The sequence below is a fragment of the Mobula hypostoma genome, chromosome 22 (assembly GCF_963921235.1).
Source record: "Mobula hypostoma chromosome 22, sMobHyp1.1, whole genome shotgun sequence".
NCBI classification, from domain to species: Eukaryota; Metazoa; Chordata; class Chondrichthyes; order Myliobatiformes; family Myliobatidae; genus Mobula; species Mobula hypostoma.
Window position 1 is genome coordinate 881223 of NC_086118.1, and position 576716 is coordinate 1457938.

The 576716-nt window shown below is 44.3% G+C and overlaps 8 protein-coding genes and 1 non-coding gene across 18 annotated transcripts; 4 read left to right on the forward strand and 5 right to left on the reverse strand.

The window, feature by feature from the left end:
- Window positions 1-38115: 38115 nt before the first annotated feature.
- LOC134336562 (small ubiquitin-related modifier 2) lies at window positions 38116-56182 on the forward strand. The gene is made up of 4 exons (XM_063030843.1): window positions 38116-38267; window positions 49559-49687; window positions 50945-51016; window positions 55511-56182. The coding sequence occupies exons 1-4, from the start codon at window positions 38247-38249 to the stop codon at window positions 55571-55573; spliced, it is 285 nt and encodes a 94-aa protein (XP_062886913.1). The 5' UTR covers window positions 38116-38246; the 3' UTR covers window positions 55574-56182.
- Window positions 56183-95498: 39316 nt separating this feature from the next.
- Window positions 95499-174296, forward strand: jpt1b (Jupiter microtubule associated homolog 1b). Its single transcript, XM_063030848.1, has 5 exons — window positions 95499-95655; window positions 123539-123690; window positions 129401-129528; window positions 138808-138847; window positions 173907-174296. Exons 1-5 carry the CDS (start codon window positions 95600-95602, stop codon window positions 174041-174043), a joined length of 513 nt encoding a protein of 170 aa, XP_062886918.1. The 5' UTR covers window positions 95499-95599; the 3' UTR covers window positions 174044-174296.
- Window positions 174297-174448: 152 nt separating this feature from the next.
- mrps7 (mitochondrial ribosomal protein S7) lies at window positions 174449-208384 on the reverse strand. 2 transcript variants are annotated; one of them, XM_063030846.1, is made up of 6 exons: window positions 208264-208384; window positions 207431-207622; window positions 199436-199499; window positions 194309-194476; window positions 181742-181959; window positions 174449-175899 (listed from the first exon to the last, which is right to left on the reverse strand). In XM_063030846.1, coding segments are annotated over exons 1-6 (705 nt in total). In that variant the 5' UTR covers window positions 208326-208384; the 3' UTR covers window positions 174449-175898. The 2 variants fall into 2 exon arrangements, with proteins under 2 accessions (XP_062886916.1, XP_062886915.1); XM_063030845.1 differs by lacking the exon at window positions 174449-175899 and having other exon boundaries at window positions 177481-181959.
- A 1243-nt stretch (window positions 208385-209627) lies between these two features.
- On the reverse strand, window positions 209628-213281 carry LOC134336565 (avidin-related protein 1-like). Its single transcript, XM_063030847.1, is given in 4 exon segments — window positions 209628-209763; window positions 210305-210425; window positions 212728-212941; window positions 213030-213281. Coding segments are annotated over 4 exon segments (633 nt in total). The 5' UTR covers window positions 213267-213281; the 3' UTR covers window positions 209628-209702.
- Window positions 213282-223151: 9870 nt separating this feature from the next.
- llgl2 (LLGL scribble cell polarity complex component 2) lies at window positions 223152-425290 on the reverse strand. Of its 6 annotated transcripts, none has more exons than XM_063030852.1 (27): window positions 425136-425279; window positions 348865-349009; window positions 343378-343508; window positions 308523-308620; window positions 296844-296925; window positions 296394-296512; window positions 295643-295801; window positions 291807-291969; window positions 289849-289978; window positions 288455-288509; window positions 263201-263355; window positions 260272-260489; window positions 256023-256090; window positions 248049-248202; window positions 246963-247067; window positions 244886-245178; window positions 241249-241402; window positions 239182-239332; window positions 238350-238466; window positions 237467-237633; window positions 231839-232103; window positions 228694-228853; window positions 227966-228033; window positions 227726-227773; window positions 227522-227579; window positions 227241-227317; window positions 223152-224243 (listed from the first exon to the last, which is right to left on the reverse strand). In XM_063030852.1, the coding sequence occupies exons 3-27, from the start codon at window positions 343450-343452 to the stop codon at window positions 224239-224241; spliced, it is 3144 nt and encodes a 1047-aa protein (XP_062886922.1). In that variant the 5' UTR covers window positions 343453-343508; window positions 348865-349009; window positions 425136-425279; the 3' UTR covers window positions 223152-224238. The 6 variants fall into 6 exon arrangements, with proteins under 6 accessions (XP_062886922.1, XP_062886921.1, XP_062886919.1 ...); XM_063030851.1 differs by lacking the exon at window positions 348865-349009 and adding an exon at window positions 359444-359738; XM_063030849.1 differs by lacking the exon at window positions 348865-349009 and having other exon boundaries at window positions 425136-425290.
- Window positions 263429-410623, forward strand: LOC134336569 (uncharacterized). Of its 4 annotated transcripts, XR_010015830.1 has the most exons (4): window positions 263429-264527; window positions 277910-278057; window positions 373462-373678; window positions 402913-410623. XR_010015830.1 is itself a non-coding variant. In XM_063030856.1 (3 exons), the coding sequence occupies exons 1-3, from the start codon at window positions 264473-264475 to the stop codon at window positions 373553-373555; spliced, it is 297 nt and encodes a 98-aa protein (XP_062886926.1). In that variant the 5' UTR covers window positions 263429-264472; the 3' UTR covers window positions 373556-373846. The 4 variants fall into 4 exon arrangements, 2 of the variants coding, with proteins under 2 accessions (XP_062886926.1, XP_062886925.1); XR_010015831.1 differs by lacking the exons at window positions 373462-373678; window positions 402913-410623 and adding an exon at window positions 302322-308509; XM_063030856.1 differs by lacking the exon at window positions 402913-410623 and having other exon boundaries at window positions 373462-373846.
- A 12089-nt stretch (window positions 425291-437379) lies between the features above and the next one.
- On the forward strand, window positions 437380-504397 carry tmem260 (transmembrane protein 260). The gene is made up of 16 exons (XM_063030857.1): window positions 437380-437688; window positions 442955-442986; window positions 444849-445000; window positions 453436-453613; window positions 458033-458146; window positions 458568-458747; window positions 459296-459336; window positions 460492-460578; window positions 463764-463878; window positions 477156-477328; window positions 482648-482819; window positions 484772-484920; window positions 485801-485977; window positions 486603-486656; window positions 496311-496401; window positions 499673-504397. The coding sequence occupies exons 1-16, from the start codon at window positions 437496-437498 to the stop codon at window positions 499931-499933; spliced, it is 2169 nt and encodes a 722-aa protein (XP_062886927.1). The 5' UTR covers window positions 437380-437495; the 3' UTR covers window positions 499934-504397.
- LOC134336628 (small Cajal body-specific RNA 2) lies at window positions 504057-504366 on the reverse strand. Its single transcript, XR_010015839.1, has one exon. It is a non-coding gene; the product is annotated as a small Cajal body-specific RNA 2 (non-coding RNA).
- Window positions 504398-533194: 28797 nt separating the features above from the next.
- tmem35 (transmembrane protein 35) lies at window positions 533195-544905 on the reverse strand. Its single transcript, XM_063030723.1, has 2 exons — window positions 544693-544905; window positions 533195-534791 (listed from the first exon to the last, which is right to left on the reverse strand). The coding sequence occupies exons 1-2, from the start codon at window positions 544807-544809 to the stop codon at window positions 534408-534410; spliced, it is 501 nt and encodes a 166-aa protein (XP_062886793.1). The 5' UTR covers window positions 544810-544905; the 3' UTR covers window positions 533195-534407.
- Window positions 544906-576716: the final 31811 nt, after the last annotated feature.

Sequence of the window (576716 nt, forward strand, 5' to 3'; positions counted from 1 at the left end):
TCTCATTCCTCCCTCCAACCCCTCACCTCCCTTCATCTCATTACTCCCACCACCCCTCACCTCATTCCTCCCTCCACCCCCTCACCTCCCTTCATCGCATTCCTCCCTCCACCCCTCATCTCATTCCTCCCTCCAACCCCTCACCTCCCTTCATCTCATTCCTCCCTCCAACCCCTCACCTCCCTTCATCTCATTCCTCCTTCCACCCCTCATCTCATTCCTCCCTCCACCCCTCACTCACATCATCTCATTCCTCCCTCCAACCCCTCACCTCCCTTCATCTCATTACTCCCACCACCCCTCACCTCATTCCTCCCTCCAACCCCTCACCTCCCTTCATCGCATTCCTCCCTCCACCCCTCATCTCATTCCTCCCTCCAACCCCTCACCTCTCTTCATCTCATTCCTCCTTCCACCCCTCATCTCATTCCTCCCTCCACCCCTCACTCACCATCTCATTCCTCCCTCCAACCCCTCACCTCCCTTCATCTCATTACTCCCACCACCCCTCACCTCATTCCTCCCTCCAACCCCTCACCTCCCTTCATCGCATTCCTCCCTCCACCCCTCATCTCATTCCTCCCTCCAACCCCTCACCTCCCTTCATCTCATTCCTCCCTCCAACCCCTCACCTCCCTTCATCTAATTCCTCCCTCCAACCCTCCCTCACATCATCTCATTCCTCCCTCACCTCCCTTCATCTCATTACTCCCTCATTCCTCCCTCCAACCCCTCACCTCCCTTCATCTCATTCCTCCCTCCACCCCTCACCTCATTCCTCCCTCCACCTCTCACCTCATTTCATCTCATTCCTCCCTCCAACCCCTCACCTCCCTTCATCTCATTCCTCCCTCAATCCTCATTCCTCCCTCAATCCTCATTCCTCCCTCCACCCCTCACCTCACTTCATCTCATTCCTCCCTCAATCCTCATTCCTCCCTCCACCGCCTCACCTCACATCATCTCATTCCTCCCCCTCCACACCCTCACCTCACATCACCTCATTCCACCCCTCACCCCCCACCTCATTTCATCTCATTCCTCCCTCCACCCCTTCATCTCATTCCTCCCTCACCTCCCTTCATCTCATTCTTCCACCCCCTTACCAACAGTCCTCCATCCACTCCCTAACCTCTTACTATACCTTTTGCTCCATCCCCACCCAACTCTAATCCCTTCAAAAATCACCTCACCATGATCCCCACATCTCATCCCTCACATCATTACCACACCCCCAAACTTAATCCCCACATCTCACACCTCACTCCAACCATAATCCCCATATCCCACACCTCAACCCCAATTATAATACATAACCTCATAACCACAGTCCCCAGATATACCCCAGGCTACTGTGGGAGGCAATGGAGGAGATTGCTGGTCTTCTGGCAATGATCTTTGTATCATCAATGAGGATGGGAGAGGTTCTGGAGGATTGCAGGATTGCAGATGTTGTTCCCTTATTCAAGAAAGGGAGTAGGGATCTCCCAGGAAATTATACACCAGTGAGTCCTACTTTAGTGGTTGGCAAGTTGATGGAGAAAATCCTGAGAGGCAGGATTTATGAACATTTGGGGAGGCATAATATGATTAGGAATAGTCAGCATGGTTTTCTCAAAGGCAGATTATGCCTAATGGGCCTGATTGAATTTTTCGAGAATGTGACTAAACACATTGAAGGTACAGCAGTAGATGTAGTGTATATGGATTTCAGCAAGGCATTTGATAAGGTACCTCATGCAAGGCATATTGAGAAAGTAAGGAGGCATGGATTCCAAGGGGACATTGCTTTGTGGATCCAGAACTGGCTTGCCCACAGAAGGCAAGGAGTGGTTGTAGACAGGTCATATTCTTCATGGAGGTTGGTGACCAGTGATGTGCCTCAGGGATCTGTTCTGGGACCCCTTCTCTTTCTGATTTTTACAAATGACCTGGATGAGGAAGTGGAGGGATGGGTTAGTAAATTTGCTGATGACACAAAGGTTGGGTGTGTTGTGGATAGTGTGGAGGGCTGTCAGAGGTTACAGCGGGACATCGATAGGATGCAAAACTGGGCTGAGAAGTGGCAGATGGAGTTCAACCCAGATAAGTGTGAAGTGGTTCATTTTGGCTCAGAAGTGGTTCAAATATGATGGCAGAATATAGTAATAATGGTAAGACTCTTGGCAGCTTGGAGGATCAGAGGGATCTTGGGGTCCGAGTCCATAGGACACTCAAAGCTGCTGCACAGGTTGACTCTGTGGTTAAGAAGGCGTACGGTGTATTGGCCTTCATCAATTGTGGAATTGAACTTAGGAGCCGAGAGGTAATGTTGCAGCTATATAGGACCCTGTTCAGACCCCACTTGGTGTATTGTGCTCAGTTCTGGTAATCTCACTACAGAAAGGATTTGGAAAATGATAGAAAGGATGCAGAGGAGATTTACAAGGATGTTGCCTGGATTGGGGAGCATGCCCTATGAGAATAGAATCTTAGAAAACCTACAGCACAATACAGGTCCTTCGGCCCACAGTGCTGTGCTGAACATGTACTTACTTCAGGAATCACCTAGGGGGTTCCGGTGACGTCATTGTCCAGAATGGCAGCTTAAATCAAAAACTCCTCCAGAAGAAGACATATATTGCCACATTAATCCATCAAATATAAGATCTTTCAAAAATATCTGAATTGATAAGGGGGGCAAGAATGGAGATAAAAAAAGCATCACTGCGGAGCCTATGGATGAGAGAGGTGCAATGCGCGGCTGTCCTACCCGAACGCGTGGCGGCAAAGCTGATGCTGGGCCTTGTGCAGGCGAAGCGGCAAATATGATAAAAATTCTGGAAGAGATACGGGGATTCCAAAAAGATATAAAACAGCAACTCAATGATACCAAGTCAGAGCTCGCCAACGTCAATCAGAAAATAGCGGTGGCAGAGACTCGAACTGAGAAGGTGGAAGATCGTGTGCAAAACGTGGAACGGATACTGAGTAAGACGATAAAAATATTAAATCAACAGGAAAGTAAACTGATTGACCAGGAGGGAAGATCACGACGGAAAAATATCAGGATATACAATGTTCCCGAAGGAGCGGAGGGTTTGTCTATGATGGAGTTTGTAGGAAAGTTGCTGCGGAACACGCTAGAGATTCCCTCCACTTTGGAGTTTGAAATTGAGAGGGCGCATCGTGCGCTCGTCCCGAGGCCTACTGGAGACAGAGAAGATAAGCCACACTCAATAGTAATTAGATTCCTTCAATACAATACCAAGGCGGAGATTCTATGAAGGACCTGGGCTAAGAAGAGGGTGATTTTGGATGGGAAATTAATATATTTCGATCAAGATTACCCCCCGGCGGTCCTGCAGAAGCGTAAAGAATACTCTGTAGTAAAGCAAATATTAAAGCAAGGAAAGATTAGATTCCAAACCCTGCTAAACGGCAGGTGTTTTATGAAGACGGTATGCAACTGTATCAGACAGTGGAAGAGGCGACTACAGACATGAGGAACAGGGGGCTGCCCTTCAGCGTAATCAAACCGAGGGAAAGTCTGGCTGAGCAGTTATCCCGATCTGCTTGGGAAATAGTAAGAGAACCGAGAAAGCAGGGGACAGGAGGAGGGAGAGAGAATATCAGGAAGAGACTGTGAGTTTTCCAAAGACAGCCCTCACCCCCTCCTGAAGAGCCATAAGGTTTGGCTAACTTTAAAAGTGTTGATAAGATAAACGGAAGCAAAAATAGACGGTGCTATACCTATTTCAAGAAATACTTATTATAATGTGGATATTATATTACTCAATTTTTAAAATTCATTCTTTCACTCCTTTTTCCCCACCTAAATGAGAATATATATATGGGAGGAATACACAGGGAAATCTTTTCTGAGCAATGGACATTTACATGTTCACTTACTCTTATGGGTACTGTAATGGGGGCCCCCAACTCACAGGGAGGAGGGGCTATCCCCCATGGCTAGACGGTTCCTCCAGCTCAACCCAGGGTCACCTACTAGAGACCTCGCCCTTGGAATCACACCTTCCTTGCCTTTTTTATTATTTGCATTTCTTAGTTCTTATTTGTTCAGGGAGTAGATCATTTAAGTTTTATTCTGCTAATTTCAATGATATACTGATAGATAAATACATATGGCTAAGGACAAAGTAAAATGCATTTCTTTTAATGTTAATGGGCTGTTAAATCCAATCAAACGCAGTACAATTCTATCCAAAATGAAAAAAGAACAAGCCCATGTTCTGTATTTACAGGAAACTCACTTAAGTGATAATGTGCATGGAAAACTAAAGAGAGTGGGCTTCACTAATTTGTTTTTCTCCTCATATAAATCAAAACATAGGAGAGGAGTTGCTATTCTCATCTCAAGCAAGCTAAATTTTGAAAAGTATTCGAAATGGGAGATAAGGAGGGCAGATATATCCTGGTAAGGGGGAATATAGATGGAAATTCAGTTACTCTATTGAATATATACGCACCCCCAGGAAGTGATACTAGTTTCTTTCAGAAAATTACTACTATTATGGTAACGGAAACAGAAGGTCTTCTGATATGTGGGGGAGACTTAAATTTACAATTGCAACCAAAGTTAGACTCTTCCAGTAGAAAACCCTATGAAACAAAGTCCTTACATAAGAAAGTTAATACACTTTTTGAGAATGTTGGTCTAATTGATATATGGAGGGACCTTTTCCCCGACAGAAGGGATTACACTCATTATTCTGCCCCCCATTCTGCATATACAAGAATAGACTATTTCATAACATTTGGAAAAGACAAAGACAAAATAATCACCTGTGGAATTGGGACAATAGATTTAAGTGACCAAGCACCTATATATTTATCTGTTGATTTTGACCTACAACCAAAGAATACCATTTGGAAACTAAATTCAAGTCTACTCAATGATCCCTACTTTAAGGAACAAATTAAAAAATAAATTGGTCTTTACTTAGAATTCAATGACAATGGAGAGGTTTCACCTCCCATTCTATGGGATACTCTGAAGGTTGTCTAAAGAGGGAAAATTATAGCGATATCTTCATATAAGAATAAAATAAGGAATAAGACATTAGAGGAATTTTCAAAATAAACTGAAGGAACTAGAAAAAAACACAAATTGAATTTGGCACAGGATACATTAGAGGAAATTTTTAAAATTAGGAATGAAATTAATAGTTTAGCTACCGAAGAAATCAGGTAAAATTTAATGTTTCTGAAACAGAGACATTATGAAAGTGGATCTAAGTCTATGAAAATACTGGCGTGGAAACTGAAGAAAAAGATCCAGGAACAAAAATGATAAAAAGAAATAAGCTTCGTGAAATTCAAGAAGCTTTTGAAGGGTTTCTGCGGATAGAAGTGTGAAGTTTACAGGTAGTTTCGAAGACAGCCTTATCTATACCTTATAAATATTAACTGTCCTCTGTGTGAGCACGTAAAGTACCAAATAAATGTATTGTGGATTTGACCTGCACTCCTAAAGGATGTAAGTACCAACCCAGACATGTTGGCGTCGGGAGGAAAGGGTGAAGTCAGAAGGTGTGATGTTTTGTATGTAGCTTCAAAAGGAAGTATTGTCTATAACTTGGTAAATAGCGATTATCAGAATGCAATTATCAGCCTATATATAAAAAAAACTAAGGAAGATATAACAAGGTGGAACCTAATTCCCTTTTTTAATCTCAGTTCAAGGATTGAATCTATTAAAATGAATATATTTCCCAGACTACTATATCTCTTTCAGACCCTACCAGTACGGATTAATCAGAATCAATTCAATGAATGTAACAAAATGCTATCAAGATATATATGGCAAGGTAAAAGGCCTAGAGTTCGTCTCAAAACTTTGCAATTAGCCAAGTAAAAGGGGGGGGGATGGGGGCCTACCTTCTCTCAGAGATTATTATTTCGCAGCACAGTTGAGAGCTGTGATATGCTGGTGCAACCCATCATATGACACTCAATGGAAAAACATTGAGGAGGGGATACTTCCCATCCCCATACAGGCAATTTTGGCTGATAACAACCTACAAAGGTACATAAATACTATTGATAATCCATGGGTGAAATGGACTCTTAAAATATGGAAAACTATTATAAAAGAATATAAACTAGAGGGAGATATTGCAATTCTTAAATGGTGTGCATATGACTCGGATTTTACACCAAAAAAACTGGATGCTAGATTTAAGGACTGGACAGCTAAAGGAATAACAGTTCTTTGCAATATAATGAAAGAAGGAACACTGTTCAGTTTTGAAATGCTTAAAGAGAAACACTTACTTAAAAACAAGACTTTTATCGGTATCTACAGATGCAACAGTATGTTAATAGGAGGGTTAAAGCTGTAACCAAGGCAAGTACATGTTTAATAGAACTATTTAGAAAAGCATATAATTCAGCTAATGGTAGTAGAATAATTTCAAGTGTGTATAAGGGTTTGTCAAATCTTAAAACACATTTGACTTCATACATGAATAGAAAATAGGAGAAGGAAGGAGAGATAATAATATCTGAGGAAGACGGGACAATAATATGGAGGTATCAATGAAAGTGTACCAGTTCACAGAAATGGAGGGAGTTTGGATGGAAAAACTTGATAAGATATTTTATTACACCCTCTCAGAAATCCCATTATGATAGTAACCCCCCTGTTTGCTAGAGAAATTGTGGAAATCAAAATGCAAACAATTATCATATTTTCTGGGAATGCCCCGTTACCAAAGACTATTGGAGTGGAATACACAATGTCCTACAGGGCATTTTTAAATGTGAAATACCCTTAGAAAGTAAGATCACATATTTTGGGTATGTACCTCAAGAATGGTTGAAAAGAGATAAATATTTAATAAATATACTGCTGGTGGCTGGTAAAAAGACGCTTACCAGGAAATGGTTATCACAGGAGAGCCCAACTTTAAACGCATGGATGGAAATTGCAATGGACATTTACAAAATGGAGAAGATAACAGCATCTGTTAATCATAAGTTGGAACAATTTTATTCATACTGGGAAAAATGGTTCAGCTACATAACACCTCATAGGCCTGATTTTATTCTCACAAATCAATGAACATGTTGTAAAAAAAAATTACTCCCTACTTGTACATAGTTTTCTCCTTTCGCTTGTTCTTTCTTTCCTCTCTTTTCTATAAATATATACCTCAGATAAATATTATGTGGAGATTTGTGGCAAATATGATTACATGATATATATGTACAATATCTGAAATACATCTTATGGAAATATTTGTTTGATGATGAACTTCAATAAAAAATAAATTACAAAAAAAAGAAATTACCTAGGGTTACCCATAGCCCTCTAATTTTCTAAGCTCCATGTACCAATCCAGGAGTCTCCTAAGAGACCCTATCATATCCGCCTCCACCACCATTGCCGGCAGCCCATTCCACGCACTCACCACTCTCTACGTAAAAAACTTAACCCTGACATCCCTTCTGTACCTGCTTCCAAGCACCTTAAAACTATCTCACACCTCAACCCCAAGCATAATACCCATACCTCACACCACACCCCAAACATGACCCCTTATCTAACACTCATGCCCACATCATCATACCTCACCCACAACCAAAATGCTCACATTTCACACCCCATCCCAACCATCATCTCCAGATTTTACACCTCTCCCCAACCATAATCCCCACATCTCACACCTCACCCCGACCATCATCTCCACATCTTACACCTCATCCCATCCTCCGCACATCTCACACCTCACCCCCCAACATTAATCCTGACATCTCACACCTCAACCCCAACCATCATCTCCACATCTCACATCTCAGTGCAACCATAATCCCCACATCACACATATTCTACACAACCATCATCCCACAACTCTTCCCAACCATCATCTCCACATCTCACACCTCACTCCAACCATAATCTCCAAATCTCACTATTTAACCCCAACCATCATCTCCCCATCTCACTCCAACCATAATCCCCACATCTCACACCTCAGTCCAACCATAATCCCTGCATCTCATACCTCACCCCAACCGTCATCCCAACATCTCACATCTTACACCATCATTTCACACCTCACCCAAACCATTAGCCCATATCTCAAACCTCGCCCCAACCATAAACGCCAGATCACACTCCTCACCTCAACCACAATCCCCACATCTCACACCTCACCCCATCATCCCCACATCTCACACGTCGCCCTAAACATCATCCCCACATATTACACCTCACTCCAACCATAATCCCAAAATCTCACATCTCACTCTGACTATAATCCCAAAATCTCATACCTCACTCTGACAACAATCCCCACATCTCACACCTCACCCCATCATCCCCACATCTCACACATCGCTCTAAACATCATCCCCACATATTACACCTCACTCCAACCATAATCCCAAAATCTCACACCTCACTCTGACCATAATCCCAAAATCTCACACCTCACTCTGACCATAATCCCAAAATCTCACACCTCACTCTGACCATAATCCCCACATCTCACATCTCACCCAGGCCATCATCCTACTTCTCACACCTCACCCCAATCAGAATACCCAGAATTCACACCTCAACCCCAACCATCATCCCCACATCTCACACCTCACCCAAACCATAATCACCACATCTCAAACCTTGCCCCAACCATAAACCCCAGATTGCACTCCTCACCTCAACCACAATCCCCACATCTCACACCTCACCCCATCATCCCCACATCTCACACCTCACCCAAATCATAATCACCACATCTCACACATTGCTCTAAACATCATCCCCACATATTACACCTCACTCCAACCATAATCCCAAAATCTCACACCTCACTCTGACCATAATCCCAAAATCTCACACCTCACTCTGACCATAATCCCCACATCTCACATCTCACCCAGGCCATCATCCCACTTCTCACACCTCACCCCAATCAGAATACCCAGAATTCACACCTCAACCCCAACCATCATCCCCACATCTCACACCTCACCCAAACCATAATCACCACATCTCAAACCTTGCCCCAACCATAAACCTCAGATTGCACTCCTCACCTCAACCACAATCCCCACATCTCACACCTCACCCCATCATCCCCACATCTCACACCTCACCCAAACCATAATCACCACATCTCAAACCTCGCTCCAACCATAAACCCCAGATCGCATTCCTCACCTCAACCACAATCCCCACATCTCACACCTCACCCCATCATCCCCACATCTCACACCTCACCCAAACCATAATCACCACATCTCAAACCTCGCTCCAACCATAAACCCCAGATTGCACTCCTCACCTCAACCACAATCCCTACATCTCACACCTCACCCCATCATCCCCATATCTCACATGTCGCTCTAACCATCATCCCCACATATTACACCTCACTCCAACCATAATCCCAAAATCTCTCATCTCACTCTGACCATAAACTCCACATCTCACTCCTCATCTCAACCACAATCCCCACATCTCATATCTCACACCACACATCATCCCCACATCTCACACTCACCCAAACCATAATCCCCACATCTCACACCTTATTACATCTATAATCCCCACATCTCACAGCTCAACCCATCACGCCCACATCTCACACCTCACCCAAACCATAATCACCACATCTCAAACCTCGCCCCAACCATAAACCCCAGATCGCACTCCTCACCTCAACCACAATTCCCACATCTCACACCTCACCCCATCATCCCCACATCTCACACGTCGCCCTAAACATCATCCCCACATATTACACCTCACTCCAACCATAATCCCAAAATCTCACATCTCACTCTGACCATAATCTCCACATCTCACTCCTCACCTCAACCACAATCCCCACATCTCACACCACACATCATCCCCACATCTCACACTCACCCAAACCATAATCCCCACATCTCACACCTCATTCCATCTATAATCCCCACATCTCACAGCTCAACCCATCACGCCCACATCTCACACCTCCACCCAACCATCATTCCCACATCTGACACCTCATTCGAACCATCATCCCCACGTCTCACATCTCATCCCAACCATAATCCCCACATCCCGCACATCACCTCATCATCCCCACATCTCACACCTGACACCAACCATAATCACCACATCTCACACCTCACTCCAATCATAATCACCACATCTCACACCTCACCCCAATCATAATCACTGCATCTCACACCTCACCCCAATCATAATCACCACATCTCACACCTCAACCCCAACCATAATCTATACATCTCACACCTCACCTCTTCGTCCCAACATCTCACAACTCATTCCCACATCTCACCACTCACCTCAACTATAATCCCCCCATTTCACGCCTCACCGGACCACCATCCCCACATTTCACACCTCACGCCACACATCATCACCACATCTCACATCTCACCCAGACCATCATCCCACTTCTCACGCGTCATCCCCAATCAGAATACCCAGAATTCACACCTCAACCACAAACATAATCCCCATATCTCACACCTCACTCCAACCATAATCCCCACATCTCACACCTCACTCTGGCCTTAATCCCCACATCTCACACCTCATCCCAATCATAATCCCCACATCTCACACCTCACTCCAACCAGAATTCCCACATCTAACACCTCATTCCAACCATCACTCCCACATCTCACACCTCACCCCTACCATGAGAGCAACATCTTACATCTCATCCCAACCATAATAACCACATCTGACAAGTCACCCTGAACCATAATCCCCACATTGCACACTTTATCCCAACCATAATCCTCACATCACACACCTCACTCCAACTATAATCCCCACATCTCACACCTCAGCCCCATCCATAATCTCCACATCTGACAGCTCACCCCCAACCATCATCCCCACATCTCACATCTCACCCAATCATCCCCACTTCTCACAACTCATCCCCAATCTCACATCTCACACCTCACCAAATGCATGATCCCAACATCTCACACCTCACCCCAACCATGAGAGCAACATCTCACATCTCATCCCAACCATAATAACCACATCTGACAAGTCACCCTGAACCATAATCTCCACATTGCACACCTCATCCCAACCATACTCCTCACATCACACACCTCACTCCAACTATAATCCCCACATCTCACGCCTCACACAACCACCATCCCCACATCTCACACTTCACCCCATCAGCACCACATCTCACAGCTCACCCCAACCATAATACCCACATCACTGTACAAAAACAACAGGTTGCACCTGAATATGAGGGGGCTCAATATCCTGGCAGGGAGGTTTGCTGAGGCCACTGGGGAGAGTTTAAACTAGAATCTCTGGTGGGTGGGAACCAAACTGAAGAGACGGAGGAGGGGCGGTTGGCTCACAAATAGAGAATGCTTGAAGACAGTGTGAGAGGGAGGATAGGCAGTTGATAAAGAAGGGATTCACTCAGACTGATGGTTTGAGAAGTTCCTATTTTAATGCAAGGAGTACTTTGAACGAAGCAGATGAGCTTAGAGCATGTATCAGTACTTAGAGCTATGATGTTGTGGCCATTACAGAGACTTCAATGGTTCAGGGGTCGGAATGGTTACTTAGAGTGCCAGGCTTTAGATGTTTCAGGAAGGACAGGGAGGGAGGAAAAAGAGGTGTGGCATGGTTTTGCTGATCTGAGATAGTGTCTCGGCTGCAGAAAAGAGGAAGTCATGGAGGGATTGTCTACAGAGTCTCTGTGGGTGGAAGTTAGGAACAGCAAGGGGCCAATAACTCTACTGGATGTTTTTTTATAGACCACCCAATAGTAACAGGGACATCAAAGAGCAGATAGGGAGACAGATTCTGGAAAGATGCAATAATAAAAGAGTTGTCGTGGTGAGAGATTTTAATTTCCCCAATATTGATTAGCATCTCCCTAGAACTAGGGGTTTAGATAGGGTGGAGTTTGTTAGGTGTGTTCAGGAAGGTTTCCTGACACAATATGTAGATAAGCCCACAAGAGGAGAGGCTGTACTTGATCTGGTATTGGGAAATGAACCTGGTCAGGTGTCAGGTTTCACAGTGGGAGAGCATTTTGGAGATAGTGATCACAATTCTTTCTCCTTTACCATAGCATTGGAGAGGAATAGGAACAGATAAGTTAGGAAAGCGTTTAATTGGATTAAGGGGAAATATGAAGCTATCAGGCAGGAACTTGGAAGCATAAATTGGGAGCAGATGTTTTCAGGGAAATGTACAGAAGAAATGTGGCAAGTCTTCAGGGGGTGTTCTGCATAGGTAAGTTCCAATGAGACAGGGAAAAGGTGGTAGGGTACAGGAACCATGGTGTACAAAGGTAGTTAAAAATCAAGAAGAAAAGAAAAGCTTATGAAAGGTTCAAAAAACTAGGTAATGACAGAGATCTAGAAAATTATAAGGCTAGCAGGAAAGAGCTTAACAATGAAATTAGGAGAGCCAGAAGGGGCCATGAGAAGGCATTGGCGAGCAAGATTAAGAAAAACCCCAAGCCATTCTACAGGTATTTGAAGAGCAAGAGGATAAGATATGAGAGAATAAGACCAATCAAGTGTGACAGTGGAAAAGTGTGTATGGAATTGGAGGAGATAGCGAAGGTACTTAATGAATACTTTACTTCAGTATTCACTACGGTAAAGAACCTTGGCAATTATAGGGATGACTTACAGCAGACTGAATAGTTTGAACATATAGACATTAAGAAAGTGGATGTGCTGGAGCTTTTGGAAAGCATCAAGTTGGATAAGTCACTGGGACCAGACAAGATATACCCCAGGCTACTGTGGGAGGTGAGGGAGGAGATTACTGAGCCTCTGGCAATGACCTTAGTATCATCAATGTTGATGGGAGAGGTTCCGAAGGATTGGAGGGTTGCAGATGTTGTTCCCCTACTCAAGAAAGGAAGTAGAGATACCCAGGAAATTATAGACCAGTGAGTCTTACTTCATTGGTTGGAAAGTTGATGGAGAAGATCCTCAGAGGTACGATTTATGAACATTTGGAGAGGCATAATATGATTAGGAATAGTCAGCATGCACCCCCAGGAAATGATATTAGTTTCTTCCACAAAATAACTAATATTATGGTAACGGAAATAGAAGGTCTCTTGATATGTGGGGGAGACTTAAATTTACAATTACAACCAAAGTTAGACTCTTCCAGTAGAAAAACTTATGAAACAAAGTCCTTACATAAGAAAGTTAATACACATTTTGAGGATGTTGGTCTAATTGATATATGGAGGGACCTTTTCCCTGACAGAAGGGATTACACTCATTATTCTGACCCCCATTCCGTATATACAAGAATGGACTATTTCATAACATTTGGAAAAGATAGAGACAAAATAATCACCTGTGGAATTGGGACAATAGATTTAAGTGACCAAGCACCTATATATTTATCTGTTGATTTCGACCTACAACCAAAGAATACTATTTGGAAACTAAAGTCAAGTCTACTCAGTGATCCCTATTTTAAGGAACAAATGAAAAAAGAAATTAGAATTCAATGACAATGGAGAGGTTTCACCTCCCATTCTATGGGATACTCTGAAGGTTGTCTAAAGAGGGAAAATGATAGCGATATCTTCATATAAGAAAAAAATAAGGAATAAGACATTAGAGGAATTTTCAAAATAGACTGAAGGAACTAGAAAAAAACACAAATTGAGTTTGGCACAGGATACACTAGAGGAAATTTTAAAAATTAGGAATGAAATTAATAGTTTGGCTACAAAAGAAATTAGAAAAAAATTAATGTTTCTGAAACAGAGATATTATGAAAGTGGATCTAAATCTATGAAAATACTGGTGTGGAAACTGAAAATAAAAATAGCAGAAATATAATTCATAGAATTAGGGATCCAAGAACAAAAGTGATTAAAAAATAAGCTAAGTGAAATTCAAGAAGCTTTTGAAATGTTTTACAAAACTCTATATTCCAAAGTTCCAGGGGGAAGCATAACCCAAATTGACAGCTTCCTGAATTCTTTAGAATTACCCACTTTAAGCAAAGAATAAACTAGAACGATGACTGCTGACATAACTGAAGCTGAGCTAAAAACTGCAATTAGTAGGCTTAAATTAAGCAAGTCACCAGGATCAAACAACAACACACATCAAAGTTGCTGGTGAACACAGCAGGCCAGGCAGCATCTCTAGGAAGAGGTACAGTTGACGTTTCAGGCTGAGATCCTTCGCCAGGACTAACTGAAGGAAGAGTTAGTAAGGGATTTGAAAGTGGGAGGGGGAGGGGGAGATCCAAAATGATAGGAGAAGACAGGAGGGGGAGGGATGGAGCCAAGAGCTGGACAGGTGATTGGCAAAAGGGATACGAGAGGATCATGGGACAGGAGGTCCGGGAGAAAGACAAGGGGCGGGGGGGGGATCCCAGAGGATGGGCAAGGGGTATATTCAGAGGGACAGAGGGAGAAAAAGGAGAGTGAGAGAAAGAATGTGTGTATAAAAATAAATAACGGATGGGGTACAAGGGGGAGGTGGGGCATTAGCGGAAGTTAGAGAAGTCGATATTCATGCCATCAGGTTGGAGTCTACCCAGACAGAATATAAGGTGTTGTTCCTCCAACCTGAGTGTGGCTTCATCTTTACAGTAGAGGAGGCCGTGGATAGACATGTCAGAATGGGAATGGGATGTGGAATTAAAATTTGTGGCCACTGGGAGATCCTGCTTTCTCTGGCGGACAGAGCGTAGGTGTTCAGCAAAGCGGTCTCCCAGTCTGCATCGGGTCTCACCAATATATAGAAGGCCACATGGGGAGCACCGGACGCAGTATATCACCCCAGTCGACTCACAGGTGAAGTGTTGCCTCACCTGGAAGGACTGTCTGGGGCCCTGAATGGTAGTAAGGGAGGAAGTGTAAGGGCATGTGTAGCACTTGTTCCACTTACAAGGATAAGTGCCAAGAGGGAGATCAGTGGGGAGGGATGGGAGGGACAAATGGACAAGGGAGTTGCGTAGGGAGCGATCCCTGTGGAAAGCAGAGGGGGGGGAGGGAAAGATGTGCTTAGTGGTGGGATCCCGTTGGAGGTGGCGGAAGTTACAGAGAATAATATGTTGGACATACGGCATATGATGGATATACAGCAGAGTGGTACAAAGAATTTACAAATGAGTTAATTCCTGTTTTACTCTCCACACTGAACTGGGCCCTAAGAAAGGCGCAAATTCCACCCAGCTGGAAGGAGGCGATAATCTCAGCTATACCGAAAGAAGGCAAGGATAAAATGGAATGTGGGTCATTTAGACCGATATCTGTTCTTAATGTGGATTATAGAATATTTACCTCCATCATGGCCAAACAATTAGAAGAGTTTCTAACCACACTGATACATAAGGATCAGACAGGTTTTATACAACAACGCCAAACACAAGACAATATACGAAGGACACTTCACATTATGGATCATATTTTAAAAAATGAAATTGAAATGCAATAGTGATAAGCATGGACGCTGAAAAGGCATTTGATTTGGTTAATTGTAATTTTCTTTACAGAGTTTTACATAGATTTGGTCTACATGACACAATTATTAAAACTATACAGGCACTATACGACAATCCTGCTGCTAGGATTTAAATCAATGGATATTTATCTAAAAGTTTTACCCTAGAAAGGGGCACGAGACAGGGTTGTGCATAGTCACCACTACTCTTGGCATTATATCTGGAACCATTAGCTCAATACATCAGACAAAATGAAGATATCAGGGGAATTACTATTAAAGGGACAGACCATAAATTGGCCTGTTACGCAGATGACATTTTTATCTATCTAGGTCAACCAACATACTCTTTACCTAAATTGATGCAATCCTTTGAACAACATTATCACGATACAAGATCAACATAGATAAAACCCAACTACTTTGATATAACTATAGCCCACCAAGAGAAATTGAAAGTAGGTATCCTTGAGCATGGCAAACAAAATCCGTCAAATATTTGGGCATCATTATGCCAAAAGATTTGGCAAAATTATCAGAATGCAATAATCAGCCTATATATATAAAAAAATTAAGGAAGATATAACAAGACGGAACCTAATTCCTTTTTTTGGTCTCAGTTCAAGCATTGAATCTATTAAAATGATTATATTTCCCAGACTACTATATCTCTTTCAGACCCTACCAGTACAGGTTAATCAGAATCAATTCAATGAATGTAACAAAATGCTACCAAGATATGTATGGCAAGGTAAAAGGCCTAGAGTTCATCTCAAAACTTTGCAATTAGCCAAGGAAAAGGGGGGGATGGGGCCTACCTTCTCTTAGAGATTATTATTTTGCAGCACAGTTGAGAGCTGTGATATGCTGGTGCAACCCATCATATGATGCTCAATGGAAAAACATTGAGGAGGGGATACTTCCCATCCCCATACAGGCAATTTTGGCTGATGATACCCTACAAAGTTACATAAATAATATTGACAACCTGTGGGTGAAATGGACTCTCAAAATATGGAAAACTATTATAAAATATAAACTAGAGAGAGACATTGCAGTTCTGAAATGGTGTGCATATGACTCGGATTTTACACCGAATAAACTGGATGCTAGATTTAAGGACTGGACAGCTAAAGGAATAACAGTTCTTTGCAATATAATGTAAGAAGGAACACTCTTCAGTTTTGAAATGCTCAAAGAGAAACACTTATTAGAAAAACAAGACTTTTACCGGTATTTACAGATGCGATAGTATGTTAATAGGAGGGTTAAAAATGTAACCAAGGCAAGTACATGTCTGATAGAGCTATTTAGAAAAACATATAATTCAGACAATGGTAGCAGAATAATTTCAAGCGTGTATAAGGGTTTGCCAAATCTTAAAACACATTCAACTTCGTACATTAAAACAAAATGGGAGAAGGAAGGAGGGATAATAATATCTGAGGAAGACTGGACAATAATATGGAGGTATCAATGGAAGTGTACCAGTTCACAGAAATGGAGAGAGTTCGGGTGGAAAAACTTGATAAGATATTTTATTACACCCTCTCAGAAATCCCATTATGATAGTAACCCTCCTGCTTGCCGGAGAAATTGTGGAAATTAAAATGCAAATCATTATCATATTTTCTGGGAATGCCCCGTTATCAAAGACTATTGGAGTGGGATACATAATGACCTACAAAACATCTTTAAATGTGAAATACCCTGAGAGAGTAAGACCATATATTTTGATTATATACCTCAAGAATGGTTGAAAAGAGATAAATATTTAATGAATATACTGCTGGTGGCTGGGAAAAAGACCCTTACCAGGAAATGGTTATCACAGGAGAGCCCAACTTTAAATGTATGGATAGAAATTACAATGGGCATTTACAAAATGGAGAAGATAACAGCATCTGTTAATCATAAGTTGGAACAATTGTATTCATACTGGAAAAAATGGTTTAACTACTTAACACCTCATAGGCCTGATTTTATTCCCACAAGTCAATGAATATGTTGTAAAAAAAAATCACTTCCTACTCTGTACATAGTTTTCTTCTTTCGATTGTTCTTCCTTTCCTCTCCTTTATATAAGTATATATCTCAGATAAATATTATGTGGAGATTTGTGACAAATATGATTATATTATATATATATAGAGAGTATCCGAAATACATCTTATGGAAATGTTTGTTCAATGATGAAGGTCAATAAAAAATAAATTACAAAAAAAAGGAATAGTCAGCATGGCTTTGTCAAATGCAGGTCATGCTTTACTAGCGTGATTGAATTTTTTGAGGATGTGACTAAACACATTGGTGAATGTAGAACAGTAGATGTAGTGTATATGAATTTCAGCAAGGCATTTGATAAGGTACCCCATGCAAGGCTTATTGAGAAAGTAATGAGGCATGGGATCCAAGGGGACATTGCTTTGTGGATCCAGAAATGGCTTGACCACAGAAGGCAAAGAGTGGTTGTAGACGGGTCATATTCTGCATGGAAGTTGGTGACCAGTGGTGTGCCTCAGGGATCTGTTCTGGAACCTCCTCTCTTCGTGATTTTTATAAACAACCTGGATGAGGAAGTGGAGAGGGATGGGTTGGTAAATTTGTTAATGACACAAAGGTTGGAGGTGTTGTGGATAGTGTGGAGGGCTGTCAGAGATTACAGCGGGATGTTGATAGGATGTATCGACTCGGCTGAGAAGTGGCAGATGGAGTTCAACCCAGGTAAGTGTGAGGTGGTTCATTTTGGTTGGTCGAATATGGTGGCAGAATATAGTATTAATAGTAAGACTCTTGGCAGTGTGGAGGATCAGAGGGATCTTGGGATCTGTGTCCATTGGACCCTCAAAGCTGCTCAGCAGGTTGACTCTGTGCTTAAGAAGGCATACGGTGCATTGGCCTTCATCAATCGTGGGACTGAGTTCAAGAGCCAAGAGGTAATGTTACAGCTGTATAGGACCCTGGTCAGACCCCACTTAGAGTACTGCGCTCAGTTCTGGTCACCACACTACAGGAAGGTTGTGGAAACTATAGAAAGGGTGCAGAGGAGATTTACAAGGATGTTGCTTGGATTGGGGAGCATGCCTTCTGTGAATAGGTTGAGTGAACTTGGTCTTTTCTCCTTGGAGTGACAGAAGATGAGAGGTGATCTGATAGAGGTGTAAAAGATGATGAGAGCCTTTGATTGTGTGGATAGTCAGAGGCTTTTTCCCAGGTTATCATAAGAGGGCACAGTTTTAAGGTGCTTGGAAGTAGGTACAGAGGGGATGCCAGGAGTAGAGAGTGGTGAGTGTGTGGAATGGGCTACCAGTGACAGTGGCAGAGGCAGATACAATGGGGTCTTTTAAGAGACTCCTGAATAGGTACATGGAGCTTAGAAAAATAGAGGGCAATGGGTAACCCTAGATAATTTCCAAAGAAAGTACATGTTTGGCACAGCATTGTCGGCCAAAGGGCCTGATTGTGCTGTAGGTTTTCTATGTTTCTATCTCGCACCTCCCCCCAGCATCCCCACATCACACAACTCATCCCCACAATCTTCCCCACATCTCGCACCTCACCAAGACCATAATTCCTACATCTCACAACTCACCCCAACCATAATCCCCACATCACACATCTCACCCCAACCATCATCCCCACATCTCAAACTTCACCAAAACTATAATCCCCACATCTCACACCTCACCCAAATCATCATCCCAACATCTCACACCTCACCAGCAACCATAATCCCCACATTTCACACCTCACCCCATCATCCCCACATCTCACATCTCATCCTGACCATAATCCCAACATCTCACAACTCACACAACTCACTCTAGCCACCATCCCCAGGTCTCACACATCACTCCAACCATCATTCCCACATCTAAAACCTCATTCCAACCAACATCACATCTCACACCTCACCCAGACCATAATCCCCACATCTCACAAATCACTCTAGCCATCATCCTCAGATCTCACACATCACCCCAACCATCATCCCACATCTCAAACTTCCCCCAACCATCATCCCCACATTTCAAACTTCACCCAACTATAGTCCCCACATCTCACACCTCACCCAAATCATCATCCCAACATCTCACACCTCACCACCAACCATAACCCCCACATTTCACACCTCACTCCATCATCCCCACAACTCACCCTGACCATAATCCCAACATTTTACAATTCAACCCAACCATAATCCCACATCTCACAAATCACTCTAGCCATCATCCCCAGATCTCACACATCACCCCAACCATCATTCCCACATCTAACACCTCATTCCAACCAACAACACATCTCACACCTCACCCAGACCATAATCCCCACATCACATACCTCACTCCAACCATAATCTGCACATTTCACACCTCACCCCATCATCCCCACATCTGACACCTCACTCCAACCATCATCCCCACATCGGACACCCCATCCCAACCATTATGCCCTCATTTCACACATCACCCCAAACATAATCCCCACATTTCATATCCCACTCCAGCCATCATTCCCACATCTCACACCTCCTCCCCAACCGTAATCCCCACATCTCATACCTCACCACGACCATAATCCCATCTCACACCACACCCCAACCATAATACCCACATCTCACACCTCACCCCATCATCCCCACTCCTCACAACTCATCCCCAACCATCATCCCCAATCTCACATCTCACCCCAACGATGATCCCCAAATCCTACACCTCACCAAAACCATGATACCAACATCTCACACCTCACCCCAACCATAATCCCCACATCTCATACCTAACCCCCAACCATAATCCCCACATCTCACACCTCACCATGAGCATAACCCCCACATCTCACACCTCACTGCAACCATCATTGCGATATCTGACAACTCATCCCGACATCACACCTCACCAAAACCATAATCCCAACATCTCACACCACACCCCAACCACCATCCCCACATCTTACACCTCACACCAACCATTATCCCCACATCTCTGACCTCAGCCGCAACCATAATTGCCATATCTCACAATCACCACAGCAATATCCCCACATCACACACCTCAACTACAATCATAATTCCCACATCTCATACCTCACCCCATCATCTCAAACATCTCACATCTCACCCCAACCATCATCCCCACATCTCACATCTCACCCCAACCATAATCCCCACATCTCACACCTAACCTCCAACCATAATCCCCACATCCACACCTCACCCAACCATCATCCCCACATCTCACACCTCACCCCATCATCCCAAACATCTCACCCCAACCATTATCCCCACATTTCCACCTCACCCCATCATCCCCACATCTCACACCTCATCCAAACCATAATCCCCACATCTCACACACTACCCCAATCATAATCCCCACATCTCACCCCAACCCTTTATCCCCTCATCTCACACCTCACTTCCATAATCCCTACATTTCACCCGTCACCCTGACCATAATCCCCACATCTCATACCTCACTCCAACCACAATCCCCACATCTCACACCTCAAACCCATCATCCCCACTTCTCACAACTCATACCCAACCATCATCCCCACAATACACACCTCCTCCCCAACCATAATCCTCATATCTCACACCTCACCCCTACCATAATACCCACATCTCACAACTTTAAAAGCAAATGCTTTCATTTTGCTCATTCTGCTGGTAGATGGTTCTGAAAATGACATTATCCTTGAAACGTTGTACAATGTTCTTTGTACGGTGGTGGTTATTTATGTTTTCATGCCGTGTCCTAGTTGGAGCTCTGCACCTCTAAGAACTTTTCTGTGTAGGTCTGTGAAAAAGAATGTCATAGGGGAAACAATATCCCACGATCACTACACCGTGTAGATATCAATCTGATTGGTGAGAAAATTTAATCATTGTTGAGAATGCAATAAAATCTAAATGCATTAGTGCCAATTATGAGAAAAGATGGCACCAGTGGGAGCTTTTACCTCAAGGGAATATCACTTTCCTTATATTGAGAACCCTGATGAATGCTTCAAGTCAATGCTTATATTTCGGTGAGGGCACTTTCATCGTTGATTGAGCAGCTGTGCTAAAGGAAAAAGAAAGGAAAAAAGCCAACTGTGCTAATGGACGTGGTTATGGACCTTCGCTATCAGCCATTTATCTTCATGAGGCAAAGTTCCTTCACCCACAATGGTGGATGATTAACTATAGTTCTTATGGATCTACTAACAAGTACCCGTTTTTGGTGTTGTGTGGAACCCATTCAACAAAGAGATTTCAGCACTTTTCCTTGAGAACCGTTCACTGCACGATACTAAGTATCGAGACACTCTACGGGCTCAAAGCAACTGAGTGCTTGACTGAGATATTGCCACCTCTGAGGTCACAATCCTTGGCCTTTCTGCAGTGCTACACCTCACCTCTATCCTTATTTGAAAGTTATGTTTATTGAAGTGAACAGAAGCTGGATCTTTTACTTGTTATCTGATCAATATTAATCATTGAATGAAGTGCCATTCTTAATATAGAGGTTATTTACAAAGTAACAAAAGCTTCAGCAGGTTCTGGAAGTCTTGAGCAACACAAACAAAATGCAGGAGAAACTCAGCAGGTCAGGCAGCATCTGTGGAGGGAAATAATGTTTCAGGTCAGTATTTTGTGTGTATTGCCTTTCACAAAGAGCTGTGTGAGTGTAGGGTGGATTGATTGGGTGAACATCTGAGCAACTGAAGTCTGGCCAATTATTAGTGTGCTCCTGCACAATCTTTATACTGCTCAGGCTCCTCCTCATTCACATCTTCCTCCCGTGCTGATGCCTCCACTCCTGGCTGCTGTAACTTACTGTGCAGAGAAAGCTATCACAGAGACAAAGTCAAAGTCACCTGCACAAGTACATGCGCACAGAGGTGCAATGAAAATCTTCACAGCATCACAGACACATAGCATCATATAAGTAGCATTCACAAGAAAAGCACAAATGAAATATACGCTATTAGAAATATAGAAACATAGAAAACCTACAGCACAATACAGGCCCTTCGGCCCACACTGTTGTGCCGAACCTGTCCCTACCTTAGAAATTATTAGGCTTACCCACAGCCCTCTATTTTTCTAAGCTCCATGTACCTATCTGAAAGTCTCTTAAAAGACCCTATTGTATTCGCCTCCACCACCAAGACCCTATTGTATTCGCCTCCACCACCATCGCCGGCAGCCCATTCCATGCACTCACCACTCTCTGAGTAAAAAACTTACCCCTGACATCTCCTCTGTACCTACTCCCCAGCACCTTAAACCTATGCCCTCTTTTGGCAACCATTTCAGCCCTGGGAAAAAGCCTCTGACTATCCACACAATCAATGTCTCTCATCATCTTATACACCTCTATCAGTCACCTCTCATCCTCCATCACTCCAAGGAGAAAAGGCCGAGTTCACTCAACCTATTCTCATAAGGCATGCTCCCCAATCCAGGCAACATCCTTGTAAATCTCCTCTGCACCCTTTCTATGGTGTCCACGTGCTTCCTGTAGTGAGGTGACCAGAACTGAGCACAGTACTCCAATTGGGGTCTGACCAGGGTCCTATATAGCTGCAACATTACCTCTCGGCTCCTAAATTCAATTCCATGATTGATGAAGGCCAATACACGGTATGCCTTCTTAACCACAGAGTCAACCTGCGCAGCTGCTTTAAGCGTCCTATGGACTCGGACCCCAAGATCCCTCTGATCCTCCACACTTCCAAGAGTCTTATCATTAATACTATATTCTGTCATCATATTTGTCAAAAAATATTCACAATTCACAAAATAATCTCACAATTCGAACAAAAGAAGAAAAAAGTCCATTTTAGTGCAAAGTGATGAGAATGGTTGTAGTGTTGCTATTTTGTCATGGCGAATCATTGTCCATCTTGGTCAATGTCTCCCATCCACTACATAATGTACTGGTTGGGCATAGGAGTACATTCAGCCAGAGACTCATTCCACCGAGATGCGACACAGAGCGTCATAGGAAGTCATTCCTACCTGTGGCCATCAAACTTTACAACTCCTCCCTTGGAGGGTCAGACACCCTGAGCCAATAGGCTGGTCCTGGACTTATTTCCATCTGGCATAATTCTCATATTACTATTTAATTATTTATGGTTTTATATTGCTATATTTATACTCTATTCTTGGTTGGTGCAACTGTAACGAAACCCAATTTCCCTCGGGATCAATAAAGTATGTCTATCTATCTTAACCGAAGTGCACCAGGGGTGTGCCAGTTGAGTCGCCGACAACCGGACCTGAGACAGGTAGTACTGGGCTACGTGGTAGCAGTAGCAAGGCAAGGCCCTGACCTGCCTCCAAAGGCAGCCTCACCAAAAACTTATACAATGTCTCTACTCCTAAACTTGATGTACTGAGTGATTAAGACCAGCATGCTAAACGCCTTCTTCTCCACCCTGTCTACCTACGCAGCCACCTTCAGCAAACCGTGAACTTCTACCCCCGAGCCCCTCTGTTCCACATCTCTTGTCAGTGCCCTGCCATTCTCCTGCCCTGATTTTGCTTCAAAAACCAAACAGTTGAAGGGAAGTAGCTGTTCTTGAAGCTCAAGCTTCTGTAACTCCTGCCTGTTGGTAGCTGCTAGAAGATGGCATGTCCTAGATGGTGGGGATCTTTACTGAAGGAAGCTGCAGTGTCTCCTGTAAATAGCTGGTGGCTAGCTGAACCTTTTTAAGCTCCTAAGAAAGTAACACTGGTGTACTTTCTTTATAATTGGGCTCAGGATATGACATTAAGCAAGAGCTTGTTCTCGCTGTAACAGACAGCCATCAAGTTCCCATCTATTCTAATCACATTTTCCAGCTCTCAGCCACAGTGTTTCAGGTGCGAGTCTCTGCCTCCACCACCTACTCAAGCAATGTGATTCAGATTCCAACCATCTTCTCAGTAAAAAAAAATCTCCTCAGGTCACTATTAATCCCCAACCTTAAATCTCTACTCTTTGCTCATTGACACCTCTGCTAAAAGGAGAATTTTTTCACTATCTATGCTCCTCAGAATCTTGTAACTTAATCAGGCTCTCCCTTCAGCATTCTCCACTCCGAAGAAAAAAATAACAGGCTATCCAGCATCTAAAAATGCAATGACATCCTTACTTTAGTAAAGCAAGCACAACTGTACAATGTATTCCAGCTGTGGCCTAACCTACAGTATGCTTTATAAATTGCACTATAACTTCTTTGGTATAATATTTTATGCCATAGGTTTATAGGCATCCGTTAGTCTCATGAGACTATGGATTTGCGCCTTGGAAGGTTTCCAGGGCACAGGCCTGGGCAAGATTGTATGGAAGACAAGCAGTTACCCATGCTGCAAGTCTCCCCTCTCCACACCATTGATGTTGTCCAAGGGAAGGGCATTAGGACCCATACAGCTTGGCACTGGTGTCGTCACAGAGCAATGTGTGGTTAAGTGCCTTGCTCAAGGACACAACACGCTGCCTCAGCCAAGGCTCGAACTAGCCACCTTCAAATCACTAAACAAACGCCTTAACCACTTGGCCATGCGCCAACACATGCCATAGGTTATAAAAGCAAATACTGCATATTCCTTCTTAACAATATTATCTCTTCATGTGCTTTTGTCTCCAAGGATCCTTGGGCATATACATCCATCCCATTACTCCTCTGTACTTCTGCAAACCCCACTCCACCCTTCGCTGTGTGCACCTTACCATTAACAGTGTTCCCAAAATGCATCATCTCATATCTTTCAGTTTTAAAATCCCTTCTGCAAACCCCACCCCACCCTTCGCTGTGTGTACCTTACCATTAAGTGTTCCTAAAATGCATTGTCTCATATCTTTCAGTTTTAAATACCTTCTGCTATTACTCCATCCTTCCTACTGATGTATCAAAACCATCAATCAGCCTAAGACTATCGTCCTCACTAACACGACCTGTTTTGTGTCAGCAAAAAACTCTGTAACTCTTACTTTTATTTCCAAATTATTATTGCTTACAAGAAGTGCGACTGTATAAAACAATGGTTAGGCTGCATCTGGACTGTTCCTCAATTCACGTCGCTCCTTTATTTATTTATTTTAGATTATGAAGACACTCAGTCCTCAGAAGGCAGTGGAGGCCAATTCTCTGGATTCTTTCAAAAAAGAGTTAGATAGAGCTCTTAAAGATAGTGGAGTGAAGGGGTATGGGGATAAGGCAGGAACACGATACTGATTGTGGATGATCAGCCACGATCACAGTGAATGGCAGTGCTGGCTCGAAGGGCTGAATGGCCTACTCCTGCACCTATTGTCTATTGTCCTCTTTTATTGTCATTTAGAAATACATGCATGCATTAAGAAATGATACAATGTTCCTCCAGAGTGATATCACAAAAAAAAGGACAAACCAAAGACTTACACTGACAAGACCACATAATTATAACATACAGTTACAGCAATGCAAAGCAATACCATAATTTGATAAAGAGCAGACCATGGGCACGGTATAAAAAAGTCTCAAATTTCCGATCGACTCCCGATAGTCCTGATAGCAGGCCTCTGACACCAAGCACCATCTCTGCCGAGCGCTTCAACCCCGTCCCGGCCGCCAAGCAACAAGGAAAGCCGAGGACTTGGGGCCTTCCCCTCCGGAGATTCTGGATCACACAGTAGCAGCGGCAGTGAAAAAGGCATTTCAGAAGTTTCTCCAGATGTTCCTCCGTTCTCTCACATCTGTCTCCATCAAATCAGGATTGTGCACGGCACCCTACTTGACAGATTACAGATATCATTCACCAGAGTGGCCGCGCAAGCTGTGTCCCACTGCCATCTTCTCCTCCTCCTTATTCACGTCGCTCCTTTATAGGAAGAATGTGAAGGATTTGGAGAGTGTGATGGAGAGGGTGTAGGAATGCTGATGCCCAAGAGAGTGATAGTAACTGGCCTAAATGATTACATACCACCCAGTAGCACTGACCTCAACAATCATGAAGTGCTTCGAGCAGCTATATTGTATAAAATCCCACCTTCAGGCTACTTTGGAGCCTTTTCAGTTTGCCTACCATTTAAACTGGTCTACTGATGATGCCATAGCCTCAGCCCTCCACTCTGTCCTATCCCACCTAGAAAACAATGCCTCATATGTCAGGTTCATCAACAGCGGCTCAGTGTTTAATGTGATCATCCCTCAGTGGCTGGTGAGTAAACTGCCCTCATTGTGACTCTACACCCTTCTCTGAAACCGGATCTTGGACTTCTTGACAAAAATATCAATGAGTCCAAGTTGGCATTAACATCTCAAGTCTTATCCCAGTGAGTACCAGTGCCCCTGGGGCTGTATACTCAGCCTGCTAACTCACGCTGTTCACACTGCTAACTCACAACTGCACTGCCAGATCCAGCTCAATCTACATCATCGAGTTCACCGATGATACAACAGAGGTTGGCCTCAACAGCAGCAATGATGAGTCGGAGCAAAGGTAGAGAGGCTTGTCAAATACTGTGAGAGCAACAACCTGAGTCTCAACATAGACAAGTTAAAGGAGTTAATTGTGGACTTCAGGAAGGTGCAGGTTTACCAATCTCCATCGCACATCATTGGCTCTGCCATGGAGAGAGTGGAGAGCACAAAGTTCCTTGGTGTGCACATAATGGACAATCTAACCTGGACCCACAGCATCTCCTCATAAGTCAAGAAAGCACAGTGGTATCAACACTTTCTGAGGAGACTGAGATGTGCAAGGCACTCCACCCTCATTCTAACAATCTACAGGAGGACCATTGGGAGAGTCCTGTCTGGCTGCGTCATTGTGTGGTAGGGAAGATGCAAGGAATTGGACTGCAGTGACCCTACAGAGTGTAGCAAAACCCTCTGAGGATCATTGGGTCTTCCTCCCTTTCCATTTCTGACATTACCTGGGAGCATTGTATACAAAGGGCCTGAAGCATTGGGCTTGTGTGGTGAAAAAGGCACAACAGCGCCTCTTTCATCTCAGATGGTTGAGGAAGTTTGGTATGGGCTCCAAATGCTAAGAAATTTCTACAGGGGCACATTTGAGAGCATCCTGACTGGCTGCATCACTGCCTGGTACAGGAACTGTACCTTCTTTAATCACAGGATTCTGCAAAGAGTGCTGCAGACAGCACAGGGCATCTGTAGTTGTGAACTTCCCATGATTCAGGACATTTACAAGGACAGGTGTGTAAAAAGGGCCCGTAGGATCATTGGGGACCCAAGCCATCCCAACCACAATCTATCCCAGCTGCTACCATCTGGGAACGGTACTGCAGCATAAAAGCCAGGACCAACAGGCTCCAGGACAGCTTCTTCCACCAGGCCATCAGATTGATGAACTCACACTGATTTCATTGTACTCTATATTACACTGACTGTTCTATTTATTATAAATTACTATGATTGCACATTGCACATTTAGATGGAGATATGACGTAAAGACTTTTACTCCTCACGTATGTGAAGGATGTAAGAAATAAAGTCAATTCAATACTACCCATCCCACAATCTCTTTGACACAGTACTGTCAGGAAGGAGGTACAGCAGCATCAGGACTAGGACTGTCAGACTGGATAACAGCTTCTCTTTTAGGCTGTGAGATTAATGAATATCCTGCCACCACTGAGGTCTCATCACTTGGATAGTGAGCTGCTTACTGTTTACATGTACTGCGCACAACTTGTACTTTGAATTATATTTTATTAACTTATTTGTGGTAATATTTTGTTTTATATGCTGTGTATGATATATGTTTTATGGGTATACCATGATCAGGACCTATGGTGTTTTGTTTGGTTGTATATATGTACAGTCAGATGATGATGAACTTGAACTTGACAGGATTAGCAGGTTTCTGTCTGGATTACAAGGAAGGCACTAAAAAATGAAGTTGGGCAAATTGTGGTTCCCTGTGGAATAGCAGAATCTGAAGGATTTTTTTGTGTATCAAAATAAACGATTCATAATAAGGAGATTATTTACAAGAATAAACCATGCAAATCCTTTTCATTCTTTATTAAATTATGAGAGTTCATTAAATTATTAGAGACTAAGATAGAGTTGATAACTGTTATCTTTTCCACAAGGGTGAAATGCCTAATACCAGAGACCATGCATTTAAATGAGAGTGGGAAAAGTTCAAAAGAGATGGGTGGGGCAAGTTTTTTTACACAGAGTTGTGGATACCTTGAATACTCAACCAGGGGAATTAATATAACAGAGGAATTAAGAGGCATATAAATATGCAGAGAATGGAGGGATATTGACCATGTGCTGGCTGAAGGGATTAATGTAATTAGGCATCATTAGCTTCATTAGTTTGGCACAACATTGTGACCTTTTCCTGTGCTGTATGTTCTATGTTCTAAGATCCCAGCATTTATGGACTGGCTCACCTTGATGAATAAAACAACACATTCACCAGTCTTAAATGTCTACTTGGAAGAATCATTATCACCAATGCCAGTAATAAAACACAACTACATAGAATTTACAAACTTTTATAAACATATCTACAGACGGTCTCCAGGTTAAGATTAGATTAGATTATGAGGACATGCAGTCCTCTTTTATTGTCATTTAGTAATGTATGCATTAAGAAATGATACAATATTCCTCCAGTGTGATATCACAGAAACACAGGACAGACCAAGACTGAAAAACTAACAAAACCACATAATTATAACATATAGTTACAACAGTGCAACAATACCATAACTTGATGAAGAACAGGCCATGGCACAGTAAAAAAGTTCAAAGTCTCTCGAAAGTCCCACATCTCACGCAGACGGGAGAAGGAAGAAAACTCTCCCTGCCATGGCCGACCACAATCCGACTCTGAGTCGTCCGAAAACTTCAAGCTCCAACCAGCCCTCCGGCACTGAGCACCAAGCACCATCTCTATCTGAATGCTTCGACCTCAGCCTCGGTCGCCAGCAGCAGGCAAAGCCGGGGATTTTGGGGTCTTCCCTCCAGAGATTCTTGATTGCACAGTAGCAGCGGCAGCGAACCGGGCATTTCAGAAATTTACAGATGTTCCTCTGTGCCTTCTCACGTTTGTCTCCATCAAATCAGAATTGTACCCTATTTAACAAATACGAGAGCACCCAACATGGACATCCCCTACAATATGAACGAGCTCCCATATTATTAAATCCAGAAGTCTGACGTATATACAGATGTTTGTTCCTACAAATAGCAGAACAGGTTTCCTGTCTCTCTCTCTCTATACTTCTGCAAATTATTTTTTTCTTATAAGTCCCTTGTGCTTTTGCTGTTGTTCATTACAACACTGTGGAGGTGTCGTTACCACATGGAGGGATTTTCCAACATTTTCCATCAGCACAGGTGCACTACAAGGCTGGGTGCTTAGCCCCCTGCTCTACTCACTTTACACTTATGTCTGTGAGGCCAAGCACAACTCCAATGCCATATTCAAGCTTGCTGATGACACCACTGTCGTTGGCCGAATCAAAGATGGTGACAAATTAGCATATAGGAGGGAGATTGAAATCGGGCTGAATGGCGACACAACACCAACCTCCACTTAATGTCAGCAAGACCAAGAGCTGATAATTGACTTCACAAGGAGGAAACCGGAGATCTACGAACCACTCCTCACAGAAGTTTGAGAGGTGGAAAGGGTCGCAACTTTAAATTCCTCAGTATAACTGTTTCAGAGAATCTGTCCTGGGTCTAGCATGTTAGTTCCATTATGAAGAAAGCATGGCAGCACCTCTACTTCCTTAGCAGTTTGCGAAGATTCAGTGTAACATCTGAAACTCTGACAAGCTTCTATTGGTGTGTCGTGCAAAGCGTATTGACTAGCCTGCTATGGGAACACCAATGTCCTTGAACGGAAAATCCTATAAAAAGTAGTGGATACAGCCCAGTCCATTGCGGGTAAAACCCTCGTGACCATTTAGCATATATACAAGGAGTGCTGTTACAGGAAAGCAACATCATCATCAAGACCACAGGGGACTGTCTTGTCTCTCTTTCTCTTCATCATTTACACCTCGGACTTCAACTACTGCACAGAGTCTTGTCATCTTCAGAAGTTTTCTGATGACTCTGCCATAGTTGGATGCATCAGCAAGGGAGATGAGGCTGAGTACAGGGCTACGGTAGGAAACTTTGTCACATGGTGTGAGCAGAATTATCTGCAGCTTAATGTGAAAAAGACAAAGGAGCTGGTGGTAGACCTGAGGAGAGCGAAGGTACCGGTGACCCCTGTTTTCATCCAGGGGGTCAGTGTGGACATGGTGGAGGATTACAAATACCTGGGGGATACGAATTGACAATAAACTGGACTGGTCAAAGAACACTGAGGCTGTCTACAAGAAGGGTCAGAGCCGTCTCTATTTCCTGAGGAGACTGAGGTCCTTTAACATCTGCCGGACGATGCTGAGGATGTTCTACGAGTCTGTGGTGGCCAGTGCGATCATGTTTGCTGTTGTGTGCTGGGGCAGCAGGCTGAGGGTAACAGACACCAACAGAATCAACAAACTCATTCGTAAGGCCAGTGATGTTGTGGGGATGGAACTGGACTCTCTGACGGTGGTGTCTGAAAAGAGGATGCTGTCCAAGTTGCATGCCATCTTGGACAATGTCTCCCATCCACTACATAATGTACTGGGTGGGCACAGGAGTACATTCAGCCAGAGACTCATTCCACCAAGATGCAACACAGAGCGTCATAGGAAGTCATTCCTGCCTGTGGCCATCAAACTTTACAACTCCTCCCTTGGAGGGTCAGACACCCTGAGCCAATAGGCTGGTCCTGGACTTATTTCCTGGCATAAATTACATATTACTATTTAACTATTTATGGTTTTATTACTATTTATTATTTATGGTGCAACTGTAATGAAAACCAATTTCCCCCCAGATCAATAAGGTATGACTATGACTATGACTAAGAACTCCCACCATCCAGGTCATGCACACTGCCGCCAACAACAAGAAGATACAGTGACCTCAGGGCCCTCACCACCAGGTTCAAGAATAGTTATTATCCCTCAAACATCAGGCTCTTGAACCAGAAGGGATAACTTCACTCACCCCAACATTGACCATTTCCCACAACCTATGGACTCATTTTCAAGCACTCTCGATATTTATTGTTTACTTACTATTTTATTCTTCTTTTGTATTTGCACAGTTTATTGTATTTTGCATATTAGTTGTTTGTCCGTTTTGTTGGATGAGGTATTTCAGTGATTCTGTCATGTTTCTTGGATTTACTGTTTATCCCCAGGAGAAAATGAATCTCAGGGTTGTGTCTGGTGACATATATGTACTTTGATAAGAAGTTTACTTTGAACTTTGACTTGTGAACAATTCTTAAAAACAGAACCCTTTCCCTACCCAAAATAGTCTGTAGTTTTCACATTGCTGTCAAAGCCAGAATTTTCTGCCTACCATTAAGTACCCTTGAAAAGATAACAGTGAGTCGTGTGCTTGAGTTACTGCAACCCTTCTCGTGAAAGTGCTGTTGGGGAGTTCCAGGATTTAGACATGGTGCCAATGAAGAAATGGTGATACATTCCCAACTCAGGACAGATTGCAACTTGGAGGAAAACCTGTATGTTTCCTGTTGAAATTCAGAGATGACACCACTGTTGTTAGTAAACTCTCAGATGCTTAAAAGGAGGTATACAGGAGTGATAAAGGTTGGCTGGTTGAATACTGTTGCAACAACTTTGCATTTAATATCAGCAAGACAGGAATTGACTGTGGACTTTTGTAAGGGGAAGTCTAGGAAACAAAGACCAGTTCTCAAAGAGGGGTCAGTAGTGGAGAAGGTGAGCAGTTTTAAATTCAACGTCTCATAGGATCTGTCCTGGGACCAAGATTGAAGCTTTCATGAAGAAGGCATCACTCTTTTGTTAGGAGCTTGAGGAGTACGTCACCAAAGACTTGCAAATTTCTATAATGTGTGGTGGTTACATCACAGCCTAGTGTGGAGCCTTCCAACGCATAGGATCGAAAGAGGCTGCAGACTCAGACAGCTCCATCTTGGGCATAGCTCTGCCCACCAGCAAAGGCATCTATAAGAAGCAGTGCCTCAAAAAGGCAGCATTCATCACTAACGACCCTCTCCATGCCTCTTGTTATTACTACCATCAGGGAGAAGTTACAGGAACCTGAAGATCCATATTCAATAATCTGAAACAGCTTCTTCCCCTCTGCTATCAGATTTTGAATGGTCCATGAATACTACTGCATTATTCCTTTTTTTTTTTGCACTATTTATTTATTTTTTTAATTTATAGTAAATTTTCTGTCTTTATTCTGTACTGCTGTTGAAAACCAACAAATTTCAAGTCATATAAGATGATAATAATCCTGGTAGAGATTAATGAAGTGATATTTGAGCCTCGGTGGTTAATGACCCTCTTTCTCTCGAAGGTGGGATGAGTTTGCTGCTGATTCTCGAGTCAGAGAATCTCACAATAAAAAGCAATGCAGCAGACTGTAAAATCATAACAGCAGCAATTTGTTGGTCTCTCCTTTTGGTGTGAAATGGGTGACATCTTTCTGTCCCTTGTTTGTGAGAGAGAGACCCTGGCAGGTCGAATTGTCGGGTAAACAATAGTTTTTGTTGATTGCAGATCATGGTCTCTCTTAGGGGGCTTTGCTATTGTTTGGTAGGTGGTGGGCGCTGACGATTTCTGCTGAAATGGGTTGGGGGGAGGAAGGAGGTTGATGCTTTCCTGCTGCTTATGCAGGGGAGGAAGAAAAGGGGGTTTTGGGGTTCTAATGTTTTTCTGTCGTTCATTTTTTTGGGGTTCTGCTTTTCATGGATTTCTGCGAAGAATAAGAATTTCAGGTTGTATACTGTATACATTCTCTGATAATAAATGAATCACACTGCAACTAGTTTGTACCAGAGGTGGAGAAAATGAATGTTTAGGGTGGTGGGCCATTTTGGACAGGATAGTGCTAAGTTTCTTGAGAGATGTTACTGCATTTAACTATATTCTATCACTTTCCTGACTGTGCCTTGTCAGTGTGTAAAGCTTTAAGGTGTAGGTGGACACCCAGCCTCTGATCATTTTCAGAGATTTCTGATCAATGGAAACCCCCACAATGTTGGGGGTCAGAAAGTTGCATGTTGAACAACACTGTGTGTGTGTGAGAGGTGCTGCTCAGTGTATTACAGTAATGAAAGTAAAAATGTGTCCCAATGTTAACAAGTAAACTTGTGAATGGTGTCTCGTATTCAACAAAGCAGCTAATAGCCTTCATAAAACACAAATAACATTGCGACCTATGGTGTTCTTTCGGTGCCAAACCCACTTCCTGGCAAATTCCAAATTTATTGCATTAACTCCTGTGTATGTTTTTTTATCAGAAATCTTTAAAAGGTATAATGTAGCAAGCCTTTGTTTCAGTGTTAACAGGCAACAGAGATCTTGAACAAGCATCTTGTTGGATCTTTGGGGGTTAAATTTTCTGATCAGTCTGCAATGGTGAAACATTATCAAATACTTTTCTAAGGGCATCAAATTGCTGCCCTTTCAATCCTGTTTATCTCCTCAGAAGATTCAAATCAGTTAGGTGCATCTTCCATGCTCAATGTTCTTCATTAAACTCTGAACTTCTAAATGAAAATTTATATTGTCTCTCAGAATATTTTCCAATAATTTCACTCTATTAATATTCCACCTACTTGGCCATAATATAGTCTCTTACTTTCTCTCTTTCTAAAAAATAATATGGCTCTAGCAACTTCCAGGACTCCAGAACTACATCTGTAGCAAAGTGACTTGAGGTTGGAAAAAAATACCATCAGAGCCTATGTTACTTCCTCCAGGCTTTATTTTATGAGATTATATTGCAGAATTTTATCCAACATGCAAAACCTCTTATTTTTTCTTTCTCTTTGTTTACCATATCAAATGTAACATTGCCAATGGAAACCAAAATTTTCAACCTCAAAGAATTCTCTCCATTTCTTCTGCTGCATTGCCACTCCTAACCTGACACCACACCATGCCTCCCACGTTCATGATGTCACTGGCTCTGGTGTTCACAGCAGTAAATTCCTGGTGCGAGGTAAGTATTAATCAGAGTTACGTATTTGCTCCAGAACTATGTCAACAGGAAGAAAGAAGTTTACTTGAGGTTTCGGAAGCAAGGATTAGACAGGGTTCTAGAGAGTTACGAGGCAACCAGGAAGAAGCTGAAAAATGGACTTCAAAGCAACAGGCACAAGAAAACCTTGGCGAATTGGATATAGGAAAACCCCAAGGCATCCTATATGTACATGAAGAACAAGCAACACACATCAAAGTTGCTGGTGAACACAGCAGGCCAGGCAGCATCTCTAGGAAGAGGCACAGTTGACGTTTCAGGCCGAGACCCTTTGTCAGGACTAACTGAAGGAAGAGCTAGTAAGACATTTGAAAGTGGGAGGGGGAGGGGGAGATCCAAAATGATAGGAGAAGACAGGAGGGGGAGGGATGGAGCCAAGAGCTGGACAGGTGTTGCTTGAATTTCCAGCATCTGCAGAATTCCTCGTGTGTACATGAAGAACAGCAGGATGACCAGAATGAGGATAGGACCGATTAGGGATAGTATTGTAGAAGATAGAGAGGTCCTTAACAAATATTTATATTCAGTATACACTATCGAGAGGAAGATTGATGTTTGGTAGGACGGTGTAAAACAGGCTAATATGCCCGAACACATTGATGTTAAGAAAGAAGATGTGCTGGAGCTTTTGACAGGATATACCCAGGTTACTATGGGAAACGAGGGAAGAGATTGCAGTGCCTTTGACAATGATCTTTGCATCCTCACTGGCTAGCACCAAATGATTGTAGGATAGCAAACATTATTCCTTTGTTTAAGTCTTATTTTAGTGGTGGGCAAATTATTAAATAAGATTCTTAGAGATAGGATTTACCAGCGTTTGGGGAAGCACAGTCTGATTACAGATGGTCAATACTGCTTCATGAAGGACAAGTCGTGCCTCATGAGCTTGATTGAATTCTTTGAGGATGTGACAAAGCACATTGTTGAAGGTAGACCAGTGGATATGGTGTATATAGATCTTAGTCAGGCATTTAGTAAGATTCCCCATGGTAGGCTTATTCAGAAAGTCAGGAGGCTTGGGATCCAGGGAAATGTCTATGTGAATACAAAACGGACTTGCCCATAGAAGGCAGAGGGTGGTAGTAGATGGACAGTATTCTGCTTGGAGATCGGTGACCACTGGTGTTCTACGTATATTTTTATAAATGACTTGGATGAGGAAGTGGAAGGGTGGGTTAGTAAGTCTGCAGATAACACGAAGGTTGGTGAAGTTGTCGATAGTGTTGTAGTTCGCAGTAGGACATTGGCAGAATGCAGAGCTGGGCTGAGAAAAGGCAGATAACAGTCAGTCCGTAAAAGTGTGAAGTCATTCACTTTGGAAGGTGGAATACAAGGTTAATGGCAGGATTCTTGACAGTGTGGAGGAACAGAAATACCTTGGGGTCCACGTGACTAGACCCCTCAAAGTTATCATGCAAGTCGATATGATGGTGAAGAGGCATGGTAGCGAAATGGTTAACATGCTTTACAGTACAGGCGACCCAGGTTCAGTTCCCACTGCTGCCTGTAAGACATCTGTACGTTCTCCTTGTGACTGCGTGGGCTTCCATCCACGGTCCAAAGACATACTGGTTGGTAGGTTAATTGGTCATTGTAAATTGTCCCGTGATCAGGCTAGGACTAAATCAAGGGTTGCCGGGCGGCGTGGCTGGAAGGGTCAGAAGGGCCTATTGCATCTCAATAAATAAAATTTTTAAATGGCATAAAGTGTTTTGGCCTTCATTAGTTGGGGAATTGAGTTCAAGATTTGCAAAGTAATGTTGCAGTTCTATAAAACCCGGGTTAGACCACACTTGGAATATTGCGTTCAGTTCTGGTTACCTCATCAATATTGGACAGATGTGGAAGCTTTCAAGAGGGTGCAAAGAAGATTTACCAGGATACTGCCTAGCCTAGATGGCCTGTCTTATGAAGATAGGTTGAGTGAGCGAGGGTTTTCTCTTTGGAACGAAAGAGGATGAGTGGTGATTTGGTAGAAGTGTACAAGACGATAAGAGGCATAGATAGAGTTAATAGCCACAGACTTTTTCCCAGGGTGGAAATACCTAATAAAGGGGGGCATAATTTTAAGGTGATTGGAGAGAAGTATGGGGGGGGGGAGAATTGTCAGAGCTAACTTCTTTACACCGAGAGTGTTGGGTATGTGGAACATCCTGCCAGGTGTGGTGGTAGAGGTAGATACATTAGGGCATTTAAGAAACTCTTAGAAACACAGATGATAGAAAGACGGAGGGCTATGTAAGAGGGAGGGGTAAGTTGATCTTAGAGTAGGTTAAAAGTTCGGCACAACATTGAAGGCTGAAGAGCCTGTACTGTGCTGTTGTATGTTCTACGTTCTAACTCCATCACATTCAAAAAACAAATGTGTAAATAGAAGGTACAGGTTCTCCCACATTTTTATGACATCCAGAAGTCCTTACTGCATTTCTTCCTGACAGTTAATCTGATTCCTCAGACATCAAGGGAAAACTTGACTGGCTGGAGTCACACTTCACTCAAGTGAAGATGTTTGTGATTACTGGAGATCAATCCTATGATATTATTGCATAAGTTCTTTTCTAGGCCTGACCACCCTTCCAGGTCATACCCCTTGGCCAAACACAAACTAGATGGACAGCACCTCATATTAACTCTACAGCCCAACAGCAAGAACATTGAATTCTCCAATTTCAAGTGAACTTGCTGTCTTGTCTCTTTCTCTCCCCTCTGATGCAGCCAGGTACTCCTCCATCCACCAAACCCCCTATCCTCCCGTTTTTTTTTACCTACCTGCCCATCATACACACGCCCCTTCTACTGTTCCTATCTGCCTACACTAGCTCCCCTATTTGGGTCCAAGTCATAGAAGTGCCCTACAGAACAACATTACCTCAGGCAGACAGTGGCCCCACTCCTTCTCAAGGTCAATGTGGGATGGACAAAATAAACACAGTTCCTCCAGCATTCTGTATGTGTTGCTCTGGGTTTCTAGCATCTGCAGGATCTCTTGTCAAATATAAAAATGTAAGCTTTTAAAACTTGGTAACCAGTCACAACACAAACCCATCTTGGGCAACACAATGGATGCATGCTGGAGGAAGTCGGCAGGCCAGGCAGCATTTATGGAGGGAATAAACGGTTGACGCTTCATGCCCGGACACCTCACTTGAACGGGAAGGGGGCAGCAAGGTGAGAGGGAGGGGGAGAATCATACCTGGCAGATGAAAGGGAAAGTGGGGAGCAGCGAAGGAATAGCTGGGAAAAGGTAAAGGGCTGAAGAAGAGTTCATATAATAGCAGAGGCCAGTGGAGCATGTAGGAGGGGGATCCGAGGGCCGTGTTTGTACCGATATGGAGACTCCACTACCTGAGGTACCCGAGCCGACACTCCGCTCCCCCAAGGCAGCCAGAGCGCGCGGTAGCTGACGTCATCGGCGCTGATGGGAGCGGTCACGTGCGCTCTCCCTCCGCGGGCGCCGCGCGCTTGGCCCTGCCCCCCCTCCACCTCTGCTCTGCGTGTCTCACGGGCTCGACGCACGGCCAATCAGGTCCGGGCCCGGGCCGCGGGAACACGCACGTCTCATTTTATTTGCCTGCGTGCGCGCGAGTGTGAGTCGGCGGGGGCGCGCATCGGTCTCACCTCCCCTCCCCCTCCCCCATTAATCCTGCTCCCTCTCTGTCTTTGTGCCGGAGAGACGCAGACGAGAAGATACAATGGCGGACGAAAAGCCTAAGGTAACGCGGGACTGGAAGCAGGGAGGGGCGGCGGCAGCGGCATCGTGGCAAGGGCTACGGCGACTGGGTTGCTGCCGGCTCCCCGACCTCCTTCCTTCACCGTCTGCTGTTGTTTGAACCTGACCGCTCGTTCGGCCCAGTTTGAAATTTTACCGCCATATTCGGGGCGGCCCAGGCCCGAGGCCGGAGGCCGGGATGAGTCAGAGCGCGGCTGGTCGCTGGCAGCGAGTACCCGCTGTAGGCCCGCAGGCTGCGAGAGCCGGCTGGGGAGCGGTGGTAGAGGTCGGTGCAAGTCCTGGTGCCCGGCATGTGCGAGTCTCACAGCTAGGGAGGCTGGAGCCTGAGCACGGCCGCATGCCTTCTCTGCGGGCTGGGCAGATGTACCTGCGTGAAATAACTTAACACCAGAACTTGGGCTCCTGTGGTGTGTTCTAAAAAGCATAACAACTAGATTGCATGTAAGGCGTGCTGTGCAGTGCGGAGAGTACACTTTGCAGTTTTTTGTGCACAGCAAACCCCAACGTAATTTACGGTTTGATGAAAAACATTAGAACTAGGTAAAGCTCTTAGAGGCCATTTCGCTCCTTGGGCCTGTCTGAAATTCCACAGATCACGTTCCCAACCGTTCTTACGCCGTAGAGCCTTACGATTAACCGAGGGGTCCGTGGATTCCAGGTTGGGAACCCCTCCATAAATCATTGTTGATGTTTTACCTCAGAGGTGTTTTCATATACATATATCTGAAATGTACATTGTCCTGAAAAAAATATTCAGTCCCTACAACTATTTTCACGTTTTACTGTCTCATTTTCTAAATTTAAAATATATTGAAGTAGAATTTGGAGCTGATCCACAAAACATTGTACATCATGTCAAATCAAAAGAAAAATTCCAAAACCTGTCAACAATTTGGTAAAAATTAAAAACCAAAATTGTGAGGCTGTAAAAGTATTCATCCCTATGCTAACTTTCCTCACTTACACCAATTTGTTGATGTAAGTGACACCAACAGTCACTCTGAGTGGCTGCAACTGGAGATGTTCATGGCTGCACAATCTGTTAAAGAGTATTTATGGAAGAGTGGCAAGGATGAAGCCCTAGCTTTAAAAAAGTTAAAAAAGCTTTAAAAAAGCGATTCTAATCAGTTAATCAGAATTTTTATTTGTGAATCATATGTCCCCCCCCCACAGTGGAGCCCTAAAACCAAGGAAAATTGTGAAGCATGAATAGCTAAAAATTAAAATGCTGAAATGTTAGCAGTTCAAAAGCATTCATTCCGCTTTGCTAAGTATTTAGCTGAACCTCCTCTACAGTTATTTTTTACAGTAGTCTTTTTGGATGAGTCTTGAGCTTTGCACAACATGATGGAACAAGATTTGCCCATTCCTCTTTGCAACATTGCTCAAGCTGTGCCAGGTTACTTGGGGAGCGACAGTGGACAGCAGTCTTGAGGTTTTGGCAGAGATGTTCAATCGGGTTAAGGTCAGAACTCTGACTGGGCCATGCAAGGACATCAAGTTTTCCTCATTTGAAGCCACTCCATGGTTACTCTGGCAGTGCGTTTCGGGTCATTGTCCTGCTAAAAGACCAACTTTCTCCCCTGTTTAAGTATTCAAGCAGAGATTAGCAGGTTTTTATCCAAAAATCTCTCTGTATTTAGCAACATACACCTTTCAATAACCCTGAACAAATTTCCATTCCCCACAACTGAAAAGCATCCCCATAGCACGATGCTACCTCTACTACACTGCTTAGTGTTGAGGCCAATAAGTTCCACTTTAGTTGCATCTGACCACAAGACCTTCTTCCACATCTTTACTGCATCTTCTAGCTAACTTTTTGCAAAGTCTTAACAAAGATGTGTTTTTTTTAAAGCAAATCTTGATTCGAGTATTAACACTAAGCAGTGTAGTAGAGGTAGCATCGTGCTATGGGGATGCTTTTCAGTTGTGGGGAATGGAAATTTGTTCAGGGTTATTGAAAGGTGTATGTTGCTAAATACAGAGAGATTTTTGGATAAAAACCTGCTAATCTCTGCTTGAATACTTAAACAGGGGAGAAAGTTGGTCTTTTAGCAGGACAATGACCCGAAACGCACTGCCAGAGTAACCATGGAGTGGCTTCAAATGAGGAAAACTTGATGTCCTTGCATGGCCCAGTCAGAGTTCTGACCTTAACCCGATTGAACATCTCTGCCAAAACCTCAAGACTGCTGTCCACTGTCGCTCCCCAAGTAACCTGGCACAGCTTGAGCAATGTTGCAAAGAGGAATGGGCAAATCTTGTTCCATCATGTTGTGCAAAGCTCAAGACTCATCCAAAAAGACTACTGTAAAAAATAACTGTAGAGGAGGTTCAGCTAAATACTTAGCAAAGCGGAATGAATGCTTTTGAACTGCTAACATTTCAGCATTTTAATTTTTAGCTATTCATGCTTCACAATTTTCCTTGGTTTTAGGGCTCCACTGTGGGGGGGGGGGGGACATATGATTCACAAATAAAAATTCTGATTAATTGATTAGAATCGCTGGTTGTAATATTTGGGGCTTGGGGGCTGACTACTTTTTCAAGACACTATATATGGATATAACCATATTCATTGATATCTAAAAATCTATATAGCAGACTCGAAAACACTCGGTAACTAAATCTCAATGCTTTGCCGGGTAGGGAATTACAAAAGATATCACCCACTGGATGGACATTTCTTTCATCTGCCTTGAATTGCTGATGACATAATTTGAGACTAATGTCAAAGAGCAATACACTCCAGCTCCCCCTCTCTGTACACAATCGAAAACCTCCTAATACTCGAATCAAGATTTGCCAATGACATGCAGCTTGGGCATTAGCCAGTTGGAGAGTATCAGAGGTTCTTGGACCCTGTGAAACTGTAATTCCTAAATAAAAATGAACCTTTTGAGTGGGGTAGAGTAAATTGGGTGATTTATGAGCCGGTGCTCTTCATGCTTTTGTCATTTAGGATTCTATTTTCTAACAATCATGAGCAAAACTACTTTTTTCCCCTAATGCTCATCAGTCACTGAAATTAAGCATACAGGTACAGCAGGCAGTGAAGAAAGCTAATGGCATGTTGGCCTTCATAACAAGGGGAGTTGAGTATAGGAGCAAAGAGGTCCTTCTGCAGTTGTACAAGGCCCTGGTGAGACCCCACCTGGAGTATTGTGTGTAGTTTTGGTCTCTAAATTTGAGGAAGGACATTCTTGCTATTGAGGAGTGCAGTTCACTGGGTTAATTCCAGGGATGGCGGGAATGTCATATGTTGAAAGATTGGAGCGACTGGGCTTGTATACACTGGAATTTAGAAGGATGTGAGAGGATCTGATTGAAACACATAAGATTATTAAGGGATTGGACACGCTAGAGGCAGGAAACATGTTCCCGATGTTGGGGGAGTCCAGAACCAGAGGCCACAGTTTAAGAATAAGGGGTAGACCATTTAGAACGGAATTGAGGAAAAACTTTCACACAGAGGGTTGTGGTTCTGTGGAATGCTCTGCCTCAGAAGGCAGTGGAGGCCAATTCTCTGGATTCTTCCAAGAAAGAGTTAGATAGAGCTCTTAAAGTTAGCGGAGTCAAGGGATATGGGGAGAATGCAGGAAAAGGGTACTGATTGTGGATGATCAGCCATGATCACAGTGAATGGCGGTGCTGGCTTGAAGGGCTGAATGGCCTACTCCTGTACCTATTGTCTATTATACTGGGTAATTTTTGTTGGTCTGCAACTCTGAACTATCTTCCATAGATAAGTGTTGACCAAAGTGTAAAGAAAAAAAAAATCATTGATTGGACTTTGGGAAAGACAGCAATTTGATTATCTAACCCCTATGTTCCCAAATCAATGAATTTCTATGTATTATATAAGCAATATAATCACACCGTGTAGTGTAGTTATCATCCGTAGTCTAGCAGGGAAGGCAGTGTTTGGCTAAGAAATCTTTTGCAGGTAGGTGGATTAACAAAGGTTAGGGTTCAAGGATGGAGGTTTCTGTTTACTTCTCAGTAATTAAGTTGTCCATGGTTTTTTCTAATGTATACCATTTGCACTAGTTATCTAATAACTACTTCAATCTATTTCACATTGGTATTATTCAATGATAATTGGAATCTGAAGGCAACCTTTTGGCCCATAGCTACTTTCAGTGTTCCTGATGTCAACAATTGAGTATAGAAGCAAAATATGAGTACTGAAACTCTGAAATGGTCTTTGGTTGGGCGCCATGTGGATAAGGAAATTCAGTTAGCATTTCAGCAATTCTGAGTACAATCTATTGATTCTCTTTGGTAACCTTTGGCTGGAAGGAATTCACAGAATGGAAATAATATGTTCAGTTTATACGTGTTCATTTTTCCAAATGCTCTATTCCACTTTGTTTCCACTTGACTTTTTTTCCCCCATTTCACAAACCTGCATCTTCTAGAGAGAGATCCTGTGGTGGCTCCATTGTTGCTGTACTTGTGGATCTGAGACTGTCTGCACACCTTGTGTAATTGGATGAGTGTCACTATTACTAATGATGTCCACCCTCATTGCTGTCAGAAAGCAGTGTATTCACACCCTGGCAAGTAAAAACTGAGTTGAATCTCAAGTGTGCTACCAAGAACATGCAGCAGCATTTGAGATGTCATTGTTCAACATTCTTTTTATGTTTCCAGTGTGTTGCTGGCAATCTGCAAGGAGCTTGCTTGAGGCTCTTTACTTCTATAAATAAGAAGTCATGGTTCCAGAATAATGGTAAAGCCATTTGGGGCTAAGATCACAAAAATATCATGAGAGAGTTGTGAATCTTCAGAATTCTTCCCTCTGGAGGCTTAGTGTATTGAAAGCAGAGTTTGATCAAGAGCAGAGTAGGAAAATGATACTGAGGTAAAAGATCAGCCATGAACTTGATGGCTGCAGGAGTACATTCAAAGGCCCATTCTTGCTCATGTCTTGTGCTGTCTTTGGCTAAGGCGGTTAGGTGATGAAGAAATATTCAAGTTTATTTATCACATGTACAGTAAAATGCATCATTTGTGTTAACAACCAACACACCCCGGGGTGTGCTGGGGGCAGGCCACAGTTGATATATTTCCAAGTAAAATTGGTGTGTGACTTCAGTAGAGGGAGGTTGGAAATGTTGGTTTTCTCGTACACCTGCTGCCTTTACTTAATGGTAGCTGCCGTGAGTCTACATGCCACAGCCACAGAGGCTGTGTGGTAGGGTACTGGGTGAGCTGTCATTTTAACGGTGCCTTGTTCTGTGTGGTGTTCGCCATTTGTTGGTGTTGCTGTGAGTGAAACAAATGAGAACTTTTATCACATTCCCAACAATTTCCTTTTGACACCAGGCAAGTAATTCTTTACATGATTTTTTTTTTGTCTTTATCATGTTTTTATCGCCTCAGTCTGATCTAGTTGTGATTCTGGTTAGTGATCCACTTCAGCCATTGGTTATTGGTGATGCACCAGGTGGTGTTAATGCCGTTCATTGTGAGGACTAAGTAGAAATGTTGTGAATGGGATTGCTTTTATTTTAATATTGGAATATTTCACTCTTGCCTTCGGACTTTGTAATGAAATAAAGCCCACTGAGATTGGCCGAAGGTGGCTGAGCCAGTTCACTGCCCTAACAAAGTCCTTGGGTTGAAATGACCAACCTTACAACTTACACGTAATGTCTTCAGCCAGTGAACAGTTTTCCTCTTTGAGTTACATTTACTTTAATTTTATCCTGAAGGGTGAATCTGAGCTTCCAATTGCCTGTCACTTTAAATCTACATCATGTTCTGGCCTCAGCAGCTGACTAGGCATCTATAATCTTAAAACTGTATTCAACTAGTTCAGATAATCGGCTGAGCTTTGTCCCTCGTTTCTAGCTTAATTTTTTAATGTTTTCTCTGCTATTTTCAGTTCTCATTTGTTCTCTGCATTTTGCCCTTTTATTGTTCACTCTTTTGCTTTTCATTAGGTTTTTCCAGTTCTTCATTCATCAGTTATCACAGTTCTTCGATTTCTTTCCCTCCACCCTTTCCACTTGCATGTCCTTCCACACTACGCCACCTTAGGAAGTTAAATTTTGTTTCATTTCTCATCTTCTTTTCTCAGATGCTGACTGACCTGATGAGTATTTCTGGTATTGTCTGCTTTCATTTCATTTTTAATGAGGTTCTTTGACACCACTTTAGATTAAATTATGCCAAGGCAGTGACTCACACATGCATTCCCAGTTAATGTTTTATTCTAAAATTGATGTAATCTGAAATCTAAACGAGATGATGTCTTAAGTCTAAACAAAATTAGGTGTGAGTTGTCATTGGTAATTTAGAAATTGAGGTTTGATTCTAGACAAACAGTGGCTTGCATTTAATTAATAGATAACGTACTTCAATAATAGCACGCCTCTAAGGCACAGGAACTTAGGAGGAAAAGTGGCCCAACTGTGGTTAACAGCGGTTTAGGTGGTATTCGGTTAAAGGAAAAAGAACATGTAATGTAACAAAAAAAAGTGGTAATAAGACAAAGGTTTGGAAATGTATCAAAATTTAGCAAAGAACAGAAAAATTGATAAATAAAAGCAAAGGTTCCCATCCTGGGGTTCAGGGACCCCATGGTTAATGGTTAGGGTCCATGGCATAAACAAGGTTGGAACCCCTTGAGTGAAGGGAAGTTGAATACAAGAGTAATCTAGTGATTACATGGGTATCTCTCCATATAGGAAGGTTAAAAAAATCGTATATCCTTAATGATTTTAGCAGATCCTGTAACCTCTGTTTTGAGGACAGCCTATCCACATAGCTATAATCCCTCACACCAAATTTCACCAGCAGCCTCTCAGAGGTTTTTGGATATTTCCTAAAGTGTGGCACCAAATACTAGGCACAAAGTTGTAGTTTTGACCGAAGCAGCAGTTCCTCAATGGAGTTCATGACTTCTTACTATATTCTGCTTCTACTTGTAAAGCCAAGATCCTGTATGCTTTAATCACTTTCTCAACATACTTTACTTTTATACTTTATTGTTGCCAAACAATTGGTACTAGAACGTACAATCATCACAGCGATATTTGATTCTGCGCTTCACACTCCCTGGATTACAAATATTAAATATTTAAAATATTTTAAATTAGTAAATATTAAAATTTTAAATTATAAATCATAAATAGAAAATAGAAAAATGGGAAGTAAGGTAGTGCAAAAAAAACGAGAGGCAGGTGCGGATATTTGGAGGGTACGGCCCAGATCCGGGTCAGGATCCATTCAGCAGTCTTATCACAGTTGGAAAGAAGCTGTTCCTAAATCTGGCTGTACGAGTCTTCAAGCTCCTGAACCTTCTCCCAGAGGGAAGAGGGACGAAAAGTATGTTGGCTGGGTGGATCGTGTCCTTGATTATCCTGGCAGCACTGCTCCGACAGCGTGCGGTGTAAAGTGAGTCCACGGACGGAAGATTGGTTTGTGTGATGTGCTGCGCCGTGTTCACGATCTTCTGCAGCTTCTTTCAGTAATGGACAGGACAACTTCCATACCAGGTTGTGATGCACCCTAGAAGAATGCTTTCTACAGTGCATCTATAAAAATTAGTGAGGGTTTTAGGGGACAGGCCAAATATCTAGTTTTCTCAGGAAGTAAAGGTGCTGGTGGGCCTTCTTGGCAGTGAACTCTGCTTGGTTGGACCAAGTCAGGTCATTTGTGATATTGACCCTGAGGAACTTAAAGCTTTTGACCTGTTCCACTTGCGCACCACCGATGTAAATTGGGTTGTGTGGTCCGCTACTCCTTCTGAAGTCAACAACCAATTCCTTCGTCTTGCTGACGTTGAGGGATAGGTTATTGTCTTCGCACCATACCACCAGGTTCTTAATTTCCTCTCTGTACTCAAACTCATCATTACCCGAGATACGGCCTACAATTGTTGTGTCATCAGCAAACTTATGTATTGAGTTTGATGGAAACTTGGCTACACAATCATGGGTGTACAGTGAGTACAGCAGGGGGCTGAGTACACAGCCTTGTGGGGCACTGGTGCTCAGAGTGATTGTAGAGGAGAGCTTGTCCCCTATTTTTATTGAAAGTTCCACTTTCAATAAATCTTGCAATTTTTTAACCCTTTTAGAATTGAGCCTCTGGTTTATATAGCCTCTTTTTTTTTAGCTTCACATTTGTCTGTACGTGAAATTTCATCAGCCATCTACTAGCCCATTCAGCCAGCTGTTATAGGTCTCTCTCTGGAAGGATTGAATGCAAATTTATGAAAGAAAAGTGATATTTGACAAGCCTGGTCACGAGGTGTAACAGATAGTAGGTATGGGGTAGTACTATAGCGCAGGGGTTAGCGCAATGCTTTACAGTACAGGTGACCTGGGTTCAGTTCCCGCCACAGCCTGTAAGGAGTTTTAAGTTCTCCCCGAGATCGCGTGGGTTTCCTCCCACAGTACAAAGACCTACCAGTTGGTAAGTTAATTGGCCATTGTAAATTGTCCCATGACTAGGCTTGGATTAAATCAGAGAATTGCCGGCCTATTAATGTTGTATCTGAATAAAAATAAATCAGAAAATATTATAATGCATTGAGATTCGAACTCAAGGTTCGGTGTCATACTGGTGTGGGTTGTGGGTTATTCATGGGCATGAATAAATAATCTGTCCATTCTTGCTCTTTCGATTGAGAGAATATAACTAGTCAGATGACGGACCTCAGTTATTTTTAATCAACAACATCAATTTAGATGATGCAAAGTTGGGAGAGCATGTGAATTGTGATGAGTTGGCAGGGAGGCTTGAGGGAGAGAGAAATATTTTAAACAAGTTTGATTTTCCTGTCGCAGGAAGGATATTTTTGCAATAGAGAAGGTACAACAACAAAAAAAGATCAGATTAATGCCCAGTATTGGGGAGGAATTGTCTTGTGAGAAGAGAGTAATTGAATCTGGCCTATGCACTCTATAAAGTTTACAAGAATGACAGGAGAAACATTGAAACATTCTGAATTGTTTTCAGACTGGATGGGTCCAACAGGGGGATGGTATTTGCCTGGTTCTGGTGTTTTGACTCAAAGTACTGATCCTAAGGTGAAGAGGAAGTTCTTTACACAGGATAGTGAACCTTAGGAATTTTCTACCTGAAGGGTTGTGGATGCACAATTCCACATGAGAGTATGGTGGAGAATCTAATTGTTAATCAAGACACCAAAAGTAATTAACATATTCTACAAATAGTATCTTGCATTCTTTTTTTATCTGACTGGAGGTGGTGGTGGGGGGCAGCTGTGGCCCACTTTACAGATGGCATCCCTGATTTCATTTCTATCTTTCCATCTCAGTTGTGGGACCTATTCCCACTGTTCACTGAGGATATTTACTAAATCCTGAATTTGGGTGATTCTATTACCTGCTTGTGCAGAGATCTGTGAAGGTGTCTGCATTGCAATCGTGGTAGTGGGCAGACTGAGGACACTCGCTTACCCAGCAGATCACAGAAAGCTTGAAATTAGTACCATTTCCTAGTCTGAGCGTTGCTGAAGGCAGTGGACCTTCACTCCCACGTGGGCTGTCAAGGCTGCAGAGGTGCAAGGATTAGTGCAGAAGGGTGGCTTAACTAAAAACTAGGAGAGTGGGTATGACAGACCAGTAAAATGGAAACAAACGAGACTGTAATCGAGAACAAAAGAAACAAAACCAGAAGAATGCAGTCAGAAGGTGTAAGATGACATTTTAGGTTGGATTCTGCAAGACTGAGGGAAGAAGAAGATTGTCAGTATATAGTATGTATAAGGGAGGAGTGAGACAGCGCTGAAGGGCAGTTGGTAGAGTCAGATTGGAGTAAGAAATGGGGAAAAGTGAATGACGGAGAAAGAAACGTTGGTGGAGTGCTCTGTGTGTGAGTGAAGAATAATGTGGGAGTGGGTTAACTGAAATTAGAACATTTAATATATTGTTAGCTACCAAAGCAGAAAATATGAGATGCTCTTTCTGTTTGTGTTTGGCCACTCCATAGCAAGGTAGAAAGTGGTTTACAATCAAGGTAAAAATCCTTAACATGACCTTATTAGGGGTTGGGGCATGTAGTTTGATAGGGAGGGGATGAAAGACTAAAAGTAGGGGTCCTAAATATGATAGCCGCCAGTAAATTCCTGATGTGGTATGTCTCAGGCCTGGACAGGTAAGCTAACCTAAACAGTGATAAGAATTTGCTATTCACTGCAATGGGCTGTAACTAGAAAAAAAGTGTTGATACATTGGAAGGAAAGCAAAATGGGCATAATATAAATAGATTTGAATGGCATGTCATGCCTTCTGTGTTATTTTCATGGATGTCTCACAACACTTCATAGTATTTTTCTATCTATATTTACTATTATAAGAAATGCAGAAATGTACACAAGAAGCTAGTAAACTCCAAAGAAAGACAATAAACAGCATTTTAAGATTTTGTTTACAGGATAAATCACTGCTCTTTGGCAGTCTCCTGAAAGAAAATGAGAGGTACCATTTTAACATCTCACCTACAAGATATATGCTGACAATGCACTACTCTCTCAGTACAATACTGGATTTTTATGCTCAGTGGGACTTTACCTATGACTTTATTACATGAGGCAGGGCTGCCACTAGCTGAGCCTTCACTGATGTGCACAGCGAGTTCTATTTGGGACGTGAAAGGACGTGCTATGTTTTGCAATAAGCCTAGTTTGTTTTCCTGTGTCACTCCATAAGTTAGTAGTTCTTGGAGGTGAGAGTGTTATGAAATTGAGCCAGTGTGGGTGGCTAATATGGGGCATATATATTGTTCTGCGCTCACTAAGCTAATAACTGGTTGGTGTTGCAATACCTGTTTAAAATCATCATTATTGGTAGAATAACGCTGATTCTTCTAGTTTCTTGTTCTTGACCTATGATTGAAATTCAGGTTCAGGAGATGGAAAGGATAAACTTCATACAAAGCTGAAAAGCCATGGAATTCACTGATACTGATGTTCACATTAGATAGCACAGAAAGAATAGAAGTAGATTGCAGAATTGTGACTAAATCTATTTGCTCACATAGATGCTAAACATTGACACAAACTAGTTGGGCAAAATGGTTAGTTATTATGGCTGGGCATTTATGTCATTTAAGCTTGAAGCTAGCTAAATGCAAACCCATCCTATAGTATGGTTTAGTTATAGATGATTACTTCAAACCACTCTGGGCAAAGCGTTAAATTCATGTAGTACTGTTTCTGGTGCAGGAAGTGTCTTGTGATATTTGACCTGTGCTCAGTCATTCTCACCTAATGTTGTTTTCTTTTCACAGGATGTGCTGAAATCAGAAAATGACCACATTAACCTAAAGGTGGCAGGCCAAGATGGTTCAGTTGTGCAGTTCAAAATCAAAAAGCATACACCGCTAAGCAAACTGATGAAAGCATACTGTGAACGCCAGGTACAACAATTTGAATTAGTCTGTAATGACCTTGAAATTATTGCCCCCACAATTTGATGAACATGAGTCAAGTCTGTGCCATTAATGTGAGTCAGTGCTGAAGACTTGTCTCTGATTAGAATCCAAAGTTTTGGTATCAGTTGATGAGATGTATAAAGGCAGCTCCCTGACTCTCATTGGTTTGTCAAATAAATATATAGTGAAAAATTAATCTCAGTTGTGACAAAGGAAGGAGAAAAGGCTATGATTTGGAGAGCTTTTAGATCAAATATGTGTAATCCGCAACTTAAGTTTGTCCTGACTTTTGTTTGGTTCACTGGTGGTCTACTGAAAACTATCTTCCCAAGCATGCAGACTTTCATATACTGATATGTACTACTGGATATGTGGGTGAGGAATAATGTTTGCAGATACTCACTGGCCACGTACTTCATGGCAAATGCTGTAAACCTTTGGAGCTGTGCCCCAAGTGCATGAGATCGTGAAATGGAAACTTTCCTGTCAAGCATATTTAGAAGAGTTTTCTAATGCCTCAGTTTTCATCATTTGGCAACCTACTAAGATCTCCATCAGGTAGATGGAGCTTGTCAGCCTGGGAAGGCAGTCCATCTAAAAGAGGGAAAACTCTGATTTCAAACCTCTGCTGCCTTGCGGCCATACCCAATCATGGGAAAGGCTTTGGGAGTAAACCCTGAGGACAAATCCGGAGCTGGAGTCCCTAAGGCAGTCCGACGTTGCTTTCAACCTTGTTCTGGCAACTCCTGCGTCGACACTGGTGCCAAGCTGTATCGGCCTTTTTCCTTCCCTTGGACAACATCAGTGTTGTGGAGAGGGAAGACTTGCAGCATGAGCAACTGCCAGTCTTCTATACAACCTTGCCCAGGCCTGCACCCTGGAGAGGACACTCCAGACTTTCCAGGCGCAGATCCATAGTCTGGCGAGACTAACAGATGCCATCACTAAGATCTGAGCAATGGATGTTTTTCTGTGTCCCTGTAAGAGAGCTACTTTAGGGAGAAACTGTAAATACATACTACAGAGAATTCTTAGTCCTTGTATTTTGGTGCTTTACCCTCTCCAAGAAACATGAAATTGATGCCTTGTGTGGATAACAGTAGAGAGAAATTTGTATGTTCTCCCACTATCAAAAGAACAGCACCTGGAAGATCCATCATCATTATTGTTGTGGCAACATAGTGTGCCTATATTGTAACATAAAGCTCCTACCGTTTTATGAAAACTTTTTTATATTTCCAGGGGTTGGCAATTCGACAGATCAGATTCCGATTTGATGGACAGCCAATTAATGAAACAGACACGCCTGCACAGGTATGCCAGGTATCACTGCAGAGGTGAATGTGGGGCCCTGAGACAAGCATATTGAACTTTCCATATTACAGGGAATTCTTTTAATATAGTGATATTTACTGTCCTTTAATGATAGCAGTTTATTCAGCTGAGTTGTTTGATTTTCCCACAGCTCATCTTTTTGTCTTTGCAGGATCAAAGCGTAGATGTCAACCTAATAAACTTGGCTTACAGTGAGTGGAGAGCACTCCAAGTCAAGGTTTTGGGAGATGATAGTAAAGATCTGATTGTTGTATTTCTTCATGACATAGAAGGCTGTTTGACCCATCGGGTCTCCTGCTGTCAGAGCAACCTATTTTCCCCCCTTTTTTTTTCTTGTAACTTACTTTCTCTCATTTGCTTCTTAACTCCCCCTGATTCTCCCACCATCCTTCATTCTGGGGCAATTAATCTAACCAGCATGTCTTTGGGATGTGGGAGGAGCCCAGAGCATGCAGAGGCCATGGGAAGGTGCAAGCTTCAAGCTTCACACAGCTACTGTGACAGCTGCACTACCTGTACCACCACTGCGCTGTCTCCAGTGGGAAAGGCAAAAACATAATGGAAAAGGAAGCTGCGCGTTTGTTGTTTCTGGTCCATGTGCAATAGTAAGAATGAATTTACCACAATTCTTGAAGAATCAGTCACAGGATAAAGAATTATCATAATAATTACCATCTCTTTTTGTTGGGAGCTAATGAGGACATTATTGAAAGTCTAAGGTAAGTAACTATGCCGGTGATATAAGCATCTGTTATAAGGTGTCCTATGAAAGGTGTGAAAACTCAAAGGTTTGAATTGTTTGGTAGAGTTGTATTCATTGCTGAAGAGCCACTCCTTTCATAGACTGGGTCTGATTTGGCTATCAGTTTTGTTAATTGTCTCTGTATTTGGGAGAGTGAGGGCGAAATTGAAATCTCAGTACTGAAGGAGGTTGGAGGAAATACAAAGTCTACAGAGGCGTGCAAAAGTTCGGGCACCCCAGGTCAAAATTTCCGTTACTGTGAATAGCTAAGTGAGTAAAAGGTGAACTGATTTCCAAAAGGCATAAAGTTAAAGATGACCCATTTCTTTAATATTTTAAGCAAGAAAACTTTTTTATTTCCATCTTTTACGGTTTCAAAATAACAAAAAAGGAAAAGGGCCCAAAGCAAAATTTTGGGCACCCTGCATGGTCAGTACTTAGTAACACCCCCTTTGGTAAGTATCACAGCTTGTAAACGCTTTGTGTAGCCAGCTAAGAGTCTTTCAATTCTTGTTTGGGGGATTTTCGCCCATTCTTCCTTGCAAATGGCTTCTAGTCCTGTGAGATTCTTGGGCCGTCTTGCATGCACTGCTCTTTTAAGGTCTATCCACAGATTCTCGATGATGTTTCGGTCGGGGGATTGCGAGGGCCATGGCAAAACCTTCAGCTTGCGCCTCTTGAGGTAGTCCATTGTGGATTTTGAGGTTCATTATCCTGTTGTAGGAGCCATCCTCTTTTCATCTTCAGCTTTTTTACAGATGGTGTGATGTTTGCTTCCAGAATTTGCTGGTATTTAATTGAATTCATTCTTCCCTCTACCAGTAAATGTTCCCCATGCCACTGGCTGCAACACAAGCCCAAAGCATGATCGATCCACCCCCGTGCTTAACAGTTGGAGAGGTGTTCTTTTCATGAAATTCTGCACTCTTTTTTTCTCCAAACATACCTTTGCTCATTGCAGCCAAAAAGTTCTATTCAAAAGGTTCAAAGGAACATCTAAACTAGCCTGATGCATTTTGGAAACAAGTCCTGTGGACTGATAAAGTTAAAATAGAACTTTTGGCCAAATTCAAGAATTGAAAGACTCTTAGCTGGCTACAAAAAGCATTTACAAGCTGTGATACTTGCCAAAGGGGCTGTTACTAAGTACTGCCATGCAGAGTGCACAAACTTTTGCTTCGGGCCCTTTTCCTTTTCTGTTATTTTGAAACTGTAAAAGATGGAAATAAAAAAGTTTTCTTAAAATATTAAGGAAATGTGTCATCTTTAACTGAAAGCATGTTCTGCCAGTCTCAAGGATCATTTCTACCCCACTGTTACTGAACTATTAAATGGTCCTTAGTATGAGAAGATGGACTCTTGACATCACAATCTGCCTCGATATGATCTTACTGCTACCTGCTCTCTTTATAGTTGTTACACTTGACTGTTTTACCTTGTTCCGCCTTACTGTGTAATGATTCGATCTGTATTAAAAAAAAGTATGCAAAACAAGCTTTACACTGTATCAGTCAGGCTTATCAGATGTGAAATTTGTTGTTTAGCTGCAGCAGTACAGTACATAAAATTACCTAGGTTACAATAAGAGATGTAAAACTAAATTGTGAAAAGAAACAAATAGTAAAGTATTCATTAACATTAACTCAGTGCAATGCATTTGCCATTTTATTGAAGGTGGTCCTGAAAGAACCCTCAAACTCGTTGCAGTGAAGGAGATTGTTTAGTCCATCAAGTCTCCACTTGCAGTTTGTAGAGCAGTCCAATCCTCTCAGTCTTTCCTAAAGGCTCAACAAATCTTAACCTTCATATTTATTCCAATCTTTTTCGAAAGCTACTTTTGTATTTGGATCCACCACTCACTTGTACCTCAAGCTGGAACTTTTGTAAATCAGTTGTTTCCCTAGCTTCTGTGTAATCTGTTCAAATCCCTGTTGTTTTCTCTCACCCATACAGAGAACAACCTTGGATTCTCTTCACTGATTCCTCATTCTAGTAAAAACAGTTTAAAAGATTACAGATGCTGGAAATCTGAAATAAAACCAGATGCTGGAAATAATTATCTGGTTAGGCAGCTTTTGTCATATCTGTTCAGGTTTTTTTTTTTGCAGTGTTTTAACTGACCTGAAATGGCTTGGGTTTAATAGTTTCTTGAGTTAGATTCAGTAGTTTCTAGAGTGGCATGGGTGGAAATTGGAAAAAGTTCTCTAGTTCATTCATTCTTTATGGAACAGGGTGATTTTTTTTGAGCCATTGATTGAGGATGGGTCTTAGGAAATAACAGTTGTGAAAAGAATTGATAAGAAATTAAGAACTGTTACCCATTCTTTCCTTTCTTTCCCCTATTCCCAGACTTGTGGAATGATAAAGTCCCTGGATAACCAGTTTCCCCCAGGATTAATAAAGTATGACTATGACTATTAAAAGGCCTGTCTCTTGTGCTGATGTCATTGTTTCTTCAAGGTTAGGTGAGGATCCCCTGCTTGCTCACTTGTAGTACCTGCAGGAGACACGTTTGGGGTGTATCCAATCCAGAGAGGTCAAGGTGAAATTCCAGGTCTCATTTTATGGAAAGAAGTTCCTTTAGTGTTTGTGGTAAATCCCTAATCCCACCCACTGGACCTGCTTTACTAGTGAATTTAGATGTTTAACTTTAAAATGCTGGGTAGGCTTCAATGGGAGATTATTTCATTTCTTGCCACTACAATTCAAAATAGGGTGGAGAAAAGATTTACTCAAATGGTTCCAGGCATGAGGGATTTTAATTGCGTTATTAATCTGGAGAAGCACAGAGGAAGTTTGTTCGAGGTACACAAGATCATTACTAGTTTGGGACAGGCTGTGGGATGCTCTTCCCATTAGAATATGGTTCAACAATTTAGGGCATCAAGTGATGGCTGTGAGTATGGGGATGGATAGGAGGGAGAGTTTGTAACACAATTATGATCTGCAATTTGCGGTCTGTTTCCAGAAAAGAATTGGACTGACATTTAAAGTTGGGTGTGAGGGTTTGTCTTTAGTGAATGTGTTTGTTTGATTAGTTGATGGAGACAGTTAATTGGTACAATTAGTATGATTGCATATTACTGCCAGTCAAAGGAATTTGGGTAAAAACAGGGGGTCGGATTTGGAGAATATGGAATTGTAATTGACTGGAGATGATTAGAAAGGAACAATTGAAAAGGATTTGAATAAAATGAGATTTTTAAATCCTGTAGGAATGATCAGGCAGAGAGTGAAAGAAAATGAAAAGACTACAATGGAAAACAAGTCCATGCTAGTGCAAGAGGTGGTCCAGTGTTCCATTGCTGAGGTGGGGTTAGGATTCTGCGGGTCCTAATGATTATAAGAAAGTATCTGGTGGCTATTCTGGAACTTGGAGGTGTGAGGCTTCACCCTATCCATAAACTCCACTACCTGCACTTTCAATAAGACTTTGGCAGCATCCTCTGATTTGAAAACTAAAGGTACATAATTCAGCTGTGCCTTGATGCAAAAAATACCTTTTAACTCCCTAATTGGTCCCACCCATCCTTTCATGACCAGTTTTCTACTTGTATGTCTAAAAGAATTACAGAGTTTCTTTAGTTAGCTCTCATTGTATTCTCATCCTTTCTGCTTTTATTTTTTTATTTCTTGCCCTCCTGAACTATCTATACACAGGCTAATTTTTATTGAAATTCCACCGTAGTGTTTCTTGGAATTTTGGTCTCATGGTTGTTGTGTTCTTGCAGTTGGAGATGGAAGATGAGGACACGATTGATGTATTTCAGCAGCAAACTGGAGGCCATTACTGACGGCTCTTGCTCCCCATGTGATTACCAGATCCATGGATTATCTGTGCTTCTAACACAGCAAAGTTACTCTCAGCAGCAGTTTGGAAAACACTTGTAGAATATTTTGCATCCGTGTACACCTTCATAAGAGCATTTATTGTTTGCTGGTTAATCTTATTACATTCGATTTTAAATAATAAAAATGACCAGTTTATACAGAACAATCGGAACTCAATGGTTTTTACTGAAGTGTCTGACAGTATGATTACTTGACCAAACAAGATTTCTAAACCCAAAAATATCCATTTTAACAAACTATATTTTTATTCTATCTGTTTGTGTTTGGGTCCTGATCTAGCTTTTAAAAAAAAATTGCAATAAAATAAATTATTCATTTCATTCTTTTAATTTAGTAGAAACTGGTATTTCTCAATCAAAAGCTGCCATTTCCTGTATCAGTGCAAAGACAAACAAATTATTTTATACAATTTGTATTGTTGTAGACCCACAGAGCGTTTCTGGTGCTGTTTAAAGTAGTGTAATATAGGTCAGAAGATGAATTCCTTCATTTTTGTTTTCTTCATGTATGCCTCTGTTTTCATAAGTTCCTTATTAAAACATAAAACTGAACATGTTATGTTATTGTTTCTTCTTTTATTGTTGGATTAAGGCTTGGCTGGTTATTGTATTCAGTACTTCTATTATACTGAGTAATATTGTGAGCATAATCTGTCTGTTCCCCAATGCACGAGACTGTTTATGTTTGTGGTTTTTAAAAGATCTAGCAAAGGCAAGGTGGGCTGAGTGCTACCTCCTTGTACTTGCCTGTTTGAAATCCTTCAACGGGGTGGCTGGAACATGGAATGTCGACTGGTAAATAAGTAGTTTCACCTGCTGAATGTAATCAGCATTTTAAAGAGGAACTGGAATTCTACATGCCCTGTCTGTAACTACACTATATTAATGGCTCAGTTAACACCGAATTTGTATTGCCCTACTCTAGTATACACAGTGCTGCATTGGCAGAAGTAATTTGCGTAGCAAAGAAAAAGACCTCAACTCACTAGGTCCATCCCATCGCAAGGACTTTCCTACACTAATCTTATTTGCAGGAGCCACGTATCTATTTTCTGTCTGTCTTGCTAATCGGTAGACCACAGTTGGTACGGATTGGAAACATTTCCACCTCACTGACAATCAACACTGGTGCGGCTTGAGGATGCTTAGCCCACTGCTCTCTACACCCATGACTGTGTGGCTAGGCTCAACTCATGCCATCTATAAATTTGCTGATGATACAACTATTTCAGAGGGTGTACAGGAGTGAGATAGATCAGCTGGTTGAGTGGTGTGGCAACAGCATTGTACTTAACTTTAGCAAGATCAAAGAACTTATTGTGGACTTCAGAAGGGGTAAGACAAGGGGATACACCAGACTTCAGAGGTTGAAAGAGTGAGCAATTTTAAACTCCTGGGTGTGGTGTCAGCTTCTCTGAGGATCTAACCTGGACCCAACATATCAATGCAGCTACAAAGAAGGCATGACAACGGCTATATTTCATTAGGAGATTTGGTATGTCAACAAAAACGCTCAAATTTCTACAGGTATACCCATGGAGAGCAAACTAACTGGCTGCATCGCTGTCTGGTACGGGGGTCTGGGGCTACTGCACAGGAGCAAAGTAAGCTGCAGTATTGTAAACTTGGTCAACTCCATGGGAACTGTAGAATTCAGGACATCTTCAAGGAGCAATGCCTCAAAAAGGCAGCGTCCATCATTAAGATCCGCTATCACCCAGGACATGCCCTATTCTCATTGCTACCATCAGGAAGGAGGTACAGGAGCCTGAAGGCACACACTCAACGATTCAGGAACAGCTTCTTCTCTGCCATCTGACTTCCGAATGGATGTTGAACCCATAAACACTACCTCCTCTTATTTTTCTATTTTTGCACGACTTATTTAGCTATTTAGTACATGCACACTTACTATAAATCAGTTATTTTCTCTTCTATTATGTAGTGCATTGTGCTGCTGTCACCAATTCAAACAAATTTCACAACATATGCTGGTGATATTAAACCTGATTCTCAAACATGAGAAGATCAGCAGATGCTGGAAATCCAAGCAACACACACAAAATGCTGGAGGAACTCAGCAGGTGCTGCCCTCACCCACATCTCTTCAATTTCATGCACGTCTGCCTTCACCTCATCTTCCCACCAGGGATAGGGTTCCTCTTGCCCTCAGCTACCACCCCACTAGCCACCATGGCCAGCACATTATTCTCAGCAACTTCTGCCATCTCCAATGAGATCCCATCACCAAGCACATCTTTCCCTCCCCACTTTTAACACAAGGAACGCTCCCTACACAACTCCCTTGTCCCTCCCCACTCATCTCCCTCCAGGTACTTATCCTTGCAAGTGGAACAAGTGCCACACCCACCCCTATACCTCTTTCCTTACTGCCATTCAGGGCCCGAAATAGTCCTTCCAAGAGAGCCAACACTTCACTTGTGAGTTTGTTGGGGTCATCTACTGTATCCAGGTCAGCCTCCTGTATATCAGTCAGACCGGATGTAGATTGGGAGACAGCTTTGCCAAGCACCTGTCCTCTGCTAGAAAAGACAAGATCTCCCAGTAACTACCCATTCCAATTCTACTTTCCATTCGCATTCTGACTCCGACATGTCAGTCCATGGCCTCCTGTACTGCCGAGATTAGGTCACATTCAGGTTGGAGGAGCAACACCTTATACAGTATTCCATCTGGGTAGCCTCTAGCCTGAGAGCATAAATATCAATTTCTCAAACTGCCGGTAATTGCCTCCCCACCACCATTCCCCCGTTTCCCCTCTCACCTTAACCTGCCCATCACCTCCTCCCCTTCCCATTCTTCCATGGTCTTCTACCCTCTCCTGTTATATTTCCCCTCCTTCATCTCTTACACCAATCAACTTCCCAGGTCTTTACTTCACCCCCTCCCCTCTCCCCATTTCACCTATCACCTAACACCTTGTACTTCTTCCTCCCTTCCCCTCTCCTTACAGTGATCCCATCTTTCTTTCCAGTCCTGATGAAGGATCTCAGCCCAAAGAGCTGACTATTTACTCTTTTCCTTGGACACTGCCTGGTCTGCTGAAATGGAAGAGATGTGGGTGAGGGCAGGGCTTGCTGAGTTTCTCCAGCATTTTGTATGTGTTGCTTAGACCTGATACTGATTGTATTTTGTGTTGCATATTTATTTTGGATGTGGCAGAAGCAAATGAGTATACTTACATATTCTCCCTTTGTTTTAATTTAGTTGAGAGTTAGAGGTGACTGGGGAATATGTTTGTTGAATGCTAATTATAACACTTATTTTGTTAATTATCTTTAATTACATTAGTTATTCTTATTTTGCTAACTTCACTTAGTTATGCTTATTTCATTATTTTGCTATAAGATCATTCATTTTTGCTGGGTTCAAAATAAAGGATCAAATGTACTTGGCTTGGATTTTCATTATTCTATAATCGCGTCATACAGTGTCAACTCCCATACTCGGTCTCTCAGTGGTTTTGGGTTGTTTTCAAGTAACCATTCATGTACTCTCCAACACATTCCCAACAATTTCTACTACCACCACCTCTCCCCTCCATCCTTTCTTTACCATCACAATTTACAGTGCCCAATTAACCTGCCAATCCGCACACAGGAGGAAAGGGTGCAGGAGGAAACCCCGTATTTACTCACCCTCTCTTGGACTTTTGATATAGCAGTTCTACCAGCCAATGTGTTGTCCTTTAAATCACCGAAGAGCAGGTGATGGTCTGCAAACAGTAAGATAACTGCTTGCGTATGATGCCCTCTGTACTCATAATTAACTACATGTACTCTGAAATGAATGATTGATGATCTACTGGAGAGTAGGCAAAGGTTGGCAGTGCAAGTGGTTAAATATATAGACAAGGACAATGGGACAATATAAAGAGAGCTGCACTCAGCATGCATGTTTCTCACTGGTCACTGCTATTCAAATGAGCTATGCTATTTTACAAATAAAGTTTTTGGTTTGTTCTTGATGTTAATTAATTAATTTAGCGATAGAGAGCAGAGTCAGCCTTCTGGCCTTTCCAGCCATGTCACCCCAGCAACCCCCGATCAATCATAACCTAATCACGGGACAATTTACAATCACGTTTTAACCTACCTGCTATGTCTTGGGACTATGGGCGGAAACTGGAGCACCCAGAGGTGTATGTATTATTAAACTTGATTATCAATTTAAGTGTTATCATCTTAAATAATAGTTTTCAACTGCTAAATGCAATATTACTTATGCGTGTTCTCCTCTGACTTATCCAATCACTGACCAGGTGCATTCTATTACAAGTTTAGACGCAGTCATTAACCTAGGCACAAAATCCAGACACTAAAAGCAGCATTCCTGAAATGAAAGCCACAGTTGATGCTTTAAAATAAATTGACATATTGTTATAACTAAAGATGCAAAATCCAAGCTCTACTTATGAACTAGTATCTCATTCCACAGCTCTCCATCAACAATGGTTTCAAGCGGTGCTCTTTAAGAAACTCTACTGTCCTCCCGTATATTCTAAAATTAATGAGTTTATGACTAACTGTTTTACAACTGTCTAAGAAAGTAAAAGTCCTTGCATTTTTAGTGTTTTGGGTGATCCAGAATTTACAAAGAATGAATTGTGTATATTACTACTTTAATAAGAGAAACATTCTTTCACAAAAAGCTCATAGTAAATACTTAAGTAAGGCTTTTGACAAAATCCTGCATGGCAGACTGATCCAGAAAATCGGAGGTGTGTTGGAAAGTGACCCAGCATTGGCTGGGTGATAGAAGGCAGAGGATGGTAAAGGGTGAGTGATCTATTGAATGAAAGTGGTGTACTGTCGGAATCAAAGGTGGGAGTTTTGTTGTTTGTTTGTAATATAGATAAGTGACTTAGATGAGAATGAGGGTGGCCTGATTCGTAAGTTTTCAGGTGACATGAAAATTGGTGTCATTATGAAGAAGGTTGTCTAAGGACACCGTGGGACACAGATTAGCTGCAAAATTTGGCAGATGGAATTTAATCCAGACACGTGATGTAATGCACTTTGCAAAGTTAAATTCTGGTAGGTCACAATGTAAATTGTAGTGACCTTAAAAGTGCTGACATACAGAGAAACCTTGGGTTGGAAGTCTACAGCTTGCTGAAAGTGTAACACAGATGGATCAGGTAGCGAAGAAGGCATTTAGTACACTTGCCTTCAATGGATGTTATGTTGCAACTGTGTAAAATATTTGCAGTATTGTGTACAGTTCTGGTTAGCACACCGTACTACAGGAAGAGATTCATCAGGTCTGAAATAGTGGGTGGTAGTTATAAGGAGAGATTGAATATGTTTGTTTATTTCTCACTGAAGCATTGAGGCTGAGAGTTGATCTTATAGATGTTTATCAAATTATGACGGGTGTAGATAGGATAGTTAGACTCCCCCCGCCACCCCCATCCCAGAGCAGGGGAGTCTAGAAGATATAAGATGAAAGCTATGAAGGGTGAGTTTTCACATAGGGTGATGGTTATCTGGGATGAAATACCAGAAGACATGGAGGCAGATACCATCACAACATTTAAATGGCATTTGAACAGGAAAGACATAGCCAGATATGTGCCTAATGCAAGAAAATGGAATTAGCATCAATGTGCATCATGCATTACTAGTGAACCTTTCTTTATTTCATGTAGATGAAACACTGGACAATTACCCTACTCTTCAGTCTTTTAAGAGCTGACATATTTGGCTGTGGGCTCTCAGGCTGCAGCCTATGAGCTCAAATACGCTATGTGTACAGAACCCGGAACCCACAATGACATAACCCATGAATGCTGCTCACTGAGACATGATTACCAACTGTCCAATTCACCAAGATTCTTCTTTCTAAACATACAGTGAGAGAGAGAGAGAGGGAAAACGGCAAGCACCAAATAAAAGATGAGAGAATCAGGAATCTGACCTTGTGCCCACTTCCTCACAAAATGCTTCAACACCCTAGGAATTTTGCTCATCTTGTTTTAGCAGTGTTGGGTCCAATGTTAGCACTGTCCAATATCTTGGCCAAAGATAAGTACAGAATAGTTAGATAGTAGTCAGATTCTATCTCAATTGCTGTATCTAATTTAGATATCCTGTATATTTAACGTAATGTATAATTTCTCTATAATGCTTTAGTTCCAATTCACATTACACTTTCAGTGCTGCCCCTCCTATACATTGTTTGTCACACAAGTATTATTATTGAGTGGTCAGCTTGGTCAATGATATATTTAATCACAGGAGAATTGTAATTGATTTACTATTGTCACCTGCATTAAGGATGCAGTGAAAAGTTTTATAGAACATAGAATAGTTCAGCACAGTACAGGCCATTCAGCCCGCATTGTTGTGCCAACCCTTAAACCCTGTCTCCCATATAACCCCCCACCTTAAATTCCTCCATATACCTGTCTAGTAGTCTCTTAAGTTTCACTAGCGTATCTGCCTCCACCACTGATTCAGGCAGTGCATTCCACGCACCAACCACTCTGAGTAAAAAACCTTCCTCTAATATCCCCCTTGAACTTCCCACCCCTTACCTTAAAGCCATGTCCTCTTGTATTGAGCAGTGGTGCCCTGGGGAAGAAACATTGGCTATCCACTCTCTCTATTCCTCTTAATATCTTGTATACCTCTATCATGTCTCCTCTCATCCTCCTCCTCTCCAAAGAGTAAAGCCCTAGCTCCCTTAATCTCTGATCATAATGCATACTCTCTAAACCAGGCAGCATCCTGGTAAATCTCCTCTGTACCCTTTCCAATGCTTCCACATCCTTCCTATAGTGAGGCGACCAGAACTGGACACAGTACTCCAAGTGTGACCTAACCAGTTTTATAGAGCTGCATCATTACATCACGACTTAAACTCTATCCCTCGACTTATGAAAGCTAACACCCCATAAGCTTTCTTAACTACCCTATCCACCTGTGAGGCAACTTTCAGGGATCTGTGGACATGTACCCCCAGATCCCTCTGCTCCTCCACACTACCAAGTATCCTGCCATTTACTTTGTACTCTGCCTTGGAGTTTGTCCTTCCAAAGTGTACCGCCTCACACTTCTCTGGGTTGAACTCCATCTGCCACTTCTCAGCCCACTTCTGCATCCTATCAATGTCTCTCTGCAATCTTTGACAATCCTCTACACTATCCACAACACCACCAACCTTCGTGTCATCTGCAAACTTGCCAACCCACCCTTCTACCCCCACATCCAGGTCATTAATAAAAATCATGAAAAGTAGAGGTCCCAGAACAGATCCTTGTGGGACACCAGTAGTCACAATCCTCCAATCTGAATGTATTCTCTCCACCACAACCCTCTGCCTTCTGCAGGCAAGCCAATTCTGAATCCACCTGGCCAAACTTCCCTGGATCCCACGCCTTCTGACTTTCTGAATAAGCCTAGCGTGTGGAATCGGCGGGAGGAGAGGGAGCAGCACGCCGTGCGTGCGCAGCCCTCCGGTGAAAAATGATATTGTATCCGTTAAATAGGGGCCATGGACAATTCTGTTTTGATGGAGATGGACGTGAAAGCACCGAGAAACATCTGGAGAAATTTCTGAAATGCTCGTTCGCTGCTGTTGTTACTGCGCGGTCGGGAATCTTCTGGAGGGAAGGCCTCAAAATCCCCAGCTTTGCCTGCTGTTGGCGGCCGAGATTGAGGTCGAAATATTTGGACAGAGATGGCGCTCAGTACTTGGTGTAGGAGAGTTGATTCGGAGGCTCAAAGTTTTCGGATGACTCAGAGACGGATTGTGGTCAGGCATGGCAGGGAGAGTTTTTCTTCCTTCTCCCATCTGCGTGAGATGCGGGACATTTGAGAGACTTTGAATTTTTTACTGTGCTCATGAACTTCTTCATCAAGTTATGGTATTGTTGCACTGTTGTAACTATATGTTATAATTATGTGGTTTTGTCAGTTTTTTCAGTCTTGGTCTGTCCTGTGTTTTGTGATATCACACCGGAGGAAACATTGTATCATTTCTTAATGCATGCATTACTAAATGACAATAAAAGAGGACTGCATGTCTTCATAATCTAAATGCCTTACTAAAATCCATGTAGATCACATCCACTGCACTACCCCCATCTATATGCTGGTCACCTCCTCAAAGAACTTGATCAGGCTTGTTAGACACGATTTGCCCTTCACAAAGCCATGCTGACTGTTCCTGATCAGACCATGATTCTCTAAATGCCCATAGATCCTATCTCTAAGAATCTTTTCCAACAGCTTTCCCACCACAGACGTAAGGCTCACTGGTCTATAATTACCTGGACTATCCCTACTACCTATTTTGAACAAGGGGACAACATTCGCCTCCCTCCAATCCTCCAGTACCATTCCCGTGGACAACGAGGACATAAAGATCCTAGCCAGAGGCTCAGCAATCTCTTCCCTAGCCTCGTGGAGCAGCCTGGGGAATATTCTGTCAGACCCCGGGGACTTATCCGTCCTAATGTTTTTTAACAACTCCAACACCTCCTCTCCCTTAATATCAACATGCTCCAGAACATCAACCTCACTCATATTGTCCTCACCATCATCAAGTTCCCTCTCATTGGTGAATACCGAAGAGAAGTATTCATTGAGGACCTGGCTCACTTCCACAGCCTCCAGGCACATCTTCCCACCTTTATCTCTAATTGGTCCTACCTTCACTCCTGTCATCCTTTTGTTCTTCACATAATTGAAGAATGCCTTGGGGTTTTCCTTTACCCTACTCGCCAAGGCCTTCTCATACCCCCTTCTTGCTCTCCTCAGCCCCTTCTTAAGCTCCTTTCTTGCTTCCCTATATTCCTCAATAGACCCATCTGATCCTTGCTTCCTGAACCTCATGTATGCTCTCTTCTTCCTCCTGACTAGATTTTCCACCTCAATTGTCACCCATGGTTTCTTCACCCTACCATTCTTCATGTTCCTCACCGGGACAAATCTATCCCTAACATCCCGCAAGAGATCCCTAAACATCGACCACATGTCCATAGTACATTTCCCTGCAAAAACATCATCCCAATTCACGCCTGCAAGTTCTAGCCTTATAGCCTCATAATTTGCCTTTCCCCATTTAAAAATTTTCCTATCCTCTCTGATTCTATCCTTTTCCATGATAATGCTAAAGGCCAAGGAGTGGTGGTCACTGTCCCCCAGATGCTCACCCACTGAGAGATCTGTGACCTGACCCGGTTCGTTACCTAGTACTAGATCTAGTGTGGCATTCCCCCTAGTCAGCCTGTCAACATACTGTGACAGAAATCCGTCCTGGACACGCTTAACAAACTCTGCCCTATCTAAACTATTGGAACTAATCAGGTACCAATCAATAAAGTTAAAGTCACCCAAGACCCCTCACACCCTCTCCATGAACTGTTTGTTCTTCTGCCATCAGGCAAACATTACAGGAGCATCAAAACTAAAACCACAAGGCTACTAAACAGCTTCCTCCCACAGGCAGTCAGACTGCTAAATAGCTGCTCCACCTGACTCTGCTTTGGACACTTTTAACTTGCACTGGACCCCTTTTACTTGATTTTAACTGACATGTGGCTGTTGTGTTTTACTATTTATTGTTATGTTTATTATTTAGTGTTGCGTTTGTTATGTTATGATTGCACTGCCCCTGAGAAATGCTGTCTCATTCTGCCCTGCAGAGCTGATGTATGGTTAGAATGACAATAAAGTTTTTTGAATCTTGAAGATAACAATCCTGTTATTTTTGCACCTTTCCAAATTCTGCCTCCCAATCTGCTCCTCGGTATCTCTGTGCTACCAGGGGGCCTATAGAATACCCCCAATAAAGTAACTGCTCCTTTCCCTCGGATTGGAGGGTTGTGACTAGTGGTGTCCCACAAGGATCGGTTCTGGGACCTCTACTTTTCGTGATTTTTATTAACGACCTGGATGTGGAGGTAGAAGGGTGAGTTGGCAAGTTTGCAGACGACACAAAGGTTGGTGGTGTTGTCGATAGTGTAGAGGATTGTCGAAGATTGCAGAGAGACATTGATAGGATGCAGAAGTGGGCTGAGAAGTGGCAGATGGAGTTCAACCCAGAGAAGTGTGAGGCGGTACACTTTGGAAGGACAAACTCCAAGGCAGAGTACAAAGTAAATGGCAGGATACTTGGTAGTGTGGAGGAGCAGAGGGATCTGGGGGTACGTGTCCACAGATCCCTGAAAGTTGCCTCACAGGTGGATAGGGTAGTTAAGAAAGCTTATGGGGTGTTAGCTTTCATAAGTCGAGGGATAGAGTTTAAGAGTCATGATGTAATGATGCAGCTCTATAAAACTCTGGTTAGGCCACACTTGGAGTACTGTGTCCAGTTCTGGTCGCCTCACTATAGGAAGGATGTGGAAGCATTGGAAAGGGTATAGAGGAGATTTACCAGGATGCTGCCTGGTTTAGAGAGTATGCATTATGATCAGAGATTAAGGGAGCTAAGGCTTTACTCTTTGGAGAGAAGGAGGATGAGAGGAGACATGTTAGAGGTGTACAAGATATTAAGAGGAATAGATAGAGTGGATAGCCAGCACCTCTTCCCCAGGGCATCACTGCTCAATGCAAGAGGACATGGCTTTAAGGTAAGGGGTGGGAAGTTCAAGGGGGATATTAGAGGAAGGTTTTTTCTCTGAGAGTGGTTGGTGCGTGGAATGCACTGCCTGAGTCAGTGGTGGAGGCAGATACACTAGTGAAGTTTAAGAGACTACTAGACAGGTATATGGAGGAATTTAAGGTGGGGGGGGTTATACGGGAGGCAGGGTTTGAGGGTCGGCACAACAATGTGGGCTGAAGGGCCTGTACTGTGCTGTACTATTCTATGTTCTATGTTCCTGTTCCTGACTTCCAACCATACTGACTCAAAAGAGGATCCTGCTACATTACCCACCCTTTCTGTAGCTGTAATAGTATCCCTGACCAGTAATGCCACCCCTCCTCCCCTTTCTCCCCCACCATCCCTTTTAAAGCACTTTACATACTGTTCGCATGGATCAGATTATTTCACAGTGCATTGAGGTAGAACAAGGGAAAACAATAACAATGCAAAATAAAGTGTAACAGCCACAGAGAAAGTGCAGTGCAGGTAAATGATAAGGTGCAGAGATAGATTGTAAGGTCAAGAGTCCAACTTGGGAACTAATTAGTAGACAGTGGGATAGAAGCTATCCTTAAGCCTGGTAGAATGTGGTTTCAGACTTTGTCTCTCTTCTGCTCAGTGGAAGAGGGGCAAGGAAAGAACATTCAGGATGGGTGATGTCTTTGATTATGCTGGCTTCTTTACTGAAGCAGCAAGAAGTATAGACAGAGTCCTTGGAGAGGATGCTAGTTTCCATGATGTGCTGTGCCTATAACTCTCTGCAGTTTATTAACTAATCCACTCCTCACCTACATTGTTCCTTGCACTCGTCAGTGCTGTGAGCTGATCTATGGGGCATCTACGAATAGGGGACATAGTTTCAGATGGCAGGATGTCCCATTTAAGACCATGAAACAGGAGGAATTTTGTAGGATCGCTCCCTACGCGACTCCCTTGTCCATTCGTCCCCCCCATCCCTCCCCACTGATCTCCATCTTGGCACTTATCCTTGTAAGTGGAACAAATGCTACACATGCCCTTACACTTCCTCCCTTACCACCATTCAGGGCCCCAAACAGTCCTTCCAGGTGAGGCGACACTTCACCTGTGAGTCGGCTGGGGTGATATACTACGTCCGGTGCTCCTGATGTGGCCTTCTATATATTGGCGAGACCCGATGCAGACTGGGAGACCGCTTTGCTGAACACCTACGCTCTGTCCGCCAGAGAAAGCAGGATCTCCCAGTGGCCACACATTTTAATTCCACATCCCATTCCCATTCTGACATGTCTATCCACTGCCTCCTCCACTGTAAAGATGAAGCCACACTCAGGTTGGAGGAACAACACCTTATATTCTGTCTGGGTAGCCTCCAACCTGATGGCATGAACATCGACTTCTCTAACTTCTGCTAATGCCCCACCTTCCCCTCGTACCCCATCTGTTATTTATTTTTATACACACATTCTTTCTCTCACTCTCCTTTTTCTCCCTCTGTCCCTCTCACTATACCCCTTGCCCATCCTCTGGTCCCCCCCCCCTTGTCTTTCTTCCCGGACATCCTGTCCCATGATCCTCTCATATCCCTTTTGCCAATCACCTGTCCAGCTCTTGGCTCCATCCCTCCCCCTCCTGTCTTCTCCTATCATTTTGGATCTCCTCCTCCCCCTCCCACTTTCAAATCTCTTACTAACTCTTCCTTCAGTTAGTCCTGACGAAGGGTCTCGGCCTGAAATGTCGACTGTACCTCTTCCTAGAGATGCTGCCTGGCCTGCTGCGTTCACCAGCAACTTTGATGTGTATTGCAGGAATTTCTTTCTGATAGCTAAGGAATCACTGGTAATTGAAAGTTGCATTCAAAGTTGCAATGGATTTTGTGGTCTGTGGATAAGCGAGGGTTATGATTTTTCATCCGGTCATTCTCTTTTTTTTGTGTGTGTGGGGAGAGGTATTTGGGGTTCAATGATCTTGTTCCATCGGGAGAGAGATTTGGGGGTTCTTGATAGTGCTACCTTTCTTTTCTTTCTTGGTTTCATGGCTACCTGGGGAAGAAGAATTTCAGAGTTATATACTTTCATAATAAATGAACCTTTGAACAGAAAATTCAGGAAATAATCAGCAGGTCAATCAGGAAAGGCAGAGAGAGAAACAGAGTGGATGTTTCAGATCTGAGGACCTAATTTTGGGAAAGACTTCAAAAAAAGTATCTGTGATAGGGTGAGACCAAAGGGGTTAATGATGCAGTTAGAAGCACATTATGCATCTTTGTGGTATAGCAGACATCCCGCTCTGCAAAAACTCATTTCAGGGAGGGAGCACCATCAATTTGCGGGAGACTTCCGGGAGAGGCGGGATGTCTGCAATAGAGCAGCTCCTTAGCAGCTAACCAGCTAGTTTAAATAACGTTAGCTATGCTAATGAACGAATGACACCTGTTAAACTCACCTCAACATGTCTTTTACAGTCTTAACCCACCATGGGCAATAGAAAAGTCACTGTTGCAAACAGTGCAGCGAGCAACACTGTCATTATTTTGACCCCTATTAGGCAGGGGTACACTTTAGTGTAGTCTGGGGTGACGTACGTTTTTTTTTGGAACACTCTGCCATGGCGCGCTCTCGCTCACGCCCTCTCTCTCTCTCTCTCTCTCGTGGTGCTCGCGCGCTCTCAAGCGCTCTCGCTTTCTCTCTCTCTCTCGTGGTCGCTCTCACGCTCTCTCTTGCTTTTCTCTTGCTCGCTCTCAAAAAAATTGATTTCCGTGATATTGTATATAATTTGCGGGCATCAGGGAGCCACTATTCCTATGCGGGAGACTCCCAGAAGTTCCGGGAGAGGTGGGATGTCTGGTATAGTTGCTAACAGCAGTGCCATAGGACATGGCAAAAGGCAGGCTGAACAAATGGAGAGAGAGAAGCACTGAGCCAGAAGCACAAGAATAAGTTGCAGAAATGACCGCGTCTGATATAGACCGAGTAAGTTGGAGAATGCAGTGTTTACTCCTTCGTGCCCACACAGAAGGCATAGTGTTGTTTCTTGCGCTTGTCTTGAGCTCTATTGTAACAGTCATTGAAAGTGAGTCTGTAGGTCATAGAATCAGCTCAGAATTGTGATGAATGAAGTTACACATGCCAGTTCAGAAACCGATGGTTGTAGGGCCATAACTTCTTGAATCTGGTGGTAAAGGAGTTCCTGCCTGGTGGGATTAGTGAGAAGAGAGCATGGTCTGGATGGAGGGAGTCTTTGATGATGGATGTTGCTTTATTGTGGCAGTGCTCCATGTAAAAGTATTCAATGGTGAGGAAGCCTTTGCCTGTGATGGACTGGTCTGTATCCACCACCACTTTCTGTAGACTTTACCGTTCTTGGGCATTGATGTTTCCATACCAGGTCTTGATGCAACTAGTTAAGACACACTTCACTGTGCATCAATAGAAGTTTGTCAATGTTTTGCTGACATGCTAAATCTATGCAAACTCCTAAGAAAGTAGAGAGAGACGCTGATGTGTTTTCTTTGGGATGATAGATATGTGCTCGCCCCAGGATAGATCCTCTGATATGTCAACACTTAAAAGCTTAAAACTACTAACCCTCTCCACTTCTTTAATCGTAATGAGGACTAGCTCATGGATCTTTGACTTCTTCCTTCTACAGTCAATAGTCAATCTTTGGTTTTGGTTCTGCTGACGTTGAGCGAGGGATTGTTGTTGTGGCATAATTCAACCAAATTACCAATATCCTTGTCAATTTGGTTCAGTTGCAGCAGTCGTGTTGTCAGCAAACTTAAATACGGCATTGGAGTTGTACTTTACCATGCAGTCATAGGTATAAAGTTAGCAAAGCAGGGGACTAAGCACACAGCCTGGAGGTGTACCTGTGGCAAGGAGAGGAACTGTCTTTGCCAATCTGTACTAACAGATGTTTGCCAGTGATGAAATTGAGTATCCAATTACACAGGGTGGTATTGAGGCCTAGGTCTTGGAGCTTAGTGGTGAGTTTTGAGGGGATGATTGTGTTGAATGCTAGGTTGTGGTTAATGAAGAGCACCCTGATGTCCAGGTGTTCAGGGCTGAGTGAAGACCCAATAAAATGGTATCTGCATTGACCTGTTGGGATGGCAGGTAAATTGGAATGGATCCAGGTCACTCCTTAGGCAGGAATTATTATGCTTTACAATCAACTTCTTGAAGCACTTTATTACAGTGGAGAGTAAGTGCTACTGGACAATAGTTATTGAGGTAGGTTAATATGTTCTCCTTGGCCATCGGTATGATTGATGTCTGCTTGAAGCAGGTGGGTACCTCAGACTGTCAAAGTGAAAGGCCGAAGATCCAGCCAGGTGATTAGCACAGATCTTCAGTACTTGACCAGATAAGCTATCTGGGCTGGATGCCTTCCATGGGTTCATCCTCTTGGAGGATGCTTTTACATCAGTCTCGTCTCGGAGACTGAAATCAAAGGGGACTGTGGGGGTTTGTGAAGGTGCCTCCATGCTCCGTCAGTCAAGGCAATGAGCTCATCCTTATTGTCATTGCTTGGATTTGCTTTGTAGGGGGTGATGGCTTTAACCCTTGCCACAGTTGTCGATCATCCATCTGTGATTTAAGTTTAGTAAGGAATTGCCACTTTGCACATGAGATGGTGTTCTTGAGGTCATACATAGATGTGGCATGCTCTCCTAGATTGCCAGTCCTGAACGTTTCCAATCTAGCCCTCAGCAAGTTTCAAGTCTCTTGGATCATCCAGGACTATTGGTTGGGAAAGACTCGAAATGATTTTGTGGGGACATACTCTTTCATCAGTCTCTTTATAAAGTCTGTGACAACTGTGGAGTATTCATTCAGGTTTTCTGAGTCCCTGAACTTGGCCCAATCCAACAACTGGAAGCAGTCCTATAGCTGAATCTCTGCCTCCTATGACAAAGTCTTTTTTTGTCCTTACCTCTGGTGCCTTGCTCTTTAGTCTCTGTGTATATGTAGGAAGGAGGAGGAGAGTTAAAGGATGGAACGTTGCAGCATTTGAATGTGTTGGGTGCTCTGGTGCTGCAGCTGATCTGCTGATGGTAGCTGGGCAGAGATTTCTTCAAGCTAGCCTGATTGAGAGTGTTAGAGAAGGTTGTTTTTTTTTGTTTGTTAATCATGACATTCGCTACTTCAAGGGCTTGCTTGACATCTGCTTTTGGTGGTATGTAAACTGCTGTCAGGATTATGGCGAATGGTTGGCACTTAGATGTCCAGGTTGGGAGTACAAGAGTGAGACAAGACCATTACATCCGAGCACCACAATGAGTTTATAATGAAGCAGATGCCACACCTCTGCCCTCCCCTGATGCCACCATCCAGTCCATCGGTGGATTGAGAACCCCTCGGGTTGGAGCACGGTATCCAGAGTGTGTGTGTGGGGGGTTGGTGAGCCATGTCTCAGTGAAACAGAGAAGGCAGTAATCCCTCATTTTCCTCTGATACAGAAATATTCCCCTTACCCTCAGGTGCCTCTGTAGGGTAATGCAATTGGGAGAAATGTACATAATTCACAACCACCAACATTGAGTGGTGATTTTGTTTAAGAGGCTGGTCTGATGTAATGATGTTGTTACGCCTTTGTGTTTATGTCTTGGAGTTCAATAAAAAGTGTTTTAGGTTTCATTAAACATGACACGCCGCACTTTGTTTTACTTACGAAAACCTACATTGATGCTCTAGGATGATTCCAGAGTTATTGAATATGCCGGCTGACACAGTCGCTTTGAAACTGTTGAGATTTGGGTGCAAAATGCTGTCACTTGGTTCATACAAGCTGAGGCCCAGTTCAGTCTGTGAGAAATCACTGCGAACCACACCAAATTCTATCACGTGGTCGTGTCGCGCAGCAACTCCGTGGCTGAGAGAATGGTGAGTCTACTAGAACACCCGCCCGAACACAATAAATACTGATCACCGGAAACTCACCTTTCAGACGTTCGGACTATTGGAGTCTGAGTGTGCCAAACAGTTGCTCTCCTTGCCCGGTCTCGGCGATGGACCACATGCTGTCTCTCCTGGGAAATTATCATTGTTTTATTTTTAAAACTCTTTTGTCTACCTGGATGATAAACTTGACACCAGTACGTCCAAATCTGAACACATATCTGCACACTTTTTGAATGCTTAAGCCAACATGGGTTTATTATTAATCCTGTTAAGTGCTAGTTTGGCTCGTCAACCACTGACTTTCTCAGCCGTAGTATCTCCACAGAAGGTGCAAAACCCGTCCCATCAAGGGTAGCCGTTATTATGGATTTCCCACCGCACCGCACTACAAAAACTACAGGAGTATTTAGGCATAGTGAATCTTTATCACTGCTTCATTACACAGGCTGCTGAACTTGTGCTTCCCTGTGTTGTGAGCTTAAAGGAAGTACTGTACCCCTAATCAAGGGCCTGACTGGTCAGTAGACATGACCAGGGCATTTGATGACACCAAACAAGCTCTTTCTAACGTGACACTACTGGTGCACTCACTCCCCATCTAGCCATTACTACTGACGCTTCAGACTCTGCTGTGGGTGCTGTGCATGAACAGCTGGTCGGAGTCATGTGGCAGTCACTCGCTTTCTTTAGCCGGGAGTTCCATCCTCCTGAAAGGAAGCGCGGCGCATTTGACCGTGAGCTTCTGTCTCTGTCTGGCTGTCCACCATTTTAGTTTTCTTCTAAAAGGTCAAGATTTCACAACGTTCATTGACCACAAACCCCTTGTGCACATGATGGCCAAAGTAGCAGACCCTTGGTCTGCATGGGAGCAACGCCACCTGGCCTACATACTTTATACTTCATTGTCGCCAAACAATTGATACTAGAACGTACAATCATCACAGCAATATTTGATTCTGCGCTTCACACTCCCTGGATTACAAATATTAAATACTAAAAAATATTAAAAATAGTTAAAGTTAGTAAATACTAAAAATTTAAATTATAAATCATAAATAGCAAAATGGGAAGTAAAATAGTTCAAAAAAACCGAGAGGCAGGTCCGGATATTTGGAGGGTACGGCCCAGATCCAGGTCAGGTTCCGTTCAGCAGTCTTATCACAGTTGGAAAGAAGCTGTTCCCAAATCTGGCCGTACGAGATTCAAGCTCCTGAACCTTCTCCCGGAGGGAAGAGGGACGAAAAGTGTGTTGGCTGGGTGGGTCATGTCCTTGATTATCCTGGCAGCACTGCTCCGACAGCGTGCGGTGTAAAGTGAGTCCAAGGACGGAAGATTGGTTTGTGTGATGTGCTGCACCGTGTTCATGATCTTCTACAGCTTCTTTCAATCTTGGACAGGACAACTTCCATACCAGGTTGTGATGCACCCTAGAAGAATGCTTTCTACGGTGCATCTATAAAAATTAGTGAGTGTTTTACGGGACATGCCAAATTTCTTTAGTTTTCTCAGGAAGTAAAGGCGCTGGTGGGCCTTCTTGGCAGTGAACTCTGCTTGGTTAGACCAAGTCAGGTCATTTGTGATATTGACCCTGAGGAACTTAAAGCTTTTGACCTGTTCCACTTGCGCACCACCGATGTAAATTGGGTCGTGCGGTCCGCTACTCCTTCTGAAGTCAACAACCAATTCCTTCGTCTTGCTGACGTTGAAGGATAGGTTATTGTCTTCGCACCATGCCACCAGGTTCTTAATTTCCTCTCTGTACTCAAAATCATCATTACCCGAGATACGGCCTACAATTATGAATTGTCATCAGCAAACTTATATATTGAGTTTGATGGAAACTTGGCTACACAATCATGGGTGTACAGTGAGTACAGCAGGGGGCTGAGTACACAGCCTTGTGGGGCACCGGTGCTCAGAGTGATTGTAGAGGAGAGCTTATCATATCAGAGTTCATGACGGATGTTCAAGATATCAAGGGGAAAAGTAACGCCGTGGCTGACTGGCTCTCACTGCCAGCCGCTGAGGCCATACACATAGGGATTGACTATGGCAGCATGGCAGCCGACCATGTTACTAACCCAGAAGTCCAGGCTTACTGAACAACAGTCACAGGCCTGCGGTGGCTGACATTAAGTTCAGGGAAGCTGGGGTTTCTCTCCTGTGGGATGTCTTAATAGGTCACCCTCACCCCATCGTGCCCACAAGCTGGGGACAGACTGTTTTTGACTCCACGCATGGCCTCTCACATCCAGGCCGGAGGGCCTCACAGAAACTGGTTGCACTGAAGTTTGTGTGGCACGGCCTCAGAAAGGATACGTGTGACGAGACTGCAGCCTGGGTGAAGAGCCAGTGGGCAAAAATTAACCATCACATTCAGGCACCACTGGCACCTTTCGAGATCCCTGAGTGACAGTGTGTCCATGTCAATGAGAACCTTGATGGTCCTCTTCCCCCCTCCCACAGTTTCACGTACCTTCTTATCATGGTGGACCATACCACCAAGTGGCCCGAGGTTGTCCCTCTGGCACCATTGATGGCTGCAGACATGGTTTGGGCTTGGTTCATCAGCACCTGAGTTTGGCACACTATCTGATGTTACCTCTGACCACAGTACCAACTTATTTCAGACCTCTGGGCTGTGATGGCCCAGAATCTCGGCGTTGGCTAAATCACACACTGCGTATCACCTGCAGTCCAATGGCCTATGCAAGCAGTTTCGCCACTCCTTAAAGACTTCTCTGAGGGTTTCTCTGTCCGTTGAGTGTTGGTATAATGGTCTCCCATGAGACCTGCTGGAGCTCAGAACTGCTCCAAAAGACGCCTGCAGTCGTCCGTGACTAAGTTGGTGTATGGGCAGCCTTTATGAGTGCCAGGTGATTTCATCCCTGATACCACAGCCAGCTAGTCAGCCTCTCAACAGCGTTCCACCCTCCTCAGTAAGTTCGATTCCTTTTCACCTGTTCCTGCCTTCCATCATGGCGTACAGAACTCTTGGGTTCCTGTTGCCCTACACTCTGCCTCGTTTGTTTTTATCCACCGTGACGCATCACCACATCCCCTTAGGCCTGCTTACAATGGCCCGCTCCATTTTGGAATGGAGAGAAAAGACTTTTATCATAGATGGGGGCTGGGGGGGGGGCGGTAAACTTGAACGTATTTCGGTAGATTCTTAAACCAGCCCACCAAGATGTGGCGTGTTCTCCTGCCTTGCCCCTGGTGTCACAACATGACCATGGGTGTGTCAATGCACAACTGGACGAGCCAGGGGCACCTGCGGTTCACCCATGGAATACAGGACCTGTGCTGGGCGGCTCATCCAGGCTCTGGACGGACTCACAGTGCTGGTTTTAGAGAATCCTGGGGTGGGCTCTTATGTAACGTAATTGGGAGAAGCGTACATAATTCACAACCTCTGACATTGAGCTGGGGTTTCGTTTTAAGAGGTTGGTCTGACATGATGACGTTGTTACATAAGGATGTTTAGCGCGCTTTCATACTTAGATTTTGGAATAAAATGTGTTACACATTTCATTAAACATAAAATGCCTCTCTTACCTGCACTTTATCTTGCTCTCCAATGCTATGCATCGGCCAGGATGATGCTAGGAGCTGGGGCCCAAACATTGACACAGTACCACACAGGTCACAGCCTGCCAACCTGTCAAAGGTCTGTATCTCCACTTCTGCTTTGTGTTCAATAACTAATTCTTATCCAGGTCAGTATATTACATCTAGTTCTGTGTGTTCTAACCTTGCTTTGCAACTTACTAAGTGAAAGCTTACTGAAAGCCATCTGAAAATCCAAACCCACCACACCCTGTGTTCTCCTTTAACAGACCATTAATCACATTCTCAAAGAGTACCAGTAGATCAGTTAGGTCCAATCGTCCTTTTACAAATCTATGTACTTCCAGCATTTTAATTGTTTCTATTTGTAGAAATGGTGTCAGATTAGAAAAGATTAATCGGCATTTAGCCTGAGGATTGGGAATCTTTCAGAGTTCAGCAAGAGCAAGATATTAAAATAGAAAGGAAAATTGAATACAAAACTAACCCATCAGAGCTTCTATTGACCTGGTGGTGGTGGAGTAAATACATTACAAATAAATAATCCATAGACCTGGCCTTAGAATCTAGAAACCTGACCTCAAATCCTTCCACAGCAGTGGTGGACTTTAAATTCAGTCAATAATCAGGAAGTTGGTGCGTGGCCAAGTGGTTAAGGTGTCGGTCTAGTGATCTGAAGGTCGCTAGTTCGAGCCTCAGCTGAGGCAACGTGTTGTGTCCTTGAGCAAGGCACTTAACCACACATTGCTCTGCAACGACACCGGTGCCAAGCTGTATGGGTCCTAATGCCCTTCCCTTGGACAACATCGGTGGCGTGGAGAGGGGAGACGCAGCATGGGCAACTGCCGGTCTTCCATACAACCTTGCCCAGGCCTGCGCCCTGGAAACCTTCCAAGGCGCAAATCCATGGTCTCACGAGACTAACAGATGCCTATAAAATCAGGAATTTTAAAATATTAATAATTGGTAATGACGTAACCTGCATTGTTGTAAAATCCCACTAGGTTCATTCAACTGCATGGGGACAGGGGACCTGCCCCATCTGGCCTACGTGCAGCGCTGGACCTACCAATGGGGTTGGCTCTGACTGGGGTTGGCTGGATTCAGACAGCTGAAAAACAGGCCCTTTGACCCAACGGGTACATGCCAACAAAGATTACTGTGTAAAGTAGTCTCAGCTGGCCCATGTGACTGTAAATCTTCCTATCCATGTACCTGTCCAAATGTCTTTTAAATGTTATTTAAAGCCACCTTCTCTGGCAGTTCATTCTGTCTACAGACTTCTCTTTGAGTGATAAATTTGCCCTTCAGGTTCCTGTGAAATCTATCCTTCTCACATTAAACCTATACTCTCTGGTATTTGAAACATAGAAAACCTACAGCACAATACAGGCTCTTTAGTCCACAAAGTTGTGCCGAACATGTTCCTACCTTAGAAATTTACTAGGGTTACCCATAGCCCTCTATTTTTCTAAGCTCCATGTACCTGTCCAGGAGCCTCTTGAAAGACCCTATCGTATCCGCCTCCATCGCCGTCACCGGCATCCCATTCCATGCACTCACCGCGCTCTGTGTAAAAAACATCCCCCTGACATCGCCTCTGTACCTCCTCCACAGCACCTTAAACCTGTGCCCTCTTGTGCTAGCCATTTCAGCCCTGGGAAAAAGCCTCTGACTATCCACACGATCAATGCCTCTCATCATCTTGTACACCTCTATCAGGTCACCTCTCATCCTCCGTTGCTCCAAGGAGAAAAGGCTGAGTTCACTCAACCTGTTTTCATAAGGCATGCTCCCCAATCCAGGCAACATCCTTGGAAATCTCCTCTGCACCCTTTCTATGGTTTCCACATCCTTCCTGTAGTGAGGTGACCAGAACTGAGCACAGTACTCCAAGTGAGGTCTGACCAGGGTCTTATATAGCTGCAACATTACCCCTCAGCTCCTAAATCCAATTCCACGATTGATGAAGGCCAATACACCCTATGCCTTCTTAACCACAGAGTCAACCTGCGCAGCTGCTTTGAGCATCCTATGGACTTGGACCCCAAGATCCCTCTGATCCTCCACACTGCCAAAAGTCTCACCATTAATACTATATTCTGCCGTCATATTTGACCTAGCAAAATGAATCACTTCACACTTATCTGGGTTGAACTCCATCTGTCACTTCTCAGCCCAGTTTTGTATCTTATCGATGTCCCGCTGTAACCTCTGACAGCCCTCCACACTATCCACAACACCCGCAACCTTCGTGTCATCAGCAAATTTACTAACCCATCCCTCCACTTCCTCATCCAGGTCATTTATAAAGATCACAAAGAGTAGGGGTCCCAGAACAGATCCCTGAGACACACCACTGGTCTCTGGCCTCCATGTAGAATATGACCCGTCTACAACCTCTCTTTGCCTTCTGTGGGCAAGCCAGTTCTGGAGTCACAAAGCAATGTCCCCTTGGATCCCATACCTCCTTACTTTCTCTATAAGCCTTGCATGGGATGCCTTGCTGAAATCCATATACAGTACACTACATATACTGCTCAACCTTCATCGATGTGTTTAGTCACATCCTCATAAAATTCAATCAGGCTCGTAAGGCACGACCTGCCCTTGACAAAGCCATGCTGACTATTCCTAATCATATTATATCTCTTCAAATGTTCATAAATCCTGCCTCTCAGGATCTTCTCTATCAACTTACCAACCACTGAAGTAAGACTCACTGGTCTATAATTCCCTGGGCTATCTCTACTCCCTTTCTTGAATAAAGGAACAACATCTGCGACCCTCCAATCCTCCAGAACCTCTCCTGTCCCCATTGATGATGCAAAGATCATCACCAGAGGCTCAGCAATCTCCTCCCTCGCCTCCCACAGTAGCCTGGGGTACATCTCATCCGGTCCCGGCGACTTATCCAACTTGAAGCTTTCCAAAAGCTCCAGCACATCCTCTTTCTTAATATCTACATGCTCAAGCTTTTCAGTCTGCTGTAAGTCATCACTACAATCACCAAGATCCTTTTCCATAGTGAATACTGAAGTAAAATATTCATTAAATACCTCTGCTATTTCCATACACACTTTCCCACTGTCACACTTGATAGGTCCTATCCTTTCATGTGTTATCCTCTTGCTCTTCACATACTTGAAGAATGCCTTGGGGTTTTCCTTAATCCTGCCTGCCAAGGCCTTCTCATGGCCCCTTCTGGCTCTCCTAATTTCCTTCTTAAGCTCCTTCCTGGATCTTCTAGATCTCTAACATTACCTAGCTCTCTGAACCTTCCGTAAGCTTTTCTTTTCTTCTTGACTAGATTTATTACAGCCTTTGTACACAGCGGTTCCTGTACCCTACTATAACTTCCCTGTCTCATTGGAACGTACCTATGCAGAACTCCACACAAATATCCCCTGAACATTTGCCACATTTCTTCTGTACTTTTCCCTGAGAACATCTGTTCCCAACTTAAGCTTCCAAGTTCCTGCCTGATAGCCTCATAATCGCCCTTACTCCAATTAAATGATTTTTAAAGTTGTCTGTTCCTATCTCTCTCCAATGCTATTGTAAAGGAGGTAGAATTATGATCACTATCTCCAAAATGCACTCCCACTGAGAGATCTGACACCTGACCAGGTTCATTTCCCAATACCAGATCAAGTACAGCCTCTCCTCTTGTAGGCTTACCTACATATTGTGTCAAGAAACCTTCCTGAACACACCTAACAAACTCCATCCCATCTAAACACCTCGCTCTAGGGAGATGCCAATCGACATCTGGGAAATTAAAATCTCCCATCACAACATTTGATATTTCCACCTTTGAAAATATACTCTGACTATCTATTCCTCTCATCATTTTATATGCTTCTAATCAGGTCTTTCCTCAGTCTCTGACAACCTAAGAAAAAACAATCCAGACAAACAACAGGAATTCTGCAGATGCTGGAAATTCAAGCAACACACATCAAAGTTGCTGGTGAACGCAGCAGGCCAGGCAGCATCTATAGGAAGAGGCGCAGTCGACGTTTCAGGCCGAGACCCTTCATCAGGACTAACTGAAGGAAGAGTGAGTAAGGGATTTGAAAGCTGGAGGGGGAGGGGGAGATGCAAATTGATAGGAGAAGACAGGAGGGGGAGGGATAGAGCCGAGAGCTGGACAGGTGATAGGCAAAAGGGGATACGAGAGGATCATGGGACAGGAGGTCCGGGACGAAAGACAAGGGGGGGGGTGACCCAGAGGATGGGCAAGAGGTATATTCAGAGGGACAGAGGGAGAAAAAGGAGAGTGAGAGAAAGAATGTGTGCATAAAAATGAGTAACAGATGGGGTACGAGGGGGAGGTGGGGCCTTAGCGGAAGTTAGAAAAGTCAATGTTCATGCCATCAGGTTGGAGGCTACCCAGACGGAATATAAGGTGTTATTCCTCCAACCTGAGTGTGGCTTCATCTTTACAGTAGAGGAGGCCGTGGATAGACATGTCAGAATGGGAATGGGATGTGGAATTAAAATGTGTGGCCACTGGGAGATCCTGCTTCTCTGGCAGACAGAGCGTAGATGTTCAGCAAAGCGGTCTCCCAGTCTGCGTCAGGTCTCACCAATATATAAAAGGCCACATCGAGAGCACCGGACGCAGTATATCACCCCAGTCGACTCACAGGTGAAGTGATGCCTCACCTGGAAGGACTGTTTGGGGCCCTGAATGGTGGTAAGGGAGGAAGTGTAAGGGCATGTGTAGCACTTGTTCCGCTTACACGGATAAGTGCCAGGAGGGAGATCAGTGGGGAGGGATGGGGGGGACGAATGGACAAGGGAGTTGTGTAGGGAGTGATCCCTGCGGAACGCGACTCCCTTGTCCATTCGTCCCCCCCATCCCTCCCCACTGATCTCTCTCCTGGCACTTATCCTTGTAAGCGGAACAAGTGCTACACATGCCCTTACACTTCCTCCCTTACCACCATTCAGGGCCCCAGACAGTCCTTCCAGGTGAGGCGACACTTCACCTGTGAGTCGGCTGGGGTGATATACTGCGTTCGGTGCTCCCGATGTGGCCTTCTATGTATTGGCGAGACCCGACGCAGACTGGGAGACCGTTTCACTGAACACCTATGCTCTGTCCGCCAGAGAAAGCAGGATCTCCCAGTGGCCACACATTTTAATTCCACATCCCATTCCCATTCTGACATGTCTATCCACGGCCTCCTCTACTGTAATGATGAAGCCACACTCAGGTTGGAGGAACAACACCTTATATTCCGTCTGGGTAGCCTCCAACCTGATGGCATGAACATCGACTTCTCTAACTTCCGCTAATGCCCCACCTCCCCCCGTACCCCATCCGTTATTTATTTATATACACACATTCTTTCTCTCTCTCCTTTTTCTCCCTCTGTCCCTCTGACTATACCCTTTGCCCATCCTCTGGGTTTTTTCCCCCCTCCCCCTTTTCCTTCTCCTGTCCCATGATCCTCTCATATCCCTTTTGCCTATCACCTGTCCAGCTCTTGGCTCCGTCCCTCCCCTCCTGTCTTCTCCTATCATTTTGCATCTCCCCCTCCCCCTCCAACTTTCAAATCCCTTACTCACTCTTCCTTCAGTTAGTCCTGACGAAGGGTCTCGGCCTGAAACGTCGACTGCACCTCTTCCTATAGATGTTGCTTGGCCTGCTGCGTTCACCAGCAACTTTGATGTATGTTGAAAAAACAATCCAGACTTGATCATTATCTCTTTATAACTAATACTCTCTATTCCAGGCAAAATCCTGGTGAACAACTTCTGCACCCTCTCCAAAGCCTTCGCATCCTTCAGCATCGGGAGCTGCACACATGTAGCCTAACCAAAGTTTTCTACAGCTGCTACATGACTTCCTGGCTCAACACTTCAACCAATGAAGGCAAGCATGCCCTGTACCATCGTTACCGTGCTAGAATCAGAGTCGGGTTTGTTATCACTGACACACACCATGAAATTTGTTGTTTTACATCAGCAGTACAGTACAATATGTAAAATATTACCATATTTTACAATAAGATATATAAAAATAAATAAGTGTTGTAAAAAGAGAGTAAATAATGAGGTGGTGTTCATGGACTGTTCAGAAATGGAAGAGGGAAAGGAGCTGTTCCTAAAATGCTGAGCGACAGACATAAAAGTTACTGGTGAACGCAGCAGGCCAGGCAGCATCTCTAGGAAGAGGTACAGTTGACGTTTCGGGCCGAGACCCTTCGTCAAGACTAACTGAAGGAAGAGTTAGTAAGAGATTTGAAAGTGGGAGGGGGAGGGGGAGATCCGAAATGATAGGAGAAGACAGGAGGGGGAGGGATGGAACCAAGAGCTGGACAGGTGATAGGCAAAAGGGATACGAGAGGATCATGGGACAGGAGGCCCAGGGAGAAAGAAAAGGGGGAAGGGGGAAAAACCAGAGGATGGGCAAGGGGTATAGTCAGAGGGACAGAGGGAGAAAAAGGAGAGTGAGAGAAAGAATGTGTGTATATAAATAAATAACGAATGGGGTACGAGGGGGAGGTGGGGCATTAGTGGAAGTTTGAGAAGTCGATGTTCATGCCATCAGGTTGGAGGCTACCCAGACGAAATATAAGGTGTTGTTTCTCCAATCTGAGTGTGGCTTCATCTTTACAGTAGAGGAGGCCGTGGATAGACATATCAGAATGGGAATGGGACGTGGAATTAAAATGTGTGGCCACTGGGAGATCCTGCTTTCTCTGGCGAACAGAGCGTAGGTGTTCAGCGAAACGATCTCCCAGTCTGCGTCGGGTCTCACCAATATATAAAAGGCCACATCGGGAGCACCGGACGCAGTATATCACCCCAGCCGACTCACAGGTGAAGTGTCGCCTCACCTGGAAGGACTGTCTGGGGCCCTGAATGGTGGTAAGGGAGAAAGTGTAAGGGCATGTGTAGCACTTGTTCCACTTACACGGATAAGTGCCAGGAGGGGGATCGGTGGGAAGATATGGGGGGGACGAATGGACAAGGGAGTCACGCAGGGAGCGATCCCTACGGAAAGCTGGGGGGGGGGAGGGAAAGATGTGTTTAGTGGTGAGATCCCGCTGGAAGTGGCGGAAGTTATGGAGAATTATATGTTGGACCTGGAGGCTGGTGGGGTGGTAGGTGAGGACAAGGGGAACCCTATTCCTAGTGGGGTGGCGGGAGGATGGAGTGAGAGCAGGTGTGCGTGAAATGGGGGAGATGCGTTTGAGAGCAGAGTTGATAGTGGAGGAAGGGAAGCCCCTTTCTTTAAAAAAGGAGGACATCTCCTTCGTCCTGGAATGAAAAGCCTCATCCTGAGAGCAGATGCGGCGGAGACGGAGGAATTGCGAGAAGGGGATGGCGTTTTTGCAAGAGATGGGGTGAGAAGAGGAATAGTCCAGATAGCTGTGAGAGTCAGTAGGCTTATAGTAGACATCAGTGGATAAGCTGTCTCCAGAGATAGAGACAGAACGATCTAGAAAGGGGAGGGAGGTGTCGGAAATGGACCAGGTAAACTGGAGGGCAGGGTGAAAGTTGGAGGCAAAGTTAATGAAGTCAACGAGCTCAGCATGCGTGCAGGAAGCAGCACCAATGCAGTCGTCGATGTAGCGAAGGAAAAGTGGGGGACAGATACCAGAATAGATTTGGAACATGGATTGTTCCAGGAAGCCAACAAAAAGGCAGGGATAGCTGGGACCCATACGGGTGCCCATGGCTACACCTTTAGTTTGGAGGGAGTGGGAGGAGCCAGAGGAGAAATTATTAAGAGTAAGGACTAATTCCACTAGATGGAGCAGAGTGGTGGTAGAGGGGAACTGATTAGGTCTGGAATCCAAAAAGAAGCGGAGAGCTTTGAGACCTTCCTGATGGGGGATGGAAGTATATAGGGACTGGACATCCATGGTGAAAATAAAGTGGTGGAGGCCAGGGAACTTAAAATCATCGAAAAAATTCAGAGCGTGAGAAGTGTCATGAACGTAGATAGAAAGGGATCGAACAAGGGGAGATAAAACCGTGTCGGTGTATGCAGAAATGAGTTCGGTGGGGCAGGAGCAAGCTGGGAGAGTCAGATATGGCCCTTGTGGCTACGGGGGTCAGGGGGTATGGAGGGAAGGCTGGGGCGGGGTTCTGAGTTGGATGATCAGCCATGATCATAATAAATGGCGGTGCAGGCTCGAAGGACCGAATGGCCTACTCCTGCACCTATTTTCTATGTTTCTATGTTTCTATGTTTCATGGTCTTGTACCTCCTCTCTGGTTGTAGTAATGAAAAGTAGCAAGGCGGGGGTCTTTAATGATGGATGCTGCCTTCTTAAGGCATCACCTTTCGAAGATGTCCTCGGTGGTGGGGGAGCTGGCTGAGTTTACAACCCTCTGATCCTGTGCAGAGTATATCAGAGGGTGATGCAACCGGTCGGAATGATCTCCACAGTACACTTGCAGAAATTTGCTATAGTCTTTGGTGACAAATCTCCTCAAACTAGTAACAAAATATAGCTGCTGGCATGCCTTCTGCATAATTGCATTAATAAGTTTGGCCCAGGAGAGATCCTCTGAGATGCTGATGTCCTGGAAGTTGAAGCTATTCACCCTTTGCCATGACTGACCTCTCAATAAAGACTGATGTTCTCCCAGTTACCCCTTCCTGAAGTCCCCAATCAACTTCTTGGTCTTGCTGACATTGTGTACGTGGTTGTTGTTGCAAATTGAATCAACAGGTCATTCTATCTTACTCCTGTGCAGGTCCTTGCCACCATCTCAGATTCTGCCAACAGTTGCGTCATTGGTGAAGTTATAGATGGTGTCTGAGCTGTCCCTAGCCACACGGTCATCTGTGTGGAGAGTAGACCAGTAGGCTAAGCATGCATCCTTGTGGTGTGCCTGTGTTGATTGTCAGCAAGAAGGAGACGTCCTATTTACTTTCAGGGAGCTATGGACTTATACTCTGTATAAGATCCCTCTGTACATCAATGCTCCTAACTTTCCTACCATTTACAGTATACTTTCTTTTCAGATTTGAACTCCCAAAGTACACCTCACACTTGCCCAGATTTAATTTAATTTGCCAATTCTCTGACGCTATTTTGAGCTGAATCCTATGATAGGCATCCTCACTATTAACAATTTGGCCCTATTTTTCTCCCTCAAATCATTTATAGGTCCTAGCACTGGTCTCTGTGGAACACCACTGAACACAGATATCCAGTCAGAATAACACCCTTCGCCAATTCGCTCGGTTTTCAAATGTTTATCTTGGTTCTTTTTAGGAACCATTTTGTTGCTTCACCATTTTGTTAGCTCATTTGTTGGTTTGCCTGGCACTGACCACACAGTATGCTCCCCTGTACTCCCCATTGAAGCAGCATTATTCCTCTGGCTTGATCGTAATCATCGATAGAAGAATACTCTGGTCCATGAGGTTAGACTGCAAAGGAGTACAACAATCATGCTCTTGATGATCTGCCAGTTCCACAGAACACGATGGAAGTGTCCTTGCTGATGCAATTGCCTGACAGTGAAAATCAGACTGAGTCTGAAATGTCACAAAACCCAGAAAACTTGCAGACAAGTCTTAAAGAGTGGTAAATAACATTTGGCCCATGTAAATGACCATCTCCAAAGAGATCTGAAGAGAACACTAAGTGTGGACTGAGTCGACTATTTCCACCAGATCAACGGGGATCAGTAACTCACAAGCTTTGTATGTACCACCCGACATTTTTTCAGGGAATAGAAGGGTAAGACCCAGTATAAATTTCATAGGATCTGGATTCATGATTTCATTTCTAGCACTGGAGGATCCCATTAGCTACAGGTTTCTCAATGTGCCCTTCTTCTCCTTGAGCTCAGATCTTGATGGCTTCACCCAGATCAGACTTCCTCACAAAGAGCTTGACCACTGACCCTCACCTCTGACAACCTCTTCATGTACTCATGACAGAGAAAATGGATGCAAAACTAACTCACATCCCACCATCGAAACCCAGGAATGATCCTGGAATTTCTCTTTCTCCAGAGCCAGTGGATCCCACCCATGTGTTAAAAAGCCATAGGCATAAACTGAGCATGACTCCAACAACAGGGCCCCTGAGGTACAGGAGATGTATAGATGCAAAATAGAGGTGGTCAGTACAGGACCTCCTTTTCCAGATGCCTTAGGGTATGAGATAGAAGGAAATTTCATCAGATATCCACCAAGACAGATAGATAGATAGATATACTTTATTGATCCCGAGGGAAATTGGGTTTCGTTACAGCTGCACCAACCAAGAATAGAGCATAAATATAGCAATACAAAAACCACAAACAATCAAACAACAAAATGCAAACTATGCCAGATGGAAATAAGTCCAGGACCAGCCTATTGGCTCAGGGTGTCTGACCCTCCACGGGAGGAGCTGCAAGTTCGATGGCCACAGGCAGGAACAACCTTCCGTGACGCCCAGTGTTGTATCTCAGTGGAATATGCCCGGGGTCCAACAGTAAAAAGTTCAATGTCCAGTCTACAAACACGTTCCTCGATCGTAATATGGCCCGGATTGCACCATCCGTTGTTAACCAGAACAGTAAGCAACCAACTCCTTTACACTTACCGCTCTCAGTGCACTTCCGGTCAGCCCGACAAGGCAAAGAGCCACCCAACTTCAGCTCCTGCACTGCCGGTGGTCTTGCTGCAGGGGTACCTTCCTGAAGACAATATACTAGCCGACATTGTCAGAACACAGAAGATCAGCTGTTTTTTTCAAGGAGGTGTACTTGCACCATGTGATCATGGGGCACTCATGTTCACAAATGATAACAACACATCACGCAGGTGAACAACCTGGCGAAGCAAGTTCTTTGATGCTCATAAGATACAGGAGCAGAATTCGGCCATTTGGCTTATTGAGTCTGCCAATAATGGCTGATTTATTTTTCCCTCTTAACCCCACTCTCCCGTCTTCTTCCTGTTGACACCTTTACTAATTAAGAACCCATCAACCTCTGTTTTAAATATACCTAGTGACTGGGTCTCCACAGCCACCTGTGGCAATGAATTGCACGGATTCACCACCCTTTTGCTGAAGAAGTTCCAGCTTGTCTCTGCTGTAAAAAGATACCCTTTTATTCTTAGACTGTGCCCTCCGATCCTAGATTCTATCACTACTGAAAACATCCTCTCCACGTCCGTTCAATCCAGGCCTTTCAATAATCAGTATGTTTCAGCAAGGTTCTCTTAATCCTTATCTTCAGTGAGTACAGGTTGAGAGCTACCAAATGTTCCTCGTCTGCTAACTATTACGTCCCTGGAGTCATTCTTCTCAACCTCCTCTGAACCCTCTCAATGCCAACGTATCCTTCCTTAGATACAAGGCCTAAAACTGTCCATAATACTCTAAATGAGGCAAGACCAATGTCTTATGAAGCTTCAGCAATACATTCTTGCCTTCATATTCCAGTTCATGCAAAATTAATGCTAACATTGTATTTGCCTTCCTTACTACCAGCTCACCCACCGTCAGCGTCGGACTTTGGGAGGTCCCAAGTTCGAATCCAGCCGGCTCCCCTGCACGCTTTCCATCCGTGCTGGGTTACGAGCTGGTGATCTCTTTGGAAACTCACCCGGCAGAAGGCAATGGCAAACCACTTGCCTCGTATGCGGTTCCCCACTATGTCAGAGAGCCGTGGAGGGAAATCGTCTGCTAACCGGAGAAACTCCGGATGTGACGTACCTTTCCTTTCCTACTACCAGCTCAACTTGCCAGTTAACCTTGAGGGAATCCTGCACCTGGATTTAGAGAATACTCTTTGCCTTTATTTCTTCTACCAAAGTGCATGACCATATATTTCACTCCACTGTATTCTATCTGAACTTCTCTGCCCAATCTCCCAACCTGTCCAAATCCTTCTGCCGATTCAACACTATCTGCCCGCTACCTATCTTTGTATCATCCACAAATGTGACCACAAAGCCATCAATTTCATTAACACATAACAGGAAAAGTAGTGGATTGGACGTTAACCCCTGCAGAACAACACATATCACCAGCAGCCAACCCAAAAAGGCCTCCTTTTTCACCCCAACCCTCCCCTCTCCATTGACACCCTCAGCCTCCCCCCTCCCCCCTCTGATCCCAGCTCTCATCCGTGCCGGGTCTTTACCATCCCCTCCGACCTTCAACTGTCGGAGGCAGAGCCCTCTGTCCTCAGTAAGGGCCTCACCTTTGTCCCCCTTCGCCCACACCTCAGCGAGTTCCGTGTTCGCCATGATGCGGAACTTTTCTTCTGCCGTCTCCGTCTCCGAGCCTACTTCTTCAGCAAGGACTCTTCCACCCCCACCGATGACCCCTTCTCCCGTCTTCAACCCTCCTCTTCTTCATGGACACCCTGCTCTGGTCTTCTGCCTGCTCTGGATCTCTTTATCGCTAACTGCCGACGGGACATCAACCGTCTCGACTTCACCGCACCTTGTCCCCATTCCAACCTCACTCCTTCGGAACGCTCTGCTCTCCACTCCCTCCACACTAATCCTAACATTATTATTAAACCCGCTGATAAGGGGGGTGCTGTTGTAGTCTGGCGTACTGACCTCTACCTTGCCAAGGCACAGCGACAACTCGCGGATACCTCCTCTTATTTACCCCTCGATCGTGACCCCACTAAGGAGCACCAGGCCATTGTCTCCCACACTATCACCGACTTTATCCGCTCAGGGGATCTCCCATCCACTGCTACCAACCTTATAGTTCACACACCTCGCACTTCCCGTTTCTACCTCCTACCCAAGATCCACAAACCTGCCTGTCCTGGCTGACCTATTGTCTCAGCTTGCTCCTGCCCCACCAAACTCATTTCTGCATACCTCGACACGGTTTTATCACCCCTTGTTCAATCCCTTCCGACCTATGTTCGTGACACTTCTCACGCTCTTAAACTTTTCGATGATTTTAAGTTCCCTGGCCCCCACTGCTTTATTTAACCATGGATGTCCAGTCCCCCATCAGGAAGGTCTCAAAGCTCTCCGCTTCTTTTTGGATTCCAGACCTAATCAGTTCCCCTCTACCACCACTCTGCTCCATCTAGTGGAATTAGTTCTTACTCTTAATAATTTCTCCTTTGGCTCCTCCCACTTCCTCCAAACTAAAGGTGTAGCTATGGGCACCCATATGGGTCCTAGCTATGCCTGCCTTTTTGTTGGCTTTGTGGAACAATCTATGTTCTGTGCCTATTCTGGTATCTGTCTTTTGCTTCCCTCGCTTCTTAAAAAGTAGAGTGACATTTGCAATTTTCAGTCTCTTGGAACCATTCCAAAATTTAGTGACTTATGAAAGATACCTTCAAAATGTTTTTTGGCTACTTCGTTCAGGACCCTGGGATGTCTTTCATCTTGGTCAAGTGATTTATCCACCTTCAGACCTTTCAGCACCTTCTCCTCAGCAATAGTGACTACACTCAGATCTGACCCCAACACTCTTGAATTAGCCATGGTGCTTTCTACAGTGAAGATGGACACAAAATAGTTCATCCAAGATTTCTTTGTTCTCCATTACTACTTCTCCAATATAATTTTCTAGCAGCCCAATGTCCACTCTTGCCTTTCTTACACTTTATATAACTGAAAAAACTTCGTACTCTCTTCATTATCAGCTAGCTTACCTTCGTGTTTTATCTTTTCTCCTGTTGTTGCTTTTTTAGTTGTTTTCTGGTTTTCAAAAGCTTTCCAACCCTCTAACCTCCTGATAATTTTTGCTATATTATATGTCCTCTTGTTTGCTTTTATGTTACCTTTGACTTCCTTTGTCAGCCACTGTTGCCTTATTCTTCCTTTAGAGCACTTGGGATGAAAACATCCTGTGTGTTCCAATTATCCCCAGAAACTCCAGCCATTGCTGCTTTACTGTCATCCCTGCCACGATCCTCTTTGAACCAACTTTGGCTAGCTCGCCTCTCAAGCCTCCGTAGTCACCTTACTTAACTGTAATACAAATGCATCTGATTTCAGCTTCTTTCTCTCAAGTTCTGTCATATTATCATCAGTGCCTTTGAACTTTGTATTAATCAATTCTGGTTCATTACTCACACCAAATCCAAAACTGCCTTTTCCCAGCTGAGCTCAAGCTGCTACAAATTTCTTCTCTTAAGACTCAGTTCCAGCCTAGCTGATCTGCATATTGAAGACCTGTAGTAAACTATAATGTGGTAAACCATATATATATATGTTGTAACTGGGTTACCTGTCTGGACACGCCCCTCTGCTGACTGCCCCTGTGGCTCCTCCCACAGACCCCTGAATAAAGGTGATTTCGCACTGCTCCTCCCCCTCAGACCAGGGGCAGACACTCAGCATGCTGGAAGTCATATTTTACTGCGAATAAAAGTCTTTCAGTATTTAACCTACTTCAGTCTTTTGGAGTTATTGATGGTGCATCAAGACCCCATGACCACTGTACCATTGCCTTTCTTACATATTTTTTTCTATTTCTTGCTGTAGTTTGTACCCCACATCCTGGCCTGATGAGAACTCCCATGAAGGTCCTTTTACCCTTGCAATTTTCCAGCTCCACCCACAAGTATTCTACATCTTCTGATCCTGTCACCTCTTGCTAAGGATTTGATTTAATTTTTTTAACCAATGGAACTGCCCCCCGCCCCCGCTCACCTGTCTGTCTTTTCAATAGGATGTGTATCCTTGGATGTTTAGATCCCAGTTGTGATCTTCTTTCAGCCATGACTGATGCCCACAATGTTATACCTATCAAATTCTAACTGTGCGATAAAGCTTATTTATCTTGTTTCATTCAAAAGTAACACCTTCAGTCCGATATTCACCACAACATTTTTCAAATTTGTCTCCACCTTATCCAAAGTTAAATTTTCATTCCTATCTAAACTTTGTCTTTTTTTCCACTCTTCCCTTTTACTTTATCCATACTTTTCCAAATGTGTCGAACCCACCCCCTTCTATTTGGATAAAATTATATTCATAATTTTAAGTATGCAATTTACCAAAACCATGGAACTAGCATACTGTCTTTTTAATTTAATTACCATGTGTCAGTTACTTAATTTATGTCTCATCTACACAGTTATTAAGCAATTAGTCTATCTGAGTGGTTGAAGGAGGATTAAAGAGTTAAGGGACCTCACTGGTCTTCTTCAAGGACTCACAAGTCAAAGCCCTCAGGGTCCCACTCCTGCATCGGACACTCCACTTCTGTTCACTGTTCTGCCCAATAATCCTGTCAACAGTAATCACAAGAAAATCTGCACATTCTGTAAATCCAAGCAACGCACAGAATGCTGGAGGAACTCAACAGGTAAGGTAGCAAAATGGAAACAGTCGACTCTTTGGGCCAAGACCCTTCATCAGGACTGGAAAAATATATGAGAAGGCAGAGTAAGAAAGCTGGGGGAGGGAGGGGAGGAAGAAGCACAAGGTGGCAGGTGATGGGTGAAACCAGGAAAGGGGGAAGGGTGAAGTAAAGAACCGGGAAGTTGATTAGTGAAAGAGATAAAGGGCTGGAGAAGAGGTAATCTGATAGGAGAAGGTAGAAGACGATGGAAGAAAGGGAAGGGGGAGGAGCACCAGAGGGAGGTGATGGGCAAGTAAGGAGATGAGGTGGGAGAGGGAAATGGGAATGGGGAATGGTGAAGGGGGCAATTACCAGAAGTTCGAGAAATGAATGTTCATGCGATCAGGCTAGACGCTACCCAGATGGAATATAAAGTGTGCTCCTCCACCCTGAGCGTGGCCTCAGCGCAGCAGCAGAGGAGGTCATGGACTGACATGTTGGAATGGGAGCGGGAAGTAGAATTGAAATGGGTGGCCACCAGGAGATCCCATTTTCTTCTGGCAGACGGTGCATAGGAGATCAGCAAAACGGTCTCCCAAGCTACATTGGGTCTCACCGATATACAGGAGACCACACAGGGAGCACCAGGAACAATAGATGACCCAACAGACTCACAGGTGAAGTGTCACCTCATCTGGAAGGACTGTTTGTGGTTCTGAATGGAGATAAATACCAGTAGGGAGATCAGTGGGGAGGGACAAGTGGACAAGGGTGTCATGCAGGGACCGATTCTGCAGAAAGTGGGGGGAGGGAGAGGGAAAGGTGTGCACGTAATCTCCTACAACTTCTGCCATCTCCAGTAGGACCCCGTCACCAAGCACATTTTTCCACCTCTCCGCACTTTCCGCAATGATAGCTCCCTACACTACTCCCTTCTCCATTCGTTCCTTCCCACTGATCTCGCTCCTTGTAGGCTGACCGAGTGTCACATCTGCCCCTACACCTCCTCCTTTACTACCACCCAGAATCTCAAACAGTCCTTCCAGGTAAGGCAACACTTCACCTGGGAGTCTGCTGGGGTCATCTACTGTAACCGGTGTGGCCTCCTGTATATCGGTGAGACCCGATGTAAATTGGGAGGCCGCTTTGCTAAGTACCCACGCTCCATCCGCCAGAAAAAAGTAGGATCTCCTGGTGGCCATCCATTTCAAATTCTACTTCCCGTTTCCATTCTGACATGTCAGTCTGTGGCCTCTTCTGCCGCCACAATGAGGCCACACTCAGGTTGGAGGAGAATCACCTGAAACAGTATTCTTTCTGGGTAGCCTCCAACCTGATGGCATGAGCTTCCAGTAATTGCCCCCCTCACCATTCCCCATTCCCATTTCCCTCTCCCACCTCATCTCCTTACTTGCCCATCTCCTCCCTCTGGTGCTTGTCCCCCTTCTCTTTCTGCCATGGTCTCCTGTCCTCTCCTGTCAGATTCCCTCTTCTCCAGCCCTGTATCTCTTTCAGCAATCAACTTCCCAGCTCTTTCCTTCACCCCTCTCCTCTCCCAGTTTCATTTATCACCTACTGCCTTGTACTTCTTCCTCCCCTCTCCCCAACTTTATAGCTGTGACTTCTCTTTTTTTTCCAGTCCTGATGAAGGGTCTCAGCCCGAAACATCAACTGTTTATGCTTTTCCATAAATGTTGCCTGACCTGCTGAGTTCCTCCAGCATTTTGCGTGTGAAGCCTACTGTTGCTTTAACCCAGTCCCCAGATCTTCAAAGACACATTTAATGGCAGAGAAATGTATGCAATATACATCCTGAAATGCTTTTTCTTCACAACCATCCACGAAAACAGAGGAGAGCCCCAAAGAATGAAACACTGTCAAATGTTAAAACCCCGAACTCCTCCCCCCCCAGCTCCCCCTCCCGCGCGTAAGCAGCAGCGAGCAACAATCCCCCTCCCCCACCGCCACCGAATGCTCCAGCGTGAGCAAAGCAACAGCTTGCCGTTACCCCAAAGACTTTGTGTTTCACCTGGTATACCACATACTCTCTCTCTCCCTAATAAGGCAGAAGGAGGAGTCTCTGTTTTCACAGCAAGCGGGGAGTCATAAAAAACAACTCGCTGGTAAACACCTTACACTATTTGCCTCTGCCACTACCCCTGGCAGTGCATGCAGGCATTAAACACCTTACGCTATTTGACTCTGCAACTACCCCTGGCAGTGCATGCAGACTCTCATCGTTCTCTGTGTAAAACTTGTTCTGCTTACCTCCTTTAAGCTTATCCAAAATGCCTGCCTGGTGGCTTTTATAGACTTTTTCTACCCCTCTCATCTAAAATGCCTGCCTGCTAGCACTTCCATACATATAGACCCTACATTTTCTACATTTCAATGTAGCAAATAGGGCCATTGCCAGGGTCTTGACTTCTGCCATTTAAAATAAACAAAGGCACCAGTGTAATAATTGCTAAATTCACCGATGACATGAAGAAACAAGTTATGAAGAGGATATAAGGAGGCTACAAAGTGAGAGAGTAGGGAAAGATCTGACAGATGGAGAAAACTGAAGGAAAAGGTGGAGTTGTCCTTTTTTGAAAAATACGAATGCATCACATCTACACAGTGAGAGATTGTAGAGGGGTGTGGCACCACAAGGAATGATTTGCAACAGGCTACCATGCAAATAATTAGGAAAGATAACAGGATGTTTTGCTTATTGCGAGAGGAATTAAAATCAAAAACACGAAGGTTAGACTTCAGAAATGTCTCCTTATTTCAGGATGTAAAAACAGTGTATACTGATACTTAACATAGGTGGTTGTCTTATAAAGCAAGATTGGACAGGAAAGGGTGTATCCACTGGAGCTTAGAAGAGTGAAAGAGGACTTGATTGAAAGAGGGGATTCTACAAAGTGGAAAAGACAAGGCTGTGATAGATGTGAAAAGGCTGTTTTTTTTTCTTGTTCAGAAGTATGGGATGACCATTTAAGTTGAAGATGAGGTGAAAGTTTTGATTTCAGAGGGCTGTGTACTAAGTCCCCTCCTTTACTCCCTGTATACCCATGACTGTATCACCACCCATGGCTCCAATCTGCTAATTAAATTTGCTGACAACACTACATTGATTGGTCTAATCTCATAATAACGAGGTGGCCTACAGGGAAGAAGTCATCTCCCTGACACAGTATCAACAAAACAACCTCTCCCTCAATGTCGCAAAAACAAAGGCGCTGGTTGTAGATTACAGGAGGAATGGAGATGGGCTAACCCCTATTGACATCAGTGGATCTGGGGTTGAGAGGGTAAACAGCTTCAAGTTCTTCAGCATCCACATCACCAAGGACCTCACATGGTCTGTACACACCAGCTGTGTGGTGAAAAAGACACAACAGCTCCTCTTTCACCTGAGACGGTTGAGGAAGTTTGGTATGGGCCCCCAAATCCTAACAACTTTCTACAGGGGCACAATTGAGAGCATCCTGACTGGCTGTATCACTGCCTGGTATGGGAACTGTAGTTGTGAACTTCCCATGACTCAGGACATTTACAAGGACAGGTGTGTAGAAAGGCCCCGTAGGATCACTGGGGACCCAAACCATCCCAACCACAATCTATTCCAGCTGCTACCATCTGGGAAGCGGTACCGTAGCATTAAAGCCAGGACCAACAGGCTCCGGGACAGCTTCTTCCACCAGGCCATCAGATTGATGTGTACTCTATATTACATTGACTGTTCTAATTATTATAAATTACTATGATTGCACATCGCGATGGAGACGTAAAAATTTTTATTCCTCATGTATTTGAAGGATGTAAGAAATAAAGTCAATTCAATTCAATTGTGAGTGTTTATTGAACTCTCCCTCAAAACACAGTAGTTATACAAATTTTTGATAAGCAAGGGGTGAAACGTATCAGGATCCAGAGAGGGGCGGCCATTATTTCCAATTAGGAAATACGGAATGCAAACAACCCGTCGTGGCCCTCGGTACACAATGTTTCTCATTTAGCTGAAGTGAGGGTTGAAATTTACCGCTTAGCAATTAATGAAATCACAGCAATTAAAGTTCTGCACAATTAACAGGAAATCAACGTTATGGTTCAGCTCTAGTTAAGAACAAGGCTCGTTGCTGATGGTGTTTCGGTTTTAAATAAATATTATTAGATGTAGTGTATAAACTGTGTCCACAAACAAACCAACACACGGCTGTTTTTTTCAGAGGTGTTCAGTGTAATTGAAGTCATGCAGCGGGAGTTTGATGGGACAGAGCAGAGGATTAGTGTTGTCCCGAGAGCCGGCTTGTCCCTGGCCGTGGCCACTCTACCCCTTTGTCCGGTGCTGTCAACGCCGGGGAGACGCGCCCGTTTAACTCATTACATCATCTCATCTCGAACAAAGCCCGCGCCGTCCGGCCGCCCCCCGGGCCATGACTGGCATCACCAACAGCCAATCGCCGCTTGCAAGACCGCGTACGGCTGGCCCTACCTGCCAATGGGAGAACGGGAAACGCGGACTCCGGCGCTCGCGCCAATCAGAGCGCACGAGGTTTATAAATAAAGCCGCGGCGGACGGCGGAGCGACCGGTAACGGCACAGAACGGGACGGCAGGGTAGGGCAGCAGGGTGACTGCGGATCGGCAGACATGACCACCACGACCACCTTCCAGGGCCTGGACTCCACGGGACGCAGCAGTTCCAGGTATTGCTACGGAGGGTGGGGAGAGACTGCCGGGCTGCTGTTGCCCTGGAGATGGGATTGTTCGCCTCAGCGCTGCGCTTCCCTTCCCCACCCCACCCCTCCGGCTCGGCGATTCGGGCCGCCTCACCCCCCCAAGAGCGGGTCTCATCGTCTGCCCGTCCAGCAGGAGGTCCTGACTCCCCTCCCCTCCCCACCGGATCCGCGATTCGGGCCGCCTCAACCCCCCCCCGCCCCGCCCCCCCACCCCCAGAAAGGGTCTCATCGTCTGCCAGTCCAGCAGGAGGTCCTGACCCCCCTCCCCACCCGGTCGGGTCTGGGCGTTGTTTCCTGCTCTCCTCCCTCAGTGAGAAGACGGAGCTGCATTGTTAATATCGATCCAAGCCGTCTTCCTTGGGGCGGACGCGATTTGTGCAGGTTATATCTATAACTGCTAATGGTACTGTACCCGGGTATTGGGCGACCACTGCTTCAGCAATTGCGAGTACATCTTTAAAACAACGCTGCAGCAGACTTGACATTAACACTAATTGGGTAAAAACGAACCGTGCTGTAAACCTGTGGAAAGCTAACTGTAATAACGGCTCCTTGTGCACGTAATGAATACGGTTGGTGCTGACAATGGAAACCATCTCGGCAAAATTCTGACCATCTTTAAATCGTGTTTTTTTAAATAAAGCTCTCGTGCTGCTTATGTAGCCGGTGACTCTTGGGTTTGTGTGGAGCTTACCGATGACCAACTCAAAATTCATGAAATGGCCCTGTTCCAGACCAATGGGTGGGTCCGTCTTTCATTGTCTATTAGTGCAAACCTGCAGTACCGTATTCAGACGCATCCAGCCACATTTGTTCGGCATATTTTAAGCGGCTGATTGCACTCGTGGTAGATCGGAACCCTGAATAACTTTATTAATTAATGTCTACATTATTGTACATGTAACGGTGGTGTTTGGCTGAAAAGCTTTGGGCTCGCTTTGTGCGCTGCCTAGGTGTTGGCCAAAAATCAGTCTGCTAATTTGCTTGTAAATAAGCACTTAATTAAAGATTGTGACTATGCTTTACTGAGTTTCATTGTGGATTTAATATCCAGGCTCAGTAACTAGAGAGGTTATTGGTTACTAGGAATTGCAGACTAACAAATATGATCGTACTTTTTGAAGGAGAGAAAATTGGAACTACTGACTTATTAGCATAATGTTATTAGTAGGGAAAAGTCTGGGATCTAAAATGGATTTAATAATGGAGTACCTAGAGAAGAATAGAAGATTGAATGATTGACATGGATTAATGAAAGGAACATCACATGTAATTGGAGCTCTTTATGGATGTAGCTAGTAGAATAGATTAGAATAAATGTGGGATGTGACCTATAAATATTTTCACAAGTTTTCAAAAGGGTCCCATTCCCTCTCTTTATACTGGCTATCTCCCCTCTCCACTGCATCCTGATGTAGAGTTTTGACCTGAAATGTTGACAGTTCCTTTCCTCTATGGATACTGCTCTACCAGCAGATAGCTTGTATTTGCCATAGGGTGTGTGCAGTGAAGATTATAAGATTGGTCTAGAGATGGCGCATCTGTTGCGGGAATTGGCAGTAGATGCTTTCATCTGCTTAAGAGGTTATTAAAGGCAGTTGGAAAGAACACAAAGGAACTGTGTAGCTCTACATTTTGCAGTTTTCAAATTCCTTTTTTGGCATTATTTCTTGCTGTCATCAATAGGATGGCTTCATCTACAGCTCATCCCCATAGCAGCCTGGGCCGATCCTTTCCTTTGTCTTATCTGTCCCTCCTCACAGCCTCCAATTTAAAAAGGAAACTACTTTTATTTCCCAGCTGTGAAAGGTCTTCAAAACTGAAATTTTACCTCCTGTCTCTTTCCACAGATGTTGCCTGATCTAAAGATTATTTTCAGTATTTCCTGTTTTATAAATTTTTAGGTAGTGGCTTGTACTGTTGCTGTTCTTGCCTTGAGTGCAGCCGCTCCCGTAATAGAAGATGAGCAAGCTTCTAAGATTGGAGAAGTAGTGATGTAGGTTTAGAGATTGCTGGGATATTGTGGGGGAAGGGGGTGGGTATTGTAACATGGAGAAATTTGAAAACCAGGATGAGCTTGATGAAATTCGGAACAGCTCTGTGAGCATAGACCTTGATACAAGTTAGGATATGACGGCAAGAGGGAGACTAAAAAGCTGGTTAGGTGATGCCACAGCATCAACAGACATAAAACAATTACAGAACTTTTGCTACTTAGGAAGCTGGGTGACATCAGATGGCAGGTGTGACATGGACATCAAAAGAAGAATAGGTATGGCAAAAGACACTTTTACAAGAATGAAGAGTATACTGACCAATACTAAGCTAGGCATGACAACCCACCTTAGAGTACTGAAATGCTATGTTTATCCAGTTATGTTATACTGCTCAGAATGTTGGACAATATCTAGTAACATGAGGAAACAAATTGAAGCAGCAGAGATGTGGTTTTTGAGGAGAATGCAAAGAATATCATGGAAGAAACAAATATCTAACGCGGATGTCATGAACAGAGCAAACACAAAGAAATAATGTATGAGATCATGAAAAGGCAACGGAACTTCATTGGACATGTGATTAGGAAAGAGGAGTTAGACTGCACAGTAAATATGGGAAAGATTGAAGGGAAGAAAGCAAGAGGAAGATAAAGACAATTGATGATGGAGACAGCAGCCAGCAAACTGGAAATGGATACCAATGAATTGATCCACTTGACCCGAAACAGGCATGTGTGGGCCATGGCAGTCCAAGCTCAAACTGGGCATGGCACCTGATGATGATGGTGACAGCAGTCTCGCACTCAACATCTACAAAATGAAAGAGCTGATTATTGACTACAGGAGGAAGAAGCCAGGGTGCTTGAGCCATAAGACAAAGGAGTAGGATTAGGCTATTCGCTTAATCAAATCTGCAGCACTATTCCATCATGGCTGATTTATTAACCCTCTCAACCCCATTCTCCCTGTAACTTCTGATGCCCTTACTAATCAAGAACCTTCCACCTCCATCTGGATCCCACCACCAAACACATCTTCCCTCCCCCTCCCCCCACTTTTTGCTTTCCACAGGGATCACCCCCAATGCAACTCCCTTGTCCATTCATCCCTCCTCACTGATCTCCCTCATTGCATCTATCCTTGCGAGCAGAATAAGTGTTTCACCTGCCCCTACACCACCTCCCTCACTACCATTCAGGGCCCCAAACAGTCCTTCCAGGTAAGGTGACATTTCACCTGTGAGTCTGTTGGAGTCGTATACTGTGTTTGGTGCTCCAGGTGTGGCCTCTTGTATATCAGTGACACCCGACGTAGATTGGGAGACTAGGAGAACAAGCGGGATCTCCCAATGGCCACCCATTTTAATTCCACTTTCCATTCCAATTCCACTTCCCATTCCCATTGTGATACGTCCATTCCATGGCCACCTCCAGTGTTGTGATAAAGCCACACTTGGGTTGGAGGAATAACATCTTGTATTCCATTTGGGTAACCTTCAACCTGATGGCATGTACATTGATTTCTCAAACTTCTAGTAATGCCTCTGCTCCCACTTCACCATTTCCCATCCCCTTGTCTCTTTCTCTTGTTAGCTTCACCGCACACCGCCTCCTTCTGGTGCTGCTTCCCCGCTTTCTTCTTTCTTCCATGGCCTTCTGTCCCTTTCCCCAATCAACTTCCTAGCTCTTTGCTTCATCCCTCCCCCTCCAAGTTTCACCTATCACCTGGCATTTCTCTCCCCTCCTCCCACCTTTCAAATCTACTTTTCAGCTTTTTTCTTCAATCCTGCCGAAAGGTTTCGGCCTGAAACGTCAACTGTAATTCTTTACATAGATGCTGTCTGGCCTGTTGAGTTCCTCCAGTGTTTTGTGTGTTGCTTGGATTTCCAACATCTGCAGACTTTTTCTTCTTTGTAATCAAGAACCTATCAACCTCTGCTTTAAATATACTCAACGCCTCGGCCTCCACAGCCATCTGTGTTAATGAATTCCACAGATTTAGCACCCTTTGGCTAAAGAAATTCCTCCTCATCTCTATTCTAAAGGGATCTTTGTTTTCTGAGGTTGTGCCCTCTGGCCTTGGACTTGCTCACAATAGGACTCGTCCTTTCCCCATCCACTGTCTAGGCCTTTCAATATTTACTAGGTTTCAATGAGATCTCTTGGCATTCTTCTGAACTGCAGCGAGTACAGGCACTAGAGCCATCATACATAAACTGTTTTGTTCCAGGAGCATCCTCTGGATGTTCCAATACCAGCACAACTTTTTTTGGATAAGTGGCTCAAACCTACTCCCAATAATTCCAGTTGCAGTCTGACCAATGCCTCACAATACTCAAGGTGAGGTCTCACCAGTGCCTTATGAAGCCTCAGCATTACATCCTTTTATATTGTAGTCCTCTTTTAAATGAATGTTAACACTGCATTTGCCTTTCTCACCACCTACTCAACCTGCAAATTGCCTTTTGGGGAATCCTGCATGAGGATTCCCGAGTCTCTTTGCACCTCTGATTTCTAAATTTGCTCCCCATTTAGAAAATGGTCTGCACCTTCACTCCTTCAACCAAAATGCATGACCATACACTATATTCCATCTTCCATTTCTTTGCCCATTCTGCTAATCTGTTGAAGTCTTTCTGCAGACTCCCTTTTACTCAACAAAACCTGCCCCTCCACTTATCTTTGTATAATCTGCAAACTTGGCCACAAAGCCATCAATTCCATCATCAAAATCATTGATATATAATGTGAAAAGTGGTCCCAACACTGATCCCTGTGGAACATGCTAGTCATTTGCAGATGGTCAGAAAATACCCCATTTATTCCCACTCTTTGCCTCCTGCCAGTAAGCCAATCTTCTATCCATGCTAGAATCTTTCCTGTAATATCATGTGCTCTTACAGTGTTTAGCAGCCTTGAGTGTGGCACTTTGTCTAAGGTCTTCTGAAAATCCAAGTTTCCAGCCTTCACTGTCTATGCTGCCTGTTATTTCCTCAAAGAATTCTAACAGAGCTTAAGAAAACCATGCTGACTTTGGCCTATTTTATCATGTGCCTCCAAGTACCGAAAACCTCATTCTTAATAATGAACTCCAACATCATCCCAACCACTGAGGGCAGCCTAACTGGCCCTCAGTTTTCTTTATTCTGCCTCCTTCCATTCTTAGAGTGAAGTAGCATTGCAATTTTCCTGTCCTCCAGATCCATTCCAGGATCTAGTGATTATTGAAAGATTACTAATCAATCTCTTCAGGTGTAGTCCATCTAGTCCAGGTGACCTATGTACTTCGAGACCCTTCAGCTTCCTAACCACTGTCTCCTTGGTAGTAGTAACTGCACTCGCTTCTGCCCTGAGACTTAAGAATTTCTGGCATATTGCAGGTGTTTTCTATGGTGAAGAGTGATGCAAAATTAAGTTCTCAGTAGTCCACATTAAGGGAACAAAGCTTGAGAGGGTCAGTAACTTTTCATTTCTTGATATCAACGTTGAGGATCTATCCTGGAACCAGCACACAAGTTTCTGTAGATTGGCATGTCACCAACAACTGTGAATCTATAAAAGTTTCTCAATGGAGAGTATCCTAGTTGCTTGCATCATGGCCTGATATGGAAACACTGATGACCAGGAATAGAACATGACATAGATAGGAGTAGATATGAGGTCTTGAAGAAGGAGTATATAGGGAGTTAGGAAAGAAGTTAAAAAGCAGGACCTCAACGGTGGTAATCTCGGGATTGCTGCCTGTGCCACAAGACAGAGAGGGTAGGAACAGGAAGTTATGGCAGATGAATGTGTGGCTGAAGAGTTGGTGCAGGGGCAGGGGTTCAGATTTCTGGATCATTGGGATCTCTTCTGGGGAAGGTCTGACCTGTACAAAAAGGACGGGCTGCACCTGAACTGAAAAGAGACCAATATCCTGGCAGGCAGGTTTGCTAGAGCTGTTGGGGAGGGTTTAAACTAGTTTGGCAGGGGGATGGGAATCAGAATGTGAGTGCAGAGATTATGGTAGAAGGACAAGGACATGATGCTGCTTCCTGCACGCATGCTGAGCTCACTGACTTCATTAACTTTGCCTCCAACTTTCACCCTGCCCTCAAGTTTACCTGATCCATTTCTGACACCTCCCTCCCCTTTCTTGATCTTTTTGTCTCTATCTCTGGACACAGCTTATCTATTGATGTTTACTATAAGCCTACAGACTCTCTCAGCTATCTGGACTATTCATCTTCATAGTCATAGTCATACTTTATTAATCCTGGGGGAAATTGGTTTTCATTACAGTTGCTCCATAAATAATAAATAATAATAGAACCATAAATAGTTAAATAGTAGTATGTAAATTATGCCAGTAAATTATGAAATAAGTCCAGGACCAGCCTATTGGCTCAGGGTGTCTGACCCTCCAAGGGAGGAGTTGTAAAGTTTGATGGCCACAGGCAGGAACGACTTCCTATGACGCTCTGTGCTGCATCTCGGTGGAATGAGTCTCTGGCTGAATGTACTCCTGTGCCCACCCAGTACATTATGTAGTGGATGGTAGACATTATCCAAGATGGCATGCAACTTGGACAGCATCCTCTTTTCGGACACCACCGTGAGAGAGTCCAGTTCCAGCCCCACAACATCACTGGCCTTACGAATGAGTTTGTTGATTCTGTTGGTGTCTGCCACCCTCAGCCTGCTGCCCCAGCACACAACAGCAAACATGATCCCACCCTGTCTCTTGCAAAAATGCCATCCCCTTCTTACAATTCCTCTGTCTCCACCGCATCTGCTCTCAGGATGAGGCTTTTCTTTCCAGGACGAAGGAGATGTCTTCCTTTTTTAAAGAAAGGGGCTTCCCTTCCTCCACTATCAACTCTGCTCTCAAACACATCTCCCCCATTTCACGTACATCTGCTCTCACCCCACCCTCCTGCCACCCCACTAGGAATAGGGTTCCCCTTGTCCTCACCTACCATCCCACCAGCCTCCGGGTTCAACATATAATTCTCCGTAACTTCTGCCACCTCCAATGGGATCCCACCACTAAGCACATCTTTCCCTCCTCTTCCCCCCCCCCCGGGCTTTCCACAGGGATCGCTCCCTACGTGACTCCCTGGTCCATTCGTTTCTTCCCCCCCCCCACCCCCATCCCTTCCCACCGATCTCCCTTCTGGCACTTATCCATGTAAGTGGAACAAGTGCCACACATGCCCTAACACTTCCTCCTTCACTACCATTCAGGGCCCCAGACAGTCCTTCTGCCAATCAACTTTCCAGCTCTTATCTCCATCCGTCCCCCTCCTGTCTTCTATCATTTTGGATCTCCCCCTCCCCCACCCACTTTCAAATCTCTTACTATCTCTTCTTTCAGTTAGTCCTGATGAAGGGTCTCGGCCCGAAACATCGACTGTACCTCTTCCTATAGGTGCTGCCTGGCCTGCTGCGTTCACCAGCATTTTTTGTGTGTTGCCTGATGATATGTGTTCTGAGTTGGTGAGGAAGGACAGGCAGGGGACAAAACATAAGTATAGCCAGTTAGAGGGGTTGAAATGTGTGTATTTCAACGCTAGGAGTATTAGGAATAAAGGAACTTAGAGCATGGATCAGTACGTGGAACTACGATGTTGTGGCGATTACTGAAACTTGGCTGGAGGAAGGGCAGGATTGGCTGACGCAGAATCCATCTCTGAGGCATTCCACAAACTCCCTTTCTTGGGGACCAGTACCAACCTGATTTTCCCAGTCTACCTTCATGTTGAAATCCCCCATAACAACCGTAGAATGACCTTTATGACATGTCAATTTTAACTCTTGATTTAACTTGCACCCTATATCCAGGCTACTGTTTGGGGGCCTGTAGATAACTCCCATCAGGGTCTTTTTGCCCTTAGTTTCTCAGTTCTATCCATACTGACTCTACATCTCCTGATTCTATGTTCCCCCTTGCAAGTGACTGAATTTCATTCCTCACCAACAGAGCCAACCCACCCCCTCTGCCAACCTGTCTGTCCTTTCAATAGGATGTATATCCCTGAATATTCATTTCCTAGCCCTGGTCCTCTTGCAGCCATGTCTCTGTTATTCCCACAACATCATACTTGCCAATTTCCAACTGAGTCTCAAGCTCATCCACTTTATTTCTCCGTGCATTCATATATGATACTTCTAATCTATTTAAAGTAATACTTTTACTCCCCTCACCTTTCACATTAATTCCTATTGCACTTGGCCATACTCTCCGATCCCTTCCTGAGCTTTCTGCCCCTTTAATTCTGTTGTCTTTCTTAACTTATTTTCTCTTTCCCTTTTAACTCTGTTCTTATATTTCCAGTTCGTCCCCTTCCCCCCACTACTTAGTTTAAACACACCCGTGTAGCAGTGGTAAACCTGTCGACCAGAATGCTGGTTCCCTGTCTGTTAAGATGCAATCTGTCCCTTCTGTACAATTCATCCTTACCCCAAAACAGATCCCAGTGGTCCAAGAATCTAAATCCCTGCCTCCCGCACCAGCTCCTCAGCCACACATTCAGATCCTCTATCTCCCTGTTCCTGCCCTCACCAGCACAAGGAACTGGAAGCAAACCGGAGATAACCACCCTGGAGGTCCTGCTTTTCAACCTTCTGAGTTCTCTGAAGTCACGCTGCAGAATTTCTTTCCTCTTCCTCCCGACGTCATTTGTGCCGACATGCACCACCACTTCCGGCTGTCCACCTTCACCTTTGAGGATGCCCTGCAATCGGTCTGTGATGTCCTGGATCCTGGCACCAGGGGGCAACACACCATCTTTAAATCCTGCCTGTTGCCGCAGAAACCCCTTTCTGTGCCTCTCACTATTGAGTCCACTACTACCACGGCTCTGTCTGACTTCTGTCTCCTCGGCTTTGCTTCAGCACCAATTTTTGACTCGCAGACCTGTCCGCCTCTCAGACTGGCAGTGTCTTCTGTCCCAACAGCTTCCAAGAGGGTGAAACTGTTAACAAGAGGTACATCCCTCGGGGTCTCCTGTACTCCAAGCATCCACCCCTTCCTCATCGTCGCACCCCCCCCCCCCGGTATCTTCGGTATAACGATCTTGCTGTAGGTCCTGTCCAAAAATTCTGTGAAAAGGACCTTGATCAGGGTGAGATCAAAATAGAACATGCCTGTGTGCTGGACAATGTAGAGATTAAGGAAGAAGTAGTGTTGGATCATCTTAAAAACATCAAGATGATAAGTCGCCAGGGCTGGATGTGATATACCCCAGGTTGCTGTGGGAAGTGAGAGAAGAGATTGCTGGAGCAGTAGCTATGATCTTTGAATCCTCTTTGGCTGCAGGGGAGGTGCCGGAGAATTGGAGAATGGCAAATGTAGTTCCCTTGTTTAAAAAAGGTAATAGGGAGAATCCTGGGAACTGTAGACCGGAGAGTCTTGCGTTGGTGGTCTGCAAACTATTGGAAAGGATTCTTAAGAATAGGATCTACGAGCACTTGGAGAAGTGCAGTCTACTCAAGGATAGTCAACATGGCTTTGTGAAGGGAAGGTCGTGCCTCACGAGCCTAATTGAGTTGTTTTTTTTTGAAGAGGTAACAAAAGAAATTGACAAGGATAGGGCAGTAGATGTGGTCTACATGGATTTTAGCAAGGCATTTGACAAGGTCTCCCATGAGATACTCATCCAGAAAGTCATGAGGCATGGGATCAGTGGAACCTTGGCTGTTTGGATAAAAAATTGGCTTAAATGGAAGAAAGCAGAGGGTAGTAGTGGAAGGAAAGTATTCTGCCTGGAGGTCGTTGACTAGTGGAGTGCCACAAGGATCTGTCCTGGGACCCCTGCTCTTTGTTATTTTTATAAATGACCTGGATGAAGAGGCGGAAGGATGGGTGAGTAAGTTTGCTGATGACACCAAGATTGGAGAAGTTGTGGATGGAGCTGTAGGTTGTCGAAGGTTACAAGAGGATATAGACAGGATGCAGACTTGGGCAGAAAAGTGGCAGATGGAGTTCAATCCTGATAAGTGTGAGGTGATGCATTTTGGAAGGACAAACCAGAAGGCTGAGTACAGGGTTAATGGTCACTTAAGAGTGTGGATGAACAGAGGGACCTTGGGGTTCAAATCCATACCTCCCTCAAGGTCACTGCGCAAGTTGATAGGATAGTTATGAAGGCCTATGGGATGCTAGCCTTCATTAATAGGGGGATTGAGTTTAAGAGTAGAGAGGTCATGTTGCAACTCTACAAATCTCTGGTGGGACCACACTTAGAGTATTGTGTTCAATTCTGGTCACCTCATTATAGGAAGGATGTGGAAGCTATGGAGAGGGTGCAGAGGAGATTTACCAGGATATTGCCTGGATTGGAAAACAAGTCATAAGAGGCAAGGTCAGCATAGCTGGGACAAGGTGGATGAATTAAAAGTGCAGATTGTTATTAATGAATATGATATAGTTGGGATCACAGAGACATGGCTCCAGGGTGACCAAGGATGGGAGCTCAACATTCAGGGATATTCAATATTCAGGAGGGATAGACATTAAAGAAAAGGAGGTGGGGTAGCATTGCTGGTTAGAGAGGAGATTAACGCAATAGAAAGGAAGGACATTAGCCGGGAGGATGTGGAATCGCTATGGGTAGAGCTGCGTAACACTAAGGGGCAGAAAACGCTGGTGGGAGTTGTGTACAGGCCACCTAACAGTAGTAATGAGGTTGGGGATGGTATTAAACAGGAAATTAGAAATGCATGAAATAAAGGAACAGCAGTTATAATGGGTGACTTCAATCTACATATAGATTGGGTGAATCAAATTAGTAAGGGTGCTGAGGAAGAGGATTTCTTGGAATGTATGCGGGATGGTTTTTTGAACCAACATGTCAAGGAACCAACCAGAGAGCAGGCTATTCTAGACTGGGTATTGAGCAATCAGGAAGGGTTAATTAGCAATCTTGTCGTGAGAGGACCTGTGGGTAAGAGTGACCATAATATGGTGGAATTCTTCATTAAGATGGAGAGTGACATAGTTAATTCAGAAACAAAGGTCCTGAACTTAGAGGGGTAACTTTGAAGGTATGAGACGTGAATTAGCTAAGATAGACTGGCAAATGACACTTAAAGGGTTGACGGTGGATATGCAATGGCAAGCATTTAAAGATCACATGGATGAACTACAATAATTGTTCATTCCAGTTTGGCAAAAGAATAAATCAAGGAATGTAGTGCACCCGTGGCTGACAAGGGAAATTAGGTATAGTATCAATTCCAAAGAAGAAGCATACAAATTAGCCAGAGAAAGTGGCTCACCTGAGGACTGGGAGAAATTCAGAGTTCAGCAGAGGAGGACAAAGGGCTTAATTAGGAAAGGGAAAAAAGATTGAGAGAAAACTGGTAGGGAACATAAAAACTGACTGTAAAAGCTTTTATAGATGTGTGAAAAGAAAAAGATTGGTTAAGACAAATGTAGGTCCCCTACAGACAGAAACAGGTGAATTGATTATGGGGAGCAAGGACATGGCAGACCAATTGAATAACTACTTTGGTTCTGTCTTCACTAAGGAGGACATAAATAATCTTCTGGAAATAGTAGGGGACAGAGGGTCCAGTGATATGGAGGAACTGAGGGAAATACATGTTAGTATGTAAGTGGTGTTAGGTAAATTGAAGGGATTAAAGGCAGATAAATCCCCAGGGCCAGATGGTCTGCATCCCAGACTGCTTAAGGAAGTAGCCCAAGAAATAGTGGATACATTAGTGATAATTTTTCAAAACACTTTAGAGTCTGGACTAGTTCCTGAGGATTGGAGGGTGGCTAATGTAACCCCACTTTTTAAAAAAGGGAGAGAGAAACCGGGGAATTATAGACCAGTTAGCCTAACATTGGTGGTGGGGAAAATGCTCGAGTCAGTTATCAAAGATGTGATAGCAGCACTTTTGGAAAGCGGTGAAATCATCGGACAAAGTCAGCATGGATTTGTGAAAGGAAATCATGTCTGACGAATCTCATAGAATTTTTTCAGGATGTAACTAGTAGAGTAGATAGGGAAGAACCAGTGGATGTAGTATATTTGGATTTTCAAAAGGCTTTTGACAAGGTCCCACACAGGAGATTAGTGTGCAAACTTAAAGCACAGGGTATTGGGGGTAAGGTATTGATGTGGATAGAGAATTGGTTGGCAGACAGGAAGCAAAGAGTGGGAATAAACGGGACCTTTTCAGAATGGCAGGCAGTGACTAGTGGGGTACCGCAAGGCTCAGTGCTGGGGCCCCAGTTGTTTACAATATATATTAATGACTTGGATGAGGGAATTAAATGCAGCATGTCCAAGTTTGCGGATGACACAAAGCTGGGAGGCAGTGTTAGCTGTGAGGGGGATGCTAAGAGGATGCAGGGTGACTTGGATAGATTAGGTGAGTGGGCAAAATCATGGCAGATGCAATTTAATGTGGATAAATGTGAGGTTATCCACTTTGGTGGCAAAAACAGGAAAGCATTATTATCTGAATAGTGGTGGATTATGAAAAGGGGAGGTGCAACGAGACCTGGGTGTCATTATACACCAGTCATTGAAAGTGGGCATGCAGGTACAGCAGGCGGTGAAAAAGGCGAATGGTATGCTGGCATTTATAGCAAGAGGATTTGAGTACAGGAGCAGGGAGGTACTACTGCAGTTGTACAAGGCCTTGGTGAGACCACACCTGGAGTATTGTGTGCAGTTTTGTTCCCCAAATCTGAGGGAAGACATTCTTACCATAGAGGGAGTGCAAAGAAGGTTCACCAGATTGATTCCTGGGATGGCAGGACTTTCATATGAAGAAAGAATGGATGAACTGGGGTTGTACTCTCTGGAATTTAGAAGATTGAGGGGAGATCTTATTGAAACATATAAAATCCTAAAGGGATTGGACAGGTTAGATGCAGGAAGATTGTTCCCGATGTTGGGGAAGTCCAGAAGGAGGGGTCACAGTTTGAGGATAAAGGGGAAGCCCTTTAGGACCGAGATTAGGAAAAACTTCTTCACACAGAGTGTGGTGAATCTGTGGAATTCTCTGCCACAGGAAACAGTTGAGGCCAGTTCATTGGCTATATTTAAGAGGGAGTTAGATATGGCCCTTGTGGCTAAAGGGATCAGGGGGTATGGAGGGAAGGCTGGTACAGGGTTCTGAGTTGGATGATCAGCCATGATCATACTGAATGGTGGTGCAGGCTCGAAGGGCCGAATGGCCTACTCCTGCACCTATTTTCTATGTTTCTCTTCGGCGTGTAGAAGGATGAGAGGGGACTTGATAGGGGCATATGTACAAAGTTAAGGGAGGGAAGTTTAGGAGAGACAGCAGGGGTAAGTTTGTTTTTTTTTTATTTACACAGAGGGTTGTGGGTCCCTGGAATGACTTGCCAGGGTTGGTGGTGGAGGCTAAAACATTAGGGGTATTTAAGAGCCTCTTGAACAGGCACATGGATGAAAGAAAAATAGAGGGTTACGGGGTAGTGTGGGTTTAGTACTTTTTTTAAAGGAATATATGGGTTGGGACAACATCGAGGACCGAAGGGCCTGTACTGTGATGTAATATTCTAGTGTCTAGAACAGGCTGCAGAAAATGGTGGACACAGCCAAAGCCCTCCCTACCATTGAGTACACTTGCATGGAGCACTGCCATTAAAAAAACAGCATCCATCCTCAAAGACTCCCACCACCCAAGCCCTGCCTGCTTCTCACTACAACTTTCAGGCAGAAGGTACAGAAACCTTGGGTCCTGTACCAATAAGTTCAGGAGCAGTTATTACCCTACAACTGTCAGGCTCCTGAACTTGGCATGGATAACTGCATTCATCACTTCATTCAGTACTTGAAAACAGATTCATTTCAAGGGCTGTTTATGCTTCATGTTCTCAGCTTAATTGGTGATTGTTAATCTTTGTTTAGAGCCAGTTGTTAAGGATAAGGTGATGGAGTACTTGGTGACACAGGACAAGATGGTATAAAGTCAGCATGGTTTCTTTCAGGGAAAATCCTGCCTGATGAACTTGTTAGAATTCTTTGAAGAGGCTACAAGTAGGATGGATAAAGAGGATGAAGTGGATGTTGTGTATTTGGACTTTCAGAAGGCCTTTGACAAGGTGCCACATAGACTGCTTACCAAATTAAGAGGCCATGGTATTACAGGAAAGTTACTAACAAGGTTAGAGCATTAGCTGATTGGTAGGAGGCCGTGAGTGGGAATGAAAGGATCCTTTTCTGATCGGCTGCCAGTGACTAGTGGTGTTCTGCAGGGGTTGGTGTTGGGACCACTTTTTATGCTGTATATAAATGATGGAATAAATGGCTTTGTTGCCAAGTTTGCAGATGATACAAAGATTGGTGGAGGGGCAGGTAATGTTGCGGAAACAGATAGGATGCAGAGGGGCTCAGACAGATTAGGAGAATGGGCAAGAAAGTGGCTAATGAAATACAATGTTGGAAAATGTATGGTCATGCACTTTGATAGTAGAAATAAATGTGTGGATTATTTTGTAAACGGAGAAAATCCAGGAATCTAAAATGTGGTGGGACTTGGGAGTCCTTGAACACCCTGAAGGTTAACTTGCAGGTTGAGTCGGTGGTGAGGAAGGCAAATGCCATGTTAGCATTCATTTCAGAGGTCTAGAAGAGCAAGGATGTGATGCTGAGGCTTCATAAGGCACTGGTGAGGCCTCACCTTGGAGTATTGTAAACAGTTTTGGGCCCCTCATCTTAGAAAAGATCTGCTGGCATTGGAGAGGGTCCAGAGGAGGTTCACAAGGATGATTCCAGGAATGAAAAGGTTATCATACAAGAAACATTTGATGGCTCTGGGTCTGTACTCACTGAAATTCAGAAGAGTAAGGAGGGATCTCATTGAAACTTTCAAATGTGGAAAGGCCTGGACAGAGTAGATGTGGAAAGGATGTTTCCCATGGTGGAAGAGTCTTTATCAAGAAGGCACAGCCTCGGAATAGATGGCGTACTTTAAAATCGTGGAGAAATTTCTTCAGCCAAAGGGTGGTGAATTTGTGGAATTTGTTGCCACATGCATCTGTGGACGTTGGGTGTATTTAAGGCAGAGATTGATAGATTCTTGATTGGACATGGCATCAAAGGTTACGGGGTGAAGGCCGAGAACTGGGGTTGAGGAGCAGAAAAAATGAGGATCAGCCGTGATTGAATAGCGGAGCAGACTCAGTGGGCCAGATGGCCTAATTTTGCTCCTGTATCTCATTTCTTTTCCTGTCAATGACTGCAAGAAAATGAATTTCAAGGTAGAATATGGTAACATCTATGTACTTTGATAGTTTGCATTGAGCTTTGAACATCTGAATAGCGTCATCTGCTATCCAGTGTTGAGGGTCAGCATGTAGGTGAGGAACCATAGTAAACGAGTGTTACCAGAGGTATGGGCAGAGAAGTTATTACTGGTGATGCGCTGACTGTGACTGGCTCTGAGTAGGTGATTATATTCTCATTTGGCAGGATATCATTGAACAAGAGTACATTTGCAGGTACTGAAATTTAGAGCAAAAACTAACTGCTGTAGTATCTCAGCAGGTCAGGCAGCATTTGTGGAGGCAAAAGGATGATTGACGTTTCAAACTGAGACAGTGAATCAGGATTTGGTGTACAGAGGGAAAATGGTGCAGAAGAGCAAAGGTGAGGGGGGGGTAAAACATGAGTGGAAGTAGATTGGTCAGTGAAGTGGAGGGAAAAGTACAATGTTGAGACAAGCTGATAGTTAATAGGTGGAAATATAAGGGGAGGGAATGGCAGATGGAGCTGAAAGGGAGGGTGAAGACAGTCTGGCGGGTGATGGAAATGGGCCCTGATGAGATGGGAAAGATGGGCTAAAGGAGAAGAAACTTCAGTAATTATGTGAGTGGGTAGGTGGAATGTGGGGTGGAAAAGGCAATCAAACAAAAATACTTCAGGTGGGCTAGTGAAGTGGGAAGGGAACAAAGTTACTGGGGGGGGGAAAAAGAAAATTCATTGCTTATACCTCTGGACTGTAAGCTATCTAAATGGGATGAGGTGGTGTTTTGTAGTATGCTTGCCTTCCACTGGGGAAGGCTGCAAGAGAGCGGAAGGGGAATTGCAGGAGGAAGCTTAATGGTCCTTGTGGACAGAGTGTAGGTGCTCTTCTAAACAATCACTAGTCTATGCTTGGTCTCACTCGTGTGTGGAAGGTTACACTGTGAGCAAAGTGGACTAGATTTAGGAAGTGCACTTGAATCTCTGTCACCTGGAAGGGTGTTTAGGTCCCTGGAAGGTGCTGACAGGAGGAGTGCAGGGACAGTTGTTGCACCTCCCATGGTTGCAGGGGAAGGTACTGGGCAGAGGGAAGTGTTGGAGCTGAGCAGACCTGGGAATCACAGAGTGGTCCCTGTGGAAAATGGGAAGATGTTAGCTAGTCAGATCCCATTGGAGCTGACCAAAGTGAAGTATGCTAGATGAGGCTGGTGGGGTGAAGGGTGAGGATGAGGGGAACTCCTCTGTTCAGTTTGGTCATGGGTGAGAGCAGACATGGGAACCTGAGGAAATGTATGTGAGAGTTCCATTGACTATGGCAGAGGGAAAGCCATCTTTTCAGAAAGGGGATATTTCAGAAGTAACATGCACTGCTGCAGGAACTTGGGTCGGCCACCATCTGAGGAAGGAAACAGACAATTTTTAGACAAGATCTTTCATCAAGACTAGAAAGAAAGGGGAGATGACCAGCATACTTTTTTTTTAAAGTTGGGGTGGGTGAGGTATTGTGCAAAAGTTGGTGGTTTGATTAGCTGGATCCAGGTGAGGGGGACCACGGGCAGGTGAAGAAAGTGGGAGAGTGGGAATGATGCAAGCAGCTGAGAGGTGATGGGAGGGGTAAGTAACAACACTGAAGAAGAGTTTAATAAGAGGACTATTGACCATGGAATGAAAGGTAGGATGGGAGGGAAGATGCTGGAATGGTTCCAGTTTTCTGAAAAATTACAAATGTCACTCCACTCTTCAAGAAGGAAGAGAGGCTGATGAAAGGAAATTACAGGCCAATTAGTCTGATCTCAGTGGTTTGGAAGATGTTGGAGTCGATTGTTAAGGATGTGGTTTTGGGCTACTTGGAGGCTCATAATGAAATGGGCTGTAGTCAGCATATACCTGTATAATTGCTAAATCAAATGGTTGTCCTCTGAGTCTAACAAGGATCACTCCCAATGTCCTAAAACACGTTTTGCCATGTTTTCATCCATAAGAATTCCTACTCCATTAGTATGGGATGTTCCACAAGAATAAATTAGTGTTTTATTTCTATTCTGACATGTTCCAGCACCTATCCAATGAACATGTTATTGTCATGGGAGATCTAAATGCTAAAGTAGGACAAGGTGCTGATGGAAATACCACAGGAAAATTTGGACTAGGGGAAAGAAATGAAAGAGGTGAGAAATGGGTAGAATGGTGCAAAATGAATAAGCAGGTTATTATGAATACCTACTTTAAAAACCATTCAAGATGCTTGTGGACCTGGAAAAGTCCAGGTGATAACACTAGAAATCAAATTGACTTTATTACTATAAACCAAAGATTTAGAAACTCAGTGACTCAATGCAAAACATATCCAGGTGCAGACTGTAGTAGTGACCATAACCCGGTAGTATGTCATATAAAAGTAAAACTTTAAAAAACTAAAGCAAAAACCTGAACAATCCCTTGACTACTTGCAATTAATTAAAGAAGAGAACTTAAGACAAAAATTTACAATTAAAGTAAGGAATAGATTTCAAAGTCTAGAAATAAAATCTGTTGAAGATGATAGCAATCATGTAGAAATGAAATTTAACTCTCTAAAGGTTGCCTTGGTAGAATCAGCAAAGTCAGTGATTCCTAAAAAAGAAAAAAGCACAAAGAATAAATAGATGAGTGTAGCGCGTGGCCAAGTGGTTAGGGCGTTGGGCTCACGATCTGAAGGTCGTGGGTTCAAGTCTCGGCCAAGTCAGTGTGTTGTATCTTTGAGCAAGGCACTTAATCACACACTGCTCCAGTCCACCCAGCTGAAAATGGGTACCGGCAAATGGTATCCTCGCGATAGACTGGCGTCCTATCTGGGGGGTGCGAGTCTCGTACTCTCAGTCGCTTCTCGCCACAGAAACATCGGCCTGATGGGCCACAAGGCTCGGGACAGACTTTAACTTTAAAATAAATGGATGACAGATGAAATCAAAAATCTAATGGAAGAAAGAAGACGGAAGGAAGCAAATCCTATAGAATATAAGTCCTTAGATTAAAAAAAAGTTAAAAGCTTATGTCAAAAAGCCAAAGAAGAATGGTTAAACCAGGAGTGTGAGCAAATAGAAAGAATCCCTAATACTGATCCAAAACGGTTACATCAACAAATCAAGACTATCACTGGTAGAAAGCTCCTCTGTTCTTCAGGTGGATGTTTGAAAGCAAAGTACCATTATCATGGGGAAAAAGGTGAGATTATGAACAGATGGACTGAGTATATTCAGGAATTGTTTGAAGATGATCGAGGTGAAAAACCAGAAATAACATTGAAGGTCCAAGTATTTTAAAATCTGAAGTTTGTAATGCAATAAATAAGATGAAGAAAGGAAAGGCAGCAGGTTCTGATGAATTAGTAACAGAACAAATTATTGCCCTTGAAGATTATGGAATTGAAAAACTTACTGATTTAATCATTGACATTTAATGATAATAATACCAGAAGAGATGAAAAAATTGATATTTATCACTCTTCCTAAGAAACCTGGAGCGATAGAATGTGAATTACATAGGACAATAAGTTTAATGAGTCATATCACCAAGATACTTCTAAGAATTTTGATGACAAGAGCTAAAAGTAAGATACAAGCTGAAATAGGTAAAGAACAATGTGGTTTTATGAAAGACAAAGGTACAAGAAATGCAATATTGATGTTAAGGATACTATCAGAATGAGCTATTCAAGTGCAAAAAGATTTGTTTTATCGACTACACAAAAGCATTTGATAAAGTGAAGCACAATAAGGTATTTGAAATATTACAGAAAACTCTAGATCTAGATTTGAAAGACCTCTGCCTAATCAGAAATCTGTACTGGGAACAAACTGCTGCTGTAAGAATAGATGGAGAAGTGAGTCAGTTTATGAAAATCGAGAGGCGTTAGACACGGGTGTGTTTTCTCCCCTGATTTATTTAATGTGTACAGTGAAACAACATTCCAAAAAATAAGAGATATCTTGGGAATCAAAGTTGGCAGTGAAAACATCAATAATTTCAGATATGCAGATGACGCTGTTAATTGCAAGTACGGAGAAAGAGCTACAAAACTTAATTGATATAATTGTTGAAGAAAGTACAAAAATGGGTCTATCTATCAATTACAAAAAGACAATGTATGGTGATTTCCAAAAAGGAGAATCCTATCTGCAGGCTCAGAATAAACGGGGAAGACATAGAACAAGTACAGAACTTTTGCTACTTAGGAAGCTGGGTGACATCAGATGGCAAGTGTGACATCAAAAGAAGAATAGGGATGGCAAAAGACATCTTTACGAGAACAAAGAGTATACTCACCAATACTAAACCAGGCACGACAACCCGCTCAGAGTACTGAAATGTTACGTTTATCCAGTTATGTTATATGGCTCAGAATGTTGGACAATATCTAGTAACATGAGGAAAGGAGTTGTAGCAGCAGAGATGTGGTATGACAGAAGAGATACTAGCATGGATAAAGCAGTGGCTGATTGGCAGGATGGGTACAAAGGGAGACTTTTCTGCTTGGCTGCCAATGACCAGTGGTGTTCCTCAGGGGCTCTGTTGGGACCACTTTTTATGTTACATGTCAATAATTTGGGTGACTGAATTGATGGCTCTATGGCTAATTTTGCAGACGATATGAAGGTGGGTGGAGGGGCAGGTAGTTTTGAGGAAGTAGAGAGGCTACAGAAGGAATTGGATAGATTTAGAGAATGGACAAGTAGCAGAGGAATACAGTGCTGGGACGTGCATGGTCATGCACTTTGGTAGAAGAAATGAAAAGGTTGATTATTTTCTAAATGGAGAGAAAATACAAAAAAACTGAGGTGCAAGGTGACTTGGGAGTCCTTGTGCAGGATTCCCTAAAGGTTAATTTTGAGGTTGTTTGTGGTGATGCAGGTAAATGTGATGTTAGAATTCATTTCAAGAGGACTAGAATATAAAAGCAACGATACAATGTTGAGACTTTTTAAAGCAGTGGTGAGGACTCACTTGGAGTATTGTGAGCAGTTTTGGGCCCCTTTATCTTGGGATGTGCTGAAACTGGAGTTCAAAGGAGGTTCATGAATTTAATACCAGGGTTGAGTGGCTTGTCATATGAAGAGTGTTTGGCTCTGGGCTTATATTCACTAGAATTCAGAAGAATGAGGGATGACCTAATTGAAACCTATTGAATGGTGAAAGGCCTTGATAGAGTGGATGTTTCCTAGGGTGGAAGAGTCTAAGACTAGAGGATACAGCCTTGGAGTAGAGGGCTGTCCTTTTAGAACAGAAATGAGGAGAAATTTGTTTAGCCAGAGTTCCCCAGTTCCCCTCCTCCACCACTCTCCTCTGCCTGGTGGAACTTGTCCTTACTCTAAATTTCCCCTTTGGCTCCTCCCACTTCCTTCAAACAAAAGATGTAGCCATGTGCACTTGCATGGGTCCCAGCTGCGCCTGCCTGTTGACTACGTGGAACAGTTTGTTCTAAGCCTACACTAGTGATCATCTGGCACTTTTCCTACTCTACATCGCAACTGCATTGGTGCTGCTTCCTGCAGCCATGCTGAACTCATCGACTTCATCCACTTTGCCTCCAACTTCCATCCTGCCCTCAAAATTACCTGGTCCATTTTCTGACACCTCCCTCCCCTTTCTTGATCCCACTGCCTCTGTCTCCACTGATGTCTATTAGAAACCCATGGACTCTTGCAGCTACCTGGACTATACTTTAAACGCAATCCCTTTCTCTCAATTCCTCCCTCTCCACAGCATCTGATGAGGCTTTTCATTCTAGAATGAAGATATCCTGCTTTTTCAAAGAAAAGGGCTTTCCTACCTCCACCATCAATGCTGCCCTCAACCGCATCTCTTCCATTTTATTCCTTCAGCCACCTTACCAGGGATAGGGTTCCTATTGTCCTCACCTACCACCCCACCAGCCTCCGCATTCAGTACATAATTCTCCGTAACTTCCACCATCTCCAATGTGATCCCATCACCAAGCACATCTTTCCCTCCCCCCCCGCCCCCCCACTTTCTGCTTTCCGCAGGGATCACTCCCTACATGACTCACTTGTCCATTTGTCCTCCCCACTGATCTTCCTCCTGGCACTTATCCTTGCTAGAGGAAGAAGTGCGACACTTGCCCCTACACCAGCTCCCTCACTACCATTTCAGGCCCTAAACAGTCCTTCTAGGTGATGTGATACTTCACCTGTGAGTCTGTTGGAGTTGTATACTGTGTCCGGTGCTCCTGGTGTGGCCTCCTGTATATTAGTGAGCCCGATGCAGATTGGGAGACTGTTTCACCGAGCACCTAAGCTTCATCCGTTAGAAAAAGTGTGATCTCCCGGTAGCCACCCATTTTAATTCCACTTCCCATTCCCATTCCGATATGTCTATCCATGGTCTCTTCCACTGTTGTGATGAGGCCATGCTTGAGTTGGAGGAACAATGTCTTGTATTCCGTTTGGGTAGCCTCCAATCTGATGGCATGAACAGCGATTTCTCGAACTTTGGATAATGCCCCCACTCCCTGCCTTCACCATTTCCTATCCCCTTTTCCCTCTCTCACCTTATCTCCTTGCTTGCCCAATGCTTCCCTCTGGTACTCCTTGCCCCTTTCTTCCATGGTCTTCTGTCTCTTTCATCAATTTACTTTCCAGCTCTTCACTTCATCCTTCCCCTTCCAGGTTTCACCTATCACCTGGTGTTTCTCTCTCCCCTCTCCCCACCTTTTGAATCTACTCCTCAGCTCTTTTTCTCCAGTTCTGCTGAAGGGTTTTGACCCAAAGCCTTGGCTGGCCTTCCGAGTTCCTCCAGCATTTGTGTGTTGCTCACATTTCCAGTATCTGCAGATTATCTCTTGTTTGCAGCCAGAGTGGTGAATCTGTGGGATTTGTTGCTACAGACAGCTGTGGAGGCCAAGTCTTTATTTAAGACAGGTTGATTCCTGATCGCTCAGGGGCATGAAGGTATACTGGGGTGGGGGGGTGTGAGTGTTGGTGGGAAAGGTGAAGGCAGCAGATTGAGGCTGAGGAAAAATGGATGAGATGTGATGAAATGGAGCAAATTTGATGGGCCAAATGGCTTCATTCTGCTCCAATATCTTATTGTCTTGTCTAAGGAGGGAGAAGGTGTGGGTGATGGGCAGATTGAGAGGGTGGGAAGGGGAAGAGAAGAGGTAATGGGGGGTGGGGAAGTAGTTACTTGAAGTTTAAAAAAAAACAATATTCATGCTATTGTCTTGGAGACTACCAAGACAGAATATGAGGTGTTGTTCATCTAACTTGCATCTGGCCTCAGTTTAGTAGAACATTTCAGAAGTACTGGAGCAGAACACCTCATCTTGCAAATGGGTACAGCAGAGACTGAAGCTAGGAACAGGGGGTGGTGTCCTTGCAGGAGAAGGTGGGTCCAGGTGTCGTTGAGATGGCTGTGAGAGTCCAAAAGTTTATAATAGATATCAGTAGATAGTTAACTTCCCGAGTTGGCGACAGATCTAGAAAAGGAAGGGAGGTGCCAGAAATACTCCAAGTGAATTTAAAGGCGGGGTGGAAGTGAGTGACGAGTTGTGCATGAGTCAAAGAAGTGGCAGCAGTGGAGCTTGTAGACACTTGAGAGAGGTACAAGTGTATGTTTGGTACAAGGACTGTTCTTCATAGCCATCAAAAAGACATGAAGCCAGGGCCCAGGCAATGGCCCATGACTGTTCCTATGATTTGTAGAAAGTAAGTAATCAAAGTAGTTCTGCTAGGTGGATGAGTGTTAAAGGGAACAGATTGGGTGTTTATCCCAGAAAGAAGCAAGAGATCCTAAATGCACTGTAGAGGTATCTAAAGACAATGTTGTGGTGAAGGGAGGCTGTTAGGGCAGGGTATTGGAAATTCTCAAAATGGTGGAAGGTGTGACAGGAATCCTGGATATAGGTGGATAGGAATTGGATGTAGAGATAGGATAAATGAAGGTCTGAAGAAGCAAGTTGAATAGGGCAAGCAGAGGTATAAACAATGGCTCTATTGGGGCTGTTCTATTTATCATCTTGGATAAGAGATGGAAATGGGCAGTGTGGGTTGGGACATGGTTGGAGGCTATGGAAAGGAGATCCCCTGATACATAGAACATTGCAGCACAGGTCCTTTGGCATATGATATTGTGCCGACCTTTTAATCTACTTCAAGATCAATCTAATCCTTATACAGAGCCCTCCACTTTTCTATCATCTGTGTACCATTTAAGAGTTTCTGCCTCTACCACCACCCTAGCAGGGCATTCCACGTACACTGCACTCAATGTAAAGAGCATAACTCTGACATTCCCCCCATGATTCCCTCCAATCACCTTAAAATTATGCTGCCTTGTATTAACTATTACTGCCCTGGGAAAAAATTTCTGCCTATCCACTCTATCTGTGCCTCTTGTCTTGTACACCTCTATCAAGTCACCTCTCGTACTCCACTACAAACAGAAAATCCCTAGCTTGCTCAAGCTGTCTTCATAAGACATGCCCTCTAGTCCAAGCATCATCCTGGTAAATCTCCTCTGCATCCTCTAAAGCTTCCACAACTTTTCTACACTGAGGCGAACAAAACCAAACACTGTATTCCAAGTGTGGCATAACCAGGGTGTTATAGAGCTGTGCCATCACCATAAGATAAAGGAGCAGAAGTCGGCCATTTGGCCCATCGAGTCTGCTCCGCCATTTTATCATGAGCTGATCCATTCTCCCATTTAGTCCCACTCCCCCGCCTTCTCGCCATAACCTTTGATGCCCTGGCTACTCAGATACCTATCAATCTCTGCCTTAAATACACCCAATGACTTGGCCTCCACTGCTGCCTGTGGCAACAAATTCCATAGATTCACACCCTCTGACTAAAAAAATTTCTTCACATTTCTGTTCTAAATGGGTGCCCTTCAATCCTTAAGTCATGCTCTCTCGTACTAGACTCCCCCATCATGGGAAATAACTTTGCCACATCCTCTCTGTCCATGCCTTTCAATATTCGAAATGTTTCTATGAGATCTCCCCTCATTCTTCTAAACTCCAAGGAATACAGTCCAAGAGCGGACAAACGTTCCTCATATGTTAACCCTCTCATTCCCGGAATCATTCTAGTAAATCTTCTCTGTACCCTCTCCAACATCAGCACATCCTTTCTTAAATAAGGAGACCAAAACTGCCCACAGTACTCCAAGTGAGGTCTCATCAGCGAATGATGCTGTATTCCCTGACCACAGCGAGGCGTATATTAGTTCCATTGATGAACAAAGTCAAAGCTGAACTTGAGAGAATGGAGGCGCTTGACAGTGAATGGGCTTACTGACTTTATGTGGGCATTGTTTCTGCCCTCTGATTACACATTGGGTATGCTGGGGGGATCAAAGTTCTTCACCAAACTAGATGCAAACTCCTGAGTCAAAGAAGCTCACAACCTTTATCGCACCACATGGATGTTAGGCCTTCAAGAGACTCCCACTTGGCATTTCGTCAGCCCCTGAACTCTTTCAGATGTGGTTAAACCACATTTTGGAGGAACTGGAAAGGGTAGTCTACCACATTGACTATGTACTCACTATTGGAGGCTTAAGGGAGGAACATGACAAGAGTGGTATCTGCCTTGGAGAAACTGAAACAGGCTGGAATCACCTGAACAAAAAATGTAAATTTACAAATTTGGAGGTGAAGTTCTTAGGCCGCCAACTGTCCTGTGAGAGAGCACAACCAGATTCAGACAAACTGGCAGGAGTTCAGAACATGGACCAACCTGTGAATATATCAGATCTGCAGTTTCCTTGACATGGTAGACCAGTTAGGAAAGTTCATTCCAGATTTGGCAGAGAAAACAAAGCCTCTGTGACCTCCTTTCTCAGAAATGCTTGGACTTGGGACGCACCACAGGAGAAGTCATCCTCATCACTTAAAACGGAGCTTATCTCTCCGCCAACATTGGTCTTTGATCTGAACAAACCAACCAGAGTCTCAGCAGACAGCTCTTCCTTTGGCCTGGGGGAGCGCTCATACAAAACTGCAGAGGTGTATGGAAACTGGTGGCATATGCAGCAAGACCACTGGCTCCAACTGAAGAGCATTACACTCAAATTGAAAAGCAGACACTGGCTGTCATGTGAACTTGTGAATGCTTCAGCTGCTATTTGTTAGGCACTAAATTCCTACTTGAAACAGACCACAAGCTACTTGTCAGCCTCATCAGCTCGAAACACTTGGATAACTTGCCTCCACATCTTATAAAAGATTCGGAATGAGAACATGTCCCCAGTAACTCTTTCACAACACCAGACAATCTCTTGAGGGCGCCATGCAAAAGTGAGTGGACAGAAGCTGACTCTTCCCTCATGGAAGATACCAACATCTACTTAGCTCAGGTACCTGAAAGTTTTCCTGCATCAGAGTAAACTGGATGAAATTTGTGCTGAGTTGGAAAAGCACCAGATCTGCAGCAAGGTCTTGCAATACTGTGAGCATGGATGACTAGCTGTTCCAAAAGGAACTCATGAACTCAGACCTTACTGGCTTGAAAGAGATGCTCACTATTCTTGATTGTTCGTTGCAAAAGGCCTCCAGACTTGTCATTCCCGCTTTTATGCATGCCAAAATCATCCGTCAAATCCACCTAGAATATCAAAAAAAATCACCAATCTGTGGTGGCCTGTACTGAGCACGCAGCTGGGATATTATGTAAAGCAATGTGATGCATGCAGAAAACTGCTCCAAAGTCATGCTGAACCCTCTGTCGCACAGAATTTCCAGACTTTCCATGGCAAATTGCAAGCAAAGACATCTTCTCACTGTGGGTTACTACTTGTGGAGTGTTTAGATGTCCAAGCTGTCCTCTACATCCTCAGCAGCAGTTATACAGCACCCAAAAGTGAGGAATTGTATGTAGAATTAAAACCTAACTGAATTATTTGCAGCTTGGCTAATAATGTTGCAAAGATAACTAATGAGTAAAGTGCTTGTTGCATGGTAAAGCTGCCAAGGATACCTAGCAACAATCAGAGTTTGTATGTGATAACAAATGTATAACAGCATCCCCACAGTATTCGGGGGCTCACTTGGGTTGCAGATTTTCTTGGACTCTCTGAGCAGGGACTCTGGGGTTCAACTGAGCAACACAAGCTTGCTAATAAACAGTATGTACTTTTAAGTAAACTGTTTGACAATTATTTCCTGGGTCTGAACCTAAAGTCCTCTGGTAGAGAGGCAGTTCGACAAAAGCTATATTCACTCACCATGTGTCAAACAACGGTCCATAATTCAAAGCTTTTTGCTAGGGACTGAGTTAGAACACCAGACAGGCAGTCTACAATACCCACTGGCAAATGGAGAGGTGGAAAGAGCAGTGCACATTCATTAAGCGTCTTCTACTTGAAGGTAAAAGACCCCTGCAAAGCACTGTAACTTATCACCCCACACCTCTTGTGAATGACTACAGTCCATCAGAGCTGTCAATGGGCCAGAGATTGAGAACAAGCCAGGCTGTCTGTCTTTCCCTTCTCCAACCTCACTTGGACAAAGTGAGAAATTTTGAGATAGCACAGCATGAGAAAACGTAGGGCATGCGTGATCTCAGACATGGAGCAAAATCTTTGTTGCCGCTCGGAAATGGTGAGGCTGTGTTTCAGACCAATTCACCAAAGGAACAATAATCCAGCAGTATGCACCACGATCGTTTCTGTTCAGATCATGAGGAAGAAATAGTGGTCTGATCCTTGTAACACACAAAAATTGCTGGTGAACGCAGCTGGCTAGGCAGCATCTATGGGAAGAGGTACAGTCGACGTTTCGGGCCGAGACCCTTCATCAGGACCAACGGAAAGAAGAGATAGTAAGAGATTTGAAAGTGGGAGGGTGAGGGGGAGATCTGAAATGATAGCAGAAGACAGGAGGGGGAGGGATGGAGCTAAGAGCTGGAAAGTTGTTTTGCAAAAGGGATATGAGAGGAGTATGGGACTGACGGGAGGCCTAGGGAGAAAGAGGTGGTGGGGGGAAGCCCAGAGGATGGGCAAAGAGTTATAGTGAGGAACAGGGAGAAAAAGGGGAGAGAGAAGAAAAATTCCAGGATCAGCAGATTTCCTTGTGTAGGCCTGATCCTTGTGATGGCTCTGACCTGACATGGATCCACCTCTCAAGAATCTCCATCTGCTTCAACACTTCCAGGAACCTATACCAGATCGGGTCATTTATCTCCTTTTAAGGTGCAATGTGCTTGAAAGGAGAACCAATTCATATAAGTAAATGAAAGAAACGATCTTGCAGCAGTGCGGTAATTAGGGTTTATCCTATTTGCTTTATGGAAGTAAACTGGCAACATGAATGGTTGAAATTAATATTTAACTTGTTTAAATTATGCTTTTACAAATTCTCTTCCTGATGTAGCAAGAGAGGGGCCAGAAAGCTTCAGTTTTAAAACAATGTTTTCTCTTGCTGAATAAATGAGGCTTTCTTGTTGCAGAATGGATGTAGCAAAGCTTGGTTACTGAAGACAGTAAACATGCCATCTGAGCTGAGGGACTAAGTGTACACACATGCAAGGAATTTGTCATTTTAGGGGTTGTCTGTATAATAGTCCTTTGTGAAGAGTACTGTTCTTGAAAAGTTAAAGATAATACATCTATGGGAAGTTTTCTTTTTTGTTGCAAGCAGGGTGTTGCAGCCTCCAGGTGGTGGATCCAGTATCTCGTTCGGGGTGGAGGAAAATGTCAAACCAGTGCATTCCCGTCCAAGCAAAACTGCATCCAATATCTTTGGGCCACCATTGGAAAATCAACCTGTGGCTAGAAGAAGCAACCCACCGGGTGAGTGCGTTGTTTGGTATTTGGAATAGTAAATACACCTGGAGATGCCTATGCTTATCTTCTGCCTTACAATCTCTCCTTAAGCACTGAGGTCTTTTTTTAAGATTAATTTTTTTAATGCATTTCTACAAGAAACTATGGAAAGAGAACCTAACAACAAAATGGAGATTTATACAGTGCGAAACAAACAAATCCAATATGTAATTCATAACAATAAGGAAAAAAAAGCACCTGAAAGAGAATTATGTAAAATTAGTATCCATCCCAACCTCCCACTGAAAGAAGAAAAACCCAGGCCAACCATTGTGCATATAAAAGAAAAAAAATCAATCGGAACATTCAACCCCAGAGAACTGTAAAATATATATAGAAAAAAAGAAAGTATAATGCTGACTACCAAAAGTATAATGTAATTCAATAAAAAAAAGCTGTATAACTTACAAAAAAAAAGCTGGAAGTAAGGGATTGTAGCATACAAAAAAAAGATATTCTTACCCTAAAGAATTGTGAAAATATTCAAGAAAAGGTCCCCACACCTTATGAAACTTTATGTCCGAATTGAAAAGTGAATAATTAATCTTTTCGAGGTCTAAACAGGCCATAATATCACTAAGCCATTGAGCGTGAGTGGGTGGAGCTGCATCTTTCCACTAAGAAGAACCAACCGTCTAGCCAAGAGAGGCAAACGATAATGTTCGGCATTTAGTCAGACTTGAGTGCAAATTTACATCACCCAAGGTGCCAAAAAGAGCAACCAGAGGGTTAGGTTCTAAGTGGCAATTAAGAATATGAGATAGGGTTGAAAAAAAACTCTCAAATTTCTCTAGACTAGGACAGGTCCAATACATATGAATAAGGGAAGCCTCAGCTCCTTTACACTGTTCACAGACAGGGCTGAGGTCTTTTGAAACTAGTCTGGAGTTGGACAACTTCACTCCAAACTGTACCTGTGCTTGTTTTGGCTGGTCTTTGTCATGTGCTTAGTGGTGGACTCTAAGCAAAGTTTCTGTAGAGTGTCAGTTGGTAAGTGAATGGATTGTGTTCAGCAAGCAGTCATTCTGTTTAATCCTTATAACTTCTAACAGGTGATACAGATGAGTAAGGGTAAGAATAGTTACCCTTAGACGAATAGTTTGCATTCAAAGTCCCGTGACCTCGTATTGATTTATTATGGCACAGAGGAGTTTGCCACTTGACCCATTAAAATTGATGCCTGCTTTCTGAAGCAGTACAGTCAATCACATGTTTATAATTACAGACAGCACCAGGACTCAAATCTTGTCGGTGATTGCTGACACAGTAAAGCAATTGCACTAACTACCATACTACCATGGTCTTGCAGATGAATGTCAGCGTTCGAAAAGCAAGATTCAATACTGTGTAGAAGTCTTGGGCATGTGTATATCGCTAAGGTACTTAAGACTTTTGCACAGTACTGTATATTGGTTAAAATAGGAAGATAGCTGGGAAACAGAAATAAACTTGGCTTTGTATTAGCTCAGTAATATTGTTATTTGGTAACTGGAAAGACATGATGCTGTACAAAAGTCTCAGGCACCCTAGCGATATATTTGTGCTTATCCTTTTGGTATTAAGAACACAATTTTCATTCAATATCATCAAAGTACATTTACTAAAGTATGTATAGAGCATGCAACCTTGAGATTTGTCTTTCTGCAGACAGCTACAAATCAAAGAAATATTGTCATTGTCGTGGTGGGAGATTTTAATTTCCCAAATATTGATTGGCATCTCCCTAGAGCAAGGGGTTTAGATGGGGTGGAGTTTGTTAGGTGTATTCAGGGAGGTTTTCTGACACAATATATAGATAAGCCTACAAGAAGAGAGGCTGTACCTGATCTGGTATTGGGAAATGAACCTGGTCAGGTGTCAGATCTCTCAGTGGGAGAGCATTTTGGAGATAGTGATCACAATTCTATCTCCTTTACCACAGCATTGGAAAGGGATAGGAACAGACAAGTTAGGAAAGGGTTTAAATGAAGTAAGAGGAAATATGAAGCTATTAGGCAGGAACTTGGAAGCATAAATTGGCAACAGATGTTCTCAGCAAAATGTACAGCAGAAATGTGGCAAATCTTCAGCAGATATTTGTGTGGTGTTCTGCATAGGTACGTTCCAATGAGATGGAAAGGATGGTAGGGTACAGGAACTGTGGTGTACAAAGGCTATTGAAAATCCAGTCAAGAAAAGAAAAGCTTATGAAAAGTTCAAAAAAAAAACAACTAGGTAATGATAGAGGTCAAGAAAATTAAGGCTAGCAGGAAGGAACCTAAAAATGAGATGAGAACCAGAAGGGGCCATGAGAAGGCCTTGGCGAGCAGGATTAAGGAAAACCTCAAGGCATTCTACAAGTATGTGAAGAGCAAGAGGATAAGACGTGAGAGAATAGGACCAATCAAGTGTGTATGGAACTGGAGGAGATAGCAGAGGTACTTAATGAATACTTTGCTTCAGTATTCACTATGGAAAAGGACCTTGGTGATTATAGGGATGACTTGCAGCGGACTGAAAAGCTTGAGCATATAGACATTGAGAAAGAGGATGTGCTGGAGCTTTTGGAAAGCATGAAGTTGGATAAGTCACTGGGACCGGATGAAATATACCCCAGGCTACTGTGGGAGGCGAGGGAAGAGATTGCTGAGCCTCTGGCAATGATCTTTGCATCATCAGTGGGGACGGGAGAAGTTCCAGAGGATTGGACGGTTGTGGATTTTGTTCCCTTATTCAAGAAAGGGAGTAGAGATAGCCCAGGGAATTGTAGACCAGTGAGTCTTACTTCAGTGGTTGGTAAGATGAAGATCCTGAGAGGCAGGATTTGTGAACATTTGGAGAGGCATAATCTGATTAGAAATAGTCAACATGGCTTTGTGAAAGGCAGGTCGTGCCTTAAGAGCCTGATTGAATTTTTTTTGAGGATGTGACTAAACATGTTGATGAAGGTAGATGCAGTGAAAGTATGGATTTCAGCAAGGCATATTGAGAAAGTAAGGAAGCATAGGATCCAAGGGGACCTTGCTTTGTGGATCCAGAATTGGCTTGCCTACAGAAGGCAAAGAGTGGTTGTAGATGGGTCATATTCTGCATGGAGGTTGGTGACCACTAATATTCCTCAGGGATCTGTTCTGGGACTCCTTGTCTTTGTGATTTTTATAAATGACCTGTATGAGGAAGTGGAGGGATGGGTTAGTTAATTTGCTGATGATGCAAAGGTTGGGGGTGTTGTGGATAGTGTGGAGGATTGTCTGAGGTTACAGTGGGGCATCGATAGGATGCAAAACTGTGCTGAGAAGTGGCAAATGGAATTCAACCCAGATAAGTGTGAGGTGGTTCACTTTGGTAGATCAAATATGATGGCAGAATATAGTATTAATGGTAAGACTCTGGGCAGTGTGGAGGATCAGAGGGATCTTGGTGTCTGTGGCCACAGGAGACACAAAGCTGCTGTGCAGGTTGACTGTGTGGTTAAGAAGGCATGCGGTGCATTGGCCTTCATCAATCGTGGAATTGAGTTTGAGCCGAGAAGTAATGTTACAGCTGTATAGGACCCTGGTCAGGCCCCACTTGGAGTACTGTGCTCAGTTCTAGTCACCTCAATATGGGAAGGATGTGGAAACCATAGAAAGGCTGCAGAGGAGATTTACAAGGATGTTGCCTGGATTGTGTTTCATGCGTTATGAGAATAGGTTGAGTGAACTCGTCCTTTTCTTCTTGGAGTGACGGAAGATGAGAGGTGACCTGATAGAGGTGTATAAAATAATGAGAGGCATTGATCATGTGGATAGTCAGAGGCTTTTTCCCAGGGCTGAAATGGCTAACAGAGGGCACAGTTTTAAGGTGCTTGGAAGTGGGTACAGAGGAAATGTCGGGGGTAAGTTTTTTTTAACGCAGAGAATGGTGAGTGTGTGGAATGGGCTGCCGATGGCTGTGGAGGCGGATGCGAGAGTGTTTTGTTTTTTTTTAAGAAGCTCCTGGTATAGGTACATGGAGTATGGAAAAATAGAGGGCAATGGGTAACCTTGGTAATTTCTATTTACATGTTCAGGACAGCATTATGGGCCGAAGGGCCTATATTGTGCTGCAGGTTTTCTATGTTTCTAAACATTATAGAACCAGTTTATTTGAAAAATACACAAGACCATCAAATATGTAGGGGAGGGAAAAACAAATGATGCAAATAACAAAGTGCAAATAAATAACACAAACATTAACAGCAAACCCACAATCCTCAAATGTGAGTCTACGTCCATGAGCCATTGAGGTGAGTGAAACTGGTCCTGTAGCTGATGGCTGCAACAGCCACTGAGTGAGCTTGTTCAGCACGGTGTCAATGTCTGCAGGCCACAGCCGCAGATCCAATTCGGCGCCAGAGTGCCTTGATCAAGTATCGTTAAACACTGAGGACATTGAGCATCAAACTGCAGCCGAAAGTGAGTCCATGTCCCATGATATTATAAGAAAGATGCTAGCGTGGATAGAAGATTTGCCTCCTGCCAGTCAGCCAAGAGTGGGAATAAAGGGGACCTTTTCTGGTTGGCTGCTGGTGACTAATGGTGTTTTACAGGTTTCGGTCATTCCTCAATGATTAAAAAAAAAATGTTCCTTATGCAAACACTTAAAGCACGTTATCTTGAACTTGGCAGAATTGAAATGTTTTGGCCTATTGGGTGTATAGTTTGCAAGCTCATGATTGATTAAGATACAGCGAGGAATAGGCTGCTCAAACTGCAGCAACCCAGCAATCCCCAGTTAATCCTAGCCTCATCACAGGACAATTTACAAAGACCAATGTCTTTGGACTATGAGAGGAAACCAGAGCACCTGGGGGAAACCCATGCAGTCACAGAGAAAACAGACTAACTCCTTACAGGTAGCGACAGGAATGAACTCAGTCACTGGTTCCTGTAAAGTGTTGTGTTAACTATTATGCATTGTGCATTTTGGTATCTATGTCAATTAATTGCTCCTTAATTTCATTCCAGTTGAGCATCATCTGCAAGTTGTGTTGCAATTTTGACTTTAATGATGAATGATGGGCCCAAACTTTCCCTGTGCAACTCTAGTTCTCTATCTGCCAATTGAAGTAACTTTTCATAATAACATTTAAACTGCTGGAGGAACTCAACAGGTCAGGCAGCATCTACGGAAATGTTTCAAGCCAAGAACCTTCATCAGGACTGATCATTATTCATAACCTCTGTAATGATGCTGTTGTTTATTTGTTTACTTTGTGTACCTGACCTATTTATAATAAAGTGTAAAATACAAATCAGTCATCAAATTGAATGGTGGAACAGGCTTCTGACCTGAGACTGCTGAATGGCCTCTGTTTCTGTTACTCTGAATATCTTGGATATTTTAGGTGCATGAAAAGCTATCATTGTAAATACCCACATTAAAGATTTGGCTATATTTGGCTAATGGTGGGCTTCAAACAATGCCACTGTATTTGTGCATGTGTGTTTCCTGCCAGCAGATTAGTAGTGCTGCTGAAGCTAACCATGGGCTAAGCCTGGGGGACTAGTTTTAAGCAGGGTGTTGCCCAAGCTAAACGTTTCCTCCTCTGATCTTGTGTGATTGACCAACCTTTGAGCATGTACTTTGTTTTTTCAATAAATGGTACCCAGCAATGTGAAATCTGAAGGTTTCTAAAGTATTAAGTTTGAAGTTTGAAAGTTATTTATTTTCCTAGGTGGAAAAAGTAGTGGTATCTTTGGGGCAGCTACCACTGAAACGCCTGATCTAAAGCAACGGAGAAATCCTCCTGGTGGCAAGACAAGTGGCATCTTTGACACTGTGAAAACACCTCCCAAAACTCTGGTAAACTAGCGTGATATCACCTGACAAGTTTTGAGATGTGTAACTTTTGTTGCAGGGTACCTTAAAGTGCATACTGGGTTGAAGTTGTCTTGGGGCAATTGTACGGTTCTTGACTTTTTACTGAGCCATTTGTCAGTAGTTTTAATCTAATGCAGTAGCAGGGGGACTAGTGTAGTCCTGTGTGATCTTCACTGTAATTTACTCTTTGCTGGTAACAGAATTCTCATCTTCCCTGAATGCTGCAAATTCAAATAGTTGCCTTTTCTGAGCGTAACTAAACAATGTTCAGGATTGATGTTTGTTTCTTTTTTTTACCATTGTAATAAAGGGCAACTTTTTATGGCTTTTTCTAGCACAGGCTGGATCTGAAGACATTAAGACTTCGACTTCAAAGATGCTTCTTGTTATCAATTTCCCTCCAGAAATGCATGTCATTTTGGTTCAATACTAGATTCTTAAATGACTATTATTCTTTGGTACCAATGCTGAATACTTCACTTGCAATAACTGCACTTCTAGATTATTCTTGTATGTGAAGTAAGTTGAGATAATTTGTTACACAAATCACTGCTCAATTAGATGCCAGCAACACACATCAAAGTTGCTGGTGAACGCAGCAGGCCAGGCAGCATCTCTAGGAAGAGGTACAGTTGACGTTTCAGGCCGGGACCCTTCGTCAGGACTAACTGAAGGAAGAGCTAATAAGAGATTTGAGAGGGGGAGGGGGAGATCCAAAATGATAGGAGAAGACAGGAGGAGGAGGGATGGAGCCAAGAGCTGGGCAGGTGATTGGCAAAGGGGATATGAGAGATCATGAAAATTACCATAATTTCTCTATCACAATTTAAAAAAAAAAGTGCCTACATTTGTTATTTCATTTCATAATTCAAGTCAGAATAACTGATACCAAAATTAAGGAAGTCATTTTTGTTGGTCCACAAATCAAGCAGGTCATCAGTGACAGGCAATTCGAAGAGCTTCTAGTGGGACCGGAGAAAATCACATGAAAGATGTTCAAGGATGCTGTTGAAAATTTTGGCAACTACAGAGCACCAATATACATGCAGCTGGTTGACAAAATGCTTCAAGCATCCAAAACCATGAAGTGTAACATGTCACTAAAGACAAGTTTTCAGCATTCCCATTTAGACTTCTGCCCTGCAAATCTTGGCGGTGTCAGTGATGACCAAAGGGAAAGGTTTCGCCAGGATATTGCGGTCATGGTAAAACGGTATCAGGGCAACTGAATCTATCAATGCGGCAGATTATTGTTGAACATGTAAGTGAGAAGCCTCAGGCACTGAGTAGAAACATCATCAACAAAATATTTTTAGCTTAATTAAACTATTGTTAAGTGACAGCACCATTATGTAATTAATTCAACACTATATTCGATAACAGTTAATTTCTTGTTTCACCAAATTTCAACTTGATATAAGTAGTCTGAAATTGTTTGTATTCGGCTTAAAAGTCTCCTTCATGAACAAAAAATATTCTGGGGAAGCAACACTTGGGGGGGAAAAAATGTTCTTGTCCACTGTAAATGGTTACATTTAGCCAGTGTAAATTAACCAATATACATTGGTTACATAATATGATGTACCAGTTCATTTGTCGTCTTTCTCAGTAGAGTTAGGCACATGGTCTACTCTTTACAATGTTTTGAGTCTCCATATGGAAGTGGGTACAATTTGAGTGGTCTGTTTAAACTATTATGTACAAAAAAACCAGGCCTGTTTTAGTTGGTCTGTGTTACACGCACAAAACGCTGGAAGAACTCAACAGGCCAGGCAGCCTGGGGGGGTGGGCGTGTGCGGAAAGAAAGTACAGCTGATGTTTCAGGCTGAAACCACTGAAGGGTTTTGGCCCAAAACATCGACTGTACTTTTCCAGAGGCTGCCTGGTTTGAGTTCCTCCAGTGTTTTGCATGTGTTGCTCAGATTTCCAGTATCCGCAGATTTTCTCCTGTTTGATGGTTTGTTGATTGTTGGCAGGCTGAGGGTGGCAGACACCGACAGAATCAACAAACTCATTCGATGGCCAGTGATGTTGTGGGGATGGAACTGGACTCTCTGACGGTGGTGTCTGAAAAGAGGATGCTGTCCAAGTTGCATGCCATCTTGGACAATGTCTCCCATCCACTACATAATGTACTGGTTGGGCACAGGAGTACATTCAGCCAGAGGCTCATTCCACCGAGATGCAACACAGAGCGTCACAGGAGGTCATTCCCGCCTGTGGCCATCAAACTTTACAACTCCTCCCTTGGAGGGTCAGACACCCTGAGCCAATAGGCTGGTCCTGGACTTATTTCCTGGCATAATTTACATATTACTATTTAATTATTTATGGTTTTATATTGATATATTTATACTATTGGTTGGGGCAACTGTAACGAAAATCAATTTCCCTTGGGATCAATAAAGTATGACTATGATTTCAGTGGGGAGATAGACGTGGGTGACTTTGATTCTGGATAGTTGGATGGCAATGGTTCCTGTTTACCCATGTGGTTGAACAGTGCAGGTTTATAGATACCATGGTGTTTTAGTCAGCTATCTGAGAATTGAACATGTGATTAATGTCACTGTTTGCATTTCATTTTTTTTTTGAAACAAACATTTAAATGATTTTCATGAACGTTAATTAGTTGACAAACTATCTTCAAATGTGAATCCAGTTATGGCTTCTAGCATAGATGTAGGATAACCTTTGGGTGTGGTGGATTTGGTTTTAAAATTTAAACAAAAAAAAAATCCCTCAAGCATTGTACAATATTAAGTGCGGATTGCAGTAATTTAAAATTGGAAAGTGACCCAGGAAGTGGCATCAAGACGTTTGGGAATGGCAGGTGTGATTAGAACTTTCCTTCAATTATTTTAATGAAAGAGAAATGCAGTATTGAAATCCACATCCTTGCACAATTTTTCTGTAGTTTCTTGAAATTTCATCAGGCCAATTTGTACACTACAAAGTTCCATAAATGGCAATTTTAAATGACTGATTTTTTCCTGTTGGAGGGGTAACTGACATCCTGGACAAGAGAGAATCTGCTTGTTCTTGTAGCTCAATGATTTATAGAACCTGATCTTTAATTTCATCCAGATAAAAGTTTCTTCAGTATTGCAATGTCTCAGGGCACTAGATTGGATTGGATGTTAATTAAACATCTTTTCTCAGTTGACTGGCCCATTTGGAGAGAAAGCAAATGAAATTTCATAGTTTACAAAAATTCCCTTTATGGTGTAACATCCAAGTATTTTGGGGGGTATTCATAGGAATAACATTCTTTTGATCTGAAAAATCTGCCATTCTATTCGAGTTAAAGTTTGATTATCTTTCAACCCTAAATGAATACAGCCAAATTAAGCATTGTTCCTCTGGGACCAAGGTAGACAACACATTGCCAATAACACATCCAAGTCCCTAGTGTGCCATATCATTAGTTCAACTGCAACAGCAAGGTGACCAAAGCTTAGTGTATAGTGGATCCTTTTATTGGACCATCCAGAACATCATTTAGTGAAATCGTATGCATTTCTGCTAGTGGTGGCGCCAGAGATTTTTTCTTGCTGGTGCTACCCTGGGGCTGAATTATTCAGTGATGGTGCTGAGGGATGTACCCTATGGTAATATGTATTCACAATTCCAGACGCGTGGCCTTCAAAAGTCAGTTTCAAGCATTATGTGCCTACTATAAATGCCTCTGTTGATTCGCAAGCAATAGCAATTGATGAATATAATATAGAAGTGAACTGTGACCGTGTCAACAGCATCCGAGACAACCCGGGCTACACAGAGCATAAACAAACAAACAAACCAACAGAGCATCCGACCCACAGCGCACAACGTGAATCACGCACCAATCCTGCAATCAGTGTCAAATGCATGCTTTTCATCTGAAAAACACAACACTAACCTACAATGTCCACTGCTATTCACATTACATAGACATACTGCCAAAAGATACACTGTTATTAAAGTCAAATAAGGCAAACAACAGATGCAAGGCTTTCCAGAAGTTGGACAAATCGTACTCTGACCATGCAATACCTCAATTAATTCGGCTGTTGAATTTAAAACAAAAATCAACAGATTCACCACTTAGAAGTCTAAGCAAAACCAGTAGGCTTAATAGCAGTAAATGTAATATTTTAGGATTTGCAGGAAACATAGACTATGGGGTATCCACCACAAAATAATAATAATCAGCATTAGTCTTGGCCCAAATTTCTAAAAAAAAATCAACTGCACTTACCATTGATGTTTTCAGAGAAGCACAATCTGTCTGTTGTTGTGATTGGTGGTGAAAGCATCAATGGTTTTCTGGATGTCAAGTGCTTTGGTCCTCTGGTTGTTTATGGCCAACAGGGCCAAGTTGCTGTTCTGAGCATCGCTGCTGCTATTCCGTGGGTAGTTTTTGAAGCGTCTGAGGCAAGAGAAACTCCGTTTGCATGAGGCAGATGTCACAGGTGGAGTCAGTGATATGCAGATTAGTTTGTATAAATCTATAAATGCATCACGGTAGGGTCTTGTTGGAGCTAGAAAGTCCACTGTGTCATTCACTGTCTGTCCTTGCTAGAGACTAAACCACAGCTCTCATATACTCACGCTTTTCTTGGACAATCTTTGCATATCCTTTGTCAAGCATATTTCCCAATCTTGAACCATCTTGTTTGCTCAATCTGAATTTGGCCCGTGCCTCCATAGCAAACTTATGAGCTACATTTACATGGTGGGTTTTGAAAGTTGTTGTAGCTTTCTGCCAGTTGCGGTAACCAGTGATAGTGAAGGTAGACTCAGAATGGAATCCATGTCCTCTACACAGGAAATGCCTGCATGCGAAGCAGAACGTAGTATCTTTCATGATCGAATATTCCAGTCAGTCAAACCAGCCATGAATAAAACTCCTTTGCTGATTGCCAAACTTGTTGCGAGCAGTGAAGAGTGCTTTTTCAATGCTGGCCGACGGGGTCCTTCCTCAGGCTGCTGGCTAACATCGCTAACAGTATTCGCACTAGCACTAAGAGCAGCTTTATCCTCTTTCTCTTCTGAATCCCACTCCATTTCTTGTTCCTCTATTTCACCCTCACACTCCTTCGATGGACTGCTGTCGTCTTCATCCCCACTTACTCCTTTCTGCATGTCACTTTCAATTAAGACAGGCTCAGGCTGAGACACCACTGATACCTCTGGATGAGGTTGTTTTCTGACTAAAAATCGATCCATTTTTCACACTGCCAAGAGTGTGTGTGTGTGTTTTTTTAGTCTCACAAGACCATGGATCTGTGCCTGGATGTATACTATCAATCGCGTGTGACAGTGAGTGACATCACCACCTTAAGTGACCTTAGATCAGCTTAACTGATTTGAGGACAGCAACGGCAAGACATTGACAACGAATGAATAAGCAGAAGTGTAGAGTGGATCTGACAGAGTTTATAACTTTACTGTTGCGTGGGTGCTATGGTGATTGGGAGTGCTGTTTCACTAGATCAACTGGAGAAACAAGCTGTATTCAAAACTATATAGAGAAAGCAAAGCAGCTGCAATTTGTATGTGAAATTTCAGTTAATTTCTTGGTGGTGCTACACTGGTGCTATTGCAATTTCTGCTGGGGCTATAGCACCAGCTAGCACCACCCCTGATTTCTGCATCGTGTCTGCAATGCCTAAACCATGCACCTTTTTCCTCCGCAAGGCACGTGCAACATTTTTTTGGCAGTCTGTAATATCTTGCTGTTTTTATCCATGCACCTGGCTCTTTTGTCCAAATATTCCCATTTTTACAAACAATGCTGACTGTTAATTAGCCAGGTCTCTCCAGGTGAAATTACACTATTTTGGACCACAAGCCTTTTTTCCCCGTACTCTGCATTGTATCCTGTTGAGTAGTGGTAATTTTCTATTAGCTTTTGTCCACTTATTGCAAAACAATGCGCACAATACTCCCGGCCATCTCTTCAAACCATTCCATTTCCACATTCGTTCTGTTCTGTGACAATCAAGGCTAAGTATCCTTGGCGTACCTTTTTACATTGGTCACCGTTTTCACTTAAATTCCTATTTCCTGTTACCTGCCACTGTATCTGTTGATTTTCTCTTTATGCTTTTCTTCTACTACTACTACTACTACTACTACTACTACATCGACTCAGGCTGAGGGGGCCGGCGTCAGGCACGAGGACGGACTCTCCGCTTCTCCCTCTCCCTCATCAGTGTGTTCAGTTCATCTACATTAGCCGCGCCGCTGTCTTCTAGGAGCATGTTGGCCATAGTCTTGGGAGGGCGCCTATGCTTGGGCTCCCATATGATGACTAGGCTGGCAGGTAGCTCGGGGTGGCAGAGACAGTGCCCCGCTAATTGCTGCCTTCTCACCTCGATTTTAGTGGTGAGTATTGGTAGGTCATCATAGAGTTTGTGCTGTTGCCAACTCATGTCGAGCCATCCGGACCATTCGTGTATAGTAATCATCTAGAGACTTTCGCATGGTCTTGGTGAGTGTCCACATCTTGCATCCGTACGTGAGAATGGACTCTATGACTGCTATGAAGATCCTCTTTTTAAGCCCTCTGGTCAGTTTCGACTTCCAGATTTCCTTCATGTCGTTCATAGCCCCCCACGCCAGCGCCTTCCATATCTTTATGTCCTTCTCCGAAGTCATCATTCTTGACCCGAGGTACTTGAAGTCAAAGATTTTCTTAATGATATCATTCTTTACAGTGTTGAGAGTACCTTCATCGCAGTTAAATGCCATGTACTCTGTCTTTTGTGTTTAGGTGAAGTCCAACTTTATTGCACTCAATTTCCATTTTTGTCAGTAGCTGCTGTGCTTCTTCCATCTGGTCAGAGAACAGGACTATGTCATCTGCAAAATCGAGATCTGTGAGCATAACTGGTCTGACCCTTTTGGTTCGTCCTGGTTTTATGGTAAAACCAAGCTTGTCATAATCTTTGGTATGCTTTTCCTTGTACATTTAATATAAAGTATCTAATAGTGCAGAGAGCTCTTGCTGAATGCCTGCTTCAGCCTGGGCATCTTTGCTTATTCATCTATATTAAGTCATTTTTCTCAAAGTATGCATTTACATTTTGTTTAAATATCTCCACCTTTTGATATTATGAACTCTAATTGAAGTATCTTTATTACCTCACTTCATTTCCAGGATGAGACTCTTCACTATCTCTGGGACAAGTTATGAAAATTCCGTACTCTTCATGTATATCATTCTGTCTCTATAATTAACCTTGTTCCTACAATTAATCATTATTAACATTATCAATTTTATCATTATCAAGTATCAGCTCTGCTTCATATAATCTCACTTGGTTGTGAAGATTTTAGAGATTCCGGACACAGGAGTAATGTTCAAAGTAAATTTATTATCAAAGTACATGTCATCATATACAATCCTGAGATTCATTTTCTTGTGGGCATACTCAATAGGTCCATGATAGAAAAACAACCAAAACAGAATCAGAGGCTGCATCAACTTGGGTGTTCAAGTGTGTAAAAGACAAACTGTGCAAGTACAAAAATATAAGAAGTAATAAATAGCGAGAACATGAGATGAAGTGAGTCCGTAGGTTGTGGGCCCAGTTTCAATGATGGAACGAGTGAAGTTATCACCTTTTAGTTTAAGAGCCTGGGAGTTGAGTGGTAATAACTGTTCCTGAACCTGGTGGTGAGCCCTGAGGCTCCTGTTCCTGATGAGAAGAGAACATGACTTGGGTAGTTGGTGTCCTGATTATGCTGCTTTGCTGAATGGTTGGGAGGGCTTTACCAGTGATGGACTAGGCTGTACCACTTGTAGGATTTCCCATTCATGGGCATTGGTGTTTCTGGGCTGTGGTGCAGCCAGTCCATGTACATTCCACCGCAGATCTGTCAACGTTTGTCAAAGTTTTAGATGTTATGTCGAATCTTCTCAGACTGAAGGAAGAAGATGCTTTGTTGTGCTTTTTTTGTAATTGCACGTATGTGCTAGGCCTAGGACCAGTCCTCTGAAATGAAAACACTGAGGAAGTTAAAAGTTACTGACCCTCTCCACCTCTGATCGTCTAATGAGGACTGACTTGTGGATCTCTGGTTTTCCTCCTCCTGTAATCAATAATCAACTCCTTGCTCTTGCTGACATTGATAAGAGGTTGTTGTGACACCACTCAGCCAGATTTTTCAATCTCTCCCATATCTCTCTATTGCAGGTGTTGTCTGTTATGAGACTTTGAACTAAACATTGATAACTTGCATGAATATACAGTAAACAGTCTGCAGATGCTGGAAATCCAAAGCAATACACACAATGCTGAATGAACTCAGCAGGTCAGGCAGTATCTGTGGAAATGAATAAACAGTTGATGTTTTGGGCCGAGATCCTCCTTCAGGGCAGCAAAGAAAAGGGGAAGATGCCAGAGTAAAAAGATGGGAGGAAGGATTGGAGGCTAGCCTAAAGGTGAAGGGTGCAGCCAAGTGGGTGGGAAAGGTAAAGCGGCCAGTGAGTGAGTGGGCCAGTGAAGGAGTGGAGCTTTGAGGCTTTGACGAGAAGAGTCAGAGGACAAACTTGCTCGCAGTTGGTCTTTAAAATGCCTCCTGAGACGGTGATGTACCTTTCGTGAGATGTGGCAGTCTTAGGGGAACAAGCACAACATTGTGGGCCGAAGGGCCTGTACTGTTCTATGTTCTAAGGAATCTGATGGAAGAGGAGTGGATCATAGAAGAAAGGGAAGGAGGAAGGGACCCAGGGGAAGTGATAGGCAGGTGAGAAGAGGGGAGGGGCCAGAGTGGGAAATATTTTTTTACCAGAAGATATTGATATTCATATACAGTACTTATGAAAAGGTGTTTAAATATTAAATTAGAATAGAATTTCCTCCTGATTGATTGTAGTGTTATAGTTAATTGTACCAGTCCTACTGAAAATTGATTTAATGTCGTTTGGATTTCTGGTTTGTTTTCTCTGGGGAAACTTTACTCACATTTGGCCCTGATTATGTGAATTGGCTCTTTCCATATTTCCTCTTGCATAGATTTTATTGCAGTGTCTCAAATTTGTAGCATTTGAGGACTCGATCCAGGCCTGTGCAATGTCATCATCTGCAGTATGTAGTGTTAACATTTGTCATTTCCCCCACAGCCTCTTGGGTGCGCTTGTAAATTTACTTCATTACTTAAAAGTGAGAGTTCATTCATGATGCTCGTTAGAAATTCATTGTTGCCCACATGGTGTTTATTTTTTTTTAATTGTGACATTAAGGTTAATAACATTGTTTTCTCACTTAGGATATCGCAACTGGGGAAGGTGAAAATAGCCCAGGTTCCTGTAAGTATGATTCTAAATTAACAATGAGTTTTCCATATGTTCCTTGTGCTTTCTAAGAATGAAAACAAGCCTTGAGGTGGATGGTTAAACTTTAACTTGATATTAAAAAAAAATTAAAATATTCCACAGTTCATGCAGATTCACTGCAAGAAGTTAATGTTTCTGTATAATGACTTATCAGAACAGTCTTGATGAAAATGCCATCAGCCTGGAATGTTGACCACCTTGTGTTCTGAGCAACACAAAATGCTGGAGGAACTCTGGTCAGGCGGTATCTGTGGAAATGAATAAACCGCTGATGTTTCGGGCTGAGAACTTTCTTTAGGATGTTTGTAATTTCCAGCATCTGCAGACTTTCTCATGTTTAGGCTTGTATTCTGAACCTGCTTTGTTTTAACTTCGAATATACAGCTTCAGTAATTTACTTATTTCACAGATGTGATTTATTTATAAATTTCAACCATGGTCCTAATTATAGCTAATCTGTGAGCAAGATCAATTTAGTTTTGCTCAAGTCAGCAGTAATTTACTGAAGTATGCTTCTGCATGAGCTGATGCTGCTGTTAACCACCTGAACTGAGACTTTGTACATTTAATACAGTTTTATTTGACCTAACAAGGGTCTTTTTCTGTTTTAAGTGGGTCTTCAGGTATGTATAGTTGGTGTATATTACTTCAACTGTACTGGTTTTGTTCTGGTCACTGTATTGTGAATTTTCAGTTGGTAATTTATATGTAAACAGCACTGTCCCTTTAATCTTCTGTTGTAGTGATGATCACTGAATCTAAAATGGCTCATGAAAGGCCTTTGTTCTCTTTCAGGAATTCATGGAGGTAAAAATGCCTTCAGTATTGGTTTTTAGACTTAAAGTATTACTGTTTGTACAAAACTTCTACCTTTAGATTAACTAACTTTAAAGTAAGTCTGCTCTGCCGTTTCCTCATGGCTGATCTATTATCCCTCTCAACCCCAGTATCCGGTCTTCTCCACATAACTTTTGACGCAATTACCAATCAAGAGCCTATCAAACTCCGCTTTAAATATACCCAATGACTTGGCTCCACAGCTATCTATGGCAATGAATTCCACAGGTTTATCACCTTTAGCTGAAGAAATTCCTCTTCATCTCTGTTCTAAAGGGACATCCTTCTATTCCAGGGCTGTGCCCTCTGGTCCTAGACTCCCCCACCATAAAAAAACGTCCACACTGTCTAGGCCTTTCAATATTTGATAGGTTTCAATGAGATTCCCCCCTCATTATTCGAAACTCAAGTACAGGCCCAGGGCCATCACTCTTCATATAGTACATTAATCCTTTCATTCCTGGGATCATTCTCATGAACCTCCTTTGAATCCTCACCAATGCCAGCCCATCTTTTAGAAAAGGGGCCTAAAATTGCTCACAATACTCCACGTCTGGTCTGACCACAGCCTTATAAAGCCTCAGTATTAAATCGTTGTTGTTACCATGTTCTAGTCCTTATATTAAATAGTTGTTAACATATTAGATATTCTAGTCCTCTCGAAATGAATGCTAGCATTGTACTTGCCTTCCTTACCATCATCTCAACCTGCAAGTTAACCTTTATAAAATCCTGCATAAGGACTCCCAAGAACCTTCGCACCTGACTTCTAAATTTTCTCCCAATTTAGAAAACAGTCTATGCCTAATTAGGGTTCGAGCAATGTATAGAATGAAAACCTTCCATGGAATAATGTACTCCCTGTGGCCATTGTTGGCAGGTGATTTCACAGGAAGATCGAAATGTACCTGATTACCTCCATTCTGGATAGTCAGGTTCAGATTAGTTACAGATTACACTCACACACTAGGGTACAATGAAATTCCTCGTGAAGCCCGCAGAGTAAACAGTATGTATACTGTTTACAGTAATAAAGACAGTGAGCACAATGATGAAAAATGAGCTAATGCAACAGTGACAATAAGGGGTAGAATTATGGGTTTGAGATCTTGATAAGGGATAGGGATGTGAAAGAGGTGACTTCCGAGGCAGACTGTTTCTCAATGTCCACATATAAATATGGTTGAACAGAGTGCAGTTTTATTATAGTTATGAGGTGTATTAGACAACTTTGAGAATTAAATCTGGTTTTTGGAGCTGTTCTTTTGCAGCAAGAAATGCAAGTTGAGTTTGGCCGTCACGTGGTGGATTTTACAGGGAATGTTGGCAGTTTCTGTGCATTGTGTAGGCTGCTTGCTAGTAAAAGGATCCTAATGAGTACCAGAAATTTTAGAAGAATATGTAGCAATGAGTGCAGTGTTTGTTCAGTGCTCATTTCCCTGAGGTTTATGGCTGAAGGTGCCTTGCAGCTTCTGAGCATATAGCACACAGTAGCATGCTTCAACTGGAAATAATGACCTGAATCTTGAAACTAGTTTTCCATTATTCAGGTTGGAGAAGTTTGCATTCTATATAGGCAATGGCCATATCAATACTAGCTTATCTTATTTCCTTTAAGGGAAGGATTTTTAAAAATGTTTCTGATGTCCTGTGACTTGGCTCAATGCAATGCATTTTATTCAACTTGTCCTATAAATTGTATGTGGGTATAGCGGTTAGCATGATGCTATTACAACTCGGGAAATCGGAGTGCGTGGGGTTTCCTCTGGGTGCTCTGGTTTCCTCCCGATTTCCAAAGATCTACTGGTTAGTAGGTTTAATAAGTCATCGTGAATTGTCTTGTGTTTAGGCTAGGTGGGTTGGGCAATGTGGCTCGTTGGGCTGGTAGAGTCTGTTCCATGATGTATCTCTAAATAAAAAAATAAACTGTATTCCATGTTTTAAGCTGCTGGGAATGATTCCATGCCTTTAGTTCCAGTTGCTAGGGCTGTCTTAGAAACTGTTACAGACACCATCTGCACTTTTGGTTCATGTTCAGAAAGAATGCTGCTTTGTGATTTTTTTTTTTACTTTGCAGAAATTAGTGATTTCTGCTTTTAGAATAATACAGGAATTTTTTTTTGAACTGTCAACTGTTTAGTTTGGATTAAATGTACAAAATTGTCCTAAAGCATACTCATTTCAGGTATAGACTGGCTGGTTACTGAATGCTCTACTTGCTAATATTTTGAGCTGTCCAAAAGTTTTCTGGTAATCCTGTGGTGTAGTATCTAACATGAATTCAACTATGCTTTAGCTAATCAACTTAGTTCATTTTTTCTGGAGTGTGAACTTCTTGCCAGGAATGCTGAATGAATTTTCTATTTCTTTGCGCATGCATTTCACTGCCATTTCAGTGCATGGCTGCACTTACATTTATTTTGATGTTTGTGTCTTGTACAACAACTTTCCACACAAATAATGGATTCAAAGCAGTTTTGCATCTGCTGTGATTCCAGGAGTAGTAAATACAAGAAAAAGTGGTGAAATGCTATTAACTTATTTGTATTGTCTGCAGTCTGAATATTGAACATTTTCTCTGACTGCAATGCCAGAATCTGACACTGAATGGCCAGCCTCCATAGGGCATAGTTTTATCCATACATTCTCTCCACAGGTTTGTCATTTTCATCTTGAGTGCAAGTTAGAAAAATGATGGGCACCTACTGTCCCAGTTGCTGATTTATTGTAAAACTTTAAGTGTGTGTAGGAGAAATGTCTGGGCTTGCTTGTATAAGGTGTCCTGCAATTTTTAATATCAGGCAGGTGCAGTTCAAGAATGCTTTTTCCATTGTACGAGGTATTCACTGTGGTAGTTTGGAGTGCATTAATTTTGATTAATGCATCCTGATACCTCTAGGGTTATTGGCTCAACCATAAGAATCTTTAAGGCATTTGAGATGCAAAATTACTGAGCTGTCTGACTGGAGTATATGTTGAAAGTAAAATAAGAAAAGTACAATCAAGGTTTAATTTTAAAATAAAATACCAATGAGCCACTTGCCAATTGCAATGAAAAGATGGATTAAGTTTTGGAAATATACTTTACAAGAGCACTACCTCCTTGCCTAGAGACACAAGAAACCACAGATCTATAATCTAAAGGTAACAGTGGGTCAAACAGTATCTGGGAGATGGAGGGATGGACAACCATTTTTGTTTTGCCACTTCACTGTTTTTCATGGTAGGACTAGTGGCTAGTTGGTATTTCTAATTTGTTTCAAAGGATAATGGATATGTGAACAAGTTTTTGGAAAAATTAAACATTTTGAATGCATATAAAAGTATTTGATTATGTAACTCAAGATGGAGCCAAAGTACAGATTGTATGTGATCTTGGTAGAAAAGCTCAGGACAGAATGACTGCTTCCATAGTTTGTTTTTAGATGCCATCCAACAAAGTGGCTTGGCTTGTTGGTTAAAGGTAGGGTGATTTACTGTTTGTTTTTTTTTCTCCCCACTGGAAAGATCAGGCTTGCTCAGGACTAAAGTATTAGTCTCTGTACAACAGTTTTTCAATTGGCAGGAAATGGAGCTTATCTTCAAGACCAAAATGGTTACCACTTGAGGGTGAAAATAAAAAGCTTGGAGGTGAGGGGCTTTTTTTTTTCAGACCAACGGTTGTTTATGGGATAGCATAAAATGTCAGAATCTGCTACCTTTGAACATGTCAATTTTCCTATCCAACTCCAGAAAGGTGAAAATTGTCATTTAAAAACTGTATGCATTTTGGAAGCCGTTCCTGATGTTGATGCTTCACAGTGACGAGCTCTGTCTAACTAGAAGTGTCTGAGACCAGTCCTACTGTTGGATAATACGCCCAGGATTAACTTCTTTTTTTAAAGTGGAGTTGGACCATTCTTCATTTTAGAATCCTCTACCATGCTTTTGATCATGCATCAGAAATGGCATAACCTCTTGGGCTTGTTCTGCTACTTGATGGTTGAGCTGGCTGTTGACCACTTCTGTTTTAATCCTTGTTGCTCATAAAGCCTAGATTAACCTGTGATGCAAGAATTAGTCACCGTGACCTTGAATATCCTTAAATAGTTTGCCATCTTTTCATCCCCTGATAGTACTTAAGAGTATCTAAGAATGAGAAATATTTAAATATCTCATTGTTCTACTGCACTAATTTCCCAAAGTGTTTCCTTGAGGTCAAAATGATACTCCTGGTATTGTCTTGTTAAACTCCTGTTATAAGAATATCATGTATTGAGAAGGTAAGAAATACTAAATCCCAAACTTTGCACATTCCCGCTATGCAAGTATTTGGATAATTCCAAACAGTAAACTAACTGGTAGAACATCTTCACAAAACAGCCAGCTATTCAAATTGATCTAATTTGCTGTCCTAACAGTCATGTTGACAAAACTATTTGTCTGTGAGGAATGTGTGGAAAGAAGCTTAGAGGAATGCCTTAATGATTTTCAATTTATGATATCTTGGGATTTGACTTTGAAGCTATTTCTTGGTGGTTTTTGCTGTATTGTGGGAAGGTTGTAATTTTTCATGTGGTTTATATGAATGGTGTACATGAGTAATTGTAAATTTGCTTGGATAATGGGTGAAACCTAGAATTCTGTAAATATTTGGTCAGATTGTAACCACCTTCTCAAATTGTTTGCCATTTCCTTCAGAACTGTTTACCTGAAATACTTAATTGAATTGTGAAACTGCTGTTACCTTTGCTAACCAACTTTCTCTCTCCTTTTGTAGTTCGCGCTGGCAATTAGGAGTGTCAGGTAACAAATGCATGCACTATACATTAGAACCTGTTTTGTGTTCTGCATGTGTGAGAAGAGAGATGGCTGGGCTTTTTTTTTAAAAACTTCCAATTTCCATGAATTAATTGTTTTGTAACCAAGTAAACCTTGTTCCTGAAATTAAGTAGAATGTCATGGACAATGTAGTCTGCACAGGTCTTGGAATTTGCTTCTGGCTTTGAAACATCAGTTTTATTGTGATGCCATTGGGAAAGCAGGGTGGTTCAATTGCTGGAAACAGTTCAACTAATGTAGGAGCACCATATTAAATCTTCCTGTGTTTATCACAATGACACAAACACTCAACATCCTGACCATTGGGGAGGAGGCACAGGAGCCTGAAGAGACACTCTCAACACTTTAGGATCAGCTTATTTCTCTTCAATGATCTGGTTTCTGAAAAGTCAATGAGCACTACCTTTTTATTCCTCTTTGCACTATAGTTGTTTGTAATTTGTAGTTTTTGTCGTTGCTGCATTGCTGCTGCATGAGTCTATGTCAGTGATAATAAACCTGACTCAGGAATATTTACTCCCACTTTGGCTTTGAAGGAGATGGAGGCTAATATGGAGCTGCAGACTCTTGCATTGATGGGCCAACAGGGCAAGTGGGTGGATTGTTTGAGGTGTGATTTTTTTTTTCGCTGGCTTCATGTGCTCTTGACATGTAGACTTGTTCTCAGTACTATTATGCTTCATGGCCTAGGGACTCCCAGGTATGCTACATTTTGTCACTGCTTTGAAGACATCCTTGAATCTTTACATCTTTCTCTAACGGAGCCTGTTGGTCAGTTGTTTGATATGTGTACCTAAATAACGCCATGCACTTTGTATTTGCCTCAAAGTTCAACAAAAAGGTGGCATCAGTTTGCAATGGTCCCTCATTACTGCTGTTTTCTTTCAACATGTAGTGAACATGAAACTATTAGCTTCAGCCTTGGATAAGACTGGAATTGTTGGCAGAACTCTTCAAATCTTTCTCTAGGCACCATCTCCAGAACTCTTTTGTTCTTTAATGGCCCTGTAACCCAGTATTACATTTCAAGCAGGGATCATTTTGGCCATATTAATTCAAATGTAACACTGTTCGCCACTTCTAATTTTAGGTGGTTGTAATTTGGTCTAAATAATTTTTTAAAATCCTCTTAATTTAAAAGTGGATACAGGTGTCGCCCGCTTTTCGAACGTTCGCTTTATGAAACCTCACTGTTACAAAAGACCTACATTAGTTAACTTTTCGCTAGCAGAAGGTGTTTTCACTGTTACGGAAAAAATCAGCGTGTGAAAAAAATCAGCGTGTGAAAAAAATCAGCGCGCGATAAAAGGCAGTGCGCGCCCCGAGCAGCCAAGCTCCTCCCCCGGAACTGCAATCTAGCTGGCGTTGCTTAAACACGTGCCTGTGAGCATCTGTGCTTTATGTCGCTTTATTGTGAGCAGCCGTTAGCAAGATGAGATCTAAGCTATTGGAAAAGCATAAAAGAGCTCGTAAGGGTGTTACACTTAGCGTAAAACTAGACACAATTAAGCATTTCGATCGTGGTGAACGAAGCAAGGACAAAGTGAGTTTGGCTTGTGGAAGTTGACGAAGATGTTGAAGAGGTTTTGGCAACCCATGACCAAGAACTGATAGATGAAGAGCTGATGCAATTGGAAGAGGAAAGGATAACAATCGAAACTGAATGCAGTAGCGAATGGACCGAAAGTGAAGTCGTCCAGGAACTGAACGTGAAGCAACTGTGTGAGATTTTCCCTGCATGATAAAGTACAACTTTAATTTTGAAAGGGTATGTCGGTTTAGGGCATATTTGCAGGATGGTTTGAGTGCTTACAAAGAACTGTATGATAGAAAAATGCGCGAGGCTAAGCAGTCAAGCAAGCTTTCCACATCAGCCACAGCAGATGACAAACCTTGATCTTCGACATCGAGGCAGGCAGACATAGAAGAAGATGACCTGCCTGCCCTGATCGATGATGAGATGACATCCCAGTGTCCCACCACCCCAACCCCCAAGCCGCGGACTGATGCATTGCTGCGGAGAATGCAGCGATAGCCGGGAGGCACCCAGCACATCTTTAAGAAAAAAGCTGAAATAAACAAGCTAATTAATTAGGTGCTGCCCGGCACGTAAATGTCGGCCCAGATCAGAGGCAATTACAGATTGCGTCACCTCTGATCTGGGCTGACATTTACGTGCCGGGCGGCACCTAATTAATTAGCTTTTTCATTTCGACTTTTTTCTTAAAGATGTGCTGGGTGCAGCCCTGCTACCGCTGCACCACTGCATTCTTCAGGGATCGGTATCGGTCCGCGGCCTGGAGGGTGGGGGCACTGCACCACCCCAACCTCCGACGACTCAGTCTAACACACCATCAGTGTGCTCGATGTCTTCCCGATTCTGGTAAGTGATACTACACTGTACATACATTATTTCTACTTTATATAGGCTGTATTTTTATGTGTTATTTGGTATGATTTGGCAGCTTCATAGCTTAAAGGTTACTGGAGAGAGAGTTTCTGCCAAGAATGCTTCCGTGAGATTTTCGCTATGGAGAACAGTGCGGCAATGATTGTAGAAAAGTATTTCTACTTTATATAGGCTGTGTATTTATCATATCATTCCTGCTTTTATGATATGTTACTGTTATTTTAGGTTTTATGTGTTATTTGGCGTGATTTGGTAGGTTATTTTTGGGTCTGCGAACACTCACAAATTTTTCCCATATAAATAAATGGTAATTGCTTCTTCACTTTACGACATTCTGGCTTACGAACCGTTTCATAGGAACGCTCTACCTTCGGATGGCGGGGGATACCTGTAATACATGGTATTGAAAGGTAGCTATGCAAGTAAACTTTCATTTTGTATTTTGTAATATACATTGTAGCATTTTGTGTAGCATATAACAAGTTTGGTAGTATTCTGCTCTAATTTGAAAGATGCCCTTGCTGCCTGCCCATGTTCAGGGAGTATTTATAGTTGTTATCAGTCTATTAAGCCGGATCAAGTTCGTTCCTTGTTTTCTTAATGTTCATTGTCAAAATGGAGAGGACGCTTCCTGTAGTGGGGGTGAATCTGGGACCAGAATAGAAGGACGTCTCTTTGGAATAGATGAGGAATTTCTTTAGTCAGAGGAATGGGGGAGCAGACCGAATTGGCCAAATGACCTAATTCTGTTCCTGTTTTATGGCCTTATGGGAATGATAAACAGTACTTCAAACTTCATGGTTTGATCTGTCTGAAGTTTTACAATTTTGTAGCAGAGCTGTAGCAGTATGACAAAGCTGATACAGATATGTGAGGGGCTCTTGGAGCTTTCTAAATCGCACTATTAGATAGATTAATTGGTCATTGTAAATTGACCCATGATTAGGTCTGTCGGGTATTGTTGAGGTGGTGTGACTTGAAAAACCAGAAGGGTCTACTCTATGCTGTATGAATAAATAAATGGATTACAGGATCCTCTCTCCCCCACCCCCACCCCCCCATCGGAAGGTAGAGGGTTTCTATGAAATGGTTCATAAGCCGGAATGTCGTAAAGCGAAGAAGCAATTACCATTAATTTATATGGGAAAATAACAGTAACATATAGTAAAAGCAGGAATACGATGAATACACAGCCTATATAAAGTAGAAATACTTTTCCACAATCATTGCTGCACAGTTCTCCGTAGCGAAAATCTCACGCAAGCGCTCTCCAGTAACCTTTAAGCTATGAAGCTGCCAAATCATACCAAATAACATGTAAAAATACACAGCCGATATAAAGTAGAACTAATGAATGTGCAGTGTAGTATCACTTACCGGAATTGGGAAGACAGTGTCGAGTACACTGATGATGGTGTGTTAGGCTGGGTTGTCAGAGGTTGGGGTGGTGCAGTGGCCCCCACCCTCCAGGCAGTGAACCGATACCAATCCGCGAAGCGTGCAGGGATACAGCGGCATCCGGGACACATCCAGCACATCTTCAAGAAAAAAGCCGAAACAAACATGCTAATTAATTAGGTGCTGCCTGGCATGCAAATGTTGGCCCAGATCAGAAGCGACGCAATCGCCTCTGAACTGGGCTGACATTTATGTGCCGGGCGGCACCTAATTAATTAGCTTGTTTATTTCGGCTTTTTTCTTAAAGATGTGCTGGGTGCGTCCCGGCTACTGCGGCATTCTTCGTGGATCGATATCTGTCCACGACCTGGGGGTTGGGGTGGTGGGACATTGGGGTGACATCTCGTCGTCTGTTTCCATCAGGGCAGACAGGTCATCTTCTATGTCTGCCTGCCTCGATGTCGAAGGTCAAGGTTGGTCGTCTGCTGTGGCTGATGTGGAAGGCTTGCTTGACTGCTTAGCCTTGTGCATTTTTCTATCATACAGTTCTTTGCAAGCACTCAAACCATCCTGCAAATATGCCCTAAACTGACATACCCTTTCAAAATTAAAGTTGTATTTTATCATTGCAGCGAAAATCTCATGAAGTTGCTTCACGTTCGGTTCCTGGATGACCTCACTTTCAGTCTGTTCGCTACTGCATTCAGTTTCGGTTGTTATCCTTTCCTCTTCCAATTGCATCAGCTCTTCATCTATCAGTTCTTGGTCATGGGATGCCAAAACCTCTTCAATATCATCTTCGTCAGCTTCCACAAGCCAAAATCACTTTGTCCTTACTTCGTGCACCACAATCGAAATGCTTAATTATGTCTAGCTTTACGCTAAGTGTAACACCCTTACGAGCTCTTTTAGGCTTTTCCGATACCTTAGAACTCATCTTGCTAACGGATGCTCACAGGCACGTGCTTAAGCAATGCCGGCGAGAATGCAGTTCCGAATCCGGGGGAGTAGCGGCTGATTTTATTTGCACGCTGCCTTTTATCGTAACAGTGAAAACACCTTCTGTTAGTGAAAACAGGGAACTAATGTAGGTCTTTTGTAACAGTGAGGTTTCGTAAAGCGAACGTTTGAAAAGCGGGTGACACCTGTACAAGTAAGTTTATTATCTAACTGGGCATTTGTTGCACTCTAGTGGAAAGGGATGTCATTCAAAAAAAAGACAAGTTATCCATTTTTCTTTTTGCATTTTCCCCCTCTTTCAAGTAATTTGCGAATCCAAGGAAGGAAATTAATATCATTTTCAAGGACTCTGCCGTAAGATTGAATCACTATACTGTCTTGTACTGCACTCTACCAGTAGTGTGCAAAACTGGTGATTCAGTGCACTTAGAAAAATAACAATAACTACATAATGCTTTGCATTTCATTATTTTTCATTTGATCCACAGTTGCTTCTCGTCTCTAATATAGTGGAACACGTTAGATCTGGGGATTTTATCAATCAGCTTTTTCACTTGTATTGGGTGTGTTGTTTGTGCACGAAGATTAGACATTCTTCATAAAAACAAGTGGGGAAGTCAGTTTCACTTTCAAAGGTATTAAGGTGTTTCTTTCTGAAATAATTTCTTGGGGAAACAAAGGAAATAATTGTGAAACATCACATTTATCTGTACTTTGCTACAGTTGTCAAAATATCTGCAGGTAACTGGACATGTTTATTTCTGTATCTTCTCTACCTTGGTCATCATGGTCCTCAGGAAGCCCATGCATTTCCCCTGACGGATGCATTTTTGCTAAAGTTAGCAATGGCATTTCCATGGTAGCCAAAAAAGCTTAACAATTTCTGTCTCAGTAAGCCATTTTCTTGGAAAGTGTATGTGTGTGTCTATATATATATGTATGTATATGTATGTGTATGTATATGTGTATGTGTGTATGTGTATGTATATGTGTATGTATATGTGTATGTATATGTGTGTGTGTATGTGTGTGTGTGTGTGTGGCTGTGTGTATGTATGTGTGTGTATATGTGTGTGTGTGTGTGTATGTGTGTGTGTGTGTGTGTGTGTGTGTGTGTGTGTGTGTATATATGTGTGTGTGTGTGTGTATATATATATGTGTGTGTGTATATAGAAACATAGAAAATAGGTGCAGGAGTAGGCCATTCGGCCCTTTGAGCCTGCACCGCCATTTATTATGATCATGGCTGATCATCCAACTCAGAACCCCGCCCCAGGCTTCCCTCCATACCCCCTGACCCCCGTAGCCACAAAGGCCATATCTAACTCCCTCTTAAATATAGCCAATGAACTGGCCTCAACTGTTACCTGTGGCAGAGAATTCCACAGATTCACCACTCTCTGTGTGAAGAAGTTTTTCCTAATCCCGGTCCTAAAAGGCTTCCCCTCTATCCTCAAACTGTGGCCCCTCGTTCTGGACTTCCCCAACATCGGGAACAATCTTCCTGCATCTAGCCTGTCCAATCCCTTTAGGATTTTATACGTTTCAATCAGATCCCCCTTCAATCTTCTAAATTCCAACGAGTACAAGCCCAGTTCATCCAGTCTTTCTTCATATGAAAGTCCTGCCATCCCAGGAATCAATCTGGTGAACCTTCTTTGTACTCCCTCTATGGCAAGGATGTCTTTCCTCAGATTAGGGGACCAAAACTGCGCACAATACTCCAGGTGTGGTCTCACCAAGGCCTTGTACAGCTGCAGTAGTACCTCCCTGCTCCTGTACTCGAATCCTCTCGCTATAAATGCCAGCATACCATTCGCCTTTTTCACCGCCTGCTGTACCTGCAAGCCCACTTTCAATGACTGGTGTATAATGACACCCAGGTCTCGTTGCACCTCCCCTTTTCCTAATTGGCCACCATTCAGATAATAACAACAGGAATTCTGCAGATGCTGGAAATTCAAGCAACATACATCAAAGTAATACACCATTCAGATAATAATCCGTTTTCCTATTTTTGCCACCAAAGTGGATAACTTCACATTTATCCACATTAAATTGCATCTGCCATGAATTTGCCCACTCACCCAACCTATCCAAGTCACCCTGCATCCTCTTAGCATCCTCCTCACTGCTAACACTGCCACCCAGCTTCGTGTCATCCACAAACTTGGAGATGCTGCATTTAATTCCCTCATCCAAGTCATTAATATATATTGTAAACAACTGGGGTCCCAGCACTGAGCCTTGCGGTACCCCACTAGTCACAGCCTGCCATTCTGAAAAGGTCCCGTTTATTCCCACTCTTTGTTTCCTGTCTGCTAACCAATTCTCTATCCACATCAATACCTTACCCCCAATACTGTGTGCTTTAAGTTTGCACACTAATCTCCTGTGTGGGACCTTGTCAAAAGCCTTTTGAAAATCCAAATATACCACATCCACTGGTTCTCCCCTATCCACTCTACTAGTTACATCCTCAAAAAATTCTATGAGATTCGTCAGACATGATTTTCCTTTCACAAATCCATGCTGACTTTGTCCGATCATTTCACCGCTTTCCAAATGTGCTGTTATCACATCCTTGATAACTGACTCCAGCAGTTTCCCCACCACAGACGTTAGGCTAACCGGTCTATAATTCCCCGGTTTCTCTCTCCCTCCTTTTTTAAAAAGTGGAGTTACATTAGCCACCCTCCAATCCTCAGGAACTAGTCCAGAATCTAACGAGTTTTGAAAAATTATCACTAATGCATCCACTATTTCTTGGGCTACTTCCTTAAGCACTCTAGGATGCAGACCATCTGGCCCTGGGGATTTATCTGCCTTCAATCCCTTCAATTTACCTAACACCACTTCCCTACTAACATGTATTTCGCTCAGTTCCTCCATCTCACTGGACCCTCTGTCCCCTACTATTTCTGGAAGATTATTTATGTCCTCCTTAGTGAAGACAGAACCAAAGTAATTATTCAATTGGTCTGCCATGTCCTTGCTCCCCATAATCAATTCACCTGTTTCTGTCTGCAGGGGACCCACATTTGTCTTTACTAGTCTTTTCCTTTTTACATATCTATAAAAGCTTTTACAGTCCGTTTTTATGTTCCCTGCCAGTTTTTTCTCAATCTTTTTTCCCCTTCCTAATTAAGCCCTTTGTCCTCCTCTGCTGAACTCTGAATTTCTCCCAGTCCTCAGGTGAGCCACTTTCTCTGGCTAATTTGTATGCTTCTTCTTTGGAATTGATACTATCCCTAATTTCTCTTGTCAGCCACGGGTGCACTACCTTCCTTGATTTATTCTTTTGCCAAACTGGGATGAACAATTGTTGTAGTTCATCCATGCAACCTTTAAATGCTTGCCATTGCATATCCACCGTCAATCCTTTAAGTGTCATTTGCCAGTCTATCTTTGCTAATTCACTTCTCATACCTTCAAAGTTACCCCTCTTTAAGTTCAGAACCTTTGTTTCTGAATTAACTATGTCACTCTCCATCTTAATGAAGAATTCCACCATATTATGGTCACTCTTACCCACGGGTCCTCTCACAACAAGATTGCTAATTAACCCTTCCTCATTGCTCAAAACCCAGTCCAGAATAGCCTGCTCTCTAGTTGGTTCCTCGACATGTTGGTTCAAAAAACCATCCCGCATACATTCCAAGAAATCCTCTTCCTCAGCACCTTTACCAATTTGGTTCACCCAATCTACATGTAGATTGAAGTCACCCATTATAACTGCTGTTCCTTTATTGCACACATTTCTAATTTCCTGTTTAATACCATCTCCGACCTCACTACTACTGTTAGGTGGCCTGTACACAACTCCCACCAGCGTCTTCTGCCCCTTAGTGTTACGCAGCTCTACCCATATCGATTCCACATCTTCCTGGCTTATGTCCTTCCTTTCTATTGCGTTAATCTCTTCTTTAACCAGCAACGCCACCCCACCTCCCCTTCCTTCATGTCTATCCCTCCTGAATATTGAATATCCCTGAACGTTGAGCTCCCATCCCTGGTCACCCTGGAGCCATGTCTCTGTGATCCCAACTATATCATAATCATTAATATGTATATGTGTGTGTGTGTATATGTATATATATATAATTTTTTTTTGCGTTAGCACAGGTTTAATTAATTGAAGCTATAAGGTAAAACATTGAATAGAGACCATGTTGTTTGTTCAGCTGGAAATGAGCTTGCTCCTCCTACTCCACTACCTGCCCTGAAAACCCCACACCTGCTGCACGCTTCTCACACGATCTCCCTCATCGACTGTTACAACACGATGAGCAGGTGAAGCTGCTCATGATCACGTGTTCAAGGACAGCCTGCTCACAATTTCCGTTTCTTCCACTCAGGCTCATCATTCTCCAGCTCCTCCTCTGACTCCACGTCTGCAAACACTGCATGTGGCTGTGTCTTAACATAAGCAGGAGCCACCCAGTAAGGGTTCTGTTCAGCATCTTTTGCATGACGCAAGATAGCTTTACGGTGGGTTACGGTCATCTGTTTTATCCAGGACAATATTCTTCACAATGAATGACGATAATGTACCACCATGAGTCCCAACTTGTCCACCACGCCCTGGACCAGATACCAGAGGTTCAGGCTTGTGGGATTTTACAGGATCAAGGCGATCTTTCTCCAACTGCTTCCTCATGCTCTTCTGCCTTGGCTCCCGGAACATAGGCAAAGCATATGGTGTAATGATGTAATCTTGTGTGACAGTTTGACTCTGCTTTGGGAGGTATATATTTTGAAAAGGTTAGGTTAGATTAGATTAGATTATGAGGACACGCAGTCCTCTTTTATCGTCGTTTAGTAATGCATGCATTAAGAAATGATACAATATTCCTCCGGCGTGATATCACAGAAATATGGGACAGACCAAGACTGAAAAACTAACAAAAACCACATAATTATAACATATAGTTACAACAGTGCAATACCATAACTTGATGAAGAACAGGCCATGGGCACAGTATATATTTTTAAAAAAAAAGTTCAAATTCTCTCGGAAGTCCCACATCTCACGCAGACAGGAGAAGGAAGAAAACTCTCCCTGCCATGCCCGACCACAGTCAGACTCTGAGTCGTCTGAAATCTTCAAGCCTCCGACTCCGAGTACCGAGCACTATCTCTACCGAATACTTCGACCTCAGCCTCAGTCGCCAGCAGAAGGCAAAGCCAGTGATTTTGGGGCCTTCCCTCCAGAGATTGTTCTGGATAGGTGCTCTGAAGAGCTGTAACTGACCTCCAAATGACCAGCAATTTAAAAAAGTTAATGAAGCAGTAAATTGGAAACATAGTAAACATACAGCACAATACAGGCCCTTCATCCCACAAAGCTGTGCCGAACATGACCCTACCTTAGAACTACCTAGGCTTTACCTATAGCCCTCTATTTTTCTAAGCTCCATGTAGCCATCCAGGAGTCTCTTAAAAGACCCTATCGTTTCTGCCTCTGCTACCACGCTGGCAGCCCATTCCACGTACTCACCGCTCTCCGTGTTGATATATTAAAAAAAATCTTACCCCTGACATCTCCTCTGTACCTACTTCCAAGCACCTTAAAACTATGTCCTCTCCTGCTAGCCCATTCAGCCCTGGGAAAAGCCTCTGACTATCCACATGATCAATGCCTCTCATCTTTACACCTCTATCAAGTCACCTCTCATCCTCTGTCACTCCAAGGAGAAAAGGCAGAGTTCACTCAACTTGTTCTCATAAAGTATGCTCCCCAATCCAGGCAACATCCTTGTAAATCTCCTCTGCACCCTTTCTATGGCTTCCACGTCCTTCCTGTCGTGAGGCGACCAGAATTGAGCACAGTACTCCAAGTGGGGTCTGACCAGGGTCCTATATAGCTGCAACATTACCTCTTGGCTTTTAAACTCAATCCTATGATTGATGAAGGCCAATGCACCGTATGCCTTCTTAACCACAGAGTCAACCTGTGCAGCAGCTTTGAGTGTCCTATGGACTCGGACCCCAAGATCCCTCTGATCCTCCACACTGCCAAGAGTCTTACCATGAATACTATATTCTGCCATCATATTTGACCTACCAAAATGAACCACCTCACACTTAGCTGGGTTGAACTCCATCTGCCACTTCTCAGCCCTGTTTTGCATCCTATCAATGTCCCATTGGAACCTTTGACAGCCCTCCACACTATCCACACCACACCCAACCTTTGTGTCATCAGCAAATTTACTAACCCAACTCTCCACTTCCTCATCCAGGTCATTTATAAAAATCACAATGAGTGGGGGTCCCAGAACAGATCCCTGAGGCACACCACTGGTCATCGGTCTCCGTGCAGATTATGACCCATCTACAACCACTCTTTGCCTTCTGTGGGCAAGCCAGTTCTGAATCCACAAAGCAATGTCCCCTTGGATCCCATGCCTCCTGATTTTCTCAATAAGCCTTGCATATGGGGTACCTTATCAGATGCCTTGCTAAAATCCATATACACTACATCTATAGCTCTACCTTTATCAATGTGCTTAGTCACATCCTCAAACAATTCAATCAGGCTTGTAAGACACGACCTGCCCTTGACAAAGCCATGCTGACTACTCCTAATCATATTATACCTCTCCAAATGTTCATAAATCCTGCCTCTCAGGATCTTCAACTTACCAACCACTGAAATAAGACCCACTGGTCTATAATTTCCTGGGATATCTCTACTCCCTTTCTTGAATAAGGGAACAATGTCTACAATCCTCCAATCCTCCAGACCCTCTCCTGTCCTCATTAATGATGCAAAGATCATTGCCAGAGGCTCAACAATCTCCTCCCTTGCTTCCCACAGTACCTGGGGTACATCCTGTTTGGTCCCGGTGACTTATCCAACTTGATGCTTTCCAAAAGCTCCAGCACATCCTCTTTCTTAATATCTACATTCTCAAGCTTTTCAGTCTGCTGCAAGTCATCCCTACAATTGCCAAGATCCTTTTCTGTAGTGAATACTGAAGCAAAGTATTAAGTACCTTCGCTATTTCCTCAGGTTCCATACTCACTTTTCCATTGTCACACTTAATTGGTCCTATTCATTCATGTCTTATCCTCTTGCTCTTCACATATTTGTAGAATACTTTGGGGTTTTCCTTAATCCTGTCTGCCAAGGCTTTCTCATGACCCCTTCTGGCTCTCCTAATTTCATTCTTAAGCTCCTTCCTGCAAGGCTTATCTTCTAGATTCATATCATTACCTAGTTTTTTGAACCTCGCGTAAGCTCTTTTCTTGACTAGATTTACAACAGTAATTGTACACCATGGATCTTGTACAGTACCATCCTTGTCTCCTTGGACCATTCCTACTCAGAACCCCACGCAAATACAGGCGTCCACCGCTTTTCGAACGTTTGCTTTACGAAACCTCGCTGTTACAAAAGACCTACATTAGTTCCCTGTTTTCGCTAACAGAAGGTGTTTTCACTGTTACGATAAAAGGCAGCACGCGATAAAAGGCAGCGCATGCCCCGAGCAGCCAAGCTCCACCCCCAGAACTGCATTCTAGCCGGCATTGCTTAAACACGTGCCTGTGAGCAGCTGTTTGCAAGATGAGTTCTAAGGTATTGGAAATGCCTAAAAGAGCTCGTAAGGGTGTTACACTTAACGTAAAACTAGACATAATTAAGTGTTTCGATGGTGGTGAATGAAGCGAGGACAAAGTGAGTTTGGCTTGTGGAAGTTGACAAAGATGATGTTGAAGAGGTTTTGGCATCCCATGACTGAGAACTGATAGATGAAGAGCTGATGCAATTGGAAGAGGAAAGGATAACAATCGAAACCGAATGCAGTAGCGAACGGACCGAAAGTGAAGTCGTCCAGGAACCGAACGTGAAGCGACTGGGTGAGATTTGCTGCAATTGACAACATTGATTGCTGAAAAGTACGACTTTAATTTTGAAAGGGTACGTTGGTTTAGGGCATATTTGCAGGATGGTTTGAGTGCTTACAAAGAACTGTATGTTAGAAAAATGCTCGTGGCTAAGCAGTCAAGCATACTGTAGTTTTTCAAGACTTCCACAGCAGACGACAACCCTTGACTTTAGACATTGAGGCAGGCAGACATAGAAGATGATGACCTGCCTGCCCTGATGGAAACAGACGACGTTGAGATGACACCACAGTGTCCCACCACCCCAACCCCCGAGCCGCGGACCGATACATTGCCGTGGAGAATGCAGCGGTAGCCGGGACGCACCCAGCACATCTTTAAGAAAACAGCAGAAATAAACAAGCTAATTAATTAGTTGCTGCCCGGCACGTAAATGTCGGCCCAGATCAGAAGCAACGCAATCGCCTCTGATCTGGGCTGACATTTGCGTGCTGGGCGGCACCTAATTAATTAGCTTGTTTATTTCAGCTTTTTTCTTAAAGATGTGTTGGGTGCATCCCGGCTACCACTGTACCCCTGCATGCTTCACGGCAATGTATCAGTCGGCAGGCGGGCGGGTGGGGACTACTGCACCACCCCAACCTCTGACTCATCCTAACAAATCATTATCAGTGTGCTTGACGCTTTCTTCCAGATTCTGGTAAGTGATACTGCACTGTACATACATTATTTCTACATTATATAGGCTGTGTATTTTTATGTGTTATTTGGTATGATTTGGCAGCTTCATAGCTTAAAGGTTACTGGAGAAAGATTTTCTGCTGAGAGCGCTTGCGTGAGTTTTTTGCTACGGAGAACAGTGCGGCAATGATTGTAGAAAAGTATTTCTACTTTATATAGGCTGTGTATTTATCATATCATTGTTATCGTTAAGGGGGACAGCCACTGGGGTACTCTCTAGTACCTGCTTCTTGCTCTTCCCTCTCCTGACTGTTACTCACTTATCTGTCTCCTGTGGTGCCGGTGTGACTACCTGCCTAGAGCTCCTCTCTATCACCTCCTCACTCTCCCTGAAGGTCATTGAGCTTCAGCTCTAGTTCCCTAACACGGTCTCTAATTGTCTAGTTTTACTTGGTAAAATTTGCATGTTGTGTAATGTTCTTGTGTTCAAATGCAAAACATACAATATGTTCACAATTTAAAGTTTGTACATGCTGAATTTTGATGTCTCACATTAATATACATTTGTCGCCCATGTCCTGTGTCTGTCTTGTCGTTACCAGTTTTATCTTCAGATATGGTCAAATACTCCATGAAGCAGATTATGTCAATGGCTAAGATCATTTCAATAGCCAAAGTCATAGTTTGCCACTGCAGTTATTTCTGTCTAGCTGTAAGTCTAGATGATCTTTGAAACAGCTGTTTGTAATGTCAATAGCCTCTAATATTTAATATGGAATATAAAGAATTGATCAGGGAGCCATACTTGGGGTCATTGGGAGCTACTAATTCTGTCTCCTTTACCATAGCATTGGAGTGGGATAGGAACAAACAAGTTAGGAAAGCGTTTAATTGGAGTAAGGGGAAATATGAAGCCATCAGGCAGGAACTTGGAAGTATAAATTGGGAACAGATATTCTCAAGGAAATGTACGGCAGAAATGTGGCAAATCTTCAGGGGATGTTTGCATGGTGTTCTGAATAGGTACGTTCCAATGAGACGGAAAGGATGGTAGGGTACAGGAACCATGGTGTACAAAGGCTGTTGAAAATCCAGTCAAGAAAAGAAACGAAGAACTTATGAAGGGTTTAAAAAAAAAAAAAAAAAAAAAAAAAAAAATTAGGTAGTGATAGAGATCTAGAAAATTATAAGGCTAGCAGGAAGGAACTTAATGAAATTGAGAGCCAGAAGGGACCATGAGAGGGCCTTGGCAATTAAGGAAAACATCTACAAGTATGTGAAGAGCAAGAGGACAAGACGTGAGAGAATAGACCAATCAAGTGTGTATGGAACCGGAGGAAGTAGTGGAGGTACTTAATGAATACTTTGCTTCAGTATTCACTACGGAAAAGGCATTGGCGATTGTAGGGAAGACTTGCAGTGGACTGAAAAGCTTGAACATATAGACATTAAGAAAGAGGATGTGCTGGACCTTTTGGAAAGCATCAAGTTGGATAAGTCACCAGGACTGCACGAAATATACCTTGGGCTACTGTGGGAGGTGAGGGTGGAGATTGCTGAGCCTCCAGCAAAGGGGTTCCAGAGGATTGGAGGGTTGCTGATGTAGCTCCCTTATTCAAGAAAGGGAGTAGAGATAGCCCAGGAAATTATAGACCAGTGAGTCTTACTTCAGTGGTTGGTAAGTTGAAGATCCTGAGAGGCAGGATTTATGAACATTTGGAGAGGCATAATATGATTAGGAATAGTCAGCATTGTTTTGTCAAAGTGCCTTATGGGCCTGACTGAATTTTTTGAGGATGTGACTAAACACATTGAAGGAAAAGCAGTAGATGTAGTGTATATGGATTTCAGCAAGGCATTTGATAAGGCACCCCATGCAAGGCTTATTGAGAAAGTAAGGAGGCATGGGGTCCAGGAGGACCTTGCTTTGTGGATCCAGAATTGGCTTGCCCACAGAAGGTAAAGAGTGGTAGGTCAAATGATGGCAGAATATAGAATTAATGGTAAGATTCTTGGTGTGGAGGATCAGAAGGATCTTGAGGTCAATGTCCATAGGACACTCAAAGCTGCTGTGGTTAAGAAAGCATACGATGCATTGGCCTTCCTCAACCGGGGGATTGAGTTCAAGAGCCAAGGGGTAATGTTACAGAGTTCAAGAGCCAAGAGGTAATGTTACAGCTGTATCGGACCCTGGTCAGACCCCACTTGGAGTACTGTGCTTGGTTCTGGTCACCTCAGTACAGGAAGGATGTGGAAACTATAGAAAGGGTGCAGAGGAGATTTACAAGGATGTTGCCTGGATTGAGGAGCATGCCTTATGAGAATAGGTTGAGTAAACTAAGCCATTTTTCTCCTTGGAGTGATGCAGGGTGAGAGTTGACCTGATAGAGGTGTATAAGATGATGAGAGGCATTGATTGTGTGGATATTCAGAGGCTTTTTCCCAGGGCTGAAATGGCTAACAAAGGGCACAGTTTTAAGGTGTTTGGAAGTAGGTACAGAGGAGATGTCGGGTAAGTTTTTTACGCAGAAAGTGTTGAGTGCATGGAATGGGCTGCCAGTGGAGGCAGATATGAAAGGGTCTTTTAAGAGGTTCTTGGATAGGTACATGGAGCTTGGAAAAATAGAGGGCTATGGGTAATCTGAGGTAATTTCTCACGTAAGTACATGTTTGGCACAGCATTGTAGGTTTTCTATGTTAATGGCTCATTGGCCCTCCGTGAAGAATGCTTCTCTAACCAGTCCTGAATATTTGCATATGTTCTGATTTGTTAAGACTTGCCCATTTCATTTTTCTGAGGAATGTGGCTGCCTTATTCTGGTTGTATTAAAGTTGTGTTGCTACATGTGTGCATATCTAGAAGTTGTATTGCCATATCCAGTAACTACACCTTCCCTCTGACTGGAATTGTCTGGAAAAATATGAAAAAGTATTTGTAATTGCGGACCAATATGTTCAAAGATATAACTGCTGTTCCTTTCAATAACTCTTCTGGAGCACTCTTTCCAGCTTTATCAATCTGCATAAGTTTGTTGCTTACAATCTCCTTTTGACTTGCCCCTGACAACTCATTATGAAACATAATGGTGATATATCAAGAATTTTCTAAAAATTTAGATCCATTCCATTGTAAATCATTATCTAAGATTTCTCGTCAAAGAATTTGGTTAAGTGTTGCACAGTTTTGAGCTTTGCTGATGCTTCATTTGTATAGAATCATGGAATCATGGCTACGGTGGGAAACTTTGTCACATGGTGCGAGCAGAATTATCTGCAGCTTAATGTGAAAAAGACTAAGGAGCTGGTGGTAGACCTGAGGAGAGCTAAGATACCGGTCACCCCTGTTTCCATCCAGGGGGTCAGTGTGGACATGGTGGAGGATTACAAATACCTGGGATACAAATTGACAATTAACTGGACTGGTCAAAGAACACTGAGGCTGTCTACAAGAAGAGTCAGAGCTGTCTCTATTTCCTGAGGAGACTGAGGTCCTTTAACATCTGCTGGACGATGCTGAGGATGTTCTACGAGTCTGTGGTGGCCAGTGCTATCATGTTTGCTGTTGTGTGCTGGGGCAGCAGGCTGAGGATAGCAGACACCAACGGAATCAACAAACTCATTTGTAAGGCCAGTGATGTGGGGATGGAACTGGACTCTCTGATGGTGGTGTCTGAAAAGAGGATGCTGTCCAAGTTGCATGCCATTTTGGACAATGTCTCCCATCCATTACATAACGTACTGGTTGGGCACAGGAGTACATTCAGCCAGAGACTCATTCCACCGATATGCAACACAGAGCGTCATAGGAAGTCATTCCTGCTTGTGGCCATCAAACTTTACAACTCCTCCCTTGGAGGGTCAGACACCCTGAGCCAATAGGCTGATCCTGGACTTATTTCCTGGCATAATTTACATATTACTATTTAACTATTTATGGTTTTATTTCTATTTATTATTTATGGTGCAACTGTAACGAAAACCAATTTCCCCCGAGATCAGTAAAGTATGACTATGACTAAATTTACATGTCAGATATTCACCACTGCCACGTCCCTGCTAGGTGAAAAGGTATCTTCTGTTGTTCCATCCTAATCAAACCCACACTTGGCCTACACGTCACACCATGTGATAAGGAAGCTCACACCCTGAGCTCAGTGACATCTGATCAGGTCTGGAGCCCACCCATATGGTCACATTCACTTGGGCCATGTATTTGGGCGAGAATTGTAATCTCCTGTTCTCCTGTTGTACTCCAATGTTCTCCATGTGGAATAATTAGGTAATGTATTCTTTGCTAATATGAGTCGACATAGCAGCATCCCCAAAAGGTGGGGATATTCTCCTCCGGTCAGTGACTTTTATCAAACCCTTAACTTGACACATTAAATTTCTAAGCAGGTATTTTGCATTCTGATATCAGTCTGTTATTCAGAGCAGAAGCTGTTCCTTAACAATACACTCCATTCTGTATGGCTCCATTTTCCCCTCGATCTATTCCATTAATTTTTCACCAATTCTCCCGTCCTTCACCTATTTTGCACAAATCTGGTAATCTTGCCTCATTCAAATTCCCCATTACAAGCACTATCTTGTGGTATGTCGTGGTGACCACTGAATTAGGATTGCTATTAGTCCAGGGGATGGGTCCTGAGGTACATTTTGGAATGTAAACCTTTCTTTTCCTTTCTGGATTTGGTTCATTTGTCAGCTTTGCAAGGGAAGGTATGTGACTGCAGTTCTGTCCCTGCACTCCTTTCCACTGATTGGTATTAAGGCTGATACTATAATTGTACAGTGCATTACGTCCCCTATCTATTATATACAGTGCCTATAAAGTATTCGCCCTCCTCCCGGAAGTTTTCTTGTTTTATTGTTTAGTAACATTGAATCGCAGTGGATTTAATTTGGCTTTTTTGACACTGGTCAACAGAAAAGACACTTTTGTGTCAAAGTGAAAACAAATTTCTACAAGTTTGTCTAAATTTATTACAATTGTTAACCTTGTCAGTATTTACTAGACGCACCTTTGTCAGTAATTACAGCCTGGAATCTATGGATAGATCTCTATCAGCTTTGCACATCTGGGCAGTACAATTATTTTTTTCTCCCCCATTCTTTACAAAACTGCTCAAGCTCTGTCAGATTGCATGGGGATCGTGAGTAAACAGCGCTCTTCAAGTCCAGCCACGAATTATCAATTGGATTGAGGTCTGAACTCTGACTTGACTACTCCAGGACATTAACATGCTTGTGATCATTGTCTTGCTGGAAAACAGAACTTCTCCCAAGTTGCAGTTCTCTTGCAGACTACATCATGTTTTCCTCCAGGATTTCCCTGTATTTTGCTGCATTCATTTTGCCCTCTACTTTCACAAGCCTTCTAGGGCCTATTGCAATGAAGCATCCCCACAGCTTGATTTAGCCACCACCATGCTTCATGGTAGAAATGTTATGTTTTTGATTTGCAATGTTTGGCTTACACCAAACAGTCTGGCCAAAAAATTCAAATTTGGTTTCATCAGACCATAGAACCTTGCTGACTTCAGAGCCTCCCTCGTGCCTTCTAGCAAACTCCAGCTGAGATTTCATCTGAGTTTTTTCCCCCCAATAGTGGCTTTCTTTTTGCTGCTCCCATGAAGTCGTGACTGGTGAAGCACCCAGCCAATATGCACAGTCTCTCCATCTCAGCCACTGAAGCTTGCAACTCCTCCAGAGTTGTCATAGGTCTCTTGGAGGCCTCCCTCAAAGTACTCAGTGTGTGTGGCACAGTTGGCTGGTATGTTCAGACATTTTAATCTCTCCCTCTCATAGTGTCTAATGCCCTCCTGCTTCAACCACCATTGACCCTGTGCCAAAAAACCAATGTAGCATGCCTGAATGAGTGGTGCCCTGTTGCACTCATAAGCAAATGCTTTGAGAGGCTGGTTAAGGACTGCATCTGCAACATGCTACCAGCCACACTGGACCCCCTACAATTTGCCTACTGACACAACTGATCAACAGAAGATCTCATAGCCGCAGCACTATACACGTCCTCGCTCACCTGGATAAGAGGGATGCTTGTGTTAGAATGCTGTTCTTAGAGTACATTTCAGCATTCAACACCATTATTCCCCTCCAGGCTTGTCAAGATCAGAGACCTCTGCTGCCTGCACCCTGCCTTGTGCAGCTGAATCCTGGACTTCCTGGCGGATCACCTCTGCCTCTCTGACTCTCAACACAAGAGCCACCCCAGGGCTGTGTCTTGAACCCCCTCCTCTACTCCCTATACATCCACGACTGTGTTATCATGTACAGTTCCAAGATGACACTGGGCCTTATTTCCAGCAATAATGAGACAGAGAAGTCAATGTTCTGACACAGTGGTGCCAAGAAAGCGACCTCTCCCTTAGTGTTGTGGGGGCCGGGGAGTGATCGTGGATTACAGGAGAAACAGACAGGCTAGCCCCTATTGACATCAGTGGGACTGTAGTTGAGACGGTGAGTAGTTTTAGGTTCCTTGGAATATACATCATCGAGGATTTTGCCTGGACTGGCTGTGTGGTGAAAAAAGCACAACAGCGGCTCTTTCACCTCAAAGATGGCTGAAGATGTTTGGCACGAGTCCCCAAACTCTCAGGATTTTGTACAGGGGCACCATCAAGAGCACCCTTGCTGGCTGTGTCACTGCCTGGTATGAGAACACTACCTCCCTCAATCGCAGGGCACTGCAGAGAGTGGTGCCGACAGCCCAGTGCATCTGTAGATGTGAACTTTCCTCTATTCAGGACATTGACAGCACCAGGTGCCTAAAAGGAGCCCGAAGGATCATCGGGGACTCCAGCCATCCCAACCACAAACTACTTCAGCTGCTTCAATCTGGCAAATGGTACTGCAGTATTAAGGTTGGGACCAACAGGCTCTGGGACAGGTTTTACCAGGCCATCAGATTTGTTAATACACATTGATCTGATTGCATCTCTAACTGTACATGAATACAAAACAATTATGTTACAATCTTAGTGTTTTGGCAATATCCTCCCACATTCTTCCTTATTGCTTGTACATAGTGACGGAGATGCAACAAAGGTTTTTTTACTACCTTATGTTGTGCGATGGATATAAGAAATAAAATTCTAATTCCCACTAGTCCCCCTTGCACAGCACTCAGTTCTTGAGGATGGCCTGCTTTAGAGGGATTTACAGCTGTGCCATATTCTTTCCACTTGATTGACTTAACTGTACTTACTTTAAAGGATATTTAGTGACTTGGAAATTTTCTTGCAACCATCTTCTGACTTGTGCTTTACAATAACCTTTTTGTGGAGTTGCCTGGAGAGTTCTTTTGTCTTCATGGTGTAGTTTTTGCCGGGATACTGACTCACCAGAGTTGGACCTTTCCAGACACAGGTGTATTTTTACTACAAGCAATTGAAACACAACTGCAAACAGATATATCTATGCATAGGACACCTTAACTAATTATGTGACTTCTAAAGCCAATTGGCTGCAGAAGTGGTGATTGAGTGTCATATTAAAGGGTGTGAGTATTTAACAATCAAATTTTGTTTTATATTTGTAATTGATTTAGATCACTTTGTAGATTTGTCAAAGTGAAAACATGAGTCTTTTTCTGTTATCAGTGTCAAAAAAGCCAAATTGAATCTACTGTGATACAATGTGTTTATGTATATAAAAAAAAAGAACTTCGGGGGGGGGGGGTTGAATACTTTTTATAGGCACTATAAATGAACACATTTCTCGTGGAGCAGAGTCTATTACCTCATTTGGAATTGCACAATTAAATGAGCTACTTCTATAACCTCCCTGCAGCAGGGCTGGTGAGTGGCTAATGTACTTCGATTTAAGAAGGGAGCAAGGGAAAATTCTGGGAACTATAGACCATAAGGCAGGAGCAGAATTAAGCCATTTGACCCATTGAGTCTGCTCTGCCACTCAATCATGGCTGATTCTTTTTGCCCCCTCCTTAGCTCCACTCCCTGGTCGTCTCCCTGTAACCTTTGATGCCATGTCCAATCAAGAACCTATCAAGCTCTGCCTTAAATACACCCAAAGACCTGGTCTCCACAGCTGCTTGTGGTAACAAATTCCACAAATTCTCCACTCTCTAGCTAAAGAAATTTCTCCGCATTTCTGTTTTAAATTTATGCCTCTCTATCCTGAGGCCGTGCCCCCTTGTTCTAGACTCCCTCAGCATGGGAAACATCCTTTTGATATTTACTCTGGCTAAGCCTTTCAACAATAATCAACTTTTTGTGAAAAGTTTCAATAATATCCCCTCATTCTTCTAAATTCCAGTGAGTACAGACCTAGAGCTATCAAATGTTCCTCATATGATGACCCTTTCATTCCAGGAATCATCCTTCTGAACCTCCTCTGGACCCTCCCCAAAGCCAGCACATCTTTTCTTACATGAGGAGCCCAAAACTGTGCACAATACTTGAGGTGAGGGCTTGCCAGTACCTTATAAAGCTTCAGCATCACATCCTTGCTCTTGTATTCTAGAGCTCTTGCAATGAATGCTAACATTGAATTTACCTTCCACACCACAGACTCAACCTGCAAGTTGACTTTTGGGGTGTTCTTCACAAGGACTCCCTAGTCCTTTTGCATCTCACGTAGACCCTTTGCATAGAGTGATGAATCTCACATTAGTTGTAAGGAAATTGCTGGAGAAAATTCTGAGTGTTTGAAAACCTAATATATCCTATCCCTATGGCCTAATTAGGTAGAGCCAGTGTGTCTTTATGCGTGGCAGATCATGCTTTACCAACATGATTGATGGAGATTGAGGGTAGGGTATACTAGTGGATATTGTCTACATGGATTTTAGTAAGGCATTTGACAAAGTCCAGAAGATTAAGATATATGGGGTTCGCAGCAAGTTGGCTGTTGGGATTCAGAACTGGCTCGTGCATTTTAGACGGGGTGGTTGAAGGGACTTACTCGAGTTGGTCTGTATTTAGTAGTGTTCCGCAGGGAACTGTGCTGTTTGTGATGTATGTAAATGAGCTGGATGAAAATTTAGATAGAAGGATTAGTAAATTTGTAGATGATACAAAGATTGGTGAAGTTGTGGATAGTGTAGAAGACTGCAAAAATAAAGCACAGTATAGATCAGTTAGAAAAGTAGGCAGAGAAATGGCAGATGGAACTTAACCCAGATAAATGGGAGGTGTTGTACCTTGGTAGGGCAAATGCAAGAAGACAGTATGCTGTCCAATGGTGTTGCTGAGCAGAGTGATATTGGGATCCAAGTTCATTGAAAGTGATTAAGAAGGCTTATGGAATGCTTGCTTTTAGTTGAAGCATTGAGTTCAGAAGTCAGGCGGTTGGAACTTTGGTTAGGTTCGGCCACAATTAGAGTTTTACATACAGTTCTGGTCGCCCCACTATGGGAAGGGTATTGAGGCTTTAGAGAGGGTGCAGAAGAGGTTTATCAGGATGTTGCCTGATTTAGAGGGCATGTGCTATCATGAAACATAGAAACATAGAAAATAGGTGCAGGAGTAGGCCATTCAGCCCTTCGAGCCTGCACCGCCATTTATTATGATCATGGCTGATCATCCAACTCAGAACCCTGCCCCAGCCTTCCCTCCGTACCCCCTGATCCCCGTAGCCACAAGGACCATATCTAACTCCCTCTTAAATATAGCCAATGAACTGGCCTCAACTGCTTCCTGTGGCAGAGAATTCCACAGATTCACCACTCTCTGTGTGAAGAAGTTTTTCCTAATCTCGGTCCTAAAAGGCTTCCCCTTTATCCTCAAACTCTGGCCCCTCGTTCTGGACTTCCCCAACATCGGGAACAATCTTCCTGCATCTAGCCTGTCCAATCCCTTTAGGATTTTATATGTTTCAATCAGATCCCCCCTCAATCTTCTAAATTCCAACGAGTACAAGCCCAGTTCATCCAGTCTTTCTTCATATGAAAGTCCTGCCATCCCAGGAATCAATCTGGTGAACCTTCTTTGTACTCCCTCTATGGCAAGGATGTCTTTCCTCAGATTAGGGGACCAAAACTGCACACAATACTCCAGGTGTGGTCTCACCAAGGCCTTGTACAACTGCAGTAGTACCTCCCTGCTCCTGTACTCAAATCCTCTCACTATAAATGCCAGCATACCATTCGCCTTTTTCACTGCCTGCTGTACCTGCATGCCCACTTTCAATGACTGGTGTATAATGACACCCAGGTCTCATTGCACCTCCCCTTTTCCTAATCGGCCACCATTCAGATAATAATCTGTTTTCCTATTTTTGCCACCAAAGTGGATAACTTCACATTTATCCACATTAAATTGCATCTGCCATGAATTTGCCCACTCACCCAACCTATCCAAGTCACCCTGCATCCTCTTAGCATCCTCCTCACAGCTAACACTGCCACCCAGCTTCGTGTCATCCGCAAACTTGGAGATGCTGCATTTAATTCCCTCATCCAAGTCATTAATAAATATTGTAAACAACTGGGGTCCCAGCACTGAGCCTTGCGGTACCCCACTAGTCACCGCCTGCCATTCTGGAAAGGTCCCGTGAGAGGCTGGAAGTAAAATTCCATCTGCCATTTCTCTGCCTACTTTTCTAACTGATCTATACTGTGCTGAAACTGGAAGTAAAACCATCTGGCTTAAGTCACAGTCAAACCAATCAGTTGGTTGAATGTGCTTATTTTGGTTAAGATATCCAAGTGTGCATCTATCTGAACACTTACTAGGCAAAGCATTTGGGATTACTTGGGTCAGTGAGTTTAAAGGATTAGGACTGTGCATACTATTAGTAAAGAGGATTGTTGAATGTGATGGTACCTTTGGATTAAAGAAATTTAGTCAAGTAATCTTGTCTCCAGTTCTCTCACCCATGCAAATCCACAGAACCTATTGAATTGATAATACACAGTACAGACTCGCACTGAATGCCACAATGGAGAAGGAGAACTTGCTTCAATGCCAGATGTGGGTCTGGCGGATCATACATGAGCCAGTGCAGAAAGTTGATCCGTGGACCACACCAGTCAGACAAGCTAGTTATTGGCATAAACATAGACTAAGGATTAAAAATAAACAGAAAATGCTCATCAGAACAGAGAATGTTTCAGGTCAATGAATTTCATCGGAATTGGAAATGAGGGAAAAATAGTCTGTGATAGGCTAGGGGCCAAGATTGTTCAGTTTAAGATAGTGAAGTTTAAGAGACTACTGGACTCCTTCCTAACTCCCTAAACTTGTAGGCAGGAGAGGCGTAGAGGTCCTGAACACTGTCATTGGTACCAACATGTACCATGACCTCTGGCTGCCATACAAGCCCACAGATTTCCACAACATGACTACACCATCTCAGATCTTGCATTCTGCAAGTAACCTATTCCATTCTCCCAGTTTCTCTGGGTTCTTTGCTCAGATGAGACTTCCCACTCCATATTTGGTATTTACCCCCCCCCCCTTTGTGATCATCACTGGACAGATTTTCAGCAGCCCCTATTCCAGTGCTTATCTCTGCTGGCCTGATTCACCTCCCTCTATTTACACTTCCCTAGACAGATCGGGCAAGATTGACTATCATACTAACATTCACCAGTAGCTTTTGGGGCTCCTGTCAGCATTTGCAACATAGAACATAGAATAGTACAGCACAGTACAGGCCCTTCGGCCCACAATATTGTGCCGACCCTTAAACCCTGCCTCCCATATAAGCCCCCACCTTAAATTCCTCCATATACCTGTCCAGTAGTCTCTTAAACTTCACTATCTTAAACTGAACAATCTTGGTCCCTAGCCTATCACAGACTATTTTTCCCTCATTTCCAATTCCGATGAAATTCATTGACCTGAAACATTCTCTGTTCTGATGAGCATTTTCTGTTTATTTTTAATCCTTAGTCTATGTTTATGCCAATAACTAGCTTGTCTGACTGGTGTGGTCCACGGATCAACTTTCTGCACTGGCTCGTGTATGATCCGCCAGACCCACATCTGGCATTGAAGCAAGTTCTCCTTCTCCATTGTGGCATTCAGTGCGAGTCTGTACTGTGTATTATCAATTCAATAGGTTCTGTGGATTTGCATGGGTGAGAGAACTGGAGACAAGATTACTTGACTAAATTTCTTTAATCCAAAGGTACCATCACATTCAACAATCCTCTTTACTAATAGTATGCACAGTCCTAATCCTTTAAACTCACTGACCCAAGTAATCCCAAATGCTTTGCCTAGTAAGTGTTCAGATAGATGCACACTTGGATATCTTAACCAAAATAAGCACATTCAACCAACTGATTGGTTTGACTGTGACTTAAGCCAGATGGTTTTACTTCCAGTTTCTGGATATTATGTGATACAAAATCCAGTCGAGCGGTTAAGCTGTTGTCAATGTGCTTTTAACACGCTTTCTACATTTTACTGCAGGTTCTGTATCCACTGCTGGTTCAGTTCTAGTGCAAGTGTCCAAATAATTTCTGTTCTCAACTTATCCCAGTTGCAGGAGGCTGTGGTACAGCAATGGCCCAAAATCTCCTTGTCTTTTCTGCTTTCAGATAGACCAGAGGGCCTGATTTTTTTAAAATTTGTAACACTTATACCCTGAGCACTCCAATCTTTGTTCAGGGGGAAAGATTCCATTAAAATTCCCCGCATCCTCCTTATCGCAGTAGGTTTAGAGTCTCAGACATAGATAACGGGCCACAATGTTGAGTCAGTCTTTACACCTACTCTAAGATCAGTCTAACACTTCTCTTCCACTTGCTCTCTATCATCCATGTGCATTGAGTTTAATGCACTGTTTCCCAACCTTCTTCAGCCTAACACACCCCTAAAGCACTTGTATGACAGTATAGCCACATACTGTACCAGAAAAGCTGACATTTTGAAAAGCATTTTTGCTGCTTCATTCTGAATTTCAATAATTTCTTGCAAGCTCTCTTCCTGTTCTACTTTACAAAGAAATGGGTTAATTTCCCAGTATAGAATTTCCAGGTCATTCAAATCCTTAAATCAATTCTGAAGATCCTTCAGTGGCTGCAGGTATAAGCAGTACTCTTGCAAATCACCGTCTGTCAAAGATGGTGCCATACTTTCCATGCAGGGAAACTGAGAATATTCTTCTACCAATGTTTTGCTTGTATATTTCCAAGTTTCTGATGAAAGTGGACACCGCACTTTTTGCCTGGATTAAATAGAAATTCTTGCCCTGTTCTTTCATATTTAGAATGTTCATTTTGTCATACAGATTGTGAGGTATACCATATCTTCACATGAATGTTGTCTTGTTTCCCAAGCTCTTGTTGAATTTTTGCTCAGTCAACCAGTGTCAAAAAGATCAAAGAAACACTTTAAGCAGCAGCCTTTTTTTGACAGCTAATGCACTTCAGTGTGAAGAAGCAAGCATTCAAACTCTGCATCGTTATCTTGGCATAACTGGTGAAATATTGTGCTATTTAATGGATGAGCTTTAAGTCTGATAGATATCGCAAGAGTCATGCTTGGAAAAAGTCAGGTTTTTGGCTGCAAGTTGTTGAAGATGAATTGCACAATGGATTGCAAACGGACTTGGAACTTTTGTCATAAATGCCACTAAACTAGCATGGTGACCTGTCATATATGGCGCGCTCTATCTGTTGCACAAGAAATGTTCCTAATCAGACGACTACTATCCTCAATATATATATTGAGCTCATCGTAAATTGATTCTGATTTCTTTTCCGCTTTTTACAAAAGAGAATCTCTTAAAACTTTTCCATTTTTGAAAAACTGTATATACGCCATCAGCAATGACTTGTTGACTTCCACAACTGACTTTCCACAACTCCAGTTGTATCCCAAATAGTTTTTTGTAGCTCTGCACATAGTTGATACTCAATGTCTTTACTCATTTCATCAATACGACAAACTAGAGTTGTTACTCAGAGGTATTGATTTTTTTTTTTAAAAACTGGAATCCATTTTGTGAACAGTGGTGAGCTCTTCCGATACAGCAGGCATTATTAATCTTTCCACACTGCTGTCATTTTGGAAATATTATAATGAAGCAATGAGACCACTATCAAGGTCATTTTGTTTGGCTTTCTTGGGGAAATGACTTGAGTGTGCAACGCTTTTCAAGTGCTGCTTTCGTCTTCTGGAACAGTATTACCAGAAGTAGCTTTTTCAGGGTGTCTTTTATGGAAGTGTTCCTGCAATCTTAATGGTTTCATGGCTTTATTAGACAGTACAGTATTACAAGTAAGACACATGGGGCATCACTGATCCAACAGGAACGGAGTAAAACCATATTCCAGGTATGAAACATTGTATTGATGCACTTTCTGTAGTTTCTGTTTCTTAGCAGGATTAGAACCAAAGGCCTCACCGCCTTCAGACTCAGAGATGGCACCGTATGTATTTATCCATCATTAACAGGGTTAAATTAAAATTTTAAAAGAACTAGGAATGTCTATCAAATGTTCACAACGGCAGCGAGTTGACACAGATGGAACGAAGGTAGCAACATATGAAGGAGCAGTGAGGCAAAGATGAAGATGATCACAACAGTGAAAGAGAAACACACAAAATGCTGGTGAATGCAGCAGGCCAGGCAGCACCTATAGGAAGAGGTACAGTCGACATTTCAGGCCTTCCTGACTAAGGGTCTCAGCCCGAAACATCAACTGTACCTCTTCCTATAGATGCTGTCTGGCCTGCTGCGTTCACCAGCATTTTTTTGTTAGTTGCTTGAATTTCCAGCATCTTCAGATTTCCTCGTGTTTGCACAAATGAAAATTGTGTTGACAAGGATTTGTGATTGGAATCTGTTAGTCTGGAGAGAGCTGGTTGGTGTTCAGCAAACGACCTTTATACTAGTCTGGTTAGCACGATTGACCAATCATGTAGGGTCTCATTATCTCCAAAGATGGTTCTTGACCACACATGAAGAAAGTTCGCTTTGGACACCTCAATCCTCGGGTCAACAGGTTCACTGGCTCTATTTTACCGTTGGGTTATAGCCAGCACTGTATCATTGCACAGCCTGTTTTCTGTAGAGTTGTAGAGAAAGTTGAGTGGGTATATTTGACTTATCAACTGTTAAATTGCATGAACTCATTCTATGCCATGAGTTGAGATGAACTGTTGGACACCCTGGTTGCTAATTTATGTATCCCCATAATGTCTGTTCGGTTGGATAAGGTCAGATGAGATAGCCGAGTTTCAGACACGTTGTGAAGAGTGCTCACTGCCTGTACAGCTATGGTTCTTCCTGCTTCCTGTGTTCCAGCGGCTTTTTTTTTGATCAGGTCTCATGTCTCAAGTTGGGCACGTGGCCAAGTGGTTAAGGCATTCGTCTAGTGATTTGAAGGTCACTAGTTCGAGCTCGAGCCTCAGCTGTGGCGGCGTGTTTATGCCCTTGAGCAAGGCACTTAACCACACATTACTCTAGTCTGTGCGAGGAGTGGCGCCCCACACAGACTTCCAATCTGCGCCTTGTAAGGCATGAAAATGCCCGACGCAGGCCTCTCATGGTCTGTGGATGTTCCCTCCTCTCCCCATGTCTCAAGTTAGGGTGCTGCTTACTTCCAACCTCCCCCCCCCCACCCCCAAGATTCATGAATGCCCCCAGTGACTTCTATTTTCCCTAATGCCCCCTTAGGACAAGTAACCACCCCATGTTGGGAATCACTGCCCTGTGTAAAGAACTTGCCTATGACATCCCCCCCACCCTGATACTTTCCTCCAGTCACCATTGCATTAGCTGTCCACTGCATCTGTGCCTCTTATACACCTCTGTCATGTCGCTCCCTAACTTGGAGTTCTCACTGCTAGTGCCTTGTGAAGTACCAACATTTCACTATACCTGTAATCCCAAAGGATTTCCCAATTGAAGCTGATGGATCAGTGTGTTGCTATATTGTGGATGCTGTTGGTTTTTTCCTGTAGAATTCCCTCTGCATTGTCCTTCCTGAATGCTGTGTATTGCTTTCTCATTTTGCACTGCTATAATTAATGGTGTAACCATTCAAATGGTTTAATTAATAGGATTGAAAGTTTCCTAATTCAAGTAGAACTACAGATTCTCAGTCTAATTTTTGTTTTTCTTCTCCAGCTGAAACTGAAAACCAAATGGAAGCCCAGGGAAAGAGAGGAGAGTGTGTGCCCAGCCCAGTAGAGTCTGCTCAACCTGAATCATTAAGGCCCAAGAAAGTCCCACCTGGTGGAGTGTCTAGCCTTGTGCTGGGGTAAATCCACTGTTCACCTCATTATCTCAGCTGCAGACTGAATAAATGTTGATTTTATTGTAAACTTAAAATTTGAGCTTCACCATTTTGTATTGGCACTTTACATTTGAATGGTCCATAGGTGCTCTAAACATGAGGCCTGCTGGAAAAGGCACGCGTCATTTATTCCCTGTGATGTAAAGTACTGAGTGTTTGTTTTTCTTGTGACTTCAGACTTAATTCTGGCATTTTGGACTTTGTATTTGGATGTGATTTGTGATGCAAATAAAAAATATTCCAAATACAACTGCCTTCATCCTTCAGACCTTTGTGCACAAACTAAACAAGTGTGAGCATTGTCTTATTGTACTTGGGTGCATGCGGCAGGCAGTGGGTGCAGTTGGAGTAAGTTGTGGGTTTAATAGATAGATACTTAGATGTACTTTATTGATCCCGAGGGAAATTGGGTTTCGTTACAGCTGCACCAACCAAAAATAGAGCATAAATATAGCATTACAAAAACCACAAACAATCAAACTATGCAAACTATGCCAGATGGAAGTAAGTCCAGGACCAGCCTATTGGCTCGGTGTCTGACCCTCCACGGGAGGAGCTGCAAAGTTTGATGTGCACAGTCAGGAACAACCTCCAGTGACGGTTGTTCTAGTTGTGATGAGAGAATGGCCTACATGTAGGACTAATCAAAATAGGACATGCATGGTAAATGGTAGGGCATTGAAGAATGCTGTAGAACAGAGGGATCTAGGAATAATGATGCATAGTTCCCTCAAGGTGGAATCTCATGTGGATAGGGTGGTGAAGAAAGCTTTTGGTTTGCTGGCCTTTATAAGTCAGAGCATTGAGTATAGGAGTTGGGATGTAATGTTGAAATTGTACAAGGCATTGGTGAGGCCAAATTTGGAGTATTGTGTACAGTTTTGGTCACCAAATTATAGGAAAGATGTCAACCAAATAAGAGTACAGAGAAGGTTTACTAGAATGTTACCTGGGTTTCATCACCTAAATTTCAGAGAGGTTGAACAAGTTGGGTCTTTATTCTCTGGAATGTAGAAGGTTGAGGGGGGATTTGATAGAGGTATTTAAAATTATGAGGGGGATAGATAGAGTTGATGTGGATAGGCTTTTTCCATTGAGAGTGGGGGAGATACAAACAAGAGGACATGAGTTGAGAGTTAAAGGGCAAAAGTTTAGGGGTAACATGAGGGGAAACTTCTTTACTCAGAGTGGTAGCTGTGTGGAACGGGCTTCCAGCAGAAGTAGTTCAGGCAGGTTCGATGTTGTTGTTTAAAGTTAAATTGGATAGCTATATGGACAGGAAAGGAATGGAGGGTTATGGGCTGAATGCCGGTTGGTGGGACTAGATGAGAGTAAGAGTTCGGCATGGACTAGGAAGGCTGAGGTGGCCTGTTTCCGTGCTGTAATTTCTATATGGTTATAAGAATAGTGACTGGCATAGCACAATCATGTGTTGTTCTGGGGTAAAGAACTGAAACGTGATCCCGAGCACAGCGGACTCGTGAGTCCGTCCAAAAACTTCAAGCCTCCAACCAGCCCCTCTGACACAGTCTCTGCAAGCACTTTGACCCCGCCCCAGCCGCCAAGCAACAAGCAAAGCCAAGGACTCAGGGCCTTCTCCTCTGGAGATTCTGGATCACACAGTAGCAGCAGTAGCGAAGCAGACATTTCAGAAGTTTCACAGATGTTCCTCTGTGTTCTCACGTCCGTCTCCAGTCTCCATCAAATCAGGATTGTGCACAGCACCCTTCTTGACAAATAACAGACATCACCGCCGGAGTGGCCACTGTGTTGTGCCGTCATCTTCTCCTCCCACCTTTGTCGTTTCATTGTTCAAGAAAGGCTCTAAGAATAATTTGGGAATCTTGACGTTAGTAGTGGGTAAATTATTGGAAGGTATTCTAAGTGACAGGATATACAAGTACTTGGATGGATAGGCAGAACGTTCAAAAAGTTTGGATAGGTACATGGGAGGGTAGGCTATTGAGGGCTACGGTCAGGATGCAGGTTGATGGGACTAGGCAGAATAATTTGGCACAGACTAGATGGGCTGAAGGGCCTGTTTCTGTGCTGTAGTACTGTATGATACCATGACATTTAATAGCCACTGAAAATCCTATAAATTCCTTAACACCTTCATAAAGTACAATCTCTAACCGACCACATGCACCTCTAACTTTGGAAGTCTACAGCAGACAAAAATATGCAGAGGCTGCTGAACACGGATACCTGTTTCAGGCCAGTACCCCAAGTCAGAGTGCAAGATTAGAGGTATGATAAGAATGGTGTTTGGAGAGAGTAAGCAAATATGGATGGGGTCACATATGTCAAAACCTACCTTTGCTCAACAGAGAGGGCTCTATAGAAGCCTGACTTGATACTTGTGTAAGATAATGAGGCAGTGGTTGATGGGAAAAGATCAGGAACCATTTCAGGAATAAATAATAAATTCTTCGGTTTGGATACTGGTGCAAGAGGAAACTTGTTGAATGAGAATAACCTACTTGAGTTCCTGAAGATAAACCATTCCTGAATATTTGCGAAGTATGATTGAAATATTCAACTAGTCTAACCACAGATATACTACAAACTTATGGACATGTGAGCAGAGATCCCCCACATTTCTGACCCACCTGTACCTGGTGTGAAAGTGGTCAATGATTATTACAGAACGTAACAAATGGCAAATAAAGTGATGTAACTATCACTGTTATGTGTTCACATGTATAAGAATTTGGACCTTACACTCAGAAGTTAAATCCTTTCAGCGTCAGGATTTAGGTTAAGACAACACTACTAATTTTTTCTGTATCTGAAATGATATTGCCTTCCTCACAGGATCTCCTGGTGCTTTGAGCGGCATCTCTTCTACCTACTTGCCAGGATACGATAAACAATCACAGGAGCATGAAACCACAATCTGCGTCGGGTTTCACCATTGTAGAGGAGGCCGCTCCCAGAGCACCGGATGCAATAAGCGATAGACTGCTTCGTCGAGCACCTCCACTCTGTCTGCCAAAACAGACAGGATCTCCCAGTAGCCACCCACTTCAACTCTGCTTCCCACTCCCATTCAGATATGTCCATACATGGTCTCCTCTACTGCCATGATGAGGCTAAACTCAGGTTGGAGGAGCAACACCTCAGATACTGTCGAGGTAGTCTCCAGTCCCTTGGTATGAACATAGAATTCTCCAACTTCCAGTAATTCCCTCCCCCTATCCCTATTTCACTCTGCCCCCCCCGTCCTCCAGCTGCCTACCACCTCCCTCATGGTTCCGCCACCTTCTACTACCCATTGTGTTTTCCCCTATTCCTTCTTCACCTTTCCTGCCTATCACCTCCCTGCCTCCCCTCCCCCGCCCCTTTATCTTTCCCCTTACTGGTTTTTCACCTGGAACCTACCAGCCTTCTCCTTCCCAGCCTCCCCCCACCTTCTTTATAGGGCCTCTGCCCCTTCCCTCTTCAGTCCTGACGAAGGGTTCCGGCCCAAAATGTCGACCGATCGTTTCCACGGATGCTGCCCCACCTGCTGAGTTCCTCCAGCGTGTTGTGAGTGTTGCTTTGACCCCAGTATCTGCAGATTATTTTGTATTTAAAATAACATGCTCGATAACTTCAAGGATAAAGATCAGATGACACAGTGTGGTTGACCTCAAAGGAATGAGAATGCTCCATGCTTAGCTGGTCGAAGACTGTATCCATTTACTGAGGCTTGAAGAAGCTTGTTTTTTATATTTCCATATATAAAATCATTGCTGACCTGTTTGATATATCTGCATTTATATTACTGTATTGCGTAGTTACTAATAAATAGTATTAGTGAATAACAATACCAGACTCCAAAGTGTTTTTGGATTTGGATACCCAATTTCCCTCGGGATCAATAAAGTATATCTATCTTTTCCATTTCTGCTGGTTCTTTAACCCGTCATGGGGTACGTGACAGTGGGATGAGGTGAAGTGTACACGGTGGTAATGAATATAACTGAAGGTGTTATATTTGAATGGACACAGTATACAGAATAAGGTAGATGATCTTGTAGCACAGTTAGAAATTGGCAGGTATGACGTTGTGGGCGTCACTGAGATGTGGTTGAAAAAAGAGAATAGTTTTGAGCTTAACATCCAAGAATACACCCTGTATCAAAAGGACAGGCAAGTAGGCGGGGGTGGGGTGTTGTGGCTCTGTTGGTTAAAAAATAAAACCTTTTTAAAAAGATAATGGCAGAATAGCAACGGCTGGAGCTTCTGGGGCAATTCGGAAGGTGCAGGATAGACACATCCCAAAGATGAAGTAGTATTCCAAAAGGACAATGAGGCAGCTGTGGGTGGCAGCATAAAAGCAAAAGAGAGGGCATATAATATAGCAAAAATCAGTAGGAAGTTAGGGAATTGGGAAGCTTTTAAAAACCAACAGAAAGCAACTAAAAAAAAACATGAAACGATGAAATATGAAGGTAAACTAGCCAAAAATATCAAAGAGGACACCAAAAGATTTTCCCGATATTATAAAAAGTATATAAAAGGGCAAGAGTGGATATTGGACTGCTGGAAAATGACACCACAGAGATAGTAATAAGGGATAGAGAAATACTGACAAACTTAATAAGCATTTTGCTTCAGACTTCACTGTGGAAGACACTAGCAGTATGCCAGAAAGTGTCAGGGGACAGGAGTGAGTGTAGATGCTGTTACTAATGAGAAGGTGCTTGGCAATCAAACTTCTGAACGAAGTAGCTGAAGGGATTGTGGAAGCATTAGTAATGATCTTTATAGAATATCTAGATTCCAGAATGGTTCCAGAGGACAGGAATATTGCCAGTGTTACTCCACTCTTTAAGAAGGGAGGGAGGTAGAAGAAAGGAATTTATAAGCCAGTTAGCTTGCTTTCAGTAGTTGGGAAGATACTAGCATTAACAGAAGATAGACTGGCAGAAGGCAAAGAATGGAAATTTGCAGATGATACCAAGATAGGTGGAGGGGCAGGTAATGTTAAGGAAGCAGGGAGTCTGCAGAAAGACTTGGACAGATTAGATGGGCAAAGAAATGGCAGATGGAATAGTGCGCAGGGAAGAGTATGGTCTTGTACTTTGGTAGAAAGAATAAAGGCTCAGATAATTTCCTAAACAGGAAGCACATTCAGAAATTGGAGATACAAAGGGATTTGGGAGTCCTAGAACAGGATCCCTAAACTTTAGGACAAGGGATCCCAACCTGCAGTCCATGGACCCATTGCTTAATGGTATTGGTCCATGACATTATAAAGGTTGGGAACACCTGCCCTAAAAGTCAATTTGCAGGTTGAGTCAGTCATTAGTAAGGATGGCAAACGCAATGGTAGTATTCATTTGCAAAGGACTAGAATGGGATGTGATGCTAATGCTTTAAACGCATTGGTAAGACCACAGTTGGCATATTATGAGCAGTTTTGGGCTGATTATCTAAGAAAAGATGTGCTGGCATTGGAGGGGGTCTAGAGGATGTTCATGAGAATGACTCTGGGAATGAAAGTGTTAACGTATGTGGAAATATATCTGTAACCCCAAAGTCTTTATGAATTTGTGACTTTTGTTAAATGTATTGTGTCATAAAGGAACCTTTGTGATCACAGAGTGCTTTGCTGGTTTGGATGGAGGCTTACAAGCAGTCTGTGTGTTTTTATGAAAGCGGGTATATTTATAATAAAGAATGTTTTGACTACAGAGAAAAACAAGACACAGCTCTCATGGGGGGGATAAGCCTTAAAAGAAAAATGGACTGATTAAAGAACAAATGCATGGATCCAGATAACAGAGGAATGCCGTAATGGGATGGAGCCACCTAATTACTTATCTCTGTAAAAATATAAAAGTGGGTTTTTTTGAGCTATAGGATTAAGCTACCAACTTAATGTATGGAAATAGATCTTCCCTCGCAAGTAAATATTATGTGCTAATAATTTGATTCACTCTGAATTTGTTGTGGTTTTTTGAAAAAACTATTTTAGGAGACCCAGCTGAACTGTGCGTGATACATATGAGGAGTGTTTGATGGCTCTGGGCCAGTACTTGCCCAGGGATCTCATTGAAATCTACCAAATATTGAGCCGAGACAGAGTAGACATGGAGAGAACGTTTCCTGTAGTGGTTGAGTCTAGGACCAGGGGCACAGATTCAGAAGAGGGATGTCCATGTAGAGTGGAGATGAGGAGGAATTTCTTTAGCCAGCGAGTGTTGAATGTTTGGAATTCATTGCCATGGACAGCTGTGGAGGCCAAGTCACTGAGTATATTTAAGGCAGAGGGTGATAGGTTCTTGGTTAATCAGGGTGTCAAAGCTGCCGTGATGAAATGGTGGAGCAGACTTGATGAGCTGAGTAGCCTAATTCTGCTCCTATGTCTTATGATCACATTTTCAAACTAAATATGCAATGTGCAGTCAGAATGCTCCCTCTGGTAATCTTGGACAGCCAAAATGCATTTCCTCATCTCTGTCCATGGCTCAGTTAATAGTTGTCCGGGTTCTCATTGAATTGGATTGGATTGTCCCTTGACTGGAGGCCTCCCAAGTACAATAACACCCAGTATTTCCGGTCAGACGCCAGCATCAGGACCCAGAGCATCTTCTGCACATTATGGTTTTTAAAATGTATTCAGTCTACGCCAGATCGCTGACAAAGCCAATAATTCCCACCCCTAACTGCCCATAAAGGTGTCCCTGGGTTGCTTTCTTAACCAAAGTCATTCAGGCCATTAAGTGTGCGATGACTGTGGGAGACAATGCAGTTGTGTTTTTCCTGTATTATTGAAACATACCATCGTATGAGGCAGTGTGTCCTAAGCTAAACACACATTGTGAGAATCACTGGATCTTGCCTTAAATCCTTACCACACTAGTATTAAAACAAATAAAATCATCTGTTTATTTCATCTAAATTTAGAATCCTTCCTGATTTTGAACACCTCTGAATAGATGGCACATTAGAAAAGTGACATTAGTAGAGAAAGTGAATGCACAGCCAAACAATGGATTCAATACAGGTCAGTGCTTGCACCCAAAAGTTGAATCAAGGTACATTTGCACTGTGAAGGATTGGCATTGCTGATTCATGGAGATTTAAGAAACCATTTACGAAGATTAAAACGTTGTGGGCAGGTGCAAATGTGAAGAAAAATGCCCAGTGCAATGGTGACATTTCCCGGGCACTTCAATGGGAGCTGAAACTTCCTTTACAGCTTCTCACTTCCCGTGGACTATTATCTCCCTGGGATATCTCTGCTGTGTTTGTAAAGAGTTAAAAAAAAATTAAACAGGTCATTAAGAGCCTCAGAGGTAGGCCTGGTGTCAGTCACTCCTCATATGTTAGTGTCACTGTCACCTCCTTCCTCGAGCACAGCGTCCATCCTCCAGCCAGGGACGCTGGTCACTCTTTGCACCTGGCAGTGCCCCAGCCCATGGTCTGCCACAGAGCACTCCCCACACTAGACAACAAATCGCCCCTCCCCTCAGCACATACATGATGCCAGAGTCACCATACAACCCCAACCAACCCAGGCCATCTGGGGCAGACATGGTCAGTCCATAGGGGGGGTATTTGCACCAAGATAACTGCACAGTGTACACTTTAAACACCAAGCTGGAGAGATTGCACCATTCTTTCCAGCTCGAATTGCTAAGTTCGGAGCTCCATCTGTACTACATCTCACCACCATCTGTAGTGGGCAAAGGCTCGATTAGCCTCTGCCATTTTGTGAAGGTCATGTTTCCGTTTGATCACATTCCCCTCATTTTTAAAGGCAGCAAGCAGTTCCTGGGATAACTTCTCGTGCATGTGAGTTCGTCGGTGCCGATTGTCACGGCACTCTGTAATTAACCATTTCATGGCCAGAAAACGACGGCGATTGTCCTTAAGCGGTGTCGGAACCTGCAACAGGAAATAACCCAGGGAATAAAATTAACAAACCATGTCCAATCCAATAAACCAGTGTTAAACATGCAGCACGGTAGTGGTGCGGTTAGCACAATGCTTTGGTGTTTATGTGTCCTCCCTGTGACCGGGTGCTCTGGTTTCCTCCCACCTTCAAAAGATGTATGGGTTAGTAAGCTATCAGCAAGCTACGTTGGTGCCAGAAGTGTGTCCCCAGCTCATTGCTGGACTGGGTTACACAAACGGGCACGTGACAAATAAAGCTAATCTTATATTGGGGGACATCTCACTGGTAGGCTCATTTACCATCTACCATCTCAGATGTGGCTAAGGTCTGAGGTTACATATCTGATGAGAAAGTGTACTACTGGGGTACACTGGACACCAGTTATTCTTTCAACAACATCACCAGCAAACAGGATGCTGGAAACACCTAGCAAGACAGGCAGCCTCTGGGGAGAGAAGAAAACAGAGTTAATGACCTTTGATTAGAACCTGGAATAGTTGCAGGGAAGGAGGAGGGACGGCAAGAACAAAGGGAATATCTATGGTAGGTTGGAGACCAAGGGTAATGGAGTGATGCAGTTGGGGTGGTGCTGGCTGTGAGAGAGTGGTGAAGGCTTGTTAATATCAGGTGTAAATAGAGAAATCAATAAGGACAGAGTCAAAGAAGAAAATGCTAACGCCACCCCTTTCCAATCAGGTTTCATTTTTCTAGTTTCTTTTGCTTCTGATGAAAGGTCACCAACCAAACATTAACCACTTCTCTCCCATTCCAAATTTTCAGCACCTGCTATGTTTGCTTTTAAACATTGAAATGATAAAACTGGTGACCATGATATGTTCTGTCGGGGTGCACTTGAGTCCGACATCTTGGTGCTCAACAGCTGCAGCATTTGACCCAACTCACCCAGCACTGGCAATGGTATACTGTGGTAAAGTTTGCTGCTCCTGCTGCAGGAGCCGGGATTCACAGCATCCCTAGTGTGATAATAAGGTTAGAGACCCACTTGCTTGGACTAGTGGGTGAAGCAGTGTAGATGAGTGGCAAACCTTTTTGAGAACATGTGCACCATCTTTAAGTGCTCTAAAAAAATTCTCTCACAAACCACAGTAATTTTGAACAGCGATTATTATTAATGAATTAGTAACAATAATTATGGACTTGGAGGAAAAGGGATCCAAGTAACAGACACAAAATGCTGGAGGAACTCAGCAGGCCAGGCAGCATTTATGGAAAAGAGTACAGTCAACATTTCGGGCCGAGATCCTTCAGCAGGACTGGAGGAGGGTCTCAGTCTGAAATGCTGACTGTACTCTTTTCCATAGATTCTGCCTGACCCGCTGAGTTCCTCCAGGTGTCTCTCTGTTCCCCCCCCCCCCCGGGTGTCTCTATCCCTCCGTGTGTGTGGGGGGCTTGGATTTCTAGCATCAGCAGATTTTCTCGTTTGTGAGGAAAAAGAATAATCCTGTTGTTTATTTGCATTCATTATTATTTAAAAAAAATGAGGGGTTGAAATAAATGAAACATTTCAGAAAACCTACTCAAAAACTATTAAACTTTTAAAAGGGCAATCGAAAAAAAATATCATCTTGAAATGGTATTGCCATTTACTATCCAAATATTGATGTATTCATCAGGTCTGTGAGGATTTCAACCATCCAATGTCATGTGTTCTCACAACCATCCAGGCACGAGATGCTTCCTGTGAAAACATACCACAGGTCCCGGGTTGTAAAAATCCCCCATTTCATCTTTAATCATCATTATGGGTTTTAAATTATGGGCAGGGTTTAAAGAATCGAGGGGTGATAGTGCATGTCGTGTACCAACAAAATCTTTGTGCATGCATCCTTGGGCACATGTGCCATAGATTCCTTACCCCATGTACTAGAGTTTCCGCTAATTCTATTTGTTGGCAGCCACTTTGTAGTAATAGTCTCTGATTCCAACACGAACAGTAACTACCCTTCAAAAGTATGCATGCAGTTCTAATGTGCACTGGATTGTGAGAGATATCTTCTCTTTCACTGATTTTGTTTTCAATAGATTAATGCAACCTTTACACCTCCGCAGGTTCCTGTTTCAGGACTTATGGAGAGGCAGGGACTGTGTGGTCAGGTTTGTCTACATGTTACAAGGCTGGTAGGCACAAACCTACGTAAATCTTATATCGACACATTACACAAGTGTCTGTACAAGTTGAATGAATGCATACCGATACACACATCTGTTCTAATAATATACAAAAATGTACGTCGAGAGGCTGGAGTGACTATGAGCAATGGTTATCACATGTTTACATACTAGTACACAAACAGGCAGATGTGCATATACTCAGGGCTGAAGTACATATAAATGATGGCCAAAGCCACCTAAAATGAACAAATTACAGATGTGTGCTCACAGAAGCAGTATAACAGACTAGTGGTCTGTATTTACACCTGTTTATGTGCATCTACACAGAAACACGCCTTTTATAACAGACTAGTGGTCTGTATTTACACCTGTTTATGTGCATCTACACAGAAACACGCCTTTTATGCATGCTTTGAAAGGGAGAGTAAAGCTACACCTGTGAAACCCTGCGATCTACGTCTGAGGTCAACAGCAGAACATCTTTCAGAAGGTGAGTCCTTGCAAAGTATCAGGCCCCGATGGTGTAACTGGAAGAGCACTGAAAACCTGTGCCAACCAGCTGATGGGAGGTGTCCAAGGCCACCTTCAATCTCTCCCTGTTGCAGTTGGAGTTTCCCACCTGCCTCAAAAGGGTGACAATCATGCCGATGCCCAGGAGGCAGGGTGAGCTGCCTGAATGACCATGGCCCAACTGGACTTGCATCGACTCTGGGTAAGCACTTCGAGAGGTTTGTCATGGCTAGAATTAGCTCCTTTTCAAGGACCTGCACCTGCTACAAATTGAATCTACTGTAGACCTACTGTGGCGGTACAGAAGATACAATCTCACTGGCTCTCCACTAGGCCCTGGATCACCTGCACAACAGCAATAGCTACGTTAGACTGCTGTTTATTGATTACAGCTCAGTGTTCAACACCATTGCACCCCCAGTACTAATAAACAAGGTTTAAAAGCTGGGTCTCTGCAACCAGATCATTGGGAGACCAATCAGTGCAAATCAGAAATAACATTTCCTCGCTGACAATCAACACCAGCACACTTCAAAGATGCGTGCTTAGTCCGCTGCTCTATTCTCTCTACGCCCATGACTGTGTGGTTCAAACACATCTAGAAATGTGTTGATGACGCAACCGTTGTTGGCAGAACCTCAGATGGTGAAGAGGAGCCGTACAGGAGTGAGAGGGTGCTTGAGTGCTCTTGCAACAATAACCTTGCACTCAATGTCAATATTTGATTGTGCCTTCAGGAAGGGCAGTTCAAGGGAACACACACCAGTCCTCACCGAGGAGTCAGCAATGGAAAGGGTGAGCAGTGTCAACATCCCTGAAGATCTACCCCTGGCCCAACATATTGATGCAATTACAAAGCCGGCACATCAGCAGCTACATTTCATCAGGATTTGAGACGTCACCAAAGATTCCAGCAAATTTTCACAGATGTTCAGTGGAGAGCATTCTGACTGGTTGCATCGCCGTCTGGTACAGAGAATCAGAAAAGGCTGCAAAGCTAGCTCCATCATGGGCTCTCCCCTCCTCAGCATCGGGGGCATCCCCAAAAAGGAGGCAACCAGACGGCATCACCCAGGACAAGCCCTCATCTCATCCCATCAGGGAGGAGGCACAGGAAGTTGACAAGCCCTCATCTCATTGCTACCATTTGGGAGCAGGTATAGGAACCTGAAGACACACTCTCAACATTTGAGCAACAGCTTCTTCCCCTCTGTCATCAGATTTCCAAATGGAAAATGAAACAACTCATGAACACTTTCTGCTCAGTTTTGCACTAATTAATTTAATTGCTTTTTTTAAATATACGTGCACATTCCTTTATCCGAAATTCTGAAATCCAAAAAGCTCTGAAAACCTAAGTTTTTTTTTGCCGTCATCTGACGTCACTCAGATGTGATGTGGCAGCACTAGCAGAGGTCGCCAGACGTCAGTTGTGGCTCAGCGCTCGCACTGGTTACACGTGTTCGCTGATATTTTGTGTTCATTGTTGACTTTGTGTTTAATTTCACTGTGAAAATGTCAAAAAGAGCTGCAGATACCCTTCTGGGTAACAATGAGAAAAGAGAAGGAAGCATCTATCATTATCAATAACGCAGAAAGTGGAGTTATTGCAGAAGCTTGATTGTGGTGTGTCTGTGCGGCATCTTACTAAAGAAAATAGTGTCGGAACTACCACTGTATATGATTTAAAGAAACAGAAAGACAAGTTACTGAAGTTTTATAGTGACAGTGACGTTCTACTTATTCCAATAAGTCATTTACCATGTGTTTGATTAGCTTTGTTTGAAGCTGTATATTTTTGTTTCATTGAATGTTTTTGTTCGAAATAAAATTTTTTCTTGTCATCATTCCCTGAACAATACAGTATAACTATTTACATTGCATTTACATTGTATTAGGTATTACAAGTAATCTAGAGATGATTTAAAGTATACGGGAGGATGTGCGTAGGTCTGGTGTGCCGCCGGGTCCTAAAGTCCACCGCACTGAGACAGGTTAAATAAGGGACTTGAGCAGATGTGTTTTTTGGTATGGGGCGGGGGTGCGGATCTGAAATACGGACAATTCTGAAGTCCGAAATGCAACTGGCCCCTAAGATTTCGGATAAGGGATTGTGGACCTGTACATATTTCTTATTGTAATTTAGCATTTTTAATATATTGTATGCACTGCTGTTGCAAAACAAATTTCACGAGATATGTCAGTGATATTAAACTGGAATCTGAAATATACTTGTGGAAGTTGTATCCATGTGCACATACAAAAAAGTTACATAGATGACCACGTGTAGTTATGCATAAATACACCCCAGTATATATCGATAAACATTTCATAAACTTGTGCTCAGGTGCATTTCTACAAGTCATACGCATACAATTGTACACATTTGTGTTAATGGTGTGTGCACATACATACACACTGGTATACGGACATGCATCAGCTCAGAGAAACGTGAAGCCATGCCACTCAGCATCATAAAGCACAGAATAGAACAACACGGGATCATGCCCTCCAGCCTTCAAGGTTGCACAATCTAAACAAACACCTAGGTGTTTCCAGGTGAGGCGACACTTCACCTGTGAGTCGGCTGGGGTGATATACTGCGTCCGGTGCTCCCGATGTGGCCTTCTATATATTGGCGAGACCCGATGCAGACTGGGAGACCGCTTTGCTGAACACCTACGCTCTGTCTGCCAGAGAAAGCAGGATCTCCCAGTGGCCACACATTTTAATTCCACATCCCATTCCCATTCTGATATGTCTATCCACGGCCTCCTCTACTGTAAAGATGAAGCCACACTCAGGTTGGAGGAACAACACCTTATATTCCGTCTGGGTAGCCTCCAACCTGATGGCATGAACATCGACTTCTCTAACTTCCGCTAATGCCCCACCTCCCCCTCGTACCCCATCTGTTATTTATTTTTATACACACATTCTTTCTCTCTCTCCTTTTTCTCCCTCTGTCCCTCTGACTATACCCCTTGCCCATCCCCTGGGTCCCCCCCCCCGCTTGTCTTTCTCCCTGGGCCTCCTGTCCCATGATCCTCTCATATCACCTTTGCCCATCACCTGTCCAGCTCTTGGCTCCATCCCTCCCCCTCCCACTTTCAAATCTCTTACTAGCTCTTCCTTCAGTTAGTCCTGACGAAGGGTCTCAGCCTGAAACGTCGACTGTACCTCTTCCTAGAGATGCTGCCTGGCCTGCTGCGTTCACCAGCAACTTTGATGTGTTTTGCTTGAATTTCCAGCATCTGCAGAATTCCTGTTGTTTGCGTTTTTAAACACCTAATTAATTCCTTTTGCTTATACAAGGTCCATATCCCTCCTTCCTCTGCACATTCATGTACCTAACAACATCTTGAATACCTCTATCATATTTGCCTCCACTACAACCTCTGGCAGCACATTCCAGGCATCACCATTTTTCATGTAAAAGCAAAACATGTCCCACATACCTACTTTGAACATTTCTCTCTCACCTTAAGTGCATGCCCTCTAGTATTCGACATTTTGATACTGTGAAAGAAGATACCACCTGGCTATAAGACCACAAGATATAGGAGAAGTAGGCCATTCAGCCCATCGAGTCTGCTCCGCCATTCAATCATGGGCTGATCTAATTCTTCCAGACATCCCCACTCCCCTGCCTTCTCCCCATACCCTTTGATGCTGTGGCTAATCAAGAACCTACATCTCTGCCTTAAATGCACCCAATGACAGCCTCCACAGCCACTCGTGGCAACAAATTCCACAGATTTACCACCCTCTGACTAAAGTAATTTCTCCTCATCCCTGTTCTAAATGGACGTCCTTCAATCCTGAAGTTGTGCCCTCTTGTCTTAGATTTCGCTACCATGGGAAATAACTTTGCCATATATAATCTGTTCAGGCCTTTTTAACATTTGGAATGTTTCTATGAGATCCCCCCCCGCCGCATTCTCCTAAACTCCAGGGAATACAGCCCAAGAGCTGCCAGACGTTCCTCATATGGTAACCCTTTCATTCCTGGAATCATTCTCGCGAATTTTCTCTAAACTCTCTCCAATGTCAGCATATCCTTTCCAAAATAAGGACAATAGGTGCCGGAGTAGGCCATTCAGCCCTTCAAGCCAGTACCACCATTCACTGTGATCATGGCTGATCATCCACAATCAATACCCTTTTCTTGCCTTCTCCCCATATCCCTTGACTCCGCTATCTTTAAGAGCTCTATCCAACTCTTTTTTGAAAGAATCCAGAGAATTGGCCTCCACTGCCTTCTGAGGCAGAGCATTCCACAGAACCACAACCCTCTGTGTGAAAAAGTTTATCCTCAACTCCGTTCTAAATTGTCTACCCCTTATTCTTAAACTGTGGCCTCTGGTTCTGGACTCCCCCAACATCCAGAACATGTTTCCTGCCTCTAGCGTGTCCAATCCCTTAATAATCTTATGTGTTTCAATCAGATCCCCTCTCATTCTTCTAAAAGCTAGTGTATACAACCCCAGTCGCTCCAATCTTTCAACATATGACAGTCCCTCCATCCCGGGAATTAACCTCGTGAACCTACGCTGCACTCCCTCAATAACTAAAATGTCCTTCCTCAAATTTGGAAATCAAAACTGTACACAATATTCCAGGTGTGGTCTTACCAGGGCCCTGTACAGCTGCAGAAGGACCTCTTTGCTCCTATACTCAACTCCCCTTGTTATGAAGGCCAGCATGCCATTAGCTTTCTTCACTGCCTGCTGTACCTGCATGCTTGCTTTCAGTGACTGATGAACAAGAACACCTAGATCTCGTTATACTTCCCCTTTTCCTAACTTGACATCATTCAGATAGTGATCTGCCTTCTTGTTCTTGCCACCAAAGTGGATAACCTCACATTTATCCACATTAAACTGCATCTGCCCACTCACCCAACTTGTCCAAGTCACCCTGCATTCTCATAACATCCTCCTCACATTTCACACTGCCACCCAGCTTTATGTCATCTGCAAATTTGCTAATGTTACTTTTAATTCCCTCATCTAAATCATTAATGTATATTGTAAACAGCTGCGGTCCCAGCACTGAGCCTTGCGGTACCCCACTAGTCACTGCATGCCATTCTGAAAAGGACCTGTTAATCCCTACTCTTTGTTTCCTGTCTGCCAACCAATTTTCTATCTACGTCAGCACCCTACCCCCAATACCATTTGCTCTAATTTTGCACAGTAACCTCCTATGTGGGACTTTATCAAAGGCTTTCTGAAAGTCCAGTTACACTGCATCCACTGGCATTCCCATGTCCATTTTCATAGTTACATTCTCAAAAAATTCAAGAAGATTAGTCAAGCACGATTTCCCCTTCGTAAATCCATGCTGACTCGGACCGATCCTGCCACTGCTATCCAAATGTGCCGCTATTACATCTTTTATAATTGATTCCAGCATCTTTCCCACCACTGATGTCAGGCTAACCAGTCTATAATTGCCTGTTTTCCCTCTCCCTCCTTTCTTAAAGAGTGGGATAACATTAGCTACCCTCCAACCCGCAGGAACTGATCCCGAATCCATTGAACATTGGAAAATGATTACCAATGCATCCCCGATTTCTAGAGCCACCTCCTTAAGTACCCTGGGATGCAGACCATCAGGCCCTGGGGATTTATCAACTTTCAGTCCTATCAGTTTACCCAACACCATTTTCTGCCTAATGCAGATTTCCTTCAGTCCCTCCGTTACCCTAGGTCCTCTGGCCACTATTACATCTGGGAGATTGTTTGTGTCTTCCCTAGTGAAGGCAGATCCAAAGTACCTGTTCAACTCGTCTGCCATTTCCTTGTTCCCCATAATAATTTCACCCGTTTCTGTCTTCAAGGGCCCAACTTTGGTCTTAACTAATTTTTTCCTCTTCACATACCTAAAGAAGCTTTTACTATCCTCCTTTATATTCTTGACTAGCTTATCTTCGTACCTCATTTTTTCCCCCAGTATTGCCTTTTTAGTTATCTTCTGTTGCTCCTTAAAAGTCTCCCAATCCTCTGGTTTCCCACTCATCCTTGCTATGTTATACTTCCTCTCTTTTATTTTTATACTGTCCTTGACTCCCCTCGTCATCCACGGTCGCCCCTTACTCCCCTTAGAATCTTTCTTCCTCTTTGGAATGAACTGATCCTGCACCTTCTGTATCATTCCCAGAAATACCTGCCATTGTTGTTCCACTGTCATCCCTGCTAGGGTATCTTTCCAGTCAACTTTGGCCAGCTCCTCCCTCATGTGTCCACAGTCTCCTTTGTTCAACTATAATACTGACTCTTCCGATCTTCCCTTCTCCCTCTCAAATTGTAGATTAAAACTTATCATATTATGGTCACTACCTCCTAATGGCTCCTTTACCTCGAGTTCCCTTATCAAATCTGGTTCATTGCACAACACTAAATCCAGAATTGCCTTCTCCCTGAAGGAGCCCAAAACTGCACACAATACTCCAAGTGTGGTCTCATGAGTGCCTTATAGAGCCTCAACATCACGTCCCTGATCTTATATTCTATACCTCTAGAAATGAATGCCAACACTGCATCTGCCTTCTTCACAACTGACTCAACATGGAGGTTAACCTTTAGGGTATCTTGCACAAGGACTCCCAAGTCCCTTTGCATCTCTGCATTTTGAATTCTCTCCCCATCTAAATAATAATCTGCCAGTTTATTTCTTCCACCAAAGTGCATGACCATACCCTTTCCAACATTGTATTTCATTTGCCACATCTTTGCACATTCCGCTAAACTATCCAAGTCTCTCTGCAGGCTCTCTGTTTCCTCAACACTACCCATTCCTCCACCTATCTTTGTATCATCGGCAAATTTACCTGGCATAATTACATATTACTATTTAACTATTTATGGTAACTATTTATTATTTATGGTGCAACTGTAACAAAAACCAATTTCCCCCTGGATCAATAAAGTATGACTATGACTAAATTTAGCCACAAATCCATTAATCCCATAGTCCAAATCTTTGACATACATCGTAAAAAGCAGCAGTGCCAACACTGACCCCTGTGGAACTCTACTGGGAATTGGCAGCCAGCCAGACTAGGATCCCTTTATTCCCACTCTCTGTTTTCTGCTGACCAGCCAATGCCCCACCCATGCGAGTAACTTCCCTGTAACTCCATGGGCTCTTATCTTGCTAAGCAGCCTCATGTGCTGCACCTGGTCAAAGGCCTTCTGAAAACCCAAGTACACCACATCTACTGCATCTCCTTTGTCTACTCTGCTTGTAATTTCCTTAAAAAATTGCAGTAGGTTAATCAGGCAGGACTTTCTTTTCAGGAAACCATGCTGGCTTTGGCCTATCTTGTCATATGCCTCCAGGTACTCCTAACCATCAATTCCAACAACTTCCCAACCACTGATGTCAGGCTAACAGGTCTATAGTTTCCTTTCTACTGCCTCCCACCCTTCTTAAGTAACGGAGTAATATTTGCAATTTTCTAGTCATCCGTACAATGCCAGAATCTATCAATTCTTGAAAGATCGTTGTTAATGCCTCTGCAAACTCTCCAGCTACTTCCTTCAGAACCCAAGGGTGTATTCCATCAGAACCAGGAGATTTATCCACTCTCAGACCATTAAGCTTCCTGAGCAACTTCTCAGTTGTAATTTTCACTGTACATACTTCACTTCCCTGACACTCTTGAATGTCTGGTATACTACAGATGTCTTCCACTGTGAAGACTGATGTAAAATATGCATTCAATTCCTCTGCCATCTCTGTGTCTCTCATTACAATATCTCCAGCATCATTTTCTATTGGTCCTATATCTACCCTCAACTCTCTTTTATCCTTTATATACTTAAAAACTTTTTAGTATCTTCTTTGATATTAGTCTCCAGCTTCCTTTCATAATTCATCTTTTCCTTCCTAATGACCTTCTTAGTTTGCTTCTGCAAGTTTTTAAAAGCTTCCCAATCCTCTATCTTCCCACTAGCTTTGGCTTCCTTGTATGCGCTCTCTATTGCTTTTACTTTGGCTCTGACTTCACTTGTCAGCCACAGTAGTGTCCTTCTTCCATTCAAAAATTTCCTCTTATTTGCAATATATCTGTCTTGCACTTCCCTCATTTTTCGCAGAAACTCCAGCCATCGTTGCCCTGCTAGTGTCCTTTTCCAGTCAACCTTGGCCAGTTCCGCTCTCATGCCATTGTAATCTCCTTTATTCCACTGAAATACTGACACATTGGAATTTAATTTCTCCTCAAATTACAAAGTGAATTCGATCATATTGTGATCACTGTTCCCCAAGGGTTCCTTAGCCTTAAGCTCTGTTATTACCTCCGGTTCATTGCACAACACCCAATCCAGCACAGCCAATCCCCTAGTGGGCTCAACAAGCTGTTCTAAAACTTAGACATTCTACAAATTCTCTCTCGAGGTCCAGTACTGGCCTGGTTTTCCCAATCCACTTTCATGTTAAAATCCCAAACCATTATCATGACATTGCGCTTCTGACATGCCTTTTCTATCTCCTGTTGTAGTTTGTAATCCACATCCCGGCTGCTGTTTGGAGGCCTATATACAACTGCCATTAGGGTCCTTTTGCCCTTGTCATTTCTTAACTCAACCCACAGAGACTCTACAGCTTCTGATCCTTTGTCATCCCTTTCTAATGATTTAATATTATTTCTTACACACAGGGCCACCCCCCCCCCCCGCCTACTAACTTATCTTTCTGATACACCGTATATCCTTGGACATTCAACTCCCAATGGCAGCCATCCTTTAGCCAAGTTTCAGAGATGGTCACAATGCCATACTTGCCAACCTGTAGCTGAACTTCAAGAACGTCAATTTTATTTCTTATGCTGCATGCTTTCAAATATAACACTTTCAGTATTTGTTGCTTTCTGCTTTAACAGCACCACGCCTCTGTTGCCCTGTAACTCATCCCACTGGCTATGATTATGCCTCATCTCCTGCCTTTCCTATCATCTCTGTTGCACGCTATCATAATTTTATAACCTTTTATTGGGCCACCCCTTAGCTGCTCTAGAGAAAGCAACACACGTTTCTACTTGTAGCATATACCCTCTAATCCAGACAGCATCATCGTAAACATTGCCTGCACTCTCTCCCAAAGCTTTCACATCCTTCCTATAATGGGGTGACCACTATTGAAAGCTATACTCGAGATGCGGCTTGACCAGCTGCTCACTGGATGTTTGTGTTTCTTACACTATTCTCTATCAACTCTAGAGACTGTTGTGCATGAAAATCCTAGGAGATCAGCAGTTTGAGAAACTCAAAGCTACCCCATCTGACACCAACAATCACTCCACGATCAAAGTCACTTAGAACATATTTCTTCTCCATTCCGATGTTTGGTCTGAACAACAACTGAACCGCTTGACCACGTCCGCGTGTTTATGCACTGAGTTGCTGCCACAGGATGGGCCGTTCAGATATTTGCATTAATGAGTTATACAGGTAAAGTGGCAACTGAGTGTCTATCACAAATAGCAAAGGTCCCTATGGAACACCACTAGTCATAGATCTCCACCAGAATAAGTTGCATCAAATACAACCCATCAGCAAGCCAATTCTGATTTCATGCTGGAACAGTCACCTGTATGTTCAAAGGATTTCTGGGACATGCCACATTACAACACCACTTTAACCACAAAACACAAAACCAAAAGCAGCGTTCAGTATCAAGCAAACATACCTGGTAAGACTTGCCACCTCGTTGTACACTGGTCAACCCTATAACAGGCTTACAATTTTCCAGAGCTTGATGGAAGATCTTGTGTGGATTACATTCAATTACATCCTTTTCAGAGTCAGGAGCTTTGTGGTAATTCTCAATCTGCTTCCGTTTCATCAATTCAAGAGTCTAGTGAACACAAATTTATCATCAGATCAGACCAGCCAGGGCTCCCAGATTCCGCACATTACTCTAAGAAAGTATGCCATTAAAATATAAATGGAGAGCGTTTATGCACAGTGCAATAGTAACTGGCACACTCCTGACAGACTGAATGGGAGGCACAGAATAACAGGAATTGTGAATGGGAGGGAGCCTGGGACAGTATAACACAGGAACTGTGAATGAGAGGCAGCCTGGGACAGTATAACACAGGAATTGCGAATGGGAGGCAGCCTGGGACAGTACAACACAGGAATTGTGAATGGGAGACAGCCTAGCACAGTATAACATAGGAATTGTGAGTACATGTACAGAGCTGGGTGCAGGCTTGCTAAGTATCGGTACATCATTTAGTAACAATGCAGTATTAGGGGTGAACTCAATGTTCAGAGCCCATAACCCATGGTAAACTATTGAGTTCTCATGACAGACACATTTCAGGGAAAGCTAATACATCTGTGAAGAACAGATTTTAGATAATAGTGCATTAAAGAGAGACTAACAATATTTGGTGAGTAGCCTGAGAATTGGCATGATTTAAGAAATCACTATAAAAAGGGCGAAACTAGATGCAGAAGAAAAACTCAAGAAATAAAAACAAATTGCAAAAGCTTCTAGAAGATACTAAAAAGGAAGAAATCGGTAAACATAAGATCTAGAGAGAAGTTATAGTGAAAATAATTTAACATTAACCAAGCAACTTGCATCTTCCTTCAGACGATCTACGCAGTACGTCCAACTGTATCAAAAAGTGGTGTTTATATCTCAATGCTATGTGAAAGCCATGTTGATGGACACTGTGCTACCTGTGAAGGTTTGTTTTGACTGTGACCTGTGAAGGCTTCGTGTATGGACTACAATCTGACTGGTGTAGCTATAATTACACTAGAATTCAGCTCATTTTCTATTTCTGGTCTGTTCTCAAATGTTTCAATGTGGCCAGGTTTTCTGACATTAGGCTTGATTCCGTTTTTCTCCCCCTACAATTCTGGAACTGTTCTTCCACTGGAATGTGAAAATTATAAGGCTAGCTGGAAGGAGCTTAAGAATGAAATTAGGAGAGCCAGAAGGGGCCATGAGAAGGCCTTGGAGAGCAGGATTAAGATAAACTCCAAGGCTTTCTACAAGTATGTGAAGAGCAAGAGGATAAGACGTGAGAGAAAAGGACCAATCAAGTGTGACAGTGAAAAAGTGTGTATGGAACCAGAGGAGATAGTGGAGGTACTTAATGAGTACTTTGCTTCAGTATTCACTATGGAAAAGGATCTTGGCGATTGTAGGGATGACTTACAGCAGACTGAAAAGCTTGAGCATATGGACATTAAACAGGATGTGTTGGAGCTTTTGGAAAGCATCAAGTCGGATAAGTCACTGGGACCAGACAAAATATACCCCAGACTACTGTGGGAAGTGAGGGAGGAGATTGCTGATATTTGCATCATCAATGGGGACGAAAGAGGATCCGGAGGATTGGAGGGTTGCAGATGTTCCCTTATTCAAGAAAGGGAGTAGAGATAGCCCAGGAAATTATAGACCAGTGAGTTGGTATGATGATGGAGAAGATACTAAGAGGGAGGACTTGTGAACATTTGGAGAGGCATAATATTATTAGGAATAGTCAGCATGGCTTTGAAGGCCTTGCCTTACAAGCCTGATTGAATTTTTTGAGGATGTGACTAAACACATTGATGAAGGTAGAGCAGTAGATGTAGAGTATATGGATTTCAGCAAGGCATATACTAAGGTACCCAAACAAGGCTTATTAAGAAAGTAAGGAGACATGGGATCCAAGGGGACATTGCTTTGTGGATCCAGAATTGGCTTGCCCACAGAAGGCAAAGAGTGGTTGTAGACGGGTCATATTCTGAATGGAGGTTGGTGACCAGTGGTGTGCCTCAGGGATCTGTTCTGGGACCCCTACTCTTTGTGATTTTTATAAATGACCTGGATGAGGAAGTGGAGGGATGGGTTAGTAAATTTGCTGTTGACACAAAGGTTAGGGGTGTTGTGGATAGTGTGGAGGGCTGTCGGAGGATACAGTGGGACATCAATAGGATGCAAAACTGGGCTGAGAAGTGGCAGATGGAGTTCAACCCAGATAAGTGTGAGGTGGTTCATTTTGGTAGGTTAAATATGATGGCAGAATATCGTATTAATGGTAAGACTCTTGGCAGTGTGGAGGATCAGAGGGATCTTGGGGTCCGTGTCCACAGAACACTCAAAGCTGAAGGCAGAGCTTAGGAGGGTTAATGGCACCTAAAGGGGACTCCTTTGCTTGCTGTTCGGAAACTGCTCTATTTCCATCTTTAATATCTCTATTTTCCCCTTTCAGGGTTCTTTCGAAGACCCTGACCTGGAGTTACACACTGACTACGGTTCTTTGCAGGAATGGGACCTGCTCTGGGGGTTCCAAAACTGGCCATTGTTTGGCACGCCTATGGCTTAGCCTAAGAGTCCAGCTCAGATTCAGAAGCCTAGGATCTTGGAGCTCTGAAGATGGGCGGATGGAGGTTCAGAGTTATGACACGAGACCCATGTGTCATCGGGGGAGTTGAAATATCTACAGCTGTGTGGCTGGAGACCTGGGATCTCTGCGATCTTCAGGCACAGAGCTCAAAAGAGGGACCTAACGGATTTTTAACATCGTAAACCATCGAATTGTTTGTGTCTCCCTGCTCGCTGGGAAAATGGAAACACTGCTTTATCCTTTATTAGGGAGAGAGAGAAAACCTGTGGTATGTTGAACACCGGGTGAAACTGGAAGTCTGTGTCTTTGCTATTGCTTTGCTCATGTTTGAGTGCTCGGTGGCAGGGCTGATGTTTCAGGATGTATATTGTATACATTTCTGTGACATTAAATTGTACCTTTGAACCTGCTGCGCAGGTTGACTCTGTGGTTAAGAAGGCATATGGTGTATTGGCCTTCATCACCCATGGGATTGAGTTTATGAGCCGAGAGGTAATGTTACAACTATATAGGACCCTGGTCAGACCCCACTTGGAGTACTGTGCTCAGTTCTGGTCACCTCACTACAGGATTAAGGGTGCACAGGAGATTTACAAGAATGTTGCCTGGATTGGGGAGCATGCCTTAGGAGAATTGGTTGAGTGAGCTTGGCCTTTTCTCCTTGGAGTGATGGAGGATGAGAGGTGACCTGATAGAGGTGTATAAGATGATGAGAGGCATTGATTGTGTGGATAGTCAGAGGCTTTTTCCCAGGGCTGAAATGGCTAACATGAGAGGGCACAGTTTTAAGGTGCTTGGAAGTAGGTACAAGAGGGGACGTCAAGGGTAAGTTGTTTTTTTTTTTACTACACAGAGAGTGCTGAGTACACGGAATGGGCTGCCAGTGACCGGGTAGTGGCGGATAAAATTGGATCGTTTAAGAGGCTCCTGGATAGGTACATGGAGCTTAGAAAAATAGAGGGCTATGGGTAACCCTAGGTAATTTCTAAAGTAATTACATGCTTGGCACTGCATTGTAGGCAAAAGGGCCGGTATTGTGCTGTGGGTTTTCTATGTTTCTAACAGTATTCACTTGAACTGGGCTGGGGGTGATTTCTTGGTAATTGCAAACAGATAAATTTATCCTGGTTCCTCAGGCCCATCCAGCCATTACCCCAGTAACATTTAACTCCTATAGTTATCAAGAATCAATCTAGTTCCACCTTAATATTCAAGGACTTGCTTCCACTACCTTCTGAGGGAGAGTTCCAAAGATTCACAACCCTTAGAAAAAAATTCTCATCAGTACTTCCTTAAATTGTAGGGTCCTTATAGACTCACAAAACAGGAAACATTCTCTTCATATCCAGCATCTTACATGTTCAATCAAGTCACCTTTCTACTCTAAATTCTAGCGGATACAAGCCTAGCCTGCCCAACCTTGGCTGGGTAAGACTTCCTATACCAAGCATCAGTCTAGTAAATATTCTCTAAACAGCTTTCAGTAAATTTACATCCTTCAGGTTCACCTGAAATTGCCAACTCCATCCCAAGTACTGATCTACCCAACACTGAGGACATCTTCAAAAGGTGGTGTCTCAAAAGCCACCATCTGTCACCAAGGACGCCCATAACCCAAGACATGCCCCCTTTACACTGCCAACATCTGTCACCAAGCACGCCCATAACCCAGGACATGATCCCTTTACATTGCCAACATCTGTCACCAAGCACGCCCATAACCCAGGACATGATCCCTTTACATTGCCACCATCTGTCACCAAGCACGCCCATAACCCAGGACATGTCCCCTTTACACTGCCACCATCTGTCACCAAGCACGCCCATAACCCAGGACATGTCCCCTTTACACTGCCACCATCTGTCACCAAGCACGCCCATAACCCAGGACATGCCCCCTTTACATTGCCTCCATCTGTCACCAAGGACGCCCATAACCCAGGACATGACCTCTTTACATTGCTACCATCAAGGTGGTGGTACAGAAGCCTGAAGGCAGTCTCTTCCCCTTCACCATCAGATTTCGGAAGGGATAATGAACCAACACATGAACACTTGCTCTTTTTGCTACTGTAAATTAGTTTCTAATGTATTACAATGCACTGCTGCCACAAAACAGCAAGCTTCATGGCAATGCCAGTGATATTAAACCTGATTCTGATTCAGTGCCCAACTAAAAGATGATTTCCCTGCTTTAGTATTCAATTCCCATTAGCAATAAATAAGACAAGGTCACTCAGATCCCATCTCAGATGTCCAAAATCTCCTACCATTTAGATATGCTTTTCTTTTTTAATCCACTCTTGCTAAAATGAACAATTCCACATTTTCACAAGATTCCCATTACTAGATATTTGCTTTGAAACCTTATTCTCTTCACAATTTACCGTTCCATATTTGGGTGTGGCATGGGGAGGAATTGGTATAGGAGCAATTGAGAAGAAACACTCAACTGTTACCTGGTTCATGATTGACCGCGACAGCATTTTCTGACCTCCCTTCATCATCATATTGATGAATTTGCTACAAAACAAATAAAAACAAGTCAATTATTTGTAAAACTTAGTAAAGACAAAATACATGTCAAATAGCTTCCCCACTGCCCACATGAAGACACTAAACAAAGACAGGCAGAGCAACAGATGTCAGCACAGGGATTGTGTGAAGCAAGGTTTCTGCAACTTGTAGACAGAAATGGTTCATTGCTATCCAGGTCAGTATAGGACAGATTACAGGCCAGTAATCTTGTACTTGAGGGACAGCAGGTTTTTCGACAGGAGTCATTGATTGGAGTGCTGTGCAGATGCACCAGGGACGTTCCCATGCAGGTCTGACAAAGATTTTCCAAGGGGAAACCTAGTCTCTATAAAAGAGAGATACCACCTAGTGGAGTGGTCATCATCGGAGTAGTCTGAGGCAGAATCTAGGTACAGGAATATCGAGGAACAGACAGGGAAACAAAATCCTGGAAAGGTGTAATAACAACAGAGTTGTCGTGACGGGAGATTTTTATTTCCCAAATATCAATTGGCATCTCCCAACAGCAAGGGGTTCAGATGGGGTGGAGTTTGTTAGGTGTGTTCAGGAAGGTTTCTTGACACAATATGTTGCTAAGCCTACAAGAGGAGAGGCTGTACTTGATTTGGTATTGGGAAATGAACCTGGTCAGGTGGTAGATCTTTCAGTGGGAACATTTTGGAGATAGTGATCATAATTCTATCTCCTTTACCATAGCACTGGAGAGAGATAGGAACAGACAAGTTAGAAAACCGTTTAATTGGAGTAAGGGGAATTATGAGGCTATCAGGCAGGAACTTGGAAGCTTAAATTGGGAACAGATGTTCTCAAGGAAAGGTACGGAAGAAATATGGTAAATGTTCAGGGGATAATTGTGTGGAGTTCTGCATAGGTATGTTCCAATGAGACAGGGAAGTTATGGTAGGGTACAGGAACCGTGATGTACAAAGGCTGTAGTAAATGTAATCAAGAAGAAAAGAAACGCTCACGAAATGTTCAGAGAGCTAGGTAATGATAGAGATCCAGAAGATTATAAGGCTAACAGGAAGGAGCTTAAGAAGGAAATGAGGAGAGCCAGAAGGGGCCATGAGAAGGCCTTGGCGGGCAGGATTAAGGAAAACCCCAAGGCATTCTACAAGTATGTGAACAGCAAGAGGATAAGACGTGAAAGAATAGGACCTATCAAGTGTGACAGTGGGAGAGGAAATTGCAGAGGTACTTAATGAATACTTTACCTCAGCATTCACTACGGAAAAGGATCTTGGTGATTGTAGGGATGACTTGCAGCAGACTGAAAAGCTTGAGCATGTAGATATTAAGAAAGAGGATGTGCTGGAGCTCTTGGAAAGCATCGTTGGATAAGTCACCGGGACCAGACGAGATGTACCCCAGGCTACTGTGGAGGGCGAGGGAGGAGACTGCTGATCCTCTGGCAATGATCTTTGCATCATCAATGGAGATGGGAGAGGTTCCGGAGGATTGGAGGGTTGCGGATGTTGTTCCCTCATTCAAGAAAGGGAGTAGAGATAGCCCAGGAAAGTATAGACCAGTGAGTCTTACTTCAGTGGTTGGTAAGTTGATGGAGAAGATCCTGAGAGGCAGGATTTATGAACATTTGGAGAGGTCTAATATGATTAGGAATAGTCAGCATGGCTTTGTCAAAGGCAGGTCATGCCTTACGAGCCTGATTGAATTTTTTGAGGATGTGACTAAACACATTGATGAAAGTACAGCCATAGATGTAGTGTATATGGATTTCAGCAAGTCATTTAACAAGGTATCCCATGCAAGGCTTATTGAGAAAACAAGGCGGTATGGGATCCAAGGGGATATTGCTTTGTGCTTCCAGAACTGACTTGCTCACAGAAGGCAAACAGTGGTTGTAGACCGGTCATATTCTGTATGGAGGTTGGTGACCAGTGGTGTGCCTCAGGGATCTGTTCTGGGACCCCTACTCTTCGTGAATTTTATAAATGACCTGGATGAGGAAGTGGAGAGTTGGGTTAGTAAGTTCGCTGATGACGTAAAGGTTGGGGGTGTTGTGGATAGTATGGAGGGCTGACAGAGGTTACAGCAGGACATTGATAGGATGCAAAACTGGGCTAAGAAGTGGCAGATGGAATTCAACCCAGATAAGTGTGAGGTGGTTCATTTTGGTAGGTCAAATATGATAGCAGAATATAGTATTAATGGTAAAACTCTTGGCAGTATGGAGGATCAGGGGGATCTTGGGGTTCGAGTCCATAGGACGCTCAAAGCAGCTGTACAGGTTGATTCTGTGGTTAAGAAGGCATACGGTGCATTGGCCTTCATCAATCGTGGAATTGAGTTTAGGAGCCGAGAGGTATATGTTGCAGTTATATAGGACCCTGGTCAAACCCCACTTGGAGTACTGTGCTCAGTTCTGGTCGCCTCACTACAGGAAGGATATGGAAACCATAGAAAGGGTGCAGAGGAGATTTACCTGGATTGGGGAGCATGCCTTATGAAAACAGGTTGAGTGAACTCGGCCTTTTCTCCTTGGAGCGACGGAGGAATGGAAGTGACCTGATAGAGGTGTATAAGATGATGAGAGGCATTGATCATGTGGATAGTCAGAGGTTTTTTCCCAGGGCTGCACATTAAAGGTGCTGGGGAGTAGGTACAGAGATGTCAGGCGTAAGTATTTTCACTCAGAGAGTGGTGAGTGCGTGGAATGGGATGCCAGCAACAGTGGTGGAGGTGGATACGATAGAGTCTTTTAAGAGACTTTTGGACAGGTACATGGAGCTTAGTAAAATAGAGGGCTATGGGTAACCCTAGGTAGTTTCTAAGGTAAGGACGTGTTCGGCAACTTTGTGGGCCGAAGTGCCTGTATCATGCTGTAGGTTTTCTATGTTTCAATTCCTTATTTTTTATTCAACTCTAGAGAGAACAGGGAGTATGTCTACAGAGCCAGTGTTCTGTTTTGAGTGTCAGATGTGGGATCTCCAGAAGACTTCCAGCCTTCCTGATGGCCACATCTGCACCAGGTACCTCCTTAAGAGACTGTTAGGGAACTGAGCTGCAGCTCGATGACCTGTGTCTTGTTAGGGGCGAGTGAGGTAGAGATAGACAGGAGCTACAGGGAGGTAGTCACCCCAAGGCTGCAGGAGACAGATGAATGGGTGACCGTCAGGAGAGGGAAGGGGGAATGTCAGATAGTGGAGAGCTCCCTTGTGGCCGTCCCCCTCAGCAATAAGTACTCCATTTTGAGTACTGTTGGGGGGAGGGGGGGAATGACCCACCTGGGGGAAACAACAGCAGCCATGCCTCTGGCACCAAGTCTGGCCCAGAAGGGTAGGGAGCTGAAGAGAATGGCAGTAGTATTAGGGGACCCTACAGTCAGGGGGACAGACAGGCGATTCTGTGGATGCAAAAAGCAAACATGTGGGAGACTGCCTCCCAGGAGCCAAGGTCCGAGATGTTTCTGGACACGTCCACAATATCCTGAAAAGGGACAGTGAATAGCCAGAAGTTGTGGTACGTATGGTACCAACGACTTAGGAAGAAAAAAAAGAAAAAATATAGGGGGTTAGGAAGGAAGCTGAGAAGCAGGACCTCAAGGGTAGTAATCTTGGGATTGCTGCCTTGCCACGCGACAGTGAGGATAGGAGTAGAATGAGGTGGCAGGTAAATGCGTGGCTGAAGAATTGGAGCAGCTGGCAGGGACTCAGATTTCTGGATAATTGGGACCTCTTCTGAGGTAGGTGGGACCTGTACAAAAGGGACAGGTTGCACTTGAATCCAAGGGAACCAATATTCTTGTGGGCAGGTTTACTAGAGCTGTTGGCAGTGGTTTAAACTAATATGGTAGGGGATGGGAATCAGTATAATAGAGCTGAGGATGAGCCAGCAGGTTTACAAGTCGATGAAAGACGTAACAAGAATGTAAGGAAGGACAAATCAATGACTGGGGACAAATGCAGACAGAGCAAAAAGTTAAATTGTACCACAGAGGCAAAATTTAAAAGGGTGAAGACTGCAGGACTGAAGGTGCTGTATTTAATTGCACGTAGCATTCAGAATAAGGTGGACAAACTCATGGCACAATTAGAGATTGGTCGGTATGACATTGTGTGCATCAGTGAGTTGTGGCTGAAAGGAGGCCATAGATGGGAGCTTAACAGCAAAAGATATACTTAGAATCAGAAGGCCAGGCAGGAAGGCATAGGTGGTGGTGTGGCTCTGTTGGTAAGAGATGGAATTACATCTTTAGAAAGTGACATAGGGTCAGAGAATGCTGAATCTTTGTGGGTGGAGTTAAACTGCAAGGGTAAAAAAACGATTTTGGGAATCATATATAGGCCTCTAAATAATAGCCAAGATGTGGGGTTGAGATTGCAAAGGGAGCTGGAAAAGGGATGTAATAAGGGTAATGACACAATTGTAATGGGGGACTTCAATATGCAAGGGGATTGAGAAAATCAGCTTGGTCTCAGATTGCATGAGAGATAATTTGTTGAATGCCTACGAGATGGCTTTTTAGAGCAGCTTGTGCTTGAGTCTATTCAGGAAAAGGTCATCTTAGATTGGGTGTTACGTAATAACCCAGATTGTATTAGGGATCTTAATATAAAAGAACCCTTAGCAGATAGTGATCATAATAGGATTGAATTCATACTGCAATTTGAGAGGGAGAAGCATAACTCACATGCATCAGTATCACAACGGAATAAAGGGAATTTCAGAGGCATGAGAGAGGAGCTTGCCCAGGTGGAGTGGAGGAGGATACTGGTGGGGATGACAGCAGAGAAGAGATGGCTGAAGTTTCTGGGAATAGTTCACAAGGCGCAGGATAGATGTGTCCCACAGAGGAAGAAGTTCTCAAATGGCAGGGGTAGGCAACCGAGACTGACAAGGGAAGTTAAGGACTGCATAAAAGCCAAGGAAAGGGCATATAAGGTAGCAAAAGTGAGTGGGAAGTTGGGTGATTGGGAAATTTTTTAAATCCAACAAAAGCAACTAAAAAAACTATAAGGGAAAAGATGAAATAGAAGGACAGACTAACTGATAATATAAAGCAGGATTTTCAGTTATATAAATAGTAAAAGGGAGGTGAGAGTTGATATTGGATCACTGAAAAATGATGCTGGTGAGGTGAACGGGGGAGAAAGAAATTGCAGATGAACTTAATGGAACTGTGCAAGACATTAGCAGTGTGCCAGAGGTCCGTGAGTGTCAGGGAGCAGGAGCGAGAGCCATTGCTATTACAAAAGAAAAAGTGCTCGGCAAACTCAAAGGTCTTAAGGTGGATAAGTCACCTAGGCCACATGGACTGCATGCCAGAGTCCTGGGAGAGGTTGCTGAAGAGGTAAGGGATGCATTGGTCATTATCTTTCAAGAATCACTTGATTCTGGCATGGTCCCGGAGGACTGGAAGACTGCAAGTGTTACTTCACTCTTTAAGAAGGGAGGAATCAAAAGAAAGGAAATTATAGGTCACTTAGCCCAACCTCAGTGGTTGGGAAAGTGCTGGAATCTATTATTAAGGATGAGGGTTCAAGGTACATGGAGACTAATGATAAAATATGTCAAAGCCAGCCTAGTTTCTGTGAAGGGACATCTTGCCTGACAAATCTGTTAGTTCTTTAAGGACGTAACAAGCAGGGTGGACAAAGGAGAGGCAGTAGATTTTCAGAAAGCGTTTGATAAGGTGCCACACGAGGCTGCTTAACAAGATAAAACCCTAGGACGTTACTGGCATGGATAGCAGAATGGCTCATAGGCAGGAGGCAGCGAGTGGGAATAAAAGAGGCCTTTTCTGGTTGGCTGCCGGTGAGACTAGGGGTCAGTATTAGCACCGTTGCTTTTCACATTGTTTGCCAATGATTTAGATAATGGAATTGATAACTTTGTGGCAAAGTTTTCAGATGACACGAAGATAGGTGGAGAAGTAGGTAGTGCTGAGGAAGGAATGTGATTGCAACAAGACAGGCAAATTGGAAGAATGGACAAAAAAGTGGCAGATGGGTTAGTGTAGGGAAATGTATGACGATGCATTTTGGTAAAAGAAACAATAGTGTGGACTATTATCTAAATGGAGAGAAGGTTCAAACATCAGAGGTGCAGAGGGACTTAGGAGTCCTCATGCAAGACTCCCAGAAGGTTAATTTACAGGTTGCATCTGTGGTAAAACAAAAAGTCAAATGCAATGTTGGCAGTTATTTCAATGGGAATAAAATATAAAAGTAAGGAGATAATCCTGAGCCTTTATAAGACACTAGTCAGGCCGCACTTGGAGTATTGTCAATAGTTTTGGGCCCCATATCTCAAAGGGTGTGCTGTCATTGGAGGGTGTCCAGGAGTTTCACAAGGATGATTCCAGGAATGAAGGGGTTAACATATGAGGAGCGTTTGGCAGCTTTGGGTCTGGACTCACTGGAATTTAGAAGAATACGGGGGCGGGATCTCACTGAAACCTACCAAATGTTGAAAGGATGAGATGGGGTGGATGTGGAGAGGGTGTTTCCTATGGTGGGGTATTCAGAACTAGAGGGCACAGCCTCAAAACTGAAGGGTGACCCTTTAGAACAGATGCAAGGTGGATTTTTTTTAAAGAGGGCAGTAAATCTGTAAAATGCTCTGCCACAGACTGTGACAAAGGCCAAGTCCATGCATATTTCAGGCAGAAGTTGATTGTTTCCTGATCGGTCAGGGCATCACAGGTTATGACAAGCAGGTGTGGGGGGTTGAGTGGGATCCGGGATCAGCCATGATGGAACGGTGGAACAGACTCCATGGGCTGAATGGTCTAATTCTAATCCTATGTCTTATGGTCTTAAGAACCTAATTTCTCTCTCTCTCTCCTTCGTTGAAGACTGGTCTCACATTTGCTACTCTTCAATCTGCAGCATCCATCCTGGAATCTATAATTTTCAAAGATGACAAAAAGAAACCCTGGGAAATGGGTCACCAAGTTTTTGAGATGTATTGGTTTTCTTGCTCATTAACACAGACTGTAAGGTCAGGATTAGAGCAGTTAGCCATCAAGTCTGCACTGCCATTCAATCATGACTTGAGTTATTTTCCCTTTCAACCTCATTCTCCTGCCTGCACCATATAACCTTTGACATTCTTATTAATCAAGACCCTATCAACCGCCACTTTAAATGTACCCAATGACTTAGTTTCCAGTCATCTGTGGCAAAGAATCCACAGAGACACCACCCTCTGGCAAAATTAAATTCCTCCTCATCTCTGTTATTCTTGTATTGTGAGGCTGTGTCCTCTGATCCTAGACCCCACCGCGATAGCAAACATGCTCCCTGAATCTACTCTAGGCTTTTCAATAGTCCTTAGGCGTTAATGTGATGCCCTCTTTTTCTTCAAAACTTCTAAATAGTTCCTTAACAGTCAAAACAAAGAAATAAATAACCTCTGGAGTGCAGACCAGGGATTCCCAACTTGGGGGTCAATGGACCACTTGTTTAATGGTATAAACATTGGGAAGTTTTGATCTACACCCCCTCCTTCTAAAAAGCACCTGACCTTCCATTTCCCTACACTGTATCACACTTGACAGTTCTTTGCCCATTCCACTCTTCTCTATCCCAATTTGCACTAGGCCTTTATTTCTCCTGTATTTCTGAGATGCTTGTGATTTTTAAATTTAATTTGATTCTTCATTTTCTTATTCCCCATCATAAGTTCTCCCATCTTTGCTGAATGGACCAACATTTGTTTTGCCATTTTCTTTTTACACCCCTACATAAGCTCAAACAGTCCGGTTTTACGGTTTTCCACCGTTTTACTCGATTTTCTTTCCTTCATAAACGTCTTCAGCCTCTGCAGAATTCTAAGACCCTCTAATCTTAAACTTGCTGGTTTTTTTTCTATCAACTGTATAAGCCACTTCATACATTTAATACGATTTAACCACTTTTCCTGTTGTGCTTTTGCATTTTTGTTGCACTGACTTGATCACGGGGTTACTGAAGACACTGCTGGTTTTGTCACTTGGCGCAGCCTTTATTGGTTGAACCGCCTTTTGTTCCAGGGCTGCCCTCTCCTCCGTGTCGAGCTCGGTGACTGGAGTCCGATGCCGTTCCTTTGTGATCACAGGCTCCAGGTAATAGCGATTGTATCGTGACCACCGCACCGGCGTCACCCTAGTGATACCAAGAAATGCGATCAGATTAGGACTTCAAATGCATCCCAAAACCCCATTTTCCCTCGTCAGCACTGAGCCCACTTGGCATGACCCGGAACACAATTACCCCTCCACACTAGATCCACGGTTGTAAACCGCACACAACGCCAACGGCCTTGACCCACATCGTGCTTGCTAAGACACTTACGCTCACAACAACCCACCCCCTCCCCCCCCGAACCGTGTGGCCTACCCTCTCACCTCTTTACCTTCAGCATAAACTACCTCGCAGGCACAAATGATGCCTCCCCATCAGCTCAGCATGGCCCAGCTGCCCCACCGCAGCCCATCTTATCCTCCCACACCCACCCCACTAGTCCCAGGACACACACACACACCTCTATAATACAAATCACACATAGCCCACCGACACTGCTGCCTCTGAATCACAACAGTCTCCCCACATACACAGACACACCATTCTCTCGTTCCCGCTCCTCCTCCTCCTCCCCCTCCCCCTGCCCCTGCCCTCTGGACGCACACAAAATGCAGGAGGAACTCTGCAGGCCAGGCAGCATTTATGAAAAAGAGCAAGCAGTCGACGCTTCGAGCGAAGACCCTTCCCGTTCCCTCAGGAACCCCTCCCACTGCCACACGCACCACGACGGCCGGACTTTCTCATGCAGAATACTCGCCACCCGCCAACCGCAGGTCACCGCCATCTTGTCCCAACGAGAGGACCCCAACAACAGATGCCCCCGCTGCGCCTGACTGCGGCAAAACAAGCACCAATCAGAGAGCGCGACACGGCGGGGTTGGGCGGGGTCAGCGCGACACGGAGAGGGTGGACGGGGTCCGAGCGTGACGGCGGGGTTGGGCGGGGTCAGCGCGACACGGAGAGGGTGGGCGGGGTCTGAGCGTGACGGCGAGGTGGGCGGAGTCAGCAGCACGGATATTGCGTCACAAACAGGCCCGGAGCTCGGCGGCCGCTCGCCGGGACCTGTCTCGGATGAGGGTCTGGGCCCGAAGCGCTCTTTTCGGTGGCTCTGCCGAGTTCCTCCGGCATTTTGAGATTGTGACGACCCTGGCCCACTGGCAGTGTGTGTCGAGCGCTAAGCGATGCTCCCCGTCACCAGCTATCGTACAGCCAGTTGCAGAATGGTAGAGTCGAGGGTGGTAACCGGACAGTATTTGTCAATTGGAATGGGATTCACCTGCTTTGAGTGTCTGCCGCTCATCTGTGCATTTCTCCTCGTTCGTAGCCTTACTAATGGGCCCTTTTATTTACATCTGTTTACTCCCTCTGTCATGTCCACATTTGCAGTGTAAAATCCCGGTTCCTTTGCTTTGCAGACAAGTGTGAGGTGTTTGTTGTGTTTTGGGAGGACCAACCAAGGTAGGAAGGTCAAAGACGGTGAGTGGTAGAGCACAGGGACTTAGGAATATAGATCCATTGCATCTTAAGTAGACAGGGGAGTAAAGAAAGCTTTTGGCACATTGATCTTCATCAGTTATGTTGAAGTTGTATTAAGATTTTAGTGAGGCCTGACTGATGCATTGTGTGTAATTCAGGAAAGATATCAGTGAAATTGAAAGAGTACAGAGAAACTTACAAGGTTGGTGCTGGGACTTGACCTGAGCTATGCTGGAGGGTTCATTAGGTTAGCACTCCATACCCTTGCGTGTAAGAAAATGGAGGGTGGGGGAGATTTTCATCTGCCATTTTTCAGCCCTTTTTTCCAGCTGGTCCAGATTCTGCTGCAAGCTTTGATAGTCTTCCTGACTGTCCATTATGCCCCCAGTGTTGGTGTCATCTGCAAATTTGCTGATCCAGTTGACTGTGCTGAGTCTGTGTGTGGGTTGTGACAGTCTGCCACATCCTGTCGGTCAATGGCACATGCACACTTCAGCAAACCCTCCTGGAACACAGTGAGCCTTGACAAGCTGCTCATCCCTGGCACAGACAAGCTAGTTCAGAGCAATGGGCAATGTGAGTTATAGATCAGTAAGCACACTCCTGGAAATACTGGCATTTTGCTTTATTGAAAATCACAGCTGCAGGACATGAGATTTATATGTCACTGCTAAAGATTGAGAGATTAATATTGATCCTTTGACAGGACATCTCCTGCGGTTCGGTGAAAAGTATCTTCTCCAATTCTAGAAGAAGCAAGAAATAAAAATGAGGACAAAGTACGGCAGAAGAAGACAGTTCAAAGCCTCCAGCTTATTTTTCTGTCCATAAGATTATGACTACTCTATACTGTGACTCCAACCTCACACTGTAATGGAGCTAAAACTTACCAACCAACTTCAGGAGGTTTGAGGCTGTTAACTAAGCAACACACAATTATTTTTCTGGGAAGGAACTCCACAATTGTTTCAGCTTTTGCAGAAGAAGGTATCTTCCGTGATCAGCCTCTGATTTTATCAGGTTCTAACAAAAGATCATCCACCCAAAATATTTACTCTTGTTTCTCCAGTGTCTGCCTGACCTCCATAGTGTTTCTGTTTTATTTCAAATTTCAAGCATCTGCAGTATCTTTATCCCAATTTTAAGGCTGTGTCTTTGTTTCCTTGTGTTCCCTACAGTGTAACACTTCACCGTAACAAACTTCCTCCCCCAAATCCTTGAAAATAGAATCAGTGCTGACATATCAGCAGAGACCCCAGGGTGTGACCACACAGTATGAAGGCTCACCTTGTTGATTGCCAGTTATCTTGTAGGCTGGAAACTGGAGACCTCAACAGCCACATGGTCTTCAGAATCTGGTGCCCATCCTCCAGCACCAGGCACTGACCGACCCAGGATGTGATGGAGCCTGATAACAAGAGGAAACACTCCTTGAGGCCTCACCAGTAACCTTCACCATTAGACCACAGTCACAATGCGGAGCTACCTTCTCCCACTCATGCACCTGGAAATTGCCTATTCAACAGAGGATCTTTGGAATTAGTTTATTATTGTGAGGTAGAGTGAAAAGCTTGCCTTCTATGCTAGAGATATCCCGACAAGTTTAAACTAATTTTGTAGGGTGATGGGAAGCGGGTGATTGGCCTGAGGATGGGGTGGCTGGTTTGCGAACAGAGGCGGTGTGTAGTGATTTTTTAACAGCGCAGTGAAGATTTACTGAAGAATGGGGAAATAAATGGCTGATGGAAATCAGAGTTGGGAAATGTATGATAATGCATTTTAGTAAAAGGAACAATAGTGCAGACTATTATCTAAATGGAGAGAAAATTCAAACATCAGAGGTGCAGATGGTCTTAGGAGTCCTGGTGCAAGACTCCCAGAAAGTTAATTTACAGGTTGTCTGTGGTAAGGAAGGCAAATGCAATGTGGGCATTTATTTCAAGGGGAATAGGATATAAAAGCAAGGAGATAATGCGGAGGCTTTATAAGACGCTAGTCAGGCCGCACTTGGTGTATTGTCAACAGCTTTGAGCCCCATAACTCAGAAAGAATGTATTGTCATTTAAGAAAGTCCAAAGGAAGTTCACATGGATGATTCCGGGAATGAAGGGGTTAACATATGAGGAGCATTTGGCAGCTTTGGGCCTGTATTCACTGGAATTTAAAAGAATGCATGGGCATCTCATTGAAACCTACTGAGTGTTGAAAGGAGTACATAGGCTGGATGTGGAGATGTTTCCTATGATGGGGGTATCCAGAACTAGGTGGATCAGCTTCAAAATAGTAGTGAATCTGTGGAACGCTCTGCCACAGACTGCGGTGGAGGTTAAGTCTGTGGTATATTTAAGGCAGAATTTGATCGTTTTCTGATTGGTCAGGGCATCAAAGTTTATGGTGAGAAGGCAGGTGTATGGGGTTGAGTGGGATTTGGGACTAGCCATGATGGAATGGCAGAGAAGACTCGATGGGCTGAATGGCCTAATTCTGCTCCCATGTCTTCTGCTCTTCACAAGGATGTTATGAGGATTCTAGGGTCTGAGTTTTCAGGAGAAGTTGAGCAGGTTAAGACTTTATTCCTTAAAGATGGTCTCCTCCTCTACCCTCTGTATGGCAGTGTAGTCACTGTGTATCTGAACACTGTCTTATACAAATTTGCTAATGACACCGGTGTTGTTGGACAAATCTCAGGTGGAGATGATTCAGCTTACTGGGCAAGGTAGGACATCTGGTCGAGTGGTATCACAGCAACAACATCTTGCTCAGCTGGAGTAAAACTGAAGAGCTGTTTGTTGACTTCTGGAAGGGGAAGGAGGGTGACCATATACCTGTGTACAATGAGGGATCAGCAGAGGGTCAGTAACACATCGGACGACCTGTTCTGGGTCTGGTTTGCAATCAGGAGAAAAACACTCCAGCTTCTTGACTTTCTCCCGAGGCTCCACTGGAAGGATGCTGACAGGCTGAAACATGGACTGGTGTGGCAATTCGAATGCTCAGGAACATAGGAAGCTGCAGAAACTGGTGGACTTTGCCCCATCATGGGCACATCCTTCCCCACTGTATCTACTGCTTTGGGATGGCAACATCCAGTATCGAATATCCTTCTCATGTGGGCCATGCCATCTTCTGGCAGCTACAGGAACCACCAGGTTCAAGAACAGCTACTTCACTTCAACCATTCGGTTCTTGGACGAACAGGCAAAACCCTAATCACTACAGTTTATCAACTCCGTGACCACTTTGATCACCTTGGTAAAATGGACCTTGATTTTTTTGTCTAATTATGCTCTTTCTTGCAAAAATCGTGCTTTCTGAATGCTTTTTCTCTGTGAGTGTGTCTGTGACGCTTTATATCGCACAGGTCTGACAATAAATGACTGACCTTCGAGCGGTGTTCTGTGCAGTATATAATCAGGTGGGGTAAATGTACACAGTCGTTCTCACAGGGGAAGGGAACTAAAAATAGTTTCACTACATAATACACTTGATTCTGATACGGGAGAATATTTATAAAAGTAGTTAATTAGGATTGAAATTAATTCATTTATATCCGTGGTTAATTAGTCTGTAAGAGAGATTTGTTTACACTGGGGATTAATAAAACGCTCTGCTCTTATGTGGGGGTTCGTGAGTGTTCGGTTAATTCACACCGAGGGTTGTTAGGCCTCCGTGGCGGCCGGGCAGTCGTCCTCTGTCGAACCGGGACTCACCGCCAGCCCAGGCGGCCGACATACTGAAGGTCGGCTCCTTGCCGTCGTGCCTGATGCCGAACACCGGCGCCTGTCTGTCGGCTCCCGCTTCCCCGACCGCCGCCTCTACCGCCGTTTGGTAGCGGCCGTTCAGGCTGAGGTCCTTGGCTTCGCTCAGGTAGAGGAAGGAACCCAGGTCGTTCCACCAGGTCCCGGTCATGTTACAGCGGCCGGCCTGCAAAACACGGACACTGAGTGCGGCGAGTTGGAAACGCGCCCCTCGTCTAACGCCCCCGCCCCACCGCCCGGCCATCCGGCTTTACCGAGATTCCGGGGAGAAGCAGCGCCAGCAGCAAGAGGGGAACGGCGGGGCCCGGCGTCTCCATCGCAGCTCCGAGTATCAGCGACACTCCCACTCCCGGACCCGACTGAAGTTCCTCCTACCCCCGCGGTCGCTGACTCGTCTCTTTGCTGCTTATCTCTGCCCGTGTTCTCCAGCGGCTGAACAGTGACTGTTTTGCCTTTGAGTGTGTGAGCCTCGACAGTTGTAATCTGACCATTGCAGCAACCTCAACTGGAAAAGTAACCAGAATTCCTTCACCCTTCGACACCCACCATTTATCCTCACTCCCCCTCCCGGAATACTCCGAGCTGTTACTGCAGCTCCCACATCCCGGCCCTTCACCGGAGAGTAAAACTTCATTATCCCAAAGCCCCAACACCGAAATAAAGCGTCCCAGGATAGTGACATACGTGACACTGCGTTTACAGATTGATGAGGGCCGCTCATTGTGACCTTCCCGCCTCCACACTCCTTCCTGATGCAGGGTTTGGACTAGAAGGGAGTCAATCCCTCTCACAGATGCCGAGTTTTCCTCACAATTATTGATTTTGTAGCATCTCCAGTCTTGTGTCTTTATTTAAATAATTTATAATTCACAAAGGCCCCTCAGGGAAAAGTTAGGAATGGTGTTGGATCATTAGAGATGCAAGTGGGAAAATTGCAAAATTCAGCAAAGGGTAATCAAAATAGAAGATTATGAAGTAAGGGTGAACTACGAAAAACACTAAGAACTTGTATAGAGATATAAAAAATAACATTTGCTGACAAACATTAAGTTATGCTGGAGAATAAAGAAATGGCACAAAAATTAAAGATTGTATTATATCTACTGGAGACAGTAGAGTGGGGATAGTGGACTCCTGTCTCTGGTGATTGAGGTTCCACAAACTGGAAGACTGCAACTTGAGAACAATCTTACTATTTGAGGCAAAGGGTAGAGCGAGACCAGAAGTACGGACCAGACAACCTGACGTGTGAGCGGGAACATGGAAAAGGAAGTACTAGAGACACTCAGTCAGAGGAAGAATGACCACTTCAGGCCACTAGCTGTAAGAGGTAGTTTATTTATTTAATGACACAGCTCACTAACAGGACCCTCCAGCAATGACCTGTGTCACTGAATTAACCAACAGATCCTTGGAATATGGGAGGAAAGCAGAGCACTCAGAGGAAACCCACATGGTCAGAAACAGACAGCGTTAGAAGTGAGCCTGGGTCACTGACATTAAGCTAACTGCTACGATACCTGGCTGTCCCAGTATAGTTCCAGTTGAAGGGAAGATGAATCACAATCAAAATCAGGTTTATTATCACCGGCATGTGACGTAAAATTTGTTAACTTAGCAGCAGCAGTTCAATGCAATACATAATATAGAAAAATAATATTAATAAATAAATAAGTACATCAATTACAGTATATGTATATTGAATAGATTAAAATTGTACAAAAAACAGAAATAATATGTATTAAAAAAGTGAAATAGTGTCCAAGGGTTCAATGTCCATTTAGGAATCGGATGGCAGAGGGGAAGAAGCTGTTCCTGAATCGCTGAGTGTGTGCCTTCAGGCTTCTGTATCTCCTACCTGATGGTAACAGTGAGAAAAGGGCATGTCCTGGGTGCTGGAGGTCCTTAATAATGGACGCTGCCTTTCTGTGACACTGCTTCCTGAAGATGTTCTGGATACTTTGTAGGTGAGTACCCAAGATGAAGCTGACTAGACTTACAACCCTCTGTAGCTTCTTTCGGTCCTGTGCAGTAGCCCCTCCATACCAGACAGTGATGCAGCCTGTCAGAATGCTCTCCACAGTACAACTATAGAAGTTTCTGAGTGTATTTGTTGGCTTGCCAAATCACTTCAAACTCCTAATGAAGTATAGTCACTGTCTTGCCTTCTTTATGACTACATCGATATGTTGGTACCAGGTTAGATCCTCAGAGATCTTGACACCCAGGAACTTGAAACTGCTCACTCTCATAAAAAATGATAAAATTAAGTAAATAAGTACATAGGGATTGGATAATTATGTTTGGGGGTAGGAGCAAACATGAACAAGTTAGGATATAAACACCTACAATGGTAGTTACATAGGCTTACATACAATATTTTGGACCAGAAAGAAATGGTCCAGAAGAGATATATGGAAATTATTATTAATCCACTATTATTACTATTTTTCTTAACAACTTAATATTATCTTAATATCATTACTTAGCCTAATAGAGTAGAATTTCAATTGCACATAATTATCTATTTAAGTGTCTAATTTCTTTTTATATCATGTTACGAGAATACACATAAAATTAAGATGTTTGCTGGCCTGGGCTAGCATCAGTGGCATCAGCAGTTGGTCTGCCACCTGCCCTCAGGGGAAGGAGAGATAAGGAACAATGGAGCAGCGTCTGGAGATGTGTAATGAAGGGATGTGGGAGGAAGAGCTGTCTGGAGCGGCTCCCCCCTTTGAACCCTGAACTGTTTGAAGTGATGGACAGGCGATACCCCAGCAGGGGGATAAAAAGGGACAGGTTCGCTAAGACAGACACACACGCCACCCGAGGTAACGAGACCCTGGAAGCGGTGCGCCTCTCACGAGTGGTGAGAAGTACCAAACAACGGCCAGGGTGGAAAGGTACGATCAGCGGGAACCCGGTGTGTGTCCGCCCTTGCCTGGGTGCCGGGTTCACTGCAGAGGATCGACCGCATCTGGAGGAGGGGTCACAGTCGGTGACCTCAGGTGACATCACCAAGGACCCGCCCAAAAGTTGCTCGTGAGCAATCTCGCTGGTCTGTGAGTGAAGCTGTGCTGAATGATGAGTTGTTCTCTCTGTCTCTCTTCCCCCACCTTGTCCATCGCCATGGCAACGATTACTGCGAACTGAACTTTGAGTCATTTTGAAATTGGTCATTTACCCCTAGACAACGATAGAGCTTGATTGATGCTGTTATCTTAATTCTGTGCACATGTGTGGTTATCATTGTTGAATTGTTGCATTTATTATCCTTTCGATTACTGTGTTGCTTGTTTCTTTAATAAAACTTTCTTAGTTCTAGTACTCCAGACTCCAACTGAGTGATCCATTTCTGCTGGTTTGGCAACCCAGTTACGGGGTACGTAACAATCATCTTAATGTGGACAGGAATGGATAAATAATTATAGATTTATACATATATAAAAAATGGAAAAGGTTATACATGTGAAAAAAGTTCATGATACTTGTGAATTCCTTATCCAAATAAAAATAAAAAATTAAAAGAAAAGAAACTGCTCACTCTCTCCACCTCTGATCCCTCTATGAGGTGGTGGGAAGAATGGACGATTAAGTTGAGGAACAGTTATTACCCTTCAGCCGTCAGGCTCTTGAACCAGAAGGAATAACTTCATTCAATTTCACTCACCCCAGTATTGAACTGATTCTACAGCCTATGAGCTTACTTTCAAGGACTCTACAACTTATGTTCTTGATATTTATTGGTTATTGAGAACATAGAACAGTACAGCATAGGAACAGGCCTGTTGAACTAGCTGAAAAGTAAACCAAAAAAACCAAAATTTAATCCCTCCTACCTACAGAATGTCCACATCCTCCCATCTTCATCACATTCATGTGCCTATCTAAATGTTTCTTAAAAGTCTCTAATGTATTTGCCTCCACCAGCATACCAGGCAGCGCATTCTGGGCATCCACCAGTCTGAGTAGAAAACTGAAAACTTACCCCTCACATCCCTCTTGAACCTACCTCTCCTCACCTCCAATGCATGCCCTCTGGCATTAGACATTTCAACCCTGGGAAACAGATACTCTCTGTCCACTCTATCTATGCTTCTCATAATTTTATAAACCCTTCTTAGCCTCAGCCACTCCGAAGAAAACAAGCCAGGTTTGTCCAGCCTCTCATGTTAGGACAGGCTGTAGCAATGGAGAGAGACAAACTGAGCCAAGTTTACAGCTGGACACCCGATTCTGAGACTGACAGAAAGAAAGAGCACATTACCTAAAGATGGGACTGGAATCCAGTGGGATGTAATGTGCCTGCGTGGAAGGTGAGGGGTTGTTCCTTCGGCTTGCATTGTGCATTGTTGGAGCAATGCAGAAAAGCACAGGAAGGTCAGAGAAGAATGGAGATATCACAGGACAGACAACCAAATTTGGGATCATGCTTGCAGACTGGAAGCAGGAGCTCCACAGAGTGATCGGCGGTCTGCGTCTGGTTTGCCCAGTGAAGTGGAGAGCACACCCCCAGTCTGGAAGAGAAGTGTTTCAGTGGTTCTCTTGAAAAGACATCATGGGTCTCTACAGCAAGAAGAGATGGAAGGGTCTGTGTTTGCACAGAGAAGTTCTGTGAGATGGGGAAAGGCTGTTCAGGTTCCGGGAGTCCCAAGGGCAGCATGTTTGATATCAGGATTGGTTCTGAGTGAGGGGAACTGTGCAAGTTGAGAAGGGGTAGGTTAGTGTGACTGAAGGCAGTGGAAGAATTTGGCTGGTCAGCAGTTAATGATCATTACATCTATATAATCATAAGACATTGCAATAGAATTAAGCTTTTTTGGCCCATTGGGTCTGCTCTGCCATTCTATCATGGGTGATTTATTCTCCCTCTCTACCCATTCTCCTGCTTTTTCCCTGTAACAGGCTGTTGCCTGTACAGCAGGCTCCCTCTCACCACACACGACAGAGACAGATGCAATTTGGCACCAATGGCATCGCAAGAATTGCCAGCCAGCATTAAACTCAATATTAGGGACTCCTTTTTATTTTTTTATATATAGGTATCCATTAGTCTCGTGAGACCATGGATTTGCACCTTGGAAGGTTTCCAGGGCGCAGGCCTGGGCAAGGTTGTATGGAAGACCAGCAGTTGCCTATGCTGCAAGTCCCCCCTCTCCACGCCACCAATGTTGACAAAGGGAAGGGCATCAGGGCCCATACAGCTTGGCACTGGTGTCGTCACAGAGCAATGTGTGGTTAAGTGCCTTGCTCAAGGACACAACACGCTGCCTCAGCTGAGGCTCGAACTAGTGACCTTCAGATCACTAGACCAACACCTTAACCACTTGGCCATGCACCAACACACTCCAGCTCCTTATCTTCCCCTCAGGGTTTACTCAAAAGAGAAGAGAGAAATTGCCTTTAAACTCACGGGGAGCATAGGTCATCAACTTTTTTTTGTTGATGTTTCTGCAGCAGGCAATTTCTTTTTTACGAGGTCGATAACCCAGCACAGATGGAAAGTGTGCCGGGGAGCCGGCTGGGTTCGAACCCGGGCACCTTGGCTCCGAAGTGCAGCGCTGATACCACTATGCCACCCATAATTGGGTATAGCCATGTGGCAGCAGAGTTTTGCTCGTCCCAGATGAGCTGCCAACCATGGCTGACAAGCCCCATCTGCTTCAAGTGACTGGTTTTAAGGTGCCAGTAACCCACCTTTGCCCCTTCTCCTGTCAGTAGAATTGGTTCCAACGGGCTTAGTAGCTAAGCTAGACGTGAAGGCTGGGAGCTGAAGTTGGTTGGTTGAGGCTATTTTATAGGTAGTGGCAGCTTGTACCCAATGACTTGGCCTCCACAGATATCTATGCCAATGAACATGGGCAGACATCAATGGGCTCAGCACACAGCCCTGATGGGGAGGGAGGAGTGGTTGTGGAACCTGTCTATCAGAGGTCTGTTGGTTAGGAAGTCCAGTTGCACAGTGATCCCTCATCAATCCTTCATTGTTAAAAGCAAATCTAAGATAACCTGTTCCTGAGTAGGCTTAGCAATATACTGCCTGAAGAAGCAATCACTTATATATTCCACAGATTCTCCTACAAGAGCCTTGCCTGTCTGGAGCTCAGAAATGTAAAGGGACAGTACAATGGAATTCAAGAGCTGTGATCTCAGACATCTGAGAGACAGAGAACAGAAGTTGCAGCAGTGACTGTGGTAAAGAATAAGGTGGAACTGCAGTTTACAAACGCTTTAGACAGTGTGTCTGTTGTGGGAGGAATCAAGGACATGCTTGTGCTGATGAATGACACAGCATAGAAAGTGGATGAAGGGAAGGCAGTGGATATTGTCTACATGGACCTCAGTAAGGCCTTTGACAAGGTCCCGCATGGGAGGTTAGTTAGGAAAATTCAGTTGCTAGGTATACATGGAGAGGTGGTAAATTGGATTAGACATTGGCTCAATGGAAGAAGCCAAAGAGTGGTAGTGGAGAATTGCTTCTCTGAGTGGAGGCCTGTGACTAGTGGTGTGCCACAGGGATCAGTGCTGGGTCCATTGTTATTTGTCATCTGTATCAATAATCTGGATGATAATGTGGTAAATTGGATCAGCAAATTTGCTGATGATACAAAGATTGGAGGTGTAGTAGACAGTGAGGAAGGTTTTCAGAGCCTGCAGAGGGACTTGGACCAGCTGGAAAAATGGGCTGAAAAATGGCAGATAGAGTTTAATACAGACAAGTGTGAGGTATTACACGTTGGAAGGACAAACCAAGGTAGAACATACAGGGTTAATGGTAAGGCACTGAGGAGTGCAGCAGAACAGAGGGATCTGGGAATACAGATACAAAATTCCCTAAAAGTGGCATCACAAGTAGATAGGGTCGTAAAGAGAGCTTTTGGTACATTGGCCTTTATTAATCAAAGTATTGAGTATAAGAGCTGGAATGTTATGATGAGGTTGTATAAGGCATTGGTGAGGCCGAATCTGGAGTATTGTGTTCAGTTTTGGTCACCAAATTACAGGAAGGATATAAATAAGGTTGAAAGAGTGCAGAGAAGGTTTACAAGGATGTTGCCGGGACTTGAAAAACTCAGTTACAGAGAAAGGTTGAATAGGTTGGGACTTTATTCCCTGGAGCGTAGAAGAATGAGGGGAGATTTGATAGAGGTATATAAAATTATGATGGGTATAGACAGGGTGAATGCAAGCAGGCTTTTTCCACTGAGGCAAGGGGAGAAAAAAAACCAGAGGATGGGTTAGGGGTGAGGGGGGAAAAGTTTAAAGGGAACATTAGGGGGGCACTTCTTCACACAGAGTGGTGGGAGTATGGAATGAACTGCCAGACGAGGTGGTAAATGCAGGTTCTTTTTTAACATTTAAGAATAAATTGGACAGATACATGGATGGGAGGTGTATGGAGGGATATGGTCCGTGTGCAGGTCAGTGGGACTAGGCAGAAAATGGTTCGGCACAGTCAAGAAGGGCCAAAAGGCCTGTTTCTGTGCTGTAGTTTCTATGGTTTCTATGGTTCTCAGGATGTGACGAGATCACTGCTGGATAGTGTGACCACACCCATGGACCCTGGGTTGGACTGAATTGAAAATGAGGAATGGGAGTTGGGATCCACATGGGATGCAGAACAAGATGTGGATGTGGGAGCAGATTTTGGTCTAAAGCTTATTGAAGACAAGGGAAAGAGAAACTACTGAGGGTAAGCGAAGCACCAGAGACAGATGGAAAACCCATGAAGGGAGAACTTCAAAGTTGGCCTTCCGAGAAGTGACAGTCAGTGTAATTGTAAATCAAAGAAAATCTGCGGGTGTGGGACATCCAAGATAAAAACAAAACTGAGGCAGCCCTCGTGGTGCTGGTTTAGATCAAAGTCAATGTTTTAGATTAGAGACCCTTTATCAGAATTGGGAAAGGGTAAAGGAGCAGAGAAGAGGGTTGGATAAGGCCAATAATATCTGTGATAGGCAGGGCCAGGTTAATAGAGGCAGTTTGCAGGTGATTGTGCCTTTATTACATTTTATCCGTGGTATGTCACAGCCATGTGGAGCAGATAGATCAAAGTAAATTTACATAAGTCACCATTTACGACCCCAAGATTCATTTTATTGCGGGCATGCATAGAAAATCCAGGAAACACGATAGAATCAATGAAAGACCTCATCCAACAGGATGGACAAACAACCAATTTGCTAAAGACAATAAACTGTGCAAACACAAAAGAAAAAAAATTAATAAATAGAGACTGAGTTGAAGATGGGGCAAGTGAAAGTTGATTGAAATTATCATCTTAGGTTCAAGAACCTGATGGTTGACAGGTAATAACTATTCCTGAACTTGATGGTGTGGGTCCTGTACCTTCTTCCTGATGGCAGCAGCGAGAACACAGCGTGCATGGATGGTGGGTAACATTGATAATGGATGCTGCTTTCCTGCAACAGCACTCCATGTAAATGTGCTGAATGGTGGAGAGGGCTTTACCTGTGATGGACTGGGCCGCATTAAAAAGGAGAGAAAACCTGGGCTCACATTACAGATGGGGAACTTGGGAGAAGAAATGGCAAATTTAAGTACAGGCAGAAAAAAACAAGTTGGAGGACTGTATTCGGAAGGAATGCTGGAGCCTATGAAATGATAACAGGGCCTTTTAAAAATAGGATCAGACAACATCGACATGGATTTAACATGCACTTTCTTTGGTTTAATATCAGAATAAGGGCAAAACCATTTGATGCAGTATTTGGTCATTCAGGTTTTCAAACTAAAAATTAAACCCATTTAGAGATAAGGGAGCAGGGTGCAATTCTCTCACCGGTTCAGAGCTGCAGGGATCTGTGTGGGACCTAATCTAGATCAAGGATTCGGATGAGGAAACGGTGTCATATCTCCAAGTATGCCGATGAAACAGAATTGGGAGCCGGTATGGGTTGTGAAGTGTACAGGACTATTGGGTATATCGAAAGTTAAGTGAGAAAATGGCAAGTGGAATAAGGTGGGGAAAGTTGGAGCTCAATCCTTTCAGTAGAAAAAATAGAAAGGTCCTTTTTTTTTAAAATGGTGAGAGGCTGGAAAGTATTGGTATTCAAAGGGATTTGAATTACTTGAACATGAATCAAAGCCCACATTGAATTGACTTTATTTCTTACATCCTTCACATACATGGAGTAAAAATCTTTACACGTTACATCTCCATCTAAATGTGAAATCATAGTAATTTATAATAAATATAACAGTCAATGTAACATAGAAATACACTCAAATAAGCGTGAGTTAATCAGTCTGTGGCCCTAGTGGAAGGAGTCTGCTGGTCCTGGCTTTTCCCGTTTGGTAGCAGCTGGAATAGATTGTGGTCGGGATGGTTTGGGTCCCCAGTGATCCTTTGGGCCCTTTTCACACACCTGTCCTTGTAAATGTCCTGAATCATGGGAAGTTCACATCTATAGATGTGCTGGACTGTCCACACCACTCTCTGCAGAGTCCTGCGATTAGGGAGGTACAGTTCCCATACCAGGCAGTGATGCAGCCAGTCAGGATGCTCTCAACTGTGCCCCTCGAGAAAGTTCCTGGGAATTGGGGACCCATACCAAACTTCCTCAACCACCTGAAGTGAAAGAGGTGCTGTTGTGCTTTTTCACCACACAGCTGGTGTGTACAGACCACGTGAGGTCCTCGGTGATGTGGATGCTGAGGAACTTGAAGCTGTTCACCCTCTCAACCCCAGATCCACTGATGTCAATAGGGGTTAGCCCATCTCCATTCCTCCTGTAATCCACAACCAGGTCCTCTGTTTTTGTGACATTGAGGGAGAGGTTGTTTTCCTGACACCACTATGTCAGAGAGATGACTTCTTCCCTGTAGGCCACCTCATTATTGTTTGAGATTAGACCAATCAATGTAGTGTTGTCAGCAAGTTTATTTAGCAGATTACAGCTGTGGGTGAAATTTTTTAAAAATTCAAATACGAAAACTTGTTTTTATACAATTCCAATAATGTAAACAACCCAGCCCCCATTTCTGTGAAATCGGGTCCAAATTCCAGCTATGCACAACTTGTTTGTTTTGCTGTTTATGAGAGTCTTAATTTCAAAGCAATGACCCTGCGTTGCCTGACCCCTTCAATATAACCCCCTTTTGATTCGCTGTTCACCACTCCTTCCACACCACACCCAACCTCACTATCAAACCCACAGACAAGGGCAGTGCAGTGCCGTTGTAGTTTGGCAGACTGACAGAGGCCACGCAGCAGCTCTTGGATATCTCATCGTAGCTACCCCTAGTCCTGCACTCCAGTGGGAATCAGGCCACTGTCTCTTTCATCACTGACCTACAGAGATCTCCCCAGCAGCATTATTCCCCAACCCCACAACACCCATTTTTATCTTTTTCCCCTCTGTAGCTTTGTACTTCTTTCTGCAAATTGTCTCCAGGCTGTGGGCCTGCTTCAGGCTCTGGCCTTCCTGTCTATGGACTTACTTTTGCTCTAAATGCTGTTTGCTTACTTTTACTGTTTGCATGGTTTTTTTCCCCTCTGCTCATTGGGTGTTTGTTGGATTTTTTAAAAAATTGGGTTCTTTTGGGTTTCTCGTTTTGTGGCTGTCTGTGCAAGGAGACAAATCTCAAGGTTATACTTTGCTGACAGACATACTTCAGACTGTATGAAGGGTGCAGGCAGCAGATCTTTCTGCATGAAGTTACACAGCCACAAGAGTACGTTGCTGTTTTAACCACCTGCCTCTCGGATGCTAACTGATCAAAGGCACTTGGATTATGAATCTGGATCTGGGGACACCCCACTCCTTCCTCACCACTGTGGCTCTCTCACATCCTCACCCCACATTTTTACAGAGCCTGTAAAAGATTGGAGAGACAGATTTGGTTTATTGTGAAAGTGATTTAATTTATTGGTCTGTAGTGTTTGCAGTGGTATCTCATTACATTCTCAATGACACAATTGGCTACAAAAATAGGCTCCAAGGGAGCACCTTTGCTCACTAAAACCATCTGTTAAGTATGAAAATATTTCCTCAATGTTTACTACACAGTAAAACGATAACAGCAGCCACCAGAAACTAAATTATACATATATTAAATATCACTAAATGTTCTGTAATTTAAAAAAATTCTAAATTTTCATTTTCATTCAAAGTTTAACTCCCTTAGAAATATCTAAAACCATATAAAAGTCATTAAGTGGTATAAAGCTCCCCCATTAAAACTATTCGTACCCAGGAAATTATTTAAAATCCATCATTTTCCAGTGACTGTGCAAAGAGACAGGGAAAAGAAATGAGGAAAGTATTCCAGAGGGCTGAAGCGTAGTGAATTAGGCACTAAACGAGCTGACATCTCCCCACGTCGCAGTCTGGTTCCAGGAGCTGCCTTCTCCCCCAACAGCCGTCCCTTGTCCAATGGTATAACGTGTAGTGTTATGGCACAAAGCACTCCAACTGCTCCCATCAGTATCTGTCAGCATTAATCTGACGAGGAGGAGTAATACAGTTAAAAACAAAGCACAATAAGCATTTACATCAAACTGCTAACAAAATGCAGGAAACACCATTGGGCTGGGGATAGAACATGTGTGACTGTCACCTTGCTGAAATGGAGCAAAAGTGGCCTTTTGGGGACCCCTTGTGAGAATGAGGGGGAAGATGCAATAGATGACACGTGGTGAAGTAACTTTGTGGGGCTGAACTATGGCGTGGTGGCACAGCGGCTAGCACATTGCTTTGCAGTGCCAGTGATCACCAGTTGGGGTTTGATTCCCGCTGCTGTCTGCAAGGAGTTTGCACGTTCCCACAGTCCAAAGGCACAGGGTCAGGGATGTGCGCCGTGGCCTTGCTAGTTTGTACGTTCCCACAGTCCAAAGGCACAGGGTCAGGGATGTGCATGGTGGCCATGCTATGTCGTCACTGGAAGTGTGACAACACCTGTGGGTTGTCTCCTCCAAAATCCTGTTGGTCTTGGCTGCTAATGACATTTCACCATGTTTCAATGAACATGTGACAAATAAAATCTGTAAACATTTTTGCCAGGTGGATCTGGACAAGGCGAATGTACGCAGTACAAAAATGCCAAAGTTTCTAAAGTGGAGCCTGTAGTAACTGTGGGACTAGGTAAATGCTGGTCTGTAAGGGGAAACAATTAAAATCCAGGAACATGATCCAACTGAAACAGACAGCAGATTAAGTGGGTGGGCGGGGGAGAGGGTAGGAGGTGTTTCTAAAAGATGGGCTAGACTACAGCTGGAGGACTGTGTGCGGTTCTGGTCACCGCACTATAGAAAGGATGTGATTGCTCTGAGGACTGTGTGCAGGTGAACCTCACCTGGATGGAGTGTCTCAGTAATGAGGCAAGAGTGATGTGTATCGTTGGTACCGAGGCTGAGGGATACATGACAGAGGTGTACAAAATTACAAGATGTAGATAGGGTGAACTGTAGGAACCTTTGGTCATATTCACTTCGGCTGTAGTCAGAGGGAATAGCTTGGAGTTAAGCAGCAAGGGGTTTGGAGGGAACTTGAGCAAGAATCTCTTCACCCCACATATCCAACGAGAGAGTGGTTGGAATCTGGTTCACACTGCCTGAGGGGGTGGTGGAAGCTGAGAATTAAGTACAGAACTTCAGAGTTTAAAAAAAAACACCCATCTGGATGAGCATTTGAATCACTATGGCACAGAAGACCACATGTTGGTGAATGGGATCAACATAGATAGGCACTTGATACCAGCAAAGACAAGCGGAAGGTAGGGATTGTTTCTGTATTGTATGATTCGAAGGCCAAGGGTAGCAAGTACACATAAATACCAGACCTTTCCAAAGAACACCTAATCTGTAAATATGTTACTATTCCTACATCAATACCCAGTTCAAGTGCTGGAACTCCCAGTCTAACAATGCAGCAGAGGGGCAGGTACAAATCAGTGTGGCAGCTCAGCACCACCACTTCTAGAGGTGGACAACAAACACCAGCCTGCCCAGATTCTCCCCCACACCGAATTAAGATACTACTTGATTATCCGGGGAGGCTGTGTTCAATAACTTTGAGAGGGTTTGAGGCCATCCTCCTCACTGGGCTCAGGAGTGGTGACAAGTCACATTTTTGAACTCAGCACCATCATCATCTAATTGGAGATGGTGCCGTGTGGTTCACAGTTCTGAGGTCGTCATCAGCAATCACTAGCAGTCGAGTATAATTCTTCTCCTGGTGGCTGATCTGGTCACTTGTGGGTCTTGAGATGACTGAAGAGGCCGATTCGGATCTGCAGTGTTGGCAGGTGTAGATGGTGGTGGATGGAGCTGTTTGGGCCTTTCCCAGTCTCTCCTTGCATTTAGTCTCAGTGACACAGTGGAGGTATTCTTCGAGCTGTGCAGTTCCCTCGTAGACAGCCCTCCTCCAGCTTCCTTATCCTAATTTCTCCCATCCATTCAGGATGATGTGGCACCTCCTCAGGTGGGTCGTGATGTTGTCCTTGAACTGCTTTTTCTGCCCTCCAGGAATGTGCGTTGCATCCTTGAGTTGGCTGAACAGGAGGTGTTTTGGGAGGTGGGAGCCGGAAATCAGGCATACAGACGATGTGGCCGACCCATTACATTTACGAGCAGGGCCAATGAAAGGGAACTTGCAGAGATATTGTACATGCCTGCTACCTGTTTACCTCCTGCCCACAGAGGAGAAACTTTGGCAAGTTGGTGCAGCACTGAGAATGGTAAATATCACTATGGATGCGACCGAGTGTCCGGTTGTGTAACTGGGCGGGCGGGTGAGCTGGGGCTGTGTAACCGGGTGGGTGACCTGGGCTCAGCCTTGGCTGGCAGCCAGCCTAGAAGGACAACTCGGATTCCAAGCCCGGGTAGATGGGATTCATTAACCTTGTCAGGCAGTCTGTCTAGGAGAAGGAAAACTGATACTCAACCTACAGCCTTGTGGCCTCAGCTCACTGTGGAACGTTTCCTGGCCTAAAGAGTGGAATTCTTCATGCTCACCGATCCTCACTATAGACCTATGCAGTGCAGAAGGAAAGAAAAGTCCTACAGGGATGGAGAAGGGGCCAAAATTCCCCCTTGATCTTCACAAGCGAAGAACCAGCCATCATCATCATACATTGCTACCAAGCAATACACGTGGAGGAAAAGCATAATCAAATTGCCTGCTTTGGCAGGTTCAATCATCAGGGCTGCACCCATCCAGCCTCAGGAGAAAGCATTCTCCCACAAGCTTGACTTGCACCTTGTTACAGAAAGACAAAGACAAGTACCCCAGCAACCAATTATCCAGATAGTTTTCACCTGTCCCAGATGTATCTAGTCAATTGGGACTTGCAGAGGTCAATGCTGGAGTGGGGGCGATTGGATTATGTCAAGGGGAGGTGTTAGACTCCAGTGCCTGGCACCTGTGGACCATACTGGGAAACAGTTTAACACTTAGCTCACCTTCATAATGTGTGCAAAGAGATATATTGATGGTACCCACCTCCATTGATCATTCTTTGGCCCTGGGATTGTACCCCAACCACATTCTTAGAGTTCCTGTTTAAATGTCCAAAGCTCCTGTAACAGAGTTATACTAATCAATTCTACTTCCATGGTGACACATGCAGTACCAATTAAAATGTCATCAGGACGTTGCCCAGCACCCCTAAGTACAAAGCTACAACAATGTCGAGAACCTTGTTAATTACAATCCCAGCCTCTGACCGTCACCAGTGCTCTCAGCCCTCAGCCCTCCCCCCTCACCACCCCAGCTATACCTACAGTCTATCAGCTGAGGTGGATTCCGACTCCAGTGTGCTCTGAATCTCCAGCAGAACTCCTGAAAATGAGTCGAGAGAGATCAAATTCAACAGCCAGCCACATGTTCTAGAGGCACATTCACACCCTTCCCCACAGCCCACTCTCGGAGGCACATTTTACATGCAGACACCAGTAACGGCTGGATGACTGTACAACAGTACTCACTCTCATCATTGAGTAATGCATGCTCCATGATCTCCACTGTCTTCTTTCCTGTAAGATGTTAATACCAGATCAGTCTGAGCTACCAGACACCCTCTGCAACATCACTCACCATTTTCCAGCCCACAGCCTCAGAAACCTGGCTTCAATCCCAACCCGAGGTACATCTTCTTCCCATGAACTCTTTGGGGTGTAGAAGGAGATTTCTCTTTACGTTTATGAATGAACTTCAGATGAACTTACCATTGCCCTCACTCCCAGTACTAGCCAGCTCGCTTAATCCGCACTTCTGTTGTGATTGCACTGGTTCCCTGTGAATGAACAGTACAACAGCATCCTATTAAAAAGCAACCATCTCCCAACAGATATATTTGGCAGATTTAGTGGGGATGGGTATATCAGAACACAGGCAGGAGTTACCTGGCTACAGGTACAAGTTGCTCATGGCATATTGAACTGTAAATACCTTGCATTTAAGCAACTTTCTCAACATCACCATGTTCCACAGAACCTTACAGCCAATCATACAAATACACAGCAGAGATGAACGACTAGCTAGTGCTGACTCAAGAATCATCTTTGTGATCCTTGCAATGTACTGAGAGCTCTACCCTACTGTGCTGTTTAATTAGCGGCCAACAAGCCCAGCAGCAGAAAGTCAAGGTCTCAGCAGGATAACAAATCAGATGGAGCACAGCCTCTGGATTGTGTCTCCTCAATCAGGTTAGACAGCACCATGAAAAGTCGACAATGATCCATCAGGACGAATGAGACCCTCCATCAGAAAACACAGCATTGTGTGTTGCTCGAGATTTCCAGCATCATTTCTGTGACACAGCACAACACCCAACAGGCTCTCACACCTGTTGCTGTTCCCCGGGAAATACAACCGCATAATGAGAGGGCAAGGAGTCTGAACAATTCAGTAAGTTACGAAGACAATGTTTTTTGGCCAGGCACACAAAGCTTACGTGGAGTTGGGCATAGTGACAGGTCCATCTTGTGGAATTCTCTGTTGAGAAGTCCTGGTTCCCAATCCCTCATCAATGTCAATGACGCACCTTGGTTCCACCACAAACTTAGAGGAAACAGAGAACCTCTCAAATTCAGAAGGAGAGATGAGATAAAAACCTGAAAAAGCAAGTTAGATTTGGTCAGAAGGACATTTACTTCCAGCTGTAGGTGATCTCAGCAAGATCAGGGGTGATGGGGAGCTTGCTGAACTCAGGAGGAAGAGACAAGAATCAGTATGGTGAGGCAAGTTGCGTGGATTCACTCAAGGGTTCAGGTTAGGATGCACACCGCAGCTTTACGCAAATGGTTTATAGATTACTTATTAACTTCTAATTTTCAAAGTAACATTTAATTAGAAATTAATCTTTAGTTCAACAAGGACTGAGGTTTTTCTATTTTTACCTTAAAAATATCACCCCAGAGCTAACAATTCCATAAGGAATTAGAAGGGAAATGTCAAGATAATTATGGGGGATTTTAATATGCAAGTGGATTGGGAAAGTCGGGAAGGTAATGGATCTCAAGAGAGGGAGTTTGTAGAATGCCTACGGGATGGCTTTTTGGAGCAGCTTGTCCAGAAGCCCACCAGGGGACCGGCTGTTTTGGATTGGGTGCTGTGTAACAAACCTGAGGCGATTAGGGAGCTGGAGGTAAAGGAACCTCTTGGAAGTAGTGATCATAGTATGATTGAGTTCAGTTTCAAATTTGAAAAGGAGAGGCTGGTATCAGGTGTATCGATATTTCAGTGGAACAAAGGAAATTACAGTGGTATGAGAGAGGAACTGGCCCATGTAGATTGGAAAAGTAAGCTAGATAGAGGGACGGTAGAGCAGAAATGGATGAAATTCCTACAAGAAATAAGGATAGTGCAGGAAAAATATATTCCAAGAAAAAAGAAAATCATGAATGGAAAAATGGCACAAATGTGGCTAATGTGAGAGGTTAAGGCTAAAATAAAAGCAAAAGAGATGGCTTACAAGGAAGCAAAAATTAGTGGGAAAACTGAGGACTGGACGACTTTTAAAAACTTACAGAAGGAAACTAAGAAAGTCATTAGGAAAGAAAAGATGAATTATGAAAGGAAGTTGGCGATTAACATAAAAAAGGATACTAAGAGTTTTTTTAAATATATGAAGAGTAAAAGAGTGACAAGGGTAGATACGGGACCGATTGAAAATGATGCTGGAGAAATTATAATGGGTAACAAAGAGATGGTGGAGGAACTAAATGAGTATTTTGCATTAGTCTTCACAGTGGAAGACATTAGCAACATACCTGATAGCCAGAGGTCTCAGGGAATAGAATTAGGTACAGTCAAGATTACTAGAAAGTGCTTGGGAAGCTAAATGGACTAAGAATAGATAAGTGTCCCAGACCGGATAAGGTGCACCCAAGGGTTTTGAAGGTGGTGGCTTTGGAGATTGTGGAGGCATTGGAAATGATCTTCTAGGAATCAATAGACTCTGGCATGGTTCTGGAGGACTGGAAGGTAGCAAACGTAATTCTGCTGTTTAAGAAAGGAGGGAGGCAGCAAAAAGAAAATCACAGACCTATTAGTCTGACATCAGTAGTTGGAAAGTTATTAGAGTCAATCCTCGAGGACGAGGTTATGAAATACCTCGAAGTGCATGACAACATAGGCCCAAGCCAGCATGGCTTCATGAAGGGAAGATCCTGCCTCACCAACCTATTGGAATTTTTTGAGGTAATCTCAAATAAGATTGACAAGGGAGAGGCTGTGGATGTTGTGTATTTGGATTTTCAAAAGGCCTTTGATAAGGTGCCGCATAAGAGGCTGCTTAATAAGATGAGAGTCCATGGAATTACAGGAAAGATATTGGAATGAGTGATGCATTGGCTGATAGACAAAGCAAAGGGTGGGAATAAAGGGATCCTATTCTGAATGGTTGCTGGTTACTATTGGTGTTCAGCAGGGGTCGGTGTTGGGGCCGCTTCTTTTTACAATGTATATCGATGACTTAGATCATGGATTAAATGGTTTTGTGGCTAAGTTTGTGGATGACACCAAGATAGGTGGAGGAGCAGGAAGTGTTGAAGAAATGGGAAGGTTGCAGAGAGACTTGGTCAGTTTAGGAGAGTGGGCAAAGAAATGGCAGATGAGATACAATGTTGAGAAATGTACGGTTGTACCTTTTGGAAGAAGAAATAATCGGGTAGATTATTATTTAGATGGGGAGAAAATTCAAAATTCGAAAGTGCAAAGGGACTTGGGGGTCCTCGTGCAGGATAGCCTAAAGGTTAACCACCAGGTCGGATCAGCAGTGAGGAAAGCGAATGCTATGTTGGCATTTGTTTCAAGAGGAATAGTGTATAAGGGTAAGGAGGTGTTGATGAGGCTCTGTGGGGCACTGGTGAGACCTCATTTGGAATTTTGTGCGCAGTTTTGGGCACCTCATCTTAGAAGGGATGTTCTGATGGAGAGAGTTCAGAGAAGATTTACGAGGATGATTCCTGGAATGCAGGGGCTAACATATGAGGAGTGTTTGTCAGCTCTTGGACTGTATTCATTAGAGTATAGAGGAATGAGAGGGGATCTCATAGAAACATTTCGAATGTTGAAAGGGTTAGACAGAGTAGATGTGGAAAGGCTGTTTCCCTTGGTGGGTGAGTCCAGGACAAGAGGCCACAGTCTTAGAATTAGAGAGTACCCATTTAAAACAGAGATGAGGAGAAATTTTTTTAGCCAGAGGGTCATGGATTTATGGAATTCGTTGCCACATACAGCTGTGGAGGCCCGATCATTGAGGGTGTTTAAGCAGGAGATTGATAGGTATCTAATTAGTCAGGGTATCAAGGGATATGGGGAAAAAGCCAGAAATTGGAACTAGATGGGAGAATAGTTTAGCTCATGGTGGAGAGGCAGAGCAGACTCGATGGGCCAAATGGCCTACTTCTGCTCCTGTGTCTTGTGATCTTGTGAAGACATTGTGCTTCCTTGCAACAACTATAAGTTTCCAGCTTGGTTGAACTATTATACAATAATAAGTACCTTATTCATCTCACTGACAATTCCAATATTTGTACCCAATGTGTAGACTGCTCCAGCGCACTACAGAAAGCAGCTGGTACTCCAACCCCTACCTTGGCCAGACTTTGTGAAGACGCAGGATGCAATTCCGCTCACATCCTCTTTCCTGATGCACTCATACCGAACTTGATTTCTAAGGGTTGGGAGAGAGATGACCTGGACATCACCAAGGTTTGTGAGCACCAGGAGCCCATTTTCATTGTAATCATCTGCTCGACTGCTGCTGAAATTGGCCACCGACACTTTCCGCACCCGGGACCCTTCCACTGCCGTCAGCTTCAGCTTGGTTTTCGTGCTGACTTTTGGTAGTGTGAATATCTGTCAAGAGAACAGAGCAGAGATACAGTACCTCATGACAGAACTGACCTTGACCACGTATGGTATGGCGCAGGGGTAGAGTTGTTTAAGTCACTGTAGAATGCAGGGAACGTAGCTCATACCCAGAACACTGCCAAACATAAAAGAAAAAAAACAGTTCCAGATCTGGAAAACTTTGTTATTCCAGCCACATTGTCTCCAGCTTAGTCTGAGATAAATGTGACATCCAAAGGATGGGAATGGAGGTGGATCCAGGGATAACATTTTATTCCTCCCCCTGGATAGGTGGTCGTTGCCTTAGGTCGCACGTATTGCCCATCCCACCTACCAATCAAAATGAGTTACTTGGTCCTGGATCGTGTTGCGGTGCTCATGATGGTTAAGTTGCACTCGGAGACAGTCATGCAAATGTCATACCACTCTTTTAAGGAGGGAGGAAGGCAAAAGAAAGGAAATTATAACCTCAGTGGTTGGGAAAATGTTATTAAGGATGAGGTATCAGGATACAAGTCAAAGTCAGCATGGTTTCTGTAAAGGGAAATTTGACAAATTTGTTAGAGTTCTTCGAGGAAGTAACAAGCAGGGTGGACAAAGAAGAGGCAGTGGATGTCATTTACTTAGATTTTTAGAAAGTGCGAGGCTGCTTAGCAAGATAAACTATTATGGCATTGCAGGAAAGATACTGGCATGGATAGAGGAATGGCTGACAGGTAGGAGGCAGTGAGTGGAAATAAAATGGGCTGGTTGGCTGCCAGTGACTAGTGGTGTTACTCTGGGGTCAGTATTGGGACCACTACTTTTCACATTGTTTGTCGATGATTTAGATAATGGGATTGATGGCTTTGTGGCAAAGTTTGCGGATGATACGATGATAGGTGGAGGGGTAGGTAGTGCTGAAAAAGCAAGGCAATTACAGCAGGACTTAGACAAAATGGAAGAATGGGCAAAAAAAGTGGCAGATGGAATACGGTGCTGGGAAATGTATGGTAATGCATTTTGGTAGAAGGAACAATAGTGCAGATTAATATCTAAATGGTAGAAAACTCAAACATCAGAGGTGCAGAGGGACTTGGGAGGTCTTGTGCAAGACTCCCAGAAGGTTAATTTACAGGTTGAGTCTGTGGTAAAGGCGGCAAATGCAATGTTGGCATTTATTTCAGGTGGAATAGAATATAAAAGCAAGGAGATAATGCTGAGCCTTTATAAAACACCTGTCAGCAATATCGTCAACAGTTTTGGGCCCCATATCTCAGAAAGGATGTGTTATCATTAAAGAGTCCAGAGGAGGTTCACAAGAATGATTCTGGGAATGAAGGAGTTAATATATGAGGAGCATTTGGCAGCTTTGGGCTCACTGGAATTTAGAAGAATGCAGGGGATCTGATTGAAACATACCAAATGTTGAAAGGACTAGACAGAGTGGATGTGGAGAAAATGTTTCCTATGGTGGGGTGTCCAGAACTATCGGGCACAGCCTCAAAATTGAGGGGGACCTTTTAGAACAGAGGTCAAGAGGACATGTTTTTTAGTCAGAGAGTAGCTCTGAGGAATGCTGTGCCACAGACTGCGGCGGAGGCCAAGTCCTTGGGTATATTTAAGGTGGAAATTGATAGTTTCCTGGTTGATCAGGGCATCAAAGGATATGTTCAGAAGGCAGGTGTGTGGGGTTGAGTGGGATCTGGGATCAGCCATGATGGAATGGCGGAACAGACTTGATGGGCTGAATGGCCTAATTCTGCTCCCGTGTCTAATGGAGTCAGAGAGCCACAGCATGGGTAGAGTCCCTTTGGTCCATTTAAGGCATACTAACTATTGACCACATATATACACGGAAACTAATCCCATTAAAAAATCTCTCCACATTCTTGTCAACTTTCCCCATTTTATCATTTGCCTAAACACTAGAGGCCAATTTACCTACGGACCTGCATGACTTTGGGATGTACCTAGGGCAGACCCACAGTCACAGGCAGAAGGTACAAACTCCATGATGAACCTGATCATCTTTACTAACATTCCACCACATTCCTGACTTGTAGCTCATACCTCATTGGCACACAAGTGTTGTGGGGAGAGCGAGATGGATAACCAAATCACCGCCAAGCACAATTTGGTCAAATGCTCAAAGTTCCTGTAGGTCCTTGCTCAACTCATACAGGAAATGCCCAGCAGTGGAACGCCAACATCCTGCAGCTTCCCAAGTGAAGCTGGATACTCTGGGTACTGAACATATGCTGGTTCTTACAAGCTACAAACTCAGTTCCATGCGGTGTCAGGACAGCAAGAAATGGCCAAATGGAGATAGGTAGGATTTGGGTAATTTAACTGCCAATTAACAATGTTTCCTGAATGAGGGGGGTCTTATTGAAACCTTGATAGAGTGGATGTGGAGAGGATATTTCCTATAGTGGGCGAGTCTAGGGACCAGAGGACAACTATTTACAAACTTAGAACAGAGATGAGGAGAAATTTCTTGAGCCTGAGGGTGGTGAATCTGTGGAATTCATGGCCACAGGTGGCTGTGGAGGCCAAGTCATTGAAGCCCTGACTAAACAAGAGCCTATCAACCTCTGCTTTAAATATACTCAAAGGTTACGGGGAGAAGACAGGAAAATTGGGTTGAGAGAGATGATGGAGAGGAGCAGACTCGACAGGCTGAATGGCCTAATTCTGCCCCTATGTCTAATGGTGCAGTTTGTTGCAATCATTGAAAATGTATGGCATGTGAAGAGGCCATTCATCCCACGAACATCCAAAGGGCCTGCTGCTCAAATATATGTCAAGGGCTTTACGTGGCAAGGATTTCTGCTACTTCCACTCTATCCTTATACCATTTATATTAAATCTAAGCATGTTTATTGACCCCTCAGCAATGGGAAATAAAGTAAGTAGTACATATGAGTTTGGGGTTCCTCATTCAAGTCTGTTTCAAAGAGAACAGCCTTTGCTTTTCCAATTTTCCCTCATAGCTACAACTTTCCAGTTCTGGTGACATTTTCATTTTTAGATAAATTGATCATACCTCAGTTAGAACCTTAATTTCCATCTTTTTCCCTAATTATTCCAATGACAACCGGAATATGATCAAAACCCTCCTCACAGAAGTGCTCTCCACTCTGCCCAATATTCCCAAAATCAACTCCATAGTCCCCTTCCCAACCTTTATTTTTATGTTAGGCTTGCTGTATACTGGCTGAAGAGTTCTGGATACAATTTAGGGATTCTGTAGCCTGTATATTGACTGTACTCTGCCAATACTTAGGAAATTAAAATTCCCCATTATCTGTGCCCTAATGTTAATTCATTTTCAGGAATTTGAGGTTAAATTTCTCTACACAGGCACGAGACCACCTTTTTTGCTCTTTACTTCAACCAAATGGCCTGACTTTACAATCTTTTTAACACATTAGCCATCTCACAATTCTGATTAATGAGGCAATAGAGCCATCTCTCCTTCATCCTATCATCTCATATGAAGAGTCTACCTGGGGATATGAAGCTGACATCCCCACCCTGGAGCCACGCTGTAACTGCTGAAGCACACTTCCACATGTCCAATGCACGCAAGCACCATATTTATTTTGGTTTATGTTCCAACATTTGTCAGCCATCTTCCAATCTCATGAGAAATAGCAGGAGTAGGCCACTGGGCCGTTAAGCTTACTTTGTTATTCAGTAAGATCTTGATTCATCTGGCCATGGACAGCTCCCCTTACCTACCTTTTTCCCCATAACCCCTAATTTCCCTACTATGTAAAAATCTAACTTTTCTACTTAAGGAGGAAGCCTCTATTGCTTTTTTTTGCCCAAAACATTGACTATTTCTCTCCATAGGCGCTGCCTGATCTGCTGAGTTCCTCCAGCATTTTGTGCGTTGCTAGAGAATTCCACCTCACCTTCATCCTAAATCTACTCCCCTACATCTTGAGGTTACGTTCCCTAGTTCTAGCCTCACCTATCAGCAGAAACAAGTTCCCTGTCTCTATCTAGTCTGTATCCTTCAAAATTTTGTTTCTATGAAATCCTCTCATATTCTTATGAATTCCAGTGAGTGTAGATCCAGGCAACTCGATCTCTACTCAAAAGCTAACCCCCTCTTTAAAACCCTTTTATGTTCATATCCGCATTTCTCTACTCCAAACTTCCATAAGGCTTCCCAACCACTATAAACCAGTTTAAATTCTTCCCCACAGCACTAAAAAGCCTGAGACCTAGCAAGCCTCAGTTCTGTAGATGTGCAACCAGACCAGCACTTTCTAGTTCCAGAATTGGTGCTAGCTCATTAAATTCTACCGCTGCATCTCACCCTTTGGATGATCTCACCACTGGAGCACTCACAACATCCTTGACTGTCAATACCAGTAAGGCACCCCGTGGCTATATCTTGAGCACCACTCTTGTATATTGGGGATTCAGATAAATTGTCTCCACCTCAACATATAGTAAATGACCTGGTTTTGTAATCACAATCCAAGGCTGAATATTGAAAGGGCTGGATAGAGTGGATGTGGAGAGGATGTTTCCAGTAATGGGAGAGTCTAGGTTCTGGGGCAAAGCCTCAGAATATAAGGATGTCCCTTTAGTACAGAAATTGAAAAGGAATTTCTTTAGCTAGAGGGTGGTGAATCTGAGGACGACTGTACAGGCCAAGTGATTGGGTATATTTAAAGAGGAGGTTGATAGATTCTTGATTAGTAAGGGTTTTGAAGGTTACCAGGAGAAGGCAGGAGAATGGGGTTGAGAGGGAAAATAAATCAAATGGCGGAATAGAGTCAGCGGGCTGAACGGCCTCATTCTGCTCCTGTCCTGTGGCTTAAGGCTCAATCAGTTAATTTTCAAGTCATTGATACAGGTTGACCATAGGGGAAAGTTAGTGATGGGTGAGTTTTCAGGTTTCAAAGGGTGGTAGTTACTCCTGTGTAGGCTTTGGTCATCTGCGAGCACTTGGACTGTGACACTGCCACCGTCAGGCCACACCTCAAAGTTGCTTCAATGTACTGTCAGTACAGATTACAGTGGACTGCAGACCGATATGACTCATCTTTCTCATGGGATTACTGACAAAGCTGAGATGCAGTACATGCAATTCCGGTTTAAGTAGATACAACACAGATTCCTTAATTTGAGATTCTGAAATAAATCTTCAAAATTTGCTCAAAAGCCAAATTTAACAATTTTTACCAGAAACCCAGATAATAAGGAAATCAGAGTTCTGTGATATTATATTAAATAAAGACTACATTTTTTTTTGTCAATAACTCTGAAATGGAAACATTTGCAGCTGCAGTAGTATTGAAGGCTGGAAGAACATCAAGACAGACCCAGACTGTTCTCTGAATTTGCTGGATAGATTGAACAATTACCTTGAACTGTTCTTCAGATATGACCAACAGCATGTGGTTCCCATGCATGTCAGGGCTTCTGGAAAGGTCATGAGCTGCTTCTAGAGGTTCAGGTAGAAAAATCCCCCGAGCATCCAGAATAAAGATACCAACCACAGGGGCTCTGTGCATTAGCTGAATTTCCTTTGCTGCGAAGACATTAGAATACGTTGATCAGAACCGAAATAATTCAAAATTTCTGCAGCTTGTTTGCAAAGGTTAATATTAATATTAATGCAATATTTTTTCCAAAAAAGGGATTGTGTATTATGATTGTGTATATATGTATTAATATTACTATATTCTTCCATTTATTCTTTGATAATCCAGTAGTTGAATCAAGCAGTACTGTTTGATTTATCAGGGAACTAGATCCTGCAAAGATTGTTATCACAGCAGCTCAAGGGATGATTGAGGACAAGGTGGTTGCCAGGAGATTTGTGAGCACAGTTCACACTACAAATTCTATTAAGCTCAGGTAATGAACTGAAAGCAGACAGCCAATAGCACTGTGCTCATTCAGTAACCATTTTCTATGGTTCCTTAAAGATTAGGATTAGAAATAAAATGGCTTTGTTCGAAAGTCTTAAGCAGTTCAACAGCATTAGGACAGGGTGGCACCACTCGCGGCATTAATTACCTGCCACAGCTTTGGCAACCTGTCCACTCTTCTTGGATGAGATTAGACTGCACGTGTGTGTGTGAGAGATGGATATTTGACAACATCATGATGACACACAGTAAAAGTGAGAATCAAAAGTAGTCTAATCAGCATTGATAAAGTTGGAGGCGCTAAGCTGCAGGCTCAGGGCTATAACATAGTATCACACATCCTACAAGGGATGGCAGTGTTCAGCTTACTCACCCTGTGTTGCAGTGACTGGCTCTTCCATTCTCCTCTCGACTGGAGGGACGTGAATAGCATAAGCAAATACAGTTCCACCGTTGGTACCAGCCCATAGTGATGGCTCATGATAGGAACCTGCAGAACCAAAGTAAAGTCCACTTAGCTTCAAGAAATGCAGCTCAGTTTCTAGTCCAGCCACTGTTGTGTTGATTACAGTAACAAAAACAAAATTTACACACGAGATGAGCAGAACAAAAAGATGCACAAGATACTGGAGATAGTCTTCAACAATGACAGTTTGTCTGTTCAACAGGAGATACTGGAGAGGGATAGAAGATATACTCCGCGTAATAAATAGGCATTACTCAAAAATCTGGATGCCAGAATTGATTTATTAAAAAACAACTTTGTTATTTCATAACAAGTTGTTTTACGGAATAGAATGTTATACTTTTAAATGTGTAAAGTAGGATGCACAGTAAGTGGAATATCGATAGACAGAGCTTACAGGGGAACATTTATTGATGTGATTGTCCAAAAGCCACAGAGAATCGTGGAATCCCACATTCCACTACATCCAATATCTGTACCTGGCCAGATCACCCATGAATCATATGGGCAAAATCTAACACAGAAGATAACAGTGCTGAATTTATTAATAGTTCTTTTGCATTGAAGACTCCAGCCAATGTACAATAAACTCCAGGAGGTGGAAAGGAGCGGTTTAGTTCCGGACACAACCCACTAAACTTGAAATATTAAACCTCACTGACATATTGATCGAGGCGTGAACTATCTTTTGTGTGACAACTCCCCAGGATCAACAGCTCAATAAGCGATTTTCCCTCACCATCTCTTACAAAGGAATCTGCAAAGTAAAGTGATCGGACAAATCCGGTGAAGGAGTCATCAGCAGAACGAGCCTCAATCCTGCGCTGCACGGGTGCTAGCTCCATTTCATTCAGTGCTTCTCGATCCATCCTGGCATTAGCCTCCTGCACCTGGAGGCACAGAAAGATCACATTACATCAGTGGTAAGGACAGGCACAGTAACAGACCACCTAGAACTTCTGTTTGTCAGTTAATGAGGTTTTATTTAAGCAAATTATGTTTTACAAATCCAAATCTTTAAGAAGGTGCAAAGACAATGTAGATAAGATGGAAATGAGTGGATAGTGTGCTACATTTTTCAAAAGTAATTTCATAAAGTGCATCACAAAACAGGTTCATAAAATAAAACGGCTTGTGCATCTTTTCTAGGATGGGGCTGAGATATCAGTGAGGAGAGGTGTAGGGGAAAGTAGGAATAAATGGTTCCTTTTCATGCAGATAGACAGGAACAAAAGGATGCCACAGGATTCAGTTCTGAGCCCTCAGTATTTACTATGATAACTTTAATGAATACAGTGAAACACGTCCAAGTTTGCTGATGATAAAAGGTAGGTGGGAGAGCGAGTTGTGAGGAAGTCTACACAAGGTCTAATAAACAGATGAAATAAGAAGATGGGAACATAATGTGGGAAACATGAGGTTATGCACTCAGATAGGAAAACAAAAACTAGCAATAACGTTTATTAATATTATTCAGAAACTAATAGAATGAATGGAAAACAAATCCTAGTGTGCTGATCCAAAAGATGCACAAAGTGATGTGAGTACTTAGAGAAATTAAAGTGGCAAATGACTTGTTCTTCATTGCATGGAGAACAGAGTACGCAAGGAGATCTGCACTACTGTGTGTGGTTTTATTATTTGTATTAAGTGTTGGAACCAGTACAAGGGAGATTCTCCAGACCAATCCAGGAGAAAGTGCTTGTTTTACAGGGAAAATTTAAGTTGACTTATGCTCCCTAGAGTTAAGGAAATGAACAGATGGTATTGAAACATACAAGGAGTCTGAGATATTGCCAGGATTACGTGATGAAGTGAAAGGCTCATCAGATTGAAATGAAAAAACCCCTAGAGGGATTCTACATTCTAGAGGGCTTTAGGTGTCTAATCGTTTAGATGTACTCAATTCCAAAATTAATATTTAACTTAAAAATAAAGTCAAAGAGATACTGCAACAATTCATTATCACAACATAGAAGACCACTCAGATCATTAAGTCTATAACAGTATTCCCAGTCCTCCACTCTGCACACCACACACACTTCCACGCTGGAGCTATTCTCCATCAACCATCTCCACTCCGATATGTGTGATTTGAGAGGGGTGGATGGAAGAAGATGGCGGTGATGGTGGGACTGGTTTACTTACAGAATTGAGGCCTGTAGAATTGAAGAGTCATTCACAACATGGACAGGAAATCAGTTCACAAGCAAAACAAGCAACAGTAATAAACTTGCCGTTGCCAGCATACATCAGAATTCCTGCACCTGTCCTGCAGTCTGATCAGCTGCAGTTAACCAGCCCCAGCACCACTTGCATCACCTCTGCAATATTCAGCTCTGATGCCAGCTCATGGGTTTGAAGCAGGGACTGCCACATCATTTTATGTTTTACTGCAATTACTAAAAAAAATTAACATTGTCAAGCTTTACTTTTTTTTCTCTCAACGTAGAGGAAATCTAGTCAAAGTAGACTGATTTTTTTTTAAGCAGCAATGAAGGACTGAAGGATTGGGTGGGAAGGAACGTGGAGATACTAAACTAGCTATAACATGGAGCAGGACTCAGGAGCCATGCCAACTACTCCTGCATAGCTTGCACTACTGCAGTAAAAGATGGGTGTAGAGTGACACTACGTTCACATCAAAGCAATATCAGCTGTTCAGCAACTCTGACACAAGCACGAACACACCTCCATCACCTTGTAATCCTTCAGATATCAAGTAGGTACAGAACATTTTCAATCGCTGAGATGCACACAGAACTCCCACCCTCAAACCCAATCAAAGATGCAGACCTCCTCTAACCTTAGCTGCACCGTTCCCAGGTACCGGCCGCTTCCTTCCAGAGGTTCTGGTGCCCCGGATCCGACGGAACGATTGCCGCAGTGATTTCTTAATCGACTTTACTCGTGACAGGGGACCTTCGAGTGCCAACTGGTCACTGGGGTGCAGTGTGCATCTACAGCAGGACAGAAGGATAGCTGTCTTTGAACCTGGTAAAATGTGCTTGAAAACTTTTATATCTTCTGCATGATGGGGGGCGGTGGGTAGGAGAGAGAATGGGTGGAATCTTTGATTATGCTGGCTGCTTTCCTCAAGCAGCAAGAACTGTAGGCAGAATTCATAGAGCGGAGGCTAATACACTTCATATAGATTTCTGAGGCATTTGAGCAAGTTCTACATTGGTAAGCTTGTAAAAACTGGATCTCATTGAACTAAAAAAAGATCTGGTTAGGCAGTAGAAGATGGCATTCGCAATGGAAACAAATGATTCTTGTGTGAGTATTCTGTGAATTTGATAGACAAACACTCAAAGTGGAAACAAAAGACTGGAAATATAATTAGTATAAATTCTTAATTTATTTAAATAAGAGCCAATTAATCAAATTTGTTTTCATGAAAATTTCTGAATATTTACAAGGGAGGGCTGAATTATAGGGAGAGGAGGGGCAGGTTAGGACTCCCTTATTTACATATAGCATGGAATAGGCCCTTCAATCTGCATTATTTAATCCTAGCCCAATCATAGGACAATTTACAGTAACCTATTAACCTACTAACCCGAGCAGCCACTGACAGAATGTACAGGCAGTGGAGGGAATTGAACCCAGGTCGCTAGTATTGTAAAGCGTTGTGCTAACCACTACACTACTGTGCTGCCCTAACTCAGAATATTGGAGACCGAGGGATGATCAATAGGATGTAAAAAAAAATGGTCCATGGTACGATGAATGTACAGTCTTATTCCAAAGAAAGGGGATTAAGAAACTAAAGGACATAGGTTAAAGGTGAAAAGTGAAAGATTTCAAAGGGACCTAAGCAACAGCTCCTTCATGCTTAGAGGGATGAGCTGTTAGTTAAAGTGGTTGAGGCACATACAATAATCTTATGAGAATAGGTTTAGTGAACTCAGCCTTTTCTCCTTGGAGCGACAGAGGATGAGAGGTGACCTGATAGAGGTGTACAAGATGATGAGAGGCATTGATCGTGTGGATAGTCAGAGACTTTTTCCCAGGGCTGAAGTGGCTAATATGAGAGGGCACAGTTTTAAGGTGCTTGGAAGTAGGTACAGAGGAGATGTCTGGGGTGAGTTAATAGTTTTTTTTAAAAAAACGCGGAGAGTGGTGAATGTGTGGAATGGACTGCCAGCAATGGTGGTGGAGGCGGATACAATAGGGTCTTTTAAGAGACTCCTGGACAGGTACATGGAGCTTAGAAAAATAGAGGGCTATGGGTAACCCTAGGTAATTTCTAAATTAAGTACATGTTCGGCACAGCATCGTGGGCTGAATAGCCTGTTGTTTTTTTTTTAGGTTTTCTATGTTTCTAATAATATTTAAAAGACAATTTGAAGAAAGGGGTCTAGAAGGATAGGTTGGCGGTCTGAGGGACCCATTTCCACACTCTATTGATGTACCTCTCTAAACTGATGTACATAGGACCAAAAAAAAAAATGAACGGATTTCACTGCAGTTTAGTGCCTGGTCTTCCATTTTGTATCAACAAGTAATAGATCAGAATATCATTTAAGTGAACAGCCAAAGGCAGCAGGAGCCTCAAGGATATTCATATGTTTTCATCTACGAATCACTGAAAAAGTTAGAAGGCAATTAAATATTAACTGTTATACTCCAGTTCTCTAGTTATAAACGGAGGAAGTTTTGATATACCTATACTGAGAGCTAGTTGTTAGATGTTTACTGGCTGCTGGTCTTGCTAAGAGTACAGTGTGTTCACTGCAGACCCTGTTGATTATGGGGGATGATTACATAAACTATGGGTTGCATTCCACAGAACGTGTAATATTAAGAAATATGATGAACATGCCTTGGGCTGTGAAGCATTCAGGCACCATGCCTTCACACAGCAGAGGCTAGAGCTGAACTCTCTCCCACAAAGAGTAAACGTTGGCTCAATTCCAATTCCAAGGTTGATAAGTTGTTGATAGACAAGTTGTCAGGCCAAGTGCTGGAATTCAGAAACAGATCAGCCTTCCTCTCAATAAATGCCAAAAGTGCTGAACAGCCCACTCGTTCCCATTTCCCTTAACACATGGACATAGGAGAATAGGAGGAAGAGGACAGCACCCCCCTCGGCCTGTCCTGCTATTCAATACAATTATGGCCAATCTCCTCTTCTGTACCAATTCCCAATCATCCTGAATTCATTCACCTCTCAAAGGTTTATCTACCTCTTCAAATACCGCCCATGATTTACTCTCCACAATTCTCCCGGGTGGAAAATTCCAGAGAATCACCCTGCAAGAAACTCTTACAGCTTTAAGTAACCATTTCCTGATTTTGTAACCATGTCCCCTCATTTTAGGGACTCCCAGTTGTACAGACATTTCAGTATTTACTCTATTATGTCCTCTTAGGACCTTGTACGCTTTCAAATAATATTACCACTGATTATTCTAAACTCCAAAGGATACAACATCTTCTCTAACTGCTCAATGTAGGGCAACCTTCTGATTCAGAGGTAAATGGGAACGGGAAGTGTGATCCCCAATGTGCCTGATTCACACTGGGAAGTCACTCCCAGCTAGAGCCTTGTATGATAGATGACCTGACACAGCGAACTGATGCTGTGTTCTTTCTTAAGGAGACTATAACTGTACACAGTATGTACACCCTACACAATTGGAAAAATACTTCATTTCCCAACTCCAGCCTTCTCAGTAAAAACCAAAATGCCCTTTGCTTTCCAAACTATTTGCTGTACGTGCCTGGTAACTGATTCATGCACAAGGACACTGAAATCCCTCAAATTATTTCCAATCTACAATAGTCTGTTTTTTAAAATGATTTTAGAAAGCGCACAACCTCACTTTCCCATATTAACCTTCAGTTGCCAAGATTTTGCCCACTCACTCATCTACATCCTTTTGCAGTCAAAATCTCCTCACTGCAACCTATCTTTCCAACTATTTTTAATATCGTTGGCACACTTGTATCGCTTACAGTCTGCCCACTTCTCCAGTACATTAAATACAAACTTCAACTTTCTAACGTTGTTTAATTGGCAACCCATGTGCAAATTAGAGGTGAGAGGTGTTTCAGTTTGAGATGAAACAGGGCAAAAAAAGAAGCAGATCGAATGGAAACTCAGATTAAAGTTTGCATTACAACTGTGGAATTCCCTGTCACATAGAATATGAGGAAATGATTTCAGGGACAAGATGGATGAACAAGGAACAGGATAATGCGGATGGGATTTCATGAAAGGAATCAGAGAAGGTTGGTGCACATTATAAATGCAAGCATTTGCCAAAAAGCCTTTCTTTATGCTGTAAATGCTCAACTTAGACAAAACACAAGATTCAAAGAAAAATTGCTGCAGCCACACAGGACTGAGCATCAATTTAAAATGGGATCCAAACAAAAGAGCAGAGTGAATGTCATGCCCTAACTCGATAGGACAGACCATTTCTTCAACTGACCTGACCATGACAGTACGTTTTTGTTGATAGTCATAGAGGCCAAAGCCATGACTTGTGCCAAACGTTACCAGCTTCCATTCTGAGTGCAGGGCAAGCGACGTGACAACAGCTGGAGGCTGGCACTGCACGAGGGCAAAAGGCTGGAAGCCAGCGGGAAAGTGAACCAAGTCCTCGTGTGGGTTCAACCGCTCATGCCCTTTCCACTTGAAAGTGTCCTGGTCCTGCAAGATGTCGACCAGAGTGCAGGCCACTGTCTGGTCCACAGCCTCATCGTTCAGCTCCATGACCAAAACCTGCCAGAGGAAAACAAGGTCACCACTGTGACAGGACCAGCAAGAGCCCACCTCCACACCGACATTCTGCAGCCACGCAAGCAGGTTCTGACAGACACTTGATACACATCTACACAGTACAGGATTTGACTCTCGTAACGGAGGCTTGTAGCAAGGGGCTCTTCTATTTAGGAATATAGTCAAACAAAATTTATGTGGTTTGTTAATCAAGTAGGCCAAAAACTAGTAGTAAAACAGTAATAAAATGTGACAAGACATAGCAAACCATGTGTGAAGGTCAGACTGGTACACACAGACTGATAATAGGGTACACACAGATAAAGTATAGACGATAAGCTTCAGCAGATGGCCAGAAACAACATCAAATGCACAAGGGCAGCAAGGACGTCGGAAATCTCAAGGCTAAAAAAAAAAATGATAGATGTAGAAGCTCAGTATCAGAGAGAAAAAATAAACAGGCTTTCAGGAACTTAAACACAACTAGAGGAAGAACAAGGGATTCTGCAGATGCTGAAATCAAGAGCCACACAAGCTAATAAAGGAATCTGACTTAGGAGACTATACATGTCCTAACTGACTTCGAATTTGCAAAAAAAAAACCAAAAACAGACCAAGGTTAATAATGACAGGCACAACTCAGTTACAGAGTGTTTACAAGCACAGGCCTGACAGAGCAAAAATGAATGACAGAAGGCTGAGAGTTGTTCAGAGCATAAACCCAGAAGAGGGTGCACCGAGACGGGAACTCAATGCAAGTTATTAGCTTCTCTTTGAATAAGTATTGTTGCATCTCTTATATGTCTTCCAATATCAATTTTAAGTACAAAATTTTGGTAACGGACTCAGGAGGAAAGACGGAGTGGTGGGCATGAAGGGATTGTGGAGGTGTTGGAACCATCAGAAATATATAGCTTTTGTGTTACAGTTTTTGAAAATTTATCTTGGTATTGATTCACTTCCAGTAATTAGGTGTGTGAGTGAGAGGGTGAGAGAGAGTGAGAGAGAGTGAGAGAGAGTGAGAGAGAGTGAGAGAGAGTGAGAGAGAGAGAGAGAGAGTGAGAGAGAGTGAGAGAGAGAGTGAGAGAGAGAGAGTGAGAGAGAGAGAGTGAGAGAGAGAGAGAGTGAGAGTGAGAGTGTGAGAGAGTGAGAGAGTGAGAGAGTGAGAGAGAGAGAGAGTGAGAGAGAGAGTGTGAGAGAGAGAGTGAGAGAGAGACAGTGAGAGAGAGACAGTGAGAGAGAGAGAGAGTGAGAGTGAGAGAGTGAGAGAGTGAGAGAGAGAGAGAGAGTGAGAGAGAGTGTGAGAGAGTGAGAGAGTGAGAGAGAGACAGTGAGAGAGAGAGTGAGAGAGTGAGAGAGAGAGTGAGAGAGAGAGTGAGAGTGAGAGAGTGTGAGAGAGAGAGTGAGACAGTGAGAGAGAGAGTGAGAGAGAGAGAGAGAGAGTGTGAGAGAGAGAGAGAGAGAGAGAGAGAGAGAGAGAGTGAGACAGTGAGAGAGAGAGTGAGAGAGTGAGAGAGAGAGAGAGAGAGTGTGAGAGAGAGAGAGAGAGAGTGAGAGAGAGAGAGAGAGAGAGAGAGAAAGAGAGAGTGAGAGAGTGAGAGAGTGAGAGAGTGAGAGAGTGAGAGAGTGAGAGAGTGAGAGAGTGAGAGAGTGAGAGAGAGAGAGAGAGAGAGAGAGAAGCAGGAGGGTCCCTGGGAGAAGAGTAATTTACAGGGGATCACTGGGGAGGTTCTGAAATGCTGAAGGTTCTCAGAATGGTTGGAGATGCGAAGATCACTGGTGCTCACTTGTCCTGCTGTGCCGGCTACTGCCAAGTGGCTGCTGTACTTGCACAAGTGAATCTTCTGGATGCCCAGCCTGGGATCATCACTGTATGGATCAAAGCAGCCTACCTGTAAAAACAAACACAGTCTTAACCAATCTACTGCACACAGCTAATGGAAAACCTTCAGACCTGGCGTGGTCCTGACCTCAGTACAGCTGGATGTCTCATGCACCTGAAATACTGCCACTTACTCAGACAAAAGTAAACCCCGTTTCAGAGCCATTGCAGATTTAACTGCACTCCATAAAATTACTGAGAAGACAGACACCCTTGCCTCTTAGGCAAGCTGATAAACAATGTACTCATTTTTCAGTATTTTAATGCTGGTTAGAGCAGCTTTTTTTTTGCCCATTCTTGATTGCCCTTAAGATGCTGGTGGTAGTAGTCTTCCATCTTGAACTACAGGAATTCAGGTAAAGGTAGTCCCTGACTGCTGGTGAACAAGTTCCAATATTTAGACAACTGACCAACAATATACTACTTCCAAATTGGAGGGGAATCTGCAGGTACTGATGCTCCGTGCACCTGTTGCTCAGCTTTCATGGTGGAGTTGATAGGTTCATGAGGTGCTGGTGAGCTCAGTAACATCGTTCATCACGTTTTGCAAATGTTTGGTGAAGGTGCTGATGGTGGGCAGGATACTGGGAAAATGGTGACGTTTACAGTAAATAGTTTGGTGAAGGTGCTGATGGTGGGCAGGATACTGGGGAAATGGTGATGTTTACAGTAAATAGGGACAGTAGGAATGACGCAAAAATCTCACATTGAATTCAGTGAGATGATGGTGTGAGTAGGAGAGTTTGTGCTCCACTTCACATTTAGTACGTGCATCCAAAACAAAAGGAGTGCCAGAACCTGAGGCTTCGGAACCATCCAGCCCCCTGGGGTAGATCCATCCGGCCCTCCCGGGGTAGATTCAATGTGCAGGGCTGTGCTCTTCCTGAATCAGGTCTGGGTTTTACTGATGGGCAGGCTTAGAGTTCCCTGCATTGCTGCTGATCCCTAGTTACAGATGCTCCACGTTTTAGTGCAAACAGACAGCCCATACCTTCCTCAGGGGCGGCCACTCATCCTCTGAAGAGTGATTGAGGTTGTCGTTGTGATCGGCATCTGTGACAAATACATTGACTGTGCTGAGTTTATACAAAGGCTTTAGACACACGCCTGATGCATCCCAGAAACGGATCGTCCCATCTTCATGCCTGCAGTGGAGGAGCAAATGACAACACAGACAGTGATGCAGGACAAGTAATTCCAGGAATAGTCATAGTCATACTTTATTGATCCCGGGGGAAATTGGTTTTCGTTACAGTTGCACCTTAAATAATATAGTAATAAAACCATAAATAGTTAAATAGTAATATGTAAATTATGCCAGGAAATAAGTCCAAGACCAGCCTATTGGCTCAGAGTGTCTGACCCTCCAAGGGAGGAGTTGTAAAGTTTGATGGCCACAGGCAGGAATGACTTCCTATGACGCTCTGTGTTGCATTTCGGTGGAATGAGTCTCTGGCTGAATGTACTCCTGTGATGAAATTCCATCTTGATCCATGCGGTGACTTGAAAAATGTCAGGTTAGGCATGAAATTACCTATTAGCTCGAGTTGTAACATCTATCCCATATCCTGGGCTGATCCAGATAGCAATGGCAGAACACTGTCCTCTACCAACAAACTCCAGTCATAAAGCCAACCCGAAAATGTGAACTAAAACTGGCTTCTTACCTCACACACTTCCAATGGAGCCTCTATTTAGCACCCAAACCCTTTCTCTCAGCAATTCAAGCAGAGCTCAGACACACTGTCACCATGTGGTATTTGGCTTTGGAGAAAACATTTGAAGGAAGAGTGTTCCTTTCACTTCAATAATAAAAAGCCCACGGGTTCATAGAATTTAGTTTTGCCACTTGTCTATTTTAAATAAGAAAATAAAAGCACCTTAGGGACAAGACCCAGTGTTTGTAGCTATGCCTAGAAAGTGTCGTCAGAATCACACAGCAAGTGTGTGCTTGGAAATACACATTTCTGTGAGCTTAGGCAGGCTCTGCAGACTAACGCAACAAGCTGCCAGATAGAGCTTTTGCCTTTTACATGAGAAGTCACAGCTTGGTCTGACCTGCAGCTGGAGAGAAGTCCATGCGTTCACATTACTAACTTACCAAGCATTCCACTCACTTGCTTGGAGACATTACTGTACACACACTGGTTGCTGTGCCTGTTTATTCAACGGCAGCAGAGTGGCACAGCCAGTAGGGCTGCTGCCTCAGTGCCAGAGAGCAGGTTTGATCCTGACCTTGGGTACAGGGTACGAGTCTGCTCGTTCTCCCTGCAATCTCATGGGTTTCCTCTGGGACCTCTAGTCTCCTCCCACATGTGGTAGGCTAAATCACTACTGTCAATTGCTCCTAGTGTGTACGCTGTGTGATAGAACCTGTGGAAAACTTTGAGAATGTTGTGACAATGACCAAGTGTTTAATATGGGATTTGCGTAAACGACCACTGACTAGTGGTTGGCACTGACTCAGTAAGTCTCTAGGCTTTTAGTTCTGATGGAAGTTATATACAAGCCTCCAAACAGTAGTCAGGATGTGGGATACAAATTACAATGGGAGATAGAAAACACACATAAAAAGGACAATATTATAATGGGGATTTCAACTTGCAGGTAGCTTGGGAAAATCAGGTAGGTGCTGAATCCCAAAAGAAATATGTAGAATGCCTACAAGATGGCTTTTTAGAGCAGCTTGTGGTTGAGCCCACTAGGGAAAAGGCGATTCCTGATTAGGTGTTTAGAGGGGACACTAGCAAAGATGACAACAGAACAGCAATGGCTGGAGTTTCTGGGAGAAATTCAGAAGGCACAAGATAGACACATGCTAAAGAAGCATTCTTAAACGAAGGATGAGGATTACTGTGACTTACAAGGGAAGTCAAAGACAGCATAAAAGTAAAAGAAAAGGCATATAACATAGCAAAAATTAGTGAGAAGCTAGAGGATTGGGAAGCTTATAAAAACCACGAGAAGGCAACTAAAAAGCAACAAGGAGAGAAAAAAATTAAATATGAAGGCAAACTACTCTAATATAAAAGAGACATCAAAAGGTTTTTTTGAGATATACATGAAGAGTATAAGGGGAAAGAGAGTGGCTATCTGACCACTGAAAAATGACACTGGAAAGCTAGCAATGGGGGATAAAGAAATGGATGAACTTAAATATTATGCATTAGTCTTTACTGTGGAAGACACCAGCAATATGCCAGAAATTTGAGAATGTAGGGGGACAAAAGTGAAAGTGAAAAGTGAATGCCATTAATAAGGAGAAAAGCCCTTCGGAAACTGAAAGGTCTGAGGTAGATAAGTCACCTGGACCAGATGGACTGCACACCAGTGTGGTTAAAGAGGTAGACTGAAGAAATTGTGGAGGGCATGAGTAGTGATCTTTCAAGAATCACTAAATTCAAATGGTTCCAGAGGACTAGAAAATTGCAAATGTTACTCGACTCTAAGGAAAGCAACGGACAGGAAGCTATAGGTCAGTTAGACTGACTTCAGTGGTGTGGTTGGCAAGATGTTGGAGTTGACTGTTAAAGAGGTGGTTTCTGGGTACTTGGGAGTCACATGATAATATAGGCCAACATCAGCATGGTTTCCTTAAGAGGAAATCTTGCCTGACAAATCTGTTGTATTTCTTTGAGGAAATAACAGGTAGGATAGACGAAGGAGAATTAGTGGATATTAACACGAGGAAGTCTGCAGATGCTGGAATTTCAAGCAACACAAATAAAAGTTGCTGGTGAACGCAGCAGGCCAGGCAGCATCTCTAGGAAGAGGTACAGTCGACATTTCGGGCCGAGACCCTTCATCAGGACTAACTGAAAGAAGAGCTAGTAAGAGATTTGAAAGTGGGAGGGGGAGGGGGAGATCCAAAATGATAGGAGAAGACAGGAGGGGGAGGGATGAAGCCAAGAGCTGGACAGGTGATTGGCAAAGGGGATATGAGAGGATCATGGGACAGGAGGCCTAGGGAGAAAGACAAGGGGGGGGGAGCCCAGAGGATGGGCAAGGAGTATAGTGAGGGGGACAGAGGGAGAAGGAGGAGAGAGAGAAAAAGAGTGTATATAAATAAATAAATAACGGATGGGGTACGGTTGGGGTGTGTCTAGGGAGAAAGAAGGGGGGGGGGAACCAGAGGATGGGCAAGGGGTATAGTGGGGGGGGGGGAAGAAGGATGTTGTTTACTTTGATTTTCTGAAGGCCTTTGACAGGCTGCCACATGAGGCTGCTTAACAAGTCAAGAAGAAGTATTATAGGAAAGATGCAGCATGGATAGAAGATCAGCTGAATGACAGGAGGCAAAGAGTGGGAATTAAGGAAGCTTTTTCTGGTTGGCTACCAGTGACCAGTGGTGCTTTGTAGGGGTCAGTGATGGGACTGCTTCTTTGCATGTTATTTGTCAATGACCTGGATGATGGCTTTGTGGCCAAGTTTATGGATGATACAAAGATAAGTAGAGGGACAAGTAATATTGAGGAAGTGCAAAGGCTACAGAAGGACAGACAGATTGGGAGAATGGGCAAAGAAATGGCAGATGGAATAGTGTCAGGAAGTATATAGTCACGCACTTTGGTAGAAGGAATAAGGACAGACTATACTCTAAATGGGGAGCAAATTCAAATATGGGAGGTGCAAAGGTACGTCCTCATGCTGGATTCCCTAAAGGTTAATAATAATAATAATAATAATAATGATGATAATAATAATACTTTGTCCCGATAGTATATCTACAACTGGCATCGTCCCAAAGTCACTGCACAATAATACTAAACAATTAGGACTATACAGCGATATTTAAGTAAATCTTCAGAAAGCCACAATACTGAACACCAATAGAATAGTCTGAAAGTTTCTAGCAATTGAGAAATGAATGTGCTTAGCTATGCCCATGCCTCAGGTTTTACCAGCATGAGCTGAGAAAAAAACAACTTTAATTATAGAGCATTTTCCATACAGATGCTGTAGTTCAATGTGCTTTACAATGGGATAAAAGTACAAACATGAAAATTTTATTATCATGTTTTTTAAAAAAAAATCAAAAGATGTTAGTTAAAAGCAAGGTTAAATAAATAGGTTATGAGCTGGCATTTAAAATTGTCAACTGAGTCTGCATCCCTTACAGTTTGAATTCAGTTTAGGAGCGTAGTTCGAAAAAGCTGACTTGCCAATTATCTTTTGAGGGAGACTGTTTAAATTTTAGAGACAGGTGGAAGACAACCCGAGAGCTTGTGCAGGATTATAAAACAAAAACAATTGTGAGATGTACTCCAGTCCCAGAGCATTAAGAGCTTTAAAAACAACTTAAAATCAAATCTAAGAGAATCAGAAACAGGTTTATTGTCACCGGCAGGTGACGTGAAATTTGTTAACTTAGCAGCAGTTCAATGCAATACATAATATAGAAAAAAAAAAGTAAATCAATTACTGTATATATTGAATAGATTAAAAATCATGCAAAAAACCCCCCAGAAATAATATATATTAAAAAGTGAGGTAGTGTTCACTGGTTCAATGTCCATTTAGGAATCAGATGGCAGAGGGGAAGAAGCTGTTCCTGAATCGCTGAGTGTGTGCCTTCAGGCTTCTGTACCTCCTGCCTGATGGTAACAGTGAGAAAAGGGCATGCCCTGGGTGCTGGAGGTCCTTAATAATGGATGCTGCCTTTCTGAGACACCGCTCCTTGAAGATGTCCTGAGTACTTTGTAGGCTAGTACTCAAGATGGAGCTGACTAGATTTACAACCTTCTGCAGCTTTTTTCAGTCCAGACAGTGATGCAGCCTGTAGGAATGCTCTCCACGGTACATCAATAGAAGTTTCTGAGTGTTATTTGTTGACACACCAAATCTCTTCAAATTCCTAATGAAATGTAGTCACTGTCTTGCCTTCTTTATAACTGCATCGATATATTGATAGGTATTAAATGTTGAGCTATAGTTGATGAAATGCTTCCTAACATAGACCACCTGGACAACATATACACCCAAGGCCTTGTGAAGAGCAACTGAGATTGCATCTGTTATTGACCTATTGTGACGACAGGCAAATTGCAGTGGGTCCAGGTTCTTGCTGAGGCAGGAGTTCAGTCTAGTCATGACCAACCTCTCAAAGCATTTCATCACTGTAGGTGTGAGTGCTACCAGTGATAGTCATTAAGGCAGCTTACGTTATTCTTCTTAGGCACTGGTATAATTGTTGCCTTTTTGAAGCAAGTGGGAACTTCTGCCCATAGCAGTGAGAGGTTGAAAATGTCCTTGAATACTCCCGCCAGTTAGTTGGCACAGGTTTTCAGAGCTTTACCAGGTACTCCATTGGGACCTTCTGTCCTACAAGGGTTCACCGTCTTTAAAGACAGTTTAACATCGGCCTCTGAGACGGAGATCACAGGGTCATCAGGTGCAGCAGAGATCTTCACAGCTGTAGTTATATTCTCCCTTTCAAAGTGGGTATGGAAGTGTTGAGTTCATCTGGTAGTGAAACATCGTTGCTATTCATGCTATTGGGTTTCGCTCTGTAGGAATTAATGTCTTGTAAAGCCTTCAAGAGTTGTCATACATCTGATGTCGCCTCCAACTTTGTTCGAAATTGTCTCTTCGCCCTTGAAATAGCCTCCACAAATCATACCTGGTTTTCTGGTACAGACTGGGTCACCAGACTTGAATGCCACAGATCTGGCCTTCAGCAGACGACGTACCTCCTGGTTCATCCATGGCTTTTGGTTTGGGAATGTACAGTAAGAGATACAGGAAGCCAAATCAGAGCAGCTGGGATGGGAGTGATATGTTCCTTCATCCTGGTTTCAGTTAAAAGTCTAGCAGGGATGGTCTGAATGAGATGAAGTTTGTCAATAGATTGCTTTGGAAGGCCAGTAAAAAGAGCATTGCAGTAATCTAGTCTATTCGATATAAAGGCATGAATTAGTTTTTCAGCATGACAGAAATGGATGCAACTTTGCAATATTTCCCAAGTGTAAAAATGCTGTTCTGGTCAGTTTCTTAATAGGGATTTAAAATTCAGATCTGAATCAAAGATAATACTGAAGCTAGCTAATGCCCCACCTCCCCCTCGTACCCCATCCGTTATTTATTTTTATACACACATTCTTTCTCTCATTCTCCTTTTTCTCCCTCTGACTATACCCCTTGCCCATCCTCTGGGTTCCCCCCCGCCTTGTCTTTCTCCCCAGACCTCCTGTCCCATGATCCTCTCGTATCCCCTTTGCCAATCACTTGTCCAGCTCTTGGATCCATCCCTCCCCCGTCTTCTCCTATCATTTTGGATCTCCCCCTCCCCCTCTTAAATCTCTTACTAGCTCTTCCTTCAGTTAGTCCTGACGAAGGGTCTCGGCCCAAAACGTCGACTGTACCTCTTCCTAGAGATGCTGCCTGGCCTGCTGCGTTCACCAGCAACTTTGATGTGTGTTGACTGAAGCGAGCTACTGATTTTACAAGGGGAGCCAGGATCCCAAGTTTATTTATAAGTTTATCCCTTTTAGCTTTGGGATCAACCAGAAGTATTTCAGTTTTATCTTCATTTGGTTTTAGGAAATTACAATAAACAAATGAATGAGCAGTAGTTATACCAGAAGTCAGAGAAGATGGGGTGTTATCATCAGGCTCAGAGATATACAAATGTGTGTCATCTACATCAGGGGTCCCCAACCTTTTGCGTACCGCGGACCGGTTTAATATTGACAATACTTGACAATATTCTTGTGGACCGGCCGACTGGGGGGGGGGGCAGGGTGTTCAAGTTCAACAGTGGGCGTGACAGGGAGTGAGGAAAGGTAAAGCTGACTCATATCGTTTCCTCGCGGCCCGGTGGTCGGGGACCACTGATCTACATAACTGTGGAAATCAAGTTGAGATGGTGGTAAGGAAGACAAAAGAAACCCTAGCATTAATTTCAAGAGGACTGGAACGTAAGAGCAAGGTTTGTAATGCTGAGGCTTTAACAAGGCATTGGTCAGGCCACACGGCGTATTGTGAGCAGTTTTGCGCCATTTATCTAAGAAGGGGTGTGGTGGCATTGGAGAGGACCCACAGGAGGTTCATGCGAATGATCCCGGGAAGGAAAGGATTAGCGTCTGAGGAACACTTGTTGGCGCTGGGAAATAATCCCGGGAAGGTTCATGCGAATGATCCCGGGAAGGAAAGGATTAGCGTCTGAGGAACACTTGTTGGCGCTGGGAAATAATCCCGGGAAGGTTCATGCGAATGATCCCGGGAAGGAAAGGATTAGCGTCTGAGGAACACTTGTTGGCGCTGGGAAATAATCCCGGGAAGGTTCATGCGAATGATCCCGGGAAGGAAAGGATTAGCGTCTGAGGAACACTTGTTGGCTCTGGGAAATAATCCCGGGAAGGTTCATGCGAATGATCCCGGGAAGGAAAGGATTAGCGTCTGAGGAACACTTGTTGGCTCTGGATGCGTACATGCTGCAGCTAAGAATGAGGGGGAGCTCACTGAAACCTATCAAATATTGGAAGGCCTAGATAGAGTGAACATGGAGAGGATGTTTCCCAAGGCACAGGAATCTAAGACCATAGGGCACAGCCTTAGCATAGGAGGACATCCCCTTATAACAGATGAGGAGGAATTTCATTAGCCAGGGGATGATGAATCTGTAGGATTCATTGCCAGAGATGGCAGTTAAGGCCAAGTTATTGGGCATATTTAAAACAGAATTTGATAGGTTCTTGATCAGTCCGGGAGGGCGTCAGGGAGAAGGCAGGTGAATGGGTTGAGAGGGATAATGAATCTGCCGTGATCAAATGGTGGAGCTGGCCTAATTCCGCTCCTTAGCCTTGTGGTCTTATATCTGTGTTGCATCCCTTCAACATGTACTGAGCTTTCAAATACCTCACAGGAACGAACTTCAGTGAAAAAGACATGTAATCTAGGCACATTAGACACAGCATCACTGTGCAAGGTCCCATTCAGCTGAAGACCTTTGATAGTCTGGCCTTACCCTGTGAGGAGGAGGTCCCTTTGCAGAGGTTCAGGAGCAGTGCTGTACCCACCATCGATAGGCCACGGCTGGAAAGACAATAGAAACGAGCAGCAATAATTCAAGCATCTTCCTGACACCTACTTTCACGTGGATTTTATGAACAATTTCACCATGTCACACTACAGAGAGTGGAAGGCACAGCTCAGCACATCACAGAAACCCGTCTCCCCTCCATGAGCCAATTCTGCTGGCTGCTTCATGAGGCAGTGAGAAACGTAGACAAAGACCACGTCCACCCCAGATATTCTCTCTTCACTGGGCTGGAGATACAAACGCCTGAAAACATGGCCCACCAGGCTCAAAGACAGTTCAACCCACTGTTATAAGACTATTTAATGGTTCTGTAGTTTAATACCTTGACTCAGCCTCACAAACTACCTTGTTATGATATTGCACCTTACTGTCTACCTACACTATGCTTTCTTTGTAGCTATTGCACTTTATTCTGTACGCTTTTATTGTTTTGCCTTGCACCATCTCAATGCACTATGTAATGAACTGATCTGTATGAACAGGATGTAGGACAAGCTTTTCACTACGTCAGTACACGTACATTAACAATAATAAACCAATTCCAATGTCGGCAGTGACCTCCCTCACCAGCAGAGGGCTCTTTGCCCAGATTCCCCAGTCTAAGCATTGCCTGTGCTTAACCTGCATTCACGTGCCCCTAATTTACACACTGCCCTTTTAGACATGCCCAGCAAATTAATTAGATGAAACCAGAGTTTTATCCTATATAAACCTGGCCCCACAAACCCACCAGTTCCCCTACACAACTACATCATCACCAGCCTAAATTAGTGTTAAAACCTCCACATCCCACTCATCATGACACCACGCAGCTCCTCTTTATTGCCTCCAAAGTCCACATTTTCTCCAGGCCAACTGTCACACTCACCTCAGCACAAACTAATCCCAACACCAAACCCCTTTGCAGTAGCTCCTCGCCAGCCAAATGCCCCATGATTTCTCCCTAACACAGCCTCTCTCCCCCATTTGGTGCTCTGTGAGGACATATCAGTTACCTGTTCTGGGACCCCACTTCTCTTAAATGTTAAAATCAACCACTTGTGCTGGCAGGTCGTTTCACACTCTCACCACCCTGAGTGAAAAGTTCCCCTCATTTTCCCCTTAAACATTTCATCTTTCATCCTTAACCCAAAGCCTCTAATTGTAGTCTTAACCAACCTCAGTGAAAAAAGCACATCCTATCTATACCCCTCAATTTTGTATACATCTATCAAATCTCCCCTCAGTTTTTTATGCTCTAGGGAATAAAGTCCGAACCTATTCAGCCTTTCCCTATAACTCAGGTCCTCATGTCCCAGATACATCCTTGTAAATAACGATGAGTGAGTGCAGAGAAAATTTACATCTTTCCTGTAAGTAGGTGACCAAAACTGCACATAGTACTCCAAATTAGTCCTCGCCAATGTCTTGTACAACTTCAATACAACATCCTATTTGCTGTTTTCAATACATTGATTTATCAATGTTCCAAAAGCTTTCTTTATAACCGTATCTATCTATGAAGCCACTTTCAATGAATTATGGATCTGTACTCGCAGATCCCTCTGTCCTACTGCTCGCCGTCTATGACCCATGTTTGGACCTCCGAAAGTGCAACGCCTTACACTTATTTGCATTAAATTCTATTTGCCATTTTTCCAGCTGGTCCAGATCTTTGACCGTCTTTCCCGCTGCCCACTGCATCCCCAATCTTGGTGTCATCCACAAACGTGCTGATCCACTTTACCACATTATCATCCAGATCGTTGATATAGATGGCAACCAACAGTGAACCCAGCAGCACACCACTAATCACATCCTGAATGTCAACTGACTGAACCTTCTTGACCAACTTCCCATGCAAGACCTTGTCAAAGGCATTACTAAAGTCCACGTAGACAACATAAGCCACCTCACCTTCATAAACTTTCCTGGAAACTTCTTTGAAAAACTCTAAGATTGGTCAGACACGACCTGCCACGCACAAAGCCATGTTGACTATCAAGAACCGGGAGCTGGAGTCCCCAAGGCAGTAATACATTGAGCTCAATGCTGACTGGCAACCCCTGCAACTCTGCTGGTACAAAATTGTATCTGTCTCTGCCATTCCTTTGGATTCATCAGCTGCATGGAGAGGGGAAGCCTGTAGCATGGGCAACAACTTGCTCTCTATATCGTACTGCCCTGTCTAGCTTGTGTATCATATAAACAGTTGGCAAGCAACATCCATGGTTGACCCTGACCAATGAAGAGAAAAGACCTTCCAATAGCTTTCCCACTACTGATGTCAGGCGCACAGGCCTTTAATTTCCTGGCTTATTCTTACAGCCTTTCTTAAACAACGGAACAACATTGAAAACCTCCCACCCGCCGGCACCTCACCCGTGGCTAAGGATATTTTAACTCTCTCTGTTAAAGCCCCTGTAGTTTTTGCACTAGCCTTCCACAGGATCCGTGGGAACAGCTTGCTAGGTCCTGGGGAATTATCTATCCCAACTAGCTTCAAGATAGCAGACAGCATCTCCCTGGTAATCCATGACCTCACTGCTGCACTGCCTCACATCCAGAGAATGTTTCTATTGCTCGAGTAAACACAGACACAAAAAAATCCATTCAAGATCTCTTCCCCCCCGCCCCCCCCATGTCTTTTGGCTCCACACGTAGATTACCACTTTGATCTTCCAATGGACCAATTTTGTCCCTTGTAATACATTTGCTCTTAACGTATCTGTAGAAGCTCTTAGGATCTTCCTTCACCTTATCTGCTAGAGCAATCCAATGCCTCCTTTTAGATCTGATTTTCTTAAGTGTTCTGGTGCATTTCTTATTCTCAAGAACCTCATTTGTTCCTGCCTGCCTAGACCTGCTGTATACTTCTTTCTTAACCAGGGCCTCAATATCTGTCAAAAAAAAAGGGTCCTTAAAACTGTTATCCTTGCCTTTTATTCCAACGGGAACATACAAACTCTTGTACTGCCAAAATTTCTGGCACAGACTTAATCATCCCACTACCAAGTACACCCTTACCAGATCCCTTCTGATACCATCAAAATTGGCCTTTCTTCAATTTAGAATTTCAACCCAAGGATCAGACCTATCCTTTTCCATAACTACCTCGAGACTAATGGCATTATGATCATATGATGCAAAGTGTTTCCCTGCACAAACCTCAGCCACCCACCCTGTCACATTCCCTAATAGGAGATCCAGTATCACACTTTCTAGTTGGGACTTCTATGTACTGATTAATGAAACTTTCCTGAACACATTTGACAAACTCTTTCCCATCTAGCCCTTTTACAGTATGGTAGTTTCAGTCAATATGTGAAAAGTTAAAATCACTTACTATGACAACCATCTGTTTCTTGCAACAGTCTGCAATCTCTCTACGACTTTGCTCTAAATCCCATGGTCTGTTAGATGGTCTATAATATAATTCCGTTAACCTTTCTTATTCCTCAGTTCTATCCATAAAGCCCCACTAGACGAGCTCACCAGTCTGTTCTAACCAAACACTGCTGTGACATTTTCTCTGACTAGTAATGCCATCCCTCTTGCTCTTTCATGTCTAAAACAATGAAACCCCAGAATACTGAGCCACCAATCCTGCCGTTTCTGCAATCACGTCTCACTAGTGGCTACAATGTCATAATTCTACATGCCGATCCACACCCTTAGCTTATCTGCCTTTCCTACAATATTCCTTGTATTGAAATTGCCACTCATCATGTTTAAAGCATTACTCATCCATAAAAAATGATCATCCCCGTGCACATAGTGTACACATACATACATATAGTGTATACACTCACAATAGTAAACACCAAACCATAGGTTATCAAAACACCTTTCAAGCATTTGCAATCCCCTTCTACTGAATTATTTACCCATCTGCACCAGTTGTCTCCAATTCCAGACTAAGGATTTTGGTTCCTCTAAATTTCTCTTTTTTGACATTCTCCAACTTTCAGCTTCCAGTTTTCTGTGTCAAGACTCTCAATGGTTCAGTGGTAAGCTCTATTTCATTACACCCCCTCTTGCCCGAAAGACCTTTGTCAACAGCTCAGTATTGTCTACAAAGGCTAGTGGGTGCATTAGCTGACAGTTTCAGTTAAATGACCACAGAAGAGCCTCCTTTTCTTGAAGTACCACTATCACTCCTCCCTCCCCAAAAGGGTATGCCATGAAGCTGTACCTTGCTGGAGTAGTGGGTGGTCTGTTTGCTGCCTGCAGCAATAATTCTCTCCCAGAGTTTAATGGGAATGTTGGAGACATGGTGGGAACAGGTTATTGCTGAGCAGTGGAGAGGTATCAGGTATGGAGACTGTATCACTGGCCACGAAGGCGTCTTTAGGTCGATGGCTACCAGCTCCTCCTCTGCTAGAACCAGCAGAGCACTTGGGTCATCGCAATCTAGGAAAAACAAGGTGAAGATTTCAAGGAGAAGCACATTCTCATGATATCAACAATAATAGTGGGACTAAATAAACCATCACCACCCTCCATATGTACAGCAATAGAAACATTGATTGCAGCAACTAAAGAATTGAAATCCCTAGCCATTTCTGGAAGTCCTTTGGAATAAACATCAGGGGTGACCATTACCTGGAGCTCAGGCAAAGCGGAACATGGAACTTCGGGAGCATTTGGACAACAGGTCTTTTATACCACATCTTTCAACTGTGAATACCAGTCACTAACTTGCAGGGATAAATCTAATATGAAGTCAAGGCAAAGGGAGTGGTCTTAGTGACCTCGAAACTGCCAGCTACAACATTTTCAATGGATTAACTTGGCATAATCTGCCCACCTGGTTCATTACCCCAGTGTTACAAGAGAACCTATTTCAGCAGAGACAAACAATTTCTAAAGTTTCTACATATCCTGGTTTCAACCTGTTCATTTACACTCACTACATTAAATGATGTCTTTGTCTTTTAAACAAAGCAAATTTAAACCTCTGTAACACACACAAAATGTTAGTAGAACACAGCAGGCCAGACAGCATCCATAGGAAGAATCACAGTTGACGTTTCGAGACCCTTTGTCAGGACTAACTGAAAGAAGAGATAGTAAGAGATTTGAAAGTGTGGGGGGATGGGGGAGGGGGAGACCCAAAACGATAGAGGGGGAGGGATGGAGCCAAGAGCTGGAAAGTTGATTGGCAAAAGGGATACAAGGTTGGAGAAGGGAGAGGATCATGGGACGGGAGGCCCAGGGAGAAAGAAAGGGGGAGGGGAGTGCCAGAGGAAGATGGAGAGCAGCAAGGAGTAATTGTGAGAGGGACAGAGAGAGGAAAAAAAAGAGAAAAAAGGAAAAAATAATAAATAGTAAATAAATAAGGGATGAGGCAAGAACGGGAGGAGGGGCATCAACAGAAGCCAGAGAAGTCAATGTTCATGCCATCAGGCTGGAGGCCACCCAGACAGAATATAAGGTGTTGTTCCTCCAACCTGAGTGTGGCTTCATCTTTACAGTAGAGGAGGCCATGGATAACCTCTGCAGGTTTAACTAATGTGGCAAAATTAAGGGCTATAACAATACTTGGTTTTACATGAGCAAATGCTAACATTTACAGCTGTCAAGAACAAGTATGAAGATAACCAAGTATTGTGAAGACCTAACTAGCAAGAAACAATTTTCTTCACTTGAGGCACACAAATTAATGGGGAGAATTAACCTGCAGTCTTGCTTACTTGTGACAAAACAAAGAACCATATAACCATATAACAAGTACAGCACGGAAACAGGCCATCTCGGCCCTTCTAGTCTGTGCCGAACTCTTACTCTCACCTAGTCCCACCGACCTGCACTCAGCCCATAACCCTCCATTCCTTTCCTGTCCATATATCTATCCAATTTAACTTTAAATGACAACATCGAACCTGCCTCAACCACTTCTGCTGGAAGCTCGTTCCACACAGCTACCACTCTCTGAGTAAAGAAGTTCCCCCTCATGTTACCCCTAAACTTTTGCTCTTTAACTCTCATGTCCTCTTGTTTGAATCTCTCCTATTCTGAATGGAAAAAGCCTATCCACGTCAACTCTATCTATCCCCCTCATACTTTTAAATACCTCTATCAAGTCCTTCCTCAACCTTCTACGCTCCAAAGAATAAAGACCCAACTTGTTCAACCTTTCTCTGCAACTTGGGTGCTGAAATCCAGGTAACATTCTAGTAAATCTTCTCTGCACACTCTCTATTTTGTTGACATCTTTCCTATAATTCGGTGACCAGAACTGTACACAATACTCCAAATTTGGCCTTACCAATGCCGTGTACAATTTTAACATTACATCCCACCTCCTATACTCAATGCTCTGATTAATAAAGGCCAGCAAACCAAAAGCTTTCTTCACCACCCTGTCAACATGAGATTCCACCTTCAGGGAACTATGCACCATTATTCCTAGATCCCTCCATTCTACTGCATTCTTCAATGCCCTACCATTTACCATGTATGTCCTATTTTGATTAGTCCTACCAAAATGTAGCACCCCACATTTATCAGCATTAAACTCCATCTGCCATCTTTCAGCCCACTCTTCTAACTGGCCTAAATCTCGGGGCGGCTGGAGACACTCGCTAAAAGAGAGAGCGCGTGGTCTCCAGAATGAAACAGACGCTGTATATGTTTGTATTTTTTTTAAATCAACAGTTTTCATCATACGATGTTACTGTGGAAGAGTGCACAGTAAATGGTTAACTTTACTACGACTGTCTTATTGGCTCCGGTTTAACTTGGTGTTTAGTAAGAGTTTCAACGCACTGCACGAGAACACTACAGTACAGAACAATAGAACAAAGAACAACAAACAACACTATAGAACAATGGACAAAAGCAGCAAACCCAATACAAGCAGTTGAGAGTGTTTATATAGTGATTTCCTTCGGGAAAGACTCTGTCTTGAGGATGTTCGGATTTGAGCTGCCACCTGTTCTGTGGTCTATAGGCAGCGCTAATGTTACTGACGGCTCAGCTACTCGGAGTGGATCTTTTATATTTCCTCATTCAGAGTGGCCCCAAAGGAGATTCAGCAGAAGGCACTTAACAAGTACAAGTTAAATCATATTATAGTAACTTTGCCACTGATTTGTATATAGACAAGCAAGGCCACTTACCAGATTCTGATCCACCTTCATCAACAACAAAGAAATCAATAACTCGAGAGGTGAAGTCAAATGCAATCTGCTTGGACCCATGTAAAACAGAAACACAGTGCCGGTCACCGTAGCTGGCACGAGGCATTCCTCCTTTGAAAATGACGAATGGAGCCCTGTAAAAAATATTTCCTCCTGCTCATGAATCTACTTCAGTGCTACATTAGAAGACAGCAGTGACCATGGCACAGACTTACTACAATGCATCTCACCCCACTACCACAAGCAATGTTCTGCTTAAAATATCTGTACTGTCACTGTCTGTTCAATCCCACACGCTTTTTACAAGGAACATTTTGTTTATTCTTCATTTTCCCAAAAACCTTAATATTGTCATCAAGTTTTGTCTCAGTACCTCTCTCAGTCATTCGACAGACTGCCGAAAAGCTGTTCGGGATATTCCTCTTAGGGAAAAAAGTATCATTCACAATTTTCAGGTACTTCAGTAGGATCGAAAAATTCTGACCAGAACCTCCACAAAAGCCACCCTTACGTATTCATGTTACAAGCCACCAGGAGCATAGGACAAAGTGATTTTCATACTTTCAGCAGGTACTGAGTTAAGTACCTCCAGCAGTTTGTAAATCTATCTGGCATTATTACTTTTCCATCCTGTCCTACTTTTTGATGATCTGAAATCAAAGGAATTTGGAGGAAATGCTGGAAATTTGGTATGAAAATGTTGGAAGTGGCTATTATCTGATTTGTTAAACACTTACATTAAGGCCCAAAGGTTGTAATGTGCCTTGCTGGATGATTGTGTGCTCTCATTGGGCTCAGTTCAAATAGTTTAGAACGGGCAGGCAGTGTGAAACTGACTGGGGCAAGTGACAACAATCAGAAGTATAGGGATTACATGAACAGAAATAATATTTAAAACAGCAACTTGCTCCATAAGAGGTGAAATACCACATCTAAGGTAGCACATTTAAATTACTGGTTCATGCAGGAAGTGCTGGGGGATCGAGATGGTGAGCAGACAGGAGATAGAAGCAGAGATTCTGTAGTTACACGGGATGCTATGTTATATACCCCTAGGGTTCATATTTTCTGTGCACTGTCACTTTAAAATGTTGGGAGAATGAGACTGACTTTTGGACACTGTTTGGGGGGGGAGGGGGGAGGGAGATGGAGTTATTTGATGGAAAATAATGCTATGGTTTCTCTGCAGCTTGTTTTGAATATACAAGGACACACAGACACACACAGTTAGAGTCAAGATGGATTCGGTCAATGGAAGACACCAGTGAGTCGGTCGCTGGTTTAAACTTTCAGCAGCCCAGAAGGGGTGAGTTGAGATCGATCCTGAGTATTGATAAATGACTCTCACAAGTTTTCTGCACCTAGAACAAGTTTGTAGGAAGAGAAGAGAGGAGAGATAGGTTTGAAACAGAAGAAACCTAGTGACAAAGAGATCACTGTTTGGACTCTCTCTCTAAGTAGCCATGAGGGTGAGGTTGTTTCCATTCGACTACAGAAGTGTGATTGTCACATAGTTAATCCACAGCAGTGGGTTCTCTGGTGAGGGGGAAACCTTTGTGAATACCACTGGTGTATTTACCCTTTGTCTGGGTGTGGTAGTTCACTGAAGAAAGGCACCCCTGTGGCAAATCACTGTTGGAGCTATTTCATATGTTGTGGAACTGGATAAGTGGCTATCACGTTGTGTGTTTGGGGTATCCTTGTGGAATCTACCAGTGGGTCGACCCTTGTCTGGGTGGGGGTTCCCTTGAACAGGGTCCCCTTTGTGATAAGCTACTGTTGGTGATAATCCATACGTGGATTTTGTTTGAGTGTCCTGTGGCCACCACTTTGAAATGTCCCGTAGCTGAATTCGGGGGTGGTACCACTTGTGTTGAAAGGATATTCGTTGAAGATCACTGTTGTTGATATTTCGTGTGTGAAGTGGACAACTTCAGAGATAAAACCTACTACTATTGTTATCTTGTATTGCTGTCATGGAATCTGTGGAATATCGACGTAATTGCCTTCCCACAACATTCGCCTTTGGATTACAAACATCTCGCATTAATTAACCTGTGCATCTGAACTGAACCTTCGTAAGACTGCATCACTTACCACCAAAGCTTGAAGGAGTTTGGGTTTTATATTTCCACACCTATATATGCATAAACTCTGCTAACCTGTTTGATTTATCTGGTTTTATGTTACTTTATCATGTAGATACTAATAAAATACAATTAGTTAACAGCAAAAGCAGACTCCAGGTGTGTTGCATTTCTGCCGGTTCTTTTAGCCCGTTACGGGGTACGCAACATGCTATTTAATACTTGGTGATACAGCTAAGTGGGAGGTGGGGTGGAGGCATGTCTCTGCCAAAGGGTCGACTCCACCAGCCTGCAGGGTGTAGCATGCCCGGCTCAGGGTCACATGAAGCATGGGAGGTGGTGCTGGATGGTCCTATGAGCAGCTGGTTATGTGATCACTGACACCAGGCAGACAATCTCTGAAGGAGTATTGTTAATGGCTGGGGTCACCTACTTGTAAAGACACTGGCCAGACAAGGCAATGGCAAACCACTTCTGTAGAAAAATTTGTCAAGAACATTCATAGTCATGGATAGAAACCATGATTGATTGCCTACATCATATGACATAGCACGTAGTGGAAATGAGCTGAGTAGCCCCTTAGAGCCACAACACCCCAGCAATCTCGGACAAACCTGATTAACCCTAACCTAATCATGGGACAATTTACAATGACCAATGAACCTTCCCAGTACGTCTTTGACTGTGCGAGGAAACAGGAGGACTGGAGAAAACCCATGCATTCCACTGGGAGGATGTACAGAGACTTCTTATAGAATGGCACCAGAATTGAGCTCTGTAGGCCCTGGAGCTGTAATAGTGACACGCTAACCGCTACACTACAGTGGTGCCCATGGAATGGAGCAGGTATTGATAGAGTTTCAGAGAATCTGGTTGAGAGAGAGAAGAAGGGGGCGAGGAGTTCAGACTGGAGGACCTTCTCCACCTGCTTAAATTTTAAAACCGGTCCTCTTTATTTCCATTCCTGAACAAAGGTCATTCACCCAAAAACCATCTTTCCAAAACCCATTCTGACAAATTATGCCAAGAGTTCAATTTTTTATTTATTTTAGGTTTCCAATGGGTGGAGTGGGGACAGGGAGGGAAGGAAGTAGTATATGTTGTTCGTCCATTGTTGATGTCGGTGAAGGTCCTGACGAAGGGTCTCGGCCCGAAATGTCGACTGTACCTCTTCCTAGAGATGCTGCCTGGCCTGCTGCATTCACCAGCAACTTTGATGTGTGTTGCTTGCCACCATTAGACACTTTGAGACTGGATGCAGCGTGTCCGAAGATGACTGGTCAGGCCAATTTGGGCACAGAGTGTCCTGGCACACGTTGGGCAGACATGTGGAGGCACTGCAGTTGTTGCGTTGGTGGTTCTGGACTTGCTCATGTTGTGCTTCAGCAATGTGCCTTGCTTCGTAAGCTTGACAGCCCTTGTGGATGAGGCTGCGCCGGGTAGGGCGGTTTTGTGCCAGCATTTCCCAGGTGGTCATGTTTGTCTCAAGCAACTTCAGGGAGGCCTTTAGTGTGTCTTTGTAACGTTTCTTCTGCCCTCCATGCGAGTGTCTTCCAGCAGAGAGTTCCCCAAAATGTAGCTGCTTGGGTATGCGCTTGTCCGGCATGCGGATGACATGACCTGCCCACCGGGTCTGTGCTCTCATCAGCAGTGTGTGGACTGATGGTAGACTTGCTCCAGAGAGAACTTCAGTGTCTGGTACTTTGTCTTGCCATCTGATGCCTAATATTCTGCGAAGACAAGTCATGTGGAAATGGTTGAGCTGTCTTGCATGCCTTCGATACACAGTCCACGTTTCACGGGCATACAAGAGGGTAGTGAGTACCACGGCTCTGTAGACCTTCAGTTTTGTTGCTAGGCTGATTCCTTGGCGTTCCCATACAGTGGAGCGCAGTCTACTGAAAGCAGAACTTGCCTTCGCTATTCTGCAGTTAACTGCTGTATCAATAGTCACTGCTTGGGAGAGGGTGCTGCCAAGGTAAGTAAACTGGTCAACTGCCTGCAGTTTCTGTCCTTTGATCTGTGTACGGTGCATGACTTCGGTCTTTTTGATGTTGATAGTGAGTCCGTGGAGAATTTGTCCATATTGACTTGCATCTCTGGCTCCGAGCCAGCATACAGGGTGCAGTCATCGGCAAAGAGGAAGTCTCTCAGAACAGTCTCCTTCACATTAGTAATAGCTTGAAGTCCCCTCAGGTTGAAGAGCTTCCCATCCACTCTGTACTTGAGGATGATTCCAGCATCACTGTCCTGGAAGACATCATTCAGCATGGCAGAAAACATCATGCTGAACAGTGTGGGTGCGAGCACACAGCCCTGTTTGACACCATTGGTGACTGGGAACGCCTTAGAGGGTTCTCCACCATCCAGCACTCTGGCCATCATGCCATCATGGAACTGGTGTACCATCTGAATGAATTTGGCGGGGCAGCCGAACTTTGACATGATCCTCCACAGGCCTTGTCAGCAGACAGTGTTGAAGGCTTTCATGAGGTCAACAAAAGTTGTGTAGAGTTCGCGATTCTGCTCCTGACACTTCTCCTGAAGTTGGCGCGCAGCAGAAGTCATGTCAATAGTCCTACGACCTATGCTAAAGCCACACTGTCACTCTGGCAGCAGGCCCAGCTCCGGATGAGTGACCAAACGATTTAGAAGGACTCTTGCAAGGGTTTTTCCTGCGATGGAGAGCAGCGAGATTCCTCGGTGGTTTTCGCATACTTGTCGATTGCCCTTCCTCTTGTAGAGGTGTACGATGGATGCATCTTTCAGTTCCTGAGGAATGGATCCTTGCTTCCAAAAAGACTGGAACAACTTGGTGAGCTTCTCTATAAGTACAGGACCACTGTCTTTGTAGATCTCTGTAGGTATGGCGTCTGCCCCTGGGGCTTTGCCACTGGATAGCTGGCTGACAGCTCCGTGACTTCGGCTACTACCGGTGGGTCATCCATGGCGCTGCTGATGTCGACCTGGGAAATCCTGTCTATCGCCTCATCGTTAATAGATGACGGTCAGTTGAGGATGGCTTCGAAGTGTTCAGCCCATCTCTGCAGGATCTGAGCCTTCTCTGTAATGAGAGCTGTACCATCTGTACTCAGGAGGGGGGAACTCCCGAGAGACTGAGGTCCGTACAGTGTGTTGAGGGCTTCATAGAATCGTCTCAAGTCGTCTCTGTCAACGTATCCCTATATTTCATCTGCCTTGGCGCTCAGCCAGGCATCTTGCGTTTTACACAGTTTATTCAGGACTGTCCTGCGAGCACTGGTAAAGGCGTTTTTCTTGGCAGCTGATGATGGGTCGTTCTGGGCAAGATGAAGACGGTGCTTTTCAACAAGTAGAGCCTGTATCTCCTCATCATTCTCATCAAACCAGTCATGCTGCTTGCGGGTAGAGAGCCCTAGCATCTTCAGTGCAGATGAATGGACAGCATCCCTGAAGTGATCCCAGTTGTCCAAAGTGCTGCCTGCAAGGTATAGGTCAGCAAACTCGGTTTCTAAATCTTCAGCCAACGCTGAAGCAATGCTGGGGTTCTTCAGCCTGCCCACATTGATTCTTTTCATAGCCTTGCTTCCTTGTGGTCGCCTCTTGGGTCTGATACGAAGCTTCATTTTGGAGACAATGAGCCTGTGATCTGTCCAGCAGTCAGCGTCACACATGGCCTTGGTCACTCTGACATCCTGCCTGTCTTTTCTCCTGACAATGACATAGTCAATAAGATGCCAATGCTCAGAGCGGGGGTGCATCCAGGAGGTCTTGTTACGAGTAGGCAGGCGGAAAGTTGTGTTGGTGATGAGCAGGTCGTATGCTGCACGGATCTTCAGTAAGAGTAGGCCGTTACTGTTACACTTGCCACTCCATGACTCCCAACGACTCCCTGCCAGTTGCCGAGTCACACCCTACTCTTGCATTGAAGTCGCCGAGCAAGATCAGCTTGTCGGTGTGATAAAGTTTAAGGAAATAAGGGATTCTCAGATTCCTGTAAACAATGGATTAAGTACTATGTCTGTGACTGCAGTGTGTTTGAATAATGCCTCACAGCTGCCTTCTTTGGAGCAAGATAATTAAAGTCTGCCCAGATCCACACAAGATATCTCTGGGCTTTTCACACCTTTTGATTTTGACAAAAAGCAGTACCTAATGGAAATTAGACAGAACATTCCTTTCTTAATTAAAGCATAAATTTGACGGATGTTCTTATCTTTGTCATTAAGTTGTGGCTCCAGCAAACCAGGTAGGACATTCTTTTCTTTAATTAAGGTGGCTGGAGTGTCTAACAAATTGATTGTCCTTTTGTATCAATAGTCCACTGACTTGACCAGAATGGTTATCAAACTGATTGTTCTCTGTATCAATAGTCCATTGACTTGACCGGAACGGTTATCAAACTGATTGTTCTCTGTACCAATAGTCCATTGACTTGACCGGAATGGTTATCAAACTGATTGTTCTTTTGCATCGGTGGCCTTATAACTTCCGACAAATCTGACATCGGGCAGTGAACTTGTAGAACTACTGGGGAGATGAGAAAGGGTCTCTCCCTGATGTCGGGTCCGAGTTCACTCACCGGCTGAGCTCGAAGAAATAAACAGGTGAAAAGATAAGTAATGATCTTTTTATGCTGTCGTTATTTGATCCAGCAAAGTTACATTTACAGGTGCTGCTCACTGCTGATAGCAGGGCGTCTAGTTCTTCTTTTGTCACGTCTGGGTTGGTTATTGTGGGGGCATAGGCACTGATCAGTGTGGCTTGACTTCTGTTCTGTAGCAGAAGCTGTAGTGTCATGAGCTGGTCATTCACACCCTTGGGGAGACTGGCAAGTTTCCGAACAAGGTGACTCCTGACGGCGAATCCAACTCCAGCATCATGACGCTCATCGCTGCCACGATCGCTCCAGAAAAAGTGTATCTGCCTCCAGTTTTAGTCAGTTGACCCTATGCTGGCAAGACAAGTCTCACTCAGGGCTGCAATGACAATGTTGTATCTTGCAAGCTCTCTGGCAACTAAGGTTGTTCTTCTCTCCGGTCTGTTTGCTGAAGGGTTGTTCAATAGCGTGTGAACGTTCCAAGTGCCAATGGTGAGCAGTGTCACCTTGTGTTTTGTGTTTGTTTGACCGCCAAGGTAGGATCCCCACCAGCCGCGGTAAACTGGCCAGGGTGTAATGAAGCAGGCAATGTTTAGGGCACCTTTTCTAGCCCTTTCCTCATACTATGGAGGTAAGCAGAGCGTTCCTAAAGAGGGCTGCTCAGTCGCCCAGGTAGATGCTGAGTTTCACTGCTGCTTCGGTCAGCGAAAAACGACCATTAGACCTGAGCCATCTGCGTGCAGGTTCGCGACTACAACTCTCAGTGTATCCACACCTGCTGCTTCGTCCCTCGCCCATCGCCACAGGACTTCAAAGGTTAGAGGGTGGTGATGGTGTCGAGACAAGTGCTTGATTTGGATTTAAGTGAGGGAGAGTTGCGCAACGTCAGCCTCACTCTCTCTTCCCAATTCCCATCTGGACCCAGTGGCAAGACAAAAGTCAAGATGGCTGGAGATGGGACTAGACACAGTGGATGACCAGGATAACTTTTGTGTCTTGTTGTGCTCTACACGTTCCACAATGCTCGCAGAGACCGCCTTCTCCAGGGGTGTATGGGGTGTCAGGGAGGGGTAGCGCCTCTGGTGGGGTAACATGTTGCATCCTTTTCAAGGCGGTTAGTCCACCTTTGGTCCCCACCTGACACTCAGCTCTCACCTGTGGCTCCCCATAGCTGTTTGCATGCGTCAGCGGCCACACCCCGGGCGACGGCTTCGACAAGCCGGCTAAACCAGGTGAGGGTAGCCGACGGGTCTCAACCCCTCGGTGAGATAGGGAGTTGTCTATCCCAGCATGCGAAGGCAGACTCTGGTGGATTGAGCGGACGAGACCAACGGAAGGTCCAACAGAAGTAGTATAAGGTGGTAGGTGATAGGTGAAACCAGGAGAGGGGGAGGGGTGGTAGGGAGCTGGGAAGCTGATAGGTGAAAGTGGTAAAGAAGGGAAAAGGGTCTGGAGAAGGGGCAATGTGATAGCAGAGGGCAGAAGACCATGGAAGAAAGGGAAGGGGAAGGAGGTGACGGGCAGCTGAGATGAAATGAGGCGAGAGGGAAAATGAAGTGGGAAGGGTGAAGGGGGTGTGGGGGCAGGGGAGGGCAATTACCCAAAGTTCGAGAAATCAACGTTCATGCCATCTGGTTGGAGGCTGCCTAGACAGAATGCAAGGTGTTGTTCCTCCAACCTGAGTGTGGCCTCATTGTGGCAGTAGAGGCCATGGACTGGCATGTCAGAATGGGAATGGGATTGGGAAGTAGAATTGAAGTGGGTGGCCACCGGAAGATCCCGTTTTTTCAGGCAGATGGAATGTAGGTGCTCAGCGAAGTGGTCTTTCCTTCCTCCACCATCAATGCTGCCCTCACTCGCATCTCTTCCACTTTGTGCAAGTCTGCTCTCATCCCATCTTCCCGCCACCCCACCAGGGATAGGGTTCCTCTTGTCCTCACCTACCACCCCAGTAGCCTCCAAGTACAGCACAATTCTCCATAACTTCTGCCACCTCCAACAGGATCCCACCACCAAGCACATTTTTCCCTCGTCCCCCCTTCCCCCACACTTTCTGCAGGGATCGCTCCCTACATGACTCCCTTGTCCATTCGTCACTTCCCAACGATCTCCCTCTCCTGGTACTTGTGCTTACAAGCAGAACCAGTGACATATGGGCCTGTACACCACCTCCCTCACTACCGTTTAGGGCTCCAAACAGTCCTTCCAGGTGAGGTGACACTTCACCTGAGAGTCCATTGGGGCCATTGACTGTACCTGGTGCTCCGTGTGGTCTCCTGTATATCGGTGAGACCTGATGTAGATTGGGAGAGCATTTTGCCAAGTACCTAGGCTCCGTCTGCCAGAAAAAACAGGATTTCCTAGTGGCCACCCACTTCAATTCTACTTCCCATTACAACAAGTCAATCCGTGGCCTGATGAGGCCACATTCAGGTTGGAGGAGCAACATCTTATATTACGTCTGGGTAGTCTCCAACCTGATGGCATGAACATCGACTTCTCAAACTTCTGGTAATTTCCTCGCTCCTTGCATTCCCATTTCCCTCTCTCACACATCTCCTTATCCACCTACCACCTCCCTCTGGTGCTCCTCCCCTTCTCTTTCTTCCATGGTTTCTTACCCTCTATCAGATTCCCCCTTCTCCAGTCTTGTATCTCTTTCACCTATCAGCTTTCCAAGTACAGAATTGCCTAGGAGAAATTCTTTGGGAGTAGCGGTCGAAGGAAAAGCAAGTTTCTTTCACTTCTGTGGATTTTCTTTACCGTTGGCAGTTAGACTTTGGTTTTTTCCCCTTCACTTTCACCCTATAAACTGCTATCAACACTATGGTCAAGTGGGTCAATTTCCCTCGTCATGATTCCTACACATTTGGTGTGATGACAGAAACTTTGTGTAGGAAAAGAGTCGAGTACTTATACAGACTGACCTAGCGCCCGGGATGCATGAAAGACATGCACAAATATGTTGATGTAAATGTCGGGGACACTTACACAGGTCAACCTAACATCTGGGAAGCATGAACATTTTCTGAGGTAATATGAGAAAGAAAATTAGTAAACTATCCAATAACGAAAGGGTGTCAGACACTGGGCGATGGAACTAAATGCTAAAATTTGTTAAACCCTATAGGATGCTGTAGTGAAAACTGTCAAGTTGATAGAATACTGGTAAACATAGAGAACAAAATAAGGATAAAGTAAAAGATGGGGCAGGCGGTGTCTTTCCCTGATCCAGAAAGAGAAATCAGCGCATGAAAATAAAAGTAACACTGGGAAATCATACAAAGTCCTTAAAGCAGATATAAAAGTTGCAGGGCCAGCTTGCTGCACAGAGGAATATGTGCTTTTGGATCTGAAAGAGGGGGAGAAGATGAATATGGAATTACAGATTGGAATAAGTTAGCAGATGAGGTGACCAGATATGGTTGTGACGAAGAGCCCCCTCCTGAGGATTTCCTCCACTGATTTACAACCAAAAGGAGCCTGTGCTACAGGCTGCACAATTGGCCCCCCTTACTTACCATCAGAGACGGAGAAGCCAGGGCAGGAAATCAAAACCGAAATATAACATGCACTACCCTGATCGGGGTACAGTAGCTCAGGATATCTGGATACATGTACTAGTGGATGATTCTGGAGAGTTGTTCCAAGTCAATAGTTACTATTGAGAGCACCCTGGCTGGCTGTGTCACCACCCGGTAGGGAAATTGTTCTACCCTCAATCGCAGGCACTGCAGAGAGTGGTGTGGACAGCCCAGTGCATCTGTGGATGGGAACTCTCCTCTATTCAGGACATTTACATAAGCAGGTATGCAAAAAGGGCCTAGAGAACCATCAGGGGCTCCAGCCATCCCAACAACGAACTGCTTCAGCTGCTTCCGTCTGTCAAACAGTACTGCAACAGGCTCCGGGACAGCTTCTTTCACCAGGCCAACAGATTTACCAACACTCATTTATCTGTTTGCATATCTGACTGTACATTGTATCTGATTGTACACGCTTATACAAAACAATTATGTATACAATCTTGGTGTTTAGGCAATATCCTCCCACATTTCCCTTCCTTATTGCTTGTACATAGCAACGCAGATGCAACATAAAGATTTTTACTCCCTCATGTTGTGAGATGGATGTCAAAAAAAAACTCTAATTCTAATTCAGGGAGCAACACAGTCTCGGTGATAAATGATAAAAGGAGATCGGTTATAATGTGCTTGCATCTGAACATACACATCACTTTGCCAGAAACACAGCAACATGCTATGGGAATAAATGAGGAATTAAAGAATACAATACTGGCTGTTCTGGGTAATAACAATAGGGATCCCAAAAGATGAGTTACCTAAATGTTACCGGGGAAAGGAGAGCACCGTGCTGCATTATAAACGGTGAATGGCATTCCAAGGATCAACAACAAATCTAGAATATTTAGAGTCAGCATCCACAAATAGACAGTTAAGAATATTAGTGTCTCATAGCACCAACAAATCTAGAAAGATGTGGGAACTGCTTGATCCCAGTGACCCTACACATACCGAGGCACGGGTACTTAGGAAAATGATTAGAGCATAGGAGAAGGAAGTGCAGGAGTTAATTCTAATTTTAGGAATGCCTCAGAGGCAGCTGAAGTGTCTTCCCTTCGAGAAAATACACAGGATATCTTGTGGGGAAATGCAGGGCTAGGGAGAAGCCAGCAGAGCAACTGTAGAAAGGAAGTAACACAGTGCTGGGGTATGCCTTCACCCAGTCAGGGAAGCCATTGTCAGGAGCAGTACAGCGCTCAGATCTGCTGTTTCATCCATTATGCCCGGAACTGTACTGCAAGCAGTTCATACAATTCAAAACCTAACAAAAATGAGATTGGAGTCCACGATTATAATATGTTGGTTAATGCAGGAATTTCATGCTTTAAACTTGTTGAATTTTGTTTACTTGTGCATGATGAATAACTTCCAACATTTCTTTGTTTTAAAGTCTTAGAGTAACACATTTCCTCAAAGTTGTTGAATTGTAACTGAATATTGTTGTAATGGTTTAACACTTAAGAGCAAGAGATTTTCTGAAATAAGTGTGAATGGTTTGCATGTTTCTAATGTGTAAAGTGTAGCCACACTAACTTTATTTGAGGGAGTGTATGTGTTTGAGAGAGAGGCAGAGAGGGTTGGAGATAGCGAACAAAGGCTTTTTTTTAAGATACTGTGCCTTTAACAGGTTGCAATGTGTTAATGTGTCAGGGGCCTCCACCTAGCAGTCCCCCCACCCTCTTCTTCGGTTCTTTGAAAAATGTGTGAAAGCTTTTCATGGTGGGAGTTAACCGTCAATTTTAATTTTTTCAGCTACTTGCGAGGAAGAACAATGCAGGCATTTTTTTTTGTTTTGTCTTGTCCGTTGGTTTCAATTTTGTTTCTTTTTTCCATGGATTTGATTTTGGAGAACCTCAGATTCCATACTGGCCAGATGTAATCTGGGGTGAGGTGAAAATTTGTGCATCTGTATTCCAGATATGAGATGCCTACATTTCTGAGGGAAATGACCATTTGGGGGAAATTGCTCATTGGTAGATGATTAAATTCTGAATTTGAAATTAACAATTTTGGAAAGATTCGAATACTTTTGGGAACAATTCTAAAAGTTGCTTTACTAATAAGACTTCCTTTTTTAAAGAACATAAAAGATGTTCTCCGAGGACTATGCCATATTGATTTTGAGTTTGAGATTACTTGAAAAATAGCTTTGATGCAATCAGTTTTTTGTCATGTAAAATACAAATGGAAAGTGGTAAAGAGTTTCCCTGGGGGGTTCACTCTAATACAGTACATGGATAACCTCCTGCTGACCTTCCCAAGCAAGAAAATTTGTGAGCAGGACTCCCTCTAACCTTTTACATAAACTAGCTAAGAAAGGTCAAAGTACCAAAGCAGAAACTACAGTTTGTAGAAGCTGAAGTTACTTATCTGGGACAAACCCTATCCCAGAACACAAGGTCATTGAAGCAATAATTAAAGCACCATAGACAACGACTCAGGGAAATGAAGCATTTCCTGGGGACGACTGGGTATTGCAGACAGTAGATTTTAGATTACGTCACTTCTGTCCGGCCCCTCCAGAAAAGACCTTTTCCTAGCCAACCAGATCCGTTATGCTGGACCCCAGAAGCTGAGGAAGCAGTTAAAAGAAGCAATGATATTCTCCTCAGCTTTGGGCCTCCCAGACTATGGTCAGTATGACAGGAGTCTAAACAGACTGTGATTATTAAATGTGCAGCACATACTGGGGAGTTGGATGAGCTCTCCAAGGCCAAAAAAGAAGCAGATTGTTTCAAAAGAGGCAGCAATTAGGCCACCCCTTGTTGTGCCAGAAACAAGCACCCCAAGCAGTTGGCCCTGATGACATCTCTACTGTGGAGGATATATGAGCATACCAGCCCACTGCTCCATCCGACGAGAGGGTAAAACCTGGGTTGTAAGCAGCACGATGGCATGTGGCTTCACCCTGATGAACTCACTGTGGCCCCAGGTAAACTGGTACCATGGGTTGCCTGATGTGTTCACAGGTTCACACATGCGGGCAAGAGGCGAATGACTAATCAAATAAACCAAACTTGGTATGCCCCTGGAGTATCTCAAGTTGCAGAGCAAATCTGTAGACCATGTGTGACATGTGCTTTACATAAACTGGGAAAATGGTACAAGTAACAGGGGCTCATACCCCACCATCAGATAGCTCTTTTGTACACTTACAGATGGACTTTATTGAATTGACTCAATGTGAAGGGTACAAGTAGGTATTAATCATTATTGAGGTGTTCTCACGATGGGTTGAAGCATTTCCTTGTAGAAAGAATGATGCAGTTACCAGTAGCAAAATGTTTGTTAAAGGAAATAATCCCGCAATTTGGGATTCCCTGGAAACGATCTAGTGACAGCTATCATCAAAGTTGCTGGTGAACGCAGCAGGCCAGGCAGCATCTCTAGGAAGAGGTACGGTCGACGTTTCGGGCCGAGACCCTTCGTCAGGACTAATTAAGGAAGAGCTAGTAAGAGATTTGAAAGTGGGAGGGGGAGGGGGAGATCCAAAATGATAGGAGAAGACAGGAGGGGGAGGGATGGAGCCAAGAGCTGGACAGGTAATTGGCAAAGGGGATATGAGAGGATCAAGGGACAGGAGGCCCAGGGAGAAGGAAAAGGGGGAGGGGGGAACCCAGATGATGGGCAAGGGGTATAGTGAAAGGGACAGAGGGAGAAAAAGGAGAGAGAGAAAGAATGTGTGTATATAAATAAGTAATAAATCTTTTTCTCCCTCTGTCCCTCTCACTATACCCCTTGCCCATCCTCTGGGTTCCCCCCCTCCCCCTTTTCCTTCTCCCTGGGCCTCCTGTCCCTTGATCCTCTCATATCCCTTTTGCCAATCACCTGTCCAGCTCTTGGCTCCATCCCTCCCCCTCCTGTCTTCTCCTATCATTTTGGATCTCCCCCTCCCACTTTCAAATCTCTTACTAGCTCTTCCTTCAGTTAGTCCTGACCAAGGGTCTCGGCCCGAAACGTCGACCGTACCTCTTCCTAGAGATGCTGCCTGGCCTGCTGCGTTCACCAGCAACTTTGATGTGTGTTGCTTGAATTTCCAGCATCTGCAGAATTCCTCGTGTTTACGTAGTGACAACTATACCCATTTTATTGGTAAAGTAATTAAAGTATGCAAAGCCTTAGAGGTGGATCAACATTTTCATCCTCAGTCAGTGGGTCTAGTGGAAAGGATGAACAGAACAATTAAAAATAAACTTAGCAAATGTGAGAAGAAAGTGGACCAAAGTGGAAACAGGTGCTGCCTTTGGTTCTGATGACCATTCAAGCCACTGCTAATAGAACCACTGGCTTGTCCCCACATGAAATCATAATGGGATGGCCCCTGTGCCTACCGTCTGACCAGCCACTGGGAGTTAAGTAGCCGGATGTGGATAACCTGGACGAGGGTATGCTGAGGTTATTGCCCTAACAAAAAAGCATTACCAAATATCATCCACAGGTAAAGGAAGCCCAGGAACCAACAGCAGACACCATGACATCGAGCCAGGAGATCACGTCGTGGTGCGGACATTTAAAAGAAAGAACTGCTGGAACCTTGATTTGAAGGACCCTTTCAGGGAATTCTGGTCACTAATACAGCCATCAAGGTAAGAAAAAAGCTGTCATGGATTCACGCTTCTCACTGTAAGAAGGTGAGATGTGAGGAAAAATATAAAACCACTAACAGTCCCAACGACAGCAGTTGTTTCAGCCCTCATCTTTTCTATGACATATCTTACTGCCATTTCTTACAAATGGGCAAACAGGACCAATGCTCTAAACTGCTGGGTTTTTATGGATGTCCAAGCACATGTGGAAATGGGTGTGCCCTTTAATGGAACAGACCCTCTGCCTTGGACATGTTGGTACAATGGTGTTGATACTTAGAAACATAAACCCTTCTTCTCTTTATTGGTACAGCCAGAATGTCACTGGGGGAAGATGGGGATACAAATTTGGAAACAAGCAGTGTTTTACAGGATGATGTACATCTTCATACAACAATGCCAACTCCAAAATAAAAGGAGTTGTCCTGGGGAAGGTAACACTTGCCTATAGAACTAGTAAAGCAGTGTGGGAACTAATTAAGATGGCATTAGCCCTGGGAAAGTTAGCAAATGAAAATGCATATGCTCTCTTTCAAATCCAACAAGCAATACCTAAATGGTCTGCAGAATTGGTGGCAGTTTGCACAGTGGCACTGCAAAACTGAACAGCTTTGGACTTCAGTCAAGTTTTATCCAAGAAAGGAGGCATATGTGACCTGATTCAGCATGTTACTGAACCTACAAGGGAACATGCCATCTTAGATCTGATCCCGCGCAATGAGACAGGTAAAATTAGTGATCTTGTAGGTAGGGATCCTCTTGGAAAGAGTGATCACAGTATGACTGAGTTTCTCATACAAGTGGAAGGTACAATAGTTCAAAGCATTATGCCTACACAATAGAGACTACAATGGATGAAAGAGGATTTGGCTAGTGTTGATTGGGAACACCATAGTGTATATGGTGGGGCGGTTGAGGGACAGTGGAAGACTTTCAAAGAGATATTTCACAGTGCTCAAAAAAAGTATATTCCAGTTAAAAGCAAGGACAGTAAGAGTGGAGAGAGCCAGCTTTGGATAACTAAGGGAATAAAAGGCGGCATCAAACTAAAAGCTCGTGCATACAAAGTCACCAGGAATAGTGGGAAACGGGAAGACTGGAAAAACTTTAAAAAGCAACAAGGAACCACTAAGCAAGTAATAAAGGTAAGATGGATTATGAAAATAAACACAATATAAAAACAGAGTAAAAGTTTTATATAAAGTGGAAAAGGGTGGCTAAAGTGAATGTAGTTCCCTTGGAAGACTAGAAGGGGGAATAGATATTTGGTAATGAGGAAATGGCCGAGGCTTTGAATGACTATTTTGTGTCGGTCTTCACGGTGGAGGACACGTCCAACATGCTAAAGAGAGATGTTATGGATGCGATGGGAGGTGAGGACCTTGATACAATTGCTATCACTAAAGAGGTAGTGCTGAGCAAACTTGTGGGCCTAAAGATAGACAAGTCCCTGGTTCTGATGGAATGCATCCCTGGGTACTGAAAGAAATGGCACAAGTTACAGCAGAGGCTTTGGTGATAATTTACCAAAATTCTCTGGACTCTGGGCAGGTCCCGGCAGGATTGGAAGACAGCAAATATCACACCACTGTTCAAAAAAGGATGTAGGCAAAAGGCAGGTAACTATACGCCAGCTAGGTTAACATCTGTAGTTGGGAAAATGCTTGAAGCTATCATTAGAGTAGTAATAGCAAGGCATCTGGAAAGAAATGGATCCATCAGGCAGATGCAGCATGGATTCAGCAAAGGCGGGTCCTGTTTGACAGACTTACTGGAGTTCTTTGAGGATATAATGAGCACAGTGGATAAAGAAAACAGATGGACGTTATTTATTTAGATTTCTGGGAGGCGCTTGATAAGGTGCCGCATAAAAAGACATCCATAAGATAAGGATGCAGAGAGTTGGGGGTGATGTATTAGCATGGATAGAGGATTGGTTAACTAATAAAAAGAAGAGCATTGGGATACATAGGTGTTACTCTGGTTGGCAGTCAGTGGTGAGTGGAGTGCCGCAGGGGTCGGTGCTGGGCCAGCAACTGTTCACGATATACTTTAACAATCTGCAAGAGGGACCGAGTGTGGTGTATCTAAGTTTGCCGATGATACTAAATTCAGTGGAAAAGCAAATTGTGCAGAAGATATGGAGTGCCTGCAGAGAGATATAGATAAGTTAAGTGAGTGGGCAAGGGTCGGCCAGATGGAGTACAATGTTGGTAAATGCAAGGTCATCCACTCCGGAAGGAGAAATGTTAGAGCAGATTATTATTTAAACAGTAAAAAATTGCAGCATGCTGCCGTGCAGAGGGACTTGGGAGTGCTTGTGCATGGATCACAAAAGGTTGGTTTGTAGGCGCAGCAGGCTATCAAGGCAAATGGAACGTTGGCCTTCATTGCTAGAGGGATTGCTAGAGCAGGGAGGTTATGCTGCAACTGTTGAGGCCGCACCTGGAGTACTGTGTGTAGTTCTGGTCTCCTTACTTGAGGAAGGATATACTGGCTTTGAAGGTGGTGCAGAGGAGGTTCACCAGGTTGATTCCAGAGATGAGGGGTTTAGTCTATTGGGAGAGATTGAGTTGCCTGGGACTATACTCGCTGGGATTCAGAAAGGTGAAAGGAGACCTGATAGAAACATATAAAATTATGAAAAGGATAGAGAAGATAGAGGCAGGAAAGTTGTTTCCACTGGAAGGCAAGACTAGAACTAGGGGACGTAGCCTAAAGATTCAGGGGAGTAGATTTAGGATAGAGATGAGGAGGAACTGCTTTTCCCAGAGAGTGGTGAATCTGTGGAATTCTATGCCCAATGAGACAGTGGGGCTACCTCAGTAAATATGTTTAAGACGAGGTTGGATACATTTTTGCATAGTAGGGGAATTAGGGTTATGGGAAAAAGGTAGGTAGGTGGAGATGAGTCTATGCTCAGATTAGCCATGATCTTATTGAATGGTGGAGCAGGCTCGATGGATCGTATGGCCTACTCCTGCTCCTATTTCCCATGTTCTCATGAATGTTGTATTTGTATACCAGATGAATCCAAAGACGTGACTCATTTTGCGGTTCGTATCCAAGAGACCATTGAAAAGATTAAGTGGGAGATCAGTTTCACAATTATAACACTCCAGGAAGAGGATGGAAGGCGACCATCCTACATTATGATATAATCATTGGTATAATTCTTTGGTGATTTTTGTGTAGTATAGGACCAAAGAGGAGAGAATATTGAAAATGGGTACTCATTGATCCGGACTCGGAAAAAGGGAGTTTGTTTAGCTAAAGTATTGAGACTGCATCATTACTTGAATATTTGAAATCACTTTGATGACTGTATTCATACCTTGACAATTGTGTTTTGATGATTATGGTGTTGTCAATGACAAAAAGGAAGGAATCGAATCTGTAACACTGAAATCTTTATGAATTTGTAACTTTTGTAAAATGTAATGTAACAAAATAGAACCCATGAAATCTGAAGGTGCTTTGCAGGCTTGGATGGGAGGCTTACAAGTCAGAGTTTTAAGATAAAAAGCTACATGTTCTTCTTATTTTGGAGATATGTTGTATGGCGGAGGGAGGGGGGGGGAAGAGATGTTTTGGCAATAGAGGCAAACAGGAGAGAGCTTCTAAAGAACAAATGTCAGAACTAGTTAAGGATGAAGATAATGCAGGAATGGAGTAACCTAATTACTGTTCTGTGAAAGGTATGAAAGTGCTTTGTTTGAGACACCAGATGAAGCTATTTTCCAGGCAAAACAGCTGGAAAATAGAACTTCCCTTGCAAGTAAAATAATAAATGTGTTATAATTTGATCTACTCTAAATGTGTTGTAGTTTGTAACTTTATATTAGAAGATCTAGCTGAATGGTACATGACATCCATCTGCACCTCAGATTTTTCAAATTTCTGCCTGTTTAGAAAATAGTCTATGCTTTTGTTCCTTCTGCTAAGTGCATGGCCATACACTTCCCAACACTGTCTTCATTTGCCACTTTTGCCCATTCTCCTAATCTGTCAAAATCCTTCTGCAGCCTCCCTGCTCCATTAACATTACCTGCCCTTTTCCTATCTTCGTATTGTTCGCAAACTTGGCTACAAAACCATCAATTCCATCATCCAAATCTTTGACATATACGTAAAAAGTGGTCCCAACAACTACCCCTGCGGAACATCAATAGTCGCCAGCAGCCAACCAGAAAAGTCTCCCTTTATTTCTGCTCTTTGTCTTCTGTTAATCAGCCAATGCTCTATCCATACTAGTATCAGTCCTGTAACACCATGGTCCCTTGTCTTGTTTAGGCAGCCTCAAGTGCAGCACCTTGTCAAAGGCCTTCTGAAAATCCAAGTAAACAACTTCCACTGATTCTCCTTTGTCCATCATGCTTGTTATTTAGGTGCTTCACCATTTCATTCCTGCGTGATGGATTGCCAGATTTCTTTGACCTAAATAAATCCTCTAATGTACCTTAATTATAACCAAAAATAGGGTTATCACTTAATATTAGAGCTCTGCAGAGCCGTTGTGAGTTTTTCAAACAATACTTCCACTCTTCTAAATAACTTGCAGGCACCAATATCAAATTCCCAAGACTTTCCCGGTGAAGCAGATGACACAAAGGTTGGTGGTGTTGTAGGTAGTGTAGAGGATTGTCGAAGGTTGCAGAGAGACATTGATAGGATGCAGAAGTGGGCTGAGAAGTGACAGATAGAGTTCAACCTGGAGAAGTGTGAGGTGGTACACTTTGGAAGGACAAACTCCAAGGCAGAGTACAAAGTAAATGGCAGGATACTTGGTAGTGTGGAGGAGCAGAGGGATCTGGGGGTACATGTCCACAGGTCCCTGAAAGTTGCTTCACAGGCGGATAGGGTAGTTAAGAAAGCTTATGGGGTGTTAGCTTTCATAAGTCGAGGGATAGAGTTTAACAGTCGCGAGGTAATGATGGAGCTCTGTAAAACTCTGGTTAGGCCACACTCTGGTCACCTCACTACAGGAAGGATGTGGAAGCATTGGAAAGGGTACAGAGGAGATTTACCAGGATGCTGCCTGGTTTAGAGAGTATGCATTATGATCAGAGATTAAGGGAGCTAGGGCTTTACTCTTTGGAGAGAAGGAGGATGAGAGGAGACATGATAGAGGTGTACAAGATATTAAGAGGAATAGAGAGAGTGGATAGCCGGCGTTTCTTCCCCGGGGCACCACTGCTCAATACAAGAGGACATGGCTTTAAGGTAAGGCGTGGGAAGTGGGGTCACAGACGGAGTGATTACTTTGCAGATCTCCCGTGTTCAGTCTGCAGGAGGAACCCTGAACTTTGGGTTGCCTGCCACTTTAATTCTCCATCCCACTTTGACCTTTATCTCTGGCCTCCTGCACTGTTATAACAAAGTCTAACGCGACTCAAGGGACAGCAGCTCATCTTGCGCCTGGGCATATCATAGCCTTTAAGGCTCACTCATTACGTTCATTACTTTCAGGCTCACTCATGATGTTCTCCAGGTGTGGCATGGTAGCACAGCGGTTAGTGTAACACTGTACAGCGCCAGTGAAGCAGGGTCAGTGCTACCACTGCCTGTACGGAGTTAGTATGTTCTCCTCATGACTATGTGGGTTTCCTCTGGATGTCCCCGTTTCCTCCCACATTCCAAAGATGGACGGGTTAGTAGGTTAATTGGTCACATGGTGTAATTGAGCAGCACAGAAACATTGGGCCAGAAGGGCCTGTTACTATATTGCATCTCTAAATATTCACCACTCCACTCCCAAACCCATACCAGAACTAACTGTTTCTTCCAATTATCCATATGATATCCTGGCAGTTTTTCCTCTCTCCACTAGTATAGTCTGGCCTTCAATACGCCCCATAGCCCTGCTATTAATATTTGTGCTCCCCCACCTTCTCTGCAAGTGGTAATGCTGTCTGACTTACTCAGTGCTTCTTGTATTTTCTGGTTTTATTTCAAGTTCTTAGTCTTCCCTTGGAACTGGTTCTGTTATTTCCAGAATTCTGAGCTCCAACATACCATAAAGCACTGCCTGAGTCAGTGGTGGAGGCAGATACACTAGTGAAGTTTAAGAGACTATTAGACAGGTATATGGAGGAATTTAAGGTGGGGGGTTATATGGCAGGCAGGGTTTAAGGGTCAGCACAACATTGTGGGCTGAAGGGCCTGTACTGTACTGTGTTATGTTCTATAACTTTGGCAATTTTACTATGCACTTTAAAGGCACATGTGTACTCCAATTAAGCCAGCACTGTATTTAATCTTTTCTTTGAACCATTCACCTCACCAGGTCATCTCCACATAAAATGCACACGAGCTCATGACATTGCTTTTCTACGAACAGCAACAAAAGGACTTACCTTTGCTTGCTGGTTATCCAGATAATCTTTGTAGGCGCAGCAGGCTATCAAGGCAAATGGAACGTTGGCCTTCATTGCTAGAGGGATTGCTAGAGCAGGGAGGTTATGCTGCAACTGTTGAGGCCGCACCTGGAGTACTGTGTGTAGTTCTGGTCTCCTTACTTGAGGAAGGATATACTGGCTTTGAAGGTGGTGCAGAGGAGGTTCACCAGGTTGATTCCAGAGATGAGGGGTTTAGTCTATTGGGAGAGATTGAGTTGCCTGGGACTATACTCGCTGGGATTCAGAAAGGTGAAAGGAGACCTGATAGAAACATATAAAATTATGAAAAGGATAGAGAAGATAGAGGCAGGAAAGTTGTTTCCACTGGAAGGCAAGACTAGAACTAGGGGACGTAGCCTAAAGATTCAGGGGAGTAGATTTAGGATAGAGATGAGGAGGAACTGCTTTTCCCAGAGAGTGGTGAATCTGTGGAATTCTATGCCCAATGAGACAGTGGGGCTACCTCAGTAAATATGTTTAAGACGAGGTTGGATACATTTTTGCATAGTAGGGGAATTAGGGTTATGGGAAAAAGGTAGGTAGGTGGAGATGAGTCTATGCTCAGATTAGCCATGATCTTATTGAATGGTGGAGCAGGCTCGATGGATCGTATGGCCTACTCCTGCTCCTATTTCCCATGTTCTCATGAATGTTGTATTTGTATACCAGATGAATCCAAAGACGTGACTCATTTTGCGGTTCGTATCCAAGAGACCATTGAAAAGATTAAGTGGGAGATCAGTTTCACAATTATAACACTCCAGGAAGAGGATGGAAGGCGACCATCCTACATTATGATATAATCATTGGTATAATTCTTTGGTGATTTTTGTGTAGTATAGGACCAAAGAGGAGAGAATATTGAAAATGGGTACTCATTGATCCGGACTCGGAAAAAGGGAGTTTGTTTAGCTAAAGTATTGAGACTGCATCATTACTTGAATATTTGAAATCACTTTGATGACTGTATTCATACCTTGACAATTGTGTTTTGATGATTATGGTGTTGTCAATGACAAAAAGGAAGGAATCGAATCTGTAACACTGAAATCTTTATGAATTTGTAACTTTTGTAAAATGTAATGTAACAAAATAGAACCCATGAAATCTGAAGGTGCTTTGCAGGCTTGGATGGGAGGCTTACAAGTCAGAGTTTTAAGATAAAAAGCTACATGTTCTTCTTATTTTGGAGATATGTTGTATGGCGGAGGGAGGGGGGGGGAAGAGATGTTTTGGCAATAGAGGCAAACAGGAGAGAGCTTCTAAAGAACAAATGTCAGAACTAGTTAAGGATGAAGATAATGCAGGAATGGAGTAACCTAATTACTGTTCTGTGAAAGGTATGAAAGTGCTTTGTTTGAGACACCAGATGAAGCTATTTTCCAGGCAAAACAGCTGGAAAATAGAACTTCCCTTGCAAGTAAAATAATAAATGTGTTATAATTTGATCTACTCTAAATGTGTTGTAGTTTGTAACTTTATATTAGAAGATCTAGCTGAATGGTACATGACATCCATCTGCACCTCAGATTTTTCAAATTTCTGCCTGTTTAGAAAATAGTCTATGCTTTTGTTCCTTCTGCTAAGTGCATGGCCATACACTTCCCAACACTGTCTTCATTTGCCACTTTTGCCCATTCTCCTAATCTGTCAAAATCCTTCTGCAGCCTCCCTGCTCCATTAACATTACCTGCCCTTTTCCTATCTTCGTATTGTTCGCAAACTTGGCTACAAAACCATCAATTCCATCATCCAAATCTTTGACATATACGTAAAAAGTGGTCCCAACAACTACCCCTGCGGAACATCAATAGTCGCCAGCAGCCAACCAGAAAAGTCTCCCTTTATTTCTGCTCTTTGTCTTCTGTTAATCAGCCAATGCTCTATCCATACTAGTATCAGTCCTGTAACACCATGGTCCCTTGTCTTGTTTAGGCAGCCTCAAGTGCAGCACCTTGTCAAAGGCCTTCTGAAAATCCAAGTAAACAACTTCCACTGATTCTCCTTTGTCCATCATGCTTGTTATTTAGGTGCTTCACCATTTCATTCCTGCGTGATGGATTGCCAGATTTCTTTGACCTAAATAAATCCTCTAATGTACCTTAATTATAACCAAAAATAGGGTTATCACTTAATATTAGAGCTCTGCAGAGCCGTTGTGAGTTTTTCAAACAATACTTCCACTCTTCTAAATAACTTGCAGGCACCAATATCAAATTCCCAAGACTTTCCCGGTGAAGCAGATGACACAAAGGTTGGTGGTGTTGTAGGTAGTGTAGAGGATTGTCGAAGGTTGCAGAGAGACATTGATAGGATGCAGAAGTGGGCTGAGAAGTGACAGATAGAGTTCAACCTGGAGAAGTGTGAGGTGGTACACTTTGGAAGGACAAACTCCAAGGCAGAGTACAAAGTAAATGGCAGGATACTTGGTAGTGTGGAGGAGCAGAGGGATCTGGGGGTACATGTCCACAGGTCCCTGAAAGTTGCTTCACAGGCGGATAGGGTAGTTAAGAAAGCTTATGGGGTGTTAGCTTTCATAAGTCGAGGGATAGAGTTTAACAGTCGCGAGGTAATGATGGAGCTCTGTAAAACTCTGGTTAGGCCACACTCTGGTCACCTCACTACAGGAAGGATGTGGAAGCATTGGAAAGGGTACAGAGGAGATTTACCAGGATGCTGCCTGGTTTAGAGAGTATGCATTATGATCAGAGATTAAGGGAGCTAGGGCTTTACTCTTTGGAGAGAAGGAGGATGAGAGGAGACATGATAGAGGTGTACAAGATATTAAGAGGAATAGAGAGAGTGGATAGCCGGCGTTTCTTCCCCGGGGCACCACTGCTCAATACAAGAGGACATGGCTTTAAGGTAAGGCGTGGGAAGTGGGGTCACAGACGGAGTGATTACTTTGCAGATCTCCCGTGTTCAGTCTGCAGGAGGAACCCTGAACTTTGGGTTGCCTGCCACTTTAATTCTCCATCCCACTTTGACCTTTATCTCTGGCCTCCTGCACTGTTATAACAAAGTCTAACGCGACTCAAGGGACAGCAGCTCATCTTGCGCCTGGGCATATCATAGCCTTTAAGGCTCACTCATTACGTTCATTACTTTCAGGCTCACTCATGATGTTCTCCAGGTGTGGCATGGTAGCACAGCGGTTAGTGTAACACTGTACAGCGCCAGTGAAGCAGGGTCAGTGCTACCACTGCCTGTACGGAGTTAGTATGTTCTCCTCATGACTATGTGGGTTTCCTCTGGATGTCCCCGTTTCCTCCCACATTCCAAAGATGGACGGGTTAGTAGGTTAATTGGTCACATGGTGTAATTGAGCAGCACAGAAACATTGGGCCAGAAGGGCCTGTTACTATATTGCATCTCTGAAATATTCACCACTCCACTCCCAAACCCATACCAGAACTAACTGTTTCTTCCAATTATCCATATGATATCCTGGCAGTTTTTCCTCTCTCCACTAGTATAGTCTGGCCTTCAATACGCCCCATAGCCCTGCTATTAATATTTGTGCTCCCCCACCTTCTCTGCAAGTGGTAATGCTGTCTGACTTACTCAGTGCTTCTTGTATTTTCTGGTTTTATTTCAAGTTCTTAGTCTTCCCTTGGAACTGGTTCTGTTATTTCCAGAATTCTGAGCTCCAACATACCATAAAGCACTGCCTGAGTCAGTGGTGGAGGCAGATACACTAGTGAAGTTTAAGAGACTATTAGACAGGTATATGGAGGAATTTAAGGTGGGGGGTTATATGGCAGGCAGGGTTTAAGGGTCAGCACAACATTGTGGGCTGAAGGGCCTGTACTGTACTGTGCTATGTTCTATAACTTTGGCAATTTTACTATGCACTTTAAAGGCACATGTGTACTCCAATTAAGCCAGCACTGTATTTAATCTTTTCTTTGAACCATTCACCTCACCAGGTCATCTCCACATAAAATGCACACGAGCTCATGACATTGCTTTTCTACGAACAGCAACAAAAGGACTTACCTTTGCTTGCTGGTTATCCAGATAATCTTTGGAATTGCTTTGCAGGGGTAGGGGCCTGTGGACAAGGAAGGGAAGAGAAGTGTTACAACAAATCTGAGGATTCCAAACCTTGTACAACACTCTAAGTCTATTCCTTGCATCCCCACATTTATGAATGCATCTCCTATTTAGCACTACCTGCACAGCAGTGATTTACTACAGCCCTCTTGTTCCTAGAGTTCAAGCAGACACAGGTATGTACCTCACCATGCTTTAAAAGGCCTCTACTCCAGCTGTGTGCCGCTGTAATGAAAACTAGTTGTCCCTACAGCAACAGAATGATGATCTCACCACCCTAAGGTTCAATACAAGGCAAGCCACCTGATGTTCAGAGACTAATGATGGAAGGGCAACCAACATGGCCACTTGAACTCGAGTTGCACTCTGGTCTGCACAGCAAGAGTGGGCACTGCTGGGATCTGGCAGCACCTGCTCCACATGTTGACAGACCACTGCATCCTCTCATTTCTCGTCACCTCCTGATGGGGGCTGCTGTCTCTCCCCACTCCAGAAACATCCAGTTAGTTAAAAGCTCAGTTTTTATTCATATCCATAACATCTGTTGCAATTTAGGAATCTCTGGGCTGGGGAGAGCTGTGTAGCCAAAGAGAAAGACTGTAGGATCTGGGTGACTTGCCAACAGCTGCCACCACACCTCAGCCATGAGCTGCACTTGCAGTGTTGATCAGGATGCAGCCCACAGTCACAGCCCTGTATCTCAACACCAGGCAAATGAAACACTCAACCCAACCCACTTAACGCTAGTCTACTTCACCGCAATGGGAGCATCAGCAGTGGGCTAAACCCTGAACCTAGCTGGGAGAGCAGAGATTCATGGCATGCTCCTGACACAACCATGCTCTCAGTCACACATCTCCTACCGGATCCTGTAAATGCATCTTCCTGAATATCAAACAGGATACAAACAATCATCGTGCAAGTTTGCTTTGACATTTTACATTTATTTTAAGGGACAAAATTTCTATTTCAATTTTCTCTTCTGGGATTTTCTAGCCTGTGCTGCCCAGGAATATCACTGCATCCACATGATTGGGGGTTTACTGGTAAAGTAATGCACACCTCCAATACTGTGCCCTTACATCAGAGGAATACAGTCCTGCAGACTGTATCCCCATTACCCATCCAACAGATGTCCCAGATATTCCTGGAACACTCAAGTAAAAGAAAAAATTGAAGTGAAGCAATAACTTTTCCTTTAAAGATAAAGCATAACAAGGCACATCGTTTTGTTTCAGGAGTTCATGGTCCAAGTTTCCCCAGTTAAGCTTTTTTAAAGAAAATGTAATTGTTTGCTTTTCTGTGTAGGTGGCATTCCTTCATCAGTACATACTGACCATAAGGCACTGTTTTTTCCAGAGGTTGTGGCAATCGGTCATTTGAAACAGGCCACTGATAAAAACTGCCATCACTGTGTGAGCTGATGACCTGCCGCCCATCTCTCTGCCACGTTACACTCTCCAGTTGCTGTGAACAGAAATAATCAAGAGGTGAATATGTAGTTCTCAGCTCAATATACCTGGAACTACACAGCAGCAAGAATGATTCTTGTCCCACCAATAGCAAGGTGAACACACGATTTTCTTGCTAAAGACCCATGGGTGAACACCACAAGGTAACACCACTATCCGGGTCATGCTCTCTTGCTACTGCCAACCGCAAGGTTGCACAGGAGCTTCAGGACCCACACCACCAGGTTCAGATACAACTATCACCCTTTAACCATCAGGCTCTTGAACCAGAGGGGATAATTTCACTTGCTCCATCACTGTCATGTTCTCACAACCTATGGACTCATTTTCAAGGATTCTAGAATTAATTTTCTTGAGATTTATTGCTTATTTATTTTTATTATTTTGTTTTCTTTTCCCCATTTTATTTTTGCAGTTTGTTGTCTTTTGCAAAATTGTTGCCTGTCATATTGGGGGCAGTCTTTCATTGATCCTATTGTGTTTCTTGTACTTACTGTAAATGCCCATAAGGAAGTGAATCCCAGGACTGCATATGGTAACATACATGTACTTTGATAATAAATTTACCTTGAACCACGGAAGTGACATCTTTACTAAAAGTGGAAGCAGCACTTTTACCAGCTGCCTCAGCAATTCCAGTAGCCACGTGAATTTCTCTACTTCTCACATTCACCCTTTGTCTTGCAACACTCAAATATTTACACTTATGTTGCTAAACTTAAAACTAATCTTTCTGAACACAAAGACAGAAGTTCATTCACTGTTAATTGTGCACTTCGATATTCCCAATGGAATGGATGTACTCTGATCTGTCTTTATACTTGAAAACTGGAAGTCATGATGCAAATATGCAGGATGCTTGTGCTTCGTTTTAGTTGCCCTGCTATAGGATGGATGTAATTAAACAGAAAAAGAGTGCAAAAAAAATTGACAAGGACATTACCAGTACTTGAGGGTCAGAGTTCAAGGTGGGGCTCAGGGCTCAGACTTGACCGTTGAGCTTAGGCCAGAGACCACTGATGACAGAAGGCAGAACACAGACTGTATGGCTTAGGCCAGAGGCCATAGACCACAGACCATGGAGCACACATGGTAGGACTTTGAGCAGAGACCATAGAGCTAAGGCCAGAGTCCAATGACCACAGACCAGAAAACATAATCCATAGAGTTTTGGTCAGAGATCATAGACGACAGGTCATATTCCTTGGAACGTTGGAGACTAGAGGTGATTTTAGAGTGTATAAGATCATGAGGGGCATCAATATGTGAATGCACCAACTCTTTTTATCCCCTCTGGGTTGAGCAGCCAAGAACAAATTGGATTTAGGTTTAAAGGTGAGAGGGCAAACAACTTAATAGGAAATTGAAGGACAACTTTTTTTTATATATAAAAGGTTGGTATGTATGTGGAATACACTGCCAGAGGAAGTGGCTGAAAGCAAGTATATTTACAACTTTTAAGAGCTGAACAGGCACGCAGATCGGAAAGATTTAGGTCATCAGCTATAAAGCTAGCTAATGAAACTAGCTTGGATGGGGCATCTTGGCCAGCACGTCAGCCTCTCTCTGTGCTGCACAAACCCTATGAAACATGAGTCATAAGCACCAGTTGGTTCACTGTTAGTCTTTGCAAGACACTATAGTTCTCATTTGATTTGGTCTGCATACAACTCTAGCCAAACAGCAGAATGGCTGATTTTTCATTATGTTTTGGGTTGTCTGACACAACCATTAAAGTTATGCATGAACTGCACTAGCCCTTAGATTCCAGCAGACACAGTAAATGATCATGGTCAGAGACGGATTCACAAGTGAGCAAGTACCTGGTCACCGAGAAAGTGGTGCGTGGCTTGGTTGGCCTGCAAGTCCCACAATATGACAAGGCCTCTACTGTATCCAACCAGAATCTGATGGGGGTTTTTTGGGTTCTCCTGGAGGGCTTCAACAGACCCCAGTGAGCGTCGACTTCGATAATCATCAGGTACACTAGAGAGAAAAACAAAAATAAGCCACTCATTTTAAATCTCCCTATCTGTCCCCACTGACATATCCATGTACAACTAAAAGGCCTTCAATAAGGGAGATGGTCATTGAGAGGCTACAAGGCAGGACAGAAGTTCCCATGAAGTACAGTGTCTTCGAATCATTCTCTGAATGACTGAAAGATTTTTGAAGTTTACATTCTAGCTCAAAGCTCAAATTTATTGTCAAAGTATATATACAATATACAGCTTGAGATTCATCTTCCTGCAGGCACTCACAAAACAAAGAAACAATAGAATTAACTTTTCAAAATAAAGACCACCATATTTCCAATTTACAAAAGAGGACAAATCATACAAATAGTAAAATAAAAGGTGATGAGGCCACATTTAGATTGGAGGAACAACAGCTTGTATTCTGTTTGAGAAGCCTCCAACCTGATGGCATGAACATCGAGTTCTCAAACTTCCGGTAATGCCCCCACCCCCCTCCATCATTTCCCAACCCCTTTTCCCTCTCTCACCTTATCTCCTTGCCCACCCATCGCCTCCCTCTGGTGCTCCTCCTCCCCTTCTTTCTTTCTTCCATTGCCTTCTGTCTCTTTCACCAATCAACTTCCCAGCTCTTTACTTCATCCCTCCTCCTACAGGTTTCACCTATCACATGGTGCTTCTCTCTCCCCTTCCCCACCTTTTAAATCCTCTCCTCAGCTTCCTTCTCCAGTCCTGCTGAAGTGTCTCAATCCGAAATGTCGGCTGTACTCTTTTCGTAGATGCTGCCTGGCCTGCTGAGTTCCTCCAGCATTGTGTTGCACCAGGTTGTTTAGTTGGTTCAAAAAGTACATCCTTAAAAAGGAAATTACAGGCTGCAGACTGCAGCAATTGCAGTTCAAAGTACCAGTATACTTACTAGAGTGTTTAGTAGTGCTATGACTACTAGACAAATTTAGACAATTTGTTTCATGACTGATTCTAGACAATTCCCAATAATTTGCAATGACAACCCTTCCAGTGTTACTTGTAACATGCTTTGTTATTTTATACTACAGTACATCTGGATTGCCCCCAAATACAACTATGAAGCAAGCCAAACAAGGACTAGATAGATCCATTACCATCCAATTATTTGGTCTGACCTGATAAATACCTCCAGAATTTTTGTCCAGTGTCACTTTGCAACAATTTCCAAAGGAAATAAATATGCTCCATCTAAAATGGAGTGGAGCAAAGTAGTCACTTGGGATTTATGTAGCTTGGATACGAGTCATTTCAAGCTGAGGCAGGTGTGGAAGACTATTAAATCATAAGGTCTGTGAAAACATCATGTTTTGATTTGTAATACTTGTTTCAGTACTGGAGAAGGAGCAGTTGTTTGCAAAGAGTGGATAAGATTAGGTGAGGAGGCAGGGGAGGTATTTTGGCACATAGTCATAGTCATACTTTATTGATCCCAGGGGAAATTGGTTTTCGTTACAGTTGCACCATAAATAATAAATAGTTAAATAGTAATATGTAAATTATGCCAGGAAATAAGTCCAGGACCAGCCTATTGGGTCAGGGTGTCTGACCCTCCAAGGGAGGAGTTGTAAAGTTTGATGGCCACAGGCAGGAATGACTTCCTATGACGCTCTGTGTTACATCTCAGTGGAATGAGTCTCTGGCTGAATGTACTCCTGTGCCCAACCAGTACATTATGTAGTGGATGGGAGACATTGACCAAGATGGCATGCAACTTAGACAGCATCCTCTTTTCAGACACCACCATCAGAGAAGTCCAGTTCCCAGTTCCATCCCCACAACATCACTGGCCTTACGAATGAGTTTGTTGATTCTGTTGGTGTCTGCTACCCTCAGCCTGCTGCCCCAGCACACAACAGCAAACGTGATAGCACTGGCCACCACAGACTCGTAGAACATCCTCAGCATCGTCCAGCAGATGTTAAAGGACCTCAGTCTCCTCAGGAAATAGAGACGGCTCTGACCCTTCTTGTAGGCAGCCTCAGTGTTCTTTGACCAGTCCAGTTTATTGTCAATTCGTATCCCCAGGTATTTGTAATCCTGCACCATGTCCACACTGACCCCCTGGATGGAAACAGGGGTCACCGGTACCTTAGCTCTCCTCAGGTCTACCACCAGCTCCTTAGTCTTTTTCACATTAAGCTGCAAATAATTCTGCTCATACCATGTGACAAAGTTTCCTACCGTAGCCCTGTATTCAGCCTCATCTCCCTTGCTGATGCATCCAACTATGGCAGAGTCATCAGAAAACTTCTGAAGATGACAAGACTCTGTACAGTAGTTGAAGTCCGAGGTGTAAATGGTGAAGAGAAAGGGAGACAAGACAGGCCCCTGCGGAGCCCCAGTGCTGCTGATCACTCTGTCAGACACACAGTGTTGCAAGCACATGTACTGTGGTCTGCCAGTCAGGTAATCAAGAATCCATGATACCCGGAAAGCATCCACCTGCATCGCTGTCAGCTTCTCCCCCAGCAGAGCAGGGCGAATTGTGTTGAACGCACTGCAGAAGTCAAAAAACATGACTCTAACAGTGCTCGCTGGCTTGTCCTCAACGATGGCATCCTCAACTCCTAGTCGGGGCTGGTAGGCGAACTAGAGGGGATCTAAGTGTGGCCTGACCATAGGCCGGAGCAGCTCCAGAACAAGTCTCTCCAGGGTCTTCATGATGTGGGATGTCAATGCCACCGGTCAGTAGTCATTGAAGCACGGCGTCTTCGGCACAGAGACAAGGCAGGACGTCTTCCACAGCACAGGAACCCTCCGGAGCCTCAGGCTCAGGTTGAATACATGGCGAAGTACTCCACATAGCTGAGGGGCACAGGCTTTGAGCATTTGAGGAGGAAAGCAATAACCAAGGAGAATCACCAAGAATATCAGATATCATTGTGGTCTGGAAAACAGGTAGGGTGGTAAGCAGTTAATGGGAATCTGGTCTAGTTCAAAGACAAAAGTGGGCTCAGTGGTCATCCTCTGAATAAAACATTATTTTCTTGAAGAGGAGATAGAAGGGGTGTAGGCAGAGCAGCTGGATCAAAGGTTCAAGTTTTGGAGACATGACCACAACCTCATTAACTGTTACACTGGAGGCAAAGGTGGAGGAGACACTGCAATCAGCAGTAAAGACTACTAAAGCAAAGTTTGGGGTTTTCTTTAAAACCACAATGTTCTTCTGGGGGGGCGGGGGGGAGAGGAAGCATTTTAGGTCATAATGGTCCAGCCAGGTGTGGTGCAAAATTGTTAAACAAGTTGTCTGCCGCAAACACAGATGTCTATGAGGAACATTCGGGGTAGATAGAAACAGGAGACAGAGATCAAAGTAAGAGAAATTAATGTTTATGGTCATGGCATCCAGAGGGAAAGAACGGAAAGGTGGAAAAATTTGAGATCTAATACAGTAGGTTGGGCAGCAAAATAGATCGTGTAAAGTTTAAATAATTTCACAAACATTGCTAGGCAGACACCAGCACCAAAGTGTCACCAACTGCCTTCAATTACTTGTCACTCATTTATTTCAATAATTTAAAACAGAAATTACTAAGTGGCAACAAGCTGATGATTAATAATTTGTACCCCATACCATCTCAGTACAAGCTCATTGGGTGACATAAGCAGACAGGAACCAGACCTGGTCGGAAACACACTAAGGAGCAAATACTTACTTCTGCAGAACAGCTTCCTGGGTGATTGTTCTCTCTTCCTGCTCTCTAAACGATGGTTGTTCCACCACAAACACACAGCCACCTTCTGTTCCCAGAAATAACACATCACCAGATGAATGAGGCAGGACAACAGTTATTGTGGTGACACTTGGTGGAGCACTGTAAACAGGAATTTAGATTAGAGATAGATTTAGTTGAACCAGAGAGCAATAATGAAATAAACCACAGCACTGCCTGGTGTGCATACAAGTAATCTTTAAACAATGTGCACCAATTCTCTCAGAGAGCATAATGCAGCTCTGAGAAGCATAACCAGTGAACAGAATAGAAAATGATCCCATCATAACATCGTTGTCTCCGAAATACCAAGCAACTTTGATATGGATTCCCCACTTTGGTCTCACTATTACCTCTTCTCTTCACCTACCTATCACCTCCCCCAATAGCCCTCCTTCCCTTTCTCCCATGGTCCACTCTCCTCTCAGTTTCCTTCTTCTCCAGCCCTTTACCTTTTCCACCCATCACCTCCCAGCTTCTTACTTCATCTCCCCCCCCCCCCCACCTACTTGGCTTCACCTGTCAATTTCTAGCTTGTCCTCTCCCCCCGCCTCACCCCCACCTTCTTATTCTGGCATCTTCCCCTTCCCTTCCCTTTCCAGATGTGATGAAAGGTTTCAGCCCAAAATGTTGACTGTTTATTCATTTTGCATAGGTGCTTGCCCTGCTGAGTTTATCCAATTTAAACACTAACCCAGGCTGTCCTCGTAGATCGAAGTGAGTCTCCTCTTTCAGGATACTCAGTCCATCCAAGCTCTTCTTCAGCTTCCACAAGTGCAAGCTATTGTCATCCAGGAGTGTCACCAACTGACCCTGCAACAAAGATATTTCACATCAATACATGCTCGGCTAATGTACCACAATCAGTGCCGTGCAGTCTCTGCCCCACACAGCAGATTTGGGAAAGAATCTCTTATTCCTCGTCATACCTTCCTGACTGAATATTATTTAATTAACTTATTAAGCACTGCACCAGCACCCTTGTCGCTCAAGTTACCCCAGATATGGAGAAAGTGTAGAGTAAAAAAACCTAAAGTGGAGGTAAGAGGGATGGAGGGATGAAAATATTAAAAGGGGGAAAGGCGGCAGGGAAGTGAAGAGGAAAAGAAAAGAAAATGAAGGGCAAGGATGAAAACACCAATACCTGTTCTGGTAGGAAGTGAATCTGGGTGACTGCTGCATTCTCTTCATGTAAGCCCATGATCTCCACCTCAGGTGCTCCATAGCTGCAGCCTCATGTTAAGGACTTTTGGCTTAAAAGCTTGTGCTGAAATCCAAGTAGACAACTGAATTGTTAGGTTGGAAACATTTCAAGTCATAGCTTTACAGAAAATCTCAATTTCATAAACAGTTTTAGTAGAAAGAGGATTTAACAAGTCAGACTAGTGTGCAAGTTGGAGGAGATACTGTGACAATATTAGCCACCTGCCTTTGCCTTTTTAGTAACAAGTTGTCAGTTTAACACATAGAACAGTACAGCATGGTAGTGTAGCAGTACAGTAATAGTCATGCTTTTACAACACCAGCGACCTCGGTTCATTTCTCACTGCTTTCCATGAGGAGTTTGTACGCTCTCCCGTGATAGCGTGGGTTTCCTCTTGGTGTTCGTTTCCCTTCACGTTGAGGTCAGTTGGTTATTTTGGTCACATGGGTGTAATTGGTGGCATGGGTTCACTGGGCTGGAAGAGCCTACTACCATGCTATATCTCTAAAATAAAACACAAAGCGTAGCACAGGACCTTTGGTCAACCCTTTAACCTATTCCAAGATCAACCTAACCCCTCACTCCCACACAGCCCTCCATTTTTTCTTTAATCCAAGGGTTTCTTAACTATCCCTACTGTATCTGTCACTACCGCCAGCTCTGAGAGTGTTCCAAGCGCCTCACACTCTTCGTAAAAAACAAAACTACTTCTGACATCACTCTCTCCTCCAACCCCCTATAAAACACAAAATACTCTGCAGATGCTAGGGTCAAAGCAACACACACAACACGCTGAAGGAACTCAGCAGGTCGAGCAGCATCCGTGGAAACGAACAGTCAATGTTTCAGGCAGGAACCCTTCGTCAGGACTGTAGAGGGAAGGGGCAGGGGCCCTATTAAGAAGGTGGGGGGAGGGTGGGAAGGAGAAGGCTGGTAGGTGCCAGGTGAAAAATCTCATATACCGTCTGGGTAGTCTCCAGCCTATAAAACACTTTTATTGAGCAACTTATAGTGCGCATACGCCGGTCGTGCATGCAGCCTGTTACAGCCGTTCCGACGAGTATTCTTACTTTTTTAACGTGTGTTATTTTTTGTATTTTTTTTTCCTCGGTAACATGTTGAAGCTGCACCCTCTCTAACATGCTGGTAGAGAGGGTTTTATTTGGGTTTTTAGCACTGGAAATAGTTACATTCTGACACGTCTCATTAGCGGGACAGAAGCATGGTCGCATTGTGTATTCCAGGGACCAGCTGATTGAGCTTATGCCGGCCGGTTTAGCGAGCAGAGCGGCAGACACCCCTGCTGAAATCCGGGGGAAAACACACAGAGGATGCAGAGGGGGATCACAAAGGCAAGGAAAGAGGACCGGGTCGAGACAACAGAGACTTATGGAGAAGAGGAGTTCGGTTAGTAATAAAATAGATGAGTTCACGGCGCTAGCCAGGCATCAGAGAACATTTTGGGAGTGCAGTATTATGTGTTTTAATGGAATGGGGCTGCACGAGGACATACCCGATCAAATCTTTTCCATGGATGGCTTCCAGACCGTTTGGGCTGACCAGAAGTGCACTGAGAGCGGTAAGCGTAAAGGAATTGGGGGCTTACTGTTCTGGTTAACAACGGATGGTGCAATCAGAGTCATATTACGATCGAGGAACGTGTTTGTAGACCGGATATTGAACTTTTTGCTGTTGGACCCTGGCCATATTCCACCGAGATACAACACTGGGCATCATGGGAGGTTGTTTCTGCCTGTGGCCATTGAACTTTGCAGCTCCTCCCGTGGAGGGTCAGACACCCTGAGCCAATAGGCTGGTCCTGGACTTATTTCCATCTGACATAATTTACATATTATTATTTAATTATTTATGGCTTTATATTGCTATATTTATGCTCTATTCTTGGTTGGTGCGGCTGTATCGAAACCCAATTTCCCTCGGGATCAATAAAGTATATCTATCTATCTACCTTGAATTTATGCCCCCTTGTATTGGTCAATTCCCACCCTGGGAAAAAGGTGCTGGCTGTCCACTTGATCTACACCTCTTATCATCATGTACATCTCTATCAAATTACCTCTCATCCTCCTTTGCTCCAAAGAGAAAAGCCCTTGCTTGCTCAACCTATTCTCACTAAGACGTGCTCTCCAATCTAAGCAGCATCCTGGTAAAATTCTTCTACACTCTCTCTAAAGCTTCCAAGCGTGGTCTGAGAAGAGTTTTATAGAGTTGCAATATTACCTCACGACTCTTGAACTCAATCCACTGACTAAACGCCTTCTTAACCCTATCAACTTGTGCTGCAACTTTGTGCATACTCAACATGCCTAAATCCCTCAGAGCAAGAACTGATTAAACATTTTCACTGAGTCATGTGAATAATGGTACATCTTCAGCACCTTGCTGTGTGGGAGTGATGAACTACAACCAGCGAGACAAAAACATGCTCACTCAAAAGCCCACACCCAAAAAAGAGAATCCCTCCCCCTCTGTACATGGGAGAGGAAAACAGAATAAACAGAAAAATGATTAAATGTCTATCCTGCTTGGTTGTGGTCAACTGGCTGGCACACTCTTCCACACTACCACCGGCAGGGGCGGGGGGGACACGCTTCTCTCCCTCTGCCTTCCTGTTTAGCCGATGTTGAGGCCAGTGGTCTCTGAATCTCCTCTTCCCTTAATGAAACATCCATGGGTTTATCTGCATCATCATCAGAAGTCACTTCCTGTGCTAACATACCTGATCCAATTGTCGCCCCACTACACTACCGTGGCCTTGGACAACTTGGGAGTGTAGCAGTTAGCACAACACTATTACAGCTCACAGCAGAGTTCAATTCCAGCTCATCTGTAAGCAGTCTGTACGTACTCCCCCGGAATGTGTGAGGTTTTCCGGGTGTTCCGGTCTCCTCACAAAAACATACCGGGTAGGTTAATTGGCCTTTGTAAATGATCCCATGGTGGGGTTTGAGATAAATCAGGGTTGCCAGGGGTTGCTGGGCCAGTGAAGCTCCAAGGATTGGAAGAGCCGATTCCATACTGAGTCGCTGAATAAAACAATTAAAGACAATTCGCCCATCTGTTAGCCAACATTCTGCTACTTGCCCATAATCCTGGATGACATCAGAAGCCAGTTTTCTTCCTGCTAGATACAACTGTAGACTGTCTCTAACAGTGAACATTCGCAGCCTGATGTGCGTATCATTTTTTTGTTTCATGGCCTCTTGCTTGCTGCAAATTAGCCCCTGGACAGCTGGTTGGAGATCTGCTCCCTGTAGTCGGTCAAATCCTCCTACCATATGGCACTGGGTGGGACTTGTAAAACTTGAACTTACTCACTGGACACGGAATTAATTTGAAACTTCATCTTGGAAAACCCGCTGGTGGGTTTTGTAATAGAGAGTTCAGTGTGGGTTCCTCCAGCCTTGCTGCTGGTGTTAATTTTGGTTGGAGTTCATTCTCGGGCAAGAAGGTTGTCTTCCATTGTAACTAGGCTCCAGGAGTCTGTTTTGCCGAAGCTACAGCCCACAATGGATTGGGCGCCTGGAGTAAAGAGACCATTCTTTTCTTTTGATCCTCGTTGCCAAAATGTTATGTATGCGTGGAGCAAGTAGTATGATTAAAGCTTTTACAGAGCCACATGAGTAAAGGTATGTGCTGGGGTAACATACAGTGTGGGAACGATGAACCAGGCCTGCCAAGACAAAACATGCACACACAAAAACCCTTGCCCAAAAGAGAGCGCGCCTCCTCTGCGTTGAGGCCCAATTGATCAGCCACATGCATACTAACCACATTCTTGCAATTGATCTGATACAGTATGTATGGCTGTGTTCCTCCAACCTTTAACCCTGCATTCTGCCTTCAAGTTCGACCTTCCAAAGTTAATCACTTCACACTTTTCTGGATTGAATTCCATCTGCCAGTTCTCAGCCCAATTCTGCATCCTGCCCGAGTCCCCTTGTAATCCATGACAACCTTCTGCACTATCCACAACTCTAACCACCTTCATCTCATCTGCAAACTTACTAACCCAACCATCCACTTCCTCATCCACATCATTTACAAAAATCACAAACAGCAGGTATCCCAGAAATGATGTGGAACGCCAGTGGTCACTGATCTCCAAGCAGAATACTCATTTATTACTACCCTCTACCTTCTGAAGGCAAGCTAATTTTGTATCCACACAGCCAAGTTTCCCCGGATCCCGTGCCTTCTGACTTTCTGAATGAGCCTACCACGTGGAACCTTGTCAAATGCCTTACTAAAATCCATGTACACCACATCCACTGTTCTGCCTTCAATGTTTTGTCACTTCTTCAAATAATTCCATCAGGCTCATGAGGCACGACTTGACCCTCACAAAGCTATGTTGACCATCCCTAATCAGACTAGTAAATTTAGACCATGCTGCTGCTGGAGTAACCTCAGTGAGCAGCAGTGTGCAGTGCAGCTATTGTCCATCTGCATGGATACAGGAGAATATTTCAAATGATTGTCTCAGCTTTGCCACATGCAGGTATGGACTGTTTCATTCATTTAGAAACAGGAACCAAATATTGCACAATCAGCAGCAAACATCTTACCCTCCAGTGAAGGCAAGTCAATGTTAAAACAGTTGAGGATGGCTGGGCTAGGGCACGGCCCTGAAGAACTTCTGTGGTGATTCCTGGACTGAGGTGGCTAACCAAAATCAGAGCAGTCTTTCTTGGTGTCAGGTATGATTCCAACCATTGGAGTGCTTTCCCCTTGATGCCCATTGACTCTTTATACCAGTATTCAGTAAGGGTCATATCGGTCAAACGTTGCCCGAGTCAGCAGTAGTCACTTTCACCTTTGCAATTAAGTATTTTTGACCCAGCTTGGAATGAGGCTTGAAGAGATCCTGGCTGAAACCAGGAAATGTATGCAGGTCATTGACAAGTGCTATTTAACAACATTGTAGATGAGACCATCCCACACAACGCAGTCTGCTTAACTGTCACCCCATCTAGCACCTTAAACACTGGAGTATACACAAGTTTTTTTTTCTCTGTTAAATAATATCCCCAAAATCCACATTATCTGTTTCCAAGGCAAGTCACCATTTTTTCCATAAGATATAGGAGCAGAATCATTCCATGTGGAACACAGAGTATGCCCCATCGTTCCATTATGGCTGATTTATTATCCCTCTTAACCCCATTCTCCTGCTGTAAAGTTACCAAACACTACAGCACAAAATCAGACCTTTTAGCCCATCAAGCGCATGCCAAATCATTAATCTGCCTAGTCCCAGCAACCTGCACCCAGACTCTCCATACTCTTTCCATCCACGTACTTATCCAAATTTCTCTTAGATTACAGCCTGTACTTTCTATTTCAATGATCATCTTTGAACCAACTAAACAATCTGGTGCTTTTGTGACCTCTTAGGGGATTTGGTGAGGCCAACAGCAGAGTGTGCAGAGGTAGCCAACGATCCCTAATGGCAGAATGCAACCCTGTGGTCGGTTCCGTTACTCCGCACCAGTTAAAGCGCCAAGCAAGATTAAAATTGACGAGGAGGAGAATGGAAAACGAGCAGCCTGCACTTGACCAGGCTCCATCTTGCTGCTGCTGACGGAAGCTGCAGGTGTCTTGGGTCCTACGCTGCGAGATTTGATCACCTTGGCAACTTGTGCCAGTGGACCCAATTCTCTGGAGTCCACAGCTCATTTTCCATGTGCTGTTGTTTACTCTTTTTTTAAAACTATCTGCGATTTGATCCGAGGTGCTTCGGTGTAACATTCAACATAGCACTGAACTGACCGACTTTGTGACAATGACTCCTGGATTATCTTGGGGACTCTGCGGTTAGACGTTTAATGTTCTGTGCTATTAGCCCATTTTTTGCTGTTTGTGTGATTTGTTCTTTTTTGCCACGTGTTGGGCGTTTGATTGTCTTTGCTGTGTGGGGATTTTCTTTAAACTAGTTCTGTAGTGTTTCTTGGTTTCATGGCTGCCTGCAGGAAGACAAATGCCAGGGTTGTATATTATAACATAATAATAAATGTACTTTAAAACTTTAAATGTTGAAATCGACCCTGCATCCATCACTTGTGCTGGCAGCTCGTTCCACACACTCTCAACCCTCTGAGTGAAGAGATCCCCCCCTTATGCTCCCTTTAAACATTTCACCTTTCATCCTTAACCCCTGACCTCCAATTATAGTCTCACCCAACTCCAGTGGAAAAAGCCTGCTTAAATTTACCCTGTCTATATCCCTCAATTTTGTATACCTCTGTCAAATCTTCCAGCAATCTTCTACGTTCTAGGGAATGAAGTCCTAATTTAGTCAGCATTTCCCTATATATCAGGTCATCCAGTCCCGGCAACATTCTTATAAATTTTCTCTGCACTCTTTCAATCATATTGAAATCTTGACCAAAACTGTATACAGTACAATATTCCAAACTGGGCCTTACCAGTGTCTTAAACAATTTCAACATAACATACCAACTTCTATACCAACATTGATTTACAAAGGTCAATGTGCCAAAACCTCTCTTTACGGCCCTATCATCCGGTGACAACATTTAGCACCTGCATTTCCAGATCCCTTTTTTCTACTGCACTCTTCAGTACCCTACCATTCACTGTGTAAGACCTACCAAAGTGCAACACCTCACACTTGAATACATTAAATTCCATCTGCCATTTGTCAGCCCATTTTTTCAGCTGGTCCAGACCCTGCTACAAGCTTTGATAGTTTTCATCACTGTCCACTACACCCCGTCTTTGTGTCATCCGTAAATTTGCTGATCCAGCTTCCCATATTACTATTTTTAAAAAATTCATTTACGTGATGTGAACATCACCAGCTAGGCCAGTATTTACTGCCCATCCCTAGCTGTCCTTGAGAAGGTGGTGAGGAGATGCCTTCTTGAACTGCTGCGGTCCCTGAGGTGTAGGGACACCCACAGTGCTGTTAGGGAGGGAATTCCATGACTTTGACCCAGTGACAATGAAGGAATGGCGATACGTTTCCATATCAGGATGGTGAGTGATGTGGAGGGGGATTTCCATGGGGTGGTGTTCCCAGGTATCTGCTGTTCTCGTTCTTCTAGATGGTAGTGGTTGTGGGTCTGGAAGGTGCTGCCTTAGGAACTGTGGTGCGTTGCTGCAGTGCATCTGTAGTAGACAGTACACGCTGCTGCAACTGTTCGTCGATGGTGGAGGGACTGGATGCTTGTGGAAGGGGTACCAATCAAGTGGGCTCCTTTGTACCGGATGGTGTCAAGTTTATTGAGTGTTGATGGAACTGCATTCATCCAGGCGAGTGGCGAGTATTCCATTACACTCCTGATCTGAGCCTTGTAGATGGTGGACAGGCTTTGGGGAAAATCTGGAGGCAAGTTACACGCTGCAGGTTTCCTAACCTTTGACCTGCTCTGGTGTTTATATGGCAAGTTTCCTGTCAATAGTAACCCACAGGATGTTGATAGTAGGGAATTCAGTGATGGTGATGCCACTGAATGTCAATGGACAATGGTTAGAGCCTCTTTTGCTGGAGATGGTCATTGTCTGGCACTTGAGCAGCTTGAATGTTACCTGCCACTTGTCAGCCCAAGCCTGGATATTGTGCAGGTCCTGCTGCATCTGGGTACAACTGCTTCACTATTTGACGAGTCATGAATGGTGCAGAACATTGTGTAATCACCTGCAAACATCCCTACTTCTGACCTTATGACAGAAGGGCCATTGATGAAGCAACTGAAGATGGTTGGTAGTAGGACACTTCCCTGAGGAACTCCTGCAGTGATGTCCTGAGGATGAGATGATTGACCTCCAACCACCACAACCATCTTCCTTTGTGTCAGGTTTGATTCCAACTAGTGGAGGCCCCCCCCCTCCATTCCCACCGACTCTATTTTAAGCTAGGGCACCTTGATGCCATACTTGGTCAAATGCTGCCTTGATGTCGAGGGCTAGCACTCTCACCTCTGGTACTTAGCTCTTTGGTCCATGTTTGGACCAAGGAGGTGATGAGATCAGGAGCTGAGTGGCCTTGATGGAACCCAAACTGGGCATCCGTAAGCAGGTTATTGCCGAGTAGGTGCTGCGTGATAGCACTGTTGATGACCCCTTCCATTACTTTGCCGATGATTGAGAGTAGGCTGATAGGGTGGTAATTGGCTGAGTTGGACTTGTCCTATTTCTTGTGTACAGGACATAACTGGGCAATTTTCCACATTGCCAGGTAGAAGCCAGTGTTGTAGTTGTATTGGAACAGCTTGGCTAGTGGCTAGTATCCATATAGTTGACATAGACGACAAACAACAATGCACCCAGCACTGATCCCCACGGCACACCACAAGTCACAGGCTTCCAGTCAGAAAAGCAAGCAACTACTAGCACTTTCTGGTTTCTGTTGAACCCAATTTACTATTTCTTGAGTTCCAAGTGACTGAGCCTTCCTAACCAACCTCCCACGCGGGACCTCGCAAAGGCCTTGCTAAAGTTAATGTAGACAATATCCATTGCCTTCCTGCCAACTTCCTTGAAAAACTGTAAGATTGGTTAGACATGACTTACCATGCACAGCACCATGTTGACTATCCCTAATTAGTCTGTCTATCCAAATCCTTATATATCTGGTCTCTTAGAATACCTTCCAATAACTTTCCCACTACTGATGTCAGGCTCACCAGCCTATTCCTTGGCTTCTTCTTAGAGTCTTTCTTAAACAACGGAGCAAAATTGGCTATCCTCCAATCTCCAGCAGTTCAACTGTGGCAAAGGATGTTTTAAATATTTCTCCTAGGGACCCTGCAATTTTTGCACTAGCCTTCTGAGGAACAACTTGTTAGGCCCTGAGAACTTATCCACCCTGATTTGTCTCACGACCGCAAATAATTCCTCCTCCAAACTGTATGAAGTCCGTCACCTCACTGCTGCTTTGCCTCTCTTCTAAAGACTCCGTGTTCATCTTCCGAGTAAATACAGATGCAAGAATCCATTTAAGATCCCCATCTCTTTTGACTCCATGCATAGATTACCATACTGATCTTCAAGACAACTAATTTTGTCCCTTCTCCCCATAACTTTTGATATCCTTACTCAGGGGTCCCTAACCTTTTTTGCACCACGGACCGGTTTAATATTGACAATATTCTTGCGGACCGGCCGACCAGGGGAGGTGTTCAAGTAGGGTTAAACTCACCTCAATATGTCTTCTACAATTAAGGTTGCTAACTTTCTCACTCCCAAATAAGGGACAAAAGTTGCAGTCAAATACTCGACACTTATGTTTACCCCGAGAAAGACTACCATAACCATAAAACCTTGCGTGGGCACTTGTGTGCGCATGCGTGACCTGCACATATGTGACGTGCACATGTGCGTACGTGCCGATTTTTTTCCCACAAATCAGTTTTGGCTTAATCTTCCCGACTACACTGTACATACATTATTTCTACCTTATATAGGCTGTGTATTTATATTATATCATTCCTGCTTTTACGATACATTAGTGTTATTTTAGGTTTTTTGTGTTATCTGGTAGGTTATATTTTGGGTCCGGGAACACTCAAAAATGTTTCCCATATAAATAAATGGTAATTGCTTCTTCGCTTTACGCCATTTTGGCACGAAAGGTTTCACAGGAACATTCTACGTTAGTGGGGGAAATACGGGATAAGGGCGGTCCCATATGGGACAAACCAATTTAGCCCAATATACAGGATGTCCCAGCAAATACGGGACAGTTGGCATCCCTATGTTCAAGTTCAACAGTGCATGACAGGGAATGAGGAAAGGTGCAGCTGACTCATATTGTTTCCTCGCGGTCCGGTACCGGTCCGCAGCCCGATGGTTGGGGACCGCTGTCCTTACTAACCAAGAACCTATCAACCTCCAGTTTAAATATACCCAATGACTTGGTCTCGACAACCATCTGTGGCAATGAATTCCACAGATTCACAGCCCTCTGGCTAAAGAAATTCCTGATCACCTCTTGTAATGGGACATCCTTCCATTGAGGTTGTGCCCTCTACACCCAGCTCCCAAAGTCATGCACACACCTGACTTTTTCATTGTTCTTTCACGGTTGCTGAGCCTGTAGTTCCCTCCACAGGAATACTTTCACCAGGCTACAGTGGCACAAGCTGGGTGCTTACCATCAAAACATAATAACAACTCCTACATGACAAGATTAATCCAAAACATCAGTAATCCATCATACAGCATGACTACTGCCAATAAATACTCCATCTATTACATCAGATTTTTTTTCACTCACAATCCCACTGCTACAGGGTACATGGAATTTAAAAGTACACCTATTGCTCAGAAGTGGCACTGGCTCATGCTGTGGCTGGATTTAGACACAGCAATGCATAGGAATAAATAAAAACTTCAAGCTGAGATGGGTGATGGCATGTGTACAGTTAGATTCACAGAGCACAAGAGCAACTATTTGCCCTTTTATACCTGTACAGACACAGCCATTTCTCCACACATTGTGAAAATGACCAACTCAATGAACAGCTAAATAGTCACGAAAAATTTGGAAACAATTGAGACAAGAGACTGCAGATGATGAAATCTGAATACCAGTACCAAGGCTACTCAATGCACTTGCTTTGCAAGGGGCCTGTGTGCTTTGATGCTGCTGAAAATGCAGCTCTGAGCTGTTCATATTCCTGGCGTAGTCCAAATGTATACTTTATTCACTCCCATTTTGGTTTCTTTGTCATTTTTGGTCAGGAATTCTATGCACTAAATCTCTGCTTTTAAAATTCCAATCTCTCCACCCACTATACTCGATCCAGGACTTGATTTGCAGAGCATGAACACATTGCTCTAGGTAGTGACAATACTTACCAACAGCTTGGAGACAGACTCCAACTGATTCACCCATCCATTCATCCACCCATTTGAGATATTTATCAAGTGTGATGCATGGGCAGGGCCCTTAGTATTGTCAAATGATCCCTCCATCTGTTCAACAATCTTTCTGAGCTCCTACCATCTGGCACAAAGTACTGTAGCACTAAGACAAGAACTGTTAGGATGGGAAACAGCTTCTACTCCCAGGCTATGAGGCTACTGAACTCTGTCACCACCCAGGTCTCATCAGGTATGAAGCACCAGTTGTGTAATACTGTTCACTTTTAACATGTAGTAAATGCATCTTATTATTCGTGTTAATATTACTTGGTGTGAGTTATATGTACCACGTTGTGCATCGTTTCCTTTGGTGATGGTATACATATATACTGTTTAATGAGAATAAACCTGAACTTGACTAACAGAGTTAAAAACCGTGACAGTACTCCAATGTAATATTAAGGAGCATACAATTTCTCTTCTTTTAAACCTGGCTTAAAATCAAAATGAACTATGCATAGGAGTAAAGTGGTTATTCCCCTGCATCAAGATTCAGTTGAAATTCACTTGCTCTTTTCGTTACTATTTAAAAGAATCCAAGGTTTGTATTTTGTTATTCCATTTTATAGAACCTACTCAGTGAGCGCAAGTGACCAAAAAGATCACCAACTTGTCACAGTCCAGTTTGTGAATGATTTGTCCCTGTATTTGGTTCCAAGCCGAATCCAAAAGTACTTGGCTTCAAACCTCACATGAAAAAGATACATCTTGAAGGCTCCTGACCGGCTTCCAATGGCCATGAGCTGGAGAACAGAGCTATAAGCCAATGCACTGGGCTGGTGTGGAAACCCATGCTCCACCGTCTGCAGGAAAGATAGAGATAACATCATGTAAGTAACTGCAAAAATTGGTGAAGAAAGCTTACAAATTAGAAGACTGCATAACACGTGGGTTATAATCTAAGCAAATGTCATCCCATTTACAACTCAGATAAGAAAAAGCAGTGTACATCTCAAAAGTCACAAACATATTGGCACACAAGCCAATTTAAGGAATTGTATATTTTTGCAATTGCAAAAAAATGTACCTTAAATTTGGAAATCTGAACAATGTTATTTGCATTGGTATAATCCAAAATTGCTTTCTCATAATTGCCATTGATCCTTTAAATTAGCTACAATGTCATTAATATTAAAATATAGTAAAAATGATAAGGCAGGACACACAACACCCAGAGTCTGCTCTACCATGCAATAAGTTGCAGCTACTTTAAATACAAAACTTAATTCCTTTCCAGAATGATCTGTGGAACTCCTGTCATTCAAAAACCTGCCCTTCAATAATTCAATCTCCAGAGTGCTTGGGGAGAAGGGAGAAAATGGAGGAAACGAATCCTCAAGAGGTACATAAATCTTAGTCGTCATCAACCTACAAAGAACCATGTCTTTGCAACTCTGCCTCTTAAATCTAGATTTCTCCAAGAAAGGAAACTATCAAACTGTCAGGACTTGTGCACCAGTGCCATCTACCCCAGTGAGTGCAGCACTCCAAGCAAATTTAGATCAATTTACTTACTCCAAGTCTCATTTGAATCTTGTTTCAACAGATTACCCATCATTCTTTGAATAGTTAAATTCTCAGGATTAACCCTAATAAGAATGAGGCAGGAACAAATTTTGAAAAACTTGCCCAACTAAATACATACCATGAGACATAGGAGCAGAATTAGACCTTTGGTCCATCGAATCTGCTGCGCCATTCAATCATGGTTCATTCTTTTTTTTAAAATATGGTCCAATCGGTATTAAGAAGCAGAGAGACCTTAGCAGAAATGTCTTAAGATCCCTAAAGGTGGCAGCACGGGTAGATATGGTGATGAATGTGACAGATGGGATACTTTACGTTATTAGCCAAGGCTTCAAATACAAGAGCAGGTAGATTGTGTTACAGGTTTATGAAATATCATTTTGGCCGCAGCAGGAGTACACTGCACAGCTGAAGTGTTGGAGGTCTGACTCAGGTACACAAAATGTGAGGCAGAGCTAGATAAATAATAGCAAACTTTTCCCAATAACAATGGCATTAAAAACTAGAGAATGTAGATTTGGGCAAGAAAGGAGGGAGAAGATGGTGGTGTGACGTAGTGCGCGCTGCCGTTCCGAATTGATATCGTATCTGTGAAGTAGAATGCTGTGCACAATCCTGATTTGATGGAGACAGATGTGAGAAGCACAGAGGAACATCTGGAGAAACTTGTGACATGCCCGCTTCGCTGTCACTGTGTGATCGAGAATCTCCGGAGGGGAAGGCCCCAAATCCTTGGCCTTGCCTGTTGCCGGGGCCGGGGTTGAAGCGCTCAGTGGAGATGGTGCACGGTGCTCGGTGTCGGGGAGCTGGTTGGAGGTTTGGAGTTTTCCGATGGACTCGGAGTTGGACTGTGGTCGGATGCTTCCGGGATGCTGCATCCACAAGTTGGCGGCGCTGGAGGTTTACCGTCTGCGTGAGATGATGGGACTTTCGACAGACTCAGACTTTTACTGTGCCATGGTCTGTTCTTATCAAATTACGGTATTGCTTTGCACTGTTGTAACTATATGTTATAATTATGTGGTTTTTGTTAGTTTTCCAGTCTTGGTTTGTCATGTGTTTCTGTGATATCATTCTGGAAAAACATTGTATGATTTCTTAATGCATGCATTACTAAATGACAATAAAAGAGGACTGCATGTCCTCAATCTAATCTAAGAAAAAAGAGAAAGAAAGATGTAGATTGGAGGAACAAGTTTTTCTAGCTAAAGGTTGCTTGGAATCTGGAACTCACTATTGGATTGGGATTTGGAGATACATATTCTAACTAGTAATGTCTACACAAATACTTGATTTGCCAAGGCAGAGAGGCTATGGACCATGTATTGGAAAATTGGATTAATGATTATTAGGTTATGGAAATTTATAGTTTTTTTAAAATTATGTACTACTGCTGCAAAAGAACAAATTTCATGACATATGCCAGTGATATTAAATCTGATTCTGATTATTGGCGTGGATACAGTTGGTCAAAGAACTGGTTTTTATGGTATATGACTTTCAGTGTCAATGAGACCAGGCCCAAACTATTTTGGTACCTCATTAAAGAAAGACCGACCATGATCAATACCCATTAATATTGTTTCAAATTATCAGAATTGTGGGAATAGAAATCCAAGACACAGCATTTAAAATGAAAGATTTAGATGCAATGAGTAAGATGCTGATTAAATTTGCTTCCAGAATACCATGAGTCAGGGCCACAGGTCATTAACAAGGTAAAGATCTTGAAATGGTACAACAGTATGACAAATAAATAGCCCTGTTAACAAAAGTATCATGACACATGATAAAACTACCATCCTGGCTGCTGGTGACTAGTGGTTTTCCATAGGGATCAGCGTTTGGTCCACTACTTTTCCCATCATACGTTAATGATCAGGATGGCTCTGTGGTCAGATTTGCCTGTGATACAGAGATAGGTGGGGGCAGGTGGTATTGAAGAAGCAGGGAGTTTGCAGAAGGACTTGTATAGATGAGGAGAATGAGCAAAATGGCAAATGGAAGACAGCATGATGTAGTCATAGTGAGTGGGTCACACAGTCCGGTGGAAGGAATAAAGGCATGACCTATGTTCTAAAGGAGGAGTGAATTCAGAAATCAGAGGCACAAGGAGTTCTATTGCAGGATTCCCTAAAAGTTAATTTGCAGGTTGAATTGGTAGAAGGAATGCAAATGCATTCATTTCAAACAAGAGGAATTCTGCAGATGCTGGAAATTCAAGCAACACACATCAAAGTTGCTGGTGAACGCAGCAGGCCAGGCAGCATCTCTAGGAAGAGGTACAATCGACGTTTCGGGCCGAGACCCTTCGTCAGGACTAACTGAAGGAAGAGCTAGTAAGAGATTTGAAAGTGGGGGGGGAGCGGTAGATCCAAAATGATAGGAGAAGACAGGAGGGGGAGGGATGGAGCCAAGAGCTGGACAGGTAATTGGCAAAGGGGATATGAGAGGATCAAGGGACAGGAGGCCCAGGGAGAAGGAAAAGGGGGAGGGGGGGGAACCCAGATGATGGGCAAGGGGTATAGTGAAAGGGACAGAGGGAGAAAAAGGAGAGAGAAAAAGAATGTGTGTATAAAAACAAATAATGGATGGGGTACGAGGGGGAGGTGGGGCATTAGCGGAAGTTAGAGAAGTCGATGTTCATGCCATCAGGTTGGAGGCTACCCAGATGGAATACAAGGTGTTGTTAATCCAACCTGAGTGTGGTTACAGTAGAGGAGGCCGTGGTTAGACATGTCAGAATGGGAATGGGATGTGGAATTAAAATGTGTGGCCACTGGGAGATCCTGCTTTCTCTGGCAGACAGAACGTAGGTGTTCAGCAAAGCGGTCCCCCAGTCTGCATCGGGTCTCGTCAATATATAGAAGGCCACATTGGGAGCACCGGACGCAGTATATCACCCCAGCCGACTCACAGGTGAAGTGTCGCCTCACCTGGAAAGACTGTCTGGGGCCCTGAATGATAGTGAGGGAGGAAGTGTAAGGGCATGTGTAGCACTTGTTCCGCTTACAAGGATAATTGCCAGGAGGGAGATCAGTGGGGAGGGATGGGGGGGACGAATGGACAAGGGAGTCGCGTAGGGAGCGATCCCTGCGGAAAGCAGGGGGGGGGAGGGAAAGATGTGCTTAGTGGTGGGATCCCGTTGGAGGTGGTGGAAGTTACGGAGAATTATATGTTGGACCCGGAGGCTGGTGGGGTAGTAGGTGAGGACCAGGGGAACCCTATTCCTAGTGGAGTGGTGGGAGGATTGAGTGAGAGCAGATGTGCGTGAAATGGGGGAGATGCGTTTGAGAGCAGAGTTGATAGTGGAGGAAGGGAAGCCCCTTTCTTTAAAAAAGGAGGACATCTCCCTCATCCTGGAAGAAAAGCCTCACCCTGAGAGCAGATGCGGCGGAGACGGAGGAATTGTGAGAAGGGGATGGCGTTTTTGCAAGAGACAGGGTGAGAAGAGGAATAGTCCAGATAGCTGTGAGAGTCATTAGGCTTATAGGAGAATCAGTGGATAAGCTGTCTCCAGAGACAGAAAGATCTAGAAAGGGGAGGGAGGTGTCGGAAATGGACCAGGTAAACTTGAGGGTAGGGTGAAAGTTGGAGGCAAAGTTAATAAAGTCAACGAGCTCAGCATGCCTGCAGGAAGCAGCGCCAATGCAGTTGTCGATGTAGCGAAGGAAAAGTGGGGGACAGATACCAGAACAGGCACGGAACATAGATTGTTCCACAAAGCCAACAAAAAGGCAGGCATAGCTCGGACCTATACGGGTGCCCATAGCTACACCTTTAGTTTGGAGGAAGTGGGAGGAGCCAAAGGAGAAATTATTAAGAGTAAGGACTAATTCCGCTAGACGGAGCAGAGTGATGATAGAGGGGAACTGATTAGGTCTGGAATCCAAAAAGAAGCAGAGAGCTTTGAGACCTTCCTGATGGGGGATGGAAGTATATAGGGACTGGACATCCATGGTGAAAATAAAGCGGTGGGGGCCAGGGAACTTAAAATCATTGAAAAGTTTAAGAGCGTGAGAAGTGTCACAAACATAGGTAGGAAGGGATTGAACAAGGGGGATAAAACCATGTCGAGGTATGCAGAAATGAGTTTGGTGGGGCAGGAGCAAGCTGAGACAATAGGTCTGCCAGGACAGGCAGGTTTGTGGATCTTGGGTAGGAGGTGGAAACCGGAAGTGCGAGGTGTGGGAACTATAAGGTTGGTAGCAGTGGATGGGAGATCCCTGAGCAGATAAAGTCAGTGATCGTGTGGGAGACAATGGCCTGGTGCTCCTTAGTGGGGTCACGATCGAGGGGTAAATAAGAGGAGGTATCTGCGAGTTGTCGCTGTGCCTCAGCAAGGTAGAAGTCAGTACGCCAGACTACAACAGCACCCCCCTTATCACCCTTGTACCCCATCCGTTATTTATTTTTATACACACATTCTTTCTCTCACTCTCCTTTTTCTCCCTTTGTCCCTCTGACTATACCCCTTGCCCATCCTCTGGGCTCCCCCCCCCTTGTCTTTCTCCCTAGGCCTCCTGTCCCATGATCCTCTCATATCCCCTTTGCTAATCACCTGTCCAGCTCTTAGCTCCATCCCTCCCCCTCCTGTCTTCTCCTATCATTTTGGATCTCCCCCTCCCCTCCCCCCCTCACTTTCAAATCTCTTACTCACTCTTCCTTCAGTTAGTACTGATGAAGGGTCTCGGCCCGAAACGTCGACTGTACCTCTTCCTAGAGATGCTGCCTGGCCTGCTGCGTTCACCAGCAACTTTGATGTGTGTTGCATTCATTTCAAGAGTATTAGAATATAGAAGCAAGGGTGTTAACGCTGCGGCTTTATAAATCATTGGTCAGTCTTCATTTGCAGTATTTAGAGCAGTATTGGGTCCCATATCTAAGGAAGGCTGAGCTGGCATTGGAAAGGGTCCAAATGAAGATAATAAGAATGATCCCACAGATGAAAGATTAATGCACGAGGAGGATGTCTAATGTTGTTCTGTTGTTTAAGAAAGGTTCTTAAGAATTAGCTGGCAAATTACAAACTGACGAGCCTGACATCAGTAGTGGGTAAATTATTAGAAGGTATTCCAAGGGTCTGGATATACAAGTATTTGGATAGACAGGGCCTGAAAGGGATAGTCAAAACAGCTTTCTACATGGTAGGTCATGACTAAACTATCTTAAAAGTTTTATCGAGGTTAACAGGAAAGCTGGTGAAAGAAAGGCAGTGGATATTGTCTACATGGACTTTAGCAAGGCCCCACATAGGGGGCTCAATTGCTTGGCATTCAAGATGAGGTAATTAACTGGGACTCAACAGTGGCTTTGAGGGCGAAACCAGAGTGTGGTAGATGACTGAAGGCCTGTTACTAGCGGAATGCCGCAGGGGATCAGTACTTGGGTCCTTTGTTTTTTGTCATCTGTATCAACAATCTGGATGACAGTGTGGGAAAAACGGATCAGCAAATTTGTGGATGATACATTTGGGGGCATAGTGGATAGTCAGGAAGGCTAACAAATTTGTAGTGGGATCAGCGAGAAAAATGGGCAGAAAAATGGCAGATGGAATTTAATGCAGACAAGTGCAAGGTGTTGCAGTGGAAGGATAAACCAGAGTAGGACTTGCACAATGAATGGTAGGGCACTGAGGAGTGCAGTAGAAGAGGGAAATGGGAATAAAGATCCATAATTCATTGAAAGCGGCATCATAGGTTGATAGGGTCATAAAGAGAGCTTTTGGCTCATTGGCCTTCATAAATCAAAGTACTGAGTACAGAAGTTGGAATGTTATGTTGAAGTTGTATAAGACATTGGTAAGGCCTAATTTGGAGTATTGTGTGCAGCTCTGATCACCGAACTACAGGTGAGATTATCAATAAGACTGAAAGAATAGAGAAAATTTACAAGGATGTTACAGGGATTTGAAGCTCTGTGTTGGATAGATTTGGAGTTTATTCTTGGAGCACCAAGTGGAGATTTGGTTGAGGTATACAAACTTACGAGAGGTACAGATAGGATAAATGTAAACATGAGGAAATCTGCAGATGCTGGAAATTCAAGCAACACACATAAAAAATGCTTAAAAAATGCTGGTGAACGCAGCAGGCCAGGCATCATCTCTAGGAAGAGGTACAGTCAGCGTTTCGGGCCGAGACCCTTCATCAGGACTAACTGAAAGAAGAGATAGTAAGAGATTTGAAAGTGGGAGGGGGAGATCTGATATGATAGGAAAGGACAGGAGGGGGAGGGATGGAGCTAAGAGCTGGATGGTTGATTAGCAAAAGGAATATGAGGCTGGAGAAGGGAAAGGATCATGGGACAGGAGGCCGAGGGAGAAAGAAAGGGGAGGGGAGCCCAGAGGGTGGGCAAGGAGTTATAGTGAGAGGGACAGAGTGAGAAAAAGAGAAAAAATTATAATAAATAAAGGGATGGGGTACAAAGGGGAGGTGAGGCATTAACAGAAGTTAGAGAAATAGAGAAGTCAATGTTCATGCCATTAGGTTGGAGGCTACCCAGACAGAATATAAGGTGTTGTTCCTCCAACCTGAGTGTGGCTTCATCTTGAAAGCCATTCTGAATGGGACGTGGAATTAAAATGCGTGGCCACTGGGAGATCCTGCTTTCTCTGGCGGACAGAGTGTAGATGTTCAGAGAAATGGTCTCCCAGCCTGCGTCGGGGCTCGCCAATATATAGGAGGCCACATCGGGAGCACCAGATGCAGTACATCACTCCAGCCAACTCACAGGTGAAATGTCGCCTCACCTGGAAGGACTGTCTGTGGCCCTGATGTGAGTAGATTTCAGCACTGAGGAAATTTGGATAAGTACTTGGATGGGAGGGGTATGGATGGCAATAGTTCATGTGCAGGTTGATGAGACTAGGCATGGACTAGATGGGCTGAAGGACTGCTTCTGTGCTATAGTGCCATATGACTGAGGGTTTGATGACTCTAAGCTTCTACTTACCTGAGTTCAGAAGGATTGGGTGAGGGGAGAGGGGTGGAATCTCATTGAAATCTACCAAATATTGAAAGTGCTAGATATAGTGAAGTGGAGAGGATATTTCCAATAGTGGAAAAGTCTAGGACCAGAGAGCATAGCCTCAGAATAGAAGAACATCTATAGAGAATAGAGATGAGGAGGAATTTCTTTAGTCAAAGGGTGAGAAGTCTGTGGATTCATTGCCACAAATGGCTGTGGCGGCCAAGTCAATGTTCAAAGTAAATTTATTAACAAAATAAGTATATGTTAACATATACTACCTTGAGATTCACTTTCTTGCAGGCATTTACGGGAAAAATACTACAGAATTTTCCAAAAAGCTATGCATTTACAGAGATCTACAAACACCAATGATTAAATGACAAACTGTGCAAATAAAGTTAATACTGAGAACATGGGCCATAAAGAGTCATGATCGGTTATATTTTGAGTGGAGGTTGACGGGTACTTGATTACTAAGGATGCCAAAGGTTGAAGAGAAAGCAGGTGAATGGGGTTGAGAGTGAAAATAAATAAATAAACCATGATCAAATGGTGGGGCAGATACGATGAAGCATAGATCCCCACAAACCAGTAAGGTTCATTTTACATATAGGGTGGCCTGGGTGAAGGGTACCGGTGGAATTGGCCAAGTGGGAGCCTTTGGTGATTCCGCTCCACTTCAGGATGGTCAGCACTAAATGTAACATGCCAGGAGGCACCAAAGAGATTGAGACTAGACACCCTGCTGAGTGAGGGAGTCATTTGCCCTGCTATCACCCCCAATAACAGCCCAGTGTGACCAGTGCAGAAGGGAGACGGGACATGGCACATGATGGTTGATTATCAACAGTTGAATAAATACACACCACACCTCACAGCCACTGTTCTGGATGTGGTGACCATTATTAAGGACAGAGGGGGTAAAGGAGGGGAAGCATTGGTTTGTAACAGTGGACCCGGCCATGCTTTTTTCTCCATTCCCAAGTCCTGAATAACAGGATCAGTTGCCTCCATGTGGAAGGGTCGGCAGGCCACCTTTTGCCACCCCAGGGGTATATACACAGTCCTATGTTGTGACACAGCTCAGTAGCATGACATTTACAGAGGATACAGCTAAATCCTAGCTTCTCCATGCCCCACTATATAAAGCAAGTGCTGTTGCAGGTGCCTCACAGGAACTAGTGAAGCAGTGGAGTGGTTACCTCCCTGAGGAAACGGGTTGGTCCATCAACCCCAGTCAGAATGTTCTATTCTTGGTTACACAGAGGCATTCTGCATAGTGGGAGATACCTGATAAGGCCACAAAAAGATCGTTTTGCAATGGGGTCCCGAACAGCAACCGGTCTTTGAGGCTGCTAAACAGGCAGTGGGAACCGGCTCTCCCATTTGCTCCTTGTCAAATATAGCTCGAATACCATCTATAAATTTACTGATGATACAGCCATTGTTGGTAGAATCTCGGGTGGTGACGAGAGGGCGTACAGGAGTGAGATATGCCAACTAATGGAGTGGTGTCGCAGCAACGACCTGGCACTCAACGTCAGTAAGACAAAAGAGCTGACAGTGGACTTCAGGAAGGGTAAGACGAAGTAACACAGAGGGATCAGAAGTAGAGAGAGTGAGCAGTTTCAAGTTTCTGGGTGTCAAGATCTCAGAAGATCTAACCTGGTCCCAACATTTTGATGCAGCTATTAAGAAGGCAAGACAGCGCCTATACTTCATTAGAAGTTTAAAGGGATTTAATATATCAACAAAAACACAAAAACTTCTATAGATGTACAGTGGGGAGCATTCTGACAGGCTGCATCACTGTCTGGTATGGGGGGTGGGGGGCTACTGCACAGGACCGAAAGAAGCTGCAGAGGATTGTAAATCTAGTCTGCTCCATCTTGGGTACTAGCCTACAAAGCACCCAGGACATCTTCAGGGAGCAGTGTCTCAGAAAGGCAGAGTCCATTATCAAGGACCTCCAGCACCCAGGGCATGCCCTTTTCTCACTATTACCATCAGATGGGAGGTACAGAAGCCTGAAGGCACACAGTCAGCGGTTCCGGAACAGCTTCTTTCCCTCTTCTATCTGATTCCTCAATGGAGATTGAATCCGTGAACACTCTCTCTCATATTATTTCTGTTTTTTTGCACCATTTTTAATCTATTCAATACATGTATACTGCAATTTATTTATTTTTACCTTTTTTTCTTTTGATTTTATGTATTGCATTGAACTGCTGCTGCTATGTTAACAAATTTCATGACATACGCTGGTGATCTGATTCTCATAATCAAAACAGGGAAGTGAGTGGGCGACCACTTTAGGGGTTGTTGTGGTTCGTCCATCGTTGACGTCGAAGAGGACCTCGACACCATAATGGTGGTGTTGAGACTAGCGCGTGATTTGGATTTAAGTGAGGGAGAGTTGCGCAGCGTCAGCCTCACTCTCTCTTCCCAATTCTCATCTGGATCCAGTGGCAAGACAGAGTCAAGACGGCTGGAGATGGGACTAGGCGCAGTGGATGACCAGGACGTCTTCTGTGTCTTGTACTGCTCTACACGTTCCACAACGTTTGCAGAGACCGCTTTCTTGACTGTTGGACCTTCCATTGGTCTCGTCCACTCAATCCGCCGGAGTCTGTCTTCACATGCTGGGATAGACAACTCCCTATCTCACCGAGGGTTTGAGACCCGTCGGCTACCCTCACCTGGTTTAGCCGGCTTGTCGAAGCCGTTGCCCGGGGAGTGGCTGCTGCCGCATGCAAACAGCTACGGGGAGCCACAGGTGAGAGCTGAGTGCCAGGTGGGGACCAAAGGTGGACCAACCGCCCTGAAAAGGACGCGACATGTTCCCCCACCAGAGGTACTACCCCTCCTTGACACTTTAGGGGTACCCCTATTGGGAACGTATCTGGAGAGAGGCATACCAGATTACAGTCTACTATGTAAATGCCTACACTTCTCAGGACACTGAGGAGACCATACATAGCGCTGTTGTGGATAGAGTAGCAGAGACCAAGATGGCCACGTATACTCTGAGGAGGGCGCAGTTGATTGGCGGTCTGCGCATACCAGAAAAGCGGGCACTTGGGGGTTGTTGGAATTGGTAGTTTTTACTAACACAAATCATATTTTTAAACAACTCTTATTTTCACGGTGTGGTGTTTGTCTCTGCCTACTGGTGGCAAAGTTGTATAGCAGTCACATAACGATTTATCACCTTATTTTTCATTGGCCAACTGTTAGCACATGACACATGTACTGTGACTGTGATTTTAATAGAACCTTTGCTTATCTCAGGAACGTGCCTTTTCTCCGTACAAATGCAAAGGTGTTTGCAAAAATTGCCATCTTAGTTCATGTACTTCCTGTATCTGTTCCTTTGTTTAAAACTTTAAAATAAAAGGTTGTAAAGCCGTAAGTTCTCACTCATTCTTGGAGTCCTAAAAGCACCTGGTGATCAAAAAGAAAATCACTAGATCCTTCAGTGGACGAGACAAGAAAATGGGCAGAGGTTTAAGGGGTGATGTTAACTTATGAGGCGGCCAAAACAGCAGCCACAAACTGCTGGACTTGCCAACATGTTAAACCAGGGCATGTCCGGTGGGCCCCTCAGGACACTCAGAGGCGTACAGGAGCCGATCAGATAGATAACACTGGGCGTTGTCACGACAAAATAAAAAAAGGTATGTGTTGACAATGGTGGACACGTATTCTGAAGTCCTGGTGGTGGAGCCATGTGCACGTGGCCAGGAAAACACAATTAAAGGGTTACACCACTTGTCATCCATGTATAGGATCCCCTAGGAGATTCAGTCAGACAATGGCTCACATTTTACAGGAGCTAAGGTCCAGAATTGGGCCACAGAATCCAGTATTTCACGGCTGTTTCACATCCCATATTCCCCACAGACAGCGGGTCTAATCGATTGTATGAGTGGGTTGTTGAAACAACAAATAAAGCTACTGACCCCTACCTGCACCCCTCAGGGGAGACTGGGTATGCTGCAGCAAGTGGCGGATCACCGGAACTCCCTGCCAGCGAGACCAGGCGGGTTTGGGTGCAGCAACCACAGGGCTCATTGGGGCGGGGGGAGATTGTGACGCGCAGATGGGGAACAGGCAGTGGGTAGTGTTACCAGGAAACTAGGAATGACATGTCTGAATTCCCAGTGATCAACCAAGAGAGAGTGTGTGTGTGTTTCCCTGCATTACAGAATGGCAAAGTGGTGGATGCTGGCAGCAGTAGTGATGATGCCAATCTGTGGTGGGTGGTCCTGTAACGCGTTCCTGTGGATGGCGCGTGAATATGCAAACAGTACCAATGTGTCGGACTGCTTGAGTTGTAGGAGGACTCCTAACCACACTGTGGAAGGAATGGCATTAATATCAATCCCTTTCAATGACAAAGAGAAAGACTTTTGGGGAAAAGAGTCCAGCTTCTTGGGTTTTGGCATTCTGTTTTGGGGGAAGCCAGGAGAGAGTAGTCTTTTCCAGCCAACCTTGCTCCATATTATGGAAAAAGTATGAGCCTTAATAACTTCCAGTGGAGTAAGTGCTTTAAGAGCTGGTATTCCCCTACACACGATTTGTGTAACTCACAGGTTCCTAGTCTGAAAGTGATTTCTCCACCTGACAGGAAGGGAAAGGAAGGTTGGTGTGATATGATGAGCACAGGTACAACCAACCAGTGGGAACGGTATCCTAGGATGACTGCGCCTATGCCGAATGGTGCTGTGAAAGTGGGCACCCAATGGCAGTTAGGGGATATGCGGCTTCTGGGCCTACCCATGGTTCCCCATGGGGTGGGATGACTTAGCTATCTGGGATATGTAGTGCTATACATACAGTGCCTCAGATGAGCACCCTGTCTATGTTGGTCGGCATAGGAATAGGGCAGCGGTCCCCAACCACCGGACCGCGGACCGGTACCGGGCCACAAAGCATGCGCTACCGGGCCGCGAGGAAGCTATACGATTTGGTGATATGAGTCAGCTGCACCTTCCCTCATTCCCTGTCACGCCTTGTTGAGCTTGAACACACGCGAGGTTATTACCCGCGCGTCATCAGTTTCAGCACGGGAAGGAGATCAACTCCTCGAGCTTGCAAATGACGACGGGCTGGAAAGTATGTTTGACATAATATCTCTGCCGGCATTCTGGATCAAAGTCAAGGCTAAAAATCCTGAGATAGCCACGAAAGCACTTAAAACGTTGCTTCTATTTCCAACATATCTCTGCAATGAATGCAACGAAAACTAAACGGCGGAATAGATTGGACATAAGGAACCCCCTTCGAGTATTGCTGTCTCTCATCACCCTTCGATAGGACCGTGTTGTTGCAGGAAAACAAGCCCAGGGCTCCCACTGATTCAGCGATATTGGTGTGTTGCAATCATTTTATATGTTCATACGGGAAAAACATGTGCTGCGTGTTTAATATCCAAACGTTACTGAAAATGTTATGATGCTATTGACTTATATAACCATATAACAATTACAGCACGGAAACAGGCCATCTCTGCCCTTCTAGTCCGTGCCGAACGCTACTCTCACCTAGTCCCACCGACCTGCATTCAGCCCATAACCCTCCATTACTTTCCTGTCCATATATCTGTCCAGTTTTTCTCTGAATGATAATATCGAACCTGCCTCTACCACTTCTACTGGAAGTTCGTTCAACACTTACTTCAAGCTCCCCTGTCCTCCTCTGATAATTGACTTATCACTGTATTCATGCGAGGAAAATATGCGCTGTGTGTTTAATATTAAATTCGTTAGATAATCCCCTTTAGAAACGAAATTGAGTGTATTAGCCACTTATCACCGATATTCTGGTCGTGATTAACACCGCGCACCCCCCCCCCCCAAAACAGAATCGCCAAAAACAATTTGTAGAAAGAAATCGTACACGCATGCCAAATCACGCATGCGCACTGGTGCCCGTGCAAGGCTTCATAGTCATTGTAGTCTTTCTTGGGGTAAACCCAGCGTATTTGACTGCTACTCTTGTCCGTTGACAACCCTACCCCCCCCCCCCAGTCGGCCAGTCCGCAAGAATATTGCCGGCATGAAACTGGTCCGCAGTGCGAAAAAGGTTGGGGACCCCCGGAATAGGGCTATCACGGAGGTTTTGGATGATAGCCTTTCTCATGTATGGTACAGCCAAGCTATCCCGAGATATTATATGCATGGCCTCTACAATAGAGATGCAGGCTAACGAGACAGCCATAGCTCTCAAGCATACGGAGGAAGCATTGACCTGGGTATTGGCTGAAATATTAGTTATTTGAATGGGTACCTTACAGAGTTGGATGGCCTTAGGTTACCTGCTTGCAGAGAAAGGTGGCACCTGTGCTGTTATTGATCAAGAATGCTGCACCTATCATGCTGATGAGATGAAGAACATCACTCATCTACTGTAATTGATCACATTAGACAGTTGGATAAGATTAAGAAAGTGGGGGGGGGGGGCAGTTCCAGGACTATTACACTCCAGGAGGAAGTTGGGCTTTTGTGGTGCTAGGAAGCTGGTGGACAACTGCAGCTTACTGGGAGGGGGGTGACTACAGGGCTTATAATAATGGGCATTGTACTTTTGTGTTGTACCTGTAGTTTAATGAGGGTGTCTGCGGACATTTTACTAGCATGAGAGCTGAAATGTTCATGGCGTCGAGTCTTTTGAGGGGTGAAATGCCATGTAAGGGGTTGGCTTATTTGTCGGTTAAATGCCACTTTTGCCACGTTAATCATCAAGTGTCCCATTCGAAAGATGCAGCAGCTCTTTCCCATTAGTTGCCTTGTGTGCCATGGTGCCAGTTTCTGGTTTCAGGCATCTCAGGGTACAAGAATAAAACATGCGAGAGACTCATTCTCTTTCCTTCAACTCCAGGGTGCACTTCAGGCTGAATTCGCGACCAGTGCTGAAGGACCATTGGGAAAGAATGTTTCCGATGTAGACAGGCCCCCTGCATTTACTTAGTGAAGTACTCATTCATAACATGCTTAGTTTTATAACTTGGGAAATTTATTGGAGTATTCATCGAGTTAAAAGGGTTACTGAATGTTTAGTATCGTAGTTTTGTGCAGCTTAGATGAGCACTTGTTTACCTTAAAGTCCAGTTTAGTGTTTCACTGTGTCTACAAATAAATAACATGTTCACTTGCAATCCGTGTCATCTGTTCCACTCAATGAATCCTCAAACCTACTTCCACATTACTACCAACGAAAAGACAGTGCATTCACCCTATGCCCTCATGATTTTATACTCCTCTACTAGATCACCTCTCACTCTTAGTCAGTCTGAGGAATAAAGCCCTAGCCTCTCCAACGTCTCCTCATAATTTGGTCCATGAAGTCCTTGTTATTAAACTGGAAGGACTGCAGAAAAGACTTACATCTTCTCTATAGCAGGACAACCAAAACTGAACATAGTAATCCAAGTGAGACCTCACCAGTGTCCTGTACAACCGCATCATGACCTCCAGCTTTCCTACTCAAACGCCCCGACTTAAAGGCAGCCAGTCTGGCAAAAGCTGCTTTTACCACTATCTACCTATGACTCCACTTTCAATGACGTACTTGTACTAGTGTTCCTCTGTAGATGCCCTGCCATCTGCTGTGAAAAGTCCTACTTAGATTTGACTTTCCCTGTACTTGTACAAATTAAACTCCATTTGCCATTGCTCAGCCCACTTAACCAGTTGACCAAATCCTGTTGTTAACAATAACTTTCTTCACTGTCCACTATACCACCTATTTCAGCATCAGTTGCAAATTTACTAACTGTGCCCTGCACATTCTTATCCAAACCATTGATATAGATGACAAAATATAATGGACCCAGCACTGACCTGAGACACACTACGAGTCATGGGTTTCTAGCCCACAAAATAACCTTCCATCTTCACCCTCCACTTTCTACCATCAAGCTAAATGTGTATCCAATTAGCCAGCTCTCCTTAAATTCCATGCAGTCAACCCTTACTGTGCAGCCTAATACATGGAACCTGAGAGACTTCACAGAAATTCATGTAGACCATATAGAAACATAGAAAATAGGTGCAGGAGTAGGCCATTCGGCCCTTCGAGTCTGTACCACCATTCAGTATGATCATGGCTGATCATCCAACTCAGAACCCTGCACCTGCCTTCCCTCCATACCCCTGATCCCTTCAGCCACAAGGGCCATATCTAACTCCCTCTTAAATATAGCCAATGAACTGGCCTCAACTGTTTCCTGTGGCAGAGAATTCCACAGATTCACCACTCTCTGTGTGAAGAAGTTTTTCCTCATCTCGGTCCTAAAAGGCTTCCCCTTTATCCTCAAACTGTGACCCCTCATTCTGGACTTCCCCAACATCGGGAACAATCTTCCTACATCTAGCCTGTCCAAGCCCTTTAGAATTTTATACGTTTCAATAAGATCCCCCCTCAATCTTCTAAATTCCAGAGAGTATAAGCCTAGTCCATCCAGTCTTTCATCATATGAAAGTCCTGCCATCCCAGGAATCAATCTGGTGAACCTTCTTTGTACTCCCTCTATGGCAAGGATGTCTTTCCTCAGATTAGGGGACCAAAACTGCACACAATACTCCAGGTGTGGTCTCACCAAGGCCTTGTACAACTGCAGTAGTACCTCCCTGCTCCTGTACTCGAATCCTCTCGCTATAAATGCCAGCATACCATTCGCCTTTTTCACCGCCTGCTGTACCTGCATGCCCACTTTTAATGACTGGTGTATAATGACACCCAGGCCTCGTTGCACCTCCCCTTTTCCTAATCGGCCACCATTCAGATAATCTGTTTTCCTGTTTTTGCCACCAAAGTGGATAACCTCACATTTATCCACATTAAATTGCATCTGCCACGAATTTGCCCACTCACCCAACCTATCCAAGTCACCCTGCATCCTCTTAGCATCCTCTTCACAGCTAACACTGCTGCCCAGCTTCGTGTCATCCACAAACTTGGAGATGCTGCATTTAATTCCCTCATCCAAGTCATTAATAAATATTGTAAACAACTGGGGTCCCAGCACTGAGCCTTGCGGTACCCCACTAGTCACTGCCTGCCATTCTGAAAAGGTCCCGTTTATTCCCACTCCTGGCTTCCTGTCTGCCAACCAATTCTCTATCTACATCAATAACCTTACCCCCAATACCGTGTGCTTTAAGTTTGCACACTAATCTCCTGTGTGGGACCTTGTCAAAAGCCTTCTGAAAATCCAAATATACCACATCCACTGGTTCTCCCCATCCACTTTACTAGTTACATCCTCAAAAAATTCTATGAGATTCGTCAGACATGATTTTCCTTTCACAAATCCATGCTGACTTTGTCAGATGATTTCACCGCTTTCCAAATGTGCTGTTATCACATCTTTGATAACTGACTCTAGCATTTTCCCCACCACCGATGTCAGGCTAACTGGTCTATAGTTCCCTGGTTTCTCTCTCCCTCCTTTTTTAAAAAGTGGGGTTACAATAGCCACCCTCCAATCCTCAGGAACAAGTCCAGAATCTAAAGAGTTTTGAAAAATTATCACCAATGCATCCACTATTTCTTGGACTACTTCCTTAAGCACTCTGGGATGTAGACCATCTGGCCCTGGGGATTTATCTGCCTTTAATCCCTTCAATTTACCTAACACCACTTCCCTACTAACATGTATTTCCCTCAGTTCCTCCATCTCACTGGACCCTCTGTCCCCTACTATTTTCGGAAGATTATTTATGTCCTCCTTAGTGAAGACAGAACCAAAGTAGTTATTCAATTGGTCTGCCATGTCCTTGCTCCCCATAATCAACTCACCTGTTTCTGTCTGTAGGGGACCTACATTTGTCTTAACCAATCTTTTTCTTTTCACATATCTATAAAAGCTCTTACAGTCAGTTTTTATGTTCCCTGCCAGTTTTCTCTCATAATCTCTTTTCCCCTTCCTAATTAAGCCCTTTGTCCTCCTCTGCTGGACTCTGAATTTCTCCCAGTCCTCAAGTGAGCCACTTTTTCTGGCTAATTTGTATGCTTCTTCTTTGGAATTGATACTATTCCTAATTTCCCTTGTCAGCCACGGGTGCACTACCTTCCTTGATTTATTCTTTTGCCAAACTGGGATGAACAATTGTTGTAGTTCATCCATGCGATCTTTAAATGCTTGCCATTGCATATCCACCGTCAATCCTTTAAGTGTCATTTGTCAGTCTATCTTAGCTAATTCACGTCTCATACCTTCAAAGTTACCCTTCTTTAAGTTCAGAACCTTTGTTTCTGAACTATGTCACTCTCCATCTTAATAAAGAATTCCACCATATTATCTTTAATACAAGAAATTCTAGAGATGCTGGAAATCTAGAGCAACATAGAAAATGCCGGAGGAACTCAGCAAGTCGGGCAGCATCTCTGAAGATGAACAAACAGTCAACATTTTGGGCCAAGATCCTTCATCAGAACCTCTTCACTTCTCTAAGCGGAAATCTTGCTAGCAAATCGATAGACAAAGGGGAATTAGTGGATGTTGTTTACTTGGATTTTTAGAAGGCTTTTGACAAGGTGCTGCACATGAGGCTACAAAACAAGTAAGATTCCCAAAATGGCACTGGCGATATACAGTGAAGTTTTGTGGGCAGCTCACAAAACTACTAGCTATTCCATTAGGCGACACTGTAGTGTAGTGGTTAGCACAATGCTCTACAGTACAGGCAACCGGGGCAAAATTCCCACTGCTGCATATAAGGAGTTTGAACGTTCTCCCATGACCGCGTGAGTTTTCTCCCACAATCTAAAGACATACCGATTGGAAGGTTAATTGGTCATTGTAAATTGTTCCTTGATTAGGCTTGGATTAAATCAAAGGATTACTGGGCTGCGTGGCTGGAAGGACCAGAAGGGTCTATTCCACACAGTATATACATAAATAAGTAAAAACTTCATCTGGATTATGATCACTGCAATACACTCTAATTCCGACCAGCACCTCTCCGGAGCAGACGACCACACGGAAGTGACGGCAGAGACCTTAAGGTGCCCCAGACGCTTCCCCGGAGCGACCACTGTAAAGCTCCGTCGGTGGCCATCCACAGTTGCCGGAAATGAAGCCTCCGCCGCTGACCTCGGAAATCGAGCCTGAGGCTCGACTGGAGCGGAGGCCTCTGCAACTGTGACTCGGCTTAAGGGCTTGTTTCAGCCGGGAGCCCGGCCATCCGGGATTAAGTGTCGGCTTTGGGGCCCAACCAAATTGACAGCCCGGGCCCTCGGCAGCTGGAAGTGGCAGCGGAGCCTCCCCCGTTACTCGACCCAGAGCGCAAGAAGACACGACCCACCGATCGATTCCCTCGGGACGTGTCCACCAACCTCAAAGAGCTGACAACAACACACTGCATCGATGGAGACCTGGAAAGATGCACTTCTTACTGAGGAAGCGTGGGAAAAGAGCTGAGGGGCTTCAGGGTCCCTATGCCCACCATCCTACTAGCTAACGTGCAAGCCATAGAGAACAAGGTGGATGATCTTAAAGGGAGACTCACCTACTGCAGGGAGATGCAGAACTGCTGTGTATTCTGTTTCACCGAGACCTGGCTCTCCCCTGCCACCCCCGACTGTGCCATCTGACCGGAGGGATTTTCGATCCATCGGATGGACCACACGGCGTCTTCGGGCAAGACGAGGGGATGTGGTGTCTGCCTACTGATCAACAATGGGTGGTGCTCGGACAAACTCCAGCAGCCCAGACCTGGAACACCTGTCGGTGAAGTGTCGTCCCTACTATCTGCCACGGGAATTCACCTCGGTCATACTGACAGCAGTCTACATTCCCCCCAGGCAGACGTGGAGTGTGCTCGAACATATTGTATGCCAACATCAGTGAACTTGAGACCAGGTATCCGGAGGCTTTGCTCATTGCAGCCGGGGACTTTAACCTGGCCAACCCCAGAAAGGCGCTGCCAGAGTTATACCAACATGTCTCCAGCCCCACTAGAGGCCCGAATATACTTGACCACTGCTACACAGCAGTCAAGGATGCCTACAGTTCCATCCCACGACCTCACTTCGGAAAATCGGACCATCAGGCCGTACTCCTCCTGGCTTACAAACAGAAACTGAAGAGGGAGGTCACGGTGTCAAAAGTAGTGTCGTGTTAGATGGAGGAAACGGATGAGGTGCTCCGTGACTGCTTTGAATCGGTGGACTGGTTAGTATTCAAGGACTCGGCAGCTAACCTCGATGAGTATGCCTCAGCTGTCATGGACTTTATTTGGAAATGCACAGAGGACTGTGCGTCTCGCAAGACGATCCGGGTATTCCCTAACCAGAAACCTTGGATGAATTATGAGGTCAAGTCCCTTTTAAAGGCTAGAGCTGCAGCTTTTAGGTCCTGGGATACCAGTCGCTACACAGAATCCAGGCATGAACTCCAGAAAACCATTAAGGGGGCCAAGAGGCAATATCGAGCCAAGTTGGAAGCCCAGGCTAACCAAAGGGATGCCAGTAGACTATGGCAGGATCTAAATGAGATCACTGGGCGCAAAGAAAAGGCTGGGAATATCAATAACTGTGGCGCTTCTCTTCCTAATGAACTTAACGTATTCTACACAAGATTCGAACAGAAGAGGTGCATCCCGCTCCCTTTGGGTGAACTGGACCCAGTAGCATCGAGATTCATCGTCACCGAGGACGTTAGACGGGTCTTCTTGAAGATAAATCCAAGGAAGGCGACGGGCCCAGATGGCGTCCCAGGGCGGGTTCTCCGGGCCTGTGCAAGCGAGCTAGCTGGAGTGTTTGCTGACATCTTCAACTGCTCCTCGCTTTCTAAGATCCCCTCGAGTTTTAAGAAGGCAACGATAATCCCGGTGCCGAAGAAGAGCAAGGTGACATGCCTGAATGACTATCGACCTGTGGCTCTGACATCAATTGCTATGAAGTGCTTCGAGAGATTGGTTATGGCACACATCAACCACAGCCTACCAGTCAACCTCGATGCTTTGCAATTTGCCTACCAGAGCAACAGATCAACGGCAGATGCCATCTCTCTGGCCCTACATTCCTCCTTAGAACACCTGGAGAATAAAGACGCATACGTAAGGCTCCTTTTCATTGACTACAGCTCTGCCTTTAATACCATCATTCCAAATAAACTGATTCCTAAGCTCCGGAACCTGGGCCTTAGCACTCAGATCTGCAGCTGGATCTTCAACTTCCTCACAGACAGGACCCAGGCTGTAAAAATAGGGGACAAGCTCTCCTCTACAATCACCTGAGCACCAGTGCCCCACAAGGCTGTACACCCATGATTGTGTAGCCAAGTTTCCATCAAACTCAATTTATAAGTTGCTGATGACACAACAATTGTAGGCCGTATCTCGGGTAATGATGGGTTTGAGTACAGAGAGGAAATTAAGAACCTGGTGGTATGGTGCAAAAACAATAACCTATCCCTCAACGTCAGCAAGACGAAGGAATTGGTTGTTGACTTCAGAAGGAGTAGCGGACTGCACGACCCAATTTGCATCGGTGGTGCGCAAGTGGAACAGGTCAAAGGCTTTAAGTTCCTCGGGGTCAATATCACAAATGACCTGACTTGGTCCAACCAAACAGAGTTCACTGCCAAGAAGGCTCACCAGTGCCTTTATTTCCTGAGAAAACTAAAGAAGTTTGGCCTGTCCCCTAAAACCCTCACTAATTTTTATAGATGCACCGTAGAAAGCATTCTTCTAGGGTGCATCACAACCTGGTATGGAAGTTGTCCTGTCCAAGACCGAAAGAAGCTGCAGAAGATCGTGAACATGGCGCAGCACATCACACAAACCAATCTTCTATCCATGGACTCACTTTACTCCGCACGCTGTCGGAGCAGTGCTGCCAGGATAATCAAGGACACGACCCACCCAGCCAACACTTTTCGTCCCTCCTCCCTCCGAGAGAAGGTTCAGAAGCTTGAAGACTTGGAAACAGCTTCTTTCCAACTATGATAAGACTGCTGAATGGATCCTGACCCAGATCTGGGCCGTACTCTCCAAATATCCGGACCTGCCTCTCGGGTTTTTTTGCACTACCTTACTTCCCAGTTTTCTATTTTCTATTTATGATTAATAATTTAAATTTTTAATATTTACTAATTTTAACTAATTTTAATATCTTTAATATTTAATATTTGTAATCCAGGGAGTGTGAAGTGCAGAATCAAATATCGCTGTGATAATTGTATGTTCTAGTACCAATTGTTTGGCGACAATAAAGTATAAAGTATTTTCCATTGTGAGGTGCTTTTGAATCGTCTGAACAATTGGTGTTCTTGCAGTCTCCTGAAGGATTAGGCAAACTGGACTCTCAAGAATGCAGGTACAGTTGTCATTACGGCAACCATTGCTGGGGAAAACTTTGAGCTGGACTGAAAGACAAATCAATGTTTAGCCAAGTTAAGCCCCCAGCTAGTTTAACAAGATTAAGATGTTGAGGTCAAATTGGGGTTCAGTTCACTTCTCCATGTCAGCCACTTGAGCCTATCCCCTCTGCCTGGGTTTGATCTGTCCTCCACTCTTCTCACTACAACCATCAGGCACCTGGTGTAGGAGTCTCAGGTCCATGCCGCCAGGTTTGGGAATTATTGCCCTACAGCAGTCAGGCTCCTGCACCAGCTTCATTTGCCTCAGCACCAAAATGGCTCCATGTCTGTGGACTCACTTTCAGAGATTCTGTGGTTCATGCTCTGTATTATTTATTGTTTTAAAAAAAAAACACACCATTTGTTCTTTATTTGCACATAGGATGTTGGTCTTTGCTGTGTGAGGCTTTTTTCATATTGTGTTTCTTTGTTTTGCTACTTGTAAGAAGTTGAATCTCAAGGTTGTATCTAGTATGCATACTTTGATAATAAATTTACTTTGAACTTTGAAGAAACCACGATGCTACATGAAAGATACTAGCAATGGATAGAAGATTGGCTGACTAGCAGGTGGCAAAGAGTAGGAATAAAGGGCATTTTCTGGTTGGCTGCCAGTAACTAGCAGTGTTCCACAAGGGTCAGTGTAGCTTTTTGTCACTTGGATGATGGAATTGATAGGTTTTGTGGCCAAGTCTATGGACGATACAAAGATAGGTGGAGGAGTACATAGTGGTGAGGAAACAGGGAGTCTGCATAAGGACTTAAATTAGGAGAATGGGCAAAGAAGTGGCAGATGGAATACAGAGTAGGTGACTGTATGGTCATGCAGTTTGGTAGAAAGAATAAAAGCCAAAAATTATTTTCTAAATAGACAGACAAATCAGTAAATCAGAGATGCAAAGACACTTGGGAATCATTGCGCAGTATTCCCTAAAGGTTAACTTGAAGGTCGAGTCTGTGGTGAGGAAGGCAAATGCAATGTTTGTATTCATTTCAAGAGGACTAGGCTAATGCTGAGGCTTTACAAGTCACTGGTCAGATAGCATTTGGAGTATTATGAGCAGTTTTCAAAGGTTCAAAAGGTACATTTAGTGTCAGAGAAATGTATACAATATACATACTGAAATTTTTTCTTCGCAACCATCCATGAAAACAGAGGAGTGCCCCAAAGAATGAAAGTTAAATGTTAGAACCCCAAAGACCCCCCACCCATGCATAAGCAGCAAAGTTACGATCCCCGCTTGCCCACCAAAGTATTGGCACCCCCCCCACCGAGCACTCAAGCGTGCAGCAAAGCATCATAAAGACACAGACTTGCAGTACCCCAAAGACTACTCGCTCACCCAGTAATTCAACTTACCACAGGCTCTCTCTCCCTAATAAGGGAAAAAGAGGTGTCCCCGTTTCACAGAGGGGAGATATATCTAAGAAAGAATGTGCTGGCATTGGATAGGGTCCAACGGTGCACGAGAATAATCCCAGAAATGAAAGGGCTAATGTTTGAGGAGTGTTTGATGCCTCTGGGCTTGTACTCTCTGGAGTTTAGAAGAATGAGGGGGATTTTATTGAAACCTATCAAATATTGAAAGGCCTAGATAAAGTGGATATGGAGAGCATGTTTCCTCTCGTGGGTGGCCTCAGACCAGAGGGCACAGCCTCAGAACAGAACAACATTCCTTTTAAACATGGATGAGGAGGATATTTTTTAGCCAGAGGGTAGTGAATCTGTGAAATTCATTACCACAGATGGCTGTGGAGGCCAAGTAATTGGGTAAATTTAAAGCAGTTTGTTAGGTTCTTGATTAGTAAGTGTGTCAAGAGGTTACATGGAGTAGGCAGGAGAATCGGGTTGAGGAACAATAAAGCAGCCATGATGGAATGGTGGAGCAGACTATGAGCCAAACGGCCTAATTCTGCTCATTCAATTTAGCTACTACTTTAACCCTATGCATTCACAGATAGTTCTCCACTAGCCAGCAGAAGTCAACTCCTAGTTTTCCTTGCTTGGCCTTTTAAATCAAATAGCAAATAGGAGTATTTCTTAAAAATTAGATAGCATTATCTAGCCCTTGTAGCAATATGTTAAATTCTTCAAGTTTTTTTTTGCCTTAATATACAAAATGCTATAATTTGGGCAGTCTTGTATTTTTTTTTAAAAAAGATTTTGAATGCTACAATAGTTAGGTTAAGAATTCATTCCAAAATCATGGTGATCAAGACCAAACAGATTAAAGTACATTTCAACTAAAAGGTAGAATGCACTCATCCTGCAAGCCATTTGAGGTTGAAGACAAGAGCTTAGTTTTATTGCTTCAGGCACAATATACAAGTTTAAGTGGAAATCAGTGAACTTGCTCAATGAAATCTATCACTATAATCAAGCAACTGCAGAGAGATGAAGTCTTCTAAAGGACATTTAAAAACTTCTATAGGTGTGGAGTGGAGGGTATATTGATTGGCTACATCACAGCCTGTTATGGAAACACCAATGCTCACGAACAGAAACTCCTACAAAAAGTAGTGAAAATGGCTACCCCATCATGGGCAAAACCCTCCCAACCATTGAGCACATCTACATGAAAGAAGCATCCAACATGAGGGACCTACACCTCCCAGGACATGTTTTCTTCTTGCTGCTGCCATCAGGAAGGTGGTACAGGAGCCTCAGGATTCACACCACCAGGTTCAGGAACAGTTACTGTTCCTCAACCAAAGAGGATAACTTCACTCAATTTCACTTGTTCCATCGTTGAAATGTTCCCACAATAAATGGACTCTCTGTCAGGGACTCTTCATCTCATGCTCTCAATATTTATTGCTTATTTATATTTTTGTACTTGCACAGTTTGTTGAATTCTGCACTCTGGTTGTACGCCCTAGTTGAGCGATCCTCATTAATTCTATTATAATTATTCTATAGATTTGAGTATGCCCACAAGAAAATGAACCTCAGGGTTGCATATAGTAACATATATATTTACTTTGAATATACTACATGGAAAAACTCGTGTGAGTGTTCAGTTGCATCAACCTACTAAACAGTTTATAGCAAGCCACCCTGCCTGCAGGAACACACTGCACGAGAATGTGCTGGAAGGAGGATCAGTGACAGCATTTAAGTATCTAGACGGGAACTCCAATCGCTTAGGCAAAAGGTCTATAGGCCAAGTGCTGGAAGACTGGATTAATATGGACGTGCCCAAAGGTCATCCTCTATGTGGGCAATGATTGGCCTGTTTCAAACAAGAAGCAATTTGCCTTCCAACTCTTTACAGCCTTTCAGTATGCAATGGAATACAGCATATGCCTGGACGAGTACAGCTCTAAAACCAATGAACAAACTCGACAACATTCAGAATCAAACACTTAAATGATACCTCCTCACTTTCTCAACACCCAGAGGCACTGCAGTAACCTATCAATGCTCGAATGATGCGGCACAAACCCACAGTGTCACTGCTTAAGGTGGAGGGCGACAGCCACATGAACAGCACTGCCTTCACACTATCCCGATCTGAAAACATGCTCCTCCTTACTGGCACCATGTGAAAAATCATGCAACTCCTTACAATCTGCATCAGGGGGCTTAGGCTTAAGGCAAGAGGAAAAAATTTAATGATGACCCAAGAGGCAAGTTTTTTCCACACAGAGGGTGGTAGCTACATAGAACAAGACTGCAGAGGTTCGTGCACTGCTTAAGGGTTGGGATGATTGGGAGACAGGACATCTCCAAGGTCAGCAAGAGCCGCGCTCTCACGTGCCATCAGGAAGGCAAAGCGATAGTACTCACAGAAAATTCACAGGCATCTTTGTGATACCAAGAACATGTGGCAAGTGGTTTAACCTGAAAAAGGGTATCTCATCATATTAGGTGGATAAGCAGAGGGGTAATTTGGAAGCAAAATACGTTAAAAAATTCCTAATTTGTAAATATCTAAAAAAGTGTGCATTAGATAAATCATATTTATCTGCTCAGTGAGAGGCATTAAACAATCCCCTATAAACAAATCTGAAAAAGTTATTATTCCTTTGGTTTTCCAAATTAAAAAGGTCTCATCTAAAATTGATGGTTTAAAAATAGTTAAGGCGGATTTTACTAGAAAGAACAAAATTATTTAACTCAAAAAATCTGCAAAAATGAAACCAATTGATAGCTACAATTTATAAATGGTTATTGAATTTACGAATGATATCTAATGATAAGATTAAAGGTGCTTGGGAATTGGAATTTCAAGAGTTACTTTCAGATAATCAATGAAGCAAAATTTTTCATTTGATAAATACTTCATCTATTTGTGCCCATCATTCCTTGATACAGTTCAAGGTCGTGCATCAGGCACACACGTCAAAGGATAAATTAGCCCGGATTTTTCCCAATATCAATCCTATTTGCGATAGATGTAATATTGAGGTGGCCACTTTAACTTATATGTTTTGGTCTTGCATAAAGGTGGATAATTTTTGGAAAGATGTCTTTAAAACTTTATCAAAAGTCTTGGATCTGGACTTACAACCAAATTTTGGGATTATTCCATTGGAAGCAGGATATATTCCTGTTTCCGCTCAGCAGATGATAGCCTTTTCAACTTCATTGGCTAGGAGAGCCATTTTACTTAAATGGAAGGATCCTAATCCACCTGTTTTTTTATTGGCTTTCCTCCATCATGTCCTGTTTAAGTTTGGAGAAAATAGGTCAGACATTTGATATATCCTTTAAATTTGAAGAAATCTGGCGACCTTTTATTCAATATTTTCATATGATTTGATTTATTGATTTTTGTACTGACTCTCTTCCAGTTATTTTTCTGAAGTTTTAAATTTGATTAGAAAGTCTTTCTTTTCTTGGTTTTACTCTCAGGATGGACTCCCCAGTTCCTTTTTTTCTTTTTTTGTTTTTGTTTGCATAGAACAGTGGGTTTTTTTTTCCCCACATAAAAATTTCAAAAAGTCTTTTTTCCATGAATGGATAAGAGGAGAATTAACTATCTTTTTCCTTATTATACACTCTATATCAGATTAATGCTATGCATGATTTTGATAATGTTTATTTCACCTTCTTTATCTATTGTTATTGATATATATATTTGAGATAATTCTCCTCATTTGTATATATGCTCTTTTTAAATCAATAATAAAAAAACAAACATGTGGCAAGGTTTACAAACCATAGAAGGTTACAAGCCCACCCTGGGCGTCAACGACAGTGATGTCTCCCTTCCTGATAGGCTTGAATGCCATCTATGCACAATTTGACACAATGAATGTGACATCAGGGAAAGCTCCCTCTCTCCGAGGAACAGGCATCCTGTCTGGCCACAGCCAAGCTGAAGAGGATCTTAGCCAGGGTAAACCCACGCAAAGCTACAGGGTTGGACAACATACTTGGTCAGGTGCTGAGAGATTGTGCGGCCCAGCTAACAGAGGTCTAAACAGACATCTTTAATATCTCTTTGCAACAGTCCACTGTCCCTGCAGACTTCAAAGCAGCAACATTATTTCAGTGCCTGAGCAAGCGACAGTACGTGGTCTAAACGATTACAGCCTAGAGACACTGTACTCAACAATCATGAAGTGCTTTGAGTGCTCGTAATGGATCGCGTAAAATCCCACCTTCCAACTTCCTTGGACCATTTGCATTTTACCTACCACTCAAACCGGTTCGCTGATGATACTAGATAGATAGATACTTTATTGACCCCAAAGGAAATTACAGTGTCACAATAGTATTACAAGTGCACAGATACAAATATCAGGAGAGAAGTAGAAAGAATAAAAAACAAGTTACCACAGTCTAACAGGAGGGGGTCATCACTTCACTGGCTACAGGTTGACTCATTAGAGAGCCTAATGGCCGAGGGTAAGAATTACCTCATATATGCTCTTTGGAGAGTACAGTTGTCTTAGTCCATTACTAATAGTGCTCCTCTGTTCAGCCAAGGTGACATGTAGAGGGCGAAAAACATTTGTCCAGAATTGCCAGGATTTTCCGTAGGGTCCTTTGTTCTACCACAGCTTCCAGTGTGCCCAGTTTGACTCCTGTTACAGACCTAGCCTTTCTAATCAGTTTACTGAGCCTGTTGACATCACCCGCGTTGATGCCATTGTTCCAGCACACACTCCGCATAGAAGATTGTACTGACGTCAACAGACTGGTAAAACGTGAAGGAGAGGCCTGCATTCTCCAAAGGACCTCAGTCTCCTCAGGAAGCAGAGTGACTCGACTTGTACTTAGCCCTTCTTGTACACAAGCTGTGTTGGTGCTCCATTTAAGTCTGTCATCCAGGTGCATCCTCAGGTACTGTAGGTCCTCACCACATCACACTATCAAAAGTAACAGTGAGCAATGCAATCTTAGTCTTCCTGAAGTCCATCACCATCTGCTTTGTCAAATGGTGCAAGCTGAATAATCTCCAGCTCAACATTAGTAAGACAAGGTCCTCCACCAGGGCCTGCATTTGTCCTCCTGTCCTCCCTTTATGCACCCATCTATTGCTGAGTCAGAGAATTTCTGCAGATGACATGACCCAGTATTGTATCTGAAGTCTGAGGTATACAGGGTAAACAGGAAGGGAGCCAATACAGTCCCTTGTGGGGCCCCAGTGCTGTTTACAGCCACTGTGGTATATAATGGTGGTTGGGCTCTAACAACAATGAAGAGCTGGCCCAAGGAGAGGAGGTAGATGGGTTGTTGTTCTGACACCATTTCACAAGTCTAAATCTCAACGTGGACAAAAGAGATGAATGTTGATTTCAGGAAGGCCACTCTCCATCGCACATCAATTGCTCTGCCACGAAGAAAATAAAGAACACCAAGTTCCTTGATGTGTGCATAACAGACCATCTAACCTGGACCCACAACATCTCATGAGTCCAGGCAGCACAACAGCATCTACACTTTCTGAGGAGATTGAGGCGCACAAGGCCCCCGATCCCTATTCTAATAGCCTTCCACAAGAGTACCTACCATCAAGTGTGTCCTGTCTGGTGGCATCATTGTGTAGGGGGCTTCGACTTTTATCTTACTGCAGAGGCTAATTAAAATGGCGTCTTTGTTATGTTAATCTGGGGAATCCGGTTTTGTTGTGTTAAACACTGAGAAAGTTTGCACTAGCAGTTTGTTTTGGTTTAGAGTGTGATAAGAAAAACGTTATTAACCAATTGGGATAGTTGTTACGTTTTTGGTTTATTTGAAGATACCATATGCGCGGGGTTTTGGGGCAGAAGGCGGGAGAGCGAGACAGAGGATGGACGATGTGCTGTGATGTCCGCTAACGGGGTCGGACCCCGAGGAGGGCGTTCGGCGAGGAGACGGAGACGGACTCGTGTGGAGCGTCTGGTCGACCACCGTTGTTGGTCCCAGGCGGCCGGTCCAGGTGGTCCGAGGGGGTTGCAGGGTGAAGAAGAAGGTCCTTGAGCTCCAGTGGTTTTGTGCATGAAGAGATTGAACTTTGATAAGTGTGGCGCCTTTTATTTTTCTTTTATATTTTATTCTCTATTATATAGTTCCAGTAATATCTATAAACTGTAAATCATTTAATCGTATCTGGTGTATTGTCTGTTATTTGGGCGGGGTGGGGTACCTCACACAGCATCCACACAAACTAATTACCCAGTTTGGCGGGGCTGAGGCTGTTTCCCTTGACGACAGCGAGCCGAGCGATCCTGAGGGTGGCCGGGGGGGGGGGCGGGGGCTGCAATTGTATGACACAGAAGCTGCAAGGCAGTTTGCCAAAGGCCTGAAGTGTTGCTGGGTTTCCCTATAACCCATTCCACAATCTCTTTGACCCACTGTCATCAGGAAGGTGGTACAGGAGCATCAAGACAAGGATTGCCAGACTGGGTAACAGCTTCTTCCCTCAGGCTGTGAGACTGAAGAATACCCCATCACCACTGAGGTCTCATCTCCATGATAGCGAGCTACTTACCTGTGCTGCACGCTACATGCATTTGGAATTATATTTATTAACTTGTGTTACGAGAATACACATAAAATTAAGATGTTTGCTGGCCTGGGCTAGCATCAGTGGCATCAGCAGTTGGTCTGCCACCTGCCCTCAGGGGAAGGAGAGATAAGGAACAATGGAGCAGCGTCTGGAGATGTGTAATGGAGGGACGTGGGAGAGGGAGCTGTCTGGAGCGGCTCCCCCTTTGAACCCTGAACTGTTTGAAGTGATGGACAGGCGATACCCCAGCAGCGGGATAAAAAGGGACAGGTTCGCTAAGACAGACACACGCCACCCGAGGTAACGAGACCCTGGAAGCGGTACGCTTCTCACGAGTGGGTGAGAAGTACCGGACAACGCACAGGGTGGAAAGGTACGATCAGCGGGAACCCGGTGTGTGTCCGCCCTTGCCTGGGTGCCGGGTTCACTGCAGAGGATCGACCGCATCTGGAGGAGGGGTCACAGTCGGTGACCTCAGGTGACATCACCAAGGACCCGCCCAAATGCTGTTTGTGAGCCATCCCGCTGGTCTGTGAGTGAAGCAGTGTTCTGAATGATCAGTTGTTCCTATTCTGTCTCTCTTCCCCCACCTTGTCCATCGCCATGGCAACGATTACTGCGAACTGAACTACAAGCTGGACTGAACTTTGAGTCATTTTGAAGTTGGTCATTTACCCCTAGACAACGATAGAGCTTGATTGATGCTGTTATCTTAATTCTGTGCACATGTGTGGTTATCATTGTTGAATTGTTGCATTTATTATCCTTTCGATTACTGTGTTGCTTGTTTCTTTAATAAAACTTTCTTAGTTCTAGTACTCCAGACTCCAACTGAGTGATCCATTTCTGCTGGTTTGGCAACCCAGTTACGGGGTACGTAACACTTGCTTGTGATAATATTTAATATGCTGTGTGTGATATATGTTTTGTAGGTGCACCATGGTCCAGAGGAAAGGTTCTTTCGGTTCTATACATGTACGGTTAGATAACAATTTTAACTTGAGGAAATTTTTGGCATATTCATATATTATTAGCTAGCTTGCATTCATATTCCATTTCCCCTCCACTTATTGCTTTTTAGTTACTTTGTTGGTTTTTGAAAGCTTCCCAATAGTTTTTGCAATATTGCCCGTATGCCGTTTTTGGCTTCCCTTGTCAGCTATGGTTACCTCATCCTCCCTTTAGGATGCTGCCATTTCTTTGGCATTAAATTATCCTGTGTCCTCCAAATTACTCCCAGAAAGTCTTGCCGTTGTTACTCTGTCATCTTGGTTAGGGTCCTCTTCCAATCAACTCTGGTCTCGTGCAGCTGTAGTTACGCTACTTAACCGAATACAAACACATCTGGATTTTAGCTTCTCAACCTCAAACTGCAAGGCAATTTCCATCATTATGATCATTGTTTCCTGAGGGTTCCTTTACCTTAAGATCCCTAACCAGATCTTTTTCAGTGCACAACACCAAATTCAGAATTTACTTTTCTTTAGTATACTTGCCCCAAGCTTCTCTGGAAAGCCATCGCATAGGTATTCTACAAATTCCTTTTCTTGCGATCCAGCACGAACCTGATCTTCCCAGTCCACCTGCATACTGAAGTTCCCACCTTAAGACTGTCTCTTACATATACTTTCTACCTCTTGCTGTAGTTTGTACCCCAGACCCTGGCTACAATTAAGCGGCCTGTATACATCTCCCATCAGGGTACTTTTACCTTTGCAGTAATAAATGAAATAACAGGAGGCTGAACAATAAATTGTGGCAGCAGTTCACATCCATTTTGATTTAAAGACAGCACAGTAACAGGCCTTCTGGCCCGATGAGCTTGCACCATCCAATTACATCATTGTGACCATTTAACCCACTACCTGTATATCTCTGGAATGTGGGAGGAAACCAGAGCACCCAGAGGAAAACTACACAGTCACAGGGAGAATGTACATACCTGGGTTGCTGAAACGCAATAGCATATGCTAACTGTGCTGCCCTACATGCATTTTCAGAACACACACACACACACCAGGATAAACAACAAATTGGGCCCATGGAATACAGAGGCAAATATCACAACAGATATAATACAAAGGCAGATAGCAGGGTGATTGTAAATAATCTTCTTGAAAACTCTTGATATGATCAATAATGATGCTCCTCAGGAACTATCACTAGATTTGTTTTTTTTTTTGACATGCATTAGCGATTTAGAAATGGATGTCAAAGAATACAGTGTTCATGTTTTGTTATCCATATACAGTGGATACTAGTTAGTTAGGACACATTGGGACCAGTTCATTTTTGGCCTAATTAAACAGCTATCTCAATTAGTCAATGCTTCACTGAAGTACTTAAAAATGTATTAAGAAAACCATATAACTGAGAAACAAATTATGTATTTAAATGATATACATAACAATTTAGAATACCACCACTACTACAGTACTCTACAAAACTGTATTAGATCCTAATAGTTATTAATGGAGGAATTCATCCAGTATATGTTGTGGTGTTCTTATGATTGACTGCAAATGAACAAAGTCAGCACCTTCACTAGGGTGTGCTGTACAATTGTCAATAATCAGAAGAATTTTTCTTGATTTCCACTGTAGCTCCATATCACAACTCATCCAAAATTAAATATAGACTAAATCATCCACACATTGGTAAACGCTCCATGACACTTCTTAAAAAAAAAGGGCAAAATAAAAAAAAAACAAAAAGCACTTTAAAAAAATCTGCATCCGTTGGCCAAAATGGATAACATAAAACAAGCACACCCAACTGGTGCAATTTTAAAACTGTTCTTTGCTCTAAGCACTATAGTGTCTAATGGCCACACTAGTGTATGTGACTGACATTAGTTAGAAACTGTTTGGCTACAGTCTCCTATCCCAATTAAGTGGCATAGTGTCCCAAATGAACAAAGAGAATCCTAGTTATTTTCTCAATTTTTTTTTGATCCTCAAGAGTTGTCTCAAATAAGCAACTGCCCCAATTAAAAGATGGACCAATTAACAGAATCCACTGTTTTTAGAAATGAGCCAAGCATGAGGATAGTGATAACTGCAACTTGATTAGATAGAATGGTTAAATAGGTACAATCACAAAGAATGTGTCAGTAACTTTACTCTCTTAGGGAGCTAAGGAGGTTCAATTTGTCACTGAACACTTCAACAAACAAAGATGTTAAAAACATCGTGATTAGCATCACAATCCATCCAGTACAACAATTTGAATTTTCAAGAACACAAAAGCTGAAAAGAACAGTGAACTCTGCCAAATACATCAGCACCACATCCCTCTCCATCATTGGAGGTGCTGCCTCAGGGGCAACATCTAAAGATGGCAATCTTCTCACAGCTGTAATCAGACAGGCAATACAGAAGCCTGAAGTCCCACATCACCACATTCAGGAACAGCCATTTCCTTCCAACTATTTGGATCTCGAACCAACTGGCATAACTCTAAAATCTCTTAAATTTAGCAACACTATGACAATTTTGATCACTTTGCACTAAAATGGACATCGTGTTTTTGCTCTAGTTGTATCCTTTCTTGTAATACTTAAGTAAAAGTTATTTTTAATTTATGCCTTTGTGACTTCTACTTATATGATGCTATGTAACCGTGATCGTGGTGCAAGCAAGTTTTTCATTGTGCATATGACAAACTCAACCCTGACTTTTTGTTCTGGACTATGCTCTGGTTCCTGAATTTCTGCAGCCCCACTTATTCAAGCTAGTGGAGATTATTCCATCACAATCCTGACTTGAGCTTCGGAGTTGCCAGATAGTTTCCAGTCAATAACCACCCCAAGATGATTTGGTGGTTGGGGTACTTGGCAATACTTATTCAGTGCAGCTGAATGCCAAAAGGTAGGAAGAACATTTATTGGAGCTAATCATCACCTGACATCTGTTACACATTATTTGGGACTTAATCCTGCTTTGTGTAGACATGGACTGCTTCAGCTTCTGAAATATCATGAATGGTTTGTACATTGTACAATCACCAATATTCCCACTTGAGCTATAAACTGGAAACAAGATGGTGTGGAAAGAGAAACAGAAATAATGTTTCAGAACCTAGACCAATGTCAGAACTGGGCGGGGGGTGGAGAGGGAGAAGAAAAATTAAAAGCTAGTTTTCAGTACCAGAGGGAGGGGAGGGTTATGTAGAACAAATGGTGACACTAAATGTTTGATGTGTCTGTTAGTTATCTTATAATTAACAAAACAAAGGGGCAACCAGTGGAGGTGGTGTATTTGGGCTTCCAGAAGGCTTTTAATCTGCTGCACAAGAAATTATTAAACCATACTCCACAGTGTAATGTACTGGCATAGATCAAGGACTGTTTAATGGCAGAAAACAACAGCAGGAATAAAGAGGAGACAAAATGGAAAGGTCCTGATGGAATGATTCCTTCTTGCTCTCCATGCACATGCTCAACTTCAAGACTTTATATTAAGTTCAGCAATTGCCCTCTTAAGGATGTGTTTGACCTTTGTTTCAACTGTTAATTCTTACCTTAACGTTAATCTGAGTTTAAACAGACTTCCCTTCTGTCCTTTCCACTTCTCCCTCCTCATCTTAGCACATTTGCCTTCTCATCCAGAACGGTGCCTCATTTCATGCCCGACTGTTGCTGTCTAACCTGCTGAACGCCTCCAGCATTCCGTTTCGTTAAAGTTGATTCCATGACTGACACTCAACAAGATCGGTATGTTCTGGAGAAATCATCAGATTGACTCACCTTATTAAACTGGAACAGGTCCTGCTTGACACGTTCTCTATGCAACTCATTCCCATGTCTTCGAAATCTCCTCATTGCACTTCTTCAGAGGTGACAAAGCAGCTTCAGCACAACAACCAAATGAACAGCTCCTGTACAAAAGATGACACAAATGGTTAGCTCACAGCTGAATGCATGCCAACTCCTACTCTTCTTCTACCCTCTGGTGACAGGGTACTCTCAATTAAACCATACGCTGCCCATCATCAGATCCTGCAACATCAAGTCCTTTGTAAAGCTGTATCTAACCAAGTCACAGCTGGCTGGCATTCAGTTGGCAATAATTAACCTCCATGTTTACAAAGGCACAGTTCAAATAGTGTTTCTTCCACATGACATCTGATAGACAGAACAACTCATTACAGTCCTACCAACATCATTTAGTTACTGGGTTTTCTGGATGCCTGGCTCCCTCCTACTGATCTCTCCTGAAAACCTTTCTATTTAAAGATGTCATTTCAGGCTGGGCTGTAATTGCACTGGGAAAACACAACAGACTATTTAGCTCTAAGCCTTATTTCATTATTTAATATTCATCTGTAACCAAAATTCATTTAGAAACATAGAAACATAGAAAATAGGTGCAGGTGCAGGAGTAGGCCATTCGGCCCTTCGAGCCTGCACCGCCATTTATTATGATCATGGCTGATCATCCAACTCAGAACCCAGCCTTCCCTCCATACCCCCTGACCCCTGTAGCCACAAGGGCCATATCTAACTTCCTTTTAAACATAGCTAATGAACTGGCCTCAACAGTTTGCTGTGGCAGAGAATTCCACAGATTCACCACTCTCTGTGTGAAGAAGTTTTTCCTAACCTCGGTCCTAAAAGGCTTCCCCTCTATCCTCAAACTGTGACCCCTCGTTCTAGACCTCCCCAACATCGGGAACAATCTTCCCGCATCTAGCCTGTCCAATCCCTTTAGGATCTTATACGTTTCAATCAGATCCCCCCTCAATCTTCTAAATTCCAACGAGTACAAGCCCAGTTCATCCAGTCTTTCTTCATATGAAAGACCTGCCATCCCAGGAATCAATCTGGTGAACCTTCTTTGTACTCCCTCTATGGCAAAGATGTCTTTCCTCAGATTAGGGGACCAAAACTGCACACAATACTCCAGGTGTGGTCTCACCAAGGCCTTGTACAACTGCAGTAGTACCTCCCTACTCCTGTACTCGAATCCTCTTGCTATAAATGCCAGCATACCGTTCGCCTTTTTCACCGCCTGCTGTACCTGCATGCCCACTTTCAATGACTGGTGTATAATGACACCCAGGTCTCGTTGCACCTCCCCTTTTCCTAATCGGCCACCATTCAGATAATAATCTGTTTTCCTATTTTTGCCACCAAAGTGGATAACTTCACATTTATCCACATTAAATTGCATCTGCCATGAGTTTGCCCACTCACCCAACCTATCCAAGTCACCCTGCATCCTCTTAGCATCCTCCTCACTGCTAACACTGCCTTTTTTTCCACATTTCAAATAGAGGAAAAAAATCAGATTTAAAATTAATATCTCCTTCATGTCTTGTGCTTTTTGGAAGGGTTCATTACTTCTACCATGCTGTGTAACGGCATTCCTTCCTTCATTCCCAAAATGTCCGTCTAGAAATTAAGACCAATGTCCCAGTTTTAGACTTGTTAATTAGTAAGCTCATCAAACCTTAATTCAAGGCAACTTGCAAAGGCCACAGGGCTGATTGAGACAATACAGATCTTATTTTAATCCTTGAAATTCCAATTTTATTCAGATAAAGTTTGTGCGCTCCCCCTGTGGATTTAGCTTACGCACATTCAGGCAAAGGCCAATAAGTTGCAACTGACATGCCAGGCACTTTTGTACCATGGAATGCCCACTTTAACAAGACTACATTTAACCACCTCTCCACATCATTCTATAATATCACTCATGCCAAGGCCCCCATTATCAATATTCCAAGGGGTCATCGCTGACCTGAGCTCAATGGATCAGGTACAGAAAAAGGTCAGTTTCTGTATGAGTAGCTCACTCCCCAGCATTATACATGTTTTCCACTATTTGTGAAATGCAACAAATGTGTGAATAGGAATACCCTCCACGTGTTTGGATGACAGCAGCCCTAGCTATTCTCACGCTGCTTATTAGCACCTAGATCAAAGCAACCCACCGGACTGGCACCCATCAGTAGCCCTAAACTTTCCTGCTACCATTGCAGTGGCTACAGTATGTACCATCTACCAAAGGCATTGGTACCCTGAAAGCACCATTCAAGCACAACCACAACAGAAAGAATCAGAAGAACTGACATGTGACATGAAATTTGTGTAGAAAGGCTTCAAGTGCATGTCCATGTTACACACCATGACATCTCAGAATAATTTGTTCTTTTATAGATGCCATGTCTACATCCTGGAATTCATACCTAATATTATGGGAATACATTTACCACAAAGATGTAGTAGCCAAAGCCAACAGCTCACCGCCACGATTACCCACACATCATTTAGTGACTGGTACTAAATGCCAGCCCTGTGAGCAACAGACAGATCCTAAGAAAGTAAAATTTAAAAATTGTAAGCTCCCTACAGGATACCCAGTTCTATGTATTAAGTACATTTTTTAAAAATCTAGAGTGGTTTTATATTGCTAGTGTAATGGAAACAAGTACACTTCATGAAAAAGGATCTAGTCTTTTCCTGGTGCATATGACAAATATACTCTTCTCGGGCTTTCAGCTGGGTACAGATATCAATTTTAACCGATGTTTCAATGACAAACGTTGCCATCTTCATCAGGGATGATGCCTATGCATGTTGAATTCTGTGGTATATATTACCTTGTCGTCATTCCTCCTGATGGGATGAGAACTAACTGATAGAGGTGTATAAGATGATGAGAGGCATTGATCATGTGGATAGTCAGAGGCTTTTTCCCAGGGCTGAAATGGTGGCCACAAAAGGACACAGGCTTAAGGTGCTGGGGTGTAGGTACAGAGGAGATGTCAGGGGTATGTTTTTTACGCAGAGAGTGGTGAGTGCGTGGAATAGGCTGCCGGCAACGGTGGTGGAGATGGATACGATAGAGTCTTCTAAGAAACTTTTGGACAGGTACATGGAGCTTACAAAAAAAAAGAGGGCTATGGGTAAGCCGAGTAATTTCTAAGGTAGGGACATGTTCGGCACAACTTTGTGGGCCAAAGGGCCTGTATTGTGCTGTAGGTTTTCTATGTTTCTATAACTAACCAGATTGTAAACAAGGAGGGACAACAGAAACCTGGTTGGATGAGGACTAACCAATCAGGAGTGATGGAGGACGGGGGTATATATACCACCAGACTAGACATGCCCAGGCATCACCCCTGATGAAGATGGCAGAGTTTGTCATTGAAACGGTGGTTAAAATCAATAGCTGAACCCAGCTGGAAGCTTCAGAAGAGTTTAACTACCGTTCATGTTTATGACAGAATGTCTAAAGGCAACGTCAACTCCAACTGAGCCTTTGGAAAGTATAGACTCACATGCAATTATTGGAATGTGGATCACTCAGCCTGATGGGCCAGGATGGAGAGCATTGGCGCAGCTTTGGTCTACAGTCTAATCAATGAGCCTATAATTTTCAAACTGGACACCAGGTGGCCCCAGAGACTAAAATGGTATCTACAACTGGGCAGTGGGTACATGTACATCCAATTGTTACTCCTTTAGCTCACTGACACTAGTTTCCCTTTGGATTGCCACCTGCCCCATAAGGACTCGAGATTTTATTTGTACATAATGGCATTGGCATCCAAAATTCTACACGGTTCCTGAGAATCAACTCTGACCCAAAGGGCAGGAAGTTGAATTACTCCCCCCCCGCCGCCCCCATAACACTATAAAGGAGTGTTTCACATTTGAATGTATATTGTTAACAAGCCTGCAATAATAGAATAATTAAATAATGCTATGGAGGATAAAAGACAAGTGTATGTAATAGGAATGGAGATGGGCTACAACGAAATTAAGCATTCTGAACCATCCAGCCTTAGCCACATCCTACAAAATCTCAGAATCTAAATCAGGTTTATTACCACCGGCATCTGACCTGGAATTTGTTAACTAAGCAGCAGCAGTTCAAAGCAATACACAATATAGAAGAGAAAAAAAAATAAATAAATAAAAAACATACTGCAATTGATTTACTTGTTTTTGTATATTGAATAGATTAAAAACATGCAAAAAGCAGAAATACTGTGTATTAAAAATAGTGAGGTAGTGTGCAAGGGCTCAATGTCCGTTAGGTATCGGATGGCAGAGGGGAAGGAGCTGTTCCTGTATCAGAGTGTGTGCCTTCAGGCTTCTGTACCTCCTACCTGTTGGTAACTGTGAGAAAAGGGCATGCCCTGGGTGCTGAAGGTCCTTAATAATGGACGCTGCCTTTCTGAGACACCACTCCCTAAAGATGTCCTGGGTACTTTGTAGGTGAGTACTCAAGATGGAGCTGACTAGATTTACAACCCTCTGCAGCTTCTTTCGGTCCTGTGCAGTAGCCCCTCCATACCAGACAGTGATGCAGCCTGTCAGAATGCTCTCCACAGTACAACTATAGAAGTTTCTGAGTGTATTTGTTGACATGCCAAATCACTTCAAACTCCTAATGAAGTATAGCCGCTATCTTGCCTTCTTTATAACTACATGGATATGTTGGGACCAGGTTAGATCCTCAGAGATCTTGACACCCAGGAACTTGAGGCTGCTCACTCTCTCCACTTCTGAACCCTCTATGAGGATTGGTATGTGTTCCTTCGTCTTACCCTTCCTGAAGTCCACAATCAGCTCTTTCATCTTACTTAGTGCCAGGTTATTGCATATTGCAGTTGGCATATCTCACTCCTGTACGCCCTCTCGTCACCATCTGAGATTCTACCAACAATCATCAGCAAGTTTATAGATGGTATTTGAGCTATGCCTAGCCACACAGTCATGTGCATACAGAGAGTAGATCAGTGGGCTAAGCACGCACCCCTGAGGTGCGCCAGTGTTGATCATCAGCGAGGAGGATATGTTATCACCAATCCACACAGATTGTGGCCTTCCGGTTAGGAAGTCAGGGATCCAATTGTAGAGGGAGGTACAGAGGCCCAGGTTCTGCAACTTCTCTTTCAGGATTGTGGGAATAACGGTATTAAATGCTGAGCTATAGTCAATGAACAGCATCCTGACATAGGTGTTTGTGTTGTCCAGGTGGTCTAAAGCCACGTGGAGAGCCATTGAGCTTGTCTGCCATTGACCTATTGTGGCAATAGGCAAATTGCAATGGGGCCAGGTCCTTGCTGAGGCAGGAGTTCAGTCTAGTCATGACCAACCTCTCAAAGCATTTCATCACTGTCGATGAGTGCTACCAGGCAATAGTCATTAAGGCAGCCCACATTATTCTTCTTAGGCACTGGTATAATTCTTGCGTTTTAGAAGAAAATGGGAACTTACGCCCGTAGCAGTAAGAGGTTGAAAGTGTCCTTGAATACTTCTGCTAGTTGGTTGGCAGAGGTTTGCAAAGCCTTACTAGATACTCCATCAGGACCTTCCGCCTTGCGAGGGTTCCCGCTCTTTAAAGACAGCCTAACATTTGCCTCTGAAACAGAGATCACAGGGTCACGAGGTACAGCAGGGGTCTTCACAGCTGTAGTTGTGTTCTCCCTTTCAAAGCGGGCCTGTCATGTGCTTATGTAGCTTAATCAACTTTCCTTCACCCTGTTCTTTATGCTGTAGAGATAAAAATCTAGTCTTTATACCAAGGATATACATGGTATGGTGCTATCATTGTGGCAATAGGATGAACTTGGAACAAATTTAGCAATACAGAATTGGTATCCATTAGCAGATGAATTGTACTCTGCTACAAATCAGAAATCTCAACCTTGGTACTGCCTCTCTTAAGCAAAACAATCAAATCTGTCCAATGGACAGCACAGAAGTGCTGGCGGAGAGTAGCACCAAGTATACCAAGAATAAGATGCAAAACATGACAACAGCACAGGAACAAACTCTTCAGCCTACAATTTTGTGCCAAGCAATTCAATTAGTAATCAATGGCTAACTAAACTACACAATGTCAATATTCTTCCATTTTCCTCACATTCACATGCTTATCTAAATGGCTCTTAAATGTCTCGAATGTTTTTGCCTCTACCACCACATCAAGCAGCATGTTCCAAGTAAAAAAAAATACTTGCCCCTCACATCTCCTTTGAAATGACCCCTTCTTACCTTAAATGAATGCTCTCTGCTATTAGATATTTCAACCCCAGGAAAATGATGGTGTCTGTCTACTCTAGCTATGCCTCTCATAATTTTATAAATCTCTATCAGATTGCCCCCAGCCTCCCACATTCCAGAGAAAACAACCTAAGTTTGTCCAACCTCATGTTATAGCACATGCCTTCTAATCTAGGCAGCATCCTGGTATGCCTCTTCCACACCCTCAACATCCTTCCTATAAATGAGATGACCACAGCTCTCTGCAATACTCCAAATGTGGCCTAACTAAAGTTTTATAAAGCTACAAAATAGCTTCCTGACTTTTGAACTCAATTCCTCGACTAACAAAGCCAAACATGCCACAAGCCTTCCTAACCACCCTATCAGCCTGTGTAGCCACTTTTAGGGAGCTATGAATTTGGACCCCCAAGATCCCTCTGGCATTCAACACTATTAAGGATCTTGTCTTTAACAGTGTACTGTCTCTTTGCATATGACCTACCCAGACGTAACACTTCAAATTTGACCAGGTTTAACTCCATTTGCCATTTCTTGGCCCATTCCTGCAACTGATCTATATTCTTTGCCAGTTTTCTATGCTATCCACAGCTCCACCAATCTTCGTATCATCCACAAATTTACTAATCCACCCATCTAGGTTTTCATCTGGGTCACTGACATACACAGACAGCAGCGGTCCCAGTACAGATCTCTGCAGAACACCAGCGAGTAGATCTCCAGTGAGAGCAAGTCCCTTTGACCACTACCCTCTGTCTACCCAAACCAGGAGCCTTGGATAAATAGTTCAGTGCATAATGCCCTCAGTGCAAGGGATGAAGCCTTCACCTCTGGAAACCAACAGGAGCTTAAGAGATGGCACTATGATTTACGTAGAGCCATCAAGTTGGCAAAACAGCAACACAAGGATAAAATCCAGTCACAACTCTGAGGCATGCAGCTCATGGCAAGGACTACACATCATCGCAGACTCTAAGAGGAAACACAGCAGTATAACCAACATTGCTGCCTCACTCCTGGACGAGCTAATTTTTAAAAAATATAAAATGCTTGATTCGAAGTTGATAACACTAAACCCAGAGGACAGCTGCCGACGAGACCTGCTCCTTGGTCATCTCCGAGACTGGAAGCACGTAGAACATTCCAACATGTCAACAGCTGCTAGGCAGCAGGGATGGATGGCGTCCCAGGGCTGCTCCTCAAAGTGTGTGCAGAACAGCCGGCTGGAATGTTTATGGACATTTTTAAATTTCTCCCTCTCCAATGTGTAGTGCCCTCTTGTTTCAAATCATCTATCACTGTCCCTGCTCCTAAGAAAACCAAGGTAGCATGCCTGAACAATTGGCGCCCTGTCGCAATCACCTCAATTATAAGCAAATGCTTTGAGGGGCTGGTTAAAGACTACATCTGCAGCATGCAACCACCCACACTGGACCCCCTACAATTCGCCTACCAATGGAACTAGCCAACCAATGATGTCATAGCCACAGCACTACACTGTCCTCACTCACCTGGAGAAGAGGGACATATACGTTAGAATGCTGTTCCTGAACTACAATTCAACATTCAACACTATAATTCCCTCCAGGCTTGACAGGAAGTTCAGAGACCTCGGCCTACACCCCACCTTGTGCAGTTGGATCCTCGACTTCCTATTGGATCGCGGACAGGTGGCAAGGATGGGCTCCCTCACCTCTGTCCCCCAACTCAGGTGCCCCCAGTGTTGTGTCCCGAGTACCCTCCTCTACTCCCTTTACACCCACGACTGTGCTGCCACACACAGCTCCAATCTGATCAAATTTGCAGATGGCATTGTTCAACCTTATACCCAAAAGTGACAAAACAGCTTACAGAGGAGAGATTAACACCCTGACACAGTGGTGCCAAGATAACAACCTCTCTCTCAATGTCCAAAAAACAAAAAAGCTGATTGTGGATTACAGGAGGAACGGAGACAGGCTTGTCCCGATTAACATCAGTAGGACTGCAGGTTGAGAGGATGAGCAGTTTCAAGTTCTTTGGTATACACATCACCAAAGATCTCACCAGGACTGTACACGCCGGTTGTGGGGCAAAATAAAGTACAACAGCATCTCTTCCGCCTCAGGCAACTAAAGGAGTTCGGCATGAGCCCCCAAATCGTCGAGTCCTTCTGCAGGGGGAACATTGAGAGGATCCTGACTGGCTGTATTGCCGCCCGGTACGGGAAGTACTCCAGGCTTGATCACTGGGCACTGCAGGGAGTGGTATGGACAGCCAACACATCTGTGGTGAATTGCCCTCCACTGAGGACATTTACAGCAGCAGGTGCAGAAAGAAGGCCTGGAAGATCATCCGGGACACCAGTCACCCCAACCATAATCTGTTTCGGCTGCTTCTCTCTGACAAAAGGTACCGCAGCATTAAAGCCAGGACCAACAGGCTACGGGTCAGCTTCTTCCTAAAAGCCATTATAAATTCACATGTCTGTACAGTCCGACAGTCATATGCAAAGTTTTTTTTACTCCCTCATGTTGTGGGATGGATGCAAGATTTAAATAAATTCAAAAATTCTTCTACAGTTAAGCCAGTTCTGAATCCAAGTGCCTAATTCACCATGGATCCCATACATATTAATCTTCTGAATAAGCCTCTCATGAAGGACCCTGTCAAACACCTTACCAAAGTCTAGATTATGAGAACACTCAGTCCTCTTTTATTGTCATTTAGAAATGCATACATGCATTAAGAAATGATACAATGTTTCTCCAGAGTGATATCACAGAAAACAGGACAAACCAGAGACTAACACTGACAAAACCACGTAATTATAACGTATAGTTACAGCAGTGCAAAGCAATACCATAATTTGATGAAGAACAAACCATGGGCATGGTAAAAAAAAAAGTCTCAAAGTTCCCGAGTTGATCGACTCCCGAGTGTCCGATAGCAGGCAGCAAAAGGGAGAAACTCCCTGCCATAAACCTCCGAGCACCGTCAACTTGCCGATGCCTTGGAAGCAGCCGACCACAGCCGACACTGAGTTCGTCTGTCCGAAAATTTCGAGCCTCCGACCAGCCCTTCCGATACAGCCTCCTGAGCGCCATCAACCTAACCCCGGCCGCTGAAACAAGCAAAGCCGAGGATTTGGGGTCTTCTGCTCCGGAGATTCCGGTTACCACTCAGTAGCAGCCGCAGCGAAGCGGGCATTTCAGAGGTTTTCCAGATGTTCCTCCGTACTCTCACGTCTGTCTCCATCAAATCAGAATTGTGCACGGTCCCCTACTTGATAGATTACAGATATCATTCACCGGAGAGGCCACGCGCACTGTCGTCGACAACATCTACAGCTCTACCTTCATATATCGGCCTCATCAAAAAAAACAAACAAACCTCAATCAAGTTAGTAAGACAACTGCCCTGCACAAAGTGATGCTGGCTCTCCCTAATTAGACCACAGTTTTCCAAATGCTCATAAACTCTATCCCTAAAAATTCTCTACAGTAACTTCCCTCGCACTGATGTGAGACTCACCAGTCTATAGCTTACAGGATTATCCCTTGTTCTCTTCTTGATTAATGGTACAACTTTAGTTAGTTTCCAGTCCTCTAGAACCTCGCCTGTGGCTAGAAAGGATGCAAAGTTATTGGTCAAGGCCCAGCAATCTCTTCACTTGTCTCTCTCAATCGCCTGGGGTACAGCTTATAAGGCATGAAGTCCTAATACTCCTTAAGGTACCCAACCCTGCCTCCTTTTCCTTGCACTGATCTCCCTTTCCTTCTCCTTGGTAAATACTGATGTAAAGTACTCATTAAGGATCTCACCCACATCCTCTGCATCTATGCAAAATGTTCCCCCCTTTATCCTGAGGGGTCCTATTCTCACCCTATTTATCCTCTTGCTCTTGATGCATGTGCAGAATGTCTTTACACTCTATACATTATTGTGCAGAAGTCTTAGGCACCCCAGATTTTTTTTGTATGGTTTCAGATGGTATGGCCTCCATAAAGCCCTGATCTCATCAAGGCTGTCTGGGATTGCCTGGAGAGACAGAAAGAAGTGAGACAAGGGAAGTCTGCAGAGGAACTGTGGCAAGTTCTCCAAGATACTTGGAACAACCTGTTAGCCGATTTTCTTACAAAACTGCACAACAGTGTACCTAAGAGAACTGATGAGTTTTAAAGGTTTTCACACCAAATATTGATTTTATTTAGTCCTTTTTACTGTTTACTACTCTTTATAATATTTTTAGATATTTAGAATCCTTTCAACTTTTCATTCTTGAAAGCATCTTCACTTTACAGAATTTTTTTTTTTTTTTTTAAACACATTTTTGAGCCTTTTGTATAGTCCTGTACATACACCAAGAGCAAGTGGACAATTTGAGAAAGGGTAGTTATCCTTTCGGATTCTGTTTAATCCTACTTGCCAAGGACTTCATGGCCCCTGTTTACTTTCCTAATTCCCTTTTTCAGTTCTTTTACAAAACATCCATTAAATGGCCTTTCCTGATCTCCTTATCCTGTTTATAATTAACCTGTTCATATGTTCATTTTTAAGTTTGATTACTGACATTTGCCCATGTGACTGTTCTGCTAATTATTGATTGCTCATAGCTGTTTGCACTGTTGTCTTGTAAACTCATTCTGATATGTCTATCCACGGCCTCCTTTACTGTAAAGATGAAGCCACACTCAGGTTGGAGGAACAACACCTTATATTCCGTCTGGGTAGCCTCCAACTTGATGGCATGAACACCGACTTTTCTAACTTCCGTTAATGTCCCACCTCCCCCTCATACCCCATCCGTTATTTATTTAAAAAAATATATATTTTCTTTTTCTCTCTCTCCTTTTTCTCCCTCTGTCCCTCTCACTATACCCCTTGCCCATCCTCTGGGTTTTCCCCCCTCCCCCTTTCCTTTCTCCCTAGGCCTCCTGTCCCATGATCCTCTCATATCCCTTTTGCCAATCACCTGTCCAGCTCTTGGCTCCATCCCTCCCTCTCCTGTCTTCTCCTATCATTTTGGATCTACCCCTCCCACTTTCAAATCTCTTACTAGCTCTTCTTTCAGTTAGTCCTGATGAAGGGTCTCAGCCTGAAACGTCGACTGTACCTCTTCCTAGAGATGCTGCCTGGCCTGCTGCGTTCACCAGTAACTTATGTGAATTGTTGGTTGCTATTGTGTTGTCTGTTATGGTATTGTCCTGTGTTTCATGCTCAACACCGAACCACAATCAGTTCTGATACGTTTCATATACTGGCAATAAAGTAATTCTGATTTCTGGCTACTTTATAATCCTCAAGGGCCCTATTCCATTCCAGCTTCCCAAGGTTAACATACTTTTCCTTTTTCTTGATTAAATTCAATCACCTCTCTTGACATCCAAGGTTTTCTTACTTACCATCCTTGTCCTTCTGATTGGAACGTACCAGTCCTGTACTCTGTGTAGTTGGTCTTTTAACACCCTCCACATGTCAGTTTGTGGTCTTGCACAAAAAAAACAGCTGTTCCAATTAACTCTCCCTAGTTACTGCCTAATGCTCACATAAATTGGAGCTGGACAAATTAAAACTCTCCAGCAAGGTCCATACTTATCCCTATCTACAGCTATCTTAAAACTTGAGTTGTCTCACTGTTCACCCACTGAAAGGTCAGTCACCTGGTCAGGCTCATTACCCAACACCAAGTCCAATACAATCCCTATTCTTGTTGGACTATTTACATATTGACTTAAGAACCCTTCTTCAATGCAATAAAATGTCTTCCCTAATATAAACTGGGACCTACTGAGAGCAGGAGGTTTAGATGGGGAAGTTGAAGTCCCCCATGATAACAACCCTATTGTTTTTATACTTTTTCCTTACTCTGCCTGCATATTGGTTCCTCAACAGCTATTGGGAAGTCTATAGTACAATCCCAGAGGGATTTTATTTTTAGTTCTACCCACATGAACTCAGTGGATGAGCCCTCCATGATGACCCTCAGAGCCTGTGCAAAGACAAGCAGTACACAGAGTTCAGTGACCATCTCAGAACTCTGGAATCCTGCTCACCTTAGGTAAGGGCAATTAAACATCTAGGGGACAAATAAACAACCACAGAAGGCAGCAACTCCAAAAACATTCCCAAGTTCACCTCAGCCCTGCATCTGAGTACTGAAGTTTGAAACCTTTGCAATTATGTTCAGCAAGATGTATTAAGTGATGACCCAATTCAGCCAAAGATTCCTACCTTAGGAACTCATCTTCAACCAGTTTGAATCAGTCTTTGATAAAGCAAAAATTACTAGACCAGAGGACACCTTGGCTGCTGCACTGAAACCTTGAGGCCACATCTAGGTACGCTACCAAGTTATTTCTGTGTAGTTACACCACAAGATATCCAAATTGGAAAGATGCCTAGCAGGATAGATCTAATATGACCAATCATCCAATTAATCAATGGACAAGTGAAGAGTGATGTTAACAAGGCCATCAAGCAGCACTTGCACTTGAAAAGCTTCTGATCAATATTCATTATGGGTTTTCATCAGGAGTGCTTGGATCCAGACTTCACAGCTCTAGTCTAACATGAACCAAAAAGTGCAGAATTCCATAGAAAAAGGTGACTGCTCCTGACACCAGGTTGGTGCAACATTAAAGAACCTTGGAAACAAAGTCAATCAGAATCACGAGGTAAATATTTTTTTAAAAACGACTTGAAGAACTCAGCTGATCCAGCAGCATCTGTGGAGGAGAGAAGCAGACAGATCACGTCATGGATTAAGGCTATCTGGGCTAATGACTGCCAACTGTCCGTTATTCATAGAAACATAGAAAATAGGTGCAGGAGTAGGCCATTCAGCCCTTCGAGCCTGCACTGCCATTTATTATGATCATGGCTGATCATCCAACTCAGAACCCTGCCCCAGCCTTCCCTCCATACCCCCTGACCCCTGTAGCCACAAGGGCCATATCTAACTCCCTCTTAAATATAGCCAATGAACTGGCCTCAACTGTTTCCTGTGGCAGAGAATTCCACAGATTCACCACTCTCTGTGTGAAGAAGTTTTTCCTAATCTCGGTCCTAAAAGGCTTCCCCTCTATCCTCAAACTGTGACCCCTCGTTCTGGACTTCCCCAACATCGGGAACAATCTTCCTGCATCTAGCCTGTCCAATCCCTTTAGGATCTTACACGTTTCAATCAGATCCCCCCCTCAATCTTCTAAATTCCAACGAGTACAAGCCCAGTTCATCCAGTCTTTCTTCATATGAAAGTCCTGCCATCCCAGGAATCAATCTGGTGAACCTTCTTTGTACTCCCTCTATGGCAAGGATGTCTTTCCTCAGATTAGGGGACCAAAACTGCACACAATACTCCAGGTGTGGTCTCACCAAGGCCTTGTACAACTGCAGTAGTATCTCCCTGCTCCTGTACTCGAATCCTCTCGCTATAAATGCCAGCATACCATTCGCCTTTTTCACTGCCTGCTGTACCTGCATGCCCACTTTCAATGACTGGTGTATAATGACACCCAGGTCTCGTTGCACCTCCCCTTTTCCTAATCGGCCACCATTCAGATAATAATCTGTTTTCCTATTTTTGCCACCGAAGTGGATAACTTCACATTTATCCACATTAAATTGCATCTGCCATGAATTTGCCCACTCACCTTACCTATCCAAGTCACCCTGCATCCTCTTAGCATCCTCCTCACAGCTAACACTGCCACCGAGCTCCGTGTCATCCGCAAACTTGGAGATGCTGCATTTAATTCCCTCATCCAAGTCATTAATATATATTGTAAACAACTGGGGTTCCAGCACTGAGCCTTGCGGTACCCCACTAGTCACCGCCTGCCATTCTGAAAAGGTCCCGTTTATTCCCACTCTTTGCTTCCTGTCTGCTAACCAATTCTCCACCCACACCAATACCTTACCCCCAATACCGTGTGCTTTAAGTTTGCACACTAATCTCCTGTGTGGGACCTTGTCAAAAGCCTTTTGAAAATCCAAATATACCACATCCACTGGTTCTTCCCTATCCACTCTACTAGTTACATCCTCAAAAAATTCTATGAGATTCGTCAGACATGATTTTCCTTTCACAAATCCATGCTGACTTTGTCCGATCATTTCACCGCTTTCCAAATGTGCTGTTATCACATCCTTGATAACTGACTCCAGCAGTTTCCCCACCACCGACCTTAGGCTAACCGGTCTATAATTCCCCGGTTTCTCTCTCCCTCCTTTTTTAAAAAGTGGGGTTACATTAGCCACCCTCCAATCCTCAGGAACTAGTCCAGAATCTAACGAGTTTTGAAAAATTATCACTAATGCATCCACTATTTCTTGGGCTACTTCCTTAAGCACTCTAGGATGCAGACCATCTGGCCCTGGGGATTTATCTGCCTTCAATCCCTTCAATTTACCTAACACCACTTCCCTACTAACATGTATTTCACTCAGTTCCTCCATCTCACTGGACCCTCTGTCCCCTACTATTTCTGGAAGATTATTTATGTCCTCCTTAGTGAAGACAGAACCAAAGTAATTATTCAATTGGTCTGCCATGTCCTTGCTCCCCATAATCAATTCACCTGTTTCTGTCTGCAGGGGACCCACATTTGTCTTTACCAGTCTTTTCCTTTTTACATATCTATAAAAGCTTTTACAGTCCGTTTTTATGTTCCCTGCCAGTTTTCTCTCAATCTTTTTTCCCCTTCCTAATTAAGCCCTTTGTCCTCCTCTGCTGAACTCTGAATTTCTCCCAGTCCTCAGGTGAGCCACTTTCTCTGGCTAATTTGTATGCTTCTTCTTTAGAATTGATACTATCCCTAATTTCTCTTGTCAGCCACGGGTGCACTACCTTCCTTGATTTATTCTTTTGCCAAACTGGGATGAACAATTGTTGTAGTTCATCTATGCAACCTTTAAATGCTTGCCATTGCATATCCACCGTCAATCCTTTAAGTGTCATTTGCCAGTCTATCTTAGCTAATTCACGTCTCATACCATCAAAGTTACCCCTCTTTAAGTTCAGAACCTTTGTTTCTGAATTAACTATGTCACTCTCCATCTTAATGAAGAATTCCACCATATTATGATCACTCTTACGCAAGGGGCCTCTCACGACAAGATTGCTAATTAACCCTTCCTCATTGCTCAAAACCCAGTCCAGAATAGCCTGCTCTCTAGTTGGTTCCTCGACATGTTGGTTCAAAAAACCATCCCGCATACATTCCAAGAAATCCTCTTCCTCAGCACCTTTACCAATTTGGTTCACCCAATCTACATGTAGATTGAAGTCACCCATTATAACTGCTGTTCCTTTATTGCACACATTTCTAATTTCCTGTTTAATACCATCTCCGACCTCACTACTACTGTTAGGTGGCCTGTACACAACTCCCACCAGCGTCTTCTGCCCCTTAGTGTTACGCAGCTCTACCCATATCGATTCCACATCTTCCCGGCTTATGTCCTTCCTTTCTATTGCGTTAATCTCTTCTTTAACCAGCAACGCCACCCCACCTCCCCTTCCTTCATGTCTATCCCTCCTGAATATTGAATATCCCTGAACGTTGAGCTCCCATCCCTGGTTACCCTGGAGCCATGTCTCTGTGATCCCAACTATATCATAATCATTAATAACAATCTGCACTTTCAATTCATCCACCTTATTACGAATGCTCCTTGCATTGACACACAAACTGTCTATTTCCCTCCACAGATGCTGCCTGACCTTTCCAGCATCTTGTTTTTTGTTCCAGGTTCCAGCATTTGTGGTTTATTACTCTACTGTAAAGTCCCTTCAAGGTATGCTCACTTTGAAGAAGTTTTCCTCCTTGCTTCGACCAGAGTTGTGCTGATGATTTCTGCCGCTCTTCTGCCACATTGTCACTATCAGTCATGCATCTTTCCTCCTGTCCAGATGAAGGGTCTCATCCTGAAACATTGATAGCTTATTTCTCTCCACAGAGCTGCCTGATCCACCAAGTTCTTCCGGTATCTTGTTTTTCTTTTGCGCGAGAGATTCAAAAATTTGTAGTCTCGTATGTGTTTTCAAACATTCCAATGGCTGCACGAAGGAAGTGTGTTGTGGTTGGAGGTCATTCATGCCACTGCAGATGAAGTTGTCAGGACATTGTGTTAGGTCTAAATACCATTAACTATTGCCACAATTTTCCTTCCATAATATTAGGGGTATTTGTTGCCAATTGGTTTGTTTAGTTTTATTTTCTGTTCCTTAGAAATTGAGCAGTTCAAATCAAGTGCCAAGCTATATTTGTGATGCACAGGTGCTAGATAAGAAGTTTCTCTAACAAGAATCTAACCACCCACCCTTTACTTTCAGTAGTATTACTGTTATACTCTTCCACCTGTGAGGACCTACCACTGAACAAGCCACAAAGTTGGTGGCATCATGCAGAAAATGACTCACTTACTGATACACCAAAACTTTCACTTACAATACAGGAGTGTGGAAGACTGATTGTGCATCTACTGAAGAGCAACTTCAACAAGAGCAGCTCAACACTATTCAAAACAAGCCAGTCTATACGATTGTTCTGAGTCAGATGAAAAGCCACTTCTTTCTTCTACTGGCTCATCAGGCACACAGAAATGCATCTGCAGGTTCTTAACATGCACACCATCCCAACTTAGAAATATTCTTCTGATTGCCAATTTTAAATACTGGATTATGATACCCATCACCGTGGGTGCGCCTTTGCCACAAGAGCAATAGACAATAGGTGCAGGAGTAGGCCATTCAGCCCTTTGAGCCAGCACTGCCATTCACTGTGATCATGGCTGATCATCCACTATCAGTATCCAGTTCCTGCCTTATTCCTATAACCTTTGATTCTGCTATCTTTAAGAGCTCTATCCATCTCTTTCTTGAAAGCATCCGGAGACTTGGCCTCCACAGCCTTCTGGGGCAGAGCATTCCATATATCCACCACTCTCTGGGTGAAAAAGTTTTTCGTCAGCTCCGTTCTAAATGGCCTTCCCCTAATTCTTAAACTGTGGCCTCTGGTTCTGGACTCACCCATCAGCGGGAACATGCTTCCTGCCTGCAGCGTGTCCAATCCCTTAATAATCTTATATGTTTCAATAAGATCCCCTCTCAAACTTCTAAATTCCAGAGTATACAAGCCCAGTCGCTCCAATCTTTCAACATATGACAGTCCCGTCATCCCGGGAATTAACCTTGTGAACCTACGCTGCACTCCCTCAATAGCAAGAATGTCCTTCCTCAAATGTGGAGACCAAAACGGCACACAGTACTCCAGGTGTGGTCTCACCAGGGCCCTGTACAGCTGCAGAAGGACCTCTTCGCAGCAGTGGTTGAAGAAGGTGGCTCACGACCATATTTTCATAATTATATAATATAGTGTATTCTGATTAATTTGGACATCAGTTAATCAGGCAGCCGCTTACAGAACAAAAAACTAATTGAGAAAATAGCCAGGATTCCCTTCACTTATTTGGGTACAATGTTGCTTAATTGGGATAGAATTGTTGCCGAAGAGCTTCTAAACAGCATCAGTGGTCATAACACACTACACCGTACTTGGAGCAAACAGTTTTAAAATAGCATCAGTTGCTGGCTTGTGTTGTTATCTACTTGGGACAACGGTTGTTCCGCATTTCATTTAAACACATAATTTGCTACTCAGTTAAACAGTAGTTTGTCTTTTTATACTGTGTTATTCCCATGAAACTTTGGTTAATTGAAGCAGCTGCATAATTGGGCCAAAATATACTAGTCCCAATTAACTGGAATCTGTGGAACACAGGAAACTGTGTCATTATATTTTCACACACACACATCTATATCCATCAAAGGCTGTTCTTTTAATGTTTTGAGCCAAGTCAAAAGCAAAACATAACATGAGATAAGCAGCCTTAAGAACATTAACCTAGTAATGTCCCATTGAAATCAAACAATCCTTGCAAATATTGGGCAGGATTATAGCTAATTTCAATGGGATAACTAGGTTAGATTAATGAGCTGAAAAACATGAACCTGAAGATATTTAAACTCAAGATACATCATACAGGACACACCTGAATGGATGTTAGAAGAAAATGGTAGAGTTTACAAAGGACTACTGACTCATGAGAAATAATTTTAATTGTAAGACTATTCACTTTTAATTGTCTTGCAATTGAAGTCATTTACTGCAACCTCACTTCTCTTCCCTTTACCCATATCCTTTATTTTTCAAACATAATTAATTCTCAACCAAGTCAGAAGAGGACCTCCCTTATTGTAGCTTTCAGTTTAATCATTCAAAGAAACTCTCCTTTTCAAGTTCAAGGCAAATTTATGGATAGTGATTTGATGCAGGATGCCAGATTTGCTTTATGAAGTATCATCAAGCAAAGTGCAGCTTTAGTCTACTTTAGAGGAATTGGGAGTTCTCTTTAAAGTGTACAAACTACTAAGGAAGTTTAGCAGGGTGATGAGGGATAGATTTTATGGGAAAAAGACAAAGGGGCAGGCGGGGGGGGGGGGGTGAAAGAGAATCTCTTCATATAGAAGCTTAATGGGAGAAGCCAAAACGTGGTAATACATAACTGTCCCTCTGACTGGAGGTCTGTGAATAGTGTGCTACCGGTTATTGGTGTTGGGTTTGTTGTTGCTATCTACAGTATATTAATGACTTACATGATAATAAGGTAAACTGGATCAGCATATTAGTTGAAAACCGCATGATTGGGAGTGTAGTGTACAGTGAGAAAAGACACCAAAGCTTGCAATATCATCTGGACCAAAGAGGTAAACTGGCTGCAAAATGGCAGATGGAATTTAATACAGACAAGTGTGAGGTGTTGCACTTTGGGAGGACAAACAAAGGGAAGAAACAAGTACAGTGAACGGTAGGCCACTGAGGAGTGTGGTAGAACAGAGGGATCTGGAAATACAGGTCCGTAATTCCTTGAAAGTAGCAACACATAGGTAAGATAGTAAATTGACTTATTGGTCTTTCATAAATAGGCCATTGTGTACAGGAGTTAGGATGTTATGTCGAAGTTGTACAAGATATTGGTGAGGCCAAATTCGGAGTATTGTGTGCAGTTCTGGTTACCAACCTACAGGAAAACTATCAATAAGCTTGAAAGCATATGTTGCTGGGAATTGAGGACTTGAGTTTAGGAGAAGTTTGAATAGACTAGGACCTTATTCTCTGAAATGTAGGAGAATAAGGGAAGCAGTATACAAAATTGAGGGGTATAGACAGTGGTGAATCTTTGCAGGCTTTACTCACCTGAGGACTGAGAGAAATTCAGAGTTCAGCAGAGGAGGACAAAGGGCTTAATTAGGAAGGGGAAAAAAGATTATGAGAGAAAACTGGCAGGGAACATAAAAACGGACTGTAAAAGCTTTTATAGATATGTAAAAAGGAAAAGACTGGTGAAGACAAATGTAGGTCCCCTGCAGACAGAAACAGGTGAATTGATTATGGGGAGCAAGGACATGGCAGACCAATTGAATAGTTACTTTGGTTCTGTCTTCACTAAGGAGGACATAAATAATCTTCCAGAAATAGTAAGGGACAGAGGGTCCAGTGGGATGGAGGAACTGAGCGAAATACATGTTAGTAGGGAAGTGGTGTTAGGTAAATTGAAGGGATTGAAGGCAGATAAATCCCCAGGGCCAGATGGTCTGCATCCTAGAGTGCTTAAAGAAGTAGCCCAAGAAATAGTGGATGCATTAGTGATAATTTTTCAAAACTCGTTAGATTCTGGACTAGTTCCTGAGGATTGGAGGGTGGCTAATGTAACCCCACTTTTTAAAAAAGGAGGGAGAGAGAAACCGGGGAATTATAGACCGGTTAGCCTAACGTCGGTGGTGGGGAAACTGCTGGAGTCAGTTATCAAAGATGTGATAACAGCACATTTGGAAAGCGGTGAAATGATCGGACAAAGTCAGCATGGATTTGTGAAAGGAAAATCATGTCTGACGAATCTCATAGAATTTTTTGAGGATGTAACTAGTAGAGTGGATAGGGGAGAACCAGTGGATGTGGTATATTTGGATTTTCAAAAGGATTTTGACAAGGTCCCACACAGGAGATTAGTGTGCAAACTTAAAGCACACGGTATTGGGGGTAAGGTATTGGTGTGGGTGGAGAATTGGTTAGCAGACAGGAAGCAAAGAGTGGGAATAAACGGGACCTTTTCAGAATGGCAGGCGGTGACTAGTGGGGTACCGCAAGGCTCAGTGCTGGGACCCCAGTTGTTTACAATATATATTAATGACTTGGATGAGGGAATTAAATGCAGCATCTCCAAGTTTGCGGATGACACGAAGCTGGGTGGCAGTGTTAGCAGTGAGGAGGATGCTGAGAGGATGCAGGGTGACTTGGATAGGTTGGGTGAGTGGGCAAATTCATGGCAGATGCAATTTAATGTGGATAAATGTGAAGTTATCCACTTTGGTGGCAAAAATAGGAAAACAGATTATTATCTGAATGGTGGCCGATTAGGAAAAGGGGAGGTGCAACGAGACCTGGGTGTCATTATACACCAGTCATTAAAAGTGGGCATGCAGGTACAGCAGGCGGTGAAAAAGGCGAATGGTATGCTGGCATTTATAGCGAGAGGATTCGAGTACAGGAGCAAGGACGTACTACTGCAGTTGTACAAGGCCTTGGTGAGACCACACCTGGAGTATTGTGTGTAGTTTTGGTCCCCTAATCTGAGGAAAGACATCTTTGCCATAGAGGGAGTACAAAGAAGGTTCACCAGATTGATTCCTGGGATGGCGGGACTTTCATATGAAGAAAGACTGGATGAATTGGGCTTGTACTCGTTGGAATTTAGAAGATTGAGGGGGGATCTGATTGAAACGTATAAGATCCTAAAGGGATTGGACAGGCTAGATGCAGGAAGATTGTTCCCGATGTTGGGGAAGTCCAGAAATGAGGGGTCACAGTTTGAGGATAGAGGGGAAGCCTTTTAGGACCGAGATTAGGAAAAACTTCTTCACACAGAGAGTGGTGAATCTGCGGAATTCTCTGCCACAGGAAACTGTTGAGGCCAGTTCATTGGCTATATTTAAGAGGGAGTTAGATATGGCCCTTGTGGCTACGGGGGTCAGGGGGTATGGAGGGAAGGCTGGGGCGGGGTTCTGAGTTGGATGACCAGCCATGATCATAATAAATGGCGGTGCAGGCTCGAAGGGCCGAATGGCCTACTCCTGCACCTATTTTCTATGTTTCTATGTTTATAGCATCAGGTTGTGTTATACTAGAACTAGAGGCCATAGGCTTAGGGTGAAAGGTGAAATACTTAAAAGGGAATCTGAAGGGGGAACTTGTAGGAAGAGAAGGGAAGGGAAATTCAGAGTCCAGCAGAGGAGGACAAAGGGCTTAATCAGGAAAGGGAAAAAAGATTATGAGAGAAAGCTGGCAGGAAACATAAAAACTGACTGTAAAAGCTTTTATAGCTATGTGAAAAGAAGAAGATTGGTTAAGACAAATGTAGGTCCCTTACAGTCAGAAACAGGTGAATTGAATATAGGGAACAAGGACATGGCCAACCAATTGAATAACTACTTTGGTTCTGTCTTCAGTAAGGAGGACATAAATAATCTTCCGGAAATAGTAGGGGACCGAAGGTCTAGTGAGATGGAGGAACTGAGGGAAATACATGTTAGTAGGGAAGTGGTGTTAGGTAACTTGAAGGGATTAAAAGCAGATAAATCCCCAGGGCCAGATGGTCTATATCCCAAAGTGCTTAAGGAAGTAGCCCAAGAAATAGTGGATGCATTAGTGATAATTTTTCAAAACTCTTTAGATTCTGTATTAGTTCCTGAGGATTGGAGGGTGGCTAATGTAACCCCACTTTTTAAAAAAGGAGGGAGAGAGAAACCGGGGAATTATAGACCAGTAAGCCTGACATCGGTGGTGGGGAAAGTGCTAGAGACAGTTATCAAACATGTGATAACAGCACATTTGGAAAGTGGTAAAATCATCGGACAATGTCAGCATGGATTTGTGAAAGGAAAATCATGTCTGACGAATCCCATAGAATTTTTTGAGGATGTAACTAGTAGAGTGGATAGGGGAGAACCAGTGGATGTGGTATGGTATATTTGGATTTTCAAAAGGCTTTTGACAAGGTCCCACACAGGAGATTAGTGTACAAACTTAAAGCACACGGTATTGGAGGTATGGTATTGATGTGGATAGAGAATTGGTTGGTAGACAGGAAGCAAAGAGTGGGAATATACGGGACCTTTTCAGAATGGCAAGCAGTGACTAGCGGGGTACCGCAAGGCTCAGTGCTGGGACCCCGGATGTTTACAATATACATTAATGACTTAGATGAGGGAATTAAATGCAGTATCTCCAAGTTTGCGGATGACACGAAGCTGGGCGGCGGTGTTAGCTGTGAGGAGGATGCTAAGAGGATGCAGGGTGACTTGGATAGGTAAGGTGAGTGGGCAAATTCATGGCAGATGCAATTTAATGTGGATAAATGTGAGGTTATCCACTTCGGTGGCAAGAACAGGAAAAGAGATTATTATCTGAATGGTGGCCGATTAGGAAAACGGGAGGTGCAACGAGACCTGGGTGTCATTGTACACCAGTCATTGAAAGTGGGCATGCAGGTACAGCAGGCGGTGAAAAAGGCGAATGGTATGCTGGCATTCATAGCAAGAGGATTCGAGTACAGGAGCAGGGAGGTACTACTGCAGTTGTACAAGGCCTTGGTGAGACCACACCTGGAGTATTGTGTGCAGTTTTGGTCCCCTAATCTGAGGAAAGACATTCTTGCCATAGAGGGAGTACAAAGAAGGTTCACCAGATTGATTCCTGGGATGGCAGGACTTTCATATGATGAAAGACTGGATGGACTAGGCTTATACTCTCTGGAATTTAGAAGATTGAGGGGGGATCTTATTGAAACGTATAAAATTCTAAAGGGCTTGGACAGGCTAGATGTAGGAAGATTGTTCCCGATGTTGGGGAAGTCCAGAACGAGGGGTCACAGTTTGAGGATAAAGGGGAAGCCTTTTAGGACCGAGATGAGGAGAAACTTCTTCACACAGAGTGGTGAATCTGTGGAATTCTCTGCCACAGGAAACAGTTGAGGCCAGTTCATTGGCTATACTTAAGAGAGAGTTAGATATGCCCCTTCTGGCTAAAGGAATCAGGGGGTATGGAGAGAAGGCAGGTACAGGGTTCTGAGTTGGATGATCAGCCACGATCATACTGAAAGGCGGTGCAGAAGCCATGGGCCGAATGGCCTACTCCTGCACCTATTTTCTATGTTTCTATGTTCACTCAGAGGGTTGTGCAAGTGTGGACTACGATTAAAGATTAGCTTTATTTGTCACAGGTACTTTGATACAGTGACGGGTGTCAATGACTAAGACATTCCAGGATGTGCTGAGGACAGCCCACAGTGTCACATACTTCTGGCGCTAACATAGCAAGCCCATAACTCTAACCTGCAAGTCTTTTGGAAGGTGGGAGAAAACTGGAGCACCCAGAAAACACATGTAACCATGGGGAGAACAGAGAGCAGCAGGAATTGAGCCACAGTCTTCCAAATCACTGGCACTGTAAAACATAACACTATCTGCAATGCTACTCTCCTGCTGGGGACATAGTAGATGCAATTGTAACATGAAAGAGAAGTTTGGATAGGCGGACGGATAACAAGGGTATGGAGCATAAAGCCTGGGTGCAAGTATATGGGACTAGGCAGAAGACCAAGTTGGCATGGATTAGATGGGCCAAAGGGCCTTTTTCTGTGCTGTAGTGCTCTGACTATGGTGGTTTGGAGTTCTTTATCCAAATAAGCTGTGAAGACTCAAACTGCTGAATACAGTCAAGATTGCATCAATACAATTTTAGGATACTAAGGGAATCAGAGTCTTGTGTGGATAAGTGGTGCTCCAGCAACTTAAACAATTAAACAGACACAAGGTCCGAATGGTCTTCCAATTCTTAAATTAGAGGAGAGTAAGATCTCATGGAACCTGGACCAATATATCAGGTTCACCAAGAACTTAATTTTCTTCCACTGATTGTTCTACAGAGCACAGCCAATTGCCCATCTGAGGAGAATAGCCTGGACCAAAAATATAGAAGCATTGGTGAATATGTTGTACGGGAATGGGGAGAGGAAGGGGGTTTGGTAAGGCACGTGTGTTGGTGGTTTAATAGCTGCAGATGTGACATTAAGATGGCATACTACCTCACTCACACTAGGGTCCAAATGACCAACTGTAAATCAAAATGCCAAGCAGGTAGAGTTGTATGGAAACTAGAAAGGGAAAAAGCTTGTAGGTTGCAAGGACTGAGGAAATTCATAATATTAAAAAGTGGGACCTCAAAGGGGACCTAGAGATTACTTTAAATGACTTGTAATTGTGGGAACACAAGGTGTAGAGTGTTGGTGCAGAAGGAAGAGTTATGTTCCTGACAAATTGAGAATTTTGTCAAATGTTGTAAATTAGACATAGTTGGGATCAAGATTTTCCAAGAGTGTTGGTTTGTTAGTGGTAATGGTAAGCAGAATTTTTAGAAATATAGATACTAGTAAAGGGGAAAAAATAATGGGAGTGCATAAAGCAAGGATGACAAAACTGACAAGGCAATGAGGAAGCTGGCACAATTTACATCAGTATTAAATTTCAATGCAAGGAGGGGCAGGATTAATGAAACGATTAAAGGAAATCTGTACTGGGCCCTTTTGTTGATCTTACTGGACTTTGGGGAATTAAACTGAGCATGTTAAGGAGTTAGCAGTAGGAAAGCATTTTGCTATGAGGAAATCATAATTAAATTTAGCAGAGTTATTGGAAAGGACAAAGATCAGAGACAAAAAAGCGCTACAGGAAATGTGACCTCTACCCTATCACAGACTCTGGCTTCTATCCTCTAGCTCTCATCACTTCCTCTGCAATTTACAGCTTGTTTTACATGCAACTTACTCCAGTTGTAATAAAAAGTCATTAATCCAAAACAATAGTTTCCCTTCATCTTTGCTACCAGCTGAGAACTTCCACTAATTTGTCCCATTTTGATTTCAGTCTGGAGTAAATTCAACAATTCAGCAGCCACAGTCCTCACAATCCTCTTTTACAAAAAGCCTCATCTCTGCTTCAAGTAGCTGACCTCTTGTTCTGAAGCTATGGCATCTCATTCTGTTTAGCAGTTCTATGTTAACTTCTTCCATGAATTTCTTCAAAACATCAACTATTTTCCAGTACCTAATAATATTTCCACAACCCTTGTACTCAATATCCTGACTGATGAAGGCAAGCACTCCAAATGCTTTCTTCACCAGCCTGTCTACCAGTCATCACTTTCAGGGAACTATGTGCCCGTACCCCAGGTGTCTCTGTTCTACAAAGTTTGTACGACATTCACCACATACTTGTCCTTTACTGTGCAAGTCCAGTCCTGGTTTAACTAATCAAAATGCAGCATCCACAGCTTGTCCAAGTTAAACTCCATGCACTATTCCTTGGCTCACTTCCCCAGTTCACTCGATTCTGTTGTAATCTTAGACACCTTTCATCACTATTCACTACAGTATTAGTTTTTATTTCATCTACAAACTTACCACGATTACAGTATATAAGGGTAACAAACAGGAGATCCAGCACCAATCTTTGTGGCAAACCACAGGTTACGGGTCTCCAACCTGGAAAAACAACCTCTGTAACCAAACCTTCAACCAGTCAATCTTATATCCAATTGTCTAGTTCCACTAGATCCCACGCGATCTAACCTTTCAGACTAGTGAACCATGCAGAATTGTTAAAGGCCTTGCTAAATCCATTTTGACGATTTCTGCGTCAAGTTCAACTGTCACTCAACATGTGTACAGCCAAATGAAACAACATTACTCCAGGGCTAAGGCACATATAGGCATGATAGCAGTGTCACAAATAAAAAGCATCCCAGAGCAGCATGACCTGAAGATTGATGGTGCATGGTGTGTTGTTCGGGACCCACATTTCTAAAGGAACAAGCACGCAACAGTTCCTCATCTTGCGCTGGGTCAGCCTCAGATGAATGCAATCCAGTTAGTCTTCCAGGGAACGAAAATGGGAGAGCAGCTCCGATGGGAGAGCTGGCCAGCCCCAACCCAGCACATCAGCTGTTTCTTGCCGTTGTTAGTCATAGATCCTGTTCCTCATAAACAGGAAATGTTAATTGATGAGAATCATTAATGTCTACTGTTGCTAGCAACAGGATTGAAATATATGCGCTACTTCTGCTTAATGCAAAGTTTAAGTGGAAAACCTTGGTGACTATAGAGAAGGGAATGAGGGAACCATACACCAAACTACAAGTACAGCAAGTCACCGATGCTAATAATCCCACACTCCACATCAATATTTTGCTTGAGCTTCACTAGTCCAAATCAGCAAGTACTTAAACATTTCCAGTGGGGCTGACAAAACTGAGCAAATCATGTCAAACAAAATTTTTGTGATGCTATTAAGCTACCAAATTATGCTCATTCACCAATCATTTTAATGCTAAGAAAGACTATTACATGAACACAGATCAATGATTTATGAAATACCCAAAACACAAGGACAATGCTTGCAAGAAACACACCAAACCATCCATTGAGAATCAAGCTGTTCTGTACAGTCACTGCAGTAAAGAAAGAACACACAAGGACCAATGTATGTAGGTACATTAAAACAAGTGTCCATGGCTGTAATTTATTTCCATGATGCTAATTTCCAGATAAATATTAGTCAGAATATTTTGAAAATCCTCCTGCATTAGAAAAAACAAACTACAGATCCTAGAATTCCGAAGACAAAAAAAGACAAAAAAAATGCTGCAAATCCTCAGGTCAGGAAGTCTCTGAAATATTGCTTCCCCAAAAATCGTAGCACTTAAACAATAGAACATAGAAAACCTACAGCACAATACAGGCCCTTCAGCCCACAAAGCTGTGCCGAACATGTCCTTACCTTAGAAATTACCTAGGGTTACCCATAGCCCTCTTTTTCTAAGTTCCATGTCCCTATCCAGGAGTCTCTTAAAAAACACACAAAACAATGGTGTATATGTGAGAAAATTCCACCTGTGCTCCAAGATGCTTCATTTTCACATGCCTAAAGACTGCAGGAAACTTAAACAAGCATCTCAAACTGCATTCAAACTTTTACAATTAATCTTTCGAGTAATGTGCAAGATAGGCTGAGGACAAAAAGCATCAAAGGAAGAGAGTGTTGGAGCAAGAACACATATCATGCTCTTTAGTAGTGAGAAACCAAATGCTGGGGTAACAACAGGTGAAGCAGCGGGAACTGCAGAGGAAGTTGTGGTTAGAGCAAGAAACAAAGACAGATGTGGGAGTCTCCAAATTACATCAATGAGAAAGCAACAGAAGGCAACCAAGGTAATGCGGAACATTGAGGTGTGTACCAGAGAACGGAGAGAAAGGACATGTCAGAGATTTAGTCATACAGCACGGAAACAGATACGTTAGCCCACTATGCCCACGTCAACCACTGCACCATCTATACTAATCACATCTACTCACATTACAGGTGGTCTTCAGGTTACCATAGTCATTTCATGAGAATTGCTCACAACTTTCATCACCTTGCTCTATAATGGACCTTCTATTCCAAATGTATTCTTTATTGTAAAGATCCTGTCTGTTTAACGTGTTTTTCTTGTGAATTCTGGGTATATAATGCTATATGGTTGCGATGCTGCTGCAAGTTCTCTTTTCATTGCACTTGCATGTAAATGTCCTGTACTTGTGCAAATAAACTCAGCTTTGACTTTAGCAACACACAAAATGCTGGAGGAACTCAGGTTGGGAGCAAAATAAACAATTAGGGTTTTGAGCCGAGACCCTTCATCAGGACTGGAAAGGAAGGGGAAAGATGCCATTAAAAGAAGGGAGGAGCAGAAGTTGGCAGGCGATAGGCGAGTGCAGATGAGGGTATGGTAGGCGGGTGGGGAGGGTTGAAAGGGAATGATGTGAGAAGCTTGGAGGTGATAAGTGGAAGAGGTAAAGGAATTTGATAGAAGGTACAGTAGACCATGGAATTAAGGGGAGGTAGGGAACCAGAGGGAGGTGATGAAATATTTGGCTTCTGTCCCCTTCCTTTCCAGCCCTGAATGGCTCAGCCCAAATTACTTGCCCTCCATAAATGTTGCCTAACTGGCTGAGTTCCTCCAGCATGTTGTGTGTTGCTTAAGGTTTCCAGCATCTGCAGAATCTCGTGTCTCCTCTGGCTTTAAAGGTTGGAAATGAACAGAAATTGGTGTGTCAGATGCAAACTGTGACACAAAATGCAGATACAAGCCAGCCTTACCAAGCACTCAGTGTGCCAGTCGAACGGCTCAAAGCTGCCAGGTACTTGTGACCTGCGGAGGACCTGTCCTCATACAACACAAAAATGGCAGAACAAAGCAGTTGCCCTGAACGAATTAACTGAACAGCTAGGGAATTATTGCACAACAATAAGGATGGGAGAATCCACCAAAATTGAAACTCTACCATCCCCACAACAGAACAAGCACAAGTGAACAAACCAGTTCTGGGAAGGTGGAACGAAAGCACAGTGGGCCAGATTTCTAAAACCGCAGCCAGCATATTGTTTTGGACCCGCCCTTTTGACTAGTGCATTACTCTGGTCAATCGATGTTTCAGTTGTAAAACTTTAACCGAGAACGCCTGGTATAGGACTGTGATACAGTAAATCGTTTCATGTTTATCCTTTATGATTGTTTAATTATGTCAGGAACACCAAGTAAACCTCGGGCAAAACAGATAAACTTTGGATCTGCGGCATGAATGGGATTCAAGCTCCTATTTAGTTTGATGGTGAGCAGCATATAAGTTTATAAACTATGAATAAATTGAGACCATTTGTAAACATTTTTCCCAATCAGCTAATTTGGGGATGGAATAGTTTGATTTTAAAACAATGCCCTCTTGTTCAATAGGTTAACATTATTTTATCATTTTCAAAGTATAAGAAACTTAAATTCTCTGATGACAACTTAGAAGTATGCAAAGTTAATCAATCTCACAACAGCAGCAGCCCTTCAGTACTCTGGTATCACACCTGCGGCCAGAAAGGATGAAAAACAGAGGCTGTGTAATTTCCTTCCCTGCTTTAAGTCTTGAATATATTTCACCCAGGTCTGATTATTTAATCTATTGTTTATACCTCTTACCTTATTCATCCAATCCAGTATTCCACAAGTTCCTCAACTACACAAGCATCATCCAATAAAAATTGAACTATTTGACAGCACTCCAACAATTGTTATGAAATTTGCAATTTTAAAGTGACCTTGTTTCAGAGTTCATTCTGCCATTTTGGCACAATACACAGATGAAATAGATAATTGGAAATTTGGAGCAAATGGGAATGATTAATCTGCATTTCCAAATTTAATTTTGTCATTTACCCAGGGAAGCTTACATCACCAAATGGAAACAAGTTTTTGAACTGGTTTAAGCTATCCACGTATAATTCAGCAACTGACATTTCTGAATCAGATTAAAAAGAGTGTAGCTTAGTTATTAACTATCAGTTATTATAAAACTTTATTGGGAAGACTATCAATGCTAACAAGCATATGGCATTAACTTTTGTTAACCTAATCACTGGCTGAATTATTGACATCAATGGGATGATTCCGGTCAAGATGGCGCAAGTGTACAATGCTCCCTTGGTGGATAGCTTCCAAATAACCCATGAAAATGTTTTACTTTTACGTCTTTTTCATCTTTAAAGTGTTTCTGGAACTGTTAGAGCCTGCAATTTACAGTCTGGAGGTTATCTGAGTGATCCACTGCTTTCTTATCTTCAAGATTCCAAGAAGCGAGCACATACTCGGATGGACCCTACGCGAAGAAACTTAGTGGCAGGGAGCAAGCCGACGTTCGACTCCATTTTGCCCATTAAAACATCGAGGAAGATCGAGACATCTATGCATGTGTGAAAGGCAAGCGCGAGTTCAGCGCTGAACAGCTCCTTTTGTTCGCTGCCAGAGAAGGAACCTGCAAACTGTGCGGCTCGCTGTGGCAGGTGGGTAGGACTCTCCGTTTACATGGTGTCTCTCTTTCAATGATGGAGAATGTTACCGTGGTTCAGTGTTTATGGATTGGACTATTGTGTTTATGGACTGTGGACTTTTGCCAGTCTTTATGGTTTTTATATTGTGTTTTTTGCCCATTCTTTTCTGTTTAATTGTGTAGGAAGGGGGTTTGGGGGTTGGTGTTCCTGTTGAGTTTTGTGTGGGGGAGAGGGTTGGGGGTCTGTGTTCTTGTTGAGTTTTGGGTGAGGGAGGGGATTTGGGGCGCAGTGATCTTGTTGAGTTTTGTTGGGGAGGGGTTTTTGGGGGTCGATATTCTTGAGGTTTATGGGGAGGGGGTTAGTGTTCTTGTTGAGTTTTGGGTGGGGGAAGGGGTGGGTCGGTGTTCTTGTTGACTGTTGTGTGGGGGAGGGGCATTTGGTGGTCAGTAGAGTTTTGGGTGGGGAGGGGGTTTGGTGTTCTTGTTAAGTTTTTTGGGGGAGGGGGCTTTAAGGGGTCAATCTTGTTGAGGTTTGTGGGGGTTTTGTGTTCTTGTTGAGGTTTTGGTGGGGAGGGGGTTGGGGGTCAATATTCTGGTTGAGTTTTGGGCGGTGACGGGGTTTGGGGATCTGTGGTCCTGTGGGGGAGGGGGTTGGTGTTCTTGTTGAGTTTTGGGTGAGGGAGGGGTTTGGGGCAGTGATCTTGCTGAGTTTTGTGGGGGGAAGGGGTTTGGGGTCGATATTGTTGAGGTTTGTGGGGAGGGGGTTAGTGTTCTTGAGTTTTGGGTGGGGAAGGGGTTGGGAGTGGGTTGGTGCTCTTGTTGAGTGTTGTGTGGGGGAGGGAGGTTTGGGGGTTGGTATTGAGTTTTGGGTGGGGGTGGGCCAGTGTTCTCATTGAGTTTTGTGGGGGGTGTTTAGTGGTCAATATTCTTGTTGAGGTTTGTGAGGGGAGGGGGATTGGTGTTTTTGTTGAGGTTTGGGTGTGGAGGGGGTTGGGGGTTGATATTCTTGTCAAGTTTTGGACAGTGACAGGGTTTGGGGGTCTGGTATTCTGGGGGAGGGGGTTGGGGGGGTCGTTGTTGAGTGCTATGTGGGGGAGGGGTTTTGGGGTCAATATTCTTGTTGAGATTTGTGGGGGAGGTCAGTGTTCTCGTTGAGTTTTGGGTGTGAGAGGGGATTGAGGATTAGTGTTCTTGTTGAGGTTTTGGTGGGGAGGGGGTTGGGGGTCAATATTCTTGTTGAGTTTTGTGGAGGGAGGGGGTTGGTGTTCTTGTTGAGTTTTGGGTGGGGGGGGTTGGGGGTCTGTGGTCTTGTTGGGGGAGGGGGTTTGGAGGTCCATATTCCTGTTTGAGGTTGGGGGAGGGAGATTTGAGGGTCTGTGTTCTTGTTGAGTGTTGTGTGGGGGAGGGGTTTAGGGGGTCAGTGTTCTCATTGAGTTTTGGGTGGGGGAGTGAGTTTGGGGGTCGGTGTTCTTGTTGAGTTTTGTTGGGGGAGGGGGTTTAGAGGTCGATATTCTTGTTGATGTTTGTGGGGGAAGGGGTTGGTGTTCTTGTTGAGGTTTGGGTGGGGAGGAGGTGGGGGGGTCGATATTCTTGTCGAGTTTTGAGCGGGGATGGGGTTTTGGGTTCCGTGGTCTTGTGGGGGGAGGGGGTTTGGGGTGGGTCGGTGTTCTTGTTGAGTTTTATACAGGGAGGGGGTTTGGGGGGGGTCGGTGTTCTTGTTGAGTTTTGGGTGTGGGTTGATGTTCTTGTTGAGGTTGGTGTGGGGTGGAGGGTTTGGGGGTCAATAGTCTTGTTGAGTTTTGGGTTGGGAGGGGAGGGTTTGGGGATCTGATCTTGTTGAGTTTTGCGGGGTGTTTGAGATTGATGTTGTTCTGTTTTGTGTGGGGGGAGGGTTGCTGTTTTTTTTGTGCAGGGAGTTGGGGTTGATGTTTCTTTATGAATGATTCGTGTGCTTTCTTTGTTTTGTGGCTCTGAAGACGAATTTCAGAGTTGTAAATGGATATATACTTTGATAATAAATTATCCTTAGAATCTTGATTAGCCAGGTTCTAATTTGTCTTGAGCTTTTGGCAAGACCACCCAAAAATCAAAGAGTAGCTTGGCAGATGATGTGGCATCATACCATTCTGCAGACATAAAGCCAATGGCTGTCAGAAGCAATAGACAAGTGGAACTACATAGCAAGATTGCTCTGAAGAACAGTTGTTTGATATGTAGTTATTGAAAAGAGCACAACATAAAAAAATTAAATGGCTAAGGAAATGAAGGCAGTTGAATCAAAGTACAGCATATTCCACAAACAGATTTTGAAATAACAGTATCACACACATTAGATTCTTGAGTATATTTTTTAAATGGCTAAAGGAACAATGAAATTGATAAGTGGCAGGCTGCAGCAGAAGTGGCTGTGTCCTGGTATGTCACTTGCATAGTCAACTACACCTTTAAACACAATTGCCAGTATTCAGTATTATAGCTTGTCACCGTTTTTTTCCCCCATCCTGCTGCTCGCCCTGAAGGAACGCTTTAAGAAGTCAAATAGACTAAGTGGAAGATCATTCTCCTAAATGAACTTGTGCCAAAATGTAGGTGAGCAAAAGTAATGAGCACGTGATTTTCAAACAGATCTGTCCCATTATAAGGTGGTCTTTGTCTGCATCAATATACAAATACTGAGGGTTGGTGATCCTAGAGAGGGTTAAGGAATATAAAATCCTGTACTCAAGAGTATGAGACTGCACTCTGTATGATTCGTTTAATCTAGAAAGGACACTACAAGACACTTGTTGTGGGAAAGCTCTCAAAATGAGAAATCTGATCAATTTTAAGTTGATACTTAATCTGTTAATCTGTGTCAGCAGTTAAATAATAAGGCTACACAGACACAAAATGACCAAAATCCACTGGTTGTGCACATTAAAGAACCAAACTGTTTTATAGGCCATATTCAATACAATATTTAGATTATTATTAGGAAATAAAGTTCCAATAAAGACATGCTTTGCAGTAAGCTTGGAATTTTAATTTAAGGTTTCAGTAGCGATCGACTAGTACCTCAGGATAACAAGTAGTTCTAATCAGAGTTACAAGCTATCTGCTAGCCTCTGCAAGAGGTGATAAAGGCATGTTCTACAACTGCAGTTGAATCAAAGTTAATAATTCTCCTAAATGAACTTTGGCATTCAGCTCAGCAGGACCTGAGGCTGGAAAAGTTTGGCCCTCAACAGCACAGTCTATGGCTAGATAACTAAAAGATGAAAAAAAAGGTATGCCTGATATAAAATCCTATTTTAAAAGGACAGATATTTCACATGAAGAAAAGACCATGCCATAGCTTTACACTCAAGGGCTCTCCAGCAGATGCTCCAAGCTGATCAAAACATTGGATACAGGCCTGGAATTCAAGGCAATTGACGAGAGCCAGTATTTACCAACTGTCCAAATAGGTCCAGTAACCATTCAATTAATAACTAGGTGTAATTTGCAAGGGCCAATTAAAAAAAAAGAAGTGGGGTTTGAGGCAGTGTTAGAGGGGTCAGGTTTTGGCCAGAACAGATACAGGCTGGTGCTCAAGTTTGAAAAGTTGTAGGCAGGATGATAGTAGTTCAGACGGTGGAATGCTCCTCCTGTGAGATTCAGGATTTCAAGGTACCCAACAGTCTCCCTGACGACTACAACTGCAGGAAGTGCACCCAACTTCAGCTCCTGATTGACAAGGAGCTGATAAGGAGCTGGAACTGAAAGTACTCAGGAGCATCTGGGAGGCTGAAAACTTTATAGACGAGCCTTTTACAGAGTGTAGGTTTCAAATTGAAGATGGGTGACCCCCAGAAGTAAGGGGAATAGGCAGTCAGTACAGGGTTTCCTTGTGGCCATTCTCCTCAGCAACAAGTATTCCCCTGGATACTGCTGAGGGGATGACCCAGAGTGCAGCAGCAGTCAGGCCTGCAGTGCTGTGGCCAGTTCAGGTTCAGCATGGAAGGGTAAGGTCAGACAGAACGATAGTGACAGGACACTTGATTATTAGCGAGCTAAACTAGAGATTCGGTGTCTGCAAAAAAAAAGAAGCCAGGATGGTGTGCTGCCTCCCAGATGCTCAGGTCCAGGATGCCTCAGAGCAGCTACAGAAGATATTTTCAAGAGGGAAGGTGAGCAGCCAGAGGTTGTGGTGCACATTGGTACCAATGGTATAGGTAGACAAGAGGAAATAGGTCCTGCACAGTGAGTATAGGGAGTTAGGGAAATGGTTGAAGAACAGGACCTCCAAGGTAGCAATTTCCATATTATTCCCAGTGCCACGTGCTAGTCAGGGCAGGTATACGAGTGGCTGAGGGAGTGGTGCAGGGTTTCAGAGCTTTAGATCATTGGGATCTCTCCTGCGGAAGGTGTGACCCATACAAAAAGAATGGGTTATGCTTGAACCCAAGGGGGACCAATATTGTTGCCGGCAACTAAGTTGGCAGATGGGAACCAGAGTGATAGAGCTGAGGATGGGACAGATGGTATCCAAGTCAATACAGTGTATAGTGAGACTTGAGGATGAATAAGCGGATGATAGGGCAAATTTGCAGTGGGATGAAGCAAGTGTTACATGGGGGGTAAAGTGAAGAACAGTGATGAATACAGGACGGAAGGTGCTATATTTGAATGTATGCAGTATAAGGAATAAGGTAGATTAATTTTCAGTGCAATTGGAGATTGGCAGGTATGACATGTGGGCATCATTGAGATGTGGCTAAAAGATCGTAGTTGTGAGTTTAACATCCAAGGATACACATTGTATCAAAAGGCCAGGCTGGGAGGCAAAGAGAGTGGGGTGGCTCTGTTGATAAAACATGAAATCAAAACCTTAAAGAGGTGACATAAGATTAGAAGATGTAGAATCCTTGTGGGCAAAGTTAAGAAACCACAAGGGTAGAAAGTCCCTGATGGGAGTTGTACAGCATTCCCCGCCCCCCCCACCCCGAACAGTCACCAGGATGTGAGGCAATACAAATTACAATGGCAGACAGAAAAGGCATGTCAAAAGGACAATGTTAGAATAGTCACGGGGGATTTCAATATGCAGGTAGATTGAGAAAAACCAGGTTGGTGCAGATTTTGGGTCCCAAAGAAAGAATTTGTAGAATGCCTACAAGATCACTTTTTAGATTAGCTGGTGGTTGAGCCCACTAATGGAAAAAACTATTCTGGATTGGTGTTGTGTAATGAACCAAATTTGACTAGGGAGCTTAAGGCAAAAGAACACTAGTGAACATAATGATAGAATTCACCCTGTAGTTTGAGGTGGACAAGATAAAGTCAGATGAATCAGTATTCCAGTGGAGTAAGGGAAATTAGAGGCACGAGAGAGGAACTGACTAAAGTTGATTGGAAGGGGACACTAGCAGGGATGATGGCAGGACAGCAATGGCTGGAGGTTCTGCAGAAAATTCAGAAGGCACAGGACAGATACAGCCCAAAGGTGAAGTAGTTTTCTAAAGGGAGGATGAGGCAATCGTGGGTGACAAAGGAAGTCAAAGACAACATAAAAGCAAAAGAGAGGGCATTTAATATAGCAAAAAAAGTGGGAAGTTAGAGGATTAGGAAGCTTTTAAAAAACAACTGTAGGCAACTGAAAAGCCATAAGGAAAGAAATGACAAAATATTGAAGATAAGCTAGCTAAAAATAGAGGATCCCAAAAGTGTTTCAGAGAGAGGATATTTAATTTATTTTTATATAAAAAATAATAAAGAGTAAAAGGGATGCAAGAATGGATAAGTGACTGCTGGAAAATAATGCTAGGGAGGTAGTAATAAGGGACAAAGAAATAGTGGACCTACTGAAGTACTTTGCATCAGTCTTCACCATGGAAGACACTAGCAGTATGCCAGAAATTCGAGTGTGCCAGGAGTAGAAATGAGTTTAGTTGCTATTACTAAGGAGTGGAGGGTTGGGAAGTTGAAAGTCTGAAGGTAGTTAAGTCACTTGAACCAGGACTATACCCAAGTTCTGAAAGAGGTAGCTGAAGAGATTGTGGAGGCATTAGTAATGATCTCTCAAGAATCACTAGATTCTAGAATGGTTCTAAAGGAATGGATAATTGAAAATGTCACTCCACTCTAAGGGAGGGAGGGAGGTAGAAGAAAGGAAATTATAGGCCAGATAGCCCAACTTCAATGGTTGAGATGTAAGGATGAGGTTTTGGGGTACTTGGAAGCACATGACAAGATTAGGCCAAAGTCAGCATAGGAAAATCCTTAAAGAAAATCCTCAAGGGGAAAATCTTGGTTTACAAATCTGTTTGAATTCTTTGAAGAAATGACAAGCAGGATAGACAAAGGAGAATTGGTGGATGTTGTTTACTTGGATTTTCCAAAGGCCTTTGACAAGGTGCCACACATGAAGCCAATTAACAAGATAAGAGCCCATGGTATTCAAGGAAAGATACTATCATGAATACAATATTAACTGATTGGCAGAAGCAAAGAGTCGGAATAAAGGGGGCCATTCTGGTTGGCTGCCAGTGACAAAGTGGTGTTCCGCAGGAGTCAGTATTGGGACTGGTTCTTTTCACATTACAAGTCAATGATTTAGATGATGGAATTGATGGCTTTATGGCCAAGTTTGCAGAGGATACAAACATAGGTGGAGGTAGCACTGAGGAAGCAGGGAGTCTGTAGAAAGACTTGGACAGATTGGGAGAATAGTCAAAGAAGTGGCTGATGGCTGTATAGGGATGTGTACAGTCATACATTTTGGCTGAAGGAATAAAGGTGTAGACCATTTTTTAAATGGGGGAAAATACAAATATTAGGTGCAAAAGGAACTTGGGAGGATTACCTAAAGGTTAACTTGCAGGCTGAGTCAGTGGCAAGGATTCTGAGGCTTTAGAAGTCATTGGTCAGATCACACTTGGGGCATGGTGAACAGTTTTGGGCCTCTTGTCCAAGAAAAGATGTGCTGGCATTAGTGAGGTTCCAGAAGAGGTTCACGAGAATGATTCTCAGAAAGAAAGGTTTAACATATGAGGAGTGTTTGATTGCTTGGGACCAGTACTCAATGGAGTTTAGAAGAATGGTGGGGGGGGGGGGGAGAGAGAATCTTATTGAAATCTATAGGATATTGAAAGGCCTTGATAGAGTGGATGTAAAGAGGATGTTCCCAATAGTGCGAGAGTCTAGGACCAGAGGGCACAACCTCAGAAAAGAGGGCTATCCATTTATAACAGATGAGAAGGAATTTTTTTTAAAGCCAGAGGGTAATGAGAGGGTGGAGAGCAACTCATTGGGTATATTTGAAGTTGATAGGTTCTTGATTAAATGTTATGGGACAGAATTGGGTTGAGAGGAATAATGATGGAATTTTGGAGCAGATTAGATGAACAAGTGACCTAATTTTGCTTGGCCTGAAACATCAACTGTCTACTGTGTTCTATAGATGCTTCCTGGCCTGCTACATTCCTCCAGCATTGTATGCTGATTGCTTGGATTTCCAACATCTGTAGATTTTCTCTCGTTTGTAATTCTGCTCCTGTCCTTTGGTCTCATTTGCCCATGAAAAGTTACTGCTGAGTTTAGGTAGACAAGTGTTCCAGATTATCTGTCTTTTAAGGCAAGCTAACATTCACCTGCAGGTCAAATCCAAGTATCAAATCACAATAAATCTGTTGGTTTAAAGTTCATTTACCTTCTGAGAACACACAGATTAAGCACACCAAGAATGCACACTACAAAAACCAGCACAAAATCACATTTATATGAATCTTGGATAAGTACATGGAGGAGTGGGTCTTGGAGAGATATGGGCCAAATGCAGAAACTTTGTACTTGCTTGAGGATGATGAGGCAGCATGGACTGGTTGGACCAAAGAGGCTGTGTCTGCACTCTATGGATGCCACAGTAGCAAAAGTTTGTGTAATGCTACTACAGCTTACGGCCTTTCTGTAAGGGTCCTCGCTGCGTCCTCCCACCGTGCTCCAGTTTCCTCCAACAGTCCAAATTAGTACTGGGCAGGTTAATGGGTCATTGTAAATCATCCTGTGATTAGGGTGAATCAGGCTGTGAGGCTGCTAGGAAGGCATGGCTTGAAGGGCTTGCATTGTAACACTAAATAAATTATTCCCATCTTCGTTACATTCCAGAAGGGTTCAAATCACTACTCATTACTAAACAGGCTTCAGGATGACTAGCACGAAGAAATCTGCAGATGCTGGAATTTCAAGCAACACACACAAAAAATACTAAAATGACAAAATCCTGACGAAGGGTCTCGGCCCGAAATGTCGACTGTACCTCTTCCTATAGATGCTGCCTGGCCTGCTGCCTTCATCAGCACTTTTTGTGTGTGTTGTTCAGGATGACGAGATTCATCTCTATCCCAGTAAATACCTCTTGACCTCTAGCTTGGCTACTGAACTCAAACATATGCAACTGGTACCCTTGCCCCAGGAGCATCACAGGTCAGCTCAAATCAAGGTTTAAATTCATGGCCTTGCAGTGATGTGACCCTAACCCTTTACCAAGACAATGGAAACAGTGCTAAAACAGGGAGAAAAAAGCGGCAGTAGATGTTGCCTAACCAGCTGAGTGTTTCCAGCATAGTACTTATTTCTGTCAACTATGAAATATCCCACTGGGCACATATTTCCTTGCCCACTTACCCACCCCTACAGCAATTAAGCACATCCATACAAAGACCATTTTTCCCTATTTCTGCACATACCTATCTTTAGCAGCTTGATCGGGTATGACTGCACAACTGCGCGGACGTCAGCCAGTGAGAACAGCAAGAAGAGCTTAAAAAGTAGACAGCCTTATAATGTGGGCGACAGAGTAGGAAGGCTTTGGCTGAATGGGGCTTAGGTGTTAACGGGTCGAGGCGAGGTAGGTTGCCTGAGTAGAATACAGACAGGAAGTATGTGTGAGGCTGATTTTCTGAGCTCAGTGTCAGATGTGGGAGGTCCACATCTGCACCAGGTGTGTCAAGCTACAGCTCCTTAGGGAACGTGTTAGGGAACTGGAGATCCAGCTCGATGACCTTCATCTGGTCAGGGAGAGTAAGGAGGTGGTAGCAGCTATAGGCAGGTAGTCACACCGGGGCCTGGGGAGACAGATAAGTGGGTAACAGTCAGGAGAGGGAAGGGCAGGAGTCAGAGGCTAGAGACAACCCCTGTGGCAGTACCCCTTGACAATAAGTACTCCTGCTTGAGTACTGTTGGGGTGTTTCTGATCGCATCCAAGATATCCTGAAGTGGGAATGAGAACAGCCAGAGGTCGTGGTACATATGGTACCAACGACATAGGCAGGAAAAAGGGGGAGGTTCTGAAAGCAGACTACAGGGAGTTAGGAAGGAAGTTGAGAAGCAGGACCACAAAGGTAGTTATCTTGGGATTACTGCCTGTGCCACGTGACAGTGAGAATAGGAATAGAGTGAGGTGGAGGATAAATGTGTGGCTGAGGGATTGAAGCAGGGGTAGGGATTCAGATTTCTGGATCATTGGGACCTCTTTTGGGGCAGAAGTGACCTGTAAAAAAGGACAGACTGCACTTGAATCCCAGGGGGACCAATATCCTGGCGGGGAGGTTTCCTAAGGCTGCTGGGGAGAGTTTAAACTAGGATTGCTGGGGCGTGGGTACCAAACTGAAGAAATGGAGGAAGAGGTGGTTGGGTCACAAATAGAGAAAGCTTGGAGACAGTGTGTGAGGGAGGATAGGCAGCTGATAGAGAAGGGATGTGCTCAGACCGATAGTTTGAGATATGTCTATTTTAATGCAAGGAGTATTATGAACAATACGGATGAGCTTAAAGCGTGGATCTGTACTTAGATCTATGATGTTGTGGCCATTACAGAGTCTTGAGTGGCTCGGGGCAGGAACGGCTACTTCAAGTGCCAGGCTTTAGATGTTTCAGAAAGGACAGGGAGGCAGGCAAAAGAGGTGGGGGTGTGGCACTGTTGATCAGGGATAGTGTCACAGCTGCAGAAAAGGAGGAAGACATGGAAGGATTGTCTATGGAGTCTCTGTGGGTCAATAATTCTACTGGATGTTTTTTTTTAATATATGGACCACCCAATAGTAACAGGGACATCAAGGAGCAGATAGGGAAGACATATTCTGGAAAGGTATAATAATAACAGGATTGTCGTGGTGGAAGATTTTAATTTCCCAAATATCGATCGGCATGTCCCTAGAGCGAGGGGTTTAGATGGGGTGGAGCTTGTTCGGTGTGTTCAAGAAGGTTTCTTGACACAATATGTAGATAAACCTACAAGAGGAGAGGCTGTACTTGATCTGGTATTGGGAAATGAACCTGGTCAGGTGTCAGATCTCTCAGTGGGAGAGCATTTTGAAGATAGTGATCACAATTCTATCTCCTTTACCATAGCACTGGAGAGAGATATGACAAACAAGTTAGGAAAGCATTTAATTGGAGTAAGGGGAAATATGAGGCTATTAGGCAGGAACTTAGAAGCATAAATTGGAAACAGATGTTCTCAAGGAAATGTACAGAAGAAATGTGGCAAATGTTCAGGGGATATTTGCTTGGAGTTCTGGTAGGGTACAGGAACCGTGGTGGACAAAGGCTATTGTAAATCTAGTCAAGAAGAAGAGAGCTTACAAAAGGTTCAAAAAGCTAGGTAATGATAGACAGCTAGAAGATTATAAGGCTAGCAGGAAGGATCTCAAGAAAAATTAGGAAAGCCTGAAGGGGCCATGAGAAGGCTTTGGCAGACAGGATTAAGGAAAACCCCAAGGCATTCTACAAGTATGTGAAGAGCAAGAGGATAAGCTGTGAGAGAATAGGACCAATCAAGCATGACAGTGGAAAAGCGTGTATGGAACTGGAGGAGATGACATACAGCAGACTGAAAAACTTGAGCATGTAGATATTAAGAAAGAGGATGTGCAGGAGCTTTTGAAAAGCATCAAGTTGGATAAGTCACCAGGCACGGACGAGATGTACCCCAGGCTACTGTGGGAGGCCAGGGAGGAGATTGCTGAGCCTCTGGCGATGATCTTTGTATCATCAATGGGGACAGGAGAGGTTCCGGAGGATTGGAGGGTTGCAGATGTTGTTCCATTATTCAAGAAAGGGAGTAGAGATAGTCCAGGAAATTATAGACCAGTGAGTCTTACTTCAGTGGTTGGTAAGTTGATGGAGAAGATCCTGAGAGGCAGGATTTATGGACATTTGGAGAGGCATAATATGGTTAGGAATAGTCAGCATGGCTTTGTGAAAGGCAGGTCATGCCTTACGAGCCTGATTGAATTTTTTGAAGATGTGACTAAACACATTGATGATGGTAGAGCCATAGATGTAGTGTACATGGATTTCAGCAAGGCATTTGATAAGGTACCCCATGCAAAGCTTATTGAGAAAGTAAGGAGGCATGGGATCCAAGGAGTAATTGCTTTGTGGATCCAGAACTGGCTTGCCCACAGAAGGCAAAGAGCAGTTGTAGACGGGTCATATTCTTCATGGAGGTCGGTGACCAGTGGTGTGCATCAGGGATCTGTCCTGGGACCCTTACTCTTCATGATTTTTATAAGTGACCTGGATGAAGAAGTGGAAGGATAGGTTCATAAATTTGTTGATGACACAAAGGTTGGGGGTGTTGTGGATAGTGTGCAGGGCTGTCAGAGGTTACAGCAGGACATTGATAGGAGGCAAAACTGGGCTGAGAAGTGGCAGATGGAGTTCAACCCAGATACGTGTGAGGTGGTTCATTTTGGTAGGTCAAATATGATGGCAGAATATAGTATTAATGGTAAGACTCTTGGCAGTGTGGAGGGTCAGAGGGATCTTGGGGTCTGAGTCTATAGGACACTCAAGGTTGTTGCACAGGTTGACTCTGTGGTTAAGGAAGCATACGGTGCATTGGCCTTCATCAATTGTGGGATTGAGTTTAACAGCCAAGAAGTAATGTTACAGCTACATAAAGCCCTGGTCAAACCCCACTCGGAGTACTGTGCTCAGTTCTGGTCGCATCACTACAGGAAGGATGTGGAAACCATAGCAAGGGTGCAGAGGAGATTTACAAGGATGTTGTGGATTGGGGAGCATGCCTTATGCTAATAGATAGAGTGAACTCGGCCTTTTTTCCTTGGAGTGATAGAGGATGAGAGGTGACCTGATAGAGGTGTATATGATGATGAGGCATTGATCGTGTGGATAGTCAGAGGCTTTTTCCCAGGGCAGAAATGGCTAGCACGAGAGGGCACAGTTTTAAGGAGCTTGGAAGTAGGTACAGAGGAGATGTAAGGGGTAAGTTTTTTATGCAGAGAGTGGTGAATGCGTGGAATAGGCTGCCAGCGACGGTGGTGGAGGTGGATACAATAGGGTCTTTTAAGAGACTCCTGGACAGGTAAATGGAGCTCAGAAAAATAGAGGGCTATGTGTAACTCTAGGCAATTTCTCAGGTAAGGATATGTTCGGCACAGCTTTGTGGGCTGAAGGGCCTGTATTGTGCTGTAGGTTTTGTATGTTCCTATCTATCCTTGCCTCAGGTTACCTGCTGAAGTGCTCACTAATCTATTGCCCAAGATGTGACCATTGGAGACATATTCCTGGCTGCTCACTGCTGTAGGAAGACTCCAGTTCATCTGAAATTCTTCTGCTGTGACTCAAGTTGCACCAACTGCTGATATTGGTGGGACTCATCATAATAACCAAATAAAGTTGCAGTTTGAAGTTTACAGCAGGAGAGCATGATGTGGTGGTTATAAAATTGTCACATTAGAGTCTGCAAGAAAATGGTAGACAGGTATGGAATTGTCTTGAAGACAATATTGAAATGACTTCAATAGAAAAAAAAGAAAATCAAGCAGGCAATTGAGACAAGCCAAACATATGCAGCCCTTTAAAATCCAGAAATTGCTGGTAATTATCAGCAAGTTAGGGATCATCTGGTGAGAGAGAGAAATGAAGTTTCCAGAGATGCTGCCTGGCCTGCTGCGTTCACCAGCAACTTTGATGTGTGTTGCTTGAATTTCCAGCGTCTGCAGAATTCCTGTTGCTTGCATTTTAAAATTCACTACTGCGAAGCCCCTTTCAGTGATGTCTACACCGAAGTTTAGATCCTCTCTTTGACGGGAGTTCAGTGAAACCATCTCTCACTGCTCCCCATCTGTAATTTCTTTGGCTCTTCAACTTTTCGACCACATTTTGACTCCCCTTTGCCAATCACCTGTCCAGCTCTTGGCTCCATCCGTCTCCGTCCTGTCTTCTCCTATCATTTTGGATCTCCCCCTCCCCTCCCACTTTCAAATCTCTTACTAACTCTTCCTTCAGTTAATCCTGACGAAGGGTCTCGGCCTGAAACGTTGACTGTACCTCTTCCTAGAGATGCTGCCTGGCTTGCTGCGTTCACCAACAACTTTGATGTGTGTTGCTTTAATTTGACATTAACCTGTTTCTTCAGACAATATGAAAGACCACCTAGTAACCACAGTGAAGCACACATTCATTATTAAACAAAACCGGTTACAATGGAAGAGTGCCTTTAACAGAAATTTTATTTTCATATTGACAAATTCTGTAAGGTTGTTAACACTGGAGGTTGTAATGAGGACAAGCTCCCACTACTGATGAAATGCTCCCAATGGCAAATAGCCTTTGACAACCAAGTTCATCTTCTGGCCTTCACATGTGGCTTAGGTACCAACCCCAGCAGAACCATTCCCACTGGCAGAAGGGGCAAAGGCGGGTTACTTGCACCTTAAAACCAGTCGCTTCAGGCAGATGGGGCTCATCAGCTATAGTTGGTAGCTCATTTAAGAGAAAAACTGATCTCAAACCTCCGTTGCCTTTTGGCTATACCCACTCATGGGAAGGCTTCAGGAGTAAACTCGAGGAGAAAAAGAAATCCAGAGCGGGAGTCCCTAAGGCAGTCCTACATTGCGTTCAATGCTGACTGGCAACTCCTGCAACGCTGCTGCTACCGAACTGTATCGGTCTCGGCCATTCCTTTGGGTCCATCAGATGTGTGAAAAGGGGGAGCTTGCTACATGGACAACAGCTTGCTCTCCATATTGTACTGCCCTGGCTTGCATATCTAGACAGCTGGGACGCAACATCCATGGCCAACTCTGACCAACAGAGGCCCTTGACTCAATTGACCAACTGAGGACTTGCTTATTCCCCCGGACAGTGTTCTGCAGCATCTTACAATAAAGGCTGTAGACCTTATAAGAACTAGCAATGAACAGAATTTACTTAATGTAAAACACAACAGTAACCAGCCAGCTCTGCCACTCAGAGACATCACTCGTTGATCTTAAACATTCCCCTATAACCTTCAATTTCTCTCATCTCAGCCTTTACAATCTTCAACATCCTGGCCTCCACTGTTGATTGAGATAGAGAACTCTGATTCACTAACTTCAGAATGTTGGTTTCCTGTAAAATATGCCTTCTAGTTCTACATTTCCCTACTAGAGAACATTCTCAAATCATCCACCATTAAACACTCCCCACCTGCACCACCACAAGCCTGCATTTCTCACTCTTCCAGAACAGGATAAACTCAACATTTTCTTCAAAGTCAATTCCATCACAGAAACCCACCCACCGAAGGCTCTGAACAGCCTCTACTGCATGTACATCTTTCCTTAAACACCAAGATCTCACCAACATTAGTTGTAGCAAGACTTTTCTAACTTTATACTTCACTCCATTTGCAGTTAATGTCTACATTCCTTTTAATTATTGATTTTCTTGCATGCTTACCCAGTATTTTCATACATGAAATGCAATTTTCTATATGTTGTTATAGGTTCTCAATGTAAACAATGTACTGCATTTCTATTATTCTCACTAAAGCAGGTAACCCAAAGAATGATGAAAAGCTAAAGCATTGGAGATAGACTTGCGATGGACAGGGGCGCAGTGCACGTCGCAAATGCAAACTCAGTGGGTAATAGATTGCTAACATTTGCCTGGATTGGGGAGCATGCCTTACGAAAACAGGTTGAGTGAATTTGGTCTTCTCTCCTTGGAGCGATGGAGGATGAGAGGTGACCTGATAGAGGTGTAAAAGATGATGAGAGGCATTGATTGTGTGGATAGTCAGAGGCTTTTTCCCAGGGCTGAAATGGCTGCCACAAGACGGCACAGGTTTAAGGTGCTCGGGAGTAGGTACAGAGATGTTGGGGGTAAGTTTTTTTTAAACAAACACGGAGAGGTGAGTGCGTGGAATAGGCTGCCGGCAACAGCGGTGGAGGAGAATACAATAGGGTCTTTTAAGAGACTTTTGGATAGGTACATGGAGCTTAGAAAAATAGAGGGCTATGGGTAACCCTAGTAATTGGTAAGGTAGGGACATGTTCGGCACAACTTTGTGGACCGAAGGGCCTGTATTGTGCTGTAGGTTTTCCATGTTTCTATTTGTACTCCACTCCTCCCAGATATAAAGGGGTAAAATTACAAATTCCTGAAGTACAATAAGCAGTTCTGGATACCAGGCTTTTGAAAAGCCAGACCGTGGAAAATTTATAAGATTAGCATTAAAGCTTAAATATCAAGATTACATGAACTTTGGTCAACTCTCAATAATAGACTGTTAAGGGGCAATTTGGCAGTGTGGTTTAAACACAGAGGTTGTGAAAAATTGCATCTGTTCCACAAACAGCCATTGATGCCCAATATTCAGTTTCAATCTGGTCATAGTTCCTTTAGTTAACAAAAGCCTTCCTGCACAGAGAACGTGTGCACGAATAACCTAAATTGTATTGAATGATGGAACAGGCTTGAGGGGCCTCCATTCTATCCGTGTAGATTAGTGGTTGGCGGGAGAAATTCTGTGACCACTGGGCAAAATAACTAAAGATAACAAATTTTATGTATCAAGGAGCTGCAGTGTAAACCTGATATATGCTAAATACACGGCCTGATAAAGCGCGATCAAAAATTGTAACACTGGACAAAAAGCAGAATGGAAAACTTTTAAAGAGAGCTGTGGATAAAGAGCAGAATTGCAAGACTAATTGAAATTAAGAAAATGCTGGAAAAAAACTTAGGTCAGGTGGCATCAATGGAAAAACCAGATAATGTTTCAGGAATAGGGGTTTTCATCAGAAATCAGAAAAACAAGTTAATCTAGGTGGCAGAGAAGGTAGAGGAGGCAAGAGTGAAACTAAGGGAATTTGTCCATTAGAGAAATAATGTAGTTAGGGGCAGTAATGATCCTTTGACTGTGGAATATGCTGTTATGTACAGTAAAGTCTGACATACCCAGCAGTACAGACCATACAAATGAAAGCAATAAGAAATAAGGTGTGGCAGGCAAAAGGTGGATGGTCCTGATAAAAACAAAGTTATTTACAGTTGGAGAATTTAATAGAGTACTGCAGGCTGCAACATGCCCAGAAGTGCAAGATTAATTTACAGTTCTCCCAAGGAGCCAGAACAGAAAAGGGCCAAATCATCTCTTTCAGTGCTTTATCATCTTGTGACAATGACGTTGATGAAAACTAGACTCACACCAATAGCGGAGTTAGGTTCGGTGCCTATCCTGCCATATTAATATCTGCATATCAGTATACCAACACTGTGCTGTGCACAGATTTGGGAACTGCAAAATCTTTTTTTAAAAATAAAAAAGTTTGAACGATGACCTTTGCCTGTGAAGGTCACAAGTTAAGCTCCCACCAGATCATTTATTAAAAACTGCACTCACACAGGCTGATCAGGCTCCAAAATCACCATAACTCTCATCTTGGAGAGGAAAAGATGGCGGCGCGACGCAGCGCGCAGCAGCCACTCCGGTGAATGATATCTGTTATCTGTCAAGTAGGGTGCCGTGCACAATCCTGATTTGATGGAGGCAGACGTGAGAGCACAGATGAACATCCAGTGAAACTTCTGAAATGCCTCTTTCACTGCCACTGCTACTGTGTGGTCCAGAATCTCCGGAGGGGAAGGCCCCGAGTCCTCGGCTTTGCTTGTTGCTCGGTGGCCGGGGCAGGGTCGAAGCGCTCGACAGAGATGGTGCTCGGTGTCGGAGGTTCGAAGTTTTCAGACGGACTCAGAGTCGGCTGCTTCCAGGGTGCTGCATCGGCAAGTTTGCGGCGCTGGAGGTTCATGGCAGGGAGAGTTTCTCCCTTCTACCGTCTGTGTGAGATAATGGGGCTATCGGGACTTGAGACTTTTTTTTTTACCGTGCCCATGGTCTGCTCTTTATCAAATTACGGTATTGCTTTGCACTGTTGTAACTATATGCTATAATTATGTGGTTTTTGTCAGTTTTAGTCTTGGTCTATCCTGTGTTTCTGTGATATCACACTGGAGGAACATTGAGTCATCTCTTAATGCATGCATTTCTAAATGACAATAAATGAGGACTGACTGTCCTCATAGTCTAATTAAATCTTGGACAATTTACCCCCAAATGTGAGTTATTATTACCCTATGGAACCAAATAATGAACTACACCTTGGCTAAGTGGGAGGATTATTCTGCCTCTTTAGTCACTTGCCCTAAGCTATTAGGCTATGGAGTACATCTCTGTGATGGGACAGGTAAATGACCTGATCTGGTATAGGTTCCTGGAAGTGTTGGAGTAGATGGAGATTCTTGAGCAGGTGTGTCCACCTCATGTCAGTGTCCTCATCACAAGGATCAGACCACTATTTCTTTAACCACCTTTTGTGGACTTTGAAGACGTAAGAGCATACACTTGTTTCACCTGATTTTACCTCATGATCTGATCAGAAACGATCGTGGTGCATACTGCTGGATTATTGTTCCTTTGGTGAATTGGTCTGAAACACAAACAGCCTCACCACTTCCGAGCGGGAACAAAGATTTTGCTCCATGTCTGAGATCATGCATGCCCTTCGTTTTCTCATGCTGTGCTATCTCAAAATTTCTCACTTTGTCCAAGTGAGGTTGGAGAAGGGAAAGACAGACAGTCTGGCTTGTTCTCAGTCTCCGGCCCATTGACAGCTCTGATGGACTGTAGCCATTCACAAGAGGTGTGGGGTGATAAGTTAGCAGTGCTTTGTACAGGTCTTTTACCATCAAGTGCTCTTCCACCTCTCCATTTGCCAGTGGGTATTGTAGACTGCCCTGTCTGGTGTTCTAACTCAGTCCCTAGCAAAGGCTTCGAACTCTGAGCAGCTGAATTGTGGACCGTTGTCCGACATAAATGTCTCTTGTATTCCATAGTGATGGAACACAGCTTTTAAGTGCTGTATAACTGCTGCTGAGGATGTAAAGGACAGCTTGGACACCTCAACATTCCATGAGTAGTAATCCAGTGAGAAGATATTTGCCTCATTTCAGTTTGAAAATGTCCATACCTGCAATTTGCCATGGAAAGTCTGGGAATTCTGTGGGACAAAGGGGTTCTGCATTACTTTTGTGCAATTTTCTGCATGTTTTACATAGTCTCCCAGCTGCGTGCTCAGACCAGGCCACCACATGGATTGCCTTGCTCTTGGCAACATTTCTCAATGTCTTGATGGATTTGATGGATTTTGGCGTGAGCAGGAATGATGAGTCTGGAGTCCTTTAGCAGCAAAGCATCAAGAATGTGAATGTGTCTCTTTCAAGTCAATAAGGTCTGAGTTTGTGAGCTCCCTTTGGAGCAGTTGGTCATCCATGTAGCATGACCTTGCTGCAGATCTAGTCCTTTTTCAATTCAGCACAAATTTCATCCAGTTTACTCTGATGCAGGAAAGCTTTCACATACCTGAGCTAAGTAGATTTTGACTTCTTCCATGAGGGAAGAGTCAGCTTCTGTCCACTCACTTTTGCATGGCATCCTCGGCAGAGTGTCTGGTGTTGTGAAGGAGTTGCCGGGGACATGTTCAATGTCATGACAGTATTGCATAAGCCTCATTCTGAACCTTTTATAGATGTGGAGGCAAGTTATCCAAGTGTTTCGAGCTGAGGAGGCTGCCAAGTGGCTTGTGGTCTGTTTCAAGTAGGAATTTAGTGCCTAACAAATAGCAGCTGAAGCATTCACAAGCTCAGACGAGAATCAGCATCTGCTTTTCGATTTGAGCATAAAGCTGTTCAGCTGGAGCCAGTGCTCTTGCTGCATATGCCACCAGTTTCCATACACCACTGCAGTTTTGGATGAGTACTCTCCTAGGCCACAGGAAGAGCTGTCTGCTGAGACTCTGGTTGGTTTGTTCAGATCAAAGACCAATGTTGGCGGAGAGATAAGCTCCGTTTTAAGTGATGAGGATGACTTCTCCTGTGGTGCGTCCCAGGTCCAAGCATTTCTGAGAGAGGAGGTCACAGAGGCTTTGTTTTCTCTGCCAAATCTGGAATGAACTTTCCTAACTGGTTTACCATGTCAAGGAAACTGCAGATCTCTGATATATTCGCAGGTTGGTCCATGTTCTGAACTCCTGCCAGTTTGTCTGAATCTGGTTGTGCTCTCTCACAGGACAGTTGGCAGCCTAAGAACTTCACCTCCAAATTTGTAAATTCACATTTCTTTTTGTTCAGGTGGTTCCAGCCTGTTTCAGTTTCTCCAAGGCAGATTCCACTCTTTTGTCATGTTCCTCACTTGAGTCTCCGAAGATGAGTATATTGTCCATATGGCAGACTACTCTTTCCAGTTTCTCCAAAATGTGGTTTAACCACATCTGAAAGAGTTCAGGGGCTTACAAAATGCCAAAAGGCACAGCATCCATATGGTGTGATAAATGTTGTGAGCTTCTGTGACTCAGGAGTTAAACGAATCTGCCAAAGCCCCGAGTTTGCATCTAGTTTGGTGAAGAACTTTGTTCCATCCAGCATACCCAATGTGTGATCAGAGGGTAGAATAAACTTCTTCTGCCTCACTGCACTATTCAGTTTTGTTAGATCAACACAGATCCTCACTATGCCATCTGACTTGGGAACATGGAACAATGCCCGTTGGTCCATTCACTCCAGTGATGTCAAGAGCCTCCATTTTCTTCAGTTCAACTTTGATTTTGTTCATCAATGGAACTGGTATATGCCTCACTGTGGAGGGAGAGGAGGGTGTCACTCTTGGCCTCAGTTGTACAAGGTTCTCTTGTTTCATGTTGTCCCAGTAGTGATAAGAGATTCTGAACATAGACATCCCTCTTATCTGCTTCTCATTTTTACGGATTCAAGTAATAAACATTCCTTTCACACTGAGCTTATGTTTCCCTGGCCCCATGAGCACTTTCTTTGTTAGGGTTAGCATAATGCCAGTCTTCCTCGCCAGCTTTGTGAACAGACATATAACATCTGCCCCAGTGTCAATTTTGAACATCACTGCCTCATTTTGCAACTGAACCATATACACCAGCCTTGTCTATTTGAATCTAGAGCTCTAAGGAAAGCTCCCTTTGACTGAACCATGGTCTTCTTTGACCTCCTGAAGAAGTTTTTGAGTGACACCAGCTTTTATAACAGCCAACTCTACCGCACTGGTGGCATTTCACTTCTTTTGCCGGACAGAGCTGTTTGACCTGGAATGGAGACTTGCCACATCTCCTGCGGTTGGACATTTTACCCGCTCTCTGTTTCACTTATCTGTTTTGTCTGAGCCGAGGTCTGCTCTCCCCCTTTCAGTAATCCTTCTGACTGCACATCGTTTCCTCTTACTATCACATTTTGCTTCTGTGAAATATTCTTTGAATTTGTCCTGCACTGTTTTTTTCCCACTCCCTTTTCTGAGCATCTGTCAGTCCTAATCAATTCACAATGTCATCTGCTTTGTCACCCATGCAGTATATCTGTGTGCTTACTTGATGCTGTTCTGAGGCCAGAGTTTGATTGCTTGCAACCCCAAATCTCTCAAAGGCCTGGTTGAGAGAAATCAAATATCTTGGGTGGGGAGGGCTGCTTATTAAGGATTTGTTCCATTTTCCTGGTTTGTTCATTTAGTATTTATTTCTTTGGACTACAAAAGTCTTTTCACTCCCTGAGAATTTGACTGACTTTTCTGCTGTGTCTGTGTCTCTGTGCACTTCCCCAGGCTAGTAGCCGCAGATTATTACAACGCATCCTCTCTTGGGCGCAGCATGAGGGCATTGCCTAGCGACCATGGCCCTAGCTCAGCTCAGCCTCATGGTGCATACAATTAGCAAACTAGCATAGGCAGTTTAGGTTGAGAAGTCTCTGGATATCTTTTATATAAGTACATAAAAACAAGAACAGCCTTATTGTAAATTTTCTTGTTGGAGATTTCACTTGTACTGTTCATCAACTACTTCTCACACCATGTTGTGTTTGTTATTGAGGGAAAGTGCACAGCACACCAGGATGCCAGCATGCAGGCTGCTCAACTAACTTTAATGACAACCCAGCTTGTACAGTAGGTGAACTCTCCCACGTGAGACTGGCTAACTGCACGGCAGAGGAATACAGGTGTCCCCCGCTTTTCGAACATTCGCTTTACGAAACCTCACTGTTACGAAAGACCTACATTAGTACCCTGTTTTCGCTTTCAGAAGGTGTTTACACTGTTATGACAAAAAAGCAGCGCACGCCCCGAGCAGCCACTCTCCCCCAGATTCGGAATGGCATTGCTTTAACACGTGCCTGTGAGCAGCCATTTGCAAGATGAGTGCTGAGGTATTGGAAAAGCCTGAGAGAGTAAGGGTGTTACACTTAGCGTAAAACTAGACATAATTAAGCATTTCGATCGTGGTGAACAAAGTAAGGACAACGTGAGTTTGGCTTGTGGAAGCTGATGAAGATGATGTTGAAGAGGTTTTGGCATCCCATGACCAAGAACTGATAGATGAAGAGCTGATGAAATTGGAAGAGGAAAGGATAACAATCGAAACCGAATGCAGTAGCGAAATGAACGTGAAGCAACTGCGTGAGATTTTCGCTGCAATGGTAAAGTACGACTTTAATTTTGAAAGGGTACGTAGGTTTAGGGGATATTTGCAAGATGGTTTGAGTCCTTACAAAGAACTGTATGATAGAAAAATGCGCAAGGCTCAGCAGTCAAGCAAGCCTTCCACATCAGCCACAGCAGACGACGAACCTCGACCTTCGATATCGAGGTGGGCAGTCAGAGGAGAAGAGCTGCCTGCTCTAATGAAAAGGGACGACGAGATGACATCCCAGTGTCCCACCACCCCAACCCCCGGGCCACGGACAGATACGGATTCACGGAGAATGCAGCGGTAGCCGGGAGGCACACAGCACATCTTTAAGAAAAAAGCCGAAATAAACATGCTAATTAGGTGCCGCCCCACACGTAAACGTCAGCCCAGATCAGAGGCGATGCAATCGACAATTGTCTCCACTACATGATAATCCCCAAAAGGAAGGAAATACAGAAAATGCTGAAGAGCATGAACATTTAGGTATGAATTTTGGGGGAACCGAAATTGGGACACTAATTGGAGTTGAACTATTATATTGTGAAAAGCTTCATTTTGCTTGCCATTCAGACTTTCATGCCATACATAATTACAAGTAAAAGAAAATGCAAAATAGAATGTTGCAGTTACAATGTGCAGTGCAGATAGTCAGATACAGTGCCAGTACAGATGAGGGCAATCAGGATATCAAGAGTTCAGGAATTTATCATTTAGCATACAAGACGTACATTCAAGAGTCAGATAAGTGGGATGATGCTATCCAAAGTCTGGTGATATGTGATCAAAGTTTTGCCTCTGCTCCACAGGAGAGGGGAGAAGAGAATGGCCAGGGTGAGAGGAGTCCTTGATCATATTTGCTGCTTTCCGTGTCAGCAGGAAGTGTAGATGGAATCAGTGCAGGGAAGGCCAGCTTTGGTGATGGACTGATAGATGGAAGCAAAAGGCTGTTGATGTTGGAATGTGACAGGGAAGGATGGTGGAGCATAGAATCAAGGGAAGTGGGCTGGGCAGACGGAGTGGGTAATAAGGAAAGAAATAAAGCAGGGAGGTTGGCTGGCGTGGATATACGAGGAACTAAGTAGAACAGGAGAGTGGTTTGTGAAGGGTAGGTCATAATGAATTGTCCTTATAAAACAACAGGGAAATAAAGGCATATTTTTCAGACAAGTTAGCCTGATATCAAGAATTAGAAAAATACTGGACTCTAAAGAAATGGTAGCAGAGTACTCTGGAAAGAGTCACAGATTTGTGAAAGGAAATTATTTGTGACAAATTAGGTTGTTTTTCAGAGCAATAAATATTGGAATAGACCAGGACAAGTCAACATTTGTGTAATATTAAAGTTCCAGACAGCCTTCAATAAGGTTATAGATGAAGGCTACAGAGCAAAATTGTTCAGAGAGAAAACAGTAGGAATAAGGTCATTTAAACTAAGAGGCCAAAATTGGTAGATGCTGCAGCAATGTCTCAAGGCCCCCCAGTGTTTACAAGTTGCATTCATAGACATAGGTCAAGTGTTACAAATCCAGATTTTGCCAAGGATACCAAGATGCGTGCCGGTGGTTACAAGGGAGATGCAGAGGCAATACAGGGGAAGCTAGATCAGCACAGCAGATGGAAATCATTACACATTGAGAGAACGCAAGATACAAGAGTTCATCCACTTTGGTTGAATAAATAGAAAAACAATATTTTTTTTAAATGATTAAGATTGCAAGTTGGTGATGTTCAAAAGGATCCCGAAGGTGCATAACCTACTCCTGCAACAAAGTTCTATGTCCTTATAGGTGAATCACTGCTAGTTAACACGTAGCAAATGTTAGGAAGGCTAATAAATCACTACCTTCGTATTACAAAAGTTGAGCTGCAGAGAAGTCTCAATGGAACTATATATAGGGTCCTGGTGAGCCTGGTCTGAAAAAGTACATACAAATTGGATTCCCGCAATACATTTGTAAGCCAGGCAGTGCAACAAAGTGAATGGAAGTCCAGCAGAAGGCTCACCAATTTGCCGACTGGGGGTGGGAAATGGGGCAATGGGTAGAAACTGACCCAAATGCAGTCTTGATGACTGAACCATAGGAAACAGATATTCAAGAACCAAAGGAAATCTCAATGGAAATACAAAATCCTTACAGCTTGACAGGGTGGATATATGGATGGCAACTCTCCTGTCCAAGGTGTCTAGACCTAGTATCATAAAATCAAAATAAGGGATCCATTATTCAGGACTGAGATAAGATTGTAGAAGATATTTTAGATTATGAGAACACTCAGTCCTTTTTATTGTAATTTAGAAATGCATACATGCATTAAGAAATGATACAATGTTTCTCCGGCATGATATCACAGTAAACAAGACAGACCAAAGACTAGCACTGACAGAACCACATAATTATAACATATAGTTACAGCAGTGCAAAGCAATACCATAATTTGATAAAGAACAGACCATGGGCACGGTAAAAAAAAAGTCTCAAAGTCCCGAGTCGATCGACTCCCGAGTCCCCGAAGCAGCGGCAAAAGGGAGAAACTCCCTGCCATAAACCTCCAGGCACCGTCAACTTGCCGATACCTTGGAAGCAACCGACCACAGCCGACCCCAAGTCCATCCGTTCGAAAACTCTGAGCTTCCGAGCAGCCTCTCCGATACAGCCTCCCGAGCGCCATCCTCTGCCGAGCACCTTTGACCTTTCCCCAGCCGCTGAAACACGCAAAGCCAAGGATTTCGAGGCCTTCAGCTCCAGAGATTCCGGTTTCCACACAGTAGCAGCGGTAGCAAAGCAGGCATTTCAGAAGTTTTCCAGATGTTCTGCTGTGCACTCACGTCTGTCTCCATCAAATCAGGATTGTGCACGGTCCCCTACTTGACAGATAACAGATATTCATCACCGGAGAGGCCACGCTGTCGTCTCGCCGCCATCTTCTCCCCTCTTGAGAAAGGTAAACAGCAGATTCTGTAATTTTCAAAGGTCTGGGAAGTTCAGTTGCTGAGTACATCCTGGGAGAAGATTGATAGTCTTGTTGACATTTAGGGAATTAGTGTGATGGGGACTGGACTAGGGGTGGAGAGGAAGAGGGTAGAGTGTTTTATAGGAAAGTGATATCTTAATGAATGCAGAGCAGGCATAAGGAGTGATGGGTAGCTCCTGCTTGTTACATGCAATGAACCTCTAGAGCAGGGATTCTCAACCTTTTTACGCAATGGACCAATACCATTCAGCAAGTAGTCTGTGGACTCCAGGTTGGGAGCCCCTACCCAAGAGGATCCATTAAAGTCTTCACACAGGAAATTAACTAAAACTAATCTTCAATTATATTCGAGAAAATTGACCTTGATACACAATAGAAAACAGGGATTATGAAGAGGAAACAAGCAACTTCTGTTGCACAAGAATTTGCGCACAAACTAATAGCCAAACTGTTAACAAAACTGAGGCACAAAGAACTGCATACACTAGAAATTTAAAAACATCAATGCTAAAATACCAAGGTCAGGCAGCAAAGAGTTAACACTTCAGATTGAAAATATTTCATTTTTAAAAAGTTACCTTTTCCCAGAAATAGATACAATCTGGCATTTGTTTTAATTTGGAGATACAGCATTGTAGATGGAGCCACACATTAACAATAAGTCACTGACAAATTAAGTGAGCAACCAATACATGGCAGTATAGTTATGTGCAATGGCATCCATTTTGGAATGGAACAAAACAAAACTTCAAGTATAATTTTAATGGGAAGATGGGATGACTATAGACAAGTAAAATGTTCAGTATGGAAACAGAGGGCCAAAGAGCCCATTTCTGTCCTGCACGACTCCAAACTGAATGCTTAAAATATTGTCAGTACCCAAATTCATTTCAGAAACTATAAACGTAGGGCAGTAATGGTTAGTACAGCCCAATGCACGACTCCAAGCTCCAGAGATGCAGCTTCAGTCCTGGCCTTGGGTTCTATCAGCATGAGCTTTCACATTCCCTTTCTGATTATATGGGTTAATCCATGGGCATTCTAGTCGTTAGGACTACTGCCCCAAATGCCAAAGATAGGCTAATTCATCACTGGAAGCTTCAGATAACATGGAGGTGAGTGGTAGAGGAAGATGAGAAATGAAGCTGATGGGATGCAGAAAGGAAAATGCAGTTGGGTGGCTGATGATCAGTATAGAAGCAGTGAGACATTTGTTTACTGCATGACATTGGAGGACTACAATGAGCACACTTTACTAAAACTCATTTGCCCGAGTATATTCTTGAGTATTCCCAGGAATAAAGAATTCAATAACAGAGAGACATTATGTAAACCAGTGTAGAATGGCCTGGAATGCCAAAGTATTTTACTGATTTCCTAACACTGTGAAAGGAATGGTGGTATAGATATACATTCTCTGCGATGATATAATGGAAAAATTAAGGGGGTGAAACCCATGAAGAGCCTTGGTATTCAGATGTTAAGAACTGAATCTTCACACAAGGTCTGTCATGTTGAATTGTTCCAGAAGGAGACAGATCAGAATGAGAACTGAGTGAATTATTTCAAATCCAAAATTCACGCATGCTCATTTTGCAAAAATGTAAGGGATCCACAATGACAACAGGAAGCTAGCCAATATACGGATGAGCCTATCGAACAGCAGGAGCAGGCTGGTTCTTCAATGAAGTAGTGAGACCTTATATTGCTACTTCATCATTAATACGGTTTAAAGTTTCATCCAGATGAAGGACAGGTGCTGCAAATATCAAACAATCTGCTGCTGGGGGAATTCTATAGGTTAAGCAGCATTTGATATTTCCAGTAAAAACCCAACATCAGAACAAGAGTGTGGGGAGTGGGGGAAGAGATTGTTAGTGTAAATAAGATTTCTCTTCTCTCACAGCCCAGAAACTATAGCGGATAGTGTGTGCAAGTGTTTCCTCCCCCCACTAAACTCCAGAGTAAACTCAATGACTGAAGATCATTCAGAACAATAAACTCGCCAGCTTTACTTTCCACTGTGTGACTACCTCATATCATTAACTTCCCCTATTCTAACAAGGGCAAAAACTTGCTGTTGAAATCCTTCTAAGCAAGGTTAAATATTCTCTCAGAAGTGGTTCAAACAAATATAAATGACAAACTATTCCAGGGTAATACAATGAGCAGTCAGCTGAGGTTACAATTAAATGAAGGACAATTATCAAATGCTTACTCAAGCTAAATTATGAATCAGTTTACACACAAATTTACATCTGCATCATGGTCATACCAGGTGGAAAATCTGTGACTAATTTTCTCAGTGACAGGCAAAATCAGAGAGGCATTTCCTGCACAGAAAATGGTAAAAATGCCAATGTTTATCATCAGCTATACAGCGCACAGAAATAACTTGTTTTTAGCCTAGCTCGGCAATTCAAGTAGTTACATAACAGGATTTTTTCCCCCCACAAAGACTATGTTACAGGACCAAAGGCAAATACAGACACATTCAATACAAAATGTAAATATACTACAGCAGATCTGGTCCACAGCAAGGGTGTGGACCAAGTACGTCCAGAGGGGCAGATAGTCGGGCAGTGTATCCATCTTTTGCAAACCCTTCAGTAGTTGCATAGACACCTGAAGAGTAGACTATCTGTTGGATAGAAGTGACCAACAACCCTGATAGAGGCAGATGCCAAGTTTTTAAGCTCACCAGTGGCAGGTGGTGCTTTAGCACTGCTGGCCCACCACCTCAAGGGAGTCTTGATCATAAGCGGGCCGAAATCCCTGAAGACAGGTGGCAGATCAACTGATGATCCCACTGGTGATAGCACAGGACAGTTAACATCTTAGTCCACATGTATTTTCAATTCAATACCACAGTAGATCTGGCAAACACTACCCAGAGCAGCATTAAAGTGAGTCCTACAAAATAAAAAAAAAATTCTCAACTGACCCCATCACATTAAGATAGAGTATAAATGGACATCTCCCGCAAGTTACGGGTCAGAAGCTAATTGCAGCTTCTTTACTGTCAAATGAAAGCAGGTAACAAAGAAACAATCCTTTCTGAGACTATCCAAACTTAATACATATAATGGCACCACACATAAAAGTTGCTGGTGAATGCAGCAGGCCAGGCAGCATCTCTAGGAAGAGGTACTACAGCAGATCTGTAGTACCAGGCAGGTCTAGAAATGCTGCCTGGCCTGCTGCGTTCACCAGCAACTTTTATGTTTGTTGTTTGAAATTCCAGCATCTGCAGATTTCCTTGTGTTTACATGTAATGGCACACTTGCTCATTCGTGACAAATCATTGCGTTCAGCAGCAAAAAAAAAACAGCCACTGACCTGCAATTTCGAATCCGCTCAGCTCAAATTGAGGAAAAGTTTGTATAGGTCAACATTCACTAATCTGACTACCTGTAATCCAGTTCCTTTGATAATCCACACCGACTTCAAATTTTCCACGCAACTGCAATTTCAAATTTTCCAAGCCACCGTACCAATCTACTGCACATTGCTTTGGCTGTGCTAGATCTGTTCATGTGTTGGCGCGCTCTTGTAAGCACAGACAGGCGATTCCTGCTTGTTTTCCTGCATTTATTAATATCATTTGCGCGAGGCACAGCCACCCAGCACCCACCCGTCTCACCCTCCAGTGGCGGGGGAGCTGGCGCGCACTGGGTCAGTCCGCCTTCTCGCCCGCCTGCCGACAGTCGCACACTGCCCTCCAGCGTCGTCCGTTCTCTTCTGCCTACAACCTCAGATCAGACGTGGTGACCCGCTGAATTTAAGCACACTACTAAGTGGAGGAAAAGAAACCAATGAGGATTCCCTCAGTAACTGCGAGTGCATTGTAGTCTTTGGGGTAACTGCAAGTCTGTGTCTTTGCTATCGCTTAGCTCATGCTTGAGTGCTGGCAGTGGGTGGGCTTTATTTTTTGCCGGTGGGGAGGGGGGAATTGTTGCTCGCTGCCACTTACACACGGGAGGGAGGGGAGCGGGGGGAATTAGGGGTTCTAACGTTTAACTGTCGTTCATTCTTTGGGGCACTCCTCTGTTTTCGTAGATGGTTGCGAAGAAAAAGCATTTCAGGATGTATATTGTATACATTTCTGACATTAAATGAACCTTTGAATCCTTTGATATTTTAAAGGTACGATGAGGTGGTTAGCTGTTGTTTAATGTGATCCTTCTGTAATTAGGCATTTTCATTAATCCAGGACTCCTCAGGTCCCAATGGTGCCGGATTATAAAAGGTCAACCCGTACTAAGTCAGCACCATGGTTTGTTCTAAATTACTACTTCATAAGGAAAAAAAAAATCAAAGGATGAGGTTCAGACTTTGAAACTTGCATTGGCCTCTTAACTGTCGGCAAATATCTGCACTTCTGGTAAGATGGCAGCACGTGCAAATGTAACAGCCTCTCTGGGACCAACCAAAAGGTGCTTTTTTTTTGTAACGTTTATGATTTTTTTTTACAATTCAGAGACAATTCTACTCCAAGAACATCGGGTACTGCAGGGCACTTCAGTGAACCTACTGGTGCGGTGGAGCAGACCAGGTCGCTGCCTGCTACTCGGAAGCATCGGAGTTGGTGCAGTATAACCGCAGGAAATTGTCTCGGACATCTCACTTGCGATCACAACACTCTGTTGGATAGTGATAATGTAAGCTGCCACAGGCCCGTTACCCTTCTCTGGCGAAGGAACAGTCAACATGGAAGCTGCGTAACCTCAGTTGTAGCAAGAACTAGGCTTTAAGCCTTGGGCTTACCTGCTGCTGCAGACCAAGGGAGAGACGCAGTGACACTAGAGTGGTTGAGCTCGGCTGGAGCCTGGCCTCGCCCCGTGTTGCCCTCCCACGTTTGAGTGGTGCATTGCCAATATGCTACTTTGCTGACACTTCGAATTATGTCACTTATTATTTTTGAGTGTTTGCTTGCTCTATTGAATGTTTGCAACTTGGCTCTACAGGAACGCTGTCTTGTTCAGCTACATCTATGTATGGTTTGAACGACAATTAAACTTGATTTGTTTAAATCTATAGTTGTACTGTGGAGAGCATTCTGACAGGCTGCATCACTGTCTGGTCTGGAGGGGCTACTGCACAGGACCGAAAGAAGCTGCAGAGGGTGTGAATTGGGATGATGTTTTTGCAGGGAAATGTACTATGGACATGTGATCGATGTTTAGGGATCTCTTGCAGGATGTTAGGGATAAATTTGTCCTGGTGAGGAAGATAAAGAATGGTAGGGTGAAGGGACCATGGGTGACAAGTGAGGTGGAAAATCTAGTCAGGTGGAAGAAGGCAACATACATGAGGTTTAGGAAGCAAGGATCAGATGGGTTTACTGAGGAATACAGGGAAGCAAGAAAGGAGCTTAAGAAGGGGTGAGGACAGCAAGAAAGGGGGCATGAGAAGGCCTTGGCGAGTAGGGTAAAGGAAAACCCCAAGGCATTCTTCAATTATGTGAAGAACAAAAAGATGACAGGAGTGAAGGTAGGACCGATTAGAGATAAAGGTGAGAAGATGTGCCTGGAGGCTGTGGAAGTGAGCGAGGTCCTCAATGAATACTTCTCTTTGGTATTCACCAATGAGAGGGAACTTGATGATGGTGAGGACAATATGAGTGAGGTTGATGTTCTGGAGCATGTTGATATTAAGGGAGAGGAGGTGTTGGAATTGTTAAAATACATTAGGACAGATAAGTCCCCGGGGCCTGACGGAATATTCCCCAGGCTGCTCCATGAGGCGAGGGAAGAGATTGCTGACCCTCTGGCTAGGATCTTTATGTCCCCGTTGTCCACGGGAATGGTACCGGAGGATTGGAGGGAGGTGAATGTTGTCCCCTTGTTCAAAAAAAGGTAGTAGGAATAGTCCGGGTAATTATAGACCAGTGAGCCTTATGTCTGTGGTGGGAAAGCTGTTCGAAAAGATTCTTAGAGATAGGAACTATGGGCATTTACAGAATCATGGTCTGAACAGGGACAGTCAGCATGGCTTTTTGAAGGGCAGATCATGTACAACAAGCCTGATAAAGTTCTTTGAGGAGGTGAGCAGGTATATAGATGAGGGTAGTGCAGTGGATGTGATCTACATGGATTTTAGTAAGGCATTTGACAAGGTTCCACACGGTAGGCCTATTCAGAAAGTCAGGAGGCATGGGATCCAGGCGGATTCAGAATTGGCTTGCCTGCAGAAGGCAAAGGGTCGAGGTGGAGGGAGTACATTCAGTTTGGAGCATTGTGACTAGTGGTGTCCCACAAGGATCTGTTCTGGGACCTCTACTTTTCGTGATTTTTATTAATGACCTGGATGTGCGGGTAGAAGGGTGGGTAGCAAGTTTGCAGATGACACAAAGGTTGGTGGTGTTGTGGATAGTGTAGAGGATTGTCAAAGATTGCAGAGAGACATTGATAAGATGCAGAAGTGGGCTGAGAAGTGGCAAATGGAGTTCAACCCGGAGAAGTGTGAGGTGGTACACTTTGGAAGGACAAACTCCAAAGCAGAGTACAAAGTAAATGGCAGGATACTTGGTAGTGTGGAGGAGCAGAGGAATCTGGGGGTACATGTCCACAGATCTCTGAAAGTTGCCTCACAGGTAGATAGGGTAGTTAAGAAAGCTTATGGATGTTAGCTTTCATAAGTCAAGGGATAGAGTTTAAGAGTCGCGAGGTAATGATGCAGCTCTATAAAACTCTGGTTAGGACACACTTGGAGTACTGTGTCCAGTTTTGGTCGCCTCACTATAGGAAGGATGTGGAAGCATTAGAAAGGGTACAGAGGAGATTTACCAGGATGCTGCCTGGTTTAGAGAGTATGCATTATGATCAGAGATTAAGGGAGCTAGGGCTTTACTCTTTGGAGAGAAAGAGGATGAGAGGAGACAGGATAAAGGTATACAAGATATTAAGAGGAATAGATAGAGTGGACAGCCAGCGCCTCTTCCCCAGGGCACCACTGCTCAATACAAGAGGACATGGCTTTAAGGTAAGGGGTGGGAAGTTTAAGGGGGATATTAGAGGAAGCTTTTTTTACTCAGAGTGGTTGGTGCGTGGAATGCACTGCCTGAGTCAGTGGTGGAGGCAGATACACTAGTGAAGTTTAAGAGACTACTAGACAAGTACATGGAGGAATTTAAGGTGGGGGGTTATATGGGAAGCAGGGTTTGAGGGTCAGCACAACATTGTGGGCCAAAGGGCCTGTACTGTGCTGTACTATTCTATGTTCCATGTTTAAATCTAGTCAGCTCCACCTTGGGTACCAGCCTACAAAGTACCCAGGACATCTTCAGGGAGTGGTGTCTCAGAAAGTCAGCGTCCATTATTAAGGACCTCCAGCACCCAGGGCATGCCTTTTTCCTCACGGTTACCATCAGGTAGGAGGTACAGATGCCTGAAGACACAAACTCAGTGATTAAGGAACAGCTTCTTCCCCTCCGCCATCCAATTCCTAAATGGACATTGAATCTTTGGACAATACCTCACTTTTTAAAAAAAGTATTTATGTTTTTCACGTTTTTAAAAATCTTCAATATATGTAATTGATTTAGTTGTTTATTTTTTTTCCCCCCTCTCTGCTGGATTACGTATTGCATCGACCCATTGATGCTAAGTTTAAAAAATTTCACGTCATGTGCTAGTGATAATAAACCTGATTCCGATTCGATTTGAAATACTCCTACAAAGTAACTTTTCTTCAATGAAAAGGCCTTTAAACTGGGGGGGGGGGGGCAAAAATGTGAAACAGATTCTGATCTGTGGATTCTAAACATCAGAATCAGCTAACATGAAGGAACATATAGAGCTGCAGATCCAACTAGTCACACAAAGCTTCAAAACACTGAAATACAATAACTGCCCATGCACAGGGCCCCCAGGTGTTCTGCTCAAATACCGTTGTACAGAACACATTGTTATTTTTAAAAAGAGAACTTAACCTATAGGCCATTCCCAATCGCTGCCCTGGTAATAAATTATTGGCAAATTTCCAGAATGAAAACAGGTAATTTCCAAAATCAGTTGCTAGAAAACTAGTCACAGATTTCTCACCAAACAAGTGATACTGTACAGGTCAGAACAAGCACTGATGACACCAAGCACCAGGTTATGCAACAGGCACAGAAAAGCACACACTCAAACCTGGTACAGCACACTTTATCCAATTCCTGATCTACAACCCTCTCAGGGATACTTGCACTCGATAACATTTTCGTATTTCATTACTAATAGTAGTGTCAAAAGTCAAGCCGATAAAATGACTGCTACAGACCTATAGGTGTCAAAGTAGTTGTTGTGTCACATTTAGTGTGGTAGCGTTTGTCGCTCTCACTTTCAGATTTCACTGCCAGCTAGCAGTGTAAGTCTCTCCCTGCCAGTACATAGCCTCTCCAACAAAAATCCTCATGTAGTGCCTCCTCTGGGAGGGAGGAGGAGATGGCGGTGCGACGCAGCGCGCACAGCCATTCCGAATGAATATCGTATTGTGAAGTGGGATGCCGTGCACAATCTGGATTTGATGGAGACAGCCCTGAGAAGCACGGAGGAAGATCTGAAAAAACTTCTGAAATGCCTGCTTCACTGCCGCTGCTACTGTACGATCAAGAATCTCCGGAGACGAAGGCCCCAAATCCTCGGCTTTGTGTATCGCCTATTGCCGGGGCCGAAGCACTCGGCAGAGATGGTGCTTGGTGTTGAAGAGGTGGTCAGAGGCTCAGAGTTTTCGGACGGACTTGGAGTTGGACTGTGGTCGGATAGTTCCAGGATGCTGCATCGGCAAGTTGGAGGCGCTGGAGATTTACTGTCTGCGTGAGATGATGGGACTTTCGAGAGACTTTGAGACTTTTACTGTGCCATGGTCTGTTCTTATCAAATTACAGCATTGCTTTGCACTGTTGTAACTATATGTTATAATTATGTAGTTTTTGTTAGTTTTTAAGTCGGTTTATCATGGGTTTTCGTGACATCATTCTGCAAAAACATTTTTATCATTTCTTAATGCATGCATTACTACATGACAATAAAAGGGGACTGCGTGTCTTCATAATCTAATCCAATCCTCACTGGTGATACAGAAACTGAACTCCTTTCAGACTCAGGCAGTACTACAGAGGACAGGGAGGAAACCTGGCCCCTGCTCACATAGCACGTAGGCCCACCTGTGTGTGGACACGCTCTGGTGCTCGTGAACAAGATCCAAGATCCCCAGCTACAGGTAAATAGCCCCACTGCCTGTGGACAGCCTTGGGAGAGACAATGGCTTCGGGAGTAAACCCATTCAGTAAATCCGGACTGGAGTCCCTAAGGCTGCTGGATGTTACTCAACATCCTTCTGGCAGCTTCTGCAGCCAAGCTGGTGCCAAATGTATTGCTTCATAAGCTTTCCTTTGGACTACACTGGTGAGGTCAAGAGGGGGATCTTGACAACTGGGAATCTCAGGATCTTCACAGCTTCCACCCAGGCTTATGGTGGTGGTGGTGATCATCACCCATTATCCTTCGAGACAAATGGATGCCAACCGACAAACCTATAACCAGAGCTGGGATTGATTCTGAAGTGATGAATTAAGATCACAGAGACAGCATATGCAATCACAAAAGAAAAGCAACATTGATGCTAGTGCCTGAATGGTACTATAGCGTAGGGCAGCACAGCATAAAGCACAATGCTTTACACCACCAGCTGCATAATCACAGTTCAATATGCACTGCTGCCTATACAAACTTTGTACATCGTCCTGTAACTTCAGATTTCCTCTGGGCACTCCAGTATCCTCACGTATTACAAGGATGTACGAGTTAGGGTTAGTAAGTTGTGAACAGGTTAGGTTGGCACCGGAAGCGTAGTAAAACTTGCGTGCTGCCCCCAGCACAGACTGTGCTGGTCATCAATGCAAACGACACATTTCACTGTATGTTTTGATGTTCATATGGTAAATAAATACTTTCCCTCCTACGCAGTTCTCTACTACTGCATCAGATCACTAGCACATATGCTTTTGACTGCCAAAGCCAACTCTAGACTAAATGGAACAACCTTTTTGCCAGTCTCCCCAAACCTTCTGTACCACTCATTAAATAAATGCAAGTGCCAATTGTGCACTGTTAACTGACAATATTTATCTCATTAAGACCACAGTTCAATTTATGGTTTAAAATTAAGGACCACATTGAAGGAACCTCATTTATATCAAGTCTGATCATATTCAGAGTTCCAAAGCCCTCCATATAATCAAAATTGGCATACTCAACTGTGTACAGCATGACCCACAAACACCACACAGGAAGACCTAAAGGTTATTTATTTGTGGTATTTATAGACATTGACAAGCTCAAATTTCACACATCTCCACCCTGACTGTGGCCATAAATATGACAATCCTAATGCATACCTGATTAAGTGCAAAACACTTCAATAATCACATAGAATAGTACTAAAGATACCATGCTGTGCTAGATAAAGCAGAGCCTAGCCAATATGACCCAACCCACATGATTCATCAGAGTGCACACCCAGTATTCATGGTTGGGTGCTGCCAAGCTTTGGTCGGATGTACCTTGAACACAATTTTCACAGTGCTACTCAACTATACAGACTGGATTTATACACCAGTGATTTCTGAGGTCTGGTAGGTTAACTACATTGTACTGTGGTACAACAGTAGCCAGCAATTTACCACCGTCTTTAAGGGCAAGTAGAGATTAGCAATACATGGTCTTGTACATGTACAGTTGCAAGAAAAAGTTTGTGAACACTTTGCAATTACCTGGTTGTCTGCATTACTCAAAATGTAGTCTTATCTTCATCTAAGTCACAATCTTCCTAAATTAATAACACACAAACAATTGTTTATTGAATACATTTTTAAATTATTTACAGTCCATGCTGGGAAAAGTGTGAGATCCCCTGGTAGAACCTCCTTTAGCAGCAATAACTTCAACCGAGCATTTGCTGTAATTGCTCATCAGACTTGTACAACAGCAAGGAAAAATTTTTAGACCATTCCTCCATATAAAACTGTTTCAGTTCATCAATATTTCTGGGGTACCCTGTGGAACATCCCTCTTCGGGTCAGGCCACAACATCTCAATTGGGTTAAGGTCCGGACTTTGACTTGGCCATTCCAAAGCACAAATTCTCTTATTTTAAACAGAACTGTTGTTGATTTACTCGAGTTTCTGATCAACAAAGCAGCCCCAAACCAAGATGCTCCTTCCACCATGCTTCACAATTGGTGTGGGGTTTTGATGCTGGTGTGTAGTGCCCCTTTTCCTCCAAACACAGTGGTGCCAAAGAATTCCAACTTTTGTCTCATCTTTCCACAGAACACTGTCCCAGAAGCATTGTGGAACATACAGGTGTTTTTTTTTTTGCAAACTTCAAAAAAATTTGTTTGTGCCTGAAGAGCAGAGTAGCAGTTTCCTCCATGGTATCCTCGCATGAACACCATTCTTCTTCAATGTTTTTCTTAGTGGAAGCATGAACAGAGACTTTAACAACTAGAGATTTCCGCAGGTCTTTCGCTGTTACCCTTGGGTTCTTTTTCAGCTCCTTCACCATTGCACATTGTGCTCCTGGTGTGAGATCCTTGCAGGATGCCCACTCCTTGGGAGAGTAGCAACAGTACTGAATTTCCTCCATTTGTAGACAATTTCTCTTATTGTGGATGGGTCTTCAGAAACGGTTTTGTAGCCTTTTCCAGCTTCATGCTTCTCTACAATTTTTCAATCTAAGGTCCTCTGAAAGTTGTTTTGATCTAGGCATAGTGCACACAAACAAACAGATTTTTCTTGAGAAGAGCAGGTTCTGTCAGCAACCTTTTAAAAAAAATCAGGCAGGGCCCTTCTGCAACCCAACCTCATCTCATTGATTGGAATATCCAGCTCCAAATAGCTTTTGTAGAAGGCATTACCCCAGATGTTCACATACTTTTTTTTTGAACCAAGACTGTGATTGTTTAAAAGGTGTACTCAGTATTGACGAGAAGCAGAGTTGTTTGTATGTTATTAGTTTAGGTAGATTGTATTCATCTATTATTGTGACTTAGATGAAGATCAAATTCAGAATCGGATTTATTATCACCAGCATGTGTCACGAAATTTGTTAACTTAGCAGCAGCAGTTCAATGCAATACATAATATTGAAACAATAAAATAATAATAAATCAATTACAGTATACATATATTGAATAGATTAAAAATTGTGCAAAAACCAGAAATAATATATATTCTAAGTGAGGTAGTGCTCACAGGTTCAACATACATTTAGGAATCGGATGGCAGAGGGGAAGAAGCTGTTCCTGAATCGCTGAGTGTGTGTCTTCAGGCTTCTGTACCTCCTACCTGATGGTAACAGTGAGAAAAGGGCATGCCCTAGGTGCTTGAGGTCCTTAATAATGGACGCTGCCTTACTGAGACACTGCTCCTTGAAGATGTCCTGGGTACTTTGTAGGTTAGTACCCTAGATAGAGCCGACTAAATTTACGATCTTCTGCAGCTTCTTTCGGTCCTGTGCAATAGCACCCCGCCCCCCCCCCCATACCAGACAGTGATGCAGCCTGTCAGAATGCTCTCCATGGTACATCTATAGAAGTTTTTGAGTGTATTTGTTGACATATCAAATCTCTTCAAAACTCCTAATGAAGTATAGTCACCGCCTTGCCTTCTTTATAACTACATCGATATGTTGGGACCAGGTTAGGTCCTCAGAGATCTTGACACCAGGAACTTGAGGCTGCTCACTCTCTGCACTTCTGATCCCTCTATGAGGATTGGTATGTGTTCCTTCGTCTTACCCTTCTTGAAGTCCACAATCAGCTCTTTCATCTTACTGACGTTGAGTGCCAGGTTGTTGCTGTGACACCACTCCACTTAATGGCATCTAGCTCCTGTACACACTCTCTTCACCACCTGAGATCCAACAATGGTTGTATCATCAACAAATTTATAGATGGTATTTGAGCTATGCCTAGCCACACAGGCATGGATATAGAGAGAGTAGAGCAGTGGGCTAAGCACACACGAGATGCACCAGTGTTGACTGTTAGCAAAGAGGAGATGTTATCACCAATCTGCACAGATTGTGGTCTTCTGGTTAGGAAGTCAAGGATCCAATTGCAGAGGGAGGTACAGGTTCTGTAACTTCAGTCAGGATTGTGGGAATGATGATATTAAATGCTGAGCTACGAGGGATGATTGATAAGTTCGTGGCCTACAGTAGAAGGAGTCAATTTTAGAAAATCTAGCACATTTATTTTTCAACATAGTTCCCTCCTACATTTACACACTCAGTCCAGCGGTCATGGAGCATGCAAAAGTGCCAGGCTGTATACGCAATTCCAAAGCCCTAATCCGACAGGGAAGTTGCGGTCCGTTGATTGCAGTGATAGTTTATCAGAAAAAGCATCAGTAATAAATTAGTTTGTAATTTTGTTTGCTCTCAACAAGTCATCACTGTGCTTCACCAACGCCATGTTAAACCAAAATCTCCTTTGGACTCCTTCCAATGTTTTTTTTAAGAAAAACCACAACTACACAGTATTTCAGGAGTTGCCTTGCCAACATTGATAGTTAAAACAAAATTTCACCATTTCTGAATTCCAACCACTTTGCAATAAACATCAACCTTACACTTGATTTGTTAACTACTCCCTTCACCTACCTAACTCGTGATTCATGCCCAGGAACATCAATTTCATTTTCACTTCACCCATTTGCAATTTCTCCCCATTCAGATAAAAATCTGCTTTTTGATTTCCCTCTCACTTTACCACTTTAGATTAGATTCAACTTTATTGTCATTGTGTCAAGTACAGATACAAAGCCAATGAAATGCATTTAGCATCTGACCAGAAATGCAAAGAATAGCGTTATTTACAGAATAACTGCGAATAAAAAGTGCTACAGCACACAAATATAAAAGTACTAAGACAGTACAATACGGATGCATACTGCTTAGCGCTGTGATGTGAGGTTCAGCAGCGTCACAGCCTCAGGGAAGAAGCTCTTCCTGTGCCTGCTGGTGCGGGAGCGGAGGCTCCTGTAGCACCTACCAGATGGGAGGAGGGTAAAAAGTCCATGGTTAGGGTGAGATGAATCCCTGATAATGCTTTTCACCCTGCCCAGGCAGCGTTTATGGTAGATGTTCTCAATGGTGGGCAATTGGGTGCCAATAATCTACTGGGCAGTTTTCACCATACACTGGAGTGCTTTGTGGTCTGATAAGGGACAATTGCCATACCACACTGAGATGCAGTTGGTGAGTACGCTCTCAATGGTACAGCAGTAAAAGTCCATCAGTATCCTGGGACACAGCTGAGCTTTCTTGATGCTCCGCAGGAAATAAAGGCACTATTGCGCCTTTTTGATCAGGATAGAGGAGTTCAGGGACCAGGTGAGATCCTCAGAAATGTGGACACCAAGGAATTGAAGCTTGATACACGCTTCACTGCAGTACCGTTGACGTAGATGGGACGCGAGTGTGACTCCTAGCATGCCTGAAGTCCACAATGATCTCCTTGGACTTCTGGGTGTTAAGGGCCAGGTTGTTGTCGGCACACCACGCAGCCAGGTGCTGAACCTCATCCCTGTAGGCCGTCTTGTCATCCCCTCTGATCAGACCAACCACCGTGGTGTTGTCTGCAAACTTGATTATGGAGTTAGAACCACGTACAGGAACGCAGTCATAGGTGAAAAGGGAGTAGAGAAGAGGGCTCAGCACACAGCCTTGAGGCACGCCGGTGTTCAGGGTGAGAGTGGAGGAGGAGAGGTTGTCTAACTTAACTGATTGGGGTCTGTTAGTCAGAAAGTCCAAGGTCCAATTGCAGAGGGATACACTGATACCAAGCTGGCGAAGTTTGGTGATCAGCTTGGAGGGGATCACAGTATTGAATGCCGAACTAAAGTCAATGAACAGCATTCTGACGCAAGGGTTGGGGCTGTCCAGGTGGGTCAGAGCAGAGTGAAGTGCAGTGGAGATGGCATCCTCTGTTGACCTGTTGGTGCGATAGGCAAATTGATGGGGGTCCAGGGTAGTGGGCAGACAGGATTTCAGATGTGTTTACAGGTTAACAGTGAAAACCGTTTTCAGGTTTTCACCCATCATTCAAGCTGCATCGCCTTGCAATGTCTCAATATTCTCATCACAACTTGCCCCTCCACTATTTAAGTAATCAACAAATTTGCTCACCTTAAATGCTGCCCCTCTTGCAGGTCATTAATATAAATATTAATAAGTGAGGACCAAGAACCACATCCTCCGGGTGTTACACTAGTCATATCATTCTAGTCTCAAAAAATGTATTTATTCCAACCGTTGTAGAATACACCTTCTGGTGCTACTTGGACACGTCTTCAGTGATGAACCTGGGGTCATAGGGTGTTTCAGGTCTTTAATCATCAGACAACCTTGACCGGGTGACCCAGCCGGGGGGTGATCAGCCCCCAACTTGTGTCCAAGTGGCGCACTAATCCGCGGATCCCCCTCCGGATCCACAGCCACCGCGAGGCCTTTTCAACAGCCTCCAGAATGTTTTTGGTGGCTCTTCTGCACTGCAGTCCTTTAACTCCAAGGAGTTTTAGAGTCCGCTGTAATGAATGGCCAGCAAAGCCCCGGCACCCAACTTCGACTGGCTGACAGCGAGCTCTCCAGCCTTTGCTCCAGCATTCTGCAGCAAGAGCTGTGTATCTAGCCCTCTTGCGCTTGTTGGCCTCTTCAATGCGGTCTTCCCAGGTAAGTTCCAGCAGGACCACTTGCTTTGTAGACTCCAACATTAACACTACGTCTGGGCGGAGCGGAGAGGCTGCGATGTTCTCTGGGAACTTGAGCTGCCTCCTCGGTTGACTTGGAGCTGCCAGTCTCATGCAGTGGCAAGAAGCCCTCCCGAGAGCTAGGCTGATGTTGAGCCTTCTGCCCCACTCTAAGGTGATGGACTATTTGGGAGCGTGCTGAATTTTGCTGTCTTGAATCGCTGTGCTGATTGCGTTCGCCATAGGCCTTAGGACCTGGTCATGCTGCCAGCGGTATTGCCCTTCCCCCAAAGCCTTCAGGCAGCAACTTAGGATATGCTCCAAGGTGCCCCCCTTCTGGCACAGTTGGCATGCCAGAGTGTTTGCCATGCCCCACCTGTGCAGGTTGGCCGGGCTTGGGAGAACATCATAGACTGATTGTGGATGAGAAACGATGCGCAATCCAGGTTACCCACTTTGTCTATACCCGAGCCCTCAGCTTGTGCAGCAACATTTTGTGGCACCTTGTCAAAAGCATTTTGGAAACCAAATACATTTACTGGCTCCCATCTATCTACTCTAATTATTACAAGTTCAAAAAGCTGTTAAACATTTCAGGGTCCTGTAGAAGGGTCGACTGTTAATTCATTTCCATAGATGCTGCCTGACCTGCTGAGTTCCTCCAGCATTGTGTGTTGCTTTGGATTTCCAGCAACTACAGACTGTGTTTGTTAAACATTTGTTGCCTTTCATAAAGGCACATTGACCAGGTTTGATTATCTTCATCTTTGAACTGCTTCACCATTTCTTGGATTACTGGTGGTAGCATCTTGCCGACAATAAACGTTCAGTCTTTTGTCTTCCCCTTTTTGGAACCAGGGAGCGACATTTGTTCTTTTCCAATTCACTTTCATCCACTTAGAATTCAGATTTCGAGAAACTTCAACAATACGTTGACAATCTCTGCAGTCACTTTTGCAGAAAAGATCAGTGCAAAAAATTAACACATCTGCCATTTCCTTATTTTCTGATATAATTTCCAACCTTATTCTACACTACACCAACTTTAAAATCTGTTTTTATACACATAAACTTACAGCTCATTTTGATATTACATGATAGTTTTTGCTTTTGATCTTTTTAAATCTGGTTCCTGAAAGGTTCAGTCCCCTTGTCTACCACGAGCCCCTGCCCTACTTTTTGATTTAACATTATCCTTGACTAAAAGGATCAGCATTAGCAATAAAGTAACCTAGTTCTGCTTCTATTTTTATTGTTCCAAGACTAGGACAGAAATGTCTTCATAATCAACAGGCATCTTTTTAGGCACTTCTCATGATAACTTGGAAACATCCTCCAGAACCTCTGATGTTCTGCCTATTATTTATCCCCTAAAGTAGAGATTTATCAGGTGCATTGGTAAATGATGCCTGGGCTAACAACCCAGACAGCCAAATTCAAATCCCATCATGGCATCTACAGAATTTTAATAATGTTAAAAACCTGTAATTTTAAAAACAAGATATAGTGAGCACTAAAAATAGAGCCTGCTCTGGCATTTATCACAGCTTATCTTTACCTCAATAGGTATATTTAATGGCAGAAATGTATACAATATACATCCTGAAATTCCTTTTCTTCACAAACATCATCGTGCACCATCACAATATCCCTCCATTTTCTTATACAGGTTTCCCCCGCCATCCGAAGGTAGAGCGCTCCTATGAAACGGTTCATAAGCCGAAATGTCGTAAAGCAAAGAAGCAATTACCATTTATTTATATGGGAAAATTTTGTGAGTGTTCGCAGACCCAAAAATAACCTACCAAATTATGCCAAATAACACACAAAACCTAAAATATCAGTAACATATAGTAAAAGCAGGAATGATATGATAAATACACAGCCTATATAATGTAGAAATACTTTTCTACAACGATTGCCTGCACAGATCTCCGTAGCGAAAATCTCACACAAGCACTCTTGGCAGAAAATCTCACGCAAGCGCTGTTGGCATAAATGCGCTGTCCAGTAACCTTTAAACTATGAAGCCGCCAAATCTACCAAATAACATGTAAAAATACACAGCCTATATAAAGTAGAAATAATGTACGTACAGTGTAGTATCACTTATGGGAATTGGGAAGACATTGAGCCACTGATGATGGTGTGTTAGCCTGAGTCGTCGCAGGTTGGGTGGTGCAGTGGCCCCCATCCTCCAGGCCGCCGACTGATACATTGCCGCGAAGCACGCGGGGTAGCCAGGAGGCACACAGCACATCTTTAAGAATAAAGCCGAAATGAACATGCTAATTAATTAGGTGCTGCCCAGCACATAAGTGTCAGCGCAGATCAGAGGCGATTGCCGATTGCATCGGCACTGATCTGGGCCGACAATTACGTGCTAGGTGGCACCTAATTAATTAGCATGCTTACTTCAGCTTTTTTCTCAAAGATGTGGTGTGTGCCTCCCAGCTACCGCTGCATTCTCCGCGAATCGGTACTGTATCTGTCCGGGGCCCAGGGGTGTCATCTCATCATCGATCAGGGCAGGCAGCTCATCTTCTCCTATGACTGCCTGCCTCGATGTCGAAGGTCGAGGTTCGTCGTCTGCTGTGGCTGATGTGGAAGGCTTGCTTGACTGCTGAGCCTTGAGCATTTTTCTCTCAAACAGTTCTTTGTAAGGACTCAAACCATCTTGCAAATATACCCTAAACCTACGTACCCTTTCAAAATTAAAGTCGTACTTTATCATTGCAGCGAAAATCTCACACAGTTGCTTCACGTTCAGTTCCTGGACGACTTCACTTTCGCTACTGCATTCGGTTTTGATTGTTATCCTTTCCTCTTTAATTGCATCAGCTCTTCATCTATCAGTTCTTGGTCATGGGATGCCAAAACCTCTTCAACATCATCTTCATCAACTTCCACAAGCCAAACTCACTTTGTCCTTGCTTCGTTCATCACAATCGAAATGCTTAATTACGTCTAGTTTTACGCTAAGTGTAACACCCTTACGAGTTCTTTCAGGCTTTTCCAATACCTTAGAACTCATCTTGCTAACGGCTGCTCGATGCAACGTGTTTAAGCAATGCCGGCGAGAATCCGGGGGAGAGCGGCTGCTCGGGGTGCACGCTGCCTTTTATCGCGCGCTGATTTTTTTATTGCGCGCTGCCTTTCTTCGTAACAGTGAAAACACCTTCTGAAAGCGAAAACAGGGTACTAATGTAGGTCTTTCATAACAGTGAGGTTTCGTAACGCGAACGTTAGAAAAGCGGGGGACACCTGTATTCGGTTTCAATCTGTTTTGAATGCAAACACTGAACCTCCACAGACCACTCCCCCACCCCCAGGCAAAGAATTCTAAAGACCCGACACCTCATGTGAAAGATGTTTCTCCTCCTTTCACTAGGCTTCTGACATCTGGTTGTGAACTCATTAAGACTCCACAGTTAGGGAAAACATTTTGTATCAATTCTATCAAACCCTGCTAGAGTTTTGTAAGTTTCAATTGCATCATTTCCCATTCTTCTGATCAAGACAATACATGTTCAATATACCCACTCTGTCCTTGTGCAGCAAACCCAGCCTCTGAAACCAGACTACTGAGCCTTCATCGCACTCCTACTGCACCGAGCACATCCTTTTAGGTAATGTAACCAAAATTCCAGTGCATTCTCACCAAGACCCTATATAATTACAGCAAAATATTTTACCCCATATTCAAATCCTTTCTCAACGGCAAACATACAATTTGTCTTCCTAAATATTTGCCATACCTATGTGTCTGTCTTCCATTACTTGTATATAGAGATTCTTGACAACCTTCCCAATCTGTCACCATTTAAAAGGGCTACTTTTCCGTCCTACCACAGTATAAACCCCACATTCTACTTGTGCAGTCTTTTATCCACTCAATAAGCTTATAGCTGCAAGAAAAAGTTGGGAAACCTTTACAAACATCTGCTTTTCCGCAATAACTACTCATAAAATGTGGTCTGATCTTCATCCAAGTCACAATAATAGACAAACACAATCCGTCTAAACTAATAACACACAAACGATTGTACTTGTCAATATTGATTACACCTTTTAAACAACCAAAGTCTAGGTTCAAAAAAGTGTGTGAACCTCTGGGGTAATTCCTTCTGCAAAAAGCTATTTGAGTCAGCTGTTCCAATCAATGAGATGAGATTGGTTGGGTTGTAGAGGTGCCCTGTACTTCTAAAAAAAAAAGTCAGGTTACTGAAACAGCCCGCTCTTCTCAAGAAAATTCTGTACCATGCCTAGACCAAAACAACTTTCAGAGGACCTTAGAAGAACTGCAGGGATGCATGAAGCTGGAAAAGGCTACAAAAGCATTTCTAAAGACCTGAATGTTCATCAGTCCACAATATGAGAAATTGTCTACAAATGGAAGAAACTCAGTACTCCCTAGGAGTGGGCATCCAGCAAAGATCACACTAGGAGCACAACATGCAATGCTGAAGGAGACGAAAAAGAACCCGAGGGCAAAACCAAAAGAGCTGCCGAAATTTCTAGAGCTTGCTAAAGTCTCCGTTCATGTATTCACTAAAAAAAACGCTGAGCGAGAATGATGTTCATGGAAGGACACCATGGAGGAAACTACTGCTCTCCAAAAAAATTTTTTTTTTTAAAAAAACAAACATCGCTGCACAGCTCAAGTTTGCTGAAGATCACCTAGGCGTTCCACAATGCTCTTGGGACAATGTTCTGTGGAAAGATGAGACAAACGTTGGAACTTTTTGGCAGAAATGCACACCGCTATGTTTGGAGGAAAAAGGACCCTGCACACCAACATAAAAACTTCACACCAACTGTGAAGCACGGTGGAAGGAGCACTACGGTTTGGGACTGCTTTGCTGCCTCAGGGCCTGGACAGCTTGCAATCGTTGAGGGAACAATGAATTCAAAATCGCATCAAGACATTTTACAGGACAATGTCAGGGTAGCAGTAAATCACCTGAAGTTTAATAGAAGTTGGATGATGCAACAAGACAATGATCCGAAACACAAGAGTAAATCAACAACAGAATGGTTTAAAAATAAGAAAATTTGTGTTTTGGAATGGCCAAGTCAAAGTTCAGACCTTAACCCAATTGAGATGCTGTGGCATGGCCTGAAGAGGGCTGTTCATGCAAGGTAGCCCAGAAGTAATGATGAACTGAAACACTTTTGTATGGAGGAATGGTCTAAAATTCATCCTCGCTGTTGTGAAAGTCGGATCAGCAGCTACAGCAAATGCTTGGTGGGGGTTATTGCTGTTAAAGGAGGTTCAACCAGTTATTAATTACAAGGGTTCACATACTTTTTCCAGCCTGGACTGTGAATGATTAAACAATGTGTTCAATAAAGACATAAGAAGTACAATTATTTGTGTGTTTTTAGTTTAGGCAGATTGTGTTTATCCATTATTGTGACTTAGATGAAGATCAGACCACATTTTATGAGTAAAAAAATGCAGAAAAACAGGTAATTCAAACGGTTCACAAACTTTTTCTTGCAACTGTATACAAGAGAAGCCTTACAGCTTCTTCCACAGTCACAATCCAACATGATATTATCTGCAAATTTGATCTTCTTAGACAAATCATTGATATTGATCAGACATACCCATGGCTTAGCACCACCCCTACAGGACATCATACTCACAATCTGCCAACTTGAGAAAGTAACGGGTTTGTTAACTCACTCTCAATCAATACTAGCGTTCCATATTCTGTAACCTTGTTGGGCAACCTTCTGTGTGAGACTTTATCAAAACCTTCAAAAATTCAAAACTACCTCATTCACTGGTTCCCTTTATCTACTCTGCTAGTCATATCCTGGTTCCTTAAGGATGCCACAGAGTATTGAATTGAATTGACTTTATTTCTTACATCCTTCACCTACATGAGTAAAAATGTTTGTCTCCATCTAAATGTGCAATTGTAGTAATTTATAATTCATAATAAATAGAACAGTCAATGTAATATAGAGTACACTCAAATCAATGCGAGCTCATCAGTCTGATGGCCTGGTGGAAGAAGCTGTCCCGGAGCCTGTTGGTCCTGGCTTTCATGCTGCGGTATCATTTCCCAGATGGTAGCAGCTGGAACAGATTGTGGTCGGGATGGTTTGATGATCCTACCGGCCCTTTTTTCACACCGGACTTTGTAAATGTCCCGAGTCATGGGAAGTTCACAACTACAGATGCGCTGGGCTGTCCGCACCACTCTCTTCAGAGTCCTGCGATTAAGGGAAGTACAGTTCGCATATGAGGCAGTAACGCAGCCAGTCTGGATGCTCTCAATTGTGCCCCTGTAGAAAGTCGTTAGCATTTGGGGGCCCATACCAAACTTCCTCAACTGTCTGGAGGTGAACTGTTGTGCCTCTTTAACCACACAGCTGGTGTGTACAGACCACATGAGGTCCTTGATGGTGTAGATACTGAGGAACTTGAAGCTGTTTACCTCTCAACCCCAGATCAATTGATGTCAATAGGGGTTAGCCCATCTCCATTCCTCCTGTAATCTACAACCAGCTCCTTTGTTTTTGCGACACTGAGGGAGAGGTTGTTTTGTTGACACCACTGTGTCAGGGAGATGACTCCTTCCTTGTAGGCCACCTCATTATTGTTTGCGATAAAGCCAATCAATGTAGTGTTGTCGGCAAATTTAATTAGCAGATTGGAGCTGTGGGTGGCGATACAGTCATGGGTTTACAGGGAGTAAAGGTGGGGACTCAGTACACAGCCCTGAGGGGCTCCTGTGTTGAGAATCAGAGGGTTGGAGGTGAGGGAGTCCACTCTTTCCACCTGCCGGCGATCTGACAGGAAGTCCAGGATCCAGCTGCACAAGGCAGGGTCAAGGCCGAGGTCTCTGAGCTTCTTGTCGAGCCTGGATGGAACTATGGTGTTGAATGCTGACATGTAATCCAAGAACAGCATTCTCACATAAGTCGGGGGAGATAGTAGGGATAAGCTCCCATTATTTATTAAATGCTCCCAGTGGCCTGCGTCTCAATAGCCTCTGACAACCAAGTCCGGCTCCTGTGGCTTAGCTACTAAGCCTCCTTTCCACTGAAGGGAGAAGGAGCAAAGGCAGGTTACTGGCATCTTGAAACCACTAACTTCAGGCAGATAGGGTCATTTGCCGTGGTTGGCAGCTCATCTAAGAGATAGAAGACTCTGATCTCAAACCTCCATTGATGCGGCTATTCCCACTGAAGTGGCCAAGAAAGTTATCTGGTTGTACCTTAACCACAATATTAAAGTAGAAAATAAAACTAGACAGAATTAGCATGAACTTAGGTCAAATAAAATCATTCTGCCTGTCAAATTGGATGATAGAAAAATGGAGGGCTGTGTAAGAGGGAGCTGTCAGGCTGATCTGGGAGTAGGTTAAAAGATCGGCATAACACCGCAAGTTGAAGGTCCCGTTTTATGTTCTATCCTTGCAAAGGTTTCCTCAAACACCAAGCTGATCAGTTTGTATGATAGCTCCCCCAAGACAAGACTCAAGAATCTTATACAAAGGATTAGACTTTATGCAAACTCCATTCCAATCCCCACGTCATGTCTCATCCACAGGGGAGACAGAGTAAAGTTTTCAGATTGAGAGGCATGGCTCTTGAGATGTTAAAGTAAAACTGTCACTATTTCCATATTGTTAAAAAGCCTTCTCCCTCAAATGATAAATCAGTGTTCCTCTATATTCAGCAGCTCTTTGAAATACTGTAACTCGAGAGCACAGAATGAACTTTGACATTGACAAACAATCAAGGTATAAAACTATTTGACTTTCTTCAAATACATCAATGACAAGTAACTGATGCATGGTACATATGGAAATAAAATTCACCTTCATATTGTGAGGCACTACATTTGTATCAAGTGGGATAGATTCAGAACAGATCTGGGTGCTTAAGACTCTGGACCATGACACCTCACAACCCAGTACATCCCTTACTTCTATCACCAATTAACCTTAGTTCAATTAAGCAATGGCACACTGGGAGCAGAACAAGGTGTCCTCAAGCTGCACAGGACCGCATGCAATGGACAATCATGACCAACAGATCAGGTCTGCAGTTTTGCCACATCTAGCAGCAAATAGTGTACAATCAGCAGAAAATGGGGGGAGGTGGCCCCAAGGATAATGTCCTCAACAATGATGAGAGAGAGTACACATGGACTAAAGATATGAAGCAGATGCAATTGTATTGTCAAATGGGAGACCCATCACGGTTTCCTCAAAACCATCACAACAAGCCAGACTTCAGCCAATTCAATTCACTCTACAAAATATCAAGAAATCGCTGAGGGCAGCAAAGAGTCAAGGACCAGGTAACATCCTGGGTACAGAGCTAAGCCTGGCCAACAGCACATCAAGCTCTGAACATTGGCACTGGCCGACAGTGGAAATTTGATCGGGCATGCCCTTTCACAAAACAGAACAAATCCAGTCCAACTAATTACCGGTACTGCCTGATCTACTCAAGCACTAATGATTTGAAACATAGAAACAGAAAACAATACAGGCCCACAAAGTTGTGCCGAACCTGTCCCTACCTTAGAAATTACTGGGCTTACCCATAGCCCTCTATTTTTCCAAACTCCATGTACCTATCCAAATGTCTCCCAAATAACCCTATCGTATCCGCCTCCACCACCGTTACCGGCAGCCCATTCCACGCATTCACCACTCTCTACGTAAAAAAACTTACCCCTGACATCTCCTCTGTACCTACTCCCCAGCACCTTAAACCTGCGTCCTCTTGTGGCAACCACTTCAGCCCTGGGAAAAAGCCTCTGACTATCCACACGATCAATGCCTCTCATCATCCTTTGATGGGAGGTTTTGTCATAGTTGGGCTTAGACACCAATAACTGGATCACTAGTTTGTATTACGGCCAGACGGTTCTGCTCCAGACAACTGGTAATACTGAATTATCCATGATTAACATTTCAAAGGGCACCACCAACCAGAGAAAAACAACCCGACCATATCTGGGACAAAGCCTCTGTTACTCCATCTACGACCTTGATTATTCACTCCTTCCACAGATACCCAAAGGAGTAAGTAAGTACAGTGTGCAGAATGCACCACAGTTACCTGGTGAGGCCATTCCCAAACATCCAGGAAGACAAGGCAGGAATGGGAATATAACCTGCATGTAGCCCTTCAAACTGCACATCTGTCATCATCTATGGAGGGAATAAAGGATCTCAGCCCGAAATGTCAACACTCTATTCCCCTTCATAGATGCTGCCTGACTTGCTGAATTCCTCAGGCAATGTATGTTGCTCAAGACTTCCAGAATCCACAGATTCTATTGTGTTTGTCAGCATCGCTGGGTTGACATGCTGTCCACTCCACGGCCGTGAGAGTACCTTCCCTTAAAGGCCAGAAGCAATTCAAGGTGGAACTATTAAAAATGTCAGAGGAATAGGTGATTACCGCTGGCCTTAACAGTGACATCTAAATCCTGAAAAATCACTAACAAGGCTTTGATTTACAATTTATCAGAGTGAGGTGTGCACAAATCACCTTTCTTGCATTATGTTGCACATGTGGACACAACTGAAGGGCTTTTGGACACTGAGCTTGCGAAGCCACTGCATACCTGTTTCCCTCCCCCACCATCCTGAATTTTCAACTACAAATACCTTCCTCAGCTCAAGAATCAGGAGAGAATTTAAAAGTTGATTTCAAATCTTAAATACTCATAGCAGCATTGGGACAAGTTTCATTTCTCTTCGGCTTTTAAACACAAGTTACAGAAATAAATGGAAGCTTCATCATATACTCAAAGCATTGACAATAGCACAGCACAATTCCACAACTGAGACAAGCCAAGCCACACTTACATGTCTGATAAATGAACAGGCACATTCACACTTCAATGTACACAATTTTGTATCCCCCAACTCTAGTAGTAGTGTTGTGAGAGAGACCAACAGCTCACTGGACCACTCCCTGAAAGCAGAACAGCACCTACACCAGCACTGCCCCCTCCTGGTGGCATCAAGGCCCACCCAAACCACATACAGTAAAATATTTCGCTGACTGAAGAATCCCGTAGTGACCCTCTTCAGGAAACAATTTCAACTTTTCCCCCTCATACACCCCCAGACTGACTTAGTCATTCTGAGACAAAAAGCCAACAATTAAACCACTAGCAAACTAACAATAAAGGAAAAAAATATTTAGGCACACATTAAAAGCAGAACACAAACTACAAAGCTACAGCTCCATAGTCCCCTAAACCATCCACCATCTTCAAAACACCCGGTGACCCGCAGGAATTCACTCACCCCTTCCAGTGGGCGGCCAAGGGACAAGGAAGAGACAGCAGGGAAGAGATCATTACGTCGTGCAAGAAAACACGCGAACTGAATTGATCAATTCCTCCAAGTTTATTAGTAACCAAAAATCACACAAACTAGTCTCAACAGTTAACCATTTAAGCTCTTGTTTCTGGTTATCTACATGGCTCAAAAGCTCAAACAATTTTTAACATAATTATTACCTTCTGCCAATTATTACACTTCTATGCTAGTTATATCAACAAATTAGTTACCACTATGGGTAAAGTACCCACTTACGCTTCCTAATGAAGGGTCCCGGCCTGAAACGTCGACAGTTTGTTCATTTCCATAGATACTGCCTGACCTACGGAGTTTCCCCAGTGTTTTGAGTGTGTTACCCCTTCAGACAGCTAGATCTCACAGTACCCGACAAGTTATCCGTTACGAAACTAGCAGCAGCATTTACCCAGCTGGATCGCGGCCTGGTCAACACCTCTGGTCGAACGCTCAGCTGCAATATCACCCGGCTCCGCACAGTCACCAGAGCCTCATTTCTCCCTGACAACCGAGCCCGAGGCTGTGCCTTCCATCCTAGGCCCCAACCCGGGCAGCCCAGCCAGTCGCGCTAACGAGCCGGGGGGAGGGTGTGTCGCCCAGCCGCTCGCACTTACCTGGGTTCTTGGCAAAGTAGCGCTACCTCCGAGCCCACCTCTAGGTGTGTCCTAGCCGGATCCAGCGTCACCCTTTCCGCCAGCCAGGTGCAGGCTCCAGGTAGCCTCTTAAAGGGGCTGCACCGGCTCCGCACCGCGCAATCAGAGCAGCCGGCAAGCGGCGCCTCCGACGCACCTCCCCTTTAATGTGGCTCACAACAACAACAACTTGTTCTGTACAGCGCCCCGAACGTGTCTGCTAACGAGAAAACGGTAAAGCTGTGTTCAGATGCACCAAGCAGAATTTTCAATCACAATAGTTAACACATGCGGCAACAAATGTCGGGAGTATCTGCACTGATTATTCCAAGAGCCGAGGATGAGGTGAGAACATAAGAGGGAGTTACAGAAACTGGAAATGGGGAAAAATTGTAAAGGCTGGGAAAAAAAACAGCCTTATATGAGAAATTAACACAAGAGTATTAGACTGAATACCATCTGTTTGAGCTGTATTGCCTTTCATCATTTAAGGAACACAGGTGCTTTTGGTAGAAATGTCAGCCTTTGATCCCAGAAAGAGTAAAAGAGAGGCAACATATGTCCAAATAGGGATGACAGATGACTTGAAGGATATAGCAGGAATATAAATGTGATTGTGTGTTACGGAGTCATAGAGTGAAACAGAGGGACACTAATCCTGTGGCCCAAAAAAGAACATGCCAACTATCAAGCACCTACTGTTAAGGGTTAGACACTGTTAGAAATTGGGCATCTTTAGGGGTTACGTAACAGGCACTGCAGGTACTAGCACAAAGACCACCCAGTCTCAAAATCCCTTTTGGAATGTACAATACACATTGTAATCAGTTTTGGAATGAAATTGTGTCAACAAATAGGGTTTGTAACCACGAGATGTTATGGGTTGCATCAACCAAGCATAAGACAATGGGGCTATGCATAATTGGCCTACATCAAACCAACTGCCTCTCAAAGTCCAACCTTACACGCCAGGTGGGAACAGGTAAGGCCGGCCAACAGGGCTCTGGTGAAGCTGTACAGGCCAATCCCCTGTACAGTGGATACAATGGATTGCAGAAGAGTTAATGAATGACCTCCAACCATACTGTCAACTTCAGAGGACGATGGAAGTAGGACATCATAGAACATAGAACTGTACATCACAGAACAGGCCCTTCGGCCCACAATGTTGTGTCGACCGTTAAATCCTGCCTCCCATATAACCCCCCACCTTAAATTCCTCCAGATACCTGTCTAGCAGTCTCTTAAATTTCACCAGTGTATCTGCCTCCACCAATGACTCAGGCAGTGCATTCCACGCACCAACCACTCTCTGAGTAAAAAACCTTCCTCTAATATCCCCCTTGAACTTCCCACCCCTTACCTTAAAGCCATGTCCTCTCGTATTGAGCAGTGGTGCCCTGGGGAAGAGGCGCTGGCTGTCCACTCTATCTATTCCTCTTATTATCTTGTACACCTCTATCATGTCTCCTCTCATCCTCCTTCTCTCCAAAGAGTAAAGCCCTAGCTCCCTTAAATTCTGATCATAATCCATACTCTCTAAACCAGGCAGCATCCTGGTAAATCCCCTCTGTACCCTTTCCAATGCTTCCACATCCTTCCTATAGTGAGGCGACCAGAACTGGACACAGTACTCCAAGTGTGGCCTAACCAGAGTTTTATAGAGCTGCATCATTACCCCGTGACTCTTAAACTCTACCCCTCGATTTATGAAAGCTAACACCCCGTAAGCTTTCTTAACTACCCTATCTACCTGTGAAACAACTTTCAGGGATCTGTACCCCCAGATCCCTCTGCTCCTCTACACTACCAAGTATCCTGCCATTTACTTTGTACTCTGCCTTGGAGTCTGTCCTTCCAAAGTGTACCACCTCACACTTCTCCGGGTTGAACTCCATCTGCCACTTCTCAGCCCACTTCTGCATCCTATCACTGTCTCTCTACAATCTTGTTATTTCGGTTATGTTGTCACTTAGCATATCAAACATGGTCATGGGCGTATTTGCTCCATCACAGCAGTAATTTCGGTTGTTTGTGTTTTCTGTCCACAACAAATGACTCTGAGGGTGTCAGAAATTGTGAGGAGGCTTGACCTAAAAGCTTGAGATGATTTAGCAGTAAACGATACTTTACTAATAAACTGCAAAGTAACAAGCCACAAAGAGCCACAAAACAAGAGGGAACAGATATTAAAGAAACAAGGTAACAGAAGGTTAGGAGCGATTGGTTGAGACGAGCTGGTTTGATGAATGAACAAGGGCTGTGAATGAGAGCTGGGTTTAAATAGGCTGCAGGTGACAGGTAATTCCTTTTATCTCGGTGGAGACTGGGAGTGCTTGTCTGTGCAGGCCTGACAGGATCTCCTTCCTACGTTGGCATCCGACAGCCCAGGGCAATTCAGATGGGTCAAGCGAATTCCTCGATGAGCAATGGATCCAAAATGAAGCACATGATAGCCAAGAGCTCTCATACAGGCCTGGTGTTCCTCCCAGTCAACCAGGTACTGCACACCCCATCCATGATGACATGAATCCATCAACCAGTGAACCATGTACACTGGACCACCTGCCACCATCCTAGGTGCAGGCTCAGGTGGATTGAGTGATCCATGAGCAACAGGCTTGGGGCACAGTACATAGAAACATAGAAACATAGAAAATAGATGCAGGAGTAGGCCATTCGGCCCTTCGAGCCTGCACCGCCATTTATTATGATCATGGCTGATCATCCAACTCAGAATCCCACCCCAGCCTTCCCTCCATACCCCCTGACCCCTGTAGCCACAAGGGCCATATCTAACTCCTTCTTAAATATTGCCAATGAACTGGCCTCAACTGTTTCCTGTGGCAGAGAATTCCACAGATTCACCACTGTCTGTGTGAAGAAGTTTTTCCTAATCTCGGTCCTAAAAGGCTTCCCCTCTATCCTCAAACCGTGACCCCTCGTTCTGGACTTCCCCAACATTGGGAACAATCTTCCTGCATCTAGCCTGTCCAATCCCTTTAGGATTTTATACGTTTCAATCAGATCCCCCCTCAATCTTCTAAATTCCAACGAGTACAAGCCCAATTCATCCAGTCTTTCTTCATATGAAAGTCCTGCCATCCCAGGAATCAATCTGGTGAACCTTCTTTGTACTCCCTCTATGGCAAGGATGTCTTTCCTCAGATTAGGGGACCAAAACTGCACACAATACTCCAGGTGTGGTCTCACCAAGGCCTTGTACAACTGCAGTAGTACCTCCCTGCTCCTGTACTCGAATCCTCTCGCTATAAATGCCAGCATACCATTCGCCTTTTTCACCGCCTGCTGTACCTGCATGCCCACTTTCAATGACTGGTGTATAATGACACCCAGGTCTCGTTGCACCTTTTCCTAATCGGCCACCATTCAGATAATAATCTGTTTTCCTATTTTTGCCACCAAAGTGGATAACTTCACATTTATCCACATTAAATTGCATCTGCCATGAATTTGCCCACTCACCCAACCTATCCAAGTCACCCTGCATCCTCTTAGCATCCTCCTCACAGCTAACACTGCCGCCCAGCTTCGTGTCATCCGCAAACTTGGAGATGCTGCATTTAATTCCCTCATCCAAGTCATTAATATATATTGTAAACAGGTGTGATGCTGCGGGGTGGTGGCAGCTGGAGACAGTAAGTGATGCGATGGGTAATCTTGAAGGGATCAATGAACCGGGGGAGAGCTTCCAGGAGTCATTGTGCAGGGGACGACCTCGAGTGGATGGCCAGACACAGTGCCCAGACTGGAGTAGTCTGGCTGGGTGCCACGAGGGGTTAGCCTGGTGACGCTAGGCATGGTGCCAGTTAGGATGGCCCTCCATGGCCTCCACCAAGCAGACAAACCAGGGCCCTGGTGGATGGAACCACCATCATTGGCTCCTCCGTAGGGAGCAAAGGGAATAGGTAGGCATGAAGCACTTCAAAGGGTGACATACTCACGGCAAAGGAGACGTGTAAACTGTGGGGCAGCTCAACCCAGAACAATTATGTCTCCTGTGAGAAGGCTTAGAGGTGGCAAAGCATCACATAAGTCTCTCCACTTGCTGATTGGCTCTTACTGACTGACCGTTGGTCTGCAGATCATAGCCAGAGAACAGACTCACTGAGGTGTGGAGGAGGGAACAGAAGGCTCGCCAGAAATGGGAGATGATTTGTACACCCTGGCCCAACATGGTATCTTGAGACTAGTCATCAAAATGAACTACATGTTGGAGAACCAGGTCTGCTGTCTCAGTGGATGACAGAAGTACGGGGAGGAAAATGCAGCGGGTTGCCTTGAAGAACCAATTCACCACAGGCGAAGGGCTTCGGCCTGAAACGTTGACTGTATTTGCTTTCGTAGATGCTGCCTATCCTGCTGAGTTCCTCCAGCATTCTGTGTGTGTTGCTCACTACTGTCATGATCACCGAGGCCCCATCAGATGGTGAAAACTTGTGAAATGCATGGGGATGTGGGACCACGGGCGTCACAGGATCGGTAGGGATCACAGGAGCCCATTGGAGAAATTGGACTGGCCATATTGAGGGCAGGTAGCAAAGAACCTTTGATCATGACGGGCCACCAGGACCAGCATTGCAAAAGATTCAGAGTTGGTCGTGCGCCTGGATGGCCAGAGAGGGTGCAGGGCCCATTGGAGTGCTCCAGAGCGCATGGCTGGCAGCGTGTACATGTGCTGTCAGTCAGAGCAGGTTCAGAGTGCACGGCCACCAGCGCGTACAGAGAGCACGGCCGCCAGCGCGTTCAGAGTGCACGGCCGCCAGCGCGTACAGAGTGCACGGCCGCCAGCGCGTACAGAGAGCACGGCCGCCAGCGCGTACAGAGTGCACGGCCGCCAGCGCGTACAGAGTGCACGGCCGCCAGCGCGTTCAGAGTGCACGGCCGCCAGCGCGTACAGAGTGCACGGCCACCAGCAGGTTCAGAGTGCACGGCCGCCAGCGCGCACAGAGTGCACGGCCGCCAGCGCGCACAGAGTTCACGGCCGCCAGCGCGTTCAGAGTGCACGGCCGCCACAGCGTTCAGAGTGCATGGCTGTCAGCGTGTACATGTGGTGTCGGTCAGAGCAGGTTCAGAGTGCACGGCCGCCAGTGCGTTCAGAGAGCACGGCCGCCAGCGCGTACAGAGAGCACGGCCGCCAGCGCGTTCAGAGAGCACGGCCGCCAGCGCGTACAGAGTGCACGGGCGCCAGCGCGTACAGAGAGCACGGCCGCCAGCGCATTCAGAGGGCACGGCCGCCAGCGCGTACAGAGGGCACGGCCGCCAGCGCGTACAGAGGGCACGGCCGCCAGCGCGTTCAGAGAGCACGGCCGCCAGCGCGTACAGAGTGCACGGGCGCCAGCGCGTTCAGAGTGCACGGCCGCCAGCGCGTACAGAGTTCACGGCCGCCAGCGCGTTCAGAGTGCACGGCCGCCAGCGCGTTCAGAGTGCACGGCCGCCAGCGCGTACAGAGAGCACGGCCGCCAGCGCGTTCAGAGTGCACGGCCGCCAGCGCGTACAGAGAGCACGGCCGCCAGCGCGTTCAGAGTGCACGGCCGCCAGCGCGTTCAGAGAGCACGGCCGCCAGCGCGTACAGAGTGCACGGCCGCCAGCGCGTTCAGAGAGCACGGCCGCCAGCGCGTACAGAGAGCACGGCCGCCAGCGCGTTCAGAGTGCACGACCCCCAGCGCGTACAGAGTGCACGGCCACCAGCAGGTTTAGAGAGCACGGCCGCCAGCGCGTTCAGAGTGCACGACCGCCAGCGTGTACAGAGTGCACGGCCGCCAGCGCGTTCAGAGTGCACGGCCGCCAGCGCGTACAGAGAGCACGGCCGCCAGCGCGTTCAGAGTGCACGGCCGCCAGCGCGTACAGAGAGCACGGCCGCCAGCGCGTTCAGAGTGCACGGCCGCCAGCGCGTTCAGAGAGCACGGCCGCCAGCGCGTACAGAGTGCACGGCCGCCAGCGCGTTCAGAGAGCACGGCCGCCAGCGCGTACAGAGAGCACGGCCGCCAGCGCGTTCAGAGTGCACGACCCCCAGCGCGTACAGAGTGCACGGCCACCAGCAGGTTTAGAGAGCACGGCCGCCAGCGCGTTCAGAGAGCACGGCCGCCAGCGCGTACAGAGTGCACGGGCGCCAGCGCGTTCAGAGTGCACGGCCGCCAGCGCGTACAGAGTTCACGGCCGCCAGCGCGTTCAGAGTGCACGGCCGCCAGCGCGTACAGAGAGCACGGCCGCCAGCGCGTTCAGAGTGCACGGCCGCCAGCGCGTACAGAGAGCACGGCCGCCAGCGCGTTCAGAGTGCACGGCCGCCAGCGCGTTCAGAGAGCACGGCCGCCAGCGCGTACAGAGTGCACGGCCGCCAGCGCGTTCAGAGAGCACGGCCGCCAGCGCGTACAGAGAGCACGGCCGCCAGCGCGTTCAGAGTGCACGACCCCCAGCGCGTACAGAGTGCACGGCCACCAGCAGGTTTAGAGAGCACGGCCGCCAGCGCGTTCAGAGTGCACGGCCGCCAGCGTGTACAGAGTGCACGGCCGCCAGCGCGTTCAGAGTGCACGGCCGCCAGCGCGTACAGAGAGCACGGCCGCCAGCGCGTTCAGAGTGCACGGCCGCCAGCGCGTACAGAGAGCACGGCCGCCAGCGCGTTCAGAGTGCACGGCCGCCAGCGCGTTCAGAGAGCACGGCCGCCAGCGCGTACAGAGTGCACGGCCGCCAGCGCGTTCAGAGAGCACGGCCGCCAGCGCGTACAGAGAGCACGGCCGCCAGCGCGTTCAGAGTGCACGACCCCCAGCGCGTACAGAGTGCACGGCCACCAGCAGGTTTAGAGAGCACGGCCGCCAGCGCGTTCAGAGTGCACGGCCGCCAGCGTGTACAGAGTGCACGGCCGCCAGCGCGTTCAGAGTGCACGGCCGCCAGCGCGTACAGAGAGCACGGCCGCCAGCGCGTTCAGAGTGCACGGCCGCCAGCGCGTACAGAGAGCACGGCCGCCAGCGCGTTCAGAGTGCACGGTCGCCAGCGCGTTCAGAGAGCACGGCCGCCAGCGCGTACAGAGTGCACGGCCGCCAGCGCGTTCAGAGAGCACGGCCGCCAGCGCGTACAGAGAGCACGGCCGCCAGCGCGTTCAGAGAGCACGGCCGCCAGCGCGTACAGAGAGCACGGCCGCCAGCGTGTTCAGAGTGCACGACCCCCAGCGCGTACAGAGTGCACGGCCACCAGCAGGTTTAGAGAGCACGGCCGCCAGCGCGTTCAGAGTGCACGGCCGCCAGCGTGTACAGAGTGCACGGCCGCCAGCGCGTTCAGAGTGCACGGCCGCCAGCGCGTACAGAGAGCACGGCCGCCAGCGCGCACAGAGTGCACGGCCGCCAGCGCGCTCAGAGTGCACGGCCGCCAGCGCGCACAGAGTGCACGGCCGCCAGCGCGCTCAGAGTGCACGGCCGCCAGCGCGCACAGAGTGCACGGCCGCCAGCGCGTACATGTGGTGTCGATCAGAGCAGGTTCATTCTGTAAGGCAGAGAATGGTGCAAAAACAAAAGGAAAACATCCGGTGCATGGCAACTATGTGGGTAAAAACAACTTGTTAATGAGAGGTCAGAGGAGAATGGGCAGACTGGTTCAAGCTGACAGGAAGATGACAGTAACTCAAATAACCACGTGTTACAACAGTGGTGTGCAGAAGAGCATCTCTGAACACACAGCCAGTGCATTCAGAGATGTGGATGGGCTACAGCAGCAGATAACTACCAACATACACTCAATGGCCAATTCATTAGGTACAGGACATATATGATGAAGTGACCACTGTACGTACATTCCCAGGGTATAAATATCATGAAAATTAGATTTTTTTTCAGTAGTGCAGTACATTACAAACATAATTCAACACAAACATAAATTAACATAAAATGTACATGACTTGCAAGACACAATAAACAAAGATAACATAACAACATTAAACATAACGACATTTGTGCAAGTTGAGAGAAATATCGTCCAAGGTAGAATTACGGATTTTCACTTGTTGGCAGCAGGGACCAACAAAAGTGTTTGCACCTTCACTGTCAGTTACTGTAAATATGTAATTTGTCAGACACAAAATACTGAAGTAAGCAATGCTCTTGGAACTATAGAAATTGTGTTGAATCACTAGAGTTACCTTTGATCTTGAGAGTATAAAAATCAAAAGATAAAGATTAGCTTTATTTGTCACACGTACGTCAAAACATACCATGAAATGTGCCATGTGTTGAGTCAAATCTGCAAGGATTGTGCTGTGCAACTTGCAAGTGTCACCATGCTTCTGGCATCAATATAGCATGCACACAACTCACTAACCCTAACCATTACACTCGCTAACCCTAACCATTACACTAGCTAACCCTAACCATTACACTCGCTAACCCTAACCATTACACTAGCTAACCCTAACCATTACACTCACTAACCCTAACCATTACACTAAATGCTTCACTACTGTGCTGCCCTGATGTGCTTTGAGTTGGGCAAGTTCTGCAGAGGGGATATCCAAGAGAATGGATACTTGTTGCAATGAATAAAGACTTACCATGTTCTCCAGTGACTCAGGCCATAGTCCCAACACCCACTTACACTCAACTTGTGCTAATCCTGTTTGTTCACCCACATTCATTCCATCAACTCTCTTGCCCACCAGACTCGACTGCTTACTTACACACCAGGGTCATTTTACAGCAGCTAACCCACTAAACCACACCAGAAAGAAGATCACACAGTCGCAGGAAGAACATGCAAACTTCAAAGTTCAAAATTAAAAGTAAATTTATATCATAGTATGTATATATAATCATATACTACTCCGAGATTTGTCTTCTTGTGGGCATTCACAGTACAACGATGAAATACAATGGAATCAATGAAAAACCACACACAGAGCAACCGATGTGCAGAAGAAGATGAACAAAACTGATATTAAGTGAATAAACAATACTGAGAACACCAGTTGTAGAGGCCTTGGAAGAGCGTGCATAGGTTGTAGAATCAGTTCAGAGCTGAGGTGAGTGAAGTCATCCATGCTGGTTCAGTAGTCTGATGCACAGACAGGAGGTCGGGATTAAACCCAGGCTGTGGGAGCCGTGGGACTGCAGCTGTAACAACTACGTTGCTGAAAGTCACATAGGCCAATATATTGTGGGAGACTCTTAAATCAACAATCGGGAGATGATAGTGATCAGTGCATGGAGAGTCACCAAATGCATGAGAGATCAGAATTATCTGTAGATGGCAGCCCATGATATTCAATACGCAGGAGAGCTCGTGCAAGTGTAACACATCATAGAAGATGAACGTGCGAGAGCACAGAAATCATTAGATTTAAAATGGGAAATTACTGTGAAAGCTATATGTGAATTCAATAAACTACATGGGAGATAAGAATGATTAATATATGGGTGATTAGTCAAACCATCAGCTGGGAGATCCCAGTAATCAGTGCACAAACGATCATTGTAGTTAGTGCATGAAGTACAGAGAGAGCACTGTATTCAATACATCGGAGGACTCAAACAGGACTCACCAGAGTAATTAGTACATTGAGGATCCCAATAAATGATTACACAGCCATTAGGAGAGCTTAATAATGAAAACTTCAATCTCACAATTGAAACAAGCCAATGGACAATTTCACTGGTCTGCTCTGGGTCATGCCAGAACTTTCATTTATAGATCATGAAATGAACCACATGGGGACAACACTCTGACTGGAAACATATCTTATGCACTCAGGTGACTTGATGGGGGCCAGTGGTTCTATAGACACCTCCTATATAAAAACCATCAACAATCACTGGGACAAGCAGTAGTTCCATCACCACCATTATCTGTGTATTACCAGAGGTGGAGAAAACAAAGTCTTTGATGGGGCAAAGACCTAGAGAGGCTGAATAACACAAGGAGTCTTGGTGCTCTCAGAGAGAATGTGCAAAGGTTTGTTAGACAAAGCTGAGCTGCTTGGAGAGTGAAGAAAATCTAGAAAAGGGTGTAAGGGTTCATGTCGAAATTCATCCCGAGCTGCTGTGTAACAGGGGACTCATGAAACGTACTGGATTTCCAACACAATGAGATACCCATAAGGAAACACTGACAACTGGCTGCAGGAGTACGTGCTGAGGGACATGTGCTGTGCAGGTTGACTCTGTGGTTTAGAAAGCATACAGTGCATTGGCCTTCATCAATCATGGGATTGAGTTTAGGAGCTGAGAGGTAATGCTGTAGCTATACAGAACCCCGGTCAGACCCCACTTGGAGTACTGTGCTCAGTTCTGGTCATCTCACTACAGGAAGGATGTGGAAACTATAAAAAGGGTGCAGAGGAGATTTACAAGGATGTTGCCTGGATTGGGGAGCATGCCTTATGAGAATAGGTTGAGTAAACTCGGCCTTTTCTCCTTGGAGCAACGGAGGATGAGAGGTGATCTGATAGAGGTGTATAAGATGATGAGAGGCATTGATCGTGTGGATAGTCAGAGGCTTTTTCCCATGGCTGGAATGGCTAGCATGAGAAGGCACAGGTTTAAGGTGCTGTGGAGTAGGTACAGGGGAGATGTCAGGGAGTTTTTTACGCAGAGAGCGGTGAGTGCATGGAATGGGCTGCCGGTGATGGCGATGGAGGCGGATACGATAGGGTCTTCTAAGAGACTCCTGGACAGGTACATGGAGCTTAGAAAAATAGAGGGCTATGGGTAACCCTAGGTAATTTCTAAGGTAAGGACATGTTTGGCACAGCTTTGTGGGCCGAAGGACTTGTATTGTGCTGTAGGTTTTCTATGTTTCTCTGACGTGCTGAGGCCTGAGGCAATCTTTCCTCCTCATTTTGGGGGAGACTGCAGTGCAAGATCCAGCCTCTACTGGACACTGAGGGGCTGGGACTTGTTGAAAAGTCTCTCCAAACCTCTAAGTATGTATTGTCCAAAGACACCATGAAGGGGTCCCTGTATATATAGTAACATCACAAATGAATAGACTTGGTAACATTATTAATGTATAGACTGGAGGACACTGACTGTAAGAAAAGCTATGCTTTGCTGCTTTTGCATTATTGGTGTACTGAATATTATTTGTGAATGAAGATTAATTTGCAATTAAACACAAGATACCAAATCTCTGCGGGTGTGTGGTGGAGAGCATTCTGACTGATACGGAGGCTCCAATACACACGATCAAAAGAGGCTGCGGAGGTTTCTCAACTCGGTCAGCTCGATCATGAGTGCAACCCTCCCCACCATCGGGGCCACCTTCAGGAGGCAGAGCTTCCAGAAGACAGTCTCCATCATTAAGGACTCTCACCACGTGGGACATGATCTACCATCAGGGTTTTGAAGACCTACACTCAGTGTTTCTTCTCCTCTGCCATCAGCTTTCTGCACAGATTCAGAGTCCAATTCGTTTTTCACATGTACCCTGCCCCAACCCTGATGTGTTGTTTGCTTTAACCAACACACCTAAGTGTGTGCAGGGGGCAGTTTGCGAGGGTTACCACACATTCAGGTGCCAACAGAGTATGCTCACCTTGCTGGCAGAACAGAGAACACAACATATCAAGTGATAAAACGACAATAACAAAACAAGCTCTGCTCCCTACCCCCCCCCAACTCGTTTGAATATGGGGTTAATGTCGGAAGGTCATTCACAGTGGCGAAGGGCTGAATGGACACCTGCGTTCTTTGCGTTGATTTGGTTTCTCTCCAAAGCTTGACTTGCCGACCCTGAGACCTGGAAACACTGGAACACCGGGCAGTATTCACCCCTGTCCTCAACCCTATACCTCCCCCTTACCATCTACCATCAACTCTAACCCTCCACCTGCCCTAACCTCAAACCTAATCCTAAAATCCAAGGGGACACACACCCACACTGACCCCAGGCACACCCCGATTAACCCTGGCCACACTCCCACAAACTTGCAGCCACTACACTATCCTATCCGCCAGAGCCCCACAGACCTCATCACACAAAATTCCACACCCATATGTTTCCCAACCCAACATATACCTCCGCCAGCCCTACCCTCAAACCTAATCCTAAAGTGCAGGGGATCACAATGACCCCAGGCACACCCCGATTAACCCTGGCCACTCCCCCTCAAACCCGATGACTTGTGTAAGGACAGCAAGGTCCAAGAAAGGCAAGTGTTAATGAAGGCGTGGGCCTGATCAAAGTGGCAGGGTTGCGTGACACTGAATCTCGAGTGACGAGATGAAGAATCACAGGGGGGATTATACTCTCCAGCCGACACTAACCCGGACTCTCGCCCACTGTCAGCGCCAGGCGGGAAGCACCCTCCCCTTTAAAGGATTTTCTGCCGACACTCCCAGAATGCTGTGCAGGGCGGAGGCCGGCCTGGCGGGACTTGCCTCAGTGATGGGCTTCCCTGGAAACGGGAGGCCGGAGGGTTCTTCCCTTCCCTCCCGTCACTGGCTGCCGTCGGGTCCCGCCGCGCTGCTCTTCGTCTTCGTGGCCTCTGTTTACCTGCAAACATTGCACCGTGCGGTGCCGGGCGGCGACTCCGGTCAGTGTCGGTGGGGCTGAGGGAGGGTAGCGTTGGGGAGAGGGAGAAGGGTGGTGGGTAGGGATGGAGGTTGAGGGGGAGAGGGGTAGTGGGTGGGAATGGAGGGTGAGAGTGAGGGGTGTGGTGGGTGGGGAGGGAAGGTGCGGGGGAGAGGGGTAGTGCGTGGGAATGGAGGGTGAGAGTGAGGGGTGTGGTGGGTGGGGAGGGAGGGTGAGAGTGAGGGGTGTGGTGGGTGGGGAGGGAGGGTGAGAGTGAGGGGTGTGGTGGGTGGGGAGGGAGGGTGAAGGGGAGGGGAATGGTGGGTGGGTTGGGAGGGTGGAGGGGAATGGTGGGTGGGGATGGAGGGTGATGGTGAGGGGAGGAGTGTGGTGGGTGGGGACAGAGGGTGATGGTGAGGGGGAGGAGTGTGGTGGGTGGGGATGGAGGATGACGGTGAGGTGGAGGGGTGTGGTGGTGGGGATGGAGGATGAGGGTGAGGTGGAGGGGTGTGGTGGTGGGGAGGGAGAAGAAAGGGATTCAGATGCAGGCAGGGTGAGTTTAAGGGAACTGGGAGGGTTTGTTGGAAGGGTACTGTGATAGATTTGTTGAGGGTGTTGTGGGGATCAGTGTTGGGTAGGCAGTTGTATAAAATAGAACTGAGAGAACTCATGTACTGTACTGTAGTGAATCAAAGGTAAGTAGGTGGATTGAGAATTTATGAGGTGAAAACAAAGAGCATATAAAGAGTTTGATATGGTTTATTGTTGTCTCCTGCACTAGGGTACAATGGTAAACTTGGTTTTGCAAGTCGTTCAGGCTGATCATTTCAGAAATACGTTCTTTGAGGCAGTACAAGGGAAAAACAGTAAGAATGCCGAATCTGGTGTTACAACAGTGGAGAGTGCTGAAGGATTGGACAAGAAGCTGGCAGATGGAGTATGATGGAGAAGAAGAAATTAAGAATGAAAAAGTAAATTATGATTGAAATATAGTGAGAGTACAACATGTGATGCCTAGGTATCTGAAGGATATAGTGCCTGAAGTAATGTGTAATGTATGTACATGAGGAAGTTGTGAAGGGTGATGGACGGAATAGAGTGTGTGACCGTTGCTGGAGCAGACTTGGAGGTAATTTGATGCTGCAGAGGCGAGGCAGAGTTGAGACAAAGCCTAAGCTTAAGGGTGACGTTTGATCTATCTGAGCACCAAGCCGAATTGGAAAGGTTCAGTTCAAGTTGAAGTGGGACAGCAGGGTTTAGGCCCAAGAGCATATCGAAGTGGCAGGGTCTGGGTCTGAGAGCAAGAAACGGCCAACGTTTGAATGATTTGAGCGACAGGCAGGCCAGATTGAGAAGGTCAGGGTGTCGGGGCCAGAGGTGAGGGACAGGCCGGTTCAGATCGCTACCCCACAAGGTTTTCTTGTCTCTGAGCTCAACTGAGGTTGTGGCCTGTAATTAAGGGATTCCGAATTGGCTGTGGACTCACTTTCATGAACTTCAGTTCTGAATGCTATTCGCTTACCTTTACTGTGTGCAGTTTTTTTTCTCTCTGCACACTGGGTATTTGCCTTTTTTTGTTTCAATGGGTTCTGTTGGGGTTCTTAATTTGTGGCTGCCTGTAACGACATGAATCTCAAGGTTCTATAAAGTATACATACAAATTACCTCCAAGTCTGCTCCAGCAACGGCCACACATTCCATCCATCACCCTTATCAATTTCCTTATGTACCTACATTATACAATACTTCCGGCACTATGTCCTTCAGATACCTAGGTATCATATGTTGTAGTCTCACAAAATTTACTTTTTCATTCCTAATTTCTTCTTCTCCATCATACTCCATCTGCCAGCTTCTTGTGCAATCCTTCGGCACTCTCCACTGTTATAACACGAAATTGATAATATTGTATTAACTTTATTTCTTGCATCTTTCACATACATGAAGAGTAAAATCTTTACGTTACATCTCCATCTGAATGTGCAAATTATAGTAATTTGTTTTAAATAGTATGTACAGAAAGATATATAACAGAACAGACAATATAGCTTAGAAATACTATTGTGTCAGCATGAATTAATCAGTCTGATAGCCTGATGGAAGAAGCTGTCCCGGAACCTGTTGGTCCTGGCTTTTATCGTGTGGTACCGTTTCCTGGATGGTAGCAGCTGGAACAGTTTGTGGTTGGGGTGATACAGGTCCCCAATGATCCTTCGGGCCCTTTTTACGCACCTGTTGCTGTATATGCCCTAAATAGTGGGAAGTTCATATCCACAGATGCACTGGGCTGCCCACACCACTCTCTGCAGAGTCCTGTGACTGAAGGAAGTACAGTTCCCATACTATGCAATGATACGGCCAGTCAGGATGCTTGCAATTGTGCCCTTGCAGAAAGTCCTCAGGATTTGAGGACTCATGCTGAACAACTCAACCATCTGAGGTGCTTTTTACACCACACAGCCGGTATGTACAGATCACGTGAGATCCTCGGTGATGTGTATGCCGAGGAACTTAAGGCTGTTCACCCTCTCAGCCTCAAATCCATTGATGTCAATAGGGGTGAGCCTATTTCCGTTCCTCCTGTAGTCCACAACCAGCTCCTTTGTTTTGTACTTGGAACTTTGAATATGCCCTTTATTGTAAAGGCAATGGAGTGTAAGGTAAGGAAATTTTAACCTGAATGGAAGAGCTGTTGAGATGTACCTTGTGACCTTTGTTTGAAGGACGGATGTATTTGCAAAGATGAGGGTTGATGTAATGTTGATGTAAGCAAATGAATCAAGCAGACATTCTAGTGAATATGAAGTAATCTTGCGGGGTGGGGGTAGTGTGGGAGTGTGGTATTGAGACAGATGATCAGATTGAATGGACATCCTACTTGTTTGATGATTATATTTATTATATTATGATTTCATTCTCCGAATCAGCTGTTCAGTCCGTCCCGTGTATCGATAAGCCTCCAGGTCTTGCCAACACGTCTGGCATGTCTTGAGTGAGCAAGGTGCCCGTGAAACATGGAACGCAGCAATATCTCCTTTCCCTCTAATACAGCAATCTTGCTCTTAGGTCCACAGTCTTCTTCTCCAGTAACTATACATTTGCTAATGAGATGCTGGGTAGAGGAACTTCAGCTGCTTTGCATTTCAGTTTGCTTTGGAGTCCTTCCCCTCTCCCTCTCTTCAAGCCATGGCGATGTACCTTCATCTACTTAAAGGTGTTGTACCTGCATACTTGAGAGTTAAGTCCACTGAGTCCTTGAGAAAATCATGAAATTACTAGTTCATTAAGATTGTTCAAAAGTACGTTGTTTAATGGGAAATTACAGGCACAGATTGCAGTGTTTCAGAAGAGCTATATTTAAAAGTTTTATAAGCAGCTTGCAACTCGTTGCCGTGATTCACTGGCACCATCTTAATAGAAAACATAGAAAATAGGTGCAGGAGTAGGCCATTCGGCCCTTCGAGCCTGCACCGCCATTCAATATGATCATGGCTGATCATCCAACTCAGAACCCTGTACCAGCCTTCCCTCCATACCGCCTGATCCCTTTAGCCACAGGGGCCGTATCTAACTCCCTCTTAAATATAGCCAATCAACCGGCCTCAACTGTTTCCTGTGGCAGAGAATTCCACAGATTCACCACTCTCTGTGTGAAGAAGTTTTTCCTAATTTCGGTCCTGAAAAGCTTCCCCTTTATCCTCAAACGGTGACCCCTCGTTCTGGACTTCCCCAACATCGGGAACAATCTTCCTGCATCTAGCCTGTCCAATCCCTTTAGGATTTTATACGTTTCAATAAGATCCCCCCCAATCTTCTGAATTCCAACAAGTATAAGCCTAGTCAATCCAGTCTTTCCTCACATGAAAGTCCTGCCATCCCAGGAATCAATCTGGTGAACCTTCTTTGTACTCCCTCTATGGCAAGAATGTCTTTCCTCAGATTAGGGGACCAAAACTGCACACACTACTCCAGGTGTGGTCTCACCAAGGCCTTGTACAACTGCAGTAGTACCTCCCTGCTCCTGTACTTGAATCCTCTTGCTATAAATGCCAGCATACCATTCGCCTTTTTCACTGCCTGCTGTACCTGCATGCCCACTTTCAATGACTGGTGTATAATGACACCCAGGTCTCGCTGCACCTCCCCTTTTCCATTCAGATAATTATCTGTTTTCCTGTTTTTGCCACCAAAGTGGATAACCTCACATTTATCCACATTAAATTGCATCTGCCATGAATTTGCCCACTCACCTTACCTATCCAAGTCACCCTGCATCCTCTTAGCATCCTCCTCACAGCTAACACTGCCGCCCAGCTTCGTGTCGTCCGCAAACTTGGAGATGCTGCATTTAATTCCCTCATCTAAGTCATTAATATATATTGTAAACAACTGGGGTCCCAGCACTGAGCCTTGCGGTACCCCACTAGTCACTGCCTGCCATTCTGAAAAGGTCCCATTTATTCCCACTCTTTGCTTCCTGTCTGCCAACCAATTCTCTATCCACATCAATACCTTACCCCCATTACCGTGTGCTTTAAGTTTGCACACTAATCTCCTGTGTGGGACCTTGTCAAAAGCCTTTTGAAAATCCAAATATACCACATCCACTGGTTCTCCCCTATCCACTCTACTAGTTACATCCTCAAAAAATTCTATGAGATTCGTCAGACATTTCTCCCTGTGACTGTGTGGGTTTCTGTTTTTTTCCATTTCCAAAGGGTGTGTGGGTTGGTAAGTTAATTGGTCACTTTTACCCCAGTGTAGGTGGGTGATAGAATCTGCAGGTTGGAAGCGGGGAGAGGGAATAATGTAGGATTAGTATAGAATTAATATAAATAGGTATTTGATGGTCAGTACAATCTTGGTGGGCTGAAAGAGCTGTTACCGTGCTCTATCCAAGGCAGAGATAACCAAGCTTTTAATATACAAGGGTGTTGAGGGTGAGAGAGAGCTGGAAAGTGATATTGAGGCCAAGATCAACGAACGAGGGAGCAGGCTTGAGGGGCGCATTGGTCTACCATTGTCCTTGTTTATTACATTCGTACAAAGATGGGAGCTGAGTTAGCTGAGAGGATGAGGGAGGCTTCAAGACTGAAAGGAATGAGAAATGAAGGGAGGATGGTGGCAGGGTAAGGGGGAGGGCTGAAGATTTGTGCATATAGTAATGGGAATTGGTTAGAGGTAACGGCAGGGGTCCAGAGGTTGAGGGGTAGCCTCTTTGGATGTTGGTTAGGGAAGAGTCTCTTTCTTGTTCCACTTTGTCAATAATTTTGTCATTTTTTTTATAGGTGAGTTGTTGACGGCTGCCTGTGAACTGGGGGTGAGTGGCTGCCTGTTTTACACTTGTGGATTGAGCTGGGGAGAGGCTGGACCATTTATTCACTTTGCTGGAGATTGTTGGCGTGGGCTGGATGGGGTGTTTTTGGGTAATGAATCAACGGTAGATGTGGCTTTTCAGAAAAACAACAAGCAACAAGTAGCGTCCGGCAGCGATGGACAACCTGGTAGCTAGGCTTTTGGTGGGGGTGTGTTTTGGGCATTGGTCAGTCTTGTGGTAATCAAGATTGGGGTGTTGGTGGGGGTGCAAGCAAGTGGGTGGGCAGAGACGGGCCTGGGTCAGTGGTCAGAACAGAGGCTGGGTGGTGGGGACAGTGGATATTGAGTTGGTGTTGAAGAGTCTAGTTATAATGAAAATCTGACTGGAGATTGTGTACAAAATAACTTGTGGGTTTATTGGAAGGGTAACAGTGTTACGTATATGAAGCATTACTGCCTTGGTTTAGGTTAAGTCATGATTTTAAAAAAGCGGACCAGGATTTTATCTGCTGATTATCAAAACTATATAAGAACTAGGAACAGGAGTAGATCTTTGGTCCATTGAATTACTTCCTAGCCATTAAAGTCACGGCAGATCTTGCATCTCCTTATCCATTAATATTCCAGAAATCTGTTGATCTGTTTTGGATGAACTGAATAACTCCAGAGCTCCCTCAATATTCACTACCTTCTGGGGGATGAAATTGCTTCTCAGCTCAGCCCTGTATGGCCAAGCCTCTGGTCATACAAATGTTTGGATCCTCAACCCTGGTTCTAGGCATCCAAATATCCTCCCTGTATTTGGCCTGTTGAGCTTAGTAAGTGTATTCAAGTTTCACTGAAACATCCTTTCATTCCCCTAAACCAGGGTTCCCAGTTTTTTTTATATGTGCCCTGGACCCGTATCATGAACCGAGACTTTCACTGACCCCAGACTGGGAACCTCAGCTCTAAACTTTAAAGATTAGACAGACTTGATGTTTGTTTCTTTACAACAGGGAAAGAAGCCGCTCAGTTCATCTGCACCCACTCACTAAACCATTCTATTACCTTGTAACCTTGTCTTTCACATATGCCTGCCAACATTCCATTCTCCCATCAACTGTATGGTGCAACTGTAACGAAAACCAATTTCCCCCTGGGATCAATAAAGTATGACTATGACTATAGTCAGTCTTGTGAATGTTTTGCTGCATTTCCTTTATGGCAAGTATCTCGTTCTAGTTCCTTGGGTAAGGAAACTAAAATTGCACAAGGTAGTCCAAATGCAGCCTCACAAAGACCCAAAGTAATGACAGTAAGATTTAAATCCTCATATAGCAAGGAACAAATGTAGCGTGCAACTTCGGCACAGGTCACTACAGCTGTAGGTAGGTTTTCGGTGATTTGTGTACTGGGATATGTGGGTCCCTTTGGATGTCAATACTGAGGGACTTGGAACATTGATTTCAGCGACTGGGGAACGGTAGAATGGAAAATGTAAGGAAATCATATTAGTGGACTGTATAGTGTGGCAAGTTTGTGCAAGGGCCAATGAGCCCATTTGTTGGAGCTGTAAGAACAGGAGAGGCAGGAAGGGGAAGAAGCAGTTCCATCCCGGTGGGAAGTAGTGTTTCTCCACACTAACTGAAGACAGTTGGGCAGGGGGTGTTATGTTATGTTGGGGTGTGCGTGAGCTGTAGTCAATTGTACTTGACATCATGTATTAGTGCTCCATTTTTGTGCATCCCATAATTTGCCAGATTGCCTTTCTGTTGATCAGTGCCATATCTACTGCTGAGAGAGAGGTAGGCTGGGAACATGCAGTCTCCTACATTATGAATACTGCAAGTGGTTTCACATCCTCCTGTCTTCCCTTTGTTGCAGGTAGCACATCCTCCTGGGTATCCATTGTTCACTCTTCTGGCAAGGCTAGCTATGACCATTCTCCCAGTGGGCTCTCCTGCTTTCAGAGTTAATGTATTGAATGCAATACTAGGGGCAGCTACAGCACCTTTGCTCTTTGAGACAGTTAGCAGGTGAGTCCAGGCAGGAACCAGGGGATCTGTGGATGTTTTGTCGGGGCCATCAATGCCACTCTCTGATGACTACTGTGAGTGACAAAGCAACAAGAATGTTCCATTGCATTCTTTGAACCTAGTTCACCATTCAATTAGAACATGGACAATCTGCATCTTAATTCTCTTTAACTCTGTAAAACTTACTGTCATATGTAATATTGGAGTGTTGCACAATTAAAAACAATTTTTCTGGAAAACTTGAGTTATTGACGGCTTTAATTATACTTCTAAACCGTAAATGAATAGCAATATTTTTGTAGTCTGAATAAAAGCTTTAATTACACAATTTACAAACAAAGTGCAATCATAAATTGCTCACTCTTTGGAAACCTGTTCTGAAAAATTGTTATGACTTTACTGTGAATAGATCCATTCTAATTTTAATGTCAAATTTTGGCGTCGTCTGTATATTATTCAGACTCCATTATCAAAGAAAATAATTTCTCTCTGCTCAATCAAATCTTTTTAATAGTCTTAAACACCATAATAGGATCAGCGTTAATCTTGTAAAGAAAAGGGATTGCAATCCCGGTCCAGGGGGCCTGTCTTCATCATTTAACACTTTTAGAACTATTTAATTGTTAATTTGTTCCAATGACACTTGGGATGATGTGCCATACTGAAGGTACAAAATATTTTGGTCAGTGTATTCTTCCTTGGGTGCAGTGTCCAGACTCAACACATGGGTTTTAAAACAACTTCAGCATCATTCTTTTAGCAATCCAATCTTCTTAAAATGGAGGCCACAGTTCATTTAGATTTTCAAATTGCTCTTGGTACCTGTACACTGGTCTTGTGCTTTTTTTTTTGTTTAGGGATTTGGGTCTTGAAATATGTGCATTCTTTTTGGTACTTTACCTTTTATAGGCCTTGGATCACTTTGATTGGAGACAAAGGGGAAAGGGAAAAACTGCTTACTGCATTTCTGGTATAGCTGCAATGACGTGTCTAGTTCCTTTGGGGGATGCAGGGTGGACAGGTTGCAGAAGACGAAATTACACAGGGTATTTACTTAGAAGAACACCGGAAAGGTTTTCTCATTACTTGATGCAGGATTTTGATTCCTCCCACAAATGGTGCCCTTGACCAACCCACAGTTCCTGAGTAGATTATTTGTTGCTCCAGTTTCCAGGCTCTCATGACTCGGGTTATCTCATTATTTGATTTCTACAACATTTTTGGTTGTACTTCACACTTCAAGTAACTGCAGTTTGCATTTCAGCCATAGTAGTAACAGTCAGAGCAGGTCAGAAGCTGTGACCTGCAGCAAGTGACTCTACAAAGTCTTTTCAGGTGTGTTGTCATGGAATACCCTTTACTTTCCTAGTTGAGTGCAGTGCACCACCATACATATTTCCTCCCTATATCATTAGTATACTGTGGCTGCAATGTATACAATCTATAAAATGCATTGCAGGTATTTGCATACCCTAACAATATTTTGTCAAACCTGCATTCTCTATCTAGCACAATGGGCAGCTGAGGAGGGAGCAATCACCAGTTCTGCTCTGATTGACACCTTGGAAATGTACTGACATCTCTTCATTGTAATTGGGCATACATCCAAGTAAACTAATTGAAGATCATGAAGAATTAACTGAAAACCATAAAACTAAACCCAGGATATTTTAATAAAGCAAAGATGACCAAAAGATATAAAAGGAGAAAACCTGGAACATGAAGCTGACAATGCATACAAGACAGATTTCAAGAGGTCCTGAGGATATTAATAAAATGAAGAAGCTATGAAAGGGAATGGCAATGTAGTAGAAAACAGGACCATGCTGTACCAAGGTGTAGGGAGAGCAGCAGAACAAAACATAATAGAATTTTGCAAATGTGGAGACTAAAAATAAGTAAAGTCTATAGTTATGTTTTTATAGGAAGCAAAAATAGGAATAAAAAAGAGTGATAAGTGGAACTAGAGAGCCAGAACAGTTAGTGGAGAGGTTGTGCAGAAGGATGTTGGTTAGACCTCAGACAAAGTCAGGAACCAAAAGGCTGAGCATGGTGTGACTAATGTCTTGAGCTCCAAATATTTCAATGCAAGAAACATCTTAGGAAAGGCAGATGAGCTCAGCATAGATCAACACCTGGAATTATGATATTGTAGCCATTAGTAAGACATAGTTGCAGGAGGGGCAGGACTGGCAGCTTAATATTCCAGAGGTTCGTTGTTTTAAACACAACAGAGTTGGGGGAATTAAAGGAGAAGGGCTGGTGTTACTAGACAGGGAAATGTCATGACACTGCTAGATCAGGACAGATTGGAGAACTCGTCTAGTGAGAAATTATGGGTGGAACTGAGTAATACAAAAGGTATGACCATGTTAATGGGGCTATATTACAGACCAGCCAATAGTCTGAAGGATTTAGAGGAACAAATCTGTAGAGAGATTGCAGACTGTTGCAAAAAGTAAGATTGTTATAGTAGGTGATTTTAACTTTCCACGTATTGACTTGGACTCCCATACTATAAAAGAACTAGATGAGATAGTTTGTCAATTATGTTCAGGAAAGTTTTCTTAATCAGATAGATTGATAGATTTTTGGATTATACTTCATACTTCCTGTCAGTCTTACAGAGTCGTAGAGAAGTACAGCACAAGCAGGCCCTTCAACCCTTCTAGTCCATGCAGAAACATTTAAATTGCCTAGTCCCATTGACCTGCACTGGGACCACACTCCTCTACGCCCCTACCATCCATGCACCTATCCGAACTCCTCTTAAACATCGAAATTGAGCTGTCTTCTACACCTCGAATCTTGGTATCATCAGCAAATTTTCTCATCCATTTAACCACATTATCATCCAGATTGTTGATATAGATGACAAAAAACAATGGACCCAGCACCAAATCCTGCGGCACACCACTAGTCACAGGACTCCAATCGGAGAGGCAACCATCTGCTACCGCTCTCTGGCTTCTCCCACAAAGCCAATGTCACATACAATTTACTACCTCATCCTGAATGCCAAGCGATTGAACCTTCTTGACCAACCTCCCATGTAGCACTTTGTCAAATGCCTTACTGAAGTCCATGTAGACAACCTCCACTGCCTTGCCTTCATCATCTTTCTGCTAACTTCCTTGAAAATCTGCAAGATTGGTTAGACATGACCTACCATGCACAAAGTGATGCTGACTATCCTTAATCAGTCTATGTCTATCCAAATACTTGTATATCCAGACCCTTAGAACACCTTCCAATAACCTTCCCACTACTGATGTCAGACTCAATGACCTGTAATCTCCTGGTCTATTTTTAGAGACTTCCCCGAAAGGAGGAATAACATGGGCTATCCTCCAATCCTCTGGTACCTTACCTGTCGCTAAGGATGATTTAAAAATCTCTGATAAGGTCCTGGCAATTTCTGCACTTGCCTCCTGCAGAGTCCAGAGCATAATCCAAAAAATCTATCAAAAGCATGTTAAGTGAGAAGAGGAGAGGTGGGTCAAAGAGGAAGGGCATGCAACTGAACTGCTAAATGAATACTCAAATTTCTAAATAAAGATGTACAAGATGTACAATTATTTATTGTAAATAAATAAATATGTAATTGGTATATTGAATGGACTAAAGCAGGTTGAAGAAACACCAGGTTTAAATGTATAAATCTTTCTATCCAAAGGGGATATCTCCCAGGTTTTTGGGAAAAATAAGGGTGGAAATTCTGGAGGTAATGTCCACAGTCTTCCTTCCAGGTATATATATTCATGGATGATGCCTAAAGAACTGGAAACCCTAACCCTAATGCAAGACGTTTATTTAGCAAAGAATATGTGAAGTGATCATCAGAGGCAGGTTAAATCACAGTGTTCAAAAAGCCACTGATAAGTAGCTGAAAGGAAAACTACTGTGCGAGAATGGAGGAAATGGGACTAGATTAATTACTCTTGTGTGGACTTGATTGGAAAAATGATTTTCCTTGTAATCTTCATTGATTCCAAGTGAAAGGGAGAACACAACTACAACTGTGAAGATCCCTGCTGCACCTGATGACCCTGTGATCTCTGTCTCAGAGGCCGATGTTAGACTGTCTCTAAAGCGAGTGAACCCTCACAAGGCAGAAGGTCCCGATGGAGTACCTGGTAAGGCTCTGAAAACCTGTGCCAACCAACTAGCGGGAGTATTCAAGGACATTTTCAACCTTTTTCTGCTACGGACAAAAGTTTCCACTTGCTTCAAAAAGGCAACAATTATATCAGTGCCGAAGAAGAATAATGTGGGCTGCCTTAATGACTGTCTACACTCATATCTACAGTGATGAAATGCTTTGAGAGGGTGGTTATAACTAGACTGAACTCCTGCCTCAGCAAGGACCTGGACCCATTGCAATTTGCCTATCACCACAACAGGTCAACAGCAGACGCAATCTCAGTGGCTCTCCACACAGCTTTAGACCACCTGGACAACACAAACACCTATGTCAGGATGCTGTTCATTGACTATAACTTAGCATTTAATACCATCATTCCCACAATCCAGACTGAGAAGTTGCAGAATCTGGGCCTCTGTACCTTCCTCTACAATTGGATCCTCGACTTCCTAACTGGAAGACCACAATCTGTGCAGATTGGTGATAACATATCCTCCTCGCAGACAGTCAACACTGGCGCACCTCAGGGGTGTGTACTTAACCCACTGCTCTACTCTCTATATACACATGACTGTGTATAGCTCAAGTACCATCTATAAATTTGCTGACGATACAATCATTGTTGGTAGAATCTCAGATGGTGATGAGAGGGCGTACAGGAGTGAGATATGCCAACCAATGGAATGGTGCTGCAGCAACAGCCTGGCACTCAACGTCAATGAGATGAAAGAGCAGATTGTGGAGTTCAGGAAGGGTGAGACGAAGGAACACATACCAATCTTCATAGAGGAATCAGAAGTGGAGAGAGTGAGCAGCTTTAAGTTCCTTGTGTCAAGATCTCTAAGGATCTAACCTGGTCCCAACGTATCAATGTAGTCATAAAGAAGGCAAGACAGCAGCTATACTTCATTAGGGGTTCGAAGAGATTTGGCATGTCAACAAATACACTCATAAACTTATATAGTTGTACCATGGAGAGCATTCTGACAGGCTGCATCACTGTCTGGTATGGAGGGGCTACTGCACAGGACCGAAAGAAGCTGCAGTGGATTGTAAATCCAGTCAGCTCCATCTTGGGCATTAACCTACAAAGTACCCAGGACATCTTTAGGGAGCGGTGTCTCAGAAAGGCAACATCCATTATTAAGGACCTCCAGCACCCAGGGTATGCCCTTTTCTCACTGTTACCATTAGGTAGGAGGTGCAGAAGCCTGAAGGCACTCACTCAGTGATTCAGGAACAGCTTCTTCCCCTCTGCCATCCGATTCCTAACCGGACATTGAAGGCTTGGACACTACCTCACTTTTTAAAATATACAGTATTTCTATTCTTGCACATTTTTAAAAAATCTATTCAATATACATAATTGATTTACTTGTTTATTTATTATTATTACGTTTTATTTTATTTATTTATTTTTTTCTCTCTCTGCTAGATTATGTATTGCATTGAACTGCTTCTGCTAAGTTAACAAATCTCACGTCACATGCCAGTGATAATAAACCTGATTCTGAAGTGTTCATATAGTGTTCATGGAGTTGTAGCCATGAATACTCAGGAATATGATGTATTAACAATAACTGAAATACTTTTCAAAAATGAATAGGTATACAATCTTTATTTTTGGAAATGCGTTTAAAAAAACTACAGGAAAAGGGAAAGGAGGTACTGGTTAAGATAGTATACTCTTGGAGAAGATGATATCCATGTGAGATCAAGGAAGGATCCTGTGGATATTCTACAGACCAATAAATTGTGATGGGGAGATAGAGAGCAACTTGCAGTGATATTAGAGAACTTCTATCATTTGTTTTTGGGATGGGAGAACAGGTGGCAAGATGAACATTTGTTGTCTGTCACTTGAAAAAGTAATGGTGAATCTTCTTGGAAATTTTGGAAAGTTCTTTTGAAAAAATTTTGGAATAAAATGGTAGTTAACTTAAAAGTAAACCTGAATGACTTTATTTCTCTAAGTGCTTAAAAAGTTTGCACCAACTATGATGAAAATCTAACAAATGCCATCTACCTGCACATGGTCTGTATACCTTTATTCCATGCCTGTTCATGTGTCTGTGTAAATACCTCTTAAACATTACTATTATATCTGCTTTTGCCACTTCTCTTGACAGTGTATTCCAGACATGCTGTGTGGAAAAAGAGCTTGCTTCACACATCTCATTTAAACTGATTAAAATCTATGTCCTGTAGAATTTAGCAATTCCATACTGTAAATAAGACTGACTTTCTATCCTATCTATGTCTCTCATAATTTTAAATATTTCTATCAGGTCGCCCTTAATTTTTTCTCTAACGCCATCCCCCCCCCCCCCCAGTGCTTCAGAGAAAACTACTGACGTTTGTCCAACCTCTCCTCGTGACTAATTATGTTTCAATCCAGGCAACATCTTGGTAAACTCTTCTAGACTTTTTCCAGCGCCTCCACCCCCTTCCTATGTTGTGATGACCAGAACTGCACAAAATACTCTAAATGCTTTGAATGAGTCACCTGGGTTGCCAAGGGAAGTTAGTCTGGAACATTTAGACATTCATAGTTTCCAATTCTCCCTCAATACATGGAAGGTAAAGGATGTAAAAATATCCTTAATCAAAAAGGACGTGCTTGGAAACAGCAATTGGTTATTTTGCCCTTGAGGCTGGACATTTTTAGAAGCATTTTATCTTCTAAAAGGCCCTTGGAGAGGTTAGCATTTATAATAGAGTACTGGCATGGATTTGTTAAAAGCAGGCCCTGCCTGACTAACTGAATTGTTGCGGTAAGAAAGCTGATGAAGCAAATGCAATCAGTATTGTTTGCATTGATTTTTAGAGGGTGTTTGATAAAGTCCCACAGGGAACTGGTTAGCAAAATTGAGGTTCTTAGAATGGGGCTCACAGGTGCTTCCCAGCTTACAAAGGTCCAACTTATGTGCAGTCCATATGTATGAATGAGTGTTCAGGAGGATGGATTTATCAGTTGCTGCTGTGTGGGAACTCAGATCACGGCCACATTTCTGACTTGCGAACTCTTTGGGTTATGAACTCTTCACTGGACTCATACAGGTCCTCCCCATAACCTGGAGTGGAGCTGTATTTGATTCATGAAAGATGTGAAGGTCCCAGAAAAAGTGTGGAAGCAATTTATTAGAATGATTCCAACAATGGGAATGTCTGCCTTACAGCAACGTTGGGAGGATATCTGATAGGTGTACAAAATATTGACTGGTTTAAACAGGCTGATTGGCTACTATTTACCGTCACAGATATTCAAGGACAAGAGGGCATGGGTTCAACACGCTGAGTATAAGGATACAGAGGAGGTGTGAGGAAAACTTATGCAAAAAGTGATTACGATTTGAAATTAATGTCCTGTAACTTGTGAGAATCAGGACATCTGAAAGCATATTGGAAAGGCAGTTGAAGGAAAATAACAGATGAAAGGTTGAATGGAGAGTTTGAGGGACTGAGCTGACCAGATTCTCCTGCACAATGTTGGTATGGTGGGTAAGCTGGTCTCCTGTCCAGCTATGATTCTAGGCAAGATGGGTGATTTAGAGATCGATGTAGCAGAAATAATGATGAAATGGTTTGATGGGTTAAAATATTTTGTACCTCCTATTATGCACAGTAAATGCATTGTGGATATTGCAGTATAAAACAACTCCACAAATTTAGTAGCTTTTACACCCATTGTATTTCCTATGAGATGGAAATAATGTCATACAAGGTGGATGAAGTGTGTCTGGTGTTTCCTCTAAGGATTGAGAATCATTGGAGCTCTGAGTGCAAATCAGAAGTTGAGATTAGAGATAGATTAGACATTGTCTTCATTCAGTCGTGGACACAGGCTTGTGACCTATTCCTGTTCCTATTTCCTATGTTCGTATTGATAGATTAGTGGGCAAAAATAAGACAGGTGGCAAGGGCAAAACCATTTGCCTGACTTCTTTTTGTCTGCCCTTCCACGCTGCCTTTCACATAAACCATTCAATGGCTTTTGCATTCAGGTCTAAGGTCTCTTTCATTTATTTCTCTGTCTTTCTATTCACTTCTCAGAGCACAGCAGGTCAGGGAGACTTGTGTCAGAACAGTGAGCTTTCTGTATTAGGGCAGAGACAGGTCTGTGCCTCATTTGTAGGAGTTATGAGGCATTTAACCTTTCAGTGTAGCATGTGTGAGACTGGGGCTTGTTGGGTGCCTATTATTGGGAAGGGCTGTGGGCTGTATGGGTTTCTCATGCTGGGTATCCTTTGTGCATTGTTTTGTGTTCACATCTCATTCCCATGTGTTTCAGACTGTCAGGATCCAATGCCGGAGGGATTCTCTCTGCAGGTCTCTTTGCCTTTTCCAGACTGGGGTGGCAGTGGTCAGTTACAGCTGAGGTTTTCTCCTTGAACAATTTCTTCATCAGCCTCCTCATGGTGTTAACTGTTAGATTCAGCACAGCAACAACCGCAAGGGAAAGGTCAAAGGTAAAACGTGTACAGACCTGTTTGCTCTAGTGTATGAGACTAAGTATCCTGGCTTTAGACTAGATTACTAACTGTTGATGTAACTGATGTAAAAGGAGATGGTAGTCTGTGAGGTCGCTTTTCAACTTTGTCAAGTTTCAGACGCAGAGCACATCATGATTAATTACTCTTGGCCTGGGAGGGTATCCTGAGCTGCCTTGGCCTTCCTAACACCCATCCTTACACTCCCTGGTCTGTATGCTTGGTAGAATCAGAATCAGGTTTATTAATACAGTCGTATATGACACATTTTTTTTGTTTTATTACAGTGGTACAAAGGTTCATTTATTATTTAAGTATACAGCTCTGAAGTTCTTCTCCGGGTAGGCATGAAACCAAGAAAGAAAATAAAGGCAGCATAATCAGCCCCCACACCCCCCCTCCCCACACAAAAAAACAAACAAAACAGAACAGCCACATCAACCCTCAAATCCCCCCTCCCCGCACAAAAAAACAAACAAAACAGAGCAGCCACATCAGCCGTCAAATCCCCCTCCCCGCACAAAAAAAGAAGAGAAAGATTGGTTGAAAAACACAGAAAATTGAAAACTATAAGACTGAAAGAAGTCCATAGTCCAAGGCCACATTCAAGGAGCAGAAAATCTGGGCAATCTTCTCTGGGCACAGTGACAGGCTCTTCTCCCTCCACTGGCATAGCAGAGTGATCTTCAGTGATCAAAAGGTGTTCACGTTTCACATTCTCCGTGATGTTTCAATATCCCTTGTCACTTTAATCAGTGAACAACAGAAGCTTTGATCAGTGAAATGGAGTCAAATATTGGCTTGTGCCCCACTCCACACCATGCCTGCCACGAAGTTCATGCACGCTGCCTCTGTTTCCCGGAATTCTCTTGGAGACTACAGAGCACTGAAGCACCCAAACGATCTCCAAGCTTCCGCACAAACAAGAGAAAATCTACAGATGCTGGAGATCCAAGCAACGCACACGTTGCTGGAGGAACTCAGCAGGCCAGACAGCGTCTACGGAAAAAAGTTCGGTCAACATTTCGGGCTGAGACTCTTCAGAAGGACTGGAGGAAAAAAAGCTGAGGAGTAGATTTAAAACGTGGGGGGGGCGCGGGTAGAGAAACTCAAGATGATAGGTGAAACCTGAAGAGGGAAAGATGAAGGAAAGAGCTTGGTTGATTAGTGAAAGAGATACAGGGCTGGAGAAGGGGGATTCTGATGGAAAAGGACAGAAGGCCATGGAAGAAAGAAAGGGGGAGGGGAGGAGGAGCACCAGAGGGAGGTGATGGGCGGGCAGGGAGATAAGGTGAGAGAAGGAAAAGGAGGCGGGGGCACTACCAGAGTTCGAGAAATCGATACTCATGCCATCAGTTTAGAGACTAACCAGACGAAACATAAGGTGTTGTTCCTCCAACCTGAGTGTGGCCTCATCGCAACAGTGGAGGAGGCCCTGGACTGACATGTCGGAATGGGAAGTGGAATTAAAATGGGAGGCCACTGGGACATCCCACTTTTTCTGGTGGACGGAGTGTAGGTGCTTGGCAAAGTGGTCTCCCAGTCTGTGTCTGGTCTCATTGATTTACAGGAGGCCACACTGGGAGCACCGGACACAGTAGACGACCCAACAGACTCGCGGGTGAAGTGTCGTCTCACCTGGAAGGACTATTTGGGACCCTGAACAGTAGTGAGGGAGGAGGTGTTGGGACAGGTGCAGCACATGTTCCACTTGCAAGGATAAGTGCCGGGGGCGGTGGGGGGGGAAGATGTGCTTGGTGATGGGCCAATTCACTTCAATTGATGAACGAATCGGCGAATTGGGACCAAACCGGCGTGTGTGCCGTCTCGCAGCCTGTCCTCCTTGAGGTACATGCATGCTGCCTCTACCTCCCGGAATCCTCTCGGAAACTGCAGAGCACTGGAACACCCGAATGATCTCCAAACAGCAAATCACTGTCTTTAACATTTACAGAATCACATCCAAAACGAAAAACTAATGTAAAAGACTTAAAAGAAGTGAAATATATGATTTCATGATCTATCTAGACGATGTTGACTGAAGCAGTGTTGTATGCAGGCACCACCTTGACAGTGCAAAGACATAACATTACTATAAATTACAAAGCAAATACATAGTGCAAACATTGTTAGAAAAGAAATAATGAGGTTGGGTTCGTGGACTGTTCTGAAATGTGATGATGGAGGGGAAGAAGCAGTTTCTGAATCTATTAAGGCTCCTGAAATTCTTTCCTGACAGTGGTAACAGGAAGAGGGCATGTCTTGAATGGTGAGGTTCCTTTGTGAGGGATGGGTCCTTCTTGAGGCCCTGCCTCACTAAGATGGCGGCAAGGACTTTGCCTGTGCTGGAGCTGGCTGAACTCTGTGTGGCCTTCTGTGATCCTGTGCATTGGAGCTTCCATACCTGACAGTGATGCACTCAGCAACAATGCTCTCCACTGAACGTCTGTAGAAATTTGCAAATTCCTAACAACGTGGAGATGCTAGAAGGCCTTCTTTATGATTGCATCCATCATTTTTTAGGTCCAGGAAGATCCTATGAGATGTCGACACCCAGGAACTTAATGTTGCTCACCCTTTCCACCACTGAACTCTGAATGAGCACTGTCATATGTTCCCCTGACTTCCTTTTTCTGAAGTCCACAATCACTTCCTTGGACTTGCTGATGTTGAGCGTGAGGTTGTTGCTGCGATGCTACTCTACCAGCTGATCTGCTGTGCCTTCAGGTTAGATGGTGGCAAACCTGGATGCAGTAGCCACTCCAGGTCGAATCAAAGATGAATTTGTTAATCCTGTACATCTTCTTTTATGATTGCAAGTCACTGGTGGGTATTAAGAACTTCGAGTACTACAGGACTATCCCATCAGCGAGTTGCTTGATACTGATGAAACTGGACTTACTGCATACTGTTGTGTTGTCACCTGAACTTGTTGTGTACCATTGTGCTGTGATTGCTTTGGACATTTTTATTGGGATCACAAGACCCTGTTGGACATTGGGAACATAATATACTGCAAGTCCAGTTCACTGGTTCAATGGCTGTTGGCGGGGAAGCTGTGCTGTCTCGGTTGTGTCAAGGACTATGTCAAAGCCCTGGGTTGCTCGCCTGTTGCAGCCACCCAGGAGAGGCTACTCCAAGGCAATGTGAGAGAGCCTGTGTGGACACACTGGAATCGGTACTGGGTTAGGACCTGACTTCTTCCTTCAGTGCTGCCCTTCAGTGTTAGCTTGTTACTGCCCTCGGGTGTTTCTTTTGTGAAAGAACAAGCTGGACAAGACTACAGTCATGCCACTCAGAGACTTGGGCTATATTTTTTTTTAATTTGTGGCTGCACGTTTTTCAGAAATTGGAGCCATATGTGCTATTTGTGCTATGTGCTCCGTGCAGCTGGTAACGTGATTTGTACCTTGACCCCAGAGGAACACTGTTTTGTTTGACTGTATTTATGTAAGGTTGAATGACAATTAAACTTGAACTTGAGTGGTGCCACCTGTGAGCCTATAAGTGGCATTTGGACCATGCTTACCACATGGCCATGAGTTAGAGAGAGACTAGAGCAGTGGGCTAAGTACGTATCTGTGAGGTGTAGGAAGAAAGCCCTTAACTCCGAATGGAGTCATCGGGACGCCGTCATGACGGCGTTTTTTTAGCAGGCTTTCTTATTTTTATGAGGTCGAGTTGCTAGCTTGACGCTCAGCTCAGCACGGATGGAAAGTGTGCAAGGGAGCCGGCTGGATTTGACCTCTGGAGCCTTCGCTCGGAAGTCCGGCGCTGATGCCACTACGCCACCAGCCGGCAATCTGTGAGATGTACCTATGTTGATTATCACTGAGGAGGGGATGTTATCACTGATCCTCACTGACTGTGATGGGCCGGGAGCAGCACCAGCCCCACATGCCTGGCAGATCAGACAAAGCAAACGTATATAGCTTGTCATGTGAAATGGAGGCAGTGGTGAAGACTCTCCTCTGACATGCCTAGGAACATGTAACAAGACAGGAGACATGACAGAGGAACTGGTCATCTCAGCTTCATTTATTGGCTCCCCATAAAATCTTCTATCATTCAAACATATAACTTGTTTGAACATGTCTTCTTACACAAAAGAAATCCCTTGTTGTCTTTTTAAGACCAGACTTGAAGTATTGTGTACACTGTAAGAAGAATGTGGTTGCACTGGAGAGAGTGCAGAGGAGATTCACCAGGATGTTGTCTGGATTGGAGAACTTTAGTTATAGTGAGAAACTGGATAGGTTGGGCATGTCTTCAATTACCTAGAAGTATGCCTTACACTTCAAACGTGATTGGCATCTCTATCAAATCCTTATCACTGGGAGAGTCTTTGGGCATTTGTTAAGGCAACATAACTGTAATAAGTGTGTTTTCTGTTTACAGATTTCTCTACTGGGTGCATTCTGCTGTGGCCTGAGTCTCTGTAATCAGCACACAATTATTCTGTACGTGATGTGTATTGTTCCATGGGTGTTGCTTCGATTATTCAGAGAAAAGGTAGAATATTACTCACAGATGCCTTTTGCATCTCCCAACCTCTGCCAACGACATCTCTATTCTCTTCTCTTCCCCACTCTCCCTGCTACGTTCTTCACCTTTAACTTCCCTCCCTGTCCCTGCTACGTTCTTCACGTTTAACTTTCCCTCTCTCTTACCTTACACTTTCCTCTTCTACTCTGTCCCCCACCTTCTACGGCTGCTCTTGATCTTGTACTCTCTGCCATGGCCATTCTCCATTCTCTTCTGTTTGATTGCAACGTCGCTGCTATCTCTGTGTTTCTGTCCCCCTCAACCCTCCCCTCCCTTCCCCCATCCTCCCCCCTCCACTCCTATCTCAGTGTTGTGTTTAGCTGTGTTATGTTTGTATTATCCTGACTGTGGAATAGCTAAGTCAACATTTCTGTTCCATTCACATCAGGAGTTGTCCATGTGTGCTGTCCAGTGGTTGGGCATGAGTTTTGGAACTGGCCTGCTGCCTTACCTGTATCTGCCCATCTCATCTTACCTCAATCAGGCACGCTGGAGCTGGGGAGACCAAACCACCTTGAGAGGCTTCAGCACCCACCTGCTGCGGGAGGAGTATGGCACCTTCAATCTGGTACAGTCTATCCTCTAAGTGCCTCTCTGGGCTTTAGGAGCTGCGGCGTTATAGACCCAAATTAGAAGATCGGGGCTGTACATCAGGGTTTGGCAGGTGTTAGTAACTTAAGGAAAAATAGTGAATTCCCTCCTGTATTGATCAAACCAAAATTTGCTTGTTGGTTATCCAGTGACAATATTCCAGTACTAGTATTTTCCTCAATCCTGCTAGTCCACAGACGAACTGTGGTACACAATGTCCTTCATGCCAATGTCCATTAGCAACGTGATAACGTTTTTGAATTGGATACATCTTTTAAATTCACTCATTTGCTCCTCAGATGCACAGTCCCAGCATTTCACTCACCATCATTTCCACATTCCTCACATTCCCCACACCGGCTTGCGGGAACTTTTCAGTCAGTGCCTCAACTTCCTTTGAACTTTCAAGATCCCCCATAATTGATCAATGGATTTCTCGCTTCTGGGGAATCTATACAGGTGGAGTTCTTTAAAATCAGAAAGGTTAATGAAAATGTTTCCTGATTGAACTTCATTTGTTTCTAGGCCAAATATGAGGCGAGTTCAGGACTTCTGCATGTCTGGAGGTGAGTGGAGGGTGTTGTTTCTACATTTGCTCAGTCTGTGTCCTCGGTGTCCTTGTTAACACACTCTGCTCAGTCTGTGTTCAGTCTTCATGTTTCCACACTCTGTCTGTGCCCCCGGTCTGCACACTAACCCAGGCAATAGTACATGGCTGAGACTCATTTATTGTTATTGAACAGAAAGGAAATTCATTTAGTGTCCATTGTATCGTCCTGGTCTTTGTTTATAAAACAAGTGTTGTTAACTGAGTTTTTGTGCTTAATTTGAGTGGGATTGAATTTTGTTTAGATTATGAAATGTCAAATTGCTCTCCTATTCGCATTTAACTGCACCTGTGGGCAATGTTACAGCATGTGCTGAGAGAACTGAATTAGAAACGGTAATATAGGTCAGTGGGGTATGGGGTTGGATTCGATGCCACACCCACCAGTGTCACTGGATGGGATAGCATTGTGGAGTCACCAAGAGCATGGACACAGGAACAGCATCTACTGGCATAACACAGTGGGGTGAGTAACAGCTCTCTCTGCAAGTATCAGTGGATTGTCCAATAGAAACACAATACAAGATTGAAATCTGAGGGATAGTGAGTTGCTGCCTGACAGTACCAGGATGAAAGTTCAGCTCTGACCTCAGGAGGTGTCTGTGTGGAGTTTGTACATCATATCCCCTGACCTCACAAGTGTCCTCCCTGATCTCAAAGCCTTGTGGGTTCATAGGTTAGGTGCCTGCTGGAAATTGACCCTGGTGTGTAGGTCAATGGTAGAAATTGGAATCTCTGAAGAATAAAAATGGTGTTAATGTGGAACAGGTGGAGGTGGACAGTTGATGGTCAGTCTGGACTGGGTGGACGAAGGATCTGCTTTCGTGCCATCTTCTTTCATAACTCACTATGCTTTGTGCAAGTGACTGCTCTCGGGTACAATTTCATATTTGTCCTCCGACCTTTTGTATACTCTGACTATTGTGCCGTATGTGTTTTGCTATTTTAAATGCTGGTTGTTTTTGTATTGAAGGGTCTACGTGAATTAATGTGAGGGGACAGAGCAGTTTGTATATTTAATTACCTAACATTAAAGTTGAGTAGAAGAAGGAAAGTAATCACAGTGGACCACACGGTCACAAAGTTAATGCCTGTATTCTTCTGCTCCCTGTAGTTACCAGATGATGCAAATAAAGACTGAGCTGACAGCATTTGGGGCGGCCTTGGCACTCGTGGCCATTCCGCTACAGGGCCTTAAAAGGTATGACCCATAGTTCCTGACTGTGCACAATCTCTGTCTTTGTACTCCATTTTCCCCGTCTCTTAGTAGGACATGTGCTCACCAGCCACTGGCATCCCTGCAGTCGCTGTACATCTTTATTTATTCATTTATTTTTATTTAGAGGTACAGTGCGGTTTCAAGGGCCTTCTAGCCCAGCAACCCCCGACAACCTCGATTTAACCTGATCACAGTTTCAACGACCAGTTAACCTACTTGGTATGTCCTTGGACTGTGGGAGGAAACCGGAGAAGCCGGATCAGACGCATGGGGAGGACGTAGAGAGACTCCTTGCAGTGGATGCTGGGATTGAACTCTGAACTTCAGTGCCCTGAGCTACAGTGGTGTGGTGCTAACTGCTACACTACTGTGCACCTCATCGATCATTGAAGTGTCATAACAGGGTCCAGGAAATAATGAAAAAGTTTGTGGAATGCTAGTCGTTATACATAGAGGACTAGAGAACACGATGGTTGTCGTGAAACTGTAGCAGTACAAAGCCCTATCTGGGCCACACTGGAGTTCTGATGAAGTTGTAGGCATCACACATTGTGTGGAGTATAGTGCACACAGAAAGTGACCTCAGTACCACTTTCCTCTATGAACCCTTATAACTTGCTTCCTTCAGTAACAGAAATAAACATAAGAACATAAGAAATAGGAGCAGGAGTAGGCCATCCAGCCTATTGAGCCTGCCCCGCCATTCAGTAAGATCATGGCTGATCTGTCCTTAAACTCAGCTCCATCTACCTGCCTTTTCCCCATAACCCTTAATTCCTCTACTATGTAAAAATCTATCTAACTGTATCTTAAATATATTTAGTGAAGAGGCCTCAACTGCTTCCCTGGACAGAGAATTCCAGATTCACCACTCTCTGGGAAAAACAGTTTCTCCTCACCTCCGTCCTAAATCTTCTCCCCTGAATCTTGAGGCAATGTCGCCTAGTTCTAGTCTCACCTACCAATGGAAACAACTTTCCTACTTCTATCTTATCTATTCATTTCAAGATTTTATATGTTTCTATAAGATCCCCTCCCATTCTTCTGAATTCCAGAGAGTATAGTCCCAGGCGACTCAATCTCTCCTCATAGGATAACCCCTTCATCTCTGGAATCAACCTGGTGAACCTCCAAAGCCAGTATATCCTTCCTTAAGTATGGAGACCAGAACTGCACACAGTACTCCAGGTGCGGTCTCACCAGTACCCTGTGTAGTTGCAGCATGATCTCCCTGCTCTTGAACTCAATCCCTCTAGCAATGAAGGCCAATATTCTGTTTGCCTTCTTAATAACCTGTTGCACCTGCAAGTCAACTTTTTGGGATTCATGCACAAGCACTCCCAAGTCCCTCTGCATAACAGCATGTTGCAATCTTTCACCATTTAAATAATAATGCTCTTCTATTATTCCTTCCAAAGTGGATGATCTCGCATTTACCAACGTCGTATTCCATCTGCCAGACCTTGGCCCACTTACTTAACCTATCTATATCCCTCTGCAGACTCTCCACATCCTTTGTACAATTTGCTTTTCCACTCAGTTTAGTGTAATCAGTAAATTTTGCTACGCTACACTCTGTCCCCTCTTCCAAATCATCAATGTAAATTGTAAACAGCTGCGGGCCCAGCACCAACCCCTGCGGCACCCCACTCACCACTGACTGCCAGCCGGAGAAACACCCATTTATACCAACTCTCTGCCTTCTATTGGTTAACCAATCCACTATCCATGCCAATACACTTCCTCCAGCTCCATGCATCCGTATCTTACTTATAAGTCTTTTGTGCAGCACCTTATCGAACACCTTCTGGAAATCCAAGTATACGACATCCACCTGTTCCCCTCTATCCACTGCACTCATTATGTCCTCAAAGAACTCCAGTAAGTTTGTCAAACAGGACCTGCCCTTTCTGAATCCATGCTGCGTCTGTCTAATGGAACCACTCCTTTCTAAACGTTTCGCTATTTCTTCCTTAATGACAGCTTCAAGCATTTTCCCGACTGCAGATGTTAAGCTAACTGGCCTATAGTTGCCCGTCTTTTGCCTACATCCTTTTTTTCTTAGTCTGTCTTGAATATATTGAATAAGTAAATATATTAAATAATCCTTGTAGGCTGACTGATGCTTCACAAGGTCCGCCATTCTTCAGGTGCTTGAATTGGATTTCTCATCTCAAACCTGAATGGGTAACTCTTATTTTGAGACTGTGACCCTTGGTTCAAGACTCCTCAGCCAGAAGACACATCTGTTAAGCCCGATGAAAATCTTGTCTATTTCTGTCTGATCCACCACGATCTTACTGAATGTTAGAGCAGGCTGAAGGTGCTACACAGCCAGTCCCTGATGCTGTTTTGCCTGGTCTTGGTTACCACATCATGAGCAGCAAATGCAGTGCTCTAACAAACCTCCACATCACCTGGAAGGGGGACAGGGAACCTTTAAATTGGAACACATGAAGTGTGGCATCCCCTGCCCTTAATGTGGTGTTGCCATGACTAAAGAGGAGAGCAGGGGATGGTCATATAATGAGAGAATCAGAAGATCATACAACTCATGGCATGGAACGTGGGGATTCTACTCTCTGTATCCATGGTAACCAACAACAGTTGGTTAAATCCCACTTCATAGCTTCTGGTCCCTAGCATTTTGGGTTTTGGGCAGTGTTTAAAATGTGGTGAAGGTTTCTGCCACCACTGCCTTTTCCAGCAGTCAGATCCAGAACTTTGCTGTTTATTGAGTGGGGGTGGTGGTGGGGCTTCTGCTGGTGCAAGTGAGGGGGATGGTGAGGGTTGATGCTTGTGGGAGTGGGGAAGGGGGGCTTTGGGTTCTGATATTACACCATTCATTCTTGGGATTCTTGTTTTGTGGATGTCTCTGAAAAGTAAGAATTTCAGGTTGTGTACTATATACATTATCTGATATCTTGAATGCTTTTAACACTTCTGTAATTCGGTTAATTACCAAATCAGGCCCTTCTAGTTAATGCCCTCTCTGCTAAGGGGAAAGGGACATTCCTCCCTCCCTATCTAACACCCTCCTTGATCTGAACTGTCTTTGTCCCCCATCTGTGAAATGTTGTCATGCTCAGAATGTAGATGTCTGGTGGTTTGTGGCTGTGATGGAACAGATGGACTTGTTGAGGGTCTGGATTGTTATGTGTTTGCAGGAGCTCCCCTCAGTCCTCGGTCTTGTGGCTTTTCACTGTGATGCTGTGCTCCTACTCCTTGTTCTTCTCCTGGAGAGCTAACCTGGACATTACCAAACCTCTCTTTATCGGTGTGGTGAGTGTCTTAGTGATTTATCGAGTGTATTTGATAATGCGATGAGATGTGTTTAGCGTGTGATTCACTTTGTAGTGTGCTATAACTCCAACTGATTTACAGTACATTTTGTACAGTGCCAGTGCTATTGCTCTATTGGTTTCATATTACCTGACGTGCCAACTGTTCACGCACACATGAGGAAATCTGCAGATGCTGGAAATTCAAGCAAACACACAAAATGCTGGCAGAACGCAGCAGGCCAGGCAGCATCTATAGGAAGAGATACAGTTGATGTTTCAGGCCGAGACCCTTCGCTTTCAGTTAGTCCTGACGAAGGGTCTCGGCCTGAAACATCGACTGTGCTTCTTCCTATGGATGCTGCCTGGCCTGCTGCGTTCCGCCAGAATTTTGTGTGTGTTGCCAACTGTTCAATCTGATGATCACATTTTTCCAGGTATGAGCCAGCATAAGTAAACAAAAACAAATGACCACAGCGTCACTGAGCCATTGGTAAATTTATTGAAATAAAAGAAAAGCACGTGGCATGTTGGAGCAGCAGTCACCGCTGTGAGCCCCAGGGTCTCAGGTTGCTGGCCACGATGTTCTCCCTGTGATCGTGTGCGTCTCCACGAGGGGCTCCTCTTTCTCCCACATCTCAAACTCATGCTAGTAGATTCATTGGGTTCTATCAATTACCTTTGGTGTAGGTCAGTGGCAAAAATATCAACAGGGAAGTTGATGAGAGTGAAAAAGAGGGGAAATGGGATTGCTGTGCTGGGAACTAACATGGACCTGATGGAACAATTAACGTCATATTGAAGGATATGCTATAGTTTAGGCACTGGATGGTCATTCAGTAGTCGTGTGTCTCTCTTGAACCTGCTGGGTGGAAGACTCTCAATAGTTAGAAAGGTTGTCCGTCTCCGTAGACCCTGTAATTATCCCCATGGCACATCCATCTGCTGGTTAGCTTTCATATTCAACTCTCGGAGTAAACAAATCCTGAAATCAACCTAAACTTCCCCTTGTGTCTTGCTTCCCTTTCTTATGCTCTCGGTTCACTTTGGGGTTAACCTCAGTATATTTTAGGTCCCTCCTGGTTCAGGCTCTGACCCAGGTCAGTTTCCTATTACCTCTCGGCACTGCTGTTAGGGCATAGTTTTCCTGTATCTTGGTGACAAAATCTGAATGCAATTCGAGGTGCTACCAAGATTGAAGCCTAAAGGTCAGCATTCTCTATTCTAGTTCATTTATTGTTGTCATAGGCAATAGACTCACGGTATAAATGCCTTCTTATTTAGCATATTGAAGCAGCAGTGCAGTACATTGCAAACATGACAACATTAATTTAATTTAAATATTTTAAAAATATTTGTGCACAAAAAATAAACAAAAAAAATCAAAATAACTACTTGTCAGTTCTGCTGCAGAGAAAGTGATTGAGGTGTCATGCTGTTGTAACAGTCTGGAGTTGAAGTAAGAATACTGGGTGAAATTTAGCCCCAGTGCTGCACGGATTTGAGGTTGTAGCATTTCACCACACTAGACCTGGCAGTGTAGTGAGATTGGCAGTGAGCTGCCTTGAGGAACGGGGTTGTAGAAAACAGAACTTGCTGTGCTTCACAATGTGGAGGGGAGAGAAAGAGAATGTCAGACAAAATGAAAATGTTCAGTGAAAAGATGTTGCTTCTGTTGTTGCTGACCTGCCTCACACTTTCTGTTATTAAATGTTCTTCTGTTTTATAATAATTCCAAGAAGGAGTGAATATTCACAAGTGGAACTCCTGCCTCAGCAAGGACCTGGACCCATTGCAATTTGCTTATCGCCACAATAGGTCAACGGCAGATGCAATTTCAGTGGCTCTCCACGCGGCTTTAGAGCACCTAGAAAACACAAATACATATGTCAGGATGCTGTCCATCAACTATAGCTCAGCATTTAATACCATCATTCCCACAATCCTATTGAGAAGTTGCAGAACCCAGGACATCTTCAAGGAGCGGTGTCTCGGAAAGGCAGCGTCCATTATTAAGGACCTCCAGCAGCCAGGGCACGCCCTTTTCTCACTGTTACCACTAGATAGGAATTACAGTAGCTTGAAGGCATGCACTTAGTGATTCAGGAACAGCTTCCTCCCCTCTGCCATCCAATTCTTAAATGGTCATTGAACCCTTGGCCACTACCTCACTTCTTTTAATATATAGTATTTCTGTTTTCTGCACGTTTTGTAATCTATTCAATACACCTATACACTGTATAAGGTATACTGAATAAGATTTATTTCTTTCTTCTATATTATGTGTTGCATTGAACTGCTGCTGCTAAGTTAACAAATTTCACGTCACATGCCAGTAATAATAAACCTGATTCTGATTTTAGCTCAGCTACAGTGTTGCTTTAAGTGGTCATCACTAGGGAGGGAACTTGAGCTTAAAATGACGTAACCAAGAGATGTAACACAGGAAGAGAGTATAGAGATTGTAATGGGGTTGGAGAACACAGGTTGCAGAGAAAGGGTGGGTCAAGGCTATTGCAAGACATGAAACCAAGAAATCCAGTCATAAAATAAACACAAGTTGGTGTTGATTACCAATTACAGTGGATTTCAGTTAATTGGGATCAGTGGGTCCAGTGCATTATGGCTCAACTAAGTGGCTGCCTCAGTTAGCTGAAGTTTCATGGAAGTTGTTAAAAAAACAAACTACCATTTAAATGAGAAACAAATGAGAAATACTGAACAAATTAAAACACTACCAAAACTACTACAGTACTATAAAACTGTATTAGTTCCTAATAGTAATCGATGGAGGAATTCATCCAGTGTACGCATTCTTTCGATTGCAATGAACAAAACCAGCATAGACATCTAGTTTAGATAATGGACCGCCTTTGTACGATGTTTTTGTTGATTGCATCTTCCAAATCTTCATTTTCATTGTAACGTTAAAGATGATTACTGATACCTTCAAATTCTTCGTAGTCCCTAACCTGTTTAAGTAGTGAAATAGTTTTGTTTTCACTTTATACTTTATACTTTATTGTCGCCGAACAATTAGTACTAGAACGTACAATCATCAGTGATATTTGAATCTGCGCTTCACACTCCCTGGATTACAAATATTAAATATCAAAAATATTAAAAATAGTTAAAATTAGTAAATACTAAAAATTTAAATTATAAATCATAAATAGAAAATAGAAAAATGAGAAGTAAGGTAGTGCAAAAAAACCGAGAGGCAGGTCCGGATATTTGGAGGGTACGGCCCGGATTCGGTTCAAGATCCATTCAGCAGTCTTATCACAGTTTTAGATTATTTTAAGTTATCATTTAGATTATCACACCCGGCCATTTGTGACAGCTCCAAGCCTAAGTGCTTGAAACCACAAGTAAGCAAAGCAGTTCTGAATTGTCTTACTGCATATTGCTCACCAGTTATCAGTGACAAATATCACTGCTTTCTGAACACAAACACATGCAACTGATGCTATTTTAAAAATTGTTTGCTTCTAAACACAGTGCAGGGTTTAACGGCCACACAGGTGCACGTGTTGACGCTGGTTAGAAGTTGCCCAGCAACAATCTCCTGCCCCAATTAGGTGGCATAGTGTCCCAAAGAAATGAAGGGAATCCTGGCTATTTTCTCAAGTAGATTCTGTTCTTCAAGAGCTGCCACGATTACCGATGGCCCAGGCCCAACTAACTAGAATCCATTGTATATGGATGGTGGTTGAACAGATTTTGGTACAAAATTTTGAATAGAAATGTCAGTTTTAGATGAGGTTGTTTTACTTTATGGAAGATAGTGCATTGCAGTATTTGGGTTTGAGGTGACAAAGGCATGGACAAGTGGTTCGGCAGCGGATGCTCTGGGTGGGGGTGCACAATATGGTACAGAGGTAGATTTGGTTAGTTTTGATGATGTAAGATGGGACATTTATATGATGTCAGCCTCAGTGCATGGGGATGGAATAGAATTATTTGCTGCAAAGTTGAATTTGTGGAGGATACCAAAGACAGTACTTCCATTCTATTCAACTTTTAACTTCAGAAGGTTTCAGCTGATACACAGACTGAGAGCAAGCATGGCTTGTTTTATTTGACTATATACAATTAACACAAATCATTATTAATGTGATAACTCTTTTGGATCGGAAGGCTTGAGTTATCAAGAGACATTGAATAGGTTGGTTCTTTTCCCCCTGGAATGAAGGTGAATGATTGAGGGATATAAATTATGAGAGATGTAGCCAGAGTCTGTTTCCCTTGGCGGGATATCAAAAACTACAAGGCATAGGCTAAAGGTGAGAGGGATGAGTTCTGAGGGGCACATTTTTCACACTGTATAGTCGGTAGTTGCAGAGCAGACCCGATGGGACGAATAGCCTAATTCTGCTCCTATGCCCCGTGGTATCTGGAATGTGCTGCCAGAGGAGGGTGATAATAGTTTAGAGCCATCTTCACAAGAACTGGAATAAGCAAGGCATAAAGGGAAATGGAATTAAACCAGACCACTGGGTCCTAACGAAGGGTCTCGGCCTGAAACGTCGACTGTACCTCTTCCTAGAGATGCTGCCTGGCCTGCTGCGTTCACCAGCAACTTTGATGTGTGTCACTGGGATTTGTGTAGTTGGTACAGATGCAGTGGGCCAGCAGAACTCTGTGGCTGTAAGAGTAAATCGAATAACAGATAGTGAAGAGAACAAAAGAACATGAATGAAAGTTAGTGAACCTGAAAAGAGATGAACCCCCAAGGTCCCCCAAAAATGAGAGTGAGAAATTATTAATTATAACTAATGTAGCACCTCATTTAGAGCATTCTGTATGATTTCGGTCTTCCTTTATTAAACAAAATGTACTTGCACCGAGTGGGTGCAGTCAATTTAAAGAGTGGTTTCTGGAATTGCAAGCCTGTGATCTAAAGAGAGTTAAGTAAGTTCTCTGGAGTTTAAAAGATTGTTTTGTTTCATGATTTTTTTTTCTTTCAAAGCAGTACTCCCCAACCACCAGGCCGCAAAGCATGCGCTACCAGGCCGTGAGGAAACAATATGATTTGGCGATATGAAACGATATGAGTCAGCTGCACCTTTCCTCATTCCCTGTCACGCCCACTGTTGAACTTGAACCCACGTGAGGTCATTACCCGCATGAGGTTATCAGTCAGTCATTAACCTACAACTACTCGATGAGTAAAAAACAAACATCGCTTGAGAGTTTCTTTGGAAGAGGTGGTAGGGGACATAAAAGATACAAGATGGCACCAGTATCTGGCGACTCTGTGCGTGCTCTCCCAAACAAACTGCCCTCTACACTATCCTATACCCGAGAAACCCTTCTGAACCTCCAATCTGCTACATCTAGCAAGATCAACAACACCCTGGCGAAGCTACTGACCCAGCTGGAGATCACCACGCCAGAATTGCTTCTTCAACTACAGACCGCACCTGGACCCGACCAGCGAGGCCTGGTCTGAGGCCCACCAAGTTCCCAGAGACCCGCGGCCTGCTACCGTGCCGGAGCGCTTGGAGACACGGCCCATCCCGAATAGCACCTCTGGAGCAGAGAACCACACAGAAGTGACGTCGGAGACCTCAAGGTGCCCCGGACGCTTCCCCAGAGTGACCACCGTAAAACTCCGTTGGTGGACATCCAAAACTGCCGGAAGTGAGGCCTCCGCTGCCGACCTCGGAAATCAAGCCCGAGGCTCGGCTGGAGCGGAGGCCTCTGCAACCGTGACTCAGCTCACTGACTTGTTTCAGCCAGGAGCCCGGCCCTCCGGGATTAAGTGTCCACTTTGGGGCCCAACCCAATAGACAGCCTGCGCCCCCGGCAGCTGGAAGTGGCAGCGGAGCCTCCCCCGTCACTCGGCCCGACCCGGAGCGCCCGATGACACGACCCGCCGATCGATCCCCGTGGGACGCGTCCACCAACCTCAAAGACCTGCCAACAACACACTGCATCGATGGAAACCTGGAAAGATGCACTATTTACTGAGGAAGTATGGGAAAAGAGCTGGGCTGCTGGTCAGATTGAAGCTGAGGGGCTTTAGGGTCGCTATGCCCACCATCCTACTAGCTAATGTGCAAGCCATAGAGAACAAGGTGGATGATCTTAAAGGGAGACTCACCTATTGCAGGGAGATGCAGAACTGCTGTGTATTCTGTTTCACCGAGACCTGGCTCTCCCCTGCCACCCCCGACTGTGCCATCCGACCGGAGGGATTTTCGATCCATCGGATGGACCGCACGGCGTCTTCGGGCAAGACGAGGGGATGTGGTGTCTGCCTACTGATCAACAATGGGTGGTGCTCGGACACAGTGGCACTGACAAACTCCAGCAGCCCAGACCTGGAACACCTGTCGGTGAAGTGTCGTCCCTACTATCTGACACAGGAATTCACCTCGGTCATACTGACAGCGGTCTACATTCCCCCCCAGGTGGACGTGGAATGTGCTCTGAACATACTGTATGCCAACATCAGTGAACTTGAGACCAGGTATCCGGAGACTTTAACCAGGCCAACTTCAGAAAGGCGCTGCCAAAGTTATACCAACATGTCTCCTGCTCCACTAGAGGCCCGAATATACTTGACCACTGCTACACAGCAGTTAAGGATGCCTACAGTTCCATCCCACGGCCTCACTTCGGAAAATTGGACCATCAGGCCGTACTCCTCCTCCTGGCTTACAAACAGAAACTGAAGCGGGAGGTCATGGTGTCAAAAGTAGTGTCGTGTTGGACGGAGGAAACGGATGAAGGTCCTCCGTGACTGCTTTGAATCGGTGGACTGGTTAGTATTCAAGGACTCAGCAGCTAACCTCGATGAGTATGCCTCAGCTGTCACGGACTTTATTTGGAAATGCACAGAGGACTGTGTGTCTCGCAAGACGATCCGGGTATTCCCTAACCGGAAACCTTTGATGAATTATGAGGTCAAGTCCCCTTTGAAGGCTAAAGCTGCGGCTTTTAGGTCTGGGAATACCAGTCGCTACACAGAATCCAGGCGTGAACTCCGGAAAGCCAATCAATAACTGTGGCGCTTCTCTTCCTGACGAACTTAATGTATTTTACGCAACATTCGAACAGAAGAGGCACGTCCCGCTCCCTCCGGATGAAATGGACCTGGTGGCATCGAGATTCATCGTCACCAAGGAGGACGTTAGAAGGGCCTTTCTGTAGATAAATCCAAGGAAAGCAACGGGCCCAGATGGCATCCCGGGACGGGTTCTCCGGGCCTGTGCGAGCGAGCTAGCTGGAATGTTTGCTGACATCTTCATCTGCTCCTTGCTTCAGTCTAAGATCCTCTCATGTTTTAAGAAGGCAACGATAATCCCAGTGCCGAAGAAGAGCAAGGTGGCATGCCTGAATGACTATCGACCTGTGGCTCCGACATCAATTGCTATGAAGTGCTTCGAGCGATTGGTTATGGCACACATCAACCACAGCCTACCGGTCAACCTCGACGCTTTGCAATTCGCCTACCAGAGCAACAGGTCAATGGCAGATGCCATCTCTCTGGCCCTACATTCCTCCTTAGAACACCTGGAGAATAAAGACGCATACGTAAGGCTCCTTTTCATTGACTACAGCTCTGCCTTTAATACCGTCATTCCAAATAAACTGATTCCTAAGCTCCGGAACCTGGGCCTTAGCACTCAGATCTGCAGCTGGATCTTCAATTTCCTCACAGACAGGATCCAGGCTGTAAAAATAGGGGACAAGCTCTCCTCTACAATCACTCTGAGCACCAGTGCCCCACAAGGCTGTGTACTCAGCCCCCTGCTGTACTCACTGTACACCCATGATCGTGTAGCCAAGTTTCCATCAAACTCAATATATAAGTTTGCTGATGACACCACAGTTGTAGGCCGTATCTCGGGTAATGATGAGTTTGAGTACAGAGAGGAAATTAAGAATCTGGTGGCATGGTGCGAAGACAATAACCTATCCCTCAGTGTCAGCAAGACGAAGGAATTGGTTGTTGACTTCAGAAGGAGTAGTGGACCGCACGACCCAATTTACATCGGTGGTGCGCAAGTGGAACAGGTCAAAAGCTTTAAGTTCCTTAGGGTCAATATCACAAATGACCTGACTTGGTCCAGCCAAGCAGAGTTCACTGCCAAGAAGGCCCACCAGCGCCTTTACTTCCTGAGGAAGCTGAAGAAATTTGGCCTGTCCCCTAAAATGCTCACTAATTGTTATAGATGCACCGTAGAAAGCATTCTTCTAGGGTGCATCACAACCTGGTATGGAAGTTGTCCTGTCCAAGACTGGAAGAAGCTGCAGAAGATCGTGAACACGGCGCAGCACATCACACAAACCAATCTTCCGTCCGTGGACTCACTTTACACCGCACGCTGTCAGAACAGTGCTGCCAGGATAATCAAGGACACGACCCACCCAGCCAACACACTTTTTGTCCCTCTTCCCTCCGGGAGAAGGCTCAGGAGCTTGAAGACTCTTACGGCCAGATTTGGGAACAGCTTCTTTCCAACTGTGATAAGACTGCTGAACGGATCCTGACCCGGATCTGGGCTGTACCTTCCAAATATCCGGACCTGCCTCTCGGGTTATTTTGCACTACCTTACTTCCCCTTTTCTATTTTCTATGTATGATTTATAATTTAAATTTTTAATATTTACTATTGATTTGTACTCCAGGGAGCACGAAGCGCAGAATCAAATATCGCTGTGATGATTGTACGCTCTAGTATCAATTGTTTGGCAACAACAAAGTATAAAGTATAAAAGGCCTAACGGTGATGATAATGCAGAGACAGCTGAGGCTGAAACTGCAAAAAAACAGAAAGCTTCCTTCAACAGAAAATACGACGAGTCGCTCATAAAATATGACTTTATTGCGACTGGTGACTCACACGCTCCAAGCCCCCTGTGTGTGATATGTGGAGACAAGCTGCCTAATGAGGCAATGAAGCCCTCAAAATTGCTTCGGCACTTTGGGTCCAAACACCCTGCACTTAAAGACAAACCGTTGAGTTTTTTGTGCAGAAAAAACGTGAGCAAACGGGACAGAAGCAAGTGCTGAGAGTCACCACCTCCACAAATGCTGCTGCTCTGAGAGCGTCGTACTTAGTGGCTGGCCGTATTGCTAAGGCTAAGAAGCCTTTCACTGTTGGTGAAGAATTGATTCTGCCTGCTGCCAAGGACATGTGCGGTGAACAGTTGGGAGAAGTTGCAGCTAACAAGATGGCACAGGTTTCTCTTTCATCTACCACAGTTTCACGGAGAATCGATGACATAGTGGAGGACATCAAAGCACCGCTATTGGAACGGCTTAACGAATCACCATGGTATGCTATCCAGGTCGACGAGTCTACCGATATCGACAGCAAGGTTTATGTGCGATATATATTTCAAGACGATGTGCACGAGGATATGTTGTGTGCACTGCCGCTGTCAACTGGGGCAGAACTATTCAAGTCTTTGAATGACTACATGTCAGGCAAACTGGACTGGTCATTCTGTGTTGGAATATGCACAGACAGGGCTGCAGCTATGACTGGACAGCTGTCTGGTTTCACTACCCGAGTCAAAGAGATTGCTCCTGAATGCCAGTCTACACACTGTGTCATACACAGGGAAGTGCTGGCTAGCCGAAAAATGTCACCTGATCTTAACAACGTATTGAGTGACGTTGTTGAAGTTATCAATCACATCAAAGCAAAAGCCCTTAACTCGCGTCTGTTTGAGCAGCTTTGCGAGGAAATGGATGCAGAGCACAAACGCCTTCTCTTACACACTGAAGTCAGGTGGCTATCAAGGGGGAGAGCCCTGGCCAGGGTTTTTGAGTTAAGAGAGCAGCTACAGAGATTTCTTTCAGGAAAAAAGTCACCACTGGCAGCACACTTCAGTGCCGAGGAGTGAATAGCGAAACTCCCTTATCTGTGTGACATTATCAACCTGCTCAATGAACTCAATTTGTCACTTCAGGGGAGAATGACAACTGTCTTCAAGTTGGCAGATAAAGTGTCTGCTTTCACAGCCAAACTGGAACTGTGGGGACGGCGAGTGGACAGGGGCATATTTGACATGTTCCCAACATTAGCTGGGATTTTGGGAGAGACTGAGGCTGCACTGTCCTTCTCACAGCTGGTGTGTGATCACCTATCTTCACTGTCGACAGAATTCGAGTGTTACTTCCCAACCGCAAATGACCCAAGACGTGCAAAGGAATGGGTCCGTGACCCATTTGTGAATGTCCTCAGTGAATCATCCATGTCAGAGCGGGAAGAAGATCAACTCTTCGAGCTTGCAAATGACGGTGGGCTGAAAAGTATGTTTGACATAACATCTCTGCTGGCATTCTGGATCAAAGTCAGGGCTGAATATCCTGAGATAGCCACGAAAGCACTGAAAACGTTGCTTCCATTTCCAACATCATATCTCTGCGAAGCGGTGTTTTCTGCAATGAATGCAACGAAAACTAAATTGCGGAATAGACTGGACATAAGGAACCCCCTTCGAGTATCGCTGTCTCCCATCACCCCTCGATGGGACCGTCTTGTTGCAGGGAAACAAGCCCAGGGCTCCCACTGATTCAGCAATATTGGTGTGTTGCAATAATTTTATATGTTCATACGAGGAAAATATGCGCTGTGTGTTTAATATCCAAACATTACTTAAAATGTTATGATGCTATTGACTTATAAGTGACTTATAACTGACTTGTCACTATATTCATGCGAGGAAAATATGCGCTGTCTGTTTAATATTAAATTCGTTAGATAAACCCTTTTAGAAATGAAATTGAGTGTATTAGCCACTTATAAGTGACTTATAGTTGACTTATCACCTATATTCCAGTCGTGATAACACCCCGTTGGCCGGTCCGCAAGAATATTGTCAATATTAAACCGGTCCGCGGTGCAAAAAAGGTTGGGGACCCCTGAACTGAAGCATTACCCATCCCTAATTTTTATTGAGAAGGCAGTGGTGAGTTGCCACCTTGAACCACTGGTGAAAGTGTTCCTGTAGAGGTGATAAGGTGGCAATTCCAGGATTTAGACCCAGCTGCAATGTAATAGGAGAAGGCAACGTGTGTGGCACATTGGTGTAGCTGGTAGAGCCTCTGCCTTTTAGTGCTGGAGACCCAGATTCAATCCTGATCCTGGGTGCTTTCTGTCTGAATGCCTCTCCCACCATCCAGGCCATGCTCTCTTCTTGCTGATATCAGCGGCAAAGAGGTTCAGGAGCCTTAAGTTCCACATCACCATGTTCAGGAACAGTTATCGCCCTTCAAGCATTAGGCTGCTGAACGTATGGATAATTTCACTCACCCCAACACTGAACACAACCTTTCGACTTTCTGTCAAGCACTCCAAAACTTGTCTTCTCGGTATTATTTATTTATAGACTTAACTTCTTATTGTATTTACACAGTTTGTTATCTTTTGAACATTGGTTTCTTGCCGGTCTTTGTTGTAGTTCTTCACTGATTCTATTTTATCTCTTTGTTCTACTGTGCATTCCTGCAAGAAAATGACTGTCAGGGTAATTATGGTGACATATGTGTAATTTGATAATAAATTTACTCTGAACTCTGATAGTAAGAATGGACCCATAGGCCAAGTCAGAATTTATTATTCTATGTCAATCTGGAATTATTGGAAAATGAGACATGGGGAAGAGTGTTTCAAACCTCTAAGCTGTCCTATCTTAGTGTCTGAAAAGCCGCTAATTTTTTGTTTCTCTTTCTTTTGTCATACTTGTGGAATCTCTTGTCATCTATTTTTATATTCCTTGCTAAATCACCCTTGCATTGTATTTTCTGTAACTCTTTGTGTGAATTTACCAAACTTGAGGCCTGCCAGTATTTTTCTGAGCACTCCGGTTATTTAAATAAAAAATTAGAAATACAGTAACAGGCCCTTCTGGCCCATTGAGACTGCGCCACCCAATTGCACTTGTGACCAATTAACCTTCTGTCTTTAAAATGTGGGAGGAAACGGGAGCGCCTGGAGGAAAACCACACGGTCGCGGGGAGCACGTAGAAATTTATTAAGTACAGCAGTGGGAATTGAACCGGTGTCACTGGCACTGTAATGAGCACTGTGCTACTGTACCACTCTTATTGCGTGGGGTTTCAATCCAGATCATGCTCCTGGATCACTGCTCAACCCTCATTCTTTCTGTTGTGTCAGCAGCCCTTGTCTCTGTGGGCGTTTTCCCATGGAGTTTGATTCCTTTGTTAACCTTTTCTATTTCCCATGGTCTCAGCTAAACTACAGAGTTCACACCCTTGACTTTATCTTTTACATTATCATTTTACTCTTACATCTCTTGCAGGTGCATTTATTCCTGTAGGAATGGGCAATATTGTATACCAAGCCCCAGTAGAAGTTATGTTCTCCAGGGGTTCCCAACCTAGGGTTCCACAGACCTCTCAGTTAATGGTAACGTTCCATGGCATTAAAAAGGTTGGGAACCCCTGTAAACCTTTCCATAACAAAGAGAGACTACATTTATAGTGCGTATGCTAACTGCCACTCAGGAGAGAAAGTAACACCTTTGCAGAGACACAAGAGATTCTGCAGATGCTAGAATTTTGAGCAACACACAAACAATGCTGAGGGAGTTCAGCAGGTCAGGCAGTGTCTATGGAAGGAAATCATCCTGATGAAGTGTCTCAACCCAAAACAACAACTGTTTAATTCCCTGTAAGTACGCTGCCAGACCTGCATTTCGTGTGTGCACCTTCTTTCTAGATTAGGGTGATTCAAACAGACAAAAAAAATGTTGGCTTTAAGCTGTTTGTGAGTGTGTGATGCCCACCTGCTAACTTTCCACAGCTTGAATTTTCCCTCTTAACCCTTCATTATCAAAAGTAGAGCTGTTCGTAACCCTTAGTATTCCAAATAAACCAACCCAGCTGATGTGCTTTACATCTTCTAGCACATTCTGGAACACAGTTTGGGGCAACGCAGTGGCATCTGTTTGCACTGCTACTTCACTGCCATGGAGATCTGGGCTCAGTTCTGACCTTGGGTGCTGCCTGTGTGCAGTTTGTATGCTCTCCGTGTGGTCTCATGGATTTCCATTGGTGCTCTGGTTTTCACCCACATCTCGAAGAAATATGAGTTTATGGGTTTACTGACTGCTGTGTAGCTGTGGATGGCAAGGGAATAGTGGTGGGGGAGGGGAGTGGGCTGATAGGATGCAGGAGGGAAAACAGGATTAGTATAGAGGGATACTTGATGATTGACATGTTTATGCTGTGCCATGAGGTCTCTTCCCATGTTGTATGACAGTCAGACATTGTTCATTTTCTTTCTACAGGTTGAAAGGTTCTGGCTACAGAGTAATTTGGTGGTTTGTGTTCTGGCAGGCTGTGGTCTAGCTTCAGTCTGCCCTTTGCTGCAGAAAATAATGGGCAGTCACTCACTGTGGCACTGGGCAGAATGGCTCCCACCCGTTCTCCTCATTGTCTTCCAAATCCACCTCAACTACAGGTAAGGCAGTTTTATAAGTCATCCTGACGGAGTCAGCTAGGTCTCGGCTCAGTGGAGTTATTGTTGACCCAGTGTGGAAATTCAGTATCAAGTCCAGTTTATTGTCATGTGCACAAATAGGCGCGTATAGGTGCAATGAAACACTTGTAGCAGCATCGTAGGCATAGAGCATTAGGTATACAACATGCAAAAGAAAAACATAAATTGTACAAAAATTATACAAGAAAAAACATGATTAGAAAAAAGAATGTCCATTGTGATGCAAAGTGAGGATACTGTTGCTAAACTGTAGTGCTTAGGGTAGCGCTGGTTTGTTCAAGGATTGAATGGTTGAGAGGAAGTGGCAGTTCCAATGGAATGTGACTTCAGGCTTCTGCACCTGCTGCCTGATGGTAGCTGTGAGAAGATGGCATGGCCTGAATGATGGGTTCTTTGAGGCAACACATCCTGTGGATATGATTGATAGTGGAGAAGGCTGTGGCCAGGTTGTATTGGGCAGAGTGACTACTCTCTGCAGCTACTTATTCTTGTGCATTCGAATTGTACCAGATTGTAATGCATCAGTCAGAATAATGTGGGTAAAGCTGAGGGAGCTTCACACTGTCAGTGCAAATGTTTTCTGCAGTAACATTAAAGTGAGTCTGCTTGCCTTCTCAGAGAGACCTAAACAGTCCTACATAATTTAAGGAAGCTTTCCTAGTGTTTGGGCTGGCTAGTGTGCTGGTTATTCCACTGATGTTGGGTCATGGCCCTGTACACAGTGGCTCACAGTTTTTCAGATGACTACTTTGGTTCAGTGGTAATCTTGAGGATTCAAAGGGAATGGTACAAATTTAGAATTGTTCTTTTATTTCTTTAACAATAAGGAACTACTCAAACACGAGGAATTCTGCAGATGCTGGAAATTCAAGCAACACACATCAAAGTTGCTGGTGAACCTCACTCCCTCTGCACTAATCCTAACCTTACTATTAAACCCGCCAATAAGGGGGGTGCTGTTGTAGTCTGGCGTACTGACCTCTACCTTGCCGAGGCACAGCGACAACCCGCGGATACCTCCTCTTATTTACCCCTCGATCATGACCCCACTAAGGAGCACCAGGCCATTGTCTCCCACACCATCACCGACTTTATCTGCTCAGGGAATCTCCCATCCACTGCTACCAACCTTATAGTTCCCACACCTCGCACTTCCCGTTTCTACCTCCTACCCAAGATCCACAAACCTGCCTGTCCTGGCAGACCTATTGTCTCAGCTTGCTCCTGCCCCACCGAACTCGTTTCTGCATACCTCGACACGGTTTTATCCCCCCCTTGTTCAATCCCTTCCCACCTATGTTCGTGACACTTCTCACGCTCTTAAACTTTTCGATGATTTTAAGTTCCCTGGCCCCCACCGCTTTATTTTCACCATGGATGTCCAGTCCCTATATACTTCCATCCCCATCAGGAAGGTCTCAAAGCTCTCTGCTTCTTTTTGGATTCCAGACCTAATCAGCTCCCCTCTACCACCACTCTGCTCCGTCTAGCAGAATTAGTCCGTACTCTTAATAATTTCTCCTTTGGCTCCTCCCACTTCCTCCAAACTAAAGGTGTAGCTATGGGCACCTGTATGGGTCCTAACTATGCCTGCCTTTTTGTTGGCTTTGTGGAACAATCCATGTTCCAAGCCTATACTGGTATCTGTCCCCCACTTTTCCTTCGCTACATCGACGACTGCATTGGCGCTGCTTCCTGCACGCATGCTGAGCTCGTTGACTTCATTAACTTTGCCTCCAACTTTCACCCTGCCCTCAAGTTTACCTGGTCCATTTCCGACACCTTCCTCCCCTTTCTAGATCTTTCTGTCTCTATCTCTGGAGACAGCTTATCTACTGATGTCTACTGTAAGCCTGCTGACTCTCACAGCTACCTGGACTATTCCTCTTCTCACCCTGTCTCTTGCAAAAATGCCATCCCCTTCTCGCAATTCCTCCATCTCTGCCGCATCTGCTCTCAGGATGAGGCTTTTCATTCCAGGACGGGGGAGATGTCCTTTTTTAAAGAAAGGGGCTTCCCTTCCTCCACTATCAACTCTGCTCTCAAACGCATCTCCCCCATTTCACGCACATCTGCTCTCACTCCATCCTCTCGCCACCCCACTAGGAATAGGGTTCCTCTGGTCCTCACCTACCACCCCACCAGCCTCCAGGTCCAACATATTATTCTCCGTAATTTCCGCCACCTCCTATGGGATCCCACCACTAAGCACATCTTTCCCTTCCCCCCTCTCTCTGCTTTCCGCAGGGATCGCTCCTTACGCGACTCCCTTGTCCATTCATTCCCCCCGCACATCCCTCCCCACTGATCTCCCTCCTGGCACTTATCCTTGTAAGTGGAACAAGTGCTACATATGCCCTTACACTTCCTCCTTTACCACCATTCAGGGCCCCAGACAGTCCTTCCAGGTGAGGCGACACTTCACCTGTGAGTCGGCTGGGGTGATATACTGCGTCCGGTGCTCCCGATGTGGCCTTCTATATGTTGGCGAGACCCGACGCAGACTGGGAGATCGTTTTGCTGAACACCTATGCTCTGTCCGCCAGAGAAAGCAGGATCTCCCAGTGGCCACACATTTTAATTCCACATCCCATTCCCACTCTGACATGTCTATCCACGGCCTCCTCTACTGTAAAGATGAAGCCACACTCAGGTTGGAGGAACAACACCTTATATTCCATCTGGGTAGCCTCCAACCTGATGGCATGAATATTGACTTCTCTAACTTCCGCTAATGCCCCACCTCCCCCTCATAATCCATCCGTTATTTATCTATATACACACATTCTTTCTCTCTCTCTCCTTTTTCTCCCGCTGTCCCTCTGACTATACCCCTTGCCCATCCTCTGGGGTTTCCCCCCCTCCCCCTTTTCCTTCTCCCTGGGCCTCCTGTCCCATGATCCTCTCATATCCCCTTTGCCAATCACCTGTCCAGCTCTTGGCTCCATCGCTCCCCCTCCTGTCTTCTCCTATCATTTCGGATCTCCCCCTCCCCCTTTCAAATCTCTTACTAGCTCTTCCTTCAGTTAGTCCTGACGAAGGGTCTCGGCCCGAAATGTCAACTGTACCTCTTCCTAGAGATGCTGCCTGGCCTGCTGCGTTCACCAGCAACTTTGATGTGTGTTGGTTGAAGGAACTATTCAGAAGGTTTGAGACTAACTACAACACAGAGAAGATTGGACAGAGGTAAAAGAGGAGATGAGGCAAATCAAATCACGTCAAGGTATGATTCCAAAATTTTGTCTAATGTTAGAGGCTGAGGGACAATGAACTTCACAGGTATAATCCTGAGTTGGAGGAGGTGATGGTGGAGTCAGTCTGGAGTAGACAGACAGACAGACATTGATCCCAAGGGAAATTGAGTTTCGTTACAGTTGCACCAACCACGAATAGAGTATAAATATAGCAATATAAAACCGTTAATAATTAAATAAGAAGTGGATAACATGTTTAATAAAACATTGGTCCTATGTTGGCAGGAGGGTGGGAGGCTGGAAATGGAGATAGAATTCAGTGGTAGCAGCATGGCAGAGAGCATATTTTATTAAAATACACGAGGCTTGACAGGTAAAACGGATGAACTCATGGACTGCTACATTGGATTGGGATATTAACAGTCTGTTGCTCAATGGTAGCAAAACTAAAGATAAGGACTGTTGACTTCAGGAAGGGGACTATGTGCCAGTCTACAGTGGAGAGAGTTAGCAGCTTTCACGGATGTTAACGTATCAGCTGACCTGTCCAGCAGATGTAATCATAACAAAAGCACGCCAGGACCTTTAATTTCTTAGGAGGGTGAGGGAATTCAGCTTGTCTAACAAATCTCTACAGGTCAGTGTTGTAGGTATCCTGAGTGGTTGCATCATAGTCTGGTATGACAATTCCAATGTGCAGGAACACAAAAAGCTGCAGAGAATAGTGGACTGAGCCCAATACATCATGGACACATCCCTCCCCACCATTAGTAGCATCTACAGAGGGCGCTGCTCGGAAGGCAGTATCCATCATCATAGATCCTACCATCTGGACCATACCTTCTTTCCTCATCTGCCATCAGGCAGGAGATATAGAAGCCTGAAGTCCAACACCACTAGTTTCAAAAACAGCTACTTCAGTGCTTGAACCAACTGTAAAAACCCTAATCACTTCTGTTTAGCAACGTTATATCTATACTATTTTTGTTTTAATTGTAATTCTTTCTTGAAAAAATTGGTAAATTTATGATTAGATTATGTTTTACCAGGTGCTATAGGTGGAATAGAGGTGGAGGAGAGATGGGAATGTTGCATTAAGGGGAATGTCATGGAAGTAGTCCAGGATGAAATTACTGAGGTTTTGTGCAGTGAGGCCTTATTGGTGGAGCTGAGAAACAAGGGGATGATCACGTTGTTGGGTTTGTACTCCAGACCCCTAATAATCAATGGGAGTTAGAGCAACAAATATGCAAAAAGTGACAAGAGTAATAGGGTGTTGTACTAGGGGATATTAATTTTTCTAATATAGACTGGGACAGCCATGGTGCTAAGAGCTTAGATGGGATGAAGTTTGTTCAGTAGGTTCTGGAAAGTTTCTTCGGGCAATTTATTGAAGGCCATACCAGGGAGAGGGCAAAGCATGACCTACTCTTGGGGAAATTGGGAAGGACAAATGACAGAGGTGTCAGTGGGGGAACACTTTGGCGGCAATGACCATGGAAAGGGACAGATCTGGGGTCCACAGGTTAGTTCTAAATTTGGCAAGGTTGATTGGAGTAGGTTGTTTCCAGGCAAATGGACATCTCAGAAGAGGAAGACTTTTAAAAATGAGATATTGACAGTTGAAGATATGCATGTTCCTGCAGGAGTGAAGAGCGAGGCTGGCAGAAGTAGGAAACCCTGGAGATGAGGAACATTGAGGGGTCTGGTCAAGAAACAGGAGGCAAGGGTCATATACAGGCAGCTGGGATCTGGTAAATGTCTGGAGCAGTGTAGGGGATGCAGGAGTGAACTCCAGAAGGAAATCAGGAGGGCAAAAAGGGACATGAGATAGCTTGGGCAGAGAAGATTAAAGCAAATCCAAAGGGATTTTAAAGGAAAAAGAGCAACTGAAAGAGAATAGATCAATGTGGACATCTATGTTTGGAGTGTTCAAGAGATGGATGAGATCCTCAATGATCATTTCTCCTTTTTATCATAGAAAAGGGCAAAAAGACTTTGGAACTTGAGATATAGAAAAACATGTTTCTATTGTGTTTTTAACCATTAATGGGTTTTTTTCTTTCAACAATCTCATGTTATACAGGATCTGTGACAAGAGTAACAATGATGTTGTCGATAAGTTTGGCAGAAATCTTTTGGGCAGCATGCCTCCTGATGCCATCGTCCTGCTCCGTGGAGACCTCCCAGGAAACTCCCTGCGATACCTTCACTACTGTGAGGGGCAGAGACCTGACCTCAGCCTGGTGGATCAGGAGGTAACAGAGATGAGGGCTGCTGACACAACAGAAAGGATGAGGGCTGGGCAGTGATCCAGGAGCATGATCTGGATTGAAACCCCACGCAATAAGAGTGGTACAGTAGCGCAGTGCTCATTACAGTGCCAGTGACACCGGTTCAATTCCCACTGCTGTACTTAATAAATTTCTACCTGCTCCCCGCAACCATGTGGTTTTCCTCCGGGCGCTCCCGTTTCCTCCCACATTTTAAAGACAGAAGGTTAATTGGTCATGAGTGCAATTGGGTGGCACAGTCTCAATGGGCCAGAAGGACTGGTTACTGTGCTGTGCTATATTTGTAAATAAAAAAAATTAAAATCTGGTGACAAGGAAGCCATTCAACCCATCAAATCCATGGCTGTTCCCAAGGGAGTCCTATCCTTTTGCACTCTTCGGGGATAGGATGGGATGGGAAATTGTTTACAGATTAAAGCAGATCTTCTAAAGAGTTGAGTAATGAGTTCAATAAAAATCTGATGGTTCAGCTTCTCACTCACCATCTGACACCCCATGGTTCACCACTGGCTCTATTGAAAGAAAGGAATGAGCAAACGGACAGGTTGGTACCCAAACTGGGTGATTAATTGCCTCGGATGATGTTTGCCAAATACTTCCCAGGGCCCTGGTTCCAGTTAACTCTTTAAACTCAGCTTGTTTTGTTACCCACACTCGCTTGAAACGGAAGGTACATTGAAAAGTGTGTTATTCTGCTCCTGCGACATTTAATAATGAAATAAATGAACTGCATGATGGAGATTTAATAAACTAACAAGGCTGTGGGAAGCTACATCTGAAGAAGTTGCCATTTTGCAAGGAAGGACACCATTCTTATTGACTTGTCTCACTGCCCTGGTCCTATCTCTTTATTGTGATTATCAGATATAATGTTATTCTATTCACTATTTTTAAATTATTAAACATTTCTTTTCCTCCAACAACCTCGTTTTACTCAGGAGCTATGACTAAACCAGCAATGATGCTGTAGACAAATTTGCCAGAAAATTGTCAGTCCTGAAAAATATCCTGAGTGTTTCAGATTTTTGCTGTATGTAGATTGGTATTGATACGTGAGGTGCCTCCTCCCTCTCTCCCCAACCCACGTGCTGGAAAAGGATATTGGGAGTGGTGGGGTTTGTGGCCGGGCGGGGGGGGGGGAGCTTAATGAAAATAAAGGTTCAGATGTGGAGAAGTGTTTTCACTGGGGAGGGTGACAGAGAGGGTCATTATCCTGACGGTGAGAGTTCAGTAAAAGAATGAGGAACATAGGGAATGATCAGAAGAGCCTGGATTCTGGGTTGGAGAGGGAATCCCTAGCTGGGTAAGAGTGGACGTGGGTCCAGACCTGTCCAGGTGAAACGTCTTGACCCAAAAAGTTGTTTGTACACTTCCTTCCATTGATGCTGTCTGTCCTGCTGAGTTCCTCTAGCGCAGGGAGTTCACAACCTTTTTTTATGCCATGGGCCAATACCATTAAGCAAGGGGTTTGTGGAACCCAGCTTGGAAACCCCCGTTCTAGTCTAGTATTTTGTGTGAGATTGGGGAGGTTGGGAAGTAGTTGGGAGAATGGGTTGTGGCAATGGGGAATAAGAATGGGGGTCAAAGAGGTAAGTTCCTATTGGTCAGCAGTTTTTCAGGTCAGAGCCTGTTCTTGCTGTGTATCCGTCACATATCCTAAAGCTCTTTGATCAGAATAATCTGCATTCAGCTACAAGTAGGCCCTATTTATTTATTATTATATATTTCTTGCTGTAACTTAAAGTAATTTTATGTAGTGCATTGTACTCCTGCCATCAAACAATAAATTTCATAACATACTTGTGATAATAAAGATGATTCTGATGCAAAGGCACAAACGGCCATTTTTAAGCATCATTTATTTATAGTTGTCCCTTGACAGTAAAGAAAATAACTTCAGGTTGCTTGCTTTTCAGATGATGACTTACAACTGGTATTTGCCAAAGTTGGCCAAACACCTACCCAATGTGCATTTCCCTGGCAATCGCTGGCACCCTGTGGACAGGGAGGAATCTGCTGGAATTGTTACATTCAACCTGCATCGATTATTCAATGAGAACAGAGAGTGAGTCACTGATGGAAAAACACCATACTCAATGAGGATGAGCCATTCAGCTCCTTCACCCATCCAGAGACAGTCACCTCCACATCAGGGCACATGTTGTCCCTCTGGAAAGCTCTTCTCTCTGGATCTGTTTGAAATGTGCTGGATGTTTTTTAATCATAAATTAGGGTTGGGAGTAACTTAGAGATCTGTGGATGAACAGATTTGTTATGAGTAGGGGCCACAGTGATTAGCACCAGACCTTCAGCTGAGCATAACTTCTATCAGTGATTTAGAGGAAAAGGCAGAGTATAAAGATCAGGTTCACTGCTGCAACCAGAGGCCTACAGAGCATGTATACTGGAAACGGAGCTCTGCAGGGCAGGTAAACTGTCTGGAAAAGTATGGGGATTGCTCCGGAGGATATTAAATGAAGTTCAATACGTATGTGTAAATATGACGCTACTGATCTCAGTAAGGAGAATATTTTTGAATCAGTGGCAAAACTGAAATGTTGTGTTGAGGGATCCTACAGTGTTGTTTTATCAGACAGACAGTAAGCAAACAAATGGTCTGCTGGAGGAATTCAGTAGGTCAGGCAGCATTTGTGGGAGGAAAGGAATTGTCAGAGTCTCTGGTTGAAACCTGCATCAGAGCTAATGGGCTTGAATGCATTTGAGACAACAGGTACCACCCACGTCCTGCCCCCCACACTGGGAGTACCGGGACAGTGATCTCAGTGAGGTCCACAGATGGAGGAGGGTGTAAGAGCAGAGCTTCCCACAACTTCTAGCTGCTCCAGAAGGGAAATAGCTTCCTTGGTGTAAAACGTACATGCTGCAAAACTTCAATAGTCTGGGATTACTGCCATATTCTGATGTAGACATCTCTGTTCTTCCAGGAAGGAGATCTTCGTGTGCATTGGTCTGCATGAAGGAGACCCCAGCTGGAAGCAAAGTTACTCCCTCTGGCCATGGGGAGTGTGTGAAAAGCTGGTCCACTCCACCAGTCTGTTCAGCCCTGAGAGCTGGATTCAGCATACCAGGCATTTGTACAACTGGACAGAGGAGTATGGCAGGTAGGTATTGTTGATTCTCAGGAGACTGAAGCAGGACGATTGACATCACATTACCAGGAGCTGTATCTTGGGGATTGGTGGATGTGCCCTTGTTAGCAACCTCTCCGATATATTCAGAGGTGACTTTTGCTCCAGACAGTCTGCCATGATGATCACTAATCGTGGTGGTCAAAAAGAGTACAGGACAGGAAGCATTGAGCCCTTTGGGTCTGTGCACCCTTTCAAAGCACACCCACAATTTCAATTCCAGCTGTTTCACAATACAACTTTTAATTATTTTCTTTCAAACATACAGTACATCCGATTCATAAATGGACTTTGAATTGAAGAGTTGTGGGGACCATCATTTTGATTTTTTAGTTCTGTACCCCTCAAGTGATGTCCACATTTTATAGCCTTTTCAATGGACACATGATCTGAGTACAATTTGACTGATGCTGATGCATCAGGAAATCAACTCCTCTCAAAAGCTGAGCAGTCTTAACGATCCATGGTGATCTCAGCTTCACATTTATCAGTACTGGAGCTACCTCTGTCCGCAGGGGTTTTATCTATCCCATTACCTAAGGGACAATGCGTTTGAGATGCATTGCTGGTGTGACATCAGATGGCTTCTGTTTTTCAGCTACGACGAATTTTCATGGGAAGCTGTGGCAAATGAAGAGATGTGGCAAGCCAGGTAATCTTTTCACCTCTCAAGCACTTACCTAATGGTGTAATTGTATTTCCCTGCACCATCCTCTACCTGTCTCAGTGCCTCCCACCCACCCCCACTGATATTTATTTCTGTTCAGAATTATTTCAGAAAATTCTTTGCAACCAGAGTTTGTGGCCTAAAGAGTGCAAAGCTTGGCCCCTTTAAACCGTTCAATTTTAGAACTGAACAGACTAATTTTATTATGAATTCACTTGTGTAGAAATACAGTATATTTACAGTATACTGTTAGTAGCTAGCAGGTACTCCGACAGGAGGTACGTGTGTAGAGATATTAGATATGTACTTGATCTTGGAGGAGGCCCAGAGCAGTGCAGCAGTGCTGGGCTGCTAACTCTTCACTTTGGATCAATAAAGCTGGCTCTGAGTATTGTTTACGAGTGAAATTCACCTTGGGCTTTGACAGAATTAACACACCTGTTTTACTTGAGTTGGAGAAAGCCAGCCTAGCCAGAATAGAAATTATTCTGTACGATTCTTGTCTGTACATGTACCACATTTAAGAAGGCTGTTGGAAGGTTAGTCTTCAGAACTGAAGGGCTAGAATATAAAGTGAAGTTTTGCTCTAGGTTTTGCTCAGTTCTGTTTAGACACATCTGTAGTATCTTCTACACTTTTGGTCTATGTATCTTTGAATAATGGTTGGACTTATTAAAGATACTACAAAAACTGAGCTGCTGCTCCAAGGACAATACAATACTAACAGGAGACTTTGTTGCAAAGGATGGTTAATATGAAACTATCTCCCCCCAAAAATCAATTTCTATAATTGCTTTTAAGATCACAATTGAAGACAGAGTATTGAATGTGGTGCATATGGACTTTAGTAAGGCATTTGACAAGGTTTCCAAGTTAGGCTCAGTCAGAAAGTCAGGAGGCATGGGATCTAGGGATTGTGTGGATTCAAAGTTGGTGTGCCCACAGAAGGCAGCAGGGAGTCATAGAGAAGTACAGCACAGAAACAGGTCCTTTCGCCCATCTAGTCCTTGCCAACCCATTTAAACTGCCTACTCCCATCGACCTGCACTGGGACCATAGCCCTCCATACCTGTGCGATGTACCTTTCCAAACTTCTCTTAAAATTTGAAATCAGGCTTGCATGCACCACTTGCTCTAGCAGCTCGTTCCACACTCTCACAACCCTCTGAATGAAGAAGTTTCCTCTCATGTTCCCCTTAACTTTTCACTTTTCAACTTTCATCCTTAACCCATGACCTCTCACCCAGCCTCTGTGGAAAAAAATCGGTTTGCATTTACCCTATCTGTACCCCTCATAATTTTGTATTTCTTTATCAAAGCTCCTCTCAATCTTCTACATTTCAAGGAATAAAGTCCTAACTTCTTCAGTCTTTCCTTATAACTTGGGTCCTTCAGACCCAGAAACATCATTGTAAATTTTCTTTGTAACCTTTCAACCCATTTACATTTTTCCTGTAGGTTGGTAATCAAATTAGGCCTCACCAATGTCTTATACAACTTTAACATGATATCCCATCAGCTGTACTCAATACTTTATTTTATAAAGGACAGTGTGCCAAAAGCTTTCTTTATGACCCTATCTACCTATGACACTTTTTCAATTGATTATGGACCAGTATTCCCAGATCCCTTTGGTCCTTTGCACTCCTCAGTGCCCGACCATTCACTGTGTAAGACCCACCCTGGTTAGTCCTACTGAAGTGCAACACCTTACACTTTCTGCATTAAATTCCATCTACCATTTTTCAACCCATTTTCCAGCTGATCCAGATCCAGCTGCGGGCTCTGATAGCCTTCCTCACTGTACAATTAACCACATTATCATCCAGATCATTGATATAGATGGCAAACAACAATGGACCCAGCACCAGTCCCTGCAGCACTCTGATAGTCACAGGCCTCCAGTCAGAGAGCCAACCACCCATCATCACTCTCTGGCTTCTCCCACAAAGTCAATGTCTCATCCAATTTTCTACCTCATCTTGAACGCCAAGCAACTGAAACTTGTTGACCAGCCTCCCATGCGGGACTTTGTCAAATGCCTTACTAAAGTCCGTGTTGACAACTTCCACTGCCTTTCTTTCATTAACTTTCCTGGTAACTTCCCTGAAAGTCTCTACAAGACTGGTTAAACACAACTACCACACACAAAGCCATGTTGACTATCCCTAATCAGTCCATGTCTATCCAAATACTCGGATATCTGATCCCTTAGAATGCCTTCCAATAAATTTCCCAGTACTGATGTCAAGCTCACCAGCCTATAATTTCTTGGTTTATTTTTAGAGCCTTTCTTAAAAGCAGAACAACATTAGCTATCCTCTGGTCCTCCAGTGCCTTACCTAAGGATGATTTAAATATCTCTGCTAGGGCTCCTGTAATTTCTGTACTTATCTCCTACGTGGTCCAAGGGATCATCTTGTCAGGCCCTGAGGATTTATCCACCCTAATTTGCTTCAAGACAGCAAATAAACTCCTCCTAATCTGTACAGGATCCATGACCTCGCTGCTGCTTTGCCTCACTTCTTTCGACTCTGTTTCCGTCTTCCAAGTATACTTTGTCTCTTACAATCCTTTTGCTCTTAACATATCTGTAGAGTCCCTTAGGATTCTTCTTTACCTTGTCTGCTAGGGCAAACTAATGTCTTCTTTTAGCCCTCTTGATTTTTTCTAAGTGTCCTCTTGTATTTCTCATACAATTCTTCCTACCTGCCTGTACCTGCCATGCACCTCCTTTTTTTGATTAATCAGGGCCTCAATATCTCTTGAAAACTAAGGTTCCCTAAATCTGTTATAGAAACATAGAAACATAGAAAATAGGTGCAGGAGTAGGCCATTCGGCCCTTTGAGCCTGCACCGCCACTTATTATGATCATGGCTGATCATCCAACTCAGAACCCTGCCCCAGCCTTCCCTCCATACCCCCTGACACCCGTAGCCACAAGGGCCATATCTAACTCCCTCTTAAATATAGCCAATGAACTGGCCTCAACTGTTTCCTGTGGTAGAGAATTCCACAGATTCACCACTCTCTGTGTGAAGAAGTTTTTCCTAAACTCGGTCCTAAAAGGCTTCCCCTTTATCCTCAAACTGTGGCCCCTCGTTCTGGACTTCCCCAACATCGGGAACAATCTTCCTGCATCTAGCCTGTCCAATCCCTTTAGGATTTTATACGTTTCAATCAGATCCCCCCTCAATCTTCTAAATTCCAAACGAGTACAAGCCCAGTTCATTCAGTCTTTCTTCATATGAAAGTCCTGCCATCCCAGGAATCAATCTGGTGAACCTTCTTTGTACTCCCTCTATGGCAAGGATGTCTTTCCTCAGATTAGGGGACCAAAACTGCACACAATACTCCAGGTGTGGTCTCACCAAGGCCTTTTACAACTGCAGTAGTACCTCCCTGCTCCTGTACTCGAATCCTCTTGCTATAAATGCCAGCATACCATTCGCCTTTTTCACTGCCTGCTGTACCTGCATGCCCACTTTTAATGACTGGTGTATAATGACACTCAGGTCTCGTTGCACCTCCCCTTTTCCTAATCGGCCACCATTCAGATAATAATCTGTTTTCCTATTTTTGCCACCAAAGTGGATAACTTCACATTTATCCACATTAAGTTGCATCTGCCATGAATTTGCCCACTCACCCAACCTATCCAAGTCACCCTGCATCCTCTTAGCATCCTCCTCACAGCTAACACTGCCACCCAGCTTCGTGTCATCCGCAAACTTGGAGATGCTGCATTTAATTCCCTCATCCAAGTCATTAATATATATTGTAAACAACTGGGGTCCCAGCACTGAGCCTTGCGGTACCCCACTAGTCACCGCCTGCCATTCTGAAAAGGTCCCGTTTATTCCCACTCTTTGCTTCCTGTCTGCTAACCAATTCTCCATCCACATCAATACCTTACCCCCAATACCGTGTGCTTTAAGTTTGTACACTAATCTCCTGTGTGGGACCTTGTCAAAAGCCTTTTGAAAATCCAAATATACCACATCCACTGGTTCTCCCCTATCCACTCTACTAGTTGCATCCTCAAAAAATTCTATGAGAATCATCAGACATGATTTTCCTTTCACAAATCCATGCTGACTTTGTCCAATGATTTCACCGCTTTCCAAATGTGCTGTTATCACATCTTTGATAACTGACTCCAGCAGTTTCCTCACCACCGACATTAGGCTAACCGGTCTATAATTCCCCGGTTTCTCTCCCTCCTTTTTTAAAAAGTGGGGTTACATTAGCCACCCTCCAATCCTCAGGAACTAGTCCAGAATCTAAAGAGTTTTGAAAAATTATCACTAATGCATCCACTATTTCTTGGGCTACTTCCTTAAGCACTCTAGGATGCAGACCATCTGGCCCTGGGGATTTATCTGCCTTCAATCCCTTCAATTTACCTAACACCACTTCCCTACTAACATGTATTTCGCTCAGTTCCTCCATCTCACTGGACCCTCTGTCCCCTACTATTTCTGGAAGATTATTTATGTCCTCCTTAGTGAAGACAGAACCAAAGTAATTATTCAATTGGTCTGCCATGTCCTTGCTCCCCATAATCAATTCACCTGTTTCTGTCTGTAGGGGACCTACATTTGTCTTTACCAGTCTTTTCCTTTTTACATATCTATAAAAGCTTTTACAGTCAGTTTTTATGTTCCCTGCCAGTTTTCTCTCATAATCTTTTTTCCCCTTCCTAATTAAGCCCTTTATCCTCCTCTGCTGAACTCTGAATTTCTCCCAGTCCTCAGGTGAGCCACTTTCTCTGGCTAATTTGTATGCTTCTTCTTTGGAATTGATACTATCCCTAATTTCTCTTGTCAGCCACGGGTGCACTACCTTCCTTGATTTATTCTTTTGCCAAACTGGGATGAACAATTGTTGTAGTTCATCCATGCAACCTTTAAATGCTTGCCATTGCATATCCACTGTCAATCCTTTAAGTGTCATTTGCCAGTCTATCTTAGCTAATTCACGTCTCATACCTTCAAAGTTACCCCTCTTTAAGTTCAGAACCTTTGTTTCTGAATTAACTATGTCACTCTCCACCTTAATGAAGAATTCCACCATATTATGGTCACTCTTACCCAAGGGGCCTCTCACGACAAGATCGCTAATTAACCCTTCCTCATTTCTCAAAACCCAGTCCAGAATAGCCTGCTCTCTAGTTGGTTCCTCGACATGTTGGTTCAAAAAACCATCCCACATACATTCCAAGAAATCCTCTTCCTCAGCACCTTTACCAATTTGGTTCACCCAATCTACATGTAGATTGAAGTCACCCATTATAACTGCTGTTCCTTTATTGCACACATTTCTAATTTCCTGTTTAATACCATCTCTGACCTCACTACTACTGTTAGGTGGCCTGTACACAACTCCCACCAGCGTCTTCTGCCCCTTAGTGTTACGCAGCTCTACCCATATCGATTCCACATCTTCCCGGCTTATGTCCTTCCTTTCTATTGTGTTAATCTCTTCTTTAACCAGCAACGCCAACCCACCTCCCCTTCCTTCATGTCTATCCCCCCTGAATATTGAATATCCCTGAACGTTGAGCTCCCATCCCTGGTCACCCTGGAGCCATGTCTCTGTGATCCCAACTATATCATAATCATTAATAACAATCTGCACTTTCAATTCATCCACCTTATTACGAATGCTCCTTGCATTGACACATAAAGCCTTCAGGCGCTCTTTTACAACTCTCTTAGCCCTTATACAATTATGTTGAAAAGTGGCCCTTTTTAATGCTTGCCCTGGATTTGTCGGCCTGCCACTTTTACTTTTCTCCTTAGTACTTTTTGCTTCTACCCTCACTTTACACCCCTCTGTCTCTCTGCACTGGTTCCCATCCCTCTGTTGTGAACTAACCTCCTCACGCCTAGCCTCTTTAATTTGATTCCCACCCCCCAACCATTCTAGTTTAAAGTCACCTCAGTAGCCCTTGCTAATCTCCCTGCCAGGATATTGGTCCCCCTAGGATTCAAGTGTAACCCGTCCTTTTTGTACGGGTCACGCCTGTGCCAAAAGAAGTCCCAATGATCCAAAAACTTGAATCCCTGCCTCCTGCTCCAATCCCTCAGCCACGCATTTATCCTCCACCTCATCGCATTCCTACTCTCACTGTCACGTTAATCTCTTCTTTAACCAGCAATGCCACCCCACCTCCCCTTCCTTCATGTCTATCCCTCCTGAATATTGAATATCCCTGGTTATCTTTTACTTATTATTTTGACAGGCACATACAAGCTTTGTACTCTCAAAATTTCATCTTTGAAGGCTTCCCACTTACCAACTACATCTTTGCCAGAAAACAGCCTGTGCCAACCCACACTTGCTAGATTCTTTCTGATACAATCAAAATTGGCACTTCTCCAATTTAGATTCTCAACCCATGGGCCAGATCTATCTTTTTCTATATTCACTTTGAAACTAATGGCATTAAGATCACTAGATGTGAGGTGTTCCCTACACAGACTGCGATCACCTGCCCTATCTCACTCCCTAAAATCTGATCAAGTATCACACACCCTCTCATTGGGACTTCTATGTACTGATTAAGTCCCAAACACATTTGACAAACTGGTATAGGGGCCCCAGTCAATATGTGGAAAGTTAAAATCACCTACTGTAACAACCTTATGTTTCTTGCAACAGTGTGTAAAAAAAAATATATAAAAATATATCTATCTACAGCTTTTCGCTTTCTCTCACACAAGCCCATCCTTGCTGAAGCCTTAAATAACCACTCTAACGTTGTCCACTCCAACAAAGGCTGCTCCGCTTGTCTCTACCTTATTTTAATTTGTTCTTGCCAATGAATCCCGATTGCTGATTGGCTGCTGCTCAAATAGATAGTTGTAGATGGATCATATTCTGCTTAGAGGTTGGTGACCAGTGGTGTTTTGCAGAGATTTGTTCTGAAACACTTGCTCTTTGTGATTTTTATAAATGACTTGGGATAAAGAAGTGGAAGAGTGGATTAGTAATGTTACAGATGATATGAAGATTGGTGATGTTGTAGATGGTGCAGAAGTTTGCCATAGGTTACAATGGAACACTGATAGCATGCAGTACTAGGCCGAGAAGTGGTGGCTGGAGTTCAATGTGGAAAAATGTGAAGTGATTCACTTTAGAAAGTTGAATACAGAATTATTGGCAAGATACAAGCTTAATGACAATATTCTTAACTGTGGAGGAAAAGAGGGATCTTAGGATTCATATTGATAGATCTTTCAAAGTTGCCGTGCAAATTGATAGGGCGGTTAAGAAGGCATATAGTGTTCCAATCACAAACAAGAAAATCTGCAGATGCTGGAAATCCAAGCAACACACACAAAATGCTGGAGGAACTCAGCAGGCCAGGCAGCATCTATGGAAAAAAGTACAGTTAGTGTTTTGGGCCAAGACCCTTCGGCAGGACTGGAGAAAAAAGATGAGGAGTAGGTTTAAAAGGTAGGGGAGGGGAGAGGGAAACACAAGGTGATAGGTGAAACCAGGCGGGGGAGCGATGAAGTAAAGAGCTGGGAAGTTGATTGGTGCTAGAGATACAGGACTGGAGAAGGGGGAATCTGATAGGAGAGGACAGAAGGCCATGGAAGAAAGAAAAGGGGGGGAGGAGCACCAGAGAGAGGCGATGGGCAGGCAAGGAGATAAAGTGAGAGGGAAAGGGGGATTGGGAATGGTGAAAGGGGAGGGGGATTAAGATCAAGAAATTGATGCTCATGCCATCAGGTTGGAGACTACCCAGACAGAATATAAGGTATTGTTCCTCCAACCTGAGTGTGGCCTCATCGCAACACTAGAGGAGGCCATGGACTGACATATTGGAATGGGAATTGGAATTAAAATTGGCTGCTGGGAGAGCCTGCTTCTTCTGGCCCACGAAGCGTAGGTGTTTGGTAAAATGGTCTCCCAAACTATGTCTGATCTCACCAGTATACAGGAGGCCACACCGGGAGCACTGGACACAGGAAATGACCCCAACAGACCTACAGATGAAGTGTCGCCTCACCTGCAAGGACTTTTTGGGGCCCTGAATGGGAGTGAGGGAGGAGGTGTAGGGGCAGGTGTAGCACTTGTTCTGCTTGCAAGGATAAGTGCCAAGGAGATCAGTGGGGGGCGGGGGGGAGAAACGGGAGATGAATGGACAAGGATGTCGCATTGGGAGCAATCCCTCTGGAGAGCAGAAAGTGGGTGCGGGGGGAGGGAAAGATGTGTTTGGTGGTGGGATCCCGTTGGATTTGGCATCCAGCACATAATTCCCCGGACTTACCTACCACCCCACCAGCCTCCACATCCTGATGTAATTCTCTGGAACTTCTGCCATCTCCACTTCACAGTGGGTCTGTTGGGGTCATTTCCTGTGTCTGGGGCTCCCAGTATGGCCTCCTGTACATTGGTGAGACCTGACATAGATTGGGAGACTGCTTTGCTGAGCACCTAGGCTTGGTCCACCAGAAGAAGCAGGAACTCCCAGAGCCCACCCATTTTAATTCCACTTCCCATTCCCATTCCCATTCCAATATGTCAATCCACAGCCTCCTCTAGTGTCACAATGCCACACTCAGGTCGGAGGAACACCACCTTATATTCCTTCTGAGTAGCCTCCAACCTGATGGCATAAACATCGATATTTCAAACTTCCGTAATGCCCCCCCCTTCACCATTCTCCATCTCCTTTTCCCTCTCTCATCTTATCTCATTCCCTGCCCATCGTCTTCCTCTGGTGTTTCTCCCCCTTTTTCTTTCTTCCATGGACTCCTCTCCTATCAGAGCTCCCTGTCTCCTGCCCTGTATTTATTTCACTGATCAACTTTTCAGCTCTGTACCTCATCCCTCACCCTCCTGGTTTCACCTATCACATTGTGTTTCTTTCTCCCCTCCCCGCCTCCCACGCCTTTTAAATCTACTCCTCATCTTTTTCTCTCCAGTCCTGCCGAAAGGTCTCAGCCTACAATATTGACTGTACTCTTTTCCATAGATGCTGCCTGGCCTGCTGAGTTCCTCCAGCAATTTGTGTGTGTTGCAAGGCATATAATATGTTAGTTTTGAGTTCAAGAAATGTGAGATAATGTTCAGTTCTGTAAGACTCTGGTTAGACCACCCTTGGAATATTGTGTTCACTTTTGGTAGTCTCATTTTAGGAGGGATGTGGAAACTTTAGAGGTGCAGAGGAGATTTTAATCCAGGCAGCATCCTGGCAAAAGCACCTCTTATAAGGACAGGCTGAACAAGCTAGGGACTTTTCTCTGGAGAGCTGGTGGATGAGTAGTGACTTGGTAGAGGTGTACAAGATGATAAGATGCCTAGATAGGTGGACAGCCAGAGACTTTTTCCCAGGACAGAAACGGCTAGTACAAGGGAGAATAGTACAGGAGGGATGTCAAAGATAGTTTTTTTTAACAGGAAGATGTATGGAATGCACTGCTAGGGCTAATGGTAGAAGCAATTAGGGACAGTTAAGTGACTATTAGACAGGCACAAGGGTGAAAGAAAAATGGAGGGCATGGAGGGAAGGGTTAGATTGATCTTGGAGTGGGCCAAAGGGTCTGTACTATATTAAAAATGTGTTTAGATCACAGAATTCATTGGACGATATTTGTCTAATTCGTATTGGGGTTTTGCAGAATGAAGACACCTTTCTTCTTATTTGAGTTGGCGGAGAGTCCAGCCCAGCCAGAATCATTAAAGTTGCAGCTATATACATTTGCCTATGAGGTGAGACTCCTGTCTTTTTACCCCTTATTCAGTTCCATTGGCCTAAGCTTGGTGTTTGCTTAAACAAATCAAAGGTGGTGATAAATCAGCGTATAGGACGGAGATTGAAAACAGGCCTCCCAACAGTAGCTGGGATGTGGACACAGATTACAACAGGAAATAGAAAAGGCAATGTCATGATAGTCATGGGAGATTTCAACATGCAGGTCAATTGGGAAAGGATCCCAGGAGAGTGAGTTTGTTGAATGCCTAAGAGATGGCTTTTTAGAGCAGTTTGTTGAGCCTACTAGGGGATCCGCTGTACTGGATTGGGTGTTATGTAATGAACCAGAGGTGATTAGGGAGCTTAAGGTAAAAGAACCCTTAGGAGGCAGTGATCACAATATGATTGAGTTCAACTTGAAATTTGATAGGGAGAAAGTCTGACGTAGCAGTATTTCAGTGGAGTAAAGGAAATTACAGTGGTATGAGAGGAGTTGGCCAAAGTAATTTGGAAGGAGATGTTGGTAGGGATGACAACAGAGCAGCAATGACATGAGTTTCTGGAAAAATAGATGGAATATAGATTTTTTTCCAAAAACAAAGAAATACTTAAATGGCAAAATAGTACAACCATGGCTGACAAAGGAAGTCAAAGCTAATGTAAAAGCAAAAGAGAAGGCATACAACAAAGCAAAGATTAGTGGAAATATAGAGGATTGGGAAGCTTTTAAAAACCGACGGAGAGCAACTGAAAGAATCATTAGGAGGGAAAAGATTACATAAGAAAGCGTACTAGCAAAAACTAAGAGATGAGAGTTGATATAGGCCCCCTAGAAAATGAAGCCAGGGAAATAATAAAGGGACAGAGAGATGGCAAATGAACTAAATGAGTAATTTGCATCAGTCTTCAGTGTGGAAGACACTAGCAGTGTGCGAGATGTTGAAGGGCATGAGGAAAGAGAGTGAGTGCAGTTACTATTACAAGGGAGAAGGTGCTCAAAAAGCTGAAAGACCTAAAGCTACACTAGTCAACCGGGTCAGATGAACTGCACCTCCTAGGATTCTGAAAGAGATAGCAGAAAGGTTGTGGAGGCACTAGCAATAATCTTTCAAAAATTATTGGACTCTGGCATTGTGCCAGAGGACTGGAAAATTGCAAATGTCACTCACTACATTCTTCAAGAAAGGAGGGTGGCAGCAGAAAGGAAGTTATAGACAAATTAGCCTGACCTCAGTCGTTGGGATGATGTTAGAGTCAACTGTTCAGGACGAGGTTATGGAGTACTTGGTGACACCAGACAAGATAGGACAAAGTCAGCATGGTTTCCTTCAGGGAAAATCCTGCCTGACAAACCTGTTGGAATTCTTTGAGGAGATTACATGTAGGATAAATAAAGGGGATGCAGTGAATGTTCTATATTTGGACTTTCAGAAGGCCTTTGACAAGGTGCCACACATGAGGCTGCTTACCAAGTTAAGAGCCCATGGCATTACAGGAAAGTTACTGGCATGGCTGGAGCATTGGCTGATTGGTAGGAAGCAACGAGTGGGAATAAAAGGATCGTTCTGGTTGGCTGCCAGAATGAAATACAATGTTGTAAAATGCATGGTCATGCACTTTGGCAGTAGAAATAAACGTGCAGACTATTTTCTAAATGAGGAGAAAATACAAAAGGGACTTGGGAGTCCTTGTGCAGAACACCCTAAAGGTTAACTTGCAGGTTGAGTCGGTGATGAGGAAGGCAAATGCCATGTTAGCATTCATTTCAAGAGGTCTACAATACAAGAGCAAGGATGTGATGCTGAGGCTTCATAAAGCACTGCTGAGGCCTCACCCTGAGTATTGGGAACAGTTTTGGGCTCCTCATCTAAGATGTGCTGGCATTGGAGAGGCTTCAGAGGAGATTCACAAGGATGATTCTGGGAATTAAAGGATTATCGTACAAGGAAAGTTTGATGGTTCTGGCTCTGTGCTCACTGAATTTAGAAGGATGAGGGTGGACCTTTTGAATGTTGAAAGGCCTAGACAGAGTAGATGTGGAAAGGATGTTTCCCATGGTGGGAGAGTCCAGGGCAAGAGGGCACAGCCTCAGGATAGAGGGGCATCCATTTAAAACAGAGATGCAGAGAAATTTCTTTAGCCAGAGGGTGGTGAATTTGTGGAATTTATTACCACAGGCAGTTGTGAAGGCCAGGTCGTTGGGTGTATTTAAAGCAGAGATTGATAGGTTCTTGATTGGACACGGCATCAAAGGTTACGGGGAAAAGGCTGGGGAGTGGTACTGAGGAGGGGAGAAAGGATCAGTGATGATTGAAAGGCAGAGCAGGCTCGATGGGCCAAATGGCCTAATTCTGCTCCTATGTCTTATGGTGCAATAACAACAACCTGTCACCAAAACCAAAGCAGAACCAAAGAGCTGATTATTGACTAACCAGAGGTCTATGAGCCAGTTCTCATCAGGGGATCAGAGTTGGAGAGGGTCAGTAACTTTAATTCCTTGAGTTAGTTATCATTTCAGAGGATTTGTCCTGGGTCCAGTAAGTGGCATTACAAAGAAGGCATGTCCATGCCTGCACTTTCTTAGAGATTTGTGAAGATTCAGCCTGTCATCTGAAAGTCTGACAAATGGAAATCTTTGCATGGTGAAAAATAAATATTAACTGGTTGCATCACAGCTTGGTGTAGAAACAGCAATGCCCTTGAATGAAAAGGTAATGGGCACAGCCCAATCCATCATAGGTAAAGTCCTCTCCACCATTGAGTACAAATACAAAGAGCACTATTGCAGGGAAACAGCATGTATCAAGAAAACCCACCATCCAGGTCATGTTCTGTTCTTGCTGCTGCTATCTGGACAGTGGTACAGGAGCTTTGGATCCCACAACACAGGTTCAAGGAAAAGTTATTGCCCCTCAACCATCAAGCTCCAGAAACAGAAAGAATAACTTTCCTTGCCCCGATGCTGAACTGATTCCAGAACCTATGGACTCAATTTCAAGGACTCTACAACCTATGCTTTTACTATTATTTTGCTTTTTTTTCTTTTTTGTATTGAAGCAATTGGTGTTTTTAGCACATTTGGTTGTTTACCCATCTTTGTGCTGGTTTTCATTGTGTTTCTTTGTATTTATTGTGAATACCTGCATGAAAATGAATCTCGGGGTTGTATATGGTAACTTTGAGCTCTTTACCATCTAAAGCAGCCTCAGTCTTTCTGACTGATGTTTATAAATTACTGATTATTCTGTTTAATGTAATCCTCACTTTCAAACTTTGATTTTTCTTCAGATGTATCAGGAGTTGGTCACTGCAGAGAAGCATCCTGCTAATTGGCACAAAAACTATGCAATAGTCTGCGAGAGGATGTTACGGCACTCTGCACGGGCTTTAACTGCTGCTGATCCTGAGTTTCTCCTGTCAGAAACCATCAAGCATTTCTCACTCTATGCAGGCAAAGCACCAGATGACGCACAAATAAACGCCATTGTTCAGGTAACTGGGCACCTGAAGGAGGAGCAGGAGCGGCTAAGGAAACAGAACAGAGGGTGACATTGCAAGACTGAAATGTTTTATTTCCCTTCAGTGAACAGCCAAGCAACCTCAGAAATCATTGACTGACCAATATTGTTTAGACTTGTTAATCAAGGTCACTTGTTAATAGTTCTAATTTTCTTGCATGTGGACAAGTGACACCAGGACGTTAACTATGAAGAACGGATCACCTCTGATGAAATTGCACATAGTTTTATACCGTATTTCAATAATGGTTGTTCTTTTTAATGGCAACTGAGATATTTGTTAAAAAAATAATAATGCTGTTCTATGTTCATTTCATAGATCGCTGGGAGTTTAACTCCAGATATTTGACATTGATTTTTATCCTGATAACATTGGTACTTTGAAACCAGGATGACAGAAAAGATGGTTCAGCTTTTGTTGGTACTTGACACAGATATTTTGGGATTGCTTGCTTGGGCAAAGGCTCCTAAGTTCGAATCCAGGTGGCTCCCTTGCATGCTTTCCATCCATGCTGGGTTGAGCATCGACCTAGGAACTCGACCTCGTAAAAATAAGAAAGCCTGCTAAAAAAAAAACACTATCACGACGGCGTCCCGATGACTCCACTCAGAGTTAAGGGCTTTCTTCTTCTTGAACAGTATAATAATGAATGAAGAATTATATATAAGAATATTAATAGAGGCTAAAGTATCGATATGGAATAGAATATGCGTAAAAACCAAGGGTAGGGTGGGGTGGGGGCAGGCTAACTAGAATGGTTGATCACATTACCTGCTTCTGGGAAGAAACTTTTAAAGATGAAGTTTGTTTTAGTAGACCTGCAGTGCTTTCTAGAAGAAACTATTGGAAAAGTTTGCTGGGTGAGTCATGTCCACAATTATTCTTCCTGTCCATGTCCTCATGTTAGACACATACAAGTCCTGCAGTGATGATGGACTGCAGCCAATGACCTTTTCTGCTGTCATCATTTGCTGTAGTTTTTGTGTATTATGAGAGGATGCTACATCACACTAGACAGTAATGGCAGTGTAGAATTGCACCAGTTTGTACTGGGAAAAGATAGAATTTTACCAACTGCTGCAAAGTAACATTCAGTTGCTGTTGGAGCTGGCCATGGAAGTCCTAAATTTCTGATCCTTAATGAAGCCGAGGTATCTATGCATCATCATTGGCACACTGGCCACCACATGGACTTAGACAGATTGATGCCTTGATCCAGTGGCAAGAAGTCAAGTCAGTAGGAGACCAGGCCCAGCTGCTTGAAAAGGATGCCCACATCCTAGTGGGTACACACGGGTGCTGGTAAACATTTGTGCCATGTCTATCATATCCTCACATACATACTACACAAAAGCACACATACAAAGTAATGACTTGGAGCACAAACACAAAAGGGCTAAGCACACATGCCCGTATTGCTTCCTCAGGAGATGTGTAGCAAAAATAGTAATTTTGAGCCAATTTTTTGAAATGCTTAAATGTACGTTCTTGAAGTGTTTGAAGATTTGCTTTTTCTGTCTTCTCTCTCCTTTACCTTCCTTGTACCCACTCTTCCCCTCGATTTACTGCTCTAACCATTGAAAAACAAGATTCATTACTGTGCTGATGAGCAACTGGTGCACACAAGTCCTGGTGATGCAACTACTGACACCAGGCAGACAATCTTTTAAGAGTATTAACAATACCTGCAGACACCAGTCTTGTAAAGACACTGCCCAGAAGGCAATGGCAAACCACTTCTGTAGAAAAATTTGCCAAGTACAATCATGGTCATAGACCATGATCACCCATTTCATATAATGATGATAATTTTGCTCCTTCAAACTTTATCATCCAACTCACTCCATCACGGGTGATATACTTCAAAGGATAGAGGCAAGTGTAGAAAATTAGTTGATATAAAACATTATTTGAATTTCAGATAAATCACACACTGCATTTAAGATAATAGAAAAGTCAGAGTCCCTGTTTGCAATTTTCTAGTCCTCAGATGTATAAATTGTGTCCTTGGAACGAAGGGCGGCTCCCTGTAGCTCCTCTTAGAAGGCAGATAAATCTTTCACCTAACGTCATGAGCAGCTGTGCTTCATCCCTGTTATTTGAGGTGGAACTACTGTACATTTAGTAATACATGGATTAACCAGTGTCAACATTTTTGTTAAAAATGGTCATGTCGACAGGTTATTTTTAAGTGACTGGCTTGACGTACAAATTGGGATTGTATATAGATTAAACAATATTGATTTAAGGAGGTTGATTTAGAGATTATCAAGTGTATTGCACATTCTACTTAAAAGTGTTTAATGGCTTTTTAAGCATTAGTCAGTTTTAGAGAACTAAAACAATTGACAATATTATAATAGCTATAATCGCTCTAAAATTGTACCTATTCATTCATAAAAAGTGGGTGTTGCTGCTGAGCCCAGCATGTGTAACCTACCACCTTACCAGAGTACCATGTCAACGTCTGTCAATTCTCCTGCTGTAGGTCTGGAGCCGGAGACCAGAGACCAGCAACCAGCAAGTTAGGTTTCCTTCTATGAAGATGTTTACTGAACAAGGTATTTTTACAGTAATCTGAGAGCTCCATGGGTTGTTATGGCTAAAACTTGATTTCCCCAGCTGCCATAATGAAATTTAAACTTGTGTCCAGATCACTAGTCCAGGTCTCTGAATATTTGTCTAGTAATTTGTGAGGATGAAGATCAAAAGTAATTAGTAATTAGCCGGGACATCAGGTACAGTTCCCTGTATTTTTGTTAAGAGCTTTTACCATCACTTGGATTACATAGTCATGTCTTCAGTGGGACTGGGCCCAAGTTTGAGATAAATTATTGCAGTTTGTGGCCATCTGGCATTCTACAAGGGCTTGATTGCAAAGATTCATTTAGAAAACGTAGTGGCAACTCTGGTTAGTGTTTGTTTACATCTACAGATATGGACTGTAAACAGGCTATTTTGTACACTTAAACGGTTATAAAAAGAACATACAGGAGCAACTGGAGGTTGAATCCAAAACATATGTAGACAAAACCCCAATTTTAATAGAAAAGTTAACACTTCCATAAACGTAAACACAAGAAATTCTGCAGATGCTGGAAATCCAGAGCAGCACACACAAAATGCTAGAGATACTCAGGCAGCATCCATGGACATGAAGTCGATGTTTTGGGCTGGGACTTACTCAGGACTGGAAAGGAAGTGGGAAAATGTCAGAATAAAAAGGTGGGGGAGGGAAAGGTCAAGGGCTGGAGGATTCTGACAGGAGTGGAGCATGGACCATGGAAGAAAGGAAAAGGGGAGGTGTTAGGTGGGTAGAGGCTGGAGTGAGAGATAGAAGCGAGAAGGAAGGGAATTTTTTAACAAAAGGAGAAATCAATACAGTATTCATGCCATCAGGGTGGAGGCTACCCAGATGTTGCTCCTTCACCCCAAGGATGACCGCAGGACATGGACCAACGTATCAGAATGGGAATTGGAGTTAAAATGTTGGGCCTTTGGGAAGTTCTGCTTTCATAAAACATGCTGTAAAAATTTAACAGGTCAAGCCACATCTGTAAAAAGTTAAAGTTTCAGGTTGATAATCTTAAACATAAGAACTGGTAACGGTTAGATATCAAAGGTGCTTTAAATGGCACTTAAAGGCAAGGCACACAGAGCCCAAAGAAAATTAGTGATAAAACGGAGAATAAATGACACTGGGGTTCGAGCGAAGGGTGGTAAAAGCTTGTTATTTACCGCTTATCTATCTGAATAGAACGGGGAGAAACTGAAGGAACTCAGAAATAATTTATGTTAGACATTATTGACCTTTCATCAGATCTGATAAATACTGATACAAACTGGAAAGGCTGTTAATGTGGAATTTATTATTAAGCCCGTGATATTGTTATTCATTGTACTGATGCAACGCAAGAAGCTAAAGATGGATATTAAAATAATTAAAGCGATGGTTGCAGAAATAAAGGCACGAGGTCCTGAACACAATGCAGATCCATCCATCACTGTTAATACGCAGCTCAAAAACACATTTTTAAGTATTTCAGTAAAAAACTGCTCGACAACTCTCACGGAGACCCTCGCATTAGGGTTAGGGAGGGAGCTAGCACCCGCGGCGGAGCCGGTCAGCGGGCACCGGGCCCCGGGCCAGTCTGCGGATCAGAATCGCCTCGATACTCAGCGGCCGGGCACAGCCGCAGCCTCGTCTATCTGATCGGTTCATCACATCCGCCAACCCGGGGCTTGGCCGCCGCCCGCTCACCGCCGGAGCTCACACGCGGCTTCTCATCACGTCGGCCCGGCGCCCGGGATGCCGGCCGATCAAATAAGATCAGTGTAGGGGGCGACGCGGTGTTAGCGCTCCACTCACTCAGTCTGTCTCCCACTCACTCTCACTCACTGACTCTTTCTCCCACTCACTCTCACTCACTGACTCTGTCCCCCACTCACTACCACACTCACACTCACCGCATCGCCCTTCAAATGGCCGCCTGCCACCCGCTCGTTCCTTTTATGTGTTCTCACTGACAACAATTCGCTCGATGAAAGAGATGCCGTGAACAGCTGATTTGCTGAACCTCCCAAAATAGCGCCCATAGCGGTCCCGGAGAGGAAAAAATCTTGGCTACCTTTACAAGTATAATTTAAAACAGAATCTTTGGAGAGTAATTAAAGATCGTTATTTGTAAATAATAAACCCCGGATTCCAGTAAGTTAAAAAATAAGGAAATGGTGAATAATTGTAATAATTTTTTTAAAGTTCAGATTCCAAGTAAGGAACACTGCAGATTATTAGTCAGATTGTACTCAACAAATGCAGTCAAGAGAAACGTGCCAGGTCCCTTTGTGATTCCCTTATCCATTTGTCCCTCCCCACTAAGCTCACTCCATATGAGAGGAATGCTGACACCTGCCTATTCACCTCCTCCCTCACCTCCACTCAGGGCCCCAAACAGTCCTTCCAGGCGAGGCAACACTTCACCTGCAAATCTGTGGGGTTTGTCTATTGCATCCAATGCTCCCGAATGAGGCTTGTCATAAAATGAGGGACCGCTTCGTCGAACACTTCTGCCCCATCGCCCACAACTGGGACTTCCCAGTGGCCAAACATTTTACTTCTGATTCCCATTCCAGTTCCGACATGTAGATCCATGGCCTCCTCTTGTACCAAGATGAGGCCACCCTCAGGGTGGAGGAGCAACACTTTATATTCTTTCTGGGTACCCTCCAGCCTGAATGCATGAATATTAATTTCTCCTTCTGGTGAACAAATTTCCCCTCCCCTTTCTCTAGTCCACGTTCTGACTTTCCACTTCTTCTCAACTGCCTACACCTCTCCCTGGGATCCCCTCCTCCTTCCCTTCCTCCTACTGCCTACTCTCAATAGACAATAGACAATAGGTGCAGGAGTAGGCCATTCGGCCCTTTGAGCCAGCACCGCCATTCACTGTGATTACGGCTGATCATCCACAATTAGTATCCATTTCCTGCCTTATCCCCATAACCTTTGATTCCACTATCTTTGAGAGCTCTATCCATCTCTGTCTTGAAAGCATCCAGAGACTTGGCCTCCACAGCCTTCTGGGGCAGAGCATTCCATATATCCACCACTCTCTGGGTGAAAAAGTTTTTCCTCAACTCCATTCTAAATGGCCTAACCCTTATTCTTAAACTGTGGCCTTTGGTTCTGGACTCACCCATCAGCGGGAACATACCTCCTGCCTCCAGCGTGTCCAATCCCTTAATAATCTTATATGTTTCAATAAGATCCCCTCTCATCCTTCTAAATTCCAGTGTAAACAAGCCCAGTCGCTCCAATCTTTCAACATATGACAGTCCCGCCATCCCGAGAATTAACCTTGTGAACCTACGCTGCACTCCCTCAATAGCAAGAAAGTCCTTTCTCAAATTTGGAGACCAAAACTGCACACAGTATTCCAGGTGTGGTCTCACCAGGGCCTTGTACGGCTGCAGAAGGACCTCTTTGCTCTTATACTCAATTCCCCTCGTTATGAAGGCCAGCATGCCATTAGCTTTTTTCACTGCCTGCTGTACTTGCATGCTTGCTTTCAGTGACTGATGTACAAGAACACCTAGATCTCGTTGTGCTTCCCCTTTTCCTAACTTGACTCCATTTAGATAAAATCTGCCTTCCCGTTCTTACCACCAAAGTGGATATCCTCACATTTATCCACATTAAACTGCATCTGCCATGCATCTGCCCACTCACCCAGCCTATCCAAGTCACCCTACATTCTCATAGCATCCTCCTCACATTTCACACTGCCTCCCAGCTTTGTGTCATCGGCAAATTTGCTAATTTTACTTTTAATTCCCTCATCTAAATCATTAATATATATTGTAAACAGCTGCGGTCCCAGCACTGAACCCTGTGTTACCCCACTGGTCACCGCCTGCCATTCTGAAAGGGACCCGTTAATCGCTACTCTTTGTTTTCTGTCAGCCAGCCAATTTTCAATCCATGTCAGTACTCTGCCCCCAATACCATGTGCCCTAATTTTGCCCACTAATCTCCTATGTGGGACTTTATCAAAGGCTTTCTGAAAGTCCAGGTACACTACATCCACTGGCTCTCCCTCGTCCATTTTCATAGTTACATCCTGAAAAAATTCCAGAAGATTAGTCAAGCATGATTTCCCCTTCGTAAATCCATGCTGACTTGGACCAATTCTGTTACTACTATCCAGATGTGTCGTAATTTCTCCTCTCCTATCAGATTCTTTCTTCTCCAGCCTTTGACCTTTCCCACCCACCTAGCTTCACCTATCACCTTCAGCTAGCTTCTTTCCTTTCCCCCCACCTCCCCCTTTCCTTCTCAGTCCTGAAGAAGGGCCTTGGCCTGAAACATTGACTGTTTACTGTTTTGCTGACCTGTTGAGTTCCTCTAGCGTTTTGTGCGTGTTGCTTTGGATTTCAAGTGTCTGCCTTTCTCATGGTGTGTGCCAGACTCAACAACTGTAATTCAAGAAGAATCAGTGTGAATCTGACTGGGCACCTCTCCTCCCTCATTCCCTCAACTCTGCACCTCTCAATAAGGTCAGGATTTGAAGGCCAAGATCTAGCCTGTCTATTCTTCCTTCATTTTTACACTAAACATCCAGAGGTCAAGGATTTTCTGCTAATTTTTCCTCCCTGCAGAAATACTACCCCTTACGATTAAGATCCACAAAGAGATCTCAGAAATCATGGACCGATCCACACCAGGAGTGGGTGAAAAGAGATACTTTTAATCAGGTCAGTGATTGAGATTTTGAAGGCAGAGTTTCGCGGCAGTTTTTCTGATTTGAGGAACGACCAATCTACAAGCAGCTTTGTGTAGAAAGAGTTACCTTTTGGTCAGATCCGTGTTCAAGATGTTTAAAAGCAAAGCTTCGAGCCAGTTTACTCTGAGTTGGACAATCCACACACAGAGTTTTGAGGCAGTTTCTCTGAGTTGAGGAATGACTAATCAGTAAGAGAGATTTGTTAGAAAGGGCTGATAAAAATATAGTATAACCATATAACCATATAACAATTACAGCACGGAAACAAGCCATCTCGGCCCTTCTAGTCCGTGCCGAATTCTTACTTTCACCTAGTCCCACCGACCCTCACTCGGTCCATAACCCTCCATTCCTTTCCTGTCCATATATCTATCCGATTTTACTTTAAATGACAATATCGAACCTGCCTCTAACACTTCTGCTGGAAGCTCATTCCACACAGCTACCACTCTCTGAGTAAAGAAGTTCCCCCTCATGTAACCCCTAAACTTTTACCCTTTAACTCTCAACTCATGTCCTCTTGTTTGAATCTCCCCTACTCTGAATGGAAAAAGCCTATCTACATCAACTCTATCTATCCCCCTCATAATTTTAAATATCTCTATCAAGTCCTTCCACAACGCTCCAAAGAATAAAGACCCAACTTGTTCAACCTTTCTCTGTAACTTAGGTGCTGAAATCCAGGTAACATTCTAGTAAATTTTCTCTGTACTCTCTCTATTTTGTTGACATCTTTCCTATAATTTGGTGACCAGAACTGTACACAGTACTCCAAATTTGGCCTTACCAATGCCTTGTACAATTTTAACATTACATCCCAACTCCTATACTCAATGCTGTGATTTATAAAGGCCAGCATACCAAAAGCTTTCTTCACCACCCTATCCACATGAGATTCCACCTTCAGGGAACTATGCACCATTATTCCTAGATCCCGCTGTTCTACTGCATTCTTCAATGCCCTACCATTTACCACGTATGTCCTATTTTGATTAGTCCTACCAAAATGTAGCACCTCACATTTATCAGCATTAAACTCCATCTGCCATCTTTCAGCCCACTCTTCTGATTGGCCTAAATCTCTCTGCAAGCTTTGAAAACCTACTTTATTATCCACAACTCCACCTATCTTAGTATCATCTGCATACTTACTAAACCAATTTACCACCCCATCATCCAGATCATTAATGTATATGACAAAACAACATTGGACCCAGTACAGATCCCTGAGGCACACCACTAGTTACTGGCCTCCAATCTGACACACAGTTATCCACCACTACTCTCTGGCGTCTCCCATCCAGCCACTGCTGAATCCATTTTACTACCTCAATATTAATACCTGACGGTTGAACCTTCCTAACTAACCTTCCGTGTAGAACCTTGTCAAAGGCCTTACTGAAGTCCATATAGACAACATCCACCGCTTTACCCTCGTCAACTTTCCTAGTAACCTCTTCAAAAAATTCAATAAGATTTGTCAAACATGACCTTCCACACACAAATCCATGTTGACTGTTCCTAATCAGACCCTCTCTATCCAGATGATTATATATACCATCTCTAAGAATACTTTCCATCAATTTACCCACCACTGACGTCAAACTCACAGCCCGATAATTGCCAGGCTTACTCTTAGAACCTTTTCTAAACAATGGAACAACATGAGCAATATGCCAATCCTCCGGCACCATCCCCATTTCTAATGACATTTGAAATATTTCTGTCAGAGCCCCTGCTATTTCCACACTAACTTCCCTCAAGGTCCTAGGGAATATCCTGTCAGGACCTGGAGAATTATCCACTTTTATATTCCTTAAAAACGCCAGTACTTCCTCTTCTTTAATCATCATACTTTCCATAACTTCCCTACCTGTTTCCCTTACCTTACATAATTCAATATCCGTCTCCTTAGTGAATACCGAAGAAAAGAAATTGTTCAAAATCTCCCCCATCTCTTTTGGTTCCACACATAGCTGATTCTCTAAGGGACCAATTTTATCCCTCACTATCCTTCTGCTAATAATATATCCTTTTGCTAATAATATAACTGTAGAAAACCTTTGGATTTATTTTCACCTTACTTGCCAAAGCAACCTCGTATCTTCTTTTAGCTTTTGTAATTTCTTTCTTAAGATTCTTTTTACATTCTTTATATTCCTCGAGCACCTCACTTACTCCATGCTGCCTATATTTATTGTAGATATCTCTCTTTTTCCGAACTAAGTTTCCAATATCCCTTGAAAACCATGGCTTTCTCAGAATTTTAACCTTTCCTTTCAAGGGAACATAAAGATCCTGTACCCTCAAAATTTCACCTTTAAATGACCTCCATTTCTCTATTACATCCTTCCCATAAAACAATTTGTCCCAATCCACTCCTTCTAAATCCTTTCTTATCTCCTCAAAGTTAGCCTTTCTCCAATCAAAAATCTCAACCCTGGGTCCAGTCCTATCCTTCTCCATAATTATATTGAAACTAATGGCATTGTGATCACTGGACCCAAAGTGCTCCCCAACACATACCTCCATCACCTGACCTATCTCATTCCCTAACAGGAGATCCAACACTGTCCCTTCTCTAGTTGGTACCTCTATGTATTGCTGCAAAAGACTTTCCTGCACACATTTTACAAACTCCAAACCATCCAGCCCTTTTACAGTATGGGCTTCCCAGTCTATGTGTGGAAAATTAAAATCTCCCATAATCACAACCTTGTGCTTTCTGCAAATATCTGCTATCTCCTTACAAATTTGCTCTTCCAGTTCTTGGTCCCCATTAGGTGGTCTATAATACACCCCTATAAGTGTTACTACACCTTTCCCATTCCTCAATTCCACCCAAATAGCCTCTCTAGACGAGCCCTCTAATCTATCCTGCCAGAGCACCGCTGTAATATTTTCTCTGACAAGCAATGCCTCCTCCTCTTGTCCCTCCCATTCTATCACACCTGAAGCAATGAAATCCAGGAATATTTAGTTGCCAATCACACCCCTTCTGCAACCATGTTTCACTAATAGCTATAACATCATACTTCCAGGTATCAATCCATGCTCTAAGCTCAGCCACCTTTCTTATAATGCTGCTTGCATTAAAATAAATGCATTTAAGAAAGTTTCCACCTTTTTCTCTCTGTTTATCACTAACGGTGTAAACAACTTTACTATTTTCTTTTTCTTCCTTCTCCCGTCCATCTGTTCCTACACTCTGGTTCCCCTCCCCCCTTGTATCTAGTTTAAATCCACTGGAGCCTCTCTAGCAAACCTACCCTTCCAGTTCAGATGTAAGCCATCCCGCCGGAACAGGTCCCACCTTCCCTGGAAAACTGCCCAATTATCTATAAATCTGAAGCCCTCCCTCCTGCACCATGTCTTCAGCCACACGTTGATCTGCGCTATCTCACTATTTCTAAACCCGCCTGCACGTGGCACTGGTAGCAATCCTGAGATTGTTATCCTGGAGGTTCTGTCCTTTAACTTGGCACCTAACTCCCTAAACTCACCTTTCAGGACCTCCTCACTCTTCCCACCCATGTTATTGGTCACGATATCCGGCTGCTCACCCTCCCTCTTGAGAATACTGAGAACTCGATCCGAGATATCGCGGACCTTGGCACCAGGGAGGCAACAGACCATCCGGGATTCTCGATCTCTTCCACAGAACCTCTTATCTGACCCCTAACTATCGAATCCCCTATCACTACTGCTCTCCTCTTTCCCTCCTTCCCTTCTGAGCTGAGGGTCCAGTCTCGGTACCAGAGATGCAACCACTGCAACTTGTCCCTGGTAGGTGGTCCCCACCAACAGTATCCAAAATGATATACTTAATATTGGTGGGAATGGCCACAGGGATGCTCTGCTCATTCTGTCTATTCCTCTTCCCTCTCTTGACAGTCACCCAGCTACCTGTCTCCTGACTCTTAGGGGTGACTATCTCCCTGTAACTCCTGTTTATTTCTGCCTCTGCCTCCCGAATGATCCGAAGTTCATCCAGCTCCAGCTCCAGCTCCAATTCCCTAACTCGGTTTGTCAGGAGCTGCAGCTGGATGCACCTTTTACAAGTGTAGTCATCAGGGACGACTGTGCTCGCCCTGACTTCCCACATACTGCAAACGGAGCACTCGACTGCCCTAACTGCTGCCTCCATTACCTACTCCTAAGGTAATTAGATTTATTAAAGGGACTTACCCGGCCTTACCTCACTTGGAGTGAAGCTCTTCCTCAGCCTCTGCTTGCCGAAGCCTTCCTACTCTGTCTCCCTCTACTCCATTGTCCACTCCATTAATCTTCTCTCTTTTAAACACTCTCGCTGCCTCACAGTCTGACTTACATGCGCTTGCGCAGTCGTGCCCCGTTCAACTGCCAAAAATAATTCAAGAGCAAGCGAAGTGGCCATCGTTCTGGTGTGTGCCAGTCTTTAGAGGCCTTTGGCTCTTCAGGCTTAGGTGAGGTAAAGTATCTTTAAAGTTACTCTCTCTCTGTTCTTATTTGTTTATTCCTCATCTATTAGTGCATTGTATAGTGAGACTGGCTCCAGGGCAGTGTTTTGTACTCTGTGTGGGATGTGGGAAGTCTCCCAGATAAACATATCTACACCAGCTGCACCAAGCTGCAGCTCCTGAGGGAACATATTAAGGAAATGGAGCTGCAGCTCGATGACCTCCCATTCATACGGGAGAACGAGGAGGTGATAGACAGCAGCCACAAGGAGGTAGTTAGCCCCAGTTGCATAAGACTGGTGAATAGGTGACTGCATGGAGATGAAGGGAAAATGCACAGCCAGTGCAGAGTACACCTGTAGCCGTTACCCTCAATAAATATAAAATTTTAGATACTATTGAGGGAGATGACCTACCAGAGGGGAGCTACAGTGACTGGGTCTCTGGTACTGAGTCTGCTGTTGTGACTCGGAAGACCAGAGAGGCGAAGTGTTGATAGGAGATTCCCAGTCAGAGGAACAGAGATGAGGTTTTGTGGGCTTGATAGAGACACCCGGATAGTATGTTGCCTCCCTGGTGTCAGGATCAGGGCTGTCTCGGATCGGATCCGTGGCATTCTCAAGGGTGAAGCTGAGCAGCCAGAAGTCTTGGTACATATTGGCACCAATAACACGTAGACAAGATGAGGAGGTCCTGAAGAGAGGTTTTATGGAGTGGGGTAGAAAGCTGAGAAACAGGACATCCAGGGTAGTAATCTCTGGATTGCTGCCTGTACCATGTGCCAGTGAGGATAAGAAGAGGATGATTTGGCAGGTGAATGCGTGGCTGAGGAACTGGTGCAAGGGGGAGGGGTTCAGGATAATGGATCATTGAGATCTATTCTGGGGAAGGTATGACTTGTACAAAGGGGACAGACTACAGTGAACCCGAGGGGGTCCAATATCCTTGCGGGCAGGTTGGCTACAGTTGTTCGGATGAGTTTAAACTAATTTGGCAGGAGGATGGGAACTATAGTACTAGTGCCAAAGATGAGATAGTTGCTTCACAAACAGGCAATGTGTAGTGAGACTCCTAGCAAGTACAGACTGATAAGGCAGTCAGCAAGATAAGTTCCAACGTAAAAGAGGACAAAATCAAAAAGATGAATACAGGACTAAAGGTGAAATATTTGAATGCATGCAGTATACAGAAAAAAGTCGATGAACTTGTAGCACGTTTACAGATTGGCAAGCATGATGTTATAGGCATCACTGAATTATGGTTGAAAGACAATAATAGAGAAACTGGGAATTTAATGTCCAAAGATACACATTGTACCAAAAGGATGAGCAGAAAGGCAGAGGGGGTGGTGTGGATCTGTTGATAAAAAATGAAATTAAATAATTGGAAAGAGGTGACATAGAGGTTGGAGGGTGTTGAATTGTTGTCGATAGAGCCAAGAAACTGCAAAGGTAAAAATACCTTGATGAGAGTTATATACAGACCCCCAAGCAGTAGTAAGAATGTGGTCTACAAGTTACAATGGGAGATAGACAATGCATGCCAAAAGGGCAATGTTACAATAGTCATGGGGTATTTCAATATGTGGGTAGATTGGGAAAATCAGGTTGGTGCAGGATTACAGGAGGGAGAATTTCTAAAGTGCCTACAAGATGGCTTTTTAGAGCAGCTTGTGGTTGAGCCCACTAGGGGATCGCCTGTTCTGGATTGGGTGTTGTACACTGAACTAGAATGGATCAGAGAGCTTAGGGTAAAAGAACCCTTAGGGAAAGTGATCATAATATGATCAAATTCACCCTGAAATTTGAGAAGAAGAAGCTAAAGTCAGATGTATCAGTATTACAGTGGAGTAAAGGGAATTACAGAGGCATGAGAGAGGAATTGGCCAGAACTGATTGGAACACTAGCAGGGATGATGGCAGAGCAGCAATAGCTGAAACTTCTGGAAGCAATTTGGAATGCACAGGATATATACATCCCAAAGAAGAAGAACTGTGGCTAACAATGGAAGTCAAAACCAATATAAAAGCCAAAGAGAGGACATAGAAAGGAATGCCTCATCCTGGGAACAGATGTGGCAGAGACAAAGAAACTGAGAAAAGTGAGAGGCATTTTTACAGGAGACAGGGTGGGAAGAGGTATGGTCAAGGAACAGTAGCTGTTGGAACCGATGGGTTTATAATAGATATCAGTAGACAGGTTGGTCTTCAGTGATGGAGACAGAGAGATCGTGAAAGTGGAGAGAGGTGTCAGAAATGGACCAGATGAATTCAAAGGCATGGTAGAAGTTGATGAAATTGATGAGCTCAGCATGGGCATATGAAGCAGCACCAATGCAGTCATCAATGTGGTGCAGAAAGAGTTGGAGAGCATTACTGGGGAAGGTTTGGCATGTGGGCAGCGAAAAGGTGGGCATAGCTGGGCCCATGGCTATTCCTTGAGTTCGGAGAAAGAGGGAGGAACCAAAAGAAAAATAGTTAAGGGTAAGAACCAACTCCACTAACAGAGGAGAGTGGTGCTGGAGGGGAGCTGGTCAGGCCTGTTGTTGAGCAAGAAGCAGACAGCTTTAAAGCCTTATTGACGGGGTTGGAAGTGTATGGGGACCGGACATCCATGGTGAAATTTAAGCAATCACGACCAGGGAACTGAAAGTTTTTGAGGAGATCAAGAACATGTGAAGTGTTACAGATATAGAAACATAGAAACATAGAAAATAGGTGCAGGAGTAGGCCATTCGGCCTTTCGAGCCTGCACCGCCATTTATTATGATCATGGCTGATCATCCAACTCAGAACCCCGCCCCAGCCTTCCCTCCATACCCCCTGACCCCCGTAGCCACAAGGGCCATATCTAACTCCCTCTTAAATATAGCCAATGAACTCACCTCAACTGTTTCCTGTGGCAGAGAATTCCACAGATTCACCACTCTCTGTGTGAAGAAGTTTTTCCTAATCTCGGAAGGGACTGAACCAAGGGGGATAAAATGTAGTCAAGGTATGTGGACACTATTTTTTTACCAGTTGCCAAATCAAAGTGGGAACAAGAGAGGAGGTGACCCACAGGTTCATGAGTGAGATTCAAAAACGAGTTGTGGGCTTTCTGCATTTTCTGGCAGCTCAATCAATCACTATTCATTATCAAGGACAAACAAAAATGAGCTATGGGCAAGTGGAGTGGCCATTGTATGAGTAGGCTAGTGTTAGAGTGGGGAGGCCTTATCTCATCAGTCTTCAGCAAGAACAGGCGTGGGCGAGGTACATAACTGGTAAGTTTCCTCTTCATTCTTCCTCTGTTAGTACATACAGCAGGGTCTGTGTTGTGTTCTTTGTGTGTGATGTGGGAATTCCGGGAGACTGATAACCACATCTGCACCAGGTGCATCGAGCTGCAGCTCCTTAGAGAACATGTTAAGGAACTGGGGCTGCAGGTTGATGACCTTCGGCTGATATGAGAAACGTGGAGGTGATAGATAGGAGCTACAGGTAGATAGAGGCAGGTACCTGGGCAACTGTCAGGAGAGGGAAAGGAAATGGGCAGCCAGCGCAGAGTATCTCTGTGGCAGTTCCCCTCAATAATACGTATACTGTTTTGGATATGGGGGGGGAGGTGTGGGGACCTATCAGGGACTAGCCACAGTGACTATGTCTCTGGGGCTGTGGCTCAGAAGGGAAGTGGGGAGAAGAGACTGCAGCAGTGATAGGAGATTCCATAGGCAGGGGAGTAGGCATGAGATTCTGTGGACATGGAAGAGGCACCCGGATGGTATGTTGCCCTGCAGGTCCCAGGGTCAATGACGTCTTGGATCAGGAACATGGCATTCTAAAGGGGGAGGATGAGCAGCAAGAAGTCTTGGTACATATTGGCACCAATGACATAGGTAGGAAAAGGAGGTTGTCCTGAAGAGAGTATTTTGGGGGTTAGGTAGAAAGCTGAAAAGCAGGACATCCAGCGTAGTCACCTCTGGATTGCTGTCCGTGTTATGCACCAGGAAGGGTAAGAACAGGATCATTTGGCAGGGGAATGTGTGGCTGAGGAACTGGAGCAGGAGGCAGGATTTCAGATTTCTGGGTCATTGGGATCTCTTCTGGAGAAGGTATGATGTGTACTAAAGGAGTGGGTTACACCTGAACCCAATGGGGACCAATATCTTTGCAGGCAGGTTTGCTAGAGCAGCTGGGAAGGGTTTAAAGTAATTTGGCAGGGGGATGGGAAACGGAGTGATAGGGCTTTGATTGGGGCAGTTAGTGTGCAAGCAGAGGCAATGTGTAGTGAGACTGTGAGGAAGGACAGGCATCATTTCAGTCAATGGGATGAGTTACAGTGCCATTGACTGCAAACCGGAAAAGGGTGACAAATACAAAGTTCAAAGTAAATTTGTATCAATGTACATATATGTCACCATGTACAATCCTGAGATTCATTTTCCTGTGGGCATACTCTAAGTTATAGAATAATAACTATAACAGAATCAATGAACGGTCATCCAACTAGGGCGTTCAACCAGAGTGCGGAAGACAACAAACTGTGCAAATACAAAAAGAAGAAACAATAATAATAAATAAATAAGCAATAAATATCAAAAATATGAGATGAGGAGTCCTTGAAAGTGAGTCCATGGGTTGTGGGAACATCTCAATAATGAGGCAAATGAAGTTATCCCCTTTGGTTCAGGAGCCCTAAAGTTGAGGATAGTAATTGTTCCTAAAACTGGTGGTGTGAGTCCTGAGGCTCTTGTAACTTCTTCCTGATGGCAGCAGCATGAAGAGAGCCAGGTCTGTGTGGTGGGGGTCCCTGATGATGGATGCAACACTCCCAATATGCTGGAGGAACTCAGAAGGTCGGGCAGCATCCGTGGAAAAAATCAGTCGACGTTTCGGGCCGGAACCCTTCGTCAGGACTGTAGAGGGAGGGGCACAGGCCTGATGATGATTGCTGCTTTCCTGCGACTGTCTTTCATGCAGATGTGCTCAGTGTTGGAAGGCCTTTACCTGTGATGGACTGGACTGCATCTACTACTTTTTGTAGGATTTTTCGCTCAAGGGCATTGTGTTTCCATTCTAGGCTGTGATAGAGCCAGTTCACTACACGTCTATAAGTGTCTCCAAGTTTTAGATGTCATGTCGAGTCTCCAGAAACTCCTAAGGAAGTAGAGGCTCTGCCATGCTTTCTTCATAGTCATAATCAGGTTTAAGATGGTGCTGGTGGCAAATAAGGCAAATAAAACAACTAAATGCATGTACGACTGGCATTTTTGAGGTAGTAACTGAAGTCTCGAGGGTGTAGGACAGCTGCGGTGAATTGAGGTTGCGGGCTAGGCTAGGCCAGGCCAGAGAGCATCGAATGAGCCAATGTTTGGCCATTGTGTACTTGCAGGCAATTTGATGCACGGAAATGAGGTGAGGCAGAGTTGAGGTGGAGCTCGGGCCCAAGAGCGATTTAAGCACTGAGCTGAATTGGAAGGGTTGGGTATGGGCCAAATTGACGCAGCAGGGCTCGGGCCCATGAGCGTATTGAAGTGGCAGGACCCAGGTCCCTGAACAAAGAATGACCCCAGCATTGGGCCAAATTGAAAAGGTGAGGGTGTTCAGGCTGCAGTTTATCTGTCTCTGCACTGAATGTCAGCTTGCTGCTCCACAGGGTTACTCATCTCTACACTGAACTGAGACTGTGGCCTGCAATCAACAGGCTCCTGTGGACACACCTTCATGAACTTCAGTTCTGAATCCTATTTGCTCACTTTTATTGTTGGCATGATTTGTTTTCATTTCTGTACATTGGGTATTCGACGGTCTTCTTTTGTTTCAATGGGTTCTATTTGGGCTTCTTTGTTTTGTGGCTGATAAATCTCAAGGTTGTATAAAATATACATAGTTTGATAATAAATGGACTTTGAACTTTGAATTTTAATTGCACTTGCATGCTGGGTCCAGAACAGGTCCTCCAAAATGATAACAGAGAGGAACCTGTCCTGCTGTGATCATCCAATGAGCACCGGCTTATGGACCTCTGGTTTGCTTCTCATGAAGCCTATAATCAGCTTCTTGGTCTTGCTGACAGGACTGAAAGTGTTATATCTGAATGCATTCAGTAGATGGAATAAGTTAGATGATCTTGTAGCGCAGTTAGAGATTGGCAGGCATGACATTGACGTTATGAGCATCACTGAGTTGTGGCTGAAAGAAACATAGAAACATAGAAAACCTACAGCACAATACAGGCCTTTCGGCCCACAGATCTGTGCCGAACATGTCCCTACCTTAGAAATTACCTAGGGTTACCCATAGCCCTCTACTTTTCTGAGCTCCATGTACCTGTCCAGGAGTCTCTTAACAGACCCCATTGTATCTGCCTCCACCACCGTCGCCGGCAGCCCATTCCACACTCTCATCACTCTCTGTGTAAAAAACTTACCCCTGACATTTCCTCTGTACCTAATTCCAAGCACCTTAAAACTGTGCCCTCTCGTGCTAGCCATTTCAGCCCTTGAAGATTATAGTTGGGAGCTTAACATCCAAGAATATACATTGCATCAAAAGGACAGGAAGGTAGGCAGATGGGGTGGCGTGGTTCTGTTGGTAACAAATGAAATCAAATCTTTACAAAGAGGTGATACAGGATCAGAGGATGTAGAATTGTTGTGGATAGAGTTAAGGAACTGCAAGGGTAAAAAGACTCTGATGGGAGTTATATATAGGCCTCTGAAAGGTAGCCAGGATGTGGGCTACAAATTACAATGTTATAAAAATAGCACGTCAAAAGGGCAATGTTACGATCGTCATTGGGGGGAGGGGTCATTTCGATATGCAGATAGATTGGGAAAATCAGATTGGTGTTGATTTTGGATCCCAAGAAAAAAATCTGTAGATTGCTTAGGAGGTTTTTTAGAGCAGCTTGCGGTTATGCCCACTAGGGGATCAGCTATTCTGGATAGGGTGTTATGTAATGAACCAGAATTGATTAGGGAGCTTAAGGTAAAGGAATCTTTAGGAGACAGTGATCAAAAGATGATAGAATTCATCCTGCAATTTGAGAGGGAGAAGCTGAAGTCAAATGTATCGGTATTACAGTAGAGGCATGAGGGAAGAGCTGGCTAAAACTGATGGAAGACACTAGCAGGTATAACAGCAAAGCAGCACCTGTCTTGTAAAGACACTGACCAGAAGAAGGCAATGGCAAACCACTTCTGTAGAAAATATTTGTCAAGAACAACCCTGGTCATAGACCATGATCAGCCACATTATATGACACAGCACATAATGAAGATGATAATGCCAGATTAAAAGAGAGGTGAGAGTAGTAATCGGAGGTAGTAATGGGGGGCAAAGAAATGGCAGACCAAAGACATTCTCAGCATGCTGGAAGTTTGAGAGTGTCAGGGGGCAGGAGTGAATGCTGTTGCTATTACTAGGGAAAAGGTGCTTGGGAAGCTGGAAGGTGTGAAAGTAGATAAGTCACTTGGACCAGATGGACTACATCCCAGAGTTCTGAAGGAGGTGGCTGAAGAGATTATGGAGGCATTAGTAATGATCTTTCAAGAATCAATAGATTCTGGCATGGTTCCAGAGACTGGAATATTGCAAATTTCACTATATTCTTCAAGAAAGGAGGGCAGAAGATATGAATTTATAGGTCAGTTAGCCTGACCTCAGTATTTGGGATGATGTTGGAGTTGATTGTTAAAGATGAGGGTTCAGGGTACTTAGAGGCACATGAGCTGGACTTGGTGTAGATCATGCTTCTGCTTGTGTTAGAGAGGCTTTGGAGGAGTCAAGGAGGATGTACATCCATCTAATAGCAAGCAACCATCTTAGTCACTTTTCTTGTGATCACAAGACCCTTTTGGACATAGTTAATGTGGATTGCTGCAAGTCGGATTCACTGAGTTATTGGCAGACAGCTGGGGAGCTGCATGACCCTGGTCGTAGTGAGGAATAGGTCTCAAGTCACAGTATCACCTGTTTACAGGCGCCAGAAGAGAGGCATCGAAGATAGCGCACACCACCGGGGGCAGCCTGGCTGTAGTTCAGGCTGTAGTTGATGCTGCCTCCAACTCCCCCAGTATTCACTCGGCAGAAGACAAGCTGTATTTTGGTCAACTGGCATTCATGGGCTCAGGGTCTGGACTATTTTATTTGCTTGGCTGTATTTTATTGATATCTTAGATGTGCTTGCTATATTGTAAATGCTGTGTGTGATCGTTGGTAGTGTGTTTTGTATCTTGGCTGTCTTATTTGACTGTATTCATGACTATTCAAATATGGTTGAATGACAATTAAATGAATTGAATTGAAAATAGGCCTAAGTCAGCATGGTTTCCTCCAGGAAAAATATTGCCTGACATATCTGTTGAAATTTTTTAGGGAATAACAAGCAAGATAAATAAAGGAGAATCAGTAGATGTTGTGTACTGGGGACTTCCTGCTGGCTGTGGATGGAATAACAGTATTTTGTAGTTGCTCCTAGTTTACTTTACTTTTCTTGCTTTCCAACCTGATTTGAAACCTTACTTTTGAACGCGATATTGTTCTACCATGGCTACCATGACTACAAGAACTGCTAAAGGTACTAAAAAAGAAGAAGATCCTTCTACATCTTTGGATTCTATTACTGAATTGCTGCAAAAACACAGAAAAGAATCCTCCGAGGAATTTCAGCGACTCAGAAAGGAATCCTCCGAAGAGTTTCAACAACTTGGCTCTGAAATTAAACAATTAAGTACAAAACTGGATTCTATTCAAGAAACCTTAACTGAGCACGATAAACAAATAAAAGAGAATGAAGAAATCCTGTCAATTCTGGATGAGAAAATGGACAACCTACAAAAGCATTATGAAAAACAATCCAAGGTTAATGACAAACTAAGACAGAATATTACTGATTTATTAAACAGAAGTAGAAGGAATAACATAGGAATTATTGGTCTCGAAGCGTTAACTGAAGGTGATCATCCTACAGAATTTTTTGCAAACTTTCTGGTTGAGTTGTTTCCTGATATTTTAAAATCAACACCAATGATCGACCGAGCGCACTGAGTACCTGGGAACAGAATGTTTGGAAGCAAACCTCGTTCAGTAATAATCTGTTTTCATGAATTTCAAACCGAGGACCTTATAATTTGTGAATCCCGTCGGAAAAGTATGATGGATTATAATGATAAGAAGATTAGAATTGTTGAAGATTTCTTGGCAGAGATCATGAGGGAGTGTGCCAAGTTTAAAAGCGTCATGTCAGAACTGTACAACAAGAATTTAAAACCTTCTCTATGGTATCCAGCGCAGCTCAGAATTACACTGCAGGATGGATCGAAGGAATGGTTCTGTTCGAGTCTCCAGGCCCAGAAATTTTTTAGAGTCAGTAAATTGACTGTTTATTATTTGTTACATGAATAACTGTCTATTTTACCTTTGGTAAACCTTGTACTTAAATTTTTTTAACTTTTTAAGCCTTTATTTTGAGAATAAGACTTTAATGTGCTAATACTTTGTGTGCTAAGTTTAAAAGTGTCATGTTAGAGCTGTTCAACAAAAATTTACATGAATAACTGAGTATTTTATCTCTGGTGAACCTTGTAGTCAACTCTCTTTTTGAACCTTTTAAGGTTTTACTTTGAGAATAAGACTTTAATGAGCTAATACTCTGTGTGTCCATATTATTTTATATTATACTTATTTCTCTAGAGTTCTTGATATCAGAATTAACTGTTTCTTTATTATCTGTTGTTTTGACTAGGTTGGAATACTTCTAACCTCGAAATTAATTTGGAGCTAAGCCAGCAGGATCTTTGGGTAGGGGGGGATGTTGCTATTAGTTGTAGGCGTCGACTTCCTTTGGTCGACGTTCTCTCTTTGGGGGGGGGGGAGGGTGCTTGGGTTTTTTTCCCTGGAAGCTGTTTTGGATTCTTAGTCAAACCTGTTGCTTGGTTACCATATCTCATCGGTCATTGTTCAGTTTTAATAATCATCTCAAGGATTATCCTTTTAACTTTTATTATAATATTAATTTACCTAGTCTTAACATGAAAGGGTTAAATCACACTTTGAAACGAAATAAGATTTCTGCCTATATTAAAAAACTTAAGGCCCGAATTATTTATTTTACAAGAAACTCACGTACGCAACTCTGATAATACATGCCTTTTTAGCTAATGGAGAGAATCACACTTTCACTCTTGTTTTCAGGCAAAATCTAGAGGAGTTTCAATTTTTATAGAAAATACAGTTCCCTTTGTTCAACACAAGGTAGTTTCTGATACTAATGGGTGATTTGTTATAGTATCAGGGAAATTAGAGAATAAATTGTTGGTATTTGCCAATGTTTATTCTCCAAATATAGACGACCCAGAACTCTTTGAGTGTTTTTTTTTTCATTTCTGCCTGATCTGAGTTTGTACTCATTGGTAACGGCAGGAGACTTTAATTGCTGGTTAGATCCAGTTTTAGATTGATCTTCTTCTAAAACAGTGACATTGAACAAATCAGCTTTGTTTATTTACTCATTTCTAATGAAATGTGGTATTGTTGATATATGGCATTTTTTACATCCAGCAGATAGAGAATACTCATTTTTCGTTCATGTTCATCATACGTATTCCAGAATTGACTTTTTTTATTGATAACCAAATAATTCCATTAGTTCAATCTTGTAAATATAAAAAGATTGCTATCTCTGACCATGCTCCCGTGTTTTATCCATAAATCTTCTTGGTTTTCCTCAAACAAACAGATTCTGGCATTTTAATCTAACTTTGTTATCTGACAAGGATTTTTTTAAAGTTCTTGGAGAGGTAAATTACTCTCTTTTTTGAAGAGAATACAGTGGAGGAGATTTCTAGCCTTGTTATATGGGATGCCTTTAAAGCATACATTAGAGGACAAATTATTTCTTATACTGCAAGTGTTAAGAAAAAAGCTAATAAAGAGAGAATTAATTTAGCCAATCAGCTGAAACAATTAGATGAAGAATATGCCTTGACTTCAGATCCTGTTTTATATAAAAGACGGGTTGAAATTAAAACTAATTATTAGCATATCCTTGAAACTCAACTCCTCAAGGATAAAAGTCAATTTTATATTCATGGAGATAAAACAGGTAAATTATTGCCTAACCAAATTAAAACTTCTAGTGCTAAACAACAGATTAAAGAAATTTATAAAGCTAATGGTGTTAGGACAACTGATCATTTAGAAATAAATGATACCTTTAGAGAATTCTATTCTAAACTTTATAGTTCTGATCCTCTTAAAGATAATACTGTAATGAATAATTTTTAGACCAATTACATATTCCTATGCTTTCTGTTGATAACCGAAAACAGTTGGATCTATGTATTTCTCATGAAGAAATAGCCAAGGTTGTACGCTCACTGCATTCAGGGAAAGCTCCTGGTCCTGACAGATTTTCTGGAGAACTTTATAAGGCTTTTTCTTCTTTGCTTATACTTCATTTATGTTCAGTTTTTTCAGATTCTTTTCAGTCAGATAGGTTGCCACAATCTTTTTATGAAGCTTCTATTTTGCTGATCCTTAAAAAAAAGAACCCAATTGATTGTTCTTCATATAGACCAATTTCCTTACTTAATGTTGATGCTAAAATCCTATCTAAAGTTCTGGCCTGTAGGATTGAAAATATCTTACCACCTATCATTTCTGACGATCAGACTGGTTTTATTAAAAATCAATGTTTCCATTTTAATATTCACCGATTATTAAATGTTATCTATTCTCCTTCTAAGGAGATATTGGAATGTGTGATATCCTTAGACGCTGAGAAAGCTTTTGATCGGGTTGAATGGCATTATTTATTTAAAATTTTAGAAAAATTTAATTTTGGGTCCAACTTTATTCAGTGGATTAAATTACTGTATTTATCTCCTTCTGCTCAGGCTCTTACTAATTCTCAGAATTCTAAACCATTTAAACTTCAATGTGGAACCAGACAAGGTTGCCCTTTGAGTCCTTTGCTCTTTGACCTGGCCTTAGAACCTTTAGCTATTGCTTTCGAGAATCTAACGATATCACTGGTATCTTACAGAAAGGTACTACCCACAAAGTTTCACTTTATGCGGATGACTTATTGCTTTACATTTCTAATGTCGAAACTTCATTACATTCTGTGCTTTCTTTACTATCTTGTTTTAGTCAGTTTTCTGGATATAAACTGAACCTACACAAGAGTGAACTTTTTCCTTTGAATAATTTGGTATCAAGTGATATTAACCTTCCTTTTAAAATTGTAAGAAACCAATTTATTTATTTGGGTGTAACAATTACTAAGAATTATAAATACCTATTTAAAGAAAATTTTCTTACTTTATTAAATTATACAGAAAGAACATTATCAAATTGGTCACCCCTTTTGTTATTATTGACTGGCCAAATTAATTATATTAAAATGAATGTTTTACCTAAATTTATACACCTTTTTCAAGTTTTACCCGTTTTTATTCCTAAATCCTCCTATATATGGAGAAATAAACATCCTCAATTGAATAAAGTCCATTTCCAGAAAGTTAAGAAGAATGGAGGATTAGCTTTACCAGATTTTAGGTTTTATTAATGGGCAGTTAATATACGGAATCTTATGTTTTGGTTATATTATATTAACCACGAGGACTGTCCAGGGTGGGCTTCTTTAGAAGCTACCTCTGTTAATAAATTTTCTATTATCTCTCTTTTGGGATCTTGACTTCCTTTATCCTTAAGTAAATTAACTGAAAATGTGGTAGTCAAACATACTTTGAGGATTTGGATAGAAAACACTTTGGTCTATTGAGATTTTCCCTTTCTAGTCCCATTTTTTAAAACTATCTTTTTAAGCCTTCTATGACTGATGTAGTTTTTAAGCAATGGGATGGATTGGGTATTACATGTTTCCAGGATCTGTTTGATTTTAACATCAACAGAAACACAATCACATATACTAATCAGTCCTTCCAGCACCCTACAATCCTCGCTCAACCTATATTCCAGGGAATAAAAGTCTAGTTCATGACCAATGCCAATCTTGGTGCCCTAATTGTATTCAGGTAAATTTGCACGGCTGTCTTGCAAAGGCAAATGCAGTTTTTCTTCACAAATTATCTGCAACTTACAGTTTGAAATTTGAACATCTATTGCCCATCTAAGCCTCTATATACAGTAAATGCAAATTTCTCTCATCTTTCTTTAAGAGGTAAAATATCTGATCTGTGAAGTCCAGAATTAAATACAATATATTGAAACCAGGACTTTTGATAGCTTGACTGAAGGTTTGAGTTTCTGTATTAGAAGGTCACATGTTCAAATCCCTTTACTGGGATTGGATCACATTATCCAAGCTCACCCACAAGCCTGCCACTTTTGTTTTTCAGGTGACATTTTAAACCATCTATTTGCTTTCTCAGATTGATAATAATGATCCAACTTATCTCAAATAAGGCCAAGGAAATGCTTCTTCACAATGTACTAATGCAGAGTCTCAACCTGATTTGTTGACAGCTCCTTTCCCTGTGTTACTCTGGTAGTTTTCTGTTTTTTGTTCTAGATTCCAGCATCATTATCTACGTCAAATGGCACATTTTGATTTGCTAACTGCTTTTGACATTCCAATAATACTCTTTAAAGGTCATGAAAACCTCTGTATAATGCAGGATATTTTCATTTTTATTTTGTTGCAAAATTTCTCCCTTCTTATATCTTAATCCTGCAGATATATATTCATTTTAATTTTGTTCTATACCTAATTCCAATTTAGTAATTTATATACATGGTATCTACATCTCTGTACGTAATTGCTCACTCTTTCCATAATGTCTTGGCAGCTTAAAAATGAATAAATCCTTTGGACCAGATGAGATTATCACCAGCTGGTATAGAAGGTAAGTGAGGAGACTGCTGGAGCCTACCAGAGACTTTAAGTATTCAAAAAGGGCAGCAGGGATAAACTGGGAAATCTATTACCAGTGGTAGGAAAATTATTGAATAATTGAAGAATACAATTCACTTATATTTGTAAAGAGGATGATAACTCAAATTTATTCAGCACAGTTTTTCGGGATGATTCTGACTGACCAAATGAACTACATTTTCAGAGGCAACAAACTGTATTGATGACAACAATGTAATAGATGTAGCCTACACGGACTTAATTAAAGCATTTAACAAAGTCACGTGTGAGAAACCAATCCAAAGGGTTTCAACCCATGGGATCTCAAAAGTTGGCAAATTGGATCCAAAATTGGCTTGGTAATAGGGAGCAGAAGTCTATGAAGAAGGGTTATTTATATGGTTAGAAACACGTGGGCAGAGGTAACCATGGGGATCAGTACTGGGACTCTTGTTTGTTATATCCATTTATGATTTGGATATGAATGTAGGAGGTATGATTGGTAAGTCTGGAGATGATGTGTTGTTGATAATGAGGAGGGTAGTCTTAAGCTTACAGGATGGTAGGATGATACTGATCAGTTGGTATGATCAACAGAGCACTGGCAGATGGAATTTAACTTGAAAAGTTTGTGGTTTTGGGAGGGCATATAAGGGTAGGACATACACAATGAATGGTAAGGCCCTGCTGAGGGACAGAAGGACCTTGATGTAGCAAGGATCCATGGAAGTGACAGCAGAGGTAGATAAGCTAGTAAAGAAAAAATATGGGAGACTTGCTTTTGTTAGCCAAAGAATGAAACATAAGAACAGGAGACAATCACATAGTTTTATAAAATTCTGGTTAGACAGCAGCTGAAGTACTCTGTGCAGTTCTGGTCACTACAATATAGGAAGCACAAGATTGCACTGGAGAGGATACAGGGGAGATTCACCAGGCCATTGTCAGGGATGGAATGTTTCAGTTATGAGGAGAAACTTGATAGGCTGGGTTTGTTTTTCTTGGTTTGGAGGAGGCTGTGAGGGGAGGGAACCTGAGCCAAGTACACAAAATTACTGTATGTGGGGCATAGATACGGTAGAGATGGGAAACTTTTTGCCAGAGCAGCTGTATCCGAAAACTAGAAGGTATAAATTTCAAGTAAGGAGCAAGGGATTTAGATGGAATCAGAAAAAGAACTTTTTCACCCAATTACAATCTGGATTGCACTGCTGAAGAAGCTGATGGAGGCAAGATCTTGTTCAATATTTAAGAGGTATCTAGATGAGCACTTACTTCTCCAGGACACAAAAGGCAGTTCATAGCCCTCAATTGTTCATTATTTTACATTAATGACCTGGAGGAGGTAACAGAATGTAACGTTTCAATTTTGTTGATAATATGAGAATAGGTGGAAGGGCAAGTAATGATGAGGATATGTGACTCTGCAATGGGTCATATAGATAGATAGAATGATTAGATGAAAAACCAGCAAATCAAGTTTAAAGTGAAGAAAATGCGAGGTCATGCACTTTGGTAAGAGGATTCAAAAGCCAAACTATTACCTAAATGGAGAGAGACTGCAAGTGAATGAAGTCCAGGGGAATCTAAGTACTCCAGTGCATTAATAACAATATGCACTGAAATACTTAGTGCATTAATTACAATATGCAAGTAGGTCCAACAAATAGCTAAGAAGACAAATTGCAAGTCACCCATTACTGTAAAAGGATTGGAGTTTAAGAATAGGGAAGTTTTGTTACTGTTGAGAATGTGGGCAAGGCCACAGTTTTGGTTCCTTACCTAAAATATACATCACATTGGAGGCAGTCCAAACAAAATTCTTCAAGCTAATTCCCGAGATGAGATGATTGTCCTATCAAGAGATGCTGAACAGTCTGAGTTTAGAAGAATGAGAGGTAAACTTAATGAAACATACAAGGAGCTGTGGAAGCTTGATGGGGAAGATTTTAAAATGAGATTTACAAAGCAGGGGACTATGTTGCAAAATAAGCAGCTGGCTATTTAACACTGAGCTGTGAATACATTTCATTTCTCAAAGGATAATGAATCTCTGGAATTCTCAGCCCACAAGGGTAGTAGAAGACCGATCATTAGATATATTTAAAGTTAAGATATATATTTGTAAGACTGAAGAAATTAGATTAAGCAGAATTGACACAGAAGGGAAACAAAGAAACATAGAAAACCTACAGCACAATACAGGCTCTTCAGCCCACGATGCTGTGCCGAACATGTACCTACTTTAGAAATTACCTAGGGTTACTCACAGTCCTCTATTTTTCTAAGCTCCATGTACCTATCCAGGAGTCTCTTAAAAGATCCTTTGAGTGTCCTATAGACTTGGACCCCAAGATCCCTCTGATCCTCCACACTGCCAAGAGTCTTACCATTAATACTATATTCTGCCATCATATTTGACCTACCAAAGTGAACCACCTCACACTTACCTGGGTTGAACTCCATCTGCCACTTCTCAGCCCAGTTTTGCATTCTATCAATGTCCCGCTGTAACCTCTGACAGCCCTCCACACTATCCACAACACCCCCAACCTTTGTGTCATCAGCAAATTTACTAACCCATCCCTCTACTTCCTCATCCAGGTCATTTATAAAAATCACAAAGAGTAGGGGTCCCAGAACAGATCCCTGAGGCACACCACTGGTCACCAACCTCCATACAGAATATGACCCGTCTACAACCACTCTGCCTTCTGTGGGCAAGCAATGTCCCCTTGGATCCCATGCCTCTTTACTTTCTCAATAAGCCTTGCATGGGGTACCTTATCAAATGCCTTGCTAAAATCCATATACACTACATTTATGACTCTACCTTCATCAATGTGTTTAGTCACATCCTCAAAAAATTCAATCAGGCTCGTAAGGCACGACCTGCTCTTGACAAAGCCATGCTGACGATTCCTAATCATATTATGCCTCTCCAAATGCTCATAAATCCTGCCTCTCAGGATTTTCTCCATCAACTTACCAACCATTGAAGTAAGACTCACTGGTCTATAATTTCCTGGGCTATCCCTACTTCCTTTCTTGAATAAGGGAACCATATCTGCAATCCTCCAATCCTCCGGAACCTCTCCCAGCCTCATTGATGATGCAAAGATCATCAGAGAGGATCAGCAGTCTCCGCCCTCACTTCCCACAGTCGCCTGTCCAATCCCGGTGACTTATCCAACTTGATGCTTTTCAAAAGCTCCAGCACATCCTCTTCCTTAATTTCTACATGCTCAAGCTTTTCAGTCCACTGCAAGTCATCCCTACAATCACCAAGATCCTTTTCCGTAGTGAATACTGAAACAAAGTACAGTATACATTAAGTACCTCTGCCATCTCCTCTGCTTCCATACACACTTGATTGCTCCTATTCTCTCACATCTTATCCTCTTGCTCTTCATGTACTTGTAGAATGCCTTGAGGTTTTCCTTAATCCTGTCTGCCAAGGCCTTCTCATGGCCCCTTCAGGTTCTCCTAATTTCATTCTTAAGCTCATTCCTAGCCTTATAATCCTCTAGATCTCCACCATTACCTAGTTTTTTGAACCTTTCGTAAGCTCTTCTTTTCTTCTTGACTAGATTTACAACAGCCTTTGTACACCACGGTTCCTGTACCCTACCATCCTTTCCTTGTCTCATTGGAATGTATCTATGCAGAACCCCACGCAAATATCCCCTGAATATTTGCCACATTTCTTCTGTACGTTTCCCTGAGAACATCTGTTTCCCATTTATGCTTCCAAGTTCCTGCCTGATAGCCTCATATTTCCCCTTACTCCAATTCAATGTTTCCCTAACTTGTCTGTTCCTATCCCTCTCCAATGCTATGGTAAAGGAGATAGAATTGTGATCACTATCTCCAAAATGCTCTCCCACTGAGAGATCTGACACCTGACCAGGTTCATTTCCCAATACCAGATCAGGTACAGCCTCTCCTCTTGTAGGCTTATCTACATATTGTGTCAAGAAACCTTCCTGAACACACCTAACAAACTCCACCCAATCTAATTCCCTTGTTCTAGGGAGATGCCAATCAATATTTGGGAAATTAAAATCTCCCACCACAACAACCCTGTTATTATTACACCTTTCCAGAATCTGTCTCCCTATTTGCTCCTCGATGTCCCTGTTACTATTGAGTGGTCTATAAAAAACACCCAGTATAGTTATTGACCCCTTCCTGTTCCTAACTTCCACCCATGATTAGATAACCTCTCCATGATTTCCTCCTTTTCTGCAGCCATGACACTGTCTCTGATCAACAGTGCCATGCCCCCACCTCTTTTGCCTCCCTCCCTGTCCTTTCTGTGTGACAAGAATACACATAGATTAAGATGTAGCTGTCCTGTGCTGGCACCAGTGGGATCAGCAGTTGGTCTGCCACCTGTCTTCAGGAGAGAGAGAGATGAGGAAAACAATGGAGCAGCATTTGGAGATGTGTAATGAAGGGATGGGAGAGAGAGTAACAGAAGGAGAGAGCTGTCAAGAGCGGCTCCCCCTTTGAACCCTGAACTGTTTGAAGTGATGGACAGGCGATACCCCAGCAGGGGGATAAAAAGGGACAGGTTTGCTAAGGCAGGACACACACGACACCCGAGGTAACAAGACCCTGGAAGCGGTGCGTCTCTCACAAGTCGGTGGGAAGTACCGGGGCATAGACGCACAGGGTGGAAAGGCACGATCGGCGGGAACCTGGTGTGTGTCCACCCTTGCCTGGGTGCCAGGTTCACCGCAGGGAAACGATCGTATCTGGAAAGGGAGGGGGTCACGGTCGGTGACCTCAGATGACATCACAAAGGACTCGCCCGAAAGCTGACTGCGAAGGTCTGTGTGGAAGCCTTGAATATTCATTCGTTTTGCTCTCTCTCTCCTTCCCCCCACTGTCCATCACCACGGCAGTGATTACTGTGAACTGAACTGAACTAAATTGAACTGAACTTTGCGTCACTTTGAAACTGGTCATTTACCCCTAGACAACGATAGAGCTTGATTGATCCTGTTATCTTAATTCTGTGTACATGTGTGTTTATCATTGAACTGTTGCATTCATTATCCTTTTGATTAGAGTACTGTGTTGCTTGTTTCTTTAATAAAACTTTCTTAGTTCTAGTAATCCAGACTCCAACTGAGTGATCCATTTCTGCTGGTTTGGCAACCCAGTTATGGGGTACGTAACATCTGAAACATCTAAAGCCTGGCACTTGAAGTAGCCATTCCTGCCCCTGCACCATCCAAATCTCTGTAATGGCCACAACATCATAGCTTCGAGTACTGATCCAAGCTCTAAGCTCATCCACTTTATTCATAATACTCCTCGCATTAAAATAGACACACCTCAAACCATCAGTCTGAGCGTGTCCCTTCTCTATCACCTGCCTATCCTCCCTCTCGCATTGTCTCCAAGCTTTCTCTATTTGTGAGCCAACCCCCTTTCCTCCATCACTTCAGTTTGGTTCCCATCCCCCAGAAATCTTAGTTTAAACTCTCCCCAATAGCCTTTGCAAACCTCCCTGCCAGGATATTGGTCCCCCTCAGATTCAAGTGCAACCCGTCCTTGTTGTACAGGTCACACCTGACCCAGAAGAGGACCCAATGACCTGTAGTTGTGAACTTCCCATGATTCAGGACATTTACAAAGACAGGTGTGAGAAAAGGGCCCGAAGGATCATTGGGGTCCCGAGTCACCCCAACCACAATCTATTCCAGCTGCTACCATCCGGGAAGTGGTACCGCAGCATAAAAGCCAGGACCCACAGGCTCCGGGACAGCTTCTTCCACCAGGCCATCAGACTGATTAACTCAGCTGATTTGAGTGTATTTCTATGTTACATTGACTGTTCTATTTGTTATAAATTACTATGATTGCACAATTGCACATTTAGACGGAGACAGAACATAAAGATTTTTACTCCTCATGTATGTGAAGGATGTAAGAAATAAAGTTGACTCATGATCAACCCAGATAAGTGTAAAGTGGTTCATTTTGGTAGGTCAAATACGATGGCAGAATATAGTATTAATGGTGAGACTTCTGGCAGTGTGGAGGATCAGAGGGATCTTGGGGTCCGAGTCTATAGGATGCTCAAAACAGCTGCGCAGGTTGACTCTGTGGTTAAGAAGGCATACGGTACATTGGCCTTCATCAATCATGGAATTGAATTTAGGAGCCGAGAGGTAATGTTGCAGCTCTATAGGACCCTGGTCAGACCCCACTTGGAGTACTGTGCTCAGTTCTGGTCACCTCACTACAGGAAGGATGTGGAAGCCATAGAAAGGGTGCAGAGGAGATTTACAAGGATGTTGCCTGGATTGGGGTGCATGCCTTAAGAGAATAGGTTAAGTGAACTTGGCCTTTTCTCCTTGGAGCGACGGAGGATGAGAGGTGACCTGATAGAAGAGGTGTATAAGATGATGAGAGTCATTGATCGTGTGGATAGTCAGAGGCTTTTTCCTAGGGCTGAAATGGTTGCCACAAGAGGACACGGGTTTAAGGTGCTGGGGAGTAGGTACAGGGGAGATGTCAGGGGTAAGTTTTTTTTACTCAGAGAGTGGTGAGTGCGTGGAATGGGCTGCTGGCAACGGTGGTGGAGGCGGATATGATAGGGTCTTTTAAGAGATTTTCGGATAGGTACATGGAGCTTAGAAAAATAGAGGGCTATAGGTAAGCCTAGTCATTTCTAAGGTAGGGACATGTTCGTCACAACTTTGTTGGCCGAAGGGCCTGTATTGTGCTGTAGGTTTTCTATGTTTCTATATGGAATGGTGGGGCATGCTCGAGGGGCTGAGGAGCCTACTATTTTCTCCATTTTCTTGTGTTAAGGGAGACAATGACAGGTTAGTTGAACTACCGAGGAGAGTAGAAGGAACATATTGTTAGTAAAAGTTTCCACTTTGGTAGCAAAAATAGGAGAAACGGAGTCTTGGCATTTAAGGGGATACACTTCATGGAATGGCAGCGCAGGCTCCAGACTCTGTAATTGTCATTTCGCTCAACAATCCACTAATGTTCTATTTGGGAGGCCACACATTGGCTCATATTGACTTCCATTTGCCAGTGATTTATCCATCTACTGAGATCTTAAAATTTATTATCTTAAACCAAACTGCTGACATTATCTACCTTAGTGTCACTAAGATAAAAGAATAGCAATGACTGTCAGTTATTTACGAATGTTTGACTGCACTAGTTAAATCTTATCAATTAAAGTACGTACCCTACCCTGTCTATTGCTGTTTAACCTAGTTCACATTTAGGTCAAGAATTCACCTTAGATTGCAAAAGCAAATTTACTTAAATCTCTGAGGAGGACTTCTTCAAATGTTTCTGGAAGCTGACAAATACAATGAAAAGGCATTGCACCACATCATTAACCTCCTCTTTAATACACTCCATCAACTCCTTTAAGCATGGCCTGTGCCTTGTAAATCCTTCCTAGCTGCTCTAAGCATTTGAAAATGTGCAGCCTCTATTGAGTGATAAATTAAAGCAATTTCCTGGCAACAAGGAATGGGTAACCTGGTCTGGAAATGCCTGGTCTGGTTCATATCCCAACTGTTGAGAACAATGATAGTGGGTACAATTTTCAGAACAAACACAAAGGCTTTCACATCCAGACATTAACCTACATGGGGCTTTTCAGTGGAAGTCGTACAATAGTGGAGCAATAAAAGGACAAGAGAGTGCTTGCTCTTGAAAGTGTATTTGAGGTTTATTTTCAGAAACCATGGTTACAACTGAGATGCAATTAACAAAAAAAGTGGAAATGCAACTAAGACATGCATCGAAGTCAACAGCAGAGCTTGACAACAGAACTATCACACCGCACATCAGGCCTCGGTTACCTAGCTCACCCAGTGAGGACATTTCTCCAGGAATCCCGGCCTTATCCTCTAACTAACCTACAATCTAATGATCAGCGCCGGTGGTTGTGGAGGAGGATGGAGCCTCTACTGACGGCCACAAATCTGCCCTCCTCAAATGAGTTTAGTAATGATGGAGGTGGTGCTGTGAGAATTACACATAATTGTGGTGTGTGGAGAAAGAGATGTTGGAGACCCATACCAGGAACAATAGTAAAGGTAATTGGAGAAGGTACAGGAGGGAGGAAGGGTGGAATGGGAGAGGGAAGAGAAGCTGTGGGGAGGAAGACGGTAGTGTCGATCAGGGGAAGTGGTTGGGTAGGAGAGGAGTAAAGGGGGTGGTAGAGGAGGGAGGGAGGAAGGGGGTCAGCGAGGGTGGTAAAGGTTAAGGTGGGAGAGAGGGATGGGACAACGGGACAAAGATAATGAGGGAGTGGAAGGAAGAGGAGAAAAGACGATCACTAGCCTGGTGACCACCCCTGTACATACCTGCATAGCCAGGAGGCGGATCCCTCGGTACTGCTACACACAATGCTGTTGGTTTCTCTATCATACTCTCTATCCAGGACGCGTGTTTATCTATTTTGAACTTTCCAATTTCCTGCAATGGCTTCAGTGTGGACTTTCCAGCTTAAATGTTGGGAGGAGCTGCCTATTGAGGTGGTCATGGTTGTGGGAATGGGAACCCATTTGACTCTAGTGTGTGAGAGACATGGGAGATGGTGTGGACTTGTTTAAGGATAAAATTTCTCAAATTCATTCACTCAGCACAGAGTTCTTCCTCTCACTGAGCTGAACTTGGAGTTTATAATCACTGCAGACACTGGGTAGAATGGCAATGGTGCTGGTTTCTGCTCTGGTGTGTATTGATCAGGATTGGCTGTCAGTCATGGGGAGGAACTCCTGCCAGTTCTCTGTCAACAGATGCTCATGAACTGTACGTCAGTCACTTTCAGCAAGGCTCGACTGAAGTGGAGAACAGGTTCTGTGTACTCGGGATGACAGCTGGCTGGTGAGGACTCCCAGTCCCAATCCTCCGTAAGCTGCTTTAGGTGGTTTTCAGCTTCCCTTTCTCCTGCTCAGGGTCATCCTTCCCATCGGCTTCTTTCACCACCGCTCCCACTACCACCTCTTTGTCTCTGTCATCGGCTTGTCTGATGATCAGCAGTCGGCAGGTCAGCAGGATCCCAAAGACAAGGGCATGAGCATAACGCTTGAGTGGGTCACCCACCAGCTGGTGGAAGAACAGCACGGCCAGAACAACCAGCAGCAGCATGAAGTTGGCTACGTCCTTGGGTCTCCCAGGCACCAGGGTCATGACAATCCCACACGTCACCTCCAGAGTCCCGATGAGTTTCCGCAGCAGGATCGAGGAGATACCCATCTTCTTTAACACTGGGAGAGCCTTGGCATATTCCTTGTATGCTCTTTTCTGCAATCAAAAATGATTTAAAACTGAAGCCATTAGTTGCTCAAAGATGCATCCAGAGTTGTTTAAATGGAGGTTTCATGGAATGATACATTACAGGTGGAAGCATTAACCCTCTACTCTCTGTGTGACCCTTTAAAACAACTACTGAATTAGTCTCGTTGTCTTGCATTTACTCACATCCCAGCAAACATTTCCATTAGACTAGAGTCTCTGGAAACCCTGGAGTTAAAATTCAGAATTCAGTACTCTGGGGCCGGAGCTGTTTTTCTCCCTCATCCAACATCTCCCATAGACACCCTTTTTTCCCTCATTTTAACTTCACCCTGTCATTCCAAAAAACTTACTTTTGCATTTGTGCTTCCTTATTTAGGAAAGGTGATACTGTGGTCATTAAGGAAATGGAAGTACAGTCACTACCTTACTTACCAAGGGGTCCAATATTCTCACCGGCAGGATTGCTAGAGCTGTTGGGGAAGGTTTAAACTAATTTGGCAGGGGGATGGGAACCGCAGTGAAGGGACTCAAGTTAGGACGGATGGTAAAAAAACAAAGGTAGCTTGCAGTTAGACTGTCAGGAAGGACAGGCAGATGATGGGACAAAATTGCAGCCAGCGGGTTGAGTATCAGTGCATTAAAGATACAGAATCAAAAAGGGTAGCAAATACAGTACTCACAGTGTTATATCTCAATGCACAGAGTATAAGAAATAAGGTGGATGATCTTGTTGCACTTTTACAGATTGTCAGGTATGATATTGTGGCCATCACTGAATCGTGGCAGGAGGATGGTTGTAGTTGGGAGCTGAATGTCCAGGGTTACACGTTGTATTGGACGGATAGGAAGGTAGACAGAGGGGGTGGCGTGGCTCTACTGGTAAAGAATGGCATCAAATTAGTAGAAAGATGTGACAGAGGATCAGAAGATAATGAATCCTTGTGGGTTCAGTAAAGAAACTGAAGGGTAAAAGGACTCTGATGGCAATTATATACAGGCCTCCCAACAGTAGCTGGGATGTGGATCACAGATTACAACAAGAAATAGAAAAGGCGTGTCAAAAGGGCAATATTATGATAGTCCTGGGAGATTTTAACATGCAGGTCAGTTGGAAAATCAGGTTTGTAATGGATCTCAAGAGAGTGAGTTTGTCAAATGCCTACAGGTGGCTTTTTACAGCAGTTTGTTGTTGAGCCTACTAGGGGATCAGCTATACTGGATTGGATGTTATGTAATGAAAGTGATTAGGGAGCTTAAGGTAAAAGATCCCTTAGGAGGTAGTGCTCACAATATGATTGAATTCAACTTGAAATTTGATAGAGAGAAGGTAAAGTCTGACGTAGCAGTATAGGTTGGGCACAGGAGTACATTCAGCCAGAGACTCATTCCACCGAGATGCAACACCGAGTGTCATAGGAAGTTATTCCTGCCTGTGGCCATCAAACTTTACAACTCCTCCCTTGGAGGGTCAGACACCCTGAGCCAATAGGCTGGTCCTGGACTTATTTCCTGACATAATTTACATATTACTATTAAGTTATTTATGGTTTTATATTGCTATATTTATACTCTGTGTGGGCACGTGGCCAAGTGGTTAAGGCATTGGACTAGTGACCTGAAGGTCGTGAGTTCGAGCCCCAGCCGAGGGAATGTGTCGTGTCCTTGAGCAAGGCACTTAATCACACATTGGTCTGCGACGACACTGGTGCCAAGCTAGGACACTGGGTCCTAATGCCGTTCCCTTGGACAACATTGGTGTCATGGAGAGGGGAGACTTGCAGCATGGGCAACTGCTGGTCTTCCATACAATCTTGCCCAGGCCTGCGCCCTGGAGACTGAAGACTTTCCAGGCGCAGATCCATGGTCTCGCAAGACTATGGATGCCCTTACTTTATTTTTACTCTATTCTTGGTTGGGGAAACTGTAACGAAAATCAATTTCCCTCGGGATCAATAAAGTATGACTATGACTATGACTATTCAGTGGAGTAAGGGAAATTACAGTGGTATGACAGAGCAGTTGCCAAAGTAAATTGGAAGGAGATGCTGGCAGGGATGTCAGCAGAGCAGCAATGGCATGAGTTTCTGGGAAAAGTGAAGAAGGTGGAGGATAGACTTATTCTAAGAACGAAGAAATACTCAAATAGCAAAATAGTACAACCCTGGATGACAAGGGACGTCAAAGCTAATGTAGAAACAGAAGAGAGGGCATACATCAAAGCAAAAGCTAGTGGGAAGACAGAGGATTGGGAAGCTTTTAAAAGCCTACAGAGAGCAATTTCAAAAAATCATTAGGAGGGAAAAGATGAGATATGAAAACAAGCTAGCAAACAATATTAAAGTGGATAGTAAAAACCTTTTCAAGTATGTAAAAAAAGAGAAAGGGGAGTGTTTATAGGGCTATTAGAAAATGATGCCCGAGAAATAATAACGGGGGACAAGGAGATGGGAGAACTAAATGAGTATTTTGCTTCAGTCTTCACTGTGGAAGACACTAGCAGTGTGCCAGGTGTTGAATGCTGTGAGGGGAGAGAAGTGAGTGCAGTTACTATTACAAGGGAGAAAGTGCTCAAAAAGCTGAAAGATCCAAGAATACACAAGTCACCCGGGCCAGATGAAGTGCACCATTGGGTTCTGAAAGAGGTAGCGGTAGAGATTGTGGAGGCATTAGTAATGATCTTCCAAAAATTATTGGACTCTAGCCTGGTACCAGAGACTGAAAAATTGCAAATGTCACTCTACTCTTTAAGAAGGAAGGAAGGCAGCAGAAAGGAAATTATAGACCAGTTAGCCCGACCTCAGTGGTTGGGAAGATGTTTGAGTCAATTGGAGGTTATGGAGTACTTGGTGACACATGACAAGAAAGGACAAAGTCAGTATGGTTTCGTTCAGGGAAAATCCTGCCTGACGAACCTGTTGGAATTCTTTGAGGAGATTACAAGTAGGATAGATAATGGGGATGCAGTGGAGGTTGTATATTTGGACTTTCAGGAGGCCTTTGATAAGGTGCCAGACATGAGCCCATGGCATTACAGGAAAGTTACTGACACAGTTACAGCATTGGCTAATTGGTTTGAGGCAGCAAGTGGGAATAAAAGGATCTTTTAAGAATCTGGTTGGCTGCCAGTGACTAGTTGTGTTCCGCAGGGATCAGTATTGGGACCACTTCTTCTTATGCTGTATATCAATGATTTAGATGATGGAATAGATGTCTTTGTGCCAAGTTTGCAGATGATACGAAGATTGGTAGAGGGGCAGGTAGTGTTGAGGGAACAGGTAGGATATAGCAGGACTTAGACAGATAGGAGAATGGGCAAGAAAGTGGCGAATGAAATACAGTGTTGGAAAATGCATGGTCATGCACTTTGGTAGTAGAAATAACTGTGCAGACTATTTTCTAAATGGGGAGGAAGTACAAAAATCTAAGATGCAAAGGGACTTCTGAGCCCTTGTGCTGAACACCCTAAAGGTCAACTTGCAGGTTGAGTCAGTGGTGATGAAGGAAAATGCCATGTTAGCATTCATTTCAAGGATGTGATGCTGAGGTTTTATAAGGCACTAGTGATACCAAATCTTGAGTACTGTGAACAGTTTTGGGCTTCTCATCTGAGAAAAGATGTGCTGGCATTGGAGAGGGTTCAGAGGTGGTTCACAAGGATGATTCCAGGAATGAAAGGGTTATCATATGAGGAAAGTTTGATATCTCTGGGTCTGGAATTTAGAAGGATGAGGAGGGATCTCATTGAAACCTTTCAAATGTTGAAAGGCCTAGACATAGTAGATGTGGAAAAGATGTTTCCCATGGTGGGGGAGTCTAGGACAAAAGGGCACAGCCTCAGGAGAGAGGGGTGTCCATTTAAAACAGAGATGCGGAGAAATTTCTTTAGCCAGAGGGTGGTGAATTTGTGAAATTTGTTACCACAGGCAGCTGTGGAAGCCAGATCATTGGGTGTATTTAAGGCAGAGATTGATAGGTTCTTGATTGGACGTGGCATCAAAGGTCAGGGGAAGGCCAGGGAGCGGCGCTGAGGAGGGAAACAAGGATCTGCCATGATTGAATGGCGGAGCACTCAATGGGCCAAATGGCCTAACTCTACTCCTATGTCTTATGGTCCTGTGGTCTACAGAGGCCTGGAACATGAGTTCAAATCCTATCTCAGCAGGTGAGGAATTAATACGCATTTAATTGTAATCTGGAATTAAAAGTCAGTATCAGTGATTAGCTATCCTTATTCAACCTGGCCCATACGCAACTCCAGCTTCAGAGTTTCTTGAATCCTAACTCTGCAACAGGAGCATGTAAACCCATTATTTCATAAGAATCCTTATTACCCGGACCATCAGGAGCTAATCAATCACACATTTAAAGTTTTAACTATAGGCACTAATTCTGATTCTTACAGAGACTTCAGAATTAACACCATGCTCTGCATATAGAAATGTGTCGAAAACCCACTTCTACATGCAGCCTGGCTGTGGCTATTAATGTAAACCCCCCCCCCCCCCCACCCCCTACCCCACCTAAATTCTCCAGAGAGAAGAAACAGTTTGGTTTAACTTGCTTTGCTTTCCATTAGCATCCTGAAACATGGCTCAAATTATTCTTCTACATTCCAGGAAACAAAGCCTTACTTTGTGTGATCTCATCTTGTAATTTAACCCAGAGTCCATGCATCATTCTAGTAAATCTACACTGTGCAGCTTTCTACAGTCCATTGACAGGACTGAGTTTTCTACAGAAATTTAACCCTTTTGTTCTCTAGATTCAAAGGCAAGGATTCTATTTACCCTTTCTGTTGGCAATATCTAGCTTTGAAAACTTTGATGACTTGATCCCTAAAAGTCTCTTCAGATGTCTACCATTCAATGTATAAGCTTTGATCCTGCTGTAAGTTTTGAGAGTCTTCCTCACCATCCATTACACCCCCAATCTTGGTATCACCCACAGATTTACTGATTCACTTAACCACATTGTCATCTATATCAATAATTTGGATGATAAACAACAATGGTCCCAGCACTGATCCTTGCTGCACTCCAGTAGTCACAGGCTTCCAGTCAGAGAGGTAACTATCTACTACCACTCTCTAGCTTCTCCCACAGAAAGCCAATGTCAAGTCCAATTTACCTCCTCAACTTGAATGCCAATCGACTGAACCTACCTTGACCAACCTCCCATATTGGACCTTGTTAAATGTCTTAAATGCATTGTTAAATGTTGTAGACAACATCCATTGCCTTGCCTTCATCAATGTTGCTGGTAACTTCCCTGAAAAACTATAGGATTGGTTAGACATGACTTAATTATCCCTGATAGGTCCACATCTATCCAAATATTCATATACCTGGTCCCTTCGAATATCTTCCAATAACTTTCCCACTATTGACGTCAGGCTCACCAGTCTATAAATTTCCTGGTTTGTTTTTAGGGCTTTTAGAACAACACCGGTTATCCTCCAATCCTCTACTACCTCACCTGTCACTAAGGATGAAATGAATGTCTCTGCTTGGGCCCTGGCTATTTCTACACTTGCCTTCCACAGGGTCCAAGGGAACACCTTGTACACCAAGTAGCCATTTGCCAGAAAACAGCCTGTCCCAATCCATACTTGCCAGATCTTTTCTGATACCATCAAAATTGGCTTTTCTCCAATTTAGAATCTCAACCTGTGGTCAAACCTATCTTTTTTCCATATTTACTGTATTTATTTTTTAAGATACGCTACAGAATAGTAGATCAAGTATTGCACTCTCTTGTTGGGACTTCCAGAACTGATTAAGGAAACTTTCCTGTAAACGTTTGACAAGTTCTATCCCATCCTGCCCTTTTACAGTATGGGAGCTCCAATCAAGATGTAGAGAGTTAAAATCACCTATAACAACCTTATGTTTCTTGCAAAAGTCTGCAATCTCTCTTACAAATTTGTCCTCTAAATCCTGCCGACTGCTGGGTGGACTATAATATAGCCCACTAATGTGGTCATACCTTTCTTATTCTTCAGTTACATCCATAAATCCTCACTAGACAAGTTCTCAAACCTGTCCTGACTGAGAACTGCCATAACATTTTCCCTGATTAGTAATGCCACCCCTCCCACTCTGTTGCATCTAAAACAATGAAACCCCAGAATACTGAGTTTCCAGTTCTGTCCCTCCTGTAACCAAGTCCCATTAATAGCAACAATATCATAATTTCATGTGTTGATCCATGTCCTCAGCTTAACTGCCTTTCCTGCATTATTTTTTGCATTGAAATAGATAGAGCTCAGGACACTAGTCGCACCATACTCAACCTTTTGATTCCTGACTTTGTCTGAGGTCTCCACACCGCTCCTCTATCTGTTCTGGCTGTCTGGTTCCCATCCCCCTGCAACTCTAGTTTAAACCTCTCCATGCACCACTAGCAAACCTTCGGTGCCAACACAGCATGCAAACAATGCTTGGCAGATCAACACCGACACAACAAAGCAGAACATAATAAACAAAGAAATAACAGCCAAAAAAGCCCCTTTCCTTCTTCACGCCTCCCACATACATGAACAGTCCACCTACTCCAGGACTGGCCTCTGGGGCGCCAGCCTCCAGGCATTGATCTATGGTATCAATCCACTGACTGGTTGATAACACAACCCTGAACTCCAGGCTCACTGACTCACTGGCCCTCGTGCCTCCTGTTCGCAAGGACATCCAATCCTGGGCCCAGATGACCTGGGGTATTTTTCATCATCCATCCACATCACTGGCCTTTCGAGTGTGGAGCAGGGGCCTAGACTCTGGCTGTTCTTTGACCAAAAGAGAACTAAGCCTGAGCCACGATCTCAATGGAGACCACAGCTTTGACTGTATGCTGACTGCACGGCATCCTTCTTCCTATTTTACCACTCTTCTACACTTATTCTCTCTTCCTCCCTTCCTCTCTCCTGAGCCCCTCACCCTTCCTGTTCTCATTCTTCTCCTCTTCTCACTTCAACTGAATGCCTGCAAATAAAGAAACTGGTGGACTTCATTTGATTTCAACCAGGATCAGCTCGCATACTAGGTCTGTCCTTAGCATCTCCTTTACCTGTTCATTGTCAGTCATCATTCACAGCCAGAAGCAACAGGACTAGAGTTCTGATCTGATCCTGGAGTTGTAGGATTTCCTAGTCACGCTGCTTGACTGGATGTAGCAAAGTGATTGGCCACAGAGCTAAGGTGTCACCAGAGGGAGGCCTCTTGGAGCTAATCTGCAAAATAGCTTTAATTTCTTCTCTTTAATGTCTCTTTTTTCCTTTTCAGGGCGGATGGGGCTCTGTTGGAGTCCATGATCTACAGCTACACTCAAACTGCGGTTCCCACTCCTGCAGCTCACCAACCAGCCATTTTTTGATATCCCAAGGGTGCAGCCTGGAAGACGTGTACCCTCGGGGTGAGGCCCTGTGGACCGGCTGATTCCATGCCGACTGTGGCGTTGCTGGAGGATGGAACATCATGACAGCGGATCGGCTCTTGGGGCTAGAAGAGCCTATTCTGTGCTGCATCTCAATAGATAGATTGCTAAAAGAAAAGAAAAGGGGCCAAGATAGTATTATATTCATAGTGACCACCTTTGAAAGCTCCGGATTGAGGAGAGTTTTTCAAAGAAAGTGTAGGGATAGCAGCTTGCACCACACTCAGAGCTGTGCGGTCCGTCGGCTCAGAGAAAGATGCTGCCACTCTCCAGCAAAGTTCTTACTCACTGTACCAGAGTGTGCTCAAGAGCCCCCCATACCAGCATGGGCGGAGGGGTGTTGGGGGAAAGAGTGAGAGGTGCTTTCTGAACAGGCCCAGCACCAGCTCTCCCCGGCCATGAGGCACAATTCACTGATGTGGGGGGTGGGGGGAGGCTGTGGTTTGCACGAGGTCCCTAGCACAGCAACAAGATGGCAAGGCATTGTTTGGTGTCAGTTCCTGGCACAGCAGAGGGTGGTGGGAGTGGAGCCAGTTAGAGCCCTGACCCCAGGCTGCCTCAGGTGAATCTGGTGAGACTGAGATCTGCAAACACCAAAGGAAAAAGACTGGTTTCCGAGGGAAAACTCAGTGTTAGGACATCACTGCCTGCCTTCCTCTGATCGGTGTTTTAGACTCAACCTTCTTCACTAGGTGGGATGTGTGCTGGCAATTCCATGATTCATCACTCTTAGATAAGTGGTGTGCCTAGGACCTGTGCAATATTGACACAGGAACTGACACGTGCCCAATGAAATAGAGGCAACAACCATCTCCAAGACATTCTCTCTTCACCCCTCTCTCCCAGAATGCAGAAGATGCCTGACAGCACAAACCACCAGGATCAAGGACAGCTTCTACCCTACCGCAATAAGACTATTGAATGGTTCCTTCGTACAATACAATGGATTCTTAACCTCATAATCTACCTTGTTGTGACCTTGTACCTCATTGTGTACCCGCACTGCTCTTTCTCTGTAGCTGTAAGACTTTATTCTGTGATTTTATTGTATTACTTGTTCCACCACAATGCACTGTGTAATGATTTGATCTGTGTGAACAATATACAAGACAAGCTTTTCACTGTACCTTGCACACATGAGAAAAATAACAATCCAAAACCAAATCGATACTGATATCCATATCTCCTTGACCCTACATCCCCATCCTCAGATTTAGAAACTTCATTTCTGTGGCTATCAGATCAGGGAAGTCTGGGGACCTTCCCAAACCCACCTGGTGACTCACTTCCATTGTCTATCCATCAAGGTACAAGTTAGAAACATGACGGAATCGTCTCATTTGCTTGGATGAATGTGGCAACGCTCAAAACGTTTGGTGGCATGGAGTCGAAGAGGACAGAAACTGGCCTCTCAGCCCACCTGATTGTTTTCCCACCTATACTAATCCCACTTGTCCGCATCAGGCGATTTCCTTCTCTGCCTTCCCTACTGTGTAATGCACGTGCCCCGTGTGAAGACAATAAGACAGAGTAGAATTAGGCCATTTGGCCCATCAAGTCTGCTCTGCCATTTGATCATGGCTAATTTGCTATTCCTCTCAACCGCATTCTCCCGCCTTCTCCCTGTAACCTTTGATACCCTGACTAATCAAGAGCCTAACAGCCTCCACGGCTGTCTGTAGCATTGACTTCCACACATTCACTACCCATGGCGAAAGATATTCCTTCTCATCTGGTCAGCCTGTAAATGCCTCATACATAATAAATAATTTGATTCCACCGCCTCCCCTGGTAGCGTTCCAAATATCAATTACTCTCTGACAAAAAAAACACCCCCAGACCCCTTTAAAACCAAAACAGGAAAAAATACGAAACTTTAATAATTCTTAGTATTGACTTTGGTGGTGCCACACTAGCAGATTTCCTAAACCCTGTTACTCTCACCAAAACCCCAACGCATTTGTAACTGGCGTTTCTTGAATATGTCAGACAATTGCCCCGGGCCGGGTGAGGCGGATATCAGCGAGCCGCCTCGATCACAGATTGTCTCCGCCGCTGCCGGCAATGAGGCTGCCGAGTGCACTGTCCACACACTGCGGTGCTGAAACTCAGCGAGCGGGACCGTGGCGAGAGTGTGCGATTTGCAAGGGTGCAAACTGCGAGTGGGCACGGCGGGGATCTGACTGGGCACCCTCCCGAAGCCGCAGTAATCAGCGAGTGAGGCTCCTGTAACCTCGGCTCCCACACAAACAGCTCGCAGGCCGAAAGCAGCGGAGACCGGTGACCGCCGGACAGCAGGAGGCCCTGAGTCCGCTGCCCGGTGCCCGGTGCCCAGCGCCGGTCTCGATACCCGCTCCCAGTGCCAGCAGCCCCAATCACTGGTTCCCGCGGCCCCAAACCCTGAGGCCGACGCCGACGCTGCGGCGGGGCCCCAGTCCCCGAGCTCGCTGACGCGGCGCTGCCGCTCCGTCCCGCTTACCATCTCACTGAAGGCATCCCTGCTGAGGCGCGGCGTCAGCTTGACGGTCCCCATGAAGACAAAGAACAGTCCCAGCGCGACGGACAGAACGACCACGGCCAGGGTCCGGGGCGACATCACAGCCGCGCCGGGTCCCAGCGCCCGCCTCGCTGCCGGGCGGGGCTCAGCCTCGGGACGCCGGGAGGATGCGAGTGGCCGCCTCCACCCGCACCACGCAACGACCCGCCCCCACCCGCACCACGCAACGACCCCGCCTCCACCCGCACCGCGCAACGACCCGCCCCCACCTGCATCAGGCAACGACCCCGCCCCCACCCGCACCACGCAACGACCCTCCCCCACCCGCATCAGGCAACGACCCCGCCTCCACCCGCACCACGCAACGACCCTCCCCCACCCGCATCAGGCAACGACCCGCCTCCACCCGCACCACGCAACGACCCTCCCCCACCCGCATCAGGCAACGACCCGCCTCCACCCGCACCACGCAACGACCCGCACCCAAGGCCCACCCATTGTTCTCCTGCCAATCACCTCCCTGCTTCCCCTCCCCCACCCCTTTGTCTTTCAAATTACTGTTTTTTTCAACTACCAGCATTCTTCAAACCCTCCCCAAAGTTCTTCCTTCAGTCCTGACGAGGGGTTTCGGCCCGAAACGTCGACTAATCTTTTCAACTGATGCTGACTGACCTGCTGAGTTCCTCCAGCACATTGTGAGTGTTCCACCCATCCACTTCAACCAACTACATCACTCCCTCACCCCCACCCGACCGACTCCCTCACCCCCACCCCCCCACCCCCACCCGACCAACTCCCTCACCCCCACCCGACCGACTCCCTCACCCCCACACCCCCACCCGACCGACTCCCTCACCCCCACACCCCCACACCCCCACCCGACCGACTCCCTCACCCCCACACCCCCACCCGACCGACTCCCTCACCCCCACACCCCCACACCCCCACCCGACCGACTCCCTCACCCCCACACCCCCACACCCCCACCCGACCGACTCCCTCACCCCCACACCCCCACACCCCCACCCGACCGACTCCCTCACCCCCACACCCCCACCCGACCGACTCCCTCACCCCCACACCCCCACCCGACCAACTCCCTGACCCCCACTCCCCCACACCCCCACCCGACCGACTCCCTCACCCCCACACCCCCACCCGACCGACTCCCTCAACCCCACACCCCCACCCGACCAACTCCCTCACCCCCACTCCCCCACACCCCCACCCGACCGACTCCCTCACCCCCACACCCCCTCACCCCCACTCGACCAACTCCCTCACCCCCACTCGACCAACTCCCTCACCCCCACCCGACCGACTCCCTCAACCCCACACCCCCACCCGACCAACTCCCTCACCCCCACCCCACCGACTCCCTCACCCCCACACCCCCACACCCCCACTCGACCGACTCCCTCACCTCCACACCCCCACACCCCCACTCGACCGACTCCCTCACCCCCACTCGACCAACTCCCTCACCCCCACCCGACCGACTCCCTCAACCCCACCCGACCGACTCCCTCACACCCACACCCCCACACCCCCACTCGACCAACTCCCTCACCCCCCCACCCCCACTCGACCGACTCCTTCACCCCCCCACCCCCCACCCTGACTCGACTGACTCCTTCACCCCCCCACACCCACTCGACCGACTCTTTCAACCCCCCATCCCCACTCGACCAACTCCTTCACCCCCCCACACCCACTCGACCGACTCTTTCACCCCCCACCCCCACTTGACTGACTCTTTCACCCCCCACCCCCACTCGACCGACTCCTTCACCCCCCCACACCCACTCGACCGACTCCTTCACCCCCCCACACCCACTCGACCGACTCCTTCACCCCACCACCCCCACACCCCCACTCGACCGACTCCCTCACCCCCGCACTCCCACTCGACTGACTCCTTCACCCCCGCACCCCTACTCGACCGACTCCTTCACCCCCACACCCCCACTTGACCGACTCCCTCACACCCCCACCCCCACTCGACCGACTCTTTCAACCCCCCACCCCAACTCGACCGACTCCTTCCCCCCACCCCCACCCCCACTCGACCGACTCCTTCACCCCACCACCCCCACACCCACACTCGACCGACTCCTTCACCCCCGCACCCCCACTTGACCGACTCCTTCACCCTCACGCCCCACCTCGACCGACTCCTTCACCCCCACACCCCCACTTGACCGACTCCCTCACACCCCCACCCCCACTCGACCGACTCTTTCAACCCCCCACCCCCACTCGACCGACTCCTTCCCCCCACCCCCACTCGACCGACTCCTTCACCCCACCACCCCCACACCCCCACTCGACCGACTCCCTCACCCCCGCACTCCCACTTGACCGACTCCTTCACCCTCACGCCCCACCTCGACCGACTCCTTCACCTCCCCACCCCCACTCGACCGACTCCCTAACCCCCCCCCACACCCCCACACCCCCACTTGACCGACTTCCTCACCCCCACACCCCCACTCGACCAAATCTCTTCAAACTCTTTATGAAGTATCGTCACTGTCTTGCCTTCTTTATAGCTACATCGATATGTTGGGACCAGGTTAGATCCTCAGAAATCTTGACACCCAGGAACTTGAAACTGCTCACTCTCTCCACTTCTGATCCCTCTATGAGGATTGTGTCAATGGTTGCATCATCAGCAAATTTATAGATGGTATTTGAGCCATGCCTTGCCGCACAGTCATGGGTATATAGAGAGTAGAGCAGTGGGTAAGCACACACCCCTGAGATGTGCCAGTGTTGATCGTTATCACATCACCATTTTAATACTCTCCCAGTAACACTTCTTACTTTTGTCCCACTTCATTCCTAAAACTAAATCCAAAATTGCCCTTCCTTACCAATTTTACCGATGCATGCACCAATAGAAAGCATCCAGTGTAGATGCATCACAGCTTGGCATGGCAACTGCTTGGCCCAAGACTGCAAGAGATCGGAGTAACTTGTGAACAGCCCAGTCTGTCTCACAAACCAGTATCCCCTCTATCAATAATTTCTACTGCGAAGCGAAAGCAGTAACATAATCAAAGATCCTGTCCACCCTGTTCACTCTCTTTACAATCGCATAGAGGACACAATAGTCTGAGTGCACGTACCACCAGTCTCAGGGAAAGCTTCTACCCAACTGTTCTCAAACTCTTGAACCAACCTCTCAAATGCTAGAAGATGCACAATTAGACTATTGATCTCCTCATCTACCTCAGCATAGCCATTGCACTTTGTAGATCTGACTGCAGTCGATCTGCAACCACACACAATAAAAAACGTGGTGCAATTATGTTTATCACCTTCCTGCCTGAATGACACTGAATCAAAAGCTTTGCACATAGAATGTGCACAACAGTACAGACAACTTTGTTCCACAATCTTCCACTGACTTTTCAACCCACTCCAAGATCAAACTAATCCTTCTCTCCTGCATAGCCCTCTATTTTCTTCCACCCATGTACCTAATTAAGAGCTTCTTAAATGTCCCTAATATGCCTGCCTCTACTATCACCCCGGCAGGACGTTTCACTCTGTGTAAAAAAAAACCTACCCCTGACATTCCCCCTATATTTTCATCCAATCACCTTAAAATTATGCCCTTTCCTAACAGCTATTTCACCCTGGGGAAAAGGCATTGGCTGTCCACGCTAACAGCGTTTATGCGCAGATTATATGCTGGCTTGAAATATCTGTAAATATACTTCCACTTTAAGTTTTGCTGGTGTAAGTTGGTTGGAGTACTGCACAGATGCAACAGGTCTGACAAAGAGCTTTCAGGAACCCAGTGTCTATAAAAGAGAAGTACCGTCTAGTGGAGTGGTCATCGTAGGAGTGGTCACCGTTGCAGTCATGAGTCAGGGTAGTAAGGCTTTGGCTGAACAGGGCTTCATCGAGAACAGGTGGAGACAAGGTAAATTCATTCCTTTTTTTCATTCAACTCTAGAGGGAATAGGGAGTATGTCTACAGTATGACACCCAGAACAGAGTGTCAGATGTGGGATTTCCAGGAGACTACCAGCCTCCCCGATGGCCACATTTACACCAGGTGCATCGAGATGCGGCTCCTCAGAGACCATGTTAGGGAACTGGAGCTGCAGCTCGACGATTTCGGCTTGTTAGGGAAAGTGAAGCAGTGATAGACAGGAGCTACAGGGAGGTAGTCACCCCATAGCTACAGGAGACAGAGAAATGGGTGACTGTCAGGAGAGGAAAGGGAGAATGTCAGATAGTGGAGAGCACCTCTGTGGCTGTCCCGTTCAACAGTAAGTACTCCATTTTGAGTACTGTTGGGGGCAGATGACCTACCTGGGGAAGCAACAGCAGCCATGCCTCTGGCACTGAGTCTGGCCCTGTGGCTCAGAAGGGTAGGGAACGGAAGGGGGCTCTATTGTCAGGGGGACTGATAGGCAATTCTTTGGATGTGAAAAGGAAACACGGATGGTAGTTTGCCTCCCAGGTACCAAGGTCTGAGATGTTTCTGGATGTGTCCACAATACTCTGAAAAGGGAGGGTGAGTAGCTAGTGGTCATGGTACATATTGGTACCAACAACATAGGTAGAAAAAGAGTGGAGGTCCTGAAAGCAGAATGCAGAGAGTTAGGAAGGAAGCTGAGAAGCAGGCTCTTGAAGGTAGTAATCTCAGGATTACTGCCTGTGCTACGCAATAATGAGTATAGCAATAGAATGAGGTGTCAGATAAAGGTGTGGTTGAGGAATTGGAGCGGGGCAAGGATCCAGATCTCTGGATTCCTGGGGCAGGAGGGACCTGTACAAAAGGGATGGGTTGCACTTGAATCCAAAGGGGACCAATATCCTTATGGCAGGTTTACTAGAGCTGTTGGGAGTGGTTTAAACTAATATAGCAGGGAGATGGGAAGCAGTATGATAGAGCTGAGAACGAGCCAGCAGGTTTACAAGTCGATGATGGGTGTAACATGAATGTAAGGAAGGACAAGCCAATGATTGGGTACAAATGTAGACAAAACGGTTAAATTCTACCACAGAGGCAAAATTCAAAAGGGCAAAGAAGGCAGAAGTGAAGGTGTTGTATTTAAATGCAGATGGTATTTGGAATAAGATGGATGAACACGTGGCACAATTAGAGATTGGTCGGTATGATGTTGTAGGCATCACTGAATCGTGGCTGAAGAAAGTCAGTTGGGAGCTTAACATCAAAGGATATACTTCGTATCGAAAGGATAGGCAGGAAGGCATAGGCGGTGGTGTGGCTCCGACATCTTTAGAGAGAGGTGACATAGGGTCAGAAAATGTTGAATCTTTGTGGGTGGAGTTAAACCGCAAGGGTAAAAAAGTCATTATGGGAATCATATATAGGCCTCTAAATAATCGCCAAGATGTGGGGTTGAGATTACAAAGGGAGCTGGAAAAGGCACGTAATAAGGGTAATGACCCAATTTTACTGGTGAACTTCAATATGCAAGTGGATTGGGAAAATCAGGTTGGTGTCAGATTGCAAGAGTGAATTTATTGAATGCCTATGAGATGGACTTTTAGAGCAGCTTGTGCTTGAGCCGACTAGGGAAAAGGCGATGTTTGTCATAAGGTGGGCGTTGATGGCTGACCCAAATGCAAGACAGACACTGAAGTAATAGGAACAGATTTGACTAGAGAGCTGGGACAAGAACACAGACTTGGGCTAAGATATTGGCTAGGCAAGCGGGACCAGGACAAGGAACTAGCAACTAAGAGCCTGGGTTGGACTCCGAGGCAGAGACTGGACAAGGACCCAGAACCTGGGTCTTGACTCGGGCTCGGACCCCAGATCTAGGCGAGGATATGACGTGGCTACAGGACTGGATGAGGCTTCGGTTTCTCGAGGTGAGCACATGATGAGGCTTGGGTTCGGACTCCGAACCAGAGAATGGACAAGGACCCAGAACCTGGGTCTTGACTTGGGCTCGGACTCCGGAACTGCGCAAGGACAAGACATGGCTACAGAACAGGATGTGGAACTCCTGCACAGGATGAGGCACATGGACAGGATGAAAGCACAAAGCCTTGGCTTGGACAGGATGAGGGAACTCCAGCACTGGGCTGGGCGAGAACACAAAGCCTTGATTTGGTCGAAGGAGAGACAGGAATGCAGAGCCTTGGTCGAGGGAGAGACAGAAACATAGAAGATAGAACATAGAATAGTACAGCACATTACAGGCCCTTCGGCCCACAATGTTGTGCCGACCCTCAAACCCTGCCTCCCATATAACCCACCCACCTTAAATTCCTCCATATACCTGTCTAGCAGTCTCTTAAATTTCACTAGTGTATCTGCCTCCACCACTGACTCAGGCAGTGCATTCCACACACCAACCACTCTGAGTAAAAAACCTTCCTGTAATATCCCCCTTGAACTTCCCACCCCTTACCTTAAAGCCATGTCCTCTTGTATTGAGCAGTGGTGCCCTGGGGAAGAGGAATATCTCTTAATATCTTGTATACCTCTATCACGTCTCTTTTCATCCTCCTTCTCTCCAAAGAGTAAAGCCCTAACTCCCTTAATCTCTGATCATAATGCATACTCTCTAAACCAGGCAGCATCCTGGTAAATCTCCTCTGTACCCTTTCCAATGCTTCCACATCCTTCCTATAGTGAGGCGACCAGAACTGGACACAGTACTCCAAGTGTGGCCTAACCAGGGTTTTATAGAGCTGCATCATTACATCACGACTCTTAAACTCTATCCCTCGACTTATGAAAGCTAACACCCTGTAAGCCTTCTTAACTACCCTATCTACCTGTGAAGCAACTTTCAGGGATCTGTGGACCTGTACCCCCAGATCCCTCTGCTCCTCCACACTACCAAGTAACCTGCCATTTACTTTGTACTCTGCCTTGGAGTTTGACCTTCTAAAGTGTCCCATTTCACATTTCTCCGGGTTGAACTCCATCTGCCACTTCTCAGTCCACTTCTGCATCCTATCAATGTCTCTCTGCAATCTTCAACAATCCTCTACACTATTTACAACACCACCAACCTTTGTGTCATCTGCAAACTTGCCAACCCACCCTTCTACCCCCACATCCAGGTCGTTCATAAAAATCACGAAAAGTAGAGGTCCCAGAACCAATCCTTGTGGGACACCACTAGTCACAACCCTCCAATCCGAATGTACTCCCTCCACCTCGACCCTCTGCCTTCTGCAGGCAAGCCAATTCTGAATCTACCTGGCCAAACTTCCCTGGATCCCATGCCTTCTGACTTTCTGAATAAGCCTACCGTGTGGAACCTTCTCAAATGCCTCACTAAAATCCATATAGATCACATCCACTGCACTACCCTCATCTATATGCCTGATCACCTCCTCAAAGAACTCTATCAGGCTTGTTAGACATGATCTGCCCTTCACAAAGCCATGCTGACTGTCCCTGATCAGACCATAATTCTCTAAATGCCCATAGATCCTACCTCTAAGAATCTTTTCCAACACCTTTCCCACCACAGACATAAGGCTCACTGGTCTATAATTATCCGGACTATCCCTACTACCTTTTTTGAACAAGGGGACAACATTCGCCTCCCTCCAATCCTCCGATACCATTCCTGTTTACAACGAGGACATAAAGATCCTAGCCAGAGGCTCAGCAATCTCTTCCCTCGCCTTATGGAGCAGCCTGGGGAATATTCCATCAGGCCCCAGGAACTTATCTGTCCTCATGTACTTTAACAACAACCTCCTCTCCCTTAATATCAACATGTTCCAGAACATCAACCTCACTCATTGTCCTCACCATCATCAAGTTCCCTCTCATTGATGAATACCGAAGAGAAGTATTCATTGAGGACCTCGCTCACTTCCATAGCCTCCAGGCACATCTTCCCACCTTTATCTCTAATCGGTCCTACCTTCACTCCTGTCATCCTTTTGTTCTTCACATAATTGAAGAATGCCTTGGGGTTTTCCTTTACCCTACTCACCAAGGCCTTCTCATGCCCCCTTCTTAAGCTCCTTTCTTGCTTCCCTATATTCCTCAATAGACCCATCTGATCCTCGCTTCCTAAACTTCATGTATGCAGCCTTTTTCCACCTGACTGGATTTTCCACCTCACTTGTCACCCATGGTTCCTTCACTCTACCATTCTTTATCTTCCTCACCGAGACAAATTTATCTCTAACCTCCTACCAGAGATCTCTAAACATCGACCACATGTCCATAGTACACTTCCCTGCCAAAACATTATCCCAATTCACACCCACAAGTTCTAGCCTTATAGCCTCATAATTTGCCCTTCCCCAATTAAAAATTTTCCTGCCCTATCTGATTCTATCCTTTTCCATGATAATGCTAAAGGCCAGAGAGCGGTGGTCACTGTCCCCCAGATGCTCACCCACTGAGAGATCTGTGACCTGACCCGGTTCATTACCAAGTACGAGATCTAGTATGGCATTCCCCCTAGTCAGCCTGTCCACATACTGTGACAGGAATCTGTCCTGGACACACTTAAACTCTGCCCCATCTGAACCATTGGAACTAATCAGGTGCCAATCAATATTAGGGAAGTTCAAGTCACCCATGATAACAACCCTGTTATTTTTGCACCTTTCCAAAATCTGCCTCCCAATCTGCTCCTCTGTATCTCTGCTGCTACCAGGGGGCCTATAGAATACCCCCAATAGAGTAACTGCTCCCTTCCTGTTCCTGACTTCCACCCATATTGACTCAAAAGAGGATCCTGCTACATTACCCACCCTTTCTGTAGCTGTAATAGTATCCCTGACCAGTAATGTCACCCCTCCTCCCCTTTTTCCACCCTCTCTATCCCTCTTAAAGCACTGAAATCCAGGAATATTGAGAATCCATTCCTGCCCTGGTGCCAGCCAAGTCTCTGTAATGGGCACTACATCATAATTCCATGTATGTATCCAAGCTCTCAGTTCATCACCTTTGTTCCTGATGCTTCTTGCATTGAGGTACACACATTTCAGCCCTTCTACCTTACTGTCTTTACACTGTTTATTCTGCTTCTCTTTCCTCAAAGCCTCTCTATATGTTAGATCTGGCTTTACTCCATGCACTTCTTCCACTGCTCTATCGCTCTGGGTCCCACCCCCCTTGCAAATTAGTTTAAACCAGCTAGCAAACCTACCTGCGAGGATATTGCTCCCCCTTGAGTTCAGGTGCAACCCATCCAATCTGTACAGGTCCCACCTTCCCCAGAAGAGATCCTATTGAACCAAAAATCTAAAACCCTGCTCCCTGCACCAACTCCTCAGCCACGCATTCAAATGCCATCTCCTCCAATTCTTACCATCACTGTCACGTAGCCCTGGCAGCAACCCTGAGAACGCCACCCTTGAGGTCCTGTTCTTCAGCCTTCTGCCTAGGTCCCGAAACTCACACTTCAGGACCTCATCCCTCTTCCTGCCTATGTCGTTGGTACCAACATGTATCACAACTTCTGGTTGCTTTCCCTCTCGTACCAGGATGTCATGAACCCGGTCAGAGACAACCCGGACCCTGGCACCCGGGAGGCAACAAACCATGTGGGTGTCCTTCTCACGTCCACAATATCTCCTGTCTGCTTCCCTGACTATAGAGCTGACGATAATGACGACAGCTCTCCTCTTCTTCGTCCTACCCTTCTGCACCACCAGGTCAGACTCAGTGCCGGATGCCCTGCCAGCGTGGCTCACACCTGGTCGGTCGTCCCCGCCAACAGTATCCAGGATGGTAAACTTATTATTCAGGGGAATGGCTACAGGGGTGCTCTGCACTACCTGCCTGCTCACCTTTGCTTTCCCCCCCTCTGACTGTCACCCAATGACCTGCTTCTGACAGCCTAGATGTGAATATCTCCCTGTAGCTCTCATCTATGACTGCCTCATTCTCCCTTATGAGTTGAAGGTCATCCAGCTGCTGCTCCAGATTCCTTACAGAGTCTTCCAGATCGCCCAGCCAGATGCACTTCTGGCAGGTGTGACTCTGCGGGAGAGGGGCATTCACCCAAGACTGCCACATCTCACATGAGAGGCACATCACCGTCTCAGGAGGCATTATAAAGACTAAATGGGAACAAGCTCGTCCTCCGCCTCTTCTCGTCGAAGCCTCTCAAGTCAAAGCCTCAAAGCTCCACTCCTTCACTGGCCCACTCACTCACTGGCCGCTGCTTTCCACACAGAGCCTTGGTCGAGGGAGAGACAGGAACATGGAAAACAGAGCCAGGATCCCTCCTTGGAAACAGGAGGTAGGCCAGGATTCATACACAGAACACTGAGAGACAGATCTCTACTCAAGGTAGCAGCAAACAGCCGGACCTACCCAGCAGAGGCGAGGGCACAAAGAGACGGTTCCCAACACAAGGTAGCGGCAAACAGCTGGACCCATCTAGCGAAGGCATGGACACAGAGACAGTTCAAAACAACAATAGACAGTTCCTTATCTTGCTCCAGCAGTTGAACTTGACAGCAGTGCAGCCAAGGGTTACAGGCGAGGCAAAGCAAAGCTCCAGGTGAGGCGAGGCATGGGAAAGCCAGGCTCCAGGCAAGGCTTCAGACACTGGTTGCATGGCAAGGCTTCAGGAGGAAGGGGCAGAGAAGGGATTCAGACAGGGGGTTTGGACAGGAACAATCCAGCAACTGAAGCTTCTTCTTCTTCGTTTTATGGCGGTTGGCAACCAGTTTTCAGTGCATTGCAGCCCCCTGCTAGACTTCTTGTGTTCCAACCAAATATATCCTATAGTTCTCTACTTTAGACAATCTGGTTCAGCCTACAGTTCTCTATTAGCATCACTCAATTCCTCGTGAATGCTTAATGTGCTCATTAGATAATGCCGCAAACTGCTATTCTTCCCTAATTTTGTCACGTTTTCGTGTAGTTGCATTATCTCAATTACATAGATTTCATCTACATCACTTGTAAGACTAAAATTGTCTTGTTAAAGAATAGTAATTATCGCACGTTATACTTTTAAAATTGCTGTTTTTCCAAGTCTATCTGCTTTTTCAGGTTTTCCTTTTCTTGGATCGCAGCCTACAGTTGTTTACTGAGACCTCGGAGTTCTTCTTCATTTGCTTCCATGTTTTCATTTTATAATCTGAATGTAGATAATTCACTTTGTAACAAATTCCTTTTCCTTTTGTATCCTTGTAATAATTTCCTCCATTTTCCAATCTCTTTCCAACTCACCGTTGTTCTTGTTGGGTATTTCTATTTGTTGTTGGAGTTCTGCACATTTACCCTGGGCTTCAACCATAAAATCTGAACGTTTTCCTTGAGTTCTGAAACATTTCTTAAATTCTTGCCCATTTGCGATAAACATACTGCCATTAAGATTCTATCTCCCCTGCCTGTGAAATGTTGGATCCTCCTTTCAGCGTTTCTTTGACTTCTTCCCACCTAATCCCTTTAATACCAAGATATTTTTCTGCAGACTTCATGATAATTTTAATTTTCTCAGTTCTTTTGCTTGTTTGCGCTGAACAATTAATTGCATCCACCATAAAAAGCATGAAATCCTTTCTACTCATTAATACTGTATCCTTATTTCTCATATTACAGCTCTCACAATTCACCAGTTTATTATTCCCCGTATTTGTTTGCTTAACAGCCTTTTTTTCATCAAATTCTTTCACTGCATCTGCATAACTGATTCCTTGAGTTACTTTTACATATTGTATCTCAGCCGCCTTCTTGCTATAAGTGCACCCTCGATAAGCTGCACTGTGTTCCTCGCCACAATTGCAGCATTTCAGCCTATAGACAATAGACAATAGGTGCAGAAGTAGGCCATTCGGCCCTTTGAGCCAGCACCACCATTCACTGTGATCATGGCTGATCATCCACAATCAGTATCCTATTCCTGTCTTGTACCCATAACCTTTGATTCCGCTATCTTTAAGAGCTCTATCCATCTCTTTCTTGAAAGCATCCAGATCCCCTCTCAGCCTTCTAAATTCCAGAGTATACAAGCCCAGACGCTCCAATCTTTCAACATATGACAGTCCCGCCATCCTGGAAATTAACCTTGTGAACCTACGCTGCACTCCCTCAATAGCAAGAATGTCCTTCCTCAAATTTGGAGACAAAAACTGCACACAGTACTCCAGGTGTGGTCTCACCAGGGCCCTGTACAGCTGCAGAAGGACCCCTTTGCTCTTATACTCAATTCCCCTTGTTATGAAGGCCAGCATGCCATTAGCTATCTTCACTGCCTGCTGTACTTGCATGCTTACTTTCAGTGACTGATGTACAAGAACACCTAGATCTCATTGTACTTCCCCTTTTCCTAACTGGACTCCATTTGGATAATAATCTGCCTTCCTGTTCTTACCACCAAAGTGGATAACCTCACATTTATCCACATTAAACTGCATCTGTCATGCATCTGCCCACTCACCCAGCCTGTCCAAGTCACCCTGCATTCTCATAACATCCTCCTCACATTCCACACTGCCACCCAGCTTTGTGTCATTGGCAAATTTGCTAATGTTACTTTTAATTCCCTCATCTAAATCATTAATATATATTGTAAACAGCTGCGGTCCCAGCACTGAACCCTGCGGTACCCCACTGGTCACTGCCTGCCATTCCGAAAGGGACCCGTTAATCACTACTCTTTGTTTTCTGTCAGCCAGCCAATTTTCAATCCATGTCAGTACTCTGCCCCCAATACCATGTGCCCTAATTTTGCTCACTAATCTCCTATGTGGGACTTTATCAAAGGCTTTCTGAAAGTCCAGGTACACTATATCCACTGGCTGTCCCTTGTCCATTTTCATAGTCACATCCTCAAAAAATTCCAGAAGATTAGTCAAGCACGATTTCCCCTTCGTAAGTACATGCTGACTCAGACCGATCCTGTTACTGCTATCCAGACGTGTCGTAATTTCATCTTTTATAATTGACTCCAGCATCTTTCCCACCACCGACGTCAGGCTAACCGGTCTATAATTTCCTGTTTTCTCTCTTCCTCCCTTCTTGAAGAGATTAGCCACCCTCCAATCCACAGGAACTGATCCTGAATCTCTAGAGCATTGAAAAATGATTACCAATGCATCCACGATTTCTAAAGCCAACTCCTTAAGTACCCTGGGATGCAGACCATCAGGTCCTGGGGACTATCAGCCTTCAGACCCAACAGTCTATCCAACACCATTTCCTGCCTAATATAAATTTCCTTCATTTCATCCATTACCCTAGGTCCTTTGGCCAGTATTGTATCTGGGAGATTGTTTGTGTCTTCCCTAGTGAAGACAGATCCAAAGTACCTGTTCAACTTGTCTGCCATTTCCTTGTTCCCCATAATAAATTCACCCGCTTCTGTCTTCAAGGGCCCAATTTTGGTCTTAATATTTTTTTCCTTTTCACATACCTAAAGCAGCTTTTACTATCCTCCTTTATATTCTTGGCTAGTTTACCTTCGTACCTCATTTTTTCTCCACTTATTGCCTTTTTAGTTACCTTCTGTTGCTCTTTGAAAATTTCCCAATCCTCCGGCTTCCCACTCGTTTTTGCTATGTTATACTTCTTCTCTTTCATTTTTATACTGTCCATTACTTCCCTTGTCAGCCACAGCCTCCTGTTACTCCCCTTAGGATCTTTCTTCCTCTTTGGAATGAACTGATCCTGCACCTTCTGCATTATTCCCAGAAACACTTGCCATTGCTGTTCCACTGTCATCCCTGCTAGGGTATTGTTCCACTGAACTTTGGCCAGCTCCTCCCTCATAGCACCATAGTTCCCTTTGTTCAACTGTAATACTGACACTTACGAGTTTCCCTTCTCCCTCTCAAATTGTAGATTAAAACTTATCATATTATGGTCACTACCTCCTAATGGCTCCTTTACCTCGAGGTCCCTGATCAAATCCGGTTCATTGCACAACATTAAATCTAGAATTGTGTTCTCTCTGGTAGGCTCCAGTACAAGCTGTTCTAAGAATCCATCTCGGAGGGACTCCACAAACTCCCTTTCTTGGGGTCCAGTACCAACCTGATTCCTCCAGTCTACCTGCATGTTGAAATCCCCAATAACAACTGTAGCATTACCTTTGCGACATGCCAATTTTAACTCTTGATTCAACTTACACCCTACATCCAGACTACTGTTTGGGGGCCTGTAGATAACTCCCACTAACATTGTAGTCCACTTTCCATTGTTGGGTATTGAGCATTGTAGTTTATTGCCGTTTATTTTACATGATCTTATCATTTTGCCTTGCTGAGCACTATCCCGACAAATCACTAATAGTGATCCATTTCGTAAAATCTTTGCTCCTTTATTCTCGCCTATAATTTTGTTGAGCATCTTCGTCAAACGAATCGGGTTCCACTCACCAAATGACACCCCGTCTTCACTTAGTTTTATAATTGCTTTAATCTCATCTTCTTTCCATTGCTTTGCTGTCCTGCTTTGATTATCCGCTGACTCCTCAGAGTTTGATATCCCATACCTCTGCTTCCTCTTTCCATTCCATTCCTCTTTCCCACCGACCTCCAACTCAAGTTCACTTCCACTCTCGCCAAAAACTTCTTTCAACAGCTTGGCTCTTTCCTTGATGTTCTCTCTCTCTGTCATTTTCCAGTCACAACTCAGAATCTCACTCAGCAACTAAAATTTCTGCAGCCAGCCCAAAACGTGGATCAGCTGGCTCAATTAGAGCACCCAACAGGGAAAGGGAAAACCAGAAAACCTGGAGTAAGGAGCAATAGACCGGAATGTGAACCGGAATCTGGACTTCACGGACTGGACCATGACAATGTTAGATTGGGTGTTGTGTAATAACCCAGATCGTATTAAGGATTTTAACGTAAAAGAACCCTTGGGAGGCAGTGATCATAATATGATTGAATTCATACTGCAATTTGAGAGGGAGCAGCACAAGTCACTTGTATCAGTATTGAAATGGAACAAAGGGAATCTCAGAGGCATGAGAGAGGAGCTTGCCCAGGTGGACTGAAGGAGGATACTGGCGGGGATGACAGCACAGCAGAGATGACTGGAGTTTCTGGGAATAGTTCACAAGGTGCAAGACAGATGTGTCCCACAGAGGAGGTTGTTCTCGAATGGCAGGTGTAGACAACTGAGGTTGACAAGGGAAGTTAAGGACTGCATAAAAACCAAGAAAAGGGCATACAAGGTAGCAAAAGTGAGTGGGAAGTTGGATGATTGGAAAGCTTTTAAAATCCACAAGAGACAACTAAACGAGCTATAAGAAGGGAAATAATGAAATATGAGGGCAGACTAGCCAATAATATAAAGCAAGATACTAAAAGTTTTTTTTCAGTTATATAAAGAGTAAAAGGGAGGTGAGAGTTGATATTGAACTACTGGAAAATGATCCTGGCAAAGTAGTATTGGGGGACAAAGAAATGGCAGATAAACTTAATAAGTATTTTGCTTCAGTCTTACAGCCGTGTGCCAGAGGTCTGTGAGTGTCAGGGAGCAGGAGTGAGAGCAATTGCTATTACAAAGAAAAAAGTGCTCGGCAAACTCAAAGGTCTTAAGGTGGATAAGTCACCTAGGCCACATGGACTGCATGCCAGAGTCCTGGGAGAGGTTGCTGATGAGATAACAGATGCATTGGTCATTATCTTTCAAGAATCACTTGATTCTGGCATGGTCCCGGAGGACTGGAAGATCTCAAATGTCACGCCACTCTTTAAGAAGGGAGGAAGGAAAGGGAATTATAGGCCAGTTAGTCTAACCTCAGTGGTTGGGAAAGTGTTGGAGTCTATTATTAAGGATGAAGTTATGAAGTACTTGGAGACTAATGTTAAAATAAGTCAAAGTCAGAATGGTTTCTGTAAAGGGAAATCTTGCCTGACAAGTCTGTTAGAGTTCTTTGAGGAAGTAACTAGCAGGGTGGACAAGATTAGCAGTGACTGTCATTTCTTAGATTTTCAGAAGCTGTTTTATAAGGTGCCACTCATGAGACCGCTTAACAAGATAAAATCCTATGACACTACAGGAACAATACTGGCATGGATAGCGGAATGGCTGACAGGCAGGAGGCAGCAAGTGGAAATAAAAGGGGCCTTTTCTGGTTGGCTGCCGATGACTAGTGGTGTTCTTCAGGGTCAGTATTGGGACCACTACTTTTCATATTGTTTGTCGATGATTTAGATAATGGGATTGATGGCTTTGTGGCAAAGTTTGTGGATGATACGAAGATAGGTGGAGGGGTAGGTAGTGCTGAGGAAGGAATGTCATTGCAGCAGGACTTAGACAAATTAGGAGAATGAGCAAAAAAGTGGCAGATGGAATAGAGTGTTGGGAAATGTATGATAGTGCATTTTGGTAAAAGGAAAAATAGTACGGACCATTATCTAAATGGGGAGAAGGTTCAAACATCAGAGGTGCAGAGGGACTTGAGAGATCCTCGTGCAAGACTCCCAGGAGGTTAATTTACAGGTTGAGTCTGTAGGAAAGAAGGCAAATGCAATGTTGGCATTTAGATCGCAAGATACAGGAGCAGAAGTAGGCCATTTGGAGTCTCCATTAGGACCATTTGGACTATTCAATCATGGGCTGATCCAATTCTTCCAGTCATCCCTACTTCCCTGCCTTCTCCCCATACCCTTTGATGCCTTGGCTAATCAAAAACCTATCTACCTTTTCCTTAGATACACCGAATGACTTGCCCTCCACAGCCACTCATGGCAACAAATTCCACAGATTTACCACCCTCTGACAAAAGTAATTTCCCCGAATCTGTTCTAAATGGACATCCTTCAATCTCTTGACCTAGGCTCCCTTAACATTGGAAATAACTTTGCCATGTCTAATCTGTTCAGGTCTTTTAACATTCGGAATGTTTCTATGAGATCTCCCCTCATTCTCCTGAACTCCAGAGAATACAGCCCAAGAGCTGCCAGGTGTTCCTTGTACGGTAACCCTTTCATTCTTGGAATCATTGACCCCTGTAGAACTCCGCTGGTAACTGACAGCCAGCCAGAACAGGATCCCTTTATTTCAAGGGGAATAGAATATAAAAACAAGGAGATAATGCTGAGCCTTTATAAAACACTAGTCAGGCTGCACGGAGTATTGTTGACAGTTTTGGGCCCCATATCTCAGAGAGGATGTGTGGTCATTGGAGAGAGTCCAGAGGAGGTTCACAAGGATGATTCTGGGAATGAATGGATTAGCAGATGAGGAGCATTTGGCAGCTTTAGGCCTATGTTCACTGGAATTTAGAAGAATGCAGGGGAATCTCATTGAAACCTACCAAATGTTGAAAGGACTAGATAGGGTGGATGTGGAGAGGATGTCTCCTATGATGGGGGTATCCAGAATTAAAGGGTACGGCCTCAAAATTGAGGGGTGACCCATTAGAACAGGAGTAAGGAGGAATTTTTTTAGCCAGAGGGTAGTAAATCTGTGGAATGCTGTGCCACAGACTGCAGTGGAGGCCAAGTCAGTGGATATACTTAAGGTGGAAATTGATAGTTTCCTGATTGGTCAGGGCATCAAAGGATATGGCAAGAATGTGTGTATGGAGTTGATTGGGATCCAGGGTCAGCCATGATGGAATGGTGGAACAGACTCTATGGGCTGAATGGCCTAATTCTGCTCCTGTCTCTTATGGTCTTACCATAAGAAAACCTACAGCACAGTACAGGCCCTTCGGCCCACAAAGCTGTGTCGAACATGTCCTTACCTTAGAAATTACCTAGGGTTTCCCGCAGCCCTCTATTTTTCTAAGCTCCATGTACCTGTCCAGCAGTCTCTTAAAAGACCCTATCATATCTGCCTCCACCACTGTTGCCAGCAGCCCATTCCACACACTCACCACTCTCTGTGTAAAAACCTTACCCTTGATATCTGTTCTGTACCTACTTCCAAGCAAGTTAAGGTCACAGATCTCTCAGTGAGCATCTGGGGGACAGTGACCACCGCTCCCTGGCCTTCAGCATTATCATGGAAAAAGATAGAATCAGAGAGGACAGGAAAATTTTTTATCGGGGAAGGGCAAATTATGAGGCTATGAGGCAAGAACTTGCGGGTGTGAATTGGGATGATGTTTTTGCAGGGAAATGTACTATGGACATGTGGTCGATGTTCAGAGATCTCTTGCAGGATGTTAGGGATAAATTTGTCCCGGTGAGGAAGATGAAGAATGGTAGGGTGAAGGAACCATGGGTGACAAGTGAGGTGGAGAATCTAGTCAGGTGGATGAAGGCAGCATACATGAGGTTTAGGAAGCAAGGATCAGATGGGTCTATCACAATGGAGGCGATGGCAGCGGACCAAAATGCAAGAGACAGACACTGAAATACAAGGAACAGGACTTGACCAGAGTAGGGACATGACAGGATACAGACAAGGAGCAGGGACAAGAAAGCAGACTTGGGATAGGACATGGACAAGACAGGGAATCCGGAAAAGGAACTAAGCACTAGGAGCCTGGGCTTGGGCTCCGAGCCAGAGACTGGACAAGGACCCAGAACCTGCGTCTTGCCTCGGGTTCAGGCTCCAGAACCAGGCAAGGACGTGACAAGATTACAGGACAGCACGTGGCTGGGGTCTTGAGGCTTGGGATGGAGACAGGCTGGGGGTCTTGAGGCTTGAACTTGGAGACAGGCTGGGGGTCTTGAGGCTTGAGCTTGGAGACAGGCTGGGGGTCTTGAGGCTTGAGCTTGGAGACAACCTGGGGGTCTTGAGGCTTGAGCTTGGAGACAGGCTGGGGGTCGTCAGGCTTGAGCTTGGAGACAGGCTTGGGCTCTTGAGGCTTGAGGTTGGAGACAGGCTTGGGGTGTTGAGGCTTGAGCTTCGAGACAGGCGGGGGGTCTTGAGGCTTGGACTTGGAGACAGGCTGGGGGTCTTGAGGCTTGAGCTTGGAGACAGGCTTGGGGTCTTGAGGCTTGAGCTTGGAGACAGGCTTGGGGTCTTGAGGCTTGAGCTTGGAGACAGGCTTGGGGTCTTGAGGCTTGAGCTTGGAGACAGGCTTGGGGTCTTGAGGCTTGAGCTTGGAGACAGGCTTGAGGTCCTGAGGCTTCAGCTTGGAGACAGGCTGGAGGACTTGAGGCGTGAACATGGAGTCAGGCTTGGGGTCTTGAGGCTTGAGCTTGGAGACAGGCATGGGGTCTTTAGGCTTGAGCTTGGAGACAGGCTTGGGGTCTTGAAGCTTGAGGTTGGAGACAGGCTTGGGGTCTGGAAGCTTGAGTTGGAGACAGGCGTGGGGTCTTGAGGCTTGAGCTTGGAGATGGGCTTGGGGTTGTGAATCTTGAGCTTAGAGACAGGCTTGGGGTCTTGAGGCTTGAGCTTGGAGACAGGCTTGGGGTCTTGAGGCTTGAGCTTGAAGACAGACTTGAGGTGTTGAAGCTTGAGATTGGAGAGAGACGGTGTCTTGAGGCTTGAACGTGGAGACAGGCGTGGGGTGTTGAGGCTTGAGCTTGGAGACAGGCTTGGGGTCTTGAGGCTTGAGTTTGGAGACAGGCTTGGGGTCTTGAGGCTTGAGCTTGGAGACAGGCTTGGGGTCTTGAGGCTTGGGCTTGGAGACAGGCTTGGGGTCTTGCGGCTTGAGCTTGGAGACAGGCTTGGGGTCTTGAGGCTTGAGCTTGGAGACAGGCTTGGGGTGTTGAGGCTTGAGCTTGGAGACAGGCTTGGGGTCTTGAGGCTTGAGCTTGGAGACAGGCTTGGGGTCTTGAGGATTGAGCTTGGAGACAGGCTTGAGGTCTTGATACTTGAGTTGGAGACAGGCTTGGAGTCTTGAGGCTTGAGCTTGGAGACAGGCTGGAGGTCTTGAGGCTTGAGCTTGGAGAGAGGCTTGGGAACTTGAGGCTTGAGCTTGGAGACAGGCTTGGGGTCTTGAGGCTTGAGCTTGGAGACAGGCTGGGGGTCTTGAGGCTTGAGCTTGGAGACAGGCTGGGGGTCTTGAGGCTTGAGCTTGGAGACAGGCTTGGGGTGTTGAGGCTTGAGCTTGGAGACAGGCTGGGGGTCTTGAGGCTTGAGCTTGGAGACAGGCTGGGGGTCTTGAGGCTTGAGCTTGGAGACAGGCTGGGGGTCTTGAGGCTTGAGCTTGGAGACAGGCTTGGGCTCTTGAGGCTTGAGGTTGGAGACAGGCTTGGGGTGTTGAGGCTTGAGCTTCGAGACAGGCGGGGGGTCTTGAGGCTTGGACTTGGAGACAGGCTGGGGGTCTTGAGGCTTGAGCTTGGAGTCAGGCTTGGGGTCTTGAGGCTTGAGCTTGGAGACAGGCTTGGGGTCTTGAGACTTGAGCTTGGAGACAGGCTTGGGGTCTTGAGGCTTGAGCTTGGACAGAGGCTTGGGGTCTTGAGGTTTGAGCTTGGAGACAGGATTGAGGTCCTGAGGCTTCAGCTTGGAGACAGGCTGGAGGACTTGAGGCGTGAACATGGAGACAGGCTTGGGGTCTTGAGGCTTGAGCTTGGAGACAGGCATGGGGTCTTTAGGCTTGAGCTTGGAGACAGGCTTGGGGTCTTGAAGCTTGAGGTTGGAGAAAGGCTTGGTGTCTGGAAGCTTGAGTTGGAGACAGGCTTGGGGTCTTGAGGCTTGAGCTTGGAGATGGGCTTGGGGTCTTGAGGCTTGAGCTTAGAGACAGGCTTGGGGTCTTGAGGCTTGAGCTTGGAGACAGGCTTGGGGTCTTGAGGCTTGAGCTTGAAGACAGACTTGAGGTGTTGAAACTTGAGATTGGAGAGAGACGGTGTCTTGAGGCTTGAACGTGGAGACAGGCGTGGGGTCTTGAGGCCTGAGCTTGGAGACAGGCTTGGGGTCTTGAGGCTTGAGCTTGGAGACAGGCTTGGGGTCTTGAGGCTTGAGCTTGGAGACAGGCTTGGGGTCTCGAGGCTTGGGCTTGGAGACGGCTTGGGGTCTTGCGGCTTGAGCTTGGAGACAGGCTTGGGGTCTTGAGGCTTGAGCTTGGAGACAGGCTTGGGGTGTTGAGGCTTGAGCTTGGAGACAGGCTTGGGGTCTTGAGGCTTGAGCTTGGAGACAGGCTTCGGGTCTTGAGGCTTGAGCTTGGAGACAGGCTTGGGGTCTTGATACTTGAGTTGGAGACAGGCTTGGAGTCTTGAGGCTTGAGCTTGGAGATGGGCTTGAGGTCTTGAGGCTTGAGTTTGGAGAGAGGCTTGGGAACTTGAGGCTTGAGCTTGGAGACAGGCTTGGGGTCTTGAGGCTTGAGCTTGGAGACAGGCTGGGGGTCTTGAGGTTTGGGCTTGGAGACAGGCTGGGGGTCTTGAGGCCTGAGCTTGGAGACAGGCTTGGGGTGTTGGGACTTGAGCTTGGAGACAGGCTGGGGGTCTTGAGGCTTGAGCTTGGAGACAACCTGGGGGTCTTGAGGCTTGAGCTTGGAGACAGGCTGGGGGTCTTCGGGCTTGAGCTTGGAGACAGGCTTGGGCTATTGAGGCTTGAGGTTGGAGACAGGCTTGGGGTGTTGAGGCTTGAGCTTCGAGACAGGCGGGGGGTCTTGAGGCTTGGACTTGGAGACAGGCTGGGGGTCTTGAGGCTTGAGCTTGGAGTCAGGCTTGGGGTCTTGAGGCTTGAGCTTGGAGACAGGCTTGGGGTCTTGAGACTTGAGCTTGGAGACAGGCTTGGGGTCTTGAGGCTTGAGCTTGGAGACAGGCTTGGGGTCTTGAGGCTTGAGCTTGGAGAGAGGGTTGGGAACTTGAGGCTTGAGCTTGGAGACAGGCTGGAGGACTTGAGGCGTGAACATGGAGTCAGGCTTGGGGTCTTGAGGCTTGAGCTTGGAGACAGGCATGGGGTCTTTAGGCTTGAGCTTGGAGACAGGCTTGGGGTCTTGAAGCTTGAGGTTGGAGAAAGGCTTGGTGTCTGGAAGCTTGAGTTGGAGACAGGCTTGGGGTCTTGAGGCTTGAGCTTGGAGATGGGCTTGGGGTCGTGAATCTTGAGCTTAGAGACAGGCTTGGGGTCTTGAGGCTTGAGCTTGGAGACAGGCTTGGGGTCTTGAGGCTTGAGCTTGAAGACAGACTTGAGGTGTTGAAGCTTGAGATTGGAGAGAGACGGTGTCTTGAGGCTTGAACGTGGAGACAGGCGTGGGGTCTTGAGGCCTGAGCTTGGAGACAGGCTTGGGGTCTTGAGGCTTGAGCTTGGAGACAGGCTTGGGGTCTTGAGGCTTGAGCTTGGAGACAGGCTTGGGGTCTCGAGGCTTGGGCTTGGAGACGGCTTGGGGTCTTGCGGCTTGAGCTTGGAGACAGGCTTGGGGTCTTGAGGCTTGAGCTTGGAGACAGGCTTGGGGTGTTGAGGCTTGAGCTTGGAGACAGGCTTGGGGTCTTGAGGCTTGAGATGGAGACAGGCTTCGGGTCTTGAGGCTTGAGCTTGGAGACAGGCTGGGGGTCTTGAGGCTTGAGCTTGGAGACAGGCTTGGGGTCTTGAGGCTTGAGCTTGGAGACAGGCTGGGGGTCTTGAGGCTTGAGCTTGGAGACAGGCTGGGGGTCTTGAAGCTTGAGCTTGGAGACAGGCTGGGGGTCTTGATCTTGAGTTGGAGACAGGCTTGGGGTCCTGAGGCTTGAGCTTGGCGATAGGCTTGAGGTCTTGAGGCTTGAGTTAGGAGAGAGGCTTGGGAACTTGAGGCTTGAGCTTGGAGACAGGCTTGGGGTCTTGAGGCTTGATCTTGGAGACAGGGTTAGGGTCTTGAGGCTTGAGCTTGGACACAGGCTTGGGGTCTTGAGGCTTGAGCTTGGAGACAGGCTTGGGGTCTTGAGGCTTGAGCTTGGAGACAGGCTTGGGGCTTTGATGCTTGAGCTTGGAGACAAGCTGGGGGTCTTGAGGCTTGAGCTTGGAGACAGGCTGGGGGTCTTGAAGCTTGAGTTGGAGACAGGCTGGGGGTCTTGAAGCTTGAGTTGGAGACAGGCTTGGGGTCCAGAGGCTTGAGCTTGGAGATAGGCTTGGGAACTTGAGGCTTGAGCTTGGAGACAGGCTTGGGGACTTGAGGCTTGAGCTTGGAGACAGGCTTGGGGACTTGAGGCTTGAGCTTGGAGACAGGCTTGGGGTCTTGAGGCCTGATCTTGGAGACAGGCTGGGGGTCTTGAGCCCTGAGCTTGGAGACAGGCTTGGGGTCTTGAGGCTTGAGCTTGGAGACAGGCTTGGGGTCTTGAGGCTTGAGCTTGGAGACAGGCTTGGGGTCTTGAGGCTTGAGCTTGGAGACAGGCTTGGGGTCTTGAGGCTTGAGCTTGGAGACAGGCTTGGAGTGTTGAGGCTTGAGCTTGGAGACAGGCTGGGGGTCTTGAGGCTTGGGCTTGGAGACAGGCTGGGGGTCTTGAGGCCTGAGCTTGGAGACAGGCTTGGGGTCTTGAGGCTTGAGCTTGGAGACAGGCTGGGGGTCTTGAGGCTTGAGCTTGGAGACAGGCTGGGGGTCTTGAGGCTTGAGCTTGGAGACAGGCTGGGGGTCTTGAGGCTTGAGCTTGGAGACAGGCTTGGGGTCTTGAGGCTTGAGGTTGGAGACAGGCTTGGGGTCTTGAGGCTTGAGCTTGGAGACAGGCTTGGGGTCTTGAGGCTTGAGCTTGGAGATAGGCTTGGGGTCTTGAGGCTTGAGCTTGGAGACAGGCTTGGGGTCTTGAGGCTTGAGCTTGGAGACAGGCTTGGGGTCTTGAGGCTTGAGCTTGGAGACAGACTTGAGGTGTTGAAACTTGAGATTGGAGAGAGACGGTGTCTTGAGGCTTGAACGTGGAGACAGGCTTGGGGTCTTGAGGCTTGAGCTTGGAGACAGGCTTGGGGTCTTGAGGCTTGAGCTTGGAGACAGGCTTGGGGTCTTGAGGCTTGAGCTTGGAGACAGGCTTGGGGCTTTGAGGCTTGAGCTTGGAGACAGGCTGGGGGTCTTGAGGCTTGAGCTTGGAGACAGGCTGGGGGTCTTGAGGCTTGAGCTTGGAGACAGGCTGGGGGTCTTGAAGCTTGAGTTGGAGACAGGCTTGGGGTCCAGAGGCTTGAGCTTGGAGATAGGCTTGGGAACTTGAGGCTTGAACTTGGAGACAGGCTTGGGGACTTGAGGCTTGAGCTTGGAGACAGGCTTGGGGACTTGAGGCTTGAGCTTGGAGACAGGCTTGGGGTCTTGAGGCCTGATCTTGGAGACAGGCTGGGGGTCTTGAGCCCTGAGCTTGGAGACAGGCTTGGGGTCTTGAGGCTTGAGCTTGGAGACAGGCTTGGGGTGTTGAGATTTGAGCTTGGAGACAGGCTTGGGGTCTTGAGGCTTGAGTTTGGAGACAGGCTTGGAGTGTTGAGGCTTGAGCTTGGAGATAGGCTGGGGGTCTTAAGGTTTGGGCTTGGAGACAGGCTGGGGGTCTTGAGGCTTGAGCTTGGAGACAGGCTTGGGGTGTTGAGGCTTGAGCTTGGAGACAGGCTGGGGGTCTTGAGGCTTGAGCTTGGAGACAGGCTGGGGGTCTTGAGGCTTGAGCTTGGAGACAGGCTGGGGGTCTTGAGGCTTGAGCTTGGAGACAGGCTTGGGGTCTTGAGGCTTGAGCTTGGAGACAGGCTTGGGGTCTTGAGGCTTGAGCTTGGAGACAGGCTTGGGGTCTTGAGGCTTGAGCTTGGAGACAGGCTGGGGGTCGTGAGGCTTGAGCTTGGAGACAGGCTTGGGGTCTTGAGGCTTGAGCTTGGAGACAGGCTTGGGGTCTTGAGGCTTGAGCTTGGAGACAGGCTTGGGGTGTTGAGGCTTGAGCTTGGAGAGGCTGGTGTCTTGAGGCTTGACTTGGAGACAGGCTTGGGGTCTTGAGGCTTGAGCTTGGAGACAGGCTTGGGGTCTTGAGGCTTGAGCTTGGAGACAGGCTTGGGGTCTTGAGGCTTGAGCTTGGAGACAGGCTTGGGGTCTTGAGGCTTGAGCTTGGAGACAGGCTTGGGGTCTTGAGGCTTGAGCTTGGAGACAGGCTTGGGGTCTTGAGGCTTGAGCTTGGAGACAGGCTTGGAGTCTTGAGGCTTGAGCTTGGAGACAGGCTTGGGGTCTTGAGGCTTGAGCTTGGAGACAGGCTTGGAGTCTTGAGGCTTGAGCTTGGAGATGGGCTTGAGGTCTTGAGGCTTGAGTTTGGAGAGAGGCTTGGGAACTTGAGGCTTGAGCTTGGAGACAGGCTTGGGGTCTTGAGGCTTGAGCTTGGAGACAGGCTGGGGGTCTTGAGGCTTGAGCTTGGAGACAGGCTGGGGGTCTTGAGGCTTGAGCTTGGAGACAGGCTTGGGGTGTTGAGGCTTGAGCTTTGAGACAGGCTGGGGTTCTTGAGGCTTGAGCTTGGAGACAGGCTGGGAGTCTTGAGGCTCGAGATTGGAGACAGGCTTCGGGTCTTGCGGCTTGAGCTTGAGACAGGCTTGGGGTCTTGAGGCTTGAGCTTGGAGACACGCTTGGGGTGTTGAGGCTTGAGCTTGGAGTCAGGCTTGTTGTGTTGATGCTTGAGCTTGGAGACAGGCTGGGGGTCTTGAGGCTTGAGCTTGGAGACAGGCTTGGGGTCTTGAGGCTTGAGCTTGGAGACAGGCTTGGGGTCTTGAGGCTTGAGCTTGGAGACAGGCTTGGGGTCTTGAGGCTTGAGCTTGGAGACAGGCTTGGGGTATTGAGGATTGCGCTTGGAGACAGGCTGGAGGACTTGAGGCTTGAGCTTGGAGACAGGCTGGAGGACTTGAGGCGTGAACATGGAGTCAGGCTTGGGGTCTTGAGGCTTGAGCTTGGAGACAGGCATGGGGTCTTTAGGCTTGAGCTTGGAGACAGGCTTGGGGTCTTGAAGCTTGAGGTTGGAGACAGGCTTGGGGTCTGGAAGCTTGAGTTGGAGACAGGCTTGGGGTCTTGAGGCTTGAGCTTGGAGATGGGCTTGGGGTCTTGAGGCTTGAGCTTGGAGACAGGCTTGGGGTCTTGAGGCTTGAGCTTGGAGACAGGCTTGGGGTCTTGAGGCTTGAGCTTGGAGACAGGCTTGGGGTGTTGAGGCTTGAGATTGGAGAGAGACGGTGTCTTGAGGCTTGAACGTGGAGACAGGCGTGGGGTCTTGAGGCTTGAGCTTGGAGACAGGCTTGGGGTCTTGAGGCTTGAGCTTGGAGACAGGCTTGGGGTCTTGAGGCTTGAGCTTGGAGACAGGCTTGGGGTCTTGAGGCTTGAGCTTGGAGACAGGCTTGGGGTCTTGAGGCTTGAGCTTGGAGACAGGCTTGGGGTCTTGAGGCTTGAGCTTGGAGACAGGCTTGGGGTGTTGAGGCTTGAGCTTGGAGACAGGCTTGGGGTCTTGAGGCTTGAGCTTGGAGACAGGCTTGGGGTCTTGAGGCTTGAGCTTGGAGACAGGCTGGGGGTCTTGAGGCTTGAGCTTGGAGACAGGCTTGGGAACTTGAGGCTTGAGCTTGGAGACAGGCTTGGGGTCTTGAGGCTTGAGCTTGGAGACAGGCTGGGGGTCTTGAGGCTTGAGCTTGGAGACAGGCTGGGGGTCTTGAGGCTTGAGCTTGGAGACAGGCTTGGGGTGTTGAGGCTTGAGCTTGGAGACAGGCTGGGGGTCTTGAGGCTTGAGCTTGGAGACAGGCTGGGGGTCTTGAGGCTTGAGCTTGGAGACAGGCTGGGGGTCTTGAGGCTTGAGCTTGGAGACAGGCTTGGGGTCTTGAGGCTTGAGCTTGGAGACAGGCTTGGGGTGTTGAGGCTTGAGCTTGGAGACAGGCTTGGGGTCTTGAGGCTTGAGCTTGGAGACAGGCTGGGGGTCTTGAGGCTTGGTCTTGGAGACAGGCTTGGGGTCTTGAGGCTTGAGCTTGGAGACAGGCTTGGGGTCTTGAGGCTTGAGCTTGGAGACAGGCTTGGGGTCTTGAGGCTGGAGATTGGAGACAGGCTTGGGGTCTTGAGGCTTGAGCTTGGAGACAGGCTTGGGAACTTGAGGCTTGAGCTTGGAGACAGGCTGGAGGACTTGAGGCGTGAACATGGAGTCAGGCTTGGGGTCTTGAGGCTTGAGCTTGGAGACAGGCATGGGGTCTTTAGGCTTGAGCTTGGAGACAGGCTTGGGGTCTTGAAGCTTGAGGTTGGAGACAGGCTTGGGGTCTGGCAGCTTGAGTTGGAGACAGGCGTGGGGTCTTGAGGCTTGAGCTTGGAGATAGGCTTGGGGTCTTGAGGCTTGAGCTTGGAGACAGGCTTGGGGTCTTGAGGCTTGAGCTTGGAGACAGGCTTGGGGTCTTGAGGCTTGAGCTTGAAGACAGACTTGAGGTGTTGAAGCTTTAGATTGCAGACAGACGGTGTCTTGAGGCTTGAACGTGGAGACAGGCGTGGGGTGTTGAGGCTTGAGCTTGGAGACAGGCTTGGGGTCTTGAGGCTTGAGCTTGGAGACAGGCTTGGGGTCTTGAGGCTTGAGCTTGGAGACAGGCTTGGGGTCTTGAGGCTTGAGCTTGGAGACAGGCTTGGGGTCTTGAGGCTTGAGCTTGGAGACAGGCTTGGGGTCTTGAGGCTTGAGCTTGGAGACAGGCTTGGGGTCTTGAGGCTTGAGCTTGGAGACAGGCTTGGGGTCTTGAGGCTTGAGGTTGGAGACAGGCTTGGGGTCTTGAGGCTTGAGCTTGGAGACAGGCTTGGGGTCCTGAGGCTTGAGCTTGGAGATAGGCTTGAGGTCTTGAGGCTTGAGTTAGGAGAGAGGCTTGGGAACTTGAGGCTTGAGCTTGGAGACAGGCTTGGGGTCTTGAGGCTTGATCTTGGAGACAGGGTTAGGGTCTTGAGGCTTGAGCTTGGAGACAGGCTTGGGGTCTTGAGGCTTGAGCTTGGAGACAGGCTTGGGGTCTTGAGGCTTGAGCTTGGAGACAGGCTTGGGGCTTTGAGGCTTGAGCTTGGAGACAGGCTGGGGGTCTTGAGGCTTGAGCTTGGAGACAGGCTGGGGGTCTTGAGGCTTGAGCTTGGAGACAGGCTGGGGGTCTTGAGGCTTGAGCTTGGAGACAGGCTTGGGGTCTTGAGGCTTGAGCTTGGAGATAGGCTTGGGAACTTGAGGCTTGAGCTTGGAGACAGGCTTGGGGACTTGAGGCTTGAGCTTGGAGACAGGCTTGGGGACTTGAGGCTTGAGCTTGGAGACAGGCTTGGGGTCTTGAGGCCTGATCTTGGAGACAGGCTGGGGGTCTTGAGGCCTGAGCTTGGAGACAGGCTTGGGGTCTTGAGGCTTGAGCTTGGAGACAGGCTTGGGGTGTTGAGATTTGAGCTTGGAGACAGGCTTGGGGTCTTGAGGCTTGAGCTTGGAGACAGGCTTGGGGTGTTGAGGCTTGAGCTTGGAGACAGGCTGGGGGTCTTGAGGCTTGAGCTTGGAGACAGGCTGGGGGTCTTGAGGCTTGAGCTTGGAGACAGGCTTGGGGTCTTGAGGCTTGAGCTTGGAGACAGGCTGGGGGTCTTGAGGCTTGAGCTTGGAGACAGGCTGGGGGTCTTGAGGCTTGAGCTTGGAGACAGGCTGGGGGTCTTGAGGCTTGAGCTTGGAGACAGGCTTGGGGTCTTGAGGCTTGAGGTTGGAGACAGGCTTGGGGTGTTGAGGCTTGAGCTTCGAGACAGGTGGCGGGTCTTGAGGCTTGGACTTGGAGACAGGCTGTGGGTCTTGAGGCTTGAGCTTGGAGTCAGGCTTGGGGTCTTGAGGCTTGAGCTTGGAGACAGGCTTGGGGTCTTGAGGCTTGAGCTTGGAGACAGGCTTGGGGTCTTGAGGCTTGAGCTTGGAGACAGGCTTGGGGTCTTGAAGCTTGAGGTTGGAGACAGGCTTGGGGTCTGGCAGCTTGAGTTGGAGACAGGCGTGGGGTCTTGAGGCTTGAGCTTGGAGACAGGCTTGGGGTCTTGAGGCTTGAGCTTGGAGACAGGCTTGGGGTCTTGAGGCTTGAGCTTGGAGACAGGCTTGGGGTCTTGAGGCTTGAGCTTGGAGACAGGCTTGGGGTCTTGAGGCTTGAGCTTGGAGACAGGCTTGGGGTCTTGAGGCTTGAGCTTGGAGACAGGCTTGGGGTCTTGAGGCTTGAGCTTGGAGACAGGCTTGGGGTCTTGAGGCTTGAGCTTGGAGACAGGCTTGGGGTGTTGAGGCTTGAGCTTGGAGACAGGCTTGGGGTCTTGAGGCTTGAGCTTGGAGACAGGCTTGGGGTCTTGAGGCTTGAGCTTGGAGACAGGCTGGGGGTCTTGAGGCTTGAGCTTGGAGACAGGCTGGGGGTCTTGAGGCTTGAGCTTGGAGACAGGCTTGGGGTCTTGATACTTGAGTTGGAGACAGGCTTGGAGTCTTGAGGCTTGAGCTTGGAGATAGGCTTGAGGTCTTGAGGCTTGAGTTTGGAGAGAGGCTTGGGAACTTGAGGCTTGAGCTTGGAGACAGGCTTGGGGTCTTGAGGCTTGAGCTTGGAGACAGGCTTGGGGTCTTGAGGCTTGAGCTTGGAGACAGGCTGGGGGTCTTGAGGCTTGAGCTTGGAGACAGGCTGGGGGTCTTGAAGCTTGAGCTTGGAGACAGGCTGGGGGTCTTGATCTTGAGTTGGAGACAGGCTTGGGGTCCTGAGGCTTGAGCTTGGCGATAGGCTTGAGGTCTTGAGGCTTGAGTTAGGAGAGAGGCTTGGGAACTTGAGGCTTGAGCTTGGAGACAGGCTTGGGGTCTTGAGGCTTGATCTTGGAGACAGGGTTAGGGTCTTGAGGCTTGAGCTTGGACACAGGCTTGGGGTCTTGAGGCTTGAGCTTGGAGACAGGCTTGGGGTCTTGAGGCTTGAGCTTGGAGACAGGCTTGGGGCTTTGATGCTTGAGCTTGGAGACAGGCTGGGGGTCTTGAGGCTTGAGTTGGAGACAGGCTTGGGGTCTTGAGGCTTGAGCTTGGAGACAGGCTGGGGGTCTTGAGGCTTGAGTTGGAGACAGGCTTGGGGTCTTGAGGCTTGAGCTTGGAGATAGGCTTGGGAACTTGAGGCTTGAACTTGGAGACAGGCTTGGGGTCTTGAGGCTTGAGCTTGGAGACAGGCTGGGGGTCTTGAGGCTTGAGCTTGGAGACAGGCTTGGGGTCTTGAGGCTTGAGCTTGGAGACAGGCTTGGGGTGTTGAGGCTTGAGCTTGGAGACAGGCTTGGGGTCTTGAGGCTTGAGCTTGGAGACAGGCTTGGGGTCTTGAGGCTTGAGCTTGGAGACAGGTTTGGGGACTTGAGGCTTGAGCTTGGAGACAGGCTGGGGGTCTTGAGGCTTGAGCTTGGAGACAGGCTTGGGGTCTTGAGGCTTGAGCTTGGAGACAGGCTGGGGGTCTTGAGGCTTGAGCTTGGAGACAGGCTTGGGGTCTTGAGGCTTGAGCTTGGAGACAGGCTTGGGGTCTTGAGGCTTGAGCTTGGAGACAGGCTTGGGGTCTTGAGGCTTGAAGTTGGAGACAGGCTTGGGGTCTTGAGGCTTGAGCTTGGAGACAGGCTTGGGGTCTTGAGGCTTGAGCTTGGAGACAGGCTGGGGGTCTTGAGCTTGGAAACAGGCTTGGGGTCTTGAGGCTTGAGCTTGGAGACAGGCTTGGGGTCTTGAGGCTTGAGCTTGGAGACAGGCTTGGGGTCTTGAGGCTTGAGCTTGGAGACAGGATTGGGGTCTTGAGGCTTGAGCTTGGAGACAGGCTTGGTGTCTTGAGGCTTGACGTGGAGACAGGCGTGGGGTCTTGAGGCCTGAGCTTGGAGACAGGCTTGGGGTCTTGAGGCTTGAGCTTGGAGACAGGCTTGGGGTCTTGAGGCTTGAGCTTGGAGACAGGCTTGGGGTCTTGAGGCTTGAGCTTGGAGACAGGCTTGGGGTCTTGAGGCTTGAGCTTGGAGACAGGCTTGGGGTCTTGAGGCTTGAGCTTGGAGACAGGCTTGGGGTCTTGAGGCTTGAGCTTGGAGACAGGCTTGGGGTCTTGAGGCTTGAGCTTGGAGACAGGCTTGGGGTCTTGAGGCTTGAGCTTGGAGACAGGCTTGGGGTCTTGAGGCTTGAGCTTGGAGACAGGCTTGGGGTCTTGAGGCTTGAGCTTGGAGACAGGCTGGGGGTCTTGAGGCTTGAGCTTGGAGACAGGCTTGGGGTCTTGAGGCTTGAGCTTGGAGACAGGCTGGGGGTCTTGATCTTGAGCTTGGAGACAGGCTTGGGGTGTTGAGGCTTGAGCTTGGAGACAGGCTGGGGGTCTTGAGGCTTGAGTTTGGAGAGAGGCTTGGGAACTTGAGGCTTGAGCTTGGACACAGGCTTGGGGTCTTGAGGCTTGATCTTGGAGACAGGGTTGGGGTCTTGAGGCTTGAGCTTGGAGACAGGCTTGGGGTCTTGAGGCTTGAGCTTGGAGACAGGCTTGGGGTCTTGAGGCTTGAGCTTGGAGACAGGCTTGGGGTCTTGAGGCTTGAGCTTGGAGACAGGCTTGGGGTCTTGAGGCTTGAGCTTGGAGACAGGCTTGGGGTCTTGAGGCTTGAGCTTGGAGACAGGCTTGGGGTCTTGAGGCTTGAGCTTGGAGACAGGCTTGGGGTCTTGAGGCTTGAGCTTGGAGACAGGCTTGGGGTCTTGAGGCTTGAGCTTGGAGACAGGTTTCGGGACTTGAGGCTTGAACTTGGAGACGGGCTGGGGACTTGAGGCTTGAGCTTGGAGACAGGCTTGGGGTCTTGAGGCTTGAGCTTGGAGACAGGCTTGGGGTCTTGAGGCTTGAGCTTGGAGACAGGCTTGGGGTCTTGAGGCTTGAGCTTGGAGACAGGCTTGGGGTCTTGAGGCTTGAGCTTGGAGACAGGCTTGGGGTCTTGAGGCTTGAGCTTGGAGACAGGCTTGGGGTCTTGAGGCTTGAGCTTGGAGACAGGCTTGGGGTCTTGAGGCTTGAGCTTGGAGACAGGCTTGGGGTCTTGAGGCTTGAGCTTGGAGACAGGCTTGGGGTCTTGAGGCTTGAGCTTGGAGACAGGCTTGGGGTCTTGAGGCTTGAGCTTGGAGACAGGCTTGGGGTCTTGAGGCTTGAGCTTGGAGACAGGCTTGAGGTCTTGAGGCTTGAGTTGGAGACAGGCTTGGGAACTTGAGGCTGGAGCTTGGAGACAGGCTTGGGGTGTTGAGGCTTGAGCTTGGAGACAGGCTGGGGGTCTTGAGGCTTAGGCTTGGAGACAGGCTTGGGGTCTTGAGGCTTGAGCTTGGAGACAGGCTTGGGGTCTTGAGGCTTGAGCTTGGAGACAGGCTTGGGGTCTTGAGGCTTGAGCTTG

Excerpts from the sequence above, each read along its gene's own strand:
- LOC134336562 (XM_063030843.1), top strand. The coding sequence starts at position 38,247 with ATGGCGGACGAAAAGCCTAAG. Across the intron at positions 38,268-49,558 it reads TGGCGGACGAAAAGCCTAAG|GATGTGCTGAAATCAGAAAA; the intron begins GTAACGCGGGAC and ends TTCTTTTCACAG. Across the intron at positions 51,017-55,510 it reads AAACAGACACGCCTGCACAG|TTGGAGATGGAAGATGAGGA; the intron begins GTATGCCAGGTA and ends GTGTTCTTGCAG.
- jpt1b (XM_063030848.1), top strand. The coding sequence starts at position 95,600 with ATGACCACCACGACCACCTTCCAGGGCCTGGACTCCACGGGACGCAGC. Across the intron at positions 129,529-138,807 it reads AAACACCTCCCAAAACTCTG|GATATCGCAACTGGGGAAGG; the intron begins GTAAACTAGCGT and ends TTTCTCACTTAG. Across the intron at positions 138,848-173,906 it reads TGAAAATAGCCCAGGTTCCT|CTGAAACTGAAAACCAAATG; the intron begins GTAAGTATGATT and ends TTTCTTCTCCAG.
- mrps7 (XM_063030845.1), bottom strand. The coding sequence starts at position 208,325 with ATGGCGGTGACCTGCGGTTGGCGGGTGGCGAGTATTCTGCATGAGAAA. Across the intron at positions 207,623-208,263 it reads GAGAAAGTCCGGCCGTCGTG|GGTGACGCCGGTGCGGTGGT; the intron begins GTGCGTGTGGCA and ends TGGTATCACTAG. Across the intron at positions 199,500-207,430 it reads TTCAGTAACCCCGTGATCAA|CAAATTCATCAATATGATGA; the intron begins GTCAGTGCAACA and ends TTTGTTTTGTAG.
- LOC134336569 (XM_063030855.1), top strand. The coding sequence starts at position 264,473 with ATGGAAGACACCAGTGAGTCGGTCGCTGGTTTAAACTTTCAGCAGCCC. Across the intron at positions 264,528-277,909 it reads CTTTCAGCAGCCCAGAAGGG|GTAAAGGAAGCCCAGGAACC; the intron begins GTGAGTTGAGAT and ends TATCATCCACAG. Across the intron at positions 278,058-298,147 it reads TCACTAATACAGCCATCAAG|GGACCAGCTGATTGAGCTTA; the intron begins GTAAGAAAAAAG and ends TGTGTATTCCAG.
- llgl2 (XM_063030849.1), bottom strand. The coding sequence starts at position 343,452 with ATGAGGAGATTTCGAAGACATGGGAATGAGTTGCATAGAGAACGTGTC. Across the intron at positions 296,926-308,522 it reads CGGTCAGGAGCCTTCAAGAT|CTATGGAGCACCTGAGGTGG; the intron begins GTATCTTTTTCA and ends ATGAGGCTGCAG. Across the intron at positions 228,854-231,838 it reads CTTCACAAAGTCTGGCCAAG|GTTTTTATCTCATCTCTCCT; the intron begins GTAGGGGTTGGA and ends TTGCTTTTTCAG.
- tmem260 (XM_063030857.1), top strand. The coding sequence starts at position 437,496 with ATGCTGTGCAGGGCGGAGGCCGGCCTGGCGGGACTTGCCTCAGTGATG. Across the intron at positions 477,329-482,647 it reads CAAATCCACCTCAACTACAG|GATCTGTGACAAGAGTAACA; the intron begins GTAAGGCAGTTT and ends CATGTTATACAG. Across the intron at positions 482,820-484,771 it reads TCAGCCTGGTGGATCAGGAG|ATGATGACTTACAACTGGTA; the intron begins GTAACAGAGATG and ends CTTGCTTTTCAG.
- tmem35 (XM_063030723.1), bottom strand. The coding sequence starts at position 544,809 with ATGTCGCCCCGGACCCTGGCCGTGGTCGTTCTGTCCGTCGCGCTGGGA. Across the intron at positions 534,792-544,692 it reads GGGATGCCTTCAGTGAGATG|AAAAGAGCATACAAGGAATA; the intron begins GTAAGCGGGACG and ends TTTTGATTGCAG.